General features: G+C 41.0%; 11 protein-coding genes and 3 pseudogenes across 16 annotated transcripts; 7 read left to right on the top strand and 7 right to left on the bottom strand.

Annotated features, from left to right (window-relative positions):
* Positions 1-17,483: 17,483 nt before the first annotated feature.
* LOC127534240 (elastase-1-like) lies at positions 17,484-19,821 on the bottom strand. The gene is made up of 8 exons (XM_051948854.1): positions 19,701-19,821; positions 19,348-19,436; positions 19,090-19,190; positions 18,676-18,795; positions 18,308-18,444; positions 18,061-18,203; positions 17,748-17,897; positions 17,484-17,586 (listed from the first exon to the last, which is right to left on the bottom strand). The coding sequence occupies exons 1-8, from the start codon at positions 19,738-19,740 to the stop codon at positions 17,557-17,559; spliced, it is 810 nt and encodes a 269-aa protein (XP_051804814.1). The 5' UTR covers positions 19,741-19,821; the 3' UTR covers positions 17,484-17,556.
* A 1,375-nt stretch (positions 19,822-21,196) lies between these two features.
* LOC110959800 (elastase-1-like) lies at positions 21,197-23,171 on the bottom strand (annotated as a pseudogene).
* Positions 23,172-25,002: 1,831 nt separating this feature from the next.
* On the bottom strand, positions 25,003-28,680 carry LOC127534158 (elastase-1-like; annotated as a pseudogene).
* A 2,777-nt stretch (positions 28,681-31,457) lies between these two features.
* Positions 31,458-33,511, bottom strand: LOC110945228 (elastase-1-like; annotated as a pseudogene).
* A 17,019-nt stretch (positions 33,512-50,530) lies between these two features.
* On the top strand, positions 50,531-246,351 carry asic1b (acid-sensing (proton-gated) ion channel 1b). 3 transcript variants are annotated; one of them, XM_022206773.2, is made up of 12 exons: positions 50,531-51,074; positions 51,216-52,041; positions 62,802-62,997; positions 216,098-216,248; positions 224,582-224,709; positions 229,962-230,112; positions 231,019-231,075; positions 231,607-231,760; positions 241,225-241,316; positions 242,194-242,273; positions 242,911-243,012; positions 243,752-246,351. In XM_022206773.2, exons 2-12 carry the CDS (start codon positions 51,680-51,682, stop codon positions 243,845-243,847), a joined length of 1,569 nt encoding a protein of 522 aa, XP_022062465.1. In that variant the 5' UTR covers positions 50,531-51,074; positions 51,216-51,679; the 3' UTR covers positions 243,848-246,351. The 3 variants fall into 3 exon arrangements, with proteins under 3 accessions (XP_022062465.1, XP_022062463.1, XP_022062464.1); XM_022206771.2 differs by lacking the exons at positions 50,531-51,074; positions 51,216-52,041; positions 62,802-62,997 and adding an exon at positions 177,561-178,257; XM_022206772.2 differs by lacking the exons at positions 50,531-51,074; positions 51,216-52,041; positions 62,802-62,997 and adding an exon at positions 206,861-207,660.
* A 7,114-nt stretch (positions 246,352-253,465) lies between these two features.
* Positions 253,466-274,435, top strand: smarcd1 (SWI/SNF related, matrix associated, actin dependent regulator of chromatin, subfamily d, member 1). Its single transcript, XM_022206774.2, has 13 exons — positions 253,466-253,702; positions 258,574-258,752; positions 259,977-260,019; positions 260,137-260,259; positions 260,794-260,916; positions 261,969-262,085; positions 262,266-262,367; positions 262,509-262,670; positions 264,085-264,182; positions 264,532-264,667; positions 267,370-267,492; positions 270,111-270,212; positions 272,877-274,435. Exons 1-13 carry the CDS (start codon positions 253,517-253,519, stop codon positions 272,928-272,930), a joined length of 1,548 nt encoding a protein of 515 aa, XP_022062466.1. The 5' UTR covers positions 253,466-253,516; the 3' UTR covers positions 272,931-274,435.
* A 3,501-nt stretch (positions 274,436-277,936) lies between these two features.
* Positions 277,937-286,937, top strand: gpd1b (glycerol-3-phosphate dehydrogenase 1b). The gene is made up of 8 exons (XM_022206775.2): positions 277,937-278,128; positions 282,033-282,210; positions 282,290-282,430; positions 282,546-282,684; positions 284,198-284,310; positions 285,659-285,895; positions 285,991-286,097; positions 286,364-286,937. The coding sequence occupies exons 1-8, from the start codon at positions 278,085-278,087 to the stop codon at positions 286,458-286,460; spliced, it is 1,056 nt and encodes a 351-aa protein (XP_022062467.1). The 5' UTR covers positions 277,937-278,084; the 3' UTR covers positions 286,461-286,937.
* Positions 286,938-290,933: 3,996 nt separating this feature from the next.
* On the top strand, positions 290,934-327,345 carry cers5 (ceramide synthase 5). Of its 3 annotated transcripts, XR_007941760.1 has the most exons (12): positions 290,934-291,257; positions 305,954-306,059; positions 310,125-310,255; positions 310,586-310,643; positions 311,162-311,212; positions 314,049-314,141; positions 320,495-320,623; positions 321,288-321,394; positions 323,411-323,567; positions 324,917-325,067; positions 325,146-325,269; positions 326,399-326,516. XR_007941760.1 is itself a non-coding variant. In XM_051947766.1 (10 exons), the coding sequence occupies exons 1-10, from the start codon at positions 291,085-291,087 to the stop codon at positions 326,561-326,563; spliced, it is 1,170 nt and encodes a 389-aa protein (XP_051803726.1). In that variant the 5' UTR covers positions 290,934-291,084; the 3' UTR covers positions 326,564-327,345. The 3 variants fall into 3 exon arrangements, 1 of the variants encoding a protein (XP_051803726.1); XR_007941761.1 differs by lacking the exon at positions 325,146-325,269 and having other exon boundaries at positions 326,399-326,515; XM_051947766.1 differs by lacking the exons at positions 324,917-325,067; positions 325,146-325,269 and having other exon boundaries at positions 326,399-327,345.
* Positions 327,346-327,374: 29 nt separating this feature from the next.
* Positions 327,375-329,281, bottom strand: LOC110959799 (cytochrome c oxidase assembly protein COX14 homolog). Its single transcript, XM_022206777.2, has 2 exons — positions 329,131-329,281; positions 327,375-327,833 (listed from the first exon to the last, which is right to left on the bottom strand). Exon 2 carries the CDS (start codon positions 327,821-327,823, stop codon positions 327,647-327,649), a length of 177 nt encoding a protein of 58 aa, XP_022062469.1. The 5' UTR covers positions 327,824-327,833; positions 329,131-329,281; the 3' UTR covers positions 327,375-327,646.
* Positions 329,282-345,725: 16,444 nt separating this feature from the next.
* On the top strand, positions 345,726-347,769 carry LOC110969365 (pre-miRNA 5'-monophosphate methyltransferase). Its single transcript, XM_051948173.1, has 2 exons — positions 345,726-345,963; positions 347,030-347,769. Exons 1-2 carry the CDS (start codon positions 345,763-345,765, stop codon positions 347,579-347,581), a joined length of 753 nt encoding a protein of 250 aa, XP_051804133.1. The 5' UTR covers positions 345,726-345,762; the 3' UTR covers positions 347,582-347,769.
* Positions 347,770-348,706: 937 nt separating this feature from the next.
* ppp4r1l (protein phosphatase 4, regulatory subunit 1-like) lies at positions 348,707-368,669 on the bottom strand. Of its 2 annotated transcripts, XM_022219430.2 has the most exons (20): positions 368,590-368,669; positions 366,208-366,252; positions 365,683-365,812; positions 364,340-364,446; positions 364,102-364,244; positions 363,798-363,944; positions 363,170-363,277; positions 362,383-362,448; positions 361,980-362,138; positions 361,376-361,500; positions 359,421-359,935; positions 359,019-359,326; positions 358,106-358,192; positions 357,781-357,966; positions 356,154-356,315; positions 355,834-355,934; positions 354,589-354,709; positions 354,108-354,242; positions 353,458-353,599; positions 348,707-350,845 (listed from the first exon to the last, which is right to left on the bottom strand). In XM_022219430.2, the coding sequence occupies exons 1-20, from the start codon at positions 368,594-368,596 to the stop codon at positions 350,700-350,702; spliced, it is 2,940 nt and encodes a 979-aa protein (XP_022075122.2). In that variant the 5' UTR covers positions 368,597-368,669; the 3' UTR covers positions 348,707-350,699. The 2 variants fall into 2 exon arrangements, with proteins under 2 accessions (XP_022075122.2, XP_051804131.1); XM_051948171.1 differs by lacking the exon at positions 368,590-368,669 and having other exon boundaries at positions 366,208-366,316.
* A 138-nt stretch (positions 368,670-368,807) lies between these two features.
* On the top strand, positions 368,808-383,034 carry rab22a (RAB22A, member RAS oncogene family). Its single transcript, XM_022219431.2, has 7 exons — positions 368,808-369,183; positions 370,011-370,090; positions 371,481-371,562; positions 375,796-375,867; positions 377,481-377,587; positions 377,848-377,957; positions 379,799-383,034. Exons 1-7 carry the CDS (start codon positions 369,148-369,150, stop codon positions 379,894-379,896), a joined length of 585 nt encoding a protein of 194 aa, XP_022075123.1. The 5' UTR covers positions 368,808-369,147; the 3' UTR covers positions 379,897-383,034.
* A 1,869-nt stretch (positions 383,035-384,903) lies between these two features.
* LOC110969361 (vesicle-associated membrane protein-associated protein B/C-like) lies at positions 384,904-406,857 on the top strand. The gene is made up of 6 exons (XM_022219429.2): positions 384,904-385,169; positions 392,787-392,939; positions 399,621-399,724; positions 401,275-401,355; positions 402,290-402,469; positions 404,268-406,857. Exons 1-6 carry the CDS (start codon positions 385,112-385,114, stop codon positions 404,421-404,423), a joined length of 732 nt encoding a protein of 243 aa, XP_022075121.1. The 5' UTR covers positions 384,904-385,111; the 3' UTR covers positions 404,424-406,857.
* Positions 406,858-431,104: 24,247 nt separating this feature from the next.
* apcdd1l (adenomatosis polyposis coli down-regulated 1-like) lies at positions 431,105-452,006 on the bottom strand. Its single transcript, XM_022205411.2, has 4 exons — positions 451,399-452,006; positions 438,795-438,972; positions 436,650-437,169; positions 431,105-432,644 (listed from the first exon to the last, which is right to left on the bottom strand). Exons 1-4 carry the CDS (start codon positions 451,481-451,483, stop codon positions 431,880-431,882), a joined length of 1,548 nt encoding a protein of 515 aa, XP_022061103.1. The 5' UTR covers positions 451,484-452,006; the 3' UTR covers positions 431,105-431,879.
* Positions 452,007-492,576: the final 40,570 nt, after the last annotated feature.

Here is a 492,576-nt window from a genome sequence, read left to right as displayed (position 1 = left end):
CACTGAATTTCAGAGAGAAGATCTTCTACTTCAGATTAATATTTCACATTCAACAGAGGTGATCATATCACAGAGTCTGAGGCATTGTTTTGCATTCAAATCAAATCAAATCAAATCGAACTTTATTTATATAGCACTTTTCATCCATTTAAAATGCAACACAAAGTGCTTCACAAAATAAAAGAGTAAATATAATAATAAACAGTCAACTGATAAAAACATTAAAATGCTCATTTGCTGATGTATCCAAAGAAAATAATTAATGCAGTTTTATAATGCTGACAGAGACCATTCTGCTGCATAATAAGTACTTGAACTTTTGATGCTTTTAAAATATAAACATCAGAAGAAATACTGCTTTTACACAGTGTTTTTTTTCTTACATTCTCGTTCACCTTAACCGAAGTAATTGACAACTCAGTGTCTCACAGATTTGATCAGGTTTTAGAAATAGTTCCATCCATCTATTATCTACAGTGGCGTGCACAGATAGTCACCAGGTGGTGCTAGAGCACCTGCCCTTTGCCCTCAGTATCAAGCAAGTGCCCTCCCGTCTCAACTTTTTTTTTTTTTTTTTTTTAAATTTAACATTAAACGCACATACAAACGACCAGTTCTGCTACTTGCCCCGTCCCATCTCGTAACGTGAACGTGAGGAGCGGACACGCGTGTGGCAGCAGCTGCACAGTCCACAGCATCTCCTCCCTGACTGTAGCCACCAACCAGGTGACACCTAAATGAATCAAGTGTATTGTTCATAAGCTTTGGTTGCCAAGCCACACGGTGCATTTATTTGTCTCTAATGTGAAATAGTCTGTCACATGCAGCGCAAATCAACCGTGCCAAAATTAGCCAACTGCCCGTGTTAGAAAGGCTTCATATTTCGATTGGAATATTGTCTGGGTTGTGTTTTATATGTGCATTTCGTCCTTTGCTGAGTTAACCGAATGTTGTCCTTTTCCCTTAATGTCCCTGAACGCACCTCGAGTGCCGCGTTTTTTCTCTATAGCTGCTGCAATTGTTGACTAGTTTCTCCCGTGCACATGTTCGGACTGAATACATGTTGCATTTTTCCTTTACGTGCTGTGTCTAAATGACCAAAGGTGAGTGGTCTTGTGTTCCCCCAGTGTACAGCGTTCACTGTTCATTGTTACCTGTTGTTGCTGATACTTTATGTGATGGACATTAGCTTAGCTGTTAGCCTATCACGTTGTCGATTGTCAGCGCGTGTCTGGTTGCGTTGCTAATGTTATGTGAGTTAATGTGATTGAAATGCTAAGCCATACACAGTATTTTGCAGTTTGTGCTATTGTGTTTATGTGCATTTTATGCTATTTCTCAGTATAATTATTTTTATTTGTGGCTGTACTTATGACAAATGTGTCACTGATTATTATTCCTGTTTGTAATATTTCAGAACCACAGCTATCACAGCACAGCTATCTGTCACAGCTGTCTATAGTACAACAGCCTTTTGAGTTATCCAGTAATGAATACCAATATCCTGGAAAGTTTGGCTGCCTGTTGTCTAACCAGAACACCTCATACCTTGTGCCACTCTGAAGCCACCCACCTGGAGACCCTCTCTCCTTTTTAGCCCACCTGCTTAACAAGCCCCTGGCTACTTATAATAATAATCAAATAATGACATAATGTGAGGACGATGACCACACAACCAATGTTATTTGTTGAATTGGTACAGCATATGCTCAGTATGCTATTACTGAATATTTAGTTTGTGTAGGTTTAATATTAGCCTACATTAGGTAGAGGTAGCACTGTTGTGACTTATTTGCTAAATGACAAAAAGAAAAAGTAGCTTTCTGCCTTGTTGTAGCCTAATGTCAGGAATCAGTCCTGATATTGTTGATCTCTTTTCATTTACCAAATGCAGCATGCCCAGAAGGGAAAGGATCAAGAAAGACAAAGAAAGGGAGCTACATGTCATTTACAATGTTATGTTACAATGTTTTATTGACCCTTTGTGTGTTATTATTAAGATATTAAAATAAACAATGTTACAGAATTTTTTTTTTTTTTTCCAAATCTCACTCTGTTTATTTTTTTTTCCATTGAGCACCTGCCCCTCAAAATGTCTGTGCACGCCACTGATTATCTATATATCGCTTAATCTTCATTAGGGTCGTGAGGGGGCTGGAGTCTATCCCAGCTGACTTAGGGTGAAGGACAGAGGACATCCTGGACAGGTCACCAGTCCTATCATGGGGCTACATATAGAGACAAACAATCACACTCACATTCACACCTAGGGACAATTTAGACTCACCAAATAAACCTCAGCATGTTTTTGGACTGTGGGAGGAAGCCAGACTATCAGCAGTAGTTTATATCACAAATTTGTTGAGTATTAGAATAATTTATCATCAGATAGGTAATAAATTATTCAATATACTGAGCACCATTCTATTGCTTTTAACGTTTTATTTAACAATCAGTCAAAACTGTGATTGCATTGACTGCATGTAGATCAAGAAGGACCCCATTTGTGAATTTAACATTAACATAGATGGAAAAATGCAGATGCAAATTACACAGTGATTTGTGAATGTTAGCTGGAAAAAAATAATGAAAACCAGAAAATCTTTAGAGCAGTTACAATTTTTGGGCAAAAAAATCTGTTCACACACAAATGGATCACTAGCCTAGCTGCGCTAGACAACCCACGGCAACGAATTTAATTCTCTGCCAGGGTGGGTCTAGTTACCCTCCATAAGGCTCGAGGCTGGATTCTCCTAAAAACTGGCCGGACCAATCACCATGAAGTGTAGAGTCAGAAGGCGGGCGTAACGAAGTGACGACAGAGGCGTGACGATACTGACAGAAACAACCAGCGGCACAATAAGCAGTTATCTTTCGCTCAGCTTTGGCCACAGCCCTTAAAGATTGAAGCTAAATTCAACTTGAAAGATAAACAAAGGACGGCACTTAAGTGTTTCATTGAGAAGAAAGACGTATTTTCACTTATGCCGACGGGATATGGCAAATCCTTTATATACCAGTGGCTCCGCGGCTCCGCTGGTTGAGAAGCTAATGGGACTTAGCCACAATCCACCGGTGCTCTCGGGACTACGTCAGCCTATTCGTTGCGTTGGTTGGTTGTATACCTACCCAATTGCTTGCAGAGGGATTTGATAGACAACCTTTTAGCCCGCCTCCCTCCCTGTCGAGCTTCCCTAGACCCTTGTGCCGTCAGAAACATGGGTGTAGCATGGCTAGGCTAACGGATCACTGCAGTCTAATTCTAACTTTGATTGTCCTCTCCTCTAGGAACCCTGGACCTTCACGGTGACAGGTCAGGAGACTACATGTACGCTTTGCTGTTCATGGTGACTGATGAGAACTTAGCTGGTACCTGGATGAAAACATCAGGACCTACATCACAAATCCTGCCAGAGGCCTGAAGGAGGATGAAGACTTCATTGAAAGCAACAAGATGCACGGTGAGGAGGAGCATCTGCACACACACTCACCTTCATAGATCCACAAATACACCATTTAACCCCGAGTGTGTTTTGCAGGTATTAATGGTTTTCTGTATGGGAAATCTTCCTGGACTGAGCATGTGCCAAGGAAATAAGATTCACTGGCATTTGATGGCCTCGGCAATGAGGTAACTACTGTATGCTTTTTATTTCAACCATAAACAAGAATATCTGACAGTTGTTTGTGAGAAACATAACTGTAATTTAAAGCAACAAAAATATGACTAGTCCAGTAAAATTTGGACATTTTGGATAGCTGACTGTTTGTCTATTTGAAGAACATTAGTAAGTGACTTGATGTACTTGATGAAGATGGAGAGGGCTATTGGCATTGAGTTGACCTATAAGTACAAAACTATCATCTGTCAATAATTGAATTATATCAGATTTGACAAGTAGTGTATTGCTGTTATGAACAATCAAAAACAAATTCTTTAGGAAGACTATATTGAAAATACAGGCCCCAACTTAGAAGCTCAATGTAACAAAAGTCAATACGCCCGTTATCCATGACGCATGTTAGGAAATCTGTAATCACTGAAACAAGAATCTTTGATTTTCAGTCAACATAATTGCATGAACATGGTTCTAAAATGATCTTTGAACACCAGAACCTCTCACCATGGACCTATTGACTGTGTTTATCTTAATCTTGGTTCCATGTGGAAAAGAATTCACAAAGGAAATGTAAAATCTGATTAAAAGACTTCACAAAGATGGAAAAGGTTACAAAAAGATTGGCAGTAATGTAAAAATCAGTGGTAACATAGTAGCATCAGGAGGTCTAGAATGAGTTGTATCATGTAATTTCATAGTTAAAGGGGAACTTCGTTTTTTTCAACCTGGGGTCTGTTTCCATATGTCATTTCATACGTGTGAGTGATGGAGAAATGAATTTTCGACATAGCTTCAGTATTTAGCCAGGTAGACAGCTTAGCAGCTCAGCTAGCAGCTCAGCTAGCGAAAAGTATGGGGCAACTTGCCCCCCCCATGTCAAAGTCCGCCCTAACGTGCTTTTTTCCCTACACTGACCGGCTCGGATAGTCTCAATGAGTGTCCCACAACATACTAGAGATGAGAAGTGAACGAAAACCTCCACATTACCTGGCGATCGCTCTTTGTTGTGGTCTGTATCCAAATCTCAGGACGCTAGAAAGTAAATCTCGTTCCAAAATCGCACGATAGCTCGCAAAATCGCGTGATAGCTCGCGCGATTTCGGAACGATATTTGCCTTCTAACGTCCTGAGATTTGGATACAGACCACAACTAAGAGCGATCGCCAGGTAATGTGGAGGTTTTCGTTCACTTCTCATCTCTAGTATGTGAACTGGTCGCCAGAAATCCCTGTATCTACAAGAACAGTTTTTCAAATTATCTCACGCGGTGTTCTCCATGGTCAATTAGTGTGTAGAAACCAGGCAGTTAAACAGAAGACAACAAAAAATCGTTGTTTGCATTTGTCAAGGTCCACAGCTTGCAGGAAGGATGGACAATGAAAAGTGGCAGAAGGTTGATTTTTCTGATGAATCATCATTGAACTGCCATCCCAATCAACGCAAATCCTGCAGAAGCCGCACTGACCCAAGTATTCACAAAGAAAACAGTCAAGTTTGGTGAAAGAAAAATCATGGTTTGGGGTTACATCCGGTATGGGGTGTACGAGAGCTCTGCAGAGTAGATGGAAACATCAACAGCCTGAAGTATCAAGAAATTCTTGCTGCCCATTACATCCCAAACTATAAGAGAGGGCAAATTCTGCAGCAGAGTGGTGTTCCTTCTCATACTTCAGCCTCCACATCAAAGTTCCTGAAAGCAAAGAAGGTCCAGGAGCTCCAGGATGGCCAGCTCAGTCACCAGACATGAACATTATTGAGCATTCTGGGGTAAAATGAAGGAGAAGGCTTGGAAGATGAAACGAAGAATTTGATGCACTCTGGGAGCCTGCAAGACTGTTTTCTTTGCCATTTAAGATGACTTTATCAATAAGTTATTTGAGCCATTGATGAGACGTATGGATGCAGTCCTCCAAGCTCTGGAAGTCATACACAATATTAATTCTTTTTTGCAAGACACCATGCAGCGCTCGATTTAAGGCCGAGGGGTCTGGTGGCCCAAATGACATTTTTTGGGCCACCAACATACGTTAATTTAGACATTTTTAGGAGCCAAGACCAACTTTTAGTGGCAAAAAAATTTTTTATCCTGCTTTTTGCATCCATTATGCGTTAAATGTGTAATAATTTGTCTGTGTCTGTCACATGTAGATGTTTAGTGCATTTCATGTGCCCTTGGAGGAGAAGAAAAAAAATCCAGTTCCTCCTCCACGTCAACTTGTTAGCTGGAGCCGCCGAGCTATCACTGGTCGCTAGGCAAAGTGTGCCTTAAAACCCCCACGGCCGTGAAAAGTCACCCACGAATGAGCAGCGCATTGTCCGGAGCTCCTAGCGGGCGACTGGGACGTTGACAGCCGGAACAGGTGCGGTTTGACCCGGACAGACGAGCGGCGAGGAGCGGCAGGTGTTAGCCGAGCAGCTAGCGGGGGACAGCTAGCCAGCCGGGGAGTCTGAGCAGTCTGTGACCGGGGAGAGCAGCCGGCGGACCCGCCGAATTAAAAATGACAGCTCCGGTGGCTTAGTGCTTTCCGTTCACGGTGCTCAGGCTCAGTTGTTGCTGTCCTCCGTATGCCGCCATCACATTTTGGGCTGGTTCTGGATCCGACGGAGTCTCGCGGACTCCCGCGAGATGTTAATGACGTTAACATCAGCGACAATAAAGTGTTCAAATTTGAAATTAAATCCGCGGATCCGCGGAAAATTGCCTACCCTGAAACTTGGATTTGGAGGTCAGTAGCCCAAATCAAAATATTTGGGCCCCTAACCAGCGTGTTTTTTTTGTCATTTTTGGTCGCCAAAATTGGTTTTTAGTCGCAAATGGCGACCTGGCGACCGTCTAAATCGAGCGCTGCCATGACTTAATGTTTTGATGTTTTTATAGCATATTTGTATATTCAGAATGAAGTATATGTATAATTTCAACATTATTTTTGCATGCGACAAGACTTTTGTCCAAGAAAAATCTGACCTTTCTGTCCTAATTAAATGATCAAACTCAATGAATGATACAAAACTTTATTTTGGCATAATAAATATAGTCTAGAGGGCTTTGTCATTCATATGAGCCATTTCTGATTCCAATTGATCAACTACAAGTCCAGTTGTTATTTGTTGTTCCTACAACTTAAGAGCAGTGACAAGACTTTTGTCAGGGACTGTAGTTGCTTCTTTTGTATGCTTATTGAAAACTAATTTGAGAATATATCTTTCTCTGACCAATAAGCAAATTTTATTGCTTGTATTTTAAGCAGTGTCAAAGTTCCCAGCAGACTTTTTATTATCCTACATAATGTTTAAAGCTTAAGTGTTATTTATGTGGCAGTACAGGCATCAGTGGGTGGTCATGCCTAATTGGCAATGACCTAGCCAACCACCCGAGGCGCACCCACTTATAAGAGGGGCGATCCCTACCTGCCATCTCTCTCTCGCTGCTCCTGACAGGTGATGTCATTTCCGGACCGGACGCTTTGCTTCGGACAGGTAACGCGGCTTGTCTGCTCACCTGATGCTTTGTCTCGCGTAGCAGGGAGCTAATGATTTTGTGTTGTGCTACAGAGTGGCCGACTGGTGCTCTCCAGGCTCATGTGTGTGTGTCATCTGAATGGCCTGCTGTGGTGAGTGTCTTCCTCTCTGCCTGTTACACGGCTGATAATTACCGTGGCTAATTATAGCCTGATTGTAGGTGGACGCTGGTAGCTGTGCGGTACCCTCTCCCTCTTTCGTGGTGTGTGTGTCATACTGGTTGACCTGCTAACTGATCCCTCTGCTAATGGTGCGAGTGACGTCTGCAAATGGTGCGTGAGTGACGTCAGCATCTGCTGACCAGGTTTGCGGCCAGAACTCGAAACATACATAGCCACCAGCTACGGGGGACCGCTGCTGCTTTGTCTTTGTTTCCTTTTATGCTGCTTTTGCTTTTGTTTTGTCTCTTGTTGTTGCTTTTGCACCAAGGTTTTAATTGGCATTTAATGTAGGTATTTTAATTGTGGCGATTGTGAATAGTGGGGTTAGATCCCTCTCCACATTTGTTTATTTCTTTTGTTTTTGTTCTCATTAGTTTTTATTCAGTTTCTCTGCCTGTTTGCTTAATTTGTTATCTAATTTCTTTTGGTTTTGAATTGTGTTAATGTGACCCCACTAATTTCTTTGTGTTGTTCCCTTTAGTTGCTGAGGTCCGGTGGTGGTGGAGGTGACTTGGTGGTGGGGTTCCCCCCCCCTTCTCGTGTGCTGTGCTTCCCTGGGTTCTAGGTTTCCTCACTGAGTGTGTGCTGTGTGTGGACTGTCACGTGTGCCTGGTGCTTATATTTTTGGTTGGGGATTCTCCACCGACCTGTAGCCTACACACCCCGGTAAGCCTCAGCGTTAATTTAGTTTCCCCCGTTCATTTGTCCCCTGTGTGAATGGTATTGTAGTGTTTTAACTTGTCTGTTAAATAAGAATATGTTTTTTTGAATGGAAACGTGTCTCCTCGCCCCTGAGTAAAACGAACTTGTGTGCCTTAAGGGGTGAACTTGATTGAAAACTTACTTCCTGGGGCGAAATTCCCCAGGTGGCGTTGTCGGTAACAATATAGTTAGTGTATGATTTGACCAAGACTGTCATACTACAGCCGCTCCGTAACACCCCCTCGTCTCGCCACAATCTGGCGTTGTCAGCAGGATTTACTCATTTAACGGCAGAGACACGTGTTCCTCCTTTGTTTTGCTTGGTGTTTGTATATATGTATCTTTTCTTCTTTCCTGTGCCCTAACGATGTTTTTCTTGTAGGCACATTGAAGCAGTGGTGTTTACGGAGACAGAGCAGCAGTAGTTCCCCAGTCGTCCCTTGCGTAGGTTTTGGTGAGAACCCTTCCACACACTTCACCTGTCGGCCGCATATCCAAGCATACTTATTAGCCTGTTAAGTTTTGCTGTTAGTCATGGAGACCGAGTTGCAGGAACTCCAGGAATTGGTGGCCCAGTTAAAAGCTGACAATGAGCGCTTGCGGCGTGAACAGGTTGACCCTAGTGCCGGTCCATTCCACTTCATCTGCCCCACCTACTGCCCCCTCCACTGTTAGTGTCCCTGTAACAGAGAGACTAGTTTTCGTGCCCCGAGATAGGAAGTGTCCCATCTTCAGGGGGAGGACAGGCATAGGGTTGGGTGAGTGGGTTGAAGAAATACAGGCATGCATAAGGGCCCGACATTTATCCCGGTCTGAACAGGCGTTTTTCATATTCGATCACCTAGAGGGAGAGGCTAGAGAGGAGATTAAGTATCGCTCCAGTGCAGAGAGGGGAGATCCTGACACAGTATTGGCCATTTTACAGGAGCTGTATGGGTGCTCTGAGTCGTATGTTGCTCTGCAGGAGGCTTTCTTCTCCAGGAGGCAGCAAGAGGGAGAAACTCTTCAGGAGTTCTCTCTAGCCTTGATGGGCCTCATGGAGAAAGTGGAGCAGCGTGCGCCTAGTCACATGCCCAATTCAGCAGCCCTGTTGAGAGACCAATTTGTTGAGCATGTGCTAGATAGCTCCCTGCGTCGTGAGCTGAAGCAGTTGGTGCGTAGACAGCCTGATTACACTTTGCTTGATGTCCGGGCAGAGGCGATCCGGTGGAGCGCGAGGGTTTGCCTGGTGGTGCGAGGGGTCGCAGTCACTCTGTCCCCTCTGTGTTTGGTGTTCAGTACGGTGTTCATGTTGGCCCACAGGAAACTGTCGTTTCACCCCCAGTGTCTGAGATGGCTGAGCTGAGGGAGATGCTCAAGCGTCAGCAGGAGCAACTCAGTCAGCTCACTCAAAGCATTGCTCTCCTGCAGACCTCTCCCCAGTATAGTCCGTCCACCCCGAAATGGTCCAGTAATATGCCGGCGCTGTCACCAGCCTGGTCATTTTGCGAGGGACTGTCAAGTGCATGTTCCTCCTCCTTCACTGTCCCATTCACAGCCCCATCCAATTCTGCTGCGCGGTCTCATTCTGCATCAGTGTCGGAAAACTAGTGCCCACCGAACTGCAGAGCCACAGTTTGGGTGGGGTCGCTACTGGCTCACAGGTTGCTTCAGCTAGTTTAGAGGCTTCTAAACTGATTTCGTCTTGTCCCCATTTAGGTGTGGACATGGGTGGAGTAAGGGTGCCCTGTTTAGTAGATACTGGTTCCATGGTGTCTACTATCTCTGAGAGCTTTTTCCGCCAGCACTTTGAGCCTTGGGGTCAGGAGCGCCTTCAATCATGCCACTGGTTGCAGCTTAGGGCTGCTAATGGCCTGGAGATCCCTTATATTGGCTATCTAGAGCTAGAGGTACATCTTTGCGGCAAGTTGATGTCACACTGCGGAGTGTTGGTTGTGAGGGACCCTCCTGGTGGTGTGCCTGCACAGGTGCCTGGCGTTTTGGGGATGAACATCATCCGTAAGTGCTACCAAGAACTTTTTGAGCAGCATGGCGCAGCTTTGTTTTCTCAGCCCTGTGTCTGTGGGTCCCCAGAGCCTGTTGTGCGGGCGCTGCAGCAGTGCCATCGTGCTAGCACTGAGGCCCCACAGGACAGTCCAGGGAAGGTAAAAGTCAGGGGTAAGAGAGCTTGGCGCATTCCTGGTGGTGTCATGAAGATCGTGGCAGCCACATGTTCTGAGGTATTTTCAGAGTCCACTGTGTTGTTTGAACCATTGGACTCCGGGTTGCCTGCTGGCCTGCTGGCGTCCCCTGCTCTGGTTCGAGTAAGTCGGGGAACTGCATACATACCAGTCGTCAATGTGGGTTCAACAGATGTGCTATTGTACCCCCGCACTGTTGTCGGCACATTAGACGCGGTAAATGTCGTCAGCCTTCCATCCGGCGTCACTGAGGTTCCGTTAGGGGTGGCCACTGTCTTGTCTCAAACTGTTTCCCCACAGTGCAGCAGCAGGTGGACGACATAGACCTGTCCTCATTGTCATCTGGGGAGCAGGGTCAGGTGCGGTCCCTGCTTAGGCAATACACCCCTGTCTTTTCAGCTCACGATGGAGACTTGGGCTGCACAAATCTGGTCTCTCATGATATCCCTCTGGTTGATGATGCTCCCGTTCGCCAACGCTATCGGCGCATTCCTCCCTCTGAATATGAGGCAGTGAAAGAGCACATCAACCAGCTGTTGTCATCACAGGTCATTCGAGAGAGTAGCAGTCCCTATGCGTCTCCTATCGTGTTAGTTAGGAAAAAGGATGGTAGCCTTCGTATGTGTGTTGATTACCGACAGCTGAACAGCAAAACCAGAAAGGACGCCTTCCCTTTGCCACGCATAGAGGAGTCTTTAGACGCGTTGTCTGGTGCCCGCTGGTTTTCGACTCTGGACCTGGTTAGTGGCTACAACCAGGTACCGGTGACTGAGACAGACCGACCAAAGACCGCCTTCTGTACGCCATTCGGCTTGTTTGAATGGAACAGGATGCCCTTTGGTCTTTGTAATGCCCCTAGCACGTTTCAGAGGCTAATGCAGCGCATCTTTGGAGATCAACAGTGTCAGTCCCTGTTGTTGTATCTGGATGACATTGTTGTGTTTTCGTCAACTGTGGAGCAGCACTTAGAGAGACTGGATGTTGTGCTAAGCAGGCTCAAACAGGAAGGCCTCAAAGCAAAGCTCAGCAAATGCTCCTTTTTCCAGAAGGAGGTGCATTACTTGGGCCATGTAATCTCTGGTGATGGTGTTTCCACTGACCCGAGTAAGATCGAGGTGGTTGCCAACTGGCCGATTCCCTCCACAGTGTCAGACTTGCGGTCTTTTCTTGGGTTTGCCAGTTACTACAGGCGGTTTGTGGAGGGCTTCGCCAAGTTGGCAGCCCCTCTGCATAAGGCTGTGGCCGAGTGGGGCCGTGTAAGAACTGGTAATTCTGGGCGTGGCATCATTGGGTGTTGGACCACTGAGTGTCAAGAGAGTTTCAGGTACTGAAGGCCAGGCTTACCACCGCCCCAGTATTGGCCTATGCCGACTTTTCACTTCCTTTTATTTTGGAAATAGATGCAAGCCATGGTGGCTTGGGTGCCGTGCTCTCCCAGGAGCAAGCTGGTAAGGTGAGGCCAGTAGCCTACGCGAGCCGAGGTTTGCGGCCCACCGAGAGGAACATGGCAAATTATAGCTCCATGAAGTTGGAGTTTTTGGCCCTTAAGTGGGCTCTGACGGAAAAGTTCAGGGAATATTTGTTGGGTCATAAGTGTGTTGTCTACACGGACAACAACCCATTGAGTCATCTGTCCTCCGCTAAATTGGGCGCCACCGAGCAGCGGTGGGCAGCCCAACTTGCTGCATTTGACTTTGAAATAAAGTACCGGTCGGGGAGGAGTAATAAAAATGCAGACGCCCTCTCCCGTCAGCACCCACCTGGCCCTCAGGATGTGGGAGCTATGCTCCCAGGTACTGTCATTCCAACTGCGTTGCAACAAGCTTTGGCATCAAAAGAGGTTGAGGTAAATTTAAATGCAATTTCTGCCTTACCGCAACACACTCCTTCTGACATTTGTGCCCTTCAGCAGGCTGACCCTGTTATTGAGGAGCTGTTGAGGTTTTGGAGGCGAAGGCAACGTCCCAGCCACGAGGAGCGGCAACAGTTGTCGCTACCTGCGTTGGCTCTGCTCCGGCAGTGGGACCGCCTCATTGAGAAGGATGGTGTTCTTTATCGCCAAGTGTTTCGTTCAGACGGTGGTGAAGCTGTGCTGCAGTTATTGCTACCAGTGGCACTGACCGACGAGGTTTTGACTCAGCTTCACCAGGAGCATGGCCATCAAGGGGTGGAGCGAACGCTGGCCCTCCTGCGGGCTAGGTGTTATTGGCCTGGCATGTCCTCTGCTGTTGCTCAGTGGTGCCAGACCTGTGAGCGGTGTCAGGTTGCAAAGGATGTCCACCCAATAGCTCGCAGCTTTTTGGGGCATCTGTTGGCATCACGCCCAAATGAGATCCTGGCAGTTGATTACACCTGTCTCGAGCCTGCCCAGAACGGCATGGAAAACATCTTGGTGATGACAGATGTTTTTAGTAAGTATACCGTAGCTGTCCCCACCCGCGATCAGCGTGCCTCCACTGTGGCCAAGGTCCTTGTGTCTGAGTGGTTTTATAAGTTTGGCGTACCTGCTCGGTTACACTCAGACCAGGGTCGTAATTTTGAGAGCGCTTTGATCCAACAGCTTTGCAGCCTGTATGGTATTGTTAAATCGCGCACTACCCGTACCACCCAGCTGGCAATGGTCAGTGTGAGCGATTTAACCGCACCCTCCACAACTTGCTGCGCACTTTGCCAGTCTCCCGGAAAAGGGACTGGAATTCATGTTTGCCTCAGGTTCTGTACTGTTATAACACCACTCCCCATCAGAGCACTGGAGAGTCGCCCTTCCTCCTGATGTTTGGCCAGGAACCGAGGCTCCCAGTGGACTTCCTCTTGGGTCGAGTTGAGAACCCGGTGAGTGGCACCGTTCATGAGTGGGTCCAGGAGCATCAGGCCCGCTTGCAGGTGGCCTTTGATGGAGCCAGAGGACACTTGCAACAGGCAGCTGATCGTAGAAAGAGAAACCACGACCAGCATGTGAAAGATGTGCCTTTGAGTGAGGGTCAGTTGGTGTATGTGCGTGATTTCAGTGCGAGAGGTCCCCATAAGATCCGGGACCGGTGGAGCTCTGCAAGGTACCAGGTGTTGAGAGCCCCTAGGGGAGGTGGTGCTGTATACACCATTGTGCAGATGGATGATCAGTCCAGGGTCAGGCAGGTCCATCGCTCGATGTTGAGGGCTGTGGTTGGGGTGGATCCACCTGCCTCTGTCTCTGTGTCCGTTTCACCACCGGTCAGAGCGTCATCCTCCGAAGATGGGAGTTTGGACTGTGACTTGATGGTTCTGAGGCAAGAGACCCCTGGGCCCCCAACTGTCGTGCCCTCCACTCGACCAACTGCAGTGACCCCTACTACACTCCCAGTACTGGTGTCACCATACGACCGAGACATTTCAGAGGGTGGTCCGTTGGCAGTACCACCGTCCGAGTCATCAGCGCCTTTAGTCTCCCCTCCAGAGAACCATGCTGGGCCTAGTGGTGTTGTCCCGCGCAGGACTGCAAGGTCCACTGCCGGCCACCACCCTAATCCCCACCGTCTCCCACAGCCAGTTAGACAGGAGGTGGTTGCTCCTCCTGTGGTTGTGTCAAATGCGGCTTTCGCTTTGTTTCAGCCTTGGAATTAGCGACCGATGCTGGCATTGATTCGTCCATCGTCGGGGCGACGATGCAAGGAGGAGGGATAGAATGTGGCAGTACAGGCATCAGTGGGTGGTCATGCCTAATTGGCAATGACCTAGCCAACCACCCGAGGCGCACCCACTTATAAGAGGGGCGATCCCTACCTGCCATCTCTCTCTCGCTGCTCCTGACAGGTGATGTCATTTCCGGACCGGACGCTTTGCTTCGGACAGGTAACGCGGCTTGTCTGCTCACCTGATGCTTTTGTCTCGCGTAGCAGGGAGCTAATGATTTTGTGTTGTGCTACAGAGTGGCCGACTTGGTGCTCTCCAGGCTCATGTGTGTGTGTCATCTGAATGGCCTGCTGTGGTGAGTGTCTTCCTCTCTGCCTGTTACACGGCTGATAATTACCGTGGCTAATTATAGCCTGATTGTAGGTGGACGCTGGTAGCTGTGCGGTACCCTCTCCCTCTTTCGTGGTGTGTGTGTCATACTGGTTGACCTGCTAACTGATCCCTCTGCTAATGGTGCGAGTGACGTCTGCAAATGGTGCGTGAGTGACGTCAGCATCTGCTGACCAGGTTTGCGGCCAGAACTCGAAACATACATAGCCACCAGCTACGGGGGACCGCTGCTGCTTTGTCTTTGTTTCCTTTTATGCTGCTTTTGCTTTTGTTTTGTCTCTTGGTTGTTGCTTTTGCACCAAGGTTTTAATTGGCATTTAATGTAGGTATTTTAATGTGGCGATTGTGAATAGTGGGGTTAGATCCCTCTCCACATTTGTTTATTTCTTTTGTTTTTGTTCTCATTAGTTTTTATTCAGTTTCTCTGCCTGTTTGCTTAATTTGTTATCTAATTTCTTTTGGTTTTGAATTGTGTTAATGTGACCCCACTAATTTCTTTTGTGTTGTTCCCTTTAGTTGCTGAGGTCCGGTGGTGGTGGAGGTGACTTGGTGGTGGGGTTCCCCCCCCCTTCTCGTGTGCTGTGCTTCCCTGGGTTCTAGGTTTCCTCACTGAGTGTGTGCTGTGTGTGACTGTCACGTGTGCCTGGGTGCTTATATTTTTGGTTGGGGATTCTCCACCGACCTGTAGCCTACACACCCCGGTAAGCCTCAGCGTTAATTTAGTTTCCCCCGTTCATTTGTCCCTGTGTGAATGGTATTGTAGTGTTTTAACTTGTCTGTTAAATAAAGAATATGTTTTTTTGAATGGAAACGTGTCTCCTCGCCCCTGAGTAAAACGAACTTGTGTGCCTTAAGGGTGAACTTGATTGAAAACTTACTTCCTGGGGCGAAATTCCCCAGGTGGCGTTGTCGGTAACAATATAGTTAGTGTATGATTTGACCAAGACTGTCATACTACAGCCGCTCCGTAACACCCCCTCGTCTCGCCACACAAGCAATCATATTGAAATGGAAGGAGTATCAGACCACTGCAAATCTACCAAGACCCGGCCGTCCCTCTAAACTTTCACCTCGAACAAGGAGAAGACTGATCAGAGATGCAGCCAAGAGGCCCATGATCACTCTGGATGAACTGCAGAGATCTACAGCTGAGGTGGGAGAGTCTGTCCATAGGACAACAATCAGTCGTACACTGCACAAATCTGGCCTTTATGGAAGAGTGGCAAGAAGAAAGCCATTTCTCAAAGATATCCATAAAAAGTCTCATTTGAAGTTTGCCACAAGCCACCTGGGAGACACACTAAACATGTGGAAGAAGGTGCTCTGGTCAGATGAAACCAAAATCGAACTTTTTGGCCACAATGCAAAATGATATGTTTGGCGTAAAAGCAACACAGCTCATCACCCTGAACACACCATCCCCACTGTCAAACATGGTGGTGGCAGCCTCATGGTTTGGGCCTGCTTTTCTTCAGCAGGGACAGGGAAGATGGTTCAAATTGATGGGAAGATGAATGGAGCCAAATACAGGAGCATTCTGGAAGAAAACCTGTTGGAGTCTGCAAAAGACCTGAGACTGGGACGGAGATTTATCTTCCAACAGGACAATGATCCAAAACATAAAGCCAAATCTACAATGGAATGGTTCACAAATAAACGTATCCAGGTGTTAGAATGGCCAAGTCAAAGTCCAGACCTGAATCCAATCGAGAATCTGTGGGCAGAGCTGAAGACTGCTGGTCACAAACGCTCTCCATCCAACCTCACTGAGCTCGAGCTGTTTTGCAAGGAAGAATGGGCAAGAATTTCAGTCTCTCGATGTGCAAAACTGATAGAGACATACCCCAAGCGACTTGCAGCTGCAATTGCAGCAAAAGGTGGCGCTACAAAGTATTAATGCAAGGGGGCCGAATAATATTGCACGCCCCACTTTTCAGGTTTTTATTTGTTAAAAAAGTTTAAAATATCCAATAAATTTCGTTCCACTTCACAATTGTGTCCCACTTGTTGTTGATTCTTGACAAAAAATTAAAATTTTATATCTTTATGTTTGAAGCCTGAAATGTGGCGAAATGTTGAAAAGTTCAAGGGGGCCAAATACTTTCACAAGGCACTGTATATATGTAAGGACGTGTGTGTGTTTGAACTGTTTTTTTTTTTTTTGTTGCACAGTTTACTGTTGTACAGATTTTCTCCATGTGGTTAAAGTACATATTACGCCTAGTAAGAGCAACAAGTATGAATTTATGTGTTAGCTGTGAAAAAGAAAAACAAAACAGGCAGGCAGAACTGTAAATAATCTCTGCATAAAAAATCCGTATTTTTATAAGTGGTAATTTGTTCTTTTGTAACATATGACATCATTTTTACTGCATTTAAATCAGTTGACTGTAAAAAGATATTTTCATGTTATATTTTTCATATATGAGAGTCGAACCAAACTTCTCATCATCGTGTCACTTAGAAAACACGAAAAGCAACTTTTCCAGAAATGGCCTGTTTTTGTATCATACAGAGATTCTACAGGTTAAGAGTTCTATAACTATCTTTGAAACAGACTAGAGACATGCAGTTTTGTTCATTAACTGTCTTTACTGCAGGACAATAATAGGATCTTGCACGCACACAATATTTTATACATGACTCTGCCTTGTTGATATGGTAACTCCTGGGGCCAGGAGGTGTGGTGAGGTGCTTTGTAACCTCCTACAATTCATCATGCAGTGCTGAAGCAAGTTCATCAAATGTAACCTCAATATGTTTAAATTTCTATGCGTCTGCCTTTTGTTAAGTTCTGTGTTTCTAAGTAAGAAACTGCAGTTTTCACCAGTGGATTAGTTACACAATGGGCCTGACATTTGCCACCTGTGGCTGTGAAAATGGTGAAAACATCTCTGCAGCATCTCAGCATTTCTCAATGCCTTTGTCAGTCTTTTACACCCTGATCTGATCTTCTTTTACTGTGGAACCTCAGCTGAGCTTGGCAGCAGTTAGACATGCACCTGTTGTCTGTACCACACTTTATCACAGTTTGCATTAGAGTGTGATAACAGCCTGCATCACACTAAATATACTGGCACAAAGAAAAAGTGTGTCTTAAAATCTGTATCCAGGTGTTGAATTGAACGTTTATTTTCAGTTTGAGGGCACAACTTAATTAAATTTGTACCGTATTTGTAAATATATTTTTTTGCAGGTAGGATAGTTTGATCTGTAAAGCAGAAGAACTACGAAATAGTAACTTTCATATTGACATATGACTGTGGCTGCATAAACCTTCAGGTGAAAAATGAGCCATGACACAAAATTTTATCAAGTTTATTTTTGTAGAATGACATCAGACCATTATGTAGGTACAGTCGATGGACTATGGTGTCAGCCTTTGTGTGCTGGCATACGCATGATCTGGAAAACAGAAGAAATAAGAAGTAATTAAGCATCACATGAAACCCAATGATGTAACAAGATTTGATAAATTTAATGAAGCCCATGAATGCTTGTATTCCTGCACAAAGAAGGACTTTTTAATATCCTCTATACTAGATAAACACATTTTTCATACTAACCGAGTTCATCCAGTCAATGTAGGCAGAGACACGGGTGAAGACTGTGGGCTTCCTGATAACGTTACAACCTAAACTAGACAAAAAGCTGGTGATACCGTGCACGTAGTATTTTCCATTGATCAGGCAGTTCAGAGGGCCGCCACCGTCACCCTGAGTGAAACAAGTTTAATCCTGATGGTTACATTTGGAAGTTACATTTTTTACTCCATTACTTTCTCTTATTTAGATTTTTAAAATGTTTTTCACCAACATGTATTTTCATTGCTGATTTATCTAAGTATTAATCTCTAGTGACACAGTTGTTCAGACTCACATCGCATCCAGAGTCCTCAAGACGTCCGGCACACACCATGTTGGTCGTCACATTGCTGCCCCACCAGTAGGGGCTGCTGCAGGTCTCATGGTCCACACTAGGAAGGAAGGCCTGCTTGAGCTCACCAGAGATGGAACCGCCAGCTGGTCAACAGGAAATGGCAAGTTCCATTGAGTTTTACAGAAAGGACCCAACAACTGAAATCACAAAGACAGGAGGCCAAATGGGGTCATGCATCGCGACTCACTGGAGGTGTCTCCCCATCCGGTGATGTAGCAGTAGCTGTTGTTGGGCAGAATCTCGCCGGAGGGAGGCAGAGCACCAAGCTGGACGTAAGAGTTCAGAGTAGCCGGAGAGGACAGTTTCAGCAGGGCAATGTCATTGCTGAGGTGGAGAGAATCCAAAAGAAGTCATTTGTCTATAGCCTCGAGTACCACTGCCCTAAGGCCACATTCAGACTCCATGCAAGCTAAGAATCAATATGTTTGACAAATGAGGGAAATAAATTACCTTGAAAACATTACAACTCATTCCTAACAAAACACTTTAAAATATAACACTTCCCATTGAGAATCTACAAAAGAGTCTTCAGATTTACAAAAAAGCATTCCTCACGTAATGGTATAACTATTCCATTCAGGGTGGATGTAGACCTGGCTGACACCCAGGAACTGCTCATTGCCACTGTTGGTGTAGAGATCATGTTCACCAAGAACCACACGCCACGTCCTAGTGCTGCAATGTTTCATGAAAGAGAAGTATGATATTGTGAACGATCAGTCATGAGACATATATGCAAGTCATTAAAACCTCATGGATTCTTTCCCTTTGGTACGTTATAAATAAGGTTGTGAGAAGTTTTCTTACAGTGATGGCATTTAAAATATCTAAAAAAAATTATACATCAATGTTGTGACAGAGTATGCTATGGATATTAAAGTTGAAATAATCAAAAGATATGTACAAAGCTACTCAAAAGAAGTAGCCAAAGAATGCTTTATCTGAGATTCTAGCTCATCTTAAACTTACCTGTCCACACATTGAGCAGCAGTCATCACCCAGTCTCTTGCAATGAGGGTTCCTCCACATGTGAGGTAGGCGTAACCACCAGAGATGAACTGAAGAGAGATCTAAAGAGGAAACATAGCCAAAACATTCATGCTTAATTTGAGTTTTACTCAGCAATTTGATATGGTTAAACTGCATTGGCTCATGATTTTATTGATGAAAAAAGTACATCCATTTAAATAGAAATGCAGATGTTGAGTCTGTGTGACAGTGGGTTACCTGCCAGGGCCAAGAGTTGGGACTGGCCACCTCACCTCCAACAACCCTTCCAAGCCTGTCCTCTAGATACATCTGGTCCTCTGCCAGCACTGGTTAAAAAACATAAAAACATGAGTTTGATTTATTCATGGATTCCCAGAAATCTCCTAAGAATATTTGCTATCCCTACAGTAATTAGAAAGGAGACATGGCAGGAACCAGAGTGCCCTGGTAGAGCAGATTAGCTGGAGCTCCTGTGACTAAACTAAAAAAAGAGCAACTGACTGCATGACAGATAGAGTGACTGATACGAGAGCAAGAAAGACCAACAGAGATCAATAACCAATAGTTACACAGAGCTGTCATTTTCTTACCGATGGCTGCGAGGCTTGTCAACACCAAAAACCTGAGCATGACTGCAATGAGTTACAATGCTTCTGCAAAGGAACAAATGCTTCCCCTGTTCTTTTATACCTGAACTTGACCTTCAGCTGATGTGGAAAAACACGGCTTTTCTTTCCCCAGTGACAAAATCCAGGTATGCACCTGTGTTCTGTCTCACACGATGTTATCACAGGCGATTAAAAAACACCTCTTGCTCTAACCAGCACGTCCAGAAGAAAAATGTCACATCGTCCGTTTTATTGGTGGATAACAGGAGTCACATTGATCTGAAGGACTTATAAGGGTATTTATAAGTTTCTTCTTGCTGTTTGTGCACACTGCATTTATTTTGGCAAGAGCTTATGGGAAAACACACTTTTTTGGGGCCAAAAGTGAGTGTAATGATGACTGGCTGACCTTACATCTGTGTGAATCATGACACTTGTCACCATATCAAATAAATGGAACATTTAAGCTGTTACTTCTCACCCAATACCCAAAATGATTTTTCTGTGTATTTTCTGTACACATGAGATCATCCTCTGTGCTACTCTCAAGAATGAATTTTTTAAATGAATTGTCTGATGGAACCGAATGCAAGTTCTTGCAAATATTTGCATCACAACCTACTGTTGCTGCATGATTCACCTTCTATTCATCAGTGTCATGTGAAATGGCTTTATCATGGAAATGTTTTCACATGACTTCAAAATAGTTAACTCTATTAGAGTACCAAGCAATTAGAAATAGTTTTAAAACACTCATATATTTGAATGCATTTGTTTGTAGTGGATCGCCTTTTAAGTTATCATTGTTATTGTATGTGTATATTTTTGGTAAATGATAACTATTTTCACAATTTGTTTATATTATAAATTCATGTTAGTCACATGTTTGGCCCGCTTAAACAATATGTATACATCGTAGCAATAATAATGATGCTTATCCACTTTTGTATTTCAGTTTTACCCTACTGCTAGTGCTACATGAAACACATTCAACTTGGAGCCTTTTGTCAAGTGTATTGATTGGAGATGGAGTGTATCTGCCTGTCAGTTCATGCAAGGTGTGTGAGGACAGGACAGTAAGAAGATGCAATGAAAATTACAGCAAATGTCACAGTGAGTCAACATTTTATCAAGTTTATTTCTCTAGAAAGACATCAGATCATTATGTAGGTACAGTAGATGGAATATGGTGTCAGCCTTTGTGTGCTGCCACTTGGATGACTTATGTGCCTAATACATGACCTGGGAAATGGAAGAAAAAAAGAAGTGATGAAGCATCACATGAAACCCAATGATATAACAAGATTCGATAAATTTAAAGAAGCCCATGAATGCTCGTATTCCTGCATGAAAAAGGACTTTTTAATATCCTCTATACTAGATAAACACATTTTTCATACTAACCGAGTTCATCCAGTCAATGTAGGCAGAGACACGACTGAAGACTGTGGGCTTCCTGATAACGTTGCAACCTAAACCGGAACCAAAGCTGGTGATACCGTGCACGTAGTATTTTCCATTGATCAGGCAGTTCAGAGGGCCGCCAGAGTCACCCTGAGAGAAACAAGTTTAATCCTGATGGTTACATTTGAAAGTTACAATTTTTTTACTCCATTATTTTCTCTTATTTGGATTTTTAAAATGTTTTTCACCAACATGTATTTTCATTGCTGACTTATCTAAGTATTAATCGCTAGCAACACAGTTGTTCACACTCACAAAGCATCCAGAGTCCTCAAGACCTCCAGCACACACCATGGTGGTCTTCACAGTGCTGCCCCACCAGTAGGGGCTGCTGCAGGTCTCATGGTCCACGCTAGGAAGGTAGGCCTGCTTGAGCTCATTAGAGATGGGACCGCCAGCTGGTCAACAGGAAATGGCAAGTTCCATTGAGTTTTACAGAAAGGACCCAACAACTGAAATCACAAAGACAGGAGGCCAAATGGGGTCATGCAGTCAACTCACTGGCGGTGCGTCCCCATCCAGTGATGTAGCAGTTGCTGTTGTTGGGCAGAATCTCACTGGAGGGTGGCAGAGCTCCAAGCTGAACGTAAGAGTTCAGAGTAGCCGGAGAGGACAGTTTCAGCAGGGCAATGTCATTGCTGAGGTGGAGAGAATCCAAAATACGTCTTGTGAAGACATGTTTGTCTACAGCCTCGAGTCCCACTGCCCTAAGGTCACATTCAGACTCCATATAAGCTAAGAATCAATATGTTTGCTCAATGATGTTTGACAAATGAGGGACATGTATTACCTTGAAAACATTACAACTCATTCCTAACAAAACACTTTAAAATATCACACTTCCCATTGAGAATCTACAAAAGAGTCTTCAGATTTACAAAAAAGCATTCCTCATGCATTGGTCCAAGTATTCCAGTCAGGGTGGATGTAGACCTGACTGACATCCAGGATCTGCTCTCTGCCACTGTCGGTGTAGAGATTGTGTTCACCAAGAACCACACGCCACGACCTGTAGCTGCAATGTTTCATGAAAGAGAAGCATGATATTGTGAACAATCAGTCATGAGACATATATGCAAGTCATTAAAGCCTCATGGATTCTTTCCCTTTGGTACGTTATAAATAAGGTTGTGAGAAGTTTTCTCACCGTGAAAAAAAATCATACCACAATGTTGTGAAAGAGTAATCAATAAATATTAAAGTCAAAGTAATCAAAAGATATCTACAAACTACAAACCTACTTGAAGAAGTAGCCAAAGAATGCTTTATCTGAGATTCTAGCTCATCTTACCTGTCCACACAATGAGCAGTGGTCATCACCCAGTCTCTTGCAATGAGGGTTCCTCCACATGTGAGGTAGTAGCTACGACCAGACAGGTACTGAAGAGAGATCTAAAGGGGAAACATAGCCAAAAACATTCATGCTTAATTTGAGTTTTACTCAGCAATTTGTTGTGGTTATACTGCATTGGCTCATGATTTTAATTATGAAAACAGAAATCCATTTGAATAGAAATGCAGATGTTATGTCTGTGTGACAGTGGGTTACCTGCCAGGGCCAAGAGTTGGGACTGGCCACCTCACCTCCAACAACCCTTTCATGCCTGTCCTCTAGATACCTCATCTGGTCCTCTGCCAGCACTGGTTAAAAAACACAAAAGCATGAGAATTATTTATTCATAGATTCACAGAAATCTGCTAAAAATATTTCCTTTCCACCTACAGTAATTAGAAAGGAGACATGGCAGGAACCAGAGTGCCCTGGTAGAGCAGATTAGCTGGAGCTCCTGTGTGTTGACTAAACTAAAAAAGAGCGACTGACTGCATGACAGATAAAGTGACTGATACGAGAGCAAGAAAGACCAACAGAGATCAATAACGAATGGTCACACAGAGCTGTCGTTTTCTTACCGATGGCTGCGAGGCTTGTCAACACCAAAAACCTGAGCATGACTGCAGTGAGTTTCGTTTTTGCAAAGGAACGAATGCTTCCCCTGTTCTTTTATACCTGAACTTGACCTTCAGCTGATGTGGAAAAACGTGGCTTTTCTTTCCCCAGTGACAAAATCCAGGTATGCACCTGTGTTCTGTCTCACACGAAGTTATCACAGCCGATTAAAAAACACCTCCTGCCCTGACCAGTACGTCCAGAAGAAGAATGTCACATCGTCAGTTTTATCGGTGGATAACAGGAGTCACGGTGATCTGAAGACTTCAAAGGGTATTTATAAATTTCTTCTTGCTGATCGTGCACACCACATCTATTTTGGAAAGAACTCATGGGAAAAAACACTTTTTGGGGGTCAACGTGAGTGTAATGATGACTGGCTGACCTTACATCTGTGTGAATCATGACACTTGTCACCATATCAAATAAATGGAACATTTAAGCTGTTACTTCTCACCCAATACCCAAAATGATTTTTCTGTGTATTTTCTGTACACATGAGATCATCCTCTGTGCTACTCTCAAGAATGAAATTTTTAAATGAAATGTGTGATGGAACAGAATGCAAGTTCTTGCAAATATTTGCATCACAACTTAATGTTGCTGCATGATTCACCTTCTATTCATCAGTGCCATGTGAAATGGCTTCATCATGGAAATGTTTTAACATGACTTCAAAATAGTTAACTCTATTCGAAGAGTATCAAGCTGTCACATTCCCTCCTGTGCCAGTAGTCAGACTCGTTAATGAGGAACAGCTGGGAGGAAGCTCAGCTTAGAAGAATGATAATCTGGAGCAATCAGCTCAGCATAAAAGCCTGGCTCTCTTCAGTCTCCTTTGCTGGATCATTGCGACTGACTCCGCACTCCACAATCTACTTGCCGTTTTTATTCCCTTTGCTGTCTGGACTCTGTTCCTACTTCATGCCTGATATACATCACTCTCTGACCGTTCCCCTGTGCGTATGGCCATACGCCACCCGACGTCTCCCACATCCTGGACTGCTGTAAGTTACCTTCCCCGTGTTTAATTTAGTTTATTAATCCTCCACGGCCATCTGGACCATTGCCCTTTGTTTAGTTTTGTCTTAGTTTTAATCGTCCGGTTAATTTCCCCGTACCTCTCACGAGGAGTGTTTTTCTGTTTGTACTTGTGTTCCTTATATTTTTGTATATTAAATCCCAATTAATTCACCTGCCTGCCTGTTTTCGCCTGCTGCTTGGGTTCACGCCACCAGATTGTGACACAAGCAATTAGAAATAGTTTTAACACACTCATGCATTTGTTTGTAGTGGATCGCCTTTTAAGTTATCATTGTTATTGTATGTGTATATTTTTGGTAAATGATAACTATTTTCACAATTTTTTATATTATAAATTCATGTTAGTCACATGTTCTGGCCCGCTTAAACAATATTTATACATCGTAGCAATAATAATGATGCTTATCCGCTTTTGTATTTCAGTTTTACCCTACTGCTAGTGCTACATGAAACAAATTCAACTTGGAGCCTTTTGTCAAGTGTATTGATTGGAGATGGAGTGTATCTGCCTGTCAGTTCATGCAAGGTGTGTGAGGACAGGACGGTAAAATGATGCAATGAAAATTACAGCAACTGTCACAGTGAGTCAACATTTTATCAAGTTTATTTCTCTAGAAAGACATCAGATCATTATGTAGGTACAGTAGATGGAATATGGTGTCAGCCTTTGTGTGCTGCCACATGGATGACTGTTGTGCCTAATACATGACCTGGGAGATGGAAGAAAAAAAGAAGTGATGAAGCATCACATGAAACCCAATGATAAGATTGTATACATTTAATGAAGCCCATGAATGCTTGTATTCCTGCACAAGGAAGGTTTTTTTTTTAATATCCTCTATACTCAATAAACACATTTTTCATACTAACCGAATTGATCCAGTCAATGTAGGCAGAGACACGAGTGAAGACTGTGGGCTTCCTGATAACGTTGCATCCTAAACCAGACCCAAAGCTGGTGATACCGTGCACGTAGTATTTTCCATTGATCAGGCAGTTCAGAGGGCCACCAGAGTCACCCTGAGAGAAACAAGTTTAATCCTGATGGTTACATTTTTTTTACTCTATTGCTTTCTCCTATTTGGATTTTTAAAATGTTTTTCACCAACATACACACGTGGACAAAATTGTTGGTACCCCTCAGTTAAAGAAGGAAAAACCCACAATTCTCACTGAAATCACTTGAAACTCACAAAAGTAACAATAAATAAAAATTTATTGAAAATTACATAATCAAAATCAGCCATCACTTTTGAATTGTTGATTAACATAATTATTTAAAAAAACAAACTAATGAAACAGGGCTGGACAAAAATGATGGTACCCATAACTTAATATTTTGTTGCACAACCTTTTGAGGCAATCACTGCAATTAAACGATTTCTGTATTTGTCAATGAGCGTTCTGCAGCTGTCTACAGGTATTTTGGCCCACTCCTCATGAGCAAACAGCTCCAGTTGTCTCAGGTTTGATGGGTGTCTTCTCCAAATGGCATGTTTCAGCTCCTTCCACATATGTTCAATGGGATTCAGATCTGGGCTCATAGAAGGCCACTTTAGAATAGTCCAACGCTTTTCTCTCAGCCATTCTTGGGTGTTTTTGGCTGTGTGTTTTGGATCGTTGTCCTGTTGGAAGACCCATGACCTGCGACTGAGACCACGCTTTCTGACACTAGGCAGCACATTTCTCTCCAGAATGCCTTGATAGTCTTCAGATTTCATCGTACCTTGCACACTTTCAAGACACCCTGTGCCAGATGCAGCAAAGCAGCCCCAAAACATTACTGAGCCTCCTCCATGTTTCACCGTAGGGACAGTGTTCTTTTCTTCGTATGCTTGGTTTTTGAGTCTATGAACATAGAGTTGATGTGCCTTACCAAAAAGCTCCAGTTTGGTCTCATCTGTCCAAAGGACATTCTCCCAGAAGCTTTGTGGCTTGTCAACATGCATTTTTGCAAATTCCAGTCTCGCTTTTTTATGAGTTTTTTTCAGCAGTGGTGTCCTCCTTGGTCGTCTCCCATGAAGTCCACTTTGGCTCAAACAACGACGAATGGTGCGATCTGACACTGATGTACCTTGGCCTTGGAGTTCACCTTTAATTTCTTTGGAGGTTGCTCTGGGCTCTTTGGATGCAATTCGAACGATCCGTCTCTTCAATTTGTCATCAATTTTCCTCTTGCGGCCACGTCCAGGGAGGTTGGCTACTGTCCCGTGGGTCTTGAACTTCTGAATAATATGAGCCACTGTTGTCACAGGAACTTCAAGCTGTTTAGAGATGGTCTTATAGCCTTTACCTTTAAGATGTTTGTCTATAATTTTTTTTCGGATGTCCTGGGACAATTCTCTCCTTCGCTTTCTGTTGTCCATGTTCAGTGTGGTACACACCTTTTCACCAAACAGCAGGGTGACTACTTGTCTCCCTTTAAATAGGCAGACTGACTGATTATGAGTTTGGAAACACCTGTGATGTCAATTAAATGACACACCTGAGTTAATCATGTCACTCTGGTCAAATAGTTTTCAATCTTTTATAGAGGTACCATCATTTTTGTCCAGGCCTGTTTCATTAGTTTGTTTTTTTAAATAATTATGTTAATCAACAATTCAAAAGTAATGGCTGTTTTTGATTATTTAATTTTCAATAAATTTTAATTTATTGTTACTTTTGTGAGTTTCAAGTGATTTCAGTGAGAATTGTGGGTTTTTCCTTCTTTAACTGAGGGTACCAACAATTTTGTCCACGTGTGTATACTTTTCATTACTGATTTATGCCAGTATTAATCTCTAGTGACACAGTTGTTCAGACTCACATTGCATCCAGAGTCCTCAAGACCTCCAGCACACACCATGGTGGTCTTCACAGTGCTGCCCCACCAGTAGGGGCTGCTGCAGGTCTCATGGTCCACGCTAGCAAGGAAGGCCTGCTTGAGCTCATTTGAGATGTTAGCGTCAGCTGGTCAACAGGAAATGGCAAGTTCCATTGAGTTTTACAGAAAGGACCCAACAACTGAAATCACAAAGACAGGAGGCCAAATGGGGTCATGCAGTCAACTCACTGGCGGTGCGTCCCCATCCGGTGATGTAGCAGTAGCTGTTGTTGGGCAGAATCTCGCCGGAGGGTGGCAGAGCACCAAGCTGGACGTAAGAGTTCAGAGTAGCCGGAGAGGACAGTTTCAGCAGGGCAATGTCATTGCTGAGGTGGAGACAATCCAAAAGAAGTCATGTTTGTCTACAGCCTCGAGTACCACTGCCCTAAGGTCACATTCAGACTCCATACAAGCTAAGAGTCAATATGTTTGCTCAATGATGTTTGACAAATGTGGGAAATAAATTACCTTGAAAACATTACAACTCATTCCTAACAAAACACTTTAAAATATCACACTTCCCATTGAGAATCTACAAAAGAGTCTTCAGATTTACAAAAAAGCATTCCTCACATAATGGTATAACTATCCCAGTCAGGGTGGACGTAGACCTGGCTGATATCCAGGATCTGCTCTCTGCCACTGTTGGTGTAGAGATCATGTTCACCAAGAACCACACGCCTCGTCCTGTGTCTGCAATGTTTCATGAAAGAGAAGCATGATATTGTGAACAATCAGTCATGAGACATAATGCAAGTCATTAAAACCTCATGGATTCTTTCTTTTTGGTACGTTATAAATAAGGTTGTGAGAAGTTTTCTTACAGTGATGGCATTTAAAATATCTGGAAAGAAAAATCATACATCAATGTTGTGACAGAGTAGGCTATGGACACTAAAGTTGAAGTAATCAAAAGATATGTACAAACTTACTCAAAAGAAGTAGCCAAAGAATGCTTTATTTGAGATTCTAGCTCATCTTAAAGTTACCTGTCCACACAGTGAGCAGCAGTCATCACCCAATCTCTTGCAATGAGGGTTCCTCCACATGAGAGGTAGTAGCTACCATCAGACAGGTACTGAAGAGAGATCTAAAGGGGAAACATAGCCAAAAACATTCATGCTTAATTTGAGTTTTACTCAGCAATTTGATATGGTTATACTGCATTGGCTCACGATTTTAATTTCTCAAAAAAGTACATCCATTTAAATAGAAATGCAGATGTTGAGTCTGTGTGACAGTGGGTTACCTGCCAGGGCCAAGAGTTGGGACTGGCCACCTCACCTCCAACAACCCTTTCAAGCCTGTCCTCCAGATACCTGGGCTGGTCCTCTGCCAGCACTGGTTGAAAAACATAAAAACATGAGTTTGATTTATGCGTAGATTCACAGAAATCTGCTAAAAATATTTGCTTTCCGCCTGCAGTAATTAGAAAGGAGGCCCTGGTAGAGCAGATTAGCCGGAACTCCTGTGTGTTGACTAAACTAAAAAAGAGCAACTGACTGTATGACAGATAAAGTGACTGATATGAGAGTAAGAAAGATCAACAGAGATCAATAACCAATAGTCACACAGAGCTGTCATTTTCTTACCGATGACTGCGAGGCTTGTCAACACCAAAAACCTGAGCATGACTGCAGTGAGTTTCGTTTTTGCAAAGGAACGAATGCTTCCCCTGTTCTTTTATACTTAAGCTTGACCTTCAGTTGATGTGGAATGTGTTACTGTTCTTTCCCCAGTGACAAAATCCAGGTATGCACCTGTGTTCTGTCTCACACGGTGTTATCACAGTCGATTTAAAAAACACCTCTTGCCCTGACCAGCACCTCCAGAAGAAGAATGTCACATAGTCAGTTTTATCGGTGGATAACACGAGTCACATTGATCTGAAGGACTTATAAGTGTATTTATAAATTTCTTCTTGCTGATCGTGCACACCACATGTATTTTGGCAAGAGCTTATGGGAAAACACACATTTTTGGGGTCAAAAGTGAGTGAAATGATGACTGGCTGACCTTACATCTGGGTCATTCCGTGTGGTTTCACCAGATGGTGGTTGCTGCGCCATCTTCAAATTAGTCCTAAATTTGCATGCCATTAGATAGTCACAAAAGTACTTTCTATGCAAAATTGTAGGCCTGTAGCTCAAATAGTTTCTGAGTTGTGGGGGTTTGAAATTTTCAGAATTTGGGCTATAAAAAGCCTCGCCAGCATTTTTTGCATCTTTAAGTGGTTATTTCTCAGCCTCTAGACATACCAGAGAGCTGTGAGTTGGTAAACAAGGCCTCTGCATGTAGCTAGTGTCCCACAAACATCCCCAGGTGTTTCCCTACACTCTGCAGGCCGTGGGGGCTTGCTAAACATGCTAAAAATTAAGAGACACCTATTCACGAGTGGAGTTTGGGACCTTAAAAGTACTAGAAATACTGCACAGAAGTGTTCTAACACCCCTGGGTTCCATTCTACACAAACTTGTGTGATAACTTAGCAAACTGGAGCTTTCGAGGTACCTCAGTTTGGAAAATATGAGCTCCCAAAGTTGGATGATATTTTTAATTGGCTATTTTTGGTGGCAAAAAATCTCAGTGTGGGACAGGTACCAGAGACCCCAAATTTTTCTACAAGACAGTTCCATCTGTCTTCTATCACTGTACAAAAAAGCAGCAGGGTTATATTTGTAGTTACTGAGATATTGTTACTCAAAATGGCATGGGTAATGTCAAAATCGTTTTTTGCATTTCAGTACTTTAAATTGGGATACAAGTATTAGTAGTCATTCCAATGGTAGTATTATGTATGTTTTGTTCTTTTTGAAATTTTAGTTGTTAAAGGTGTCTACCTTCAAAAAGTGTAATGGTATAACTTAGGTATAGGGTCTTTTGCTTGTAACGTGACATTGTACAATTCAATTTAACATGTTTAATCCCACTGCACTGATACTGTAAAATTCAACATTATTGTTGTTATTTTTAAATTAATCAACCATAAACTATTACAGAGCTCCCTGAATCCAAGTTAGTACATGTAATTTGTATGTGTATGTTATCATTACATGTATGCATTGCAAATGGGTGTCAACATGTCATGATATCTACAGGTATGGCTCTAAACTAGACCTTGTGACACAAAAAGGGCATTACACTTTTTTGCTTTTCAGTACTTTAAATTGGGATACAAGTATTAGTAGTCATTCCAATGGTAGTATTATGTATGTTTTGTTCTTTTTTGAAATGTTACTTGTTAAAGGTGATTACCTTCAAAAAGTGTAATGACATGTTGACACCCAATTCTGAAAATTTCAAACCCCCACAACTCAGAAACTATTTGAGATACAGGCCTACAATTTTGCATAGAAAGTACTTTTGTGACTATCTAATGGCATGCAAATTTAGGACTAATTTGAAGATGGTGCAGCAACACCCCCAAGGAATATCTGGTCATTTCACCTGGAATGACCCATCTGTGTGAATCATCACACTCGTCACCATATCAGATAAATGGAACATTTAAGCTGTTACTTCTCACCCAATACCCAAAATGATTTTTCTGTGTATTTTCTGTACACATGAGATCATCCTCTGTGCTACTCTCAAGAATGAACTTCTAAAATGAATTGTCTGATGGAACAGAATGCAAGTTCTTGCAAATATTTGCATCACAACTTAATGTTGCTGCATGATTCACCTTCTATTCATCAGTGCCATGTGAAATGGCTTCATCATGGAAATGTTTTCACATGACTTCAAAGTAGTTACCTCAAGTAGAAGAGTACCAAGCAATTAGAAATAGTTTTACCACACTCATATATTTGAATGCATTTGTTTGTAGTGGATCGCCTTTTAAGTTATCATGTGTGTATATTTTTGGTAAATGATAACTTTTTTCACAATTTGTTTATATTATAAATTCATGTTAGTCACATGTTCTGGCCCGCTTAAACAATATGTATACATCGTAGCAATAATAATGATGCTTATCTGCTTTTGTATTTCAGTTTTACCCTACTGCTAGTGCTACATGAAACAAATTCAACTTGGAGCCTTTTGTCAAGTGTATTGATTGGAGATGGAGTTTATCTGCCTGTCAGTTCATGCAAGGTGTGTGAGGACAGGACGGTAAAATGATGCAATGAAAATTACAGCAACTGTCACAGTGAGTCAACATTTTATCAAGTTTATTTCTCTAGAAAGACATCAGATCATTATGTAGGTACAGTAGATGGAATATGGTGTCAGCCTTTGTGTGCTGCCACATGGATGACTTATGTGCCTAATACATGACCTGGGAAATGGAAGAAAAAAAGAAGTGATGAAGCATCACATGAAACACAATGATATAACAAGATTCAATAAATTTAAAGAAGCCCATGAATGCTCGTATTCCTGCATGAAAAAGGACTTTTTAACATCCTCTATACTAGATAAACACATTTTTCATACTAACCGAGTTCATCCAGTCAATGTAGGCAGAGACACGGGTGAAGACTGTGGGCTTCCTGATAACGTTGCAACCTAAACTAGACACAAAGCTGGTGATACCGTGCACGTAGTATTTTCCATTGATCAGGCAGTTCAGAGGGCCACCAGAGTCACCCTGAGAGAAACAAGTTTAATCCTGATGGTTACATTTGGAAGTTACTTTTTTTTTTGGACTTTATTACTTTCACTTATTTGGATTTTTAAAATGTTTTTCACCAACATGTCTTTTCATTGCTGACTTATCTAAGTATTAATCTCTAGTGACACAGTTGTTCACACTCACAAAGCATCCAGAGTCCTCAAGACCTCCGGCACACACCATGGTGGTCGTCACATTGCTGCCCCACCAGTAGGGGCTGCTGCAGGTCTCATAGTCCACACTAGCAAGGAAGGCCTGCTTGAGCTCACCAGAGATGGGACGGTCAGCTGGTCAACAGGAAATGGCAAGTTCCATTGAGTTTTACAGAAAGGACCCAACAACTGAAATCACAAAGACAGGAGGCCAAATGGAGTCATGCAATCAACTCACTGGCGGTGCGTCCCCATCCGGTGATGTAGCAGTAGCTGTTGTTGGGCAGAATCTCACCGGAGGGAGGCAGAGCACCAAGCTGGATGTAAGAGTTCAGAGTAGCCGGAGAGGACAGTTTCAGCAGGGCAATGTCATTGCTGAGGTGGAGAGAATCCAAAAGAAGTCATGTTTGTCTACAGCCTCGAGTACCACTGCCCTAAGGCCACATTCAGACTCCATGCAAGCTCAGAGTCAATATGTTTGCTCAATGATGTTTTACAAATGTGGGAAATATATTATTTTAAAAACATTACAACTCATTCCTAACAAAAGACTTTAAAATATAACACTTCCCATTGAGAATCTACAAAAGAGTCTTCAGATTTACAAAAAAGCATTCCTCACGTAATGGTATAACTATCCCAGTCAGGGTGGACGTAGACCTGGCTGATATCCAGGATCTGCTCTCTGCCACTGTCGGTGTAGAGATCATGTTCACCAAGAACCACACGCCTCGTCCTGTGTCTGCAATGTTTCATGAAAGAGAAGCATGATATTGTGAACAATCAGTCATGAGACATAATGCAAGTCATTAAAGCCTCATGGATTCTTTCCCTTTGGTACGTTATAAATAAGGTTGTGAGAAGTTTTCTTACAATGATGGCATTTAAAATATCTGGAAAGAAAAATCATACATCAATGTTGTGACAGAGTAGGCTATGGACACTAAAGTTGAAGTAATCAAAAGATATGTACAAAGCTACTCAAAAGAAGTAGCCAAAGAATGCTTTATCTGAGATTCTAGCTCATCTTACCTGTCCACACAGTGAGCAGCAGTCATCACCCAGTCTCTCGCAATGAGGGTTCCTCCACATGAGAGGTAGTAGCTACCATCAGACAGGTACTGAAGAGAGATCTAAAGGGGAAACATAGCCAAAAACATTCATGCTTAATTTGAGTTTTACTCAGCAATTTGATATGGTTAAACTGCATTGGCTCATGATTTTAATTATGAAAACAGAAATCCATTTGAATAGAAATGCAGATGTTGAGTCTGTGTGACAGTGGGTTACCTGCCAGGGCCAAGAGTTGGGACTGGCCACCTCACCTCCAACAACCCTTCCATGCCTGTCCTCCAGATACCTGGGCTGGTCCTCTGCCAGCACTGGTTGAAAAACATAAAAGCACAAGCTTAATTTATTCGTAGATTCGCAGGAATCTGCTTAAAAATATTTGCTCTCCGCCTGCAATAATTAGAAAGGAGGCCCTGGTAGAGCAGATTAGCTGGAGCTCCATTATTTTGACTAAACTAAAAAAGAGCGAGTGACTGCATGACAGATAGAGTGACTGATACGAGAGTAAGAAAGACCAACAGAGATCAATAACGAACAGTCACACAGAGCTGTCATTTTCTTACCGATGGCTGCAAGACTTGTCAGCACCAAAAACCTGAGCATGACTACAATGAGTTACAATGCTTCTGCAAAGGAACAAATGCTTCCCCTGTTCTTTTATACTTAAGCTTGACCTTCAGTTGATGTGGAATGTGTTACTGTTCTTTCCCCAGTGACAAAATCCAGGTATGCACCTGTGTTCTGTCTCACACGGTGTTATCACAGGCGATTTAAAAAAAAAAAAAGCCTCTTGCCTTGACCAGCACGTCCAGAAGAAGAATGTCACATAGTCAGTTTTATCGGTGGATAACAGGAGTCACAGTGATCTGAAGGACTTCAAAGGGTATTTGATTTCTTCTTGCTGATCGTGCACACCACATGTATTTTGGCAAGAGCTTATGGGAAAACACACTTTTTTGGGGTCAAAAGTGAGTGTAATGATGACTGGCTGACCTTACATCTGCGTGAATCATGACACTTGTCACCATGTCAAATAAATGGAACATTTAAGCTGTTACTTCTCACCCAATCCCACAAATGATTTTTCTGTGTATTTTCTGTACACATGAGATCATCCTCTGTGCTACTCTCAAGAATGAACTTTTAAAATGAATTCTATGATGTAACAGAATACAAGTTCTTGCAAATATTTGCATCCCAACTTAATCATGTGTCCATTTGAACGGACATGAATTATAAAGTAAGCGTGGGAAAACAGGCAGCTGTGTCACGGCTGACTCTTTCAGAGGAGCATTTTGTGTCAGCATTCAACAAACGTATGTGTGAAAATGGAAAATAAATCCACCTTTTTCTTTCAGTTGCACAGTGGGTTTGAGGGCTGCACAGTGTGTTGGTGGTTAGCACGTTTGCCTTGCAGCTAGAAGGTCCCCGGTTTGCATCCCGGGATTTTTCTGCTTGGAGTTTCCTGTAATCTTTGCATGTGCTGGTCTTTTCCAGATTCTCCCACAGTCCAAAAATATGCTGAGGTTAATTGGTGACTCTAAAGTGTGAATGCGAGTGTGATTGTCTCTATGTGTAGCTTTGTGATAGACTGGCAACCTGTCCAAGTCAGCTGGGATGGACTCCAACCCCTCTGTGACTCTGAGGATTAGTAATTGTGTAAATAATGGATGGATGTAGCATATGATTTTTATTTTAAAAAATAATTTGTAAGACCTGTCAGAAAATATTAGAAATACTCCCTGTCAAACCTACTTAGATATGACAATAGTCCCAGATAGTTTGTATGTTTATTAAACCAAAAAAAATATGAAACTCATAAATGTGGAGAAATGTTAATGAGCTCAGTGGTGAATAGATGAACAAGAGACTTGTGGCATTTGGAGTTGTGGACTTTGAGTATTTTGGCCTGGTGAAATACTTTTCTTTAAGTGCTTAATTCGTTTTAAATGTAAAAATAAAATAAAATAAAATAAAATCTACAATTAAGCTCAACAATGTTTAGCCAATTTTCATTCTATGCTTGTAATCTAAGTCAGTTTATCACTGAAGGCAGAAGTCAAATCTGCTTCATTTTAAAAATGCAAACTATGGGAATTTGTGAGGCTTTACAGTGGCAACGGACACAATGACAGTGTTACAGCCCAACACTAGAGGGGACTAAAGACTAACAAACACATAGCATCTCTACTGGACCACAAAACACACACACTATTTCATCTGTCTTTCACAGGATACAGACAGATGACGTGTAGTCCTGGGATTTTCAAAACCCAAACCTTCATGCAACTCAATTTAAAATACAGATTTTGGTCTAATACCAACATCAATTTTTTTTTAAAGAATTTGAAGACAAAGTCAAAATCTACAGTCCCAACTGGAGAGATTTAAATCCAGTGTGAGAACTGCGTTTAAAAGGATTTCACTCCTCCCCTTTTTCCGACCTCTCTGACATTGAACAGTAGAATCATAGATGGCTTACTTGATGTTTTTAATGCACAGCAAGTCTCTGAGTAAAATATATACAATTATACTTTTAAAAGCCATTTAGTAGTTCTTAACTGGTTATGCTGATAGCTCTAACAATAGGTTTCTGGACAATGGGTAGGCCTCTGATGTGTCCGTCTTTTATAAAACAGTCCTTAATTAGACAGAAAGTCATTAAAACTGTATGGATTTTGGATTATTGCCTTATCAGGCTATTAAAGAGATAGCTGTGCTGCCTGGTAATTGAGCTGGCCCCCTGACACACAGGGAAAAGGTCCTAATGCTGCAAGACTTACTGATCAACAGGGGCTCCACAGTTTCATTATTTTCTCATAGAGCGTCTTCGTCCCCTCCGAACTTCTCGCGTACCCCTCCACCACTCCAACCTTTTTCTTGCAGAGGCATAAATCAAACGAGGAGATCAAAGACAGGAAGTGCTGGGGATGTGTTAATTAAAGATGTTTGTTCTTGATACAGCTTCCCCTCGTTAATGAACAGTCGATTTGGTTCCCATAAAGATGTCTCTCACACACGGGGAGGAAATTGAGGTCCCAAAAAAAAAAAGAAAAAAAGAATTAATGTGATGCATTGATTGGGCCTGTGATAGAAAGTCAGGAAGGGTTATTACAGAGCAAATGTTGATTATGCCAATGTGACACTATTTGAAAAACTGTTGCTCGAGTGGAGCTAAAACATTTCAGTGTTGTTCAAATTTGAAGCTGTTCATAAACAGTCCATCCCTCCCCCTTGCCCTCCTCTGTCCTTCTCAACCCGCCCGGCCAGCAGGCAGATGGGTCCCCCCTATATAGAGCCGGGTTCTGCTCGAGGTTTCTTCCCTGTTTAAAGGGTGTTTTCCTTGCCACTGTCGCCTTTGGGCTTGCTCTGGGGGTCAGACATATGGGTTCTGTAAAGCGTCTTGAGACAATTTGACTGTAATTGATGTTATATAAATAAAATTGAATTGAATTGAATTGAAAACAGTCATTCATTTTAGGCATACCTTGGTGTTAGTGCAGGCATGTGATGATGAATCCAGAACTTGCTGTGAGGCAGTGTGTAATACATAAAACATTTCAGATGCTTTGAGAAGTACACATTGAGGTATGGCACACTGACAGCCTAGTACTGCTTCCTTTTTGTTTCTACATACTGTATATTTTTACTGGTGGCGTTAAAGCTGTGTAACTGTACATTTCTGGGCTGCGGAACAAGCTGTTAACACAATTGATTAGGTGAACATGTTAGCAACCATTTGTCTATTTGCACATCCAGCAGTTGCCGAGGAACCTTTGTATTAATTCAGTTTCATGTTTGTGGTTGGCTGATAGATGCAAATTCAATATTGTCTTGTAGCTCTTTTTGTGCTTTCCAGTTAGCGTAGCCGCACTAGACAACCCACGGCAACGACTTTAATTCTCTGCCAGGGTCGGTGTAGTTACCCTCGGTAAGCCTCGAGGTTGGATGCTCCTAAAACTTGCCAACGAATCATAATGAAGTGTAGAGTCAGAAGGCGGGCGTAGCTAAGTGACGACAGAAGCGCGACGATTCTGACAGAAACAACCAGAAACAACCATAGAAACAAGGATAGACAAGAAGATAGGTGCGCACAATCTTTCGACTCGGCTTTGGCCACAGTCCTTAAAGATTTGAAGCTAAAATTTAACTTGAAAGATAAACAAAGGATAAGATAAGAAAGATAAATAAGGCTTCACCGAACTCCCGCATCCTCTGATTTCCGGCTCTCTAGGAACTCCGTCAGCCTATTCGTTGCGCTGATTGGTTGTACACCTACCCAATTGCTGCAGAGTGATTTGAAAGACAACCTTTTAGCCCGCCTCCCTCCCTGTCGAGAGTTCCTAGACCCTTCCGTCTTCAGACCTGGGTCTAGCGCAGCTAGACTACTTTCCAGTTATTCCTGAAGAAATTATCTTTTGCTGTGAAATGCTCCAGTATGGTCACCAGCTTATTGCTAACTTTGTCTGTCTCTCGTTTATTTTTGCCAAATTAGTGTAAGTGGGTTTTTAAAGCTTTTTCAATGACATCACATGCCTGCTACAGCTAGAAATGGAAGTGATAAAAAAAAAGAGGTTGAATTTGAACTATTAAACTCAGAATTTATTTAGGAGATATTGATAAGAACAAACAAGGGAAGTTTGTAATGTGCAGAATAACATCTTTTTAACTGCATTTTTTAACACCCATATAAGTCCAATTTTAATTTGTTTGGTTTTTATTTGATTCACTTTGGTGTGTTTCACTTTCATTTATGAGTGTGCTGATCTGCTCAAGGTGGATCCTATTTAGCTGACTGACACATTAGCTGAATTTATTTCCATTAGCAGTTTCAATGGCGTTATTTCTTGTTTCCTGTCAATCTTTTTCTATATCTCAGGAGTTCAACAGTGTCATCGAGACGGGGCCATGATCGTGTTGCCAAAGTGTTTTAGTCACCCTCATTGGAGAGGGAGAGTTGGGAATGAGTTGTTCTGTTTGGTTTATTGTTTGTGCATGTTAAGTGGGATTAATTAGCTTGAGTGGGGGGTGAGTGTTTATATGCCCTTTGGGAGAATCGTGGAGAGGTAATTTTAAATCGTTGTACACAATGTATGTATTAGCTGTAGTCTTCGTTGCACATATATCCCATTCCTGTATTGTAATGGTATGGAAAAGTGCCTTTATATACTGGGTGAATTTCGTAAAGGTAGTATGTCAATGGGAATTTGTTTCACTCCATGCAGAGTAAGTGTACTTTTTTTGAGTGTGACAATCAGGTGAATAACAAAGCTGCTTCTTCTCTTGTTCTTCATCATGCTGGTCATGTATTTCAGACACCATCCTTACTGTTTTTTAAAGTGGTTTTATTGGAAAGCTTAGTAGAGACGCAGACTGGAAAGTAGGGAGAAGACCATGAGCTGGAATCGAACCCATCCCGCTGTGTTGGGCACTACAGCCCCTGTTTTATGGGTCGCCCGCTCAACCAGTTGAGTTATCTGGTCGCCTGCCATCCTCACTGTTAAAACCTTACAGGCCTAAGCTTAGCAGAATTAGCATTTTCATGCAGCTAGCTGTTTCTCACAAGACCTCAACATTGATATATTGGTATCTTGCAAAGTGGCTCTCTCTCTTCAGCTCTCTTTTTTCATGCAGAAGAGTCGTGGTGGATTGTCTACTAAAGCAACAAATATACTGATGTTTAAAGCTTTCACAAGAGGCCCTTGTTTGCCTACAGCACTCTCTTAGTCATGATGTGTATCTGTGTGGTTCACTAGACAAAACGGTTCAGAAAAAACATTTGTTGAGGGATGTATTACTTATCACAAGGTAATACATCCTTCAGCAATTTCAAAGCCAGAAAAGAGGTAAAAAGGAAAACGGAAAGTCTGCTGTTTACATGAGTGGAAAGAACTGGTGTCACTGAAAAACAGTCTTCTTGATCTCACCCACTTTTGTGTAATCTGTGAGAGGCTGCCGTGCTAAGAGTACCACACACCGTAGCACTAATCTGCAAACAATCCACAGGGGATGACAATGTATTAGCGCTTTTCCCTGGTGGCCAAGGAAATGTATACGGATGCATCAATGCTGCCATGCATCCTGCTGGGTGACAGCAGCGAAACTGATCCACTGGGCTGTTTGCAACCTTTAATTGCAATTACACCAAAGTGAAAACAATCAATACAGCCTCCCACTACCTCCCCCTAAACCTCTCTCTCTAGCTTCTTCACTGGCTCATTTTTCTTCTCAGGTTCTTGTCCTCATTTTTCTTTGAGTCTGCTTCTCTCTATATATCTGGCAAAAAGGTGCCATATAGGCGTAGGGGTGATGTGGTTTATGGGGGCTGGGACAAGATGGTGCGGCAGTACCATGCTGCTGATGAAAGATGATCTGTTGCAACCACGAGTGCCTGATTGGTCCGGTGGAGTATTGTTCATCCATCTCCGTCTTCCAGTGGTTGCTGCTGCTTTCACCTCTAGCTCCTTGGCTCTTCGCCTTCCCTTCTCCCCTCTGCCTTGGTCTCAGCTGCTGCTGTGCTGCCAGGTCCCAGCCCTGGGTTGCAGCAGTGATAGGGTCTACTGGAGTGGAAAAGGAGGCTGCTGCTCCAAGCTTCCTCCACTGACTGATAGAGGGAAAAGGAGAGGTGATTAAAGACTGACCTACCATATTGCTTCATCCTTGTTGCACTGTGCGTTCCAGTGGCAGAAGTCGTCACACAGGCTTCAAGTGCCAGCACCAACAAGTTAACCAAGAAATCTCATTATCATTCCCAGCTGAAGAAATACAGGAGTACTCACCATGAGATAAACAAATGAAATTATCTTTAGTATGAACTGAATAAATAATTCACAAACCTATGCAGTAAGTAAACAGCAGCCTTTATAGTGATGTCAACGTTATACAGACAAATCCAATTAAAGCCGGCAGTGAGAGTGTGCACAGATGTTTTGTAAAGCATGTTTTATTGCACTGCACATTTATAACTGTCAACGTAATTATTCTCAGAGGGAAATAAGAGAAAGTAGCTATATGTCAATTAGCACAATTTAAAGAGCATCAGTCGGTTTGAATAGGAGCTGTGGTAACAGTAACTTGATCGTTTACAGACTAATGCATCACTGCATAAATTTTCTGATCCTTTCATGTTGTTACCAGTTTTTCCATAACATAATAAATCATCAAAGGTAACACCAGACAGATATGTTGCAGTGAGGAATTAATGTGGGGAAACTGGGCTGTTTGATGTCTGCACATGATGCGAGTTGAACAACACAGTTCTGATGTTTAAACAAACCTCTGATTTCTAAATCTATTGTGTACTCTGTCAATCATTTCTTCTTTTTTTTGCCACTGACAATTGGGGGTACAGACAGGCAGAAAGCAATCTCACAGCTCCACTGATCTGTGCAATATTACTTTCATGCATGACTACTGTCTACATTATGAGTGGAAGTTAGAGAGGAGAAAATGAACTTGGACCTTAATAATTTTGAATAGTCAAAGGAAATGAAGGTAGAAAGGTGAGTGTATGGATGGCCACTCTGGTGTTCCTTTCACAGAATGCACATAATCAAAAGGTTTTATGTGATCATCACTGTGATAAAAAAAAGATATATTTGGAAAGTTTGCAGTATGATATAAAGCTTGCCTGGGCCCTAAAGAAAGCCTTAAGGAGGGATGAGACACAGTGGTGTTTTATTTAACTTTCTGCAATGCTTCAAACCTTTCCCCTAGCATATGGCAGATGGTGCACATTCACTGAATTTGCAGATAATGTTGTTGGGATCCAATTTTGTTTTCCTCTCCTGCTTTCTAGACTGGTACACTCAGACATTTTCATCTGGTTTCACCTAAAATAGACACTGATCTGTTCTTCAGAGCAGTGGAGGGCTTTACTCAGCTCTTGCCCTTGTATTTCATTCCATCCTACAGAGCTAACAATATGAGTAAAAGCTATTGATCAGGGCCCATATGGCCAGGCAGCCATTAGGTAAATCATAAAAAAAGGGCATCTTAAATGTTTCTATTGAGATTATTCCCTGTGTCACTCTTTAAATTGTATGACGAAAATGCCAGATTCACCTGGACAGTTTTAATACAGGTATAAAAACTGCGTATTCCAAATTTAATCAAAATCAATGTGAAGTGAAGAACTGAAGAATCCCAACACGCACTCTTCATGGTCTGCAATAAAAAGCAATTGCAGGCAATTTTATTTTCAATTATCACTTCAATAAAAAGGAATTCTTTCATGTCATTTATGGACTAGGTGCCCATTTTGCTAAGCTTGTATCTTATACATGCAGTAGCACAATACAATTTACTTTCGCCTTCCTCTCAAGTACAGCAGAACCCTCTGCAGCAGACCACCAATGAAATAAGAGATAGAGCCAAAGAGGTGGTGTGGGGTTGGAGTGAGGCCTGGATGTGAATATTTAATTAGCTGTTAATGAAAAGAAGTCATTAGGATTAATTCCTCCTTAAGGCTAATTTAAATGTTCTTTTGTGCTTCTCATGAGAGTAGAAGTCTGCGCAAAGGACGAAGGTGGAGCTCCTCTGCTGTCCCATAATGAGGCTTCTGCTGTGGACAATGGCCAATCACTCAAAACTGTGTAGCCGTAATGAGCTCACAAGTCAACACCAAATACGTAATTAGCAGTGATTCTGAGCAGCTTGTTTTGCTCAAGAAAAATATAAAGAAGCAGCGTGATCATTAGCTTGCACCTCTTAAATATAAAATGTAAATGTGGCTGTGTTGTTCCAGACGTCAGTGCTGAAAGAGGATCAGCCTGGGAGGCAAAATACTTGTAACAGCACATTAACCGAAACATTTCGCTGGTTTTGTCTCATGCCTCGATTTGAGAAAATGTCAACACAGTAAGTGCAAAATAAGTCTAAAGGTCTTGCATTACCATCTTCCCAAACATCGAGCCTGAGGCTGTGAATGTGCAAACTTTGTGGATGATAATTTTGAAACTTTTCTTTCAGGGGCAGAGAATCAATCCTGCAGCAGAGAGACCTGATGCTGTATTGAACTGGAGACACAGATGAATAACCCATGTTCAGACACAATCAAGTACACTAAGAGGGAACAGAAATAGAAGTGGTGAGGTGGCACTACCTCCACAAATTGCATTTCACCACAACTTTCATCTGCAGCAACTAGACCCTGCTATCAGTGGTGCGAGATATAATGGCTTGGCCATTTAGCACTAGCTCTAAGAGACAGACTTTGTCACTGAACAGGTGTGTGTCAAACTTGAGAATCAAAGTAAGTATGGCTATTTTCTACCTATGACTATTGCGCCACCATTGCTTCACTATTCCTCTAACCATTGCTGTGGTGTGCAAAGGAACTCGGCAGGCAGGCAATTCCCTCAAGAGCCTAACCTGGCAATTGCCTACATGAAAAATAGATTCATGGAAAGTTGTATACTTACAGCTGAGCATTACTTGGCATGATTTGCTTTTGAAATGCGCAACAGGAGTGTAATAACAGGTTACGAGGCACGTAGAGGAGCATTACCCTTACAAAGCTGCACATGCCTAAGTATAACATCACTTGAGGGAGAAAGTGTGTTGGCGAACAGCGTCATAAAGAGTCATTGCACAACTGGGGGTATCGAACCTTTGAAGTGATGGATTCCCCTGCTGTCAATAGAGGCGCCCTTGACTGATAATGATCATTGCCCACTAAGGTGGTAGGCATTTGTCAGGACTGAAACCTGCAGATATTCATTATTAGATCTAACAACCATCTGTCTGCGAAGACCTTGTCTGTCACCTTCTGATGATGTCATCGTCTGGACCAGCGCCAAGAGGAGACATTATTTGCTTGGAAGCAGATTCTAAGTGTGGATGGGAAACAGACCCAAATCAACAGGGTCAAGAGCCTCTTGCTCCCTTTGTGTCCTGCTTGCCCAACGATAACTAAAGAGACTTGTCAATGGGACCCCAGAGTGTATTCATATTCCCTGCCAGCTCCCTCTGAGTTGGTTGGCACACCACAAAGCCTTGGCCAAAGTAAAAGCCAGTCTGCATGGAGTGAGCTGAGAGGAAAGGAGGACACAAGAGAGAGGAGAGGAAGTGAGAGATTGGATAATCTTCCCTTGTGTGTAAGCCTACCCTCACCACGAGCATAATCCAAATGAAATATTAAAAGAGACTCAACCTCACAAAGTGTTATGGAGACAAACCTCTTGTTTCGCATGTGCTAACATGAACTACTTTTCTATGCAAGTGCTCCACTATACTTTCGTATACGCTATGTTACAATCCTAAAAATATCCTGATTGGGATTAAAACTGTTTGCATTATTTAACAGTTACATTTTGTGTCTCATTTGTATATTTTTTTGTCTTATTTTTGTCCTTTTTTGTTGCTCTGTAACTTTTTTCTATCAAATCTTTTGTCTCTTTTGTTTAGTTTCATGTCGTTTGTCTCATTTTTTGTCATTTTGTTTCTTGTTTTTGTCATTTCGTGTCTCATTTTTTGCCATATTGTGGGTCATTTTTGTAATATTTAGTCTTTTTTTGTTGTTTTTTGTCTTTTTTGGTCTGACTTTTGTTGTTTTGATCATAAAGTAAAATACTACGTGGACAAAATTGTTGGTACCCCTCAGTTAAAGAAGGAAAAACCCACAATTCTCACTGAAATCACTTGAAACTCACAAAAGTAACAATAAATAAAAATTTATTGAAAATTAAATAATCAAAAACAGCCATTACTTTTGAATTGTTGATTAACATAATTATTTAAAAAAACAAACTAATGAAACAGGCCTGGACAAAAATGATGGTAACTCGATAAAAGATTGAAAACTATTTGACCAGAGTGACATGATTAACTCAGGTGTGTCATTTAATTGACATCACAGGTGTTTCCAAACTCATAATCAGTCAGTCTGCCTATTTAAAGGGAGACAAGTAGTTACCCTGCTGTTTGGTGAAAAGGTGTGTACCACACTGAACATGGACAACAGAAAGCGAAGGAGAGAATTGTCCCAGGACATCCGAAAAAAAATTAGAGACAAACATCTTAAAGGTAAAGGCTATAAGACCATCTCTAAACAGCTTGAAGTTCCTGTGACAACAGTGGCTCATATTATTCAGAAGTTCAAGACCCACGGGACAGTAGCCAACCTCCCTGGACGTGGCCGCAAGAGGAAAATTGATGACAAATTGAAGAGACGGATCGTTGGAATTGTATCCAAAGAGCCCAGAGCAACCTCCAAAGAAATTAAAGGTGAACTCCAAGGCCAAGGTACATCAGTGTCAGATCGCACCATTCGTCGTTGTTTGAGCCAAAGTGGACTTCATGGGAGACGACCAAGGAGGACACCACTGCTGAAAAAAACTCATAAAAAAGCCAGACTGGAATTTGCAAAAATGCATGTTGACAAGCCACAAAGCTTCTGGGAGAATGTCCTTTGGACAGATGAGACCAAACTGGAGCTTTTTGGTAAGGCACATCAACTCTATGTTCATAGACTCAAAAACCAAGTATACGAAGAAAAGAACACTGTCCCTACGGTGAAACATGGAGGAGGCTCAGTAATGTTTTGGGGCTGCTTTGCTGCATCTGGCACAGGGTGTCTTGAAAGTGTGCAAGGTACGATGAAATCTGAAGACTATCAAGGCATTCTGGAGAGAAATGTGCTGCCTAGTGTCAGAAAGCTTGGTCTCAGTCGCAGGTCATGGGTCTTCCAACAGGACAACGATTCAAAACACACAGCCAAAAACACCCAAGAATGGCTGAGAGAAAAGCGTTGGACTATTCTAAAGTGGCCTTCTATGAGCCCAGATCTGAATCCCATTGAACATATGTGGAAGGAGCTGAAACATGCCATTTGGAGAAGACACCCATCAAACCTGAGACAACTGGAGCTGTTTGATCATGAGGAGTGGGCCAAAATACCTGTTGACAGCTGCAGAACGCTCATTGACAAATACAGAAATCATTTAATTGCAGTGATTGCCTCAAAAGGTTGTGCAACAAAATATTAAGTTATGGGTACCATCATTTTTGTCCAGCCCTATTTCATTAGTTTGTTTTTCTAAATAATTATGTTAATCAGCAATTCAAAAGTGATGGCTGATTTTGATTATTTAATTTTCAATAAATTTTTATTTATTGTTACTTTTGTGAGTTTCAAGTGATTTCAGTGAGAATTGTGGGTTTTTCCTGTCATTAAGTTCCAGATACCTGTGACTAAAAGCTTTGTACCTTTTTGTAGACACTCTGTGATCTGGAAGTTGTAATGTGTAAACGATGAACTGGGGAATAATACTGTTGAAATTTCACTTATTTTTCTGAAGAAATTTCAAGTTGCTCATAATGTTTTGTTAAAAGATAGTTCATTAAATGTGAACCTTTTCAGAACATATTTTTTGGCACTAAAACTAAGGAGTTGTGGTTAATTCTAGGTTACTATGCTGTGATTTTCCTGGTCCGGCCCACTGGAGATCAAATTCGGCTGAATGTGGCCCCTGAACTAAAATGAGTTTGACACCCCTGTTCTAGACCAAGCTGACAACAGCAACAACTGCTCAGGAGTGGCCAAAGGAGCACAATAAAGAGACAAAGGTGTTGACCAAGCTCCCAGATTTCCCACACTCAGAGCAGATGAAGCATCTGTGGGAATCACTGGAAAATGTCAGATCGACAGAGACCCAACAGGAAGCAAAGGATCTGCTGGAAGGAGAGGTTTGGGTAGCCTGGCAAGACATGTGGAGGACAAACATCACATTAGCAAAAAAAAAGAAGAAGAAGGAAAAACATTCCTCAAAAGGAAGAAAAAAAATTGAAAAAGGGAAAAACAATGCTGTGTTTTGCTGCTATCTGTACAGACTTTTCCCCTGGCTAGTCAGGACTAATTATATCTGATACCCCACCTACTCATTGAACCTATAAAAGAGCTGCTTTTGAAGCTCCGCCTCTTTAAGCTCCAGAACAAGATGGCCTCTTGGAAGAATCTCTGACAGGTGATGGCTTCTTTAAACTTAATTTGTTTCTAACAGGCTGCCTGTTCCAATCACACACGCAAACTTTACTTCAGGAAGGACAACTGTTGCTACTGGAATTGTAAAACCAAACAATTTAAACAGATAAACAAAATGGTGTTGGATCTTTGTCCTCCTTTCCACACAAAAGGCCTTCAGGGAGCTAGTTAGTCAGGTAGGTAGCTGGTGCTTCTGCTGCTAACACCCTGGTGCCAGACACCACAGAACAGCCTCAGGGGTCCTGAGTCCAAATCCCAACAAGTCAGAGCTGCTTTAGTGGTACAATGGAGACCCACACAATGTTAGGCAGGTTTATCATGAACAGCTCTGAAGCTACTGACTGTTATTTTCAGCAGGACAAAAAGACTTTGCATTTCTTGTAAACAGATGAGCTGAAATGAAGATGATTGCTGGCATATTTCATTAGCTGTAGCTTGCCGTCTCATTAAGCTGCTAATGCAGACAAGGAGAAAACCAAACACGATGACAGAAAAGCATGTTTATTTGCATTTTGTGTACTTCTACAAGACAAAAGCTTCAGAATGAGGATGTCTGCCAAAATTAAATGCAGGCTGGAGTGTATTCCCCAAATTAACTAAAGAGACAGCTACTATAGTTACTCTAAACTCTTGCTACTTAACTTAAATTTGCTACTGTAAAATAGAAACTGATGAAATAATGTATTTCATTAATTTCTTCTCTTAGGCTTTGGAAGGAATACTTCCCAGGAATGATAATGTTTGCAGAGCTGAGAAAAGCGTAGAAAAGGTAGGTACACATTGATTAGTCTATGCCTTAGTCTTTGTGTTTTGTGGTGTGGGATAATTATTGTTTCAGGAGAAGTTTCAAGAGTGTACGTGGAGTTGTGGAGCGGTGGGACTGTTGGTTCCTGGAGCGTTTTTCATTATTCTGTATTCCCAATTACGTCTTAATTTTTGTTTAATCAATGCTTTAAGGAATATATTTGTACCAAAGACAGACATGCTGGATTATCCTGTTTTCATGATTCTAACTTTAAGAGATGATGCCATCATTTCAGCATAATTAAGCTGTGGGAGTTCTTCAGCTGTGACTTGTGTAAAGTTTTCTATAGTAAAACGATAAACTAATGCTGCATTCAATGGCAACATGAAACTTCTGGGAATTTTTCCAACAAGTACAAATGAAAGAAAGCACAACCAGAAGTTAAATTTCCTACTTTGTAACTTAGAAAATGTTTCTCATAAGTCCCTAAAATAGCAGCCTGCACAGTAAATTGTATAGTTATTTATTACATCCTCACTACGTTTATCGATTCCGATACCTAAATGTCCAAAACAATTAGATAATGTACCTTTTGCGCCTTTCTTATTCTTCTCAGAAATTCAGAAAATTGTTACTTTAAATGTAACACACCACTACCTCCAGAACCAAGTGTGCTTAAAGTAGTTACTCCCACTTTGCTGCTCTATTGCAAAAGCTAAAAGAAAGACAAATCTGCATTTGGCAACATTCAAAATACTTAATCTTGTATAGCTAGCTTCCTCTCATACTTAAAGCTAAAATTAGCTCAGTCTTTTATAAAGATAACGGAGTCTCAATTATATACACTTTTTAAGAGTGGACCATTCATGGAAGAAGCTGTTAATGTCACTTTTTACATCAGCAAAATATATGTATGTGTGTGTATTTTATGGGAGCATTAGAACTTCTCATGTATATGCTTTTTATCTTTATATATTCATACGTCTGTGTGGAAGCAGGAGGTGCTGGCTGTCATTAATGCATTTTGTTCCCTCCTGTTGCCATCCTTTCAGTGCTTTTCTGCTAAGTGAAGACATCCCTTCTCCCACCTCGTTTCCTCTAATACGCTTATCTTGCATGTAGTTTTTTTTTTTTCATTATTTATGTTCAAGTATGATTTACATATATTTAGTTTTGTTAATGCTTTGAGCAGAGTGACAGTATTTTGCGCTTTTTCATGAATTCAAAGAATACAGCTCTGGCTTCCTTTTTTACTGTTAGAAATAATGCTGCTTCAGAGCACACCTTCATAGAATCATTGCAACGTCAATGACAGATTTGGTTGAAGTGTAAGACTGTATTAAAAGACGATACAATCAGCTTAAGAGTGAAGGAAAGTTCTGTTCTCCAGTAGAGTATCTTTGGCAGAGCTCCTTTCATATTATAATAATATATTTCACTTTTAAACAAGCAAATGAAATATCTTAGTAATAATAAAAATGTCAAATTTGACACATACCTGATCAATGTAATAAAATGTACACTGCAAAGACACCATTACTGAAGCATGAAGAGAACTGCTGCAGTGATTATGCATGATCAGCAGCTGTATTTTTATATTACCTATTACTTGACAGAAACGCTGCCAGAAAAAAAAAATCTTACATTTCTTTTGGAGTTCTGAGCTTTTAAAATATCCTTTTTGAAATAAAGGCCCCCTTTCATGGTGGCACTGGATGAAAATATATTCAGCGGCAGACGTAGATATCAGGAAAGTCTAAACAGAGCCGAACCCAAAAAAAAGCTCCGCTGAATAACAACTGTCATAAAGCCCCTTTCATCCAGGTCTTTGGAACATTATGCTATCATATTCTTCACAGTAATGTAAATGGATAGAAGTATCTTCTCGCCGAGCAACTGCAGCATCTCTGTGGCACTAACAGACAGCTGTGATAAAAGCTAAATTTGGGTAAGTGTACATCCCAGCACCTGCTATCAAAATACAACCTCAGGAATTCAATATCTACTGTAATATCAAACCCACGTGTGTCACTGCCACACAGCGTCTGCCCAGAATTCACATCACCTCACCGGACCAGTGCATGGCTCATCTTCCCAGCACTGGTGATCAATATAAGATGCAGGCTTTATAGATGACTGCCACATTGTCACAGTCAATGCTATGGCAAATGGCAATTATGGACGCATTATGAGCAATTTCATGGGTGAGCTCCCCTCGCCTCTTGGCAATAGGGTTTCTATGACAGATTTGGCACTGGCAGTCTTGCGACACATCTGCCTTATTGCCTGTGTTTGGCTCGCTCACTCACTCTGACATATTTGGATGTTCCATTCAGTCAACTACACAGAATTGGTCAGGGGAGAAAGCAGATTTGTTCAGAGATTTGTATAGGCTCATGTACAGCTGTATGCGTGTGTGCATGAATGTGTGTATAAACATGTATGAAATGCATCTGTACAACTGTGGTAGGGTATGTGCAGATGATAGATGTGTGCAGATGTGGTTTTGTTGTAAAGGCTGCGCATGGGTGACTTACTCTGGGCGACCAAGTCAGTTCAAGAACCGCACCGGTGTGGCACTGGGACAAAACTATATCTCCATGTGATGAGAAAAATAGATTTATCATTTTCATTCCTGCCCCTGAGAGAATCTGCACGCCACAGGACTGAGTCAGTGTTTTGAATTTACAGGCAGACAGGGTAGTGTGTTGATAAACTCTTTTTCTGATGCGCTGAGCAGCTCAACAACTTGGAAATTTCAAATGAACACACAAGTTTCAGAGCTTTTTTATTTTTAGTTATCACCATCACTGAATACAAATAACTGAAATAAAATGCCTCAGTGCTAAGTCATGAGTAAACACAGTAACATCTGCAAACTGAATATAAAAACAGTATATTAACATAAGCACTATAACACAAACTGGCTGACGAAAGGATATATTTATAAAAAGCCAGCATGCTAAAAAACAACAGAACCGACTAAGTCATGTGTAAACACAGAATACTAAAAAGATGTAGATCTCCTAACTTAGGAAACATTTTGAAGTGATATATAAAAAGTTATGAAAAAACTGGAACCATGATTGCTGAACTATAATAACTACCTGATAATGTCAATATTTGTGGGTCCAGATGTATGCAAATGTGCTATAATAGAGGATGATAAACTAATTTCTGATGCTTATTTAAATGCACCAGAGGTGATTTTTATGTAATGTTTTAACAAAACTACCACTAAGTCTGTTTTTTTTTTGATACTATCTATCTATACACTCAACAAAAACAAAAATATAAATGCAACATTTTTGTTTTTGCTGCCATTTTTTATGTGATGAACTCAAACATTTAAAACTTTTTCCACATACACAATATCACCATTTCTCTCAAATATTGGTCACAAATCTGTCTAAATCTGTGATAGTGAGCACTTCTCCTTTGCTGAGATAATCCATCCCACCTCACAGGTTAGACACCATGATTAGTGCACAGGTGTGCCTTAGACTGCCTAAAAAAAACAGGTAAATTAACTTCCTTTACACCTTTTGTAAATGTAGTTTTATGACATTTAGAATGAATAAAGCAAGACAACTGTTAATATTAACTAGCTAACATTCTTCTTGTTTGTGTTTTTATCTCCTTGTGTTGGGGAAATAGGCTCCTTACAAAAAAAATCATCTAAATTTCCTGCAAGCAACAATGTATTTCATGTGAATGTTTCAAGCTCATGTGTTAGCTAACTCAACTTAAACAACCAAGCAAATTAACTTCCTTTACACCCCTTGTAGCACATCTTCGTAGTATTACTTTTGTATGAACTAGCGAAGAGAGCTGTATAAAAGTGTTGACAAACTGCGGTTGAGGGAGTGAGTAATATCTGAGTCACACTTTCTGTCTTTACAGCTAAAACCGTGGGTCCTGTTCACCGACTCGTTTCGGGGAAACTGAGGACCAGACACCGGTGAAGTGCCGGCTAAGCTGGACCCATCATGCGGTGTAAAATACACCATCCTCTCCTCACTCTCTCCTCTTTGGGGTGAATTTAATTGATCCGGGCAAACCGCGCTGCCGCCTCTGAGGTGCTTTCCCTCTCAATTCATGCGGCTCAGCGATCCGGGCTGGATCTCTTCTTTTGTGCCCAGGTGCGTTTATGTATTTTTGAAAATTCCCCCAGAACACTCATAGGCCTATTCCCGGGATTTACCAGCGGGGAATCCAAATATAACCGAAGCAATTATCCCTGCATTGTTGTGAAGGCAGTTCGGGGGAGGGAATGGATGCGAGAGAGCGAGCAGAGGCGCACCGAGGCGGCAGCTACCGGAGAGACCCAGCTCCTGTGTGATGCAGCTGTTTACCACAAGCCAGGACACCTCGACGGCTGCCTCTAGAGCACACCGACGAAACGGGCGACAAATCGGCGGCGATCTGGCACCGTGCACGTGTTGGGATTGCATATGAAGAGCTGGGTAAGCCGTGTCTACTCTGTCTCTTTCTCACGCACTGAACTGAACACAGCGCCGCTTTGATTCTCGATAATTCAGATTTGCCGTTTCTTCCTCGCCCAAGGTTTGTTTTCCGTCCTTTGAATTTTTCCTGTTTTTTTGCAGAGCCGCACGGGGACTCCGTTTTCGGTTTTATTGCTCGGAAGCCAAACACCAACTCGGTGATATTACAGAAGTGTGCAGGAGAGGACAGCGCTGGCATCCATCCATGCGCGCTCCACCGGGCTCTTTATTATGGAACTGTGACCCCAACCGAGGCAGCATACAACGCATGTTCCCCCCATCTGCACTTTTTCCAGGTGTTTTTCAGTGAGGGACCGTGCAGTCGGAGGATATTTCGGTTGGAAATGCTCTGAATGTGGGGCTATTTTGCCGGCTCTCGGTGACGCAACATCTCGCACGAGACTGCATGAGAAATACATGCGTAGAAGGGCGTGAACTTGGAGACACTAACCTCCTCCTCATTAATAAAGCATCTGCTTATCTTTAAAGCCACTTTGCGCCTTTTTTTTTTTTTTGAAAAGCCAACCTCACAGCCTCCGCTCATCTTAACTCATCCCGGGCACACGATGGATCTGAAAGCGGACTCGGAGGACATGGACTACAAGCGACCGGCTCCCATTGAAGTTTTCGCCACCAGGTCCACGCTGCACGGCATCTCGCACATGTTCACTTATGAGCGGATGTACATCAAGCGCACCTTGTGGATTTTGTTCTTCATGGCCTCGGTGGGCGTGCTGGTGATGGTGTGCGTGGACCGGGTGCAGTTCTACTTCGAGTACCCCCACGTCACCAAGCTGGACGAGGTGGCGGCTCCGATGATCGTGTTCCCCGCGGTCACCTTCTGCAACCTCAACTCCTTCCGCTTCAGCCGGGTGACGCGCAACGACCTGTACCACGCCGGGGAGCTGCTCGCCTTGCTCAACGGCAGGTCTGTGCATCTGTGTGGTTCTTACATATGTGTGTGATTGTTGGAGTTGCCAATGAAAATCCCACCTCACACAGTAGCTACTTTTCTCCATCATTTAGGTTAAAACAAGCCATTATCCAGCACACAAACTCCCAGTATGACGCTTTGATGATCAGGTTATGCCTGAGGAAAACACATCTGTGTGGATTTAGTATTTGTTGAGTCAGACTCTGATTTGGTACTGTGAGATAGAGGTTAAAAGACTGAAACAAAGTCCAGCTTTGTACACAAGTCTTATTCTTTTCTCTGAAACAAGTAGAAGTCCTAAAACAAAGGGATGGACTCTAAATAGTAAATGAAAAGACAGATTTTGAACTAACATTGATTGGATAAAGAATAATTGAGTGGGCAGACTGGGTTTGGGTGGAAAATGCTAGAAGACTAACAAAGTGTTCTAGGTGTTGCAGGTCTATCTGTTGGAGTTTTTTTTATTCAGAAACCCACCGAACATAGTACTTTTCCCCATCATTTAGGTCACACAAACCACTCTTCAGCACACAGGCTCCCAGCATGACACTTTGATGATCAGGTTATGTCTGAGGAAAACACATCTGTGCGGATTTAGTATTTGTTGAGTCAAACTTTGATTTATGTCCTCTGCACAATGCACATACAGTGAAATAACAGTTAAAACTGAAACAAAGTCCATCTTTGTTTACAGGTCTTATTCTTTTGTCTGAAATGGGTAGAAGTCCTGAAAACAAAGGGATTGACCCTAAATTGTAAATTAAAAGACAGATTTTAATCTAACATTGATTGGATAAAGAATAGTTCAGTGTTAAACTTCTTCATGTAATAGGGCAGACTGGGTTTGGGTAGTAAATGCTAGAAGACCAATTATAGGTGTTGTAGTGTAGTTTCTCAGACATGCATGATGTGCAAGTGAAGAAGAAACATCCGTTGACACTGACTTGCTTTATAATAAGTTTATTAAAAGGAAGAACAGTATCGATCAGACAGAGACTGCCTGGAAGGATTCAGCCAATATGAACCTCCCAGAATAACAATTTTGCACCCATTCATATAGGCTTGGTTGTTTATGAAATCTTAACATGTGGTGTCTGTTACAATGAGAGCCCCACGGTCAAAGCAAAGAGCCCAACTCAATCAACCCCTCCAAACATAGGGACCCCTTCTAAAACACCATTAATCATCCAAGAACTGACAAATCAGTCCATTCTGTTGATGATCTAAATAACATGTCTCAGGTCAGGTTCTACAGTAGATTTACCTGTTGGAGTTTTTTTTTTTTTTTTTTTTTTTTCAGAAGCCTTCCTAGCGTAGCAGTTTTCACCAACATTTGAATTACAACAATCAACTCTCCAGCACAGACTCCCAGCATGACGCTCTGGCTGCTTTGATGAGCAGGTTTTGCCTGAGGAAACCACATCTGTGTGGATTTAATATTTGTTGGGTCCAAATTTGATTATGTCCACTGCACAAGCTACATAGTGTGAGATAACAGTTAAAAGGCTGAAACAAAGTCCAGCTTTGTTCACAGGTCTTACTCTCTTCTCTCAAACAGGTATGAGTCCTGAGAACCAAGGAATTATAGGATCTTGAAGCTTACTTGTGGATTAAAAGCCAGATTTTAAGCTAAACATTGGTTGGATAGAGAACAATTCAGTGGTGCACTTCTTCATAGTAGAGGACAGCCTGTGGCTTTGGGTGGAAAATGCTAAAAGATTAACAAAGTGTTTTAAGTCTTATAGGTTTACCTGTTTGAGTTTTTTCTTTACTCAGAAACCTGTGAACTACCCAGAGTAGTTTTCTCCATCGTTTAGGTTAAAACAAACCACTCTCCAGCACAGACTCCCAGCTCTGGTTGCTTTGATGATCAGGTTTTGCCTGATCTATATCCTCTACACCGTGTACTGTGAGATAACATTCAAAAGACTGAAACATTTGGCTGAAGCACAGTCTACCGCAGTTATCATGAAAATGAACAAGAACTAAATCACCAAATTCCTGAACCCACTGACCAAATACTGCTGTAAATTTTCTCTCTATAGCGAAGTTTTGCTTCACTTGTTAGGCCCAGCAGCAGCAGTAGTGTATAAAGTCCCAGAGAACTTTGAACTTTTATGCCGTCTCACATTGTGTAGCTGAGTGTAACGCAAACTTAGGTTAAATGTGATGTCTGACCTGTCTCAAGTGACATGTTGCATGTCACACGAAAGTGCAAAGCAGTGTTTTACCACCTGTCTCACAGGCTGTCGCTGTTCGGCCTCCAGGAGCTGGTGTAAACAACATGGACAAAGCATGCAAAACCTTTTAAGGCTCTCCGAGAATATGAACGTGGACTGCCCTTAGCCTGACGTAATTGAGCAAGAGAGAACTTCTTTGAATTGAAGGTGTTTTCTGAAAGTGGGGAAAAGACTAAGCATCAGAGGTGGTTATTTTATAGTGGAGATATTACAGATCACCTTAGCTGCAATTCACACCTCACACAAGGTGCTATATGTATGAAACCCTACACGACAAGAAATATACCGCTAGCATCAATCTTTTGAAAAATGTAGTATATTATGCATAATGTAGGATCATATAAATTCCGGTAACTGTTAACAGATGAGGCGTTTCTGGGAGGGTTAATATAAGATGATGGAGAAAATACTGCAGGTGGAATTCCTTGCTTCATCATTTTACAATTCATGTGAGTCAAGTATCTAAATATTGGAGAAGTAGGTGAGGAGATTTTTAAAACCTGCTGCTGACAAAGTGTGAAGAGAGACATGTGTGTGTGATTCACAACTGCCATCCCCTCCCTTTACACTTGTTGCTTTCTGCTGTGCTTTGATCATTTAGTCTTTTGACAGCCATGACAAGCTCACGGTATCATGTTGAAACTTTTGACTTTGAATTTCTTTACTTTTTCTTTTCGGTGCCACCCAGGCTTTTCTGATCACAAGATGAAAATGCACCACTGTACTCACAGCTAGAGCATTAAGATTGACACAAGCAAACATACTTTTCTACACGTAGTGCAACATAAAACACCTACTACATAATGGCACATCTGAATACCGTCTTGAACACATTATTCAGTTTATTTTTAGCAGTATTGATCCACACAGCTCTGCAGCCTAAGGCACAGTGCATGCTGTACATACAAGAATGACATAAATCCAATTTCCAGTTTTCATACTGAATATCGTTTGTCTGTGACCCCTATAGATGCATCCATTTTACAGGTGATATCCTTACAGGAAAAGCAATAGATTCCATCACTCTGGGCTGCATTTCCAGTGCTTTGTTGGGTATAGATTTCCACCAGTGTACCTACATCCTATGTGGATTTGTTTCTCCGTGGGTTTGTACTCTCAGCTGTAATGACAAACAAAACAGCAGCATAGGATTCGACCTAAAAAGAATAAAGCCCCGAGTACAGAGGACTCTAAAAAATGAAAGCAGCTATATTTGCTCCAAGTGACTTTGGAGTGAGCTGACTTTAGTTGGAGGGAGGGGACGACAAGCGGAGGCAATTAACTTGTGTCTCGTAAGCTATGTGATGAACAAGTCTTTATCCCCGTGTAATTAGTGCTGTTTGTTAAGCTACAGAGTTGTCCCACTGATTAACGCTCTCATCTCTCTCACAGTTTCTTGCCCCCTCTCTTCATTTGGCCTTGAGGGGTTGGAGTGGTGGGGGGGTTGTCCCTTAATTTTTGCTCACTCAGAGATCAGTACAGTATGTGACATTTTCCCAGTGATGACAAGGTCGACGTCTCTTGCTAAGATTATTAAGTCTTCCTCTCTTCCCCCAAAGAGGTAGAAATCCTGAAGACAAAGGAAATTTGACGATCTTGAGCCCAAGTTGTAGATTAAAAGCCAGATTTTAAGCTAAACATTACGGGGGGTCCTTCGTCGGAACTGGTTACGTGGAACTAGTTGGAAAGCAGAGCAGATGAATTCGTCATCACGCGGTGCTATAAGACGACTTTGTTTCCATTCTCCAGTTGTACGCCACCTTGGATTGTGCCACATTCGCTCACTTTTTGCCCTTCATTATGGCTCCCAAGCTTAAGTCAGACTTCTATGATGGTAACGCTTTGAAGAAAAGGAAAGCCATCTCTGTGTGCTGTCTTCACTACAACGTAAAAGCTGCAAATGTCCAACTAGTTAAACTCGTGGTTGCAAAATGAATCGTGAGTCGTAGCAAACTTGGCTTCATTACTGTGGCTCTTGATACACATTACAGAGTGAAAACTGCAACATAAATGCATGTAAATAAATCCTTTTAACTTAACCAATAAGTCTAAAAAAGATATTCATTACATAGGACACTGCCTCTATGGCGTTTACAAAGTACAGTGTCGTGCATCCAGAAAAGCACATAAGAGTGAAAAGCTAAACATCCAAATAACAGACAGGATGTGAAAACTGTCCACAACTTCAAAATAAAGGCTTTTTCAAAATAAAAGTGGGCAGATAATTCTGCCTTAAGGGAAACACCATGGAAGTGAAATTAGACATAATAAAACACTTGGAACAGGGCAAAACACGGACGAATGTCAGCATTATTGGATAAAGCTGTGAAAACAGTGCAACATATTCTTTAATCTTCTTGTAAAATGACTCATACATGCATGAAAGACATTGGTATTCATGACTTTTATGAAAAACTGATCAATATCGTGATACACGGAACAAATTTGTTTGCATCTTCTCCGGAGTTCCAACTTACGAGAAAAATCGACTTGCATCAACCTGCAGGAACAGAACTGTGACACAAATCGAGGACCCTCTGTAATTGGTAAAATAGCTCAGTGGTAAATCTCTTTATATTGTGGGACAGGCTGTGGGTTTGTTAGGTAGAAAATGGGAGAAGACTGACAAAACATCATGTAGCTGTAGGTCTGTGTCCATCACTGCCCCAGGAAGAAGAAGCAGCAGGAAATAACCACCTTTGCGGTCATACTAGACTTTCTTAGATGCTGAAGTTGATAGCACAACTACTTGAAAATTCACCCAAGCTTACTCCAAAAAAAAAGAAAAAAAAAAACCCCACACACATAAAACACTCTTTCTCATTGTATTTTAGCAGGTTGAAGTCACACTTGGCAGTGCAGAACATTAGGAGTAAATTGCTCCGTTTTATTTTTATTATGTCGCAAAGGCAATTATATGATAATTAACAAAAGAAAGGTCATTTTGGAATAAGTGTTGGCAATGTGGTGTGGGCTGCCAAGAAGTGTTAGATCAGCTTATGAAAGTCAGAGAAGCGAGTCTCCTGCTTACACAGGTCTCAAGCATGTTCCCTGAGCTTGCAAACATACTCTGAATTCACACAAACCGCGTTCATTAAATGCAATGCTCGATAACTTTGGGTGCGTTTTCTGTCTCAGCAAGGTCTTACTCAGGTTTAGACCGGTGTAGAAAGTGCTTGGAAGAGGACCAGATCATCATGCGGAAAATACATGCAGAAAGAGTTGCTTCTCAAGCTGATTTCTTAAACGTGGGTTCATTTGCATTTGTGCTATATTGTTGTTGTGTACCAGAGCACAGATTACCATTGCAGAGACACGAGTTGGAAATATTATGTTTAGCATCAAATGTGATTCATGGAAATGTGTTGCGTGCTGCATTTTTGCATCGTTGACTTGTTTGCGTGATTGCTCATCTATGGAATATGGATGTGTTTGGGTTTGCTTCACCTTGTGTTGGCCCTTGTTTGCATTTCTATGACCGCGTCCAAAGCGGCATAATAGCTGCCACAGGTGCACCATCATTAGAATGTGATTATTGAGATTCATCTAGCAGGAATCATTGCAGTTATTCATTTTCAAGGACACTGCACAAACAATCTAATCTTTTAGTGTATGAGTTCAATTAGCGCTAATTGGATAATTACCTGAGATTATATCAAGATGTGTTCGTTCTTGTGTCACACTGCCTGTGGTAGTAACACCAAGCTAATACAACGCTAGTGTTTAGTTCTTTTTTTTTGAGAGGAGAGCCAGAGTCCTGTTTTCTGACCACAGGCTCGCTGTCAAAGTTCGCCCTGAAAATCGGTGGCTTCGTGTATTTACTCACTCCTCTCATGAGGTGGCGAAGTGTTGCAGACGCTCCTTTCGTTTTAGTCCCCACAAGAAAATGAAAGTGCTTGTGGCCCATAATCCAATTTAGTCTCCCCCGCCCATACATAGTGAGTTTGCAGTGATTGCTTTAGGGAGCAGTGGCAGGGCAATATTAAAAATCTACCCATATTATTGTGATTGTATGCGCTTCAGCTAAAGCCTCCTGACTTAAGTGCTCTCCTGGCAGCTTTGTGTTGCTTATAAGACAGAAGCTCAGGATACAATTCAATTAAATTCAGAATATACCACAACAGGCTGTATCTTCTTATTAGAATGAAGCGTGACAGTGTCAAGATGTAGTCATCGTGTGGGCAAGAGCACTCAGTAGTTTTCAGCTGGGATGATTTTTTTCAAAGATACAACTTTTTCAGTGAACAAATTGATTTGGCATGTTTTTTTTGTAAGGTTCTTGATTAGCTTTTTTCAAACGGTACGATTCCTCTTAATTGTAAATGGTCTATCAGTTGGGCTTATCTCACTCAGGTATGATGGTTTCTGTTCATGTAGCTGGCTGATCTAAATTGAAGTTGTCTTGAACTTAACATTCCTGAAATATATGAACAATAGCATTGAGGAAACTGGAAACATAATATTCAACGATGTGTGAACTACCTTTAATAGTAAGCATTAAGTCTATTTTCTTAACCTGATAGTTGACATTTTTCTTTTGCAGTGGCTTCATTCTACATTTATACTTTCAACATAAACATAAGCTGGTTTATTTACGGCAAAATGCAACATTTCTGCTCTAACCTTTCCTTCATCTGGAGCAATACTGTGAGCTTTACCCTGTCTAGTAATTCTAAATGTACTTAATGAACTATTTTTTGTGAGAAGAAATACTAAAAGCACTGTGTGTTTGTAAAGGTTGTAGATAATTTGTGCAAAGGGTTGCCTGTTGTCAGTGTTAATGAAAGAGCTGCTTGAGCTCTATTCAGAGTTTTTGTCACTGAATCTCCTAAAAGCTATGCATCTCTCTGGGCAGTAAGGTTCTTTAAAAACAATTCAAGCATTACACAAACTTGGACACACATTGACAGTGCACAATCTGTTAAAACATTTAGACACAACAGGAGATAAGTATTTAACCCTATCGGCTGTAGAGTCCGGGTTGTCTGAAACTGTACCGACTCCTCAAGAAATCGATTGGTCACAAGGAAAAAATATCAGCGTGTTAGAGTAACTAAATCGGCCACAGTACACTGTGCACTCTACCTGCTAGCCTTACGAACCCAAATGAATTCTAAATAAACACAAAAAGTTTGTATTGGCAGCATATTAAATCATTTTAACCCAGTTATTTTATACAGAAATGATAATAGACTCGAAGCAGACCAGCGTGCACCTGCTCATATTCATATGATTTCCAAAAATAGCTATATTATTAACTTGTGATCCCAGCACAGGAACTATTGAAGAATAATGCAGACAGTGTAGCCTGCTGTTTTTAGATGACGCGAAATGTTGATTGTTGAGCTGTGATTCCTACTGTTTGCAAAGTTGACCCGTTTTAACAAAACACAGCCAGAGGGACAAGTTAATTGACATGGTGTTTGTCAGGCTGGAGCTTATTTTGATCAAATATAGAAGTACATAGAAGTAGATGTCCTGTTTTTGTTGTGGGGGTTCAAAATTTCATAGTCAATAAATAATGGAATAATCCTGGAAGGCTGCCGATGTAGTCATGTGAGCACATTGACCAACCGGCTGTTATTTTTCTTGATTTTTATTTCACAGTCAGATGTATGAACAAAGTAGGAACTACTGATTAACCATCACATGATTTATCATTTATTTAATTTATGAGCAAATCATAAATAAAACAAAGACAGCTGCTGCTGCTAGTGAACGTTTAAACTCTTTTAAAGACATAATAATCAGACAGGGCTAATCTCAGTTGATTTGTTGATGTTAAACCTGATCTTTAATATTTCACATTGGATATGAAGACGGCGTTCAGCTCAGCTCTTGACCAGCTCGATAGTCCCAGTGCTGTCTCTCACAGCACTGCAAATGCTGCTCAACATGAAGCATGACAGGTTTCCATCTCTCTTCACAGTTATGAACAGAAGAGAGGGACATTCCTCATTTCAAATTTCAGCACATGCCATCTCACATGGTGAGCATTTTATTATCACTCAGCTTGTAGCAGGTAAACAACACGGTGGCTACACTGGAACACATTACATTTTCTTGTAATTTGGTTGGGCCATGAATTGAAAATGCACTGCCAGTTGAATATTAAGGCAGTGCTTACAAAAGAAATAACGTAGGGATTCATTTTTTATTCATGGATTAGCTTACATTATTTCCCTCATCAAGGGACAAAATCTTGTTCACGAGCACAGACAAAGCTTGACCTTGTGGGATTAAAAAAAAATCCATTAAGTTTTACCACCAATTATGGTTTGAAATAGTGCCCATATCCATGAGAAATAACTCCGCTGTCAGTGGCCACAAAGTCATTCACAGATTTACTGTTAGAGGAGAAGAGTATGCCTTTGTTTCTCTGGTTTTCACTTCTAAATTTGGTGTCTTCTGCTTGCAGACCGACTTTCTCATGTTTGCAAGTGTAAATTGAGCCGTCTGAAACGATTACAATAGCACAATACACGAGCCCTATCATGAGATGAGTGCCGCTTGTCCAAATTACGCATAAATTCAGGGGTTGAATCAGAAACCTCACCTTGCCACTTCGCCGTACTTTAATTTGGAAGAAATCGAAGTACTTAATGGCTCAGTTAATTATCAAAAAAAAGCACGCAATCCTTCACTGTGCTCTTCATTCTTTGTGTCCTAATTTTTTTTCCTCAAGTGTCTGCCAATTTTGTTTAATATCAGCACTCCATAATTTGGCTGCTTGCAGCACTGATGGCCCACCGCTCAGCAGGGGTCATCGACCAGCCGTCTTCTCTCCGCTCAGGGCCTCACTAGTTAATTGAGGTTAATTTGTATCTGTGAGTGACTGTGAGCAGGTGCTGGAGGTTGATGGCCGTTGTCAAGCCAAGGCATACCACAAACGCAGTGTTTCAGTGTCTGTGTTTCAGTATGTTGCATGTTGATACAGACTAATTATTCTTTGTGTTTTTATGTGCTGGTAGGGAAGAAAGAGAAGCAGTACAACTGATCATGCTTTTTATTGATGCTGTAAGATGTGTCTGCTCTTCTCTGAAGTATGCAGCATCCTGAGCCTGAGTACAGCCTTATAAACGTTGTTATGCTTTCTACGTGAACACTCTGCCGCCACAGTCAACCCTAATTGTTTGACTGGTGACAAACGTGACTGTGTGAAAAGGCAGGCTCTCATCCTATAAATAAGCTATTTTCTCCACCTGGCGTTCCATAGCTGGCTGCCAGTTTTAGACAACATGTGGATAACACTGTGAGAGCTCGCTCACTGCAGGTCTGGGAGAGATGGCATGCACATCACATATATACGTTTGGTTCAGTTGGAGAGTGAAGATGCTCTTTTTGCTGCATCTGTATGCATTCTTTATTTGTTAATTCGTATCGTCCAGTCAAAAATTCCTATGTGCTTGCCAAACTCAAACAAATGCACATTTTGAAATTGAATTAAAGCACTGCTAAGGTTATTTCCTCTCTCACAACCATTGCCGTGCAGAGCCAGAGACAACGTGTATGTCTAGGCTGTGGGAAATCCTTGAGGTCATGTCAGTCTTTTGCTCTTTTATGAGTAGGTTAATGCAATTTGTGTAACAAGATGAATAAGGTTAAAGAAAGTAGACCCCTGTGATTTATAATCTGCCAGCAATCATTTTACTTTTTTGATTTACTCTGACGTAAGCCCTTTCAAAAAAAAACAAAACCCTTTCTGGTGATTTATATTGTAACAGAATTTATTTAAAAAAGGCACAAAGGTCCTGCAATACAGTTACAATTATCTGAGATTTTTTTTTACTAAAAATAAGTAAATTAGACAAGACTGGTTCAGTTGTTCACATATGTGTCAGGGTACAGACTGCGATTTGGTAGAATTGGAGTTTCTACCGGTAGAGATTGCGATTGGAGTCTCTACCAGTAGAAACTCCAATCCTACCAGTAGAGATTTGTCAGGGCTAAGGTTAGACTTTTAAGGTTAGGGTCAGGGGTCAGGGCAGGGGTCAGATTTAAAGGTCAGGGTTAGTTAAGGTTAGGGTCAGGGGTCAGGGCAGGGGTCAGATTTAAAGTTCCATCTCTACTGGTAGGATTGGAGTTTCTACTGGTAGAGACTCCAATTGCAATCTCTACTGGTAGAAACTTCAATTCTACCAAATCGCAGTCTCTACCCTGACATATATATACTACTGTTCAAAATTTTGGAATTACACTTCATGTTTTCCATGAAAACTCACACTTTTATTCATGTTCTAACATAACTGCGCAAGGGTTTTCTAATCATCAATGAGCCTTTCAACGTGATTATCTAACACAACATAGCATTAGAACACAGGAGTGATGTTTGCTGGGTAGATATTCCATTAAAATTCAGCCAATTATAGCTACAACAGTCATTTACCACATGAACATACTGTCTAAAAATAAGGACATTACTGCTACCACTAAACTTTTAAACCATAGTGTATGTATTTCTGAATGCTTTCTTTTCCTATCCACATTAACTGAGTCCAGAATCTTGCTGTTCAGGTATGAAATCCGGGACCCGCACCTGGTGGAGGAAAATGTCCTGCAGGTCCTGAAGGAGAGAGCGGACTTTGACAACTACAAGCCTCGCCCTTTCAACATGCGTGAATTCTATGACCGAACGGGCCACGACATCAAGAACATGCTGCTGTCCTGCTCCTACAGAGGCATGGAGTGCGGCGCTGAAAACTTCAAAGTGGTGAGTCAGGCATGTGAATAGTTAGATGTCGAGTACAAGGCCAGCCGAGGTCTGCCGAGACTAGGGTTGTGTGAGGATGTTCGCTGTTGATGTATCTCATTGTAACATCTATGCTATAATATGACCTCTGTGGAACAATCAACACTGTGGTTTGCTTTTGGGAAATGGCATGGCAAGATAGATAATGTAGAGAGATTTTTTTTCTTGGTTCAATGTGTGGCGTTTCAGGTCCCTCTGTCCCTGGTCAGACTGGACAGAGAATCATTGTGTACGCTGTGACTAACACTGCACACTCGCCAAGGGCCATTGAGTGCACTGATACACACCACTCTGCTGCATTGCCCTGCACAATGGCCTCAGTGTAATAGTTTACAGTGTCTAAAAGGTTGAGCAATGCTCTTATAAAATGTTGGAACCTGTTCTTTCGCTGGGCCCTGGATCGGCGCCATAACACATTCTTTATGAGTATGAAGTTAAAAAAAATCAGTCACTGTGGGATATTTCCTGTGAGCGTTTGTTTTTCTCATCTGTTGAACGGTTTCAGATATCCTGCTATTACCTGTAACCTCCGTGACTTTTATATCTGCTGTAGAGTGTACAGATTCATCAGACACAGCTGCAGCACAAACCACTTAAAGTTCAACTTGTCCTCATGTGTGTATTTAAGGTAACATTATTTGCCGCAATCCCTAATAACAGCCAGATTAGCTCATCATAGGATGGTGATGCTGAATGTGCACTTAACCTTATTCTGTACACTTAAACGGTTGGTGATATAATAATCTAATGTGTATTTTACTGACACTAAGGAATTTAGAGATAGGACTTGCAGTAAGCATTTTTATGACTTGCAGTAAGCAGTTTTATCATTGTGTGTCCGTACATATGTGCCGTACGTACATCTGTCCATCCTGATCTTGTGAATATGATATCTTTTGAACTGCTGGAAGAAATCTCATCAAATTTGGAAGACCTTTCACTGTAACTCAAAGATAAACTGATTAAATTTTGGTGCTCAGAGTTCATGGTGACCTCGCATCCGTTCCATTCTCTTGAACTCAATAGATCAGGAGTTTCTTCGGGGAATTTTTATTACATCTGGCACAAAATTCAACTTCAGCTCAAGGATGAAATGATTAGAATTTGGTTACCAAAGCTTAAGATTACTGTGACTTCACAAAATGTGTTTTTGACCAGAACTCCAGAATGTATATGCTAATTTCAACAAACGTTCACTCGTGTGCCTAAATCTCTAAGGATAGATAAAGAAAGTGATGACATTTCACCTCAAAAAAGGTGAAAAATCAAGTCTGGACAGACACTGAAATGAATTGTCACTTGGCTGGTTGACAGAGGCATGTAGAAGCTGTAATTACAGTTTATTTTTTGTTTTACACATGTTTGATTTGCTTCGTCTTCCTGTGGTTTGCTGCTGGGCAGGTAGCTTACAGTGCTTACCAAAGCTTGTTGGCTGAGAAACAGCTACTTTCTGCTGCTAGAAATGGGATTGTTAAAGACATTAATTCTTAACCGTTAAATATGCGAGCCGTAATACAATGCAGTGCAACAGAGCTGCTGAGGTGGCTGATATTTCTTTGTCATTATTAGTGACCACTTTCACGTTACACACAGCCACTTATATATGGACAACTATTTCAGTTATCCCTTCATTATGTTTTTTTTTCTAATTGTGCTCTTGTGATATTTAAGTAACTAAGGCAGCTGTTACTGCGATTAAAAGAAGCAGATCTTAAATGATGCGATGTGTAAAGAAATCGCATGGAATTGTTAACGTAGATGGTCGCAAGGCAACTCTAACAGCATAAAGGATTTGAGTTGCAAGAAGAGACACCACAATGAGACGCATTAATGAGAAAGTGTCAGAGTGAGAAGGAGCTGATGTACATGGAACAACTATCCAACAGATGCACATGTGAGAGCAGGTGGTGTGTGGCGATGGCACTGTATAGATAAGGTTGATATCTCTTGAGAACCCCGTGTTGATTGCAATCTTACACACAAATTAGGTGTTCTTCGCCAAGAATTTTAATAAATAAACACATGTGACTAATTACATTACAGGTGCACTTCAGATAACAAGCAAGCTGCTCTTCCAGACCAGTGCACCAGTTTAATAAATAACTTGCATGTCCTTAAATCCAGCCCTCAATCTCACTCGTACACCCGGTGTCCTTTAGTAATCCTTTAAGGGAAAATATCTCATATTCTGCACATTTTCCCCCGTATCCCATAAAATCTTGTAGTACAGCAGTGGGCTGCGACACAGGGCAGTGTGGGGTTCTCTAATGTGCTGATGTGTCCACATTTACTGTGGTTAGTTGTGCTTATAGCAGATGGTGCCTCACAGTGCTCCACTGTATAAGTACAGTGGTGGACCTGGATGGAACAGCTCAGCAGAGAGCAGAAATGGTGTGGAAAGAATCAGAAAAAGAGAAAAAAAAAAGTATGATAACCATTTTCCACCAGCCTCTTGCCTCCACACTCCAGAGCATGGAAGCAATAAAACTGTGATTAACACTGTCGGCAGCTTCTGCTTGTTTACCCCCAGCGTCGGCAGCGCGCCTCGCTTGCTGCTCCCTGGCTGTGGAAGATAGCCAGAAACAAATGGTCTCTGCTACATATGGCATCAGGGAGTCCAATTGCATCACATCATTTTATCAGTGCTCTGATAAAGATGTGAAATAAAACAGTCAGACCGCAGGATTGGTAACACTTAATGCAGGCTGTCTGCAGTGAGACTGAGAGAACCTGCAATCTAATACTGTCTGATCTTCCAATGGAGGAATTGGCTTGGATACTTTACAGCTTGTACTGCATCAGAATTGATTTCACATTGTTTTTGGGTTCATGTTCAGGTATTGAGTCCACCATTATTCAATCCAAGATACAGTGTCTTTGTCAAAAGCGAGCATCTGTTGTTAATTAGTGGTCACTGTAGTCTCAATACTCAGTGGGATGAAGTGCCAAATAACCAGTTTTACTGCTGGAAATACGACACATTAGTAACTCACTGTCTCTGACCTTCTCAGTTCCACTAATTTGTTTTCCTGCCACATCATTCTCCTCAGAAAGACATCTGCTAATTAGGGATGGAGAAGGCTGGTCTTATGTATTTTAGTGTAGCCGATATTCAAGAACAGCAGGAAAAAAACATTAACATTAATAGATGGCCTTCAGCTTCTGAACCACAGCTGCAAGAGATAATAAGAAACCACTAAAAAGTGAGTGAAATGCAAAAGGCCTAATTTGACTGTTTATGGCCTTATCTTTAATTAAACAGGCACATGCATGAGCATATGGAGGAACCATCAATGTACAGGATCAGTCTGAGAAGCAATTCACTGAGTTTACGGTCTGACAGCATCCTGCTGAAACTGTTTGCAGATAATATGTTGATAGGCAATTGATGTCTCAAGCTCTAAGTTATTCCATCTTGAACACTTCAAGACACCCACGTCTGATTTCAATCACCAGGGAAAACTCTGAGAGACTTATAACTTTGCCAGAGTCAAAATTGAAGCTTCGGGGTTGGCAGAGAGTCGAAGAGAGAGATAGGCAGTATATGAGTGGCAAAAAATGAGAAGACGACAGAGAGAGGGGAGGATAAACAGAGGCCCAGGTAGCAACAAAGTCCTTGGGATGAAACTGACCATAATGGTCAAGTGCTGCAGAGAGGCACAAAGACACAAAACAACAGCTGCCACAGCAGCAGCAACAACACAAGTACTATCAGCGGACACACATGTTTGTGCTTATTTAACCTCTCAGGGACTACAGAGCTGCTTGTATCTCCCTTTTTCAGCTGCCTTTTGTTTGCCCAAACACAACAGAGTATGGCAGCTCAACAGGTCTCTCCTTTCCACTCTTATGCTTTTGGTAAAACAAAAAAATCCGCTGCAATCCAAATTCATGGAAGGAAAGAAGGGATGCCATGTTAGGAATGTGCTCAATTAGACTAAATCATTGAACAGATTTACTGGGGAGTTAAACTAGTTAATAGTGTAATATCTGTCCAGGTGAACCCTGCCTTTGTTCTAAGTCAGCTGGGGTAGGCTCCAGCTCCCCCCTGGCCAGCAAGACGATCAAGTGGCATTTAGATGATAGTTGGATGGCTGTATAATGAAAAACCTCTGTTAGGTGTGTTACAGATGCCCAGATGTTGTCAACCAGCAAAGTTGAATGTGGAAGGGAAAAAATCTGGCAAAAATCTGTGCAGTTCAGCAGCATTTTGTTATAGAAAATGAAAATAAGGTTGCAAAGGCTGCGTCAGAGTAAAGCGGCTCATGCACCGTGACTGGAACAATACATGAGCATGTTTAGTAGATGCATGTTGATGTTGACCTGCAAGGAGCAAATGCTGCCGCAGCTTGCTCTGCTAACATGAGCCACGCTGCAGATAAATACGACATTGTTTATTCACAGACCCTGTGATGTTACTCTGTCTTTAAAAATGACAGAGCTTTCAGTCAACTTTGTAAAATGCGAAGGCTTCTGGAAATGATTGGAGCTTGAATACAGGAGTTTAGCTACTAAATTATAACATCCAGATTGAAGTACCACTATTTTATTTTTCCCCTTGTGGTTAGACTAGTTGACTAGATAAAATAAAACATGTTGCATAATGGACAGGGAAATTACTCGGTGGTAGTGGTATTTAAGTATAGTCTTTTGCTTACTGAACAAATTTTAGGAATTTCTGTCAATTTTCTCCATTTCCAATGAACAGTTTAGCTGCTCGATCTACTCCAAAACTTCCGTTAGCATTTTGTTTTCTTTGTGAACAGCATGATCTGCCCTGCTAAATGCAGAATTTTCGGCCATTTCTTAAAAGCGGCAACCTTGAGAGATTTCAGGACTGGATTATCTCAGCTGTGATAGTTATTTTTTAATTTAGTCAATGAGTCAAAGTGAGTTAAAGCACTGCTTGATATGCTTTTAAATTTAATTGATCTTGGAAAATTAGTCTGACGATAAGAAATACGAGACTTCAGAAGTACCTGGCACAGATCTTTTTGCAGCAAATAATCCTGCAAAATAACGTTATTTCACATAAGTTAACGAACTGAAGCAGACATTGTAAAAATATTCATGAGGTGATAACTACAGTCATAGATTTTTAAGAGTGTTTCTGTTTAACATTAGTGTCATATTAAACAGTTTTTTTTAATTGTCTTTCAGTAGTTCTTATCAGCACATTTTGTCTTCCTGTCAAAACCCCCAACTCTCCTTTTCAGTTAACCCAGACTCTTGCGTAATTGCCGTGATCGTTCTATCGAGCTATTGGCTCCATTTCAGCTGTCCATTGACCCCCAGAGGCCAGCCTTGTTGGAACAGAGAAGTGTCACTGATGAGATGTGATCCATAGAGAAAGGCTTTTGGAGACACCTGTCCATGGCTCACATTTCACAAACGGCAGTCTAAAGAATAGGTGGATGATTTGTAAGTCTTTTTTGAATGTAATCTGCTCGTCATATATGCAAGTTGGAAGAATTTTGCTCCCGATCCGTATGAAGTGTTGCAATTTTTTTTTAAGTCTGAAATTTCATCGTTTGCCAGAGATGTGTTTAATTGCTGAGCCATAGTGTAGAGATGTGGCCTGGTAGCCCTGTGTAGGCTTTGAGCTGGGGCCAGCTTGAGGCGTCAGATTTCTTAGCTTAATTACTGATGTAATCTAATTTAATTATATTAGCTGTTAAATGTGATTACCGTTGAAGCTGAGAATCCTTTTAGGTTACTGTCGTTTGTAATACCAGCAGTTCAGACATCCTTTAATCTCCCATTCCTCATCAAACGTTTTTGACACATCTCACCTTTGTTCTACTTTTTTAAAATTTATTTTGTGTTCATTGCTATTCCAGTCTCATCCATTAGCTCAAAGCCGATGATTCTGCTGTTCTTTTTGGCCGGACAATTCCCACCACCTTCCCTCCTGAGGATAAATCAATCAATTTGCTATTACTGTAGAACTGAAAGACACCGATCAATTAGGTTGTTGCTGAGTAATGAATGCATTCCTAATGGGGGGGGGGGGGGACGTTCTCTTTGAGGGTAATGAGGCCACTGGTTCATCCTGACACAGTCTTGTCTTTTCCTCTCATCATCTGGCGAGTCAAGTCACTGTAGAAATCCAAGTGTGGATTAATAAGGGTTTTCTAGTGCGTCTCTTCAGAATATAGATTTTCTTAACTAACCAAGATGGTGAATCAAATATTTGAACCCGAACTCATCAAGTGTGTAGGAAGGTATTTCTGGATGCTCTGGTTTTCAAAGCTTTTTTGTGTAATTTGTTGCTATGTTCAGATCAGATGAGCTTGTGCATCCCTTCATCACCACCCGGTTCCTATTTTGTTGTTTTGAATTTATTTTTAACTGGAATGTGTACCATACTGTGATACTTTTGTCCAATAATTTATGACATTAATGATACTCATTTGGGCCGAACAACGATTCAAAATCACAGTATTGCCAAGTGCAATATTGTTGCGAATATCGGCAGCAGAGATTTATCTGTTTATCTGGGCCATGTGCAGAATATCTGAGGAGGTACAGAGCTTGTGATTCTCTGATGCATCATGAACAACACCCTGGAGACATCTGAGGTCATGTGAGGATTTAAAGTACAAGATATTATATTAGCGATTTGTCTTCTTGTTATGACATTCTGGGTTCATAACAGGATGTCTCCTCCTCCAGGCCCAGAGCCAGGGGGTGCACTCTGGTGGCCAAAACATTTCTAGCAAGTCTTCCATCATACCAGCGCTGTGCAATCAATGGTCAGAGTTTAGTGTTCGTACAATCAGGTTTAAGGGTAAGTTCATGTAAGGTAATATCTGGAACTACAGGGAACAGGCTTGTTTGGGACCACAACAAAAGTCTTTTTTTAAATATTTGTTTTACAAGAAGAGAGATTAGAAAAAAGTAACATTATCACTAAAATTGTGATTAATCTTATTCATTTGTCAGAATAATTGCAAAAAAAGATTTTCTTGCATATTTTTCAGCCTCTATATTTATATATTTTTGTCGATATTTATTTTTAGAAGGCATCAATAGGATAGATCAGTAGGATTTTACTTCCAGGTCTGAGACAGAATGTTAGAAATGGGCTAACACTGTTCACACTGTGCTACATTACAGAGAAATACAAAACGGCAGCTCATAATGAGCCTTTAAAGTATAAATATTACCAGCGCATGCATGAAGCGGGCTGCAGAAACACGAACAAAAGGCTAATAATTCTGAATGTGTCCAAAAAAAGTAGCACAGAGACTGAACATTTTGTTAATAACCCTAATCGCACAGTGCACTTCTTGTCGACAAAGCACAACCAGGGAGCTCCTTGTCCTTGGGAAGTTATCACAGAAAGCACAGAAACCGTAATTTATTGCTGCCATCAGCTGGCCTTTCCAGGCCCCCGGTCAAAAAGAGTGTCTCAGTGGCTTGAGTTTGCATGTCACCTTCTTTAGGTCGCATCTTATCCTTTGAAATGAAGGATAAACTTTCTAATTCCTGCTCGACATGTGTTCTTACTATCCAGAGGCTGCAGGGACCAGCTTTGTACCAGATAATGTCTGCTCATGACTGACTGAGTGACAACTTGTTCGACTAAGACTCCCCTCATTGACAAACGTTAGCTGACTGTAAGGGGGCGGCTTTACAGAGTAGCACTAGATTTTGTAGGACATTTGAGAACTTTAAGCACACATAGAATGCAATGAGCACCTCTCGCTTGACCTTTTTGTTGCGTTTTTAGTTACAAAAATGCAGATGTTTTTTGACAAGATAGGCTGCCTCCTGATGTGTAAAGTGCAGGGTGGACAAACGGTGATTTAAAAAAAAAAAGAAGAAAGAATTGAGATGCAAAGATCAAGGCAAATTCAGGGCATGGAGAAACCCAAGAATCCATTTATTCCATTTGACCCTGCCACCGCTCCTACCCTTCCAAAAATGATTTTTAATAATGAATTTGGTGGAGTAGGGGGGAGAGAGTGGAAGAAAGAAATAGACGGAGACAACTTATCCCTTAAAGAATCAATTATAAACAGTTTGGTTGAGATCAGAGACATCGGATGACTGCACTGGGCTTTGGAGGGAGTGATTGAGTGAGAGGAAAAAGTGGAGGGGGGCAGGGAGACTCTCCTGAAATAAGAACATCGGTACATGCCAGTGGGGTAGTCTCTGTTTGGCTCTGGGTTAGAGGTGCTGCGCTACCAATGGGAACAGAAGGTAGGCGGAAAGAGGTGCGGATTGACAGACAGTGAGCAAAGCGCACCGGCTGAATGTGAAGCAGGATATCCTGAAATCTGTGCCGATGTCGTCTCTGCATGCACACCGTGTAAAGCTCTCCGTTTGCTCCACTCCACTGCACAGACAGCGGATGTATAGTTTAGATCGCGCAGACAGTCGGAGTGATTATTCACATGGTGCTGACAGGTGGCACGCTGCTGCATTAGTCAGCTAATTACCATCCAGTCATATTAGCACAGAAGTCTTTTTTTTCTTCTCTTTTTCACCTTTCTGTCGTTTTGGTAATTTAGCGGCGTCTTATAGGAAACCTGTTAGATCTGCCTCCACACAGGCAGATATATTCTTCATTATCACCTTTGAATTAATAAAGGAACGTTAGTGGAAAACGTGATTAATGGTTCTGGCATTTAAAGCTGATTCTGACCATTACGGTAGCTGATTGATGACCGTCAGTGCGAGTATCTGCTGTTTCCTGTGATTGCACGGTGTAGCTTTTGTCTTCACTGTATTATTAAATATGACACTTGAGACGGTGAGCGACAGACAGGTCAAAGATGTTTCTTTATTTCACAGATGACAGGGTGCAGCTGTCATCTTGCGTTCCAGCGTCTGGGGATAGATAGAGTAGGGAAGAAAGCACTTGGAAGACTTCGAGCTCCCATTGGGAGACTGTGTTTTCGTCTTACCAGCCGCTATTTTGATTGTTTTTTTTTCTTTTTTGTTGTCTCTTGGGTTCAGCCACTACTTTAAAAATACCCCCGTCAACATGCTTTTGACTTCAGTGATCCTTATGCAGTGGGGCTTCAAAGAAAGGAATGAGATGTTAGAATAGAATAGAGTTTATTGCCATTTGCACAGGTACATGGGAATTCGTGTATGTGACCCCAAGTCAACAACTATTTATAGTTTGAAAAAAAACAAGACCCCTGAAATAAATCGCACTAAAGCCCATTATCAGTGCAAATATTCGCATAATTGATTTTAAAAAAACACAGCAATCAATAAAATGCTTGTCTGAGTAACAAAGCTGCTTGACTTGGAAAGCTGTGCGACGCCACTCACAGGGGAGGGCCAGCTTCAGATGTACCAAATGCATTTACTGGATACTTGTTGGTTGTGTTCTTACAGATTAGGAAAGCAAACCGTCTTTGCTTCTCTATGTTCTGAAAAATGATTTATGTTCATGAAAAACTAGTATGTTTCAGTATGTAGGAAGGTGCAGTACATAGATGAATCTCGAGGCCAAGCTGCATCTGCTTCATTATTTACTGTTTGCTCATTCTGGGAGGTTCTTGTAATTACTCCACCAAGGAACGCGGCGGAGTTACGTGATGATCAGCGTACGTTTGTCTGTGAATCCATCCGTCTGTCTGACAGTGAGCTCCATCACTCAAAAGCGGACTAACGGATTTGGATGAAATTTTCAGGGAAAGTCAGTAATGACACAAGGACCACCTCATTAAATTTTGGCAGTGATGCGGCCTGTAATCTGGATCTACGGCTTTGTTAAAGATTTCCCAATACGAGATAAAGCGGACAGCACGGCATCGCTGTAACCATGGCAACAAGAGAACACTGTGTCGATCACATGATTCCGATCCTACAACTCCACCCAGACTTATCGGTCAGAAATTATACAAGGAATGATTGCTTAAATTGTGGGGGTGTTTCTGAGTCCCATCAGTTCCCGCCACCCGCTACATATTTAGGTCATGCAATTCGGTATCTGTACATAACGCACACATGCATAGCACACGCCAGTGTTCAGCGCAAGATCATTTTGTTTGTGGGTACAATGTGACGACATTCTACGGTGATGTGATTTCTGATCAGCAATAACTAATTATTAAGGAATTAATTCCAGGATTCTTCGTGGAATAGATAAAACCACCACATCTTTATTAGGAACTTCATCAACAGAGACCGCTAAACGGCAAATAATAATTTTCTCGACACTCACAGAACACTTCTCTTCCACATATTGGTGCACACATCCTTCAGAGTAAAAGCATGGCACAAAACACAATGAGTATGGGCATGTGGATTTCATGTTGCTCAACACTATTAAAAAAAAATGCTGCATTTCTACAAAAAATATGCTGCATTTCTGGCAGTGTCATATGGAGGAATTAACAGTCTTGGTGGAGAATTGTGCTCTTTGAGTGCTTTTCTTGTTTGAAACAGAAGTGGTTGCCATCATATCTGGATTGCCATACAATTGAGAGTTTAGGTGCTGAAGATGAATAACCTGTCATTAGTGACTAGGAGGACCATTTATAATAAAAAGATTGTCTAAAGTAATGTTTCGGCCTTTAATCTTGAAGAGAAAGAGGTCGAGTGTCTCTTGAATTTGAGTGATCTTGAGAGGCTGCATGGTGCGTTTCAGAGTACGCCAAATTATTTTAAAAGAACTTATGAATTTGCTACAAACTGTCTGTGATGATAGAGGGGGGAAAAAACGAGATGTCCTACTGTTTTGATACTCTTTGCTGAATACCTCTGTGATTTCCTCGCTCTGAAGTGCTCTGATGATCCGGTTTTGATGTGTTTGCAGCACCTGTACTCGCGTGTCGTAGCTGCCCCAGTTAGTCAGTGAGTCAGTCAGTCAGCCCAAGTTGTCAACAGATTTAATAAAAGATGCTTTGGACTTTTTTTCATGATGGAAGCGGAGACTTGTCACTCAAGGCTCAGACAACCTCCACATGTCCTTGTTATCATCTCCACCAAGGCCTGAAGGCAACAGCTCATCTATTGTTTATTGCGCTTGTTTTCAGTATTTGGATATAAAGATTCATAGTTGAAACCATGTGAAAATGGGGCATTGGGAATACTGTCATCTCATTCTTCTGCCAGTGACTAAGGCACAGACAACTTTTAAGATGAGACAGACATCTCTAGAAATAGGACAAAAGTGATTTTAAGTCTCCAAAGCAGTCCATTTTTGTAACGTGAAAATCTTTGAGACATTTTCTTCAAGTCTAAATTTTCACGCTGTTGCCTGAAATCCTGTCTGTGTTATGTGTTTCAGTCTGTATACTTTTAATCTTGTCTGACATATAAATATAAACAATATAAATAAATACACAGAATTCTGATTCTGAAAAATGCCATGCAGGTTTATTTGTTGATTAGTTTCATACTAAGGAAGTAGGATAAAAACATATTTTTTTTAAATCAAATCCTATCTAGTGCTTGAGCCTTCAAAATAGCAACAACTCTCTTCGGTACACAGTTTTTCAAAGTACTTGACGTGTGTTATTCGAAACATCTTGGAGGACTTTTTCAGGAGCTTGTCTTTTCATCTAATCCCAGACTGACTCAGTGATGTTAAAATCTAGGCTCTGTTGGAGGCCTGACATTTCTTCCAGGGCACCTCGTTCTTCTTGTTGCCGATCATAGTCTAAAACTCTGGCTGTACGTTTGGTGGTGGTGTCATGCACTGCAGAATAAATTTATGACGGATCAGACGCCCCCTTGATCGTCCTGCAAGGTGGATAAGAAGGTAAAACCCTAAACCCAAAACTTTATACATGCTTATTATTATGCATAGTTTCTCCTGAAAATCTAAACCTGTACTGAATGTAAAGCCCAAAATGTAACTCAAATGTTGTTGTTTTAGCATCAGAAAGCTCTTTTTTGTGTAGGTCTTGCACAGAGTGTGTCTCCTAGAGTAGCACTGTTCAGGACCAGTGGGTGGCTGCACGGCATCCAGTTCAGAAAAAAAAAACTTCCTTAATTGGAACACTTCTTTAGTTAAGAGTGTCTTGAATGAAAACACTGCGTCAGTGTTTCAGTGGACCAAAGTGTGTAGCTGCTGGATCAGAGATTAACCAGTGAACCTGCATGCCTTCCAGCAGTGTTTTAGAATTCAGCTGCTGCTTGCAGGATCCCAGGCTCTGCTGCTTTTTCTCATTCTCATCTGTATGCTGTCTGAATGGGACTTTAGAATGTTTTTAATAACGCTGTTGTGTCATTGATGAAAAAGATATAAATATACATGCATTTAACCTCTGTAGCACCGGTGTTGCATTCTGTATTTTTTCTTTCCTCACCTTTTTCCTCTTTGCTGAAGACAACTGTCAGTCAGTATCTTTTCAAGTCAAGTTTCTTCAGCTTACACTCTTTATCTCGCTGTTCCCTTGTGATGGATTTTTTTTTAACCAACAGTGAGGGTTGCTGAGAGAATTTAAAAGCATCAGAAATCACTTACAGATTGCTGACGGTACAGTTCACACCAGCCCCGCTCGCTGTGTGCAGGTCCCAGAAAGGTGCAGCCAGCATATTCATGCAGTCCATCTAATTTATGGCTCTATTCAGTGTTAAATAAGTGTGTACGCGGATGTGTGTGCGCATGCATGAGTGCATACGAGCCGGTCACTCGCAGGCAAAACTTTCAAATTAAACATCCAGCTTTGAGAGATTTTTGCAATACAGCTTGTGCTGACCTGCGACTTTGTTGGTTAAACCTCCCAAAAGCAAAGTTCGTGTTCCTTTTTATCTCATTTGGCTGTGTAGCTGTCAGAAAAAGTTGCCAGGTTGTAATTTACTAAACTGGAGCAGATCTGCCTCTCTTCCTGTTCCCCAGTGATTCTCTGTATATCAGTGTACAGTATGCAGCAGGCATCTGTCTTTCTGAATTTCAATTTGTTTCTTATATATATATATATATATATATATATATATATATATATGTGTGTGTATTTTCTGAGTTGTGTTTGTCACATAGTCAAAGATTGGGTGTTTATGTAATGCTACAACTGTGGCCACTGCAGCATTTCTCTCTTAATATGTGAAAGTAATTTTGTCCTAATGCCAGACTGACAGTTACAATGAATGTGCCAAGCCTAGGTTACAAATCAGTACTCGGGAGGTGACAGCAGAGTGGACCCAGCGAGAATACTGCTGCTGAGTTTATGTCCCTGCCTACCCAAGGAACAAACAGCTGAGCGGATAAATACTGAGATGATTGTTTGCAGAAGAAGGAAGGAAAGTTGGACTATAGCTACAGTAAGCGGATGCATTGCCAAGACAACAGATAAAAAGAATTCAACGGGTTTTTCTCTCCACTTCTGCCACCTTCAGGTCTGTTTGTCTTTGCTTAGTCATAGATGTTTTTGCCAGTTTCTCTGACCTTGCGTCTTGGTAAATACAAAGAGCAAAATAACCATCTGTAATGGCCTCATCTTCTAGTGCCCTGTTGTTTGTCGTCCTACCGTCATAGATGTTTGTTGATTGCCAAAGGCCTCGTGCTCTGTTTTGGCCCGCTGGTTCAAGCCTCTGACTTCTAAGCATTTCTAGCGTTTTTCATCTCTTTGCACTTCAACAACAAGTTGAAAACTGCTAGAAGTGATTTGGTTCTCCTACAATAAGTAACAACAAGTGTTGCACACTAACTCCAGTGTCTGGAAAAAGCAATTGTTTTTTTGTTTTTCAAGTGTGTGGTATTTAAATTTAGATTTAAGTAATTGGCCAACTAATGTCGCTATAATGAAAGGTCAAAAGCTCTAATTTACAAAAGGCCACCACGCTACTTCTCTGCCACTTGATTTTGATCATGCTACGAGGCAAATGGAGCATGTTGCCGGTAGTGTCTGTTGGATTTCAGAACAAAGGCATCAAACCAGTGAAATTGCTTTCTGCCAAAGGCTGTAAAATTAAACAACTGCTGGAGAAAGACGTTCAGTCGTATAGCTGTTGACCACAGCAAATCACGGTCCTGTCACCTCTCCTAGAACATTTCACAATCTGAGTGGAAGTGGATGGAGTCATGTGATTGAAGTCCCCAGCGATCATGAAGAAAGCGCTGGGGTGCAGAGTCTGAAGTCTCATGATAATGGAATGGATGATTGCTGGGTTAGCACAGAGGGTGATGTAAATAACAAACAAGATGGCATGTGAAAACTCCCCGAGTATGTAGTATGTAAGCTGTGTATGTAAGCCACTAAATAGCAATTTTCTGCCATGTCACAGCAATTAAGCTTTTAATTTCGATACAATGCCTTGAAAAATATCAATATTAAGTACCATTTTTAGTACAAGGAGTGCCATGACATTGAGGGCAATTTTTTTTAAAAATTCTTGTTCAAAGATAAATGTTCTGCATCAATGAAAACTTCCTCAAGTAGTGCACTTGTGTCAAACACTCAAACATTGTCACACAATCAAAAATCAATAAAGCAAAAGTAAGAAAAAAAGCCAGAGAAATCTTGTGTATTTTCAAGTAATAATGAAAATCTTTCATAAGCGTATTTTATGCTCCCACTCCCCATGTCAGCAGTCTTTTATTCCAAAGTGATCCAAAGTGCAAGTGAAAAAGAAAAGCAGCGCAATCAGATGCTTTTTTGCAAGAAAAGGGCGGCACAAATTCATATATTCCAAAATGTTTCCTAATGTCACTCCTGCTGTTTTCCTTTATCCGCCAAAACCAGTTGTGGAGGCTCTGCGGCTTGCCAACTTTCTTAAACCATGACAAAATGCTATTTACTCGGAGTGAATGAGCTGAGTGACGAGAAGAAGAAGAAGAAGAAGAAGGCAGCACTGTGAGAGAGTGAATGAGAAGAACGGGGAGATGTATGTGTGTGTCTGTTTGCTTTCAGAGAGAGGAGAAGATACAACTGGTGTCAGTGTATCAATCCACTTGAGAATCAATATTTATTAAAAAACAGTGTTTTTGAGAACACTGCCCTAAACAGAGTATGGGTTTGTTACTCTGCATACCTTGTTTATGGGTGGTGAAGGTTCCCTGATTTTATTTTATTTTTTTTTGGCTGACATTTTGAATTCAACAACTGGAGACAGATCTCATGGACTCATGGATGTCTCAATCATTTTTTTTTCTCCCAATCTCCGCCAGTCCAGATTAACTAATTAATTAATCAATACAACAAGCACAAACCAATGTGGGAATTTAGCTAATAAAGGTACACCATGACAAAGACTGACATTAGGTCAGCGAAGAAATGTTAACTAAAACAGTGTTCCTATATCCCAGCAGAACAAATGCTTGTTGTTTTTGCAGCTTTTTCAATATTCTTGCTTGACAATAGATGTAAGCAAACAATCACTGGCCTATTATGAATGATCTTGGGTCTGCTAATAGACCATGAGCTTCACCAATATTAGCGGAGGTGCTCTCCGAGTGCCCTTTTTAGTGCCTCAGTGAATTGTAATACAATAGGACTTGATCAATATTATTATTTTGTTTGTATTATATTGATCACCCTGCATCAAGGGTTGGCACATTTGTGCAGCGGTAGAACTTCCTGAGTTTGAATCAGGGCCTCCTTCAGCTTACATTGGTTTTTCCACATCTTTGCTCTCCAACAATCTCCAAAGACATGCTTAGAATAATAGTTGAACTAATTTATGTACAAAAACAACATCCTAATACTCCCAAAGAAGCTAATATATCCATACTGTCTCATCTTATTTACTCATCTGTTGAATGACTTTTATATGGCAGATTGCACAGCCAAACCCTAATTAAGCCATTTTGTAAATAAGTGTATTGTAAGCTGAATTTAGATCCAGCAATGATGGACTGGAATAATACTGAACAAAGTATACATGCAAAAATAAAGTCTTCAAATAAGTTGGGATTTATTTCATTCTGTTAATTTTTTTTTTTTTAAGCTGTTCCTGTAAATGGAGTGATATTTTGTAGCATTTTCATCTTTACTACATTGTTATAATATAGACTAGGGAAAAAAATCACATTTCCACTCAAAGACAACTGGAAACTACATGACATGAATGCCAACAGAAATCTTACCAAAGACAATTAGTATTTATTTTAGCAACCATAAGGTCCTATAGACTAAATTGTTGACCACTGTAATTTCAGGCTCCTGCAATGAGGGAACTAAAAGATAATGATGAAAGATCCCCCAAAACAGAAAAAGGGGTGGACACCTGGAACTGAGACCCCAAGTTGGCAGGAATCAGTTTTAGATGTGCAAGTCCTGGATTTTTTGCTAATAATCAGTGTCTGTGTTCATGAATCGGCCTCGGTTGGCTGTATTTTGCTGGAGAAATCTGACTCTACCTGTCTTGCGTTGTTGTTTTTTAAGTTATTGAGTCCGACTTTAGAACACATTTGCAGACTAAGTGTTGCAGAAGACTTGAAGATTCTTCTTGATGGGTATCCCGCTTTTACAAAGATTAAATCATATTCAGTCGTGAGCTTATTGAAATACAGGGTGCTGTCGGTGAACAGTACTCTCTGGAAAAGCACAGACAAATAAATAGCAGCCACTTGTATATGATTAAGTCAGCAAAGAGGTTTTGTTTTTTTTGGGGTAAAAAGCATACTTTTTTCAAAAACTTTGGGATTCGGAAATGTGTTAGATTAAAGTTTTTTGTCAGGTCACTATAAGAGCAGCTGGAGAATTTCAGTGCATGCCTATTTTTGGTTGTGCAGCATTTCTCAGTTATCGACTGAAGGTTCTCAAAAACCACGCAGTCCATTGGTATTACAATCAACACTTAGTCTGCACTGACACAAGAGCCTCCACTTTCTAGTTCAAGGTTCTGCACAAAGAGAGCTGTAGCCAGAATGAACACCATCCAGCTGGCTAAAAGAAGTGTGTGGTCGGTGCTAAGAGAAGGACGATAAACGTTTTTTTTTTTTCTTTCAATATTGCTGCTGTTGTCATGCCTGCATCTCACAGCGTCTCTTCCTTCAGACACGATATGTAGACGGCCCTTTTTTCTGGTTCAAAGCCTGGTTTAGTTGGGCAGCAGAGTTTCTCTTTATGTGTTGAAGAAATAAAAAGCTTCCACTTAACACCGCTGTGCATGACTTCATCCTGCAGATTATGTTCAAGCCACCGGAGGCTGAAAGCAGCGGGTGCTCTGTCGGGTGCCGGTCTTCTCGCCACATGCGAGCGTGTGGAGTGAGCCCCATCTATGATCATGTCACCCGTCCAGAAATTACTTTATCCGCTATGTAATGTGAAACGATGTATATCAGTATGAAAATATCACTTGCATACAAAATATTTAACCTTTGTGTCGTCCTGCGGGTCAAATTGATACGTTTTGAAGTTTGAAAATGTGGGGAAAAAAAATATTTTCACAATAAAAACTTCCACATTTTTTAAACATTTTCGGGAGAATTTTGAACAGTTTTTGGTTGGTGGGGTGGGAGGGGGAGAGAAATGTTTAAAAAAAATGTTTCTTGAAGAACAATCAGAAAATCTTTTCTTTCCTGATTGTTGTTCGAGAAAAATGGTAGATGTTTTCCTGATATGTATATATATATGTATATATATATATATATATATATATATATATATATATATATAATGTGTATGTAATTGCTTTAGATATTTTTTAGGATTTTTTTGGGGTGATGTTTACTAATTTTTTGAAAATGTTTGCAAGAATTTTCTTGCCAAATTTGGAGGATTTTTTCCCCCTAAAACTTTCAAGGGAAACATTTAAGGAATTTTGGATTTATTTTCCCCTCAAGGTTTTACAAATTTTCAGAAATTTGGGGAAATTTTTGCATTTTTTTTTCAGACAAGGAAACATTTTCTGGTGCCCATGAATGAAGACAACGGGAGGGTTAAACAACTCAGTGCCCTATTTTAATAGATTCTAGTCTGTGTTGAGAAGTTGCTTTCCTTGCAAAACTTACCTTTATTTTGTAAAATAGTTTGGCCTTTATGATCTGTGCCACTTTCTAACTTTTATTATGTTGATTTATCTTGAAATGTAGACTCTTAACTCTGCAAACTGAGCACTACTGTAGAAATTCCAGTCCTTTGTTGAATGGCATGTATTAATCTTAAAAAACAAGAATTAAAAAGTCATGGTCTTTAAGAACTCTAATTCTGCTATGGAACACATTTATGTGATATTTCTGTCATATCGCCAACCTTGAGTGCACGCTTGAGTAGGTCTTAGCGTGAGTGTACGATACGTGTGCACTGATATGCATGATTACATGTATGCATAACCCCAAAGCTCTCAGTCGGATTGCCACAGGTCAGTGCTCAGATTTCCTGGAAGAGACAAGACCTCACGCATTTCGCAGCAGTGAAGAGAGCAGCAGTAAACAGCTATTACTATGCACCGTCACAATCTGGACCTGCATTACAATTACTGCCTGGCTTTTGGTCCAAGCGGATCTTGCTTGGCTATTAGTGTCATATATTAAAATGCGGGACACCAAAAAAGGCCTCATTTTTTGCAGTTAAACAGGCCTTAATGAACCGTTTGGGTAATAGGGCGATGAGCCATGAGGCCGAGAGGAACAATGGCAAACATGGGGACCGGCAGCGGCTGGTGAGTCCACTCTGTTATCACCCTGCTCCTGCCTGTCAGTGGGAATAGACTTCATTTCCTGACATTTTTTTCCCCTCATATTAATCGTTTCGTCTGTTCTACTACATCTCCTTTGTGCAGATTGACTGCTAGAACTGTATGTGCTTGTTATCTAAAGACCTGTGCATACTGGTACATGATTCCCTATCCTCCTTTGATGAATTAAAATACACTGTAGCTCATCACGTGCTCATGATTATATTGGTTTAAGCTGTTAGGAAATGCCAGCAAGTTAATCATCAATCAAAATTGAATACACGGCGGTGTGTTTTAGGTGCATGTATCATTCATGGGCCACAATCAATTTACCAGCCGGTGCAAGTCGCCGTCTCAACAGTCATCATTAGCTGAAGGAAACAGAGGCTTTTTCATTCCACAGACACCGTTGTGGAATATCAAACGCGCTACCTGCTTCCTGTTGGCTGCTCTGTCTTTGTGAAGCATTTATAAGAGGTGGGGGATTAAAGGCAAGAGGAGTGAGACCAGCAGGTGGAAGACCGGCTCACCGCCCAGCTGGGAAAAATTTAGGCGGAGGAAATAAATGTGAAACAAGCCCCGCTTCCTCAGCATCCACCGCTTAAGTACCCTTGAGCCAGAGACTGAATCCAAAATCTGCTCAGTGGCCATCAGGAAAATACTGGTAAGCCTGTTAAGTACAGAGGAAGATGGGAAATGGAAGGAAGAGACGAGCTGATGAATAAGAGGAGATGATGAAAAAGTTTGATCATTTTGTATTAAGAATGTCATCAGTGATGGCAGGATGTCATCACCGCCGACCGTTTTAAAGTGCATATTTTTGCCCCAAGGGTTGAAATAAAGATATGTATTTTTTATTTTCGTCCTATACCTATCATACTTTTTTGAAGTGATGTAGTTGGAAAAAAAGGCTTACTGGAATTTGATTTAAAACTCTCTTCTCTGCTTTTCTCACTGTTGAAATAATTTGATTGTACTTGAAAAAGCATTTTTAGCTGAGAATTTAGGTGTGACAAATGCGTGTAATGCAGGAAAAAGCAGATTTTTCAAATCAGATATTGTAGGCTCATGGTTAAACATTAGTAAAATAAATACACTTGTGGAGCTTTACGCTAAGATGATTTTGTCGGTATATAATCACCTCTGTAGCTCTGAGCAGTGCAGAGCAGAAAATTCAAATGCTACCTAAATCAATGTGCTCTCCCGGGTGTTTAGTGTGTGCAGCACTTCCAAAAGCTCTAAGCGACTTATTCAAGATTTAGCAGACTTGACATCTCCAGATTTAATCCAGCTATTACCTTGTACAGCATTAGTGGTGAAATGATAATTACAAATTTATACCTGACAAGTACACGTGTTCACGATGACGGAGCTGCTCACACACAATCCCCTGTGGAATACTCATGCACAGGAGTCAAGTCTTGATTTGCCTTCCTTAAGCTGCTGCGTTCATGAAAGATTCAACTCAGACACTTTACATCTGCCAAAAATGCATGAACCGGTCTATTTTCGGATCTTTGGAAAGACTTGACACACTATAGTCACTCTGCCCCGTGGTCACGTACGCGGTGTAATGGATGATTTGAAGAGTTGACTGTTGCTCGAACCCCACCAGTCTTACATCCATAAAGACGCTACAGACAATCTCATTTTATAAATCCCAACTGTGTACTTGAGGTCATATTTGATCTGTCTTTGAAGGAGGAGTATAATGAAACTAGATAAACAACGGCAGAGAATCCTTTTCCTAGAGGAGATGACACATGACAGGGCACAGGGGAGCAAAACAGAAAAGGAAGCAGAAATTTTGCTGTGAAGCTTTGGCGAAAGAGAGAGTGGGGGGGGGGGGGGAAGGATGGGAATGGATGACTGAAGCAGAGATGTAGTTATGCTGTTAGAAAGAGGGCAGAGGTCTACAGCCAGATGGATTTAACTACTGTTCACTGAGTAAAACTGTGAACTACTCATACAAATTCACGCTGACTATGTGTTTTGGAGGAGATGTTTGTTTTGGTTTTAGACTGTGTTCACTGACAAATCCGAGCTGGAAGGAGGAGTTCATGGTGAATGATTTGGTACATGAGCTAAATGACTTTGCCACTAGGGGACGTGCCCCATATTCTACATATGGATCGGAAAATGTGATAAGAGAAGCATCATGGTCATGTTTACGTTCTGTAAAGGTTGTTGGTGGTTTAGGTGTGCAGACTTTTAGAGATGGGATGGGCTTTCTGATGCATCAACGGCCAAACAAATGTTAATTTGTAACTTAGTTTTCAATGAAACGCACTTTTGCACTGTAGTAACTGGGGGCAGGTTCACAATGGAGCCTCGTTTACATTAACTGCTCATAATCTGCCCATTCAGCCTTTTTTCACATCAATTCTAAGCACTCTAGTACAACAGTAAATTTGAGTTGCTGGATGGAACTCCGGTTCTATGAGCATGTACCAAGTAGAACTATGATAACTGCATCGCTGGTTGTTGCTTTACTGAGTTTTGCACTTCCTGATGGTGTTTGAGAAGAAAAGATGTTAACTGATGAGAACATTGAGAGGGCAGAAAAAATGACGCTTGTTTATCTCTCAGTTTAGCCCTGCACACCAGTTTGTTTGTTTTTTTAATGCTGCTTAGAAGTACACATCCGGGAGTAGGTATTTTACCCTCCCCTGAAAATATTACGGAAAGAGATTCTATAGGTTGGAGCATTTTAGGGCCAGCCTAAAACAGCCTGCTTGATCCTTCTGTTGAAGATGGAATATGATGCCAACGAGTAAGATTTTTCTGTGGGGGTATGTTCTTAAATTAACTGCCATTCAGTGATTTGCAGCTGTGTTGATCTAAATAAAGCAGCTCTGTTCCTGCAACATGCACTACCAGTCAAAAGTTTGAACACACATTCTCATTCAGTGGTTTTTTATTTGATTATTTTATGTCTTGTAAATTAATACTGAAGACATCAAAACTATAAAAGAATACACATGGAATTATGTGGTAAACAAAAAGTGTTAATCTTCAGAATTAATATACAATGTAGAAAATAAAACAAATAAATAAAAAGCATTTAATGAGAAGGCGTGTCCAGACTTTTGACTGGTAGTGGATATTTACAAATGCATAGTAGTTAGAGGCACAGGGTATTTTTGCTGGACTCCTGTTGTCATTGTTTGTGCTTTAAGAAGGAGCTGTTAGGTACAGCAGACTCTACTCAGTGTACAGTTTTCGAAAATGAAGCAATGCTTGGTGATGTTAGTGTAACGCTGAAAACTAAGTGGGCAAAATAAATGGATCTGTCAGCCAGTGCAGGAAAATGTGATTGAATATTCCCTCTTTGGCTGCAGATGATACGTACACTTTATTGAATCGTGTTCTCTTATTTGTGCACCCACACTTAATTACTGAAAGCAGATAGTTTCACGTCTTATGCTTTGGATGTCTACCAGTTGTTGAGCCTTTAATATACCAGAACTGGCTAATGAAATGGTCTCATAAGCTACTTTCTATCACGCTTGGTGTCAGTCCTGTTAAAACGATAAACAAGAGGAAAAGAAATGAACGAAAAACAATTGAAGATTATTTAATTTAACTATATGCTGCTTACAACAAAATAGTGTATACGGTGTAAGTGACTGTGGAAGACCTCCATGCATCCGGCCTCGTCCTGACTGAGGAAAGCATGTGTACACATGGGTGTCATTAATATCCTCGTGTCTGCTGCAAGTATTGAGCGTCAGGTAGTGAAAATGTGATCCAGCACTCTCACACCCCACACACACATCAATAGCAATTCACCCAATACACTTGGGGGAAATATGAGTCCCCTTTTTCTGCAAAGACACCATAATAGGCGATTAAACAGCTCATCCAGTAGAGGCAAAACAAGGTTGTTTCAAAAGGAATGGAGCATTTAGAGGCTGACTAATTAACACCAGATCTGAACTGGGACCAATGTCATATTTCTCTTTCCTCTCTATCGAGCTCTGGCAGCTGATGAGTGGGATAATGGACGGCAAATTTCAGCTTTGCAGAAGCGGCTTGTGTTGCATTTCATCGAACCCTCGGCCACCATCGGTGTTAATCACGTTGTGTTTGAGCAGGTAATGAAGTTTCTGGGACTGAAGAATGCCGTCATCCATCCTAATAATAGCATTCTTGGTGTGCTTTACATGCTATAGCTGAAGGAAATAGGATTCCCAATAGGTCAGTGAAAACAAACTGATGGCCAAACACATTAAAGAGTGCATTTGCATGTGTCTGTATGCCTGTATTTAGAAAAGGGTGTGAAGATATGACAGCATGATCCATGTGACGTATTTGATAACAACAACACCTGTGATAATACCATCTAACTCATGTGTTTCCATATTAAATGCATGATTTGAACTCTGCTCTTGGTTGTACGCCTTCGAAACTGTAACCATGAGCTTGAGGTAACCCACAACACAAATATCTTTTTCTTGAGTGCATAAGCAGCACAATAAAGCCTAAAACCACATCCTGCACTAAATATACCGCTTATACCACGAGGACTCTTGTAGACGCAAACCGTTACGCATGAATAAAAGTGTAGCTGACCTGTCGTACTCCCTCCAGGTTTGCCTTTTCCTTAGCTGCTTGAGCCAAGAGCCTTGCATCATTAGCCACCTGGGACCACGTTTACCCCACTTTCCTCTAATTAGAATCCAGCCTCTCAAGCTAAGATTTGACCTGGCGTATATTAGTTTGGATGTTTACTAGTCATATAGCTGCAGCTTCCTACATGCATTCAGACATACAGTAAAGGCAGACCAAGCCTTACATGAACCACTTTCTTTCTCATTTCCAGATGAGCTGAACAAAGATCAAGTTGGTTCATGTTTGCCATCTTCTGACAAACGTATCAAAAGTCCCAGAAGTCCATTTATAGAAGTAGCGTCCCTTCAAGGTGCCCTGTGTGCTAAAAACTATATTTGAATACAACTAAACTGCTTTCTTAGTAAGGTTATGATGGAGATGTGTTTTCTCCTGCATTTCCAGTGTAGCATATTACAAATGTGTTTTAAATCCACATATCTTCATTTATTTTATTGCTTTGAAGTCACTTCTTTTTAGGCGACCTGTCATAAATTAGATGGTGCAGGACTCGAAGAATACGAAGAACAACCTTCAGATATGTTGTGAAAGAGTTGTTTTAACACAAACCATTTTAGTTTCCTAAAGCTAATTTGTGATAAATAGTTATTGTTGTACATCGCTTTGGATAAAAACGTCTGCTAAATGGAACTGTAAATTGTGTGTCAATGAAAGTGTGATTTTTTTTTTCTAAACCTAACTACATAGTTTTGATGCCAAGATTTAACCAAACAGCAATTGAAAATGGAAAGTTAGCAAGTCATGACGAAGCTTCAGTCTGAGTAAATGTGCAGCATTTTGTGCTGCAGAATGTTTCTTTTTAGTGGCGAAACGAGATGGCGAGCTTCTTTTTTGTAATTTCTGCGTCTTCATTTACTTGATCCAGCACCACACAGTGAAGCTTCAAGCTTTTTGAGTTTGTTTATTATGGGTAAGTTGACATTTACGGACTACATTAGACTCTTCAAGGGATAAAGTTATTAAGCGACCGTCAGCACTTCATTTTGTGATTGCTAAGAAAACGATTCAAATGTAACTTTTTTTTCCCTACAGTTTAATAATGAAGGTCATTGAGAGGAACAGCAATGCCCACAGGTTTTAAAGTGCCTTGCTTTTTCATATATTCCTTTACCATTATTCTTTTGAAAACTCATTTTGTTAGGGAAGTCATTTCTTTTCCACAGACTTGTGTCTACAAATAATCTACCACATTTTAGATTGAAAACCTCCCCTTCATGTGTTCAGAATTTAACAGAGTCCATCCAAATCCCAGACAATAAGACACAAAAGGAGTCTGCCTGTGTTCACACTGTTCAGGTCAACTCTGCGCTTACTTGTTTCTTTCATTCAGTCTGAACACACCCTAATGCTACTGCTGCCACTTCTACTAACACTCTTTGTATTATCTGTGTGGCTCATAGTACAAAAAAAACCTCCCACAGCCACCACCGTGAAAACCTTCTTAACAACCGATAACTCAACTGCACTGCCTTTTTAAAAAATCTTTTATTCTCTGTGCTGTTCACTCATCATTCGTAATACTTTTCTGTTTGCAGCCTTTATTCATTCCTTCCTTTCATGCTCTCTTCTTTTCCTCTCTGCCTTTCTTTCTTGTCTCTTGTTCCTTTAATCCCTCGTACCTGCATTGCCAGAGATGCACTATCACTTCTATCCATTCTTTTTCTTCCTCGGCTTCCCTCTTCTGTTCATTATATTCGTCTCTCCTTTTCTTTCCTCATTGTTCTCTTTCTCAATCTTCCCCCTTTTTTTAAATCTCTTTTCCTCTTCTCTGTTGCTCCATTTTCCTTCATCTCCTGTCTTCAAACCTTTCAGCATTCCTTCCTTCTCTTGCTCTTAATGTAGCTGCACTTACCCGCTCTTAAGTCCCACTCTTCTTAAAGTTCATACTCTTTTAGCGGCTCCATTTTGAGAGCTTGTCAGGCAGCAATTCTCAGCTCCCAACAAGTATGCTGCAGTGTCTCCAAAAAAAATGCCCTTTCTAGTTTATTTTAACATTCTTTCTGATATTTTTTCCCCCCCACTTTCTCCATGTCTGTCTTCTTTTTATCCTGCACTTGTTGCAGGAATGCCAGCAGATCATTATAGCACCTTCCATTGCCTTAGTCTTTCGTATTTCAACGGGCATTCTATAAATTTTAGCATCATTCATGCACCAAAACAAAAAGAGACAGACGGTTATATACTTGTGCTATTGCTGTTATGAGAGACAGACTCATCGGATATGCATCCAACCTATTTAATTTCTGTACAGAACACTGAATACGTATGAAATTACAATTTGGCTGCAGTATACATGAAATTTGTCTGCATAATTGCCATCACATGGTGAAACTGAAAGGACCAACAGCACAAACATAAATCGGCACAAACATAAATCGTAATCCCTCTAAAGAAAGGACGGATTATGATTTTCGCTTGGACAAATGGCTCTTCTTCTGTTTTCCTCATTACAGTTAATACACTGTGTTGCAAATGAACAAATAATGAACACAGACCAAACAATAAGCCTATTGTAAGACCGCGTTAATTCTGTACTCTGCTGCAAGGTTAGATTTGTGTGCAGCAGCGTTTTGCGTACAGTACAATTTATTTTCCACGTTTTTTTTCAGCATTTATCAAGCGACCATGCTGAACATTATGCAGTCGAACCGGATGATTATATCACTATGTATGGATTATAGAGAGAGAAAGAGATAATTTACTTGGGTGTGCGCTGTGTGTGTCACTGTGAGCTGCAGCTATTCCATATGTATGGATGGGAATTCAGCTGAATGTCAAACTAAGACGAGATTGAAAATGTCAAAGAAAAGACAAAACAATATTCTGGTGGTATGTATGCATACTGTATATACATACACTGGTGTGTAGTAGTTGCTGTATAATATAGTAGCAGCTGGCTTGCCTGTAGCCCAGGCAGGCTGGATGATGATGATGATGATGATGATGAGGTGCAAATCTAAAAGCCATTACACCTCCCTATGAGTTCTATTATCACTGCTGACTGATAATTGCATTGGGCTGTGGTGCTACGAGAGCGACAGCCTGGTGCTGGTGCCTTTTCTTTATGGTGCGGCCCGATATGATCTTTGAGTGCACTGGTGCGAACACTCAGGACTTTTTATGGCGTCCTTTTGTGTCACACGGGCCAGACGGAGCCTGAGACTGCGAGATAGGACGAGGAAGAAAAGGGAGAAGAAGTTAATGTTAATTAACGGAGAAGAATGAAGGAGGGGAGAGCAAAATCAAATCTCATTTATGAGAATATTTACTGGCCCTCTGCTCTCGTTTTTATTCATCCCTTTCTTTCAAAAAAAAAAAGAGAGAATGATGAGGCCGGTTTTACTATTAAAGGGATGATGGGTCACGCAAGGACGGCTGAATGGAGAAAGGTGAACTGAAGTGACATCTCTCTCATCCCATCACTAATTTAATGCTGTTATTAGCGGTGTAAGTGGATTTTCATCTCTCTATATGTATTCCAACATGCGGTCATTGATATTTAACTTGAGATGAGGTTGGCTCTAAAGGCTCCCCGAGGAGAAGTCTGTTGGTTTCAATGGGGATTTTCATTCTCTAAAAGAAATAATGAGGCCGCAGTAGCCGAGAAGCGAAGATAATAAGCTTGTGGTCACTGGTGAGATCCAGTCTGGTAACTCCTGGCTGGAGAGGCAAGAGAATTTTATTAAGAAGCTATGAGAGCAAGTTTTTTTCTGGCTTTGAATGGGCCTTTGGCGGGTGATTACGCATGACATTAAGCATAATCGGTCTGCGTATGCTAAATTCAATGAGTCTGTGTTGCCTTGTTTGATAGAAATCTATGCATGTACCTTGTATTTCTGACCACATAATAATTGAAAATGTATTGCATGCTTGAGTAAACTTCACAAATAAGATGTGCAAATAGTAGTTTGTTTTTTAAAGAAACTAAAAAACAACTTAAACATAGATGTTTTCTTCTTGTTAATCAGCTAAGTCGCATCCCATTGTGGTGAAAATCAAATATTTGACCTTGTTAACATGTCTATATGGTGTTTTTTCATGCTCGAAGACATATCATAAGGAACTGCACTGCCTTATTCTTCTTCAGAATCAGTTTCCAGCTTAAGTATTTACGGATGAGTTACTCCAGTTAGACAAGCTAACATTGCGGCAGTGCGGAGTACTTTAAGCAGAACTAAAGGTGAGCTGGTGTGCTTAAGCTGCACCAAGTGGAGAGAGAGAGAGAGAGGGGGATGCATATAAGATCTGCAACTATGTAGAGTCACAGGTAGAGGCAGGAAGGGATTGTTTCCTTTGAAAAAATACTTTGAAATATCCAACTTTGACACACAGAGGTGAGTTTATCGGTGTTTAATCCCTGATAACCGAGGGACTTCAATCATTTACTGCAAGCATCATAAACAGAACATGCAATACATCAAAAGTTTATTTCCCAGTGTCTGCTCTCAAACAACCCCACAAAGATTGCTCAGTGGTATCATTCACATTTACACGGATCCGGCGAGGCAGTCACAAGGTTGCTCATCTCCCTCTCTTGATCTTTGAAAAAAGATGCATCTGCAATTATTTTCCTTCTCTCCTGCCTCATCATTACCACAGAGATCAGCCTCTATCTCTCGTTTCGTCCTGGCTGTCCATCAAGAGCTCTGCTTTGATATTCATGCAGCAGCATGATTGAGATGCAAAAGAGATGGTTGCAGGGTCCTGGGTCATCCTCCTCTCCTCTCCTCTGCTTTATAGTCTGTGGTGGTCCTTTCTTTAACCGATTTTGTGCCTGTATCAAAACATGTTTTTATGGGGTTCACATAGCTATAATCAATTTTAACTAGAACGCATGACAACATCCTCTCTGGTCAGCTTGAGCTGGATGAAGGGAGGAGGGGAGAAATTTAGGAAGACCATGTTTTTCTTTCTTTTATGCACTCTTATCATTCTTAGCTGTTGCACTTTACTGCATGTAACATCCCATCCAGACACGTTCTTGTGCTCCGGTCAGTTTCTGTTTAGGTAATTCAAAGCCCCAGCACTCGTCGGGATACAAAGAGGTTCTGCCTGTTAGCCTGCAGCCACTACCGGTCGGGTATGAGAATTGGTAATTTGGCCTTGAGGATGCGTTAAAGCGTCTAATTCCTGAACTTGTGCGGGAAGAAAGTTTTGACCCTCTGAGAAAAGAACACATTTGAGAAAGAATTCAAGCAAAGCCACTTGATCCGGCTTTGCTGTGGAATCCTGATTTCCTCCTGCAGACTGAACTAAACTGAACCTTTACCCATACCCCTTTAGTGTTTTTGGGGGAGGGAGGGGGCGCTTCTGTAACACACTGTTTGTTCACATATTTTTTTTACAACTCTTCATTACAGTGACAACAAGAGGATGGTAATGGCTTGGCTTGTGTTTCTGAAAAGAAAAGAGAGAAAGTGCTGCACTTCCTGTCTCAAACTATTAGTTTACACCCACACAGCTGGGATAGCATCTCAGACACTCAAACACCCACTCATCTGTTCACACGCACTCCTAAACAGATTCTCACATCACGCTGTGCTCGTAAACTGTGATGCAACTGTGGCCTTTTGATCCTTCGGTCTTCGAAGTTGCGGGAGGACAAGTTGTGCGGACCGCTTCAACGTGTTGGCCCGCTCGGCCAGCATTTGCACCGCTGACCTTTCTAGACAGGCACGCTTGTACTCCGCCCTGGCCACGGCTGTAAAGCCAAAGCCAATATCCAGTGATTTATTTCATTTGGCTCCCCGAGTACATCCTCTCAGCTGAACCACTCTGCCTTAGGCAAAGATAAAGCTGCAGCCTGAGCCCTGGGGGGATGCTGTGGATGTCCCCCCGCATCAGCTCTTAGCCACAGTCACATCCCCACCCTGCACAGAGAGACACTACAGATGCAACGGCACAGGACAGGGATCAGCAGTAAGAGGTTATTCGGCTTGTGCCATGTCTACACTTCACGTTAGGCTTCTGGAGTACAGCCAGACACATTGACTCAGCCACTTAGAATGGTAAAGCAGGCAATAAGAAAAGCAGCGTAGTGGTCAGTTGGCTCCTGTTTGACAACCAAGCCATATCTTGGGGGCTAAAACCCTGCTGTCTGTGTCTTACAGTGAACAGGAGTGGCAGGGGGTAGAGGAGGCTGGAAAATGGGCTTTGGAGGACGTGAACCTATGGAACATTGCCTGCAGCAAGAGCATTTGGTAGTCACCCTCTGAGGGTTGTGTCAGCAAACTCTCAGAGGTCAGGATGAGAAAACGCATCTCTCCCACACACTCCCACTCGCCGAGATTAGATGGATATCACAAAGTTTTATCGAAAAGATCCTGGAGTCATCTCGTATGTTAAATATTATCCGCTGTTGTCTGATTTTCGGAGGTTTCGTGCCCTAAATACTTACAGTATATCAGCACAAATCTGACGGTTTTGTTTCGAGGTCGCTCTTTTGACTCTATCTTCTCCAACACTGATCGTTGTTATTGACATTTTGCAAGTGCATGTTTAAATGTGAATATTCTGAAATTACAGATTTTTTTTCAGTTTTTGTTTCTACATAAATATTCAAGCCTACTCATGAACAGGTTGGGTCATTATAGGATGTCTCTCTTAGAGTGTATTGAAGTGCAAGAAGTTGGAATATCAAAAGGTAGATATGTTTGAGATTAAACTTTTTGCACTTTTTGCCAAGCTCTGATTGTCACCGATTTGGATTTTAGTCTTTCATTTCAAGATGTGCCCCGTGCTGTGGTGTCATTGTGGATGGATGGATAGATACTTTATTAATCCCGAGGGAATTTCAAGCATATACATTATCACATACTATCCAGGTCACGTATCATTTTTTTGGATTTTTTTTCTATTCCTATCTTTTTATTTGTGGGGGAAAAAAAACATCCATGGCAGCCTCTCAATGGTTCCTGCCTTTTTGTGGTGAAAATATTATGGCTGCACTATGCTTCACCTCCCAAAACAAAAAGAGAAAAAGAAGGAAAAGAACATGTTGTCATCAGGTGCAACTGTTCATTCACATTTATATATATATTTAAAAATTCACCACCTCATCCTCCATCAGGAACGGTGGGATACGGGCTCTTGAATGAATGTGTCCGTCATGTGCAGCTCATTTTGATCACTGTGATCCTCTTTAAATCGCTTCAAAAGCCTTTTTTATTTACCGGATGGTAGCATTTCTTCTGGTATCTGACGACTGGGAGGGTAATGTAAGTAGACATGTGAGCGTACAATAGATGCCTCTGAGTGGAGATATAAAAGTGTATGTGTAGCTACGCACAGACTAGTGTGTTCAGATTTTCCACCATCAGTTCAACAACTGGTGACTGCCAAAACATCCGTGGAGGTGTGTGTGTGTGCAGCATGTGCAGGGGGCGAGGGAGTCCCTGCTCGCCACACAGAGCAGCTGACACCGTTTGAAAAAAAGAGTCAGATGGCGTCAGATGAAGGCCGCCTCTGCTCGCAGCCTCGAAATCAGCAGTCTTCTCTGTTTTTTCCATGAGAGCCACATTGGCGGGAGAAAGTCGACAGCAGAGCCACTTTTACCACAGAACACCATTAAGCATGTCTGCACACTAATTAGTCATTGCACAGCACAAAGTATGTAAAGCAGCCAATATATTCCCAACAGGCTCACCTTAATACCAGGATTAGCACATGCATGCGTTTCCATGGCTTTCATCATTTTTATTTGTAGCTAACCACCAGGGCAATATTTTTTCAGTAAATTCAGGATATGTGTCTTGAAATGACGCTTCAAGTTACATCGCTTCAAAATGGAGTGGGTTTGTTAGCATAGTGAACGCAGAAAGTTGTATCCGTGCAGGACAAGTATAAATTTGCCCATTTTTCTTGAAATTTCCCATGCAAATCAGAGTTGTAATCATTCTTAGTTTGCCATGTTTTTGGTTTTTTTGTGTTTTTTTTAACTTATTTTGAACTGGTTTGTGTAATTATTTGTTTTTATGTGAACATGTATTTTATTGTTCTTTTCTAAACTTTTCTGTTATTTTATGATGTTATATATTTTGACTTTTATATTTAAAGGCCCATCTAGGGACAAGAGTTGGAAACTAGCATTTGCTATAAACTCTCTGTGCAGCACATCAGATTCATGCTAAGTAATGGAACTATGTTAAACTGCATCGTCCCTATCAAATAAATAAATTCAATTCAATGCTCAACTCATATGACTTGCAATTTCCTTTTTCTTAGACTCAAAGCACCTGCTGTTTGCCCCCTAGTCCCTTCTCCCACTTCTCCCAGGTATTGGTATTGATTTTCCATTGCTGCATGTTCCAAGTCTTAATTTTTCTTGCTTGTCATAGTCACAGCACTTTGTTTCTGTCCGTCTGGTTGTGCCTTTGATTAGAAATCACTCAATTTGTGGTGTTCTTGCACAACAAGCTAACTAGAATGAGATGTCGCAAAAGCCAAACTGAGTGTGGAGCATTTCCACATCTTCAGCAATTAGCAATGCTACTGAAAGAACAAAAATACTGTGTGTGAGGGTCGCTCTGACCGCTAAAGATGGCTCAGCTGCCATGCAGTTACTTCTTTGTTGTGTGAAAATCAGTGCAACAAGAACGTGCATAACATCTTTGCACACACAAAGCTATTGGATTCAGCTTTACAGATGAATCATTTGACAAGCTGATTTCTCACGGAAGCAGAAATGTACAGAATACAATAACAAAAGGACACCCAACCAGTCGTGGATGCAGCACAAACACTGTTTAGATTCTCCAGAACATGGGTCTGTGTTACCAAGAATGTATGTAATGAAATTTAAGTGAAATGTATGGTCTTTTTCCATCATTTTGTTGAACCAGTAATCTTAAAAATATCTTTCTCTGCATTACATGAAGAACTGCACAAGGTGAACTCCGGCCAAAAGAACCATTTTAGAATTCCACCCATCTGAATTGGAATTTCAGTATTTTTTTCAGCCCTTTATGCCACGAAATTTTGCGCCTAGATGGCTTTTGGAGATGGTAATTGAAGTGACCTATGATTCAAGAAGTGAGTCCAAGAGACCTATTCCTCTTTTCCTTTAATGCAGCAGATAGTAGAGAAATGCCACAGACCTGCTGCGGCTCATCCTGTCTCTCAACTGCTCTCCAAGCTGCTGCTCTCCCAATGTTGTCATCACTCCCTCTTTATTCTCCAGTCACACCTTTTTTTCCTCTTTTTATTCTCTTCATCTTTCACTGCACCTTTTCTCTTTCTTTTATTTTTTTTACTCAGCAGTGATAAAGGCAGAAGTGCATTACATCAAACCTCATATGCTTTCACATCTTTTTTTCATGACTTGCTGGTGCAATGAGGGTTGAGTGAAGCAAAAGAGGAAGCAGGGTCTTCATTGTGTTGCGTGAACATTGAGCCAAAGACAAGACATAATGGAAAAGACGATTTGGATTCGGCTCGTCTTTCCAAGTAGTAGCATGTGCGTGAATGCTAAGCATTCAGTGATCTGCAGTGGTGTTTTGTTAAACACAATAGCACCCTTCGGAGAGCTTTTCAAGCTAACAAATGCTTATTGATGTAAACAAGTTCAGTCATTGAAGTAAACATTTAAAAAATTGACAGAGAAACAAAACTCGATTACATCAATTTTTTTCAAAATGCTCTTAGAAAAATACCCGGTGCTTAACGTTGATGCTGCGTGGATAGATGCTCATTTCTCCAGCTGTGTGTGCGTTTGTGACTCTGTCTTCCTCTGTCTTTATACTTCTGCTAAATGTTTCTCAGAAGACTGCAAGACTATGATGAGACCACACCGTAAATACCAGCTCTAGTGACTCTGAAGATGCTTATTTTTGCATTAATTCAGAAACTAACCCAACCTGTGTAGACACAGATCAACACATCTTAACTGTTCAATCACCCACTCTATGTATATAGACGGGCACATACCTGTGTGTGCACTCTTGCTAATTTAATCTTATTTTACAGCATATCACTGCATATCAAATATTGACTGTTCCCCTCGAGGAGATGGCAAATATTGACAGCAGCTCTTCTGGAGGCTTTGGGTACTGTGATTTTAATGGGAGGACATGCATAATTCCTGCTCAAATCTGTATAAGCTCTCAGCTGTATTCAATTTGATTGCAAATGTGGTAGAATTTCATTTTATTATATTCATCTTAATGAAATTGTTGGACTTCCACAAGTAAAATATTTGCATATCTTTCTTTTCACTTTCATTCAAAAAGCTGGGCTCTGTGCTGGTGCTATGGGTTGTTTACTGTTAGCTGTTTTAGTGTAGTGCGTTAACGTGGCAATTTGCACTAATTTGGTCTTTCATCATAAAACATAAGGAAGGATAAATGATCTAACTTGATTATAGCACTTGGGGAGAAAGCAGGGAGTGCCCGAAATGTTTGCGTTCTACTCTGAAGTGAAAGTGTCTGGACAATCCGTCCAAGAGTAGCATCTTAAGAGGCTCCAGACGCTACTGTACAAACACATGAAATTGCTTTTAGAGTAACAGTTAAAAAGTTCTTGTTCTTCACTGTGAAAGTGCTGTACCCATGCTGTGCAAATCAAGTTCCTGACAAGTTTGGGAGAAAAGAGTCCAAAATTCTGCTTGATCTCAGTTCCCCCAGGGCCCTCGTATCAGTAGTACCTCCACTGACACGAGGCTCGGTAGTTCATAACGCATTCATAATGCATGATATTTTGTGATCTGAGTAAAGGGGTGTGACTCTCACTTTTTCTTGACTGTGAGAAATGTTGCTGTTATGTGCTATCACTGCTCTCCACACCTTGCTGCGCTGAATCTAAAAGGCTGTGGCGTTCCCTCTGGAGATTGATAAAAGACATCGTGGGAAATAGGGGAGGAAATCAGCAACTGCGGTAAAAGAAAAGTATTTTGGGGAATGCACAACAAGACGGGATGATTGCGAGAAGTCGTCGTAAAATCTCAGAGTGCATTCATCCTGCTTTTATCGGTGAAAGAGTCAAGATTGCTGGGTTCGTAAACAGCTTTTTGCTTTTACTGTTGCTCTTCTTTTCATCGTATTAAAAGAAGAGCAACAGCAAAAAATAAAAATAAAATAAAAATTCCATTCCTATACAACTAAACTGCATCCTCAATTAGGCTTTGACAAATATGCACTTTCTCTGTAAAAGGTGCAAGTACGACATAGTAGGAAATGCATAAGTCTACAACAGGACTTTCACCCTGAAGCCTGGGTTTGCACCCTGCATAGAATCAATAGTCCTACTGTCAAGGTTCATTGTCACTTGCTTTTTGTTTTGGGGCTTGTTTGGTTACCAAATGTAACTGGTTATATTGAGGAAAATATCATAGTTTGAGTGAAAATATGAGTGTTACACAACATGTTTGAAGCTTGTCTTTCATTTTCTGGGTTACATGGATGATGAGTCTCATTCCTTCTTGTGTGTAATTGGATGGCTGAAAAAGGAGCAACAGTAAAAGCACTCAGAGAGCACAGTACTCCAGCAAAGACTACTCAGTCGTTGTATCATGTCTGACAGATGAAATCTTGAATAAAAAATTTACCTTGCACTGAGCACAGGCGTGTGTTTTGCATGTGTACGTTATGTACAGATACCGAATTGCGTGATGTAAATATGTAGCAGCGGGAATTGATGTGACTCGGAAATTTAACCCCCACAATTTAATCAATTCTTCCTTGTGGGATTTCGGATCGATAAGTCCCAAAAAGTCCGCAATGGTCAATTTGTTGTAGAACCGCAATCATGTGATCGTCAGCAAGCAGCTGACGTTGCATTCACTTGTTGTCAAAGCTTTCTGAATGTGAGTTACAGTGACGCCGTGCCGCTATCTTGTAGTGATACAGAAATCTTTAACAAATGCATGGGCCCATACTATAAGCTGCATGACTGCCAAAATGTAATGAGGTGATCCTTGTGCCATTTCTGACCTTCCCTGAAAATTTAATCCAAACCTGTTGTTCGGTTTTTGAATAATGTTGCTAACAGACAGACAAACAGACAAGCCAACATACACCCCCTGTCAAAAGTTTTGAGACGGGTTCTAATTTATTTGAATGAGAAAGTGACTGCGTTTATATGCAGTCAATAACCCTTTCATAACCGGAATATTAGCAATAACCCGGTTGCGTACAGCCATGTAAACACCCGCAAAAACCCAAATATGTCATATTCCGGTTTTTAAAAACCCGAGTTAGACCCCTGGGTTACTCCTTTTCTAACACAAATATCACGTCCTATAAACGCGCATGGGAATGTCCCCATAGAAAGAAACATTAATTTGCGTTCTGTGCATGTTTCATCCGAAAGGAATCTTGGTCTTTTGAGTACGGCAACTACTTGTATGCCGCGTCTGGCGTATGACCCACCAGAAATACACAAGAAGAGGTAAACAGACATGGCGAAACCCACACACGGCAGCACAGCGCCACACTTTTAGAGCGAGGAGGAAACGGACTACTTTATTAGCATTGTGAAAGACATGAATATAATGTCTTTCATTGATGGCACCAAAGCACAAACAAAGGCGACTGCTATCGGCCCCGGACAGTTCATTATCCATCACTCTGCCGATGATGATGCTGCTGCTGTTGTTTTTGTCTTTGGGTACAGGAAGAAGAAACGGAAATGACGCAATTTGCGTCATGACGTTGTCTGCGCGTCCCGGTTTGGATGGGAATATTCCAATTGATTACGCTGATTATGTAAACAGGAGTAACTCTGTCTGTTTAGGCATGTAAATGGATTATTCCAAATGTCTCAGAAACCGGAATATTGACCTTAACCCGAATATTAATGGCATATAAACGTAGTCACTGTCTCAAAACTTTGGACAGGGGGTGTACACCAATCATCACATCACTCTGCTGCATTCCTTGCCAGAGTAATAAATTTAAATATATAAAATAGAAATATTTTTAATGATATAAATAATAATGAAACAAATGGCAACTAGAAGTTTTACCAAACTTGGACCGCCCGGCGACAAAGATGACCCCTGTGACCTTGAAAATGAGGTCACGGTCACCAAATCCGAACTTGACCTGTGTCTTATTATGGTACACCTGTGTACCAAATATGGTGAGGCTACATCAATATTTTATGGAGTTATCGCGCGGAAACCAAATTGTTACAGACAAACAAGCAAGCAAGCAAGCAAGCAAGCAAGACCATGCAGGTGAAAACAATACCTTCCGGCAAACATGCAGTATGTTAACTGGAAACATATTTGTCAGGGACAGTCATAATCAAGGTGAAAGTTTACCTGAGAATGCAGTCTAGTTATACAGGAAGGTACTTTTGAGGAGAATACTGAATATGCTGAACTAATGCTGAATACTGACAAGTGAAGCAAGCCTACCATACATGTTGGACTAAGTAATAATCAGAAGGTACGTAGTCGTAACAGCCGTGGCCTTCAGGCACATTTTCCAGATTAATGACCACAGATGTAAGCAAGGTGAAAAGAATAACAAAGAAACATCATTGCTTAAAGGCAGCTTTGTAATTTGTTTGACATTGGAGACTGAATGTATTTTTTAATTAAGTACTGCAAGACAGATTAACATGCCAAGGATTAAGGGATTTTTGCACATTCTTCATGTGTAAATGAATGAAGCAAATCAATATCAGGTCTTTCATGGCTGGTTTCATGGTTGAATTTTAGTTAGTGAACACTTCTTTCACTGCTATTAGCATGAACATTTTCACGTTGAATTCATTAATCAGTGTAGTGTGCTTTTCCATTTCTTTGCAAATTGGAATAATAATGATGGTGAAAACTGACTACTTGCATCAGATATCATTGGGAGGTAGTCATTAAAGTGATCGGGACCTGTTTTGTATTTGTAGTGCCAAAATTAAAAGCATGTTTTTAAATGAGAAGGAAGAACATCTAAATTGTAGTACAACTGAATATTATTATAATAAAGATAAGATGAGACTGAGGGACCTTTTTAAAGCTCTGCTCCAGGATTTCTGACCTGTGATGAATTGTTGCCAGTGAGGTTTTTCGTCATTTAATCAGCGTCTTCACTGAAGGAACACAGGTTTCAAAATGTTTCATAAGCAGTCAGAGAAAAGAAACCTTTTATTTTCTTTCAAGATGTCAGTGCAGTCAAATCACCCTAATTCATAATTGATGCATAAATGCCATTTTGGTATTTGAAAGTCACAGCAGACTTCTGTTTGATGGACTCCAGCAGCAACTGTTTGAGTGATGGGGACACGGCATAGCAACGCACCGGGCTTTTAGCGAGGGGAGCAGACGTCACGCATATGGTTTTGTGTTGCAGAAAATATTGCGGCGGGCGTGAAATCGTTCAACTAAAGCAGATGAGCTGTGAGATTGCGAATAACTACCTGTCTTCATCTGTGTTCGGCTCAGACAGAGGTCTCACCTTTAAAGACGGAGTGTGTTTGATCACACAAAAGAATATGAAGCAAGTCGACTTTCTTTCATTGAACGTTTCAAAGGCATCAGACTCTCAATCCATCCACCAGTGGAGCTCTTCCCTTATTATGTGTTTCTCTGTGTCGCAGAATGGCGATGATCGCCGTAGGGTAAGCGGCCACAGTGTGCTCACAGATTGGACTTCATTAAAGCACAGAAGATTGCACCGGACAGGGATCACTGGGCCCCTCTCCTCTGCCTGCGTCTCTCTCTTTCCCTCCTTCACTCAGTCTCACTTGACAGACCGAACTAGTGTCCCGACGGCGGAGATTAAATATAAAAGAAAAAAATAAATAAATAATGCGAGCGGGGAAAATGGTGAAAGTTATCTTATTAAAACTTGAAAGAGGGATGCAAAAGAGGAGGAGGGGCTGAACACTGGAACTGGGGGATATATCCAACCGAACTATCAGTCGGCCATATGGGCTCAAAATACTTGTGTGTGTGTGTGTGTGTGTGTGTGTGTCGATCTATGTGAGTATTTATACATGCAGGTATGTGATGTCATTAGCTTGAGGTCATGTTGTACTTGTACATGTCAAGTCTTTCTGCGAGCTGACTTCTGGAACTTCCTTTACCTTAAATTGCCCTCATCCCAGCTTCAGGTGCAGTGGTCTCTGGTCTGCAAACAGCCTTTCTTATGACCACACGTGCTGTGCAGAAACAATTGCAAAGTGAAGCCCTGAAAGCAAACTTTAAAATGTACTTTTTGGAAAGCTTTGTATTGCACAGGAGGTCCTCAACTTTTCGTTGGACTTCTGTTCTAATGGATCTACATAAGTCGATTTTCGCTGTAAGTCGGAATTCTGGTGAAAATGTAAACAAAGCCGTTATGAGCATCACGATATCATCAGTTCTTCAAAAAAGTCATGAATACCATTGACTTTCATACATAATTATACAAGAAGGTTTCAATGTGTATTGTTCAGTTTCAGATTTACCTAATGTCAGTGAATGTGCCATGTTTAGTTAGCTCACCTCTGATTGGCTTAGAGTCAGCAGTAGAATGTGTCTGTCGAACAAGGAAGAAGTGGGAACGGCGGCTAATTTTGGAGCTAAGATCTAGTTTTTTTTTTGTAGTTATTTTGGCTACGGCCCACAGTAGCCTGTGTGAAATTTCAATAAATGACCAGAAAACCAGATAAAGTCTCACTCATTCATCACTGAGGGTTGCTAGAATATGTTGCACTGTTTTTGTAACTTGACTGAAGTTTGTCGGTGTTTCCCCTTCTTCTGAGCATTTTATTATATCTATCTAAAATCTGCACAACAATTCTTTGCACTGCTGGCATTTTTTGCACTTTTACAGCTCAATTTATTCCACAAGCCACTTTATTTATTCATTTTTCATTCTTGTGTATATTGTACATATTATTATTGTAATTATTGTTGTTACTGTTCATATGGTTAATGCTGCTGTAACACTGGAAATTTCACCTGACGTGGGGAGTAATAAAGGATTATCTTATCGTATTCCATGGAAATGGCTTTCCTTTTCTTCAAAGTACTGCCATCAGAAGAGTCTGACATGCTTGGGAGCCATAATGAAGGGCAAGAAGTTAGTGAATGTACCAAGGCAGTGTACAACTGGAGAATGTAAACAAAGCCGTGTTATAGCACCGTGTGACGATGCATTCGTCAGCTAATTCCACGTAGCCATTTCCGACGTAACGACAAAACGCCGTAGGTCGAGGACGCCGTAAACCGAGGACGCCGTAAACCGAGGACCCCCTGTATTTATATTCTTGGACAAATACTGGTCAAAGGTGTTTGGGTGGGATATCAAGTAGAAAAGATTTCAGGTTTTTATGCTGCAGGTTTGTGGTATTTGTTTCATATTGCAGGTTTTTAAAAAGCTCAACTCAAGGTACTTTTGTAAGTTTTTTTTTTTTTTTTTTTAATCTCCTTATAAATGTAAAATTGCCCTCACATACAAAAGACTCCACCAGTGTTTTTCTGGCTAAATAAACTACAGGTATAGTAACAGAGTAATTACTAGACTTAAGATAGTTTGTTGGGTTGTATCTAGTGGATGAATCATAAGTTTTGATTCTGTTTTGGACAATAGGTGTTGACTGCTTGTATTTTTTTAATGTGTTATATCTTTAAAAAAAAATTTATTGAAAGGATAATGGCAAAAAAAAAAAAAAAAAAAACTAAAAAGAATGTTCTGCTGAAATGTCTTGATTTCCAGTTTGCTCAGACTAGACTGAAGAGAGAGGAGGAGGGAACTACCTCATTGCTGCAAGCTAAGTATAGCAAATATCGTTTTTGTTTTGTCAACTATCAATCAATCAATCTTTATTTATAAAGCCCTTTTCATGCCAGGGAGCAGCTCAAAGTGCTTTACATAAAACAATACAACAATTAAAAGCACTTAATACAAGAGATATAAAAACAAACACACGCACACATAAACACACACTCACACAAACTTGAGAATTAAGAGCTAACTTAACTAATTTCTGCTAGTATTTTCATGATAGATAGTTTTCTTTGTTAGATGTACTCTTATTGCAGCAAAAAGAAGGGGGAAAAAAAACGATGACCTCCTTCTCAATTCATTTATTTCCGCTCAATAACCCACGAGATTGTTTCTCACCCTTGGGAATTGCAGACTGGCGCTCTCCGTTTGGGTGTTTGTGTAGGTGTCCATTTATATGTATGTGTGTAAATGCATGTCAGCACTCAAGCATGCTCGAGGTTTTGATATTTCCATGCAAATGAGTGCTTGCCTTCTCGATGCCAGACCGAAGAGGGCATGAATAAACAGCACCTGGACAGAGCAATGAGGATCACTTTGATAAAAAATGCAAGAGCTGGGCAGTTTCCAACCGCGTTGCGTTTAGTTATTTAACTTGGATATGGACAAGCATTAGAACCTAAAAAACAGAAGACAGGAAATCACCAAGTCAAAGCAAAAAATAAATAAAAAAATTCAGATATCTGTTCTGTGTTCCGCCTCTGCTTTGACTTGTGTGTCTATCAGTCAAGCTGAGGAGTGCATGAGACGGAGGAAGCAGAAGTGTGTGTTACTGTGTGGGCGAATACAACAACTAAATGGGAGTGAAACGGCCTCAAAGGAATGAATATATTTTTCTATTTGGCCATGGTGTCTGTCAGTCAACAAAAATTGCAAATGCCCTGATCCCCTGAAGAAGCTATCTGGAGATAATTAGAAAACTAACACAAGGTCAGCCATCAAATTTTTGGTCTTCTCACAGAAATGTCTCAAACACCCTTAATAGAGAGAACACTGAATAACAATTATGACAGACGCTATTCTTTTTATACTAGTAGCATTTTCAGTCTAATACTTTAATGTTTTTGTCAGTTCAGTTTATTTTTCAGGGCAACACACACATAAACAGGTGTTTTTTAAAAGTTATTACAGCATATTTAAAGCTACTTCAAATGTTTTCCTTCCCTCCAAAAAGCAAATGGACAGGTGGAATCACATTATTATGGCACAAACTGAATGCTACAGCAGGCAGCTGAGGAGGTAGGTAGTTTGATTTCATATCAGCAGTGAGTGTTATCACATTTTGATCACAGAAATAATGGGTCAGAAAACGGTCCCCTGGTAAAATGCTCTGATGCTTGATTCACAGTTTTTAATCGCAATGTTTTGCCAATGAGCACACAGTTAAAGTTAGGAAACACTGATGGTCTTCAGAAATCACTGTGACTCGGAGGACAAGACGGCATGTTAACCTGTATGTAGAGTTTCTCTTAGATGAGCAAAATAATTGGGCACATGAATTGCAAAAAAAACCTGACAAGATCAGAATTAATAATGTTGATTTCAGTGCTTAAATGAAGTCATTATTTTGTGTTATATACTATACAATGTGAGTCACTTGGTGTTTGCTTTACCTCTTATTCATGATGTGACTGATCTATCAAAAGTTTCTGTTGATCAAAGTAAACATGTTCACTGCATTTCCTTCATTTTTACTGATTAATCCACTGTTGATTGTTAAAGTAGTCAGCTATTAAGGAAGTTGTTTCATCCCTACAGCGTGTCTCCCTCCCTAGACAGACACTTCCTCAATAGTGTTTCATTACAAAACGTAATTGAGAAGAAACAAATTAAAAATGTAGAAATGTAATTTCTCCGAGACCGGTCTGCCAGATCAGAAAACACTCAATCCTTTCATTTTCTGTGGAAGAGACAAACAATGTATTTAGTCATATCTCTCAGTGGACTTGTCGGTTTCCTCAGACGTGAGGAAAATCTCTCTCTCCAGCCGCACTGCAAGCAAAATCTTCCCATTTGGCGTTCTTGTGAACGTCCATCTCTCTTTGCTTTAACAGCCTCCAGCTCGTCTCTGTGAAAGACTTGCTCTTTGAAACTCACAGTGACCCAATGACCACAGCTATACGGTGAAACACACTTCAGCCTTTATGGTTCACTCAGGAGAGAAGACGGGTAAAAATATGAAAAGATGAACATTCATTTGCAGCACATGGAGTTCTTTAAAGCTCCAGAGATTGATTTGGCTCCTGTACTCCCCTAAACAAATGGACAAGCAGAGATAGGCTTTACACTTACACTCACTGGCCACTTTGGTAAGAATATCTGTACACTGTGAAAAATAAATTGCTGCTTTTACGGTAAAGTTCCGGCAGCTGTGGTTGCCTGAATGCTACCGTAACACTGCGGTAAAACATTTTCTGCATTTACAGTCAAGAAATGTATTGATATTGTTGATTTTCAGTGTTAAAAACGTGCTTTATTCCATATTTTACTGTAAAAAAAAAAGTTTAAACCTTTAAAAATGTGAAAACTTACAGGATATAAAATAAAGCTTGGGTAACTTCTTTTAAATAGTACAACATCTTTACATTATCAGCACAACAGTTTGTGTATTTAACGTTAAATATATGTGGTTAAAGCTGTCATATGTCCGTTATTAACACAGAAGTACATCAGTTTAACCGGTAAACTGTAATTTTTAGATGTAATAAATGCAGAAATTGCCATGTTTCTTGTTAGAAATATTGCAGTATGTTTCCATTGCCGTATTACTAGTACAACAATACGTACATTTCACTGAGAAAAACTCTATTCTTTTCAAGAATCAAATGCAAAAACTACAGTATTGTTTTACATATTTCAGCATATTTCTATTAGAAACCGTGCAGGAAACTGGAAATGTGTTTTTTCAAGAGAAAAATAATCTTTAAATAAAATCAGACTTTTCTCCTGATTAGCCTATTTACGATGATTCAGTGTCATATAAACTACATCAAACTGTTTTAGAGTTTACAGATTTTTACCGTCATGGTTTGACAGGTGTTTTTTTTTTTTACTCTAAAATGTACAAACATTATTTCACAGTGTACACCTACACCCCCTGTCAAAAGTTTTAGGACACTGTCTCATTCAAATAAGGTAGTTGCTAGAGGTACGGACCCGTACTTTCCATTTGCCAATCAGATACGCAAGATCTGGTCACGTGACTCCCGGTACACACTAGCTGTACGGACCCGTAGCATCGGTACTACAGGTACGGACCCTAAACCTGACCCTAACACTAACCCTAACCTTAACCTTTGCTTACCTTTCAACAGTTTGCAGTGGTTAGCAGCTTCTTGACTCGCGTACGGGTCCGTATCTGTCTGGCAAATGGAAAGTGCCGTATCCGTAGCCCACAGGCTACGGATACGGCACAATCTGACATTCAACGCAAAATAGCTCACTTCCTGTTGGGTTTGGAATGTGGCTGTCACTGACTTTTTTGTTCAGCCTGATGTGCTGCATATGTGTACCAAATTTGGTAGATGCACCCCCTGTCAAAAGTTGTAGGACAGGTTCTACTTTATTTGAATGAGAAAGTGTCCTAAAACTTTTGACAGGGGGGTGTGTTTGTTAATCCAAACATCTAACTACAGGTCCAGTCAAGTAACTTTTTACACTGGTTGCACTGGTGGGGCGTACTTTTTCATCCACCAGCACATACTTTAGTTGCACTCAAACTCTGTGCCTTTTAGAAGACGTGTTATGAAGAGGATGCTGTGACATGCCATGATCTCTGGAGAAACTAATGGTAAAGACGAAACCGTATATAATAAGCTGCCCACACAAGTTCCTTTGCTATGAGGGGGTAGTACAAAAGGGCTGGCGATGTGCATGTACAGCAGCAGAGACTAATGACGGGTTTATTACTGACCGGTCAGCGGTGCATTCATAATTACCGAGGGCAACTGGCCCACACCTCTCAAATCCTGATAAAAAAAACTAATAAAGAGCATAAAGGACGTTAAAACTCCAAAAAAGACACACTTTGTAATTCCCTGCTGTCTCGGCTAAATGACTCGACTAAACCAGCATGACCAAATGTCACTTATATATGCAGTGCTCAGCTCTTACGCAGAATGTCATTAAGCTCAAATCGAAACTGCGGTGACTCAGTCCTGCGGACCAAACACAAAAACACCTGTGAGTTAAAGCGCAGGGATGCAGAAGCACAACATGAAGGAGCAGGAATAAGACAAACAAACTCGCAATAATCAAGCTCTGCCACGCAACACAGAATACAAAAAAAAACATACAACACACACTTACAGAGCAGACACCTCTGGCGCGACAAATGACGATATTTAGTTGCACTTAGTCTGACTCACCGGATGTCTCTTGCCACGCATTACACATGGTTTTCTCCTGCCTCTCTATGCGTCACCGTGTTTAGAGTCCCCTTTTACAATGGGAAACAATGGTGAATCAGTGCTCGCCTCGCTGACTGTTAATGTTTAAAAATGGACAGAACAGCAACAAAATACGATCCAAGTCGCTTTGACAGGAGGTGTCAGACAGTGGTGCGACTCACTGCTGTCACACCTCGTGTGTTCGACGCCGTACAGACACTTTGCTTGTTCGGTTCAGTTACTGCAGGCTGCTCTGGAAGCTGGCGATTGAACTCTGCAGCCCGGTAAAAACGTCTTGTACACCAGCACATTAATAGCACGGGTAACAGTGATGAAATGTTGTCATATTATGTTAGATTTTTTTCTCCCAGTTCTCTCCATTTGTGATACACAATGTCCAGTGTGTGTATCGTAACTCAGCCCAACAGAAATAATTTGATTTCCCGTTGTCCATCATGTCAGATGACAGCCACGAAAACTGTCCTGGAAATACAGCATCAGGACAGAGGCATTTTAAAACAGTGTATCAATATATTAAACTGAAAGAGAACAACGATGACAAAAATTGGCAGATCAGTTGTGCAAATTCATTTTAAAATCTTTTTTTTTCTTGCTCAGTTTAGTTATATTTCTCGTCAGTAATTTAAACTTGCCTTAACAAAGAGCTTCTGTGTTAAAAATAAAAGTATGCACTTCAAAATAAGCAAAAACAATAAAAACATGTAGTATTTTGGTTCCTTTGGCAGCGTCTTAAGGTGCTCTTAGCCTCCTTGGAGCAGCACTCGTTAATCTTGTGATCGTTTCTAAGAATGTCTTGAGTTATTACGCTTTTGGGAAACAGCTTAAGAGTGCTTGTAAAATAGATTTTACAGTTATTTAGCTTCAATATGCTTTTGGGAGGCCAAGCCAAGAACTAAAAGACAATCTTTTATATATATATATATATATATATATATATATATATATATATATATATATATATATTCATATTTTTTTTCCTGGACCAGAGAAGCCAAACAAGTCTGAAAGCACCATCAAAAGCACTGAAAGCTTGCCTAGAATAATGAAAAAATAAACATAAAAGTGTGACCAGCAGTTTTGAAGGTGAAATACCTTGACAGTGTGAGTTTGGAAGAAAATGCCCCACACTTGCTCGTTCTGACAGGAGGTGATAGTGGCTCAAATAAATGTGTTAAAACAGTGATATGTAGTAAAGCTTCTCTGGAGGTACTGGATATTGAACGTCATTGTGGATGCAGCACATAGATTGATAAATGAATGTCATGTTAATATTGCCAAAACATCAGGGATAGTGTAATGAAAAAATAAAATAAAGAATACAAACAAACGACACAAAAACTATTTATTAGGCTGAAAACAATCAACCTAAATCTGTCTGTTAGGGATCTCAGTGTACGTCTTTAGAAGTCTATGCCAGGATTCTGAAAATCCTGATTTTTCTATTGTAGAAAAAGTGCTGTAGATACTAGACAAAAACAAGTGGAACTGTGGTGGTGAGTTCTAAAGCAGCAACAGGTCCGCTGTGAAATAGGGAAAGCAAACAGACATACTGTACCAGATTTCTGTTGTGCCATCCCCACTCTCTGTGCAGTTTTTTTTTTTTCAGGACTCTGTTAAATCCTCAAAGATGTCTTCCTCTTCGTGTCCATAATGAGGTTCCAGGATATGATGCATGGTGGATCGCAACATGCATGCAGTCTTTCACCCTCATCAGTACAACCTATTAATCCACACACTTGTGATCCAGCTATACCCCAGTAGCATTTCACATTTCTGTACCTGTCCATATCCTCTATTTTCCTCAAATGTGTGTTGTCTATAGATGCAAATATGACAGAAACACTGGAATTACGATTGATGATTACTGTAGTGCGTTGCTTACAATATTAGTGTAAGAACTCCTGAATTGAAATGAAACACAATACAACTGAAGCAGTCATCACAAGAGCAACAAAACACAAACACACATAAATAAAAGCTGCACAGTCCGACTGGAGTCTGCATGTACTGTACCCCAAATTATTTTTTTATTTATACATCACAAACCTGGCTGCAATCAAATAAGCTTTGGTGTATGTAATGGCAACTATATGGGTGACAGCTACCTAAAGGGACTGAAAAATCCAACTTACAGATAGAAAAATATGACAAGTTCTATACCCCTGGGGTCCACATGGAATGGTGTACTGATGAGGGTTAAAGTTCCGTTGTTTGGACTGATACTAGACATTAAACCAGATGATGCACAGTCTGACATGAAGCAGAGAAATTCAGTGTCTGATTAGGTACTACTCAGCCTGATCTGGTCATTAAGTGTATTTGATTGCAAAACTAGATGAGACACTTTATTTTTAGTTTAATCTACACTTTACCAAAGTGCCTGTTTGGCCTAAAATCACCTCCCAAAGCTGACATGTTCTTTGTACACGAGAAACCACAATCCAATCAGCAGTTAAAGTTCTTTACAAAATGTATTTGAGAAGAATTAGGTCAGAAGAATGCTTGAACACAGGTTTACCACATCCACAAATAGTCCATCTGATAAGGCGATGTCTTTTTATCATTCATGTCAGTGACTTGTTGGCATCCCTAGACATAAGATCAAAAGATTTCCATTGTTCTCAATCCTTAAGGCAATCCAGATTTAAGGAGAAATAGAAGCAATTTTTAATACTCTTTTTGTATATTTTCTTTCCTCTGATCAGCATAGACCAGGACAAAAAGAAATCGGAGAAAAAGGAAAGTTAGCAAAACAACTAATATATTTGATGAAATGGTTTTAGAGAGAACGCTGCCTGTGTTATTTTTTTTGGCGGACAGCCCCGCTGCTCAGTGGAATCCATCTTACTTTCTCCTTGAATGTTTGGCAATAGGCAGACAGGCTACCTTGTTCAACCTCAAGTGTAATAAATCGGTGCTTAGAAAATGAAGAAGGACATCTTCCCGCTGAATTTAATTGCGGACCTTCTCCGACAGAGAGCAGAGGATAAGGCTTTGTGGCTTTTGGTTTGCACTGGAGTGGGGAAACACCAGTCCACTATATTTTACTGCAGGGAGTTTAATTTCAATTTGTGCTTAGTGTGTAGTGCTGCCTTCACTGTCCTGGGAGGTGTCTTTCCAGCAAATCTATACATAATGGATTGGTTATTTGAAATCCTGAATGTCCCAGTTAAGTTTGTGTCAGTTTAATTCATGAATAATTTCCGCCGTGTTTTCCTTGGGCCTGTTACCTCCACTCTCCTCCCGGATCCTGTCTCTTTCCTCCCCCTCTGCGCGTGTACCGTTTACCTCCTCGGGCGTTTTTTGTTCATGAAAAATCGCTTCAGCTCCACTGTAAACAACATGCTCCTGTTTAGCTTTCTTGTGAAACTCAGTTCCTCTTTGTGTCATTAATAGCCTCCAGATGTTGAGCCTGTTGTTTTTCTCTGGCAGCGACTTGCTCTTTTGACGGCTGTCATAGAGACCCAATGGCCAGACCTAGATGTTGAGGAAATCTTTCCCAGATGTGGTCCACACAGGAAAGAAGAAGAGAACAAAAGATTTCACAATCTCAGGACGTTGCCTCAGTCTCGGTATGCCCTTCAAACGTGACTGTTTTGCTTTTGACCATTTCTTGTGAACGCCACCTTCGCTTTCCAGCAGCTGTGTTAACTATTGTCCTCAGTACAGAGAGGTATGAGCTCCTCAGCCGGTTGGTTGGTCAATCAGTCACACTGACAGGCTGATAAAGGGTCTCTCTGTTAGTAGAGTAGAGGTAATAGTAACCCACAGGTGGCCGATCCTTCATTCTCTTCACAGTCTCGCCCTGCGCTCGCTCTTTCACTCCCTCGCTTTTTAAACAGTTGTTTTGTTATTTCTGTGTTCAGTTTAGTGGTAATCTAGAAGTCACTAGCTGCCGGTCCATTAAGTCTGTGCCTTTTCCACACCTGCTGGAGAGAAGTTTTGGGGAAAAGAGAGGTGATTGGAACAGCTAGAGGAAAACAAAGTGTGGGTGAACAGCGAGAGGTATAAACTCAATGTGCCATTGGCTCAGCAGGACCGGCAATACAAAGCACATCTTGGTTACACTTTGATGATAAAAGATGGCCGCTGCATGCTCCTGGGCGTGTGTTTGCCTCTATGTTCATATGAACTGGGGACTCTGTGACAGTTTGGGGTATATGCAGTATATCAACCTGTCTTTCTTCCTCTTCTCTTTCTTCTATTTCCGTCTCTGTCCTCCTCAAATGCTGTTTCTTTCCTCTTCCTCATCTCCCTCTCATTGTCGCTCTCTCCATGTCTGCCGGGCCTCCAGGCTATCCTGCACCGTCGCCAGACCCAGCAGTGATTCAGCCGCTCAGGTGGCTCCAGCTCGGGAAATTGGAGCCATGCATCACCTCTCTGTAGATTGACGATAGAAAAATTCCATTACAGTCTGTTGCATGTCTCTGGAGAATGTCGAAAAGAGAGGAGAGAGGGAAGCTTGTGATCGAAAGAGAGAGCGGGAATGTTTAAAGAGATATAGAGAACAAGGGAATATTTTGATGAAAAATGTCCGGCGAGGGGACAGACAGGATAAAAGGATAATGGCTAGAAAGTATCGCCATTACAATGTATCACTGTCATAACAGCGGGACTAGAGCAGCTGCTGGATCATTTGAACCTGCTCAGCTCGGCTCTCTAAGGAACTGTGACGATAGGACTGTCAGACACATCTAGAGGTGGAGTTTATTCACTTTTAATAGAAACCTTTCCAGTACACAGTAGTGTGGTTGGCTTACCGAGATCTTAACTGAGTAGTTTGAGCACATTTTGTAGTACAGAATGGTCTGACTGCACCTCACAGTCAATCTGCTGTAGGGGAAAACAACCACACTCTGGAGTCTTTGTGTTTCTGCAAACCAATCACAATCGTCTTGATTGAATGTGTGAATGTGTGAATGAGTGCTCCCTCAAAATGATGACAAGGGGAATCGTTTTGGCAGAACATTTGCAGCAGGGATATGAGCGCAGTCATTAAAAGGGACAATCCACTGGGAAAAAACAAAACAAAACGAGCACGGCTGCCTTCCTGCATGATCCATCCGCCAAACATGAAATTTTCAGTGTGGTCAGTTGACGGCCAGAAGGTTGTGGTTATGTACAATAATTCAGTGTTTAAAACAGTAACATGCAGATAGCAGAAGGAGAGGACAATGTCTCCTTTCTACAGCCGCTGAGTCAAACTAAGTTGCCCATAGGGCTGGCCCGAATATTGGTTTCTGGCCTCCGAATATTCGGTCCCTATTAAAGACGAATATCTGAATATTTGCTCCGCCCCCTAATGTGCGACGGGGTGGGGGGGTGGGGTGGGGGGGGGGTGGCAGTGGCGGCGGCGGCTTGTGGTGGAGACAGCCCGAATATTTGGATCCGTTCGTCTGGTTTCCCGGGTCCAAATTTTGCCTTTGTTTTGTCTTCAGTTACACTGAAGAATTCCCAAACAGCGGAGGTCTTCAGCATCTTGTCTTGTGTTTATGCAACGAAGTGAAGCGTGACGTCAGAGTCGGCAGCAACCTGGTCATTCGGGTTGTGATAAGAAACATGAATGGATGAACCGAGATGAGCCGAACACGACAGGATGAGCCGAAGTGAGCCGAAGGCGAAGGGAAGAGACTAGCTCCGAATATTTTCGTCTGGGGGAGGAAGGAGTGATCACATAGACATATGTGTATATGTTTGTGATCACAGGACGGGATAAGCCAATATGAGCCGATGTGGGCGAACGCGGAGGGAAGACAGTAATGCCGCATATTCTTTCCGCCCGGTAACGTCCGGGGGAGGAGAATATTCGGATACCAAAATTAATATCCGGATACCGCTGTAGTGAACAGATATTCGGGATATTCGGGTCCAGCCCTAGTTACCTTAAACTTTGCGAAACCTAATGTAGACTTTTAGTCTGTTTGTATCATTTTTACCCATTTCACATTAATGTGGCAGATAGTGATGATGGTTTTTGCTTGAATCATTTTAAATGTTTGTTTTTATTCAGACTGGAGGGAAAAACTGAAATTAGCTTCCATTTTCTAAAGTACATTAGTTATCTCCATTCAGGGAGAGTTTCCGGCCAACTCCATTCTCGCCACATTCATCTGTGCGGTCCAGTTTGTTTCCAAGTTATCAGATTTACTTTCATTGTGGTCGTACTATCTTTTGAGGACACTGAGTGGTGAAAATGCAATGGCAGAGTAGACAATAGATTATAGAACATTATGAGATCAATAGTAGGCCATTTCAGTTTGAATTCCCATAACTTTGAACTGGAGTGCATAGATGAGAAGTAGGACTGGGCCGAATAGCAATTTCCGGATATTCGGTCTCAGTGGAGACAAAAAAACAACGGGACATCCTAAAGACAACATAAATTGGGAAAACTGATGCAGTTTCTGCGCTCTGCAGCTGACGGAGTCGTGGAACATTTTGCAGCAAAATATGGTGTTTCATCTTCTCAGAATCAACTGGACAGACAAACCAAGAGCTCTTTGTGTCATTAATAGCCTCCAGATATTGCATGATTTTTTTTCTTTTCTCGCTCTTTTGAAACTTGTGTAGATGTGAGTGCGGGCTTCTTTGATTTAAGCACTTGTACGGATGTGTTCTTTGCAAGACATGGAATCCTTGAAAGCTGCAGGGATGTTGCTGTGACCCCCTGAACTTCCTGAACAAACGGACAAGCAAATGTCAAAACCAACAAAGTGCCCTCAGTTTGTTTGTTGTTAGCTTAATAACGCAAGTATCTGTGAAAAATTAGAATAACACTATCATTGTTTGGTTTGGTTAGTTCAGGAAACTCTGCTGTAGACTTAATTTCATGAGTATGGTGTGAAAACAAAACAGAAACAATCACAGCATTTTATTCTGGCGGATATGTGCCTTTCAATAGGGAGGCCGCTAAATCCACCTCCTGATGGTCAAGTCACAAAAAAATCATCAACTTTCCTATAAAATCATCTGGCAGCCACTGAAAAGAAAGGCAATTATAAACCTGTGTGTGCTTTTTAACTAATGCGTGACAGAAAAGAGGACAGTGACAACGGAAACTGGCAGATCAATTGTACAAATCAGCGGTTAATTAATTTGTGTTAGTTTACTCACCTTAACAAAGAACTTCTGTGCTCGCGATAAAAGCATGCACTTGAAAATGAGCAGGGATAATTAAAGCCTTAAAATGTTGGTTCATCCTGCAGGTTTTGAAGTTTCTAAAGAGGGTCTTGTTGTGTAAAAGAGGTGTTCGGTAGCAATTGTTAATCTTTTAATTATTTCCAAATGTCTCGAGTTGGGATGTTTTCGAGAAAAACACTTCTTAAGATTAAGAAATCATGTGAAATGGATTTTCATCCAAAGGCTTTCAGGAAACAATCCAAAACTAAAAGAAAATAATCTTTTTGTGAATCAAACCAAACTGCAGGTGTGAAAGCACCCTTAGAAACCACTGGGAGTTGGCTGACAATAATAATAATAAAAAAATGAAAAAAAAACAACTCTTTTGGAAGTTTTAGTGAATTGCTGCAGGTGTTGAATATGTGGATGTGTGCATAGTACCTGTACACAGCATAACTGCTACTCATGAAAGATCACAGGGAGAAAGAGGAACCGAGGACCTACAGACAGTTCCAGAAAGGGTTGGTATTAAGAGATAGATGTAGATTTGGAGCTGATCCTTCCAAAGCTGCAGTGAGCTGATAAGATTTTACAGACACCAGCATCAACAAGCTGACCCCCATCTCTCATTCACTGTCACTGAAGAACTGAAAGCTGAAAGACGACGGAGTGGGAGCGAGGGAGAGACGGCAAGATGGGAGGAAAGGAGGAGAAAACAGATGAGATTAGGTGGATGGGGAAGCAGATGGTGATGAAATGAAATGACAAGGGAAAGATGGAAGAAAAATCAAGAGGAGAGGAGGGAAAAGACAATGAGACGGCAACGTGAAGAAAGGGGAACTTGACAAGCAAAGGAAAGGCAACATCAAGGTGAAGAAGAAAGAGCCGGGAGGTTCAATGGAAGGCCCCGCTTCTTTTTCATCGCTGTTTGTCATTGCAGTCTGAAAAACCTGCCTTGCATGCTGGGCAGCAAGAATCAACTTTAATGGCCAAATACGTACACAACAGACAAAGAATCTGGATTTCCTGTTGGTGTCACCCTAGAAATAAGGAAAGAGAATAACTATAGAAAGAAGAAGAGAAACTAAATTATAGTAATAATGAATTTGAAAAAGTATATATTACACATATGAAAAGAATATGTAAACATAGTAGTGCAAAATGATAATTGCTGCAGTGCAAGAAGCAGAAAACACTGCTCTTAGTGCTGCAAACATCCCCTCTACATTCAAATGCTCCACTATCATCCAGGTGTAGCAGGCAAGATTTACCCCCTGGCAAAAGTATACCCCTCTAGGCCAAAGTATACCCCGGGGTATGCTCTGGCCTAGGCCAGTTTATACCTGGGACATAAAGATTAAGCATGTTACACTCTCAACTGTTAAATTATTTAGGTTTTTTTTCCCCACAAAGAAGCATGCTCCGCAAGCAAGAACATAACTAGAATGTCCTTGACCTAATCACAATTTAAAAAGTTCAAAGGAAAAACTGAATCGCATACAAAGATAAAATTATACTGTAAGCAAAACATTATCAAAGAAGATCAGCATTGGTTGTTGTTAATTTCAATTTTATTGTTAATAATTACAGGGTGTCCCTAAAGTCTGGACACAGGAAATTAACTTAACTACCTTTTTTTTTTTTTTTGCCTCCACAGATTAAATCCGTCTTTTTCAATAGGTTAAATTTATCTGCTGTCTTTCGATATGTCCATGCTTCAGGCCTACGGAGAAATGCCAGCTCAACTCTTTCTTCTTTCAACAAAGTCATATTTAATCTCAGTCTCTAGCCCAGAGTATACCCTGGGGATTACTTTGGCTGTGGGGTTAATCTGGCCTATTACACCTGTAGTAATGTGAAATAATGTGTCGATGTTCAGTTTGACCCAATACATTTTATTTTACTGTAAAAAAAAAAAAGCCTCCTTAAATGCAGTATTTGATGGATGGAAACCAAATATGTTGGACCCCAATAGGCTGAGGTTAACATTGTCATCATCTTCACTTGATTTTAATCTTAGGCACACATTTAGTTTGAGTAAAGGAATGATCTCTGACACAAGACTTCATCAGCATGTTTAAAAGTGTTTTAGTTAAACTTGAAAAAGACATTTTGTCATCAAGATTTTTTAGATTTACATATTTTTCCCCTCTATTACTATATGCTAATTTGTAGACAATGATACCTCACAAAAACATTTATTGTAGTGTCATTTTACTACTCATCTCCTTTGCTGACTTTTTCCAAACTTTTCTCCTAAAAGGTAACTAATTGTTATAAGTCTAATAATAGTCTTTTAATCAGTTTAGTAAAATAAATGTTTCGAACAGCACCAAGTGTGAGCATTTTATTTTAGTCTAAATTGAGCAAACTTTTATCCGCAATTAGTGTGATTTCTAGTCACAACAACAGGAATTAAAACTGTCCTCTGTTTTCTCACAATGCTGTGACGGTGTTGTCTGCCGTTAAAGCCATTCCAGAAGTAAAATCCCACACAGAGATATAAAATCCTTCTCTCATTAGCTGTTTTCTTGACTGGAACATTCCTCTCCCATCAGGTCCACTGTGAACACGTGCATGTTTAAGACTGACTCAGATCCAGCTCAGCACAGCAACATTTGTGCCTGATGTCACATGCCACCTGTTCAGCAGCATGTTTATTAATGGCAGCAATCACTGGATGATTCTGCAAAACGTCATAGCACAGTTATCAGTTTCGATCAGTGGATAATCTTCCTCAAACCTCTGTCCGGTCCTATTATTCACACAGTGCTGCTGCTTTTGGACGTCTGCGGCATCCATTGTGACTCCGTTATCAGTTTGTGTCTCTGAGGCGGCCGGTGTTTTCTTGCTCTGTTGTTTCAAAATAAAGTATGGCTGTGTTTTATCAGCCAGCAAAACCGGCCAAAACAGTCAACCAGGAACTATCGGGGTTTGTAGCGCTGATAACAACAGCGACTGAATTCTACTTTGGAACTGTAAGTTTACAGGCGCCAATCAAACCGGCGAGCCTGTTCGACAGCGTCTTCAGGCTTTGATGTGATTGTGTGTGTGTGTGTGTGTGTGTGTGTGTGTGTGGATATCATCTCATTCCCAGGCTGTTTGTATCTCTCTCCGTCATTATCACGTCGGGCTTTTATGTCTGCTGATGAAGCAGATGACTTTTGAAGAAAGGAACATGTTGGACGACTAATGGCCTCATGAACCGATTGGACCAGTGTGTGAGCAAGACAGACAGACAGGACGGTCATTTAGCCAGAGGAAATGAGAGAGAAGGGTAATGTGGGCAGGGAACGGACCAATGGAAGAAAGTGTGAGACCTATCGACACACATTCTGCTGTCCTATGGAATCTTTTCTCCATTTCTAACAACTGGTGAATCTTCCCAGTTCTATATTTATACCGTACCATACAGTTGGAATATATCAGCTTCATCCCAAGTGGGATGATATCGGCTGTCAAAACAGTGAGATCTTCTTTTTTTTTTTTTTATAAAACATTGATTACATGCAGAGGGTTTTGGGGGGAAAAAAAGAGCAAGCAGACAGGCTCAAAGGCAGATTTAGCTACAGGCCGACAAGGGGGAGAAGGGAGATGAAGAGAAGGAAAGATACAGATGGGTTGAAAGAAATCAGACAAGAAAGTAGGAAGACAGGCACCGGGGCAGACAGAGGAAATCAGATGGGCTGGGAGCAGACAGGAGGCTGCAGAGGGACTGGCTGGCAGACATGGGGGGGCGTTTCACCTGCTGAGGTCCTACGTGAAGGACATCTCCTAGGTGTGTGCGTGTTGGCATCGATATCTTGTTTAAACGTGTCCCTCGTCATGTTTGCGCTCTCATGTTTGTTTATCTGTGCTTGTGGGTGTCTTCGTGAGGAGTGTGTGTGCGTGTACCTGCTTATCTGTGCAGCGTGTACTGAATATGTAAACGGCAGATGCCTCACATAGTGTGTGGGGGGGGGAAAAACGCCACACTATAAGAATGAACAACGAAAGGTGCTTATAGCTGCATCTGTTACAGTCATCTATTGCAAAAGCTTTTCTCACAGCGCTGCATTGTTGTAATTCAGCTTTTCGCATATATTTATGTTTCAGCCCCAGATCTCACACACGTATAAATGTGCAGGTTCTATCCCTTATCTAAGAAATAAAAGTTGATATAGTTTGCATAACTTTCTTACGACATCATAAAGTAGATCGCTATTATATCCCATTTCTTGCATGCTATCCTTAGCAGCTAGTCCAACCATTTTCTTGGCTTTTCTGCATCTAAATATTACTGAAAATTTTCATAGAGAAGCAGACCAGTTTAGGGTCAAATTTAAACACTTTACACACATTTAGTTTAAGTTCTATTTCCATCTTGCTTTGCTTATTTTCACCTACTAATTTGCATTTATTAAACCATCAGTCCTTCTTTCTCTTCTTTATTCCCCAACAAAGGGCTACTAGCTGATAATGAGTGTCGATGCAATATGAGTTAAATATATATAGGTTTTAATCTATATACCTCAAAGTAGCTCTGATTTGCACAATTCTTCTATTTTTCAGAGAAGATGCAAACAAAAGAGGCGGCAACGCAACACATATTATCTCTACATGTAACAAACTAAACACCCCAATCAGTGGGAGTATTCTTAGCTCGGTCAGGTCAGTAAGTTATTTACATGCATCGTACATAATGCACATACTCGATTCTGTTTTATTTATGCTGACTTGGTGTGATGTGACATGACTGGATTCTAACAAACTGTTAGTTGTTTTATTAACAGCGAGTGTAACCAGCAGCCAGCATCTACTATTTTTATTTTCTCTCTGTCTGCTTATATCTGAATATGTTTCATTGGATTGGACAGGAAACACCCTACAAGAAACTGCACCCTGCCCCCTGTTACCCCCACAGTCAGTCTATCGACATTCTACTACTGGGTGATTGTGAAACAACAATCTTGTCCCCAGACTCCGTTAGTGGTGGAGTAATGTGTCAGGATGCCAGCGGCTCTGCTTGAGCAAACCTCCAAGGAGGGTCTTTATTGACTCGGTAGGAATACCAGCAGATTTGGACTGCACACCCACACAGTGGTTCGAGTTATTCTGGCTGATTAGACCTCAGGTGGAAATTGGCTGTATTTCTGCTGGAAGGCCACAAAGAAAATGCAATGAAAAGTATGATAAAGGCATAAGCTGTCATGCCCCGACAGATGCTCCGCAAATGTTGACAGGAAAGTCAAAGTGTTGTCATATGAGAGCGACCACAGCAGAAGTAGTAAATCGGTCACCAAAAGGAAGTGCAGTGATGATCACATCATATGCCCGTCTTTTATTCTCCCTGGTGGTTAATCAAACTTAATTTGACCTGCAATTTTCTGGCAAGTTGTCCCCATTTCATCTGATTGGGCTTCACTAGATGTCCTAGCTCCTGAAATCTGGGGTTCAACATGGCAGCAGTTGTACAGTCAACTGTTTTCTTAAACTTTACCAAAATTAGAAACTGCTTTCAGTCAACATCCAGAGTCCCTGTCAGTATTTACTCAGGTTAGATGCTGCTTTAAGACGTTCCACAGTGAAGCAGATTTCACGGTTTACAATTAAAGCTACAAGCCGTGCTGTGTTGATTCATCCGATTTAGCTGTATTTCGGGTTTAACCGAATATGGACCGTGCAGATAGAAGGGAATCAAGTGAGTGGGCTCATTGTTAGCGGAGCCTCGTTAGACATTCATCTACTGTTACTTATATTCCCCGGTTGACCCTCCTGGTGCACAGTTGCTGTGCATAATGACAGCTTCCCATGTGGAGGAGGGTTTGCCTTGTCTGTCAAATGTGGGGATAGTGCCTAGTGCAAAAAAAAAAAGAAGAAAACAAAGCGTTATGCAAAGAAAGCCCTGCTGAAATTTCACAGTGGCACAGAGATTGTTAGGCTGCTGTTCAGGCAAGCTCAGCAAAAACGAGGCAAAAATGAAGATAAATGTGTAAATGAAGATACAGAATTACATCGTTTATGTGTAGCTTGCATTAAACACCCTCGATTCACAGAATTACAGCACATTACTAATGCGTTACTGCCACATCTGAGACAGTGTAAAGTTAGGCGCAGTAACACAAGGTGCTGCTTCCACTGTTGTCTTTTTAACAGAGACTGACTGTAGTCCCACTGTTTTTTCTCACCACTAATGCTGTGAAACCTCCCCATAAACAACAGTAAATGTCCAACGGCACCTTTCACTGGCAGCCCGGCTGGTCTGCCTGACTCCAGACAGCCAGTGTGCTGACTGTGCGGTGCCCCACTGCTGGGCATTATCTCTATCGCCGCCATATGCCTCGGTGTTGGACCGTCTCTGGGCTGTTTGTCTGCCTCTTCTTTCACTCTGCTTCTTCCTGATTTCACTGTCTATATATCTCCCCCTCCTCTGCTTCTATCTCTGTCCTGCACACGCCTCCAAACAAGTCGCAGTGACAGCACACTCAGCAGTTATCCGTCTCATCCCCCTCTCTCTTTCTAACACATTCACACACAGGCTAACAACACACCACACATCTGTTCTCCTTTCACATCTTTTCCGATGATTGTGAAAATGTATTAACCATTCGGGGCCTGTTCTTTGGGATCATTTAAGTGGAGCTGTGTAGTGACGCCGCTGTGAGTGTCTTTTTATCATGTCATGAGGGATCACACACAACTGAGACGAACATTTTTGCAAATTTTCTCTGAAAGGATTGTATCTACTGCATTTTTTTTTTGACAAATTAAGGTATTTTATATGTAGTCAAAGACTGATATACCTTATTCTTCTTTGCTTCTGTGCACTGCTGTGGAAATTTTGTGATTACAGTGAACATAAGCACTGCTATGTCCCGTATGCGTTATCCTAATGTTGTATTCCATCACTAGCAATGTGTCCCTAGGATTTTTCCACAAGCCATCATTGCTATACCCTTATGGATACACGCCGGTGGAGCAGTAGCTTTAAATGGCCATTAAACTGTTGCAGATAGAGTTGTTGATCGGTGAAGAACTGAATGATGATTCTTCCTTTTTTTATCCACTTTGAAGGTGACACAAGTAAAAGAGTGGAAAATGGCTGAAAGTCAAATGTATACTTTTACTCAACAAGCCCGGAGAATACAACAACATGTATTAATCCTCTGAATCCCAGAGGTGCCGGTCACATTTTTAGCCACTGTGGGCTCATTTTTAAGTGTGAAATGAAGCCCTGCACCTTGATGGCGCTCTTACCCCCCCCCCCCGCTCTCAAACAGAGACTCACTGATAGACAATAATCATCTTAATGTGCAAAAACCAGTTCATACCGAGCATTTAACTTGAATCAGATACTTTAAAGCAGACGTTGCACCTCATTGCACCATTACACTTTTACACTTTTACCGCCCGGCAAAACTGCGTTTTCCGGAAGATATTGTTTTCAGCTGCATGGTCTTGCTTGCTTGCTTGCTTGTTTGTCTGTAACAATTTGGTTTCCGCGCGATAACTCCATAAAATATTGATGTAGCCTCACCATATTTGGTACACAGGTGTACCATAATAAGACACAGGTCAAGTTCGCATTTGGTGAACGTGACCTCATTTTCAAGGTCACAGGGGTCATCTTTGTCGCCGGGCGGTCCAAGTTTGGTAAAACTTCTTGTTTAAATACTTGTTTCTATTTACTTGTGTATATATATTTAATACTTGTTTTATACAGCTGTTCATTGGTGTTATACTATGTTGCTTTTGTTGTTTTCAGGAGTGCCAACAAAGTTTCATTGCAGAAATGCAATGACAATAAATATCCTTGAATCCTTTATGGAAACAGCATCAACAAGGGCTAGATGTAGAGAGAACTTCTACATTTTTTTGTGCACTTATAATGCCATAAATGATAAATAAGGGGGGAAAAAAGAATTTCCTGGATAATTTATTTTGCAAAAATTGAAAAATGTCTGGGTCAACCAACATGTATGCATAAAAGACTGAGATCTGCATACTATAGATATTCAACGCGAGCAATTTTTTACTTTATTTTCTGATCGGTGTAAACACAGGCTGCAGTTCAGCGAAGATGTCTCTAAATTTTTGTGTCCTGACTGTGAAATGTTGTGCAGAAGTTTTTGTTTTTTATAGGATTTGGTTACTTTAATTGGTTTCTTTCTGGTCAATTTTTAAACAAGACTTAGTATGAAGTGGCTTTGATATGATTTTTCAGTGAGTTTTCTGGTGAAGCAGCAGATCATTGACTGTCTGAAAGTTGAAAATCCACTGATTATTTCTGTTTTTACAGTTTCAGCTATGATAAATTGTGTAATTTTGCCGATTAAAAAAAAAAAAAAAAAAAAAAAAATCGCCTGCCTTTCACACCCACTGGTGTGTTTTGGTGTTCAGACGGTCCATGTCTACTGGCAATATTCCAAAGCCTAAAGTTTGTTGTTATACTTCCCTTATTGAAGTCAATCAATGAAATAAAACACATACTGTGCTCACTGAAACTGTTTAACCTTTAACAAGTATCCTCAAAAACTGGAAGGCGGACAAGAGTTCAGTTTACAATGACCTGAGCCTAAACAGAACAGTGCCTTGTTACAAATATCATAAATAATTGTATGTTATTTAGCAGGAGTTTTTGACAGCCTAATTGCCCTGCAGGCCCACATCGCTTTAAGAATAAATACAGTATGCACAGAATGGAGTTGCAGCGGTGTAGTGTATGTTCGAACCCCTTCAAGTTGAAAAGAAAATTGAATGGCACAGATTGAATTATGATTTATCGAGCAACACATGAACCAGAAACACCTTTACATGAATGACTTACAGTGTACTTTTTTACTGTAAACACCTTGTAAAACTAATAAAACAGTACGAGTGTGTGCATCGTCGACACGAATGCATTAAATTTTTATTGTTTTTGCACGTTGGAAATGTATATTGCCACCGGAAAGTGAAAAAATTCTTTTCTCGCAACAGAAATTTCAACTGAAGCAAAACCTGGCTGTAGCTGGTAAGACCTGTAATGCCCACATGTGCTCTGGCTGGACAGGCAGTCACTCACTGGCTGGGCCTGTTGGCCATGAGGCTGTCTGTCTGCTGGTCTGTTCTGTTCTTAGAAACCCACTGGGAGGTATTGACAAATACGTCAGAGATATAGTGCTTCAGCGAGTGTGTGTGTGTGTGTGTGTGTGTTGGCATGTGAGTGTGTTTCTCTGTGCATCCGTGAGTGTGTGTGTCCCTGTATTTTTGGTGTGTCTGTGAGGATGTGTGTGTGTGTTGCTCTTTATGACCATGTCACACAGCCGTGATTGATGTGCTACCTGGCGAGCTTGATTAATTACACTCCAGGTTGATGTCACACGGCACAACTCCAGCAGAATACGTATATCCACACATGCAGACACATGACAGCCCCCCTCGGGCACATACGCATTTGATGTAGATGTAGAGCATGGTTATTCTGCAACTGCAACATGCCACAAGCAAAAATGAACACAACATTGTCCCCTCATACCACGTCCTCTGTTTTGTCCCTGGCGTTTGACATATGAAGTCAAAAGGGGGAAAAACGCTCCCACTTAAACAGCATTTTCAGGGCATTATTTCACAAATAAAGTGTAAACAAATATGCGATGCAAGCTGCAATTTATTCTCATCAATTTAAAAATGCCATTGTTAAGCTTCTCGCTTCTAATTAGAGCAGTGAAAGCTGTTATAACATTCAGTCTTGTTTCATTCAGTTGTTGCTCTTGTTCGGTTTGGTGGCTTCCTTCTCTCGGGCTCCTCTTCTCATTCTCCACACTGCCGGCACAGCTATCCCAAGTGATAAATAGGCTTCAATTAAGGGCCTGCTTTGTAGACTGCAATGTGTCATCTGTGCCTAGGTCGCCTTAACATTTATTCAATAAGGATTCAGCAGTGAGCAAGAGAGAGGCGGGAGAGACAAATGGATCCCCGAGATTCCAGGTCATGTTCGTCTGCTATCTGGGAAAGAGCTCCTCAGTGATTATTGCATTGGCGTCGCCGTGGCGGTTTAGCATTGCTGTGGTATTTATCAAAGCAGGCTTGAAGGCAGCTCAGTGTGATTGGGTTATTTCTTGGTTAACTAATGACTATTATTCTTTATGACAGGAGATTCACTCTGTCTCTGTGTTCAGTCAGTAAACAACCTCTGGCTCGTTCCAGCACGAGAGCTTTTATGAATGGAAAAGAGAAAAGGTGAATTAAGATTTCATGTTTGTTGTTTCTACACTTTAATTAGGAGTTTGTGCTCTTTTTTTTTAACAACTTTCTTTGGAGAGTAAGACGAATGCCGTGTTGATGAGGCATACAGAGCTGAGGAGAGGAGCGAGGGCTACCTGTCTCTGCTTTGGCTTTAAAATGCTCATTACTGTGACTTGGTGCAAAGCAAAGCAGGTCACCTTGGAGAGAATTGCTTTTCTGTAACATTTGATTAAGGACCCACTATGTCTTGTGTCATTTTGAATACCATGAAACTCTGTATCAACCACGCACAAACTGACATTTCAGAAGAAAAAGTGCTGTCATGCATTGACGGTGTTGTAAATATTGAGACAAGAGGGGAGGGGTGCGAGAGGGGGCAATTACTTTTTCCCTAAGTTTTATGAGAGACTATACGAGGCCTCGTTATCAGCTATGTTCACAGTCTGCCTCCATTAACGGTAAAAGGGTTTGATGTTTTAATTGGAAGCAGCGCGGTGTACAAAGTGAAGCGGGGACCATTGTTTTAATCAAGAGAAATGTGATTTTGATGAGCTCATTCCAGCTGATTTTTTTTTTTTTTTTTGGCATGCTTGTGTACGCCAAAGTGCGTCCGTGAGTGTGTGAACGTGTGGGTGAGCGAGGATCCCTGCGGTGGTGTCATTAGACGAGGCCCTCGGTAGATTGTTTCTTGCCAAAGTAACGAATGATCTGTTCTCTGCGGACAACCTAAGAGCAGAGATGTGGAAGGAAGAGGAGAGGACTGGAGGTGGAGGGGGATAGGGGCAGTTCGGAGGAAAGGTGAAGAATGGATCAGTATAGAGGCAAGGTGTGGAATTAAAAAGAGAGTGGATGGTAAAGGAGGACTGAGCTGATGGAGGGGAACTGTGATTGGCTAATTTAGCTCTCTCCGCGGCTCTGGTCTAGCCCTGGTTGTCAAAAAAAGCAAGGAGAGATGCAGCATTCACATGAGCAGGGAGTAGAAATACTGGGAGCTCTGTGGCTCTGTATGTATTTGTGTATGTGCACAGACGCACACTTGAAATATTATGCAGCCCGAGTTCTCCCTGCCCATCTGTTCTCCGCGTGTTGCACTTGCATCTCAGCTTGGCTTGTTTTTGGTTTCATGTCCCCCTGCAGGCAGTCATTTAAAGACATGCATCCATGTGTCTCTGGCTCACCTCTGCTGGATCCGCTCAGGGTGGTTTCAGTTCTGTAAGTGAATTGACCTATGAGCCCCCCTCCTCGCGTGGGCGTATTTCCCAGAATGCTAGGTTTGGAGACTGTCTTCGCTGGGCGCCTCATTATGTTGGAGGAGAGGACTCGAGGGAGGAAGACAGGTTTTTGGGAGCAACATCCCTTCTGGCTGTGCTTCATAGAAATTTCTTGGCAGATAAATTTGTGTATATCCGTAGTGTTTGTTTTTCTCTCCTCTCACTCTCGATTGCATTGTTCCATTACAATGAATGAAGCCGTTGCACTGAATACAAATGTGGTGTTTTAATCTGGGCCTGTGCCTCCAAGGTGCGGTTCACCCAATTTTAACTGGTTTGTTAGGCAACCCTGATGTCTGTGCTCAGTGTTAATTATCTGGAGTTCAACAAACAATTAAATACACGTCTGGTGTTGCTTGTGTAGAGGAGGGGAAGGTGAGAAAGGCTTAGAAAACGATTTAGATTTTGGGCAGCCTTTGAGAAATACCTTGTGTTTGTAGGGTGCATTGTAAAAAAAGTTGCCTAAGTGGTAAATCAGGATGGCTCATTGGTCACAGGATACCTCAGGAACAATCCTCATCCTGACAGTGACAAAATATGATCAATGTTTTAGCAGCTGCAGCGGTTTTCAGCTGTCAGTTTCAGGAGCCTTTCAGGCACTTAGCTCAATATATGGTCAAGCTTATATAGCTTGCAGGAGGTTGTTTATGCTCGTCTTGGTTACCCTCAGATTGCAATTTCAATGCGACGAAACCTGTTGAATAGTGTGGGGAGACCACATGGAAACAGGAAACGATACAGATGCACAGAATGGTTTTGGCTGCAAAGGAAGTTTTATTTCACGGACACTGCATTTTACTGTTTAATTCGATTAAACCAGTTCAGTCTGTTCAGCTCTTCTCCCAGTGATGCCGGCCCTCCAGATTGACAGTGTTTATGAGTCCTACAGAGCCTCAGAGTTGGCAGACTCTTCGCTTCTAATTCGTCATACATTTTGTCACGCTCCAACAATTTCACCAGCTAACAGAATGCACCACAAAGCCCCCAAAGATACCGCTAATGGTGGTTACCTGTTGTCTCTCTTTCATACCTCCATGTTTACCACCTGTTTTCGCTGCGCTTCTGTTCTTGTTGCAAATTGCTGCAGAAATAGGATCAATCTGTCTTTGCAGCGCGTGTTTTTTTTCCGAGCTCTTGGGATGTTATCTCAAAGGCAGGCATCCCAATCTCCTCCTCACAAGAGATAAGGTTACGTCTAAATAATATGAAGAGGAGGCAGCAGCAAAATAAAACGTGCCTTGGAGATAGACCAACATTTGCAGGTAAGAGTGGAAGTAATAACCGAGGAGGAGACGGAGCGTTGCCTGCTTTGTCGTCTCTGTTGGTCGGCGTAGTGAGCGGTGACAGGAGGCCGAGGAGAGCCATCCCACTGAGACAATGATTCATCACAACCTGTACAGACCCGCCCCTGTCTGGTCCTGAGGAAATAGCAGGCCATTTATTTGGCCCCTAGTAAGCGTCTGACCATGCTGAGCACATGGGTCACTGAGAGGCAAAGCAGAGGCGAAACGCATCAGATAAATTAAAAAAAAAAACACACAACTACCAACAGATGATATGCAGTACATCTAAGCACCCATTTCTTCTTCCCACAGGTAGGTCCCTTATGTTTATCGATCCAGTCTAGACAATGCGGTTGTGAGTAAAACACGTCTTTTCCCCCCTGAGAGACACAGAGATGTCTGATGGTAATTGCTAGTCATTAGCGCAACCTTTGCTTTTGGCTTCATTACGGCATAAATTGAGTTTCAGTTTGTTAAAGGTTTCCCAAACTGGAGCATGAATTACAGAAATGTGAGGCACAAACTGCGTCCGTCTACTGCGTGTGTGCCTTTTTCATGCTCTTGTTCAGCGTGGCATTGTCCGCTGTTACAGGCGCACTGCTCTTATTTTTCCCGCCTGTGTTTGTGACCTTTTTAAACTTACAAACATCCCCTTCAGCAGTGTGTCATGATCTCAGGAACACGACAGGCCTATCAGCACACCTACAGCGCCGTTGGAAGCTTTTAGGTAAACAAGAGCTGATGCTGCTGGTGTAATATCTGAAAGAGCGACATCAGCTTGTACATAAAGGTTGTTTCAGCCCACTGACTGCATATATTTACTGAGGTTGAAAAGGTGGTGACACGTGTTTCTTTGTGTCTCCTTCACGCAGACCTCACTGAAAGGTAATGGTCTGGTATTTAGGAGAACAAGGCTGTAGCCCTGAGAGAACCGAAGAGACAGCTGACTGTGCTAACAAGAACTGAAACAAGAGGAATTTCAAAACTTGACAGAGTTGAGGAACAATTACTGATTAACTTAATTTATCAGTAGTAAGTGGCACAACATCCACCTGACTCCATTGGTAACTGACATGGAGATATGAGTGGTGACGACAAGTGCAAACGATGTTGTTTAAGGGGGGAGTACACCTTATATGTCTTCAAGAAATCTAAAAAAAAATGTGCTTAAACTATTCATTAGGTATCAAAGAAATGTTTAGTTAGTGACATACAACAGCTTGGCAAGTACATGTGCATGGTTCACAATCTTTATCTGCCATTTTCTCAAAATCTGTATTTTTTGGGACAGGCGTTACATAAAACCTAGTAACTTTTAAACTATTTGAGCAATCATGCAGATTTTTTTCTCAGATTGTTCTTAAGACAGTACTTCTTAAAATAATGGATGCTTTTTTAAATACTTTATAATCTGACCACTTAAGACCATTTTCATTCTGGGGTAAAGAGTTATTTATATTGAAATGGTTGCTGTGGCAATAAGAAAGAGTTATCCCCAAAGTACCCATTGTTTTGTTTTGTTTTTTACAGTAGGTTACTCTATCAAAAGGTATAATAGTCATTAACCCAAAATTTCTCTCAGTAGACAGCATCTAAAGATGGGTCACTGGGAAATGTGCATTGGCATGTTTATGACAAGATGTTGTCCCCAGGGATTACTAAATGTAACTTCTAACTGTTAAAATGATAATTTACAACTCATAAGCTTTAAAATGATGTATAGCATGTTAAATTGGGTCACATCAAACATTGTTAAGAGCCTATACAATATAATGGCTTTGCGAACCTGTGAAATAAGGTGTACTCCCACCTTAATTTGAAGATCTACAAGGCAAAAGTGCTAGCCGCTGTGCAGCCCCTGTATAGAACAGGTTTTCTGAAAATAGGAAATCTGTCTCTGGTGCATGATAAGAACAGCCCCTTTCTTATTCCATAACTCGTCTTTCCAACCAGGGAAACGGTGTTATTCAGATCAACACCAGACCGGTTGAAATCCCTGTGAATTATGTGCTTGGGATTCATGGGAGTGGAACCGCACTGGACTGGAATTACGTGGCGAAATGTTATTGTCACTATCTGACCTGTGAGTGAAGGTAATAAGCTTCAGCTTTCCCATGAGACCTAACCAGGAGAGGGGGATTTAGCCTCAGCATGAACACAGGTATTCCGTCATCAGCTCGTAAAAGCTTGTAGCATCGGTGCAACAGAGATTAAGCGGCTGCTCTGTCAAATACACAGAATGTAGAGAAACAAGTATGGCTGAAAAATACATTCAGAAACAAAATATTCATACAAACTGATACCCTACATTTAGTTTTGGAACATAGAAGTTGTACCAGCTAAAGATCAGTATGTTGACATGTCTTTGGGGCCTTTTGCTCGAAGCACTGCATTATTTAAGTGCAGATTCACCCTCAACTCCAAGTAGTTTCTGAATGTTTTTTGCTCCTGTCATTTTTTCTTAACTGTGAACTTATTTTTCTCCTGCAAAATAAGGTCCTGCACCTCTGTGGAAACAGCACAACCATGGACACAGTTCTAAGGATGTAAATCATTAAAAAAAACAAGCATGAAAACAAAAACTGCAGTTAAATTTATTTGAGTGCGAACTTGAAATTACTAATGGAAAAAAATGGAACCAACCAGTACAGCATGTTTTCAAGCAGATGTTACCGATGGTAGAAAGATGGTGACTCTACATATTTTACTACTTACGTTTTTGATTTGTTTCCATGCTTGTCTTCCGTTTTTTGCTGTGTAAGCATAGCCTGTTTGTGTCATGTTAGGTGAATGGTTTTCAGTTGTGCTGCACAGACGTTTTAGAATTTATTTGTGAATTGCAGAATAAAGTAATTTGGATGAAATATCACCATTTTCTGATTTCCCTATTCAAAGTGAAAGACACACTTGATATTTTCAGGGACCATTGGAAGGTTGAACTTTGATTTTTTTTTAAAAAAGTGTAATTTTGGTATTTTTCCAAGATAATTTGCTTTTCATTCCACCATTAAGGGGTTTAGAAGGTTAACTGAGGCAGCTCTACTCATTTATATGGTTTACTTTTCAAGAGTACTTGAAGAATAAATATAAAGCGTGCCAAAACATTCTTTACAGAAGCCGTCTTCACTGAAAGCCAAAGTAAATAGATCACTGATGTTGTCTGTAAATGCAACAAAGTCAGCTGAAGCTAGCCCAAAGCACAAAAACTCAACTATTGTAGGCTGATGAAAGACGTAGCTTTTTCATCTAATCAAACAATACCTCAGTACATGTAACCACTGAAACTGAAACCAGCTCACACTATTCACGTGTCCTCATCGCTCTATTTTTGCAGAAAACTCATCTGCCCTGAAAAAAAATATACCCAAAGACATTTTGCATTCCTAAAACAATTCAAGTTTGCATCAAGGTCTATACTGCTCACAATGATAGGTTTATTTCTATCACAATCTTTTTGAGCTTTCAGGGATGGACGGGCATAAAAGCTAATGTCGCATCCAAAGCAAACAAAGAGTTTCACAAAGCAGCCTTTTCATCACGAAAGAAGAAAACACTTCACAACCCGAAACAAGCTCTTTGAAAGCTCACGTTGGAGAAAGTCTGGACTCAGCAAAGCTGTCATGCGCTTTCACATGGACTCAGTGCCCTACTTGTTTCTGAAGCTTCTCTAGAATGAAAAAGGCCTGAGAAGAGAAGGTTTCGCATCTTCAGGCACATGGCAGTATGTGTGTGCACACTTGCAAACACACACAGAGGCGGTGAAAGTGGTGCATGGTTGTGCTTTGTGGGTTTCACCTGAAAACACTCAGAGTCCCACTCCTGGTAAGGCTGAACACCACTTAAGGCCATCGAGTTGTATTTATGACTGCATTTATTAGTCTCTCCATTCAGGTTATACCACTCATTCTCTCATCCACCTTCGCTCATTGCACTTATTTTAATTGAAATGCCATCATGAATAATGCCAAATGTCTGTGGCAGAGGGACATTTGGCTCCCCTCATGTAGGAATGTCCTCGACTGGATGAGTGGCAGCTGCATGGATCAGGTGGATATTTATAGATGTTTGCAAGGGTCTTCAAAACGACATTTGCCATGAGAAAGCCAATGCTGGCAGCAGCTTTGGACGAAGCGGCTGAGACATGTTTGGAGTAGCAATGACTATGTGAGTGTGAGGGGAGGAGAGGATAGAGCTGCTGGATAGCTCCCACTTCAGGCTGCCTCCTCAACACAATTTATTTCTAAGTTTGATTCAGTCTAGCGAGATCCAGGCAGGCCATTTAGCTGGAGCCCGATACACATTCCCTTGCCCTTCAAACTGTCCATTAATCTGGATTTCTCCAGAATTTATTTGTTGGTTTCCCAATGTTTAGAGACCACTTGTTTCCCCCTGACATTTCCCTTCTTTCCGTGGTGGAGAACAGCGCTGCCAGGGAAGCAAAGCTTTCTCATGTGAGGGAACAAGGGAAAACATGCACAGCTTTATCTCACAAACAGAGATGCATGCAGGCTCTTATCACAGGAAGTCACAGTTTGGCACTTGGTCACAGATCAGCCCAGCTTTACGGGGCTTTTTTCCCCCTTCTTCTGATTGCATCTGTAAAACTATGCAGCCAGGCGGTGCACGAGGCCACCAGAGAGGGCCATTTTGGCAGGCCAGTTGTTGTAAGTCCATACACCCATCAAATAAATCAGGTTACTCAAATAGACAGTAAGGCAGTCATGCCTCTTGTCAGCCAACCAACCAGTGAGCCTACTGAGCATGCAGTGGTTGTCAAATTCTGCTGTCTAATTTACTGAGACAAGAAGTTGTACCATGTGTTATCATAGCTGCCACGCTTTCAAAAAATCAAGTTTGAACAAATGAGAACGAACACATAATTAGTTCAGTATGATTCAAACACAACGCACAGAGGCTAATCCTGAAATAAACTGTGGAACTGTTGTTGTTCAGATCATTCACTGTGCAGCCGCAGACTCGTGAAGTGACAAGCATACGGGTGACCTCAGATTTGTTGTCATGGTAATGTTACTGCAGGCAGTTACTACGTTATTAAAAGCCAACAAAAAAGCCTCAGCTTTTTATTTCCATCCAAAATCCAAAATCCTTCAGCACTATACTGCTTAGTTCAGTGTCATGATTTTCAGCTACCCGTTTCCTCCATTTGTTTTTAAAAAGCAGTAAAAAGAGAATAATTGCCATCTTTACTGATAGGTCAATAGGACATGCTATTATTAAGTGTGACTTTGAGATAATTACAAACCAAGTATTCCTTTTAGCTCCAGCTGGTAGCATGAATTGAGCCTTTAGTCTCTTTTTACTACAGTCAGGAGGTACATGTATCAGGCAAATACAACAATATAGCAACATCTCAAATTGTTGTATTAGATCTTTATGAGTAATATTTCCAATCCATGAAAATACACATATCAGTAACATATATGTGTCTTTGTGCGTGGTTAGTTAGCTGTTCAGCAGATTTTTACATGTATATGAGTACTGTGATATAAAATGACATAAAGTAATAGAGGACATTTCCTTCATTGCCCATTTCCCACGAGGCATACAGTTTGGCAGCGGAGAATGATAGATAATGTTACTGGAAGAGGAATGTGAGGAGATAAATACAGAGGGACAGATGGTGAAGAAAGATGATTCCGCTGCTTCCTCTGGATCTGCCTTCCCCCCCTCCAGTGATACTCGTGCAGTTTCTGATATATTCACACATGCTGTCATACGTGGGCACATGCATGTGGCGCATTAGATGCCACCATTAGAGGTGCACAAGCCTTCATTAGCTGTTCTCCTGTCATTGTTTGTGTGCTGTGCAGAAGTGGAGATGCTCCACCGCTCCCCACATCGGTCTGCCACAGCAGCATCACGCTTCCTGCCGCTTTACGTAATCCCACCTCCTTTGTCTCTTGCAAACGCGTGCACACACATGCACGTTTCCATAACCCTTGGAGAGTGTTACATTGACTTATTCATTTCCGGCAGACATAACCGAACCCTGAGTATAGGAAACCCTGCTCATCTAATCAGTGAACTTTAGTGAACATTTTTAACCTTAACCCTCACTCTAAACTAAGGTAAATGCCACATTGCTGCTGTGTCAACAGATTTATGCCCCCCCCCAACAACAGCAATGTACACACACTAAAGTACTTTGTATAAGACATTTGGTCAGTTTTTTGTATCACCCCCTTGTTCCTCCCTAACACCAGCACATACAGTACACAAATACAAACAAGTTACTGAAGCACAATCAGTGTCTGCTGTTTCATTACTCACAGCAGAGGTGGCCTCGCACACAAACACAAAATGGTACACACACACACACACACACACACACACACACACACACACACACACACACACACACACACACACACACACACACACACACACACACACACACACACACAAGCACAAGCACAAGCAAAATCCCTCAGTCCTGCCAGCCTGTTTGTGGCAGATGGTGGCGAACCCACAGCCTCTGGCATTACTCTGATCTTGCTGGGAGGAAAGAGCCAGATAAATGAACAGGTGAACCTGTATAAAAAAAATAAATAAGTAAATAAAAACAAAAACCACTTTACTACGAAACCAAATTTAAATGAATTCCCACGCAACGGCAGCTTAAAAATGTCGAAAAATGCTAACAAAAAATATCAGTTTGTCTGCTTTTCATTAAACCCAAATAAAAAATTGTTTTTGCATAAAATTTAAAAAGGCTACAGAACAGCATTTTACTTGACAGTGTACGGTAGCTGTGAATGAAACTTTCTCACAATATGTCGTTATGGATTTTTTTGGCCTTTGTAGTCAGTTTCCTTCTATGCCCGCCCACACTCCAACACTCCTGTTCTGTACAGTCGCAGTCTTTACAAAACAAACTGCAGAGCTGTGACAACATCATGGTGGATTGTTCCAGCACCAGTCCAATTTTCCTATCATTCCATGTGATTTTAGTCTCATGGTAAACAGCACATAGTGTTTTCTAAGCTTCTGTTGGCGTTTGTACCATATGTTGTTATGTTAAAGCAGAACAGTCTAACTTCTATTGCATGTTCATGATGAATGCAGAAACAATTATATGGTAATAATGTATTGGAGAATTACTGCCTTTGAAAAGCTGTCAGAAACATTTTTATGTCTCTGTACCTCTGGTGGAGTAGAACTGTGCTATATAATGAAACAATGTTATTCTACTGTTATCTGTAGATCTCTCACTACAATGGTTTGCTCTGACGCATTTTAAATTATTTTTGCAAATTGTAAGTGTGTTGTAAACATTTCAAATGCTTGCACTTCTCCATCTAGTACATAATACACACATATGTTTAATTTAATAATACAATACAAAATATGGAGCCACGGATGACTCGACGGTGCAGGCGGTGTTGTCTGTCGTACTGCAACGATCCGTTCAGGAGTCTGAAGATTTCAGTCAGAACATGTAAAATACATATACACATGATGAAATGAGCTTATGATAGATAGTTTAAGGGAAATAAGACTGTACACTGTAAGAAATGAATGTTTGTTGGTAGTTTTTAGCTGTAATGTTGTCGACAAGTGACAAATTTTCTCAGTTTTGTTAATTTACAAGTAAAATCTAGTGAAATCCGAGAAAAAAAGTTATTAATTTACGTAGTGACTGTGGGGGGGGAAACTAGTCAAAAAGTTAAATAATTTCTACGCCTAAAATCTGTATTTTTACACTGTTTTACTGTATCAAAATCTTACTTTACAGATATTTGCCCTAATTTTTTAAACCATTTTTTAACATTACAGTATTCCACCATTTTTTGCCGTTTAAATTTTTTAACAGTGTAGAACTGCTCATACTGCACAACAGCCTCTTTTTTTTGACATGCCCAACTAAACTTATACTATAGAGGAGAAAGTCAGAGGAGGCCATCAACAGCAACAAAAACTGAAAACAAAAAGTTGCTCGCAACACACTAAATGACGGCTACACTTTTGTTTACCTGATGTCTCTTTGCATCTGTTTCATCATGGAACACGTCCTTGATTTATGCGCTTAGAGTCCTGCCTGCTGGCATGCAGATGTGTTGAACATTTTGATAGCATTTGTCCTCATGTAGGAAAAACTCCCTGCAGGCCTTTTTTTTTTTTTTTTTTGCATTTTGGTGGAACAGGTGGCTGTGTGTGTCTACGTGGTTTTGAGCACATTTGTCCACTGTGGAAATGTGACACAAAATAAAAGGTGTGAAGAATGTTTTCATACCTACATACTTTAGTTTCCTTTTCACTTGGCGGAAGATGAATCCTGCCGTTGAGTCTGAGAGAAATAACCACTATTTCTGAATTACAGCACAGGGGTGTTTTGATTCACCTGCGGGTCTCATGTTAATGTATATAGTTTCCCTGTGATGTTTAGATGCAGCAAACTATATTCTGGTGTTGAATGGAGGCTTTGGAATTCAGAATGTATTAATATGAATTGGTGCACATTTCAAAGCCAAGTCTGTAGGTTGACGTTCTGAAATGAAGCTGGGGACAGATGATCTTTATTTGTTTGTAAATGCCAACTGAACAGCAACAGTAATATGGTCAATATATAATTGAAGGACTTTTGAAGTCCATCTTGCACACATTTTTATTGAAAGTAAAAAAAAAAAGAAGTTTTTATGTTCATTATGATTATGTCTTTGCAAATTCCATAAATATTTATCATGGAAACAATCACTTATTCATAAAAAAATTGCCTGGATATCACTAAAATGTCAACTAAATAACCTTCAGAATTTCATAGCAACCACCTTCTAATTAGCTAAACAATAATAAAATGAGCTTTTTCAAAAATAGTTTTGATGGTGTTCTTTTTATTCAATTGAGTAACAGATAGTTCTTTTGTGGAAATGTATCAAATTTTATATGGAAAATAACAAATTGTATCTTTGTCCAAGAAATCTTTTTCAACTAAGTTACCATTTCCAAAAACACCGCTAAAGGAAGTCACATGACCTGCTCCACATGATGTCATTTCCTCCTGAAGCAAAGACTGACAAGACTCCAAGGCTTTCTGAGTTATTTTATATAAAGTAGTGTGTGGGTAAAATGTGAATTTATGGCATGTCAACAGGTTTACTACAATATTTTTTTTAAAAATACCTTTCAATTTTACTCAATTGTATATATAATATTTAGAAGAATCTTTTTGTTAAAATGCCATGTGGTGTTTGGTTAGAGGCGGCCATGTTGATTTTAGGCCTGAAAACAGCAAAAATGTCAATTATAAAGCAAAAAAGTTAAAAAAAACAACAACAACTGTATATTGCTCATCTGTAGCCTTCATAATGATAAAACATTTTTAGCCCATCTGCAAAAGTCAGACTATCATGATCCTTAAAGAGCTACCAAGCTAGGCAAAGTTACTGTGCTTTGAAGAACCATGTCTTCATTTGGTCGCTTACAGCATGCTTTTACTTATTTTTGGATCTAATGACTGATATCGAACCCCTCGCTGCACTTACATGCAATTCTCCTTGTGGTATCAGTAAACCACAATCAAATTTAGTCAGGTTTTAGATTAAAAAACAAGATACAGTGTAGAAGCCTTTGAGTAAAACACTTTTCTCAGTGGAGCTATGTGCTAACCAGCAGCAGAAGATTGCAGTTTGTCGCCTACAGTGTACATGAACATGTGGAACTTGGTGGTGGTGAAGTGGATCTTAAAATGTGAGTGCGTAGGTAAATTTATGCGTATAGCACTTTTCAAAACAGCTGCCATACATATTTATGTATAGAAGGGTGAAAATAAAGGGAGGAAAACAGGACGCAGAGATCTAAGGATGCATGAAGTATGTGCATAAAGTTAGACAGAGCCTCAAAATGAAGTGGTTGTAAATATGCTTTCATAAAAACATGCATTGACTTGGCTTCTTTGGACACTGTAGGAAGCTTTTCTGATGCCGAGCACCAAATACAGAAGTAGTCATTAATTCTATTCCTAACCTAACCGTGCACCAATTTGTCATCATGCTTCCACGTTAATGATAATTTACAGTATATATCCAACAAGCCTTGTGCTTTCACCTATTTAACACGCCGAAAAGACTCAAAAGGAATATGCAGTTTGCGCTGGGTTAAGTTATTCATAGCAAGTAATTAGTAGAAGAAGCAGTAGCGTTTCTTTTATTTTCTCTCGAATCCACAATGTGCAACCTACTTTAAAGAAATACACTGTTGGAGGCTGGATAAAGTGCCTCTCTCAGATGGTACATTCAGGCTCGAGCATTCCCCCTGCCAGGCATGATATTTCGCATCAAAGGAAGAATGGCAAGCCGTGATTTAAAGACGATACTTGTTGGCTTTGAAGGAAGAGAGCATTAGCGGTGCTTATATTGTGAAAAGAAAAATTATGCCATTGATTGTTTGGTGGGAAGTTGTCCATTTACCATCCTTAAGAATGCTATCTGTCCTCTCACCTTTACCACATGATTTATTAGGCACATTTGTTTTGCAACCAAGAAGTCAAATTGTCAGTGTGTCACTCCCTATCCCTCCACACTGGAGTCGGTATGGTTTTTATTTCAGCTCTTATTCCAGTAGGTGCTGTCAGCCAGCCAATCAATCAGAGCGCCCTGCTGTTCTGGTCGTGTTCTGATGTGCTGCTCTCTGACCTCTTCACTCTGCCTGGAACTGCTTAGCCCTCCATATATCACTGATACTGCACTAATACTGGTGGACGCAGAGCCTCGGCTGTAGATCACGCTGGGTTCAGACGCTGTGTAGCAAGGACTGAGTGGGTGGCTTAAAGGGATGACCTGACTCCTTCTTTACACACAGCACAGTGTTAAACGCTGCCGGTAGAAGCATGAGTCCGGAAAAGCCAAGCGACACACACGAGGTGATCCATCAGGCTGTTGCATCAGCTGTGTGTTTATTTAAATGGTTTTCTTGAATATTTTCACAGTGTTGAGTGATTTATAGTGACCACTGTTGTACTGCACAGTTTAATGAGAAGAGACTGATAGTGTTTTTCAAGGCCAATGCCCTTACATATGGTCTAATTACTGATAATTAAGATTGATAACCAGTGTACACATTTTATGTTATACTTGGTGACGGTGTCTTGTTCGCTTTTTGCAAGTTGTGTCTCTGCTAGATAGACGTGTGTCATTTAGAGCATATTTTGTTTTTTTGTACTCTTCTGTACAACACCTTGGTCAACTCCAGTTGTTTTAAAGTGCTTTTTAAATAAATTTGATTTGGTTTGAAGCTAGTTTTAAGTTAAATGATTTTTAGTACTTACAGATAGCATTAGCTACAGGTTAAGAGGCACAGCAAAGCTTTCAATAGTTGGGTTTCCATTACAGTTTTTCACAAAATAAGCGATATTTCTAAAATTTCGACGAAGTATATTTGCGCTTTGAACATGTTTCCATTAATGGTTGCTCTGGGCAGGAGCATCGTAACTCTCGTAAAATATCATCCCACGAGATTTCACTGCAGGAAGACGGACGCCCAAAACCAAAATCAAAACCCTCATTTCCGCTTCTATCTCCTTCTAACACTCTGCATTCCTCTGCTGTTTGCTGTCTAGTATGGCAGTGATGTTTTTCTCAAGAATAATGGCAAGAAAAGTCTCGGTCTCCTCTTCTGTCCACACGTACCGCGCCATGTTTACTCCGAGAGAACTGGTCATGTGACCAGGTACGTCACGTCCGGTGACGTATAATTGTGGTAAAAGTGTTTCCGTTGCGCTTTTGCGATATTTCTCAATATCGAAACGTCTGAAAAACCACCTCATGAGAGCAGAAAAACTTTTTAGCGATATTTTAGTCCTTTTTCGTAATTCAGGTGTTTCCATTACCAGTTTTTTTATTGCGCTATTTACATTTTGCACATATCTGAGGGTAATGGAAACGCAGCTAATGATAGCCTTAGCCTAGCATATATGTATATATGCATACAGGGTTGTTCAAAAAGAATGACGATTTCATTGTGCAATATTTTTATAAGGAAAAGCAATAGAAAACTCCAGCCAAGTCACAAGTATTCTACTCACAATCAGCTTTTATTTCCTGTGCTACAAGTGTTCAGTGTGGACACCACCTGTAGCACGGGCAACATCAATGCGATAAGAGAATTCCTCCAAGTATATCAGCTTATCACGATGCACTGAGCTGATCGCTGTTGTTATTCGATGTCATTCGATGACTTTAAACATCAAATACAAACTAATTGTGAGTAGAATGCTTGTGACTAAATGTTCTATTGCATGTCCTTATTAAAATATTGCATAAAGAAATCGGGTCAATCTTTTTGAATAACTCTTTATTTATTTATATATAGTCATAGAAAAAATCGTTCGGCCACCCTTGTCATCAGAAACAATGGTTATGCAATCAAGTACTAACTCCTGTGTGTATCATGTGACTAAAATATACAGAAAAGAGAACATGGAATGCCTAAAAGCTGTTTTTGCCAGTACAATGCCATAGCTATTAATGTAAGAACTTAAATGATTTTGGTTATTATCAAGTAAACAAGTAGATATCAGCTCTTAAATTAAACTCTTGTGATCTATTTTTGTTGTTATCATTTTATTTGTCCAAACAAATGCACCTTAAGTTGTACCAGGCATTAAAATGAACAAAATGAACAACAATACAATGATGGCAGTCATTTTTTCCATGACTGTATATATAATAATAATACCATAAGCTGGGACCTTTCAAAGACCACAGAATGTGCAATGCCAGGTCGATAATGGGTAGAGAAGCGAAGTTTAGCATGCTAAATCAACTTATCCCGGCAGTTAGATTATGGTGAGAAGCAATGTTGTTCTCCCAAATGAAGGTAGGAGACGAGGACAGGACCCCCTGAAGTGCAGACACTGGTGGAGGTGGATCAAAGTTATCTGATGGCTGGTGGAGACCGACTGAGATGCCCTGGACAGCCTAGATGAGGTGGAGATAAGGATGGGGGGGGGATGCACGATCAATGGCCTGAAAGAAATAGCGACAGAATTACAATGAATTAAAAGAACCGGGTTTAGGGGCTGATTGACTCAGAGAACGGAGGATCATTGGACAAGAGTAGGGACATTGAAACTGAAAGTGAAGTGATTTTGACAATGTGGGAAAATAAAATGATAACAAGCAGGAACAACCCATATTCACAGAGAAAATGGAAACAGTGTGTGAGGGAGAGAGATCTTCTTTACTGGACTTTAGCATAATCTTCATTTACCATTACTTGTGACAGACGGTGGCACAAGTGTGACTTTATGTTGCATTCATTTCAAGTGGGAGTTACAGCTGGCACCACTTAATTGATTTTGATAAAAACCTGATCTGTCTGTTTCTATTTTAATTTTGGCAGAGGTTGACAACCAACAGTATTTAGATGTTCTGCACTATAGATTATGGCTTCACTATGCAGATGCAGAGTTTTGTATGAATCTAAGAACTCACCTAAAATGTTGACTTTACACTTGCATTCAGTCAGTCCAACTGCAGCATCTTTTTCGATAAACTGCTTCTTTCCCTCAAAGTTTTCTTGACCTTTGTGCATTGATGCGAGGATATTCAAACTCTATTCTAATGTGAGCCATAAACATGAGAATATGTTCTGCATAAGTCATGAAAAGGTTCCTGCTTTAACTGCTTGCACAGTACATAAACTTTTTACAAGAGTATACTCTGTGCTTGATATGACAGTTGTCCTCCCATAAGAGGAGTCCAAATCCCCTCTAGAAAGTTGCCTGAAACTTCCACTCTCAGATGGTCGGATGCCATGTGCTCCATTATATAATTGCTTACAAAATCTTTTTGATACATTGAGCTGTCTAATCCTTCTTTCTGTTTCTCTCAGTCTTTCTTTTTCATGTACTGTAGCTACAGACAGCTGTTAGGAACTGTCCTCAACAACTCAAACTGGTACCTGCAGTACACTCTCCTTTAAGTACTGACTTAAGGGAGAGTGTACTGCAGGTACCAGTTTTCTAGATATGATTGACAAGCATCACTGCTTTAAACTAAGACAATATCTGTCAAACACTTTGGAGCTGCAGCAGTGAAACAGGCACCGGATGATTTACCACACTCGCAGTCACAGTCTGTCAGCTCAGCTTTAGGTAAAAAGCATAATTCTCAACAGGAGGTCTTTTCCCTACTGGCTATGCTATTGATTGTTCCGCTGCTTTTATACAAGAAAGGCCAGATGGAGTTTAAACATGTACCTTTTGCCGAGCTCAAAGAGCAGAATGTTTTACATAAGGTTACATAATCAGTTAATTTACAAACTGCCATTCAGTGAAATGTGTCAGTGAGACCTTTGAGATTTTTGGAAGCCATGCTACTGGCATCACTTAAGGGATCTGGATGTCAGTCAGACAAAATTGAAATATCTCAGTACCTTTGGATGGCAGTTAACAGATATTTATGGGTCCCAGCAGATGAATCCTAATAACTCTGATGATCTCCCTGCTTTTTTTTTTTCCAGTACCGCCATGATTTTGATTTGTGGTTTTGTGTGAGAAGTCTCAATAACTACTGGATGAACTGCAGTGGAGTTGGGTACAGACATTCACACTGCCAAAGGATGATTTGTAACAACTGCAATGATTCCTTGACTTAATTCTCATGTTGTCCTCATTTACAGGCACCAAAAAATATCGTTTCCTTGTCTGAAAAAAATCCATAAATTCACCAAAAAAATTCCGCAAATTTCAGAAAATTTGCAAAACCTTCAGAAAGGAAATTCCAATAAATCCTTAAGTTTCCTTTGAAAGTTTTATTTTTGAAAAAATCCCCCAAATTTGGCAAGAAAATTCTTGTAAATATTTTTTAAAAAATTGTAAAAATCTTCTAAAAATATCTAAGGTGATTACATATATATATCAGTAAAACTTCTAAGATTTTCTTTAAGAACATTCACATAAAAATCAACCAAAAATCCAGCAAAAATTTATGTGAATGTACTTAAAGAAACATTTTTAACATTTCTATATTCCCACCAAAAAATGTTCAAAGATTTTCCAAAAATGTTAAAAAATGTGGACATCAGAAGTTTCACTGTGAAAGTATGTTTTTGTTTCCCCCCCCCCCCCCACATTTTCAAACTTTAAAATGGCTCAATTTTGACCCGCAGGACGACATGAGGGTTAAAAAGCCATGCCATCTTATAATTACAGCCTTTATTAGAGCCAGAATCTGTAAAAATGGAAAGAATATTTTAATTGTCAACTTTCTGATGGTCCATGAACTACTCACTTTTGATGGGCCATTGCATTGGAAGACCTATTAAAATCAAATTTCAATAAATTCACTTTATTTTTTTGAAGAATTTGAAAACATGTACTGTTCGACTCAGCTGGGCTGAGACGACCGACAGCTGTAAGCTTCGACCGGAGCATCTCAGAGCCAAGATGGTCATATTCACGTTTGGAAATGCTCTGGCCCGTGCTCACAAACTGTACGGGACTGAGCCCCAGCAGCTTCTCGATCGTCCCATAACTATGCAGGCAGTCGGGACAAACGGTAGATTTTAGAGAGAGGGGACTACAGACTATCTCTACTACAGGACGACTTCACGTGTGCAGTAAAACCTCCTATCTAGGTTTGGATATGAGAGATGAAGTCGAACAGGTCCTTGACGAGCTCCGACCTCTCCATGACGATCAGCCAGCCGTCCGCCCGCTCGTAGTAGTCCAGCAATTTGATAACTCCACGAAAAGACGAGCTAATCTTCTTCTACAACTATCTGTGTTTACACAAATATGTAAATAAATTAAAGTTGCAAGTCGGAAAATATCTAGTGTGTCGAGTCGCCATTTTCATTCGGTATTCGAGGCACTTGAAAAATGTTGTGCATGTTGATTTTAGTTCTTGACTTATTTGTAGAGTCAATAATCAAATAAATAAACTGTTTTTTTAATGATTTATAGCATTATAACAGTTATGTCATTCTCTGTACTTCCAGACATGGCTGAGCTGGTTCTACAGGGGTACAGGACTTTATATTGCAGTGAGAAATGAGCCCACTGTGATTAGAAGTCTGACAGGAGTAAACACAAAAAATGCCCAGAAAAACCTACAGCTTGGGAATCGGAAGGTTAATGTAGTGCCATCACCATGTTCACATTTTCATTTATTCACTCCTTAAGCCTCTGTACTTTGTGTTCAGTTCGTAGCTCACAGCAGTTCTGTTGCCTCACAGCTGCTTGTGTGACTGTGGACTTTTGTTCAGTGATGGTTTCGTCATTGAAAAGGAATATCCTCGCATTATGTTAAGGGCTCTGTGGATTGCAGAGTCATTCACTCCAGCGTTTTGGACCACACTGGAAGATCTCAGCGACTATCGGATCGACTGCCTTGAAATTTTGCACAGACATTAGTGGTCCATCTGGCAGTTTTTCCCATTTGGTTCTTCAAACATGTGAATGATTTCATTATTCAGTGAAATATCTCCACATCTACTGGTTGGATTTGTTCCAGTTTAGTACAAACACTCGCGGTAGCTTGATGATTAATCCTCATCTTAGTCGCCCTTTTGTCATCCTGACCAAATCACAAAAAAATGACACATTGTCTGTACACGGCTTTGCATTACAGGTTATCCAGACTGAAACATGCTGGTGTGATTTGTCTTTACTTTGGAAAGGTCACAGTGGGATCAGTACAGTGATTTACAGTTGGAGCAATGGCCTATGCTGATTAGATGCATCTTAATTCGTCAAATAAAAACCTCCTAACTGCTCGATGGAAAACAGGTTTGTCATTCCTCACAGAGCTGTGATATGATTTATGGTGTTACCTCCTGATGAATGAGACATTCTGTTTTTTAAGATAATTGAAAATTGAAGTGAGGCGGTGAGATGCTGAATTGAATACGCAGATGTTGATACCACGCATGAATAAGATTTAGAGCAAAACTTAATTTTAATTTAATAGCCAGTGAGTAATGCTGTTTGATTTGTTGCAGCAGCTTACCTTAAGATAAATCTAATTACTTTAGTAAGGCTTCTCATTGCAAGGGTTTTTGGTTTGCCTGGCATTTATAACACATTTTTTCACCATTATATAAATATATAGTTCTGTTGACTCACACAGACTGCATTCATTTTGCTTAATGGTTTGGAGATTTATTAAAATGTAAGTACCTCGCATGAATTGCAGTTAGCGGTACAAGCTAGCATCATAATGATGATATTGAAGGTGAAAAGGAAGAAGGGAGTACATCTACGTGCTGATGCACCGATGACGCTAAGTGAAATGTGCTTAGTCTCTTGTTTTAAGAGATGTCAAAAATTACAAAAAGCTCCTTAAAGTGTGGCTTAAACTGGAGTGCATCTTTTAACTGGTGTCTTGCGATAGCACTTGAGTTCACCCGTAATCAAACCGACCGTCGCCCTGAATGTACCGATGCATCACTTTAGCAGCTAAACGAGAGATTCTCAGCTGCTGTTAAGCCACCTTAAAGTCATCGCATTACTTTATCACCTCCAGCACTTCCAGGCCTGTAAAGGTGTACTTCCTTTATGCAGCTTTGCTCTCTGGCTTAATGTATCTGACCAAATGAACTGCGGTTACACCCTCTGACCTCTTCCCGTCAGCCTACTTACTATGTGGGAAGCACATTGGGCTCATACATTGTTGTATGTCGTATTACTGAGACAGTTTATCCTAATGGCCTGTCTAGACGGTATAGATGTGCTGCTAACAACTTTGATTGTAGGTCTCAGTATCAGCCGGATAGTGGGTAATTTTACTTTAATTTTCACAGGCCCATACGCAGTTTAGCTTCTAATGTAGAAATCTGTAAGAGATGGGAGGCTTTTGAGGATCAGAGCTGTAGAAATCTTGCACTTTGTGGTGAAAATTCTACTCAAGTGCCTCACTGTTCATTTCCTGCAGTAGTTATGTTGCCAAGAAGCAGTTTCCCAGCAGCTACTGTTATCGAGCTAAAATCTGAATGTCCACGTTGAGTAAAAAGTTTGAATAATTGTCCAATTCCTTAACAACAAATCAATTGTTTTGTGTGTAAAATGTCATCTTCAAGTGACACCTTCATGCTACAGAAATATACTACACAGAGAAAGGAAGCTACTTGTCCCCTTTCCTTGAGAAATTAGGTAACCCATTAATATGTAATCAAAAGAGCTGCTCATTAAATAATAAATGTACGAATCCTTTCAGCTGGATCTACCATTCTCCTCATGTGCTGGATCTCAATTACAGTTTGAGAGCCATGTCTCTACATAATTCCACTCCTATACAAACATAGTGCATTCTCATTTACGTTTTGAAGGAAACAACGTGGATTATGTTTCTTTGTGACATTTCACAAACCCATTTCTGGTCAACATTTTTGCCTTTTGCTTTATTGCTTTGACTCGTCTGCTTTGCAGCACAGAAAACGGAGGAGAAGCTTCAAAGAAACATGTAGAAATTTATATGAAAGCACCCAAATTATGTGGTTTTGGTTGCTAAACCTAACCAAATAATGAGTGAAAACTAACTTTAAGTCTAAAAATAACGGTCTACTCGATGAAAGTGCTGCTTCTGACTTACCATCACCTCTCCAGCCTCTAGTTTGAAACGCTTCCTGTGACGACATACTGTTAATTTACTGTTAAAAACGATACGTGTCTTTCAAAACATAGCTGAGAATACAGTTTGGTAGTGTAGGAATTGAGAAATTCACAAATTATGCTCCAGAATCAAATTAAGAAATCTACAGACCAAGTGAACAAACACTGAATTCATTTTTTTTTTTCAGATTAACTATATTGGCAGAGCTGTCACATTTATATGTCCATCCAACCTAAGATGATGATCATATGGTTTAAGTGCTTTCAAGGCTGATGTGATGGATGCTTTTCCTTAGTTGAATGGTACTCAGCAGTCTACTTTGAGGATCACATTTCCTGTCCTGTACATTAGCTAATGTAAACATCACCATCACATCATGAAGCCTGCTTTGATACGACATGAAATAAACTACTACTCCCCCAGTTGGGATGGAGTTTGGTGAATTCTAATAACCCTCAACGATGTGCTCATAATGCATTAATACTCGCTGAGTGCTGTGGTGAACAACAGTGTGGATGCTTGACAGACATGTATGATGTTATGAGAGCACATGGATGTGTCATCTCAGTGATGGTCTGTGGAAAATTCCCAATTAGCCTGGCACAACCTGTAAACCTCTAAAAGCATGTCTTCAGTAATTGTGTTGAAGGGTCCCTGCTTTAGTGGAGCCCACAATGCAGCAGGAGTCCTGAGAACACCGCTGCGGGACATTTTCTGTCAAACATCTTGACGATATGCGATACATGTGCCATTATTCTCTTCAGTGTACGGGGAGATGGCATTAATGGCTGCTTGAACATGTTTTCCACACTATGATTGACAAATGTGTGAATGTGATGTTTATATAAAAGCAAAGGATAGGATAAGACATGGAAAACAAAAGCACAAAGGAAAGTTGTGAGTTGCGTTGGTGTGCACAGCTCCATTCAAAATGAAGCCATGTCTGTAAGAGAAAAAGGAGAATATATACATATTCTTTTCATATTTTATTGTGAAGATCTTTGAGAAGTCTGTTTGGCTGTGGAGCATCTCAAAGGCGGGAATTTTACTTTTAATGCTCTGCAAGGTTTAAACTGCTGTGTCGATGATTTGACTAATTCACGCCGTCCCCGTTGTGTGACAGATACACTCATGATGGTATCCATCCCATGTTTTAAAGCTATTACACTAAAGCCTAAAGTGCAGCGGGAGTGCTACAGTCACAATATGTGATATAAAAATCACTATGTGAGATTTTCCCAAATCATTCAGCCCTAAACACAACACGTTCTGTTGAATTGCACTTCCTCTTTGCAGTATTTTTATTTGACAGATGTGAAGTTTTGTGCAGCAGACTGAAGCATTCAGTTTCTGCAGTTTGTGCACCCAGTTTCAAAATAATTGAGTTGCAAAGCAAAACCGTGTGAACAGGCAGCCTCATACATCGGACTGAAAGGGCCCATTTTTATTATGTCTTTATGTATTAGTTGTGTTCTGTACAATCTTTCTTCTCTCTGTTTCTCAAGCTTGAATTTTTGCAGACGTGTCAGTCGACACCAACTGCATCGCTCAATCCCTGTTAACATTCTGAACATCTACAAACCACCAGTGAATGTGGCTTCCACCTTTTTAAATTATAGCCCTCTTCAAAACCAGGCTCTCAAAACTCTCCAGATTGTGAACCACTCCATTGTAACACACATTTATTAGTAAAAATAAATAAATAAAATTGATTTACAACACATCCTTTTACTTGCATCTAGAGACTTCTGTGCCGCCTGCACAAGTGTCAGTGTATTTGTGCAAACAGGGATCATGTATGGAAAGAGAAAATAGATCTTAAAACCTTATGATGCGATGTGGGGATAGTTCGGGCAGCTGAATCTCAGGAGCTGCTCCGCTGACAGGACATCTGCTTCTGACAGCTGCAATGGAAGCTGGAGTCTGTGTGGATTGGATGGATGGATGCTTCTGCAGCACTTACGCACCACTGAAGTGACTCTTTCACAGTGAACATCATGCGATACTTTCATCAGACGTTATTCTTCGAACTTGTAAGCAACATTAACATTATTGTCATTGTGAAAAAACCACACAAAGCCTGAAACATGCGGGGGGGTAATTGTCCTGTCTCGTCCTGCCTTTTAATTCATCTCACGTTTTCACTATCCGCTCTTGTCAGTTTGTTCTCTTTCTTCTGGGTAAATTTTCACAGTCTATTTCCTTACAGTAAATAGTGAAAATCACAGGGCATGGACTCTGTCATGTCGTCACTATAATTATGTCTCTAATGTTCATCTCGTTATCTAAGGAGTTGTCATTATTGAGAAATGTCCCCACATCGCTTGGTGCGAGATAAAAGCAATATTTCTCCTGATTCTAATTAGGGGCAGTTGAGCATCGCCACGCAATAATGAATGACAGAAGAGAAAACACACAATTAGGCTGATGGTCTGTCGGGAGAGACGTGACATCCAGTTATTGCATCTTGTACATTTAGGCTCCAACTCTCAGATGTAACAAGAAAAATAAGGAGGCCCCTGAGATGTGGATGTGCTGTGTGTGTCGTCTTTGACTACCTCCCTCTATGTAGCAGAGCAAAGAGGGCTCATTTAAGTAATTGTAAATAAAGGGTGTTGCAATCGATAGAGAGGTAGAGGAGTCGTCTTTCTACTCAAATCACAGTCTTAACCTTCAGCACATCTGTAGGCCTGACAAGCTCACCTGGACGCCTGACAGGACAGGCTGCAAATGCCATCCTGTCTGCTCGCCTTCGTGCTGCAAAGGTGTCCACACAGACGACTCCTGACAATGCAAGAGGCTGACGATTGCAGGGAGAAAAGCTCTGAAATTAGATGTACAGTGAATCTCACCCAAAAAGGTAAAACCCTGTTTTCCAGAGAGGGAGTGTTTTATGTCGACATTTATGTGTGCCAGCTCAAACTGTTGTGACAGAATTATCGTTGCCTTTTTAGGACTGTTTTTTTGTAGCCTCGTTAAACATGCAATGTAGAAAGCCGTTGTGTCCGTCCATTTTTTGGTGCATACTTCTTACATCTCATGCTAAAAGACCAGCAGAGACGGGAAGAGCTGCAGAGTTTGCTGTTTCTTGTACAGATGGAACATTCTGCGTGTCCACGTACAGTAGATTTGTGGTGACTGCAGACAGAGAAACACAGCATCGCTCACACTGATTCATAACTTTGGGGGACATACAATGTAGCTTCTCCTGATGATCTTCCATCCCTCTTTTTTTCTTTCTATGTCCCTCTTGTTCTTGAGAGCAAGGAAATTACATCCATCCCACTGTTTCCTTCTTCCTCTGTGTCTCTGCTCTACCTCCTCCTTTGTCTTCTTCTCCCTGTTGTTGTTTGGTCTGTTTCCCTTACTATCCTTCTTCCTCACAGAAAGGAGCAGTGCCATTGGGTTTCTCTCGCTGCATATTGTCCCCCCGCTCAGAAAAGTCCGTTTGTTTTTAATGAGCTCTGCGTCTGTGGCTCTCAGCCTGAGGCTGTCCACCACTGACCTGTTGGCATTTGCTTCTCTCTGCCTTCTCCTTTCTCTATCCTCCTCCTCTGCACTTTTTTTCTCTCCCTATAAAGCTCTTTTTTTCTCTGTTGGATTAAAAATTAAATGATGGAGGAGGCGCTTTGCCGTTCAGTCCACCAAAGCCTCTCCTACTGGGCGCTCTAACTGGAAGCTATTACTTACCAATCATGATGGTAGCAGCACGTAGCTTTTGGGAGCACCGTCACAGATACATTTTTTGCCTCAACATATTTCTCCTCAGCTGACCTGATATTTTTAAAAACAATTCAGTCTTTCGCATGATTCATCAACACTTCTATTGCCTAACTTAATAATAGCACGCGGCTGTAACCGGCCGTAGCAGTTTTCAGGTATTTACAGCACAATGAGAAGTCGGAGCTGTGGCGGTTGGAACAGCTGGCCTAACAGCCAGACGTTTGATCTTTAGACTGCACTCCATCAAACTGGGAGGCAGTGGGCAGTTGATGAGTACAATGACCTTTAGCTGCAGATCTGCCACAGCGGCCTTCAATCTTGGTTGACTGGGAGACGGAGCTCAGTCGCAGGCCAAACTGGAGGTGGTGTGCTGCTGCGTGACTGGATGTTGCACTGCTCATTTCATTGATCTCGTCCTCGGTGCTCTGCGAATTACAGAAATCAGAAATCACACACACCTTTGCAGGCTGCACAGTACCGTGCAAACCGTACCACACTCCAGCTGTCTTATTTGGTTCCTCCTCTTTCCATCTTTCGTTTTCCCTTGCCTCGTCCCTCCCGATCACACAAACACACGTAGCTACCCTTTAGGTTGCACTAGAAAGCTCATTCTGACCTTTCCATTCTACCGAGCCCCTTTAGAGCTTCAAAATATTGTCTCTGCCGGGCGCTCAAGGAAAGAGGCTTCTTGATTTTGCTCATTATTGTGCCAAGAACCTTTTAAAGAAGTGTATAATCTGCTAGATCTTATCTGCTTGTGTTTTACATGAGCTACACAACAGGGAAACTTGCAAACAGGTTATGTGCCAATGGGATCACATCTGTCATTCATTTACAGTAATTCCACCGATTGTCTCCTCAGATAAGATGATGTTTGTGGCAGCTTTTTGACCCGATGCTAAGGAGAAAAGTCACCGCAGCGTGTTGTGCTAAACCTATGTTTTGTTTTGTTTTTTTACTGGCATCACATTGTGACAGATTATGCAGGGGCTGGTGTCTGTTTGTCGCTCCCCCTGTATCTCTGTGCAACACGAGCCGCCTACAGAATCAACCACCATCGCTGCTGCTCCTCCTCTTTTATCCCATGTCACACCAGCTCCCACTCCTTGGAAGCGTCACATGCTTTAACAAGAGCAAGATATAGATAGACAGAGATGCACAAACAAAAACGCCAATGCACAAATTGATTTGTTTGCAGATAAACACAAAACTGTCATGGGAAGGCCAGGACTGAAAGGAACAGGGAGTAGTTCTGGTAGCTTGGTGTGTCTTTCACAACTGTCCGATTTAAATGACCTTTTATTGATTGGTAATACTGTTGAACATGCAACAATATCCACAATTGATCTAAAGCCCATGAATGTGCCCTGTGCATTGACCATTTATTAGTGTTTTGCAATCCTATATATAAAATTTCAACTTCAAAATTTTAAAAAAAAGTTAGAATTTGTCGTTAATTTCATGTTCTTATCTGCTGTGTAGCCAGGAACCAGACCAGATTTTCACATTCCACTTTGTTTAGTTCTTCTTGATAGAAAATGGAAAATGATTTCACCTGGATGTTTATTTATCCATCATCATCTGAACACCACCTAATCCTCATTCGGGTCACAGGGGGCTGGAGTCTATCCCACCTGACTTAGGGTGAAGAAAAGTGACACACTGGACATATCGCCAGTCTGTCACAGGGCTATAGAGACAAGCAATCACACTCACATTCACCCCTACGGACAGTTTAGAATTACCAATTAACCTCAGCGTGTTTTCCGGACTGTGGGAGGAAGCCGGAGTACCCGGAGAAAAAAGGAAGAACTTGCAAACTCCACGCAGAAAGATACCGAAAAGGCAGGGACGTGAACCGGGAATTTTCTAGCTGCAAGGCGAAAGTGCTGACCACTAATCCACTGTACAGTTTTTTTTAAATTTAATTGTAAATAAATTCAGTTAGATATAGTCAATCGTCACGTTATAGCACTTCTTTGTGTAAGACTGTGCAAATAAAAAGGCAATAAATGACTGCCGGGGACTCTCAGCTGTTGCTCTATTTTTGTAAAAAGTTTATCCACTCTGAGAAAATAAATAAATATTGAAGTCTTAGAAGTGATTGAGACATCTCAATTAGAGCAGGTGTTGTCTCTGAGCATCCAAAAACATATCGAATGTTTGGCCCACATTTCTGCTAGTGGATGTAACAATGTATACTTTGTCAGTTTTTGTTCTGTTTTCACTAATCATGTATTCATGTCAAAGACCTTCAGAAATGCAATTCAATCAGTTTTTCTTTTCTTTATTGTCATGTAACTTTAAGGCTTTTCAGAGAGTCATCTGTGTGCCGTAAGTGACCCATCCGTGTCCTCATGTCCAGCCCTGCTCCCATGTGAGGTTTCCTGTTTAAATCCCAGCATTTCCTCACCATTGTACCCTTAAATTGAGTTGTGAAGTTGTTGTTGGGCGACACAACGGCCAAGGTAATGAATTTCCACTCGCTGTGTTTGGAGAGATAATTCTGTGCTGTGGTTTGCATAACCTACAAGCCTGACAGGACTCTAAGCCATTTTCACGCACAGAATGCAGCTGCCCAAATAGGAGGTTTGGGGCTTAGAGAAGCTTATACAAGCAAAAGGATTTGAGCCTTCCTTCCTTCCACTCACAGGAATCCTCCTGAGGTTGTATATTTGTCTGTAGATGCACACAAGAAATGAGTTGTTTCCCCTGTCAGACATGGCTGTTTATCACAATAAAAATAAATAATAAAAACAATGCTAATCATTAGCAACCCCATTAACTACAGAGGCCAATTTTCTGTTTGTGTCAGAAAGCAAAGCTCCTGATGTTAGCTCGATCCTTACATATATGTAAGGCATTTATGTGTTTTTCTGTCTGACTTCTTCCTTTCTACAGTTTCTCTTTGCCTCCCTGTTCTCCCTCTCTCTTTTCCTCACCCTGATGCTATCTCCCCAGGAGGTTTTGTTACCAAGGGCATATGCCGGAGCAGCTCTTATTTTTCCTCTCTTTCTTTTTTTTTCCTAAATATGTAATACCCTCTAGCATGCTGAGGCAATCAGTGGTGACTCTGGGTATTTAGTCAGTAAAGACATGCAACGTGAGGCACTTGAGGACAAGTGGAGTAGTACACAAACCAGGCAGGGGGGCCGTCACTCTTTACTGTTTAATTGGCCTTCACTAAATCAGTCTTTCCAGACTCGCACGGCGTTTCTACAGACACCTGTCACTGATGGGCTGAAAAAGCTGGTGTCCAACTGTAAAGCTTTAATGATAATAAGAGATGGAGGTGTTACCGTGGTTGTGCGCCACTTGTTGTATTTTCTAGTTTAAGGAAAGTGGTTAAGGCCGATTAGTTTTCCACACAGATGAATGACATTCAGGTCCCCTTGAAGAACGCAGTTTTCACCCACCCACCGACCGCCCTGCCACTGCGCATACACGATGAAGTGTGTCTCCCTGATGAGGATGCATAAAGGATAGCATAAATACATAATGCTCATCAGATAGGTTAGGCTGTGCTCAGCAGCCCAGGAAAGACTTCATCAGAGATCCTCCTTCATCACTGCACCCCCCTCTGCTCTCATTCTGTGTGCCAGCTGTAATAAAACACAAGCAGACCTGTTTGCGATATCACACATCAAAGACAGAGGGAGCAAAGTAGCACAGGGGCTCATTTCCATACCCTTCTAAAGCAATCCGGAGAACCTGTCCCCGGCTAATGTAACGGCCATCATTACAGCAATGCAAAGGTAGGAATGAGTCCATGTTCCAGAGCTTCATTTGGAAGTAGATTTTCAGCTCGTTAGCCGCGTAATAAGGTTAATGCACGGCAGAGTAGACACTCAACAGGAAAATCCCAGAAATTAATAAAGCATGATTTGTAACTCCAAAATGTGTTTCAAATTGGAGATAAGGTCCGGCACACAGGGGAAGTGCTGCTCGTTGTTGAACCAGCTAACTGACTGAGTCACATTCAAGCTTGACTCAACACATCACATTTTGTACAACAAAATAATGAGCAGATGAGTCACACGCCCGTCTCGTGTGTTGCAATATTACATTCCACTACCTTCATTATGTCATAGTGTATAGTGGAAGTGTGGCGTTCATCCAGAGAGCACAAAGCGCCTGCAGCCAACAGTCTGCTGTGTCAAAAGATGTCAAAATACAGAGAATTCTCTTCTTTATACACCTGTGTTACAGATCGGCATTAGGTTGTATAGTTTATTTTAAAAAAAGAAAAGAAAAGAAAAGAATATCTAGGAATGGATACAAGTTTTGACGCACTTTCTCATTCATTTCAATGAGAAAATGTGTCCTGGTAATAGAGAAATATTGCTCTAAACTAATCTAGGATTGCAAAATAACCGATTATCAGTTAAAGTGCCAGTTGTTTTCTCATTTCGTCATTGGTTGTTTGATCTATAATATGTAAGAAAAGAGTGAGAATGTCACTTGAAGCATCAGTCCTCAGTTTGACAACAGAAATCTCACACTAGAGAAGCTGGAGAAACTGAATATTTCATGTTTCTGCTCAAAAAATTATCGGAATGAATGAATCATCGAGATGTTTGCGGAATATTTTTCAGTACTTAGACGGGGCTTGTCAATCTCAGTCAGTCAGCTAACAAGCTCGTCAGCTGTTTCCCCACTTTAGCTTCCCTGGTTGTGCTCTTTTATTGGAAGCATTTCTTTTTTTTTTTCGCAGTGTGAACATGGATTAAACTTATCTCAGGTGAACCACAAGCTTTTCTCTCTAAAATCCATCTTCACATTCTGATTACCCCCCCAACTCATGTTAGTATCTCGGCGCGATGCCGGAAGAACGTATGGATTTGTTCGTGTTGGCTGGAAAGTTGCTGTTCAGTCATGCTTAGAATGTCAAGTACATATATTACCTTTTGGAGATTGATGGAACGGATCAGCTGCTTAAAGCATCAACTGTATATATTTATACATGTTTGTGTCTAAATTTGCAAACGGACGGAGGTGCACAAAATCTAGATGTGTATCAGTACCTGTGGTTAGCGAGGTAAGACGGAGCGATGGCTTAGCTGCAAGGCTCGCAGGCAGGGAGAGATCTAAATGGAGACATATTGATGCAGGTATGATTCTGCTGCACTACTCCACAGGACAGCTAATGAGGAAGTGTAGCCACAGGGGGCTTTCTCTTAAAAAAACTGCAAGAGATGGGAGGAAAAACTGATCTAAACACAATCTTTGCAAGAAGAAAATATATATAAAAAAGACTGTGAATGGCCAGTTCTCAATCACATTGGAGAGCTGCATCCCTGGGGTGTGGTTCAAATTAGAGGTAGGAGTATGAAGGAAGACGGAGGAAAAAGCAGGTGAAAGGAGAAGGGAATAAAAGAGCTGTGGAGGTTAGTGGTGTGGGTGTGGCGTAAAGGGGAAGAAGGAGATAAGAGGCAGATGAACAAATGCTTAAATGAGCGGGGATGGGGGGGGGGGGGGGGGAATCCACAGGAGAGTGGAAAATGAAAGAATAACAGGATTTCTCCTGGATAATTTCTTCAACAGATTTCCACAAGGAAAAGCTGCAGTCTGGCTGAAATTGTTAAAGGCTTGGTGGAAAAATATACTTGTAACTCAATTGTGATTTGCTGTCGAGTTCAATATATCAAGGCCACATAAAATTATGGTGTCAGTGTTGTGAAAAATGGTCATATTTTTGAACTGTCATGTCCAGAGTGTTTTACTTCAGCTTCTACCCGGTGGCAAGAGAGGCGAGTTTTGTTTATGGAAGCAGGTTGGTCAGCTCTGCTCCTCTGAGACCAAAACCAAAGTGGTGGGCTAATTCTTAGAAAATGTTGCAGTGCTGCTTAGTAGAATCTGGTACACGCTGACATTAAAACAAACAAGCAAAAAAAATCCATGAAAGATTGGGAAGTGGTCTTTCTAATATTTGTACATTATTTTGTTGTTGTTGTTGTACATCAGCAATACTGGCCCCTGGCAGAGGTATGAGACTTACCAGGAAAAATGTGTTTGATAAAGCCAAGCCAATCGTATTAGGTGAGTGTCTGAGACAACAACAAGGCTTGAATGTTGCCTCGAGATTAAAATCAGGGTCATGAATGTGCACAGCCACTCTGCAATTGTTTCCGCGGCTGTCTTTTAGAAAGAAATTTAAAGGGAACCTATTAGGCTCATTTCCAGCTGTGTATGTTCATACTGGGAGTCCGCTAGAGTAGTTTTGCACGATGCAGCCCCTCATTTCACTCTGTGTCTGCAAAAGACCAACACTATCTCCAAGGTCTTTAACTTCCACCTTCCCTAAATGCACACTTTCTTCTAATTGGCCGGCTTCTGGGAGGCTGCTGAGGGGTAATAACTGCTGCTTGTGAGCTGATTACTCGCTTGCCGATGTGGCGCTTCCTAAAGCAAACTGTAACAGAATGTTTCATTCTTATTGCAAATGAAAACTTCTCAAACCAGTCATGTTTGAGCCCGAATCCAGAATACAAGAAAAGACAGCACAAACAGCTGCAGCGTCAGAATTACAGCAGAAAATCTCTGCTTGGCAAATATTACGCTCATTACTTGCTTGTTGTGAAACATAATGGTGGATTTAGTCTTTTAATCACCGACGTAGAGCCAGTTTTTTCTATATATGCATCAGTTATGATTATAATACCACTCAAGGTGACTCTTTCTGTGGTAAATGTGTATGTAGATGTATGCACTACCAGTCAAACGTTTGGACACACCTTCTCATTCAATGCTTTTATTTATCTGTATCGTTTTCTACACTGTAGATCAACACTGAAGATTAGCACTTTGCTACATAATTCCATATGTATTCTTTAATAGTTTTGATGTCTTCAGTACTAATCTACAACGTAGAAAATAATTAAATAAAAAGCATTGAATGAGAAGGTGTGTCCAAACTGTTAACTGGTAGTGTGCATACATAACTGTCAACAAAGGGCAGAGCTGTGGAAATATGTAGAAAGTGAAATAAAGAAGTCAGTAATAATAAAGAGCATACAAAAATACGTTAACCATATAAAGACATGTTTCATAACATCAGCTCAAAATAGAAAAGACATTGGAAGCCTGGTGTTCAGAGCACATGGAACATTAAGTTGTGGTTTACAGGGTTAACTTTTACAAATGTTTGCCTCAACATTGACAGCACTGAGGCTCAATAGATGAGTAAAAATGTGAAACTGACATCCAACATTGTAATATTTTACTCTAATCAATCACATAATTTAAATTTATATTGGCTTGTATCCCACAAAATGCTTGATCAGACTGAGATCTGGGAAGTTTGGATTCAGGGTCGGAGCCTTGAGCTCTTGGTTGTGTTCCTCCTCTGAGGTTTTGCAGCAGAATATCGTATTGTAACGAGCTGACTAATGCTCTTCGCTTCACATATTTAATGTTGTGGCAGAATTATTTGAAAAATGATATGTCCACTTTAGGATTTTTCAGGTCATGTCGGCTAAAAGAAACATCTACATTTTTCTCACCGCTAACCAAACTAGAGCACACTTCTTAAAGTTAAAGTCCCTCTGTTTGTCTCCATTTCTCTTTTGAGTGGCTTAAAGTGCTTTTAAACAGCATTATATTTATTAAACGGTGTGTAATTTGTCAAGTGCAGGGCAACTTACAATGCAGCACAATGCACTCATTTCTGATCTTTTTTTCCTCAACAGATAAAAAACAAAATCTGGATTTAGATTCACTTGGCTGGTACTTGGAGTTAAACCTGCAGCTTCGGTAGGCAGTTCTGCTTGCAAACATTAAAAGACAATAGATAACTGAGGATAGCCTGTGAGCTAATTACGCACTAACCTCATTTGCGATGCTACGTTCACAGCTAATTTGCAGTTCTCATTGCAGCATTTTAAGTTTATTCATTTGGAAAGCATCCTCCAGCACTGCAGCCGCTTTCCAAGTCACTTTGCTGGCTCCTCATCCTATCAGCTGTCCACATCAAAAAAGGCATTCAAGCCGGAAGCATTTTTCTTTTTTTCTGTCCTGCTGCCACTTTTTGCCCGTGGCAGCTCCTCCCTGCGGGTTTAAGATGCCAGAGATCACTGTGTCACCTCACTGAGCTACATATTGCTGCTCGTAGTAACATGCGTGTCATGAGTTGGTCTCTCTTCAGTTGGCGCCGGGCGATTGGCAGCGTTGGTAAACTATGAGGCTGCCAGCACCGTTGCTGCTCATGCTTTTTTTTTTTTTTTGAGAGGGTGTTGGTGTTAATTGAAAGCGCAAGACTAGGGCTTAATGATGAGACGCAGAAGAGCAGTGGCCCGATGAGTCAAAAAAGAAAAACGGTTCCAAACAGGCCACAACAAATGCACATGGGCTTAAGTTGTTTATCTGTGTGAGTCAGTGCCTGTGTGTGCGTTGGAGTTAAGTGAATAAAATAAGGGAGAAAAATGGAGAGAGAAAGTTAGAGAAAAATGTGCATAAAGGAGAACACTGTAGATAATTACTAATATTCTAAAATATATAATATAGTGATAGTAGGTGGTGAAAAAATCTTAACAGTTGTGACTATGATTTAAGTAGTAAAGAGTACTGATACTGACAGTAAAAATTATGATCATCATTACCAAATCAGCTGTAGGAAAGATAACAGCAAGAACAATGTTTTGATATTATTTACTTAGCCAAGGAGGTGGAGCCTCAGTGGACTGATGTGATGATCAGCGTTGGTTCGTCTGTCTGTTTGTCTGTTAGCAACATTGCTCAAACATTAATTAACAGAATCACATGAAATTTTCAGGGAAAGTCAGAAATGACACAAGGACCAAATGGTTAGATTTTGGCGGTGATGCAGCTTATAGTCTGGATTTTTAAAGATTTCTGTTTCATTGATAACAGCACAGTGTCACTGTAACTATGGCAACTGGTGAACAACGTCAGCTGCCGGCTGATGATCATGATTACAATCCTGCTACAAATCGACCACTGTGGATTTATCGGGACTTATCCTTCGGAAATGATAGAAGAAATAAACAGCCTTGGCAGAATACTGCACACTCTGAGTGCTTTTCTAGTTTACTCTTTTAATCCTAATCGACAATATAAGCTATCACAACTTTTTATTGTTTTATATCTTATTTCCATATTGTTTTATATCGTATTTCCCTACTGTTTCTGTTTTATCCTGTATTCTGTGTTTCTGATTATGTTTAACTTGCCTGGGGACCAGACAGCCTGTATATTGTGTATTACAAATACACATAAAGTCAGTCTGGAACTGCTCCATTGAACCAAATCTAGCCCAGAGGTGGGACTACCGATCACAGCTTGAATTGGAGAGAGCCAATCAGCGTAACACATGTGTGACGCAATCACTAAGCGACCTAACAATTGCTGATGTTTTGTAGTTTTAACAGCTTCCTTCGCCGTACAGGGGTCCTGAGGAAAATCTAAGCTCTCCCTTTCAACAGTGGAGGGCAGCATTACGCATTCTATCGTACAGCCTGCCGGAATTAAAAGAAGAAGAAGTAGTCCAAACAGTTATGCTTCTTGTTGAGGTTTTAAGGACAAATTCAGCCCGTGCAAAACAGAGGAAAGCGCACGAGAGAAAGCTCGCTCTGTTGCGGTCGCATCGTTAACTCCCGCCTCTGGTGCTCTGATTGGTTCGGTCTGATCTGCTCGGAGCTTGAAAACCTGTCAAAATGTGTCAATGGAGGAGGGCTAGACCGTATTCCCATATATCCCTTATAACGGGAATACAGTCTAGCTAAGCTAGGCTAATGTTTAACTACCTCTGTAAAGTGTCTGAGTTTTTTAAAAAGCGCTATATCAATAAAATGCATTATTATTATTATTATTAATATACTGATATACTAATTCAATATACTTTACTATGTGAAGTTACTGACAATCAGACTTTACTATTCCTCCCCCCTTCTGCAGAAGGGATACAAAATGAACAAACTTTTCTATGTGCAATATATCCGGATTCTTTCCTAGTAGGCTCAAGTGCAATACATCTGTTTACGCAATTCATTTTCTGTTAATCTTTCTAGTTTTTAGTATTAGTGTACAGTCACTTTGCACATTTAAGACTCTTGATGCACTGTGACACTTCACTTTTAGAAACTTACATTTTGTACTTTGCATTTTGTGCTTTATATTATTTGTTATTTCTATGTTACTACTAACCTCTGTGTAACTGTGTATATACGTTTTTCTTATATTTTCTGATCTTTTCCTTATCTTAGCTTATATTTTATTATCTTTTCTTATCTTTTCCTATTCTATGTATTCTGTCTAGATGTTTCTGTTAAAATGAAAGTCCCAGCCACACCGGTAAGGATTATGGTTGGGGGAAGGGAATATTAGCTGCTGTTTTTCATCTCCTTGATGAGTCTCAACTTTTGAGTCAAATTGTGAGTATCTTCTGCTTCACTTTGTCCTTGATTGTAAATTGAAAAGCTTTGGTTGGACAAAACAAGTAATTTAAATGTAAATCTGGGACACTATAATGGAAACTTCAGTGATATCTGTTTAGCTGGTCCATAAAAAAAGCTCATCACAGATTCCCAGCATCAAGTTGACTGCAGAGGGTAATTTTAACTGTTTCCTGACATTATATAGTTTAACCCTCCTGTTGTCTTCATTTATGGACACCAAAAAATATTGTTTCCTTGTCTGAAAAAAAATCCAAAAATTCAACCAAAAATTCCCCAAATTTCTGAAAATTTGCAAAACCTTCAGGAAGAAAATTCCAAGAAGTTCTTAAAAGTTTTATTTAAAAAAAAAAAATCCCCCAAATTTGGCAAAAAAAACATTCTTCTAAATATTTTTTAAAACCTCCATTTTTAAATTTTTTTGCGAATGTTCTTAAAGAAACATTTTTTTTTAACATTTCTCTTTTTTTCCACCAAAAACGTTAAAACAAATTCCCAAAAATGTTGGAAAAGTGGACATAAAAATATACTTTTTTCCACATTTTCAAACTTTGAAGCGGGTCAGTTTGACCCGCAGGACGACACGAGGGATATACATAAATACAAAACAATTTCTCGATTAGTCAAAGGCAAATTCAAGAGCTAAGTTAATTGTGAAAACAGTCATTAGTTCTGCATCCATCCAGTAACGGTCCTCCATGCGCTGTAGATGTGAACACCCTGCATGTATGCGTCCTTGTTTTCTCATGTAAATCCAGGGAAAGTCACACTGGTCATTAACAGCATTGATCTTTTCCTTCAGTCGGGTAACCGTGATTGATTCGCTGCCGTGTGAATCTGTTGGGCGTGTCCTGCAGCGGCACAACTGTCAGTAAATGAAAAGACATACAGTGGCATGTGTAAGGAATAATTAAACCAGGGTTTCATAAATCAAACATTAAGCTCCGGTTATTAGAAGAAACCCTCTGCCTTGGCATGTCAGTGATTGTGAGTTCTGATAGAACAGCGGTGGGCACCCTGCAGCGCCATGTCGTTTGAGCCTGCGAGCTTCCCCTCATTTCCTCACTCCTTCTGCTCCTCCATCCTTGCCTTCATCCCTCACGTGCTCCCTTCAGCCTTCTCTCTCTCTTATAGCAGTGCCTGATTCATTTTCCCACTAACAGCCTCAGTTCCCCGTGATTTATATGTTTATGGTCATTACTGACGTTGAGTAATACATTTCCGTTTTCCCCTCTTCTCCGTCTTCCCCCATCTCTCTCTTGGCAGAGCCTCGGGGCCCTGCGAGGAATATCAATTACTGTGTTTCTGTTTAATCACAGTCTCTCACTTCTTCTCACGGCTCCACTTTTAGGCAGGGAAGGAAAAAAAAAAAGAAGTTTTGCTTTTGAGGTGTCCGTTGTTTCGCTTCATCTCTAACAAAACGGCTTCACATCCTTTTCATCTAAGAATAGGAGCACAATTTGCTCCCATTAATGATAAGTTGCCTTTTTCCAGTTAGTGTTTTAAAGCGGCTGTTGATGAATATTACTTACAATATTTACTGCCACGATTGCAGTGCAAGCTGACAGCATGATGTTGACTTGCTAAAGCTGTATTCACACTGTAGTTAATGCTCATGTTTTTCCATATTTTTCCTGTGGATGACTGATGTGTCTATTCCAGGATGCGACCCGTATCTGATAGCATACAAGCTGACAGCAAAGTTTAAAAAAATAAATAAGCAAAAAGAGGCTGCATCAAAAACATTGCTATCTTGCTTCCTTACCCTTTCTGCTTCTCCTACTTGTTTCAAACATCTTTCACTTACAGTGCGTGTCTTTTTTTCTTCTTCTTGTTCTGAGCTGAGGCGTCTTAACCTAAATCAAGTGTGCTGTTTTGCTCCTTTTTTCACATTTCTGTGTGTCATTGTTTTGAAAAGCTGACTCAGTCAAGCTGTCACAGGAGCCAAAACGGTGAAACATCCAATTTTTCCTTTTTTTTTTTTACTTCAGAAAACTTCAAAATATAAACCAATAACAAGTCAGACCCATTCAGCAAGAGTCAAAATGCTAGACACTTCCGAATTCACTCTCATCATCTCAGACAAATCGAGCAATATGAAGATGTATTATGGGGAATTGTGATAGGTAATTCAGGCATTTACTAAACAAGCAAAGAAAATTTAGAGATTAAGAAAACAATCTGCAGATTAGCTGATAACGTAAATATTTGTTGATGATAATTGCCTGTTGCACTAAAAAGACTCACATGAGATCTTTCAGTTTACTATCAAAAAGCGTACCTTCAGGCATAAAAGAAATGCTTTTCTGTCCACCACAGCAACACATGTGGGGGTCAGGAGTTGGGTTAAGTGCGCTACAGCGGTGAATTTTACGTATTGGCATAGATGATGGCTTATGTACTTTCGCTGCACGCGTTCTCCCATCTGGTGGAGGGATTCAGTCATTAGCAGGAGGCTAATGCGACTCTGAAATTCAAACAGCGGCCATTGGTGTTTGGCAGGGGAGACGAGCATTATCCACAAATGCACAGACGCACATTATCAGCACACGGACTGGCAATCATTTGAGTCAAAGAGAGGAGGTTTGGGGAGGGGCGGGGCTCCACTGAGAGCAAAGTCAACCTCCTCATTACTGGCTCCTTGTCAGCTACATCAAAGTAGCTTCCCAGAGCCATTCACTTGAAAGTTGGTGGTTAGCAGCAGCTTTACGCCGCCTGATGGAAAACATGCTAGGGTTTTCATTCTGGCTTTACATTTCAGCCGGCTGCTTGCTAGCTTCTCTCTATAATATCCAGCTTTCTCAGCACAGAGCCCTAATGAACCGAGACTTACTGTACAGTATGTCCTTTTTTTCCCTCTTTGAATTTATATCAGCCAGGTAGCTGCCTGCAGCATTTATCAAAGAGGACTGAGGCACCATCCCTCACAGGCAGGATTTATATCCCCTAAGTGAAGTGTCTCAAAGTTTGGACGAGTGCAGTCAGTTCATTTACTTACAAAAGTAACATGGTGTAGAGGAAAACCTTAACACTTTTAGTAATGCAGAGTCTGGTTGGGTAAATGAGGATCTATGTAAGCCCCGAATCAGTAAAATCAGTGAAATAAAGTGTAAACATATGACCAATTTTAGACTCTCAGATCCCTTATTCAGTGGGAGAGAAACATGCCGCATAAGAAGCTTACTCTAGAGGCGGAAGAAAGGCTAGAAAAAGAAAAAAACATAACAAAGTTGCAAGTAGCGCTGTCCTTATCAGTCAGATAACAGAAGATGCTTTTCTTCCCTAAGCTGTGTTTTCACGGAGGAATTTCTCAGCCTCTGGTGCAAATATCATCTGGCTCGTAAATTGGGCATGTTGGTATAATAGCAAACTACTTGAAGCTGTCACTGCACCTCCTCAGGACATAGTTTAATGACTGCCTCTTGTTGATGTAGACGCCATGTGGGTTTACTCTGCAAGTGTTGCTATTCTAATACATAGATTTTATTGTATTCCCTCCCTTCCATGTAAATCCCAACTTATTATTTCTTTTTTTATATGTGTCTCAAGCGGCTATAAGATAGTAAAGTAAAACCCTGAAATGTGAAACGGAAAGCTGCATGTTTGGATCCGCTGGAGTTACGGCCAAATACTTGATGGGAAAACGCAGCAAAGAAACGAAAGAAATGGCAAATTTTAAGGTAGAAATAGTCCCCAGGTAAAAGTGGAGACTGAGATGGCAAGAAAACAAAACTCAAAGGGAAAAGAACTCCAAATTTTACCAAGTCTGTTTGTCTTGTTTTTAGTCAAAGTGTCTCATTCCACTTGATTTAAGATAAATTCACTTAACAAGAGATATTTCAGCAAAATGGAGGCACTTCTTTGAACCCTTGTGTCGTCATTCGAGTCAAAATTGACCCGTTTTAAAGTTTGAAAATGTGGAAAAATATATATTTTCACAGTGAAACCTTTTGATGTCCACATTTTAAACATTTTTTGGTGGAAATACAGAAAAATTAAAAATGTTTCCTAAGAACATTCACAAAAAATCAACCAAAATCCAGCGAATTTCGCTGGACGAGAATTTTCTTGTCAAATTCGGGGGATTTATTTTTTAAACCAAACTTTTAAGGGAAACTTTTAAGTAATTATTGGAATTTTCTTCCTGAAGGTTTTGCAAATTTTCAGAAATTTGGGGAATATTTGCTGTATTTTGTTGGATTTTTTTCAGACAAAGAAGCTATATTTTTTGGTGCCCATAAATGAGGACAACAGGAAAGGTAAAGGCAACACATCTTAAATATCTTAAGTCAAACAATCTTGAAATAATCTTTTTTTGAGTTGAATTTTACAAGAAATCTCAAAATAAGTTTAATACATCTCAAATTAGGAGCTTACATGAAAGCAAAAATCTATTTTTGGGTGAAAAAAATGCTATTTTTTTAAAAAACTGCTTATTTTAAGACACCTAAGCTTGACAATCCTGGTAGCATAGAGCTTAAAATACATTTTCCCAGATAATTTTAAGATCTTCATATTCTAAATATCATATCTTATTTCAAGAAATCTTACTAAGCCATTTTTCACTTGTTCTAATGGCAGATTTTTTTTTCACTCATTTCAAGGTAAAAGTTCCTTGAAAGAAGTTTTATTTTTTCTTGTTTTGAGAGGGGCATTTTTCCAGGGAGAGAGAGATTCCTCCGCCATGGCGAAATAGAAGTGACCTTCCATCTCTCGGTGTTAGCTGTCTGAGCCGGCTGAATTAACTTTCCCCATCATTCTCACCTCTCTGATGTAAACGCCATACATGCCACAGCACAACCCTGCACTCTCATGTTTATTAATTTCCTTCAGCAAGCGATGCGCTAAATCATTGACCCTCTTTTAGTGCCTCGTGCTCTAACCGAGCATGGGAACGAGGAGGGCGTATTGATTTTGCCCCCTTCTAATCAGCAGCCGGGCTCTTATTTGGGATGAGGAAATGGTAAATCTCATATAGTGAGCCCCTGTCAGGGCCTGTCCAGATCCTAATCTTCACTAGTTGATGGCTCTCTAATCTTTTCACCATCTACGAGTCATTAGAGGCTGAGGAGGTAAATGTAAAGGATTAAACATTACGTTAATTCTCAAGACGTTCTCGGGAACTTCATGAAGGAAAAGTTTGATCACCATTTGGATGTGACACTGAAGCAAAAGCAAGCTCTCCTATTGTGTCATTATCATTTAGTCGAGTGAAGGACAGGTGCACATAATGACAATATGACTCATTTCTCTCTTTATAACAGATACCTTGACAACAGAGCAAAGTCACTGAGAGAACAGACCATCGCAATGACTCATTTTGTTATGATTCATAAGTCAAAGCAGGAGTCCTGTCTTCCTCTCTTTTTTTTTTTCCATCGGTCAGTTACCTTGGATTTCCTGCCATTTCTGTTTTATGTTCACTCTGAATGCGAATGTGGAGGAAAAAAGCAAAAAAATCGCTCCCCTGTCGTTTTGCAACCACATTTCTTTTTTACAGTGCTGTTTTCTGTCCTCGTCAGGCCCGCTGGTTGCATTTAAAGGAGCAAACAGTCACACAGGGACAGGCTCATTTTCAACTTACAGGACACACAGGTTTTGCTGACGGAAATGTGACCTAAACTTTCCACCCACATGCTCCGCTGTGAGATGGAAATTGATTTGCCCTAAGCGAGTGATGCGAATTTCATACCTGGCAGCATGTATTAGGCATAGCAAATGCTGCAATGTAGCTGGCTGATTAGCGACCATGGCGATAGATGGATGGATGGATAGCTGGGGGGGGTGAGTGCATCCTTTATGGGAGCCTTAAGGACTAGGGTTGCTAAACAACCTTTTAGTGGAATTGGAGAGAACAACAACCGTGGCTGATACTTCCCCAATTAGACAAACTCTCCAAGTCCCTGACAAATTTTTAGTTTTACTAGAAGATACAATATAATCTGTTTAGCAAATGAACAAAATCTAATTTTGTTTTAAATAGTGATGAGTGTGTCAGGCTCCCATGAGTATTGGCTCTCTTAGTCTTGCAAATAAATCGAGCTACTTTCAATAATCTAGTTATAAACTCCCGCTTGGCGCTCTTGTCATATTATCTGACATGACAAATAGATTCAAGCTCAGGCATCTCGCTCCCACCCTCCTTCTCTCCCACCGTTTTTGCTCCCTCCAGGCTTTTATAACCGCCCCTTCTTCACCTCCCCAACCCTTTCCGCTGTCTTCTTTCTTTACTTGTCTCCGTTCCCTCGCCCCTGTTCTCCTGAGGGCTGCTTGGAGGTAGCACAGCTGAATACAGAAGTGAGATGCACCAGGTGCTTGTGCTCAGACATTCAGGTGTGATTGGCCGTGACGAGACAGGTGAATTTGGCCTCGGCTGCCGGTCCATCGTCTATCGAGGAATGGCGGCGGGCCGAGAGAAAATGTTTGTTTGCTGTTCGAATGGCTTCCGTCTATCTTGTGGTGGAGGAGTAGCTGTCACACATGTGGGCATGTGTTTCATCATACGACTGGATGAGTGACTAAAGGGCAGATGGTCGGGAAGGAAAACGTTGACTGGCACCAGCTTCCGAAGGTGCATTGACGTGTTTGTACACAACACTGATGTGTCCCACAGTATCTTGCCTTGTTTGCTCTCTGGCCTCGGGTAAAGCAAGTGATGTGAGTTCCATACGAGATTAGACAACAGTGGAATTTTAAAAAAATTCTAGGCGTCCTGGGAAAACGTCCCAGGAGAACGATTGTTCTTGCATTCTTCTTCAACATCTTTAACCCTTTACGCTTCAGTGCGTCGTAGGTGTACTGCCGGCGGTACACCTACTAATTTGCATAGGAATTTCAAGAATGTCCGACGGCTGCAAACACGATTATACAAACACTATACACCGATGGAAAGCTTAGATTCTCATGAATCCGCCGGTATAAACCACTTTCAGATGCGATTACTACAGCGGGTGAGAAAAACACATTTGTCCGACAAAAACAAATATCCATCCATCCGTTCTCTATACACGGCTTCAACGCACACAGCGCGACTCACATTTCCGGGTTCATTACTACACACAAAAAAAAAGATTCCACAAAAAATGGCCATAATCCAACCTTTTACATCCAGATGACACAAGCCAGTAAACTGTTTTGTCCAAAACATGTCCTGAAGTCGTATAAAATCCCTGAATCGGTCATTTTCAAGGAAATGCACCTCGTGATGCCCGTCCAATATTCCCTGTATTTTTCGTAATTTTTTTTATTTAAAAATAGAATATTAGCGATTTTTTTGTACTGAAAACGGCTGGAATTGACTGAAGCTTAAAGGGTTAACCTCAATGCACTTAGTTCTCCAGTGTTCAAGCTTCTGTCTCTTCATAGAAGGAGGTCACATCTTGAGGCTTCGGATACTCCTCGGTAGCATACGTGACTTCATCATCCATCTGAAAATGGGGACCTTGTAGGTGGGATTTCAGTTTGGGAAGCAGGTCGGGTCAGTAAGGTTCATTGGCCAACAAAGACCCATTTAGCTGCTTCTACTTCCTGTTCTGTGTGGATTGACATGTTTTCTTGGAGCAACAACAACCTCCTTTTTTTCTTTGAGTGTTTCAACCATTTGAGCTTTTGTGGGCAGTGATATCAGGCTTAATAGTATACAGAAATGCCCCAGAATGGGAGTTACGCCCCTTGTTTCAGGATGGTGACTGTCAAGCTCATGGAAGGATTATTTCAATGCAACTTATCATTTTGAGGGTTTCTGGACAGTGATATTTATTTATGCATTCATTAAGTAAGTTAGTGAATTTGTAATTTTTTTAACAGCTACATTAGCAGCTGCAATAAATACCCCCAAAATAAATGAATAAATAAATAAATTGCCCATCATTTGATAAAGATATAGCCTGCAGTACCTACACCTTAGTCACTATTATGCATATAGAAAAAGCACATATGGACGGTAACCTATAGATGTTTCAGCTAAGCTGTTTATTAATCAATTTCACCACTATAAGTGAAAAAGGTGTCCACACCAAGGCGTGCGGCCCTCCTTGTAGCTTGACATCGGCAGAAAGCTGCTAATAGCATTAGTCTGATGTCAGGTATTGACTGACTGAAGTCAAATCCCTTCACTGTTTACCTTCACCGCTCACAACCTGAGGTGAGGCTTCGTCAACAACAACAGCCTTTTTTAGTCTGTCCCTTAAATTCACTACATAGAGCTGGGACACGCCGGTTGAGTCATGACAGTTCTGTAAACTGCAGCAGATGTGCGTGTTCCCATCACCGTTTAAATGTCATGACTCAGCTGGCATCTATGTTACTTTTTGTTTTGGTCTTATATAGCAGTGATTTAACATGCACATATTCCATGAAGTTACATTTTGCTGAGATGCAGGCACAGTGTAGTACATCTGTAAATCTGTATGTGATAAGTTAGGCCTGTAGTTTTCAATAATTTAGTAGTTTCCTTCATGAAACTTCACTAATCTTAAACTTTGAAGAAAAACACACCAAGTCCGTTACTTCTTGTTATTTTTTAGTTTCCATCAGTACCATATCCTTCTGAGAAAATCTGAGACAAACCAAGAGTGCTCATGCTGTGTGACTCCAAGTAAATTTGAGTCAAAGCCCATGCTGAGTTTTAAGCAACTCAAGTCTGATTTTAGAGCAGTGCAAAATTAATGACATTTGTTCAGCCGCCATAATAAAAAATGATTCAGTGACAACGAGAGTTTCTAGTAGAATATATAACACAATTTTGGCAGACTTTAAAAAATGTAGTACAGCATAGCTGGCAAAAGGAGCAATACAACAAATGCCATGATTGTCAAATAATTCCTGCAAGTTATTTGCATTCCCATCAGACAGGAATGATGATGAGACAAAGACACATAGTCTGAGCCAGAGAAAACACCCTGGACTTTCAAAACACAGCCTCAGCATGTTTGTTTATTATAATATAATTACACAAGATGACTGTTAAAACCTGCAACATATAAGCCTTTTTGTCTATCTAAAGGGTTTAGACTGAATAAATGCTCACATATCGAGGGAGTTTGCTGAACATTTGCACGTTGTGGATGAAAGGACGCAGATGGAGGACCTGAAAGCAGATTCAGTAATCACTGATATTAGTGCTGAGATCCCCAAGCTGTGTGACTCTGGGCCTGCCCTGATGAATTGGCTTTATGAAAATGCCACCAAGTGACATATTTAAACCATCCTGCTTGATAACTGTGTCCCTCTCGGCTCTTGTGTTAAAAGGCAGCCCGCTGCCCCGCTGGTACTCATCTTAGTAATGCAGGGACACAGAGAGGGAAAGGTAGCGAGAGGAGAGAAATTGTAAGCGATAAAGTGCGAGTGAATCAAACGGAGATGGAGCCAGTGAAGGCTGACTCAGAAGAGGTGAGAAGGGAATGACAGGAGACAGAGGGGACCTCACTGTGGAGGTAATGGGTTAGTCTAGGTGATAATCACATTCAGAGGGGGAGCAGGCGCCGCTGTGTAACGCAACAGGAAAGAGAGCCAGTCAGAGAGCGGCTTCCATTGACCTTTGACCCAGCTTCGTTCACATTTGACGTGTCAATCGGAGCCAGAGAGAAGACGAGTCTCTCTAGCTCTTGACTCTGAACAGGCTAGTGTTTCCATGGAGTGCATTGACTTGAAAAGCAGACATACGATGTCTCCATTGATTCCAGCTGTCTACATGTGCTAAAATCCCATCTGGTATCCATCTACAACTTGAATGCAGTGCTAATTGCACTGACCTTATCAACATTGCTCCCCCTTCTCAGTGTCTGTTTCATTCTGATCTGGTCTTTTTTGCACTAAAAGCACTCAGCGGCCTCAATGCTGCCAGCTGCATATCACCATTAGAAGCCCACCAGTACATAGTGTGAATTTCAAGCATGTCATAAATATCAACACCACTTGAGATGCAGCATACTCCCCCGCCTCCTGTAGCTCGCTCCCGTATGAACAAATATTTGCCAGTTTCTTTGACATCGGCCTGCATCACAACGAAGTCCCACTTTTAGACTGTCCACTGAGCAGAAACCTCTTTTGTTCCTTCCTGTGTTGGCCACATTGCTTCGTCCTTCGTCGTCAGCGTGCGGGCCAAGGTGCCGCAGAGACGGGGTGAATGGAGTAAACACATTAACGCTAACGACATGGAAGAGATCTTTCTTTGAAGGCTTTTGTGTCGCTGTTGCCACTGTGTCAAAAGCAAGATCTGCTAAAGCAAATGCACACACAGCATCCAACTGTAGCGCGTTCCAGCTCTGTCACTGCTGCTGGGAACCGACCGCTGCTACTCGAGCCAGTACATGTGTGTCCAATGTTTCCGTCTCACATGTAGCTTATTCTTTTGCTGCTTTTATTATGCCTCGGGTTTATTTTTGTCTTGCAAGTTTGGGATTGTGTTTACATATGTGCATATTCTCTACTGTGCTGCACAAAGGTAAACAAGAGACTATTGGCTTATGTCTTTGCCCTAGAACCTCTACAAAACAAATAAAACTTTCAGGTTATTGTGTCGTCTTGTTTTCAATCTTGAAGTCACTGAAGAGATAAAAGTTTAAGGGAATGGGACAACATCAGGTCAGAGCTGCTGGATGGCTGAAGGTTCGTTGTTGATATGGAGGCATGAAAGCAGCTCTCCGGTTTCAGAGGTATGAGCTTCTGCAGACATACAGTAAGAAACGTGTGAATCCTGCATTTTAATTGTTGCGAAATAGATGAGTGTGGAGGTGTGCTGCGTCAAAAAAATGTGGTGTTCATATAAGCTTTCCTGATGCTAAAACAACTTTCAAATACTAATGTCTCTGTGCTCTACAGAAGAGTGCATGCTGAACGTACAACCGAGTCACACAGGAGATAGAAAAGCAGCAGCTCCCCGCTAGTTCTCTGATAAAACTGACTGCCCAACGCTCACGAACACGACGCTCCTTAGATTGTCTCAGAATTTGTTATAAGATAAGGTCAGGTTTGAAGCTGTCTGTTGAGGACACGGGGAAGTTTAAAGTTGGCGCTCTCAGGTGTATTCATTTGGACTTTCATTTCATTTCATTTGTGATACCTGTATTAGAGCTGTTCAGGTTTTGTGTTGCCATCCACAGTGTCAAAAAATGTAGCTTGAAATCGCTAAAGAAGTGTTTCTGTAACAATTATTGAATGTATTTTTTTGAGGTGTTGCATGAGAAAAAGTGAACGGAAACAACACAAAAAACTTTATTCACTCGCTTGAGGTGTTTTTTTGACTTTTTCTGCACAGTGAATGCGCTTCATGAGTGATGGAAGCTCTTTTTCCGAGTAAGTTCTGGCAGAGAGAACGGTTCACTCTCTTGACGGATCGGCTGTTTCCACTTCTGCTGTTGTCTTCATATCCAAAATGTCCAACTAGCGTGAAAGAAAAATTCTAAGTGAAATTACTTTTCTAACCCAAAACAATTCCTGAAGACTTCTCTTTGTTTTTCTTTTGTGGAAATTTTGTTTCTTCCTTAAAGTTTTTAGTGGGTTGTACTCCAATATCCATACTGCCACACTATATAGTAGCTACTCCAGAAGATGTAGAATGACTCTATATATAGTACGTCAAATTTAGTATGTCAAAAGTACCCACATGTCCTACATTTGGTCCGATTTTTGAGTACGCAGTCAGCCTGCTTCTCTAGCCATTCCCATGGTGTCTTGTATAAACTAGTGACACGTCCCAATTCTATGCAACCTGCAGGAAACGGTACATAATTTGTGACGGCAGCCGTAGTATGCACTTAAAAGAACGAGTATGTGATTCAGAATTTGTTTCTGGCTTCTTCTGCTATGTTTATGACAGCCATGCGTTGGATAGCCTATAGCACAAACTTCTGCCGACATGACACAGCCTTGTTTGTTTGCTCCAAAGCAAGTAATGGAAACAAGGATAATCTGCATATTCTTTTTTTAACATTATAATTATGTGTGATCGGCGTACATTTGTCTGTCTCTTTGTCTGTTAGCAACATTACTCAAAAACAGATTTGGATAAAATTTTCTGGCAAGGTCAGAAATGACACGAGGACCGCCTGATTAAATTCTTGGCCGTGATGCGGCTTATAGTCTGGATCCACGGATTTATTCAAGATTTCTATATCAGTGCGAGATAGCAGCACAGCGTCACTGTAACTATGACAACAAGTGAACACTACGTCAGCTGTCTGCTGATGATCACATGATCACAATCCTACTACAAATCCACCGCGGCGGTCTATTTGGGACTTCTCCGTCGGAAATCATGCAACGACTGAGCAGCCTTGGTGGAGTACTTCTCTAGTACCAGTGCTCTTCTTTTTTATTTTTTGTGACATTTGAAAACTTTGCGTCAAGTTCAGTCGATAACGTGTGGAAACACAGCTCATGTGACAGACGGTGATGGGAAATTGAAGCTCTATTTTCTCATTTAGCGTATCATTAATTGATTAGAAATCTGGAAGAAATTGAATGAAAAAAATCATAAGAATTAACACCGTTTAGGCAAGGCAAGCTTATTTGTATAGCAGCCTTCATGTCCAAGACAATTCAAAATGCTTTACATGAAACATTAGGAGCATTACAGTGAGGGGCAGATAGTTGAAAGATACCGTACAGATTTCATGCATAGATGCGTGAGAAAACAAATCTTTTCACCTGGATTTAAAAGTGTCTACATTTGGTGAAAGTTTAATCTCCACTGGCAGTTTGTTCCACTTGTTTGCAGCATAACAGCTAAATGCTGCTTCTTCATCTTTAGTCTAGTCTGGACTAGCTGACCTGAGTCCTTGGATCTATGAGTCCTGCTAGGTTTGTATTCTCTCAACATATCACAGATGTATTCTGGGCCTAAACCCTTCTTCGATCTATAAACGATCAGTAGGGGTTTAAAATCTATTCCGTGACTGACTGGAAGCCAGTGTAGAGATTTTAGAAGTGGTGTGATATGTTAAGATCTCGTAGTCCGGGTTAAAACTAGCAGCAGCATTCTAGATGAGCTGAAGCTGTTTTGGTATTTTTGGGGAGTTTTGTTAACCCATGTGTCGTCTTGTGGGTCAAATTTATCCGTTTATAAAATTTGAAAATGTGGAAAAAAATATATTTCCGCAGTGAAATTTCTGCTGTCCACATTTTCAACATTTTAGGGGAATTTTGAATTTTTTTTTTTTTTTTCTGGACAAAAAGCAGTGTAAAAAATGTTTTTTAAGAACATTCACAAAAAAATCTACGAAAGTCCAGTAAATTTTCTTAAAGAAATATCTGAATTTTTACTGATATATATGTCATCACTTTAGATATTTTTAGGATTTTTTTGGAATATTTTTACACATTTTTTTGAAAATATTCACAATAATTTTCTTGCCAAATTTGTTTAAAAAAATTTAAATAAAACTTTTAAAGGAAACTTTTAAAGAATTATTGGAATTTTCTTCCTAAAGGTTTTGCAAATTTCCAGAAATTTGGGGAATTTTTTGCAGAATTTTTGTATTTTTTTTCAGACAGGGAAACAATTTTTTGATGCCTGTACATGAAGACAAGAAGAAGGTGAAAATACCATTACAGTAATATTTACACAAATCGGCTGTGGTTCTGGCTCACACATTAGACACTCAATCAAACGTGCCATTTGGTGCTTCTTTCTCACTTTTCCCACTGTCCAAATTCTGTTAAATGACTGAGTTTTTCCTTCTTTTGACAGGAGACACCAGAATCCACAGTGTGCAGTTGTAGCTATTTTTTTTAATCATTATTTATCTCAGTCTTTCTCTGTAGGTATGTCATAGCAACATGCTTGACTATCAGAATGAGGCGCTGGTCCCCTGAGACTTGTATGTCAGAACCTTTTTTAAAAGCATGACTCAACCATGCTGTCTTCTATTATGACACAAACTCCATGTAGTTACAACAGAGCTGGTTTTTCTTATCATTAACCGTATCGTAGGGCTGGCCATGGAGTCTTATGTCACCTCTGCACTTCTTTAAATGAGAAATGTGTTGCTTGGCCACAACAACTCACTTTTAAAAAAACAAAAAGGTCATTGTTCTCCCATATATTGTTACCTCTCTCGGCAGGGGAGCTGCTGCGTCGAACACTCGGTGTTTCAGATAGCGATGGCCCCTGTTGAAAGGTGAGGGCAGAATATTGTGTGGTAGAGAACAGCATCATTGCCTTTAGCCCGTGTCTCATTCAGCATCTTCTGGGAATGGACCAGCTCGGTTCTTGTTTGCTCGCTCTTTGTTTTTCTTGCCGAATCCATTGAATCCCACAATAACCTTAGAATATGAATGCTAGACTATTGATTGAATGCTGCCTCTGAGCAAGTAATATCATTGCCTCGGTGTGCCGGCTCCTTTTTGTGATATCTTTATTTTGTCGTCTTGGCTCTCCTTCTTCCTGTCCTCTTCACTTCAAATCCTGACTCAAGTCAGATTTATGTGATGTGCATAAATTATTTGAAAGCATCAAGCGTCTCTTTAATTTAATGTGCGTCTAAAGGAAAACAGCACTGACACTTTCATGTGTTTGTGTTTTTTTTTATCCATTTCTGGGTGTTTGTGTGGCTGTCCATCCGTGTGTGTGCATGTGTGACTGTATGCATGTTCAGGGTAATGGGCTTTGTGCATCCTCTCTCGCTGACTGCCAGGATGTATCCATGGCAACGCCAGGTCGATCCTAGCTGTAAGCGGAGCTGGTGAGAGGGACTTGAAAGGGAGCGTTAAACCTCTCCTCTCATCTGCCCTGCACTCTTCTCACTCTGACCATAACGAAATGCGTGGCCTTGTTGAAATCCCAGCCCAAGGGGTAGAGCTGTGACCGTGGACACACACATCACAACACTGCCACCTTTTGACCTGATGCAAAAATGTATGAAAATCTTCCTTTATTTTTTTGTGCTCCCTGTTTTCCTCTGTGAGTGCAGGGTTCATGTGTGGAAACAGAAACATGGAACCGTCTTTCCAAGATGATGCTTTGTATTTTGAGTGGTTTTTTTTTAAAAGAAATTAACTGTACAGACAGAAAATGTAAAAAGGATTTGGGGCGCAGTATTAAACAAAGTAGATTTTCATTGGCGATCGTTTGTTGGTCAGTGATTTGAGCACCCAGCGTGATTCCACCAATATGCGAGTGCTGCAGCTGTTTAATTCATTTGGACTGACATCATGTTTCTGGTTCAAAAGGTGTGGGCAATTTGCTGTTGATTTAAACACCTGCAGCTGTCCTTTGTGAGTCCACAAATCAATAGTTGTTTCACTGTTTGCAATTTAAAGCTTTCTAGCTTTTTCGCCAGTTGATCAGCTCCACAATTCAGCCGCTCCAACGAGTTTAATTTTGGTGGAAACTATTTTTGTTGAAGTCCAATAAGAAGGACGCCATGTGATTGTCCTTGGCCCATGGGATAGTTTTTATACCAAATAGGTAGTGCAAAATGGAAAAGACAAATAGAAAGCACTTTTGTCTTCACAGTTGGCATCTTCACTTTAATAAAATGTTGCCTGTGGAGTCTTTTGATGCTTTGTCATGGCATTTGTAGCCCTGAGGAAAGACTGTGATCAGATGTGCTGCTGTTGCCCTCTAGTGGATGTACACATCAATGTAAAAGAAGAGTGAATGTAATTTAAGGGAAAGGGTAACAGGCGAGGGATAAAAGCACAAGAAAGCAGTGACACAGTCCTGTTTGGATTTATCTGTTATTAGAAGAACACAGATGTCAAAACAAATGCAGATTTAGTGCAGCCCTGTGTGCATCGATATATCTGCACTGACATCGTAATTAAGATGTTTCAGCGTAGAGGACATGGACCTAATCAAGTCGTTTTATTCACAGGGTCACTGCACTGCGTTGTACAGTTTAATTTCCTCCACAGCAGTTTCACAACTAAGCATCTTGTGCCAAATCATCCAAGATGTTATAGCATGTGTGAATATTCATGCAGCTGTACCTCTCTGAAGGCCTGGGGACTGCAGCTGAGGGAGCTCTGTGACCTTCTTGTTAGGTCAGGCTGCGTGCCGGAGGCTATCTAGCGATCACTAATACATATTCAAGAACCGCAGGCCGTCAGCCTCTGCTGTTAACCGAGCTCCGAGATAGAGCGTGATTTAAGCCAAGCCACAACTCTTTTGTTTGCTCTCTTATCATCAGCAGTTTTTTTTCTTGTGATGGACTATCTTCACAGTTAAACGCATATTGACCAGGCCTGCTGTCTTTCTCACCCTATCTCTTGATATTAGCGTTTTCCCTGGCAGGCAGTTATGGTTTTAAAACTTAAAGCAATAGATCGGTTTGCGTAATGCGTTTCCCATTTGTTTCGCAGGTCTAATGCGGCTGAGGTGTCCTGTGGTATCGTTAGCTGCGGGTTTCTATCGTAAAGAATGCTGTCATCGCTCTAAACGCGTCTAAAGTTTCATTTTCTGGCACCATCATGTTTCTGAAAATAATCCGGGCTGTCTAATGGAGGTGGATCAATGCGGATGGATCGGTCTCATACATTTCCTTTTCATATCACAACTTACACCACCTCAGGGAATCTGCATTTATCTCCATATTCGATAATGAGAGGATCCATTTAAGACGGTGCTTTTCTTTTCTCTGCTACTTGTACATATTTGCTTTCAGTTAATCTGCTTTCCACAGAAGTGCTCGCAGCTATGTGGGGCTGTGTAATTTGAGAAAGATGTGTTGGTAAAATCTTCCATTAGATTGAAATAACAATGAGCAAATGGAAGTCTTAATTAAATTACTTGACTTTTCTTCTTGCTGTTTGCGTTGCTGTAGCTAATTCCTTGACCAGGCATCGTACATGAGCTTAATACTTCCTCTCTGTGAATCTTCTTAAAGGATCTTGTGGTCTTTGGTGTTTTTTGTTGTGAAACTCCGTCAAATATGCTGAGACGTGTCCATGTAAGATTGCATTGTGTATTCCAGTATGTGAATCTTTGCTTGGTTTTAGTCATTGCAGTAACACCTTAGTATTATTTGCATTTGATTACACAACTGTGCTGAGATCATTTTGTTTTCGAGGGTGGAATGAGGTCAGGCCGAACAGTGAAATCAGCAGAAATTTACCGGCTTATTTAGTGCAGTTGCAACTGTACCTCGGCTCAAGCATTTTCTTTTTCCACTGCGTCAAAGCTTAGTTTTTTTTTTTCCAGGAAATGGTGAAATTCTGCCCCGGCGTGAGGACCTGTAGCTGGGCCCTGTGGGAGTATTCTGTGTCCTGCACTCCTCATGGCCTCACATTCTTACCCCTCCTCCTCATCCCTCCTCCTCCTACTCCTTATCGTCCTCTTTTTCTTCTTCTGTCTTTTGAAATTGGGGATTGATCTGCCCCCAAGACACAAGGACAAACCCAGATGAGGCGTCTCAGTTCAACTCCAGGTGGATGTGAGTGGCGGGTGGCAGGGCGTGTGGTTTGCTTTTCAGCTCGTGCTCTTGATGTTTTAGCTTTGTTTGGGACAGTGTGTGCTTGATTGGCTCCATACCTCATTTTAAAAAAGCAGAATTAAGACACTGTGATTTTACACCGACGAATGGTTTTTGCATCAGTAGCCTGTTTTAAATAAGCTTCCTGCCACTTCTGATCTTGAATGATTTCATTACTCCTGGATTTTGGACTCTTCTAGGACTGGACTTGTGGATTCAGATTGCCGTCTTGTTTCTAAGTATTATTGCCGTCTTCATTCCTGCCATCATGCCGGTCCGGATCATGTGCACCATCTCCTTTTCGGCCGATGACGAGCCCGGCAGAGGATATGGCAAAGACGGTTTTGATGACCACTACAAGCGTGTTAAAAAGAGCTACGGTGACGGGGACTCGCAGGAGTACCTGGACGGGTCTAGTCAGGTGGATGACTACGCTGACGAGGAGGACAACGTCAGCGAGGTGGACGACCTGGCCGCTTTCTTCAGCGGCTGCTCGCTCCACGGTGCCAACCACGTGTTTGTAGAGGACAAGAAGTTCGGCATCCGTCAGGGTTTGTGGGCTGTGGTCTTCACCTTGGCCCTGTCTGCTTTCTTGTATCAAGTAGCTGACAGGGTTATTTATTACCTCCAGTTCGATTACATCACCATGCTGGATGAGAGGGTGGCCAACAACATGACCTTTCCTGCCGTCACCATATGCAACTACAACTTTATCCGAAAGTCTCAGATGAGCTACAGCGACTTGATTTTCATGGGCCCTCTGCTGGGCTTCGAGGAAGGCATGGCCCCGGGGTTCCCACTGGCCCCGGAGCCGGACCGCCCGCCAGGCTCTCGCTTCAGCCTGGACGAGTTCTACAGCCGTACTCGACACCGTGTGGAGGACATGCTGCTGGAGTGTAACTTCAGAGGTTTAGAGTGCGGTCCTGAGAACTTCAAAGAGGTAAGATACTCCTCACAGTGAAGAAGAGTTTTTAGAGTGGTTTCAAATATTTCATTTTTGGGGGGATCATAAATTTATATTCGGATACCGTCACAACAACTGAATATTCTGATAATGGGGTCCAGTCCGAGTTGTAATGTTATTTTCTATCTACTGAGCCTGCACTGGAAAAAATGCCCCTCTCAAAACAAGAAAAAAAAACTTATTTCAAAGAACTTTTACCTTGAAATAAGTGGAAAAAATCTGCCAATAAAACAAGTGAAAAATGACTTGGTGAAATTTCTTGAAACAAGATGTGATATTTAGAATATTGAGATCTTAAAATTAGCTGGGAAAATGTATTTTAAGCTTTATTTTACCAGGATTGTCAAGCCTAGGTGTCTTAACCTCATCTACGGCACCAAAAATATTGTTTCCCTGTCTGAAAAAAATCCAAAAATGCAGCAAAAAAATTACCCCAAATTTATAAAAACTTGCAAAGTCTTTCGGAAGAAAGTTCCTTAAAAGTTTCCCTTAAAAATTGTATTTAAAAAAAGTCCCCAAATTTGACAAGAAATAAAAAATTTAATAAAATGAAAAAAAACATGGAAATTGTAAATATTTTCAAAAAAATGAATAAAAATCTGCCTAAAAAAACTAAAAATATCTAAAGTGATGACATATTTATCAGTAAAACTTCTAATATTTTCTTTAAGAACATTCAGAAAAAAAATCAACCAAAATCCAGCGAAATTCGCTGGATTTTGGTTGATTTTTTTTCTGAATGTTCTTAAAGAAACATTTTTTTAACACCCCCCCCCCATCAAAAAATGTTTTTTAAAAAAAATTCCCCCAAAATTTTGAAAACGTGTAAGTGTTCACTGTGATAATCATAATTTTTTTCCACATTTTCAAACTTTAAAACGGATCAATTTGACCCACAGGACGACACGAGGTAAACCAGATCATTTCAAGATTGTTTGACTTAGCAAGATATTTAAGATGCATTGTCTTAAAACAAGTCCCTCCATCTTGCTGAAATGTCACTTGTTAAGTGAATTTATCTTAAATCGAGTGGGATGAGACTTTTTGACTAAAAACAAGACAAACAGACTTGGTAAGATTTTGAGGGTTGCAGTGTGTGCCATTTGGAGGGAAGTGAAACACAGTACATCTTGTCACTGGAAGTAGTTTGCACTGTTCAAACATATAAACGTTACCTTACTACAGGTACTTGTTTCTAAAGCTTTATGTTGTGAAAAACTGATTTGGAAATTTGTGTTTCTTGTGCCTTAATTTGTCATTTTGTAAACATGTTATTTAATTTTGCTATTCTTTTAATTTTATTTTATATTGGAAAATATCAGAATTTGCACGTTATTTTACATTTTTGTCTCTTTGATCACAGCATTTCTAAAAAAAATCAGATATTACAATCAAACAGTTACTCATTACTTCAGTAGTCTTTTCACCAAATACTTTTTACTCGAGTAGTTGTTTTTTTTTTTTTGGGATGACTGCTTTTTACTTCTACTTGAGTGATATTATTTTGAAGTAACGTTCCTCTTACTCGAGTACAATTTTTGGCTTCTCAAGCCACCTCTGTTCGAGAGGCATTCCATCTCTTAGACTTGATCGTTTTAACTGATTGGCAGTATTCTCCATGGGGATCTTAAATTGAAATGTCTTCCAAAAAGTGGGAGAGTAGAGTCGAAATGATGCTGGATTTCATTAAGGAATTCTGTTAAAGTGCATTGTGAAATTATAGGAGCATCCAGTAAAACCTACGACTAAAAACTAAAGTGAAATGCCAGGACAGTAGTTATCACCGAACAGGACGTTGTAGAGAATTACAGATATAAAAGGAAGTGTTTATTTATTGCTGTGAGGTCATTCAGTTACTTCCATTTCCGAGTCGCTGCTGTAAATAAAAATGTTTCAAGTCAGCATGTCTGCTTTAGTAAAACTCCACTCTAAATTCCAAAAGAGCAGACATAAGCAGGTTCCATTACTTAAAGTGGCATACTTGGCATACGGCTGTTGTTATTGAGTTAAACGGGCACTGAGGGGAATCTCTGTGTAGCCCAGAGGAACCGGCCTCTTGCCAGACACACATTTCCAGAATTTTTGGCATTTGGCGCGCGTCACATTGGACACAAGTGGAATACTAAACTGCCAAATAGTGTTGACGATATCTCGCCATTGCTCTATTGATTTGCTTGACCTTTGCACAAGTTCTGGACAGATGTGTGCAGACTGCTAATGGAGGTGCTCGAGTTACACGAGACTCATTTACATCGGTGTGTAAAAGCACGACACACCGCTTCCCACTTTAGAATTATGTGACAACACAATGCCTTCGTTAATTTACAGTTTGTTTTTGTCATTAATTATCAAAGAGTTAGCTATAGCGAAATTAAAATAGCTGTAGTCGAATTCCTATTTTGTGCAGCCACTGGTGCTGAGGTGATTAATTGCTTTAACGATTAGTCTGTGTTTCCGAGTCATTTTTCAAGCTAAAATGCCAAAAAATTGCTTGATGTCTCTCATTAAATGTCAGCACTTACTTTTTTTGGCTGGCTGTTTTACTGCAGAGTGAGGAAAATGTTTTTTAATATGTCAGCTTGACCCTTGATAAGCTATGATGACTCATGAGCATATCTATATTTATATATACTATAATTTATCTAAGAATAAAAGGCAGAGAGCAGCCGAGTGGCTTGACGGTAAAAATCAAACAGGTGAATTTCCGTCAGGATTTTCAGATCGTTGACACTTAAAGCAGCTCTGACATTCTGGGGTTGGGAGCTCCAGAAATATTAGAGCTATGCAGGGCTATATCTTGTTAACTAAGATGTGGAGGTAAATAGAAAGGAAGCGCTCCAACATATATTATTACACCTGAGCAGATCCTCAAGTGTAGAACCAAATCATTAGAAGTCAGAGCATCGTTAGGGCAGTGTGTGCAATTAAGATGAAACGAGCAATCCCGCAGTGAAACAGAGTCATTGAGACGATGAAGAACAAACAACGGTTTGAAGATTAAAAATAGCGTACACAGCCATGCAGAGCTGTTTTTGTCTTTGGGGAATTTTTTTGCAGACTAAGACAATTTCAACAACACGCACAGAGAGAATGCCTAGCGAGGGCATTCTCTCTGTGTTGACACAAACAGGCAGCACGACTTAATGTTAGCACACAAACAGAAAGGAAGACGGTGTTTGACAGCAGGCTATAGATCTTACTCAACTTGTCTTTATTCGGGGTTCAGTGTCTGATCCAGGCAAAACTTGAAGAAGAGCCCAGGTCAGGCAGTCAGTGTCGCTAATGGAAAAAAACGGCCTACGAGGCTGGTGTCCTTGAGGTGAAGCAGGCCTGCTGTCATCCTCTGCTGATGTCGGATTCTTAAAAACAAAATACTGTGACTTCTGAGCAGTCTGCCGTTTTATTAGGCAGTGAGCAGGTTTTCTTCAATGACAGATTTAACTGCGTAGTTCAAAACTCATTCTTGTTCCTGCAGCGTCTCACATTGAAGATCTCAATATCATACGCATCTGTGTGAGGCTGTTAGAGAATTTTGTGCTTATATGATAGTGTCGAGAGATGAACAAGGACTCAGATTTAGATTCTGCAGACTCGGATGGCTTAGATTGAGAATAAGGTTTACTGATATCTAGGGTTGGCCCGAATAGCAATTTCTGGGCTCCGGATATTCAGCCTCAATTAATGATGAGTGTCCTAATATTGGGTTCAGATCGTAATGTCTGACAGCGGGACAGACGAATTGACGAGTCGAATACCGATCGTGCAACATCGTCCGACGAAGGGGGTGGGGTGCAATCCAAATATTCGAATCTCAAAATAAATATTCGGATACCACCGTCACGACCGAATATTCGGATATTTGGATATTCGGGTCCAGCCCTACTGACATGAGGAGAAATGATACAACGAGCAACACAGTGATGTGAGCACTGGCAGCATCAATTCTGAGGATTCTCTTGGACCTTATAATCTGAGTATGGGCTTTCTCCCAATTCCTTATACTAAGAATGAACCGATTTCATTATGCATTATTTTAATAAGGAATGCAATAGAAACTCCAGCTAAATCACAAGTATTCTACTTACAATCAACTTTTATTTGATGTTTAAGGTCATCGAATGACACTGAATAACAACAGCGATCAACTCAGTGGATCTTAATAAGCTGATACGCGTCTGGGAGGAATTCTCTGATCGCACTGATGTTTGTTGTGCTGCAAGTGGTGGCCACACTGAACACTTGTAAGACAGGAAATAAACATTGATTGTGAGTAGAATACTTGTGAATTAGCTGGAGTTTTCGAAAGCTTTTCCTTATTAAAATGCTGCGTTATGAAGTCGGTTCATTCTTTTTGAACAACCGTGTTTAAGGAATTGTGAGGAAGGCCGTATTCAGATTACAGCCCAATATGGAGGCAGCTTGTTTGCTCAAGAACGTCAGCCAGACAATGTCTAATCATAACCACGTCATGGTTTTGGTACAGCATTTGTCTTCGCAGCATCTGCCTTTCTCAGGGCCATATTAAGCACAGAGAGAGCCTAAACATGCTTAAAGTCTCAGCTTGGGAGAAACAGATGGGAACAAGAGTAGGATAATTTGAGGTGACATATAGGATCTATAACTTGATTGAAGGTGATTGAAGCTGACAGATGCAACCTGCATGATATTCTGGAATATCTTCCACTTACAGCTGCAAGGAAGTGCTTCAATGAGAGGAGAGAGAGCAATTTTTCCTCCACAAACATTGTCCTTAAAAAAATATTGTTTTAAACAGATTTTGGTTTAAACCGGGGCTGCACAGTGGATTGGTGGTTAGCACTGTTGCCTTGCAGCTTGAAGATCCCCGGAACCTTTCTGTACGGAGTTTGCATGTTCTCCCTGTACAAAAATAACTGACTATTGACTGTCCGTAGGTGTGAATGTGAGTGTGATTGTTTGTCTGTATATGTAGCCCTGTGATAGATTGTTACCTGTCCAGGGTGTCTCCTGCTTTCACCCTAAGTCAGCTTGGATAGACTCCAGCCCCCAGCGACAATTTTTGAGGATTAAGTGGTGTATAGATAATGGATGCATGGATGGTTTAAAGCCAGTAATTCTGAATGATGCATATGCTGTAAAATGCTTCAAGCACACAAGGTAAACATGCTGAATGTTGTGCAAAAGCATTTTATTCGCTACATTTTAATTGAATGCCTGTCAGTTAATACATTACACTATTGTTGTGAATAAGTGGAGCACTTAAAAGTGCTCCCTCATATATCTGAGATGACTATTATCATTGCAAACATACATGACCCACACCGTTTTCTGATGTCGTTTCTGCATTAAAGCTCTTAACAGCATTTGACTGATTTACACTCAGCCCTGCGTAGGGCTGTTATTTTATACATTATGTGAGTTTTGTTTTGTGTTTAGTTTTTGAGTAAATGCTGTGTGCATGCTTCCAGGTTTCACGGTTGTTTCTGCATTAAGGCTAAAGCGCTGAATAACACAAGTGACAAGTAATCATTTCACTGTCAGGTCTAATGGGACTAATTATAGCCATTGTCAGTTTGGCTTGAACCCCTCTGCATTACAGCCTCCTACTAATATAATCATTGATTGCTCCTTCCGCTCATGCACCTCCGTGCTGCAAACACAAAAGCGGTGCTGTCTCATTGTTTTGTCACTCTGTTTCCAAATCATGATGCTTTGAAAATGTAAAAATGTGCTCTGTGTTGCCTTGACAATGTTCAAGAAGAGGTTTCATAAGCAGGTATTTAGGGAAAACATCCGCGCTAACCGCTGGATAGAAACAGCTTTTTGGGAAGAATCCAAGCCTAAACATAGACTAGATTTTTTTGGTGTGTGTGTGTGTGTGTGTGTGTGTGTGTGTGTGTGTGTGTGTGTGTGTGTGTGTGTGTGTGTGTGTGTGTGTGTGTGTGTGTGTGTGTGTGTGTGTGTGTGTGTGTGTGTGTGTGTGTGTGTGTGTGTGTGTGTGTGTGTGTGTGTGTGTGCCGAAAACACACCTGATATTGACAATAGCATGCTGAGATATTTTAAGTGAAGTTTTGCATCATTGTTGGTGCACATTTCAGCATCAAACATGAAGGGCTTTGAATGTTTAGAAATCCATCTAGCCATGAGGTTTTGTTTTTCCTACATAGTCCTTACACCTTAGTCAAACAAGTTAATCAGCTTTGCATATTTATATCCCCAATATGCACATTATTAATTAAAACAGCAAGAGTAAGCCTATTTCATGGAAGTTATTGAATGCCTTTCTGGGAAATTACAAATGGAAATACAGATAAGTTGGGGCAAATGGCAGAGCAGAAAAAAGCAATTGATATAAAGAGAAAAAAGAATAAAGAGAGGCTTGCATAACTGGAGACTCACTAGCTATGTCCTTGTGCCATGGAAGGCTGGGTTGTATCTTAAGAGCAGGCTAACTCACTTAGTGCGGATTAATATATTTCTGCTGCCTTTTTCTTCTGAAAAGCAAATCGATGAAGTGTGTTTATTTTGCGTAATGTGGTAACTGGCAGCATCAATGCTCCCTGAACCCCTGCTACTGCCTGTTTATTATATCTCCTAAACAGCCACTAATGGTGCCACTGACTCCATGGCGGCTGCATTCAGAAGAGGAGGTGAAGTGATTGATTGCTTTCAGTCTCTCTCAGCCTCTGGGGCTTTTTGTCCAGCCCTCCTCTGGCATCTTTCTCTGGCATTTGGGCATGTGAATGTATTACTCGGTGTGTGTCTGTGCATGCTGCAATGAGCTCTGGCTTATGGCTGGGTCAATAGTGAAGCTTGGCCGGTGCCCTGCAGATAGACAGTTCAGGTTGCAGCATTTCTGACCCAGAGCAGAATGTGAGCCCCCCTCAGAGCAAAGATCCAAATCCCTGCTTCCTGCTCCAGCCCCAGCCCATTAGATACAGCTTGACTTTCTCCCAAGCTCAGCATTGTCAACAGGATCAGCCAGTGGCTCTGGTTACGCCCTTCTCCTGTCTCCTCAAGAGCATCTGTCTGTATACTCCGGGCCCCGTCTCCAGCAAACAGATAGGCAGACAAACTGCAGGGGAATATTTTCAGAGAACGGAGAGTGAAATGCCAGGACAGGCTTCGCCATCTGGCTTTGAGCTGTAAATACTCGTTATGGTTCAGCACTTCTTTTAAGCAGCCAGCGGGAAAAGATTGTATCAGTGAGACTGTAATGTAATTATCATCAAGCATATGCCATGATGAATTAGATGCTAGTTTAGAAGAAAGGAGCACAGTGGATCATAATGTATGTACCACCAACAAAGACTAACTGAATATTGCACTGTGTGTTGAGCTCACTTTGTTCTTTCTCATTGTGGAGCAACTTTCTCTACACCTTGGCCAATTAGGCAAATTAAACTGTCACTTCTTCAAATGAAAATTGATTTCTGTGGATCTCTTTGTAATGTGTAGCCATTTTGTGTTTATTTATTACCCATTGTGTGAGTTAAATGCGTTGTTTGGAGCTTGAGCTATGGTCATTTCTTGCTGTTTCATTAGCTGGTCTGATGGTGAGATCCATCAGGCGGTACGAGCACAACAACACACCGGTGCGGCTGGAAAACACGCTTCTGTGGAGAGCAGTGAGCACTGCCTCATCAGTACAAGTGTTGCTTTAATTGTTTCTTTCTCGCGGCTACGCCTGACCCCGTGTGAGCAAATTGAACCAAAAATAATGGATTTAAAATTTCAGCTTTTAGAAACGAGTTGGAGGCTCAGACTGAAAGTGGTGATTACATTTCCTGGCCTTGAAAAGCCGTGCAGCGCTGAAACGCTTCCTCCCCTCCGTGAGGTGCGACACAGAGCCATTACACGTGTATGCTAACACTCAAACTGAGATAACCGCCTGTCATTTTCTCTGTGATTATTAGCTGTTTTCACATCAGGGGCTCAGAGGTGCCCTCATTTGTGTACATCTATCACAATTACAGAACTACAAAACGTAATTGTAATTTTTCATCTTCCATCAATAAATCTCATAATATCACGTGTAATACATCACAGAAAGGCCTCTCATCTCTCTTGCCATTTAAAAACAGTCTGATGATCTCATTAGTTTAACTGGTACCTCTGATATTCATCATCTTTCTACTTTTCAGCAGCTCATTTTCTCTTGCCAGCATGTGCAATTCCACTGTTGCTGCCAAGCGCTTATATCAAGCAGTGATCACAAGGGGGCAGTGTTACACAATCATTTAGGACCCGAACTGGCTGTCGTGGAGTTCTTGGCACTGAGATGCTGCATACTGTCCTGTTTTTTTACGCTTTTTGTTTACAAAAAAATCACTCAGAAATATGCTTAATCCCATCTTTAAAAAGCCCTTTGATTCCCACCACAGTACAGCATCAGAGCCGCCGAGCTGCTATGACCGCTATCCATTTAAAGCCCCGTGTAGAGGCAGAGCAGCTGCCAGCGGAAACACAGTCGTTGCATTTTGTAGAAAGAGCTGTTTTCCTCAGGGATTAAACTCTATTTGTGTGTTGCGGAGATTAAAAAATAAATATTACAAATTAAACACGATTTGTTCAGTTTGAACGGCCTTGGCAGAAACCCATCCTTCATTCATTCCCCCTCTCTTTCTCTCTCTCGTCAGATCCCACACTAAGACTACAGTCCAGTAGGACGAGCATCGTGGCGCTCTGTCACTGTGTCCTATCTCTCCCTCTATCCCAGTGATGGATCAGTGTTTTTCAAATGCACCCATTTTAATTAAATCTCTCATCAGTCTTCTTTGGAGGCTGGTGACAAGAGGTGCAGTGTTACTCACTCCTCCTAAGATGAGTCCAAAGGGATACAAAGCCAGGGTCATTTAAATTAGACTGATACATCGCTACCTCTCTTCAATATCAGCCAACACTTCATACCACAAATGCTAATTAATCATGAAGGTGGCATAAATGAAAGGACAGAACTTCCACTTCGCTCCACCGACTAAGATAAATGACGCCTAATGATGTTAAAATGAGGGAAACTGCAGTCTTGTTGGAGCAATTATATATGAATAAGACATATGACAAGTGTCCTATACAGTGCCAATAGCCACTTTCACGTAGCTAATTAGGCCGATGAGAGGGCCTTAATGGCTTCTTACAAGATTGTTCCCTGTGTTTTATAGCAGAGCTGAAATAAAATGTTTGACTCCGGTTGACAGAATGGATGTCAGAGGAGCTGTAAGGAGGAAGGTGGTGTCCGTATGAGAGCACTGGACTCTGCCTCGGTCTTCACTCTCTGAAACTCTTTGTGTTTCTTTCTTCTGGGCTTGTTCTGTGTCCACATTTTTGGATGTGTGCTCTGGAGACGCACCTTCACGCACACACATAATTCATATCTTCCTGATACCCAGTCTGTTCATTCATGTCCTCTGTACTGGACATTTGTTTTTGATCTACATCTTTTAACTTATTTGAGCTACCCTACTGAATCCTGATGTGCTTGATAGAGGACATCCTGGCCTTTCCAATGATATCTGAAGTGATTCTGTGGGATGAGGGGAACTTTGTTTTCATGCTGAGATAAAATGGAGACGGCAGCAAAATGCGCCTGTCAGGAAAAGAGAAAAGTTAAGTCAAAAATTGTTAGGATATCGCTGTTTTACCGACTCCAAGCGTATATTTTCTTGTTTACGAACATGTCAGGAAATGTAAATTGGGCTCAGAGTTCAGTTAAACTTTTTGTCAGGAAAATAATAGCCCCTTTGTGAATGTCAGCTGTTATGGACATGAGAACCATTTAACGGGGTTAGCTAATAGCTAACTAGCTAGCTAGTTCTTTGTTTGCATTCAAATTTCTGCCCACAAACACATTTCTTTGTGGGGTAATGAACACGTTGAACGTAAAGTAATTAAAGTAATAAATAAGTAGTTGTTTATTATTATGTTTCATTCAACCTCTCAAATTTTGACACCATTGTTATCTAATTTAGTTTCTTAAAGTTTCATTAGAAAATGGATCGACGTTCTTATTTTCTTGTCGGCCTATTTTGATTTAGAATTGTCGCTGTTTTCTAGAGATTTATATATCTTTAAATAAAAATATTTGTATAAATTGTGAGTTGTTGTTTCAGCTCCAAAAAGGCAGGAAATCACAATCTCAGTTCTCAAGAGGATATAGTAATAAGCCATCTATTCTCATCTTGTTTCATGTATTTGCAACGACAACCGAAAAGAGGCGTGTGTGGAGAAGCCTGTCTGCAGGCTAGACTTTGTTTGTGGCCCAATTGGCATTCTCTGCCTCTCTTCTCCAGAGTTATATACAGTAGGTGACTGCATCTGCTCTGGTCAGCAGGACTCCATTGGGAACTGGGTGGCTCTTTGTTGCAGAGTGTAAGAATCAGCAGGACATCTAAAAATCCCCCCAGACTGGTGCAGTTGGTCGTGTGCTCTTATGTGTTTATTTCTGTGAGCAAGAAAAAGCAATCGTGTCATCTCTACGTAGGGCTGGGCGATATGGCCAAAAAATAAAATCTTGATTTTTTTTTTTTATTCATCTTGGACGATTACGATTTTTAGCGAATTTTGTTGTTTCTTTGCTGTCTGTTTGCTATGGCTAGTGCTAGCCACGCCGCACTCCCGTAGCTGTGGTCACTCTTCCCATTCTTTAGGATGCCTCTGCCGGAGGTGCTGAAAGAGGTTAGTTGTGCTGCTACTCTTCGTTTTCACAGTACTTTTGCAAACCATACACATGACTAGTTTGCTCTGTGTCAGTCTTCTCAAAGCCGAACCACGATGTAACATGAGGCCCTTTTCTCGTGACCAACTCTTCGTCTGCTGTTTGTCCGCCATGACGGGGGTGTGAGTGTTTTGGCGGAAGGAGATGAGAGGCGGAAGCAAACGCCAGTGCACAAGTCATGAAAGGCAAAAGAAGAATCTGTATTGTAATATATTTAAGCTCGCCTCGATTTTACGATTTGGCAAATTTTCAAATCGTCAGGTTTTAAAAAGGCGAATTAATCGAATTAATTTGATTTATCGCCCAGCCCTATCTCTACGTTAGAGAAAATGCATGAGTTCTTATTTAACGTCACTTCCAGCACTTGACTCTTGTTCTGTAATGTTGAAACATCCCATTAATGACATTGACTGGTGAGTGTATGGATCAGAATCTGTGCTGAACTTAAGGTTGCAGAAATCAATCATTGGCCACAAGGGGACAGAAAAAATCCTATACGGACACGCAGGCCTTAACGTAATATCACCGGCTCTATTAAAACCACAGGAATGATGTAAAAGATTTGAATTGTAGATGTAGGTATTTCACAGCAGGATTACATGATAAATATTGATCAAAGGATAGATTTAGGTTTTAAGTCGGTCATAATCCAACAGGCCCGCTTTGCTTCATAATCCACATCCTTTCTTCTTGATTGCGTTGCTCTTGAAGTATTCACTGCACCGAGGTGTCGAGCATACTAAATGAAACTGCACAACTTGACCTTTAGAGCAATTACAGGCTCTCGTCTGTGCAGCGAAGAGTGAGCGACAAAAGAAAGGAAAAAAAAAAGATTGGAATTTTTATCAAATTTATCGTAGTTAGAACCTGCTTTCTGTAACACTGCTCCTCCTGTATGAATTACTCAGGAAGTCGTCACTGCGTTAATATCTTAATGTTAAGTATCTTTACACGAACACTTTATTGATTACACTGCAAAAACTCCAAATCTTACCAAGTCTATTTGTCTTATTTTTAGTCCAAATGTCTCCTCCCACTGGATTTAAGATAAATTCACTGAACAAGGGACGTTTCAGCAGATGGAAGGACTTGTTTTAAGGCAACGCATCTTAAATATCTTGTTAAGTCAAACAATCTTGAAATGATCTTGTTTTAACCCTCATGTCGTCCTGCGGGTCAAATTGACCCGTTTAAAGTTTAAAAATGTGAAAAATATATTTTTACAGAGAAAACTGCCACATTTTCAAAATTTTTCAGGAAATGTTCAAAAATGTTTCTTTAAGAACATTCACATAAAAATCAACCAAAATCCAGTGAAATAATTAGAAAATATTAGAAGTTTTACTGATATATATGGATTCACTTTAGATATTTTTAGGATTTTTTTTTTGGAAGATTTTTACTAGATTTTTATTTCTTGTCAAATTAGGGGATTTTTTTTTAAAGAAATAAACTTTTAAGGGAAACATTTAAGTATTTTTCTTCCTGAAGATTTTGCAAATTTCAGCAATTTTTTTGCTAAATTTCTGAATTTTTTTTCAGACAAGGCAACAATACTTTTTGGTGCTGTAAATGAGGACAACAGGAGGGTTTAAGACGCTTAAGCTTGACAATCCTGGTAAAATAAAGCTTAAAATAAGTTTTTCCAGCTAATTTTAAGATCTCAGTATTCTAAATATCATATCTTATTTCAAGAAATCTTAGCAAGCCACTTTTTACTTGTTCTATTGGCAGATTTTTTCACATATTTCAAGGTAAAAGTTCTTTGAAATAAGTTTTTTTTCTTGTTTTGAGAGGGGTGTTTTTTTCCAGTGTAAGTAATGGTTTTTGTTTCCATTTGGCACGTTTTTCACCAGTGTCTAAGTCGTGCAGTAGCTCATCATCATGGCTCTGATACTGCGAGAGTCCAGAGAAGCTCCTGTTTATGAAGAGGTACGTCTATAGCCAGCATTTTGTGGTGAGAAACATGTAAAAACATAGCAGTTTCACAGTTTGATTAGTTGTTCTTGATGTAAGATGAAAATATCTGCAAGTTATAACACATTAAATAATGGAAAATCGACAAAATCTGGTGAGAAAAAGAAAGGCACAGCATGTAAGGCCAGCCCTTATAATGACCGAGATGAGAAGTTAGCAGTAAAGGTGGTAAAATTCCTCTGGAAAACAGTCCAGGGCTCAGAATGTTAATACAGTGCTCCAGAGCATACATTTATTTATTTTAAAGAGCTGTGGTCGCTGCAATCACTCCACCTGTCAGCAGGCTATGAAGAGGTGTTTTTTGTGGGGAGTGGGGACAAAAAAAAATGAGTCCTTGTTCAATCAACATTCAATCAAAGCTAAAACAAGACTTCTAACATTCAAAGTCAAGTGGTTAGAGCATTTCCACGCCTGCATAGGTGCTATAAAGCAGTTGCGGCTGGAAACAACTACAATTTTCCTCCGACAGTTGCTGATTTCTTTTGCCCAATTTAACAATGCGTGGTGAGAAGCAGAGCCGCTACAAAGCGATCCCAAATGATATTGTTAGTGTCCATATGCCATGGCTGTGGTACTAGAATAGACTTAAAAATGCAGCATGAGGAGTCAGCATTCAAGGCGCTGTTCTGGGTCCCGACATAACCTCGTTGTTTGACAATCTGAACACATATCTGCCCAGTCACTGTGAGACACTTTAGACAAGAGCGGCAGCCAACTGCCTTAAATGTAAACGAGCTCCAAACTGTAAACAGGCCGTCATGAGCAAATGTTGGTAGAAGGTCTGTTGATTGAGACGATGCGGTTTCATCCCAGGATCTGAAGACTCGACGCCTGCAGCTCTAGCGCTGTTGCCTTTGGGCGACACAACAGGATGGCTTGATTATGTTATTCAGCGCCGCAGCATAATAAGCACGGCTGATTCAAATCTTAACGCCAATAAGGAGGAGACGGCGAAAGAATTACTGACTCCAGCAGGGAAGTGTGCCCTCTTGATTCAAAACCCGCACCTCCCCATTCACAGGTTTATATCAGCGCATCATTGTTCAGCCAGCTTCAGACCAGGAGTTATTAGAAGAGGGGGGGAAAAAAGCAAATAAATCATTCCAGCGATTCGCAAGTGTGTCTGTCGCCCCGTTTGCACACATACACAACATACAAACTTTCTCATTGAAGGCATCAGCGATCATATTGCTTTCAGTAAATGTATCTCCACAGGGACCATTATACTGCAGTCCAAAATGAAATCAAAATGAAAGATCCATTTGGGTGCGACCCGCCGTGCAGCTTCAGACTGACTGTTTTATGCTTTCGTGTGCAGCAGGTGTGCATGTCAGGGAGTTGTCAGCCAGTCGGACAAAGATCGACCCTCCTTCGTTAGTCCTGCTTCCACTGCATGTCTGACATCTCCCTGACAAAGGAAGCAGCACAAACACACACTCGCCTCTCGCCAGAAGTTTACCGGCGTATGTGGTTGCAGAACAGGAGGGACAAACGCACATTTTGGACATTTAGAAATTCAGGTGAAGTATAAAAGCGATACATCCAGGAGAGGAATTTTCAATCCGTCAGAATCTGCTGGTGGATGCTAACCGATAAGCCTGTGATTGTAAGGTCTTTTTAAGCTGTGGAGTGAATGAAGTTAATAGAGCGTGACAGGATGTCTCCTGAGGATCTCGCTGTTTGAGGAGTTCTTGATCGTTCTTATGCTGAATGCGAAATCAAAAGCAAACTCAGGGATAATATTCTGAGGGGATAAGGGAGGTGGTGGTGCGGGACTGGAGGCATGTATTTCTTTTAAGTTGGTTAAAGAAATGCACTAGTAAAACTGCAAAGGGAGAGGGAAACTGTTTATACTGCTGCTGTTAGCGTTGAAAATGTGTTTCATGTTTTTCAGTCTTTGGTTAAGTGTGCAGACGTTAATGATATGCATGTTTCAGTAGCAAAACTGAGTGAGTGGCTGTTACCGCTAATATCTAAAAAGCCACTACAAGGTTTTTTAATTAGACGTGACTGTTCTGGTTTTGAAGAGCACACATACTTTGTAGAAACACTGAATCAGTATCGGATCTCATCTTGATTTTATTTGACTTGGCGCATCAAAAAAGAGCCAGAAAATGTAATTTTTTTGGATCTGAAATGTTTACTACTGATTTGTACAAAATCCAAAAGAAAAATTTTGCCGTGTCATTCTGTTTGTTATAGATTTTTTTGCATCAAATTTGACACATTAGGCCTTTTTGGTGACTTTTTGTTCACAACAATCTAAAACAAAACTCCAGTTGCTGACATTTTCAATGGAATTTCTTTTTCTCTCTTCTTCCTTTAGTGTTTTTGACATCTAAAAATTATTCAATATAGTATAGCGATTATGATTTCAGAGGAATTGTCATTGTAAAAATACTCAAAAAGCATTTGAAGATGGCATTTATTCACTAATTAAGTTAAGTCATCAAAGTAGTGTGTTTATGACATTTTCAATGTAGTTTCTTTTTCTCTCTTCTTCCTCTAGTCTTTTTGACATTTAGAAATAGGTCAGTATAGTACAGCGATTATGATTTCAGTAGAATTGTTATCGTAAAAATCCTCAAAAAGCATTTGAAGACGGCATTTCTTTCATTAGTTAAGTTAACTAAGTAATTAAAATAGCATGTGTTTGTATTTTCATAGGTATAATGTAGACCACGTTGAAAAAAATGCCGATTTTTGTAAAAAAAAATTGTAAAAAACGCTACATGCCGATTCAGTACAAAAGTTATAAACCTTGAGTATCAAATTTGATAAAGACCTTTTAACACAAGTTAATTGAAATACAAACAATGAATTACTCGGTAAATATGTATTCTTTCAACGCAGAGAATACTTCTTTTTAAAAATGATTAACAACTTAGACGTTATTTTTGCCGATTTTCCTAAAAAACGTGTGTGGACGATTTCATGAGGAAAAGGGGCAAAATATGATTTATATCGAAGGACAGGGACAAAACAACTGCTCTTTGTGTCTTCAGTCATCTATAGTTTTTTTAGCTGTTTGCCCAGAAAAAGCTACAGTACATACAGTACCTCCTGCTAAAAATATCACGATGGAAATCTTTTTTTTTTTTTTTCATTTCACTCTCACAGTAAAAGGAAATAAGCGCATCGCCCCCGATGTTGAACTATTCCTTTTAGCAGATTAATATTTTTTGTCTGCGTGATTTCACTCTTAAAGCTGGTTTTGCACAACTTTTTGGTAATTGCCTGCGATCTTGAAGCTCTCGAAATTAGCCTTGGCCACTCCAATAATACATTTCTTAAATCACCATTACTGTGAGTGCTTATGACAGCCACATAATTCTGAGCAGCTCAGGAAACTCACCTCCACAACTAATAAAACAAATGGATGGATTTAGTTTTACAAGAAGGATTCATTTGTAAATGTCAGACGGAAAGGGACCATTTATTTCACAAAGGGCCATTCATTCATTTCTCCCTGAGCGGCAAATAGGAGGCATCGGGCCTGTGGGGACCGGGAGACTGTTTGCTGTAGCTAGTGGCCACAGTCTGAAAGTCATTCATCAGAACCATTTCCCCCTTTCCCAAACTCTCCCTTGCCCAGCTGTCATGATGCTGCCGAGATGAATTAGCTGTGTCGTCCTGTGTTTCCCTGTGCAGGCAGGGATAGTCTCATTGCCTTGTGTGCTGTAAATATAAATCTGCTTCTTGCAGCCACAATAGTTATACAGTAAGACTCCTGAATTCCTTTTCACGTTAAGGCACTGATGCATCACACCCCACCAGTAGACACGGTGTTGCTGCCACTCTCATGAAACATTGGGGGGAAAAAGAGGCTTTAGAGGCCAAGTGTGCTCGGCTTCCAACAAATTCCTATCATATGCCAGCTGTTCACAGTATTTAAACATCTGCTCTGAAGCTGGCCTGTGAACGCCACACTAACATTACAATAGTTGATTTTTGAAGGGTTTTCAAGCAGCAAAAAGTTATCCAAAGCAGCTTTACATGCTGGTTTTAAAACAGCTCAAGGGCTTTACACTGTGCCTGACGCAGCCTTGTAGCTTTACTAAACGTACAATCACTGTAAAAATGGGTCAACACAGACTTTAATAGCAGACGATAATTTTAATATATTCTTTAATGACCTACCCACATCTAATGTGTGTGTGTGTGTGCTTATGTTTGGTGGTTTTAAATGTGACCATACTCAAACCAAAAGTACCAGTTGTCAGTCCGTGCAACATTTTGTTCCACTCGTGAACCTTAAAAAACTGAAAAGCAAGAAAAGAAAATACACATAACAATCATGACCCTTTAGGAAAGCTAGCAGCTCTCGAATGGAGTGACCAACTTGAAAAATGAAAATAGAATTTGGGCTACACCAGGCCTTGAAAATAAGAAATTACATATTAAAACATATTTTAACAAATCAGTTAAATATCTGATAAAAGACTGATATGGGACTGATGCTGTATTTGGGAGACAGTGAAACACCTTTGGAATCATGACTGCAAAAGTCTTACATATAATATCCTGATAATAAAAGTAAAATGCTGTCTTCTTATCTACAATGTAATTAAATCAAAAGCACTGAATGAGAGCATGTGTCCAAACCACAGATTGGTGGTGTATGAGGCATAATATCACATTTCTATGAGCCTCATGTAAATTATGACAGTCAAACATGTTCTACTAGTTCATATCACTAATTTTTACTGCATTCAGAGCAGTCAGATCTTTTTATTATGATAGTTTAATAACCAAGGACACAGTGTGGCTCTTCATGCTTTCTATGCTCAGAGTGCTGTTGACAGCATCATACAGTATCCGGCATTGTTTCAGTGTCACTGCCTGAAGCTTGCAGTGAGCTCCTCTGCTGCTTCCACTCAATCTCATCTCCTGCACTGTTTTCACGGCAGATCGCCGCTTACCTGACGCAGTGTTTAATTCAGCCTTATCGCTCGGTAAATTGAGAAGCTATTGGAAAAGTGGCCATTGTGAAGTTTGCCCCCTTACAGCGGGTCGTGTACACAATTATCCTCAAAATTGTCTCTGTAAATCAGCACCTGCTCCTCTGTCAGCCCCCGCAGCCACAGGACCCTGACTGCTGCTGCCTTCCATGCATCCACCCCTCTTTCTCTCTCTCTCTCTCTCTCTCTCTCTCTCTCTCTCTCTCTCTCTCTTTGTTTTTTTGTTGCCTGCTCCCTTGTGGATGCCTTGGCGCCAAATATTCTCAGCAGGAGACAGAGAAGAGACAGCAACAACCCAGAGGAGCAGAGTGAATATGAAGATCAGAGGAGGCGAGGAAGAGGAGAGAACAAAGGTGTAGCATATGTGAGGCGAGCTTGATTTAAAATGTAAAAACACACGGTGGAGGATGGCAGGACGAAAGGGAAATGCATTGTGTTTATGGCCCCAGCAAATGGAGAAGGAGTTGTACTGTAAGCATTGAGGGACAGAAATGGACAGAAGAGAGATAATGATGGAGGGAGAGCCTAAACAGCCAAGTGCATTTCAGAGATAGAGCTGAAGGGAAAGGTTGAGAGCGGAGCTGGGTGGTGTTGCTATCTTCGTTGTATGTAGTTTGACTCCACTCGTGTCAGGGTCCAGGTTGGTGAGCCCCGCCTGATCTGGACTCACAATGACGGTTTGATTAAGTGCCGAGCGCCTCGACACCCCGGTGCTCTCGCAAACAGCCTCTCTGCCAGCAGTGCATGCAGGCAGAGAGGTTTATATACCCCACGGCATCCACATGTCGCACAGGGTATTCACGTTTCTCCTCTCGGTCCCTTTTCAGGTGCAGAATTATTGAAAAATGTGTCATTTCAGCAGACGGAGGTATTTTTCACAGATGCAGTCAACAGGTAGTGTAGTTATAGGCTGTCATGCTTTAAGTTGTTTCCCAAATCATCCATGGTGTCATCACTCACTCAGAAGAATACTGTTATACTACAAAAATATGTAAAAAGCTACAGATTTATTGAAATGCAGAAACATCTAAATACAAATATGATGTGCACACAACAGTGGAACCAGTGAAAACGCCCACATTTGCAATTTATGCAACAGAAAGCCCCTGAATCACCACAAGTGTGCAGTGGCTGTTTATACAATTGTATATATATATATAATACATCACCAACACATCTCCTCAAGTGCAGGTACTTGTACTAATCTGACCTTAGCAAAAGGTAAGATGTATATACACAGCTGTCTACAAAGGGCAGAGCTGTAGAAATACATAGAAAATATAATAACTACATAAAGAAGTCAGTTATAATAAAGGAGCCTGAAAGAAATCTGTAGCTATGTATAAATACAGCAAAGTCAGAACTGTCCAGCAGTCGACTCAATGCTAAAAACTTAAAAAGTATGTTTTGTATTCTGCAGGCAAAAAGGTGCAATCTCTACTGGTTTGCTAAAATGACTGATAAGACGTGACGTCAAGTGGCAGCTATTAGATTTCTTTGCTTGTCGGTGCCTTTTCATTCATCTTTAGTGGGCTTTTAAGTGTTCGCTGCTTGACTGACCTCACTGATTGAAACCGAAGTCTTTCTCCCATTTTCAGGAACTGTCAAAGCAAAAATCCGCCCCAAACACAGCTATATGCTGATTACTCTCATTCACATTAGCTCCTAGCGATCAAGCAACTAATGCTCTGTGGTGCTTCAATGCCCGTGATGGAAATTCATGACATCAGTTTGCAACGGATACTGACATTTGGGGACTGAGAATGTTCCTGTAATTGCACCCCTTTTTGTTTCATTGTAGTGCTGCTGACAGGCCCGAACTCAAAAATGTGTCCATAAATTATCAATAATAACGACGGTCCACATCCGCTCTGTGTTTAACAGCTCCGGGATTTGTCTCAATAGCATCACTGAAATGACTTCGCTAGAGACAGACTTGCACTCTGAGATGAAGGTTGAACTGTCTGATTATAGTAATGCCATGCATGCAGCCTTGGGATTGCTGAACTCTGTGTCCTTTGAAGAAATAAGTAAGCAAGACTTTTCATATCCTCAAAACGTCTGCCATGGGAGTATGCACAACTTTAAAAAAAATCAATAGCATTTTCTCCAAAGTCTGCATTTCTTGCCCAATACTAATGAAATAAGCTGCTTTTATATGTGATTTCTTTTATATTTTCTTGATTCACTTTTGATTACATCAGTGAAAGGCGTGCTTGAAACAACAGCTCACTTTATCCGTCTTAAAATGTGGGGTCTATTTCGAGGAGCAAACAACCCAAATTCTTTTTTTTTTAATGTCACAGATGCTTCAGCGTTAATAGACTAAAGTGACATGCCCAAGGTCCCCAAACAAATATCCCTGTTTGCTTTCATAATGGGTTCATTAGTGAAACTCTTTAGCCGCGGTTTCAAAGCAGAATGCATTTGTTATTCTGTTGTTGTTGTAACACTTGTTGTGGGATTGTGTTTCTCTGTCGAGCAAGTACATCATTATCCCTTCACCCAGACGGATTAGCTTGTTGCACAGAAGCTCTCCGCCGATATGTCTCTCTCTTGATGAGCTGGCTGGGGAAACAGGGTTGAACAAATGCTGCTAAATGCCACAAGTGTCAGGATCCATCTCCTGTGAATTCTGATGCACCACCTACCATGTTATTTAAAAAAGTTATCTTCAGTAATCTGCAGTTTATCCTACATTATTTTAAAGTCGAACCAGTGACTTTTCTGCTTGCGCCAGTGCAGAAAGTACAAATTTCTTTCCTCATGTTAGTCTGGTTCTCTCCCTTTCCAACTTTCCATTTCGCTGCTATGCAGTATTCTGAACATGGCTGCATTCAGTCAAGCACATCTCGATTGCCATGGTGTGACTCTTGAATACTGCATGCGATGGTGCACGGTGAGACCATGGTGGGCCCACAGCTGAGCAACCATTCCCCATGACACCCTCACTCGTTGAAACATGAGTGATCACTACAGCAGAAGACTTGATTATCCTCTGAAGGGACATTATGATGTGTGCTGCAGTGTATCAACAGCCAAGGACTGGCAGTAAAATGTACATATAAGCAGGCTGTATCCTGTGTGAACCCAGAAACACAGAGAGAGACAAATAGAGGTTCTTCCTTTTCATTTTTCATCTTCAGGTGGGGCGGCATGGCTCAGTGGGTCTTGTAACTGGAAGGTTGCCGGTTCGATCCTCGGCCCGTCGAGCTCATGTCGAGGTGTCCCTGAGCAAGACACCTAACCCCTAATTGCTCCTGGTGGGTCGTGGTTAGCGCCTTGCATGGCAGCTTCCGCCATCAGTGTGTGAATGGGTGAATGTGATGTATCATGTAAAGCGCTTTGGATAAAAGCGCTATATAACCATTTACCATTTAGAGGTTGCCTGATCTCATGAACATAGGCTGCTCATGTGCAGTCTGTTGGCGCTTTTCCACCAGCACCTACTCAGCTCGACTCTACTCAGTTTGTGAGGCTTTTCATTAGGAGCCGATAATGTGACGTCTACAGAGTGCCGGCCACTGATTGGACAGGGAGTGATGGCACACGAAAACCGGTGAGTGTTTTGTGACTTTTATCTTACTTATCCCACTGGTGGTGAGCTCACTTTAAACAAACAAGTGTATTTTAAAAGTATTGTCTCCTGTATGGAGATGTAGCGGTTGTGTACTCTCTCTTGCGTTATGTAAATAATCAAGCACCTTCCCTTTTTGGCACCAAATCCACCGTTTATTTGCAGGAGCTGGTAAAACGCACTGACATTACACTCACAATCGCGGGCCGAGTAACCTCCAGATAATGCTAAAAACACAAAGAAATTATTCAGCACAGACACAAAGTTAATGAGCATTTTTCTAGCAGAGCTTGCAACCGGACACAACAGACTGAGACCGCAATGTGGGGGCACACACCCCAAGTCTGCAGGGGCCCGGACGTGTGTGCCCATGCCATATCTGGTCACCATGGAAACCAAATATGTAGTAAGTGATGTCAAGTGGAACTGAAAGCGATTGACTGTATTTGCTCGTGGATAATGCAAATCACTGGGGTGAGTCCGGTTAGAACTCCAAATGAAGAGGCGTTGGATGATGCAAGGGCTTTAATGAGGATGAATCAACTTTACAGCTGTTCTCCAGCACCACTTCCTGCTGTTTTGTACGACTACTTGTAGGTGGTAAGGGTGTCTGTGTGTGTGTGTGTGTGTGTGGTTTGTAATTACGCACACTTTCAATATTGGTGACTGGAGAACTGAACTTTAACATAAACCAAATGACTCAGTACAAACTATGCAACTGTCTCTCGTCTCGTCTCTTTGCCGTCTGCTCCCCTTTTCCGCATCCAGTTCAGACCGGCGGTCTAAGCTTCTCCCCTTAAATCGCCAGCATGACGTTTACTGAGCAGCCTTTTCTACAGGAATCATTAATTAACGATAAGCTAGCTCGTTAGCCATCAACGCTAACTCCATGGCCGTGCTATGACGACTCCACTCACGATGAGGTGGTACTCAGTTGTCATGGAAACAGACCTAAACCGAGTAGGTGCTAGTGGAAAAACGCCTTAATGTAGACTGTGATGAAGTGAAGGCTGGACAAAAAAGCAGCCCCTTATTCAAATAAAATCCACCAACTGACATTGTAAAATTCAGTTACTTTCAGTCTCCTGAATCACGACACTCATTCGTTCAGCGGCAGACCAGACCTCTGACTGCTGATCGGCAGTTTGGCATTACTCTTGAACCTAATGGAGCTTCACAGCAGTTCAGTCCTAATGTTTTTCTAGTGACAAGTCCGTTTTCGGTCCAGTCGTTCACGGCTTGAGTCCAACCTACCAATTTAATGTGCTTCATAAGTGAGGTAACTAATTCAACAAAAAATAAGATTGCAAATATGCAACATAAATAAGACAAAATGGTTATGTCAAGGCAAAAGGCAAAACCAGCTGTGCTAAAGTGCCTTCTGGTAAAAAGGATTATAATTCTGATTGCAGCTAAGATCCTGTAGTGTTCTTTAGGGTGTGACTACACCTGATTGATTTACATATGAGGGATTAAACCATACAAAAAGTCTATATAATACGTTATTTGAGTATAATATATTAAAGCTAATTATGAAGAATAATCTAACTAATGTCATAATAAAGCTAGAGATAACAGTGTTCTAAATGTCAGAACTTATCCAAACTAGTATAAATATTGTAGATAAAAAAACAGTGTTATTCATTTAGACCGGACATGATCTATTATATATTTTATTCTTACATTATTATATTTTATTTGTGGCAGCAGAGGGAACGGACTCCCTTGTACTAGGAGAAAACCTCCAGCAGAACTAGAAGGTGACTCCACCGTTCCCAACAGGAGCACATGTTTGAGGGTTTGTGATCTCGGGGACCATCTGTGTTATTCCGGTTCAGACTGTTCCAGAGCAATACTCAGAATGACAAACAGAAAATGCTGGTCAGTCTGAAATAAATGCTTAAATCTGACAGTGTCCTGTGTGAAATGGGGTTTCACAGTCGTTCACCAACCTCTACGGATCCGAAAATCATCTCGTCTCCTCCCCAGCGTCCCCTTTTAAAGGTTCCAAACGCTTTTAACAAGGTAATTTAATCTCACATGGCCCCAGAATGTGTACATACAGCTTGTTAATTTCACCATGACTGTAATACCCCTGGATTTAGCTCTGTTCAAAATGGGCTGTTTCAGTATCTGCAGCTCTATATCCAGTTCCAACGGTTTCACAAGCACATCTCCGTCTGCATTTACTCTGTTAACAGAGAATTATTACATGTAATAATTCTAATGATGCCACCAAAATACAAGTGTATCACTTGTTACTAGGAGGTCTTGAAGCAAGTTTTTACAGCTAAAAAATGGTCTGAAAAGATAAACTGTGGCATCAAACAGAGGCTCTGACAGCAATTTATCTTATTATGCATGTAAAATAACTAATTTTAGGATTTACAAACTAAGAAATAAAAGACAATCTTAAAACAAGATTAATAATCTTCCAAATTCTGCTCTTGCATCGTAAATTATTCTCAAAGCAAGATCAAAAAGACGTTTTGGTTAGATATAAGATAAGTCTAGGTTAGACAGTTAATTTTTGCAGTGTTTAGTGAGCAGTGGAGAGGAGGATGAGCCAGCTGGGGCAGCACCAACCTGTCATGACATCTCAAATCTCAACAGGACATACACCTGAGCAGCGCATTAAGAGACACACCCTCTAATTTACGGAGACGGGAAAGAAACAAGGGAATTGTTGTCGGACTGCAGACGCACACGAGACTCGTAACTGCATTCTAAAAAACTTTATTGGTTTTGTGTAATATGAGCCCTTTAAAATTGGTTTAACTCGGTATCCTGGTTCTCGTCGTTCGTGCTGTATTCATTTAAATCCTGTGAATAAAAGACTCTGCCGAGGGTTTTTGTGATTTCAGGGACCATTAGCTTGTTCCGATCGTTCCGGAGCGTCACTCTAGCAGAGTCACCGCCAAACACAAATACATGTTATTCTCAAATAAATGGGTAAATCTGACAAAGTGTCCGGCCTGAAATGGGCCTGATTTTAGCCGTTTGAGTTGCCGACTGTCACTCTGGCCACACATTCACCGTGTGGTCCGCTCAGGGAACGAATCGGTGGACATGTTGCATTCGCTTCACTGTGAAATTGCAGCTGCAGGAGCACTGGTGAATCTTAACATTGGCTTCTCATACGGACCAAACTAACATTTAGAGTTTGTCTCTCTTTCCTGGCATCGATTAAACCTCTAAAACTCATCTCTGCTTATCAAATTACATATTTAGGAGTTTTTTTTCCCCATGAAAATAATCCTGTCTTAAAGTGATTTAGACGGAACTCTACACCGTTGCCTCATTTAGCATGTGTGGATCTATGAATATGTACATAGTTATCTGCTTCCATCTCCCCTGCCTTCACCTTCAACTATTCAAACTACTCAACGTTACACAATGGCACACTGTGCTATTAATGCAATTCAATCGAACATGTTCAAACTGAAAAGAAATCTAAAGAAAGAGAAGAGTGGATTGTATAAGGTTGCCTATGAGTCAGTGTACCCAAACAGTATGTATCTTTTGTATTGCTCTCTACAACATTAGTAACATGAGGCAGTACATACAATAAGCTTTCAACTTGACTTCGATTTTTTTTTTTAGATAGAGGTTTACCATTTCTCATTTGCAACTTTGTAACTGTGAAGAGGACGTCGTTTCTTTTCAGATCTCCTCGGTACAGAAGCTCCACACTGCAATTGATGCGATCAGCTGCTTAGACTTGTTGAGAATGAAGTGCTGGCCATCTGAATCAGTATTTTTACTCTGGCAAGGAATGCAGCGGAGTTATGTGACGATCGGCGTATGTTTATCTGTCTGTTTCTCTGTCTGTTAGCAACATTACTCAGAAACAGACGGATTTAGATTAAATTTTCAGGGAAGGTCAGAAATGACACAAGGACCAAGTGATTAGATTTTGGCAGTGATGCGGCTTACAGTCTGGATCCAAGGATTTGTTAAAGATTTCCGTACCATTGCGAGATAACGGCACGGCGTTACTGTAACCATGACAACAAGTGAAGAGCTGCCTGCTGACGATCACATGATTGTGAGCCTACTACAAATCGACCGTTGCAGACTTATCGGGGCTAATCTGTTGGACATCATACCCCGACTGAGCAGCCTTGACGGAGTGCTGCCCTCTCTGAGTGCTTTTGTTGTTGAGACTGTCATCGCTACACTGCAGTTCCATGGTGCACATATTCATCTTTAGCAAACAGGCTGAGAAACAGTTTCCATGGTCCATCAGACTCATGAACTCAAAGCATCTGTCTACCTGAATGCACAATGCCACTTTTTGCTGCTTACATACAATTTCCTGACCATATTTCTTCTATTTTATTGGTTTTATTTCATTTCATTTGCTTCCCATATTGCATATATCTACCCTCCTTTGCATATGTTGTCATTTTAATGCTGTCTTGTTACACATGTACATTTGATTTTATTTTTGAATGTTGATGTGTTATTTCTTATTGCTTATTAATGCACCGTCCAGTTTTTGTCGTGCCTCCATGTATGATGACAATAAAGCTATTCTATTCTATTCTATTCAAGATGTGTCTTCTAGCATACAAATAACACCATAAGGACATTTTAGCAAGTTTAACCTTTGATTTTCATGGAGGGGTTCTATACAACAATGGTGTGCACCATGTGAGAAATTAGACTACTGGCTATCTTGTGCTAACTTAAGGCAAACACATCTACTCCTAAACCTGGAGTTACATTCAGTATCTATTTCACCGGAGAGTGATTGTATCCCTGAGAACATATTCGTGACTTGAATCACTCGTTCAGTGAGGGAGTGTTTCCCCGCACGTTCACTTGCAACTTTACTGAGAGCTCAGGTGAACTGAGGGTACAAAAGCTACACTACAGCTACACCAGTGTAGGATGTAGCGTGCCCTGCATGTGGTGAGGCAGAAAAATAAGGCTGCGGAAACGGGACTGGCAGATCGATGTGTAGCACGGCTATCTTTTGTGCACAGGGATTGGAGCTTGCCGTCCGTGTTCACCCTGTTGCAACCTTTATCTAACCTCAATCAGACTGTGGTTGTCATGCAAAATTTGAAATTGTTTGCATTAGACACAATCAGGTGTTTTGCAACACGCGTGTGAGCTGCACAAACAGCACACACACACACACACAGCTGATAAAGAATAACTCTTATTTTATTTTCTGTTTTTTGTATTTTATTCATGAGGATTTACTCGTCATTGCTACTGGAGAAGTCGCATTGCTGAAGAGATATGTGATGGGGGAAGGAATAGAAGAGGTGAGGCGATCAGAGGACTTTGAACTAACCTCCAGGCATGGCTGGATTAACCCGCCAGGGTCCCCGGGGCAAAAATGGGTTCAGGAGCCCCTATTAACCTTCCTGTTCATCCGTCTCTCTGTGCACTGTGCATAGTTTTTAAAGTTAGAATACTTCCCGGTAGCAGGTTTTATTGTGTGGAAACTCAAATTAGGGTAGCAAAATGCAAGAAGCACAAAACTAAAAGTATTAAAGGTTTAATAACACTGTGCTCTGTGTGACTCATTCGAAACATCAGGTAGTGAAGCAGGACCCACCTCAAGGCCCTTATGTCTGTTCAGTGCAATGCCTTTATGGTGGAAGCAAATAAAGAGCGTTAACCACCGAGTCTGCTAGTCAGTAACTCCTAGAGTGTCTGTATTGTTCTGTGTACTCCTCCTGACATTGTGTTTGCCGTTGTAAACCATTTCATTAACTGAAATGTTGATAAGCAGGTGCATTCAAGTTCTCCTGACTGGTAGCTTGCTTGGTTGCTAACAGGATAATAAGTTTACACAATTCAGTCTAAAGACCTATCCCATTCCTGTCTCATAACTGGCTGCAAACCAAAAGGTTTAAACAACTTGCCACAGGGCCAAATTGATATTGACGTGAAGCATTTGCTCAGGTTTAAATCACCCCACAAGCAAATCCGCAAATGGTGACAATTCCACTTGTATTGATTGAATTTGCCTCAAGATTTTGCCATTTTTAATGCTGATGTCACCAAGCCTGAAGTCTTGGAAGCAGCTATATGTTCCCACATTGGCTGAACTTGATGCATGTAAAGCATACATTTGATTCCAAATAGCACTATCCAAACACTTGTTCTGCTTTATTTGCAGTCATTGTGCATGCAGTTTTGAGGTCTATCTACAAATAAAGTCCATTGGAGACATAAATCTAGCTGGACTGATCCTGTTCGGTCATTGTGTTCCCAAGTCTCAGCAATTTCCCAAGTTTCAAAGCATTTATCTTTTACAACATGAGGCGGCAAGACATGAAAAACTGATTTACTAAGTAGTCCTCATTCATGCTCTGTGTCCTGTCACTCTTCCTATTTCCTTCTCAGCTCTTTTTCCTCGCTTTTATCACTGAACACACACACACAGTTTGACTCACACCTGCATAGAGTCCAGTTTTTACTCTGGTTCGAAACTCTGCGTGTCGATGGCCGACCAAGCATGAACCTCCACTTAACCAACACCCCCGAGATAGAGATGGTTTTCTCAAAACGCTTTGTCAATGATGCATTGAAGCCTCCAGACTGAAACAGGTTCCCCTCGTCGCAGCCACACCGGGGCACTGCAGGGTTGGGAAAAAACACACATTACATCTGAGTTTGGCTCTTTAGGATTTCAGAAGATGCTTTAAAGACGTGCAACAAGATTTCTATCGATTTGCCAGCAGCGTATTGATCTTGTTGTTTTCCTTGTGACATTTCACATCTTTGACTGAAACGCTTGAGGGATGTCACCCCGTACATCTGAAAAATGTTAATGCTCACAATGATCTGCAAGATTTAACATTCAACTGGTGGGGCAGTAATGAAAGAGACCGAAGTCTGCAGAGCATGGCCTTCTGGGGTGCAGGGTTCAGTTTTGATGAAGGATACAACAAATTGTAAGGCAACAGGAGTAAGAAGCCCGTGTTTGTGTGTGTGAGTGGGTGTGTGATGGGCTTGGAAAGGAAGACAAATGGTCTGCAGCCGGTGAGGCCAGTGATTTCATTCAGCAAACAGCACTGAGGATATCCAAAGGTGTGTGCGTGCGCAGAGTGAGGCTGGAGAAAAATACGGAGATGGTAAACCGAATTAAAACAGGGAGGCAGAAAGAAAAGAAGTCGTGCTGCACTACAACTGTGTGATTGTAACTGGATCCATTGTCTCAGAGGAATTTCTTTAGATTTTCAGACACTAACTGCTTGTAATTTAGATGAAATAATCCCTGGACTCCTGTTGCTGAGCAGCAGCGCACTAAATCATTCTGAATAACTTCGCTCCCCCCCTGGCCAAGCTCAGGGAGTGCTGTGCGCCTGACAAAATACTCCCCCATCACCGCCACAAGCTGCTGTTCGGAGCCTGAGAGGACCAAAGCAGAGCTGCGTGCGCCTCTCTCTCTCTCTCTCTCTCTCTCTCTCTCTCCCCAAAGTCTCTGACAAGCAGCAGCCATCTGAGAGCGCAGAGGCGAGTTTAGGCTCATTCACTGTGATCACAGCGGGTCCGATGTTGAAAGCGCGCACCAGCGTTCTTCCAAAATGTGCCAGTGCGACTCATCTGGACCCAAACCGAGACCGGGCTCCCTCTCCGAAGCCGGGAAGCTCTTCCTGAAACACACCACCTTGCACGGCTTGAGACACATCTTCCTCAGCGGCTCGTACCCCCGGAGAGTTGCGTGGCTGCTGGCGTTCTTGGCGGCTCTGGCTCTCCTCTTCACCTGGTCCTCCAACAGAGTGCGGTACCTGCTCTCCTCGCCCGTCTACACCAAGGCGCACATGGTGTACGCCAAGCGCCTCGTTTTCCCCGCCGTCACCATCTGCAACCAGAACCTCCTGCTGCCTCGGCGCATGAAGAAGACTGACATATTCAGCGCGGGGAGGTGGCTGGGACTTTTGGGAAGGAACTGGCAGGTCTCCCCCGCCGCGAGAGAGGCGCTCACCCCTCTGCGCGGCGACGGAGGCGGCGAGAGCGCAGGGGGCGAGCCTCCCTGGTCCCCGCTGTCTCGGATTTTGGACTTCAACCACTTCCTCCCTCCGCCTCGGGAGTCCCAGCCGTCCATGAGGCAGCTGCTGGACCGGCTGGGACACCAGCTGGAGGAGATGCTACTGTACTGTCGGTACCAGGGGGAGCTCTGCGGGCCGCGCAATTTCAGCACCGTAAGTGTGTCGCCGAAGTTATTTTTCTGTCTTTTTGGGGGGGTTGTTTTAGCTCCCCCCCCCCCCAACAGGTTAATGCAGTTTTATGAGGTTTGTGCTTCTGTTTTTTCAGTCATTAGGCCGTGTCAGAAGGTGAATTGTTCGTAATTACGTGTCAGAATCTCTCACGTGTTGCAGGAATAAATATCAGCCGCTTCGTAATTAATTTGCTTTGAACACATGCAATTACCAGGCTGTACATAATGCGCATTCCTCTGCACTGTTGCTGGGTAATGCGCCTCAGTAGTTCAATTAACTCTCTCTCTCTACCTCCTAAGCTTTACCCATGTCCATGCCAGTGTAGAAACCCCTGTATAGATTTCAGATTTTGCAGTGAGTGTGTTTGAATTCATGATTTATCCCCATGATCTTGCTGCTCTGAATCTGGCTTGACAGGATTTGAAGTGTTGCTGTGATGTTTGCAGTTTCCAGCTGCTCTTTGTTCCTCTCTCATCAGCTCGTTCAAATCTTTCTCTCTCATGTTATCAGATTGTGACTGTACATTTCACCGCCAACAAGTTGAATCATTTCCTTTGAGGTGTGAAATCCATCTGCCTTCTGCGTTCACCATATGGTCTGAGCGGGTCCCTGCTCTGCTGTCCATCACTGCAGAATCAATGTGTGTACAGTGCCGCGCTCACGAGAGGCCAATCCACTCCTAATGAAGACTTTTGATTCATTTAGCAGCACTTTACAACGCTCCCTGACACGGTGATGGAGTGCAGTTAGCGTTGGCCTCGTTGGTAAACTGCAGCCCCATTGATTGCACTCCATCATCGCGTGGAGAACAATGTGAAAGCCAGTGTTCCTCTCTCCCACCTCATTACCCAAATTTGTTTTCAGTTACAGTAAGTGGATTTTCCTCTGCTGTTTGAAACACAGTTTGATGTCGGCGGGATAAATCGATTGCCTCTGTCGCTTCGCAGCAGGGATGACTGAGGATTATTTTACGTTTTGGGGGAATTTATAATTTGAAACTTCTCGCCTCGGTGGCAGCCCTCAGTCTGGGTGCCATCAAACCGTAGCCACAAATAATGCATCGAATTAAAATTCAACACATCCAGAACCGCGAAACAAGTTATCACAGTCGAACACATTTCTTCCCGACGACATCTTTGGGAGCGTTTCATGTCGTGCGGGGTATTTTGAGGGGGTGACCAAGCGACGCCAACCTATTTCGGAGATAAACAGAACGCCAAAGTCGGAGTTTTGAGGATGTGTGCAAGTGCATGGATAATCGATGGTGCCCTCTTTGGCCTTAAGGGCAGGCAAGACGAGCCGACGGCATGAGTCAGACCAATAAAATCAGTCCCACTTGAGAAGCGAGGTGTGGAGGACGAGGGTGCACCTGTCGACATACAATAGGCTTCAGGATGTATTGACCTGTGTGCAGGAACCCCCTCCCATGTTGCAACTATAAATATGGTCCACTGACCTCATCAATCCTGTCCTTCCCTCAATCCACTGCCTCTGTCCTCCCTTATCAGAGCTCTGACAACACACATGCCTAATTCTTATCCGATAGCTGGCAGACATTGGTTTTAGTTCCCAAATCAATCTAAGAGCATGCTGTCGGCCGTGCCCCTCCTGGCACCTCATTGACTGACAACTCTCTGCCCAGGTTTCTTAAATCTTATTGAGGAGTCTATTTGTGGTTGTATTTGTTTTCTTTATTTCTTGCCTGGATAATCCGTGCAGTGGGTGTTATTTTTGTGAATTTGTGGATGACATGCTGACATAACAATGCACCCTAGAATATCTAAATCAATTTTTTTTTTGAAAAACACAGCTTCCGACAGCAACTTCTTCCAATATATGATTGTTTTCTTGCTCTTTTGCCAAACATTCAGAGCTAAGTATAATACTTACAGAAGAGTTGCGGCAAATTCTAATAGCAGATGAAGTTTTAAGTAATCTGTCGGTGTTTCCTCCGTTTACTCTCTTCATTTCTCAGTTTTGAATCAAGGAGGTTTTCTGTTGATGCGTTTGGAATTTGGGGCAACACGACACTAATATGTTATCTCATGAAGTTGTCATGGTGAAGATGTTAGCAAACAGTAGCCTTTTTTAAGCATCCAACAAACACGACAGAACATTCATTTGTAGTCATTTTTCTGCCTGCCTAATGGGTGGTGTCAAACATTCGGCCCGTGGGCCAAAACCGGCCCTCAAAGTGTAAAAATGACAGAGAAGACATTAACTGCAGATTGTAAATTTGTTACAATATAAATTTTAAATAATTCCCAGACTATGACAAGTTGTTTTGATCATAAAGTAAAGTACTAGATTGCTCTTTGTCCTTTTGTGTCTCATTTTTGTGATATTTTGGCTCGTTTTTGTTGTCCGACTTTTGTCGTTTGTCTCACGTTTCTGTAGTTTTGCTTGTTGTTTTTGTGGTCTTGTGTTTCCTTTTTGTCTCGCTCGTGTTTTTTGTCTTATTTTTGTCAGTTCGTGTTCTGCTTTTTGTTCTTTTGTGTAGCATTTTTGTCTTTTTGCGTTTTTTTTGTCTCGCTTGCATTGTGTCTGTGTTTTTTGGTCGTTTTGTTTCTCGCTTTTGTCATTTTTGTCTCGTTTTTGTCACTTTATTGGCTAATTTTTTGTCTTTTTGTTTTGTGTTGTCTCATGTTTTTGTAGTCTTGTGTTTCCTTTTTGTCTCACTCTTGTTTTTGTCTTTTTGTCATTTTGTGTTCTGCTTTTTGTTCTTTTGTGTAGCATTTTTGTCTTTTTGCATTTTTTTGTCTCGCTTGCATTGTGTCTGTGTTTTTTGGTCGTTTTGTTTCTCACTTTTGTCATTTGTTTCTCGCTTTTGTAACTTTGTTGTCTAATTTTTTGTATCTTTTTTGTTTTGTGTTGTTTGCCTCATGTTTTTGTCGCTTTGTGTCTTGTTTTGTTTGGCATTTTATTTCTTGGTTATTTATAGGTTATTTTGTTAAAATTTTAATGGTCCGACCCTCTGGAGGTCAGATTGGGCTGAATGTGGCCCCTGAACTAGAATGAGTTTGACCCCGCTGACCTAATGGATTCATGTGTCGTGTCCACTCTCCTTTTAGCTCTGTTTTGGTTTCCCGTGGTTTCTCGTTGGTTGCTGCCTTTGTGTGTTTGTGTTTTTGTTTTTTAGATTGCTGGACAAATAGAGTAGAAGCACTTGTGGAGCCATTTTTTTGCAGAAAACAGAGCCCTGCTGCATCTTGAAGCGATGCTGATGAGAGTATTGACATTGAGCCAAAAACAGCAAAGTTGCAGGCAGTTAAACCAGAACAGTTTTTCCACTGCGAGTGACCTTTTATATTCCTACTAACACCAACTCTCCCATCATTAGTCCACATGCAGTGCTGACTGATACATTGGATTTTTATTACCATTGCATTATGAACTTGCACAGTAACCACACCACATAAGACCGCCTGACATGCAATGAATCACGCCCAGGCGTGAACTAACCGTGACGTCACCCGTTGGTTTCAACGCCGAGAAAATGAAGCCCGGATTTTGCTACTTCCTGGTCGCCATTTTGGATTTCTTGGAGCCAGTGACGTAAAAAGCGTCATCAAACAGGCTGGACCGGAGAGCAACTCGGGGCAGGACCAGTCAATGGGACTGTCAATCAAGTATAGCCACGCCCCCTGGCTCCGCCAACTTTAACGATTTATTTAAAATTCAGTATTGATTGATTTTAAGATCGGCCACCTGATCTCTCATTTTGACCATGAAAACTAACGGGAAAAAAATCCTGAGCTGTAGAAAATCAGTCTGTCAAATTTTATTTTTTCCAAAAATGAATTGGGGTCTATGGAGCAAAAGCTTTTTGGAGCCAACCCTAGCGGACGGCGTGATATTGCAAGTTTTTGACACTTCCGGGTGGGCTTCAATTTTGAATGCTACGTCCATCTTTATATACAGTCTATGATCACACCATACAGTCAGGCTCAGCATGCAGATGTTTGACCTATCAGATGGAGCCCTGCTTACACAGACCATCCATTCACAGCACTGGGCCAGTCGGGTGAAACCACAGCTACCCTTAAATTAATTGTTTTCAATTAATGTGACAACTGCAAGAGAAAATGTCGTGTTTTTGTTGAGTTTAGAAGAAAATTGTTTGAAGGGAGCAGCAGGGAAAATGAAACGTTACTTTATCATAGTTAGAATATCCTTCATCGATAATGTTCTCTTTAATTGGTTGGGTTTCATGTGTAATTTGTTGAATAAACATGTTGAAAATATTTAATTCCATTTCTCTATTCAGAGGGCCCATCTATTCTGTGTTTGGGGTCTATTAGTACTGCACCTCTTCAAGAAGAAAAAGCCAGGAGCTGTACAGCTGATATGCACACTTCAGTATTCATCATCGCAGTATCCAACGATGTTTACATGCTGTCCTGTCCAGAAGGCAGTGCGATGACTCCTTTGACTCTTCTTGGAAAACTCTGCGTGCGTTCCTGCTGTGATTTCAGCTCTCTCTGCCTACACGTTTAACTCACACCTGCTCCCTGACAACTCGCCAGAAGCATTTTGGAACTGGTGGACAGAAAAAAAAAAACGCTTGTAGAAGTGACACAGTATCACATCAAGGTGCGTTTAGTAGCTCCTCTGAAGCTTTCACATCGCAACGTCTCCCTCAGTACATGGAGCTGGATCGGTTGCCATGGAGCTGAAGGTGCTCTGACTTCTCCTGATCTGGAGCACCTCTAGGACGTCTCACCAGTGTCGATTTGACCGAGAGTTGATGCTCAGCGACTTTATTTATTTAACAGTCTTATCCCTTTGTCTTCTTAGTTGCTCTTCTGTGTTTTCATGTGCTGATGAGGACTTTCTAATTGGCATGCGAGCTCCAAAGCTAAATAGAAATTGAGGTGAGATTGTTTTTGAGAAACTAATATTCACTCTTTGTCGTGTGTTGATTCATATTCAGGGTACGTTTCGTCCGTAGTGTTGTGCTAGATTGTATTAGATTGAAAGATGTTCCCTGTATTTTGCAGCACTCCCTTCTCATACAGATAAAGCACAATGAGCGAAAACAGATCGGCTAGAAATGAAATTGCTACATTTCATCATCTGCTTATTAATTACTGTATCTGTAGACTATTATTTGATTACTTATGGCACCCTGAGAATATCAGTAAATCTGTCTTTACGTGGGTGAAGTTCAGCCCAGACAGTCACTTATAGGTGCGTGTTGTTATTGCTGTCATAACACGTTCCATATTTGCGCTCAACGCCGATCTTGAATTCAATGGAGAGGAGGGAAAGTGGTTCCCTGGCAACTTTAGGGAACAGCTTGTGCATCCTTGTCACATTGTCATGTGAAGGATAGCCGAGGGCCATCTCAACAGTCTCAGGCTGTCTGTCTGTGAATTATTTATCGAAGAGAAAGACGATGACATTTCTACACCCTGCGAGCAGGAGAGAGAGTGATGTCTTTCTCCGTGTCGCTCCTCATAGGTGGGCTTGATTTAAATATTTATTTACCGTGTTTACGCGCTAACAAGATCCAGTGGTTCTCATTTTAGATGAAATGTATAGGGCTCATGGCTCAGCGGTGCATACGCAGGATTTACCTCATCAAGAAAAGCTGCTTAGGCACCGCAAATATTTGCTCGCCCTTAATGCTAAATGCGTTTGAGCAATAAGATCCATAACAAGTTTCGAGTATTTACGACTGGTTTCATCCCTCCTCTTCCTTTAGAATATGCAAATTTTCTTTAAACATTATTAACAAGGTTCTGCCTCGGGCCAAGTGTTGCACTTCTCCCATAATTATACACGGCTCATTCTGAATCGCTGGGATTGTGTTTGACAAAATTAGCACTGCCAACAAGACCACAGGTTGTTTGAGAGACAGAAATGGAGGAGCACGTTAAGACGCAGCATTAGCCTCAGAGCTACAGAACACAGTGAAGATCCTGACTCCCCAAGGTCACCACCAGCACCCACTGCTGCTGCTCTTCACTCAGTGCAGCCGGCACAATCTCCTGGTTACCACAGCAACTCTGACTACAGACCTCCTGTAGTCAATCAGCACGTTACCAACTCATACACGCAGATGGCAACGAGGGGCGGCTGCACACATGCGCTCACAAAACACTGCACACACGGTCCCATGTGAACATCATCACTCATGTTCTGGTGCGATTGCATGTTCCCATCCTGGCACGACGAGGAACAGACGCAACACACAATCTTTTCGCCGTTTTCTTGATGCGTATCTGCCAAACACTCTTTTCTTTTCAGCGCGTGCAGTCGTGCCTCTGCCTTTGTTCAAAGTTCTCTTCTGAAGAAGAAAAATCAGCCTTAGCCTGCATAAATGGGAAAACCTTGGAAAGAAATTGGCCTCACAAGTATGCTGCTTGTTTGGATGTGAAGAGGCCTCCTGATTGAACGTCTTTAAAACGTCTTTGCTTCTGCAGATATTGTCTTTTGTTGTTGTCAGATGTGTTGAGGAGCAGATGGAGGTGGCACTGTCATATTGTGGAGACTTCTCTGCGTTTATATTCCAAGCGGTAATAATAAACCGTGATAGATTGTGGCAGATTTCTGGGGCATTTAATTGATGTTCCTGTCTTTCTCTGGAGTCTGTGCACATACGCAGGCGTTGGAGGAGTGGCTTTTGACTCACTTTCGCCACTTGTGCGCTTGAAAGGTCACATCTCACACGGTGTCTGACGATCAGAAGGCGTTTTTATTACATGTCAGCGCTTTGTAGCTTTAAAGCTCCTATATAACCGAGCCTTGGGAGGTAATCCATAGTGATTCGTGCTCCTGCCTCTTCCTCACACTTCACTGATCTTCATTCACATTATCCTAACTTTTCCTCTGTGAGACATGGCTGTAATTTTTTTTCCTGCTCCGTGCATCTGGTGTTTGTGGCATTTGAGTAATTTGTCATGAAGCGCTAATGTCTGACTCATAAGTCATCCATGTAATAAACGCCTTCTTATTCGCTCCCAAGGTCTGCAAAAAAAGAAAGCCGCGACATTTTTAGGCCATCTCAGCAGGGGGAATAAAGCCTTTTGTGCAAGTTATCTGTGTCGTGATGTAGTTATTTGAATCTTCCACTGAATCTTTTTCTGCTCACTGTATGTTTAGAGTACAGTATGTGGACTGAGTGTGGAGGATGAAAAAAAGAAGAGTTATTCCAGTTATTAATGCTCTGCTTGCGTTGTCTCTCCTCCTGTATTTTTTATTACTGCTTCCTCGTATAAATGTCAAAATGTTGAAGGTTAATAGTAAGTTAATTGTGAGCTAGCATGCTTTGATACACGGCTCGCAATCGTGCGCCTCGACAACAAAGTAGAGAAACATTTCATTTTGGATTCTAGCCATGGCTTTCCATTTCCTAATGTTTATGATTCGATTACACATCCATTAGTTCACCGGCAGTCATGTCTTTGCCGATAGGTCACAGTTCCCTGCAGCGTGCTATAGAAGCTCTCCAGTAGATGCTGCTGCACAGTGTATGCATGATCAGCTAATAACACATGTCATTTCAGGGTAGCTATAGTTAGTTTTGATTGCATCAAGTTTTAAAGCACCATGTTTCATCTGCAGATGTGCATTAAGGCTGAAACGGTACTGGAACATGTTCAGTTTGCTTGATCTGGCTTGTTTTTTTTATCTCTTTGTGCTTTGAATTCAGTTGGAAGAGAAAAGAAATAATGATTGCTTCCCCAGTAATTCAGGCAGTCATTTGGAAAATTGCCTGGTTACATTGTCTCAAAAGGGAACATTTGTTGTTTTTCATAGTATTCGAATATTGAATATTTGTTTTAGATTTTGGACGGTGGGACAAATCAAAACATCTATATTTGTTTTGTACTTGTATATTTATGGTGCTTCATATTCTCTGATTTCAGCATATCTGATGACATAGACCCCAAAAATGTTCACTTACGAGCCATATATAAGAAAACCAGGCAGCAAAATTGTCACCTTTGAAAAGCTGGAAAAGTTAAACGTCTCTCTCAACCGATGTATCGATTAATCTGCAAACCTTTTCAACTGTCTTCTCTAAACTGAGATAGAAAATGACTTCATTCACCGTTGCAAGATTGACTTTCGTTGTTACCGAGTGTGAGATTTCTCAGGCGGAGGATATCCCACTCTGAAATCAAAGTCCTGTCATATTTACTCGGGCACGTACTGTTTCATGCAGCGCTGAGAGGACCGAGGGCTCCATTTGTCAGCAGCATCTCAGCACTTAGCCCTCGGAGGTCTGTGGCTGTCGGCGTAACGAGAACAGGTTGCAGTAGGTGCTTTGAAACAATCCCCTCTTTACCTCTACTTCTTCAGAGTAAACTGACACGGCTGGGAAGTGAGATCTTATTCCGGGGTCAGAGAGAGTTCCGCTGAACTGCCGTGTCTAGTTACGTTCACATTTCCCTCTCTGTGTGTGTTTCAGATCTTCACACGCTACGGAAAATGCTACACGTTCAATTCGGGTCAAGATGGACGACCCCTGCTGGTGACGATGAAGGGCGGGACGGGTAACGGCCTGGAGCTGATGCTGGATATCCAACAGGATGAATACTTGCCTGTGTGGGGAGAAACCGGTAAGCTCACCTGCAGGACACATGAATCATCTCAACCTCAGTTCTGCAAATCTGAGCTGACACCACAAGATTGTTAATTATGTTTGCCCTCAAACAAGGACTTGGGCTGAAAAGAGATTTTTGTAATCAATTAATCACCACAGCAGACAGTTATTTTCAGTGTTGATGCTCTGAGAAATATCGGGGGAGAAAACCTATGGCAGGGATTCCCTCCTAATCCTGAAGATAGAGACTTAGCCATATTGCATTCACTGCGAGACCTTTTGATGCAATTGTAAAACCGTAAATCCATTTAGTGCAGTGAGGTGGTGCTGACTTCAGACCAAACAGGTCAGAAATGAGTTTTATCTGTCGAAAAATGTAGGCCCTGAAAGAGACAACTTCTCCTTCAGCGGCGTTCTCCACGCTTCCATTAATTATGAGTGATGATCCTTCAAAATACACCCTCATCATTTAAAGTGCGCCCGCTGTGTCCCCGAGATTTTATCGACTAATCTGTGTAAAGACAGATGGATGTTGATCAGGAACATTTTATCTCATTGTCGTATAATTGTATCACTTGTCAGCTGGGCCTCGAGGCCACATGGATCAAACAAGAGCAGAACCATTTGGCAGATATGAAATCAATGGAGGCTGCTGGTCTCTTCCGTCCAGGGTCGACCCCTCATCAGTGGAGTCGTCCTCCGCTCCAGACAGCCCTGAAACCCTGATCTTTGTGCAGCTGCATATGCTGCTGTGTGTTTGTGTTAATATTTTATAGCCACTGGGAAATAAATGTAAAGAGACATTTCGTTATGGTCGCAGAAACGGTGTGCTTATGGTCGCTATTAAACATGAAGCAGGAAGCCATGAACTATACTGCAGTATTTAAATGTAAGCTGCATCTGTTCCAAACCTCAGTGATTTAATTCTATAAATTTTAAATGCTCTTTAAATAGGAGTGATTAATAATTTGCAAAAGGAATGGCAGAAATCTAAGGATGCAGTCTCTACAGTGTATACAGTCACACCCCTTATTCACATACTTTCATATTTAGGATTGTTTACATTATTGTCAATAATTTGTACAGTTTACTGATCTGTTTTGTTTTTTTCAAAGCAGTATTCAATATATGGATCAATCTATAATTGAGGGACTTTTGAAGTACATGGGATATATCATGCATACATTATTATTTAAAGTAAAAAAAAAACTATTTTTTGTTCATTTTATGTTCATTATGATCATGTCTATACAAATTCCATAATTATTTATTAGGGAAACAATCACTTACTAGGCTTGCGCTAGCCGATCGCCACATCGTTTTGCTGGATGGCGCAGTCATTCTGAACAGTGTGAGCCACAGTGGCGCACCATTTTTCTTGTAAAAAGCAACAAAAAAGGGTTCGACTTACTTTTTCTTCTAAACGCCCGAGCGATAATATAAGGAAAACAAACTTTTTCTCTCGGCAGGCGTTGGTAACGGTCGGAGCCACCCGAATCTTGATCACGCGCCCGGGTCATGACCCGCTCTCAGCCAATCACAGAAAAGCATGCCATTTTTACTGCGTGAAATCTCTGAACTGTGTGCCACAAGGCGAGTCATTTGCGATCAGGAAAAGCGAAAAAGAGGAGGTTTTTGTTGACTTTATGCTGCAGTTGTGAGATATGGTACATAGTGAGGGTTGAAGAATTGGACATAGGAGGAAAAGAAGGTAAATTGGACATGAAATTAATATTTTTATGGGTCAAAAAGTTTTGATCATGAACATGTTTTCATGACAGTGACATCTGTCATCTGTGAAAGAGGAGTGAGTCGGTACACAACCATAAAAACTTCTGCTCGGAACTGCCTCAAGGTGGAGTCTGTGGACGAGCTGGTTACCCTGTCCCTGGAGGCGCCACCCTACAAGGAATTTGATATGACCTGTCATTCAGGATGTGGCGCCTCAACAGGAAGAGGAGGGCCTACCGCCAGATGCTCAGAGCAGCCGAGGAGGAGTGTAAAAACGATTAAAATAACAACATACATACAGATAAGTAGAAATAAAATAGAACTGTTTAATCGAGCATTTTTTTTACCTCAAAATGCACCAGAATGCAGGAAAATGACTCCATTTTTTCCGCTATCACTGACACAGAAATTTGTGGCTTTTTGTGGCTCCTTGTTATTCTTATGAGTGAGCCACAGCGGCTCTTCATTTCAAATTCCTAGTGCAAGCATAGATTTATTAATAAAAAATGACTGGATGTCACTAAGATGTCATCTAAATAGCTGTCTGAATTTAACAACCACCACCTTCTAATTAGCTGAACAATAATAAAATGAGCTTTTTCAAAAACTGTTTTGTTCTTTTGATTAAATTGAGAAAATAAAGACAGATATTTCTTTTTTTAGCAATATATCAAATTTTATATGGAAAATAACAAATTGTATGTGTCTGAGAAATCGCTTTCAACTAAGATACTTGTTACAAAAACACCTCTCAAGGAAGTCACATGACCTGCTCCACATGATGTCATTTCCTCCTGAAGAAAAGACTGGCAAGACTCCAAGGCTTTCTGACTTATTTAATATAAAGCAGTGTGTGGGTCAAGTGTGGATTTATCGCATGTCAACAGGTTTACTACAATATCTTTAGAAATAACTTTCAATTTCAGTTTTACTCAATTGTATATATAATATTTAGAAAAATCTTTCTGTAAAAATGCCATGTGGTGTTTGGTTAGAGGCGGCCATGTTGGTTTTAGGCCTGAAAACAGCAAAAACGTCAACTATGATATAAAAAGTCCCGCAATTATATATTGACCCATTTAGTGTTTTTGATTCTAGCTTTAGATTACTTCTTGAAAGTCAGACTTAAATTGAAACTACACAAAAAGACACAAATTCCTTAAACATCAGCGCCTTTGTTTATGTTGTTAAAGCCCAAATGATGCAGACTGACTCACTGATTAGTTCTGTTATAACAGCATTTATTACTTTATTATTGTTTATTCTGGCTGGATGCCCAAAAGAACATAATGTGCCGGTAGAGACACACAGGCCTTCATTCATCAAACTTGTGCAACTATATGCAGTGATCAGCGATGAATCTGACTTCTGCTACACCCATCTACTTACGCATTTACATTTGGATAAAGAAGCGCCTCCAGAATGCCCAATTTGGTCAAGCATCTCCCAGTGGAGGCCCTAAAAGCCTTATTGAAGGCAACCAATAAGAAAGACCAAAAAAAACGTGACGGGTAATGAACTCACTGGAGCAGGTGTTTGGGAAAGCTTCCCAGCAAATGATTTATGTGTCATTTGGTTCGTGTTCCTGCGTTGGTATTGTAGCTGCTCTGTGTTACACGTGTTCTTCAACCAGTCCATTATTTCCACATTATGAGCAAATTCAGCAGCAGTGGGGTGCGCAGTTTGTCAGTGTCTTGCAGCATTTTGGGCATTAAAAAGCTTATCCGTTGTTATCCTGACTGTAGTACGCTGAAACTTTCTCTCTATTAATATTACATCAAATCAAATTTAGTTATAAAGCACTTTCAAACAACCAGAACTGACCGAGGTGCTGTACAGAGGAGTAAAAAACGTGATCAAAAGATAAAACTAAGATAAAAGCGATAGAACTAGATAAAAACAATAGAACTAGAAACAAAATCCACAATAAAACATAAACAATAAATAGGCTAAACAGACTGGACTGTGCACACGGAAACAACAAACCTACGTGACGTGAAAACGCAGAGAAAAGAGGTGGGTTTCAAGAAAGGTTTTAAAATTAGACAGTGAGGAGTCCTGTCTGATGTGCAGCGGCAGCTCATTCCAGAGTTTTGGAGCTGCAACAGAAAACGCTCGCTCCCCTCTGAGCTTCAGCCTTGATCCGCTCGGTGCGTCGGGGTGGAGAAGCTCGGAGAGGTATGGTGGGGCGAGACCATTTAGGGATTTAAAAACAAATAAAAGAATTTTAAAATGAATTCTAAAATGGACGTGCAGCCAGTGGAGTGAAGCTAGAATCGGTGAAATGTGCTCAAACTTTCTTGTGTTAGAAGACGTGCAGCGGTGTTTGGAACCAGCTGGAGACGAGCGATGGAGGACCCACTAACCCCCATATACAGAGCAGTAATAACAGCCGAGTGGTCACGAAGGCGTGGATCAGTGTTTCAAAGTGCTGTCTCTGGAGAAAAGGTTTTATTTTTGCCTGCTGCCACAGCTTTATTCTGGCTGTCAAACTTCAGATCTCCGTCCACTTTTAACCCCAGATTACTAACAATAGGTCAGTATAGCTCAGATCAGTTGGAGGGGTCGCAGAGGTGCCACCAAAGACCATCACTCCGTCTTTGTCTCATTAAAATTTAGAAAGTTTGGAAACATCCAGGCCTCCAGCTCTTTCAAACAATTTAACACAGCTAAGAAGCCAAAGTCCCTGCAGTCATAAATAAAGATATTCATCCAAACACTTTAGTTTGACGCTTGTCCAAAGCTAAATAAAGACTAAAGGGGATTGACAGTACATTTGTTTCACTTGATAGTCAGATAAAGGTACAGAATGCAAAATAGACGCAGAAACACGGTGCGATTCACCGACTACAAATTTGCTCTAATTCACTTTTTAATTGGTGCACTTTTTAACGTCTTCAGCATAACAGAAAATTCCTCTGGCAAGTGCTCAGAGATGCAGTACTTGGAAAAAAAAACTTTAAAAATAACTGCATCAGTGGCATATTTTCACTCTAAGAGAAACTAAATGATGCTCTTGTACAGAGGCTTTCTGCCTTAGCGAGTAACACGCTTTACTGTTTTTGCTCGCCAGTTTCTGCCTGGACAGGGAGAACTGGGGATTGAACCATCAATTCTTTCTCGTTTATTATATTATCTTGTAGATAAAAGGGGAAATTCACATTTTCTGTAATGCTTATGCCAGTGCACCACTGGGGGGGGGAGAAGCTGATGATTTGGATTTTATCCATAGACATTACTGCTCACATGGTTGAAGCTTCAAACTGTGCATACACAAATAAATGATGAGATAAGTGAGTTCTTAGATCTTGCTGCCAAGTGAAAAACATCGTGGATACCCAACTCATCTATTATTTATACGTACAGTGGCCTCAAAAAGTATTTGGACAGCAAAAGAATCAGCAGCTTGCATGAGGTTCAGAAAATTATTCCATAAAATGTAAGATAAACCGATATTTGATCCATAGAAAAACACATCTAGTAGAGCTCTGAACAAATATTTTCGATTAAAATAAATATTTTAGGTTGTTACTTGGGAAGGAATGAACATACCTCCCTATATAGCAGCAAAAAGTTCTGGACTTTGTCCACTGGAAAGACAACTAAAGTGAGCTCAGTGAAAGGTCAAGTGTCATCTGCACAATGAAGGCCACCAGATGAGCACCAACTCAATTTTCCATCCTCCACAGTACAAATCGAAGAAAGAAGTTGCACAGACGTTGCGAGACCAGTAGCAGATTGGACCATACACTTGTGAGTAAAATCGAGAACAGATGAGAAAGAGCAGCGAGGGTCACTGCGGAGATCAACAAGAGTCACAAAATGCAATTCAGTTCACTCACAGTTCATTAGGATCAGCAGGTTTGAGGATGAAGAGAGCGTGATCCGGCAGAAACCGTTCACAGGCTCAAAGAATGAGACAGTCAGGAGGAAATCTGCATAAGAACACACACAAAAAGATTGAGCAGCTTTTGGAGATGTGCATTATTTTCAGATGAGTCTAAATTCAGCCCACCGGATCTGACGGTGGAAAGTTTTTGTTTAGACAGCCAGGGGAAGAATTCTAACCCTGCAGAGAAGCGTGGAGGTGTTTTCCTCACAAAGGTGTGGGTGAACTTGTATTGATTGAATCGTGAACTCTGAGTTACGCAGAGGAAACTTGGATGCAGACTTAAGGAAACCAAACATGAATGATTCAAGTGACATAAGTGGATCTTTCAGCAGGATCGGCTGCCTGTTGAAAGAATATTTTGCCCAGGAGGCAACTGAAGTCTTAGAATGTCTCTCTGGAGGAGTGACCTAAATCCCAGAGAGCTTCTATAGGATACCATGGGGGGAATGATGTCAGATCTGAAAGCTCAAACATGGAGAAAACTGTCCCCACAGCTACTACAGAAAGTGGTGATTTGCTGTCCAAATGTTGCAAACTAAAGGGAAGAACACTGCAACTGTGATCATTAGTGAAGCTGCTGTTTTGTGTATAACTGTACTTGGATACCAAACAGACTTTTTTTCTGAGGGTTATTTTTCTTGACGATTCTGCTTTCGCCTTGTGTCTTGAAAATAAATGTTTGCCTTGCCATTTTGTTATCTAATGCAGTTAAATTCATACATTCTGAAGCGTATCCCAGCAGGCATTAGGCAGGAGGCCGGTGGCTCCTGGGAGAGAATATTAATTTCGAGTTCCAGCTTCACCTGACCTGCATGTCTGCGGACTGTGGGGGGGAAACGAGGGCACCGAAAATGAGATCCAAACAGAACCAGGCAACGTGTCCTGCGTTACTGAGGATCGTGTATTCACAAGAGTGTTTTCATACTAGAAACTAAGAAGGTTGTATATTTTTTGCTAAAAGAAATTCTCTATGGAATTGTCACATAGCTGGAATTATTTCACATGAAAGCACGGGAGTTGAAATTGCTTTGAGGCAAATATGGAAAAAAAACACAAAACACTTGGATTGCATCATGTTTGGTAAATGTTTTATTTCATCCCAAGGTTCAGCTCAGCTCTATACAGTTATTTCAACTGTATAAAGTTATTTCAGCTGTGTAAGGACGACAGATGGCCGTGACTTTAAGATGACATGAAGTTCAGCGAGCGAGAGCATGAGCGCTTCGTACTGCATGTGTTTGCGCTGCTCCAGGCCTCAAGCGTTTGTCTTGGCAGCAGCAGAAAATGGATTTGTATCTGGCCTCAAAAGCTCTGTGTAACAGTAAAAGTCTGCCGCTCTTTGTCGAAGCTCTCTTGCTGCAGAATTCCAGCCGCATCTCTGGAGCTCTTTAATTGAAAATGGAGAGAAATCGTGGCGTTTAGAAGATGAAACCGAGCGACTATCTGGAAGACGAGGACGCAGGAAACTGACATCCTACTCTATCCTGGAGCCAGCACTCAGAAAAACAGAGCTAAATCGCTTGAATCCGGCCTGCCATCACGGCGATAAGTCGCTCCAGGTCTCTGCAAATGCGATAGGAATATGTTTGCACAAGTGTAGGTTTTAGTCGCCGTGTCATTGTGATGTTCCCCTGATCTCAGTATCAGAGAGGCCAATCTGCTTCATTTAAAATCCATGCGGCACGGTGCTGTAGCAAAGGAAGCTGTCAGCTGTATTGATTTTCCGTTTTCCTCATCATCATTTATTTATTAATTTATCCATTCATTCTCATTTCCCCCGTATTGTACATGAGACTCCCGTGGGGCACCTGCTGTCATCAGGTGGTCTATTTGTGAAGTTCATCCTTTCACTCCTCATTCATTATAAACTCCCAAAAGACCACAGCGTGTTTGTCATCTATAGAAGACTGCAGGTTCAGCTAATGAATAAGCAATCCCTCCCAGGGAATGGTGCTTTGTGGCTCGGAAAGGAGTACATGTTTCACAGAAATTGTCATTTCTTTGTTTTTGTTGTTCTTGAACCTTCATGTTGTCCTGTGGGTCAAAATTGACCCGTTTTAAAGTTTGAAAATGTGGAAAAAAAATATAGATTTTCACAGTGAAACTTCTGATCTCTCTTTCAACATTTTTGGGAAATCTTTGAACATTTTTTGGTGAAAAAAGAAATGCTAAAAAGGTTTCTTTAAGAACATTCACAAAAAGTCAACCAAAATACAGCGAATTTCACTGGATTTTGGTTGATTTTTTTTTTGTGTGGATGTTCATGAGGAAAATATTAGAAGTTTTACTGATATATGTGATCACTTTAGATATTTTTAGGATTTTTTTGGAAGATTTTTACTCATTTTTTGAAAATATTTACAAGACTTTTCTTGCCAAATTTGAAGGATTTAAAAAAAAAACTTTTAAGGGTAACTTTTGAGGAATTATTGGAATTTTCTTCCTGAAGGTTTTGCAATTTTTCCAGAAACTTGTAGAATTTTTTTGCTGAATTTTTGGATTTTTTTCTGACAAGGAAATGATATTTTTTGGTGCCTGTAAATGAGGACAACAGGAGGGTTAACTCTTCGTTTTTCAGCCTGTTTCGCTAGCTGGAACATATTCCAACGCTTCAGAGCTTCGTCTCCATCTGATTAGAAGCAACTGCTGCTGGTTAGATCCTGTAGGCCAATGTGTGCATGCAAATCGTCCCTGTTGTAAATGTCCTGACCTCTTCTTGTCAACAGACGAGACATCGTTTGAAGCGGGGATCAAAGTTCAGATCCACACCCAGGACGAGCCGCCGTTCATAGACCAGCTGGGCTTCGGAGTGGCGCCGGGCTTCCAGACCTTTGTCTCCTGTCAGGAACAGCGGGTACGTCTTGGGAAAGATGACAGAAATGAAACACTGAAAACACACCAACACGTCTCAGCGTATTTTGTCGACAGCAGACTGGAAGTTAGTATTGACCTTTTAATCTAATTTGAAGAAGACGTTTGCAAATCAAAATATCTAAAAATGATTCCATGTTTCAGTGAGTGAATGATTAAGATATTTGGAATCTATTTTGTTTCTTAACTGTTCCTGTAGATGAATAAAAGATGCTGCTATCCTCCTACTCAGAGAATTATCCAGTGAACTTGCTTTGCACTCTTAACGGCACTCTCACACGAGCAGGAATCCTGACATAGTGTGTCTTTTTACTGCATGCATTGCTAAAACATGGCAGCAGTGTTACCCACAATGCAGCCTGACCTCTGACGGTCTGAGATTCAAGTTCGTTCTGCAAGGAGCAAGCAGTGTAGCCTTGAACCGCCAGCCTCGGGCAGAAACGAGTTCTGGTAACCGCTTCTTCTCTAAATCCAAAACCCCAGAAGTGACTTTTTTATTGTCAAGCTTGTATTCTTTAGTCCCAACAGAAGCTGCTTCAAGTAACATCACTTGAGGCAATTTATCATGGTGCAAAAAAAGTTAAAGCAACTATTTTTCGCCCCATGTGTGCAGCGCTATTGCCCAAAACTTGTAAACAAACTTAGATATGTAAGAGTGGTGGAGCTCCTCACTATGGGGGCTTTCAACATCACACATCCTGCAGAGCCCAGGTGACCCTGCCAGGCTTGATAAAGCTCCATCCTGTGTCACAGCAGCTGTAACACATACAACCATCTGGAGGATCTTTCTCCTGCCTCCCCGGTACTCCTGATGCTGCTGCTGCCCTTGTCTGGCCCCGTCGCTCCCAGCAGACTGAGAGCGTTACTGAACTTTCCTCACCCAGTCGGTATCTCAATCATTTGAAATTTAAACTGTGAGTGAGCACAAGCTGTTCAGTTTGCGGAGCTTATCAGAGTCTCTGCGGGTTGAATAATGTCGGAGCAAATGGTACACCTTCTGAATGCATTTAAAAGCTTCATTAAGAGGTATACCATACGGTGGTATTTGCTGAAATTGGTAAAATACCGCTCACACAAACAGATTTTCATCTCTTTTTGCTGGCCGCTTTCAGCTTCCTGGCTGTCACAGAGGTCTCAAAGTGAGCGTGCAGTGTGTACTGTGCACAAACAACAACCTGGCTTGTGAAGCTGCCAGGAAAACAGCTCACATAACAAGTAATCCATGAAGTGAAAAGTGAAATTTAAAGCACAGGACAGCTCACACGGCACACGAGGCTCAGTGAGGAGGAGTTACTTTGTCAGTGGTACTGTTCAAGGCTTGTGTGGGACCCCGGGGAGTTGAAGTGAGGCTTCCTACAAGGTAAGCACTATGCTGTGTTTTGAAGGACAAATGCTATCCTTCCTTCACACAAAGGATGTTTAAAAAAAACATAATTTTGCCTCTTTTTCACTTACAAGGCAGACGGTTTGCCATGAGCCCATCAGTTGAGGATGGTTGATTTTTATTCTCCATGAATATCGCGGAGGGGGTAAAAAGGGGCAGTCTTTTTTTTTTGCTAGAAAGACTTTTAGCACTTAGCCTCCAATGCCACAGTGCAGCTGAAGGGTCTGTTCTTGCTTGGCGGCCCCTTGGAGACCTGCACAGCCCTAATAGTGACCCGCATGGTGCCTTAGCATAGATAAGGAGCACAGACTTTCCCCCCAGTCGGCTTGCAGGAGCGAATGTAGGTTATTCCTCTGAACTGTGAATAATTCTCTGGGCGTGATGTCCAGCAAGCAGCCAAATCATATACTCTGGCCCCTAATATGCTACAGAACCGTGCATAATGAATGGTGGAGAGAATGAGGTGGATTTAGGAGCGATCTCAGTCCTTCCACGTCCACACCACCAGTGAGTGCGCTCCAGTGTCGGCAGGCTGCTGCAGGATTTTGCATGCTGCCAATGTCGCGTCTGCAGGAGAGTGTCCTTCTTTGTTTTTCTTGATTTCTCACCAGCTCCATTACTTTTCTTCCCTCTCGAACAGTCATTACAATTCCTCTAATACAATTCCCCCTCTTTAATATGCTTCTCCTCTCTCTCTTTCTCTCTCTCTCTCCTCCTCTTTCTCAGTCTCTGTATATTTATTCTATTGTCTGGCAGCCTCACTCTTCATTAATCTAATGCAGTTTACTCACATTCGTTCAACTCCCTGCTTCAGCAGTCCTGTAGTGTAAAGCTGTCTGGGACTTCTCAGCCAAACTGTCACTCACAGTGATCCCACAAAAGAAAAATCTGCAATACCCCCCCCCCCCCCCCCCCCACTTGACATAAAAAACTAAATCTTCAAAATATTTATTCTCCCCAAGTTTCTCTGTCCGTTCAGCCTGCCGTCGTACATTTGGTTTGTTCTCTCACTTAATGAAGAGGGAATTTAGGTCACAATCTTAACATGATTTGTTTTCTTCTTCGTGGTCATTATACAGCTAGCAGCACGCTGAAATGTCCGGAAATCGTTCATGTCAGGTTGGCTTTTGTCCACTCTTACAGAAATAAGCTTTTGCGAGAACCAGTGTGAAGTAATGCAGCCGCAGTGTGGTGAAGGAAAGGCTGAGAAGAGCCTTTGAACAATGCAGAGAAATTGAAATAGCAGATGTCTGTGCATAAGAGAGCCATTATCAAGTCATATAGCTCCTTTGATAGCTCTTGTCCGTGTGATGATGTGAATAAATACACGTGCACCTATTATTGATTATCACACTTTGCCCAGCTCTGATGGTTTTTATGTTCTGCTTGACTTTGGCGATGTCCTTGGTGCGAAAATAAGCCGAGGAATCGTCATCATCCCCTGATTAGATGTTAGTTGCAGCTATCTGGCTTGTCCTGTGCTGTATGTGTCTGCATGTGCATGCTGTATGCGCATGTTGAAGCATCACGGGGGGTTATTAGTAACCAAATCCAGTGTGCGACACCCGTGACTGCCTCTCGCACTTTAGTACAAATTGTAAAATCCAAGTCCCTAAATCACAACAGTGGCCTTTAATTTATTGCTGTGTGAGCACTCAGTGATGCACCGTTTGAACTGATGAGACGGAAACAGACAAGGGCTGTTTTATAGCTTCCTACTTCATTTAATGCAGCAGATTTCTCCTTTCTGTTACTTAAGTGGTCTAAACTGGTCCAAAGAAAGTAGTGTGGAGAAGCAGGGATGTGTCAGCTTCTCAAATGGGAATATTTTTTGATGGTACCGAATCCCTCTGGGATCTGGACTGTTGGTTGTATAAAATGAGGAATATGAAGATGCCAAATTGGGACTTTGGGGAAGCTGTGATTGGCATTTTCCACTACAAAACAATTAATGTAGAAAATTAGAACTTATTAGAGTGAAATAGTCATTAATAAGTTAAAGACGAAGGGTAGAAATTCAAAGATAAAAGTACATTTAGACTTTAAAACATTAAAACCACCTACCTGAGGCTGCGTCGGTCCCCCACAGCTCCGACCCTCTAGGCCACAGGATCTCTGGAGTTGTCCTGTTCAGTCTGGCAGTGGAACGCTGGCGGCACATCCTTTGGGTCCTGTAGGTTGCAGGGTGAGGCCCTGAGGTGTTCCAGCACATCTCACAGATGCTCTTTTAGAGACCGGGTCAACACCTTGGGCTCCTTGACGTGTTCACTGAGCCGTTCCTGAGCACAGGGCATTGTCCTGATGAGGCTGCTGGTGCTGGGGAGTGCCATTACCATTACGGCTGTTGCTTAGTCTGAAAGAACGTTTAGATGGGTGGTACGTGTCACATCAGATCCACATGAATGCCAGGACCCCAGGTGTCCCAGTAGAACACTGCATTGTTGGGAGCATCATTGTTATTCACTTGTGCTATTAGGGGCTCTAATGTTGTGGCTGATTAGCATGCAATATAAGTATTTAAAACATAAATCTGTATAATATATGCATAATAAAGGCTACACTGTATAATCAGAATGAGAAGTACTTTAGTAATCCTTGCAGGAATGTTGCTTGGTAAACAGTTGCTCAGGTATGTGAAAGCGGTAGTTTGAAGAATATGATGTCCAGTTTTTTAGTGTATAATGATGGAACATACACATTTGCTTTATTTGTAAAGATAAATATGCAATCACATGTTGAGTGTCAGTATGAAAATGAGCAGAGAAATGGGGCAGTATAATGAAAGACCAAGAACAGGCAGAAATCACCGGACAGAGGCTATCTTTGTTGCACCCTTGTGTTCAGAATATGACTATACCGGGCTTTGCAAAAGTTCTGTTACACGGTTTCATGATCTTTAGAGACGTTTACATGTCGGAGTGAAAAATTCCATTAAACAAACTGAAAGTTCTACCTTATAGGCAGGTGTCATTAACACAATTTTTTCTCCAGTGAAGTTGTATCAAGATGGAAGTCAAAAGAGTTGAGATATCTGCTCTCCTTCATGCTGAACATCAGCCGGATGACCGTCCACAGAGTCGCAGAGAGGCTCAAGAATGGTGAAGATCTTTCAGATGATCTTTCAAGAATGGTGAAGACCTGAAAGATCTTCACCATTCTTTAGCCTCTCCGCGACTCCGTGGACGGTCATCCGGCTGATGTTCAGGACAAAGGAGAGCAGATATCTCAACTCTTTTGACTTCCATCTTGATACAACTTCACCGGAGAAAAAAATTTGTATTAAGGACACCTGCCTATAAGGTAGAACTTTCAGTTTATTTAATGGAATTTTTCACTCCGACATGTAAACGTCTCTAAAGATCATGAAACCGTGTAACAGAACTTTTGCAAAGCCCGATATAGGCGTTCTGTGTCCAGGTTGTGTGAAGTAAAGTGTGCATTTGTCAAATAACACGAAGAACACGGTGTTTTCTCCTGCAGTGAGGCTGTTTAGAGTGAAACTCTGACAACATCACAGCTCTGCTACACAGCTGATACTATTCAGTTCCTGCATGAAGAGTGGGCAGTACAATGAAAGCACAGAGGGAGACTAGGAATAGGAGAAGCGTAGGAGAGAGGCTCCCACGACAACCACTGTTACACACATGTGTTCACTATGGAGTAAGAACCAGATTCATCATCTGTGCCAAATACAGTAAACGTGTTATGGCCTCTCATATAGGCAGAGTAACAAGTTTGTCATCTTATTGACAGAAAGCACAAGGTCAGACTGCTGCATTAACAGTCTGCACCACTGGATGCTCATCAGATGGCATTATTTTATTCCTAAAGTGGTCCTCCCTGTCTTTCAGCTGACGTACCTGCCTCCACCGTGGGGGGACTGCAAAGCCACACCGATGGACTCGGACTTCTTCAACACTTACAGCATCACGGCCTGCCGGATCGACTGTGAGACGCGATACCTGGTGGAGAACTGCAACTGCAGGATGGTCCACATGCCCGGTAGGCGCCAGAGGGGGAACGTCACTGCTGGATACAGATAAAGCTCCGTTCATTTAGAAAAATGTGAAGTGCTGGAAGTGTCTGGTGTTGTAATCTCTTCGGAAATACTTTGATTTGAATCTGCAGTGGCAAAAACTATTGTCGAGGAACAAACAGCTTTTTGCGAGCAACTGCAGAAAATCAGATACTTTCACACTCCAGTGGATCGGAAAACTCGACTGTTTTCACTTTGTGTTTGCGCAGTGATTACAGCTGGCGTTGGCTGTCTACCGCCTACATTTAATCACTGTGTGGCATCTCAAATGGCAAATTGAAAAGGAGTTTGGCACAGAGGAAGCGTTCGGATTTGGCCTCCGTTACCCCTCACTCACCTGTCTAATAATTGTTAATGTCTCTCTCACACAGACGGCCTGACAGTCTGTCTGTGTGATGATCAGGATTAGCTGCTATCTCCAAGTGATTGTGCAGTTGATTAATGCGAGTCTACGGGGAACTCGCCTATTTAAAACCCTTTGCCCCCTGCGGATTGTGCTCCGCTCCCGTGCATCACTCCAATCTCCCTCTCATTAGAGTGATTTTTAAAGAGTACGACCCAAATAAACAATGAAGAATTCCCTCCACATTCACGGCATGTCTTGTTCCGGTGTTGTCCTCGTAGAGAAGCCTGAAAACAAGGGTGACGTGGGAGTGGTGATGAGAGGCAGCAAAAGCACAGAAGTTAATGAAATCAATTACAAGATGTGATCATGTTTATGACGAATATCCAGTCGTGATAAGCGTGGTAATGAGGACACAAAATTAATTATAAGCCCTGATTTCCTTGTCTTTTGTGCCTCTTTGCAACCTTTTTTTCTCCCTGTTTGTGTGTCAGACTGAGAACATTGTGTTTCTCCTGCCTGTCCTTAGGAGATGCCCCATACTGCACCCCGGAGCAGTACAAGGAGTGTGCAGATCCTGCCCTGGGTGAGGAGATAAACCAGCATGCTGCTGTGTGTGTGTGCATGTGTGTCTGTGTGTACAGTGTTCTGAGCTCCTGATCCAAGCTGATAACAGATAATAGTGTTCAGTCCGCCTGGTGGTAGCCAATAGTAGAACCTCAGGCCTGGCACTGGGGCTCTTCTTTCCACGCTCCCCTGTCTCTCCATCAGCTGATACCTCTCAGGCCTTTCATGTCTGTTGCTTGCTTTCTTACCAACTCGCACTTTCCCACTCTCTCATGACACCGGCTCACGTGTCGGCCTCTGGCTGCTGCTGTCGCTCTGACTCTGTCGGCATGTGTCTTATATCTTGTTTATTTCTCGTTGGGGTGTCGAGGGTCGCTCCTCACGGCGTCTTTTCACAAGTTCTCTCTGATGCCTCTCACTCAGCGGGTATTTTGTTTGTCGTCCTAGGGTGACGATAAATCTGTCTGTCCGTGTGTCTTCACTCTTTCAATCTTCATCTCTTTCTTCTCTCTCTTTCGCTCTCTCTCTCTCTGTCTGCTTCATTTTTCAGACTTCCTTGTGGAGAGAGACAATGACTACTGCGTGTGCGAGACGCCATGCAACCTGACACGCTATGGTAAAGAGCTGTCCTTTGTCAAGATACCCAGCAAAGCATCAGCAAAGTACCTCGCCAAGAAATTCAACAAGACAGAGCAGTACATAGCGTAAGTCATATTTTGATGTCTTACTTATCCAAAAACCAGCTTGGATTTTTCTGAGTTGCTTTTCTCGTTTCTTTTTTTTTTTCCCCCACATTGTCACGTTGACGCTCTCTTCGGCACAACCAATCTTTTACTGCAGACTGAGAAGCTGTTTCACATGAAGCAGCTGGAAGTTAAACTCATCAGCCATCCGTCACTTCTAGAGTGAGTGGCCTTCAGAAGTTTTTGTGGGTCATTCAGTGTGATTTATCAACTTATAGTGCGGTTACAATGTGGAGTTAGGAACCTGTTGTGTTACTGTTTTACACAATGTGTCACGCAGCACTACTGTATACAGTCAATGGAAAGAATTATGAGACCACCCTTGTTTTCTTCAATTTCTTGTTCATTTTAATGTCTGGTACAACTAACGGTACATTTGTTTGGACAAATATGACAACAACAAAAATAGCTCATAAGAGTTTAATTTAAGAGCTGATATCAGACATTTTCCATGGTTTCTTGATAATAACCAAAATCACTTCTGCCAAAGACAGTGCTGTTAGGATTCCATGTTTTCTTTTCTGTCTGTTTTAGTCACATGACACACACTGATTCATAACCATTGTTTCTGATGACTGCAGCCACGCGTCTCTTCATGTTCTCCACCAGCTTCTGACATTGTTCTGCTGTCACAGCAACCCATTCCTGTTGCACAAATTCAAACAAATTTGCTTTGTTTTTGGGCTTGTGGTTCTCCATTTAGCGTTTGATGATTTTCCACAGGTTTTCAGCAGGATTTAGATCTGGTGATTGAGCAGCCAAGGTTCCAATGTTCTGGTTCTCTATCCAGGCTTTAACTGACTGATTGTCTTGTTGGAAAATCCAGTCATTGGAGGCAGGAAAGAGTTTTTCAGCTGATGGACTGTTTTCAAGAGTAGCCCCAAACATGACCTGGTTCATTTGCCCTGTTCCACCCAGACTGAAACTACCCCAGATGGTCACTGATCCACCCCATGTTTTACTGTAGGGGCAGACAGTCTGGTTTGTAGCTTCTCCAGGCTTCCTCCTAACCAGTAAGTTGGCTGGAGTGGGCATCAACTGAAAACTGGATTCATCCCTGAAGAGAACCTTAGCCCAATCATCAACAGTCCAATCTTTGTGATCCCAGCAAAGAGTAACCGGCTTTCCTCTGCCTTTCGTTGATGAAAGGTTCTTCCCGCCCTGTGTGACTTCAGACCAGCTTCAAGAAGTCGGTGTCAAACCATCCTTGCCAAACAAGTGTCATTTCTTCCCAGGGTTCACTCTTTTTTAAGGTCCCTGGAGGTCTGAGGACGATTCCTGTCACAGGAACAGATGAATGACGGTCATCTGGTGGGTAGAAAGACGTTTCCTGCCACAACCAGCTGGCAGTTTGGTAGTGCCATGTTGGGCTTGTTTTTCCTTGGTGTAATGAATGGCTGTCTTGGAGATCTTCAGTTTTTTGGCTACCTGTCTCTCACTCATTCCAATTTCTGGCAGTGCCAAGATGGCTGTCTTTGTGGCTTCACATAATTCTTTTGTTTTAGGCGTTATGTGAGAGCTGACAACTTCTGAGTTGTGCTACGGCTTGAATGTCAGCAGGAAACCACTCGAGTGCAGCTGGTGACATGAAATGGCATCTTATAAACCTTGGGAATACAACTAAGCTTAAACATGTGTATTAGAACATAAAGTATGATAGAATCAGCTGCATTTTTGCCGTGTTCATTGTATGCTTCAGGTAATACACCTTTAGTGGTACCAGGCATTAAAATGAACAAGAAATTGAAGAAAACAAGGGTGGTCTAATATCATTTTTTCGTGACTGTATATCAGCTTCCTTTGTCTTTGCTATGATTGTCTATATTTTTCCAGAATTACACCCCAAAAATGCAGTTATTATGAGTACCTTTGTCAGTTAGTTATTGTGTTTTGTCCACACGGACTTAAAATACCCCAAAAATACTGTTGGAACATTTGTTAGACATGAACATAACTTCTTACAGTTCTGCACTGCAAACACAAAGCTTTGTCTTCTGTCTCAAACTCGACAGAGTCTGCTACAAAAGAAAATGTTCCTTTGCTAACACTAAGCTCAAGGTTTCTGTGAGTATATGTCCAAAAGAATTCTTTGGAAAGGAGTGACGATTTACCAAAGGCCATTATATAATGGAAAAAAAACATGCAACGGACATCATCTTCTGTCTCGCCTGTGTTACATAAGACTCTACGCTCCAGCTCTGTTTTTTATGAGGCGGTATGCTCATAATTTAGAAATGTGGTCTTGGGTCACTGGATGAAGATACAAAAACTTGCAAAAGCTGAGTGAAAACATTGCAAGAGCCAAAGCAAGTTTCTCCAGGCGTGCAAAACCAGATTTGTCTTCAGAATGTGAGACGTTGTGGTTTGGGCTAATTCTTGTTGTCTTTCCTCTGTGGTGGCTTTCTTTCTCTGTCATTGTTTAGCCATTCACAGCAGACAAGTTGCAAATATAGCTTCCTATCTTGATTGTGAGGGATTAGGACAAAAGCACGGTCTTTACTATTGCACCAAATGGATGAACCACTTTCAGAAACAAACAAAATTAAAGCAGCGCTGTAAATCTCCTGATGCAAGGTCGCGTCATCTATGTCAGTTACCCGTAAAGATAATAAAATTGCCACCAAATAAGTAAAATTGCCTCCTCTGTTAATTGTATAGCAGTATTTATGTGTTCTGTGTTGATTTTCCCTTTAACCAACTTGCTTAAAGGCCCCTCAGTGACAGTTGTTACCCGTTTGCTTTCTTCAACTGGATTTTTTTCATTTAGGTGGCGGAATAGAATAAAGAGCTCACAGTCAGAGCTTAACTTGATTAATGAGCCAAAGTATTGAGTGTCTCTTGGCCAAATGTACTGAAAAGATCAAAAGTAGTTCAAGGAAATGAGAAGAGGGTACAATAATAGTCAAATCTTTTATCTATCATTCCCAGAAGAGCAGTTGAGGACAAGATAATTACACCATATGTAGCCAGAGTGCTGTAAAAACCTTTCACTTCCCCTTTCACAAAGTTTTTTTTAATTCCCTGTGGAAAGATGTGAATCCATCCAGCTCATTTTTTGACTGGTCACATTTCCAAGTGTTGTCAGTCAGATGAACATTAGCTGAAGTGCTGGGGTACACAGGCTGCACGGTGTTTAGTGGTGTGAAACTGAAGTCTGTGACAGTGGACCGTCTTTCTACTGGGACTGCAAACAGACAGACAGTTAGACACTTAGCTTAATCCTCTGTTTGACAGCAGCTCCGTTCAGATGTATTTCAAGTTACTCACTAAGCGGTGAGAACATCTGACAGCGAGGCAGCCTCAGCTTCAGGATGACACTCCACACGGGAGGCCCACGAATCAGGAGAACATACCCAGGGCTGTCGGTAATAAGGAGACACAGCTCAACCAGATCAGTGACCCCTAGAGTCCCTATATTATCAGAGTACCGACAACTGGGGATTTGAAGCAATTTTGTTTGCATTCACTCAATATGGGACGCGCAGGGCGAGGTGCACATTCACGAAAACTAGCTATTTGTGGATTGTTTACTGTTTTCAAGACATGTTTTGGACAAAATATTTTACTGGCTTGTTTTGTCTGGATGTCCAAGGTTGGATTATGGCCGTTTTTTGTGGAATATTTTCATCTGTGACTAGTTTTGAGCCTTCAAAGGTGAGTTGTGCTGTTTACGTTATTTGCTGTTTGTTGGACAAATGTGTTTATATTACCCGCTGTGGTAATCACATCTGAAAGTGGTTTATACCGGCGGATTCATGAGAATCTAAGCTTTCCATGGGTGTATAATGTTTCTATCATCGAGTTTGCAGCTTCGGTCAATTTAGTAAAATACGTTTTCCCATCCGCCTGTACGGTGCTGCAGCCGTTAGCATATGGCTAACAGCATCCTCATGCTAACAGCGGCTAACAGCCCAGAAACAGGTGAACAACACGGAGCCTGTTCGGGTCATATGAGGCTGATAAGTGACTGCAGGTTGGACGGAAAACAGAAAATAGGAAACAGAAAACTGTCAGCTGTTTGTTGAATTGGAAATCATGTGAATGAACAGGGAGGCTGTTGTCGAAGCTCAGATTATACAACCATGGAAAGCTTACGGGCCGCTGAAGTTTAACAGGGTAACCCGTTAAACTTCAGCGGCCCGTATTTCATGCATCTCCATGCATGAAAATGGTCAAAGTCAAAATAACCACAACTGCCTAAAATCACATAAAAACTTTTCTATCTGTCATTCACCCATACATCATAACATGAAAGTACATACATGGGACTAACCTGGCACAAAAACTATGATGAAGTCGGTTTCCATCCCACTCTCTGGACTTTATTTTCCCACAGTTTCATTCTTTCACTACTCCTGGGAAATCTAAACATGTGTAATCCCTTCTCCGATCGATTTGTGCACCCAAAGGCACAACAGCCCGTCATTTTTCAGGTATTTATGAAGCCAAAAAAGACCTAGAATTACTCTGCGGTGTAAACAACGTCAACAGGCATAGCCGGCGTTCATGAATTGGAAACAAAATGGCTCCTATAGATCACGTGACCAAAATTTTTTGGACCAGTCATGTCGATACTCTGATAATATAGGGACTCTAGTGACCCCCACCCAGGGCTGCCCCCTGCAGTACAGGGGCCACGAGAGCAGGTGGGGGTACAAGTGGTAGCGGTTTTAGAAAAACAGCTAAATCCCAGTGAGGCTGCCTGGTAAAAACAGGTTTATGATAAAGTTTACAAACTCTGAATGCAGCTGACGGGTAGCTCTTGAGTATCTTAAAAAAGCAGAAAAAATGTTTTAAATATGCTATTAAAAATCTATCGAATCAACTTTTACACTATATGCTGTGCTTGAGTGTCATTAAAACTAGTCAGGAAGCAAACAGAGAAGTCTAAAAAATTAGCTTCAAGTGTGAGGTGAATTGATGAAATAGATATATAAACATAACAAACAGCTGAAATAGTAAAAGTAATGGACAAAGAAATGAGCCCGAAAGCAACACTGACAGATAAATGATTGAAACAATGAACTAAAAGTGATGAATAAACCGTTGGAGCAGCTGAATGTGGTGTGTAGAAGTAATATATGGATGTTTTAAGCACTTTCAGCTTTACTTGCAGGTTTAGTTTAGAGCTGCATTTTCGTTGTGTGTTGGTTTATTTTTATGGTATTTTCACTGAAAATGAAGATTTTCCCGAAGCTGCTGATGATGGCACTTTTTTTGCCGGTCGTGAATTAGATTTCAAAACAGAATGAGGGTAAGAAAATGACATGGCTTAATGGTCAAACCATGTCTTCTACACTACCAGTCAAAAGTTTGGACACACCTTCTCAAAACTATGAATGAACACATATGGAATAATGCAGTAAACACAAAGTGTCAAATAAGTCAAAACATGTTTTATATTTTAGATTCTTCAAAATAGCCACCCTTTGCTTTTATGACAACTTTGCACGCTCTTGGCCTTCTCTCCATGAGCTTCATGAGGTAGAAGGTAGGAGTTCCCAAGATGCTGAGCACTTGTTGGCTCTTTTGTCTTCAGTCTGCGGTCCATCTCATCCCCAACCATCTGGATTGGGTTTAGGTCAGGTGACTGTGGAGGCCAGGTGATCTGACGCAGCACTTCATCATCTCCTTCTTGGTCAGATAGTCTTTCCACAGCCTGGCGGTGTGTTTGGGTTTGTTGTTCTGTTGGAAATTAAATGATGGTCCAACTGAACGCAAACCGGAAGGGAAGGCATGTCGCTGCAGGATGCTGTGGTAGCCATGGTGGTTCAGTGTGTCTTCAGTTTTGAATATATCTCCAACAGTGTCACCAGCAAAGCACCCCCACACCATCACACCTCCTCCTCCATGCTTCACGGTGAGAACCATGCATGTAGAGACCATCCGTTCACCTTTTCTGGTCTCACAAAGACATGGTGGAACCAAAGATCTCAAATTTAGACTCATCAGACCAAAGCACAGATTTCCACTGGTCTAATGTCCATTCCTTGTGTTTCTTGGTCCAAACAAACCTCTTCTGCTTGTTACTTTTCCTTAGTAGTGGTTTCTTAGCAGCTATTTGTCCATAAAGGCCTGATTGGTCAGTCAGTCAGAACTCTGTGGCATTTATCTGGGCTCTAATCTGAGGTGCTGTTAACTTGTCATTTCTGAGGCTGGTGACTCAGATGAACTTATCCTCAGCAGCAGAAGTGACTCCTGGTTGTCCTTTTTCTGGGGCGGTCCTCATGTGAGTCAGTTTCGTTGTAGCACTAGATAGTTTTGCACTTGGGGATGCATTCAAAGTTTTTGCAATTTTCTGGACTGACAGACCTTCAGTTCTTAAAATAATGACGGACTGTTGCTCCTCTTTACTTAACTGATTGATTCTTGGCATAATATGGATTCTAACAGTTGTCAAAAGGGGCTGTCAACTGTGTACCAACTTGACTTCTGCACAACACAACTGATGGTCCCAACCCCTTTGAGAAGGCAAGAAATTCCACAAAGAATCTTGACAAGGCACACCTGTGAAGTGAAAACCATTTCAGGTGATTACCTCATGAAGATCATGGAGAGAATGCCAAGAGTTTGCAAAGCTGTCATCAAAGCAAAGGGTGGCTATTTTGAGGAATCTAAAATCTAAAACATCTTCAGAGTTATTTCACAATTGTTTGTTTGCTACAAAATTCCATATAACTTGCTTCATAGTTTTAATGTCTTCAGTATGTATCTACTTTGTAGAAAGCAGTAAAAATAAAGAAAAAACATTGAATAAGAAGGTGTGTCCAAACTTTTGACTGGTAGTGTGTATCAGCTGTTCGAAAAGCCGTTCAGACTGATCTGATATACCTAAGTAGCTTAAGAGGGAACTTTCACAAATGTGCCCATCTCCCAGAAAACTTTTGGGCCTCAGCTGCTGTGGCTACAACTGGGGAGAAAGAAATAAAAGCAACAACTTCTAAAAGCTAATGGATGCTCTAAAACCTTGATCCGTATCAGAACAGCCTCAAGTGAAAATAAAAAAGCCAGAGAAACATCTTCTGTACATACAACTTCAACTGCAAAGCAATACAGCGATGCACACTTTGAAAAATATCCAAGTTATTCACTTGGAAATATAAACTACTGTTCAAAGTTCTGGGGCCACATTCGGCCAAATTTGATCTCAAGTGGACCAGTAAAATCACATCATAATGACCTGTAAGTAAGCACAACTTCAGTTTTTTCCATTTGTTTTAATGCAAAAAAGGTACATTCTGAAAATGCTCACAATTAAGGAATTATCTTTTAACAAAACATTACAAACAAACTGAAATTTCCGAAGAATAATCAGTTCAATTTCAGCAACACATTACAACAATGATTTGCACATTACAACTTCCAGATTAGTGTTTCTACGAAGGACCGTAACATTTAGTCACAGTCATTTTGGTTATAAAGTAAAATACCATGTTGTTCAGTTGCAGATAACAAAAGTCAGACAAAAAATAAATAAATTAACAAAAACAGGGCAAAATGTGGCAAGAAGACACAGTGACAAAAAAAATGGGAAAAGACACAAAATGGCAAAAACGAGACGATAAACAATGAATAAAGCAAAACCCAAAATGGCAAAAAATAAGACAAAAAACACAAGCAAGACCACAAGAAAACAGAAAGCTGCAAAAAATAGAACAAAAACAACAAAAATGACAAAAACACACAAAAAACAACGAATAAACTGAAACAGAACGACAGGAACAAGAAACAAAACAACAAAAATATGAGACAAACGACAAAAACGACAAAAGTCAGACAAAATACAACAAAAACATGATAAAATATGACAAACGTGAGACAAAGCGAAAAAAATATGTGGACAAGCGACACAAGAGCAAGACATCAAAAAAGGCACAAAACGACAAAAACGAGACACAAAGCAACGAATAAACTGAAACTCAGAGTGACAAAAATAAGACAAAAAATGGAAGTAAAACTACAAGAAAACACAAAATAACAAAAACAAGAAACAAAACGACAAAAACGAGACACAAAAGAACAATGAGCAATCTAGTATTTTACTTTATAATGAAAACAACTTGTCAAGGTCCATAAATTATTTTAAATTCATAGTTTTGCAAATTTACATCCTGCAGTAGATGTCTTTTTACAGTTTGCGGGGCGGAAACTACCCTCTGGCAGGCCGCTTTTGGCCCACGGGCCGCATGTTTGACACGTCTGGTCAAGACAAATGACTGTTCTAGCTGTAAATGTTTAATGGAATATCTCCATAGGGGTACAGAGGAACATTTCCAGCAACCATCACTCCTGTGTTCTAATGCTACATTGTGTTAGCTAATGGTGTTGAAAGGCTCATTGATGATTAGAAAACACTTGTGCAGTTATGTTAGCACATGGATAAAAGTGTGAGTTTTCATGGAAAACGTGAAATTGTCTGGGTAACGGTAGTGTAAATACATAAATCAATGAAAACACTGCCTGGTGACTTGTGATTGGAGTTTTATGCAATAGTATCAGAGTAGTGAATGTATACTTCAAAACATAATGCATCGTATATAAATCAAACATTTGCAGTTTGACCTAAAAGCTGCATTTCATTCCAGTAAACTAGTTCCAGGGTCCTGGTATTATATTTGCGAGCTTTCTGTCACACATTGTTAATGTTCGTTTTCTAATTATAAAAGTGAGTTTGATACAAATTAGAAATAAGTGCATGATGATTACTCTCTGTGGTTTTAACTATGGATGTTTTATGTGCTTTTAGAAAAGTCACTGCATTCAAATTGAAGGAGCTGAAATTTAATAACTCCCACGATTCACCTGGAACAAAAACATGCCTTGTGTTCATTTTCTATTAGTACGTCTCCGTTTCCACTTTATCAGCTGTAATTTGCATTTTGCTGTTTCAAGCCAGCCCTCGGCTTTGCCTGAGTTTCCTTCAGGACTGACAGATCATCTCTAGACTTGACTTAAATTTCAGTAATATAACGGAGGAGTGAGAATGGAAGAAAAAAAAACTACAAAGTTGAGTTGGGGTTTTGATCTCAGCTCCAGCGGGGTGTGAAGTCTGACTTCGCCCACAGAGAGGATATTCAAGAATCAAAATAATAGTCTGCCTTGCCCTGGGCCTTTAAACTAATCCCTTTTCTTTTCCTTTCTGCTGAAGCCCTGAGTTTTCGACATTAACACAGTCTGAAGTCAAACAGCTGTCATCATTTCCCCTGTATTCCTCAATGACCAGGCCCACCTAGGGGAAATTAGTAAGTTAGCGGTGGCAGGTTATTTGCTCAACTTGACGCATCTGCTCTGTTATCTGAAGGAAGTGGCAGACTCACCAGTTATTTTCTCTGCCTGAGGACGTTCTGATAGAAACGTGGACAAAATGCAAACCTGGACATTTGAATATGTGACTGGAGATTGTGTTCTTCCCTCTGTGTTTACAGTGATAACATTCTGGTTCTGGATATCTACTTTGAAGCGCTGAACTACGAAACCATCGAACAAAAGAAAGCGTACGAATTGGCAGGCCTTCTGGGTAAGGAAATAGCTGTCAAGTGTTTGCTTGGGAACAGATAATATGCAGTATGCGCCATGACAGATGCTTTTTATCCAAAGTGACAGTCATGTAAGAGCTTGCATTTTTATAATAGGTGCTCAGGTCCCAGAGGAAACAAAGCTGTCTCTTTAATCCAGCTTTTCAACAGCGTATTTGCAAACATCTGGATGATTTCTGTTACATGTCTCACCTGTCAGATGTAAATAAAGATAAAGAAGCAATGCTTCAATGGGGACCTCTCTTACATATAAATGCACTGACATGATCTCTGTTCTGTATTAATCCTTGTTTTGTCCTGTGGATCAAAATTGACCCGGTTTAAAGTTTGAAAATGTGGGAAAAAAATGTATTTTCACTGTGAAGCTTCTGATGTCCACATTTTCAGCATTTTTGGGCAATCTTTGAACATTTTTTGGTGGGAAAAAAAGAAATGTTAAAAATGTTTCTTAAGCACATTCACAAAAAAATCAACCAAAATCCAGTGAAATTTGCTGGATTTTGGTTGATTTTTATGTGAATGTTCTTAAAGAAAACCTTTTAAGTTTTACTGATATATATGTAATCACTTTAGATGCTTTTAGGAATTTTTTTGGACGATAATAGAAGAAAATATTTACAAGAATTTTCTTACCAAATTTGGGGGATTTCTTTGTAAAATCAAACTTTTAAGGGAAACTTTTAAGGAATTATTAGAATTTTCTTCCTGAAGGTTTTGCAAATTTTCAGAAATTTGGGGAAAAAAATTTCTGAGTTTTTGGATTTTTTTCAGACAAGGAAACAATATTTTTTGGTGTCCGTAAATGAGAACAACTGGAGGGTTAAGGTACAATTTCAGCTTTTATTCCGGTCTTTTTAGGTGATATCGGAGGTCAGATGGGTCTCTTCATTGGAGCCAGCATCCTCACCGTTCTTGAACTCTTTGACTATCTATACGAGGTAAAACATCCCCTGTCATCACCAGTACCATCTCCCTTAGATGAAACATTCAGTGCTAGGTAGTTGCTATGATAATTTGTGTGACTGTGCCGTCATGGAATTACTTGCTCGCAAAAAATTGGGTTTTTCAGACAATGCAACCATCTGCACAAGAATGCATGACGAACTCTCTGTCCCTCAGAACCCTGTGCACACGTTTCAGCAGCAGCAACGCTGAATACATTAACATTTTGGATGTATTATGCTTTAGATTAGTCAGGATGTCTCTGTCCATTCTCATTAGGGTAGCTCTGTGCTGCGTGCTTCCTCTAAGTTTCCTCCTCTAGACGTGAAGCCGGCTGGTGTTTTGGGAGTCTGTTAGTCCTTGATTGGACATGTGACTTTGTAAGTTGGACAGACAAAAGCGGCACCTGCTCACGTGCACGATCGATGGAGAATCTCATTGCTAGATACATAAAATCAATCTCATTTACATTCCAGCTTGACTTTTCCCTTTAACGTCAAGTATGTGGGCTTGAGCTATGAATAAACAAAAAAGAAGAGCTCATTTGAATGATCTATAAAAACCAAAAAAACATTGTGAATATTGTGTTTTGATCCCGAAAGGTCAGTAATGGGTGTCCTTGTCTATTTTCAGGTGATCAAATACAAGATGTGCCGATGCATGAAGAAGAAACACAAAGGCCGCAACAACAATGACCGGGGAGCTGTGCTGAGCCTGGATGATGTGAAACGCCATGTCAGTAGGCTGCTGCTAAGTACTTTCACTGTGTCAGACTGCATTGCTTTGACAGGGGCACACTCTCGTCTTTGTCTTCACTGGTCTCAACCGCAGCCATGCCGAAGGAGGATGAAACGGTGGCGGTGGTGGGAGAAAAAGAAAATGAGAACGAGAAGAGACGGATATGGAGGAAGCCAGGGAGAGACAGACTTGAGAGACACGATAGCGAAAAAGTGATTGGGATGAGAGGGAGAGAAAATTGAGAGAGAGAGAGAGAGAGAGAAGTAGAAGAGCGGAAAGTGGCTTGAATTTAATCAAAGCTGGGGGACAGCACCAGCAGGGACAGGCCGGAATTAGAGCTTTGGAAGATGTGACAGCTCACTTATTTCCAAGTGTAAATGAAGCCAGTTCACTTTAATTGTAAGTCAGAGCCCAGCCAGAGAAAAAGAGAAAGATCTGCTCCTCCTCTGATCTGCTCTCCTGACTTACTTGGTAGTCGTCTCTTTCCATCCAGCTTCATTATTTTCATCATTTTTCAGAATATTCCGTTGGAATCTATTTCATCTCCCCTCCTAGCCCAGCTTGTTGCTCATGTCATGTTTTTCTGAGAGCATGTTTATGCGGTGTTCGAGCTTTTCTCCCTCTATTTCAGTGCCTCTTCTGCTGCTGATAGTTCCTCTCCTCTGTCTTTATCTTCCTCTCGACTTTACCTCACCTGCCTCTTCACCTCCTCTCTCTTTTCGCATCTCCTTCTCAGGCTCCTTGCGAGAACCTGCGTACGCCATCGACATATCCTGGCAACATGCTACCTCATCATCCGGGCCAGGGTAACTTTGAAGACTTCACTTGCTGAACAGACCCGGGTGAAGCATCAAAGTGCGTGTTATGCAACCAAAGCCAACCATACAACTAGAACTATCCACCGCAGGGAGGGTGAGGAACTGATAATGAATCTAACAGAGGCACTTTTTACGTTTGAAAAACTGAGGACAACAGACAAATCGAACACGACAAAGAATTTTCACCCAAGGCCAAGTGAAGAGGAAATCCTAAATGTGTATAAAGAAAAAAAAAATCTGTCAATTTTCCAGAGAACATTTCATGCAGCACTCCAAACTTTCTGTGTTTCCCTCTGGAATACTGCCGCAAAGGATGCTCATGGAGAAACCTTGCCAACACGGACCTCTCTTTCAAAAGACAAACAGAAGAAAAAAAATGCAAAGACAAACAAGGGGGGAAATGTACAGTTATCTCACCATAGACAGCAGATCAGAAAAAGAGCCCTCATGCCTTTATATATCACAGCAACACATGATGGTTTCAACACCGGCCTGCTAGCGTGGCAAATGTTCATACCGCTTGCTCCACTGTACATGTAGCAACATCTGTAACGGTTGCAGTGCTTCATAAATCAACAGCTGGACTCTGTGTAGTTTGTACGAGAATGTATCTTTGTTCACAGTGACTGTAGTCGAGTGTGCAGGGAGATATTCAGAGGGGTCCTGGCCGGTGGTAGAGACGCGTCATCTACCTTTTGATCATGTGCTGGTGAAGATTTCAGGTGACATCATGTAAATGCATGCGTGTATTTGTCCAGTGCATGTTTCCTCATGTCATTTCTGATTTTGACTGGTCATATCATATTTTGCGAGTTGTTTTCTAATTACCAAGTTTGCCTCAGTACAACACAGGAAAGGAAAAAAAACGGCGAAATGATACATCCCATATATTCCTGTGTGCGTGTGGACAGAGATTGTTGCGCGTGTGACGAGCCCTCACATGTGTCCTCGGGTGTGAATAGCGCCTGAGCAGGTACGCCGAGAGTGTTTGTTGATTGTGCAAATGGATGAGCTGCGCCTAATTCAATTTCTTATCCCATTTTTTCTTCATTTTTTAATTCTCACGTGTGCCCAACAAGTCGAAGAGTCTTCATTCAGCTTCATTTACTCTTATCTCAGCTGCGGAATGAGGTGAGGTGATGACTTTTTCTTTTTCTTTTTTTCTAGGAGAGTTGATTGCTGGAATCCTTGGAGTTTTGTGGGGCTGTGAATTTTTTCTGTATCTGTGTTCTAGTTGCAAAAGTCTTATCAAAGCACAATACCGCCAGTATGTAGAGGTGATGTAAAAGAAAAAGTATTATTCTTCTTGATATATTGTCATTATATTAATATCGTGTTGATCCGACTGTTTTTCAGTTGTTTTTTTCTTTCATATGAAAACATACTCAGTATTGCCTGATAATCCTGTCTCCATCTTCCAGGTAATAGGCTGGTCTATTTAGTTATCAAAGCGTAAATAAAATGTAAATATCATTTTGGAAAATTGTCTGTCTTCTGAGGTTTTATTCTCATCCGTGGGGTTTCTTTCTGAAAGCCTTGAGTTGTCCATGTGGTTGAGCGGGCAAACAAAAGCAAAGCAATGTATTTTTCAACACCAGATACTGTGCAGATGTTCATTTTTAATCAGGAGGCGCTCTCAAAAAATCAGATTTAGCATTCCACACTTCATCCAAGTCATTCTGTTATCTCTGTTTTTCTCCACTCAACATGTTATCTTGTGTTTTGCTTCATATAACGTTTTTTTATTTGTGCTTAATTAAATCAGCATTAAGGGAAGGGTTTGGGGGCAGGCGTGTGGTATTAAACTAGATATTGCTTATCTACGTCAGCCACTCATTTGTGCTGCGGTTTAACAGCTGCAAGCCACAACATTGGTATTTTGGCGCGCCCCACTCCCCGAAATGTAATTACAGTTTCAGCTGCCGTATGACAAAAGGATGGATGAGAAATATCCTGCACAGCCAATACAAGTTTTATCGAAATTGCCAGTCAGCCGGCAGCCGCACATTCTGGGCGACTTCTCTCGTATTCTACTGTACATCTGGTGCTGCCAACTGCTACACTTAGAAAAGCGGCCGGTGATGCATGACTCTGTGAATATTAGATCCCGGTTATACGACCTAAAACATGGTCTGCCTCCAAAATCATGTTTGTCTTTTGGTCTGCTGCACATCAGTCCACCTCCAGCAGACATGGAGGGTTATTCTAGGACGAAGAGTTTGCTTTTGCCTTATCATTTTTTCATGATTTCTTTTAATAGGAAGTCACTCATCAACGTTGTTCATCAAATGTGAGCGCGCTTCAATTTTTTATTATTCAGAGGAGAAACCTCAGCTGGTAACCAAGTATTAATATAAAAGTGTTAAAGCCTCTGGGAATCAGCTACGACATCTGATGACATTTTTTCCCCCTGTTTTGAATGTCTGAAACGTGATTTTGCCCCCTGATGGTTTTATTATTCTCTGTTGTACCTGCCAAGAAGACAAATTAATCAAGAAATAAAAAGCGATGCTGTTCATTTCCTGCTGGCATTTGTGTCTTTGTCTGAGCGACGCTGTGTGGCTCAGAAGATTGCAGGGAGGGTCAGAATACAGGAGTGCAGCCTGCCAGTGACAGAAATCCTGCAGAAGATGCTTGCTGCATCCTGATAAGGCTCCGGGGCAAAGCAGGTGGGGGTTGTGTAGGAGGTGGCAATACCAGCGGGAGTTCAGACAAACCGAGAATCTCGCCTTAGCACGAGTTCCTCTTGCAGTCGTGTGCTCTTAATTGTAGAGTCTGCTGTGTTGTTAGCAGATACGGGAATCTTGGCAACGGGGTCAGATCGTTGTGCCATCACTCCCTGCCAGATAAAAAGATCAGAGATGGCTGCTCTCTCCTTGCTTTCACCTTGTTGGCTGACACGCAGCCAATCTGAGGACACTAGAAGAGAGAGATGCTCCTTTAATGGAATCTGTCCCAAACTGTCTGTCCTCCTTAAATGACTGTAACACCCTCGGCTGATCACCGTGGCCAACTGGATGTGGTTTACAGGAGGGCCGTTCTCATGCAGGGAACCTCTAATGTTTGCTGTTATGTTTTAATGAGGCTTCTTGTGCTTCTGTTGTCACCCACATCTGACAGTCTGATCTTGCCGTCTGCTGTCACCGAACATGAATTCACGCTCAAGATCTTTTCACATCAGAGGTAATTTCCTCTTAATCCTGTTATCACATCTTATTATCTACACCACTGAGGAGATTATGCTCCTGTTGCACAATTTCTTAATGTGCCGCACAGTGTTCTGTCATTTCAAATACGAACATACACGCGCCCTTAAAATCACTGAGTCAAAGCTGATCCAATTTCGTGTCAGTATACGCCGGATAAGCTTTTGTTCTGGCCCAGTGTTTTGTGTTGTTTTTTAACATTACCCTTGTGCTTTTTTTTTACCTTTATGTCCAAAAACAACAAGAGTATTGTAATTCTGACTCAGTGTTAGAGACAGCCAGCTCAATTTTAATCTTAAATTTGCTGCAAATTTATTGTTAGCAGCACAAAAAAGGCACTTAGGTTAAAGTAACAGACGGTGAAACTTAAGTAATACTAGAGTAGCCTATAGCAGTTAAAGGGGAACTTCGGTTTTTTTTCAACCTGGGGTCTGTTTCCATATGTAATTTCATACATGTCAGAGATGGAGAAATGAATTTTCGACATAGCTCCAGTATTTAGCCAGGCAGGCAGCTTAGCAGCTCAGCTAGCAGCTCAGCTAGCAGCTCGGCCAGCGAAAAGTATGGGGCAGCTGGCCCCCCGCGTCAAAGTCCGCCCAAACGTGCTTTTGCCCCAAACTGACCGGCTCAGATAGTCTCAATGGCTTTGTCCAAAATCGCATACTAACGTACTACTCATACTAAATGTGACGTCAAAATAAGTATGTAGTGCGTTCACACTGGATAGTATGAATAGATTGAGTAGGCGAGAAATACCCGGATGTATACTATATCCGGAAAAATTTTAAGTATGCGCGTTGACCACACTAGTCATACTCAACCGCCCCATAATGCTTTGCGAGCTATCCACCAAAATGCAAGCCTCTGCGGGATATGTGGCCGGACTGCGGCGATTTTTATTTTATTTTATGTGGTTAAGTTGTCATCCTAATCACCCCACAGATTTGAGAAATAGGCGTTTTCTGACCAACGTTTTAAATTTGTCAGACGCCTCACAACGTGCTACTGAATGCTAGCAGCTTGTTGCAGCAGCTCGCTTTGCATACAGAACAAGTAGCAGCTACCTCGAGTAGCCTGCAGCTACAACTGAAACGATTCGCATAATCTGGCTAATAACTGCATGAGGAGTGCCGGCTTGAAATTGCCACATTAATTATGCGACTGTTTGTTAGCGTAAAATTGACCTGAAGCCGGCATTCAGCCGAGATATTTGATAGCCGTACTTCCGGTTTTTGTCGTCAGAGGTTTGAAATGCATTATGGGAAACGGAGTAGTATACTACAGTGTGAACGGTCGGCATTCTAATCATACTTATAGTACATAGTATACAGTATATACTCAATGAGAATGTAGTATGTAGTACGTTAGTATGCGATTTCGGACACAGCCAATGAGTGTCCACAACATACTAGAGATGAGAAATCGCGCGATTTCGGAACGAGATTTGGTTTCTAGCGTCCTGAGATTTGGATACAGACCACAACAAATAGCGATCGCCAGGTAATGTGGAGGTTTTCGTTCACTTCTCATCTCTAGTATGTTGTGGGACACTCATTGAGACTATCTGAGCCGGTCAGTGTGGGGCAAAAGCACGTTAAGGTGGACTTTGATGCGGGGGGGCCAGCTGCCCCATACTTTTTGCTAGCCGAGCTGCTAGCTGAGCTGCTAAGCTGCCTGCCTGGCTAAATACTGGAGCTATGTCGAAAATTCATTTCTCCGTCACTCGCATGTATGAAATTACATATGGAAACAGACCCCAGGCTGAAAAAAATCGAAGTTCCCCTTTAACAGACACAGGATATAAAACCCAGTAAGTACTTTTCCTCGAGTGCAGTGCTTAAATGAGGTTTCTGTACTTTACATCCATTTATTCTACTGTAAATTTTGACTTGACTACATTTGGGAGATAACTTAATTCAAAATGTAATTAAGTAAAAAATTACGATGCATAATCACAGATTGAGGCAGTAAAATGACCAACTTTTAAGTAAGACTTACGCATTAACGCATCATTAATTACAATCTAAAAATAAACTATATCATCCTGAAACGGGTCATTAAGTAAAACCTTGCAGGCAGGACTTGTACTTGTCAGAGCTTTTCTGCTCTGTGCTGTTCCCGCTTTTATTTATGCAGCTGTTCTGAATAATTCTCCACAATCTAAAGGAACATTAGCACTGGGTGATTGTTATACCATGGTTACTGGGTGAAGTTTACCCAAAAAAAGCCATTTTTGACCCCAAGGTTCTTCGTGTGCACTGGATTAATGTGAAGCATATTTCTGGATCTGAACAAATATAATTCTTTAAAGCAGAATTGACGCTCTAGCTTGTGTCTGTCTGCTCGTTCCTGCCTGCATGTCAGATGAGTCACGTTTCTGGTATAAATTTATCCTGTCAGATCTCTCAGTGCAATTAGGAAGCTCAGGCGTTTGTCATAGATAAGGCAGCAGCTGGCTCCTCTGGGCTCCACTTTGCATTCAAGCTTGTTAAGCGGATTAATAATTGTAGTGCGGTCAAGTTTCTCACCACTGAAAGACACTGTATTAGATTTCAGACTTGGGTCTGCTTGATTTGTCCTTTCATTTGTTTAAAGCATGAACCCTTATTCATGTGTTCAGTATCGAAGCTGCCAAGAGGCCTGGAAAGGACAAACCTAATCAACTGCCATCTTACCCGCACAGGATGGAGAATCCCCTCGGGAGATTAGAAGCACAACGCAGCATATCGAATACATTTTAGTCCCATAAATGAGGATTTTAATGCACCACTTTCAAAAAATACACAATATATCCCTCTTGCTCCCTTGCAGGCGCTTACACAAGCTCACTCTGATCAAACACAAGCAGGCCATGCAAACAGATGGCATGCCATGTTTTGTACTGTTGCCGTTCCTTACTAATTGGGAGAAATGTAATGACATCAAAGCTTGGAAACAAGAACATGTTTGATTCTGCAGCTGACTTGCACGACCCCAGACGCTCTGCTCTTACTTGTTGTTGACTTGTTGATACAGCAGCGACTTCAGCAGTTCATCGCCCTCTCTCTGCCCGTCTTTGGATGGAATATAACAGTAATGAAATGCACTCGAGGAAGGTCGCCTTTCAGTTCAAGATCCATCCAGAGGTGCTGTGGATTTAAATCATCTTATTAAACGCGGAAGAAGCAGATTGATTAATTTATGAACCCCTGCTGCGATGAAAGAAGATTGGATTTTTGTGAAAGAAGAACATGTGGTTTGATGTTAGACTTTAGGAAGTTAAAATAAAAGCTCCATATGTTCAAAGCATTTTGTTCACGCTTGGTTCACTTTTAGAGACTTTTTAATCATTAATCCACAGCACCCTCCATCATACTGTAATTTCTGATGTTTCGTGTCCTTTAACTGTTACAACTGCACGCCTCAAATGTTTAACATCCGCTTTGGTAATGATTTGAGAAACCGATGCTGAATATCCACAACTGTACAGTTTCACAGTATTGTGGAGATCTCCTCCCTGCCGCCAAGAGATGCTCAATCAGGGTGGGATCTGGAAAGTTTGGAGGCCAAGTTAATGTCTTAGGTTCTTGGTCGTGTTCCTCGACTTCTTCCTTTTCTGCTTGGAGAGACCACTGGCATTAGACGGCGCCATTATTGTAGAAGAGGCGTGCTTAGTTTGGAACAATGTTTAGGTGGGTGGTAAGTGTCAAAGTAACTTACGCATGAAGGCCAGGATCCAAGGGTCTCCATCAGAATATTGCAGTTTAATCAGTGTTACTCACTTCATTTGTCAGTGCTTTTCGTAATGTGACTGAATGATGTCTTCTGCTTCGCACAGGCGTCAAGCTCATTTTAGTTCAGGGACCACATTCAGCCCTATTTGATCTCAAGTGGGCCAGACCAGTAAAATCACAGCAAAAATAACCTATGAATAAGAAGAACTCCAGCGTTTTCCATTGTTTTAGCGCAAAAAAGTATGGTCTGAAAATGTTCACATTAAAGGAATTATCTTTTCCTAAAGATTATGAACAACCTGAAATTTCTTATGAAAAATAAATTCAATTTCAACAACATTATGATTTAGTTTATCATTTACACATTACAACTTACAGATCCTAGAGTGTCTATAAAGAAACACAACATTTAGTCACAGGTATCTGGAACTCAGTGATGTAGTATTTTACTTAATGATCAAAATTACAAAAGTCAGGCTAAAAGAAGACTAAAACAAGACAAAATATTACAAAAAGCGAGAAACAAAATGACAAAAATGAGACAAGCTACATAAAACGGAACAAAAAAGGGACAAAAAGTTAAAACAACAAAAAAGGACAAATGACAAATATTTGACAAAAAAATGACAAAAGCAAGAAACAAAATGACAAAAAATAGACAACACAAGCAAGACAAAAAATACAAAATGACAAAAAACATACACAAACCAATGAACAAAGTTAAACACAAAATGACAAAAAAAGACAAAAACATAAGCGAGACAAAAAGGAAACACAAAATGACAAAAAACATGAGACAAATGACAAAAGCCAGACATAAAAAGACAAAAAAAACAAGACAAAATATTACAAAAATGAGAGACAAAATGACAAAAGAACAACGAAAAATCTAGTATTTTACTTTATGATTAAAGCAACTTGTCATAGTCGAGAAATTATTTTTAAATTTATAGTTTTACAAATTTACAGTCTGCAGTTAATCTCTTCTCTGTAATTTTTACACTTTACAAAGTCGTCCCGTGGGCTGGATTGGACCCTCTTGAGGGCCGGTTTTGGCCCACGGGCCACATGTTTGACACCCCTGGCTTAGAGTGATCATTCGTGTCTGATGTGTTTTTCCACACAAAAGTTCAACAGTCCTGTTTAAAAAGTCATTAAATGAATGATGAAAGAATCCAGAATAGGTGAATATCCAACATTTTTTTACCCTCAAATACTTTAACTGATCAATCCAGTACATCCCATTTAAAAGCCCATTGTCAGAGTATGTACAGAATTTCCACTTCAGTTATTCTATTTGCTCATGGACTCATTCGACCCTGTAGTGAGGGCCGGTGTGACTGTCTTGTCCTGAAACATTGTTGCTCAGCTGTCCAACAAAAAGCATCTATTATTAATTAATTATTCTGCACAGTGATATAAAAAACCTTATTTTTGCGGAGACTTGCACAACTCTTTTATTTCCCACATACTGTGAAAAACTTATAGCTACTTCATACCATCGGGAGTCAACAGACCATAAAGTCATAAAGTTATCTTCAGCCACAGAAAAACAAGAAGTCAGGAGTCCAACAACAGATCATTAGTTACAGCCATATACAGAATATTAAAAAAATTATTACCTTGACCAACTCAAACAGCATCCTCATTTCTCAAACCATGAATAATTTTAATCTACTGATATTTTATGTAGAACAGCAGTCAAATGGGTCTTTTTCTGAGCTCAGTATTTTCACTTTTAGTACTTTTTTCCAGTACATTTTCCAGATTGTACTGATATACTCTTAATTAGACACTTTGAATGCAGAACTTATCTCAATGGAGCATTCTCATAGTGTCCTTTTTTTTATAGTTTTATATAATTACACAAAATCTGACGATGTTAGAATTTGTTATTCTTCTTCTTCTTTTCCTTTCGGCTTTTCCCTTCCGCGGTCGCCACACCGAATCAATTGCCTCCATCTAACCCTGTCTTCTGCATCCTCCTCTCTCATTGTTAGTGATTGTTAGTGATTTATTCATCTACAAATGTTTTATTATTCAGGGTTTTCCAAGTGATTAGGTAATTTATTACAAATCCTTTGCTCTATTTTAAAAAAAAGTGTTAACCAATAATGTCAGCCAGGGTTGTCTGGGGATTTTACAGTTTTAAAATTATATTAGCTTTCGGACATGGTGAAATCCAGGACCAACTCCTCATTCATCATCATCTTCTTCCCCACTGCCATTATCCTAATAAACAGCTGAGCCATTCCTCCACACCTGAACAATATACAATATACCAACAGATATGTACAGTACTTTTTGCACTCAGAACAGCATCATCATCTGGCAGTTATCATTTTTGCTCAACTGTGTTTATATATTCCTTTCTAGCTTGTAAATATCTGCATATATTGTGTTGTATTTAATTTTATTCTTATTTTTCCCTCTTCTTCTTTCTATAGTTTATTATGTTTTGTTATTATTATTATTATTATTATTATTATTATTATTATTATTATTATTATTATATTTCATTATTCCTAGGGTGACACAACAGCTGAAACCAAATTCCTTTATTGTTGTGTACGTACTTGGCCATTAAAGCTGATTCTGATTCTGATCATCACCACCATCAGTCACCATTATGCTGCAGTACCGCTGACAAACAGCGGGAGGAGCTGTGGCGTCACGAAGGCCACTCAAAACTCGTTCTCGCTCTCGCTCTCGCGGTAGCTCCGCGGAGTCCGCGCCTCCACCGGCGGCGACATTCAGAGAGGAGATGGCGGCCAGAGGGGGGTTTCAGTCGGCACCGACGGGTGGTGGTGGCGGAGCAATGGGACCTGGACCTCCGGTACCGGGTGCAGGACCAGGCATGGGTCCCGGGACTCCCTCTGGAAGAATGGGACCGTCATCGGGAGCGCAGAACCACATGTACCGCTCCCCGATGCCCGGGCCTGGGTACCCGGTGAGATATCGCTCCATCTTTGCTGCTGACGCGTTAGCCAGTCCGCTAGAACAAAGCCGCTCACCGCTGCTTTGTCACTGGTAGCTAACGTTAACCTCCATCAACCGTAGCGGGCCACAGCTCGTCCCAACTCTTAGCCCGGTCGAAAAGCGGAGACCCCTCAGAAACATTTTAACCGGCCACTTTGAATGAGTATCAGAGTTTGTGTGTTGTTTGAATTTGCTAACCCTCCCGCCCGCTAACGTTGAGGTTAGCTAGCTGGTCACAGCAGCCAGTTAGCTTAGCCTGCTAACGCCGCAAACTGTGTTTCCAACAGTTCTCTCACTGAAAACACACCAGGAGAGTTCAAGTAGTTTGCAAATACTGTAAGAAAGCAAGCATTTAATGTGTATACGGTCGTACTTCTGTGACTTCACGCTTTTGTTGAATTCAGAAGTTATACAGTCAAGTCTACTTTTGAATGAAAAAGGCTGCACCAGTTAGTACCGATGCAAAAATCCATAATCCAGAAACGACGATAATGGGGGGAGTTTAAACTAGCACCAGACTGTGCCCTGTGTGTAGTAAGTATAGTTTGCTGAAGGCCAGCTGGTGTTTTACATATTACAAAGGAAACGTCGGAGCCTGCATTTGGTAGATCCACTATCACCTGGCTGCAAATGGTATTACACAACAAAGTCTGTGGACCAAGATGGTTACTCTGCAGAACTGCTAATGTTTTAGTTAATATGTTCATGCTTTTACTGTCCTATATAGATGCTGTAAAAGCACATCTAGGCTGCTAGGAAGATGATATTTGTATATTTGGAAATTGGCTCTTCAAAGCTGATAAAAATGATCCTGTATTTATTGGCTGCAACAAAGAGTTGAGTCATCCATAAAGAGAAAGTCAATCTGCAATCTTTAATGAACTAATGATTTAGTATTATCTTCTTTTCCAACACCTTTTCTGCTTTATTTTTTTGTCATATTGATGCACACTAGTTAGTCATTTTATAGACAGAAGTAGTGGGAAGTCGCAGCTCTTTTTTGCTATTACATAGAGAACGTAAAGACTGCAAAATAAACTACTGTCTTTAGAGATCCTTTTGCTGGTAGTTTTGCTTCATTCTAAAACGAATTCAAGTAATTCTGGTTTATAGATGTTAGGTAAAGCTCTGACGCATACAGTGTTGCTCAGTGGCATTTGGTTAGTAGTATGAATAAAGCAAATATTACACGTTACGAATGGGGAAAAAATACATTTGAGCGGTCAAAAATTGGTTTAAAAATGCTGGAATTGCGGAATGTAATCAGGACGCAGAGTATTAGCTTATTTGGAGTTCTCAATGCTTTGAGAGCATAACACAGTTATACCTCGACCTGTTGTTCTTCAAGTGAACACACTTAAAAGTGAATATTTGATACAGATATTGTGACGGGTTGTCTCTTTGATTAGAAAACAACACCCAGATTTTTGCATTTCTGGAATATATAGGCACATTAGTTTGCAATATAATTTTGCAATTTTAGTGCAAAACATAAAATGACTGATTTCTTACGTTGAAACCTTTAAAATCCCCTTTAGAGATGTTTAAGTTGAAGGGAGCTCTGCTTGGAATAATAATTTCTGCCTTGTGTGTTTATATAATGCATGAATATGCAAACATTGTTGATTTTTAAAGTTAACTGTCTGATACAGGATGCCTCCTGCTTCTCCTCTGAGGAGTTGTTACAGAATCAAGGTCAAACATTCCTCCTTCAGCTGACAAAGGGAATCTTTCTGGCATCAAACTCTGCATATGCATCTTTATGCATGGTGAAAGTCAAACATTTAAGTCAAGTACCAAAAGGCAAAACATCTTGGACTTTACACTTTAAATGTTTTGAAATGCATGGCTTTAATCTTACCCTTATGCTCCGTCTGTTTAAGAAAGCTCAGTAACACTAAGTAGTACTGTTGTTAGTCATTATTACATGCTCGAGGTCTCTTATAAGCACACAAGGTTAGGTTGTGCATTCATACTTGGTATTAGACTGGAACTTTATGATAGTTGTCTGTGGTCCAGTGGTTTTTACTTGGCTGATGCTGTATTGGAGCGTGCTGCCTCCATGTAGAATGTTGTTTCTTCGAATGGCATGATGGAAATGATAAATCATTTATCACTGATCCACAGCAGTTGAAGTGTTTTCTGCTTAGCTACTGCCACCCTGAAACACAGTTCAGTGAAATGATGTTACGTCTTTTTTTCTCCGGTGTCCTTGGCTGCTTTCACTCACACAGGCAGCCTTTCACTACATAGTCAAAGAGGCTTCATACTCTGAATACTGCAGTTCTCCTGTTGTTCTCAGGCAAGCCAAGGTTGCGCCGATGTATGGTGTAAAAAGCACTAAATGATTGACATCCAGCCCCTTTCTGCCTACACCGCTCTGTGGAAAAGGCAGAGCCCATTCATCTGGCCTGTATTGTTGAGGAGTCGGGTGTCCGTCACTCTTCCTGCCTTCCACACTTCACCATAGGCAGGGGAGAAAGTGTGTTTTGCCTTCATCTGTCTCATTTGTTGCACTGTGCTGGAGGAAAAGCTGCTATCAGTGATTTGTCACCTATCTGCTGTTCTCGCCTGCACACATGCAGTCAAACACAAGAAGTCGCCTGTTTGATTTTTTAGCACATGGCTTGGTGAGTTTGCTGTGGCGTTTCTTTTGTATTTGCTCATCTGAAAGGAAAGCAAAAATTGTTGCTCCTCTTTTTTTTTTTTTTTTTTTTTTAAATAGGAAGCCTGAAATATTTACGTAAGTGGATTTGATTATAGCGGGAGTTTGTAGTGTTGTTGTGCATCTTGTTTTTCTTGCAGTTAGAAATTGTCTTAATGCAAAAATGGCTTTAATTAGCTTATAATGAATACATTTGCATCAGGAAATGTGCTGCTAATGTTTTGTGGGCATAGTTACAGTGACACAGATGTCTTTTCTGCATTCTATAGCAAACATAACAACCACATTGCACAATGTCCATGGGGACTAAAATTAATCGGTGGTAAGCTTTAATTTGCTTTTGACCTTGGGCAAACGGTTTGTTTACTTGGCACTTATAACATGTCGAACTTTTTACATGCACAGCAACTCCTACACCACAAAGTTAATGAGAAACGCAGGCATTGATTATTTAATTAGCAGCATAATTAACTTATCTGTGCCCCTTTATCCATTAGGATGCATGATGATGTCTACAATTTTCACTAAATTAGGGTTCACATGTCACCGATCTGTATCACAATGATCTTTGCACAGATTAATTTCTCTTTCTGAGTAACATTTTTCCGTGTGACTTGCAGTTGCTTGGTTGCTATAGCAGTGCACTGTAGTTAAGCTCTCAGTCCACCACTGTAGCTACAAATGTGCAGTTTGGGTATGCACTGTGCATGGGTGGTGCCAGGGCTAAATCCATGCTGTCCTTAGAGTCCTGATGTTAGACTGCAGGCAGTTTACTTCTAGTACAGTTTTCTGTGTTTGAGTGGGAGGCTTGTGAAGTGGTTATTCCTTGTGTCCATTTCCATGTGGGTCAGGACTCCTATACAGGTTAAAATATGCACTATATGCATTAATGGATATTTTAGAGCTGCAATAAAGAACAATTTTCATTATCAGTTAATATGAAAATTGTGCTCTTTTGGTCTATGAAACATTTCTTTCTTCATCTTTCTTTTTTCTTGCTTAATCTAAAGACCAAAATGGAGATTTCCGTGCACCTTACGAACAAATTCTCACATGTACAAGCAAAAGCTGGATACTGGCAGTGATTCACAGAGTCCAGAACTGACTTGTTTTCCGTTCACTTCTTTAATATTTAGATTACAGCAATGTTTGAAGCACCTTTCATAATTTATCCTGGGAGTTTCTTACATCTATCAAATGGAACAAGTGAGCAGCAGTGATGTTTCTTTGAATCTATACTCCTGCATTACATATTCCAGGCTAGGGATTCATGACATATTTATGGTTTCATGGCTTACATGTGAACAAATGTGCGACAATTACAAAAGACCTGCATTACACATTATGCCCATTTAAAAAGCAAATGATATTCAGTACAGCGACACATGGACTGGCAGTGCTAACTAAATCAGCTATCTGCTGTGCCGCCACTTTAATTATCAATTTGAGTGCAAACAGGCAGGATCTGAAATGGCTGCTTACCATACCGTTTCATCTGTGCTGTTAGTGTTTATTGACTTCGGCCTAAGAGCGACAGACAGCTGGGTAGCCAGTGTCACATCTTCATGTTTAGTGGCCAGAGTTAATATTCCATTGAAAAGCTAAATATTTTCAGTCCATTTGTTTTGTAGATTTCTAGATATACAGAGTCAACTAGTCCCTCCAATCCCATAAATTGTGGGATTTTCACTCTACCTATACACAACGAGAAAAGACACAACAGCAAAGATCAGTCTCGGGATTTTACGAATCAATATTTGAACATTCAAATAAAAATGGCAATCAAAAAAGTCATGTTTTAGTCAGACCATAGGAAAGAATTTTTCCAGTTTTGACTTAATGATCAATGAAAATAGTTACCAATAATTCCTGGTTTACGAACTGCTGAGAAATAGATCCTGGAAAAGAGTGAAAGGGAAGTATACCTAAACCACCAAAAAACAATATAGAGAACACGTGTAAAGCATGCAGGTGCACAAACCAGGTGGCTGCCACCTGAACACACCTGGGAATGAACATGGCAGTGAGTGAATCCTGTTTGATGTCTGCAGAACTTCACAGCAGATGATCAAATATTTGGGGACTGTTTAGGGGCTGTGAAGCAACTTGTGAAATTAAAAACTAATACAGGCGCTTTTTTAAAGGAGTCTATAAGCTTCCCTATCTGTGTTCTCCAGAGACCAGGCATGCCTCCATCCAGCCGTATGACTCCCCAGGGACCGGCTATGGGCCCCCCAGGATACGGCAGCAGCCCCGTGTCTCGCCCTGGGATGCCCGGTGTCATGGACCCATCTCGTAAGAGGCCGGCCCCCCAACAGATTCAGCAGGTTCAGCAGCAGCAGAACCGCAACCAGCAGTAAGTCCTTCAACTCGTGCTGCTTCACTTTGATCCTGTGATCCCCAAGCAGGTGCTCTCAGTCACAGTTTTACTCACTGCACTTAAGTTTTTCACTTCTTGTGCATCTCTGTGGAAACAATATAATCATGCCTAGAAGTAGAGAGAACTTAAAAATATCTTATGTGCAGTGTAACCCACTTATGAGATAAATCGTTAAAAAAAAGGGAGAAAGGTTTACAGTTGTTTGATTATTTATTTTTCAAAAATGCAAGAATCCTGGTATTAACATGTATAGATAGATATTTGACTAATCACATTCTCAGTCTGTCTCCATACTCGTCTTTTGCTTTGTGAAGTGATTTTTGGAGAAATATCTGTCAGTCCGCTCATTTCTGGCTCTGGTAACTTGTTTAATTTTGGCTCCTTTTTACAGAATGACATCCCTTTAAAGCTCACCAGCAGATCGTAGGGAATACGTTATGATCAGATGTCTGCATGAGTCTGCTTTTGCTCCATTTTATGCCCATAAATCCTCCTGTCATCGAGTTTCTGATCATTGTCATCCACAAACGTGAATCCTGCATGTAATCTGTTTCTCCATTCCAAATTAAGAAAACGGACACATCCAGTCATTCTAAATGTAAAGGAATATCTACAGACATAGCATTAGACTTACTCAGCTTTTATGTGACAGATGTGACCCCAAAAACACGCCCAGATGTTGAAAAGCTTAGCAAAGACACCTTTGGCAAAGAAATTTTTTTTTTTTTTGAAAAGCAAATCTTAAACAGCAGTTTTATTGAATATTGTTGACTATTTTTGATGGAGGATTTTTTTTTTTTATTCAGATACCAAACACACCCAGCCTTGAAGATTTGCTGAATTTCTGTTTTTTTTTTTCTGTCATTACCCATTGGTATTCTCCAAACAAGTGAATTTAATCGTGTCATCTTTGCCTTTATAAAATGTTAGCCTTGGTAGGATGCTAACTGCCCACAATTCAATAGATGTCCTTCAGCCGCGCCATTCGATTTGGGCTCTGCACAGTTCTTAATCACAGTGCAGCCTTCTAGATAAAGGACTGAATTATTGTAGCGTGTCCTTTGTGTGTTTGTGTGGGTGTTTGTCACTCAGGTATTAGACTTAAGAATTCAACTAGCTTCTTTGTCTTTTCATAACGACGTGCTAAAGCGCTCTGACTCGCATTCAGTTTGATCTCGTTTTGATCATCTGTCATTACAGCACAAAGAAGAAGAAGATGGCTGATAAAATTCTACCTCAGAGGGTGAGTATTAGTCAAACTGATGCATGGAAATCCATTCGTTCTTGCTTTGAATATGTTGGGGAGGTTACATTTGCTAGTCAGTTTGAACTTTAATTTGTACCTTTTGCTGTGTCGCAGATCAGGGAACTGGTCCCAGAGTCTCAGGCTTATATGGATCTGCTGGCTTTCGAAAGGAAACTGGACCAGACCATAATGCGCAAGAGGCTGGATATTCAGGAGGCCCTCAAGAGGCCCATTAAGGTGTGTTTCAATTAAACCCATCCCTCGTGGGACTCTCCAAATCACTTCAATTCAGACCTCAAATTAACTTTCAAACCATTCAGGACTCCAGGGGTCTTCATGCCCCCTGGAACTGGACACTTAGATTAAATAAAGGCTTACTTATCCAAAATATGTTCAGCATTGACGTTTATACGTTTCAGAGGTTGTCATGTAAGTGTGTTTGTTTTTACACAAATGTTACCCTAAATTAAGCTGCATGCAATCACAGCGGAGCCAAGCTGCTCTTTTCTTTGCCTTGAATTAAATTTATGTCACCTAACGACACAGAACCTAACCTTTAGGATTTTAAAGAGCATTTCGTGCATCTCTGCTGGTTATCAGAGCAGATATCACAGTATAAGATATAAACCCCCTGCCAAAAGTATTGAGACACTTTCTCATTCAGCTAAATGAGAAAGCGTCTCAGTGCTTTTGACAGGGGGTGTAAGTCTACGGCGAGTGAGTGGTGGTCGTGACGTGAATTTGACGTTTTTCTTGAATGATTGTTTTCAGCAAAAGAGAAAGCTTCGGATCTTTATATCCAACACCTTCAACCCTGCGAAGCCAGATGCTGAGGATGGAGAAGGCACGGTGGCATCATGGGAGCTGCGTGTGGAAGGGCGTCTGCTGGAAGATGTAAGCCAGGCGATGTCGTTCTTAAACTTGTCTATATTTATTTGTGGCTACCAAGATCAATATCATGTGTTTAAGTTGTGTTATCGTGAAATTAAATAAATAAAGTACCCACTGTAAATGGATTTTGTTGCAATAGGAATGTTTTTGTCGTTTTGTTTCTTGTCTTTGTTGTTTTGTGTTTCCTTTTTATCTCACTTGTCTATTTTTAGTATATTTTTTGTTATTTTGTTTCTCATTTTTGGCTTTTGTTTGTGTCGTTTGTCCATTTTTTTTTTTGTCGCTTTCTAACTTTTTTGGCTAATATTTTGTCTCATTTTTGTTTTGTCTCATTTTTCTTATATACCGGGCTTTGCAAAAGTTCTGTTACACGGTTTCATGATCTTTAGAGACGTTTACATGTCGGAGTGAAAAATTCCATTAAATAAACTGAAAGTTCTACCTTATAGACAGGTGTCCTTAATAGAATTTTTTTTCTCCGGTGAAGTTGCATCAAGATGGAAGTCGAAAGAGTTGAGATATCTGCTTTCCTTCATGCTGAACATCAGCCGGATGACCGTCCACAGAGTCGGGGAGAGGCTCAAGAATGGTGAAGACCTGAAAGATCTTCAACATTCTTTAGCCTCTCCGCGACTCTGTGGACGGTCATCCGGCTGATGTTCAGGACAAAGGAGAGCAGATATCTCAACTCTTTCGACTTCCATCTTGATACAACTTCACCGGAGAAAAAAATTTGTATTAAGGACACCTGTCTATAAGGTAGAACTTTCAGTTTATTTAATGGAATTTTTCACTCCGACATGTAAACGTCTCTAAAGATCATGAAACCGAGTGTAACAGAACTTTTGCAAAGCCCGGTATTTAATATTTTTGTAATATTTTTTCTTGTTTTTGTTGGGTTTTTTTGTCTTTTCCTAAATAGGAATTGCTGGAAAAGACAGTCTTGGCTTTCCACTTCAGTTAGAATGTTTTTCTTTGGGGTCACGTTTCATGAATGTTCACTGTAATCGTTATGCTAACACAAAATGATTGGTTTTGTTTAATTTTGCTCGCAGACAGCCGTATCCAAGTATGAAGCCACCAAACAGAAGAGGAAGTTCTCCTCATTCTTCAAGTCCCTGGTGATCGAGCTGGACAAAGATCTGTACGGTCCAGATAATCACCTTGTTGAAGTAAGAGAATTTATGTGACTGATAGATCAGCAAAGGCTTTCCGTTTAGCGTCACTTGTTGGCTTCTGAGTAAAGAACAGTTTCATCCCTGATTTTCCACTTTTAGAATCTTAAAAAGAAGTTGCTACTGGACTGATTTTTTCACTCTTTGTTCCTGAAATGTTCCTTTTATGCGTTTTAGTGGCATAGGACTGCCACCACCCAGGAGACTGACGGTTTCCAGGTGAAGAGACCAGGTGACGTGGGCGTTCGCTGCACCGTTCTGCTCATGCTCGACTACCAGGTAGATGTTCAGGGGTTTACCGTTTCTTTGTTGTAACGTTTCCCTCAGGTGCTCTTTAAACATTTTGTTAGTAGAGAGGCTAATATGTAACGGCACCTTGCTTGATTCGACCCGCCGTTTCATCGGCTCTGTACCATAAAGCCCCCACAGTTCAAGCTGGACCCCCGACTGGCTCGTATGTTGGGCATCCACACCCAGACCAGACCTGTCATCATCCAGGCCCTTTGGCAGTACGTCAAGACCCACAAACTCCAAGACCCACATGAGCGCGAGTTCATCAACTGTGACAAATACCTGCAGCAGGTGAGGGTCACTTTTTCACACGTTAGATTACACTAAATATAAGTAAATGATTGTGTTACTTTCATCCATTAAGGCCTAAGGAGCCTTCCAAACATGCTTGCAGGTACATGCGTAGGTTATATCAAATCTCAGGTTTAAACGCACCAAAAGAAGCCTTTTTGCTCTTCAATCATCTTGAACACAAACTGTTCTTGAAGCTGGAAGCATTGAGAGTCTCAGAGTTGTCCTGGTTCCTGTTCTGGATGCTGTACAGTGTCTCTGTCTCTCTGTCTGTCCTTGTATGGAGACTCTCTCTTTCTGGGTCACTGACTGGTTTGCTGGTGCTTTTTTTCTGCTCTGCCAAGATAAACAGAGGATTATGGAAGGTTAATGTTGAATTCCTACATTGTTACTGTGCGAGATAAATATTATCTCTACGGTTCGTACCTCAGATGCTCATTCTTTGTTGAAACTGCACTGCTGTAATTTGGAAAATAAAAGGCTTGAATAGAACTGTGATTTTAAAAGCCGAATTTTGTCTAGTAAGTCAATAATGGAATCAGTTTAAAAGAAGACTCGGCACGCTATTTATTTGCAGAGACAAAAAGCAATATCTGACACAAAAGAGACTGAGCAGCAAAACAAAAAAAATCTGCATCAGGTTATTTGCAGCTGAGGCTAAAACCATTACCTTTATATACACACACACTTCACTTTACTCCTATAAGGAATACTCCATCCAAATGAGTTAAACTGATGTAAGCATTAATGTGACAATGTGTTTGTATAGCAGTACCACAGTATCATAATTCAATTTACAAAGAACTTCTAATCAACCCTAGTTAAGTGCAGGGACTTCTTAAAAACCAAAAGTTAGCTAGTCTATGCCGGGTGGTGCTTTAGTTCACCAAGTGTAGTAGATATATATGCAGGGATGAGAATTTTCCGCGGATTTTATCATTGCCAGGGTCATTCTTGTGAATTGTCTAAATTCGAGGAGAAATTTTTTGGGGGGGTGAGGTATGTTTATGGTCGGCGAGTCGTAATATCGAACGGCTGCTAATATCCACCGCGCTGAATGCTAGCTGCCACTCAGTGAGAGCAGTCATGTACAGTACTGTAATTGAATCACCATGAAGTGTTGAGTCCAGGGATGGGAATTTTCCGCGGATCCGCCGATTTCCGCTGATTTCATTTCAAGTTTGAACACTTAATTGTCGCTGATACTCCCGTGAGATGGTAACGACATTTACAATAGCTTGTTAACGACGATTGTACGGCCCAGCGATTGGAAGTCGCTGGGCTGCTCCCCCCCCCCGTCAACAACTTTCCGCTGGAATCAGAACTTGCTGATCTCATCCCTGTATATGCAAAGCTTTAAGTAAGACTGCAACGATGTAATGTGCAGTAACTGGGGTTTGGTTTTCTTTTGCAGATTTTTGAGACTCAGCGAATGAAATTTTCTGAGATCCCACAGCGCCTGCATGCCCTCCTGATGCCCCCAGAGCCCATCATCATCAACCATGTGATCAGGTAACTTCATTAGTATGATGTAAGAGGTGGTTTAGAACGACAACTAAGACTGCTGCAACTAGGGAGCATTTTCTAAATTGATTATTTTGCCATTTGTTTTCAAATTTTCTCCTCAGTTTGTCTGCCTATTTTTTCAGAACTCGACAAAATAACATTGCACAAAGCAAACTGTCTCTTTGGAGAAAGTGAAAACAAAAGAATGAATTTTTGTTTTGAGATTTTTGCTTGAAGGAGATCGAATTGCTGAAACACCGACCAAAAAGGGTTCTAATGAATTTTACATTGACTATCCAGTGTATTGAGTGAGCGCTGCTTTGATTTGAAGTGTCTCGCTGTGTCGTTTCAATAGTGTGGACCCCAACGACCAAAAGAAGACTGCTTGCTATGACATTGATGTGGAGGTGGACGACACGCTGAAGACCCAGATGAACTCCTTTTTGCTGTCCACAGCCAGTCAGCAGGAAATAGCCGGACTGGATAACAAGGTACAGTCACCAGCTGCTGTTGTTACAGATGTTATGTTCTATTACTCTGCCAAGAACACGGTGGAATTATGTGACGATCGGCGTACGTTTTTCTGTCTGTTAGCAGCATTACTCAAAATCTGAGTAACGGATTTGGATGAAATTTTCAAGGAAGGTCAGAAATGACACAAGGACAAAGTGAATAGATTTTGGCAGTGATGTAGCTTATAGTCTGGATCCAAAGAATTGTTGAAGATTTCTGTATTCCGAGATGGTGTCTTGGTGTCACTGTAACCATGACAACAAGTGAACGCTTTGTCAGCTGCCTGCTGATGATCACATGATTGCAATCCCACTACAAATTGGCTGCTGTGGACTTTTTGGGACTTAACCGTTGGAAATGATACATGGAACAAATGATTAAACTGTGGGGGTGTTTCAGAGTCCCATCAATTTCTGCTGCCCGCTTCATATTTAGGTCACACGATCCGGTATCTGAACGTGACATACACATCTGTATCACACGCCTGTGCTCAGCGCAAGGTCATTTTTTATTAAACATTTCATCCTTCAGAAATGATACCACTGAGCAGCCTTGACAGAATACTGTGCACTATGAGTGCTTTTCCTGGTATTGTATGTTTTCATTTTTCCCACATATAGGGGTTTTTGGAACCACCAAAAAGATTTTAGCCAGCCCCAAAATTCTAAAAATATTGAGATTTACAAAAAAAATGTCACCACTTTGAGAGTTAAGATTTCATTTGCTGAAGCAGAACAAACATTTTTGTTCTGAAAATGCACAGATTTCTGAGAAATAAGGTAACAAAGACTCATTTCAGTGTATATGAGCTGATCCGGTCTGTTGTTGCTGGTAGTCACCCCCAAAGGCCCACTGTGAGCCAGGAAGAACTCTGTTATGTTTGTCTGGAGACTTAGAGTTGTGTGCGTGGTGGGAGTAGTGTTTCCCGTTTCCTTGAGTTTTTTTGTGCAGATTTTATCTTTTAAACAACTAAATCGCCCCCTTCTGTACAAAAACTTATAGAAAGGTGCGAGAAGTTTGTTAGGGTAAGTCACACTTTTCGTATCATAGAGCGTCTGTTTCTAAGTCTGTTTGCCACGTGAAACCTTGCTTCTGCCTCATCTGTTTTAAGGCCATTTCAGGCGATTTAAAACAAACGTGAAAGTGTTTTTTTCCGCCTTTATATGAGCTCTTCTTTCACTGAGCCAACCATGGTGGGTCTCGACCACTTTGTTGGCCTGCTGAGGGCAATTTCACACATACTTGCTCCTTCAAATTGCTGCCTGTGTATTATTGCCTTACTTTGGTCCTAGTTTTGAGGTCAGTCAGGTCTCCTTGACCTCCTGCTAGCAGCCGTTACCTTGGCTGGGATGGCTGTAATCACACTGATAAGGCACAAAGCCATTCTGCTGGAGGAGGTCCCTCTGTGCAGTCTTTGTTCTGAGACAACTCAACAATGTAAATACAGACGGATTGTTTACAGTTTATAGGCGGCATTTGTTTGGTTGCTTCATCCTACGTTTGGTGAGGATTACACCCTGTTCCTGCTGCGTCCAGCATCAGAGCTGACTGGTGACTTTTCCCTGCATTTGTTATGGATTTTAACACTGTGGGATCATATGAACCACAGACAGTCCTAACCTGATCGCATGCTGGTGGATGGCCAGTTAAGGAGTTGTTCCAGCTTTTTCTAAAACACCCACATTAGTTTTAACAGCCTTGAGTACAAATTGAGGCTTCATCAGAGTCAGACTTGTATAAAATTTTAGGCAGAGTTTCAGGAGTGGCTGCCTCAAATGTACCCAGTGAAGTTTTATTAAAAACAAACAGAAGTACCTTTTAAATTTACTACCGCTCACTAAGACGCATCGCATATATTTAACATTTATCAAAACAAGCATTGACGGCATTTTCTCCCTTGGGAAAACATTAGCAAGATGATTTATTTAGCATTCTGAAATGTGCATTGTTTATGTCCGTCTTCTTCTTTTTCGTCTTTGTTGGTGCATTGCAACTTTTTTTGGCACCTCTTTTAGTCCAAAAATAGTTTGAAACCAGCCGCAGGAGTACGTGTCACATTCCTGCAGACAAAGTGGACATCTGCTCTTAAAACTGCTTTATGTCATATCTAGAGCTTAAAAAAACTCCATAGTGTAACTAAAGGCCTCAGTTTTTTTTCCTGGTTTTACTGGAAATTTTTAATGATGTGTCACTACATTATAAAATAGATGGCATCAAAGTTAGCCACGTTTTTATTATGCTTTTTTTAAGTATGAAAAAGAAGAAATAAGCAATTAGCATCTAAATCTCTACACTAAACCTCAGTTAAACGTTTCGTTATAACACAGAGAAGACTGATGACAACAGCTGCACAGGAACCATTCGTTATAGTAACACAACACCCTGTGGCAGGCTTTCCAGTGCCACGGGAGTCAGAAATGGCAACAGTCCAAGCAAACAATGGAAAAGATTTATCAGTGTAATTGCAACTCTAAAAATGCTCGTATATTTTACGGTGCCGTGATGAATGGACGGCCTGATGTAACCCAATTCTGGAGCCACTGAACTGAGGAATACTGAAGCGCTGTCCTTGGATGTTCAGTGCTTCTATTATTCTATTAGAAGAGCCACGTCAGATTGACACCTTGCTGTTTACTTTGAAGTGATTGCTCCTCTCCTCTGTGATTTTGGCTCTTCTCAGATCCATGAAACCATCGAGACCATCAACCAGCTGAAGACCCAGAGAGAGTTCATGCTGAGTTTTGCCAGAGATCCTCAGGGCTTTATCAACGACTGGCTGCAGTCCCAGTGCAGAGACCTCAAGGTGAGTTTGTCCGTTGTAGCTTTACGCTGGAGCTACAGGGAAATTTAAGATACCCTGTTACTTCTGATGGAGCACGCGTCTTCAAACGGAGAAAACATTCTATGAAACTTTCACACGTAAATAAGGGGTCATGGCATCAGTCGTTTTGATGACCAGGTGCTGAGCAAGCCTTTTCGCCTGAATGTTCAAGAGTCATTCAGGAAGAAACTCCCTGCGGATCAGAAAGATGAAGAAGCAGCAGTGCCAGTGTCTCCACTGACAGTAACCTCAAAAGATCAGAATGCAACGCAGCAGAAAGATGTAAAGATGTGCTGCATTTCCAGTGGAGGAGACGTGACTCATCGTTTTCTGTTCTCGTTCTGCTCCTCCATAGTGCAGTTCTGACATTTTTATTTCTGTCTGCTCTGTGCATAAGGCGCCTATTTCATGTTTTTTTCTTTTGTGTTGCTTGTCCTGAGGCGTATCCGTGACTGGGGTTATATATAAAAAAAACAGCACTTGACCTTAGAGCCTGTAAAACTTATTTACATACAACAACTGCGAGCACATTGTGGATGGGTTATTTCTAGACGACAAGAAATGTAGGGAATCCTAAGCAGAAGTACTGTTTACCCTTAAGCCCTGGGCTCTTTTTTGAAGCTCCTATCTGAAAAAACATCCCCGAATTCAGTCAGTAACAGCTGCAGAACTCTAAGGTCAAAATAAGCAACCCTGGGCTCTATGCATGAGAGGCACTTGGTAGAGTTTTGAAATTTAACTAGTCTCTTATCTCCAAACCAGAATAAAATGTGGGGAAAAACTCCAGAAGAAATTGGCAATTTTGCTTCCACCTAAAGTTTAAATTAGAGAGCAGATACCAGCTTTATAAGAATGAGTTGGTGACAGTGATGCTATTGAACCTGCTCTAAAAATTCTGCAAATGCAGCTCTATCAGATTTAACACGACAGAAATGAAGGACGACTTTCATTTTAGTCCCAGGGGTATCAGCCGGTCTCTTCTCTTCTGCCTTTGAGAAATAACATCGTTTGTGTGTTCAGAACAAATAATGCCTTCTCACTGCAAAAACCCCAAATCTTACCAAGTCTATTTGTCTTATTTTTAGTCCAAATGTCTCATCCCATTGGATTTAAGATAAATTCTCTTTACAAGTGACATTTCAGCAAAATGGAGGGACTTATTTTAAGACAACGCATCTTAAATATCTTGTTAAGTCAAACAATCTTGAAATTATCTTGTTTTGAGTTGAGTTTTACAAGAAAACTCAAAATAAGTTGAACCCTCGTGTCGCCCCGTTTTAAAGTTTGAACATGTGGGAAAAATATATATTTTCACGGTGAAATTTCTGATGTCCACATTTTCAACATTTTTGGGAAATTTTTTAACATTTTATGGTGGGGGAAAAAAAAAGAAATGTTGAAAATGTTTAAGAACATTCACACAAAAAGTCAACCAAATCCAGTGAAATTCGCTGGATTTTCATAGATTTTTTTTTTTATGTTCTTAAAGAAAATATTAGAAGTTTTTACTGATATATATGGAATCATTTTAGATATTTTTAGGATTTTTTTGAAGATTTTTACTAATTTCTTGAAAATATGTACAAGAATTTTCTTGCCAAATTGGGTGATTTTTTTTAAAGAAAACTTTTAAGGAATTACTGGAATTTTCTTCCTGAAGGTTTTGCAAATTTCCAGAAATTTGGGGAATTTTTTTTTTTGCTGAATTTTTGGATTTTTTTTCGGACAAGGAAACAATATTTTTTGGTGCCTGTAAATGAGGACAACAGGAGGGTTAAAACATCCCAAATTAGGAGATTACATGAAAGCAAAAAAATCCGTTTTTGTGTGAAAAACTACAATTTTTTGCATGTCTGGCTTAGTTTGAAACACCTAAGCTTGACAATCCTGGTAAAATAAAGCTTCAAGTAAGTTTTCCCAGCTTATTTAAGATTTCAATATTCTAAATATCAAATCTTATTTCACGAAATCTGACCAAGCCATTGTCACTTGTTCTATTGGCAGATTTTTTTTTTTACTTATTTCAAGGTAAAAATTATTTGAAATAATTTTTTCCCCCCCTTGTTTTAAGAGGGGCATTTTTTCCAGCACCAAGCTGCCCTTTGCTCTGTTATCCTCTGATTAACTTTCCGGTTAAGCAGAAGCCTTGCAGTCATGTTTGAGTTTAACAGTATTTGGCTCTGCTTTGCTTTGCTTTGCTGTGTCACAGTGGCTTGGGTTTAAATCCAGTGTTTAACTGTGGGAGGAGGAATCTCGACATCTCACAGACAAGCTCCTCCTCCTCCAAACATGAGGCTCACGCTGCTCACTCAGGTGGGACAGTAAAATAGAGCATGAAACATTTAATATCGTGTCTGACTGGATGCACGTTCTCCGTCTGCAGAGCGAGCCGATTAGCCGCTGACCAGCCTGTCAAACCTCCCGCGGTGTTTGTTCAGCCGAATCTCTGCAAAATTGAGCAAGCTCAGTCTGAAGCTCGCTGGTTCCTCTCACAGCAGCTGCCCAGTCGACCCTATAAAGACCCTGTGCTCTTTAATTTATCAGCTGTAGCGCTTAGTTCACGTGTGGTTTGCTCTAATAATATCTTTTTCTGTTAACAGACCATGACAGATGTGGTCGGAAACCCAGAAGAGGAGCGAAGAGCCGAGTTTTACTACCAGCCATGGGCTCAGGAGGCCGTTTGTCGCTACTTCTACTCCAAGGTAATCAATTATTCCTATTTTTTTTTATTCTTCCTCTCATATTTCGTGCTTGTTATTTCTAACAAAGCCTTTCAAACTGTGAGAAGGATTGACAAAAAGTTTTGTCGAGACATTCATGGTTCTCAAAGAGTGAATTGTAATGGCTTTGGTGATCAGATGTCCTCTGTGTTTAAAGCATAACATTTTAATTAACATAATTCTGCCATCAGTATTGTTGCTGGTTTTCATATAAATCATTGAAGGATCTGCTGAGTATTTATTGAATTTGTCAACTGTTCTGGCAGATAGATGTCAGAAATTAGTGATGGTTAATTTAATGGGACATTTAGTGAAGTAGCTGCTGTTGGTCTCTGAATTACAAAGTTGTTGTCAGCTTTGGTGCTGAGTGGCAAATGTTAGGATGCAAAACTGCTAGAACAAACACGGACAGCGTTATATGTGCTCGTGTGTTTTCTATCCATGCCAACACTAGGGCTGCAACTAATGACGCGTCGACTAATCGTCTGAGCACGATACATCATCAAAAGCGGAAGTGAGCGCACAATGCAACAGAAATCAGCGACCAACCGGAACATGGAACATCGGCGCTGCATCGTGCATGTATTATGTATGCACGATGCAGCGCCGATGTCCGCGTTTAGATACAGCTGTATAGTAAACGCTGACATCCGTGTTTACGATAGATCGCGGATGTCCGCGCTGCATCGTGCATACATAATATATGCACGATGCAGCGCCGATGTCCGTCCGTGTTCCGCGCTCCGGTCGGACGATGATTTCTGTTGCGTTGCGCGCTCACTTCCGCTTTTGATGACGTATCGTGCTCAGACGATTAGTCGACGCGTCATAAGTTGCAGCCCTAGCCAACACCATGTTTTATCCACGTTTAAAATCACTGTGCTTTGAGTTAGGGATGTGCTGATCCACGTTTTTTCACTTCTGATCCGATATCTGAATTTGGATATCTGCTGATACCGATACTGTTCCGATACCAGAGCTCTGTTTGCTTCATTATTGTTGTTGATTTTATTATGAGGCTGAAATAAACACCTCTCTTCAGGGAAGTATGAAATGTATAAATGTATGCATGAATGTCCCAAAAGGCAACTTGAGGTAAGTATAAGATCAGAAAAGAAAATGAGAAAAACAAGAAATCCTGATAACAAGAAAAATCCCATCCTGAAAACGTATAACTGTAAGGGTTTCAGATTGGCCATCAATATTTATTAAATCCAAGACAGATGCACACAAAGGGTTAGTGTTAACACAATTTGTTAGAAGACAAAAGCGTCTGATGTTCACCAAAGCCTTTTTTGTCTCTTTAGTACAAGAGCTAATTTCTCCATTTTAAACGCATTTCATCAGCTGAACCTGAATAAAATCACTTTAAAACTGGACAAATGTTGAATAAAGTCTGTAATTATCTTAACGTTTAACCCTCCTATTATCTTTGACTCCATTCAGTGTTTAACGTCTCTGAATAAATGATCGACATATTTCTTTTTCTTCACATTTAATGACTTTTCGTACAAAATTAATGTGATGAAATGTTTTCGGTGTCTTGTGCATATTTTGTTCATCAGTGTTCTTTGGTGTCTAAAAGCACTGAGACCTTCAAAGACTCTCAGATTTCTGGTTCTGCTCAAGACTCTATGAAACTCCAGAAGTCCAGGAAGTTATTTAATCATCTTGTTGACAGTTTGTTAGAAGATAAAGACGTTTGGTGTTCGCCGCAAATGAAAAACTGTTTGGTAGAAATTTGAAAGAAACTTACAAAAAAAAGGCTAATTTCTACATTTTAAACACATTTCAGCAGCTGGACCTGAATATAATTCTGTAAAACTGGAGAAATGTTAAGTAAATTCGATAATTATCGTAACGTTTAACATAGGAGGCTTGATTTGCGGTGTTCTTAGTGTAAAGTAATTCCACACAGCGAACGTGATGAACGAGCCACAGTGCTGCTCGATGCGGACGTTGAAACGAACCGTTGTGGTGAAGAGGGAGCTGAGCCGCAAGGCAAAGCTCTCCATTTACCAGTCCATCTATCTTCCAACCCTCACCTATGGTCATGAACTCTGGGTGATGACCGAAAGAACAAGATCGCAGATACAAGCAGCCGACATGAGCTTCCTCCGTAGGGTGGCTGGGCCTTAGAGATGGGGTGAGGAGCTCAGACATCCAGAGGGAGCTTGGAATTGAACCACTGCTCCTTCGCGTGGAAAGGAGCCAGTTGAGGTGGTTTGGACATCTGATTCAGAGACTTTTTGGAGGCTTTCCGAACACGTCTGCCTGGGAGGAGACCCCGGGGTAGACCCAGAACTCTCAGGAGTGATTATATATGTCATCTGGCCTGGGAACACCTCGGGATCCCCCAGGATGAGCTGGAAAGTGTTGCTGAGGGGAGGAATGTCTGGAACGACCTGCCTCGCCTGCTGTCTCTGCAACCTGGCCCTGGATATCAGAAGATGATGGATGGATGGAATTGTGTTTGTATCGGAGCCTGATACTGGATCAGATCAGCCCCATCTCTGCTTTGAGTTAGAGCAGCCTTAAAGAACTGCTAGCTTGATGCAGACGCTTCACTCTCGTCGTTTTTTCAGATCATGTCCGTTGTTTGCTGCAGTAAGTTTTCATCATCACATTGTCTCTTTGTGGTTTCAGGTCCAGCAGAGGCGACAGGAGCTGGAGCAGGCGCTGGGCATCAGGAACACCTAAAGCAAACGGTCCACGTGCAGCAGGAATGAGATGTGTTGTGCTGTTGGAGACGACTGATGTGTGCTCGTGGGATGTTCAGACTGAGTGTCTCCCAGAGTTTCATGAAAAACCTAGAGAGACGTAGATACTAGATGGCTTCACAGTTACATAGGTGTTCAGTTTTTACTTTTTCACCCTGCAGCTTGACCACGATCGCAGTTTGAGTTTTACTTCAACTTTTTTTGTAAAGTTTCCTCCCACTCGCCCCACACCAGAGCTCCATGGGCACAGTTTTCTTTTTTTTTTTCTTTTTTTTTTCTCTTGCATGTCAAAGGCTTACCTGGAAACATTCCTCTCATTTTGATCCATTGTGTCCACACAGCAGTACGGATTGTACACAAATGAAAAGCAGAGGGCAGCAACCCTTAATGCATTATGTCCCTGGTACAAAAACATTATCTTAAATCAGCCGGAATGTGTCCCGACCGCTGTGGCTTTGTTGCCTTTATGGAAAGTAAATTTACATTTTACACTCCTGACCCTGACACCCCACCCCCACCCCCACCCCCCAAGATGCTTTCCCATTCCGATAAATATTGATTGTGATTGTGTTTGTAATCAATCGGGCTTCTTTGCTGCACATTGGCTGTTCATGTGTCACTCTGTGTTAAGTTGTCATAGGTTTGTTTTGGCAGATTGTGTCTCGGCCTGTTGTGTGAGCTCAGTCAGTCACGGCAGAATATACGTTGTTGTGGCAAAGCGGTTATCTTCTGTTAAGGGTGCCATTTAGTATGAAGTCGTTTCTTTTTTTAAATTTCTTTTTGTTACTATCAACGATCCTTGTTTTAAAAATATGTATTATATCAGTACTTGTCTTGTTAGCTAGTACAGATTATCATGGAAGTAGCTAGTATGAGTACCTCTAGTCTATATAGTTTTGTAAATACTGAGCAGAAAAAAAAAATTGAAGATGGATGTGAAGTAAACCTGTATCACTTAACTTGGCTGATCTTTTTCTTAAGTCTTTGTCTACGCTCAGATAGTTGAACCAGTATTTATATTATCTCTCAGAGCCCAGTGATTTCGCTCTCCACAGCATAAAGAAGGTCGTCTCTTGTGACGAACCGCCGCTCTGCAGAGCTACATGCAGATTTATGTCATCTTCGAGGTGAGAACAGTTCCAGCTCCTGCGTTTTTAGGCTGTTGTATTTTAATCGTAACCAGAGGAGCCATAATCACGCGTGTGGCAGAGCAGGTTTGAGGACGTGACGTCTTTGGGTTTGATGGTTGTTTCCCTTTTTGAGGTTAAGATGAGTGTCCTGGCTGAAACTTTTGCTCTGTGCATTTTATTAACAAAATCCAAGAATACACTAATGAGGGTTTGGGCAGGTGCATGATTTGAGATGAGAGGTGTGAACCACAACACTGGGGGGACTGTAGAATTATGTGAATCTGCAGACTTTTTCATGGACCAAACCTATTTTTCTGTATGTTCTTATGTTATAATAAAGGATATGTAAAATGCAGCCGTCATCGTTTGTGATATTTGAGCTTTTTAAACAGTTTTAATGTTTCTCATTTGCAACTAAATATTCTTTTCTTGTTGGGTTAATCAGAACTGTTTTATTAATCTCAATGCTCAAAACAAAATCAAAACCCAATGTTACTTAACCCTCGTGTCGTCCTGCGGGTCAAAATTTACCCGTTTTAAAATTTGAAAATGTGGAGAAAAAATATATATTTTCACAGTGAAACTTCTAATGTCCACATTTTCAACATTTTTGGAAAATCGTTGAACATTTTTTAGTTGGGGGGAAAAAAAACAAATGTTAATGTTTCTTTAAGAACATTCACATAAAATAAAAAATAAAAATGTATTTTTTGTGAATGTTCTTAAAGAAAATATAAGTTTTGCTGATGTATATGTAATCACTTCTGATATTTTTATGATTTTTTTGGAAGATTTTTACCCATTTTTTAAAGAATATTTACAAAACTTTTCTTGCCAAATGGGGATTTTTTAAAAATAAAAGTTTTATGGGAAACTTAACTTTTATTGGAATTTTCTTCCTAAAGGTTTTGCAAATTTTTGCGAAATTTGGGGAATTTTTTTGCTGAATTTTTTTTTAACATTTTTTCAGACAAACAATTTTTTTTGGTGCCTGTAAATGAGGACAACAGGAGGGTTAGAAGGAACGACTTGTCTATTATCCAAATCTGACTACTCTGAGTCACAGAAGACAAAAAAAAAACGGTAAAAGAGAAAAGCATCATTTACTGCAGTGAAAGTAGCACAACAGTGTAAACAGTCGCTCCAAATCTCGCTAGATTATTTTTTTTTGGTACAATTCTGTCTTATTGTACCATCAGACTGTTCCATCTCTACACACATGCAGCGTCTTTCTGTTGTAGCTGATGAACACAGAGCTGCTTTAAAGCATTTTTTTAAATGTTCAGCGGTTTCTTGAGTGCCAAGAGGAACATCAGATAAATATGTCCTGAGATGATTAATGCCACAGAGTAATATTAATGAAAATGAACGTTTTTTTTTCCTGAATTCACAACTTCTTTGGTGTTTGAAACCTCATTTAAATAAAGTTATCTGTGAAGCAGAGCAATCTGTGAGGTGTGATAAGTGAAGTGGACTCTGCTTTGGTGTAAAATCGAAAACATTGTATCCCAGTGGTTTAATATGTAACAAGTTTGGGATTACAGCAAAAAAATATTGATTAGTTGATCTCCTAATCTACAACCATTGTGACCAGTTAATCATTTGAGTCATTTTTTAAAGCCTTTTTTAAAGAGTTATTTATGCACATTTGGGATATTTTGAGTATTTCTATTCTATGCAACTGGAAATGCTCAAAGTAACTCAATTAGAATATGAGAAATTCATATATTATTGTGCTTTATGAGCTTATCAGGTATGTTGGTTAAATGTTGCCACAACTGTTGAAGTGAAGAACATCGATAATCTTATAATGCAGCGTTCTACTGGGAAACCTCGAGTCCTGAGGTTTCTTTTAGGACATTTCACTGGTGTTTGGACTGTGAAGCCGCTCATGTCGTGCTGCTGTTTGAAGAAGTTGAATATTCTGCTTTAGGATCACATGACTTTGAAATGTATTCACAACTGGCAACATTTTTTTTTTTAGTACCACAATCGTCACTTTTTTCTCACCATGTCCTTAATTTGGAGATGAACTGTGGATTACTAAGTTGATATTTGACATGTACCACCCACCTACAGTCATGGATGAAAGTACTGGCGCGCGTGGAATTGTTCCAGAAAATACACCATTTCTTCCAGAAATTGTTGCGGTTACCAATGTTTTTGGTACGTGCGTGTTTATTTCCATGATGTTCACTGGAAAAACATAAAAAGGCACCAAAAAAAGCCAAAATTGTCAGAATTTTACTAAAACTCCCTCGACTGAATCAGGGCCGGCCCTAGGACTTTGGTGGTCCTAAAGCAAGATTTTTTTTGTGGCCCCAAAACATGCACAGGGCAACTACCAAATCACGTGCACAGCTTGTAATTGGGTTAAAACACACATTCACATGATTAACAGCATTAACAGATTTATGTTTTATTGGAATAAAGACAGGGACAAAATGCGAATCACACACTTATTGTGGTGTGGCCCCCTCTAGTTGATGTGGCTATAAACAACGGCATAGAGTGTTTATGTCAGCGGCCGGCCCTGAACTCAATATTTGGTTCCACAGTTTTGCTTCTTCAGTCCTCAGACACTTCTCAGGTCTTCTTTGTCTTCTCCGTGCTCGGTGTGACACACAACACAAAAGCTGAGTCAACTTTTATGCGTTCTAACGGTCTTCAGGTGTGATTTCTAGATTGCCAGCACTCTGTTTCTTGCCACAGGGGAGTTTAAACGAGCATCACATGCTTGAAATAAAACGATTGACTCACAGTTTGAAAGGGCGCCAACAATTTTGTCCGGCCCATTTCTCATGCCCCACTGGGTCAGAGGAGTTTTAGCAGCATAAAAGAGTCAATGTTAGAAGGGTAACTCTGTATTCTGGATAGACTGAAGGCCCAGCGTGGACCATTCCCAGCAGCTGAGCATGTTGACGACTTCCTGCAAAACACAGCAGATGACCTTCAGACAAACACCAAGAGAATGAGAGATGAAGCGACACATGCCAGAGATGCTTTAGTGTCCCTACCCAGAATGAGCCACGTCTGCAGGATGTTCAACACTGAAGGACGAAAGCGGAAGATGCTTCCTCCTGAACAGTTTGTGGACAACTTTAAGGTCGTATTAGACACTGAGAGACTTTTGATTGGCCATGGAGCAGCTCCTCTTACATTAGGTCTGCATGAGCATAGCCTTTCATGTGCCGCACGTACAAAGATGCATATTGAACGCTCTTTCTGAGCATAATTGTGGTACTTCATGAAATGCCAGAAGCAAAATCGAGCAGAAAAATAAAGCTATGATATCGTCTTGTTCTACAATAAAGATTAATGTAAACCCTTGTGTCTTCCTGTGGGTCAAATCGACCCGTTTTAAAGTTTGAAAATGTGGGAAAAAATATATAGATTTTCACAGGGAAACTTCTGGTGTCCACATTTTCAACATTTTTGGGAAATCTTTAAACATTTTTGGGGAAAAGATGTGTTAAAATGTTTCTTGAGAACATTCACATAAAAATCAACCAAAATCCAGCGAAATTAGCTGGATTTTGGTTGATTTTTGAATGTTCTCGAAGCATTTTTTCACATTGTGAATATTTTAAGAACATACTTTTTTTTGCATGAAAACAAAGGACAAATATGGATTGAAATGCTGTAATTTAACTAGTCTGGCCCACTTTAGATCATACTGGGCTGAATGTGGCCTTTGAACTAACATGAGTTTGACCTCCTGCTGTGTTTCTATTGAAAACTGCGCTGACAGAAGTCCTGAATGATTTTCTTTCCTTCCTCAGTGACTCCGTCAGGTTTGTCTGATGATGTTACAACATCACTTCTGGATCTTGAAGTCTCCAGTTGCTGCTGGGTAAACATGAGTGTGAGCAGACAGAGAGTGTGTCCAACCCCGGGAGGAGGGTGTGTCTGACCCGGCTGTGGGTCCGGTATAAATACCGCTCGTCCCGGCCTCGGTCCGTCTTCGCACCGGCAGCAGCCCCTCCTGGAAGGTCCAACTCACGATGGCAGCTCCCAAGAAAATCTGCCTGATCGGCTCTGGAAACTGGTGAGTGGAGGCTTTTCGTGTAAATCGGCACTTCAGGGTGGATATTAGCTGAGAGGGGGAGAGAGGCTGTCACAGTCACCACACCGCTATTTCTGTTCTGTGGGTAAGATTTCACGCACTGTGGAAGCTCTTTGTGAACGCGGTCTGGCAAACTTTAGTGACCAGAAGGCAACTTTAGCCTTTTGTTAACAGCATTATAAATGATTCATGCAGCTCATAAACCTGCTCCTGCTGCTTTTTTTCTTTTTTAAAAAAGACCTGCACAGTAGAAGCTGTATTTCTGACTCTTTAAGGACCTTTGATGCCGCAACAGAAATCTTTAGTAAACATTGTCTTTTATTATTGTGCTGAATCAGCCTCCGTGTGGCGTTCATGTCCCTCAGACAGCGTGACATTTTGGTTGGACAGAGCTGCAAGCAGGGTGCAGTGTGTACTACAAGTGAGTTAATATTACCAGAAGTGAACTGCATTAAAAGTTAAATTAAACACACTCATGCAGAAGAATTTCCTCTGACAGTGTCTATATTAATATGCATGGTATAATTTGATGTATATTACTAATGCATTGCCTTATAATCGGCATTATTTTAGCCGGTCTACATGGAGCATTTTAGCTAATTTATGCATATTTGGGCTCTTTAATCTTTAGTGATGCATCACATTTTCTCAAAGTGACTCAGTTTTCTTTCAGTAAAATGTCTCTTTGCCAAGTAGCTGTCAGATCAATGCAGGGACATAAAAGCACAACAGAAGTCATTTACTGTCAGCATAAGTGTTATGTAGTGCTGCAACTTAATGATTATTTTCTTTGGTCTGTCAGTTACTTGTTTTGTCTATTGCATGGGGGGTCAAACTCATCTCAGCTCAGGGGCCACAAATGACTTAATTTGATCTAAAGTGGGCCCGACCAGTAAAATCACAGCATAATAACATATAAATAACCACAAGTCCAGATTTTTCCTTTGTTTTAGTGCAGAAAAGTACATTCTGAAAAATGTCTGTGTAGGTTCTCATTCATCCAGGTCATGGTTATCCAAAGTAGTTTAAATCAATCCACTGGACTTTAAGAAAGTTCCTTGAAGATGTTTCACCTCTCATGCAAGAGGCTTCTTCAGTTCTGGTGGTGGTTGGTGTTGCCTCAGCTTTTAAACCTCTGTCAGGTGTGTCCAGGCCTATTATTCCAACGACCGATACCAAAACTCATCTGACTACTCAACGATGGTCGTGAGTATCAGTGGGGGTCGTTGAAATGCACAGATGTCACTGAGGCCTCGTGTGCTAATGATGGTCATTAGTATGAGTCTGCTGAGTAGTTCTTTTGGGGAGTTTTGAAAGGACCTGATTGTAAATTGGCGAAAGATGATGTCGCAGACACCCCCCCTGTTCAGAGATGGCTTCTCTACTTTGACATGGATGGCTTCTTTCACTCCTCTCTCAAACCATCTGTCCTTCCTGTCCAAAATCTGAACATTGGTGTCCTGAAACGAGTGTCCTTCTTCCTTAAGGTGAAGGAAGACTGCCGAATCCTGTCCTGAGGAATTGGCTCTCCTGTGTTGACCCATGCGCTTGTTAAGTGGCTGTTTGGTTTCCCCTATGTAGAGATCTGAGCATTCCTCGCTGCATTTAACTGCATACACCAGGTTGCTTTTCTGGCTGTGGTCCTTTCAAAACTCCCCAAAAGAACTACTCAGCAGACTCATGCTAATGACCACCGTTAGCACACGAGGCCTCAGTGACATCTGTGCATTTCAACGACCCCCACCGATACTCACAACGACCATCGTTGAGTAGTCAGATGAGTTTTGGTATCGGTCGTTGCAATAATAGCCCTGGACACACCTCACAGAGGTTTAAAAGCTGAGACAACACCAACCACCACCAGAACTGAAGAAGCCTCTTGGATGAGAGGTGAAACGTCTTCAAGGAACTTTCTTAAAGTCCAGTGGGTTGATTTAAACTACTTTGGATATACATTCTCAAAATGTTCACATTTAGTGAACTATCTTTTTGCAAAACATTTTAATCAAACTGAAATTTTAACAATATTTTTTGCCTCAGTTTAGCATTTACAAACCAGAAAAGCAGTCAGAGAGCGCAGTACTCCTCCAAGGCTGCTCAGTCGTTGTATCATTTCCGACAGAGAAGTAGTGGTCCATTTGTAGTAGAATAACAGTCATGTGATCATCAGCAGGGAGCTGATGGAGTGTTCACTTGTTGTCATGGTTACAGGGATGCCGTGCCGCTATCTCGCATTGTGACAGAAATCTTCAACAAATCCGTGGATCCAGACTATAAGCCGCATCACTGCCAAAATCTAATCTCTTGGTCCTTGTGTCATTTCTGAGCTTTCCTGAAAATATAATTCAAATACCTTTTAGAATATGTTTAAGTAATGTTGCACACACACAGACAGACACAGATCACAGCGTGTCTACAAAAGGCACAAACATCTGGAACTGAACAGTCTAGCATTTTACTTTGTGATCAAAACAACTTGTCAAGATCTAGAAATGATTTTAAATTTACATTAATTTCCCCATCTGTTAGTAATCCTGAGCACCACACTACACAGACTGAAGTGGGAACTATGAAGGTAGAACACTAAATTGTCCCCCTGCCTTGTAAATGTATTAATTTATACATAAAAAATATATAAAAGTAGTGACAGTGTAGTGGACAAATTTAAAAAAGCAGTTACTTTTATTGAAAGATTAATTTTTACACTTTGCAAAGTCATCCGTGGGGCCGGATCGGACCCTCTGGTGGGCCGGGTTTGGCCTGTGGGCCTCATGTGTGACACCACTGGTGTATTGTGTCAAAAAAATGGTGAAAAACTCCATGATGACATCCTCAAATGTTATTTCCACAGCCCTGAGATATTCAGTTTAGTGTTATAGAGGCGGAAAGAAACCAGAAAAACACCTATTTTTGTGTTTGTACTCGTTTTTCCTAAAAAGAAGATAAAAATGGTTGGTGATTAACTTAATAGTTGTCAATTAATCAATTATTTGCTACCCTTTAGTCCTTTAAATACCTTCTCTGACCTATACACTACCACGCAAAAGTTTGCACACACCTTCTCATTCAATGTTTTTTATTTATTTTATACATTGTAGATTAATACTGAAGACGTCAAAACTATAAAAGAATACACATGGAATTATGTCGTAAAAAAAGTGTTAATCTTCAGTATTAATCTAGAATGTAGAAAATAATACAAATAAATAAAAAGCATTGAATGAGAAAGTGTGTCCAAATTGTTGACTGGTATTGTATATGCTAAGTAAAGGTCAACTGACTGATAACAACTGTAATATAAGATCATTTAAAGGGATTTCTTAAAGCTTTTATCCGTTGCCATGTGGATACTGAACATCCAGTCTTTAAATAAGACCCCCCCTGAGGTTAAAATAAAGATATGAGGGGGTTCATTTTTCACAACTGTTGAACTCAAGTCATTGTACATTTCTCACCTGCAGTCCAAAATAATGCTGCTCCATTTGTCAGTTTGCTTTGTACCAGAAAACTGTGGAAATGAACGGACTTTAAATGAATAATTCTGAAGATTTTGTTGTGTTTCTTGAAGAAGCTGCTGTGTGTGTTGATGTAGTGAGTGTGCGGGCATGAGAACACTTTCTTATGTGAAAAATCTACAAACCAAATGAAGGCCGGTTTCAGTTGGAGCAGCAGCAGAGAATCAATATGTCTGTGTCATCCAAAAATGGACAATATGCCACCCGTTCAGACAACTTTTTCTTCCACAGTCCCTGCAGTTCCACACCGCAGCTGGAAAGCCACGTGTCATTAACATTTCACACAGGGAAACGGGGGACACTTAACCTTTTTTTTTGAGAAACAATAAATCCGTAAGCCCGTATCCTGACCAGTTATCGTCTGTCCCCAGGGGCTCCGCCATCGCGAAGATCGTGGGCGCCAACGCGGCCAAGTATGACAAGTTTGACACCACGGTGAACATGTGGGTGTTCGAGGAGACGGTGAACGGCCGCAAGCTCTCCGAAATCATCAACACAGACCATGAAAATGTGAAATATCTGCCCGGTCACAAGCTGCCCCCCAACGTGGTGAGTCTGAAGACGTCCGCTGCTTTTTCTCTCTCTGGTGACGGTCGAAGCCTCACCCTGACTCCTCTCTTTTTATCAGCTGGCTGTTCCAGACTTGGCTGAGTCCGTGAAAGGAGCCGACATCCTCATCTTCGTGGTTCCTCACCAGTTCATTGTGAGAGTGTGCGACACCATCAAAGAGCACATAAAGAAGGACGCTGTAGGAATATCTCTCATCAAGGTAACATCTCCCTTCACTCGCACAAAGCGCTGAAGCATGAAAGGCATTTTCTAATTAGATTTTTTCCTTTCTGCTTTGCATGAATGTGTTTAATGTGGCATCTCTTTGCTTTCAGGGCGTCGATGCAGGTCCAGAAGGTCTGAAGCTGATCTCACAGGTCATCCGAGAGAAGCTGGGCATCACTATGACAGTCCTGATGGGCGCCAACATCGCCAACGAGGTCGCTGATGAGAAGTTCTGCGAAACAACCATCGGTACGGAGTTTGTTGAATAACCAGATGTGTTAACCTTCGTGTCGTCTTATGGGTTAAAATTTACCCGTTTTAAAGTTTGAAAATGTGGAACAAATATATATTTTCACAGTGAAACTTCTGATGTCCACATTTTCAACATTTCTGAGAAATTTTTGAACATTTTTTGGTGGGAAAAAAAAGACATGTTAAAAATGTTTCTTAAGAACATTGGCAAAAATCAACCAAAATCCAGCGAATTTTTTGCCAATGTTCTTAAAGAAAGTACTAGAAGTTTTACTGATATAGGGTGGGGGTGTGGGTGGGGGTGGGTGGCATGGATCAGTGGGTAGAGTGGCCGTCTTGCAACCGGAGGGTCGCTGGTTCGATCTTTGGCCTGGAGAGGTGGGTCGTGGTTGGCGCCTTGCATGGCAGCTTCCTCCATCAGTGTGATAGCAATTTCATTGTACACTGTATAATGACAACAAGGCACATTCTTTTTCTTCTTCTTCTCTATATGTAATCATTGAAGATATTTTTAGGATATTTTTTGGAATATTTTTGCTCATTTTTTGAAAATATATACAAGAATTTTTTTTTGCCAAATTTGGGGGATTTTTTTAAAAATAAAACTTTTAGGGAATTATTAGAATTTTCTTCCTGAAGGTTTTGCAAATTTTCAGAAATTTGGGGAATATTTTTGCTGAATTTTTTATTTTATTTTTTCAGACAAAGAAACACCATTTTTTGTTTCCAATAAATGAGGACAACAGAAGGGTTAAAGACAAATTTTACTGATATATATGGAATCACTTTAGAGATTTTTAGGATGTTTTTTGGAAGATTTTTACTCATTTTTGAAAAATATTTACAAGAATTTTCTAGCCAAATTTGGGGGATTTTTTGAAAATATACTTTTAAGGTACACTTTTGAGGAATTATTGTAATTTTCTTCCTGAAGGTTTTGCAAATTTTCAGAAATTTGGGGATTTTTTTGTTTGTTTTTTTGATGAAGTTTTGGATTTATTTCAAACAAGGAAACAATATCTTTTGGTGTCCGTAAATGAAGACAACAGGAGGGTTAAAGTGAATTGAAAAAAGCAGAGTGCTGTCATTTTACATGTGAATGTAAAGCTGGCACATCTATTGAAATTCCTATTTTTGTCAAACTGTAAATAGAACATAAAGTAAGTGTCCATCTTCAGCTTGCAGCATGACTGGATGATATTTAATTAAAAGGAATCAGTGCAGACTATCATCAAACACTGGCCTCTTATTTCTCCAGTCATTTAAATAAATAGAAATACTCTGCGGTACTTTACGCTCCATGAACACATCAGAACTCCGCTTTTGGAGCCACGAGCTTGGAATTAAGCTGTTCATTTGCATATAAAATGCTATCAGCTTGTGGAATACGCTGCATGGGGCAGACTAGACGCAGCACCCTGAAATTTGTAATTGATTTGAATAAATGTTTTTTTTGGAAGAGACGTGTAGTCGTTTGTTTCAGAAGCTCTGATTGGTTTGGTATTTTCAGGGTGCAAAGACAAAGCTGTGGGGCCGCTGCTGAAGGAGCTGATGCAAACCACCAACTTCAGGGTCACCGTGGTGGAGGAGTCGGACGTGGTGGAGATCTGCGGGGCGCTCAAGGTTTTTCCTCCTACGCTAAGCTAATTAATATGTGCTTAGATGGTACAAATACGTTAAGTCCATTTACAGAAATACACTTTTCAATGAAGTATTTGGAGATATCTGCTGGTATTTCCCCTTGAAATGTCTGCAGTAATTCAGACGTGTTTTGTAAAAGCTGGTCTGTCTGAAACAGAAGTTCAGTGAAAACTAGTAGAACATGTTTAATTAGATGCATCTACACGTTTGGGGTCACCCAGGCAATTTGATGTTTTCCATAAGCTTTTATTCATGTGCTAGCATAACTGCACAAGGGTTTTCTAATCATCAATGAGCCATTAGCAATGTAGCATTAGAACACAGGAGTGATGGTTGCTGGAAATGTTCCTCTGTACCCCTATGTACAGTCAAATTATTCATAGCCCTAGCAAACCTTAACTTAACCCTCCTGTTGTCTTCATTTACAGGCACCAGAAAACATTGTTTCCTTGTCTGAAAAAAATCCAAACATTCAGCAAAAAAGTTCCCCAATTTTTTTTTGAAAAGTTGCAAAACCTTCAGGAAGAAAATTTCAACAATTGCTTAAAAATTTCCCTTAAAAGTTTTATTTTTAAAAAAAATCTCCCAAATTTGGCAAGAAAATCTTCAGACTAATCCTAAAAATATCTAAAGTGATTACATATATATCAGTAAAACTTCTGATATTTTCTTTAAGAACATTTTTTAACATTTCTTTTTTTTCCACTAAAAATGTTCAAAGATTTCCCAAAACTGTTGAAAATGTGGACATCAGAAGTTTCACTGTGAAAATGTATTTTTGTTCCACATTTTGGGAAACATCTGTGTCATTTCCAATCCAAAAAACAAACTTGCTGGTTGAATAAAAGTAACTTTTAGTCAAAATTTGCTAGTTTTATGAATAATCTCAGGCTTGACTATAGATACTCCATTAAAATCAGTCATTTCCAGCTAGAATCGTTTACAATTTACCACTTAAATAATGACTAGATTGTATTTCTCATTAATTTAATGTGATCTTCATTGGAAAAAAAAAAGATTTTCTTTCAAAAATAAGGACATTACTAAGTGACTGGAACTTTTGAATGGTAGTGTCTGTCCAAAAATAGCTAATTGGCGAAAATATCTTTTTTTTTTTTTATCATTTAAAAATTTAGTCTAGCCCAGAAAGAACATTTACCGTGTTGTGTGTCTGCATCAAAAACAGCAAAGAGACGCATCTAATAGAACCTGCTGGCAGACGGATAACTCAGAGCTGATGGTTGTCAGAAAGCACTTCAACAGCTGGATTCCTCGTGTGCATTAGTACTCAGCACACTCACCGCAGCTTCTCCCTTTTATCATCGCTCAGAACATTGTGGCAGTCGGAGCCGGCTTCTGCGACGGGCTGGGATTCGGCGACAACACCAAGGCGGCGGTGATTCGTCTCGGCCTGATGGAGATGATCGCCTTCGCCAGGGTCTTCTGCACCGACTGCCCCGTCTCCCCCGCCACCTTCCTGGAGAGCTGCGGCATCGCTGACCTCATCACCACCTGCTACGGCGGACGCAACCGCAGGATCGGAGAGGCGTTCGCCAAAACAGGCAAAGTATGGCGGAGCTCGTGTTTCTCTTTGCTGACGTCTGTTTTGTTGGGTTCCTGTGAAAGCCATGAAGTCGTAACACCGCCCGTCTTTCTGTTCAGACCATCGAGCAGTTAGAGGACGAGCTGCTGAACGGTCAGAAGCTTCAGGGTCCGGCCACAGCCACTGAAGTCCACCAAATCTTGAAACAAAAGAACATGGTGGAAAAGTAAGTCTGGGTCTTATTTCATTAGGAGAATCTTTACCAGATTTGAAATGTGTACAATCACTGGTGCATGCCAGGGTTTGCTGAGGGCCTTTGAGTTCTCCCTGCAGGGAAAAGAAGTAGGTATTTGCATTATGTTTTGGAAAAATACACACTGTAGAAGAGAGCTTGATGAATATGTAAATATAACAGCTATTGTCGGCTTAGCTTAATATTTCCCCAAAATGCTCAGCAGTTCCTTTAATGATTTCCATCGCTCTCTCTGCCAGGTTCCCTCTTTTCACTGCCGTTTATCAGATCTGCTTCAACAGCCACCCAGTCACAGAGTTCATCAAGTGTTTGCAAAACCACCCAGAGCACATGTGAAGGACCGGCAGACGGAGCGCTGAATGGATGGACGTTGGGAAAGACTTTCACACTAGAGCTGCTGTATAACTAAGGAGTTTATAGGGGGGGCAGACCGGGGCTAATCTCGACTCCTCTCTTGTATGAGTCTCAAACAGTGGAAGAGAAAAAAAAACAGAGTTTTCCTCCAACTCTGAGCTCCTGTGTTGACCTGCTGTTATTAAAATACTAACAGAGACAGAGCTTCTGTTTCTAACTCTGTTTTTGCTCGTTATTAAGTCTCCCAAGTCTTAAAAGTTTTATCAAATTTAATTACTCTCTTACCACGTACTTAAATATGCAAGCTATAATCTGAACGTTGTGTAACGTTCATGATTTCTTGTGTAAAAGTGCCTTAATTTGCCTTTTCACTGACTTCCACTCCCACTGTGTTGTTTTTCGTCCGGAGCCACTTACTTTATAAACTTTAAGATGGAATAAATTATTGAGCTACTTTTACTTTGTGTCTGTTAATCATTTCTGGAGTGTGCAGCCTGCAGAACACACTCGCACACACCGGGGAGCAGCTTCCCTGTAACCTGACCTGAAGCCAGCACGGCTGCCACTCTAAACTCTTCACCTTTACCATTTTCTCGGTCGTCCACTTCAGCCCGTCTCTGAGTGCACGTCCTGCCTCTGTCCCAGCCTTCGCATGTGATGCCTCGTCGCTTGTGCTGTAATTAACTTGGTGCCAGCATTAACAGCTTCATACTGAAACAATCTTTCCTTTTGTTTTTCCGCCCACTTGATTAAGTCACGAACATCTCTGGGGAAGCAGTCACAGCCATCTGTCCGTCTCCATATGCCAGTGAATCCCATCAACGCTCAGTTCCTGTGAGTCTGCTAGTCTGCTTCCTCTGGCCTTGAAATGAAAGTTTGCATATCCAACCCTGCAAGTATTCTAATTTCTAAAAGAGCCACAGCAAAAAAAAAATCCTCCCCCACAGAGCTCCTTTGATCACACAAATAACATTCATGAGCTCAGCTATGTGGCGAGCTGTGAAGTTACATCATCGGCCACTTGTCTTAAAGTCGGATTCCCTGGCTGAAATCCCTTGCATAGTAAAGAGTCAACTGCCTTGTGAGATTTCTAATAATAACACACTCCAAAGGGGCAAATGTCCGTCTATAATTAGATGGCGGACAGTGCTGCAGCTGCCTTATCCCTGCTAAACAACACGGATGGGAGGATGCTCCTTTTTTCTGAAATGCTAACCCACTGTGTGGCTGTAGAAACAGAAACACAATCTGCAGTGCGAAATTTAGGATATTTTTACATGAATAAGCAGAGTTAGTGACTTTTAATACGTTACCAAGCATGTTTGAGCCTTTACAGTAAGAAAAAGCAGGTTTGTATTGGTCTCTTCTTCCTTCTATAGTTCTTTTATTATTCTCGTTCCTTATTCCTAGGGTGACACCAACATTATATTATTATAATAACTCTCCTGTTGTCTTCATTTACAGGCACCAAAAAAAATTGTTTCCTTGTCTGAAAAAAATCCAAAAATTCAGCCAAAAAAAATCCCCAAATTTCTGAACATTTGCAAAACCTTCAGGAAGAAAATTCCAAAAATTCCTTAAGTTTCCCTTAAAATTTTATTTTAAAAAATCCCCCAATGTGGCAAGAAAATTCGTGTAAATATTTTCAAAAAATGAGTAAAAATCTTCCAAAAAATCTTTAAAATATCTAAAGTGATTACATACATATATATCAGTAAAACTTCTATTTTCTATAAGAACATTCACTTAAAAATCAGCCAAAATCCAGTGAAATTTGCTGGATTTTGGTTGATTTTTATGTGAATGTTCTTAAACTTTTTTAATATTTCTTTTTTTTCCACCAAAAAAAGATAACAGATTTCCCAAAAATGTTGAAAATGTCAGAAGTTTCACTGTGAAAATATATATTTTTTTCCACATTTTCAATTTCAATTTTGACCCGCAGGACAACACACGGGTTAATACATTGCCAAGCATGTTTTAGCCTTTATAGTAAGAAAAAGTAGGTTTGTATTAGATAACATGTTACATTTTCTTTCTCTTCTTCTTTCTATAGTTCTTTTATCGTTCCCTTTCCTCATTCCTAGGGTGATGCCAACAGCCAAACCCATTATATTATCACATTAAAGCTGATTCTGATCATAATTCTTAACAATTTCAACTTGTAATACACCCACTGGCCACTTGGGGGTGCAATCCCCTCAATCACGACCACGCCGTCAACTTTTATCTACCTGTTGAGATAACATGTCAGTCGGGAGCTGAAACTACTAATCTCACAAGGCGTGTTAGTTCACCTCATATCAAAGAATGTGACCGCAGTCTGGCTCCAGCTGCAGCAGAGATGGAGGAAGATGGGTGCCATGCATGCATAGCACCCATCCCTTCAGCACAGGAGGAGGAGGAGGAGGAGGAGGGACTCGCCCCACTTCCTCAATTCCAGTCTTCATCTCGGGGCGGCAGCCAAGTTGTGTCAAGTTAGCGGACGGCAGCCATGAAAGACAGGAAGCTGGTCTGCCTGAGTTTCAAAATTAGAAAATAAAACTTGCCATTAGTGAAAGAATTGATTGTCTACAGATGTGTGTTACTGTTTTTTAAGAATAGCTCATAGTAACGCAGCATTTTCTTTCAATTAAAACAAGCTGTGAACAGCATTCTTTGCACTGCATCATGCAATTGCCATTTGCACTCTTGTTGTCCTCATGTACAGGCACCAAAAAAATATTGTTTCTTTGTCTGAAAAAAATCTGAAAATTCAGCAAAAAAAAAATAAAAAAAATCCCTTTTTCTGGAAATTTGCAAAAAAAAATCGTCAGGGAGAAAATTCCAATAATTCCTTTAAAGGTTCCCTGAAAAGTTTTATTTAAAAAAAAAATCCCCCAAATTTGGCAAGAAAATTCATGTAAATATTTTTTAAAAATGAGTAAAAATCTGCCAAAAAAGTGATTACACAAACATCAGTAAAACTTCTAATGTTTTCTTAAGAACATTCACAAAAAAATCAACCAAAATCCAGTGAAATTCTCTGGATTTTGGTTGATTATTTTGTGAATGTTCTTAAGAAACATTTTTTCCTCCAAAAAATGTTGAAAGATTTCTCCAAAAATGTAAAAAATGTGGACATCAGAAGTTTCACTGTGAAAATCTATATTTTTACCACATTTTCAAAATTTGAAATGGGTCAATTTTGACATGCAGGACGCCATGAGGGTTAATAGCATTTATCATTTTGCACTACTGTGTTTATATATTCCTTTCTAACTGTACATTTCTGTGCATATTGTGTTAAATTTTTTATTTTATTGCTACTATTTTATAAAATACTATTTTATTTTCCTCGCTGTTCCTCTTTCTATAGTTTCTGATTCTATAACTAAATTCCTAAAAATAAATATGAGAAACTTTGTGTTCAAGCATCATTTAGAAAAACTCATTAATGCATGTGATGCTTCCAGAGTGGACTACTGTAATGCTGCTACAGTGCTGACAAACACAAAAAAGAGGAAAGTCATTACTCTCAGTCTTAGATCGCTGTACTGGCTCCCGGCTAAATGCATTTGGATTTAATTGAATTTAAGTCCCTACTGATTGTCAATAAGACTGGATGTTCAAAGCCCAAGACAAACTGGAACTATGTTTGCTGAAGAGATCTGCAAGGACTGATCAGTTAGTGAATGAATGAATGAATGAAAATAGAGTTTTGTCATTATGCTGCAAACTACTTTAATCAGCTCCTCTGGGAACTTAGATCTGCCTCAGTTTCACCTTATTTTTTTTAATCCCCACTGCTTTTAATAGATCAGTTTTACTTCAGAAAGGCTAATCTTCATTATCTGCACTTTTGCTAAACTTAATTTGTAATTAATTTATTTCCTAAGTTATTGTACACTTTGTATCTTACAAGTTTTTTCTTGTATTTTGTCTCTTTTTGTTCTATTTTGGTCAATCAACTAAATCAGTCAGTTTTATTTATTATATAAAATGTCTTCAATGTACTTAATTTATCAATTTATAAATGAACTAAATTAAGTAGTGTTTTAGTCTATTGTATTTTTCTACTTCTGGCGCTCTGTTTATGTCAGAGTTTAACTGTTTGTAGCATTTTTCCCCTTTGAATTTCCCTCAGGATTAATAAAGCATCTATCTATCTATCTATCTATCTATCTATCTATCTATCTATCTATCTATCTATCTATCTATCTATCTATCTATCTATCTATCTATCTATCTATCGTGTCTCACCTATGCATGTAAAGCTCTTTGAATAATCTCTATGCATGATAAAGTGCTATGTTGATAAATTTACTTGTTTTCTGACCTCAACTAATTGAATTTCCCCTTAAATTAAGTGAATATCAAAGCGATCTCGTCTCCCCAACTTTTAAAACTGCTTCCGCCATCCGAGCGTCTTATTTTGAAAACGCAAACCGGACGTGATGGTCTTGTAATGGCGGTCTTGACGCTGTTGCGGTAAAGTTCAGTGTGGCAAGTCATCACACAAGTGACACAGGGGCAGGAGAGACGCCCAACAAGTTCCAGACATCCTTTCTGTCGCTTCAGAAAGTCGTTTCTTCGAACCACCCGGGCGACCGGAAGGCGGTGAGACATGGCTGCTCTCTCAGCCTGGTTCTGGAACGAGAGGTTCTGGCTGCCGCACAACGTAACCTGGGCGGATCTGGCGGACCCAGCTCCCGGGGTGGAGTATCCCAAAGCTGGACACTTGTTTACTGCCTTGCCGCTGGCTTTGGGGATTTTCGCCGTCAGGATAGTCTTCGAAAGGTTCGTGTTTGCCGCTCATGTGGGTAGTTTTCCTGTTGGTGAGGAGAAATTCACCTAAAGTTACCTCAAACTGACTTTTCCCTCCCTCTAGCAGAATGATGGTTAGCTAGCTGCTGTAGAACCAGTTTCTTAAACTGTAGCTTCAATCTGGGATTCATACATTTTTTTTCTCATGACAAACGCTATAATTTCCTCATTGGCAGTGTGTCAACTCTTTTTTCCCATTTCTTCTAGCATTAATAGAGAAATAAGTGCTCAAAATGGGTGTTAAACATCCTGTCAGGAGGCTAACTGTAGTTGAAATGGTAATTTTGCTAGCACTCTCCTCCAAACTCACACAACACTAATCTAAAATGCATTTTCCTCCACATTTGGAGAGGTCACTTCTAGAATTTGTCTTTAAACACGTTATGCATAAATGGGACGTTTTCTTGCAATATCTTTGTCATAAATAATATTTATCATTTCATTTTCCAGCTATTCCTCAAAAAATAGGCTTTTGATTTCACTGAATTTTCATTTTTAGGTTGCTTTTTATGCTTTTAAAAAACTTGTAATGTTTGTATTACTACCTAAAGCTCTTCATCACTGATGATAATCACACAAGAGGTGATGCACAAACTTGGAGGGACGGAGAGCAGTTGGAGGAAAGAGTGGAAAAATGTCAACAAAATGGACATTTGTTGACATTCTTCTGTTGCTGTTCTGTGTAATCTTCTTTTTCAATGGTCCAGATGTTTAGAACATTAGCTATAAAACGCCACTAACCGCGATCACGGATTCACGCCTTCTAGAAAGTGCTGAGGCTTCCCCGTCAGTCTGCTGCTCCTGTCACATCCTCTTGTCGCATGTATGACCGGCATCGGGCGCATCCATGCAGACCCGTGCCAAGGTTAAGCTGTGCTTTTGTTCGGGCCGCATAATTGGAGAAGGCATCCAGCACACACTCTGGGTTCAGCACACATTTGGGACGCCTGCCCGCTGCGGACCTTGCTGCACAATTAAACCGAGATGTCCTGTGGGCGTTTAGCTCTGTCAGACCCACAGCAGTGAAGTTTCCAACATTTGTTTGCCCATCGGCTGCATACTTGAGGTGTTATGAACCTGCCTTACTACTCACCTGACCTTCTTCCTCAAATAAAGATAAGATAAGCCCGAGCTTACTACGAGAATGCTGATAAGGTGGATGGCAGCGGCCTTGCGTGTGAGGCAATGTCAGAGTAGGTGTTTCCTGTCAGAGGTGGGTCAGTTGCCCCCCTGAGGGCGCGGAGGGATGCTGAAGATCAAGTCTGACAAACCCATGAGGTGCAGCTAGACGACCAGAGGCGTTCAAGGTCTCATCTGATTAGCAGTCATGCTGATGGACCTGAGCCTCATGTCCACTGACAGCTCAGAATGGCAACAGGAAGACCACATTCACTGACCTAAATTTACACCCACTGTGGTGCTGAATTTCCTGATGTGGTGGCTGCACCGATGTCAACGGCAAACTTGATTCCAAGTTTCAGTACTTGACACAGTGAGGGAGGTTTTACCTTTTTTTTTATTCTGAGTCTGTTCTGTATTCTGTACTTTGCTCCAGTATTAGAGAACAGTATAGCTGAAATGGGAACCATTACATGTCCTTATGTGTCGCCTAAAGTCATTTTAGATCGGTACTTTTAGATTTATGCGAGGTCTTTTATTCATTAAAATTAGTACACGGGTCAATATATAATTGTGGGCCTTTTTGCAGCAAAGTTGACAGATATCATAGTTGACATTTTTGCTTTTTTTTTAAGCCTAAAATCAACATGGCGGCGTATGACCAAACACTATATGACATTTTTTGAGAAAGATTCTTCTAAAATATTATATATGCAATTGAAACTGAAAGTTATTTATAAAGATATTGTAGAAAACCTGTTGACATGCGTCAAATCCACACTTGACCCACACACTGCTTAATATTAAATAACTCAGAAAGCCTTTTCTTCAGGAGGAAATGACATCATGAGGAGCAGGTCATGTGACTTCCTGGAGAGGTGTTTTTGTAACGGCTAACTTAGCTGAAAGTGATTTCTTGGACACGTACAATTTTTTATTTTCCATATAAAATTTGATATAGTGCCAAAAATAGGATTTTTTCAACTTAATAAAAAGAACACAATCAAAACCGTTTTTGAATCAGCTCATTTTATTATAGTTTAGCTAATTAGAAGGTGGTTGTTGTTAAATTTGGACGGTTATTTAGGCGACATTTTAGTGATATCCAGTCATTTTTTTAATAATAAGTGATTGCTTCCATAATAAATAATTATGGGATTTGTAAAGACATGATCATAATTAACAAAAAAGCATTATTTTAAGAGGATGTAGTGCTTCTGCATGTGGAGGGATATTTTTTATTTCTTTTTATTTTAATTCTTTATTTTTCAGTTTTATCAGATTTTTAGTGATGGGTGCAATTCACATGTGCCAGCATGTGCACAATATTATCATTGTTCTTTTTTTCAGAAGATGATTTCCCATCCTAGAAAATAAAACACAATACAATAAAACAAACGGAAACGTGAACATCTTTATGAACATTCAGGAGTGACCATTACATTGTCTTTAAATTTTTAAATTCAAAATTATATAGGGCTTTTTAATTTTTATTTACGCAACCCACTTTTCCCAGCATGCTAGAAACTCGTCTTGTTTTTGATTTACAAACGCTGTCATCCTGCGATACGTGGCAGAATGTTAAAGGTCTGATCTAGTTGTCGGTCAACATGTCAGAAGATTTTGTCTTTTTCTGCTTGCAGACGTATAGAAGTGTGTTGGCTGTAGTGTGACTTGCTTCCATTTCGCCTGACCAAGGTATAGCTGTACCGTCACGACTGCTGGATTGATTGCGTGCGACAGTTGATTCATTACAATGTATACATTACAGTTTTTCGCAGAATAAAAGCAATATTTCTAAAATTTCGACAAGGTATATTTGCGCTTTGAACGTGTTTCCATTGAAGGTTGTTCTGGGCAGAAGTATCATAACTCTCGTAAAATATCATCCCGCGAGATTTCGATGTCGAACCCTTTCTCCCTTTTTTCTGTTTCTATCTCCTTCTAACACTCTGCATTCCTCTGCTGTTTGCTGTCTAGTATGGCAGTGATGTTTTTCTCAAGAATAACGGCAAGAAAAGTCTCGGTCCTCTTCTGTCCACACGTACCGCGCCATGTTTACTCTGAGAGAACTGATCATGTGACCAGGTACGTCACGTCTGGTGACGTATAATTGCGGAAAAAGTGTTTCCGTTGCGCTTTTGCGATATTTTTCAATATCGAAACGTCTGAAAAACCACCTCATGAGAGTGTAAAAACTTTTAAGCGATATTTTAGTCCTTTTTCTAAATTCAGGTGTTTCCATTACCAGTTTTTTATTGCGCTATTTACATTTTGCGTATATCTAAGGGTAATGGAAATGCAGCTACACGTCCTGGTGTTTCTCTTGCTAGTTCACTGCAAGACTATAAACAGTTATGTGCTTCAGGGTCACATAATGATAAAAGAGCCAAGGACTCCCCATTAGTGAGGCCTTTAATCAGATGGCTTTCTCTGAGTGCTATTCCACCAAAAACAAACAAATTTAGCTGAACTGATTTGCAGGAGCCTTCACCAAGTTCCTGTGGCGCCTTGTGATTTGCGTTTCCAGAGCCGGGCCCAAGCCCCGGGAAGATTAAGCAAATTAGTCCACTGATACCAAAAGCACGACAGTCTGAAGCTCCCTCTGAATGCCACCCTAAACAAAAACAGACACCAACGTCTGGACTCTTGGGCTGCTCTTCCTGGAGCTGTAAGCTTTAAGCAAATCAGCATGTTTGCAGTGGCAAATCTTTTACAAATGTGTGAAACCTTTATACAGCGTGAAGCTTCAGAAGGTGCCATCACTTCTAACAGAACCTAATGTAGACCCTGGTTCCTCCAGTGGAAATGCAGGTAGAGGAAGTGATTTCCTTACAGGCTGTCAAGGCAAAGTTCGCAGATGATGGACAGAAACACACAGGCTCAAGGACAAGCTTCCTCACAATGCAGGAGGGACAAACTGACTGACTGTAGCGTTAAAGGTTCCTACAGTAGGTCTGGACTTGATCCCAGCTAGAAGCTCAGTGTCAGGTTTTTCTATTTAGACATGGTCAAGTGAGCAGTAATCAGATATTGAAGGTGTCAAAGTTGAGTTGGTGAGGCGTTCGTTAAGACGCTCCTGGCGCTGAGCCACCTGCTTCGGTGCCAGAGCGTCCAGTCGGCGTCTCTCTGATGTGAATCTGTCCTCCAGGAGAGCCTGTCTGGATCCAGGGTGATGTTGTCAGAGAGTATTTACTCTCTGTCACCGCTCCACGCTCCCGCCAGCCGACTGCCTCATTCATTTATTTATCAGGAGAAAACTTCACACCGCAGCTTGAGTTCCTCCTCGACTTTTTGCAGAACTTAACGACATGCACACGTGCACCGTGCAGAAACATCTGCAGTGAGTGGGTCACACGGTCACATTGATGAGGTTGAGTTGTGACGGGGGAGCTCTCAGACGCATCCTGTGGCAAGCTGGTGTAGATTAATGACCTAATTTTTCAGTTTGCCCTATTGTCGTTTTTCTCTCTTAGGGCCAGAGTTGCAAATTTGGAGGGGCTGCTTCTAAAAATAACAAATCAAATGCCTTTGTTGTCATTGGACATATGTACAACGAAATTTTAGTGCATCTCCTCCGTGCCATAAAACGATAACAACAGATAAAGATAAAATATATACACAATGCAAGATATGTATTATTTATATATGAATATAAATAGCATATAGATAAATAAATGTAACACAAACTGCACTGCCCATGCTAAATGTACAGGGTCAGGAGTTATTCTTATATAATATTCTTTAAACACATTTTCTTTAACCTTTCGATACATAAGTGGGTCAAAAATGACCCGGTGAGGACGTTTTCTTGCGTTATCTCTGTAATAAAAATGTTTTTCATTTTATTTTCGAGCTGTTCCTCAAAAAAACATGTTTTTGATATCATTCCTCTTACATTTTTAGGTTACGTTTTATACTTTTAAAGAAATTATCATGTTTGTATTACTACCTCAAGCTTTTTATCACTGATAATAATCATACAATAGGTGGTGCACAAACTTGGAAGGACGGAAAGCATTTGAAGGAAAAGACTGAAAAATGTCAACAAAATACACGCTGATTTTCTTCTGTTGCTGTTCTGGTGAAATTCTTCTTTTTCAGTCATCAAAATGTTTTTAAAAAATCAGCTATAAAGTGAAAAATAAACATTTAAAGCATGAAATTATTCTCATGTGGACCAAAATATAATACAAACAATAATACAAATGATTATTCTTAACCAACATGGCAAAAGAGACATGAAGACGCATTGATTCTTATTCATTCATGGAAGAGTGTCGGGTCCAATCACTGGAGCATCGAAGGGTCAAATGGAACAGAAACTTGTAACTCTCCTGGATGATGCAACAAACCAGCAGCTCACTGTTGTGGCCACCATTTGTAATTGTTTCTGCTTTCTCAGGACAGTTTAAAATAATACAGTAAGAAGGCGCCTTGGTTGCTGTTGCGACAAACAAGCGGTCAGTCATGGGTGAAAATTGAAACTGTGGTCAAAACATGATTCCATAGTTTCTTAATTACTTAAGATCGGCCCCTACTTTAAAAGTGAACTGATTTAATGTGCAATAACCGCCCTGAACAAAATGAAATTAGACCCCGAACTAGGGCTGGGCGATATGGCCAACAAATCAAATCTTGTTTTTTTAGTCATCTTGGACGATTACGATTTTAATCGATTTTTGTTGTTTCTTTGCGGTCTGTTTGCTATGGCTAGTGCTAGCCATGCCGCACTCCCGTAGCTTCCAGCACTCTTCCCATTCTTTAGGATGCCTCTGCCGGAGGTGCTGAAAGACGTTAGTTGTGCTGCTACTCTTCGTTTTCACAGTACTTTTGCAAACCTTGCACATGACTGTAGTTTGCTCTGTGTCAGTCTTGTCAAAGCCGAAAAACTTCCATATAATCGATGTAACATGAGGCCCTTTTCTCGCAACCAACTCTTTGTCTGCTGTTCTGTCCGCCATGACGGGGATGTGAGTGTTTTGGCGGAAGGAGGTGAGAGGTGGAAGCAAACGCCAGTGCACAAGTCGTGAACGGCAGAAGAAGAATCTGTATTGTTATATATTTGAGCTCGCCTCGATTTTACGATTTGGCAAATTTTCAAATCGTCAGGTTTTAAAAATGCAAATTAATCGAATTAATTTGATTTATCGCTCAGCCCTACCCTGAACAATAAATATATTATTTTTTTATCGGCTGCTGTTGCTTTTTAACGTTTTTTTTTTTTTTTTAGATGTCTGTACTTTGTGAACTTGTGTCTTAAGTGTGTTTTTCTATGTGTTTAATTTTATTGTTGAAGCTTGTCACAGGAAAATTTCTGTCACCGTTTAGGGCAGACAGTAAAATCTATCATCTGTCCATCCATCCATCCATCTATCCGTCCGTCCGTCCATCCATCCATCCAATCTAATCTATCTGGCTGATTCTGTTTGCAGTTATCACAACACAATTTTTTTCATCTGTTTCCCGACTTTATATTGTGACCAGATTTTGATTGCCAAAACCAGAGAAGACAGATCACTAAATGTCCACTTTGCCTTCGCGATAATCGAGCTTTTCCTGTTAAAACGTGATGTTTGAGCTGACTTTGCTTGTTAACTGCTGGTTGCACTTCGACGCTCCCAGTTAGCTCTGCAGTGATTTGGTTGTCGATCGAGAGAAAACCAATCAAACCAGACGTTTAGTTGCAGCTCTGTTTCCAATCTGTGCCTCAAATGTTCACCTGTGAACAGCAGAAAGCACAACGTCCACTGTTCATGCACAGTTTATTACAGTCAAAGACCAAACTCCTGCCATTTCGGTGTTTTTATTTCAGTTACAGTTGTGTTCAAAATAATAGCAGTGTTCTTCAAAATGTGAGTAGAGCTCAAAATCCTGCTTGGAAAATGCAAAGTTTTTTATTTTATTAACTGAGAACAATGCACTTTACATTTTACATTAAAACATGGTGAGAAATTTCTCAGTATTTTAAATCATTTGCAGAATATTACAGGAACAAATATTTTTGCCCGTTCAAAAAAATAGTAGTATCCCCACTGTTCATTTCAAACTTAAATAAACAGTTTGATTTGGCATTCCTGTGAATAAATAAACTAATATTTTATTGTATAGCCATGGTTTTTGAGAACTTCTTCACATCTGTGAGGCATGGAATCAACCAACTTCTGGCATCTGTCAACTGGTATTCCGGCCCAGGATGACTCCACAACCTTCCACAGTTCCTCTGCATTTCTTGGTTTTGTCTCAGAAACAGCACTTTTGATGTCACCCCACAAGTTTTCGATTGGATTAAAGGTCCGGGGATTGGGCTGGCCACTCCATAACCTTAACTTTGTTGGTCTGGAACCAAGATGTTGCACGCTTGCTGGTGTGTTTGGGGTCGTTGTCTTGTTGAAACACCCATTTTAAGGGCATTTCCTCTTCAGCATAAGACAGCATGACTTCAAGTATTTTGATACAAGCAAACTGATCCATGATAAATGGGCCCAACACCATAGTAAGAGAAACAGCACCATATCATGAGGCTTGCACCACCATGGTTCACGGTCTTCAGGGTGTACTGTGGCTTGAATTCTGTGTTTGGGCGTCGCCTGACAAAAGACTCTGCGGCCCTTGGACCCAAAGAGAACAATTTTACTCTCATCAGTCCACAAAATATTTTTCCATTTCTCTTTAGGCCAGGTCATATGCTCTTTGGCAAATTGTATCCTCTTCAGCACGTCATTTTTATCCCCCGCCGTTCCATAGGCAGAAAGGGGGATATTGGCGTCATCGCGTCCGTCCGTCCGTCCTTCCGCCCGTCTGTACGTCCGCATTTCGTTTCCGGAGCATATCTCAGGAACTACTTGAGGGATTTCATTCATATTGCACCCAGGCCATCTCTATGTAGTGTAGATGTGGCTTTTGGGGTGTATGACCTTGACCTGATTTTCAAGGTCATACTGAGGTACTTCAAATATTTTTTTGTTTCCGGGTCATATCTCAGAAACTACTTGAGGGATTTCATTCATATTGCACACACTAAGCCTGTTGGTAATGTAGATGTGCCTTTTGGAGTGTATGACATTGACCTGATTGCTTTTATTGTAGTCACGATGTATCATTTTGTTGGTGTATCGTCCACTACAGATTATCTTGCACTTCCAGGCACTATATATACGGCGGGGGATGTTTTAAGCGAAGCATGTTTATTTTAACAGTGGGACTTTGTGGGGGCTTCTTGCCCATAGACTGGCCTCACACAAGCGTCTTCTAATTGTCACAGTACTCACAGGTAACTCCAGACTGTCTTTGATCTCCCTGGAGCTGATCATTGGCTGAGTCTTTGCCATTCTGGCTATTGATCGATCCATCCGAACTGTAGTCTTCCGTTTTCTTCCACGTCTCTCTGGTTTTGCTTTCCATTTCAAAGCATTGGAGATCATTTTAGCTGAGCAGCCTATGATTTTCTGCGCTTCTTTGTATGTTTTCCCCTCTTTAATCAACTTTTTAATTAGAGTACGCTGCTCTTCTGTACAGCGTCTGGAACGACCCACCTTTGGTTTTCACAGAGAATTGCATGGTCAACATGTGCTGGCTTTATCCTTAAATAAGAGCCACCTGTATCACACCTGTTTCATCACATAATGAATGAGCTCACTGATTGGACTCTAGACTGCTATTATTTTGAACACGCCCCTTTAAATTTTTTATTCAATTACACAAACTCAGAAGCATGCATGTCATGAACGCTAGGTCTGCTGGTTTCTGTGACTCAACAACACCTACGAGTAAATTATTTGCCATCTAATAATAAAATTTCTGCCAAAAACCGTGATTAATCTGGTTAGTCATGATGGACTGCTATTATTTTGAACACAACTGTATGTCAGCCTTTTTAAACGTTTCAGCAGCAGTGAAGACATGTAAGGCTTTCCTGCTGCTCGCGCCTCCTTTCCAGACGGCTGTACTGTGCGATAACACGTCCCGAAGATGTGATGAATTAGCTCTGTCACGAGAATAAAGCGGTATTCAAACACAGCCCTGACTTTGTAAATGCGAAACAAATACAGTGGCTTCGGCAGAACCGCACAACACTATTCCAGCATGTCCTGCGCACGTCTATGCATATCTGAGCTGGACAGGGAGAAAGGGAGGGGCGGTGTGATAAATCTGGCACATGCAAACTGGCCAAACGAGCTCAATATCGACAATCTCGCTCCACAATTGCAGACTCGGCCTTTAATGCAACCTAAAGTGTCACATTTCACCGTCCGCTGTTCCTCTGTGTAGAAGTGTTCGCCTTTGACCTCAAAAGGCTGCATTTTTACATGTAGTCATCAAGCATGATCTGCAGGATTCTTCTTGTACCTACAGGCAGTTCCTCTCTCTGACTAACGTGATGGTTGCGCTCTGCACAGCCAGGCCTCCTCCCTCCTCCTCCTCTTCACGACCAGTTCGTTCTTGTTTGATCGTAATCGCTGCTTTGCTCCTGGCACTGACTTTGTAGATGAGAGCAGCCAGGCTGTTTTGTGTGTGCTGCTCCTGGTAAGCTGTGTCATGAGTTGAAACAGTGTTAAGACTCCAAACTGAGATGTGCATGAGATTATAATTAGCCACACTTGACCTCATGATCTGTTGTGACCCATTTTTTGGACGTTTTCCTCACAAACTAACAGGTGTTTTATCGCCTTTGTAAAGGGAATTTTAACATTAAGCATTCTGGGAAAAAATGCTCCTCTCAAAACAAGAGAAAAAACTTATTTCAAGGAATTTTTACCTTGAAATAAGTAAAAAAAATCTGCAAACAGAACAAGTGAAAAATGGCTTGGTAAGATTTCTTGAAATAAGAGATGATATTTATAACATTGAGATCTTACAATTAGCTGGGAAAACTTATTTTAAGCTCTATTATAACCAGGATTGTCACGTTTAGGTGTCTTAGCCCTCCTGTAATAAATATTATTCCCTCTAAAAAAATCCAAAAATTCAGCAAAAAAAATTCCCCAAATTTATAAAAATTTACAAAACCTCCAGGATGAAAATTTGTTTAAAGTTTCTCTTAAAATTTTTACTTAAAAAAAATCCCCAAATTTGGCAAGAAATAAAAAATTAATTTTTAAAAAAAATATCAAAATTGTAAATATTTTTAAAAAATGAATAAAAATCTTCCAAAAAAACATTCTAAAAATATCTAAAGTCATTCCATATATATATATATATATATATATATATATATATATATATATATATATATATATCAGTAACACTTCTAATATTTTCTTTAAGAACATTCAGAAAAAATCAACCAAAATCCAGTGAAATCCGCTGGATTTTGTTTGATTTTTTTTCTGAATGTTCTTAAAGTAAGATTTTTTTAAAAAAATATTTCTTTCTTTCCACCAAAAAATGTTTAAAAATTTCCCAAAAATGTTGAAAATGTGGACATCAGAAGCTTCACTGTGGGGGGAAAAAAAAAAAAAAAAAAAAAAAAAAAAAATATATATATATATATATATATATATATATATATATATATTTCCACATTTTCAGGATAACACGAGGGTTAAAACAAGATAATTTCAAGATTGTTTGACTTAACAAGATATTTAAGATGTGTTGTCTTAAACAAATCCCTCAATCTTGCTGAAATGTCACTTGTTAAGTGAATTTATCTTAAATCAAGTAGGATGAGACATTTGGACTCAAAATAAGACAAACAGACTTGGTAAGATTTTGAGGTTTTGCAGTGCGGGGTTCTGTTCTGTGCTTTGCCCTCGTATTGTAGCGTCCCCCCCCCCCCCCCCCCCCCCCAAGTCCCGTATCCGTTAAGTCAAACGAAAGCCGCAATTACTTCTAGTCCTGTGCTATGAATAGAGCTGAGTCTGTGCCTCGGCCTTGGCCCTGGAACTGGGAAGTTTTCCACAGTCAATGTCGTACGCAGCTCGTTGCTCTTCCCTTCAACAGCCATCAGGGCCACCGGCATCCATGCACACAGACCACGCCAAGCCTGTCTCCTGGCAACGGTCATTGTGTACGTTGGAGTGGTCAGTTTCTGAGAAGGAACAGGGATGTTTTGACGTTTAACATAAATAGATTAGCTCTCGCTTTTTCCCCTCCTGTTGCCGCTGTCCTCCGATTGGCACCGCGGGCTCGGGCCTGCGTGTGATATTTGTCGATTCAGCCGCTGTTTATCATAAATCTGAAAGGCCTGCGCTCACAGGAGAGCCGGGCCTGTTGCCTGTATCTGTGTCGCATCAGCTCGTCTTTTGGTTTACCCATGTGACCGGGTAATGGTTTAATGGAGAGATTCTTAGAGAGTGAAGTTAGCGCCGCTGAGTGAAGCAGACTTTAACACCGCCGAGCTCAAAGTGCTAATCACTTGGCCTTGTTAAAAGTGTTTTATGCTTTGAGTGCGCTTAAATGGTGAAATGCGGATTGCCTGGGGTAATGTTTAACAGCTTCATGCCACATGGAACTGATCTATCCAGTCTGAAAAATATGCCTTTGTTTGTTCGCTCTCACCTCAGGGCCTCAGACTCGTCCCTCCACTGACGTTTGGACCCGTTTTACTTTCGCTGTCATAAAGTTTACACAGTTTGTGAGGTGAAAGGTCACTTAAGGAGCCAAGTGGAGTCTTCTCACTTGTCTCGACTCACTCGCCTGCCTCCTTTTGGCTTTATGAATGTAGGTTAATATTAACCATCTAGTTTGGATGGTGTGACGGTTGCATGACAAAGGTTTTTTTGATCCACATACTTGTCATTGCTATCAGCTAAATGTCACTGAAGGACAAGGAGAGCAAAGTGCTGAGAGATATATCTGGTTCTTGCTGCAAAGGAGGCAAAAAAAAAAAACAAGGAGAAAAAGCAGCTAGAGTGGTTTCATATCAGACTCAAGGCATTAGTTTCTCTTGAGTGTTTTTTTCTCTCCTTTACCCATAATGCAATGCAATAGCTAGTTTGTAGCAGATTCACAGGTGAGGCAATGGAAGTTTCAGTGTATTGAGGATTTCACGGTTCAATACCTCTTCAGTACAGTCGAGGCGGTACTTGAGGAACCTGATTATGTCAGGCTGTTTGCTGGTATTATGAGAGCTCTATGTGTTGAAATTCCTCTGTAGCAGATGTGCTGTTAGGAAGGTTTAGCCTTTGTTAAGCACTCCTGCATCTTGTGTGATCGTTCTCCAAGCGAGCCTTTCTGCTGAAAATGAGTTTTAAAGTGGGAAAAGCTTGTGTTTGTTTGCTTTATATAGCCAGGTTTAGATTTAGTGATATAGATTTCCCTGTAAAAACTCACCGTAGACAGTAAATGTTTAGCACATTTGGCTCTAATGTAGTAGAAATCACTGATAAACTGACATGAAAGGGATTCATAAAATAGTGTGCTTTTGTTTCATGCCAGCAGTGTGATCACGTCATCGAGTACTACCATGACATTTGAATTTGTAGGTGGGCGGTTTTCTTTCTCCATTCACCGAGTCACTTCCCTCACACTTCCCTCAGTAGTCTTAATTTTAGTCAGAAGAATCGCAGTTCTCATTAACAAGAGGCGTACGGTTAGCTGAAAGGTCAGAGGTTCAAGCCAAACTGCAGTTTACAAAACAGCCTCACAACGTTCTAGTCCCGTGTGCCTGCAGGACACGATTCCCAGAATCTCTGAAATACCACGGGTCTTTGTGGGAATTGTGGCGACTTATACAGTGTGATTAGTACTACAATGTACTATCAGTGCAGCTGTATTACTGCACTTTTTCTTTCCTTGTCTCTACACAAAAGAAGACAAACTGTTTGCTGTGGAGCTGTTTTGAATTCTTTCAAAGTGAAAAGTGATATTTGTCAGGGTGTAATTTGTCAAAGGAAGCTTGGGCTTTTTCTTCTTCACGGACATATTTGTGTATTTATACATTTAAAGATTTAAAGCAAAGACAAATCTGTAACTAACCTTGTGAACTGGGATTTATGTCCATGTTTTGTTTTGTGACAGCCCCAGGCACTGACCAGAAAAAGCACTCTGTAAACAAACCCACGACTTCATTGTCTGTCACGTGAACTTTAGTGCAGCTTTAAATTTTCAGTGTCTCTTTTTTCCCCCTTGTTGGAGAAGACAATTCCATGTTCACAGGTCACAGGAATGCCTTTCTTCAAGAGTTCCGGTGTAATTTTTAGCAGCCACACTGACGATGCACAGCCATGTAAATGACTGATCCTTTTCATTCTGCTTGTCAATAATAGGGTTTAAGTGACTCTTAGTTTTAGAGTGGGTCCTACATATTAATTCACAACTTTTAATTAATTACCGAATGTGTGGGCTCCAGTCCACATTTGTCCTCTGCCATTTCCGAGGTTTGAAGCACTTTATTCAGCTGCGTTTTTCCAGGAGTGCTTGGAGATCCATGTTTTTACTTGCTTTTTTGATAACTCACAGCTGTGTATCTGAAGGTCATTGTATTTCTGCTCACAGGCACCCATTGTTGCAGCGGCACAATCTGCACGGGTAGCACTCTGAGACCTAAATCTGGCCCATACCGCCTGTTGGACTCAATCCAATGGATGCAGAGAAAGACTGGCATGAGATGGATGAAAGAGAAAAGGAAGGATTTATGCTCATTTTAGACGTGCATGAAAGCTTCACAAACACAAGTGGCCCGTAGCAGCTAATAAACCATTGTTTGTACGTGCTGTTGCCATGGTTTGTTTACTGACTGTAGGAGACTTAAACCAGCATTTGGTGTGTAACTGACAGGCTTACCTATGACATGACATCACAGCAGGGCTTCAGCGTTTCGTAATGTCGGTCAAATAAACATTTGCGGTGAATGCGGCGCTCCTTCTCGGGCCGATCGCGGCAGCTGAGTCATAATGCAGAGCAGATCTGCAACAGATCACGCGGGGTCACAGTGAAGTCACAGAATGAAGACGACGTCCCAGAATCGCAGAGGATTTTGCGAAGCTCCCCTTCAGCAAGATTTGACTTCATTTCATCCATCGCCAGCCATTAGCCGCCCATGCTAATGCAACGTGCAGCATCACCCACGCTCGATGTCACTGATTCCCGCACGCAGCAGATGTAGCGTATTGGCACAGTCAGAGATAAGACGGCAAGAAAATGTTTGGCACGCGAATTTGAGGCAAATCAAACCCCAAAAAACAGCTCCAGCTTAAAGAGAAACCAGATAGTTGAGGGTTGTGTCAGCCTGAGTAAGTCTGACTGTTGTGCATTATCTTGAAAATAGCTAATAGATGATGTGAGGCTCCTGTAGTACACTGCATTGTACAGTAGTGATGACTGTAGATCACTGCCAGTGTACTCTGATGTTCTCTATCTATCCGGTCTACAACAAAGAAACTCTAGTCTCTCACCTCCTAGTGTCAAAAATAGAGCTGTCGCTTTCATTTCTGTTCAGAATAAACGCGGTTGTACGTGCATAAAGGGACCAAACTAAGGGTTGCTATGTGATCAAAACAAGTCATAAAACACTGTCTAAACTGGCCATATACCTTTTACTTGATGAGCTTGCGTGCATGATCATTTTAACGACAACGATAACCCATCTCTCACCTCTGTCACAGATTTATTGCCAGCGCCTGTGCCCGAAGTCTCCACATTCAGCAAGGTTTCGGAAGAAGAGCCCAGCCCAACGCGGTGCTGGAGAAAGTGTTTACATCCATCACAAAGGTTTGGACCGTCTCTTTCTCCTTTAAAGAAGCATTTACGTAAAGGAGCGTCGGCAATGATCGATGGTCTGACGACTGGAGGTAGATGCATAGTTGTAAAGTTGTAAAGACATTATGTTGAAAATCAAACTGCATACCCATTGAATGTAGGATTAATAACATAGAAAGATAGATGCTTTGGTTGACAGATTGCAGCCACATTAGTTTGGTTTTATGACATTTTTGTCTTAATACAAGTTTGACTCATCAGGGCTTTCAGAAAAATGCTAATTTTCCAGTTCTAATTCTGATTTGAATGCTGCCCTGAGCGCTGCTGGAAAATCATTGTACTTGTGAACATTCTCATCTGATATGGACATTCAGCTTTTATTCAGTTCATCTGACTCATTCCTTGCTCTGTTTTGGCCATAGACTGTATATAAAGATGGACGTAGCATCTGGCTCCAAAAATGAAGCCAACCCGGAAGTGTCAAAAACTTGCAATATCCCGCCGTCCGCTAGGGTTGGCTCCAAAAAGCTTTTGCTCCATAGACCCCAATTCATTTTTGGAAAAAATAAAATTTGATAGACTGATGTTCTACAGCTCAGGATTTTTTCCCGTTAGTTTTCATGGTCAAAATGAGAGATCAGGTGGCCGATCTTAAAATAAATCAATACTGAATTTTAAATAAATCGTTAAAGTTGCCGGAGCCAGGGGGCGTGGCTATACTTGATAGACAGCAACAGAAGCCTCTGCAGTAAAATGTGGGCGGGATAAGAGAGTCCTCAGCCAATCCTGCCCCTAGTTGCTCTCCATTCTGTTTGATGACGCTTTTTACGTCACTGGCTCCAAAAAATCCAAAACGGCGACCAGGAAGTAGCAAAATCCGGGCTTAATTTTCTCGGCGTTGAAACCAACGGGTGACGTCACGGTTAGTTTACGCCTGGTTTTGGCTAACTGTGCTAATGACAGATTTTTATGAAGGTGTGGCTCTAAGATTGCATCTACTGATTGTTATTTATTATTGACTATCTGCTGGCTATTTTTTTCAAAATTCTTGACTAGTGCTTTCTCTGGTTAGAAAAAGAAGAAGAAAAGGAATCATAGATGTATAATAAATCCATAATTTGATAACGTGATGACATATATTTCCCGTGGCCCAAGGTGAAATGTCTTTTCTTTTTTTTTCTTTTTTTTTTTGTCTGATCGATTGTTTAAAGGCCAAATATATCAAGTGTGTGTGACAAAGAAAAGCTGCAAATCGTCGCATTTAAGCATCTGGAGCTGTAAAATCTTACCATGCAGAAAGATCGGGGGAGGCCGGGATGCCAGCGGGGATCTTCTAGCTGCAAGGCGACAGTGCTAACTCCTGTAAAGTCTAAAAGTCTTGATGCTTACATTTAGATTCAAAAGAATGCCTGCAACCACAGCAGAGGTAATGAGAGGTATTTGTATCATCCTCAAAGTGCTGGAGGTCACACACTGGGCTTGCATTTTAAAATTTTGCTGTGTTCCCAGTGAATAAATTTCAGGTTTCAGTATTTCCTTTACAGTCATAAACTGCAGATGGTATCATAATGTAAAATCAAACAGTTCCCAGAAGTGCACATTACAGTCTGTCAGATATTCAGGAGTTTGAGGGGATTGTTTCACATCCCAACTGATGCAGCTACTCACAGTTTTGACTGAAATGTATTTTTTTTATTTGTCGTCTTCAAATGCTCTTTAAATCTCAGAAATGAAAGCCTAAATAGTGAATTCTTTGCAAAATTGCAATAATTCGTGGACAGAATGCTATGTATATATTAGGGCTGGGCGATAAATCTAATTAATTTGATGAATTCGCCTTTTTAAAACCTGACGATTTGAAAATTTGCCAAATCATAAAATCGAGGCGAGCTTAAATATATAACAATACAGATTCTTCTTCTGCTGTTTACGACTTGTGCACTGGCATCTGATTCCGCCTCTCATCTCCTTCCGCCAAAACACTCACACCCCCGTCATGGCGGACAGAACAGCAGACGAAGAGTTGGTCGCGAGAAAAGGGCCTCATGTTACATCGATTATATGGAAGTGGTTCGGCTTTGAGAAGACTGACACAGAGCAAACTACAGTCATGTGCAACGTTTGCAAAAGTACTGTGAAAACGAAGAGTAGCAGCACAACTAACCTCTTTCAGCACCTCCAGCAGAGGCATCCTAAAGAATGAGTGCCCACAGCTACGGGAGTGCGGCATGGCTAGCACTAGCCATAGCAAACAGACCGCAAAGAAACAACAAAAATCAATTAAAATCGTAATGTCCAAGATGACTAAAAAAAAATTCAGATTTTATTTTTTGGCCATATCGCCCAGCCCTAGTATATACACACGTGGACAAAATTGTTGGTACCCCTCAGTTAAAGAAGGAAAAACCCACAATTCTCACTGAAATCACTTGAAACTCACAAAAGTAACAATAAATAAAAAATTATTGAAAATTAAATAATCAAAATCAGCCATCACTTTTGAATTGTTGATTAACATAATTATTTAAAAAAACAAACTAATGAAATAGGGCTGGACAAAAATGATGGTACCCATAACTTAATATTTTGTTGCACAACCTTTTGAGGCAATCACTGCAATTAAACGATTTCTGTATTTGTCAATGAGCGTTCTGCAGCTGTCAACAGGTATTTTGGCCCACTCCTCATGAGCAAACAGCTCCAGTTGTCTCAGGTTTGATGGGTGTCTTCTCCAAATGGCATGTTTCAGCTCCTTCCACATATGTTCAATGGGATTCAGATCTGGGCTCATAGAAGGCCACTTTAGAATAGTCCAACGCTTTTCTCTCAGCCATTCTTGGGTGTTTTTGGCTGTGTGTTTTGGATGGTTGTCCTGTTGGAAGACCCATGACCTGCGACTGAGACCAAGCTTTCTGACACTAGACAGCACATTTCTCTCCAGAATGCCTTGATAGTCTTCAGATTTCATCGTACCTTGCACACTTTCAAGACACCCTGTGCCAGATGCAGCAAAGCAGCCCCAAAACATTACTGAGCCTCCTCCATGTTTCACCGTAGGGACAGTGTTCTTTTCTTCGTATGCTTGGTTTTTGAGTCTATGAACATAGAGTTGATGTGCCTTACCAAAAAGCTCCAGTTTGGTCTCATCTGTCCAAAGGACATTCTCCCAGAAGCTTTGTGACTTGTCAACATGCATTTTGCAAATTCCAGTCTGGCTTTTTTATGAGTTTTTTCAGCAGTGGTGTCCTCCTTGGTCGTCTCCCATGAAGTCCACTTTGGCTCAAACAACGACGAATGGTGCGATCTGACACTGATGTACCTTGGCCTTGGAGTTCACCTTTAATTTCTTTGGAGGTTGCTCTGGGCTCTTTGGATACAATTCCAACGATCCGTCTCTTCAATTTGTCATCAATTTTCCTCTTGCGGCCACGTCCAGGGAGGTTGGCTACTGTCCCGTGGGTCTTGAACTTCTGAATAATATGAGCCACTGTTGTCACAGGAACTTCAAGCTGTTTAGAGATGGTCTTATAGCCTTTACCTTTAAGATGTTTGTCTATAATTTTTTATTTCGGATGTCCTGGGACAATTCTCTCCTTCGCTTTCTGTTGTCCATGTTCAGTGTGGTACACACCTTTTCACCAAACAGCAGGGTGACTACTTGTCTCCCTTTAAATAGGCAGACTGACTGATTATGAGTTTGGAAACACCTGTGATGTCAATTAAATGACACACCTGAGTTAATCATGTCACTCTGGTCAAATAGTTTTCAATCTTTTATAGAGGTACCATCATTTTTGTCCAGGCCTGTTTCATGAGTTTGTTTTTTTAAATAATTATGTTAATCAACAATTCAAAAGTGATGGCTGTTTTTGATTATTTAATTTTCAATAAATTTTTATTTATTGTTACTTTTGTGAGTTTCAAATGATTTCAGTGAGAATTGTGTGTTTTTCCTTCTTTAACTGAGGGGTACCAACAATTTTGTCCACGTGTGTATATATACAAGCATATTTTTTGGCACAGTTGGGCTTCTTACTCTACACTAAGTTGTTTGCTTTTTCGTCTGTCTTGTGACAGAATCCAGACTCCCGCCATCTGGATGGCCTGTCCAAGCAGCTGGACTGGGAAGTGCGGAAAGTCCAGCGCTGGTTCAGACACCGCAGGAACCAAGATAAGCCCAGCACGCACACCAAGTTCTGCGAGAGCATGTAGGTTAATTCACATTGTGTTCACCTTTAACCTCCCTGCAGGCCTGAATACACGGTGGTCATGTTTTTTTGTGCAAATGCAGGATGATAGTGTGTGCTTGTTCCAATAGTTCTGTCTTTGTGAGCACAGGTTGGATGTTTAGATGGTCAGATTTTCACCTGACTCTTCAAGACGTGTTTCTTGTCGTGACCTGGATTTAGATTTACATTTAGTAGGGGTCTGAGGTGTTGCATGTATTGTGCTGTGATTGGGGCTTGGATGCGTTTGTGTTAGATTTTCAGTGTGTTTCACTGTGAATTCACTCATAGTTTCTTTTCTTTTGCCTCCAGGTGGAGATTTACATTTTATTTGTTCATATTTACCTATGGGTTCCGGTTTCTGTGGCAGGTGAGCACACCCACAAAGGAAGCTTTGAAACTGATATCTATCTATCTATCTATCTATCTATCTATCCATCCATCCATCCATCCATCCATCCATCCATCCATCCATCCATCCATCCATCCATCCATCCATCCATCCATCCATCCATCCATCCATCCATCCATCCATCCATCCATCACAGGGCTACACACAGAGACAAACAATCCCACCCTTATTCACACCTATGGACAGTTTAGAATCCCTAATTAACATCAGCATGTTTTTGGACTGTGGGAGGAAGCCGGAGAACCCACAGAAAACCCACACATGCACAAGGAGAACATGCAAACTCCACACAGAAAGATCCCAGGCCGGGACACGAACCGAGGATCTTCTAGCTGCAAGGCAACGCTCACATTGATAAACAGGGGGCATAAAACTTGCTGTTGTTGGTGTGTTATGTGATTGATATTGTCAGATAATAGAATTAATAATTGTTTGCTGTGCTAATGTGCATTTTTCTCTTATTTTTCTGTTTTTAGTCCCCTTGGTTGTGGGATACACGGCAGTGCTGGTACGGTTACCCCTATCAGGTAAGATGAGCTCTCATCTCTGTCTCTGAGTCTTTCTCTAGTGCAGTCCAATTTAACAGTAGTATCATCTTTTGAAGCTAATTCCAAAGTTGAGCATAGAGCATCAAGAACTAAACACGGGTTGGATGGTGATGCTATGTACCAAATAATATGCTGCAGCCACAAAAGGTACTAATCTTGTATCCTTTTTATTTACTAGCCACACTTAAATGTGAAAACAGAAACATTGTCTTTATCTTTGTGGTTTTACTGCGAGTTTAAATAGCATGTAGATGTGGTGCTTCTGCTGATTCCTCCATGTTCGGTTACTTTTAAAGGGGAACTTCGGTTTTTTTCAACCTGGGGTCTGTTTTCATGTCATTTCATACATGTGAGTGATGGAGAAATGAATTTTCGACATAGCTCCCGTATTTAGCCAGGCAGGCAGCTCAGCTAGCAGCTCAGCTAGCAGCTCAGCTAGCAGCTCAGCTAGCGAAAAGTATGGGGCAACTGGCCCCCCCGCGTCAAAGTCCGCCCTAACGTGTTTTTTTTCCCCACACTGACCGGCTCAGATAGTCTCAATGAGTGTCCCACAACATATTAGAGATGAGAAGTGAACGAAAACCTCCACATTACCTGGCGATCGCTATTTGTTGTGGTGCTTTCTAGCGTCCTGAGATTTGGATACAGACCACAACAAAGAGCGATCGCCAGGTAATGTGGAGGTTTTCGTTCACTTCTCATCTCTAGTATGTTGTGGGACACTCGTTGAGACTATCCGAGCCGGTCAGTGTGGGGGAAAAAAAACACGTTAGGGCGGACTTTGACGCGGGGGGGCAAGTTGCCCCATACTTTTCGCTAGCTGAGCTGCTAGCCGAGCTGCTAGCTGAGCTGCTAAGCTGCCTGCCTGGCTAAATACTGGAGCTATGTCGAAAATTCATTTCTTCATCACTCACATGTATGAAATGACAAATGAAAACAGACCCCAGGTTGAAAAAAAAAACGAAGTTCCCCTTTAAGTATTTTAGAAATGATCACCAATCTTTCAGACGCTCAAGTGTTGCTTTTGATTTAAAATGGCCGTTAGTGTTGGGTGATATGACGAAATAAATCAGGATATTCTGGAAATTTGTCATATGGTTTATACCCTATTATTTTGTCCCTTTTAATATCTCAGGTTGTGTCAAAATATATGTGATATGCATGCTCTTTTTTTATGAATTTATTTAATTAACGAAATACAAATATGATGATTATATTACATTGTGTTAACTCCTTCATCCACTTCAGCATGCAGAATATCTTCATGTATTTTTTAAGAGTGATTGTGTAGAACAGGGGTGTCAAACATGAGGCCCACGGGCAAAAATCGGCCCCCCAGAGGGTCCAATCCGGCCCTCAAAGTGTAAAAATTCCAGAGAAAACATTAACTACAGATTGTAAATCTATAAATTTAAAATTATTTCTAGACCATGAAAAGCTGTTTTGATCATAAAGTAAAATGGTATATTGCTCATTGTTATTTTGTTGTCTTGTTTTTGTTGTTTTTTTTGCCTGACTTTTGTTTTTTTGTGTTTCCTTTTGTCTCACTTGTGGGTTTTTTTTCTATTTTGTGGTCATTTTGTTTCTTATTTTGTCATTTTTTTGTCTCGTTTGAATCATTTGTATAATGTTTTGTCTAATTTTTGTCCATTTTTTGTTGCTTTGTAACTTTTATTGTCTATTTTTTGTGCTTTTTTTTGTTTTGCGTCATTTGTTTCTTTCTTTTATCATTTTGTGTCTCATTTTTGAAATATTTTGTCTTGTTTTTGTTGTTTTTTGTCTTTTTTGGTTTGACTTTTGTCATTTTGGTCATACGTTTAAAATTATTTCTTGACCATGAAAAGCTGTTTTGATCATAAAGTAAAATAGTATATTGCTCACTGTTATTTTGTCGTCTTGTTTTTGTTGGTTTTTTTGTCTGACTTTTGTCTTTTTGTGTTTCCTTTTTGCATCGCTTGTGGGTTTTTTTTTTTGTCTTTTGTCATTTTGTCTTTTGCTTTATTCGTTGTTTTGTGTGTTGTTTTTGTCTCGCTTGTGTTTTTTGTCTATTTTGTGGACATTTTGTTTCTTATTTTGTCATTTTTTTTGTCTCGTTTGAATCATTTGTGTAATGTTTTTTTGTTTGTAACTTTTATTGTCTATTTTTTTGTGCATTTTTTTGTTTTGCGTCATTTTTTTCTTTCTTTTATCGTTTTGTGTCTCATTTTTGAAATATTTTGTCTTGTTTTTATTGGGGTTTTTTTGTCTTTTTTGGTCTGACTTTTCTCATTTTGGTCATACAGTGAATATCATTCAGTCCCCAGATATGTGTGACTAAATGTTGTGTTCCTTTGTAGACACTCTGTGGTCTGTAAGTTGTAATGTGTGAATGATAAACTGAGGGATTATAGTGCTGAAATTGAATTTTTTTTCTTAACAAATTTCTGGTTGTTTATGATGTTTTGTAAAAAGATAATTCCTTGAATGTGAAAGCTTTCAGAACATACTTTTTTACACATAAAGGGAGAATTTGGTTATGTATAGGTTAGTATGCTCTGATTTTACTGGTCCGGAACACTTGAGATAAAATCGGTTCTAACTAGAAATGAAACCAGGCACCTTCCTGGGCATGACACAATTCTTTGGAAAGCACAGCTCGTCAGGCCTTATTGCTAAAGTAAACGTTGTCATGCTGGTGACTCACTGGGTCAGGATGTGTGTTCTGATGACCTGAAGCATTCACGCTCCTATCACTGTGAGGTAACTGTGAAACACTAGAGAAAGTTCTCGCTGGAATGGACTCACTTTACCGTGTCTCTGCTCTGTCTCCCCTCAGGTCATGACCCCGGGTCTTTATCACTACTACGTCACAGAGCTGGCCTTCTACTGGTCACTTATGTTCTCCCAGTTCACCGACATTAAAAGGAAGGTGAGAGGAACGCCGGTTCGGTGTCGGTTACGTTTGACTGCAGTTGCCACTCCCTGTTAAAGATTGGCCAATCTGTTCATTGTTCCTGATTTGGCAGCGGCTGGGTGGATAGGTGTGTGTGTGTGTGTGTGAGAGAGTTTTTCAGATGAATGCACATCAGTCAAAGGGCATTCAGAATAACCCAGACTTGTGTGCGTTATCTCAAATAATAATGCAATTACAGTTGATGTAATTCAGGAGGGTCACATGTTTTTTGTTTTTTTTCTGAGGGGGAAGGCTGCAGCTGATGTTGCTCGCTCTGTGAATGCCTCGTGTTTTCAGCATGAAGGCATCCGCTGTCATGTGATTGCAGAATGGAGCAGGCCTAAGTCTATTAGAATTACAGAAATTCCACAGGATGCCAGCGTATTAGAGCTGGACTTGGTTACAGCCCACCGCAAACGCTTTGCTTTAATGTTGAGACACAGGAAATACCAGGAATATAATGCTTGTTTCAACCGAACAGCCTGATCTTTTCTCTTTTTTTTTCTTTTTCCCAAATTCAGCTTAGTTTAATTTATTACTCCGCCAAGGAATGCGGTGGAGTTATGTCACTCATCGACGTACGTTTGTCTGTGAATCTGTCTGTCTGTGTGCAGCATGACTCAAAAGTGGAGTGACAGATTTGGATGAAATTTTCAGGGAAGGTCAGAAATGACACAACTACCAAGTGATTAGATTTTGGCAGTGATGCAGCTTATAGTGTGGATCCACGGCTTTGCGAAGTATTTCCCATTGCGAGATATAGCAACCGGTATGATGTCACCGTAACCATGACAACAAGTGAACGCTGTGTCAGTTCCCTGCATCAATTCACTCGACCCGCTACATGTTTCGGTCACGCGCTTGGGTGTCTGTGCATAACGTACGCATGCACAACACATGCCTGTGCTCATGCAAGAGAATTATTTATTTTTAACCCTCGTGTCGTCCTGCAGGTCAAAATCGACCCGTTTTAAAGTTTGAAAATGTGGGAACAAAATGTATATTTTCACAGTGAAACTTCTGATGTCCACATTTTCAACATTTTTGGGAAATCTTTGAACATTTTTTGGTGGAAGAAATGTAAAAAAAAATCAACCAAAATCCAGTGAATTTCGCTGGATTTTGGTAGATTTTTATGGGAATGTTCTTAAAGAAAACATTAGAAGTTTTACTGACATATATGAAATCACTTTAGATATTTTTAGGATTTTTTTTGGAAGATTTTTACTCATTTTTCGAAAATATTTACGAGAATTTTTCTTGCCAAATTTGGGGATTATTTTAAAATAAAACCTTTATCAGAAACTTTTAAAGAATTATTGGAATTTTCTTCCTGAAGATTTTGCAAATTTTTCAGAAATTTGGGGATTTTTTTTGCAGAATTTTGGGATTTTTTTCAGACAAGGAAACAATATTTTTTGGTGCCCGTAAATGAGGACAAAAGGAGGGTTAAAGGTGTTTCCAAACAACCAAAAGGCTTCCATGATAGAGATACACCTTACACTGGGCACTGTGCAGAACTTGAATCTATATTTAACACATCTCTTGGTGAAAGCAATAGGTGTACCTTCTGTTAATGGCATCTGACATAAAGTGCATTAACGGTAATGCAGGTTTAACAGAATGTCAAAGCAGCTGAATGTATATCGATTTAAATTAATGCTGAACCCGTGATTTTTTTCTCTCACTCGCTAAGTCTGTTGCAGACCTTCATCTGTCCACCGCTGCTGTCAGTCCAGATGACTCGGCTGTCAGATGCACGTGCCCTCCGATCTAGCCGAGCTCTTCCGTCTCCACCTTTGTGTTTGTCTTCGGGCGCTCCACGCTGTTAATCTTTCACCTATATCTCCTCTTACTGTCTGCGCCTTGCCTCATGATCGTGGCGCAGCCGTTGAGTCAGATTGTAGTTTAGTTCAGTTTTGAATGTCCATTTCCTCTAAAAGAATGAGCGTTGCCTGTTAAGAAATCGTGGTGACGAAATTCAGTACATTTAGCCGTTTTGTTAACGCCGTCCCCAAACCTCATCTAGCCTCTCACACTGGCCATGCTGTTTTTATTTTTTTTACAGCTCTATAAAGGTACAGCTGTGAATGTCATAAAGTGTTTGCAAGCAGGCGCGTTATTGCACAATGCCATATTAAATTTTTCTTGACCTTTGTAAGGACAACTTGCCGTTTTTTTTCCATTTTAATAATAATAATACATTTATTTATAAAGAGCTTTCCATCTAAGTGTTGTGCACAGAGATAAAAACAGTAGACATTAGTGAAACAGCCAGTTTAAGATTCATATGTAGCAGTGAACAAGTGGGTTTTCAGCTTTGTTTTAAATCATCAATGGAAGATGCCTGCCTGATTTCAGCAAGTAGACAGTACCATAATGTTGATTCCCCTTTCATCATTTTATGGACCAGCAAGTTTGAAAGGTACAATGGGGCAATTCCATTTACAGTTTTGTATGTCGGCAGCAGCACCTTAACCCTCGTGTCGTCCCGCGGGTCAAAATTGATTCATTTTAAAGTTTGAAAATGTGGGAAAAAAATAATAAAAAATTCACAGTGAAACTTCTGATGTCCACATTTTTGTCAAATCTTTGAACATTTTTTAGTGGAAATTAAAAAAAAAATGTTAAAAATGCTTCTAAGAACATTCACATAAAAATCAACCAAATCCAGAATAAATATTAGAAGTTTTGCTGACATATATGTAATCACTTCAGATATTTTTAGGATTTTTTTTTGAAGATTTTTACTCATTTTTTGAAAATATGTATCAGAATTTTCTTGCCAAGTTTGGGGGATTTTTTTAAAATACAACTTTTAAGGGAAACTTTTAAGGAATTATTGGAATTTTCTTCCTGAAGGTTTTGCAAATTTTCAGAAATTTGGGGATTTTTTTTTTTTTTTTTTGCTGAGTTTTTGGATTTTTTTTTTTTCTTCAGACAAGGAAACAATATTTTTTGGTGGCTGTAAATGAGGACAACAGGAGGGTTAAAATCTGCTCTAACCTGAACAGGTAGCCAATGCAGAGAGGCCAACACTGGACTGATATGTTCACATCTACTAGAGCGTTCTGGACCACGAAGGCTCTTCTTTGTCAGTCCTGATAAAAGGACATTACAGTAGTCTAACCGTGAATTAGGACCTCAGCATCTTGAAATGACAGAATCAATCTAATCTTGGCGATATGTCTGAGGTGATAAAAAACACTCTAGTCACCTCTTTAACCTCTTTAATGTGAAATTCGAACAAAAGAGTTTAATCAAAGAGCACACCAAGGTTCTTGACTGTCTTTTTAGTTCAGCTGCCATTTTGTGACAGTTGAATTTCTACTAGCGTGATGTCTGGAGCTGAAAGACGGATTTTTGCTTTGATGCTGACAGACACTAAACACATCCCCAATCCTGTGCATGTGGATCCATTTATTTTAAGTATTGGCTTTACGTATTATAAATTATCGAAGGGTCATCTGTGCATTCTTGTGAAAAAACGCGCGGAAATCATGGGCATTTTCGTCATTGAAGATAAATGTGGTGTAGTTGAACAAGGAAAAGTTGCTTTTTCACTCAAAAATACCATAATGCAACACTGTTTTGAGAAAACAAGTGCACCCTTGGCCTTCTAAGCTAGTGTTGGCATAACTTCTTGGAGGTGTTTTTTCATGATTTGCCCCTCAGGTTCTGACCCAGGCTCGCTGACATTTTTGACCACTTGTTCGGTGAAAATTGATGCTGGACAGTTTTCTTACATGGACTGCCCATTTGAAACTCTCCCACAAGATTTTAATTTGATTGAAATTTGGACTGGTCTTCTTTTGGAGCCAGGAGGATTATTATCTGGTTCAACTTCAGCTTTTGGTCGGATCACCTCCAGTTCGATTTTGAACAGAATTTCTAGCTGAATCGATGGCTGCAAGCTGTGCGGTCGTTGAGACGGCGAAGCACGCTAAAAACAGCTTCCACCGCCATGCGTCGTCAGTTCAAAAGAAGTGCTCTTTGTCTGTGTATTCATTGGCAAAGCAGTAGTTTTGCTCTGATGTTGTTTTTGGGCAGCAAAGACTTTTCCCTCCTGGCACACCTCCCATGCAGATCAGATTGTTGAAATCTCGATTGCCTCTTGGAAACTACTTTTTTCCATTAAACAGTCGTGCTCTTTGGGCTGAATTTGCCGGCTCTGGACAAATTTGTGCTTGTTTAAAAATGTGCTTGTAGAGGATTTTTAAAGTGGAATCGTTTAATTCTTTTTTTAATCTGAAGCAGACTTTTTCTGACAGCTTTAGAGCTTTTTAGATCTTGGCTGCTTAGTTATAACACTTCAATAAAAAGGAGAACGCCGGAGCCTGAAAATGAGATCCGGCCACCTCTCCTGAAGAAGGTTCTTGTCATTTGCGCCTTATCTGAAACTCCTTTTTGGAAATGCATCGATTTGAGGGTGTGACAGATGTAGGGGTGTATTGACTTGTAGTATTAAGCCTAAAAATGACTACTAAATGTCAGTTCTGCGTTTTATTTGTTGAGTATACCACTATTATCTGTAGAAGTTGTTTTAAAGAGGATCAAGTGTATGTTGTTTTTTTACATAACTGTATATTTGTTTTGGATTCAGTAAGAAACCCCTACAAACAGGCTCTTGGTTAATCGTTAGATGGAATCATTATCATAGATGCACCATATCTGACGTCAGAAATGTGTGTGGGCAGGTGCACCTTTTCTCTAAGAACACTGTCTATGCCTCACTTTTTTCTGTCTGTCCTGTGTTTGTTTTATGTTCCACTTGGGTGTGCACAGCCCTCAATGGCATAATGTAGGAAACAGCTTGAAATAAACATGATAGGTTAATTTGCCATGAGGGCATGTGATGGTCACAGTCACAAAGAAGAAAAGAAAAAATTGCATGAAGCTTAAGTAATGACACCATGGTTGGTTGGTGTCATTTTTGAGCGGACTTGCAGACAAAAAAAAAAAGAAATGTGTGTGGGCGGATATTTGTGAGGCTATCCGGCATGCAGTATGGACAGACCATAAATCCCGTTTAATGATGATTGTGTATTTGTCGTCACGGCTCACGGAAGCTGATCAGCTTCTTTGGGGGGGAAAAAATCCTCATGCTTCCCCTGCTACCTCTTTTCCATCTCTGCTCAATTAAAGCACATTTTCCCCAGAGTAACAGCCGCCTGTTTTTTATTCTAGTCTGTTCTTTGATAGCGTGGGCTGTTTTACGTATGCACGTTCTGTCTTCTTATTTATTTTACCAAAATGCCTTAACCCTCCTGTTGTCCAAAAGATGGTATGTTCTTGTCTGAAAAAAAATCCAAAAATTCGGCAAAAAAAAATCATCAAATTTCTGAAAATTTGCAAAACCTTCAGGAAGAAAATTCCAATAATTCCTTAAAAGTTTCCCTAAAAAGTTTGATTTTAAAAAATCCCCCAAATTTGACAAGAATTTTTTTGTAAATATTTTCAAAAAATTAAGCATGTTTGAGCCTTTACAGTAAGAAAAAGTAGCTTTGTATTCTTTCATCATTCTCTTTCCTTATTCCTAGGGTGACACCAACATTATATTATTATAATAACCCTCCTGTTGTCTTCATTTAGGGGCACCAAAAAATATAGTTTCCTTGTTTGAAAAAAATCCAAAAATTCAGCAAAAACATTCCCCAAATTTCTGAAAATTTGCAAAACCTTCAGGAAGAAAATTCCAATAATTCCTTAAAAGTTTCCCTTAAAATTTTTATTAAAAAAAAAAAAATCCCCCAATGTGGCAAGAAAATTTGTGTAAATATTTTCAAAAAATGAGTAAAAATCTTCCAAAAAAATCCTAAAAATATCTAAAGTGATTACGTATATGTCTGTAAAACTTCTAATGTTTTCTTTAAGAACATTCACATAAAAATCAACCAAAATCCAGCGAAACTCGCTGGATTTTGGTTGATTTTTATGTGAATGTTCTTAAACATGTTTTAACATTTCTTCTTTTTTCCACCAAAAAAAGGTTCAAAGATTTCCCAAAAACGTTGAAAATGTGGACGTCAGAAGTGAAATTTTTATTTTTTTTCCCCACATTTTGACACTTTAAAACGGGTCAGTTTTGACCCGCAGGACGACACGAGGGTTAATGTCGTCTCCTTAGCTTTAATACTTGATCACAACTTTAATTCCTGCTGCGTTTTGTTGTTTTAGCAATCTGCTATTTGTTCAATTGCCACATTTATCCAGAAAGATCAGCCACAGTTGATTTACTTTTACAAATGTGCTACCTTTAATCTACAGTCGGTGTTCTTTAGTGTTCATTCAGCACTCTCACCATCCCTCTCTCCCCGTTTTAATCTCAGGACTTCCTGATTATGTTCATCCATCACCTGGCTACGGTCGGCCTCATCAGCTTTTCTTACGTCAACAACATGGCGCGAGTGGGGAGCCTGGTGCTGTGTGTCCACGATGCCTCAGACTTCCTGCTGGAGGTCAGTTTAGACAGAGTGGTGACAGGAAACAATCATGTTTTATGGAGTGATCACACGCTAGAGCATTTAATGCCCTGGGGAATTGTACTGCGGTCATAAATAATGGTGGTTTTGCAGTTTTTTTGCAGCCAACTACAAATAATAAACGTGCTTTTCTTTCCTTCTGGCCCCAAACGGAGACATACCATAATGTTTAAGATGAGCTTTGGGTTCATTTTGACTGCATAATAAGGAAAGGATGGATCATAAACTGGCTCCTCCAAGCGTGTTATGACTTGAAATTAAAATATCATGTCCTATGTTAGTAGGAATCATCACAGACGTTGCTCAGAAAGTAACACTAAGCAGTAATAAAAACAAAATAAATGGCAGGTAGACTCAGACCGCAGCCAGTTATTGAGCAGCCTTGGGTTTAACATTCAGCAGCTTCCTTTTAGGATATTTATTGTTCAGCAGCCTTTTTGCTTAACGCCAGCTGGCTTCCGGAACAACGGAGATGAATTGTGATTGTTGTTTAGCGTTTTCAGTCACTTCCACTTGGCCGAAATCCAAACTGATTAGGGGGACGTGCCTGCGAATTCGATGCGGTGGATGAGTGGAGCAGACGTTCTTCACATCACAAAACTCACTCTGACGATTTATTTCTGTTTTTCTTTTCCAACAGGCAGCCAAGCTGGCCAACTACGCCAAGTACCAGCGCTTTTGTGACTTCCTCTTCATTGTGTTTAGTGTGGTGTTCTTTATCACACGGCTTGTTATATTTCCAGTATGGTGAGTGCTCTGACACCTGCGGCATCACAACCAATCAGAACCTCTTGCAGGTTGCAGATAAAATGGTCTTACTTCTCTGGTGGGGCAGTAGCTGTGTTTTTCTTTTATCAGGAACAGCGTTAAGCTTTATCTTGGAAAGTTGCTGCGCTCAGGTTAGAAAGTAGGTGAACTTTTTTTTTTAGTTTAGTTTTGTTTTTGTAAACAACTGCCTGCACAGAAAACATGATAATTATGCTGTGATTTCTAAAATAACTGTAATTTCAGTGCATGTACTGTTGCAGTAATTAGTAACACTGGTCGGAACACACACAGCCTGTACTCCTTACCATGTGTTTCAGGTGACCCGAGAACGAAAACCGCCTCTCTGTTTTTGAGAAATGACTACAATGTGATGTCACTGGCTTCAGCTTGTACAGCAGATGAGGCAATTTCCAGGACACCTACAGTGTCTGATGTACTGATTTTTTTCCTAGTTTAGTTCTTGTCGGCAGCACTGAGATCCGTGCAGACTTTTTAGGACACTGTCCGGATGATGACTGTTCCTCGATAGGTAGCTGGATGTTGCAGCACATCCTCTATATAGACGGACAATAGGGAGCCCATCACTGGCAAAAGTAACCTGAGCAGCTATATTCAGTGTCTTGGTGTGGATGAGTGATAAAGCTAGTGTTGCCGCTGCAGCTACCTGCACTGAAATCCATACCTGTGCTGGGGAGGTGGGTCTGCTGACAGCCGCCTGTGACTCAGCTGGATTTAAAGGAACACATGGCCTCACCTGACATGAAGTACAACCTGCACTGTAGCAGCAGAAGAGTGCTGCTTAACATTAACACTACCGTCCATGAAAACTCAGTTATTCATGTGCTAGCATAACTGCACAAGAGTTTTCTGATCATCAATTAGCCTTTTAGCTAACACAATGTAGCATTAGAACACAGGAGTGATGGCTGCTGGAAATGTTCCTCTGTACCCCTATGGAGATATTCCATTAAACATTTCCAGCTAAAATAGTCATTTACCACATTAACAATGTCTAGACTGGATTTCTGACTCATGTTAACTGTTATGTTCATTGAAAAATCTGCAATTCTTTCAAAAATAAGGACATTTCTAAGCTAAACCCCAAGCTTTTGAATGGTAGCGTAATATTTAAGTTCTTTAGATTTTTATTGAGTTGATCACTGTACTGTGATGTGGGAGGTCGGTCTCTATCCATTTATAAATGTAGAATTGCCTAAAATTTCAAAGGGAGGGCCTCACATGCACGAGTTGGAGACACCGGATGTAGGATGCAGGTAAAAGCCTTTCACTGGCTGCTCTTTGCAGCTTGTAACTCTCTTCATGACCACAGATGCAGACAGCTCTTTGAAATGGGCTTTTATTCCTCACAGTTTTCGGAGTGACTTCATCTTTAAACACACGCTAAGATCATACCAGGCTAACACCGTGAGAACTCGTCGTACTGCCTGTCATGAAAGAGTGTCCTTAAAGTCCTTTGAAGACCATAAAGTCTCTCGAACACGTCCAGATCAGCTCAGGAAGCCAGCCTGTTCTCCATCCATCACACAAATCTGTAGAGGAACCAAAACATGCAACCTTTGTTCCAACATGGAAGCTAAATCATTTTTACGGTTTTTAACTTATTGTACAATTCCATAAATGATTTATTAACGTATTTAACTCAATAAATTATAACCACATGAAATTATTTATTACATGAACATAGACCTTAAATAACAACATTGGAAACAACTGTAGGAAACAATACAAAACCTGAGGTATAAATCTACCCAACGTTTTGATGAAAATGTGGATAGTGCAGTAAAGAAGCCCTGGTTTTTCTCTTGTGTGTTTTCTTGGTGATTCTTTCAAAAATAAAGACATTTCTAAGCTAAACCCCAAACTTTTGAATGGTAGTGTATGTTTTAGTAACACTACTTTTTTCTTCCACTGGGATAAATTATTACACACGCATTTATGAAGCTGCTGTGTCTGTCTGTTTCTGTGTTTTTCTAGGATCCTGAACTCCACTATGTTTGAGAGCTGGTCCATAGTCGGGCCATTCCCATCCTGGTGGCTCTTCAACTTCTTACTGCTGGTCCTCCAGGTGCTGCATATCTTCTGGGCCTACCTCATAGCCCGTATAGCTCTCAAAGCCATGCTGCGAGGCAAGGTGGGTCGCTGTTAGAGAGGAGTCCTGTAATGCAGCGCTGATACAGTTGGTTAAAACAGGCTAATAGTCAAAACTACTACTATATTTTTAGTAAGAACAAAAAAAATCTCCTTTTAGGTTTGTTTAATGTGACATTTATTTATTTTAACTTTTGAAGTGGTAAATTCTAGGGCTGCCAAATATTCGAGCCCTATTAAAGACGAATATCCGAATAGTCGTTCTGCCCCGTAACGTCGGACGGGGGGGGGGGCTTGTGGCGTAGACAGCCCGAATACTTGGATCCATTCGTCTGGTTTCCCGGGTCCAAATTTTGCCTTCGTTTTGTCTTCAGTTAAACTGAAGAATTCCCAAACAGCGGAGGTCTTCAGCGTCTTGTCTTGTGTTTATGCAACAAAGTGAAGCATGACGTCAGAGTCGGCAGCAACCTGGTCATTCAGGTGGATGAGCCGAGATGAGCCGAAATGGGCCGAAGGGAAGAGACGAGCTCCGCATATTTTCATCTGGGGGCAGGAAGGGGTGATCACATAGACATATGTGTATATGTGTTTATGTGATCACTCGACGAGATGAGCCGATGTGGGCTGAAGGTGGAGGGAAGACAGTAACGCCGCATATTCTTTCCGCCCGGTAACGTCCGACGGGGGAGGGGCGAATATTCGGATACCAAAATTAATATCTGGATACCGCTGTAGCGAACGGATATTCGGATAATCGGGATATTCGGGTCCAGCCCTAGTAAATTCACAGTGATGAGGAATTTTCACTATTACCTGACATTTTCGATTAACATTTTTTTTAAAAAAAAGTCAAATTCACTGTCCTAATCATCCTAGCTACATACACGTTGGTGTGTCTTTTTCATCTTGTAGCATCGTAGAAGCACCTGCTAGTTTCAGTTCACTGTTTGCCACAAACTGGCTTGTAAATGTATGTGTTCTTTCAGTTTCTTTGTTAACTACTCTGTGTTCAGCCTTTGCTTTGGTCGAGTGAAACTTCTGCTGGAACTGGTGCTGATTTTCTTTTTAGATTTCATTCATAATTCAAAACTTTGTAATGCGAGTCTGAATGGAAAGACTAACAAAAAAAAGTCTTCAATCTACTGAACCACATCCACTCCCAACTTTTGCAGGGATATAAAAGAACTTTGCATAGATGAGATACGATCAGATAAGACTTGGAAGAGCCCCAGAGGTCAAAGCTATAAAACAGGCCCAAGCAGGCGTCTGTCTCTGATCACAGATAGTTTATTAAAATGAACACCATAACACCACGGATATTTCTGGGGGTGCATTTTCTGCCTCTTCACATTTTCCCCATCTGTCCCTGACTCTGTCTTATTTTCTCTGCAGACGCTGTTTGTTTCCTCCCCCTCTGGAATGAGAGAGGGAGATCCTGTCTTTCTGTCTCTCTTTGTCCAATGAGCCCTCCTCCTCCGCTGCTCTCTCACTTCTCTCCGTCTGCTCTGTCCGCTTGACAACTTCACCTTCTCTGTTTTTGGCTGTAAGTTCCTTTTCACACACTCTGCTGCGATTACTTTCACAAATCTTAATTCCTCCCCTGTCTGTCTGCTTCCATTAGGACGGCTGTAGTTAGACAGCTGATGCAGTAGATCCGCACTTCTACTGAACTCCACTGACTAATTCAGCAGCAGGAGGAGGGCTGTAAATGATGAGTAACGTGGTAATAGGGTCATGAATGTCAGGTATGCCTGACTGTTTCTCATTAGTCAGGAGAATGTTGCGATTGTCCCACACCACCACCCTGTGGTTCATTTAGTGTAAATAGACACCAGCCATTAGACTAAAGCAGTGGTTCCCAACATCTGTCTATCTATCTGTCTGTCTGTTGTGTCTTTGTACTGTGAGGAGTTCAACAAAAGAGGGACTTTTCCTTCTCAGACCTCCTCTCATTACTATGCTTAATATTTTTCCAAAACCTCAAAGGGAAAAATCTGCAGTCTTTTATGATAGGCGTGCTAAGATACAGAAAAGTCTGGAAAAGAAAGAGTTCTGTCTATCAGCACATGCTTTTTCTAGTTACCTAAAGAGACCCCTCTTACAGCATACTGTGGGTCTGCTTTGTGGGTCACGGAGGCTTAAACTGAACAACATGCCGTGTCTTAATAACATCCGCTAGCAAGTAACGTGGACTCTGGATATTTAATAAATATCACTGGAGCAAGTGGAGTTTTGCTTTAGATTGTTATGAGCAAAAAGTTGCTAAAAACGCCTAATGTGTCCAATTTGATACAAAAAATATATCTTAAACAAGAGCAATCCGAGGTTTCTGACCTCCGCCAAGGGAAGATGATACGAAGTTGGAAAATCTAAATCCGGATCCAGAATCCAGATCCTTAACCGGATCAACACAAAATTTGAATGGAGTCTTCCCTGGGCCAAGATCCACCTCTGGTGAAAATTTCATGAAGATCTAACAAGTAGTTTCCGAGAAATCCTGTCCACAGACACGCACACAGACAGACAAATAAATAAACGGACCCGATCGCATAACCTCCTCGGCGGAGGTAACAAAATTATATGGCAAAATTCTTCTTTTGTATTTTGTTAAAAGGGGTAATAAACATCTTAGTTCCAAAAAATTTGAATTTTCTGGCTGTTTTTTTGATGGCTCAGGCTTTACAGGGCTAAGATACCTCAGTGTTCGCTTGTTTTCCTTCAGCGCTATGAAGACCTTGTTGATGTGAGATGCACTTTCGTGACTTTTTGCACTCCTGTTTTTTGTTTCTAAGAGCCCTGTAACGTTAAATTTCTCCTTTGTGAGATTAATAAAGTCTATCTTATCTTATCTTATCTTATTTTCCTGTCTTTCAGGTGTGCAACGACGTTCGCAGCGACATCGAGAGCAGCTCGGAGGACGATCCCGACACGCCCTCGGACGGCCTCCAGACCTCCCCTCACGGCCCCAAGGGAGAAAACGGCACCAACGGCCACTGTGCTGCCGCTAAAACCCGAGCACAGAACCACAGCAGCTGGTGACGCGGAGCCAGAAGCCGGTAGCCCTCCTGCAGTTCGTCCCCTCGCAGCGTCTGCAAGAGCTTTGTTTGCCTCACAACATTCCTCCGACGTGCAAGGCTCTCGCACACTGTCACACACACTTACACTCACTCATTACACAGACAGTGAGTGCGCACAGATTCACATGCTGGCGGACTGATGACGGATGTGCAGACGCCGACGCCGGCTGTGGACATGTAGCTCCAAAGCTTTAAGAGCTCGAATGGAAATCAGTCGATGCAGGTTGATTTGCATAGCCTTTTTTTTTTTCAAACGTGGGGATTTATTTTGTGCTGAGTTTGGCTGCAGATGTTGGTCGGTGTCAATGTTCTCTCCCAGTTTTATTGGTCAGATGAACTTGATTTATTTGTGTTTCTAAAGGTTAATCCACACTGGATCACACAGGACAGACATGACATAGCAACGCATTCTACCTACTAGTAATGGCGTTATACTGTTTTGTTATAGCTGCGGTTTTATCAGCTTTTTAAAGCAGGACACCTGCTCTGTGAGTGGTGAGAAGTTCAGCAACGTCTCCACCCTTTGCTATTCACTGTGGATTTCCCTTTTAACCACTTTGTGACCTGTTTGTTTTACTGTTTTTTACTGCTTCTTCTGAGACCAAATGTTTATGAAATTGTTGTTTGATGTCACTGCCTATAGAGGAATCCAGGTATGAGGAACATATGAAAAGTCTGGAATCTTGTTCTCACTTGAGTGCCTTGTAAAAATGTATTTCCAAATATATTCTGTTGTTGACTGATGTCCTGAGTGAAAACATGACATTGCACTGTGTGTTTAAAGGTATTTAATATCATACATTAGAAACAATTACAGCCATCTTCACTCCTGGATTTGACACTGGTCACTGATGCAAATAACGTGTTCTCGGTTAATTTGCGTAGTGAAGATTTACAAACGATCCTTGCAAGGGCCCCGGATGCTCACTGAAATCACACAAACATCCCGAGGAGGATAGACGTCTTCACGATTTAGCGACTGACGAAGACGAGGAGGAATGGGGAAATGTCCACGTGTGCAAAAAGAAGGGCAGTCCATCTGATGTCAGTCTTTGATGACTTCATGGTCCTGGTTCTCTGCCGCCAGCTTCAGCTGTTTCTGCCTGTCCATGTAGCGGTATCCTCGCATCGCACACAGGTAGCCTCCGTACAGCGTCAGCAGCATCATCGAGGCAGAAAAGGCCCGGTAGCCGATGTCAGCCAGACGCTTTCCTGACACCATGATGAGGATCCTGAAGGAACCAGGAAGAGGAAGTCAGAGCAGCCAAACACTGGTGGTTTAGTTGTGTTTACTCAAGTCAGGGCAACACGGCAACAGCTGGTGTTAAACCACCTACAAAATGTAGCGCATCACTGAGAGGATGTGTCATGGTCACATTTTAATATCCAAATAGTTTTGCATCAGAGTCATGGAAGTGCTTTGACTATTAAGATGCTGAATTTTGGGTGATTTGCTGGAACAGCAATGAGATTTTTGTTTGTTTTTTTTAACCTTCTGAGGGTTCATTTGTACAGAAGATTTCAACATGATGCTCATCAACACTGCCATATAAATTAATGTTCTCCCATGCAATGATTAAGGCACTCACATTTATACCACATTGTCTACTTCATTCCATTTGAAAGGTAAGTGGTTATCTTTATGGTGAATACATTGATTGACGATTGTAGTTATTTTACAGCTCAGTATTTCGCACAGAAGCTTAGAAAATGTGCTACAGATAAACCTAATATTTATGCACTACCACTAGTAATACATATTACTTCACAAAGGGGCATTACAGGGTTTTTTCCCCCTCTAATTACAAGCAAGAACCTGTACTGAAATATCAGTTGAAATGCTTATGGTTTGACTGCAATTGTTTTTTTTAAAGTATATGTACAAACAGGTAAGTAAAACAAAAGTTAGCTCAGACTTAAACACTGCTAATGAATGATGACAACGCTTCCAGGACCTGCACTGAAACTATTTTTTAAATGTGAAAATATTCTGTCACAGCTAAAACTATTACAATCAAAATCCAACTGAAGCATCATCCGCTACATGTGCTTACACTAGGAAATGTAAAGGTGCAAACAGTTGCCCCTGGGACTTGGAAAACGCTACACGTAACGTTATTTTCAGACTGCCATTAAAGTGAACTTTGCCCCACAGCAGAGGATGAATTGAAGCAGGAAGGGTGAATTTAGAAGTATAACACTGACAACAGAGTGTACAACTTTACAGCACGTATTGTACTATTTAAGCATAACAAACGACAGACGGGGCTCTTTGCTCTGATGCTCGTTAAGACCTAAATCATCTGACGTGAAGCGTTTCACTCCTTCGGGTTTATTTCAAAAAATCTGCCACCAGGATTTGCCTACAAGTTGGTGAATTAACGTGTTGTTATTGTGCTGCTTGAAGTTAAGCTACCTTTTATACAAGCTAGCAAACAGTGGTTCGGCTGTCTGGACGCAAGCTGGCAGATAACTTATTTTACCGATTTCTAAAATATCCTCAAAGCCAATGCTTAAATATTTTCTTACCTTTCACTATTCCACACAGAGTAACAAGCGGACACTGGCGTTGTGTTTCTCAATGTCAGCACTCCAGCATGCCCAGTGAGCAACGAAGCTAATTCACCTTAGCTTTCATAAGGTACGGAAGCTCAGAGGGGACTTTTCTCTCCGCTTTGACAAAACTGCAAAACTGTGAGTAAAGCTGTGGAGCGCCAACTTCCGACCCGGAGTTGAAATCTTCATACTGCACGGTTTAAACATTTGACATAATAAAGTAAATAACTGATATTTCAGTGCTACAACTGCACATTTTATTACAAATACATTACTGCTCGCTGCGGATTTATTCCCATATGTTTTCATTGGAGTTTTTATTGGTCTCTGTTTTTATTTTTGGCAATTGGATTTTCCGTTCTGAAACGGGTATTGAACAAAACAAAAAAACGAGTGGTTATTTGAAAAATACCACAAAATCGCCCCGGCGAATCACGGCCACTGCGCTGGTCCTGCCGCAGGTGCCCGGCTGCCGACAATCAGCCGGCTGACACGTCACAGGCCGCCGGCCAGACGCTTCTGAGGAAGGCGACGGTGCTCGCCCAAACTGTCAAGTGAGGTAATCAACATTCATCTAATCGGAGCGCCCGCATAGCTAAATACCAAAAACATCATTGTATAGCATGTTGCTCAAAAAACGTCATAGTATAGCATGTCGCTCATAAAACGTCATAGTATAGTATGTCGTGCTAAAAATGTCATATTATAGCATGTCGTGCTAAAAACATAGTATAGCATGTTGCTCAAAAAACGTCATAGTATAGCATGTTGCTCAAAAAACGTCATAGTATAGCATGTCGCTCATAAAACGTCATAATATAGTATGTCGTTCTAAAAACGTCATAGTATAGCATGTCGCTCATAAAACGTCATAGTATAGTATGTCGTGCGAAAAATGTCATAGTATAGCATGTTGCTCAAAAACGTCATAGTATAGCATGTCGCTCATAAAACGTCATAATATAGCATGTTGCTCTAAAAATGTCATAGTATAGCATGTTGCTCAAAAAACATCATAGTATAGCATGTTGCTCTAAAAACATCATAGTATAGCATGTTTCGCTAAAAATGTCATAGTATAGCATGTCGTTCTAAAAACGTCATAGTATAGCATGTCTCTCTAAAAAAGTCATAGTATAGCATGTTGCTCATAAAACGTCATAATATAGCATGTTGCTCTAAAAATGTCATAGTATAGCATGTCTCTCTAAAAAAGTCATAGTATAGCATGTCGCTCATAAAACGTCATAATATAGCATGTTGCTCTAAAAATGTCATAGTATAGCATGTTGCTCAAAAAACATCATAGTATAGCATGTTGCTCTAAAAACATCATAGTATAGCATGTTGCTCAAAAAACATCATAGTATAGCATGTTGCTCTAAAAACATCATAGTATAGCATGTTTCGCTAAAAATGTCATAGTATAGCATGTCGCTCTAAAAACGTCATAGTATTGCATGTCGCTCAAAAACGTCATAGTATAGCATGTCGCTCCAAAAACGTCATAGTATAGCATGTCGCTCCAAAAACGTCACAGGATAGCATGTCGCTCAAAACGTCATAGTATAGTATGTCGTGCTAAAAATGTCATATTATAGTATGTCGTGCTAAAAACATAGTATAGCATGTTGCTCAAAAAACGTCATAGTATAGCATGTCGCTCATAAAACGTCATAATATAGCATGTTGCTCTAAAAACGTCATAGTATAGCATGTTGCTCTAAAAACATCATAGTATAGCATGTTGCTCAAAAAACATCATAGTATAGCATGTTTCGCTAAAAACGTCATAGTATAGCATGTTGCTCTAAAAATGTCATAGTATAGCATGTCGCTTAAAAACGTCGTAGTATAGCAAGTCATTCTAAAAACGTCATAGTATAGCATGTTTCTCTAAAAACATCATATTATAGCATGTCGCTCAAAAACGTCTTAATATAGCATGTTGCTCAAAAACGTCATAGTATAGCATGTCGCTCAAAAACGTCATAGTATGGGGATGGCTAGTGTGACGTCACGGACCACTTCCGTGTCCAAGCCGCGCCGCACCGAATGAAAACACAATGGCAGTAGCGAAAGAACCGGTCACCTTTTTCACTGTGACATCTTATTTTGCGGATTTTCCGAAGTCGGTAAAGCGAGGTCTTAACTCTTACAACTCAAACAGAGTTGTAAGAGTTAGTGTGCTGGCAGGTGGTTTTAAAGGGAAAGTGCAGGCGTCAATGAAAAGGAAAACGTACAGTGTTGAGGTGAGTAGCTAAGTAGCGTAAGCTAACAAACACAGGATGTCAGAAATAAAGCTAGCTTTATCATCTGTGTGAGGTTAAATGTCGTTTACTTGGCTTTGTTAGAGTTGTTATGTTAGATTTGAAAAGTATACTCTGAAGATTCCCAGCAGCACACTCTAGCGCTAACTTCTGCCGGGAGCACATGGCTAATTTGCATATGTAAATAACTACGCATCTCTTTACACTAATCATGAATCCATAACAGTTAAAATAATCTTAGCCAAACATTTTTAGCAAGTCAGTCCAAGTATTGGACTCAATTAAATCCAAGTCACATAGACCCATATCCTAGTCAAGTCGAGTATTTTGGGCAGATTGGTCAAGCAAGTCCAAGTCCCCAAAACTGGGACAAAAGTCTCCCTCGGCAGACTTTATTCTTATAAATTAAAAGTATAAACTTATTATCAGAGACTTTAATCTCGACCACTTTTAGTTTCTTTTGTAATGTGGCCCAAACACTCCTCATAACACAAAAAGACAACATAATTCAAGCGGCTAATACTTGCTAGCGCACGTTAGCTCCCGGCGCTAAATGTATTTTCTAAGATTAGAAATCCAACTTACCTTATCAGTGTCAGCCATCTTCTCTTCTCCTTTTCGTCCAGAGGAAAGTGGTAGAAAGATATCGTTTTATTTACATCATTTCTATTGTTGCAACACAGGACACAACACAGCACCATTATATCGTTGGTTTGGTAGGACACGGAAGTGACGTTTTTGGACACGATGACGTAGTTACTAGCCATCCCCATAGCATGTCGCTCTAAAAACGTCATAGTATTGCATGTCGCTCAAAAACGTCATAGTATAGCATGTCGCTCCAAAAACGTCATAGTATAGCATGTCGCTCAAAAAACGTCACAGGATAGCATGTCGCTCAAAAACGTCATAGTATAGCATGTCGCTCTAACGACGTCATAGTATAGCATGTTGCTCCAAAAAGTCACAGGATAGCATGTCGCTCAAAAACGTCATAGTATAGCATGTCGCTCTAACGACGTCATAGTATAGCATGTTTCTCCAAAAACGTCATAGTATAGCATGTTGCTCTAAAAATGTCATAGTATAGCATGTCGCTTAAAAATGTCGTAGTATAGCAAGTCATTCTAAAAACGTCATAGTATAGCATGTTTCTCTAAAAACATCATATTATAGCATGTCGCTCAAAAACGTCTTAATATAGCATGTTGCTCAAAAACGTCATAGTATAGTATGTCGTGCTAAAAATGTCATATTATAGCATGTCGTGCTAAAAACATAGTATAGCATGTTGCTCAAAAAACGCCATAGTATAGCATGTTGCTCAAAAAACGTCATAGTATAGCATGTCGCTCATAAAACATCATAATATAGTATGTCGTGCTAAAAATGTCATATTATAGCTTGTCGTTCTAAAAACGTCATAGTATAGCATGTCGCTCAAAAACATCATATTATAGCATGTCGTGCTAAAAACGTCATAGTATAGCATGTCGCTCATAAAACGTCATAATATAGCATGTTGCTCTAAAAACGTCATAGTATAGCATGTCGCTTAAAAACGTCATAGTATAGCATGTTGCTCAAAAAACGTCACAGTATAGCATGTCGCTCATAAAACGTCATAGTATAGTATGTCGTGCGAAAAATGTCATAGTATAGCATGTTGCTCAAAAAACGTCATAGTATAGCATGTCGCTCATAAAACGTCATAATATAGCATGTTGCTCTAAAAACATCATAGTATAGCATGTTGCTCAAAAACATCATAGTATAGCATGTTGCTCTAAAAACATCATAGTATAGCATGTTTCGCTAAAAATGTCATAGTATAGCATGTCGTTCTAAAAACGTCATAGTATAGCGTGTCTCTCTAAAAAAGTCATAGTAAAGCATGTCGCTCTAAAAACGTCATAGTATTGCATGTCGCTCAAAAACGTCATAGTATAGCATGTCGCTCCAAAAACGTCATAGTATAGCATGTCGCTCCAAAAACGTCATAGTATAGTATGTCGTGCTAAAAATGTCATATTATAGTATGTCGTGCTAAAAACATAGTATAGCATGTTGCTCAAAAAACGTCATAGTATAGCATGTCGCTCATAAAACGTCATAATATAGCATGTTGCTCTAAAAACGTCATAGTATAGCATGTTGCTCTAAAAACATCATAGTATAGCATGTTGCTCAAAAAACATCATAGTATAGCATGTTTCGCTAAAAACGTCATAGTATAGCATGTTGCTCTAAAAATGTCATAGTATAGCATGTCGCTTAAAAACGTCGTAGTATAGCAAGTCATTCTAAAAACGTCATAGTATAGCATGTTTCTCTAAAAACATCATATTGTAGCATGTCGCTCAAAAACGTCTTAATATAGCATGTTGCTCAAAAACGTCATAGTATAGCATGTCGCTCTAAAAACGTCATAGTATTGCATGTCGCTCAAAAACGTCATAGTATAGCATGTCGCTCCAAAAACGTCATAGTATAGCATGTCGCTCAAAAAACGTCACAGGATAGCATGTCGCTCAAAAACGTCATAGTATAGCATGTCGCTCTAACGACGTCATAGTATAGCATGTTGCTCCAAAAAGTCACAGGATAGCATGTCGCTCAAAAACGTCATAGTATAGCATGTCGCTCAAAAAACGTCACAGGATAGCATGTCGCTCAAAAACGTCATAGTATAGCATGTCGCTCTAACGACGTCATAGTATAGCATGTTTCTCCAAAAACGTCATAGTATAGCATGTTGCTCTAAAAATGTCATAGTATAGCATGTCGCTTAAAAACGTCGTAGTATAGCAAGTCATTCTAAAAACGTCATAGTATAGCATGTTTCTCTTAAAACATCATATTATAGCATGTCGCTCAAAAACGTCTTAATATAGCATGTTGCTCAAAAACGTCATAGTATAGCATGTCGCTCAAAAACGTCATAGTATAGCATGTCGCTCAAAAACGTCATAGTATAGCATGTCGCTCCAAAAACGTCATAGTATAGCATGTCGCTCAAAAAACGTCACAGGATAGCATGTCGCTCAAAAACGTCATAGTATAGCATGTCGCTCTAACGACGTCATAGTATAGCATGTTGCTCAAAAACGTCATAGTATAGCATGTCGCTCCAAAAACGTCATAGTATAGCATGTCGCTCCAAAAACGTCATAGTATAGCATGTCGCTCCAAAAACGTCACAGGATAGCATGTCGCTCAAAAACGTCATAGTATAGCATGTCGCTCTAACGACGTCATAGTATAGCATGTTGCTCTAAAAACGTCATAGTATAGCATGTTGCTGTAAAAATGTCATAGATTAGCATGTTGCTCTAAAAACGTCATAGTATAGCATGTCGCTCAAAAACGTCATAGTATAGCATGTTGCTCTAAAAATGTCATAGTATAGCATGTCGGTCAAAAATGTCATAGTATAGCATGTCGCTCAAAAACGTCATAGTATAGCATGTTGCTCCAAAAAGTCACAGGATAGCATGTCGCTCAAAAACGTCATAGTATAGCATGTCGCTCTAACGACGTCATAGTATAGCATGTTTCTCCAAAAACGTCATAGTATAGCATGTTGCTCAAAAAACGTCATAGTAGAGCATGTCACTCTTAAAATGTCATAGTATAGCATGTTGCTCTAAAAATGTCATATTATAGCATGTCGTGCTAAAAACATCATAGTATAGCATGTTGCTCTAAAAACGTCATAGTATAGCATGTCGGTCAAAAATGTCATAGTATAGCATGTCGCTCAAAAACGTCATAGTATAGCATGTTGCTCCAAAAAGTCACAGGATAGCATGTCGCTCAAAAACGTCATAGTATAGCATGTCGCTCTAACGACGTCATAGTATAGCATGTTGCTCAAAAAACGTCATAGTAGAGCATGTCACTCTTAAAATGTCATAGTATAGCATGTTGCTCTAAAAATGTCATATTATAGCATGTCGTGCTAAAAACATCATAGTATAGCATGTTGCTCTAAAAACGTCATAGTATAGCATGTCGGTCAAAAATGTCATAGTCGAGCATGTCGCTCTAAAAACGTCATAGTATTGCATGTCGCTCCAAAAACGTCATAGTATTGCATGTCGCTCACAAACGTCATAGTATAGCATGTTGCTCTAAAAATGTCATAGTATAGCATGTCGGTCAAAAATGTCATAGTCGAGCATGTCGCTCTAAAAACGTCATAGTATAGCATGTTGCTCCAAAAAGTCACAGGATAGTATGTCGCTCAAAAACGTCATAGTATAGCATGTTGCTCTAAAAACGTCATAGTATAGCATGTCGCTCAGAAACGTCATAGTATAGCATGTCGCTCTAAAAATGTCATAGTATAGCATGTCGCTCAAAAACGTCATAGTATAGCATGTCGTGCTAAAAACATCATAGTATAGCATGTTGCTCTAAAAATGTCATATTATAGCACGTCATGCTAGAAACTTCATAGTATAGCATGTTGCTCTAAAAATGTCATAGTATAGCATGTCGGTCAAAAATGTCATAGTATAGCATGTCGCTCAAAAACGTCATAGTAGAGCATGTCATTCTAAAAACGTCATAGTATAGCATGTTTCTCTAAAAACATCATATTATAGCATGTCGCTCAAAAACGTCATAGCATAGCATGTCGCTCCAAAAACGTCATAGCATAGCATGTCGCTCCAAAAACGTCATAGTATAGCATGCCGCTCTAAAAACGTCATAGTATAGCATGTAGCTCTAAAAATGTCATAGTATAGCATGTCGCTCAAAAACGTCATAGTATAGCATGTTGCTCCAAAAACGTCATAGTATAGCATGTCGTGCTAAAAACGTCATAGTATAGCATGTTGCTCAAAAAACGTCATAGTATAGCATGTCGCTCAAAAACGTCATAGTAGAGCATGTCATTCTAAAAACGTCATAGTATAGCATGTTTCTCTAAAAACATGATATTATAGCATGTCGCTCAAAAACGTCATAGCATAGCATGTCGCTCCAAAAACGTCATAGTATAGCATGCCGCTCTAAAAACGTCATAGTATAGCATGTAGCTCTAAAAATGTCATAGTATAGCATGTCGCTCAAAAACGTCATAGTATAGCATGTTGCTCTAAAAACGTCATAGTATAGCATGTCGTGCTAAAAACGTCATAGTATAGCATGTTGCTCAAAAAACGTCATAGTATAGTATGTCGCTCATAAAATGTCATATTATAGCATGTTTCTCTAAAAACATCATATTATAGCATATCGTGCTGAAAATGTCATAGTATAGCATGTATCTCATAAAACGTCATAATATAGTATGTCGCTCAAAAACGTCATAGTATAGCATGTCGCTCTAAAAACGTCATATTATAGCATGTCGTGCTAAAAATGTCACAGTATAGCATGTTGCTCAAAAAACATCATAGTATAGCATGTCGCTCTAAAACATCATAGTATAGCATGTCGTGCTAAAAACGTCATAGTATAGCATCTCGCTCTAACAACGTCATAGTATAGCATGTTGCTCTAAAAATGTCATATAATAGCATGTCGCTCAAAAACGTCATAGCATAGCATGTCGCTCAAAAACGTCTTAATATAGCATGTTGCTCAAAAACTTCATAGTATAGCATGTCGCTCAAAAACGTCATAGTATAGCATGTTGCTCTAAAAATGTCATATTATAGCATGTCGTGCTAAAAATGTCTTAGTATAGCATGTTTCTCTAAAAACATCATATTCTAGCATGTCGTGCTAAAAATGTCATAGTATAGCATGTCGCTCTAAAACATCATAGTATAGCATGTCGTGCTAAAAACGTCATAGTATAGCATGTCGCTCTAACAACGTCATAGTATAGCATGTTGCTCTAAAAATGTCATAGCATGTCGCTCAAAAACGTCTTAATATAGCATGTTGCTCAAAAACTTCATAGTATAGCATGTCGCTCAAAAACGTCATAGTATAGCATGTTGCTCTAAAAATGTCATAGTATAGCATGTTGCGCTAAAAACGTCAGAGTTTTGGTCCAGAAAACATTTTTATGTGCCGGCTGTCTGATGTAGTTGAGGAGCAACAAAATCAGTCCAAACGCTGGTTTTCACAGGGTTAGACGAGTATTTATTTGAAAGAGTAAGTTTACAACAACATAACGTGAGGGGATTAAAAACAAATAGGTGTTGGTAAAATAAAAGTAAATCAACAGAACTAAAAGTGAACTTCACTTTGACATTGATGGGCATTCCAACCAGGAACAAAGTAAAAGATAATCGATCCGAAAAAAAACCTCTTCCTGTTCACCTCTTTAAATCCAAAAACACACCACAGTTGCACCTTAAACTAAAACTACCAATGTGTTCCTGTGTTCCTTTCTGAACAGTTCAAAGGTCCCTCTATCTCCCCACACATCCACCAACCACTGGAACACATCTCCAAAGTTCTGCTGAAGCTCAGCTTCCCCTCAGAAGAAGTGCCACCAGATGAAGGAGCCTTTTGAGAAGCAGCTGGCATCGTGATTGGACGGTACTTTGGTCTGATCCAATCCACCTTCAGCTCCAGAGACGGCAGGCGGGACGAGTCAACGGAGGCCGGGTGGACGAAGGCATGCAGCTGAGTACAATCTAGAAAACAACAGAGGAGGAGAGCAGCAGCCCAGGGCCAGAACAAACAGAGTAGCATAGTATGTCTCTGAGAAAACATCATAGTATAGCCTTTGGTTCAAAAAACACCATCATATACATCATATATATTGTACAAATAACAAGTCAAAGGAAAGAGACATACATTGTAGAATTGTAGTAATTGTGGGCTGACTGATTATCAGTATTTTAGTTTTTACTGATTTACGGTAATAAATACATTTAAAAATGGTGCTACTTTGGCTCTGAACCTTTATCTATCTGTGGTCGCTCTGTCTTCTGCAGTGATTTGATTGGTTATACGGCACCAATAAAACTCCTTTAACTTAACATCTGTAAAAACAAAAATGTATCAACAAAGTTTTCTGTTACAGTTTGTGTTCTTCTAAGTTTAACTCCAAGATTTTAAATACTTTCATTTACGGCAAATGAATATCTCCTCCAAATGTCTCACTAATAATCACTATCAGCCTTAAAAACCCACAAAACACCCCTCTATACTGGACCACACTTAGTACAGTCCGGTACCCCCTTCTATAAATCTGCTTGGAATCTTCCACTTCCTGTTTGTCTTTTTTTTTTTCAACATATTTCACATTTTCTATATTTATTAACTTTTTCAATTTTTACACAAACAAAACAGCGACAATTACAATCAATTATAGTGAAAATTACTTAAATTATCACTTGGCTTACATACAATACAAACAAGCAAAAAACAAAAAAACATATTCAAAAACAACACAAGAGCAGCATAAAATGTAGTGCTTAAACCAATACCACAGTCCACATATTGTCGATCAAATTATCACCAAGTTCACAAAAAAGTATTGGGGTACATTATAATTTCAATTTATCTAAAATTGGTTTCCATCACTTCCTGTTTGTCAAAGTGGCCTTCTACCTGGACAGGTTTAGTTGGAGCTCATCAACAAACATTTTGGGTAACTGCACTTTAATATGGATGGATGACACTGAATTAGAGTCTGTTTTAATGAGACTGAGTTCAGATGTGTAGCTCTGTCATTAAATAGGAAATTATTTGTCAGAATTCACAGAGAAAAGTCTGAAATGTTTGCTAGGTTAGCGTCCCACATGTTGGCTCAGCTAAAGCTAACTCTCTGCAACTTCTGGATCTCTTGAGTTGCTTGTTGTTCAAATATCTTGCTCGAGGTGCTGAAGCTCAGAAAGTCTGAGATGTTTGTTCAAAATCAGCTCATTCTCAAGTCTGATCTGAACTGTCCTCTTTTGTTTAAACTTTCCCTAACCTTAGGAGTTAATGACAGAGCAGCACATCCAGTCTCATTTATGTAGAGGTTAAACTTCAGTGTCATTCATTGATGTTAAAGTGCAGTTTTTCACACGTTTGTTGCTCATGCTCCCAACCAAACTAGTCCAGGTGGAAGACGATGTGAAGAGAAGCTCCAGAGGATGAATATCACACATTTACGTTGGACATAAAAGTCCTTTAATTAGACATTGTCATGCAAAAGTTGGATTTCCCTTTAATGATGTTAAAATCTTTGAGTGTTTTGTTGATGTTGGTTTCTAAATGTTTTCTGACACTCGGCCCCAAACATTAAAACCTTCTATGGCTCACAAGCTGCAACAATTCACACATTATCAACTAACTTTGTGACTAAACTAAAATAAAAAGTGAAAAACTGTCTGATTCCTGCATCATGAATGTAAATCTTTTAGATTTTTATGACAGTAAAGTGACTAAATTTGGGTTTGACATTTTATAAACCAAAACAAGAAATGAATTAGTGGAGAAAACAATCAACAGATTAATGGACAAAGAAAATGTGTTTTCCAACATATATGGCTGAATTCCTCCAACATTACAAGATACATACAATTTAAATTAAATTTTATTTATATAACACCAATTATAAGTCAAATTGTCTCAAAACGCTTTATTTTTATATATTTTTTGTCATGTTTAAAATATGAAAAAGTAAGAAATTTAAACCTCTTGACTAATCCAATTTATTATTTGGTTTTTAAGAGATGAATTGACAACTAAAATAACTTTCTCCACTAAAAAACTAATAAACATGAGGTCAAACAGAAGGAACAGTTTTAAATCCTGCAGTCCCACGACGACAAGAATAAAGTTTGTGAACAAAAACTAAATCTGCTGGTGGATTCCATTAAAGTCCTAATAAATGATCATAAAGTGTGATACTAAAGGTTTGTGGTGATAAAAATCTCAAAGTAAAGATATCAAGTTGAACATCTGGATGGAGGCTGATAAAAGTTGACCTCCCTTCATTTCTCTGGAGCGACTCCATGGATTTTAGGGATGCTGGTTAAAGACCTGCTCTTCTAGTCGTCTTCCTTCTAGTCGCTGTAAAAAAGTTACTCCATCCTCACCGACTTCAACACCTCTTCATGACAAGTTCTTCTGCCTCCGACCTGGTGGAAACTCCAGAAACTCGGGAAACTCGTCGAGACTCAAAAAACTCATCGGGCGGGGGAAGGGGTGGTGGGCAGTGGGGGAGTAGAGGGGGGAGACCGCCACCCACCTCCCCTCCTACTCTCCACCCTGACTCCACCCAGACTCCGCCTTGGCTCCGCCCATGTGGTCACATTATTAGGAACAGAAACTATGATGTCAAAGGGACGACGAATTTACTTTTTATTATCTGCTCTGTAGCTCAGTGACTTAAGGGTTTTCCTATGGAGCTACAGGTCACTGGTTCAAGACCAGACCCTTCTTAAATTTTCTGAAAAACTTTGACAAAGAAAGGAAGAAAAACACCAGTGGTGAATCTTGATCCTGCTACCTTCCACTTGGTAGTCTCTCTTCTTACCTCCTGAGCTACTCACTCAGATACTAATTCTCCTTTTTTTTTGCACATTTATCATCTATTTTTTGTCATTTTCGAGTTTTTTTTAACTCGAGTCTTGACTCGACCGTTTTTCTCAGGAGGTTGGACTTCAGCCTTTGTGCTGAAGAGTTGAACCCTCAGTTCCAAAACTTTCCAAAGCCTCCAGACCTCCTGAGTCCTCAGGACCTGAGCTTTCACACAGTCTGAGGGCTGAAATTTTCTCAGTCCCACAGTAGAGCTCTGTTAGATTTAACTTTCAGACAGTCCAAGGACTGATATCTTCTCAGTTCCTGAGTAGTTCTGTGTTAGTTTGAACCTTTTGACAGTCTGAGGACTGAAGTTTTAAAAGTTTCTCAGTACTTTCCTGTTAGTTTGAGTTTTCTGGTTAACAGGAGCCTTAAAACTTGTGACCATGAGTCTTGATTTCACATTTAGATCATCCATCTGAGTTCTTCTCAGACCTTCACCTGTGGGTTCTTTAGAAATCCTGAACAAACTTTGATTCTCTTCACTGAACAATAAAGTTTGTGGAGATCAGAAGGTAACATTAGTTTGATCGATGCCTTCAACTACTAGTAGACTTTATCTGGAAAGCAGTTTTCTGAAATGAGCTCTTAGTAAATCTGTCCACAGTCAAACCAAGAACACAGAAAGAGGAAATGTTTGAAGAAACAACTTGATGTTTTCATTTCAGACTAGAAAACGCTTAAAGACCTTTCTCTGTTTTTGCTCTTTTTGATCGTTTTATCGTCTCTTCTGTTTAATTTGATCTTCTAAAGTCTAACTGGTGTCTTTTCAAATGTTTTGTCTTTAGTTTGATTCTTCTTAAATGTTTAGTTTTGCTCTTTCCTCACATTTTATTCTTTTCTAATGTCTGATTTGACTTCAAAATGTTTTGTCTTTTTAATGTTTGTTTTTTCAAATGTTTTATCAGCTTGTTTGAAATATTTCCTTTTCTTTCCCAGTGTTTAATTTTTCAATGAAATCTTTAAGTTTTTTTTAAATGTTTTACTAACTTTTAATGTTTAATTTTCTTTTTAAATGCTTCATTGCATTTTCTGTTTAATATTTAAAGTTTTATTGTCTTTAAGATTGAATTTTTGAATTAAACATTTATTTTTTTAATTAAATGTCTTTTTAAAGGTTTAATAATCTAATTAAATGTGTAGTTTTTTTAAATGTTTGATTATCTAAAACATTTAATCTTTAATGTATCTGTTTAAAAAGGTTTAATTTCATAATTATGTTTTGTATCTTCTGTTTAATTATCTAATTCAATATTTAGTCTATTATACATTACTTTAATGTAGTTTATTTCTTTAATCCTTTTTTCTGTCAAGATTTTAACCCCAACCTTAAAAATGAAACAAACCTTTAAATCACAATAAAAATACTTCTGTTGTCACAATCATGAGTTAGTCAGTTATTCAGTTTATCAGTTCAACTTTATTTCTTTAGCACCTTTCACACAAATGACAAAACTCAAGCAAATCATAAAACTATGATTAACACTCAAAAACATTAAAAAAAAAAGATTAAACATGGTAATCAAATCTGTTGTGTTCAGGGGATGGAGGGAGTTTATTGAAGTCTTGAAGTCTTGGGCTCACACCGTAAATCATTTAAAATAGAAACTTGATATTCAGTCTATGGAAACTGCAGAGCAACAGAAGAACCAACAAGATCTCCTGTCTTCTCCTTTAATGAGTCGACTCTTCTGGTGCTTTCAGACCAAAGAACTACAGACTCTTCACAACCTGCTCAAACTCTTGGTACAGGACCTCACCACACGGGTCAACAAGGTTTCCTTCTCATTTCTACTCTGAAGCTCACCTTCTCCTGCTCAAACTGCTGACAAATGTTTCTGCTGCTCTACAGTCTGGTCTCCAGAACTTCCTAAAAACTCTAAGTCTCTTCTGCAGGTTGCTTTGTAGAACTGTTCCAGAAAACCTCACTAAACCACATGGAGGGGCCTCAAGATAGTCGTCCAAATGAAACCGTACAAAAACCAAACTAGCACAACCCAAACGCTAAAGTCTCCTGCAGCCTACCAGAGAAGCTCTTTAAACAGAGAATCAGGACAGGAACTCTTACCTTCTGGACAACCAACGTTGGTTCACAAACAAGAATACAGAATGTGTCTGACCAAAAACCTCTAAAGACTCACTACAGCCAAGATAAAGACACAACTCAGCTGCACCAAATCCACTAATCACTGCACACATTAGCACCATGTGCTAACTGTGGCTAAAGAACCACATTTACCAAGACAACTATCCAGTACAAAGCCCTTAAACACACCAAGAAACACATTAAAGAAGATTTTACTGCTGGAAGCTGCAAGCCAACACCCAAAGAACAAACTAAAGCAACAGAACCAAACCCGGTTCAGTGAAGAGAAGCAGAGGAAATGTTTGACTGCAGACATAAAGTAGGAAGACACTGAGCTGCTCAGGTGTTCCTGATGACACCAAGCAGCCACCTGGACAGCCAATAGGAACACAGCTTACTGGAAGTCCAGAGGGCTGGCTTAGTGAAGGAAATTTAGTTTAAAGTTGAAGCAGAAAGTTAACAGAGAAAGTTGAAAACCACCTTCTGATACCTGAAGTCTCTGAGTTTTCACACAAAGAACGCCTGAGCATGTTACTGAACCAGCCGTGGAATTAATAAAAATCTGTAAATGGATATGATTTTCTCTGATGGGACCACTAAAACTGCATACAATAAAGTAAATCTCTTCTGCTCTGCACACATACTACACTTCTGTATAACTCTGGATGTCAGAGTAAAGGCAGACAGATCCACCGATCAGCCACAACATTCTGACCTCTGACAGCTGAAGAGAACAACAGCCATCATCTGGTTCTAATGCAACGTTCTGCTGGGAAACCTTGACGTTCATGTGGATGTTTGACATGTACCACCACCTAAATGCTGCAGGACAAACAACCCCCTCGTCTCCATGGCAACAGCAGTCCTTGATGCCGGTTATCACCCTCAGCAGGACAAACTAAAACTGCTCAGGAGTGGTCCGAAGAACACGACAGAGCTCAGCTGTTCACCTGGGTTCCACACTCCCCATATCCAGATCTGATGCAGCATCTGTGGGATGGTCCAGGATCAGCCTGGTCTAGGTAGGACCCACAGAATCCATAGGACATCCTCAGAGGTTCTGATGAACCACTGGGTCAGAGGAGTTTTAGCAGCATAAAGAGACCAACACAGTATTAGTCAGGTGGTCAGAATGTTAGACTGTTACATTGTCATGCAGATTATATGATCAGTAAATGTTACCATTAATTATAACTTCCACGTTGATCAGAAAAAAACTAAACTATCTGTTCATTCTGAAACTGTGGGTTAAACCTCAAAACACAGACCTTAACAGTAGTTTGTTTAAAGCAGAACACCAGCCGGGTTTCACTAAAGAAGCTTTCAGAGCAACAATTAAATAACAGTTTTGTTCTCATTAAGTTCACAGAGTCAGCCAAAATAATGTAGTATTTCTATACATATAGATACCTCTTTCTAAATTTGATCAAATCACAATAAGTGTGTCCTGTTGTACGATGTTTTCCCAACAGATGGCGCTACCCTCATGAATGGAGCATCAACAGGTGACGTCTACAACAGAACAGAAATGTCTGGAAGCCACTGGCCTCCACTCTGAGCTCCTCTTGTAATTGTAGAGGCCAAAGATAACTTTTATTAATCTGATGATGTCTGAATACATTTGGTATTGAAATATTTATACAAGTTTTTCTTTTCCTGATGTGTGTAAATATTATTTTGGCTGACTCTGACAGGTCACCAGGCAACATCTTTTTCTAATAATGACAAACATACCTGCTTTCTACAGCAGTGATTTTCCTCATGTGCAGGTAAAGATGTGTGAGGAGCTTAGAGATGACAGGAGCAGGAGTCATCCTCACTAATTCAGCTTCCACCTAGAAACAGAAAGACCACAAACACACTGATAGACTCTCAAATGTTCAGTCTCACAGCCTCAAAACATCTGTTTAGGAAGTGTTGCTTCTAAATTCTGCTGAAAGAAGACATTCTCTTACAAGGTTGTGTAAAAAAAGCAGCCTGTCCTGTGAGCTACTGAGAAATCTTCCTGAACAAAGCTTCAACGTGTAAATCGGCTCAACAAAAACTAAAGCCTCAGTCAGAGATAACAGGTATCACAAATTATAAACAACTTTCTTTGTTAACTCAGACTTTCTGCTGCAACGTCACATAAAAACAGGAGTTTAACTCGTCAGGTGACTGAAAATGAACGGCTTGTGCAGTTCTAGATCCAAAAATAGGATGTTTCAACTCATGTTTTACTACAAATACATGCAGTAATAAATAGATACAATGGCTGGTTGTTAGTTTATTCACTATTAATGTCACTTTATTTACTGGACTGAACTTGAGCAGTGGAAGAGAGAAGGAATTAAATTAAATTATGAAGATTCAGAGGGGCAATGTTGCACAATGTTAAGTTAAGCGTGGTTTAATTCAAACCAGCTGAATGTTAAACTTCAGTGCAGCTGAACGGGTTTCAGTAGACCTTAAAGTAAAATAACTTTTTTAAAAGCTGAACTACACAGCAGAGAAATACAGGTTGAGAAGTTCATTCTAATAATAATGCCCAGCAATTTTCTTAAGGAGTAAAAGAAACGTTTCAAATCATTTTTAAAAGCAAGAATAGTCAGAGAAACCTTTTTAAAAAACTACAACTGTGTTATTATCCAGATTAAACCTTAATTCTCAAAAATTCTCTACATGGAAACATCCACGAACCAACCACCGAGAAAACTCCACGGTCCAGATTGACTGCAGCCCACATTTTCCACCCGGACGCTTTTCGGAGGTGCACACGTTACAATGGCGTCATGCGCGATGAGCAGAGACCCCGATGATGAAGCGATCGATCCCGGAGCTGCTCCTTACGGAAACTTTATCAACTACTACACCTTCAACCCTCCGGAGAACCGCCTGAGTCTGATCCCGACCTCCCTGCTGCAGGATTTAGGCCTCAGCGAGCAGCGGAAAACCCTGATCCTGGATGTGGGCTGTAATTCAGGGGTGTGTGAAGTTTTAGTCTGATTTTAAATGTATATATGCTTCAACAGATGATTGAGGGACCTTTGAAGTCCATGGGATATATCATGCATGTATATTTTATTAAAAGTAAAACAAAAACTCATGTTTTTTATGTTCATCATGATCATATATTTACAAATTCCGTGATTATTTATATGGAAACAATCACTTATTAATAAAAAAAATGACTGGATGTCACTGAAATATGTTACAAAAAGTCCCGTAATTATATGTTAAGATTAGAACCGTACTGCAGACAGGACTTTCCTACACGACACACTGTATTATACAGGGTGGGCCATGAGTTTCCCTACATAGGAAAATAAACATGTTGGACAGCCGTTTGTATTTATATAATGTGCTCTATATGATTACCATTGTTTTGAAAACACTGTTGTTGAAGACTGAAAACTTACAGCTGTTTTGCAGTCTGTGCAGCTCTCCTCATGATGAGAAACCTGAACTTTGTGTTAACCTTCCTGTTGTCCTCATTTACAGGAACCAAACAATATTGTTACTTTTTTTTGAAAAAAATCCAACAATTCAGCAAAAAAATTCCCCAAATTTATAAAAAAAAAAATTGCAAAATCTTCAGGAAGAAAATTCCTAACATTCCCTAAAAATTTCTCTTAAAGGTTTTATTAAAAAAAAAAAGAAAATCCCCAAATTTAGCAAGAAATAAAAATTTTAAAAAAAATAAAAAATGTAATATTTTATGAAATGAAGAAAAATCTTCCAAAAAAATCCTAAAAAATATCTAAAGTTATTCCATATTTATCAGTAAAACTTCTAATATTTTCTTTAAGAACATTCAGAAAAAAATAAACCAAAATCCAGCGAAATTCGCTGGATTTTGGTTGATTTTTTCTGAATGTTCTTAAAGAAACATTTTTTTTAACATTTCTTTTTTACGTCAAAAAATGTTAAAAATGTCTCCAAAAAATGGGTCAATTTGACCCACAGGATGACAGGAGGGTTAAATCTGTGGCGCTCCTCTTCCATGCTTGTGACAGCTGTCTTCGGTTTTCTTTCACCCTGTGAATGACAGGAGCTGAGCGTCGCCTTTTACCAGCATCTGGTGCAGGATCCTGCCAGCAAAGAGGAGTCTGACAGGAGGATGGTTCATCTCCTCGGCTTCGACTTGGATGAAGCCCTCATTCGGCGTGCGCAGCAGACCAATCCTCTCCACGACAGCATCACCTTCATCCCTCTGGACGTCACCGGAGACACCGACCGGCTGCAGGACTACCTCCACCAGCACGGCTGCTCCCGCTTCCACCTGAGCCTGTGCCTGGCTGTCACCATGTGGGTCCACTTAAACCACGGGGACTCCGGTCTGCTGCTGCTGCTCTCTCGCCTGGCCTCCATCAGCCAGCACCTCCTGCTGGAGGCCCAGCCCTGGAAGTGTTACCGCTCCGCAGCCCGACGGCTCAGGAAGCTGGGCCGCTCAGACTTTGACCATTTTAAGACGCTGGAGATCCGGGGGGACGTGGCGGATCACGCCAGGGAGCATCTGGAGAGACGCTGCGGCATGGAGCTCATCCAGAGCTTCGGCAGCACTGCATGGGACCGGAAGCTGATGCTGTTCAGGAGGAGATGAGACTCAGAGACACTTTCAGCTGCTGCAGAAGAGATGTTCAAGAAAGCTGGACACTACAGTGAAGCTGGATGATTAGTTGATCAACGTGTATAAACTCAAGTCACTTCACACAGTTGGCACTATTGATCAGATTCATCAATAATGACTAGTGGGGCTACAACCGATGATTAAATTCATTATTAATCTGACAGTTTTTTTCATGACTTTTGTTGATAAAATGTTAGAAAATACCGTACTTTGCGGACTACAGGCCGCTACTTTTTTCACATGCTTTGAACTTCTTTTCCCTTCAGGGGTCGCCACAGCGAATCAATTGCCTCCATCTAACCCTGTCTTCTGCATCCTCTTCTCTCACACCAACTACCTTCATGTCCTCTTTAACCCAGAGGGTTTTCACATGCTTTGAACCCTCTGGGTTAAACAACGATGCGGCGAATTTATAGATTTTTACAGACTAAAGAGCTTCATGCTGCCAGTACGTTTGCAAAACTTTCAGGAAGAAAATTCCAATAATTCCTTCAAAGTTTGTCTTAAAAGTTATATTTAAAAAAAAAAAAAATCCCCCTAATTTGGCAAAATAAATATTTTAAATATTTTTAAAAAATGAGTAAAAATCTTCCCCAAAAAATCTCTAAAGTGATTACATATTTATCAGTAAAACTTCTATTTTCTCGAAGAACATTCACATAAAAACCAAAATCCAGAATATTTTTGTGAATGCTCAAGAAATTTGACATTTCCCCCCCCCAAAAAAAAATGTTCAAACATTTCTCAACAATGTTGAAAATGTGGACATCAGAAGTTTCACTGTGAAAATACTTTTTTTCCCCACATTTTCAAACTTTAAAACGGGTCAATTTTGACCCGCAGGACGACACGAGGGTTAAAAAAAAATACACAATTTGACTAATTATTGCAGTTCTTGTAAAACTTTAGCATTAATGACAAGAACGGTTCCAGAAAACTGGGACCTGCAGCACAGAACCTTTAGTTGTTTCTTACCAGAAAGTGTTCTAAATATTGCGATCATTCCGTCTTTGTTCACTCTCTAGCTTTAAACAGTGAAGAAGTGTTCCAGCTGACTGAACCGCAGCAAAAGCACAGAACAAAAACTTCAGCGCACTGTAATTTTCATCATTTTAATTACAGAATACTAAAAATAACATTACATAAAATGTCTTTTTAAAAGAAACCATTGAATATTACAAAGGTTGTAAATTTTGTAAAGTTAGGATATAAAATCTTTGAACAGTGGTGCATAATTGAAAAAGAAAAATAATTTTCATAAAATGTATATATTAACTGTTCTACTACATAAAAATGAGATGGACACAAATCGCAGACAGACGAGATGAGTGGACACCGCCATTACCGCGGTGAGCTCTCCTTTCCAAGGAAGAAAGACTTGAGATGCACAGCACACACCACAATCAGCTTAAGATCGCAACTTATGTCTACGCTCAAAACGAAAACAACAAAAAGAGAGAGGGTTACCATTTACAACAGGGGAAAACAAAACGAGCTCAAGAGACTAAAAAAAGTGACTTGGTGACTGCTCCCAGTATTCACACACATCTCGATGGGTAAAAAAAACAAAACAACCCACACTACACTGGCCTCGGTTCCGCTAACACGCCTTTTTCCACAGGTTCACGCTGTACAAAAATGTTCAAAATGATGGGAAACCTCATACTCAGATCATTCCGCCAACACGGGGAAATGACCATCGGGTGTCTTTCGGTCTCCTAACGCAGCCGTTCCTACATCCTACTGTACAACTGCTCAGTCAGATCCACTGAAAGCAACCATGGTCTCAATTCAATATCAGGAGGTCAGCCTTAAAGAAGTGGAATACGCTATACACAAGGGGGGAAAGAATGAAGTGGGGGAAACATGCATAATCCAACAGTGTGCTTGCTTTCTTCCTCTTCTCTCTGAGTTTTGCTTCATCGTGAGCCCTTGTCACCGATGTTTTCGCCACAGAATTGCTCCAAAAAAAAAAGAAAGAATCACCGACTGAGGACATTCAGAGCCTGTTTGAACCGCGGATGTTCGTCTACACGTGCGACACACTGGCCAGTCGTGTCCAAACAGAGGTATTTCATTCGTCTCCTGGCTGCTCGGGAGACACGCCGTGTCACATTTTTGGTTAACAGACACAGAGAAGGGGTGGGAGCAATCAACAGTTCATTGAGTTGTTTGTTAAAAAAAAAAAAAGATATGGTTTTAATCAAGAGTTACGCTGAGTGGCAGAATCACTGTTCCTTCTGTGCAGTAGTAGTGGTTTCAGTGGCCCGTGAAGACCAGGTGAGAAAGAGAGTGATAAAAAGAAGGGAACAGACAACAACCCAGAGGACATCTGAGACAACAGGCGTTCAGGAGGAAAATGAGGCGAGAGACACCAGCAGAGCTACTTGGTTTGGCTGGTCTGTTGCTCAGACAGCTGGAGTTTTTTTTTTTGTGTTTGTTTTATCACCAGGGATCCACGAGCTGCTGCCTGTCAGTGAAGCTAATAATGCTGTTTAGGTTCGGATGAGTCCCCCTGAGTTAGTGCACACATCAGAGTCAGGCAGGCCTCGCCCGCTTGTTCATTAAAAAAATCCACAAAAAGAAGTAATGAGAGAAAAAAAAATCATTTCAATTTTTAAATCAAGCTTGGAATTAGCTTTGGAGAGAGAGAGAGCCCATCGGAGTTTAACGAGTCTGTGATCGGGGGGGGGGGGGCTGAGTCGATGCTGTTAGTGTGGAGGAGGGTGAGGAAAAGTTCAGGCGGAAATACGGCAGCTGCCTCCAAGATGGTGCAGCCGACGTCTGAGTCCTGCTCATTCTCTGGAAACTCTGAGAAGCTTCTTGTTGTTGTGAACGTACTGTGCGCTGTGTAGTGCCCAACCAGACACTGGGTTGTGTAGTCTGAGCACGCTCGTACTTCTCAGTTGTACGCTGAACATCTGACGGGGTTCTCGAGTGGTCGTTGGTGCGGTTCTGCCCAGCAGGCGAGTGGTTGGGGGATCTGGTCGGGTGCTGGTGCTGCAGGTTACGCCGACTGAGCGTCAGTCAGACAGACAGGTAGGTAGGTAAGACAGGCAGGTGGGCTGTGATGGGGTTTGGGGAGCTGAGGCTAGATCAGAGGAGCTGTATCCATCAAGCTTTTGTTTGGGTCCAGGCTGGCAAAGAAGCGAACGTCCCGGTCCTTGTCGGACTGCAGGGTCATCACAGTCTCCTCCAGCTCGTCAGAGCAGGCACAGCCCGGCTCCTTGAAGTAAGCTGGACACAAAACTCAGGTTAGTGGAGAGAAAAAGCTCTCAGATGAAAGCTGCAGGGTATTTGTTGGAGATAAGGATAGGCATGTGTTAACTTCTGAAAGAAAAACTAACAATTAAAAGTTAAATTCATGAAAGTGTCTCTGCATAAAAAGGCAGGAGAGCCTCCAGTGTGTACATAGGAGGGATTCAGGTACAATATTGAGCTGTAACCTACTAATAAATCACTAAATAATCACTGCTGCTGGTGCAGAAAAGAAATAGACATTACATGTTTGTAAAAATGTGCTTCAGCTTACACCACATGCACAGACAGTCTAAGTTAAAACAGAAGTACATATGTGACACACAAAATGAAAAATACTTGTTTGTACCACATATTTAAAAATTACAGTAGCCTCATAAATGCATCCTGCAGCAACACAGGTTGCTCAGAAAAACTGAACACATTTAGCACATCTACAGGCGGTTTTTCCATTTTTTCCATTAGCAGCCACTCGACTTGGTTTAGGTCGCGCTCCATTACAGCTGAGTACCACCTCAAGGGTGGAGTCGTCATAGCACGACGGCAAAACGTCAAACAGCAAGCAGAAAATACACTTTTGAGCTTTTTCAGCTTCTCGCGTCACTGCTTCATCACCCTACTGTATCTGTGGACGGCCATCCGCTCAGAGAACTCCTGCTAAACTTTCTCCATCCAGCTCCATCTCTATTCTTTGGCCAGCCACCAAACACAGAAAAGTCTCGATCTTTTCATTCGACCTCAGTACAGGTCTGGTTGTCATGGTCAAATTCTGCCAATTTTCTTGAAGAGCAATGCGCACCTTCGCTGTTGCCAGTTTTTTTTTTTGGGTTTGGTTTTCGTGAAGGAGTCGCTCTCATGTGTCATCACTCCCTGTCCAATCAGTAACCTGCACTCCGACGACGTCACATTATCGGTTCGACTCAGCTCACTGAGAACCCCGGCCGAATAGGTTCCGTAATTTCCAGGCTATCGAGTGCACCTGAATACAAGCCGCACTCACTAAATTCAAAAAGAAAAAAAATTGTACATATATAGGCCGGATTTGTCTATAAGTTGCAGGTGCTCACGTTGCAACATGAGATATTTACACAAAGTCTTTTTAAACTTTTAATTAAATAAACGCTTTTTCCTGAACAGCCTGTAGTTCACGCTGACAATTTCAACGTCTCGCCATCGATTCACTGATGCCAAGCTAACATGCAGCAGCTCCGTTTCCTTCTTCTTCAGGCAGATCGACTGCCTTTAGCTTAAAATCTGCATCACATGCATTTCTTGGTGTGTTTTCTCCATTATGAAGGTGTGTGCATGAAGCGCAAAATGATCGATCTGAAGAATTTAGTGCGAGTGTGTTTGATTTAATTCAAACAGTTTCATTGGTCCACTGTGACCTGTTTAGTAATTTCCTTGGTCTGATGTGCGAGGCTAAACGCATTGGGGGCACGAAGCTAGTGAGCCTGTAAAGATCTATAAATTTGCCGCATCATTTAAGCAGCAGGGTTCAACGCGTGTGAAAAAAGTAGCGGCTTATAGTCTGGAAATTACAGCATTTTCTCACATTTTATCAACAAAACATTCATAAAAAAACTGGCAGACGTGACAAGGCTAAATGTATTGGCGGCATGAAGCTTGCTAGCTCGAAAAAGTCTTTAAATTAGCCACATTGTTGTTTAAGCCACAGGGTTTAAACCGTGTGGAAAAAAAGTAGCATCTTATAGTCCGGAAAGCACCGTATTAAAAAAAGTACCAGGTACTATGTCCTAATGGAAAACCCATAGACTGTATATATAGTGGACGTAGCATCTGGCTCCAAAAATAAAGCCCACCCAGAAGTGTCAAAAACTTGCAATATCACGCCGTCCGCTAGGGTTGGCTCCAAAAAGCTTTTGCTCCATAGACCCCAATTCATTTTTGGAAAAAATCAAATTTGATAGACTGATTTTCTACGGCTCAGGATTTTTTCCCCGTTAGTTTTCATGGTCAAAATGAGAGATCAGGTGGCCGATCTTAAAATAAATCAATACTGAATTTTAAATAAATCGTTAAAGTTGGCGTAGCCAGGGGGCGTGGCTATACTTGACAGACAGCAACAGAAGCCTCTGCGGTAAAATGTGGGCGGGATAAGAGAGTCCTCAGCCAATCCTGCCCCTCGTTGCTCTCCGGTCCAGCCTGTTTGATGACGCTTTTTACGTCACTGGCTCCAAAAAAATCCAAAACGGCGACCAGGAAGTAGCAAAATCCGGGCTTCATTTTCTCGGCGTTGAAACCAACGGGTGACGTCACGGTTAGTTCACGCCTGGGAAAACCTCACAAACCAAGTAGAGTAAGTGCTAATGGAAAAGCACCATAAGTAGTTAGTTTTGAACTAAAGCTAGAAGACAGTTAGCTTAGCATTGATGCTATAAACACAAAGTAACAACCAGCATGGCTCAGGACAAAGCTTAGCAGTCTACAGCATCTCTAAAGTTTACTATCCAACATGTCATCTAGGTTATGTGTCTATTAATAACCAGACAAGTTGGGATTTAACACGGGTTGAAGTTCTGTACATTCCTGCTCTATGAAAAACATCAGTCACTGTATTTTCAAATCACCTTTCTCCATCACACTCTGTCGAAGAGCCTTGGCCACCAGCACACGGACATTAGCCACCGGGTCTGAGGAGAGGCTGAGCAGGCTGGGCAGGAGATGCTGGCTGAACTGCTCCATGGGCATGCAGTCCTCCTCCACTATGGCCTGCAGGAAACACGAGGAAGCATTAAATCACACAGGCAGTTGCCGAACACAGGAAGAAGCGCTCCGAGGGACATTCCTAAGAACGAAGGCAGAACAGATCAAAAGCAGTTTGAAGTCGACAAACAGGCTCGTGAGCAAATCCGTTTTCCACCACGGTGTGAGTGCAACGCAGTGCACGGATTACAGTAAACACATTTTGTCCTCAAGCTGTGTCACATCAGCATGAAAACAATCAGTGTTTTGTGTGTATCCATTTTAAAAGTACACATTTATGTGCATGTTTTTATTAAGAAACTAAGTGGAGATGTTAAACAGAATGCTTAAACCATAAATGGATTCAAGCTGTTCTTCCCCAGCACATTTAATCCACCGACAGCAGCTCCTACAATCGATGAGGCATTTAAACGGGTCATAGAGCCATCTATGGAGCTGGAAACAGGTACACAGACAACATGCAAGCCACCGTTCTCCCATTTCAAAGGAAGTGATTCAGAGGAGAGCTACAGACCTGGCAGATGAAGGCAAAAGCCTGCCTCCCCACCCACTTGGGACAGTGGCAGAACCTGACGGTAAGCTCGTTGATGAAGTTCAGGCCCAGGTCATCGGCCCCACTCGCATACAGCTTCTGCAGGATCTCCACAACCTGAGGACAGCAGAGGTGATGACACACTTAGAAATGATTCATCGGATCAATGACGGGGGTAAAGCTGCAATTAATGTGCAAGTTTGATTGCAAATCTGTGTTCAAAGTGGTTATGAATCTGTCAAAAATGAGTCACCGTTTCACAAATTAGACCTTTAAGTGACACTCCAGCGTCCTCCTAGCCACACTGAGATGACTGCATCCATCTGCATGATTCATTTCCCTTTTGGCTTAGATTTTCCAGTGTTTCTGCTGACCCGACCATTTGTCACACGTTGCGAATGTTTTATTCTCACCAGATGTTCCCTCCACCGGTAAATCCCACAAACTCTGCTTGTAAACTCACCAGTTTGTAGGAGATCCACCTGACCTCTGAGACTTTGTCGGAGCAGAGCGTGAGAGCGATCTGTCTGAGGTAGTCATACACGTCGTAATGGCTGTACAACTCTATGATCAGGATCAGCTGCCTGGATGGAGACATTTTAAGAGCACGTTTAAACAGTAGTACGACAGAAAATTCTAACAAGAAAAACTGCAATTTAAAATGTAAAAAATAAAGGCTTCTCGTGTTGTCCTGAGGGTCAAAACTGACTCGTTTAAAAATGTGGAAAAAATAAATATTTTCACAGTGAAACTTCTGATGTCCACATTTACAACATTTTTGGGAAATATTTGAACATTTTTAGTGGGAAAAAAAATGTTTAAAAAAAGTTTAAGAACATTCACAAAAAAAAAAAAAATCAACCAAAATCCAGCAAAATTCTCTGGATTTTGGTAGATTTTTTTGTGAATGATCTCAAAGAAAATATTAGAAGTTTTACTGACATATATGTAATAATTTTAGATAATATCAGGACTTTTTTGGAAGATTTTTACAAATTTTTTGAAAATATTTACAAGAATTTTCTTTGCCAAATTTGGGAGGATTTTTTTTAAATAAAACTTTTAAGGGAAACTTAAGGAATTATTGGAATTTTCTTCCTGAAGGTTTTGCAAATTTTGTGAAATTTGGGGAATTTTTGCTGAATTTTTTTTTCCCGACAAGGAAACAATATTTTTTGGTGGCTGTAAATGAGGACAACAGGAGGGCTAAGAAGGAGGTCATTCATTCCATCTGCTGTAAGACTTTACATCAGCATCACTGGCTGATGTTAACATAAACTGGACTCTATCAATTCATTTTAAACCATGGTCAAATCTGCACAACAATTCTTTGCACTGCTGGCATTTTTGCACTGTTACAGTTCCATTTATTCCACAAACCACTTCATACTGACATCATTTATAGTGTAGTAACACTGTATTTATTCATTTTTCATTCTTGTATATATTGTACATATTATTGTTATTATAATTATTATCATTACTGTGCATAAGGTTAGTGCTGCTTTGAAAGTTGCTGCTGCCGTAACGCTGGAAATTTCCCCTTACATGGGGAGTAATAAAAGATTATCTTGTCTTATGAAATCAAACCGAGTGATGGAATCTAAATCCAATCAATACATGGAGTCAGGACCATCTGAATAAAAGTTCTGTAAATGTAAGCATTTACAATTTCATTTAAAAGAGAGAAGAGGAAAAGGAGACGTACTCTGCCAGCTCGTATCTGAATCTCCAGTTGCGACTGTTGTCCGTCACCATGAACTCCTGCAGTTGGTACAGATATTCTCTTCTCTTGTCTGCATGCAACAGCTGCAACAAGAACAAGAAGACAAACCCGGTTAGTTATCAAGCGCTACTTTGTCAATTTTCTTCTTTCACACAGTGTGTTAAATATCAAAGAGCTGTGAAATTAGGCCCTTTGAAACAACAGCATTGCTAAAGTGCGCCATTGTCTCTGTAATCTTCAAACAAGGCTCTGAAAAAGTGTCATCACACTTGGATGAGCAGCAGATGAAGCCGTAATCTCACCTTCAGGAAGTCATACAGGTGTTTGAGCACCCCAATGCGGACTTCATCCAGGTCTTTGAGGAAACCGTTGAAGATGGGCACCAGATCAGCTGCTGTCAGCTGGTCCCCCAGGATGACTGCCAACTCATGGATAGAGAAAGCCAGCGTACGCCGCACCTTCCACTGAGAGGGACAAAGTGACAAGAAAACAAACAGAAAAGGATTAAAGCACCAGCTGTGAGCAAGCAAACAGATTGCAAAAGTCCCATTAGTTTGCTTTTTAAATAGGACAGCTACCACTGATAAAACCTGATTGTGTAAATAAAAAAAAAAAAAGACACTTTTCGGAACCCCTCTGCTTTTCGATAGTTGTGCAAAGCGACGTTGTCAAGACATTCAGTGCTGTGAGGAAGTAATGAGTAACAGGCATGCTGTCACAGCCACTGCTATTTAAAGAGCGGCAACATTTCCTTTTCTTGTTCACACCCTTAGCAGTGCTTCTACACCGCAAATGCCACGATAAAGCCTCTCTACACTCTGAATCTGTTCTGTGTCCCCGCCAAAAAAAATAACGCTTAAACCAAACGTCAAAAAAACAACAACTTTGTCATCAATTAAATCAACACTGTTCAGGCGGCACTGACGGATCCATCAACAGCCGGAGAATTTATAGCACTGGTGAACAAAGTCAGAAAATTAGGAGCAAAGTTTCCCCACATGAGTACTGCTGTGGCTCATACTGGCAAACCAACCAGTTACAACACAACAGGAGATGATGAAAAACACACATGGAAGCTGGCATGACACTGCAAAAACATTCTTAGCATAACCTAAACATCAGCATGCTGCATTTTTATCCTAGCCCTCCTTGTTTCGAGGCTTTCAGATGTATACAAATGCCGTGGCCTGTTTGGGTGCTCAGCAGAATCTGACATGCCTCGACACAGATACCATTTAACCTGATATATGATCCAGACTGTATTAATCCCATCTTGCAGCGTAGCAAACATTCATCACACTTGCAAGACTGCTGTCCCACATACAGTCATTTTAACTAAGTCCAAAAGGTGCTCACACAGTTCAAGCTAAAGACAAATTCACCAACACTGATGGATGGGTTTCTTATTAGGAGTTATGCTCATTAAACTTACTAAAAGAATAACTCAGCAAGTGACTATCACATTTTTAAATTGGTAAAACTGGTTTATTGCACTGATAAATCCTAAAACAATGAATCCCATGTAAGGTTTGTTAGAAGAGCTTAATCAGACATCCTCAAATTAACAGCAACTGTATGATCTAACTCATATTTTGTTAAGAATGACACTTTCAGTAATTCTTCAAAAACTAAAAAGCGCCATCTTTCCGAATTAAATCCTCATCTGTGTCGCTGCTGTTCCTTTCCAATAAAAAATAAAAGGACATACAGTTTGGAGTCAACTCCCAGTTAACGATTGCTGAGACAGTGCACTAATTCAGCTTAAAGCAAAAAATATTCTCCTGGCAGGAATCCCAGAGCTCTAAAATCCAAACAGTCTATTCCTGAGCAGTCATTTTGCCGGAGCGTGGCTCGTATTTCTCCCGTTTTAGAATCAAACAACAAATCTGATCACACATCACCCCCGTGGTTTTCTGTCGTGCCTCCTACCTGTACATCAGTAGCGAGTGTCTCATATGTGTCCTTGAGGCAGTGCCAGTTCTGTCGGCCCAAAGTGAGCGCCACCCCAGGTAGGCTGAAGGCACAGTGTTTGGCTATCTCTGTGTCCACCGTCTGGGCCCGGGCTGGGTCCGTCATAGACAGGTACTGATCCAACAGCTGCTGGGGGATGACGTTCTGCGGAGAGGTTGATGATCACAGTAAGCAGGGAAGCACAGTGAGAAGGCATTTAATAATCCATGTCCGTGCTAATCGATACCAGCTCTAAAGGAGCCGATCAATGCTGCCAGGATTTATGATAGCAGTGCTGACTGACCTGGATTTTAGGCTTATCCTCAGACACTGGGCTGTGGGAAGAGTCCTCCTTTCCCTCCTCCTCCACACTCTCAATTAGTTCAGACTCCTGAGGAAAATGCAAATCCACACAGACACCGTTATGGAGCATGCTAGCACATTAAAGGAGCTAAAATTTTTCACCAGTCTTTTTGTTAGTCTGTAAAGGCACAAAACTTAAAGCAAGCTTATAGCTCTTCATTATGGTGAAGCTACAGAGGCGTTTGGTTGATTCGTAGCGCCTAAACACTAGACACCGGTGCTAAGGAAATGCAACAAGGGGTTCACCAAAAGCTGTGACTGGTCATTTTGCGAATCCTTCTGAAAGTGTTAGATCCCTGTTTTTATTTCATTTTTTTGAAGGGAGCATGCCTCAGCAGAAAAAAAAGATTAAGTGATACCACATATTGCTTCTATCAAGAATTAGAGAGATAATCAATCAAAATTTGCTGACATCCTTGGGTTGTGCAGCGCTCGATTTCGACGGTCGCCAGGTTGCCATTTGCGACTAAAAACGTCGCAAATCGAGCGCTCGATCAAGCTGAACCGCCTATCATGTTTTCTTCATGGAGGCAGCCACTTTGTATGATGTCATCAACCTGTCATGATTCCCGGCGCTCGCGGCGACCGTCTAAATCGAGCGCTGTTGTGGCTTGTTTTTAACAACCCACTGTCAGTCAAATCTGATCAAAATGCAGCCACACAGGCCTACTTAAACAACTGTGCTGAGTTTTTACTGCTTGTAAATAATAACAGTTTCTATTAACTTCAATTTTTGCAGATTTGTTGCAGTGGTGTTCAAAAGAAGAGATTTGCTTCTAAGCTCTGAATCCAAAACTGTGCACTTGTATAGAATCTACACAAATGTCTCAACAGACAGATTCAAAGAGTCGTACCAATACTGGGGAGTTAGGAGAAGACTCCTCCTGGTCCTCCAGAGGCTCCGTCTGCGTCTCCTCGTCTCCTTGCTCCTGGACCGGGCACGACTCTGAGGCTGGAGGTGTTTCCACCATTTGCTCTTCTTCTTCTTCTTCTGTGCAGCTCTCCTCACTCTCTGACTGAACCTCCACGGACCTACTCTCCACAGACGGGCTGTCGGCGTTGTTCTCAGGCTCCACCTCCGGCTCCACCTCAGTCGGGCTGTTGTCTGACGGGCTGTCGAGCTGAGCTGCCTTCAGAGCTGCTGACAACACCTGGACTTGAGCTGGAGGTAAATTAGACGCACAGTTCAACCTACACACCAGCGCCGTAACAAAAGCCTACAGCTCATCTTACATGTTCTGGCTGCGTATACTCACCCTGTACATCGGGATCATCAATGTGTGGCTGCAAACAGTCCAAAACCTTTTGGATCTGGTCGCTGGTAGCTTTGCCATGGCTGGACCTGGATTTGGGACAACTCTCTTCGGGCTCCTCTTCTTCTGCCTCTTTCTTTTCCTCTTTCTCTACCACTTCCTCTGATGTTTGACAACTTAGCATCTCCAGCTCCCCGCTGATGTCAGGTAAAGGAGACCTCCAATAGTGGAAAGAATTAAAGTTCTCATCCGTCTGCTCGGTTTCTTTTGTGTTCTTAGCATTATTCGTAGCCGTCGGGCTGTCGTTGCTACTTGTGTGGGTGAAGCCGTCGTGCATCTCCCCGGGAACAGAAGTGTGGCTGTCGTCGTAGCCGTGCAATTCCTCGCTGTCAGCCGTCACCACATGCTCTGGTGATGGTGTGGCGCGGCCGTCCTGGTTCGGAGGTGTATGGGTTATGGTTCTTTCTGTGTGGCAGCTGCTAATGCTGGAGCAGTTCAAGGAATTTAGGGAGCAGTCGCTAAAATGAGAGAAAAAATAAAACGGAGCTAAAATTTTAGTACAATTTATGTCTATTATCTACCACAGTGTGCTACTACTCTATTTGTAAATATTAAGTAGTAGCTGCACTATTCAAAGCCAACAGGTAAAAGCTTCTACCTGCATTAGAGCCTTAACTGCAGAGGAATTTTGAACAGAAAGAAATTCAAATCCTTCTTTAACACTGCTTAGTCCTATTCGAAGTGCAAACTGAAAAACAAACTGAAACTATGCCCCTGTTTATGTAGATAAGCCTTTATCAAAAAAGAAAAAAATAGTCCATCCTGATAATTAGTGCTGGGTTGAAAAAAATCGATTCGCCGATTTTAAATCGATTCTCATTTAAATTTTTTTTAAAAATCGATTCGCACGTCAAAAGATCGATTTTTATACACACATATATTTTTACATTTATTTTTTCCTGGGTGAACTTTAACCCCACTAGTGACGTGACTCGAGCAGGCGCGGCGTGAAGATACTGCGAGTTCTCTTAACAACATGGCGTCGGGCGGTAGCTGTGCAGTTAGCCAAACTCCGGATTTGAAAAGGCCAGAGTCGCTCAAAGCGGACATCTGGAATTATTTCGGGTTTAGGAACGACGATTCGAGAAAGGAGCTTGACAAGAGCAAAGCCATTTGCAAGATATGCCAGATGGAGGTAAAGTTTTGCGGAAACACGACCAACCTCAGGAACCACATGCAGCGACACCACCAAGACATCATGTCCAAGGCCGCCGGACCGCAACAAAAAAACTTAAGGAAGCTCTACAACTACCAGCTAGCTCTCCACGCGCTAACAAAATAACCGAGGCGATAGCGGGCTTTATTTGCAGTGCCATGGTCCCGTATTCCGTTGTTGAAAACCCGGGCTTCAGGTGGCTCATCAAGTTATGTGACACGAAAACGCATGGCTGAACAAGTTATCCCAAACATGTACGACGTAGTAAAAGAAGGGGTGAAAAGCAAGCTGCAGTCAGCTGAGAGATTGGCCATTACAAGTGACACGTGGACGTCCGTGGCTACGGAATCTTACATGAGTGTGACAGCACACTACATCGATGGGGATTGGAGCCTCATCTCAAACGCGCTACAGACTCGAAATAATCGATTCTGAATCTCAAGAATCAGAATCGATTCTTGAAATTTGAATCGATACCCAGCCCTACTGATAATGCCCATGTTTCATTTAACTGTTGACACCACATTTAAAGCTGTCTAAAAGACAAAATTCAATACTTCTGCATGTTCGTAAAATTAATGCCTGCATAAAAACACTGATCTCGCCAAACAGAATGACGACACTACCTCACACACACAAAAAAGGACATTCAGTCCACTAGTATTTGAACAGAATGAACAGAAGTATACTATTATTGCACCTCTTAATGTCTGTTGTTATAGTGTTGACAAGGTGAATGTACCTGTCTGATGTACACCTGGGCACCTCTAGTAGGGCACCATCCTCTCTGAAGTGAAGGCCTGTGCTGGAGGGGTTGGCAAAGGTGGAGATGAAACGCCCCAGAGACTGAAAGGCAGCCTGTCGCACCTGAAAATGGAGTGCAGAGGAGTACGTCTGTTTCATGATGTCTCAGGCTAACCATCCACATTTAGTTAGGGACTTCAGTTACTAGTGAACAAGACACTTCAATAGGAGTCAGCATACAAAGAGAAATAGCACACGTTCATCAGTTTTGGGCTGCATGTAAAAACCTTCTGGATATGGGTTGACAATGAAACGGGCTTGACGTTGGTAAAGTTTGGCAGACACTCTAAGAACAAAACCCTCAGACTTCAAGTTCCATTTCTTAATTTTTTGGCCCAATTTGAAAGTTTTCAAAGTTTAAGCAGGCAACACAAAATCCAAAACAAGAAGAAGATGGATACAGTGGTGAGGAAAAAATATACTTCTAGATTTAAGCAACGATCGCACCGATTTCGTCACAGTACACGGGAAGTTACACAAAAATGTGCTTGTAGTTTTATGCAATACTCTCAATTACACTTTTTCCTGTGCACGAGTCTTACCCAGCGGGACTGGTCACTGATGAGGCTGATGAACAGGGGGGACAGTTTTGCACGTCGCACCTCTGGAGAGGTGGAATTGGAGACCATCATGAAGCACTCAGCACAGGCTTTCCTGATGCCCCAAAGGCTGTCCGAGCACAAATCAAAGAACTTGGGCATCTGTATTAACAACAAAACCAGTTCAGTTCAGCTTGAAAAAAAACAGCGTTTGAACAGCGAGGAGCTTCGTCAACAGTGAACCTTTTAATGGGAAGTGTAAATGACATCACTTTGACTGCACAACAATTTAAAGAGCTCACTCAATGGACTGGATATGATGTTATAAGACATGAAGGACACAGCGGTAAACCTTCATGCTACCTAATGGCGCAAAAGGAAATATGTAATGAAAATGGGCTCTCACCAGTAGTTTTTCCGTGGCCTCCTGACCCACAATAGAACAAAACTCTCCAAAATTGGCTGCACAGACCTGCAATACATAATGAAAACAAGAAATAAATGACACAAAAATAAAATCTAATAAAATCGATTATTTCATTTGATACGACAGGACAAAGTCCAAAAGAAGATATTCTCCAAGGGTGCCAGTTTCTGTGTCACTAACGTTTCAACACATACTGCATTTGCATATTGGAATCTCACTGTATAAAAAAATGATTTGCATGGTTTATTTAAAGTGCAGTTCTGGGCAACATGCATGTTCTGAGCAAAAAACAACTGAAGTGTGACTTCAGCGAAAAGGAGGATTGTCTTTATAAAGAGCAAAGCCATGAAGATGCCTAAACTTTCCTCATCTGCTCTCTACCTCTACACCGTCCTGTCTCAAGAAATGTTAAAAAAAAAAAAAAGTCAAACAAACGAAGAGCTCAAAAAGTTTTTCCACAATGTTTAACTACCCTTGGAGTTCCTAAATATTTTCTCCAACTGGTACCAGCTACGCCAGAGAATTAACATTCCACACAGAAAACAACAGCGTAGTGTAGGCTAAGTGGATGCACAAAACAGAATTAAGGCGGACTGACGGAGTGATTGAATTTACACTGAGAGAGCAGCAGAAACACACACTAGAGCTCAAATAAATGCTCTCTCAGCTGTGAGCCCAGTCTAAAACTGAATATTTCTACTTTGAGTCATTTCCGACTTTTAGAAGAATCTAGAGGTGAGGATAAAAGTGATTTCAAAGTTACCACCTTGCGCACTTGGAAGAGTCTGGCATCACTGCACAGGTCACAGAAACGGGGCAACAACAGATGCTCCACCGTGTCTTTGCTTAACATGGTGACAACTTTACACATGATCTGCAGGAGGAAACGCATGGAAAGTGTTCAGCATAGTGACAATCTGACTGTGTCTCAATTACACAGCCATGCTGCTTCAGAACTAAAACTAGACAATTATGTTCACGAGCTTCAAACGAAGCAAAAAGCAAATAGACACAAACAATCATATTAGGAGTACAGAGGGAACGAAGGAGCCATTAGAAGGTTATGCACGTTTCAAGGGGCTGAAAACAATCTGAGAAAACTTGATTGTAAATCAGTGAAGTCAATTAGTGAACATCTGGCAGCGCATATGTAATAAAATGCCAACAAAATCTAAGTACCAATGGCACTCTATCATGCACGTTCTTTATTATAGCCTGTTTAGAAAGTAAAGTAATAAATGAAACCGATTGAGCCTCTCTGCCTGCATTGATCAACTATATCTGCAGCTTAAAGACAGTTCTGAGTGTTTTTAATTTCATTTAGGCTTATTTCCCTGCCGCAACATTTCTATAACAGTCTTTGTTTAAACAAAGTATATAAACAAAATTCTTACAGCCACAGCCTCGATTTTGTAGTCGTCATCACTGCTGGGTTCCGTAAGGTCGAGCAAAACTGGACAAACTTTGGTCTCCATATCAGCTTTAGAAATAAGGCCCTGCTCCAACAGAACAAGCAGCGCTGCCTGACTCGTCTTCCGCACCTAGAAAAGGCAAAATAGGGAAGTAAGAAACTATTTTTATACTGTAGAAGTAAATTAATCTCACCAATAAACCTATTTTTATTACTTCTATGTTTTAACAGTCAGAGAAAGAGCAAAAGCTGCAGCACAGCCCTGTAAACTGTGAACTCAAACCTACCTGGTTATTTGGATCAGTAAGATACCGGACAACAATCGGTACTAAGTATCTTGAGAAAGCAGCGGGGAAGTTGGGCCGACTCTCGTGCAAAAACATGGCAATGTTAGGAACCTGCTCCATCAGTTCAGCTCGCACTGTGGGCTCTGAGCACACACACATCAAGATACACGTTTAATGCACCAAAAATAACACATAACATTAACTGCAATCTACAGGAGGAAAAGGAAAATACATCTACCTCCATCTTCTGACATTCTGGCAACTGTCTCCATGACACTGATAAAGTCATTTTCATTGTCACTGAACTCTCGAAGCACATCAAGCAGGCCACGAGCCACGATCTGCCTAGAAAGCAACAGGAGCTTTAAGTTAGTAGACTGCTTTGCCAATACCTACAAGTGTCGAGAGCACGCAGTGTTAACACGCAGCACTGACAGAGCTGTCAAGTACATTTCACACACGTGTACTTGGAAATGACAGGAGGGCATGAACCCTGCAAAGCTGGGCATGAAAAGCATGAAGACTGGAACGAAACGCGTTTGCGAGGAGGCAACCGCAGTACTAAATGTTCACAGAAACACTGATTAAAATGTTCACAAACCACACATTAAAGATTTTAAATACACAAAGGTTATTTGTGAGGATTATACTGTTAACCAGGCAGAAAATACCATGTTAGAAACCTTACTACAAAAAACACAAAATATAAAAAATCGACATAAAATTCAATACTCTTTAAATCCATTATAAAGTGGGATTACAGATATCAACTTAATGCCATTTCCAGACACACAACATCCACCCAGGGCTCTGCTGTAAGTGTTTGGCATTCCTTCACTGTAGAGTTAGTACAGGTAGCAGTAAATACACAGGAATGCAGACAGTCGTCCAGCTGACTACGGAAAGAAAAACACATCCTGAGATGACGTGAGATCAGACAACATGCTAATCTCCTAGCAAAATGTCCGATGTAGCCTTTATGATAAAATTTAACTATAATTCTATACAATAAAAGCAAAAAATACTATGAAAGGTAGGACATATGAAAACACTGTGTGTAACATCACACCAGTTTTCATTTGAGACGCAAAGCTTTTATGCAATGACTTCCACCAGAGTTTCCTGGTTAACATGAACTCCTTCAAAATAAGATGAAACCTTCATCTGAATATCTGGTTACATTTCCTCATCACATTTACAATCAAAGGGACATCTCTAGCCCGTTTCACAGACGCTTCCCTGTTTCTCAGGTGTGGCACAACGCTTTCAGCACAAATCTACAGTACTGGAGATACACCTGAATTCATGGTTGGCCTGTCAAATAAGGTTCTGCTCAGAAGAAAAACACAAATGAGTGCTAGCCAAGAAACAAGTGGCTTAGCAGGAATGGAGAGCCAAACATGGAGATAATACTGTAAAATAGCTAAAGCCAGTGAGGAAATAGTAGCTGGATTATGATTCTAGTTAATATCTAGTTCATCAACTTAGCCTCACAACTGCAAAAAATCTTTTTAGCATTTTATACATCGTCTGCTTTATAGGTGTGTTGAATAAACACTCTGACCACAAGACTCCACTCACCTGTTGAAGACATTCTCACTGAAGGCGTACTTCTCTAGCCTCCCAAGAGGCGTTAGGTTGTCTTGTCCTGCGTCGAGGAAGGCTGTGATACGGATGCCGTCGCACTCTGAACCGTAGTCATCAAATCCAACTGAGGGAAAGAGAGAAGGATCGTTTTATAGCCATGAAGGCCGAAGGACACATGTAAGGCCTTCAAACACAAAACACCTAAAGTATGACTAACAGGTGTACCACGGTGATGTTCTGAAGATTGTGAGCGTAATTCATTATCCTATTTAATGTTTTGACCATAAATACACACTGACTTTGCGGCTGGATCCAAACTCTGCTTCATTACTATGGCTAATGCAGACTGTTAGTGTGTATAACTGCTAATAATAGCAAACCTCAAAACACTATTGACAGCTTTAAATTTGACATGTGTTCCCCAGAAAGCTCCATAAAGCTCCCTGTTAAGTACATAGATGCAAGCAATTAATCTTACATTCAAGGTATTGTTTCGTGTGTTTTTCCTGAAGTACTTACAATCATCCAGATCGTCATGGCTATCTTCAAAGTATAAAGATAGACCTGCAAAAACAAGGCAGTTAGTGAGGAGGGGACCCACGGTAGCAAACATGTCATCAACATACCATCACTCTACACCACACCCCCACTAAATGAAAGGAGCTCTGGGCTGGCTGGTTTACAATCTGACAATCACTAAGAAGACAGATTAATCACTCCGCAAAAACAAAATTTTACGCATTTACATGACAGCATCCATGTAGCAAAATAAAAGAGAAGCAAACTGAGAGAAGTCAGTAAATGCTGCGACGCATTTCTTTGACGAAATAAGTTAAAACGTCTTAAATGTATTGTTTAAGGAGATATTTTAATGGTGCACTCCTCTGGTTAATAAGTGAGAACGGTCTAGTGCACATCCATAAAATCTCAGATGAATCAGATCACATGCAATAAGTGATTAGGATGTCATCGATCAGTACACTAAACAACTAGTTTTTTCATCTGGTGGTATTATGGAAGTGTACTGCATTAAACTAAGAGGTGTTTCGGTATTGATATAAATGGGATAAACAAAACCTTATCTGCACAACACAATAACAGCACCACAAACTCTAACCCTTCAACCTCCAAAGTGAACACACAGCGGGATCAAGATGGTTCAATTTACGTACTGAAGACTGCTGTATTCATCTGCATTAGTTTTAGCCCGATGTACCTGATACGCAGGCAACTCTTTGTGTCTCATTTCCATTGTGTCGGCATTTGTCTGAGGAAAACATGTGTTGTCTTAAAGTGTCACTCACAAAGGCTTACAGGAGCACTGATTAGTGTGTGGGTGCTTCTATGTTGTACATTTATGTGTTGTCTCCATTTTCTGCAGGCACAAGCCACCTGACCCACCAGCTAATACAATTTCATAACAATCTTGGCATTTATTTTCTGTGTTTGTAAATTTCCTCATTACCTCACTTTATTTGAGAAGATATTTCATGTTAAAGTGACTATTTTTGTTTTGGTGCTCATACACAGTATGCGTTTATCGCCTAACATTTTTGTTTTTTCATGTTATATCTTGCATAAAGTAGATGCATACTGTATACAGCATCCTGTTAATTAATCATGTGTATCTATGGATCAGTATTGTCTTTCATGCATTCAAACAGGCACTAGTTTACGTTAATTTATCCATGTGCACTTACTTCAGATCACAAAACGTCTTGAACGGCTTCTAAATTAGTTGGTTAAAAAAAAGACACTTCTGTTTTTGCTTTGCATTATCATGAAGTCCAATCTGATGTTTTTCCCAGAGCCAATACAGAGATTTCATTCAGAAGCCAAGGACAACACATATCCAGTGGGCAAATAGACCTTCTAAATGCATGCTAAGGTTCCCCTGGGTCATATCATAAACATCGTGAATAATCCCTAAAGAATTTAAGGCACATTATTCTGCCGAAACTGAAATTAAAAAGCACATTCTAAGTGAGAAGCAGCCTTGGGTATTTTATAGTCGAGCTGACTGAAGATGATTTTATCCATTTGGCCGCCAGTTATCACGCAAACCAATGCGACGGTCGTGTTAAGGGGGGATTTTCAGCACCTTTACATATATTTGTGTGAGAAGATGACACATGGACACTGCAAATGCTGCTCTGTTCTGATTTATTTCCAATACCAATCAGCCTCAGACACAGGACAATAGGAGGGTATTGTATTCAACAGAAGAGCCCAGAAAGCTATCCCTGGAGCAGAGACGCATGTGTTTACAGCTGGGCAAGCAAGGGAATGTGCTCCAAATATAAAAACAACTCCTATCTCGTAACGACACATTAAACGTGCTTTGTAATGAGTGGAGTAAATACCTTTACAAGATGTTTGAAAGCACCCAAAAAAGCACGTTGGCAAAGAACCACATATCCCCTTTGTTATGGTATAAAGAAGGATTTGGTCAGCTTATGGCTGAAAATGACTTTAGCAACTCGGCTAACGTTAGCTAGGTCAACTCGCTAGCCTTTGCTATGACAGCATTTCGATATTAAACTCGGTTAAATACAGTCGATACTGCTTAACCAAAAAATACTGTGGTGATTTTAAATACCAAAAACAAGTACGAAGAAGTTTTGTTTTTGAACGCAGCCTCAAAGTCACGCATTTCGATACCTCTGAGTAGCTTTCGTTAGCTAACTGGCTAAGTGGTGCTAAGTTTGCTAACACGGCTTGTCCAGCCCTTTCGCTTGACTTGGCTCGCCTTAGCTAGCACTTCGTCAGGGAATACAGCACAAGCAGTGAAGTAGAAGCTTCCGTTGAACTAATGCAACCCTGAATACTGCACTACCGCTTTATGGGTACCAACACAGCGTCAAAGTATAGAAGAAAACACGGTTTAAAAAGTGCCATTACCTGCCATCTTGAGTATCGGCTCGGCTCTGCGGGCTGCCGTCCCGTGTGGGCTGTCACCACCGCACAGCTGTCACTCAAACAAGGCAACAAACTACTTCCTGAAAGTACTTCCTGATGCTGGTATTCGCTGGCCGATTATCTTTTAAACAACTATTCGCGCTGCCGTTTCTTAACTCGGGCACAAACTCGACATAACTGCGCGTAAATACAGCCTGTGGGCTTTGTGTATCGCCAAACAAAAAAGAGCCGAAGCGGTCACGTGACCACAAGCCATGGTTCAAGATGGAGACTGAGCGATCTGGTGGCTTCGCTGTTAGCTAGCTAGCTGTTTACAACATTCACAATATGGAAAATACGACGGGCTGCGGGTCGATTTAAAGCTCATAGCGAGAGTTATTACCCGAACTGATGTGTGCTTTTGCCAGCTTTCGACCACGATGAAGCGAAGTTGTTTGTAAACACAGACCACCTGAAGAATATTCAAGATAAAAACAGCACCAAGAGCAGAAAATTGTCAATGATCATCATCACAAACCCGTTTTGAGAGGGGAGATCGATATGGCGCTGAGAGAATTAAAAGTGTGTCTCCTGGGGGTGAGTCAGCATTGATTTTATTTTTAAAATCTTTGACATATGTGCGTATGGGTCTTCACTGTATGTAACTGTACCTGTAGCATCAAGTGAGCTGTACTGCTCTATTACACCATACTGATGGACAGGTCTGTTGCCATCAATTACCTGTGATCAAGTGGGAGTTACTGCTTTATAATCCCAGATAACGTCATTGGGCTTTGTTGCACTCAGCATCAAAAACAGCAAGTCACAGTAGCAGTAATCCTGCATGCCTAGTCTGATGCCTCATCAAAATAACTTTCTCTCCGTCTACTAATGGATAAAAATAGAGCTAAAACAATTCTCAGTAAAGTGACTCATCATCTGAGAGAAAATGAATTATAACAATCCAGATTATGTTTGATTTGAGCAACTTTTAAGCTAAAAGTCCCCTTTTTTTAAACTTAGCTTTCTCTGTTTTGACATTGTTATTTAATTCAGTATCTTTAGGTTTTGGAATGTTAATTGGATAAATAACACATGTTGTTAGATAAAGGATTGTTGTAATGTTTGGAACAGCATTCATGCACTTCGAGACTCCTTTTAACAATAGCATAAACCGTGATTTTACCTGTCGTTACGCTGTTAAGACATTCTTCAATTAAACTCATAAAACATCCTCATATTTATTTGCTAGTAAGAACCATGTCAGTTCATTTCCTGCTTAATTATCAGTCAGTTCCAGCTTATCCACAGGACAGGAATGAAGAAGATCCCACTAAAACTAATGTAATAAATGTGTTTTTAATACTTCTAGTAATTATTTATGGTCGTGTTTACTAAGCATCGTCTTTATCTTGTCTCTGCAGGATACTGGAGTTGGAAAATCAAGTATTGTTTGGAGATTTGTCGAGGACAGCTTTGACCCAAACATCAATCCGACTATTGGGTAAGTCCCAAATGCCTCCCACTTGAGAGGTTACTTTGTTCTCTCTCCGTTGTTGTTGCAGAACATTATGGTGTTGTGAATTCACCATTTCCAGTTAGAGGAGAAGGAGCTAGTCGATTGATCAGTTGACTGAAAATTAATCTGCTATAGTTATTGAATAAATAGTTGGTTCCAACCTCTCAAATGTGAGGACTTTATGCTTTCTTTGTCCCCTTATGTGGTACAAAGTAAGCTTGAGTTACGTACTTTTGGTCTGACGAACGGGCAATTTGAATATGTCCTATTTGGTTTAGGGAAATTTTTTTTTGTTTTGTTTTCTTTTAACTATTTTCTGATATTTTAAAGACCAAACAATAAATCAGCTAATTGATTTAATAATTGACGGATTAATATAAATGAAAACGATCGGTAGTTGAAGTTAAGAACATTTTTATTTACTTAATATCTAAAAATATGCAATATTTTCCCTTTCAGTCCTTTCAAATACATAAAAACATTCTCCATTTCATGATATTGTAAATTAAATACTTTTTTGTAACTGTCAGTCACTACTGGAGCCTGATTTGTATATTTAACCCTCCTGTTGTCTTCATTTACGGGCACCAAAAAATAGTTTCTGTGTCTGAAAAAAATCCAAAAATTCAGCAAAAAAATTCCCCAAATTTCTTAAAATTTGCAAAACCTTCAGGAAGAAAATTACACTAATTCCTTAAAAGTTGCCCTTTCAAAAATACCCCAAATTTGGCAAGAAAATTCTTGTAAATATTTTTAAAAAAAAGATTAAAAATCTTTCAAAAAATCTTAAAAATATCTATTACATATATATCAGTAAAACTTCTAATAATTTCTTTAAGAACATTCACAAAAAATGTTCAGAAACATTTTTAGCATTTCTTATTTTGCACCAAAAAATGTTCAAAGATTTCTCAAAAATGTTGAAAATGTGGACATCAGAAGTTGCACTGTGAAAATTTATTTTTTTCCCCCCACATTTTAAACTTTAAAACGGGTCATTTAAATTATGCTTAACGAGTTTTAGCTTATCCCGGCTAGATCTGTGTCAGTTTATTAAAAACAAGAAATCAGAAATGCCAGATACATTTTCAAGTAAGTAACTTCACTATTAACACTAACACTGCATTTACTTTGTTTTATTATTTTTATTTTAGAACAAAATCAAGATCCAATTGAATCATTGAAACCAAATGTTATGTAATTTTATTAGCCTCAAACTACAGTATTGGTCAGATTCCTATTGATACAATGTAAATCAACACTTTTGAACATCTTATGATATCATAGTCAAACTGGTATGAACCTGTAAGCCTTATTTATTTACTGTGTGATGTTTAAATCTATAGTATAATATAATTCCTTTTCTCTTCCACAGGGCATCCTTCATGACCAAGACAGTGCAATACCAAAATGAGCTGCACAAGTTCCTGATCTGGGATACAGCAGGGCAGGAGCGGGTTAGTAATGTCCACTGAGGTATTGCTCTCAGGAGTGTCACAAATGTTGTGGCACAGCAGCAAAATTTTGTAATCAATCTTTTCTTTTTGTTCAAAAGCTTAGTTTTTCCTCCCACGTGGTTGTAGAGGAAGTGAGTAAACTGCCAGCACCACTCCCTGAGCCTGCCTGGGGTAACTTAGATACTGCAGTTAGTCGTAACGTCTGATAGGGGGCAACATTTACCTTTCTATAGGTAGCTTTCTGCCCCTTTCCCCTCCTTTTTGTACATAGATGCAATTCCATGAGTGGCATTCCTTTTAGTCTTTTAGAAAACATCAAGTCTGGAAATGTTTTGTCCCTTCTGTCACCTTTAGTCTCTGTCCTATCTCTCCCTTCCGTCTTTCTGTTTCTTCCTCATTCCACGTTTTTAAACACAAGTGAAGGAGAGCCATTGTTGTCCTTGTGCGTGATTTTATCTTGTCATGCCTCTGAATAGTCTTGTCTGTCAGCAGTTGCTATGCTGAGGTGTCACTTCTTGTATTGTCTGCACTCCTGTGTTCCCGTGAATGCTATATTTCAGATGTTTTGTCACCTAAACAAAGTTCAGGACCCAAACCTCACACACAAATGATACGCGATATGGCAACCGGGATACATTTTGGTGTTTGGCTACAGTTTCAGCATTTAAACCCACGAAACTGACACCAGTCTCCAGACAGTTGTGGCGTGAGGAACGGCTTTCTCTTTTGACTCACACGTTCTCTGCATTAGACCTCCACATCGCTTCCCTTTTTCCGTACACGGCCTTCTCTTTTTCTCATGCACGGTCCTCTGCTATTGTAATGATACATCCCAACTGCTGCACTCTGCAGAGAGGTGAGATAAGATGCTGCTTGTCTTTTATCCTCCTTCCCCCTGGAGGCCTCTGCTTTCTCTCGGCCTTTAGGGGACATCGGTGCAGTCCCATTTAAGATAAGGCAGGAGGATAAAGCTGAAACCGTCCCAGCCCACTGGCATGTGTCGCTGCTGCATCTTATCTGAGAGTTACTGCCACTCAGCATCGCAACGTCCACTTTTTCCCCCCTCTGTGTGTTCTCTCCTGTGAAACAAACTGTTCTTTGTGATTATTTTTTTTGTTGTCCTCTCTATTTTTCTTCACATTGTATTCCCACAAATCCACTTTTTCTTACTCATGTGGCCTCTCGGTCTCCAAAGTAGTTCACATCTGTGAGAGAAAAAGTAACAACATTCCTTTGGTAGGTTTCACATGTGTCTGCGTGTGTGTGTGTGTGTGTGTGTGTGTGTGTCTGCGTGTGTGTCTGCGTGTGTGTCTGCGTGTGTGTGTGTGTGTTTTTTCCCTACAAAGCTGTTGTGGTATTTTGAGGCCTTTCATGGCTTGTTTTCTAACCTCTGCGGAGCTTTGGCCTATCAAAATCTGACGAGTTGAGAAAGAGGAATACAAAGCCGGCCAATGCACGTGTAAGGAGAGACAAGGGCAGAAAGGAAAGCTCTGCGATTTCCACAGTCCATATCTCAAGACCAGATGAGGCTTTACGAGTACATCTGAGCCCAGCTGTCAACAGCCCATCCAGGCCTCCCCCTCTGACTGCTCATTCGCACAGAAAACAAGCAAAAGGGAACCTTGCATCCTACTGAAAAAGGAGGTTCCCTTTCATTATGCACCCAGCTCACGGTTTCAGCGATTAATCAACACTCCCTGGGAATCACTGGGGCTGCTTTCTGCCCTGCTGTGTGGCCAGACGTCTGGCCTCGCAGTGATTGCTCTTTGGGTTACGGCACAGATAGACCACACAGGACTGGCGGTGGTGCAGCCCAGCACTAGCCAACGAAACAGACAGCGCTCTCCTCAGTGCCTCTGCCAAATATCCCGAGCTGGATTCCCGTTGGTGGACTTGGGGCCAGTAACAACTATAATTATGTGGAATGTGTGCTTTCCTGAGGTAACACTGTCACTCCAAGATGGATAGTTTATTCCATCGCATTGTAAAGGAAAATAGAATTGGCGGGAAGGCAGGGTCATTCCAAGTGAAGGTCTTTCAGAGACACGGGTTGTTTCTTTTAAAATAAATATCATTAGTAAATTCGTGACACATGGTTTTATTAGCCTGTTAGATACCTCGGTCCAGAGTATATGGGAGGAAGGCATGCAGAGATTCTCCTTTAGAGATTTTGAAAGCTTGAAACATACTTTTGGTCTGTCTTGCTCCAAGACAAACTAAAACTTCTTTAAAAGTATTTCATTGTTGTTGTTGTATTTATGTCAAGGGTTATAGTCTGTGTTTGTTTCAGCTGGCAAAGCTCATTGGGAACAGAATTCTGCAAAGTTAAACAAATGGCCTGATGTTTCAGTTAGTATTAATGAAGAGCTGAATGGTTGCGAAAGATAGTTTGCTTAAGTAAAAACTGCAATGCTACAGTGTGATAATATGTATTACAAGCAGAAATCCTGCTTTATGCATAAATAGAAAGTCTCAAAACTAAAAGTGCATATTATGAAGCAAAATGACAGATTTAAGGATTTCATTTTTGTATATGTTAACTTACAATATCACACTGTCGCATTAAGTTATGTGTAGCATTCTGTAGCTGTGCAGCCGGTTTTAACCCTCGTGTCGTCCTGAGGGTCAAATTGACCCGTTTTAAAGTTTGAAATTGTGGGAAAAAAAATGTATATTTTAACAGTGGAAACTTCCATATTTTCAACATTTTTGGGAAATTTTTGAACATTTTTTGGTGGAAAAAAGAAATGTTAAAAAAATGTTTCTTTAAGAACATTCAGAAAAAAAATCAACCAAAATCCAGCGAATTTCGCTGGATTTTGGTTGATTTTTTTCTGAATGTTCTTAAAGAAAATTTTAGATTTTTTACTGATATATATGGAATCACTTTAGATATTTTTTAGGATTTTTTTAGAAGATTTTTATTCATTTTTGAAGATATTTACAATTTTTAAAACTTTTATTTCTTGCCAAATTTGGGAATTTTTTAATAAAACTTTTAAAGGAAACTTTTAAGGATTTTTTTTTTGCAGTTTTCTTCCTGAAAATTTTGCAAATTTTTATAAATTTGGGGATTTTTTTTCCAGAATTTTTGGAGGGAACAATGTTTTTTGGTGCCTGTAAACGAAGACAACAGGAAGTACTGAGGGCATTATTTTGACAGTTTCTCATTTATAATGTAATATTTATGAGTCTGAAGAAGACTGTAAATGCTTAAATAAGCTACCAGCAAACCAATAAAGTGCAGTATTTCAGCAAATGTACTTAATTGCTTCCTTCACTGGAGCTAAATGATTTACTCAGGAAAGACATTTTATCTGTCTGGTGCTGCGCTGAAGACCTCTTAAAGGCTGCTGACAAAATCTTCTGGATTTTAGAGGAGCTCAGATGCTTCTGACTGATACCGTAGTTAGATTAAACCTTATCGTTCCCTTCAGATGCGGTGGGGAAAAACAACATGTTCTCAAATATTATGACAGCAGGCTTATTGATGAAGCCAGGTCTCGCTGTGCACTGGAAAATATTCTACCAGCAAAATACCAAAACCTGGCCGAACCCCCGGCCTCGCAGGCAGCTATGGATTCAGAAACTCTGCACATGCTGTTTTGATTATGCGGAGCTTTGTGATGTATTGGGGCTAACATCAAATGTATAGTCTTCCATTAATAGCTTTTGACACTTTCTGCTCATCTTTCGCTTGATAGCTTTCACATGTGTGAGATCTTGGTGGAAAGATACTTCCATTTTAAATAAAGCCACTCGGTTTATAGGCTTCAGGCCTCTGGGTTTGTAAAATGGTACTTGTTTTGTTGCTTATTTTTGTGCTATGTTTTTGAGTTGAATTAAACTCACTGTGATTGAATTATTTAATCGGAGTTAAACGTAAGCCTGTGACAAAGTAATTTATTAATCATTGTCTGTGAAAAGACACAGCGCTGTTCGATGGTCTGTGGAGTGCAAAATACATAAATATGCAATGTTACTGAAATGATACATTTAGCACTCTTTTCACATCCAAAAATGAAAAATAGGAAGGAAGTGAAGGTAAACAGCTTTCAAGGAAAAGTCAGAATCAATTATCTTTGAAATTAAATTCTTGTTCTTCATTGTTTCAAAGCCTAATTCAGGCTTTATGAAATCAGACTATATGAAACCTCTAGTTTAAGCAGATAGGATTACCGAAAGGCTTTAGACCCACAATCTTCTTTTCAATATATTTTCTTCTTTCTATAGTTTCGAGCTCTGGCACCAATGTACTACAGAGGATCAGCGGCGGCCATCATTGTCTATGACATCACTAAAGAGGTCATTTTTACTTTTTTTCTCCTCAATCAATCCGCTAAAAAGCACATGCTGTATACCTGTGTTGTTATTTTCAATGTTTTCTGAGAGTATTTGAACATGCTTATTTGTTTTCTTGCCAAAAGATTGACACAACTCTTCACTTAGTTGAATATTGGAAACCTAGAGAAAAACTCCAAAGATCATAAAGTTGGGACTTTAGTGGAAAAACAACGTTAATGCAAAAGAAACTTCCAAAAGTCGCAAATGCAGCAACTTCATTTCAACAGAATAAAAAAGAAGGGCGGTTCGGTAGGGGTCGGCTGGATCTCCATCAACAGGAATGTAGAATGGCAGAGGGGCGGGGCCTACAGGGTGGGGGCGTGGCTACAGGAAGCAGGAAGCTAGTCCCTCTAAAGTTTGCTAATGAACACTTCATATCTTATTTAATTAGCTGTACCAAAAACCTAAGTGTAAAAATAACAAGTGGTGGTGCTAGGGGAGGTTTTGCCGTGGACTTTATTGTCTTGGATTTGCCATGAAATATTCTAGCACATAAAAAATGAGACGACACATTATTTAGCCAGCTTTCGAGGTGCTCGTAGACAGATTTTGTCACTGCACTGAGCCAGACTATCTGTCTCCCCCTGCGTCCATTCTTTACGCTAAGTTGATTTAACTGGCTGCTGTTCCCATATTTAAGTTAGCGTGCTTTTATTGTGATTTCCACACGTACAGATGACACTCGGTAAATGAAAGGCTGTTCCTCATGGATGATGCTGCAAAAATATAAAAAAATATTAGGCTGACATCGCAACAATAAAGTTTCTGTTAATAATAATAATTAACTTTATTTATGTGGCACCTTTAAAAACAGCGGGACAGTGCTTTACATACAAGCTAAAAAGAGGCTAACCATGAAGGCCAACCAGAAAGAAAAAAAGACTAGAAAAGCAAAAGACAGAGTCAAACACAATACAAGACACAACATGCAACGAATAGAATTTCAATATAAATACATCATTAGAACAAATACTAATGGCTGCAAATAAAACCAGAAAATCCCTCAGAGTGCACACCAAGGCTGTGACTCCGTGCTGCTATCTCGCAGTGATACAGAAATCTTTAACACATCCCTGGATCCAGACTATAAGCTGCATCGCTGCCAGAATCTAATCATTTGGTCCTTGTGTCATTTCTGACCTACTCTGAAAGTTTCATCCAAATTCGTTAGCTCACTTTTGAGTAATGTTGCGCACAGACGGAATAACAGACGAACAGACAAACGTGTGCTGTTTGTCACATAACTCTGCCGCATTCATTGACTGAGTAATAATAAAAGCACTGCCAATGTCATACCACATTAAAGACAGTAAGTGGAATGAAAATACTGAGTTTAACCATTAAAAAGGTACAAAGTAAGTACAAAGGGCTGTTAACAAAAAAATAAGTTTTTGCTTTTACTAATTTGTCCATAATGAGGGTGGTATTGGTTTTCTCATCTAAATATTGGGTACAAAGAGAGTAGCATGTTTTCACAAATAAAAAAATGGTCCTTAAGCTTTCAAAGGAGATTCTATGTGTTTGTCTGTGTACTGTTTCAGTCTTTATAACGTGTTGTTTACCTGCATCATCAGGAGTCCTTCCAAACACTGAAGAACTGGGTGAAAGAGCTGCGCCAGCACGGCCCTCCGAATATAGTGGTCGCCATCGCTGGCAACAAATGTGACCTGTCAGACGCAAGGTGAACCTGAACTAGACTTGAAAGTGGTGTTTGATTTAGATGGTAGAACTCATTTTCTCATTGCACATATTCTCCCCTGTTTCCTTTTTATTTCCATAAGACTGGAAAATAAAAGCAACTCCCAGACTTGTCCACAAAATTGTGAAATCTTCCCATCTGTTGGGGAGAAACATTTGATGGTTATCAGGCCAGGCATGAAATTGGAGAATCTGTGAACATATTGCAACACAATATTTTTGACATATTTTCTTTATTCGCAGAGAAGTGCCAGAAAAGGATGCCAAGGACTACGCTGACTCCATCCATGCCATCTTTGTAGAAACCAGCGCCAAGAATGCCATTAACATCAACGAGGTGTTTATAGAGATAAGTAAGTGTGCTTCTTAAGCGTTTGCTGCCGCTGGCCCGAACACCTGCAGGTTCTTAGTTGGTTTTTTTCCCCAGTGTGTTTCAAAGAAGAAATATTGCTTCAAAACAATATAATCTGGAGTTTAACTGTGTGTGAAGCAGACTTCTGGCAGCCATAGGGAAGGTCAGACTTGGCTGCAGACAGTAATGTGTTAGATGCAGAACAGAATCCACTTAATCAGTACATCTGGGCACTTTTGAAACAAAAACCTGTAGAGACAAGAGGGTGAAAAAGCAGATCTTTCAGGTAAGCTTGAGTTTAACTAAAAAATCTGAGATGCGCACCATGGCCGTTTCCCAGTTTCATACTGCATAATATTTGCATACATAATATGCTTTAGTGAATAATTTACCATGTTACTTAATATTTATCTAACCCTAACCATAAAGTAAACAAACAAAATGAAATGAATTTTTTTTTGTTGTTGTTGCAAGATCTCACCATTTTTCAGAGTTTATTTATTCAGACATGAGTAGTGTCTCTGTTTTCTTTGTGCGTTATAAAAATAAAGTGTTTATACATATGGATTTATTTAATTATTTATGGATTTTTCTGAATAAACACATCAAGTACTCAAAATTTGTAGAGTATGTAGTACGAAACTGGGAGACAAATACTTCTTCTATATCCTTCTATGCACTGCCGTTCTAAAGTTTGGGGTCACCCAGGCAATTTCAGATTTTCCATGAAAACTCACACTTGCATCCATGTGCTAACATTATTGCACAAAGGTTTTCAAGTCATTTCAACACTATTAGCTAACACAATGTAGCATTAGAACACAGGAGTGATGGTTGCTGGAAATGTTCCTCTGTATCCCTATGGAGATATTCCATTAAAAATTTCCAGTTAGAATAGTTATTTACCACATTAACAATGTCTAGACTGGACTTATGATTGATTTAATGTTATCTTCATTGGGGGAAAAAAAATGCTTTTCTTTCAACAATGACATTTCTAAGTGACCCCAAACTTTTGAACGGTTGTGTATATGTAAAATAGATATTCAAATCAGGCCAACACATTATTTGAATTGAACTGAATATTGTCTAACAGTAAAAAAAAAAAAGCTACTTTCAGCAAAGAACAACAGGTCCTGAGAGCTAGGATACTTGAGTGGAGAGTGGCGAGGATGAGGGGAAAAACCAAAACAAAGAAAGTGTGAGACTGGACAGCTTGAAAGAGAAAACGTGGAGCTGAATACTGGAGTCCAGCATCAAAATGTGTGTCTATTCAGTTCTTTTTTTAGATGTAAGGTGCATAGATTGATGTTGACTACGTTGACAGTTTACGTGAAAGCTCTCGCCTTCTTCATAAGCGTCTCACTGATGTCGTGTGACGTGTCAACCGGCAGATTTTCACAGCCGGCACATGCGGCACGCCCAGTAGAGCTGCTAGATTCGCCGGCCGACCACGCCCACACCGTAATCGCATGTCGTGGCGAACCCAATAGACCCGACTGCTGCTTCCTCTGTTTCTTCTGGAGTAGGGTGTCCTAGGTGTGGGAGAGCATGAAGCCCCCCTTGTCCCTGTTTGCACGCCTCCTGATCTCCGTAGTCTCCTTAATCCAGCGTTTGAGTTTGTTGTCTTCAGTTTCGATGATTTTTGTCAAAATCTGCTGATTGACACGTCACACGCTGTCAGTGAGACGCTTCTGAAGAAGGCGGGAGCTTTTGCCGAAGCTGTCAAGGTAGTCAACATCTATCTATGCACCTTATGTCTGAACAAAAGAACTCAAAACTACTGCATTAAGAAGAAGACATGATGGACGTTTTTGTTTGTCTGTGTGCGCGTCCTCACAGGTAAGCGCATCCCCGTCGTGGAGGCAGCAGGAGCAACTTCAGGGAAAGCTTTCAAACTGGGACGGCAGGCCTCAGAGTCTCGCAGGACGTGCTGCTGATGGTGTCGGTGACTGTCCCGACACGACCTGCGACCTGACCTTTGATGACCCTCTGTGACTCCGGCCCGTTCCAGCCCAAAACCCACCACACATCCCTCAAACACCCTGCATGACACCAACACCCAGGCACAGCAGCGCCGCTCTGATGGATGTAGCAAAGCACTTTTAGGGCGCTCGACAAAAGCAAATCATCATGTTTGGTCTGACGATTGCTGACGGCAGAAATTCTTCAGGTTTACTGAGCATTGACAAAATGCAAAGATGCATTCGCATGTCGGTGAAACAAACCTCTGTTTGCAATCCTCCTGGACGTCAGCCTCTATAGGTTGATCAGAGGAACTTTACAGCTGCAGATTGATGGAGTCAGAAGTCATTTGCACTTGTAAATTTGTACAAATCTGCTATCGTACAACCAAAAAAATGCAATGAAGTGATTTAATCTCACCAAATTATTTTGATAGTACTTAAGTTATTGCCTTTTTTTTATATACATCTCTCCCCAGACATTCTTCATGCACGATCCATCTTTACCTTTAACGTGTACTCACTAATTTATTGATGGTTGAAGAAAGAAGTTAGCGTTTGCTCTCATTGCAGTGTTGGCTGTTTCCAGTCACAGTTAGAGTTAAGACAGATTGTGCAGCTTAATTTACATTTTTCTGTGTGATTGCTGTTTCTATCAAGGCAAAAAACACCACAGGGGTGTTTTGATGTAAACCACAGTCACACGGTAAACGATGCAGAAATGAAAGGTGTGTGGGAGCCTACTTCCTTTACATAGTTCAGCACTTTGGGAAACTGATGCCCCTGCAATGTCTGTTTGGTGAATAAGTCGCTGGAGCCAGGAGGCAGCTAGCTCGGCTTAACAGAAAGCTGATGGCTGGTGCCTTATGTTTGACGCTATCTTTCTTCTCATCTAACTCTGCCAGAGAGGAAAAAAGGCCTATTTCCCAGATTTCCTTCAGTTGTGAACTTTGTTATTCTTGGATATGGATATTTTGATTGCAGCTTACTCCTGAGAATGATAACAAATTGTTTTAAAATCTAAACTCTGTGATCAGAAGAACCTTTCCGTCAACATCTACCAACGACGGTGCTTTAATCAGAGCTTAAAATAGTAGCTGATGATTATTCTATGATAACAGTTCCAGCTGCTCACATCTGTTCCACATTTCCACTTGTAATCACTGCATTAACAGTGTGCGACGTGCCCCATAGTGCACATGGTATAGAGAAGCAGCCAGCCTCCCGATATTACTTTTTCTTCTAATCTCGTTTTAACTGTTGACTGGCGAGCCCGCCTGTCTTTAACCTTCTGCTGCTTCTTTGTAACAGTTTAACGGGGGACGCTGATTGTTGTGAGGTCTTGCCAAATTCTTTAATTGTTCCATAAACATTTTTCATCTTTGCTTTTTTTTTCTTTTTCATGTAATCAGCCCTAACTCACACATCCAGTGGTGTTCTACTACTTGGCCCGTGATGAAAACAATGAGATCTGGAAACCAGAGCTCATTCAGAGGAAGCTCATGGTTTGGAGCTTGAGTCTCCCATTAGCAGGAGGTTATAGGTGGAGAATCAGACGTGGCACCGTGTCGACATGCTGACCCCGTGTTGAACCTTGGTCTCCACTCTGCTCTGAATTACTGTGGGTGCTTTGTTCCAGAATCTGCGTTCTTATCCGTCTTTTCTTTCGCTTTTTCTGCTTCATTCCTCTGAACCCCAGGCTTTTACTGCTAGCGTTTAATTGCGGTAAACTGTGCAAGAACTCTCACAGAGCCCTTTACATTCACTTGAATCCTTATGCTATATTGCAGTAGCTTCGTTACCTCTTATATTGGCCAGATTGCATAGCAGTTGACTCCTGACCCTAAGTGGACTTCTTATCTCTGTGTCATTTTATGCTCATATCTGTATGAGCACCTTTAACCTCCAAACTGCACATGTGGACTTAATTAGACATTGGTTCCACGTTTCTAAATATGAACTGTGTGCTTTCCTTTCAGTGCGAGCAACTATTTGCCTTCAAGCGTCTAACATTTAGCTGTTCTTGATGAGTTGTGTAGCAAGCAGCGCTGAATATTTTTCAGGATGTTCCTGTGAAGTGCAATAGTTTTTACTGCGACAAATTCAAAATGTGATCTGATCAGAGAACACAGTTGAGCACGACGTCTGGTGCAAAGCTGTGATCTCATTCCCTTAGCCTCCAACAGATGATAATAACAGGTTTGTGTTGGCCTCATTCTATGCTGGTTTGATGGTAATTTTGCTCTGATATTAGGGATTAAATGAGAAGTGCTACTGGGCAACCTCTGAAAACGTGAGAAAATCTAGACTTTTCATTCACTCTGCTGTCTTCGATCACTCGTCCAGCGCTGCATCATGATTGTCGACTCCCGCTAGAATTCACCACAGCTTCAGCAAACTCATTTAAAACGGGAAATCACTCCGGTACTTTGACTGTTTGTATTAATTGGCCCACCTCACTAACTAACACTCTGTCTGCAGTTTGTTATTATCTCTGTGAAATCCCTTGATGAAATAATCGTGCAAAGCCTCAGACTCCTTAATGTCCCTTCATGTTGGTTTAGGTTGTGAGTGTGGGCTCGGTTATTATTGCGATAAAGAACGTGGTGCCAAATTAGGTCGAGGTCATTATTTCCCCACACACACATAACTAACCTTTTTTTTGTTATTATTGTTAATGTGATATAATGATTTAAAGTGCTAATCGCATAATTACTTAAAAAGTTTGATGATTATTGACACGTGATTTCCCTTATTTGGAAACAGGAGGCATGAGCAGAAAATGTGTGCCATTAGTTTTGCATTGAAAAATATCAGTAGTCTTGGGCTGGCCCTGGGAATGTGATAAATCTATATAATGTATCTTTTACAGTGTAGATATATATACATCGGATTGCACACAAGTCGGTGACTATATTCTAAGTGTTACAACAGTATACCTGTACACCGTTTGCAGTAAACAAAACCTTCAGCAGTGTAGTTACCATATTTAGCTTTTTAGTACGTTTCATATAAATTGTAACAAAATGCCTGAAAACACTTGTTTGCAGTGTAATTCCAAAAGTGTAAAAAGGGAATTGTGAGTTGTTTACTAATAAAAGACTGACAAAAATATGCCTATATGCTGTGTGAGAGAGAGAGAGAGAGAGAAAGGAAAAGGAGTGAATGAGTGTGCCGAGTTTGTTAATTCCTTGTGTTGGGCTCAAGAGAAGTGTTTGTGTTAATGCATTCCTTGGGGATACAGTTACAGTGTCGTTAGTGATTGGTTGTGTTGTTCGGTTGGCAGCCAGCTACAGGGCTATATATATATATATAAAAATGACACTTGAGATGTGTGTTTGAGTGGCAGAGGGCTTTTCACTGAACTTTGAGCAGTGCTGAGAGGGCAGAACACATTTTTAACAACTTCCTAATCCCCTTCTAAACCACTAAGGTTACAGAATCTATTTTGGGCTCATTCAAAGCAGTCTCATGAGCATATTTTAAGTTTGAGTTTAAAAAAAAAAACTCTTTCTCCAAAACTATGCGGTTAATTAGTTTCATAGTATGGCTGTTAAAGGCACATCTTTCTATTGATTTCGCATAAAATGAAGCACTGTGTGACTCTGTAGGAAAAAAAGACTGCTGGAAAATAAATTGATTTATTAAACTAATTAAAAGCACACCAACCCACTAGAGTTCCAGTTACATGAAATTTGCCACTGTGCTGCTTTTCTCTCCAGGAAATTATGAGCGCTTCATAATGTCTCGCCTTTCTGCTGCTGTTGTTGTAATGTTATTCTGACTTTGCAAAAAACAGTTAAATCAATAAAACCAGTCGCTACTAAGTAGAACATTTAGATGTTTTGGGGTGCAAGAGGCTTCTCTGTGTGCACACACTAGCTCAGAGAAACATTTAACAGGAATGGAGCCGTTATTACGCCATCAAGGAACACAGCGGAGTAATGTGACAAGTCAGCGTCGTTTTGTCTGTTAGCAAAATTACTCAAAAACAGACTAAAGAATTTGGATGAAATTTTCAGGTAAGGTCAGAAATGACACAAGGACCAAGTGATCAGATTTCTTAAAGATTTCTGTATCATAGCAGGACTGCATCACGGTGTCGCTGTTACTATGACAACAAGTGAACACTAGGTCAGCTGAGTGCTGACAATGACATGATAGCTATCCTGTTACAAATGCGCCACTGTGAACTTCTATACGTCGGAAATGAGACCAACTGAGCAGCCTTGGTGGAGTACTGTGCTCTCTGAGTGCGTTTTTTGTCATTTTTGTCATTTACACCAGTGTTTGTTCTGCTAAAATAACTCAAAATATTCACCATGAGAAGAATTATAGTGCACCTTTGTGTCGCATGGAAAGGCTATCAAGTTAAGTTTCGTCCCCTTTTTCAGCTTAGAAGTCTAGAATTCAAATTTGCATTGTTTTTCATGATGCCAAATAATACATTCTCCCCAAATAATATAGAATGTTCGTTAAATTGACTGTTAAGAAAAGCACTAAAGATGTACAGAAATGGCACCGAAATAAAGATGGCACATTGTTTTTGTTTTAGTGATGATGAAGTGTTAGTTGGTTAGTTGTAGCCTGAATACACAACTGCTCTAAAAACCTTCATATGTTCATCAAAAGTTGCAAGGATGTTGTCCTTTGACTTTAAGAAAAACATCTTGTGCAAATAAAATTTATTTATTATTATTATTATTATTATTATTATTATTATTATTATTATTATAAGCAATCCAGTAACTTTGTCCTGGTCTGCTCCTTCCTCCTCTGAGAATAACACGGTGGTTAAACTTAGACTCTGAACTCTCTGACCTGAACTAAAAACCTGCATGTTTCAGCCGCGTCCCCTCGCTGGATTCAGGTTACCTTTAAACTGAGGTGGTGGCCCCAGCAGCCCTGGGTGCACCCCGGCATCACCCATCCTCACCCTCCCTCCTCACCCTCCCTCCTCCTCCTATGCAGAGGCAGTGACGTCACCAGGCTGCCTCTCACTCCCTTCCTGCTGCATCACAACAGCCGTTAGTAGCTCGAGTAGCACTGGTGACCGGGGGGACGGGATATCCACCGCTAATTCATTGATAAAATACCTCTACTGACGTTGCAGCACTCAACAACATCCTAACACGGGGGTAACCGACAGGAACTGGTTGCAGTGCGATCACCCCGCTCCAGCTGTTGGGATATGGCCAGGCCGGAACAGGTTCTGCTCTTGGAGCCTCAACACGAACTGAAATTCCGAGGTAAGAGGGGAGGGCCCGACTGTGGACGGGAGGGGGAGCTGCCTCTGCCAGCAGTATGTGCTGGTTGGGGAGGGGGGCAGACCAGTGTTAAGGTAACTAAACTGGAGAGAGGGTGCGGTACATATTTTGGCAATATTGCCTTCGTAGGCACAAACGAAGGCTCCTCTGAAAGGACGGCAGGTCAACTGACAGCTCGGCAGCTAGCTAGCTGGCTAGTTAGCTAGCTGGATTAGCTTCCTACGGCTAAGCTAGCCAGGCCCTGTCACACTTTTTTTTGTCTGCGGCAGCTGCCACTAAAGCACTTCATACCTGCAACACATGCAGTACATATCCCCGTGGACACAGCAATCACAATACATATGTGACAGCATAACTGCCTTCTTTAATTGATAACCTTTCATTGCACATAAGCTGCAACATCCTTAGCAGGTCTAGCTAGCTAACATTAGCTCGCCCTCTGATTGGCTGACTCGCTCTGCTGGCCAGCCAGCTGTCATTTAATAACTTGACAGCTCACAGGACGGAATAACTGGAGAACCTCAGTTACCCAGTACGTTTTAGCTGCAAGTCATTAACATGCCCGCCATCCTTATCGTTTGGGCTTTACAGTCGGTAATTGACATCTTAGTGAAGCTCAGTATTTGGCTGCAAGATGTCACGTTGCTTTAGGCCCACATAATGTTACATAAACTTACATGGTATTGTTACATCTGTTATGTACTTATGCACTTAGGAATAAGAAGTTGACAGATAGTGTCCTGTTTTCAGAAGTATAATGGGTGTTCATACGTTGCCTCGAATCAGGAATTATGTCTGTAGATCAACCGTAGGTCTCCCAAATAAACTGTGACCAGTGTTGTTTTGTGTTTGAAGCTTAAAGAACCCCAAAATTAAACAGCAGCAGCAAAAAGGATGCTTTGTTTGTCACAGGAGCCCCTGAGTTTTATTGCAGTTGAATGAGCATCAGCCATCAGGTTTAGACCTCAGCAGCTCTCAATAAGCTGATTTGATTGATCACACTACAGATAAGATGACAAGTAGTTTATATGTTTGGCTGCTTAAAATACAACCTGTGTATCTAATGTTCAAATGTGCAGCTGTGGCATTTCCAGTGTTATTTTACTATAATTACACTGTAGTGGCACCTTCTCAGTCTTCTCAGATTCGAACTGTTGTTTAGCATGTTGGAGATAGTAATATAGGCTCCACTGCACAGTTCTTAATGATATGAGCAATAATATACCATGAGGTGTTTTGGTATTTGGAATTAATTGACAAAGCACACCTGAATCGGGCCCAATACTGTCTCCTCAGCTGTTATTTTCTCTTTTCCATTCTTACTGGGCACCTCAGAGTGTGTTATCACTCTTGCACAGTGGTCATTTTACAAAGGCAAAAAGAGAAATTGGGCTGAAGTAATAACTTTTTTTAAAGCTTGTCTGTCACTTTTAACCATTGGTAAGGTCTGTATAACCATTGAGAGTTAAAATGAGATAAGACCAGTGTTATTCTACTGAAAAAATGTTTTGTATTTTTATATTAAGATGATACTAAATCTTTTGCCTGGACAAAGAGATGGAAACTATAATTTTTTTTTAGTAAATACTGGATTGTTGGTTCTGTTTTTAGCCAGAGGTTAATATACTTTTGGTTTAGTTGTGACTATTTAGAGCACTATGATTGTGTATATGTGATTGACTCAAAATAAACAATGTTCATTGAAATCAAGCTACAGGTTTGCAAAGAGGACTAATCTGCATCACGCTTTGGCATTGTTAGTTTTTGCATTTTATGGGATTTGACAGTAAAAAAAACATATATATGTTGCCAGCTTCATCTTTTAACTGGCAGCTTACCATCAAGTAGAAGCACTGTTGCTATGGTTACCCGCAGTTGGCGCTGGTGACTGGGTGCATGTTTGAGATGTTGTATCACATGATTTCGATGGACCTGTACCAGCCAGCCAGGAATTAGTATATTACATTAGTATGCAGCAATGTGCATATGTTAAGGCCAGATAAAAGTTTAGATTCATCGTTGAACTTCGCACAAAGTTCAATAAACAGAAGAACCTATACCAGTCATCCTTTCACTTTGAAACGGCACTATTTCGTCTACATATATTTCTGATTGGTTTTTAAGGTATTTGGCAGTTAGATTTAACCATCCTGGATAGCTTCCTGCAGTTATTCTGTGAATTTAGGTTGTCTTAGTTGATTCTGTCTGTTTACATAAGCCCAGGCTGACTCCATGATGTTGAGATGAAGGCTGTGAGGGAGCCATACCGTCTGTTGCAGGACTCCTTGTTCTTGTTTCTGGAGATGGTGCTTTATGACTGGATGGATAAGACTCCAAACTCAAAGCCCATAAACCTGTCCACAGCACTGTATTTAGATCGTCTAACCAGATGTGTTGTTGCTTTGTTGTTAACCAGGCAGATGGAACTGTGTGTCTTTGTATACTAGACAATACCACAAATCACATGCCTATACTCAGACCCTAAGTAATATGTAGGCATGCCGTGTGAAACCTCAGGAAATAGATAGTAGGTCTGTTAGTAGAAACTTGGACTGGCCTCACACCATCTGTGAACCCAATACTCTTAAATGTAAGGCACTGGACTTTTTCATTCTTATTCATTTTTATCTTCATTAAGGCTTATATTAATAAATCTTTACCTACAACTCCCCACTCTTTATCCGTTATTGATAAAAATCCAGCATTGTAAGAAAACAGTTTCAAATCTCAGCTTCTTATAATAGTTTTTTTTTTGAGCTACTGTGGTTTTCATGAGTTGGACGCTATCCCGAGAAACTTTCAGGAAGTAGTAGATCAGGTGTACGGTAGTCGGTGGCGTGAGTCCTTTTCATTAAAGGCCTTTAGATGTCAAGCCAAGCTTGTGAGGGTCTGAATTTCCTCTCTGTCTTTGCTCAGCGGGGAAGGGAAGTGTCAGTTGCTCTAGATGTTTTCTGAGCTGATACTTTATCTTGAATCTGGTGTATGTGCTAATTCTGAAATAGCTCGGTGTTTTCACGCAGAGTGAGTGTGCTTCTCTCAAGCGCTCACTTTATCCTCGCTGTAATGGCTACAGTCGTCGGCTAATTTGTTGTTTTATTAGAAAGCTGTACACGATAAGAAGAATTACCCTGGCTTATCTGTGGGGTTTGTAACTGTAGAATGAGATCACAAGTTTAAAGGTTTGTTGGATGACTGGAATTTGCTCAGCCATTGCAGACTGTCTGCTGATATACTGACAGGTCTCTAACTATGATATGTATGATTCTAACACATTTCATGACAGCAAAGTGACAGAAAACATTGACTGCAAATACATGTGGACCTGCTTTACAGACAGGATAATTTATTTACGATATTAGTTTTTCATGGTTTTTAATGATACTGTAAAGTTATACATGAAGCTTGGGTTCCTTAAGCCTGACCTTAAAGTGTGCGGTATTGGCAAAGTATCCGCTAAGTTTGGGAAGTCATATATTCATTCGTCATCGCCCTTCGCTCGACTATGAATTAGCTCTGTTCTCACTAGAGGTACTGGAAAAACACACGAGTGACTAATGTTTGCCAGTTAGCTATCGTAGTACAGCTTCTTTCTGGTCAATAAAGCGATTGTTGCCAGAAATAACAGGAAAAAAGTAATGATATGTAACACAGTTGTTTTGTCAGGGGACGCTTCAGTTATACAGAGAATGATATTTGCTGCATTGGGGGTGCACAACCTACATCATGTGTAATGTGCTTATAATATCAAAAAGGACTCATTAGTCTCTGGGCTTTTTCCAGGGTCAGTGCATTAGCCAGATTACATTTATACATGTCATGCAAGAGCTCTAATTTTCAACAGATTTTACTTTTCTGTTAATGTCATTACCAGGCAAAGCGAAAAGAAAGCCTGATGTGAAAATTCTTTCACGTCATTTGTCATTTTGGGATGAATCAAAGCTTTAGGTGCTGCTTGCTCTTACAGTGAGTATTGAATGCGGGCAGTAGATGTGCTTAATGAGAGCCTGGTGCCTCTGGATCTCAGAATTGCTGACAACTCTTATGTATGCAGCGATTAAAATAAGTCTGGTGTTGTGCTAATAGACATCCATCACCCAGACTGGAGAAGACTACTGAGCCAATCAGCTCTTAGCAGACTGGGCTGGGGTTAAGATGCTCTGTGCTTTAGCCAAAGAAGCAGCTTCAAAATTTCCTGTAAATTTCAAAATGAATGGATGAACTTGAATGTTAAATCTGTGTATTTCTCTTGCAGACATGATAAACATGCCCTCCTTCAAGTAAAAACGATCACTCACAATATCAGTCACTGCTTATTGGTTAGGACAAAACAACACTTCCTCCTTAGAAGAAAATTGCAAACAGGGTTAGAGTGTGAGACTTAATATGACTGAAATGTAAGCGTAGGTCAGTCTTCTAATTAGGTTAAATTGAATCCGCCAGTTTGCAGTGACCACCAGTATTACAGGTCTGATTGATTTTCATCCGAACGACTATTACCCTAATAATCAGCTGTTCCTGCTTCTTTAGCCTTTTCTTTCATATTTACCAAAGGTTGTGCTTGCTCAACTGAATTGATGTATTTTGTAGAAGTGACCAAGATAAAGCGTTGCTCGCTCCCGTGGGTAACAAGAGTCTTCATGGTTAGTGGGCTTCATTAATGTTTACAAGTTCGCTAGCCAGCTAACTTATTTGCAAGTAATCCAAAGTAGTTTAAATCAACCCACTGGACTTGAAGAAAGTTCCTTTAAGACGTTTCACCTCTCATCCAAGAGGCTTCTTCAGTTCTGGTGGTGGTTGGTGTTGCCTCAGCTTTTAAACCTCTGTCAGGTGTGTCCAGGGCTATTATTCCAACGACCGATACCAAAACTCATCTGACTACTCAACGATGGTCGTTATGAGTATCGGTGGGGGTCGTTGAAATGCACAGATGTCACTGAGCCCTCGTGTGCTAATGGTGGTCTTTAGCATGAGTCTGCTGAGTAGTTCTTTTGGGAAGTTTTGGTCGTTGGAATAATAGCCCTGGACACACCTCACAGAGGTTTAAAAGCTGAGGCAACACCAACCACCACCAGAACTGAAGAAGCCTCTTGGATGAGAGGTGAAACGTCTTCAAGGAACTTTCTTAAAGTCCAGTGGATTGCTTTAAACTACTTTGGATAACCATGACCTGGATGAATGAGAACCTACACAGACAATTTATTTGCAAGTAGTTAGTCAGAATGTGAGCTATGAAGGAATTCAAAAAGTTGCAGTCAGGCTTGCAAACCCTCTTAAAGTTCTTGAGGGATTTGTGAGGGAGGTCTGTCACAGTGCTTAAGTCCTGGGCTCCATACCGTATATTGCCTAATATGTAGTTTCCATTTGATGTACTTGTCGAAGTTGAAGAAATCCTGCACTATAGAATACAGTAGTAAGGCTAAATGGGGTGGTTCCTTGTAGCTATGTGAGCTACCTGGTTATTCCCCCACCATTCCCCTCCTCCGTGCCCTCATTTATTTTTACTTCCTTAACCTCATAGCCTAGCCGCACTAGACAACCCACGGCAACAAATTTAATTCTCTGCCAGGGTGGGTCTAGTTACCCTCGGTAAGCCTCGAGGTTGGATGCTCCTAAAACTGGCCGACGAATCACCATGAAGTGTAGAGTCAGAAGGCGGGCATAACTAAGTGACGACAGAGGCGCGACGATTCTGACAGAAACAACCAGAAACAACCATAGAAACAAGGATAGACAAGAAGATGGCTGCGCACAATAAACAGTTATCTTTCGACTCTGAATAATCTTTCTGTTAACATGTCTTTAATATACTTGAGCTTCACCCATTGACTGTATAAATAAGGCTTCACCGAACTCCCGCATCCTCTGCTTTCCGGCGCTCTAGGAACTACGTCAGCCTATTCGTTGCGCTGATTGGTTGTATACCTACCCAATTGCTGCAGAGTGATTTGAAAGACAACCTTTTAGCCCGCCTCCCTGCCTGTCGAGAGTTCCTAGACCCTTGCGTCTTCAGACCTGGGTCTAGCGCGGCTAGGCTATTAACCTCAGACATTATTTAAGATCTCCTGCATAGTTCAAAACCAATATAAACTTACTGGAAGCTTTACAAAGAGGTTAAGACTGTATCAGACCTTAGAGTGTCAAAAGGACGAGCAGGAGTTCAGTTTGAAAGGATCATGTTGGAAATTAGCTTAAGATTAGTGACTGAACTTGCTCTATAAAAACAGTGACAGTCTATTACTCCAATCTGGATAAAAAATTCACTTAACCTTAGCTCACCTTTTAGATTTGCCATGGTGCTGTTTTATTGTGGCTTTTTTTTGTAATGGTTTTCTGCATTATCGACAAATCTGTTAAGCCTTATGCGGCCGGCTTTATGTGAGCCTCAGTGAGATGTGGCCTGCATCTGCAATGATAGCTGTAATTAGTTGAAACCAAACTGCATTAGCTCCTCTGCATTCGGCGGTGCGTTACTAGAAGCCTGTGATGTATAGATTTACACACGCGGTTCAGTCTCTAAGATTTCCTTCTTTTAAATTGGTATTGTAATTGGTTTTCTTAATCAAGATAATCGTGTAGACATCAGTTGTCAACATCAATCTCGGGAGTACTGTTGAAGGAAAGCCTTGTTGTGTTACTGAGCCCTATTAGTTCTTATTGTTTGATATAAAAACAGATTTGGGTTGTTTATCTTGAGGAAAGTTTCCAGTTAAACGTAGTAATTGCGTTAGTTGGCAGTAAAACCCTGTTAATTCAAATGTCAGGTCAAATAAGATCGGATTTATTGTAGTTGAAGTCACATCCAGTTTGATAGATCACGTATAATTGTGTTTGCATACATGTTACACATATTAATTGGCCTTACTCTGAAATTAGTAAGCAAGTTTGCTGTGATTTTCCTTGGTTTGAAAAAGGTCTGGTTTAGTGAAATCTTTGTGAAATATCTGGCAAGAAAAAGTGTGTTTCAGTAGTACTAGCGCTATGTGTTGCATCCTCTCGATCAAATGAATCCAGCTCGTCTTTATTCTGTGATGTGAAACGTATTTTCATTTTCCTTTTGCATAACAAGCTGCTGCCTCTGAAGCAGCTGTGATGGATTTACATTTTGATGTTCCTTATCAGTTGACTCATTAGCTTTGATTAATAAGTCACTTTCTCACTGTGTAGCTCATACACATTACAAGCTTGTTTGAGTTTGTATGCCAGTGCCAGTTTTATTCTCCATCAGTCTCGGTTCATGGCTCAATTTTTTCCAACCATTTGGCATTCAGACAGCCTAACTGAAGAATGGTATTTAGAAATGTATGTTTGTGGTGTGTGAGATCGTAACTCATTGCAGTGTCTTTGGCTAACGTCAAAATTAAAATATATCTTTTCCCAGTTTTAGTTGGTGTAACTGATTAAATGTGACTCGTGTAGTTTTCAGTTTAGCCGATTTGTATTTTTTTGCCTCAACAGCCTTTTATTATCCTTTATTTCAGCGTCTGTTTAAATAAAGGTTGCTTCATATAGAGGTCAAATAAAGAACAGAAAATGTTTTTCAGGTTTTAGGCAGTGAAAACCAGAGTTATTAAGCGTTCACTGTGTTTGCCGTCTTCTCAGGTCCATTCTCAGACGTGGTCACCACAAATCTCAAGCTCTCCAACCCTACAGACAGGAATGTGTGTTTTAAGGTGAAGACGACAGCACCGCGCCGGTACTGTGTGCGGCCAAACAGTGGAATCATTGATGCAGGCACCTCAATCAACGTCTCAGGTAAGGCTCGAACAAGTGGAGCTGAGTTAGGGCCTTTAAAGATGCCTGCAAGTTGCTCTATCTGCTCGCTTAGAAAATTAATTTGAGATTTTAAATCACTTAACTGACACGTCTTTTATTGCATTAGATACCAATATATGATGGTTGCAGCTTCTCCAGGAAAGTTTTTTCTGTTTAATTCCAGTTTTATAATGTTAAAGAGAGCAACTTGAGGGTTTATTTTTTGTTGTGACGTTATAGAATATATAGACAATAAATAAATTAATTAATCATTAGTTGCAAGAGTCATCACAGCAGTGGCTTGTGAGTCAGTTTTTTATTTGTGTCTTGATAAAAAAAAAAAAGCACATGCGGTCATGACTCAGTGCATGTAAGGAAGGCACATTATCCCGATGTTATCCCTATAAAGGGGTTTCATCTTTTTCCATGAACACACAACTCTTCTCCCATTACAAAGTATTTCCGCGTACGCATGGCAAAGGCAGCACTGGTAGGCCTCATTCCCAGTTGAGCAGTTTAAGGGAGACAGGTACAGGCTAATGTTTCCACACTATGCCACCTCTGCCATTTACAGCCTCAGAATCATTTTACAGCCTCCCCTATCTGGTGTCAGCATCTGCAAACCGTGTCACTGGTGCCTGCAGTCAGCAGTGGGCGACAAACCAACTGTGTCCACTCTGCCAGTTGCCATCGCTTTTCACCCTTATTTGGCTGTGAGGAGTCACAGATTTAGTCCAAAAGTGAGACTTCTTTTCTGAGAAAGTTGTCATAATGCAGAATGTATAGGCACACTCTGTAGCCACTTTCTTTTCTACCTGTCTTCAGGGAGTACTCAAGCTTTCATAGTAATATCAAAGCAGTGTTCCTAAAAGATAACAGTAAGGTGTGGGTTGCTGCTGTAAATATACCTTGTTAAATTAAACAGGAGATCTCACCTGTGCATGTGAGTTGTTAGGAAATGTTGTCTTTAGTATGTGGGTATGAAGAGTACTAGCTGGTATTCCCAAGAATCTCCTGTAACCCTTACATCTTCATCATTTGGTGCACTCCAGACCCCAGTAGCACAGTCCTGGCATGCATAGTTTCATTTTACCCCTTGATGCCTGAATTTATTCACAATTAAATAAAAAAACATTTGTTTGTGTGTACTTGCCTTGCAACTGATGCTAAAATAAGTGGAGATTGTTAATTTATCTATTACACATAGATACATAGCTATATGATGATAGTAACAGATATATAATAATTAGGTCCCACTCTGACTGGTCCTACCAGAAACCAGTGCCTGTAAAAGGTTCCTAGGTACGTATTGAATATGCAGAAACCGGCACTGGGGGAATGGATACGCTATCTCAGCTGCAGTCTGAATGAAAGTGGTATGATGTGAATTCACGAGGGGTTAAATTCATCAAGGGGTTAAATTTGGCACGTGAAACCCCACTTACTGATTATGACATCATAGTTACTGTAAATATATACTGTAAATAATTCAGACTACTAACGACATATTTGACATGGCTTGCTATAACTGAGTACTAATATAACGGAAGTGTACATTTCTGTTGCACTCTTAAGACTCTGTCAGAAGACGAAATTAAAGTTAGCGACGTTAACTCTACGACCTGTTCGATTATCAGCTGGTAGATTCATTGTCACAGACCCAGATCCCTTCAAAGAGATCTAATGTACCAATATGACTGAAAGCACCATTGAGGCTGTGTAGGGTATTACAGTACAACCCTGTGGCGTTTTTGAACACAAGTAGCGCTGTGGAAAACTTTTTTAAGAGAACAAGAACAAGCATGCATGCTAATTTTACACTATTCATCCTTAGATGGTAGTAATACACCAAGAAACACATCCATGCAGCAGCGATATCAGCGGTGAAGAATGTAGCAAGCAAACTAACTCACCCAGCACAGGTTTCAGCACCTTCAAAAACCAGCTTTATACATTTTCTGTTTGTTAGACTTCAAGGATGCATACACTGTATTTTGTTTATTACTAAAGGTAAGCCCCAGTTTTTGTTTCTAGTCTTAAAAGCTGCTTCTCTGAGCACACCAGACTGTTTTAGTAGTGGAATGATGTATAGTGATTGGTGGTTAGCACTGTCGCCTCACAGCTAGAAGATCCCCGGTTTGGACCTGGGATATTTCTGTGTGGCGTTTGCATGTTCTCCCTGTGCATGTGTCTGCTCTCACCGGGTTCTCCAGCTTCCTCCCACAGTCCAAAAAACATGCTGAGGTGGATTGGTGATTCCAGATTGTCCGTAGGTGTGAATTTGAGTGTGCTTGTTTGTCTCTCAGTGTAGCCCGGCCTTCACCCTAAACCAGCTGGGATAGACCCCAGCCCCTTTCCACCCTAATGAGGATTAAGCGATGTATAGATGATGGATGGATGGGTGGAAGATGTTAGCGTCTTGGTTGTGGTACCAACATTACTAATTGAAACTGTTCTTGTGCAAAGACATTCTGAAGGAATGAATAATCTTTCTCAGAATAATATGACAATATCTATATTAAGGTGTGCAGGTAAAAAGATAGTGTTTTGCCTGCATCATCAATCTATAATCTCTGTCTAAGAAGATTGTATAGGATTTGTTAGTTGTTGCAGCTGGGGTGTGTCATATTTCTAACCTGTAATTTCTTACAAAGCAGCACAAAAAGCTGCACAGACATCCACTGGCACTGGGGCGAGGGAGAACACTACGCCACTGGATACCTGCAAACCCATGAAGTGTCATTTGCTGGCTTAGCAGAGAATGCAGACCGTGCGTTTGAAGCTCAACTCTGCTGTAACTGTATATGTTGAATGTAGCCGTGACCACAGGAATGGTGCTGAGCTTGATTGGTGTTAAGCAGCAGCAGCATCCAGTGGAAAAATATGTGGCATGAATGTTCCAAAAATCCCTGTGTCCACAAATATTGAGCGTATTGTGGGAATATGTCAGGAGCTCGTCTGACATGCTCTGGACATGTTCCCATAGCAGAGAAGGTAGAGAGCAAAACACCTTTCCACAATAGAACATTACAGTTTTATTGTTGCAGCTATCTCAATTGGCCTCATCACTTTGCCGCTTCACTCATTTTCTGCACGTCTATGGAATGAATGCAAAAAAAACCCCAACAGATTCTCTTATCTTAACTGACATCTGAGTCCATATTCATAAAACATTTCTGCTTAAAAGCTAAACATGGCTTTGAGGGTGTGTGGCCCTGAGGGATTTTTTCAAATATTCACAAGCCATGTTAGCTCTTTTGCTCACCAGTTAGGTTCTTACAACAAAACTTCATCTCTTAGTGGTAGCAAATTCCTTCACATGTGGTGGATTGAAGTGCTGTCGACTTATGTGTCTTTTCTCGCCCAGACGAAGGCCTGGTGGCATATATCAGTACTTTTTCCTTTTGAATATTAAACAAGTGAGACACAGGAGAGCACAATCAGGAGCGTGAGAGCTTGCTGCCCTGAGAAGTCTGAATATGAATGCATTTTATGAGTTTGCCTTTACAATCCAGGTGAGTTCTCCCTCCAGGCTTGTGTCTCCACATCTCTGCTTGACTTTGCTCTCATTCTTACTCCCACGCCGCATTGTCTCAGTAGGTTTGCTGAACTTTGACCAGGTTTTTGTGTTGGGTAACACAAAACAAAGTGGCCAGGGAGCACCTTGTTACACGTCAGGCTTTTCTGAAGTGGTGTGGCAGGGTTGCTGCTATAGATGGGGTGAAGCAGTGAGCCTTGTGCTATGGCATAATGTATTATATCTTGTTTCAGGTCGCATTGTGTCTCATCTTTTTCAGAGTATATTGAGCAGTGCAGTGCTGTTGTTGTTAAAGTGAGGTGTTGCTGTGTGTTCCGGCACCAAATTACCTTCTTTGTTTTTGTTTTATTGTCAAACACAGGTTTTGTTTTCTGCAATATGCTGCAGAGAATTCCCTTGAAGTGGGTCAGCAAGAAGCAAGGAAGTGTAAAGTTTGATGCTTTCACTGAAACTGGCACGCATGGTTTCTTTATTTATAACATTTCCAATCATGCCACAGTGGCTTGGGCATTGACAGACACAAAATGTAGATGGTTTTGATAGTTGATGTGATTATTTGCTGCTTTTTAAAAGTAATTGTAACTGGAACATATTTGGATTTTACTGTTGTCATTTGATAAAACGAGACATTTGTAAACATCCCCTTGGCCTCTAGGAAATGGTTATGGGCAGTTATGATGATTTCCTGAAATTTTATGGACCAAACAGAAAATTTATTATTAGCAGATGAATCCTCACATCTTCTGCAGGGCCTGTAGTAGTCGTTTTTGTACAGGCGCCATGGGTCGACCTCTGTAAGCACTTCAACGTACAGTAGTTAGTGGTAATTCTGTTGTGAGCATCTTTTCTCATGGGACACAATTAATCAGTGACAGGAAAGGAAAGTTTCTTTACCTCCCTCCCTCACCCCTCTAATAGCTCCATTCATCATCAACAAGAAGGCTGGCGATTACCCTCCTACTTGACCGTGTTGACTACAGTCAGCCTCTGTGAGCTTTATAAATGATGGCCCAGTGTGAACTAAGAATACTAAACCTGTGCCATTAGCAGTAAAAGCTCTTTGTAAAGGTGTGCTCAGAGGCTGGAGATCAAAGACGATTTCAATCACTTTTCCACCAGTGGTGGCTATGTTTTCCTTCTTAAGCTTTTGCTCACTTTCTTTCGGTGTTGCTCAAAGTACTTACATGTTTTCCTGCCTCCGTTCTTTAGTATTGTCCCCTTGGACTCAATGTAGATGGCCACGCAAATTGGGTCTGACGGAAACAGGACGTTCTCAATCTGTTTGTGCCGTCTGTTTCTGATTTGCAATATTGAACTACCCTGATTGCTGTAATGGTGCACTACATGAGGTTTTCCACTCTAGGGAGAATTGGCATGTGCCATATATGAAATCCATCGTGATAGCTTCACTGGCTTTGAAATCGGCACATTTGTTTCCAGTCGAAGTCACAGAGTCATGCAAGCATTGTGGACATAGTTGGTGCTGATTTCAGAATGTGTGTTTCAGTTACATCCTGATTTAAAACCTGAAGTCACAGCAGGAAATGATCAGCCATCAATAACTTTATTCATCCTTTCTTCACTTCCAGACCCCTGCGCTGACATAAGAAAGTGATCACTGTAAATCATTGTTACAGCTCTAAAATACCTTCTCAGCCACTGGAATAACATCAAATAATGCACCACTGACTGAGAGGACTGATGTGGTGATGGATTAAAGTAGTATTCCAACTCCACACCTGCTTTTTGTTAGCCCGATATGTGATGTTAAAGAAAAAAGACTGAGCTAGAAGCTGTTAAAAAGATTACCCCCTGGGGTATTTGTACATCCGTCAGTGTTTCGCCGTCATGGTAACGCGTACATGGAAATTCATCTGAACCTCTTTTTCCGAACAGCGGGGGCAACCCCATAGCCTTGAAGACATGAAGGCCCAAGATTACAGTCTAACAGATACATTGGTATTTGATACTCGCTCATTTTGCTTCAATCTGAGGAGTGAACAGACGAGCGGTGGAAAAGAAAGTGATGGAAACTTGCTACCAAAGACAAAACAAGCTCCTAATCATAATGTTTATATTTGGAACACCATATCTTTTATTGCTGAGTTTCACCCACTAATCACGTTGCATTCCTACCTGTCTGCCACAATTTCATCAGATGAAACTAACAAGATATTTTCCAGACTCCCCTGAGGATGGGAAGAGAAGATGAAGTTCGAAAAATTCGGAAACAAATCTGAGGGTGTCATATCAAAACAAAGACATCATAATTACGCTGTTCCCCCACTGTTGCTGGGTGCAGTTTCTGCATGTGCATGTGTCATTTTATTTTTGACTGTTGACTAAAGGCAAATATGTATTTGGTTACAATGTGTGATGTCTGTGTGTTATAATCACTACTGTCTGCATGGAAGCTGTATCATACATGACTTCACAACAGCTCTGCATTGTTTTACTTCTTTTTCACTTTTCCTAAATTTGCAATCCTAATTAGAGGACAAATATGTAGAGAATCTACTAATCATAGCAAAATGTTGAATCTTATAAGCAGCTGAATTCCTAATTGTCTAATTTAGCAACTTGCGCCACAATTTCAGTACCACTGAATTTACAGCTTTGTACTATTTAACACTGAACACTATTCCTGTTTTCCTGAGAGTTAAACATGTTCCAATGCACACTCAACAGCTGCATTGAGGTTGCTCCAGTTGTTCAAGAAAAAAAAGTAGCAGTTATATTTCCTGAATGGTTGCATTTCACATTTAGGTCTTCTAAGATCCAGATTATTACATTCTTTCTTTATTTCCATAAGTGTTGTGTGTGAATTTTCCGAAAAAAAGTAAGCAAAGAGAACATTCAGGGGAAAAAAAAATACTTATGGAACAATAGCAGTTTTCTTCTTTCCTGTCCCATTAACTTTCTTCTCATATTTACCACGTGAGCCCTCAGAGGACCTCAGAACCAGTCACAAGTCATTTTAACAATCCTACAGAGCCTTGTAGCTTAGCTGCACTTTTACGGCCCTCTAAAAATTATTGAGACCAAAGAAAAAAAGTAGGTTAAGAGAAAATGTTCTACCTTCAGTGAGCAGGGGTAAATGTTTTCCTTCCTGTGCTGACAATGACTGTCATGTTGTGTTTCAGTCATGCTGCAGCCTTTTGACTACGACCCCAATGAGAAGAGCAAACACAAGTTCATGGTCCAGTCCATGCTAGCACCTCCTGACATGACCGACATGGAGGGAGTGGTGAGTCTATATCGTCTTTCATCGCTGTCAGCGTGTGTTTATCTGTGTGCAGATGCTTAAAAGCAAGAACGCTTTGAACACACATGTATCGCAGTCAGTCACAGAGGCCCAGATTGAGATTAATTCCTTATTTACCAGGACAGGAAATAGCTGAAATGAATAAGGAAAGAGGCAGCTGATCTGCTTCTCTTAGTCTGGGTGAGAGCCTGTGTCTGACACACGGCAATAAAAACACACTGTGCACAGTTTAGTAGTAACAGTCTGTGTGGTCTGAGAGCCATCTTTGCGATCACTGGCCAACATATGTGCGGTAAATCTTTATTAATGTGTTGAAAAACATCTTGAGATTGTGATGTGATACTGTGGTAATGCATCAGAATAGTTAACCTGAGTGGCACTGTACTGAGGCCTGAACTCCAGCGGGTTATGGTGACAGTAACAGAGATTAGACTTGAAAGCAGATTTTTGAGGTGGGGCTGTAAGAGGAGCACAACACAGTGGTAAATTTTGGTCCATTGTTGTTTCACATGCGACGTGGAGCCAAAGAACAACGGACAGAGTAGATCTCTCTGACAATAGACTAGCTGTGAGAAAGGAATAAAAGTGCAAGTTGACTAAGGGCACGGTTGGTAATTAATACCATAACCTGATGGAGTACTACAAAAACTAGAACAGGAAAAGGCAGAACTCACAGACAGTTGGCCGTGTGTCTAATTCCAGGAACAGTTTACATGCATGTGGAATGAGATTTAAACTGGTAAACTGTGGATTACGAGAGAGTTTAGGGAATTTCCATTAGCCTTTGCCTCCCATTTTGAAGCTTGACAAATGTACCGTGTTTAAACCACACAGAGAGTCTTTGGATAATAAACCAAACATGCATACATAATCTTATCTAAAATGTACCTTTCATTATTTCAAAATTCCATTGCAAACCTGCTTTAAGGAGGACATAGTGGCGTGGACATAAAGTGAATCAATCTTGTGATTCATGCATTATTATTTCATCCAAATTCATGCTTTTTGCAAACTATTAAAACAGGTACTAGAATTGGTAAATGAATGGTAGAGTATGTACAAATGAGATAGAAATGTCTTCATGTGGTGCTTTCATAGATAGGAAGCATATTGGTAATAAATTAATAAAGAAGACAAAACTGCTCTTCATTAACCTAATATTGTTTATTTAATCTTTCTTTAAAGTCTGTCCATTATAGCTTGTAAACAAAAGAGGAATTTACACAGATACTGTTTATCAAATTACCATGATTAATGTTTATGTAGCCACAGAAAATAGAATAGAATAAACAGGAAGGAATAAAAATACTTCAGTCTCACTAATTAAAAACAAAACACGGCTTTCTTTTTTTCTTTTACTGTAACTTAAATGTAGTCAGAAACTAACAGGATTCTTCCAGTCCATCTGCTGTTCTTGCTCTTCAAGCCATTTATTCGTACTTTCTTTGCCTTTATTAACACATTTGTTGTACAAGATGCTGCGATTAAAGTAATCGTGTGTTGCTGCTTTTTCCTTTTCCCTGTCTGTCCAGTGGAAGGAGGCTAAGCCAGAAGAGCTGATGGACTCCAAGCTGAGGTGTGTTTTTGAGATGCCAGTGGAGAACGAAAAAGCGGTGAGCATATGTACTTATCTACTTTAGACAAGAATTACGCATCTCGTATCATCTTTCCATTATTTCTAAATCTCACTAGTTGTCCTGAGGAGAGTGCTGCAGTGCTGCTGGTTTTTGCCAAACATAACAGAAGAATACATTTGATTGCTTCTTTCTCTACAGTATAACGTTTGTTTGCCTGTATTTACCTTCATAGTTGTCCCACTGAGGGGCTGCATTATTTATGGTGCGCTGGTGTTTATTGTTGTTTTTACAGCTCCCCTCTGCTCTGCTGTATGTGCCTTCTTCATTCTGTCTCTTTTTCTCACCCCTCATCTTTTCTACTCTTTTTTTTGCGCTCTCATATTGTCTCAGCTTCTTCCTCTCTTCATCACGTCTGTTAAAAGTTTTTCATTTTGCCGTTCCCTCTTTGTCAGCTTCTCCATCATGTCCCACTTTCCACCACCTCCACATCCCTCTTACTGCCTCAGCAACACCGCTTGGGATCAGCAGGCCTTCAGAAAGTCACTTTGTTCCGTCTCGCAGTCTGCAGAATATTGTTGTTGTTATTTCTTTTAGGGCTCTGATTCCTCACAGCTGTGCAGACATTATTTCATCACGATATGAGCTGAGTCTAGTGGCTTCATGAGGAGGGGAAACAGAACCATGGTAGTTGCTTTCAATTCATTAAGAGCTCCACGATACACTCTAGTTGGCACCGTGCTCCACAGAGTCAGACAGAGATAGCTCCATCCACTTACAAAAAAGCACCCCTGGGGGAGCTCACCCACAAACGCAAAGAGGAGGCTGCCTCTCCCGTGTGTGATTACAGTACGCAAGACCCAAATATAAGCACAAAGTTGTGCCTGTGTAAAAGCCAAGTTATTGGTCAGAATCGCAATGGAAACATTTTAGCAGCAGCATTCTAACGTGTCCCTCTGTAACCTACTTACAGCACGACATGGAGTCCAACAAGATGATCTCGTCCAGCTTGCTGAAGTCAGACTCCTCTGCGCTGCCCGGGAAGTCACTGAGCTCCACCCTCGATGACGGTGTGGTAAAGGAGATCATGGAGGAGTGTAAGCGACTGCAGATGGAGGCTCAGAGGCTACGGGAAGAAAACAAACAGATCAGAGTGAGTAGGGTGAGGCAAGGACCGGAGTCAACGCATTGTTTCTGCATTTCGTTTGGCTGTATTTCTAAGACATGAAAGGCACAGGTGTTTGCGTAGATAATAAAGGGTGCACAGAGTTTCCCCGGGGAAATCAGTCCAGCTCGTAAATACAAACCCTGACGCATCCTCGCTCGTTCTTTTATCAAGGCGGAATAATAGTTTAAACAGTCGCCTCACTTATGTATTCTGTGTAATAAGAGCTACAGTGTGTGTACATGAAAATACATAATGAAGTGCTTCTAAAATCAATTAATGACTTAAACAATTCAGCTATTACCGTCTACCAACCAGTAAATAATTGTTACAGGCTCGCTTCCTGTTAATCAGCTAATTGTTTCAGCTTTTCTGTGCGTTGTTCAGTCAAGTTTAACCCTCGTGTCGTCCTGCGGGTCAAATTAAAGTTTGAAAATGTGGAAAAAAATACATATTTTCACAGTGAAAACTTCCACATTTTCAACATTGTTGGGAAAATTTGTGGAAAAAAAAAGTTGAAAAAAAATGTTTCTTTAAGAAGATTCGGGGGGAAAAAATTCCAGAATGTTCTTAAAGAAAATATTACAACTTTTACTGATATATATGGAATCACTTTAGATATTTTTAGGATTTTTTTTTGCAAAGATTTTTATTCATTTTTGGAAAATATTGGCAATTTTTATTTTTCAAATAATTTTTTACATTTTTGTTTTCTTGCCAAAATTGCAGAATTAAAAAAAAAAAACTTTTAAGGGAAACTATTAAGGAATTTTCTTTCTGAAGGTTTTGCAAATTCTTATAAATTTGGGGAATTTATTTGGAATCTTTTTCAGACAAGAGAACGATATTTTTTGGTGCTGTAAATGAGGACAACAGGAGGGTTAAGGCTCCAAGTATTATTCGAGTGACTGAATCAAGAAAAAACGTCAAAATTAGCAGGTGACATCATTGAATCTACTTCTTGATTATTTTTCTACTTATGTTCACAATCAAATAAGCTAATTAAGTAGAAGCGTTGCGTCATACAAAGTGGTGTCCTCCACCCTTCTTCTTTTTCTTTTTTTAGGACAGCAACTCAGAATTGAGGTTTGCATTAAGTACAGATGCTAATATCTATAATCAGTGGCAGACCTCAGGATTCAAAGCTCCTGCGGCAATTTTATGAATCAATGAAGATGCCATCAGTCAAAACAATTAATAAAAAAAGGTTTAAAAATGGGTTTTGTAAAGGTTTGGTTAGAGATTAGTCACACACACACACACACACACACACACACACACACACACACACACACACACACACACACACACACACATATACGCCACAGATGGCCAAGAAAGAGTCGTCCTCTCCTCAGACACCACCTCCTCCCCTTTTAAGTTCTTGCCAGAGGCAGAACGACTGTTGGCTGCTCCTGCGGCTGAGATTAAACTAACAGAGAGCCCCCCCACCCGCTGCTGGGAAATGAAGTGTGCTAAAGCCTGGCGCCTTCTGCGTTCTTCTGGGGATTGGGTCAGATGAAGATTTAAGCAGATCCTATTTCTTTGAGCTAATAAATAAACACCCTCCTATCTCATTGACTGATTGACAAACTGGCCATCTGTTAACCCCTTGTCGTCTTCGTCTCTCGTTTGTCTCATTTCCGCATTCCTTTTTCTTCATTTCGTCCTCCCGCCGCTCCTTCCCCACACCTTCTTCCCACACACTTCCTTTCATCATTCCCCGTTTATATCTTTCACCCTCTTCACTCTCGCTTTTTTTTTCTTTGTCTCCCCCTCGTTTCAGGAGGATGATGGTCTGCGGATGAGGAAGAGCAACGTCATGTCATCTCAGCACGCCTCGGTCGGCATGAAGAAAGAGGAAGGGTTGAGCGCCCGCACGATGGCCCTCATCATGCTCTTCTTTGTGGTGGGCGTCATTGTGGGCAAGCTGGTGTTGTAGAGCGCAGCGCAGCGTGGTCGGCCGCAGCATGCTTTCCGGGGACGAAAACAAACACGGGATCTGGGATTTTGGATCAGAAATGCCATATCTGCTGGGTGGGGGGAGATTTGATTCAGTCTCATTTATGTAAAAAAAATTCCAAAGGTAATGTATGAGGAAAAAAAAGATGAAAAATCGACTCGTCATCCTATGAACAAACCTACTGTTACAGGTCTTGCCTCTACGTAATCATCACATAATCATTCTGGCCCTCTTCCCAAAGTTTCACGTATACAGATGACTGGTTCTGTGGGTGGGGGCGATGGAAACATGATTTAAACGCTAGTGATTCACACCAATGAGTTTTCTAACAGCGGCGAGGTAGTGTTGGCGCGACTGAGTCAGTTTGCAATTGTGCGAATGTCATTTTAGTGTATTGCTGTTTCTTTTTCTAAAACTACAGAGGCCAGAGCAAATGTATATGAGTAAGTAATCGCCCCACTGTACAGTATTTCCAGGTGTTCCGGCGAATCCCCTTTAAAGACGGGGTTTAGCAGAGAGACGATCCACACAGTCGGGGTTACACACAGGGCTATCACACGGTCTCCTTCAATCAGAGGCTTTGTAAAGTCGGCTTGCAGAACAACCTCGATCAGTGGGCGAAACGCTGTACCATAGGTGTTTCCTTTCTTTGTGCCCTCTTTATTTTCACTCGTCACTCACTGCTCACCGCGTCCCCGGCTGTCAGAGGGGGATGTTTGATTGCATGCGTTCACACAGAGTGTTGCATCTGGACTGTTGAATCTAATTTAATTGCTTTTATAATGGTGATAATATTATGTCATTTGGCTGTAGGTTTGCACAACTACTTTTCTGATTTTTTTTTTGGTTTTTCCTCTTTTGTGTTTTGTTGCATTTTTATGATTTGATTTTAAGTTTTTTTCTGTCGTTAGGGTTTGAAGCATTTAAGAATATTGCTGCTACCTGAAATGAGGATGAGATCAGTTGTGTAAATCCAGATGAAAGCCTTGCCTTGTGACCTGTTGGGGCAAGTTATTCTCAGGCCAAGAGGAAGGTATATATACATATGTGTATATATGAACATGAACACGCGCACATACACACTTAAGCATGCACACATTTAGTTAGAAACCTCAAATGGAAAGAAGGTGCATGCAGAGCGAACGGTTATGTTTCCCTGACATCAGCAACACTAAGTTCCTGTTACAGTGTCCTAACAAATGAGCTTTGGTCTTTTCCGGCTCTTTCTGTTTTCTTCATTTTCCTGCTGAGCCATACATTTGTTGACGTTCAGTTTTGTTTGGGGCAAATGTATGCTAGACATCAGCCCAGTGGTTGGAGCTGCCTGCACCAGTTCTCCACTGCTGGCGAGCTTTTGTCGTCTTTCTCACACCACTGCAGGCCTGTGTTCGGGGTTTTTTTTGTGTTTGGTAAGCATTTATCTGTTGCTCATTAATGTTGTATCCTCACTGCATTTGAAGTTGTGTTCATTTTTAATGCACTAAGGTTAAGAGTGTCTCTCCTTTGATCCTTCTGCGGCATACAGTTTGGGTTTTTTTTCTAAACATCAAATGGGGGAAAGGCACACGGCCTAACTACAGCCTTTGAGGGGACCACATGACATTGTACTGTTTCCAGAACCGTCAAAAATAAACAAAAAAACTATTCTGCGGTTGTTTCAATCTTCAGATTTGCATATTGAGGGATGAAAAGCAGCAGAGTGTCATTTTACTTTGCATTAATTGAGTGAAAACGAGCGGTTGGTTGTGTTTTATCCCACCGTGTCCACATGAAACGAGTAAACAGTGTGTTCCCCTTTGCGAAACTGAAAGAAAAATGACAAACATCCACCGTCTTTTCATGTTGAGTGGAGAGATTAAAGTGAAAGTGAGCGTGTGTTTCTACTGTATCTCTGAAGTTGTTGGGTTGAGGATGACTTGCTGCTGAGAGGGAGGGCAGAGCAGACCTGCGCTACAGCCCCATCTGGGCTTACCAGACCTGGGTCACATTGTACTTGCAGAAGATTGTTCTTGTTTAATGTATCCTGGTTGGAGTATCAGAACATTTTACACAAGGAAAATATTAATTTATGTCACTGAAAATGCAACTTTTCCCATTGCCCCCGATGCAGTAAAGCTCCACTGATTCGGTTCTCCAAGTAGGATTAATCAAACAAAAATGATGACGTGTAAAAGCTGATCGATCCAGGCCTGGTTGTAAAACACACTACACCGGCCTGTCCTGGAGTCTCTGACCATCACCGTGATCAATGTAAGCAGTCAAGAAACTGTTTTGTATGTATATAAATAAATAAATAAGTCTATCTGAGAAGAAGATTAATATTCCTAGTCAAGTAGTCTCTCTGGTGTATAAAAACAACCCAACCTGGTTGGACTATGTAGCATCTTAATAAATTAAATGAATAAACCCCCTACCTAAATGTGTGAAGTTATTTCCTGTTTTGCATACAGGCTGGAAGGCGCAGTCTGTCGTAGATTTGTGTCTTCTTTTACTCCGCCAAGGAACACCGTGGAGTTATGTGATGATCGGTGTACGTTTGTTTGTTTGTCACCAACATTACTCAAAAACAGAATAATGGATTTGGATTAAATTTTCAGGGAAGGTCAGAAATGACACAAGGACCACATGATTAGATTTTAGCAGTGATGCAGCTTAGTCTGGATTATTGAGAGGTAGCAGCGCGGCATCATTGTAACCATGACAACAAGTGAACACTACATCAGCTGCCTGCTGATGATCATACGATTGCAATCTTAAGTTGTTAAGACAAAAAATTGATGAAGCTAAACCAGATATTGTGGCTTTAATTTCACACATTTTTCTCACCTGGCAAAACCTGAAATTACCCACAATGCAACGTGACCTCCCACAGTCTGGTCAGAGATTTTGAGGCCGTCTTAATGAACAACGTAGCCTCGAACAGATGGAGAGCAGGTTACAGAGCTCTTATAATCTTGTTTCCCTCCTGCCCTCTGTGAATAAAAAGATGAAGTTACAGTCAAAAAGCCACTTTATGTTATCTTGAGCTGCACTGACTCATACTATTAGAAAAAAGTTAAACTTAAGTCTTTCTGTCACTTAATCACTCATGGAAAATGAATTCTGTTGAGAGGTTTTGGATGAACAGAGACTCTTAAGATCCTCGTGGTCCAATGCTGGATCCCATCCTGGTGCTCTTCACTTACATCCAGAAAGCCTTTCACGTATTCGAATTACATCTGAGAAATAGTTTCTTCAAAAGACATGAAGAACCCAGGCTGTTAAGCGTTTGTTTGATCAGACTGCAGTTCCCACATTGTCTGCTAGGGGCGCTCTGTCTTATTCGGAGTAGACAGCGTGACGCAGCTCGGAACTTGCAGCAGATGGCGGCAATACGGAAGCCGGGTCTGTCAGTAGCAAGGGATTTGATCTTCGGCGCCACTATGAGACTCAGCACGGCGAAAAATGCAACACTTTGCAAGGAGAACTGAGAAGACGGAACATAAATGAATTGTTGGCGGGTTCGAGGAAACGGCAATCTGTTTTCTCTTGGAGCCGTTAGGTCAGCGATGCTGCAGTGAAAGCCAGCTACCTAATTGTTAGCAAAACAGCGTTAGCATCAAAGCCGTACTCTGAGGGGGAGTTCGTTCAAACTTGACCGCTGAGGGCGGCAAAGTGGAGTCATTTCTGGCACTTTCTGTGGCAACAGATGAGAGTGCTGATATTACGGACGCCGCTCAGCTGGACATATTCATTCGTGGAGTTGACAAGATTTTGAATGTCAAAGAGGAGTTTCTTGAGTCGGTGCTGATGTTAGACACCGTAACAGCCGAGGACATTTTCCGCGCTGTCGTTGGTGCTGGACAGGGTCGGAGTGGACTGGTCCCGCTGTCAGCCCGGCTCCAGATGGTGCACCATCAGTGATCGGGAAAAAGGCGGGTGTTGTGGCAAAGTTTAAAGACGAAGTCAAAGCCGCAAATGGAGGGAGCTGTTTTTGGACATTCCACTGTATTTCGCATCAGGAGGCGTTGTGCTGTAAGTCGTTAAAAATGGATCACGTCGTGCAGGTGGTTGTCCGAACTGTTAATTTCGTCGGAGCCAGAGGTCGGAAGTTTGACTCCTTCTCAGTGACAGTAACATCACCCATGGCCTGCCGTACCACACTGAAGGAAGGTGGTTATTAAGCCGAGGTGTTGTGCGAAAGCGCTTCTTCGATCTTCGTGGGACATCGGACAGTTCACGGAGAAAAAAGGTAAATTTGTTGTGGAATTACAAAGCCCACGGTGGCTTCGGGACCTTGCATTTATAGTTGATGTTACAGAGCACTTGAATAATCTGAACAAAATGTTACAGGGGCGCAAAAAATGACACCCAGTGTTATGGCAGCATACGTGCATTCAAGTCGAAGCTCGCATTGTGAGAGAAGCAGCTTGCAAACGGTGCCGCTGCTCATTCCCCCTGTTTAAGAGATGTATGCGCAGCCAGCGTCAATGCTGACATGAGCCAGTACAAAGACAAGATGACGGGATTGCTGTGGGAGTTTGAGAAACGATTTCAGGTCTTTCGCGAACTCGAGACAGAATTGGCAGTTTTTCGCTCAGCGTTCACAGTCGAAGCTTCTGATGTGCCCTCTGACAAGCAACTTGAAATAATGGATTTGCAGTGTGATGCAGAACTGAAGGACAGGCTTGCCTCTGTGGGCATGGACACATTTGATCAGCATCTCCTTCCAGGCTGCCCTAAATTAACAGCACTGGCTGCAGAAATGTTGTGCACGTGCACCTACCTTTGTGAGTAAGTGTTCTCAGTAATGAACATTAATAAAACAAAACTGCGCACAAGGCTCACACATAAGCGCTTAACTGACATGCTGAAGTTGACTGCTGCTCAGGACGTGATGCCTGATACTGATGCACTTGTGCAGGCTAAAAGATGTCAAGTTTCAGGAGCAAATAGGAAGCAAGAATAAATCCTGTAAAATGCTGCTTTAAACATTGTTGCCCTTGGGGGAAAAAACAGTTGCTAAATGAAAACTTGCTGTAGTAAATACTGTGAAATTCAGTGTTGATCATCAGATTCACTACAAAAGTGTTTGGTTGAGTGGAATATTATTTCTAATGGATGCATCCACGTTATGTATGTAGTTTTTTATGTATATTTTATACGGACAGTTAAAGTAAAGTTGTCACCTGCCTTGTTTATGTATAAAATGTATATGTAGATTTTTTTTTGCGTAAATTCTTGTAAAAAAAAAAAAAAAAAAAAACTACATTAAATTGACTGTGATTTAATGTTCAAAAGTAATAATGTGGGAGAACTTCCAAAGGGGATGAACATTTTTTTAAAGGCGCTGTAGTTAGATGAGGCTTTGAAGATTCAGGAAATACCTTATCTTCGCTTCAGTCAGTGTCTTTAACTTTAGCTTCCTGGGTTTTTCAAACATGTCCGTGTATTTACACTACAGGGAGACTGATGTTTGGCCCACCACTGAGACCCGAGTGTACTGCTAATGCAAAGAAGAGGCACTGAGCTTCTATTCAGCCATGACTTATCACAGTCGGTCAGCTGGGACCAAAACGGGTCAAATTGTGGTGAAGTGTTTTCACCCTTTAATGCTCACTCGCAAGTCTTGTGTGTGTATATAGATGAAAGCTGAGGCACATGAGTGTATTTATTACAACATTAGCTCACTGAGTGTATGCCAGACTGATTACCAGGCAAAAACATGGCCATCAATAAAAGTTTAATGCTGGCTGTTAAGATGTGCTGTGAGCCTACTGCTCTCCACACAGCTGCCACTGGCTTCCAAGGCCATGCCGGCTTGTTAGTTGCTACCACTTTGCTTGATTTGGCAGTGGGATTAGAGTGTTAAAATATATAGCTGCAGGGCAATTAATTACCCTTTGGATTTCTTCTAATGCAGCTACGCTGTCGAGTAAAATAAAACTCCGGTGATTCATCCAGTGTTATTGTATCGGTAACAACCAGACAGTGTTTCTGTCTGCACCTCGTGGACGGAGGCAGCGAAGCGGACTTTGTGTCAGGAACCCCGCTGGTGTACACCTGGTAGCTCCTCAGCTGTTTGACTTGGCCACAGCAAAGCACAGCTGCATGCTCAATGGTGGAAACCAACCAATATTAACTGATGTTTTTACATTCAGCAGGGAAATAATCCATTTCCAAGGTAAATCACAGAAGAATGTTTCACAGATGAAATTTACAAGAGGTCCCATGGTTTGCCACTCACCTGAAGGAAAGGTCAAAGAAACACCAAGTGACGTTTTTTTACCCGGTGACCAGCAGAGATTCCAGGAAGTGGCCTGGCCGAGAAATACTGAGGCACATAACTCTTATAAAACCACAACTTGTCATTTGAACATTTAGTCATTTGTACGGATTAAACAAATAAGATCCCCCACCGATACTCACAACGACCATCGTTGAGTAGTCAGATGAGTTTTGGTATTGGTCGTTGGAATAATAGCCCTGGACACACCTCACAGAGGTTTAAAAGCTGAGGCAACACCAACCACCACCAGAACTGAAGAAGCCTCTTGGATGAGAGGTGAAACGTTTTCAAGGAACTTTCTTCAAGTCCAGTGGATTGATTTAAACTACTTTGGATAACCATGACCTGGATGAATGAGAACCTACACAGACAAATAAGATGCAATGTGTTAACTAGTGAATTTTATAAGAGATGGAGGTGGATTTTGTTCCCTTTGGACAGATTCAGGCCACCTGTTTCGCCGTGTTTCCAGTCTTTATACGGATTTTCAACTAGCTGGTGGGTGCCTATAGCTGCATATTTAATGGACAGATAGTGTCAAAGCGTTGTGCTGTGCGAGTGCAAATACGCATTTGCTTTTCCTCCGACCTCATTAGAAGCCAGTCTGTAGAAAATGATCAAATGGTAACGCTCCCTTTGCTGCATTTGATCAGGGAGACACGGTGTCTCACGAAGATATCCAAAAGCGCATCAGACCGTCAGAGTACACCCTCAACATAAATCCAAGCCAATAAACAGATGAAAGTTCACTTCATGCAACCGTGTTTTAGATTCTCTGAGACCCCAAACAGAAGTTATCCATTACCGTCTTCATCAGGCTTCTGAAACAAGTCATTAGATCAAAGTCTTATATCTGCACAGCTCTCATGAAATTGGATTGAGGTCATGATCAACCATTAATCGGGTGAAGCTATGATGTTTTTTGAACCTTTTAAACGGCCTGCAGTCTCCAGATTTCCTCATTTTATGATTTTATGGCATGAGACAACACAAAATGAATCTGAATCATACATAAATCTGGACATCTTACCACTCACAGGAGGGATAATGACAAAACGTGCACTGAAAAGCTGCAAAGAAGAGTCTTCATACTGGTTAGAAAAGAAGGTATCAAACCATCCAGATGTGGAGGTTCTTATTATCCGTTTTGACCACGAGGAAACGCAACCCTTTGACTCTCAGCCTGGATGTCTTCTGGAGGACGCTGACTGTTTTTGGAGGTTCTGACTGATCTCTAACCCGCCTCTTCCTCACTACACTGCTGCTTCGGTGAATCTGTTCTTCATTGAGGTCTGTGCAAAAACCTCTGATGTCTGGCCGCGCTTCGAAGTTTGGAAAACATATAAAATGTTTAATTCTACAACAGCCCGACACATTCTTTTCTCTGTGTTGTTAAGTGTGTGCCATAATTACTTCTGGCAGCATGATGAGTATTGTTTTACACAGCTATTAAAGTACACAGAGAAAACAATGCGTCCCCTGCTTTATCAACAGGTTTTACATATTTGCCGTGTTTATATACGGCCTTAATTTATTTTCCATCCTAAAGTTGCGCAAGTGAAACATAATCCTCGTCATGGCCGAGGTGTTTGGCACGCAAACGAGCCAAATTTCATGCAAATTTTCTATTTACAAGAGGTCGCTGTAAGAGTTTGGGGGCCCAAACAGTTTGAAAAGTGCCTGCCAGAGATGCTGGAGGCCGGACAACTGGCAGCGAGAGATGCAGTCTGGACGAATCAGCCTGTGGCAGATCTCTCCAGCACAAACCTTTTCAATCATTTGTGTGATCTTAACCCTAGAAGAGAAACATGACCTGATTAACAAGCCACCAAGACTGACAGATAGCTCTTAGGGGAACGCTTCTGTCAAAACGAGTCCCAAAGGCAACAAATGTGTTAAAAAGGCTGCATCAAGCTGGATGCTGCTCCTCTGTTATGTTTTTATGTGGCAAAAAAGAACGAGGGAGTAGAGCTGATATTTGTCTTCTTTTTTGGAGGGTTCTGTTTTGTCCTAGAGTGGCGATAGCTGAATACTATACTTAAATATACAGTATATAATAATATAATCTATCATTTGTATCTACAGTATTATGTATTTAGTCAAAAAAGCCGGGGCCGAGTATACTCAGTTCTCGCTTACTCGTACACACAGCCGAAACCGAACATTCTCAGCTCGCTAATTAACATAAAATATGTACACACCCGTATGTTTAAAGGCATTATGGAGGATTTTTTTTGTTTAATTTGTCTGATTCACATAAAATGAATATACTGACCTTTAGTGGACTTGTATGTATGGTCTCTAAAAGAATTTTAAAAAAAAACTATGGACATGGCAGGACCTGAAAAACATCAGCCAATCAAAGCGCTCGGACCGAGGCGTTTGGTTTGCTCCCTTTCCTGTCAATCAAAAATCTTCCGTCTCAGGCCTAGTTACGTAGATTACGTACGCCTTGGACTTACGTGTTTTCTGTATGTGTTGCTTTGGTATAGCTTCGTAGTTAGCTGGCGACTTGTTTTGCTCATCTTTATTTACATAATGGCAGATAAAGATCCAGGGGGACCCAGCCGTAAAGACAACTTCATGAGTACTACGCAAGTTTCTGGAGGGGGGCGTTTCTTCGTAAATGTTAAGAGGGGGGAGGTTAGAGGGGGGTGAGGGAGAGGTTGTATGTGCGCATGCTACGTTCAAAGTCGTAGGAAATTAAATCTCCTCTAATGCCTTTAACTCGACCAATGGTAAGATATAAACATTGGCCCCAAATTTGCTTATTTCAAACGATAAAGCCGTATGAGCCGCAATTACAAGGCTTTTATCGGGGCCGTGTACCGTAATAACACGGCCGAAATTCACAATGGCGAACGTCTACAACAGTGCGACCTCGCAAGTCTTGATCGATATTTTTGTGGATTAGGTGGTTTTAGTATATGTTTTAGTATGTGTACTTTTCCAGAAACATGGCCTTGTAACGGTTAAAGAATACACACCGTTCTAAAGTTTGGGGTCATCCAGACGATTCCATGTTTTCCATAAAAACTCACACTTTTATCCATGTGCTAACATAACAGCACAAGGGTTTTCAAATCATCAGTTAGCCTTTCAGCACCATTGGCTAACACAATGTAGAACACAGGAGTGATGGTTGCTGGAAATGTTCCTCTGTACCCCTATGGAGATATTCCATTAAAAATCAATAGTCATTTACCACATTAATAATATCTAGACTGGATTTCTGATTCATTTAATGTAAAACCTGTTGATAAAAGCTTTTCTTTCAAAAATAAGGACATTTCCATTATTCTTCTATTCTGTTCTGTTCATCTTATATTACTGTTGTATTTCTTGTTATGGTCTTTTAATGTCTACTAAACAACATTTTACAAGGAAACACTGTACCCTTTACTCATTATGTGACAGCTATCATTATTTTTACATCACAAAAACTGCAACGGTTTTATTGAAAAGTGGTAAAAAATGGCTCATACACACAGAAAGCAGGGATTCAGGTCAGAGTCTCTCCTTATAATTTAAGTTACATTTCCTTAACACGCTATGGTTTGGCCTTTCCGCTGTGCTGGCATCCTCTGAACCACCTCACTGTAAATAGCTGCAAGTGAAGGTATTAAAACTAACTCACCTCAATAAACTGCTTCAATAAAATGCTGGTTACACACATTAAACCTGATATTTGACCCTGCTTTACATTCACAGTTACACCACTCTCTTGATTTAATAGCTGTTGTTATTGGTTATTTTATGGGTAAAAATCATAAAAGGTGTTTGTAAAATAATTTATATGCTAATCTTCCCAACAGAAAACACCAACCAGCTACAGCATGAACAGGCTAAGTGAATAATTTTGATAATTTCGTTACGGTGCAATGTCCTGCTGGGAATCCTCGTGTCTCGGTATTCATGTGGCTTTCTCTTTGGCATGTCTATCTACCTAGACATTGCTGCAGACCAAGCACACACACAACCATGGCAACAACAAGCCAGGTCGACCGTACCTCCTACCTGAAAACACAGCAAAAACTGCTAACGAACAGCTCAAGGGACAAGGAGCCCAATGCATCGAACCAACCTCCAAACTCCCATCCTGATCCAACCGAGTCTCTGTAGGAGGCATCAGAATAAGTGTGACTAATGGAGGCCACCACCCTGCAACCTCCTACATAATATGAGGCAGGTGGATTTAATGTTGTGGCTGATTTACGTGTGAAATACTTTTATTTCACTAACTGCAGCAATAAAATGCCAGTAGCCTCATAATCACCAAGTAGTTGTACTATTGATACTTTAAGTACATCTAGATAGATAGATAGACTACAGATAGACTATAGAATATAGATTACCTACAGCTAGATAGACTATAGATAGATAGACTACAGATAGAATATAGATAAACTACAGCTAGATAGACGATAGACTGTAGAATATAGATAGACTACAGGTAGATGGACTATAGAATATAGATAGACTATAGAATAGATAGACTATAGATAGACTGTAGAATAGATAGAATATAGATAGACTATAGAATAGACTATAGATAGATAGACTGTAGAATAGATAGATAAACTACAGATAGATAGACGATGGATAGATAGACTGTAGAATAGATAGATAAACTACAGATAGATAGACGGTAGAATATAGATAGACTACAGATAGATGGACTATAGAATATAGATAGACTATAGATAGATAGACTGTAGAATAGATAGATAAACTACAGATAGATAGACGATGGATAGATAGACTGTAGAATAGATAGATAAACTACAGATAGATAGACGGTAGAATATAGATAGACTACAGATAGATGGACTATAGAATATAGATAGACTATAGAATAGATAGACTATAGATAGATAGACTGTAGAATAGATAGATAAACTACAGATAGATAGACGATGGATAGATAGACTGTAGAATAGATAGATAAACTACAGATAGATAGACTGTAGAATATAGATAGATAAACTACAGATAGACTATAGATAAATGGACTATAGAATATAGATAGACTATAGATAGATACTTTATTAATCCCGAAGAAAATTTAACACACATATATTGTTGGCAGGTTCCACTTTCACTGTTACTTAATTACTTAAAGCTCATTGTGTTGCTTACATTTATGTACTTTTACCTAAATACAGGAGTTATAGCTGTAATGTAGTATTTTCCATTATTGTATCAGTACTTGTGCTCGAATTAAAAACCCGAACGCTTCTTTTGCCACTGCTGACTCGCTAGAAGAGGAGTTCATTTTATGAAAGTCGAAAAAGAAAATTACGTGCTGGAATGTGGCGCTGGATCTGTTCAGTAGTTGGTTAACTATATGAGCATGAGGTCATGACAGAAAGGAGCCCGTTTTTCATTTGGCCAGAGATCAAGCAGCAAAGTGCAGTGGCTGCCCCGCGCTGCAGCTCTGTGGGCAGAAAACACGGCGCTTTGTTGTGCAGGAGGACACATTTCTCAATAGAAACTCATTTGTTTCAAGTGCTCCAGCCAGTGTACGGCTGATGTTATCTTTTATGACTCAGCTGCAGCTCATATTCTTATGGAAATAATGGGATTTTCTTAACAGACCCTGAAATTTGAATGAGTGAGAGAGGTTGGAAGTTAGCCATACTACTGCAGTGATGTCATCCCAATGATGTGTGTGTGCATTAACTGCACATGCAAGATTTTTATGGGAAGGCAGGAGATGGGAGAAAAAAAAACATACCTCTGCTGTATTTTCTAATGAGTCTCTGTCCAAAAGCAGCACTGTGTCTTTCTTTTACCAGAACATTTGTCAGACTAAACCACCAAACTGTTTGTGGTTTGGAAACTTGGTTTAGCTGAAAGGAAACTCCTCAGGGCTTGTTTTGTTTTCCTTTTTTTTTTTTTTTTTTAACAGTCCATAGGAACATTCTTCCTGCAGTCGTATGAAATGTTCGGGTCCTGCATCGTCCCGCTTCAGAGACGCGCACAGAAAGTCGAACGGCAAACTGAAGAAATGCTTTCTGTGAGAACCTAAAACCTTGCATGTGTTTTAGAGATCTGTGGGAGCATTGTGAACTCCACAGAGGACAACTTGGCCACTTTTACTTTGCTTTTTGCACTTGTGGCCCTTAAGAGTCTCCATGTTACATTGGTAGCTTGACTGACATAATTTTGGACATGATTTATAGTCTGGAAGATTTCAAGCAAAGCAAGTTTGGCCAGTTTTCTCTCCTTTGACCACATGTCTCCCTTAATATTTGTGGTGCTCTTACTTGGTTCGCTCTTAAAACATGCAGCAATGTGATTTTTTTTTTTCCCCTACAAGAAATAGTTTGAGATTAAGAAATAAATTTACATACTTTTTGTGAGAGTTAGATCAAGGAACGATCTCACCTGTTTTTACTCTTCAGGCTGCATATAAAGATGGACGACTTGTCTGCATTTACTCCCCAGTTGAACTTTAGGCATACGCTATCTATCCGTCTATCTATCCATCCATCCATCTATCTATCCATCTATCTGTCTATCCGTCTATCTATCCATCCATCCATCTATCTATCCATCTATCCATCTATCCATCGATCCGTCTATCCATCTATCCATCCATCTATCCATCTATCCATCTATCCGTCTATCCATCTATCAATCCAGCTATCTGTCTATCCGTCTATCTATCCATCCATCCATCTATCTATCCATCTATCCATCTATCTATCCATCTATCCATCTATCCGTCTATCCATCTATCTATCCATCTATCCATCTATCCGTCTATCCATCTATCTATCCATCTATCTGTCTATCCGTCTATCTATCCATCCATCCATCCATCTATCCATCTATCCGTCTATCCATCTATCTATCCATCTATCTGTCTATCTATCTATCTATCTATCTATCTATCTATCTGTGGGTGGAGGTGTGTTGAGGTAGAGCGATAGAGGGTGTTCAAACTTTTGTCTTTCTTTTGTATTTGTCACTTTGTTTTCTGAATGTTCATTGTTTGAATTATTTGGTGAAACTTTGGGTTAACAGTTTAGTGTTTTTGGCGTTTTTTGGTGTGTTTGGTGCCTCGTGGTGGGGATGGCGTCCTCTGAGACGCCATCGCCGCCGGCTTCCCTGAGCCACGGTGTGAGGCTGGTGCCGCCACCGGCCTCCGCCGTGGAGCAGGTTCTGCTGGCGGTAGGAGACCAGGTGGGTCACGGGAACATTTCTTATGCTTCCCGTATGAACAAGGCTGTCGTCGTTTTTTTTTAAGCATCAGAGCTTTGTGACAACTCTGATAGAGAATGGATTAACCCTCGACGAGGAGTTTATTCAAGTTTCTCCTCTGGCCGTGCCGTCTACGCGGATCACAGTATCTGGCGTCCCTCCATTCATTCAGAACGAAGCGCTGGAGAAGGAGCTAAGGCGTTTTGGTAAGTTTGCCAGTGGGTTTCGTACTGTTGCGTTGGGGTGTAAAGACGTTAAGTTGAAGCATGTTCAGTCACTGCGGAGACAGGTTTTTATGTTTTTGGACTCTCCGTCACAAACACTGGATGTGTCCTTCCGTGTAAAACATGAGGAAGGCTTCTACATGGTTTATGCTAGCTCAGGAAACATGAAGTGTTTTGAGTGTGGGGACGTGGGCCATAAACGTGTTGCCTGTCCACACAGACAGCAAACGGTGAGACCGGCTGGGGGTGACGGCGGGGAGGTGAGCGGTGGGGCCGGGCGGGCTGTGGCTCCGGGTCCCGCGGGCGCGGTGGCTGCGGCCGGTTCCACGGAGCCAGATGCTGCGATTGCCTGCTCCGGGGACTCGGTGGCTGTTGCCGGTCCCGCGGGCTCGGCCGCGGCGGCGGCTGCCGCGGGCTCGGCCGCGGCTGCCGCGGGCTCGGCCGCGGCGGCGGCTGCCGCTGGCGCGCCCTCCGCGGCTGCCGCACAGCACAGTGTTTCCGAGTCTAACTCGGTTTTTGTTGAAAGTGTGCCAGTGAATACTGTGACTGAGTGCCGTGTTGAGCATGCTGAGGCTCACACAGCAGAGGATTTGGGAGTTTGTGCTCCTGAGCAGGTGAGGGCTGCAGGTGAGCTGATGCAGGTGGACGCTGCAGACACGGAGCAGAAGCTGCAGACTGGGTCTCAGGCTGCTCCAGGGCGCAGTCAGCAGGCAGTGGTTTTCTCAGATGCTGATATTGACTCAGATTCTGTGTCTGTGGCAGACAGTGTGTCACTGAGCACAGATTTATATTCTTTGGAGGAGGTGACAGACTTCTTAGATGACTCTTTTGGCAGGTCAGTGGAGATAACAGATTATTTCCCTGACATGCAGAAATTTGTGAAATCTGTTGATACTCTGCAGAAGGTCGTAGGTAGGGACCTGCTGTGTGACAAAAAACGGTATCGTCTCCAAAAGCATGTCGCACATGTGAGGAAAATTCTGAGGGGAAAAAACGTACTGAAAAAACGTAAAGTTTCCAAATAATTTCAGAAATGATTGTGTGTCACAGGGTGTTTTCTCTCTGCTGTATTTTTCTGTCTGTCCTGCTCTTTTTCATGTCTCCTCATATGCAGCCTTTAAGGGTAGCTTCTTTAAATATTAATGGGGGTAGAAGCCCACAGAAAAGAGCATTAGTATCTGAAATTATTAAACAGAAAAAAATAGATGTAGTTTTGTTGCAGGAAACACACAGTGACAGTGTTAATGAGGCAGACTGGGGAATGTGGTGGGGGGGTCAGTATGCACTCAGCCACGGCTCAAACCGTAGTGCTGGAGTGTCTGTTTTATTCTCCCCATCCATACATGTTACCATTTTATCCAGCTGTGAGATCATGGCGGGCAGAGCTTTAATGGTAAAGGTGGAAATCATGGGGTTTGTTTTTAATTTATTTAGCATTTATGCACCTAATCAAAGCTCTGAACGTCTGGTTTTATTTAATCTGTTAAAAAACAGTTTAGGGAGTAGCAGTCAGGGGGAGTGCATCATACTGGGGGGGGATTGGAACTGCTGCACTGACGGCACTTTGGACAGGATAGGACAGGAGATTCAGTCTCAGTCATCCTCTTTCCTGGCCCAGATGGTCGCAGAGGCAAACCTCGTTGACATCTGGAGGTTAAAACACCCCTCCACTCGACAGTACACCTGGGTGAGAGTCTCTGACGGCATGGTCAGTACAGCGAGACTGGACAGATTTTATATTTCATCGTCTTTTATTACTCGTGCAGCCAAGAGTCAAATCCAACCAGTCGGTTTCTCTGACCATCACCTGGTTTTATTAGAATTGGTTTTGGCTTCTTCAGGAAAGTCCAGGTCATTCTGGCATTTTAATATAAAACTTTTGAATGATTTTAATTTTTGTAAAAATTTTAAACTGTTTTGGGCAGAGTGGAGGTCCAGGAAAGAGTTTTTTGGTTCTCTTAGTCAGTGGTGGGAGGTAGGAAAGGGTCAGATTAGGGTTTTCTGCCAACAGTACTCCGCCCAGTCCACTGCAGAAGTCCAAAGGGCCATGGAGCAGCTGGAGGCAGAGATCAGGGAGCTGGAGTGTGTGTCTGTGGAGAACCCTGAACGGTTGCTCTCCAAGAAACAGCAGCTGAACTCTTTCCTCCTGGAGAAAGCTAAAGGAGCCCTGGTCCGAGCCCGCTTCACCACCATCAGAGATATTGATGCCCCAACGTCCTTCTTTTTCAACTTGGAGAAGTCACAAGGCCAAAGGAAACAAATGGTGTGTCTGCGTCTGCCTGATGGGGGGTTAACCTCAGACCCCACTGAGATGAGGAGGCATGCCGTGACTTTCTACTCCGAGCTGTTCAGAGCTGAGCGCTGTGATGTGGAGGCTGCAGCTGAGCTTCTCCAGGACCTTCCTCAGCTGAGCCCAGCAGATCAGGACACCTTGGGCTGCCACATCACCTTGGAGGAGCTGACCTCTGCGTTAACAAAGATGGCCTCAGGGAAAGCACCGGGTATGGACGGTTTACCAGCAGATTTCTTTAAACACTTCTGGAGCACCCTGGGACCGGACCTGCTGGACGTGTTTCAGGAGTCTTTCCTGAGGGGAACTCTTCCGGCCTCCTGCAGGCGGGCGGTGATATCGCTTCTGCCAAAGAAGGGGGACCTGACCCTGCTGAAGAACTGGAGACCCGTAGCCCTTTTATGTACGGACTATAAAATATTGTCAAAGGTTTTAGCCAACAGACTGAAGGGTTTTATGGATTTTATCATTGGTGCTGATCAGTCTTATTGTGTCCCTGACAGATCCATGTTGGACAATTTGTTTTTAATGCGTGACACTTTTGATGTGTGCAAACTGTACAACTTAAAGACTGGAATAATATCTATTGACCAGGAGAAAGCCTTCGATCGTATCGATCACTCCTTTTTGTTTTCCACATTGCAGGCTTTTGGTGTTGGGGAGCACTTCCTTTCCTGGGTGAAGCTGTTGTACAGTGGTGCATGTTGTGTAGTGAAGGTGGGCGGTGGGCTCAGCAGTCCTGTTACAGTTGGCAGAGGTATCAGGCAGGGTTGTCCTCTCTCTGGCCAACTGTACAGTGTGGCCATTGAGCCTCTTCTTTGTAGACTCAGAAAGCAATTGAGGGGCTTATGTTTACCTGAACCAGCTCAGAACAGGTCTTTAGTTGTGTCTGCTTATGCTGATGACGTTAATGTTTTTGTGCAGGGTCAGGAGGACACCCAGCAGCTAAAAAACTGTCTGGGCCTCTATGAGAAGGCTGCTTCAGCGAAAGTTAACTGGGACAAAAGTGAGGCTTGTTTGGTCGGCCACTGGAGTGCAGGGAACATTCCCAGTCTTCCTGGTGGCCTCAGGTGGGGAAACAGGGGGCTAAAGGTCTTGGGAGTGTATTTGGGAAGTGAGGACATTATAGCTAAAAACTGGGAGGGAGTGCTGGAAAAGGTAGAAGCCAAGTTATCTAAATGGAAATGGTTGCTACCTCAGATGTCTTACAGGGGAAGAGCTCTGATTGTCAACAATCTGGTGGCATCATCCCTGTGGCACAGACTCTATGTGCTGAACCCTCCATCTGAACTGATGAAACATTTGCAGCGGCTCCTGGTGGACTTTTTCTGGTCGGGTCATCACTGGCTTCGAGCATCCGTCCTGTACCTTCCGGTGGCAGAGGGGGGACAGGGCCTGATCGACATCGCCTCCAGGACTGCAGCTTTCAGGCTTCAGGCAGCTCAGCGGCTGCTGTATAGATCATCTCTCAGCTGGTCGGCGTTAGCCGTGCTGCTGCTCCGGAAAGCTGGAGGACTGGGACTGGACAAGCAGCTGTTCCTGTTGAAGCCCCCTGCTTCAAGCTTTACTGAACTCTCACCTTTTTACATGTCTGTGTTTGAGGCCTGGAGGACTCTAGTGTTCACTCGAATGTCTGACCCAAAGCCCGGGACGTGGCTGTTTGAGGAGCCACTTTTCAGTAATGATCTCCTGGTTAGCACCGTGCTGTCCTCTGTCACGCTGAAAAGTGCTTTCGTTAAAGCAGGAGTCACGAAGCTTGGACACCTCGCAAGAACCCCCGTGGAGAGACTGGCTCAGCTTACTGGCATAAGATCAACCAGAGTGCTGCAGAACTTGATGAAGGAGGTGTGGCAGTCCCTGTCGGGGCCCCTCAGGGCCTTTGCTCAGAGTCGGGGTCTGGCCGAGCGTTGGACAGACGGCCATGAGTACACCTTCCCGTCTCTGAGTGTGAATCCTGCAGTGGGTGACTGGAGAGAGCAGAGTGGGCTGCTGCTGTCTCTGAGGAGTCCAGTACTGGGTACTTTGAGCTCCTGCACAGGAAAGCAGTTTTACCTGAGCTGCATGAAGGTGCTGAACCTGGACTCCCTCACTGGAGTCAGGGAGTCCAAGTGGACTGAGAGTTTTGGCTCAGGCTTTTCCCCTAACGGCAGCTGGAGGGTCCTGTATAAGCCTCCTGTGGAGAAACGTGTGGCTGATCTCCAGTGGAGGATTATACATGGAGTAATAGCTACGAACAGATACAGAGCTCACCTTGATCCAAGCACTGGGGATGGATGTCCTTTCTGCTCACACACAGAGACCACCGAACACCTGGTGCTGTCCTGTCCCAGACTAGCTGGGCTTTTTGGAACACTGCAGGAGTGGGTGGGGGGTTTGGGAGAGGTGTTTTCTTTTCCCCTTTTCATCTTTGGTCCCAAATACATTCCCAAGAAAAAGCGAACTCTGGTGTTGATTAATTTTGTCTTTGCTAGTGCCAAATTGGCAATATGGAAAAGTCGTAAGAACAAAGTGCTGGGGGTGGGCTGGACTGACCCAGTCTCTTGTTTGAAGGGTTTGGTAGCAGCTCGACTCAGAATTGAATATGCATTTTATAAATTGACAAACAACTTGGATGGTTTTAGGGATGTGTGGGCTGTCAGGCAGGTCCTGTGCTCGCTGGAGAAGGATGGCTCTTTGGTACTTAATTTCTGAAGGACTAGTTTTTGTTTTTGTTTTTTTGAGTGTGTGTGTGTGTATGAGTGAGACAGTGTGTTATAATTAATATTGTTTTATTAATTTACATGTAAAAATGTAAATGTCTTGAGATTTTGTCAGAATGTCACATAATTAAAGTTTGCTAAAAGTCAAAGTCTATCTATCTATCTATCCATCCATCTATCCATCTATCCATCCATCTATCCATCTATCCATCAATCTATCCATCCATCTATCCATCTCTCCGTCTATCCATCCATCTATCCATCAATCTATCCATCTATCTTTCCATCCATCCATCTATCCAACAATCCATCTATCCATCTATCATCCATCTATCCATCCATCCATTCAACCATCCATCCATCCATTTATCCATCCATCCATCCATCCATTTATCCATCTATTGTCTCTTGCTGTTGACTCCTCCAGACTTGATAAAAACACATAGCCAAGCGAAATTTGCTGGATTTTGCTTGATTTTTTTTGTGAATGTTCTTAAAGAAACATTTTTTTTTAACATTTCTTTTTTATTTCCACCAAAAATGTTCCAAAATTTCCTGAAAATGTGGAAGTTTTCACTGTGAAAATATTTTTTCCCCACATTGTGAAACTTTAAAACGGACCCGCAGGACAACAGGAGGGTTAATCCATTTTTTTTTTTATCTGCAACGGGGGCCGTGGCCGGTCAGCTGATAAAAAAGGGCACGCCATCACACGTCACATGACGCTCTGAAGAAGACTGCAGATGCACCCGAAACATGACAGCAAGGTAAAACCGTACTTTTCTTATTCAGTTGTCGGTTTAAAAGTAACACTATTCTATAGTAAGAAACTACAAAATCAACATGATCCAACAAGTAAAGCTGCTGTCACAACTTTTTACAGAAAAGTGAGCAGGATGCTAATTCAGACATGAGGCTGACGTGTTTAGACGTGTTTAGGTTAAATGAATGCATGTCTGAAAGGAGCCTCAGCTGCATAATCACCACACAAATGTGTTTTCATGTCTAGCTCTTGGCAGAACAACAAATACACATAGTTTAAAAAAAAAGGTCACTTACCCCCAAGAATTATCTAGAGACTAATCATTTTGGGTGGTGACTTCAAAGACCAAGATAACCCCACAACCATGCATGCTTCTAACTGAGCTGGGTCTGTGTTTTATCTTTCCTTAAATGGTTGCATTTAATAAGCCACTGGGCCTGATTGCTAACAGATTAGCCTTGCGGTCATCTCTGCTTTGACTTCATTGTGTGGTGCGCAACAGAAACCGCAAACAGACCCCAGACCAGCCATCACCGAGCTCCCAGCGGCCCCGGTGGATCCGCACAGTCGTTGCCGGATTCACGGGATTTAGCCAGGTTCAAAATGACTTTAATGACACATTCTGCACGTTATAGCACAGATAAATGCCACTCTCAGTTTTTCTTTCAATCAGTCTCTGTTCTTTTTTTTTGCATGTTGGCTTGAGGAAGGGGGGGGGGGGGGGGGTTACAGACCTATATTCTCCATCCAAGCCTGGAGGATGACCTCATGGGGCCTGCAGCTGCCATCACCATTCTCGCAGGAGTTAATAGGAACAGTATGTAGCCTCTGGAAAAGACTGCCTCCTTCTCTTTCCCTTCTTTCTTTTTCTGTCCCCACCATTAGAATTCCAGGGAGCCAATACTCTGCCTTCATTATTTATTTATATATTTATTTTTTCACTTTTCTCAGAAACCGCTTTTTTTTTTTTTCCCTTTCTACTCCCCCGCGTTTCCCCTTTTCCCCAAATCCTGCAACTAGGAAGAACCGTGTAGCCACAGCGGAACCCTAAAGCACCTATAACTACCCCATCGAGTGACAAGACCACAGTTCAAGTTCGCGTCTTTTCAGCAGCTCATTGTTTTTGCTTCTGACCAACAGATTTGCTTCGCTTCGGTTCGCTCTCTTTGCTTTAACGCTTTAAACGCTTTAACCCTCGTGTCGTCCTGTGGGGCAAAATTTACAAATTTTAAAGTTTGAAAATGTGGGTAAAAAAAATATTTTCACAGTGCAACTTCTGGTGTCCACATTTTCAACATTTTTAGGAAATTTTTGAACAATTTTGGTGGAAAAAAAGAAATATTAAAAATGTTTCTTAAGAACATTCACTAAAACAATCAACCAAAATCCAGCGAAATTCGCTGGATTTTGGTTGATTTTTTTTAGTGAATGTTCTTACAGAAAATATTAGCACTTTTACTAATATATAAGTAATCACTTTAGATATTTTTAGGATTTTTTTGGAAGATTTTTGCTCAATTTCTGAACATTTTTTCTTGTCAAATTTGGGTGATTTTTTTTATAATAAACCTTTTAAGGGAAACTTTTAAGGAATTATTGGAATTTTCTTCATGAAGGTTTTGCAAATTTTCAGAAATGTGTGAATTTTTTTTGTTGTTGATTTTTTGGATTTTCTTCAGACAAGGAAACGATATTTTTTGGTGCCCGTAAATTAGGACAACAGGAGGGTTAAACCAAAAAGCTTTAAATGGCAGATAGACACAGTAAGAGGTTAACTGGGGAGTAAAGTCCAGAAGCTGTGTAGAAGCAATGTTCATTTCAGTTGAGCATTTTGTTGCTGCTTTTTCTGAATTTAGTCACTAATTAGGCTATATTTATAATGCTTTTTCCCCTTGAAATAATTTAAATGTATGACAGATTTAGGATTCTTAGAAAATTCATCAAGGGTGTAGTTTTAATCTAATCTCCAATGGCTGTTCCTCCTGTGTAGAGTTTGATATGCGGATTGGAAAGTGTGATCCCCTGCACAGGATTGGCTCTGATCCTGAGGTTAGCCGAACCCACCACCTGCAAAATCACTGAATATCCTGATTGGAGTGATGCAAATCCAGCAGATGCAATTAAGACTCATAAGGATACCAGAACCGATTCATCCTGACAGACCTGACTGTGAGTAGCTCGCCAACTTGCCTCTCTCCGTACGGTTTCAAATGTCTGTGATAACCTTGTTGTATTAGTGCAGAGGTGTCCTGGGGACTGGCCCACTCTTTAATACTGAAACTGATCCGCACACACATTTAGCAATGCTTTGTTTAGCAACATCAGCAGCAGGGGCGTTGTTTGACTTGTCCTTTGGGTTTTGAGTTAGCTCTGGGGGTGAGGTTTAATTTTCATTTATGTTCCTTTCGGGAAAGGCGTGACAACAAAAAGAACATTCAATCATTAAAGCGTTGTTTCAGCTGCAGTTAATGCTAAATAAATAGAAAACACTGTTTCCTATTATTTATCGAGAGTTTAACGCTCCAAAACACAGCTAATGTGCTTTGTCAGGACTGTTTGGTTGCAGTTTGGTCAGATATAATTGACTGTCTACGAGTCATCGTGTTGCTGAATCTAGATTAGGAAGTAGAATTAAGTGACATCATCTTTTTCCCACATATCCCTGCTGGCTAAAATCATATGAGAGGATGTGTCTCTTTGTGGTTGTTTTGTGTCTCTTTGTGGTTGTTTTGTGTCTCTTTGTGGTTGTTTTGTGTCTCCTTGTGGCTGTTTTGTGTCTCTTTGTGGTCATTTTGTGTCTCTTTGTAGTGTTTTGTGTCTCTTTGTGGCTGTTTTGTCTCTCTTTGTGGTCATTTTGTCTCTCTTTGTGGTCATTTTGTCTCTCTTTGTGGTCATTTTGTGTCTCTTTGTATTTTTTGTGTCTCTGTGATCATTTTGTCTCTTTATTGTTGTTTTGTGTTTATTTGTGGTTGTTTTGTGTGTCACTGTTGTAGTTTTGTATCTTTTTGTTATTGTTTTGTGTCTTTGTGGTTGTTTTGTATCTCTTTGTTGTTGTTTTGTGTCTCTTTGTGGTCGTTATGTGTCTCTTTGTGGTCGTTTTGTGTCTCTTTGTGGTCGTTTTGTGTCTCTTTGTGGTCGTTATGTGTCTCTTTGTGGTCGTTTTGTGTCTCTGTGGTCGTTTTGTGTCTCTTTGTGGTAGTTTTGTGTCTCTTTGTGGTAGTTTTGTGTCTCTTTGTGGTAGGTTTGTGTCTCTTTGTGGTCGTTTTGTGTTTCTTTGTTGTCGTTTTGTGTCTCTTGGTGGTCATTTCGTGTCTCTTTGTGGTAGTTTTGTGTCTTTTTGGGTGTTATTCTTCACTCAAGTGCTCAAGACTTTACAAACAGAGGACATCTCTCTGTGCACAGTGCTTGACTTGCTTCAGTCATATCAGTGAATATGTGGAGTTATTTGCTGTTTCTTCCTCTGTTGTCTCCTAACCGCTGCTCCCCTCGGCTCATTTATCGTCAGAGTGACTGTGAAATCGGATTTCTTGGCTGATGACTGTGCATCCAATCTGACATCCCTCTGTGTGTTTTCTGCTGTTTGACCTGCGCTGGAATGTCTGTAGTGTAATGTGTGAGCCATATGACAGTTATTTATCAAACTGCAGTACACTCAGCCACTCGCTGGGCTTTGGATCAGACCGCAGTACAAACAACAGAGAGCATAAAATTCAGCTAATGCTAACCCAGATTCTCTGTTTCCTTCTTAAATAAAACAGTACGTTTGGGACACACCACAAGTACACTTTGATTTTTTTCCTGTTGGTCGGGCCACGTCTTGGGTCCAAACTGAAATATCTCAACAGCTATTGGACAGATTGCCAGTGAATTTTGCACATACTCACGAACCCATGAGAGTGAAGCCTACTGACTGTGGCGATCACCTGATTTTTCCATTAGCGCCACTGTTAGCAATGAGTTTTGTGGTTTAGCCTGACATATCTCAACAAATGCTCGATGAATTGCCATGAAGTTCAGAACAGACTTTCATGTCCCTCTCAGGATCAGTTAGAATAACTTTGGTGACCCCTTAAAGACTCAGTTTTTGTGCAGCCTTTCAGAACCACTGGATGTCGCTAGAGCAGCAGCATCTCAGACAACTAGAAAGTTTGTGTACACAAGAGTCAAGAAAAATTAAAGCTGCAAGCAGCGATGGACGGGTCCTCGCGTCCTTGCTGGTCGGCGAATCCACGCATGTCCACCAGGCGGCTTTGCGCCCCAGAGTGTATTTGGGCCCATTGATGTCATCAGGACTGGACTCTAAACACACATGTAAAGTTTCAGGCAGATCAGAGCATGTACAGCTAGTTATAGAGCATTTCCTTCCATCCACTAGGTGGCGCTATGACTTTGGCTGTATATCTGCATGTGAATGTCATCAAGGCAGGACTCTGATCATACATGTAAAGTTTGAGGGAGACTGGAGCGTGTTCAGGGCAGTTACACAGTGTTCTGCTGAGTCCCTTTCTACTTTTAAGAGACAATTGAAGACTCGATTGTTCAGAGAACACCTAGACACTTAATCCGACTCCAGTTTAGGGGTAGAATAAGTCAGGGGGTCCAAAACCCAGCACTTATTTAGCGCTGACAAAGTTGAAAAAAAGGGGGTGGGGGGTGGCAATTCTTCTGCAACTTGATGGCAACACCTTTGACCAATCACACTTGAAGCACTTTTTGCACTTACTACAGGTTTTTCCTTATGTCTGAATTCTTGCTTGTGTTGTACGTCGCTTTGGACAAAAGTGTCTGCTAAATCAAATTGTAGAATTGTAGAATTTCCTGTTTCATTTCGAATTGTAAATTTCCAGGGGTCGCCATTTCTACGCCATCAGACTTTTGTGGTAGTCTGGGAATACCCAGACTGCCTGTGCACTCATTGTCATTTCGTTTACTAGGCAGTCTGGCGACCTGGGGTTGAATTTGTCCCTGAGTCAGGGATCCAATCACAGGACGGGGAGGGACAGTTAGACGATGACGCACACTAAGCGACTACGCGCAATGCATGATGGGTTGTTTGAGAAGAAGCGTTACCTTTGTTGTCGTGTTTCCGAAGGAACAAGCTAGTGGACTCGGTGGGTTTGGGCAGGTCTTTTTCAAAGTCCTCGGTGTCTTGGACGGGGTGGGTTCACGTTGTCTTTTCGATACGCTGCTTAACCGGACGTTCTCTTCCCATTGCCTGAATAAAGGAAAGTCTTTTTCAAGCCGACCGAGTGTGGAGGTGCAGCGCTGGCAGCATCTGTTTGACTGCTCCGGCTCCGGGGTGACTATCAGGTCCATCATCGCTAACCTATCTGATATGGTCGGCGTTGTTTTTGACACAAACATATCTGTGGAGTGTGCATAAACACGGGGTCCACTTTCCCTCATGTTTACTTTACATAAACGGCAAGAATCGTCCGGCGACATGGCGAAAGAAGCAAACACATGAGCAAACACAGCAATGATTCTTTTTCGTGGTGCTGCCGTCGCTCTGCATTTACGTCAGCGGCTAGCAGTGACACGATTGGCTGTGAGCTTCAACTGCCCCAGACTGACTGACATATGCAGCGCCCAATCAACGGCTGTGGAAAATTTTAAACTGCTCCACCCCTACAAGAAAATGAATAGCAGGTACCCAGCCTGTATCTCACTTGAGATTCAGGCTGGTGGTAGCCAGCCTACTTTTGTGGCGCATTTTGATAACTTTTCATCAGGAAGGACTGTTGCATATACTGGCCAAATTTGAGGTCTCTTGGCCTAATGACCACTTTTTCAATTTTACAGGGGGCGCTATGGAGCCATTTTGCCACACATGCACAACTCCCATAAAATATCAAATTTTTCGTCAGTCCTGATGTGCATGCAAAGTTTGACGCGTTTTGGGGTATGTTTAGGCTGCCGAAGTGGAGTTTGAAAAGAGTGAAGAAGAAGAAAAAGAAACCCTAGGGTTTCAATAGGGTCCTTCGGCACTGTCGGTGCTCGGACCCTAAAAATACAGCCACAACCATTAGCTCATGCATGGATTGTAAAATATACTGGATAGCCACATCTATTAGAGTTGTTGTTGGCTCACGTAACTTTATCTTCAGTTCACCTGCCTCTCCCTGTCTGTATGTGACACTCTGTCAAACCACGAATAGACCAGGTCTGCTCATGAGTCCATGTGTGGAAACAGATGCACAAAAACAAAGGAGCTGATCAGGTATAAACATACACTACTGGTGAAAAGTTTGGGGTCACCTAGGAAAATTTCATGTTCCATGGAAACTCCCACTTTTATTCATATGTTAACATAACTACACAAGGGTTTTGTAATCATCAGTGAGCCATTAGCGAACACAATGTAGCATTAGAACACAGGAGTGATGGTTGCTGGAAATGTACCCCTATGGAGATATTCCATTTGCCCTCATGTTGTTCTGAGGGTCAAAATGACCTGTTTAAAAGTTTGAAAATGTGGGGAAAAAAATATTTTCACAGTGAAACTTCTGATGTCCACATTTTCAACATTTTTGGGAAATTTTTGAACATTTTTTGGTGGGAAAAAAAATACATGCTACAAATGTTTCTTAAGAACATTCACAAAAAAAATCCATTTTGGTAGATTTTTATGTGAACGTTCTTACAGAAAATATTAGAAGTTTTACTGATATAAATGGAATCGCTTTAGATATTTTTAGGATTTTGTTTGGAAGATTTGTACTCATTTTTGAAAATATTTATAAGAATTTTCTTGCCAAATTTGGAGTCTTTTTTCAAATCGAACTTAAAAGGAATTATCAGAATTTTCTTCCTGAATTTTTTTCAAATTTTCAGAAATTTGGGGAATTTCTTTTTGCTGATTTTTTTGGGGGGATTTTTTTCAGACAAGGAAACAATATTTTTTGATGCCCGTAAATGAGGACAACAGGAGGGTTCAACATTTCCAGGTAGAATCGTACCTGGAAATGTAGCGGGCTAATCGAAACTACACACACATGTACAGCTGGCATCCCACCAAAACATAGACGTTTTACATACACCTAATTTTTAATAACGGCCTGTGGAGGAATTATTTTTTTGGTCGCTGGAGAAAATGAGCAAGTCGGAGAGGCAATGCTGCATTCAGCTCTCTATTATTGTATCCATGATGCAACCTCATTAGCATGACCATAGATACTGTTGTTTTAAAGATCACTTAAACCCACGCTGTTATTAAAAAGCCACTTTAATAGGCATAGAAAATCTTAACTGACAAAACTAACGAGACAAATATCTTCTTTTTATGAAAAAGCACAGTATAAATGGTTAAAATAAATATTATTTGGTTTGTTTAGACGGACTGCTGATAGAAGAGCAGACTAATGCACAAGCTGAAAAAGAGCATAGAGATAAGACGACATTTCGCAACACAGTGGCATTAGACCTATAATCAATGCAGCTGTTTAAACATTTTCTAATTTGTGGCTTCATTTCTCTCCAGTATGGTGATAAAATTTGTTCTGTACAAAGTGCATTAGTTATACTGCATCTTGCTGAAAAGTCCATCGAAATGTCCATGGCTTACGTTTTAATGTTGAAATCAGCTGCTCCACATTTCAACACTCTCATCTTTCTTTGGGATAATGGCACTTGTTTGATAATATGATAAAGGGATCATCTGTTCAATCAGAATACAAATGTTTAAAAGAATATATTTCTACATGTTGAAATGATGGCACTTGTATGCTGCTTTTTTAATATATATATACAAATTAGCTTTAGGTATAAAACAAGCTGAAATGAGTCATTAAAGTGACCCTACAGGCAGCATCTGAAAGCCAGACATATGAAAGTGTTCAGCCCTCCTGAATGTCTCGTCATTTTTTTTGACCGTCTCACATGTGGTCATGATCGTATGGAAGGAGAGTGAAAGACAGCTGCCAGGAAATAACGTCCGTCACCGATTTCAGCTGTGGAACAGGTCTGACTTGTGAACAATGTCTCTAATAAACACAGAGCCAGCTGCAGAGGGCAGATCCAAACACCAGGAGCGCCAGCTGGGCCAGCCTCACCGTCCCACTGGTTGCTAGCTGTACTTGTCTGCTGTTAAAACCCGAGCGGGACGGCTGCGTGCCACCCCCACTGCAAAGCATCATGGGAGCCTGAAAGGAAGTGGGCCGCTTCGTTGGTCGGTCAGGACTGGACCCGTCCGTCGGTCTCTCGCCGACGAACAGCAGTGGGTGTTTCCTGTGGTCCAGCTCTGTCTTGAAGAGCTCGTACTCCTTATGTGGCAGCTTGATGCCCAGCACGGTGCACCCGTCTGTGGGGGTCAAGTCCTGCTCCACTCCCACCTCCCAGCCTCCTGCTCGACCACACTTTCCTCGCCTCGTGCCGTTCAGCAGCTTGGCCGTGGGCTCGTCCATGGCCGTGACTCTCACCTGGGTCACCTTGAAGACGAACTCGGAGGCGCCTGAGAGTTTGACGGACGGGTTTCCCTGAGCGTAGTGGCCTGAAGCTCTGAGGGAGAAAGTGGGCTGAGAGCAGGCGGGGTCAGAGTAGTGACGGTAGAGCCCCTCCCAGGCGTGTTGATCGGGAGCGAAGGTGAAGTCTCGGGTGAGGAAGAGGACAGTGGGACGGGTTTCGCAGCCCCGGCTGACCCAGCGGCCGTCCAGAGCCAGAGGAGCTGCAGGCCTGTGGGGCAACACTGGGGGGCGCTGCTCTGAGGAGCGGTACACCAACGCACACACGGGGCAGGGGTGGATGTGATGCTGAAAAAAAGGGGAAGAAGAGAGGTGTTTTAGGGTTGCCACTAACAATTGGGTCAATATATAATTGAGGGACTTTTGAATTCCATTGGATATATCTTGCATACAACTTTCACCAGAGAGGTGAGTGAAATCAAGCAGTAGCCCCTGAAGCCAAAGCAGAAGTGCTACGAACTGTAATTCCTTAAATGGCCACTTGGGGCCGGCTATAAAAGTGAATAAATCTCCTTTGACCTCCATGTTAAAATGCCTGAACTGTACAGCAGAAATAAACTTGTGTGCAGCCTGGGCCAAAAAAAAAAATTTGGTCTCTAAGGATAATTGTCCCTGTTCATGACAATTATGTGACAGATAAAATTGTATAGCAGAAACTACTTTGTTGTAAGGTAGTAACTGCGTCTTTTCCTTTTCTTTTTGGATAGCATTAGCAATTAGCAGTTAGCAATTGGTACTTGCATCTTAGATGAAGTCTGCTTATATAGTCTCTGTCTGTGGTGAGCTTGGTTGAAGTAGTGTGAAGCGTTTTAGCAGTTAACGGGTTAGCATTAGCATGTAGCAGTAGCAAGTTTGGTGAGCTGGTTTGTATAGTTTCCTTGTCATCAGTGGTAAGTTTGCTTTGGACATTGTAGTAGTCTTGCAGCTAGCATTAGCATATATAGGTAGCACCAGCAGCTTTGGAGAGTCTATATGTATATTTTCTTTGTCACTTTTTAGCAGTTGGCACTATTTATTCAGCATCTTACACTAGCTAACTATTAGCATTGGCACTGGTCGCTATCTGGAGCATCTCCTAAACTGTTTGAATTGGGTAGGAGCAGTGTGAACTGGCACTAGAGGGGTGAATCTGAGATGCCAGAGTTCGCCACCTAGCCTCCTGGACGTGTTGTGGGACTAAGTAAGCGAAAAAGCGAAACACAGTTGAAGGGAGGTTTCCACCTGATGACCCCCCAGAGATGTGTTAGGAATCACTGCTCACTGATGTGTATAGTGATGGGTCAGGGATCCTAGGCCCTTCATTAACCACGCCTGACGTACGTCAGCGGGGTTACTGCATTTGCTTCGGTATCTGGCTGGCTGGCTGGGTAAGTATGTATGTGTGTATGTCCGGTCAGATATCTCTGGAAGTGCTGAAGTCAGGATAATCAAACTTGGCACTGAAGATCAGTCTAAGGTCCCCTGCTCAGTTGTGGTCAGCAGATCAAGTAGGAAGGGATATACGTAGGATGATCACAATTGATACAGAGTATCATGCATGGACGTGGTTCTGCCCTCTACTGGGGCCTCGTCTAGTTGAGTGAGCATCTTTCTTCTTTGGAGCTCAAGTGTCTTGTGTTTAAACTAACAAACTGTTTAAAATGTATTAAGGCTTAACAATACACACGTGGACAAAATTGTTGGTACCCTCAGTTAAAGAAGGAAAAACCCACAATTCTCACTGAAATCACTTGAAACTCACAAAAGTAACAATAAATAAAAATTTATTGAAAAGTAAATAATCAAAAACAGCCATTACTTTTGAATTGTTGATTAACATAATTATTTAAAAAAACAAACTAATGAAACAGGCCTGGACAAAAATGATGGTACCTCTGTAAAAGATTGAAAACTATTTGACCAGAGTGACATGATTAACTCAGGTGTGTCATTTAATTGACATCACAGGTGTTTCCAAACTCATAATCAGTCAGTCTGCCTATTTAAAGGGAGACAAGTAGTCACCCTGCTGTTTGGTGAAAAGGTGTGTACCACACTGAACATGGACAACAGAAAGCGAAGGAGAGAATTGTCCCAGGACATCCGAAAAAAAATTATAGACAAACATCTTAAAGGTAAAGGCTATAAGACCATCTCTAAACAGCTTGAAGTTCCTGTGACAACAGTGGCTCATATTATTCAGAAGTTCAAGACCCACGGGACAGTAGCCAACCTCCCTGGATGTGGCCGCAAGAGGAAAATTGATGACAAATTGAAGAGACGGATCGTTGGAATTGTATCCAAAGAGCCCAGAGCAACCTCCAAAGAAATTAAAGGTGAACTCCAAGGCCAAGGTACATCAGTGTCAGATCGCACCATTCGTCGTTGTTTGAGCCAAAGTGGACTTCATGGGAGACGACCAAGGAGGACACCACTGCTGAAAAAAACTCATAAAAAAGCCAGACTGGAATTTGCAAAAATGCATGTTGACAAGCCACAAAGCTTCTGGGAGAATGTCCTTTGGACAGATGAGACCAAACTGGAGCTTTTTGGTAAGGCACATCAACTCTATGTTCATAGACTCAAAAACCAAGCATACGAAGAAAAGAACACTGTCCCTACGGTGAAACATGGAGGAGGCTCAGTAATGTTTTGGGGCTGCTTTGCTGCATCTGGCACAGGGTGTCTTGAAAGTGTGCAAGGTGCGATGAAATCTGAAGACTATCAAGGCATTCTGGAGAGAAATGTGCTGCCTAGTGTCAGAAAGCTTGGTCTCAGTCGCAGGTCATGGGTCTTCCAATAGGACAACCATCCAAAACACACAGCCAAAAACACCCAAGAATGGCTGAGAGAAAAGCGTTGGACTATTCTAAAGTGGCCTTCTATGAGCCCAGATCTGAATCCCATTGAACATATGTGGAAGGAGCTGAAACATGCCATTTGGAGAAGACACCCATCAAACCTGAGACAACTGGAGCGGTTTGCTCATGAGGAGTGGGCCAAAATACCTGTTGACAGCTGCAGAACGCTCATTGACAAATACAGAAATCGTTGAATTGCAGTGATTGCCTCAAAAGGTTGTGCAACAAAATATTAAGTTATGGGTACCATCATTTTTGTCCAGCCCTATTTCATCAGTTTGTTTTTTAAAATAATTATGTTAATCAACAATTCAAAAGTGATGGCTGATTTTGATTATTTAATTTTCAATAAATTTTTATTTATTGTTACTTTTGTGAGTTTCAAGTGATTTCAGTGAGAATTGTGGGTTTTTCCTTCTTTAACTGAGGGGTACCAACAATTTTGTCCACGTGTGTATGTCTAATTACTGGAATGACCACTCTGAGTGTCAAATCATAGGACAATCCATTGCAATTTTGCTCATTTTTGGATTAGTCATGCACAGTCAGACCGATCCACAGCGCTGTGTCAGATGTAAATGACTTCAGCAACTGATCTAATTACACAACTGTTAATAAATCATTCTCAGCTGACTGACAAAAAGTCAAACCCACATATCACTTCTGATTTAGAGAGCTTTGCTTCAACAGGAAATTGTGCAGTTTTTCAATAATAACTATGACCTGATTCTGAATAGAATTGGTTTATTAGAAGAACTTTGTCCAGAAAACACAGATGTGCTGTGGACTAAATCCAAACCAAGCACATTTAGGCTGAAAAAAAATGTTTGACGAAGTATTCTGTATACATCTAATTTGTATGATTCCCAGTTGAGATTTGGTATTGTACCACTCAGAGTTGAAACTGGATTGTTTGTCAGAGTAGAAGAAGAAATCTGTTGAATGGGACTTAATGCTCGTGCAAATGAGGTCCATTTTGTTTTCAATTTTCATTCCACGCAATTCTTTATTTAGTCTTAAAATACAGATGTGATGAACAAAGGCAGAGTCTGCTATTCGGGATTCTGTATGTGAATAAATATTAATTACATAAATGAAACAGATTTTTTTGTTTGCTTTTTATATTACCTGGCTGGTTATTTGATGGTTGATGTATAGCAGGGACAAAAAAGATTAAAACTATTATAACTAACCAAAAATGGTTGTTTACTGTGGCAATCATATGTATTGTACCATGTATAGTGTAATACTGTCTTTTGTGCCTCTTTGCATTCCCATAAGTGGAGGTAAAATGCAGAACTGAGAGGAAAACTGGAACATTTTCCATTTAACAGTTTCAGTTCCCTTGAAGAAGGCACTCAGATGTCTCAACGATACAACCCCTAATAGATCAATTCGGGTTTTTTTCAGTACAACTTGTTCTGGTACATGACGATACACTGCGGCGTCTCACCATAGCGTTCTGCAGGGGCTGCTGGTACCCAGTGGGTCTGTACTGAGTTCTCTGGGTCCAGTCAGTGTGGATGTCCCCCAAGAACAGCTCCTGGACCTTCCCTCCATGGTTGTGGTGCTGCGTCTCCACCCTTACCAGATCCATCTCCATCATGGAGAAGCCCAGTGCTGCCAGACATCCCCTCCCTGCCCGGGTGTTGTACAGCTCCTGCATCTTCCCCGGCACCACTCCACCCAGGCGCAGACCCACGCAGGTCGGAGGAAGCCTGGAGGCCAGCCTCTGTTTGGCCGCCAGGCTGTGGACCACAATGCCCACCTTGCTGAGGTGGTGTTCGGCTTCAGTGCCCCCGCGGGTGATCCAGGAGGCCTGGCGCAGTCGAATCCTCCCCCTGATGATCAGGGAGTAGGCCGGGTCCTCGCAGCCGCTGTCAGTGTAGTAGTGCTGCAGGGCCTGGAAGTGACGGCTGGGATGGAAGGTGTAGGAGCGGGTGAGGAACTCTGGACCGGGTCGAACTTCACATCTGAACACAGATTGAGAAAAGATCGGAAGAGTTGAGATGAGTGTTTTTCTGTTGAGAGTCCTTAACCCTCCTGCTGTCCTCATTTATGGGCACCAAAAAATATAGCTGTCTCAAAAACAATTCAGCAAAAAAAAATTCCCCGAATTTCTGAAAATTTGCAAAACCTTCAGGAAGAAAATTCCAATAATTCCTTAAAATTTCTCTTAAAAGTTTTATTACAAAAAATCCCCCAAATTTGGCAAGGACATTCTTGTAAATATTTTCAAAAAATGAGTAAAAATCTTCAAAGAAAATCCTAAAAATATCTAAAGTGATTACATATAATCAGTTTAACTTTTAATATAGAACAAAAGTGCAAGGAATGCATCTTAACCCTCCTGATGTCTTCATTTGTGGGCACCAAAAAATATAGTTTCCGTGTCTGAAAAAATGTAAAAATTCTGCAAAAAAGTCTCTAAATTTTAAAAAATTTGCAAAACCTTCAGGAAGAAAATTACAATAATTCTGTACAAGTTTCCCTGAAAAAATTACTTTTTAAAAAATCCCCCAAAATTTGGCAAGAAAATTCTTGCAAATATATCCAAAAAATGAGTAAAAATCTTCCAAAAAAATCCTAAAAATATCCAAAGGGATTCCAGTAAAACTTCTAATATTTTCGCTGGATTTTGGTTGATATTTTTATGTGAATGTTCTCAAGAAAATCTTGTAACATTTCTTTTTTTTTCTTCACCAAAAAATGTTCAGAGATTTCCCAAAAATGTTGAAAATGTGGACATCTGAAGTTTCACTGTGAATTTTTTTTTCCCCACATTCTCAAACTTCGAAACAGGACAACACGAGGGTTACGTCTGATGGAGCTGTTCTTTCAATCTTTTGTCTCTCAGAAATTTGGACGTCTAAAATCTGTCAAAGCAAGTCTAAAGTGAAGTCCTCATGGACAAATTCAAGTTAAGTTTCAAGACTTCGTAGGCACTGGTAAACATCCCCTCATTGTCACCTTAAAAAGTTATCTACACATCCAGGAGATAATTTTGTGTTCCTGGACATATGGCAAATTAATATCCACTCTACCACTAAAGATATATGTGTCTTTTTAGCTATTAAGTGAATTCACGAGGCTGCCACTGACTGTCTGTCTGCAGCGTGGTGCTGAGCAGGTAGTGTGCAGTCCTACAGCGGTGAACCAACATAGTAAAGGGTTTAGGCCAAAACCCCAAACAATGATCCATTGAGCTGCAGAGTCAAATGATGATTCTCTGAGGATTCATCACCACGAATACAGTAAATATTGATTGTAGCAGCTGTGAATGTTAAAGAGGGGCTGCTGTCCAAGATAAGTTTTCTTGGGAATATTACCAGCACTTGTAAATCTGACTTCAGGTCTTTTTCAGGTCTACTAAGTCTCACAAAAAGTCAGGTGCCTTGTCTTTATTTCTGTGATTTAGATCAGTCTTAAATCCTAAACTATTTATACAAACCCCCCTGATCTACAGAGGATGTAGCTGTTAGAGGAATCCTGACAACAACATGAACATGAATAAATCTTTGTGTTTAGCCTCCTTGACACCTAGCACGTAGCTGTAACATCTGTGCATTGCTACAGCTACTAGTATCTGAAAATGTACCTCGTTGACACCCAAGTGCCGTCCAGTCTCGGGGGAACGTCCGCTGTGATCCTCACGCTGTCCTGCAGGCGCTGATGCTGACAGCGTGGCTCCCACTGCAGGCTCTCACTGAGGTTGGAGGTGAAGGGACCTGTGGGCACCTCCCAGAGTTTACTCCCTGTTCCCACCACAGACACAGCTGCAAAGAAAAGCACAGTGAGTGAACAGCCGCAGTTATCCAATCAGACAAACGCAGCAGCTCCTTTCCACGTCAAAGAGGTGAATTTGGGTGGATGTAGGAGATGAGACATGATGAAAACATCTGCATCTTCTTCCAGTTCTATCTAAGAATGATTGACTACAAGCTGTGTCGGAGCTGTAATTTTGTTAAATTTTCCATGTAATGAGCAACGAGTGGGCGCTATAGAAACCATACATGGCTGTTAATCAGGATGTTGGAATCGGTGCACACGGTTTTGGCTTGTCGGTGCAATCAGCCTGCAGCTGCAGCACACAGGCCTTGTTGGGTTTGCTCAGAGGCAGGCGGTGCGAGCGGAGGGGATTGTGCATGAGTACGTGCACTTTGTATAAGAGCATTTGCATCGCTGAGATAAAGCAAACTGCGGGTCACTGACAGCAGCAGAGTCGAACACATCTGTTGATAATATGATATATAAAAAAACCCACTTATGATGATGAATGCTCTTAGCTTGAGTTCTCCCAAACACTGACAGTTAGTCCAAATGAAAGCATTATTCACTCTGTAACATTTATTGATCTGACATTTGCACATCTGCAGCCTGTCTGTCATTAATCATGACCGCGTTTTCTGCTCAGTCCGCTCTTTGTTGAGCGGAGAAGTGTGTGCTGTCGACACAACGAGGCTGAGCTCTGCGCTCCGGTTTCAGCTGAGACAAAGAAGGCGAGACGATTTTCTGATTGCACCCTCACGGCTGCAACGTTTTGGCTTCGGCTTCGCCTTCCCAAATGTCAAAAAGCAAAGGGGGATGAGTTCTCACAGGCCGCCTCCGTCTCCTGTTTTTGTTTTGCGCTCATCGACTCGCTTTTACCTCAGTCCTTATAGGAAATTGCCATTTTAGTCTGCAGTTTTGTATTGTTCAAACTGATTCTATCTAACCTGCTAAAGAATGAGCTTTGACCCTCGTGTCGTCCTGCAGGTCAAAATGACCCGTTTAAAAGTTTGAAAATGTGGAAAAAAATATGCATTTTCACAGTGAAACTTCTGATGTCCACATTTTCAACATTTTTGGGGAATTTTTGAAAATTTTTTCATGGAATAAAAGAAATGTTAAAAAAGTTTCTTGAGAACATTCACATAAAAATCAACCAAAATCCAGCGAATTTCGCTGGATTTTGGTTGATTTTTATGTGAATGTTCTCAAAGAAAATATTACAAGTTTTACTGATACACATGGAATCACTTTAGATATTTTTAGGATTTTTCTGGAGAGATTTTTACTAATTTTTTCAAAATATGTACAAGAATTTTCTTGCCAAATTTGGGGGATCTTTTAAAAATTAAACTTTTAAGGAATTACTGGAATTTTCTTCCTGAAGGTTTTGCAAATTTTCAGAAATTTGGGGAATTTTTCTGCTGATTTTTTTTTTTTTTTCCAGACAAGGAGATGATATTTTTGGGTGAGGACAACAGGAGGGTTAAAAGCGTTGGGAGGAAGCTACTGCAAACTGTGAACAGAACTGGGATAAATCTCAACTAAATATCAGCATTTTTCCAAAAATGTCAAACATTTGCCTTCAGTGTATCCAGCTTGGTTTTTTTTTCTTCCTGTATTTCCTTTTACCTTGCCTGTTATTCCCCTTTCCTGCCTTTTATCCCCACAGATCTCACGTTCTTTCTCTCACTTTCTCATCTTTCCCCCGGCCATCTGTGGTAAACAGCTTTATGGGTGTAACCTCGGTCCACTTTTCTCTCATCTGACTTTAGATGCACATGGGGAGAACATCACCTGTCGAGCCTCCAGTTGCGCTGGAAGTTAGCCGTGGAAACGTCAACTGTTGGGACTCGCGGATCGGTTTGTTCTCTTCTGGCCGAGCAGAAGAAGCTGGAGGAAAATGGAAGCGTTTGAGTGGAAAGCTGCGATGTTGATTTTTCTGTGAAAGCCTCCAAGATGGAAGGGCGACTGACCGGCATTTATTAACCTTGTTAATGTCAGATGGAGGATATTTTTTGTTCCCTCCGCTCTTGGAATGACCCCCACATGCCGACCACAACCGCAGACATGTGTGCAGCTCAGTCATTTCTTAGTGTCCTTCCACCTGACGCGCACACACACACACACACACACACACACGCACATGTTGGGCTGTTTGAACTCCACAGTCACGGACCTCGAAGCAGATTACTCCTCTTTCCGTCAGTTTGTTGAAGAAAATGCCTACTTTTTTTACCGTCACAAGCACTGAAACATGTTTGCAATTTCCCTCCTTGCAGCGATGTGTTTGTTTATGCTCCATGTCGCTGCAGCTGGCGAGGGAACCCGCGCGGTCGGACGCAGCTGGGCTCCTTTGGGAGAACTCGGAGCAGAAATACTAATCAGGATTAATTAATTTCCACCGCGTCTTGCGAGTCATCCAATGGGCCTGTTTTGTGTTACCCAGCCTTTGTAGCTGCATGCAACATGTTGCCTAAGTGGGTTACTCACACACATTCACAACGCAGCGGCGAAAGTCACGGTGCAGTGTGTGACGTGGAGTCCTTCGGGTTGCCATTATTTGAGTCTCTGTTATTGCCAAAGCATTTCTATAGAGTGTTTCTTGAGGTCACTTGTCATTCAGCTGCTTTCCCTCTCTTGGATCTCCTTCCAGTTGGGCATATGGTTGCGTTTACTAAAAGAGTGCTCATAAAAGCAAAGCTTAGTAAAACAAAATTGCTCATCGTGGTTTTTTTTTTTTTTTTTTAAAAGTATTCTTCTACAAAAGAGCCTATTCCAACCACAAGTGAGGTGATGCTGTAATACACATGATAATATCCAACCCCCGTCTCAATTTGGAGGAGATGGGAGGCTCTTTGAGTTGATTCACTTCCTCCACAGGCAGTCAGATATCATTAGTTTTACCCCGCAATGGTTCCCGTTGATTTATTTTTCCACAGTGGGCCCTAAAATGTCCCTGTGCTGCAGCGTGCACCTCGCCGTCACAGTGCATCTTTCTAAAGCAGATTTTAATGTATTTCTACCAATAAAACTAGCTGTGAGACTGAGAGCTCGAGGTTGTATATGTACAATAACGGTTTTAAAAAATCCTTGGGAAAAAAAGGTGCTTTTTGCTGCACTGAAGGTGTCAGACATGATCCACTGGTACTCAAGGGAAGATCATCACTCCTTAGATTGTAGCTGTCATGTGAGTAACCTGAGTGTATTATTTCTTACAGATTGCATCAGATAAGACTGACATGTGAAGGCGATAATGTAATATTGCATCAGCTGTTTCTCTGCAAACGTTGCAGTCATTTCTTGCGTGAGTCGAGATTACGTCTGGTGAATTTTTTATATTGTTGTCCGTTTGAAATGACAAATTGAAGCACCTGGAGAGCTTCTGATAAGAAGTTTGTGTTTACCAAAAATAAACAAAACATTGCAAATGCTCATTTTGAAATATTAACAGTCTTCAAGTCTCCTGTCGGTGACTGATTAACCCTGCTTGTTGTCTTCATTTATTTGCGCCAAAAATAATGTTTTCTTTTCTGAAAAAAATCCAAAAAATTCAGCCAAAAATTCCCCCAATTTCTGAAAATTTGCAAAACCTTCAGGAAGAAAATTCCAATAATTCCTTAAGTTTCCCTTAAAAGTTTTATTTTTAAAAAATCCCGCAAATGTGGCAAGAAAATTCTTGTAAATATTTTCAAACGATGAGTAAAATCTTCCAAAAAAATCCTAAAAAAATCTAAAGTGATTACATATGTATCAGTAAAACTTCTAATATTTCAATAGATATTTTTCTGTGAATGTGCTTAAGAAACATTTTTAACTTTTCTTTTTTCCACCAAAAAATATTCAAAGATTTCCCAAAACTGTAAAAAATGTGGACATCAGAAGTTTCACCGTGGAGAATATGTATTTTTTTTCCACATTTTCAAACTTTTTAATAGGTTAATTTTGACCTGCAGGACAACGTGAGGGTTAAACCACTATAATCTAATTTCTGTATATTAAAGTTGCACTTTAAAAAAAATAAAAAATCCACAAAAACAGTTCCTTCCGTTTTAAATATGCAGATCTATTCATTCCTCCTACTAAAATCAGTTTTGGTTGATCTTTTTAATTGGGTTTTGCTCAACCCAATTTGGAATGATTAGGTCATTTTTTTGACATCTTGACAAAGGTATTGTAGTTTAACAAATAGAAATGGAGTTGTCAATGTACAAATTTGAATGTACTGAGACAAACGCAACACAACATACCACTTCAGTTACATTGACATGAATATTTAAGTATAGTACATTTATTTACTTAAATCATGTGAACAGACCTGTTTCATTAACCTGAATTACATTTACAAGTTCAAATAACTACTGTAAACAGTTGACTCAATTCAAATACAAAAGTTCACACAACTAACTATTTTAATTGACCTAAAATGGATTTACAAGTTCAAATAACTACCCTTAACAGTTGATTCAATTCAAAAACAAAAGTTCACACAACTAACTATTTTAATTGACCTAAAATGGATTTGCAAGTTCAAACAACTACCCGAAAGAGTTCAATAAATTTACAATTCCAAATTAACTAAACTCACACAAAGTGTTGATACAACAAGAGATATTTAATCAAGATAACAAAATAAGTTTGTTGACTTGGCTCAAAATTTTAAGGCAGCCTTTTCACTCATAATTTTAAGTTGAAACAACGTGTTACAGTTTACAGTGTAATAGCAGCTCGAGCATGCTCAAACATAAAGGCCCATTCACGCTCTATGGATCTTTTTGTCTGCCTCTATGGACGTCCATGTGCAGCCCAAAATTTGTGACCGTGCAGTCCGTGTGCACTTCAAACGTGCCGACTGCATGCTCGCCAAGGAAACAAATGGTGCTCAAAGCAAATGAAGGCCATCGTCAGCACCTTTATAATTTAGGAATAAAAGAGCTGTAATTGAAGGAGTCGTTGCCAAACTTGGGAAGTGCTTTGATTCGTAAATGCTTTCCATCAGCGGTGTCCAAACACAGCGGGAAGTTCTGAACAGTCCAGAAATCCTGAGCTTTGTCCACCTACGGCGCTCGGCACGCTTCAGGAATAATAACGCTGACCAATTCTGAAGAAGAATAACGATCCAGAAAGCGCCTCCCTGCAAACTGACAGGATCAGTTTCTGAGGAAAAGCCCTGAATCTGTGGGTTTGTAGTGAAACAACAAATGGAAATGTTGAAGTAAAAACTTGATTTTCACCAGAGGATCTTTGATAAATGAATCTTGTTTATATCTTTATTTGCGATGGTTGTCATTAGTGTAACATATCATCATGAAACACAGTTTTAAATCTAATATTCCAGGGTGATGCACTTTCTTTGAACATCAGTGTAGCTCATTACAGAACAGTAACACAATGACATTTGTGGGATTTTTTCCTGACGGTCACACCAAATGCGGGTTTAATGCGACCTTATAATCAATAAACAGTTATTTATGATTAACATTTAGTTAAAAAAGGACCTGCAGCAATTATTTAATCACTGCTTATTGGGGGACAAATGTAGCAAGAAAGAGAAAAGAGTAAAAATAAAACTGTAAAGCTTATAGCCTACTACATTCAGCTGTAGATGAACATATGTAGGACTTTCTGCGTAGAAATATTTAACCCTCATGTCGTCCTGCGGGTCAAATTGACCCGTTTAAAAGTTTGAAAATGTGAAAAAAAAAATTTTTCTCGGAGAAACATCCGATGTCTAGCCTAGCCATGCTAGCCCCATGTTTCTGACCGGGAGGGAGGCGGGCTAAAAGGTTGTCTATCAAATCCCTCTGCAGCAATTGGGTAGGTATACAATCAATCAACGCAACGAATAGGCTGACGTAGTTCCTAGAGCTCCGGCGGATTGTGGCTAAGTCCCATTAGCTTCCCAACCAGCGGAGCCAACTGGTATATTAAGGATTTGCCATATCCCGTCGGCATAAGTCCAAATACGTCTTTCTTCTCAATGAAACACTTCAGTGCCGTCCTTTGTTTATCTTTCAAGTTGAATTTTAGCTTCAAATCTTTAAGGGCTGTGGCCAAAGCCGAGTCGAAAGATAACTGTTTATTGTGCGCCGGTTGTTTCTGTCAGAATCGTCGCACCTCTGTCGTCACTTAGTTACGCCCGCCTTCTGACTCTACACTTCATGGTGATTGGTCCGGCCAGTTTTAGGAGAATCCAGCCTCGAGCCTTATGGAGGGTAACTAGACCCACCCTGGCAGAGAATTAAATTCGTTGCCGTGGGTTGTCTAGCGCGGCTAGGCTATCTGATGTCCACATTTTCAACATAATTTGGAAATTTTTGAACATTTTTTGGTGGAAAAAAAGAAAAGTTAAAAATGTTTCTAAGAACATTCACACAAAAAATCAACCAAACTCCGGTGAATTTTGCTGGATTTTGGTTGATTTATCAGAGGTTTAACTGATATATATGGAATCATTTTAGATATTTTAGGATTTTTTTTGTGCTATGGTGGAAGGTAACAGTTTTGCAGGAGCATGACCATAACATTTTGGAAGATTTTTATTCCTTTTTAAAAAAAATAAATAAATATATACAAGAATTTTCTTGTCAAATTTGGGGGATTTTTTATACAAAAAATGTTTCTAAGAAAGAACCAAAATCCAGTGAATTTTGCTGGATTTTGGTTGATTTTTAAGTGAATGTTCTTAAACATTTTTAACATTTCTTTTTTTCCACCAAAAATGTTGAAAATGTGGACATCATAAGTTTCTCTGTGAAAATATATTTTTTTTCTCCACATTTTCAAACTTTAAAACGGGTCAGTTTGACCCACAGGATGACACGAGGGTTAAACTTATTTAGATTTTTCTTGTAAAATTCAACTCAAAACAAGATAATTTCAAGATTGTCTGACTTAACAAGATATTTAAGAACAAGTCCCTCCATCTTGCTGAAATGTCACTTGTTAAGTGAATTTATCTTAAATCGAGTGGGATGAGAGAATTTGACTAAAATTAAGACAAACAGACTTGGTGAGATGTCGAGTTTTTGCAGTGCAGAGACGACAGTCGTCCCCCAGCTGTCCTCATGTAGTGTCTCAGCTCTGCCACCAGGGGTCAGTGCAGCAGCCTGCCAGCTGTGTGTGGTCTGGACAGTCCGTCTGTCATCACCACCAACACTGGCTGCCACCGGCCTTCGCTTCATCCGACTGATGGCCGGCCAAAGTAATCTACATGTCTTTGAGCTCCTATATTCATCCAGTTTCCACACACACACACACTGCACACATTGATGTACAGCGCCGTGCAGAAGGGATACCATTTATAACAGACCTCCAGGCTGCCCTCTGTTTGTTTGTTTGCATTTGTGATTACGGTCTGGCAGAACGTCGGCCTCCTCTCTCACGTCTCATCCACGCAGCCTCAGTCAGCATGCGGCTTCATGTGCTTCCTGTAAAAACAACATCCAGATCCGGGTACTTTTGATTCAGGGGCTTGACGTTGAAGTCGACCGCATGCTTCGTTCATTAGAGACGCCTTTGTCTGCTTCATGGCCGAGGCTTCAACAGAAAGTCGCTGAACCTGCCAAGCTGAAGGCTGCTAAGGTGAAAGAAGATGTAGGTGCTCTGACACGATGGCGACCAATCCCTCCGTTTTCCAGCATCTTAACTGCTTCCTCATGTGTTCCCTGTTGTTTTTCTTTCAGTGCGGCTGCCCTCGGTGTCTTGTAAAGTCACTTTCTCATCTCTCCCTGCCTCGTTGCTGCTGCACAAACCCCCTCCCAACTGTCCCTGAAGTGCCCATGCCCTCCTGGCCCTTCTCCTCCCCCTGATTACCTCTCCCCTCCCCTCCCCTGATGAAAAAGCCATGATGTTTACGCCTCATTTCTCCTGGATGGATTTCAGATTCCTCCCTTCTTCTTTTCTTTTTAGCTGTCTTTGTTTCTCTTTTCCCCTCTCCCTCTCTTTTCTGCGTGTCTGTCAGTGGTTGATGAGGTGAAGGAAGTTGGGCAGGAGGATCAGGAGGGGAGGCGGAGGCGGGAGGAAGGGGTGAGGCGTCTTCTTGCCTCCGGAATGACAAGATTAGTGAGGTGCATGTGTGCAGAAATATTACATGCTACGGGAGCCCAGAGATCCCATTTTATTCCGCATATTTAGGCGACTGCTGCACATTATTCAGCGTTCACAGCTGCTTTTTCAGGCCCTCTGAGTTGCCGAGTCGTCCTCCAGATTTTGGATAAGTGTTGTTAGTCAATAATTCACGACTGGTTTTGGCTGCAGTTTACGCTCGCTACCCATCGTCGCACTGCTCAGGTCTGTAAATCGTGCAAAATGAGCAGCAAGCAGTGATCGTTTCTGAAGTTAGTTCAAAAGTTGCATAATTTAAATAAAAAACATTGGCTTTCTTTTGACAGTATTATCCATATTCCCTCATGAAATATGACCAACTAGCTGTCTAACAGGATACCCCTAACAGCAGGGAACCATGTTTTTTTGTTCATTAATGCGGCTCCATTTTGTCGGTGCAGCCAGCAGCGCTCTCGTTTAATTTGCAGAACTACTTTTGATCTTTGAAAGCTGTTTTCTCTTGTGATTGTGAACCAGTTCATGACCAGTTTTCTGTCTTAGTCCAGCATGGTTAAATGTCAGGAACCAGTGTTAGTAAAGCACTCAAAAAATGGAGAATTCACCGATCACTTTACTCGCTATTTAACAGCAAAAGCGATCAATTCTGTTGGCTTTCGAATCATCCACACCCCATCAACAGCACCTGAGAGGAGTCCCAGCTAAAGGCCGACCTAAAACTACTGGAGCCTCTGCTTTAGCTCAGAAACACTACTTACACATAAGACAACTTTTCAGTTACTAGGAGGCACAGTTCTTCTCTTTTGGTAGACGTTAACCCTCCTACCACGCCTGTCACTCCTGCACCAAGCGGACACAAACTCCTCGTAAAGGCTTCTCCACACGGTGTGATTTTGGCCTGACAGAGACAAATGTCAGCAAGTGTGAGAGAAAAATTGTGAAATCTTTTGTCCAAAACGGTTGTGGTCGACACTAAACACAAAACAGATTTTGGTGATAATAAGTTTTTGCAATCCTGCTATGATTCATGCACAACATTGCAGACTTTTTGATTAAACGTCAACAAAACAGTGCAACAAAAAACAATATTTCCTTTTTTAAAGCAAATGCAAACACACTTTCCTCTGTTTACATGCCACGCATCATCACGATATACACAGGCGACACCCAAACTGTTGAGGCATCGAGATTTAACCCTCCTGTCGTCCAAAAATATTGTTTCCTCGTCTGAAAAAAAAATCCAAACATTCAGCAAAAAAATTCCCCAAATTTCTGAAAATTTGCAAAACCTTCAGGAAGAAAATTTTAATAATTCCTTAAATTTCCCTTAAAAGTTTTATTTAAAAAAATCCTGCAAATGTGGCAAGAAAATTCTTGTAAATATTTTTTAAAAAGGAGTAAAAATCTTCCAAAAAAATCCTAAAAATATCTAAAGTGATTCCATATATATCAGTTAAACCTCTGATATTTTCTTTAAGAACATTCACAAAAAAAATCAACCAAAATCCAGCAAAATTCGCTGGATTTTGGTTGATTTTTTTTTGTGAATGTTCTTAAAGAAACACTGTTAACATTTCTTTTTTTCCACAAAAAAAATGTTTAAAAAATTCCCAAAAATGTTGAAAATGTGGACATCAGACGTTTCTCTGAAAAAATAGATTTTTTCCTACATTTTCAAACTTTAAAACGGGTCAATTGTGACCCGCAGGACGACACGAGGGTTAAGACTGTAACCGTAATCCTCGCGTTGTGCGTTACTAGAGGCGAACACGCAAAGCAAACTTTGTTGAGCCAAGCAGCAGTATCCGTCTTCCCTCCGCCTTCGCTCCACCCTTGTCAACAAAGTCAGGCGAAGGTCAGGCTGATTTAGAGGTTTCTCAAAGAACACGGGGTCCGCCGTGTTATTCTAACCCCGAGTCCCCCCCCCCAGCCTTCCTTATTTGGGCTTTAACCCAGCATCTTTTTGCGGCCCTGCAGACCAGGAGCACCCCTCTGTCCCCGGGGCAGCGCAAGGACGACTGCTGTTGTCTTTTCATCACAATGTAAGCTGCTTAATCCAGCGGCCTCGTTTATTTAGACAGGGGATCGACGGGGTTTCGCCCAGCGGACGCTGCTGCCAGCTCCACTGCGGTTCGCGAGCTCTGGCTCCTGTTCACAAAGCAACAAAACACACACACACACATTGTCCTGCTAAATAAAACAGCTGCCTCCTCAAGCCAACACGTCCACTTACGCCGCTGTTTTCTCAGCCATTTCTGCTGTGGTTCAACCTTCACTGAGGGTAAAACGCCGCTTTCTGAGCTATCAGACCATAGAGGGGAAGCTTAACTGCAGCAGCACCTGACAGTCGTTGTGGCGTCTCTTCTTGGTGGACAGCCCAGGCAGCTGAGATGCAGATAGTGGACAAGGGAAGTTGATGGTCCGTTGATGTTTTGGAGCTGAGATTATATCGTTTTCACCTTAATTCAGCTGCTCGGTTTGGACAGGGTTCTGGGGATCCGGGCGGCGGCTGTTTCACATACTTAAAGTTGGAACCAGAACAATGCTGCATCCAGTGTTTCACTTAAGTAAAAATGATCAAGGTTTGGACAAAGTATTCTCATCCAGTTCAGTTTACTCAGGCCCTTATTGAAGAAATGATTCTGTCCAAGGATCCGCCGGATGTTTCCAAATATTTAGTCACTTTGATCTTTTTGAGACAAGTGAAGGAGTGGGAGGAACATGAATTAACCCTCGTGTCGTCCTGTAGGTCAAAACTGACCCGGTTTAAAGTTTGAAAATGTGGGAGAAAAAACATATTTTCACAGTGAAACTTCTGATGTCCACATTTTCAACATTTTTGGGAAATCTTTGAATATTTTTTGGTGAGAAAAAAGAAATGTTAAAAATTTTTCTTAAGAACTTCCGCAAAAAAAATCGACCAAAATCCAGCGAAATTCGCTGGATTTTGGTCGATTTTTTGCGATTGTTCTTAAAGAAAATATTAGAAGTTTTACCGATATATATGTAGCCACTTTAGATATTTTTAGAATTTTTTTTGAAGATTTTTGATATTTTTTTAAAATACTTACAAGAATTTTCTTGCCAAATTTGAGGGGTTTTTTAAAATATTTTTTTAAAGGAATTATTGGAATTTTCTTCCTGAAGGTTTTGCAAATTTTGAGAAATTTGGGGAATTTTTTTTCAAAATTTTGGATTTTTTTCAGACAAGAAAACAATATTTTTTGGTGCCCGTAAATGAGGACAACAGGAGGATTAATTTTTTGCACTCAATCATGCAGTAAAAAACAGGAGGCTTTCTCTGCACAGAAATTACAGTGCACCTGTCAGAATTCATCTGGACACTTGCTTTCTGGTCCAAACGATTCCACTTTTGATTTCGGCGGCCTCGTAAATTAGTCTCCCATCGGCTTCCTGCACTGTTTGAACTGTCTGTTCAGAGCCAGTGACTCAACCTCGCCTGTCTCCTCTGCTCAACTTGAGTGGTGAAGAAGAAGAAAAGAGTTCACAGATGCCAGTCTAGCACTGGAGCTGCAAGGGATGGAGGGAGGGGAGGGGACAGCTGGCACCGAGCGGTGATTAGAACCGGACAGATGCCTCCTCCTGCCCGTCTCCTGCCGACCGTCACCCTAACCAGCCCCGATGGCCAAAATGCTACGTTTCCACCACGGATGGAGGCGGCTGGAGCATCAGCAGCCCGAGGTTGGTCAGTAATAGCTGTCTCCTGTTATTCTAACCATTAACATAATGGCAACATTAGTTCCAGGGCCACGCTTCCCTGCTCCTAGGGAACCATTGTTTAAAGGCACCAGCCAGAGCCCCTTTTTTTAAGACTCCTCCAGTGACCACAGATCCGACTGACTCTTTGAAGACAGACAGGAGGAAAGAGGGAGCACAGACCGGCTATTCATAAGGCTAACGTCAGCTCAGGTGGTGTTTTTGTTTTTCAAAGTGGCGATCCACACGTTGAACCTTCATTTGAATTGTGACAAATCACATAATGACTTCCTTGTAATTATGAGTTTGTCCGCTGTAATCCCTTCCTTTATGTCTCTAAGCTGAATTCCCAAGCTGATTTCTCACATGAGAGAGCGTTTATCTGATTGTTTTCTCAGTGGAAAAACTCTGGAAGACAGGTGAAAATCTTCTACAATCTTTTAGGATGAGACTTTAAAAGCAAAATTTGCACTAGTGTGAATTATTTTCATTTAAAACGGAAAATTTGATCAGCATATTTGGGTCCGTGCAAGTTTACACAACCAGATGCTTTAAAACGACACGTGTCTTCAGCGCCGCAATCAAAATTAGACTCGATTCAGATTCGGTGAGGCCGAATCTGCACTAATCCGCCGGACAGAAGTCAGACTCACCTTGCCAGAGCCACAGCAGCCAGACTCCCCTCAACAGGTGACTGAAATGTCTGTTTGACATGCTTCCCGCTTCCGCACACTTCATTCACGCGCTCAGAAAACAAACTTTGATCCGTGGGAAATCCAAAACACAGAGGGGCTCCTGTCAACAAGAGATGACCGCGTAGAAAGCCACCATGACAAGAGCTCGAACATGAAGTGTCCGGTTAAAACCCTCGGATGTCCAGTTTGGCCAGCAGGAAGCTTTTTTTTTCTCTCTCTTCTGCTTCTACCTCCACTTCTTGGCTTCCATGGTCCGATAAGAAAGTCCTCAGTTGAGAGCACTCGTTCATGCAACTTCTCCTCCTTAAGCTGACGGGAGGGAGAGTAAATGCTCTCTCTCTCTCTCTTTCTTTCACTCCACTCCCCCTTTCTCAAACACACGCCGCTGCCCCACTACTGTGCAGCTCTGTGGATCTGTTCCACTCGATGCATGTGCAGCGAGGCTGTGTGTTCGTACGAGCAGGAGGACTTTGTGTGTGTGTGTGCACTCCTGTCTGGCTCTTATAGTTTTGAGCTGAGAGAGGAGGGAGCAGGGAGAGAGAGATGGAGGGAGGGCAGAGATAGGCAAAGTTTCTGTGTGTTTATGGAAGAGGAAGAGGAGGAGGAGGCTTCAGACTTCCTCCAGTGAAGCTCATGCTTTCAGAGCTTTCAGAGCAAGGTGCAAAAGGCCAGTGGAAAGGAGTTAACGCTGCAGCCATCTGAATGCAGCAGCAATCACTGTGTCTGACGTGTGATACTCGCTCTATACTGCAGTATGCTTGCTACAAATCACCACAGTTTGTGTATTTCTGCAACGCAAAATGAGCTGCAAAGAGGGATTATTTAAGTTAGCATCCACTACCCCTGATAAATAAAATATGACCCGTTAACAGGGTGGAAGCAGATATCTCTCACAGCAAGGAGCAGCTCTCTTGCTTAATTTGTAAAAAAATAATAATAAAAAAAATGAATCACTTTATACCTCCAGTGCAGGGATGTCATTTTAGTTCAGGGGCCACATTCAGCCCAATTTGGTCTCAAGTGGGCCAGATCAGTAAAATTGGAGCATAAATCAAGACGACTCCAAATTTTTTATTTGCTTTAGTGCAAAAAGATAAATTCCAAAAATGTTCACTTTTAAGGAATTATCTTTTTACAAAACATTCCGAACAACCTGAAAACAAAAAAAAAATTAGACAAAAAAGTTGCCAAAGCGACCAAAAAAATGGACAAACGACACAAAAACAAAGCGACAAAAACGACACACAAAACAGTGAATGAGGCAAAACGCAAAATGACAAAAGTAAGACAAAAAAACACAAGCGGGACAAAAAGAAATACAAAATGACAAAAATGAGAAACAAAATGACAAAAATATGAGACAAATTTCAGACAACAAAAGACAAAAAAACGACAAAAACAGGACAAAATATTACAAAAATGAAACAAACTGACAAAAACAAGACACAAAATGGCCAAAAAACGAGACAAACGACACGAAACAAAACAAAAGAGACAAAAAATTAGACAAAAAAGCTACAAAGCGACCAAAAAATGGACAAATGACACAAAAACAAGACACAAAGCGACACACAGCAGTGAATAAAACAAAACGCAAAATGACAAAAGTAAGACAAAAAATAAAAGTGGGACAAAAAGAAACACGAAATGACAAAATTGAGAAAGAAAACGACAAAAACATGAGACAAACGACAAATGTCAGGCAAAAAAACGACAAAAACAGGACAAAATATTACAAAAATGAGGCAAACTGACAAAAACAAGATACAAAATGGCCAAAAAACGACACAAAAAAACTAGACAAAAAAAGTTACAAAGAGACAAAAAATTAGACAAACGACACAAGGTAGGCAAAAAAAAAGACAAAACGAGACAAAAAATGGCAAAAGAAACAAAACAACTAAAACATGAGACAAACAACAAAAGTCAGACAATAAAACAACAAAAACACGACAAAATATTATAAAAAGACACAAAACGACAAAAGAACAATGAGCAATCTAGTATTTACGTTATGATCAAAACAACTTGTCATGGTCTAGGAATTGTTTTAAATTTATAGTTTTTTACATTTACAATTTGCCGTTAACGTCTTCTCTTTAATTTCTGCACTTGACAAAATCGTCCCGCGGGCCGGATTGGAGCCTCAGGAGGGCCGCTTTAGGCCCGCCGACCACATGTTTGACACCCCTGCTCTATCAGCATCTTGTCATGTTAGTAGTTTAGCTTTATTTATGAGATATCCCTCCAGATGGCAATATTATTATGGCAATATATTATTGCTTTTAAAACAATTAAAATCTTAAAACTAAAACTCAGGTAATTAGTGAAGGGCAGCGAGGGTGTGTGTAATGTGCTTGCTTCTCTTGGCAGCAGCATTTTGCACCGACTGCGGTGTTTGTGTGTTCGGCACGCAGGATAAAGTGCGTTGCATCGGTCCGTTCTGGAGAGGATAAACGCACGGAGCACCTTTCCTAAGTTTGTAAGAGGAAGGAACCTGATCTTGGTTTGCTGTAAAGTTCTTGCCTCCACAAAGCTGGACGGAATTTCACTTGTGGTGCTTTGTGACTCGTATTAACTGTTATTGAGTCAGCCTGGCATCGTGGAAAGGCGTCTTAATTTTAACACCATAAAATGACACACGTAAAACATAGAAAGGACATGCAGAATGTGCCAGGAGTGGCGTGCTATTTATATACACGCAATTCCGTGATATCACATTAAATGAGTAGCATACTAGCCTTACTTTTTTGCACAACAAAGTCGCATAAGGGACATAATGCAGTTTTTTACTCTCCTCTCTGTTCTAAGCTCCTCCCACCAGAGAGGCTCTGGCATATGCATGCACTTCAAACGCAAAAATAGTCAACATTCACTTCTGCTAACATGTACGGTCCACTTTTGTACTCTTGGCTCCATTTTCTGGCTTTACAAAATCTAGTCCACAATGGGTGATTTCAGCCAATCACAGGATCGTTCCACTAGATGGGCAGTGTAAAAACAATGCCCTCGGTGAGAGGAGGACGTTGTAGAGCAATGGGGTAAACAGAGGACTTTAGCTCAGTCTAGTTTGTTAAAAGGTTAGAACTGATTTTTTTTCCCACTGATGCCAAACCCGTACTGCCTACCCCTGCTTTAATTGTATAAATATTTCGTTATTTATTTCTGTGTTTGGTAGGGACAGTGCACGTTAATGAACGCCTATTTAGACAGCAATGGATGTAAATATGCCGGATTAGAGCAACAATGCTAATTTACATCCGCAGTCCCTAGGAAAAAAAGACATAAAAGTGATACATAAAACAATAAGTCAGAATAAAAGCACACAAAGTAAACCTAACAGTGGAACACAATAAAACACAGGAGAATAGGTCGCAGTAAAAGGACATTACAAAGCGTACACAAAAAAGTGCGGACAATACGTCATTTTTCTTTTCTCCAATGACCACACTGTCTTCACACATTATACATTATCTTCTTTATATTCTTTTTAATTTCTTTGATTTACCCTCTAAACAGCTTTAAGGTTGGAAAAAGCATCTCATTCTACACAGTTTGATGTCACATGCTGAACATATCTGCTGCTGAAATTCTTGCTGTGTGATTTAAACTGAAATTCTGCTGTTGCGAACAAAGTTTTGACGTGTAGCATGAGTTTGAAACGAGCCTAAATCACCGGATGTCACTCTGGGAGATCCGCAGACCTCACTGTGGGCAGTTTTCTCCGGAATTAAGTTCTTCCAAAGAAATAGTCCCAATGAAAACTGTCCACCGTGAGGTTTGTGGTGCGTCGAGAGCAACAGGAACGCTGTTTCTGGGAAGAGACGATGCTTCTGAAGGTTTCGGCATCATTTTTTTTTAATGCTGTGAGCGCCGCAAACAAGAAAAACATTCTGAGACAAATATTTCATAAAATCAAAACTACCTGCATGTCCAGAAACCGCGATGCATGAGAGGAAAATTATTATTTTTTTATGTTGGTTTGGGTGAATCAACACTATAAACGGAGAGAAATTTAGCATCAAGAAACGCCCGCAGCAGCTGCACACACACACACACACAAACACAAACCGTATCACACGTCATTAGAAAGGCCACGTGCACACACAGACGCTCCAGTCACGCTGATTCATAGGCTCTGCGTATACATGCGGTCTGATGGAGCTGTTGACACTGTTGACCGCTGTGGAGGTAAAGAAGGGTTTCAAAGCGCCTGCCAAGCGAGAGTTGGCAGCACATCTACGGCGGGTGGGCCGACCGGAGCCCTGGCACTCAGTCAGACCTGCATATGCTCCCGACACCATCACACGCCCAGCCAACGGCCAGTGCAATTGGACTGAGCGACTTTACCGCCGGTGCAGTGTTTTATATGGCAGATTCGTAATGCATCCTCTTGCTTGTATTAACTTTTTTGTGCCAGTTGTCGGTCCGCCTGAATGTTTTCTTCTTCAAAGCACCAGCAGAGTTTAGGGCTGGCCCGAATAGTGGTTTCTGGCCTCCGAATATTCGGACCCTATTAAAGACTAATATCCGAATATTCGTTCCGCCCCGTAATTTACGACGGGGTGGGGGGGTGGGGTGTTGTGGCGGAGACGGCCCGAATATTCGGATCCGTTCGTCTGGTCTCCCGGGTCCAAATTTTGCCTTCGTTTTGTCTTCAGTTAAACTGAAGAATTCCCAAACAGCGGAGGTCTTCAGCATCTTGTCTTGTGTTTATGCAACGAAGTGAAGCGTGATACGTGATATATTCGGATACCAAAATTAATATCCGAATACCGCTGTAGCGAACGAATATTCGGATATTCGGGATAGTCGGGTCCAGCCCTAGCAGAGTTTCTCACAGTCTCGCAGACACACCACGCTCTCAAGGTCACGAAAGGGTTTTTGTACTTTTTGCCACCGTTTCTGTTTATATCTTTAACCCTCGTGTCGTCCTGCAGGTAAAATTTGACCCGTTTTAAAGTTTGAAAATGTGGGGAAAAAAATATGTTTTCACAGGGAAGCTTCTGATGTCCACATTTTGGAACATTTTTGGGAAATCTTTGAACATTTTTTAGTGGAAAAAAAGAAATGTTAAAAATGTTTCTTTAAGAACATTCACAAAAGTAGATTCTTTTGTGCCTTGCATCATTTCTGATAAGTCAGATGGATTTATACTAGGATAACAGTCATGTGATCGTCAGCAGGCAGCTCATGTAGCGCTCACTTGTTGTCATGGTAACAGTGCAGAAATCTTTATCAAACCTGTGGATCCACACTATAAGCAGCATCACTGGTAAAATCTCATCAATTGGTCCTTGTGTGATTTCTGATCTTTCCTGAAAGTTTCATCCAAATCCGTTGGTCCGTTTTTGAGTAATGTTCACAGACAGACAAACATACGGTGGTCGTCACATAACTCCACAGCGATCCTTGGTGGATGAGAAGCACTGCTGCTACCTACAAAATGTTACTTCTTATCCATTTTGTGGAGAAAGAGCCCCTTGTTTTGTTTACAAGTTGTGTTTATCACCTCCCAAAAGTACAAAAAGTTGCAATAAACCTTAATTGTCCTTTAATTTAAGGGAAAAAACAAACAAAAAACAACAGTCCTCCTTCCTTGGCTACTCTTTCTTTGGACAATCCCGTCCTTCGTTCCAGTCGTCGTCGCAGCTATTATTATGGGAGAGCCTAATCTGACTGTTGATCAGCACCTCTGGCTGAGTGCTAACTTGCTGTGACAGACCCCACATAGAGCCAGGAGGAGGGAGGACAGACGCCGCTGATCTCTGATCCCAGATCTGACCGCCGGCTCCCTCAGGAGGACACTGCCTGGGGTGTGAGCAGCTTTGATCCACTCAGGCTCCTCTCAGGAATGCACACACACACACACACACACACACACACACACACACACACACACACACACACACACACACACACACACACACACACACACACACGATCATCAGTGGCACTTCAATGTTTATGTAAATGCATGCATTCACGATTTTTCAATGTCAGCCTCACTCCCTTTTTACTCTCAGCTGTCTCAAACACACACACACACACACACTCCCACACAAACTGCAGAGCCCGGCCTGCTGGCACACAAACACGGGAGCTGGCATGAGTCGCCGAAGAACACACAGTGAACGCTATTTTATAATCAAATAATTTCTCAATCTTGTAACTAACACCCCTCCGCCGAGCACGAGCTATCGACTTCGGTGGGCTCTGTGTGTGGCGTGTGTTTGCTTGGGCACACATCCTACGCCTCGACACACAGTTCGCACACACACTTGAATGATCACGTCTACGTGCACACGGACCGCTCGTTCCCACACGGCTTCAGAGTGGGTTCATTCATGCCGGTCATTCTGTATTCTGACCGAGGCGCTTTCTGGTCCCTGTGCGAGCGATCAGCGCCCTCAGTAGGGCTGAGAGTCGATGTGCATTCAAGAATAGTTAGTTCTCATCCTTTCTTCTTCTCTTCTCGCTTTTCTCCTTCTCTTCTTTGTCGACTGAAAACAGCAAAGAGAGCAGAGATGAGATGGGAAGGATTCACTTCAAACTAACCGTCAGACTTAAGATGTTGCACAAAGCTGCCTCGTTCTTGCTAATCTTAAGTAAGACTAATTTGCAGTGACTTTTTTCAGTCTTTACTGCAGCAGAAAATGTTTGGCTTGCCGTTGTGCAGGAGTGTGGCTTCAGTAGAGTCAAATTTCTGCAGAGTGGACCTGTGGCAGAGCTGAGATGTTGGGATTAGCGTCCATACATGCAGATAATGCTGCTGCTTTGTACCACTGTATACTTTGTACCAACACAGACAGACACGTTTTTATTAATCACTAAGTACGTATTTTCCTCAGCAAGTGAAGTGAACCGTTCATTGGTGTCGCATACTTGATGTCACTCATTCACCAAATAACAATACAGTAACGTAAGTGTTTTACACGTTCACTCACTTCTCTATGTTGAAAATTCACTTTAGACAAGGGTTGATAGATGATTTAAAGTTCAAAAATAAACCCTCACCAAATGTTGCACTACAGAGGAGAGGCAGGAGACAGCCAGACTCAGTCTAAATAGCAAACGGTACATTATGATGCCCACTTTGACTCTCTTACACTGACAGTGTCTTCTTAATGTGGCAGTCACACACTAAAAGGATCGACAATGTCTTTGACGTGTGATTACATTTCTTTCAGATTTTTCAGATAAAAGTTGCTCACCGTATGTACAAAAAACCCTTCCTCAGCTGAGCCAGCAGACAGCATGTGTGTAATTTAAAAACAGGGCTCTTCTGAATGTCCTCAATATTATTATTCATAACAAATCAAATTCTGGTAACAAGAAAAGCACTCAGAGAGCGCAGCGCCCCGCCAAGCTGCTCAGTCGTTGCATGATTTCTGATTGATAAGACCCGATAAGAGGTGGATTTGTAGTAGGATCACAATCATGTGATCGTCAGCAGGCAGCTGATGAAGCGTCCACTTGTTGTCATGGTTACAGTGACACCATGCCGCTATCTCGCAGTGACACAAATCTCTAACAGATCTGTGGATCCAGACTATAAGCTGCATCACTGCCAAAATCTAATCACTTGTTACTCGTGCCATTTCTGACCTTCCCTGAATATTTCGTCCAAATCCGTTTGTCCGTTTTAGAGTGATGTTGCTAACAGACAGACAGACAAACGTACGCTGATCGTCGCATAACTCCGTCGTTCCTTGGTGGAGTCACTAGTTTGTAAGATGTGTTTTGAACCTTCGCGCTCTCAAAGGCGGGACAAAAAGCCATAATATACAACAGCAACATGTGATAATCATTAAAATATAAGGATTGCTGTGTACACTTTGAACAGTCGCTCCCTAGAGGCATTCATGGGCTTCTATTTGGTTGTATGTATAAAAAAGGGGCATGTGTGAGGTATGAAAAGGCAATTCCACTGTGAAAAAAGTAAGCATTATGTCTTTCATTTGAACTTTATCGTACATCTTGTCTTGCTTCTTCTCTGCCTCATTTGTATCTACCTGCTGTAACAGTGAGGGGTCATTAAAGTTCATCTAATCTTAAAGGATTATTACCAACACCTCAGGTGTGCTCTCCATGTAAAGTGGATCTGGCTAAGCTGTTCAAATCATCTCTGTTTCCATTTGGCTTTGTCGTAGTGATGGCACCGTGTTTTTATTAACTAATGACTTCATTGAGTAGAATTACATCTCAAGCAGTACAAACTGTGGCTAAAACTACAGAATAATCCTTTGAAGGATAGATCTGTCGAGCAGCAGTGACTGCTAGGAAAACCTACGGTTCTATCACAGCAAACTAGATCCATCGCGAGCATCAAAGCTCCCCGGAGAAATAGCAGACATTATAGCATTCCTCGTCTTGATTACACTGTAACATGTTGAGACATCTGCAGCGGTGTGGGATTACAACATCAGGCTCAAACACAGTCACTATCTTCTCATCAGCACATTTAGAAAACATCAAAACACCACAGTATCTCAGACCTCACCTGGTTACGCCACCCAGCCCTGTCAACAGGCCGAAAATCCCTCTGCGCTGTTCAGTTCTGGGTGACGGCCTGAGCAAATCCTGGCTCTAGTGCACCCTGGATGAGCTGCTTCTGCATGGTGAAATTAAAAGGACAAAAGGCAGAAAACAACTGGAGTGTCGGTCTTTCTCTGGCTGTGTGTTTGGGGTGATGCATTGTGCAGATAAGCGGGATGGATGTGAATATGTGATGATTAAAGAGCTTGGGTCATGTCTGTAGCATGTGTGACTGACTGTGTGAGGAAGACAGGCTGATATGTGGTCTTCTGAACCGAAACACACACATGGAAACACACATTAACCCTCCTGTTGTCCTCATTTACAGGCACCAAAAAAATCGTTTCCTTGTCTGAAAAAAATCCAAAAATTCTGCAAAAAAATTCCCCAAATTTCTGAAAATTTGCAAAACCTTCAGGAAGAAAATTCCAAAAATTCCTATTTCCCTTAAAAGTTTTATTTAAAAAAAAATCCCCCAAATTTGGCAAGAAATTTTTTGAAAAAATTTGTAAAAATCTTCCGAAAAAATACTAAAAATATCTCAACAAATCACAAGAAAATCAACCAAAATCCAGAAAAATTCGCTGGATTTTAGTTGATTTTTTTGTGAATGTTCTTAATCCTTTTTAACATTTCTTCTTTTTTCCACCAAAAAATATTCAGAGATTTCCCAAAAATGTTGAAAATGTGGACATCAGAAGTTTCACTGTGAAAATATATATATTTTTTCCACATTTTCAAACTTTAAAACGGGTCAATTTTGACCCCCAGGATGACACGAAGGTTAAACCACCATTAAGCAGGAGAGGCAGTAGAAGCTGATGATCACATGATTATGATCCTTCTACAAATCGACCATTTTTCACTTATAGGGACTTATCCATCGCAAGTCAAACAAGGAACAATTGATTAAATTGTGGCCGTATTTCCGAGTCAAATCAGTTATCGCTGCCTGCTACATATTTAGGTCATGCGATTTGGTATCCGTACATAACGTATTTTGTTCATTGGTCATTTTGTTTGTATCTATATTAAATGGCCACATTCTACGGTGCCGTGATTTCTACCAGAATTTTTCTCAAGACTTCAGCCGTCGGAAATGAAACAACTGAGCAGCCTTGGTGGAGTGCTGCTCTCTCTGAGGGCTTTTCTTCTTTACTGTAAGTGAAGCTCTTTCCTTTGGTTACGTTCATGACTCCATGCAATAGTCCTTGCGGTTTGTTTGTCACGCACCAAAAATGCATGTTTTTTTCCTATACAGACACTTAGTTTGTAATGGTTGTGTGCAGTGGTAAGAAGTATTGTTGATGGTGAATTGCAGCGATATTTACTCTGGACTGTCACACGAGTTTGAATGGCTTAAGATTTGTGCTAAATCTGTCTGACCGCATGTGTATGTTGCCCTGCCTTTTTTCGAATCCTTACAGGATCTCCACATTTCTTTAGTTTAGACTTTAGGAATAAAACCCAGGCTGCATGACACATTAACTTACAGCTAAATTCGGTTTGTTTTCTACATTGATGTAGGGTTTTTGTAGATTCTCTCAGCAACTTCTCTTTGAGTCAACTCTTTGTAAAACATCAAAAGAGTGGAGCTGCAAAATATAGCACAAGTGAGAAAAAACAACCACCGTGCACTTTTTTTCCCCCCCAGATCCTCAAAGGTTCACAGTGGGATTTTTAAAACTAACTCTACATTCCTTTGATTCGTCTGCAAAAGTATTGCAAGGATATTGATTAAAAACATGAAATAAATAACATTTGGGGCTCTGTACTTTTTACAATAAATTAAAAATGCAATGTTTAAGTTAAATTCTTTTTGTGAAGCTTTGGAGACCAATTTAATAAAACTTCCTCCAGGTGTTTTTTGCCACAAATAAGCAGTAAATGAAAGACTTTGGAACACGGCTGAAGGACGGTGGGTCGATTATGAAATCATTCAGCTGCTGGAGTTGCTCTTTGTCCCACCGTGTCGCTTTGCCAAACAATCACCCTTCACCCACACAAACACACACTGACGGGACTCCAGAGGCTGGCAGCTGTGAGAGCCGTGTGTTGGTTTTACACGCCGATCTGTCATCGTAGAGATCTGGCCGTCACAGACAGCCTCACTAACCGGTGAACTGGAGGTTTGTCATACCCGGTTGATGACGTCCTTATGAGTACACAAAAAGCATAGAAACATACAGGCGCGCATTCATAGCCGCCTATAAATCAAGGACACGCGCACGCACGACCACGAACGCCGACTCAAAGAGAACATTGGCGGCTGAGACGCAGATAGAGCGGTTAAGTGTGTGCGTTGCAGCAAAGTGTCTCATGACACTGACAGTGAGAGCCAGATGGAGATGGATCTCTGGCAGAAATGTACACTCAGGGAAAAGTTGAGCAAATATTCAGAAGCACTGATCGCTGACAGATGATTACCAGCCACGGGCTTATTTATTCCCCCAGCTGCAGGTTGCCACAACTGCTGCTCTGTCACTCCAGTTCTGCAAAGTTTCCATCTCCATTAGTGTAATGAAATGCATCAGAATGGATTTGCGCTATTTGCCCGTCGACAAGGCGTCCCTTTTAACACTTGAACCACCGCTGATGTGTTCATTTCATTTTACATGAAAAACCCAGATGGTTTTCAGTTTGTCTACATACCAAAATGGTGTGGCAAGGACTGTAATGAGAGCATGTAGAAGTTTGGAGTTGTTGTTTTGTTTTGTCTTTTTCCCTGCAACCAGAGACATAGAACAAAAGTGACGAGGAATACATCTTAACCCTCCTGTTGTCTTCATCTGCAGGCACCAAAAATATAGTTTCCTTGTCTGGACTTTTTTTTTTTTACAATTCAGCAAAAAAAAATTCCCTAAATTTAGAGAATTTGCAAAACCTTCAGGAAGAAAATTCCAATAATTCCTTACAAGTTTCCCTGAAAAATGTTATTAAAAAAAAAAATCCCCCAAATTTGGAAAAAACAAATCTTGTAATATTTTCAAAAAATGAGTAAAAATCTTCCAAAAAAAATCCTTAAAATACCCAAAGTGATTACATATATATCAGTAAAACTTCTAATATTTTCTTTAAGAACATTCACAAAAAATCAACCAAAATCCAGCGAAATTTTGGTTGATTTGTTTGTGTATGTTCTTAAACATTTTTCTTTTAATATTTCTTTTCTTCTCCATCAAAAAAATGTTCAAAAACTTCCCAGAAATGTTGAAAATGTGGACATCAGAAGTTTCACTGTGAAAACAATTTTTTTTCTCCACATTTTCAAACTTTAAATGGGTCAGTTTGACCCGCAGGACAACGCGAGGGTTAAAGTCTGTCTATTTACTCTTATGTCATTTCATTACAATATTAAACAGCTAAATTGTAAGGCCATGGCATCAAATCAGTCATTTAACCGGACGCCTCAAACGTCAAACAGCAGTACAGATGTTAGATCAAAGTGTACTAGTTACCTGTGGGTAACCATGGCAACAGGCCCTGTTTTCTGCAGTGTTACCAGTTAAATCAAATCAGGCAGCATACACACTCTTATCAATTGTTTATTAACGTTTTTGACGTCAGTGTGGATTCTTTAGCGGGTTACTTGTCATGACTAATCTTCTGCAGATCCTCAGAACTTTTCTTTTTTTAGGTGTTTTGGGTTTTATAGCCTGCAGACTTACTGAAGCAGAAATATCTGAGGCTCTGGCAGATAAAAAGCAACCAAATAACCAGATTAGGATAAAGCAGAACTGAAAAGAGAGTAAATATTGGACTTAAGTGCTTCAGGTGACCAAATGTGACTCCCAGTGAGTTTCACAGATAAGGACATTTTCTGTATTTCTATACATATAATGCCTATAAAAGGTATTCACACCTGTTGGAAGTTTTCCCAATCTATTGCTTTTTAACATTAAATCATGGTTATTATAATTAGATTTTACTCATCATTTTCTTTTCCACATCTGCTGTAGAAGTAAATCTATAACAGCATGTAATGACAGTAAACAAGGACGAGGAGGTGGAAACTTTACACTTTGCTTGCTCTATCGCCATCTTAAGAGCTGGATAATCTCATGGCATGTGGCATATCTGGTTTTGCTTCTCATATCTTCTCAGTTGGAGGAGAGATAATAGATAGCTAAGCCCTCGTCTTGTACAAGAATGCGCTACTTTAAAAATGTGGCCACCCACTTTCCTCCCAGATTGGTGTTCTTCAACGCACAATCATCGTATCTCAACTTGCGTTAAGCTCCCGCGAAATAACTGAGATACGTTATCATGTATGCAGCATTCTGTAACCGAATACAAGTGCTTTTCATTAGCTTAATGTTTAAATGAGCCCGAGCCTGGATTGAACATGTGTTTCAATTTATGCCGCGTGAGGTTTTCCTGATTTATGCTGCTCTGTGCAGACACTTTGCAATGTCATCGTCCTCCAGAATGGAAAATCAAGTCAAGTTGTGTGCAATCACTTTCGCGAACCGCGTCCAAACTGTAATTTAGATAAAGCTTTTCAGCGAAAGTAATTCAATTACGATAATATACAGTTCGGCGCTGCTTCTATTTTGGGGGTTTGTTTGGCAGGCAGCTGTGAAGGAGAAAGGATGCGATGAGCAGTGGCGTGTTTGCAGGTGATAAACGGTTACTATCAGGTAAAATGTGAGCGATCCAAAGCACAGAGACGGTGAGGGGTCATGACTGTGACAGATGTGGGCGGGAGTCACATCTGGTTGGGTATAGTGTACAAAACGGAGCTAATGGGGTGAGAGGGTGAGGGTTCGAGGCTGGCAGATGTCAGCAGAGGCTGCGTCTGTTATTGACATAGCTGCCATCTTTGGTCTTCTTTTCATCCGTCAGCCGGAATTGACCGAGGATCCCCACTGCTTTGTAATATGACCCAGATGATGGATCTCCTGCCGCGGGGAATGTTCGGACACACACACACACACACACACACACACACACACACACACACACACACACACACACACACACACACACACGGATACGTAGAAAGGAAACACTTGAACAAACACACTCTCTCTTTAGACACACGCACACATTAGCGGTCTCCTCTGCCGCTGCTGTCATCTGCCATTTGGATCCATATCAGCTGCCTTCCAAATCTGCCCGCGTATTATTTTACTTGACCTCAGCCGGCAGAGGAGATTTCGCCCCAAGTTGCAAATGGGATCCTGACATGCAAAAGTCATGTTGGATTAAATCCGCAGGCAGAGCGGGACCTTTAACCGGCCCGCTGGAGATGCCGATACCACCCGCCCGCTGCCGCTGATGATTTATGAGCAAACCAACACCTAATCATCACATTCTTTCAGCATCAGACTCCCATGAAACGGCAGACGTGGATGATTATGTAACATGTGCAGCACATTTTTGAAAATTAAAAATAGGTCTCGTCTTAGGTTGAGCATGTGTTTCAATTTATAGTCTGCGAGTTTTTTTTTTTTTTCTTGATTTATCCTGCTTGGCACACAGACGTTCCAGTTAAACTGAAATGCCATTGTGCTTTGTAAATCAAACGCACCTCGAATTTTTTAGGTGACCCGGGTCAGCTACTATTGTGTCTCATATCCTCCGCTTTATGGCCGTTTTCCAGTCTGTGCATGAAAGAGGGAGAGAAACGTGGAGGAAGGGAGGGTGGGATGCAGCAGCGGCGGTCTCATGACTTGCCACATTCCAGTGGAGGTCTCTGCAAGGACTTCTGGTCCCAGTATGAGAGATTAGAGGAAGACATGAAGAGGCCGACCGAGGTGAGAGCTGATCCCGACCACAGATAGCACCTCCGGGGGCAACGGTAGCAGTTTGATGTTGGTGGTCTGCTTCTATAAAATGACCAGTACTCAGTTAATTAGCACAGAAGAGCTTAAGAAAGACTTCTGGAGGGGTCAAAGTTTGCAACTACAATGTAGAAATGAATATTTAGTCGCCAGATATTTCCTTCAGTAGTTGATGAGGAGCTAAGAGCAGGCTGACTTTCAGACTCACATTCATCACATGGTCAGAAATTTGTCTCCAGTTGTGTGCTGATGTTGCTCCCTGTCAGCTGGATGTGTAAACTGTTGTCTTAGTGTTGTGTTGAATTATTAATTATGATGACCTTTCCGCTACTCCTACTTTTTTCCCCAGTGTTTCCAAAAGCGTTTTCACTTCACGAGGACGGATGTTTTATTTTAATGCAAAAATCTTTTGCTGTTTAACCAGTCCCTTAGCACTTCATTGTTATGAACAAACTTTATGCCAGGGGTGTCTAACTTATTTCAGCCCAATTTCACCTCAAGTGACCAGTAAAATCAGAGCATAAATAACCTATAAGTAAGAACAAGTTCAAATTTTACCTTTGTTTTAGTGGAAAAAAGTACATTCTGAAAATGTTCACATTCAAGGAATTATCTTTTTTACAAAACATCGCGAACAACCTGAAATTTCTTAAGAAAATCAGTTCAATTTCAGTAGTATTATGCCTCAGTTTACACATTACAGCTTCCAGATCAGTGTTTCTACAAAGGAACAAAACATTTAGTCACAGGTATCTGGAACTGAACGACACAGTGTTTTACTTTATGATCAAAATGACTAAAGCCAGACAAAAAAACCCAACAAAAACGTGACAAAATATTACAAAAATTAGACGCAAAATGACAAAAACGAGATATAAAGCGACAAAAAATGAGACAATAGAAACAAAACAAAACAAAAAGCACATACAAAACAAACAAAAACGTTACAAAATTACAAAAAAATGGACAAGCGACAAAAACATGACAAAAAATACACGTGACACAAACAAGATGAAAAATGACAAAAGTGAGAAGCATAACAACAAAACAGGTCAGACAAAACAAAAACCCCGAAATGAACAAAATGATGCAAAACATCACATAAAGCAAAACACAAAATGACAAAAATAAGAAAAAAAAACACAAGTGAGACAAAAGGAAAACACAAAACGAGAAACGATAAGAAACAAAATGACAAAAACATGAGACCAACAACAAAAGTCAGACAAAAAACAACAAAAACAGGTCGAAATATTACAAAAATGAGACACAAAATGACGAAAGAACAATGTACAATCTAGTATTTTACTTTATGATGAAAACAACTTGTCATGTTCCAGAAATTAATTTTACATTTATAATTTTACACATTTACAATTTGCAGTTAATGTCTTCTCTATAACTTTTACATTTTGCAGAGTCATTGGATTGGATCCTCTGGAGGGCCGGTTTTGGCCCGCAGGCCGCATGTTTGACACCCCTGCTGTATACGTTACACTACAGCTCCGTTCATTTAGGGACTTCTCCTGGGGATGGGCATGTTTTTCTGAGTGTACTTTCTATGCTTTTGCCGTATACGTGTGAAATGAATTTCTGTGCAAAGTGGGAGTTAAATACATCTTTGTTTTTATGTACAAGTCTGGAATTGTGAAGATAAATGCCCGATGTTGTGTGTGTGGGGGGGGGCAGAGACCACATTTGTTGTTCTGTTTGCGGCAATACACATGCAGAGCATTTAAGAAAGACCCGGGAATGTTCTACATTTGCAATGAAGTGCAGAGAGAAAGCCCTGGAAAGTGTGGCATTTACCCACTATGCAACACAATGCAGCCCCACTGCAAACATGACAACTTTACAAGGTGATGATAATCAGTGTTGTGTTTACGGCTTGTTTGCATTACCCCTAAGTGGCCAAATCTTCAGTTCCTGCAGCTTTGAGCCTAAAACTATCAGAGTTAAAACTATTTCAAGAGCAGGCAGCCATACCTCCGATCCAAAATGATTTATTCTAACGTTAACTTCACATTAAATCTTGATTTTCTTTTGTTTTAGGAGCTCCAGCCGAGACTCAGCTGACAGAATTTCGTGTTAAATTGTGTCTACAACAAGCAGCAGTAATTACACAGCCTGACTGTTTGAGTGAGCGAGGTGTTTTGAGTCTGCAAAGCAAAGCCTCTCCATCCTGCGGCTTTTCTTCACGCTCAGCAGGAGATAAAGACCCAGAGAGACGTCGCTGTCTTACTGTCAAACTGAATTCTGAGAACAGTAGGTCAGGAAAGCCGCAGCTACATCAAGCTTTAGGTTTTCCGGGGTTTTTTGTGTGTGTGTTTGGTGCCAAACACCTCTGGATTGCAGATCTCTTGTCTGATTGTAATCATCATTGCCTCCATTTTGTGCCACTTCAAGTCTGTAATTTAGTCGGAGATATTGATGCTGACAGATGCGACGAGAAGCAGATAAGGACGGAGAGATATGAAGAGGGGAGCGGGCAGGTGAGGGAAGACTGTGTGTGCAGGCAAAAGCCCCGAATCTCTTTCTCGCTCTAATTTCGTACCTGCAGACAGGTGCTTGGCAGGGCAGAACGTGACCGTGAGAGGAGGAGGAGGGAGGCTGAGGAAGGAGGAAGACCTTCAGAGGGGATCAAAGAAGGTCACGCTGTTCCTCCCGCTTCACCCCCACACTCTCCCTCCTCCACTGATCTGGAAACGATAGATTTCATTCCCGCTTTCGCTCCTGAAGAGGGGAAGTGGTGTCGGATTATCGGGGTGGGGCCTGAGGACGCGATGTGGAACTAAGACCAGAATGCAGGACTTGTGTGGATCGTCACGACACTCTCAGCTGGAGTGAAAGATGCCGCGATCGCTAAGCAGAAGCTGAATTCTGTCGTAGTTCTAATAAACACACCGGTTTCTCTGCACGATGGACTGTCAATGTGTCTCCTCTAAGGGGAGCAGAATAGATAGGAAAGTTTAAATGAATCTTTGGTTATTTTTTTGGACTTTGGCTTCCCTCCCCAACAGTATGCCGACGGAACTACTTTTTTGATCTTGTTGAAGAGCAAAAAGTTACCAACAATTAGAGATGGTGTTTAGTAAAGCCACAAAAAAGTCTTAATTCACATGTTGACTTAACAAAAAAGGGTTAAAATTGTGCATATTGTTCACAGCAATAATTAGTATCTTTACTCCGCCAAGGAACGCAGTGGAGTTATGTGACAATCGGCATACGTGAATCTGTCTGTGCGCAACATCACTCAAAACCAGGATAACAGATTTGGATGAAAATTTCAGGGAAGGACAGAAATGACACAAGGACTAAGTGATTAGATTTTGGCAGTGACGCAGCTTATAGTCTGGATCCACGGATTTGTTAACGATTTCTGTATCATTGTGAGATAGCAGCACAGCGTCACTGTAACCATGACAACAAGTGAACGCTTTGTCAGCTGCCTGCTGATGATCACATGGTTGCGATCCAACTACAAATCCACCACTGCTGACTAATCGGGACTTGTCCATTGCAAATGATACAAAGAACAATTTATTAAATTGTGTTGATGTTTCTGAGTCCCATCAGTTCCCACCTCCTGCTACATATTTAGGTCATGTGATTCAGTATCCGTACATAACGTACACATGACACAAAGACTAAGCAGCCGTGGCGGAGTACTGCGCTCTCTGAGTGCTTTTCTTGTTACAAATAGTAATTTGCTCTATTTCAATTTAAATCTAGTAAAAAATGTTAACATTTTACAGATATTTGCTGTTATATCCATACTTTTTTGTGTTTTTTTAACAGTTTTTGAACACTAATATATTCCTCCTTTTTCTATGTTTTTTCTGACCCCTTTCCTGCCAGATTTTCACTTTTTTAACAGGAACTTTATTTATTTTTTACGGTGTATAACATAATGTGTGTATTTCTTCAGTTTGACCTGCACTGGTGGCTCCATTTAGATCCAGACCATGAATGTATATTAAAAAGAGCATCATGTCCGCCACTCAAAACTGAAGCCAAAACGTTTCTGTAACGTGTGCTGCCATTTGTGTTGGTGACATCCTCTGCACCCAGAACCTGCCGGTAGTGATGTGACCAGTGCAGCATGGCAGCGCCCATTTCCCACAGATTTCAGTTTCCCTTTTGTACAATGAAAGGAAGTGGTGACACATTGAGCACCTTCAAATTCAGCCTATGGTTCCAATGGAAGTCACTCAACTACTGGAAGGCGTTAACCCTTAAAAAGCTGGGACCGAGTATACTCGTTCACACTTACTCGTACACACAGCCGAAACTGAACATTCTCGACTCAAAACGTGTGACTTGTTTATGATTGCTAATTAACATAAAATATGCACACACCCGTATGTTTAACTCGACCAATGGTAAGATATAAACATTGGCCCCAAATTTGCTTATTTCAAACGATAAAGCCGTATGAGCCGTTATAACGAAGCCGCAATTACGAAGCTCTTATCGGGGCTGCGTACCGGCTGAAATTCAATATGGCGAACGTCTACGACAGTGCGACCTCACAAGACTTGATCGATATTTTTATGGATTAGGTGGTTTTAGTATATGTTTTAGTATATGTACTTCTCCAGAAACATGGCCTTGTAAGCCTTTAATGACTTTAACGGTCTCCTGATTTTTCCTCTAGTGCCACCATGAGGTTGATATTTGAGGCGTTGGGTAAAAGGTGAAAATGGATTTGATGTTGCAGAGTCACTCAGAGTGTCCAGAGGATGAATTGGATGATTTTGGGGAACTTTAACTTAGCTCATCCTTCAATTTATGAAACATACTTACAAAACTATTGACGTTTTCATCAACACTCAACTAGGATCCTTAAGTTCTTTAACTTAGAGTACCATGCTGTGGCTAAGTACAGCCTAACAGAGCTGTAAAAAATGCTTGTATATTTTACGGTGAAAAATTGTCAAACCCTGACGGTAAAAGTCTGTAAACTCTAAAACAGTTTGATGCAGTTTATATAAAACTGAATCACAGTAAACAGGTTAATTGGATGAAAACTGCAAGTGTGTCTTCTGCTTTGACTTCTAATGCCGTTTCCTCCCAGTGCTGTTCTTTCGATTGCCTAGTGAGTGCATATTTGCTACAGCCATCGTGATGTATTATGTTAAACCTCGCTATAACAATAGGCATCCTATTTCGAGGCTTTATGGTATTTAATTCATGCAGACAGCTCCACACAGCCATAATTCTCATCTGCAGAGTCTTTATAGAGCTGTTGGACGATGTGTATTTACGACTGGAGTCCCTTTATGATTTCTCTACTGTAAAGGAATAGCAGCCTGGCGAGTAGAGGTGGAGCCCCCGGCCATTATTTACTGTGGTGTTGTACCTCGGAGACACGCAGCCGTGATACGGGACAGGAGGCATGCGGGAATTAAATTACACCAGAAATTTAGTGATCCTTCAAAAGAATGGGCTCCCTTGTTGGGTAGGTTTACCTATGTTTCGGCGATGGAGTTCCCCCCTTTAGAAATGTCTCCAGGAGCAAATGGAGAAAACAGGCCGAAGAGAGCAAGTGAAAGATTTCAAATGAAGTGTCGAGGCGGTTTGTGGGCGCAGCGTGTGGTTGACATGTTGGCTCCTGTGTTCTGGGCTCAGAAAGCTCCACGCTGTAGGTTCAGCTCAAGAGAGAAGGCCCGATGTCTAATTACCTGTTGAGATGTGGTTTGGATTGAAGCAGCTCTTATGACAGTGTGTCTTTTTTCTTGATGAGGAAATTACAGTCTTCAGCTGAGCTCGTGTTCCCTTGATTTGCATCTCGAGGTCTTCACCTGCTCCCATGCTCCTCTGCACGTTTGAATTATGCGGTGGGAGAAATTCCCCCTCATCAGAAGTGAAGTGGGTTTATTTTCACTGCTGCCAGGAGGAGCTTTGAATTCTCACATGAGAAATATTTTGATTGCGATCGGTAATAACACCCTGTGATATAAATAGACCTCAAAAGCACCTTGTGACTTTTAAGATCATCACATTTATCATCTGCAGCGTGTCTCCAGAGCTGAGTTATGGTGAGGAGTAAACCGGTGGTGATGTGAGATCAAACAGCGTGTTCGTCTGTGTGTTTTTGGTGTGTGTAGAAGCAAAGAGGGCACATACAGGGCAGGCAGGATTATCAGGCTGCCCTTGATAACACACAGGTGGCTGATCTTGGGGCTTAGTGTCTGACAGTGTCCCTCAATCCACCACTTCCTACTCCTGTGCACACACACACACACATACGCACACAGCTAGACAAACACAATTCCTGTCCTGGGAGTTGCAATATCACGACGGAGCTCGGGTTACTGTCTGGGTGCACAGCTTTAGGGTGGTGTGGAGTCAGGAATGGGATGAAATAGATAGTCAATGCAATATTCTGCTAGTTCGTGCAGAGGTGAGCGGTTATTGATGGAAGCTTTGTTGTGTGAGGGATACATAAGACCGCCCCCTGGTTGATTTAAACTTTAACGGCCCATTGCTGGAGAACTGATTGAGGCGGAGGGAGCGGGGGGAAACAGCATTTTAAAGCACAAATAGCATAAGCAATCACTCTCCCTACGTCTCTGAGGCACATTCCTAAGTGACAACGATTCATCTTCAATTTCACACCAGAGTATTCCCGCGTAAGACCCCCATAAAGTGGTGCTCAAGTGAACTAAAACCCTCCACGGCTTGGTGTTGGTGTTAGCGGCGGGGGCCAGAGAGCGACGGAGTTGACATTTATGGATGAGGTTTTCCACCGGCTCTACTATCAGGTTTTAAGAGTTGTTCCTAGCAGGGAGCCCCTCAGTGCGCAGCGTTAAGGGCTGAGCGGAGGGACTCAGCTGACAGGATCTGGGGTGGCTGCACTGTATTCACGGAGGCTTTGTAAACTGCGGCTGTGATGTGAACATCCATCACTGCCCGGCGGCATGCTGGGCTTCAGGATGGGGGTGCATTCGTTATACTGACACGGCCAGAGGGGCGGCAGGGAGGAGGAGGAGGAGGGAGATGAAGGTCAGGATTAGGGAAGTGGGGCAGAGTGGGCCGGGGTCAAGATTAGGGTGCTGGGGTTGAGTGGACAACGCAGATGCGAGGGTTCGAGATAAGGAGATTTCTGTGGGGTTTTAGGCGGGGATCAGGCTCCACAGCAGCAGTCTAGCCACGGAAGAAATCTCACTTGTCCACGAGTCTTTGCATTATTAGGAGGGAATTTAAGGAAAGCGGGCTCTGTGTGGATGATGCAGGAGGCCACATTTTAGGAATGTCATTAACCGCAGTACAACAGTAATACATGGGACAGACGATAAAACCAAGGAAAACACTTTGTAGTACCTAGAAAATCACTGCTTCAAAAGTGGGTCTCACAGTGGCGGATCTTCTGTGGGGGCACGGGGGGACAGTGCCCCCCATGATCTGATTGGCCATCCTGTGTGCCTTGCCAAAACTTTCATTGGAAATTTACATTACTGATACTCCGATTTCCGATGCTCCTGAACGCAACGTCGTTGTCCGACTGCACCGGAATGCAGCAGTGACATTGGTTTGATCTTTTGATTGAATTTCGTTTGGATTTGAAGAAGCTTTGAAGATGTTTCCTGATGTCGGAGGAGAAGACAAGCAGCTTTGTACCTTTGCTGTAAGAAGACTATGGCCGTTTCTCAGTACGTAACTGTCCGTACTTGCGTTCTCACGTACTCGTGGAACGTCATCATCGAGACTGCATCGGACAAGACTAATGTGCATAGATATGAATCAGTAGATAGGACCCTAGATATGAATTGGTAGATAGATGATTTCTTTTGAAATATGTTCGTGTGTACAGACTTATTTACTTCTCTGTCTACTTCTTACTTTCTTCTTATGTTGCTTCCTCAAGCATTCTGCTCTTCGCAGCATTGCAAGCCGCTGCTTGATGTTGCCCTGTAGTGCCTCAATTCCTTTCCACTTTTGAAGCCTTCTTGCATTGTTTTTTCAGGCACCTTCTTTCTTTCACAAGTCTCTCAACCTAAATCTCTGCTCTATAGCTGTAGATGGCCTCTCCAATCATATCCAGCTTTCTTTACACACACCCTTTCAGACCTTCTAGGAGATGGACGAGGTCTTTGTCGGTGGTTTCCCACTCCGTTTTCTGGCAGGATTTAGGCCACAAGATTTGGGGCTTTCGCCCATTCATCTTCCTCTCTACTGCTGTCTGTGACTGGATGGGCTCAGGCCTCATGTCCTTGGGTGGATTTGTGCTTGTTTGAGCTTCATCTGGGGTTCTGATACCCTGTGAACTGTGGTGAATGTCCTGCCACTGGGCTTCACTCGATTGGTTTTCCCTACCTCTAAGGAAGTAATGGTCAATGTGAGGCTGAAGAACAACAGAGTATGGCCTGTAGTTCATAGCATAGCATGTCGTCAAAAAAAAAACCCATAGATTATTATGTGGTTCAAAAGGCGCAAAAATTATAGGATGTTGCCTAAAATTGTCATGTATGATATGTGGTTCAAAAAACATCAGAGTATAATATGTTGACTATAAAATGCCATTGTCATTGCACAAGTAAAAGTATAGTATTTTTTTAAAACTGTTAATTCTTATATGTTGCTAAAAAAACAAGCAAAAAAACAAACAAAAAAAACGTCATAGTAATATGTCAATTAAAAAAGCCTATAGTATAGCATGTTGCTCTAAAAACATCAGAGTTTAGCCTTTGGTCCACAAAACGTTCTTTTGTCCCGGCAGTCTGAAGTAGGTGAGGAGCAACAAAAACAGTCCAAACTCTGGTTTCCAGAGGGTTAGACGAGTATTTATTTGAAAGAGTAAGTTTACAACAACACAACATGTGAGGAGGTTAAAAGCAAATGGGTGTTGGTAAAATAAAAATAAATCAACAGAACTAAAAGTGAAATTCACGTTGACATTGATGGGCATTCCAACCAGGAACAAAATAAAAGATCATCAATACGAAAAAAGCTTCTTCCTGTTCACCTCTTAAAACCCAAGAACACACCACAGTAGCACCTTAAACTAAAACTCCCAATGGGTTCCTGTTTTCCTTTCTGAACAGTTCAAAGGTCCCTCTCTATCTCTCCACACATCCACCAACCACTGGAACACATCTCCAAAGTTCTGCTGAAGCTCAGCTTCCCCTCAGAAGAAGTGCTGCCAGATGAAGGAGACTTTTGAGAAGCAGCTGGCATCATGATTGGACTGTACTTTGGTCTGATCCAATCCAGCTTCAGCTCCAGAGACGGCAGGCGGGACGAGTCTATGGAGGCCGGGTGGATGAAGGCATGCAGCTGAGTACAATCCAGAAAACAACAGAGGAGGAGTGCAGCGGCCCAGGGAACTCACTTTAGAGAGGGGAGGCCGCTCCCACCTCCCCTCCTACTCTCTGCCCAGACTCCACCCTGACTCCACCTTGGCTCAACCCATGTGGTCACTTTATTAGGAACAGAAACTATGATGTCAAAGAGACGACAAATTTATTTCTTTTTATCTGATCTGTAGCTCCGTGAGTTAAGGGTTTGCCTATGGAGCTGTAGGTCACTGGTTCAAGACTAGAACCTTCTTAAATTTTCTGAAAAACATAGACAATAACGAAGAAAGAAAAATGCCAGTGGTGTGTCTTGAACCTGGTACCTTCCACTTGGTAGTCTCTCTTCTTAACCCCTGAGCTACTCACTCAGATACTAATGCTGCTTTTTTTTTGCGCATTTATCGTCGATTTTTGGTCGTTTTCGAGTTGTTTTTTTTAAAACTTGAGTCTCGACTCGGCCGTTTTTCTCAGGAGGTTGGACTTCAGCCTTTGTGCTGGAGGGTTGAACCCTCAGTTCCAAGACTTTCCAAAGCCTCCAGACCTCCTGAGTTCTCAGGATCTGAGCTTTCACACAGTCTTTGGGCTGGAATTTTCTCAGTCCCACAGGAGATCTCTGTTAGATTTAACTTTCAGACAGTCCAAGGACTGATATCTTCTCAGTTCCTGAGTAGTTCACTGTTAGTTTGAACCTTTAGACAGTCTGAGGACTGAAATCTTAAAAGTTTCTCAGTACTTTACTGTTAGTTTGAACTTTCTGGTAAACAGGAGCCTTAAAACTTGTGACCACGAGTCTTGATTTCACATTTAGACCATCCATCTGGGTTCTTCTCAGACCTTCACCTGTGGGTTCTTTAGAAATCCTGAACAAACTTTGATTCTCTTCACTGAACAGTAAAGTTTGTGGAGATCAGAAGATAGCATTAGTTTGATCGATGCCTTCAACTACTAGTTGGCTTTATCTGGAAAGCAGTTTTCTGAAATGAGTTCTTAGTAAATCTGTTCGAAAATTTCCCAAAAATGTTGAAAATGTGGACATCAGAAGTTTCACTGTGAAAACATATTTTTTTCCCACATTTTCAAACTTTAAAACGGGTCAATTTGACCCACAGGATGACAGGAGGGTTAACGCAGTAGTTTTTGGACAGCACTGGGACTGAAAGGCACAGACGAATCCGATCTATCAAGCTTTGGCTGCAGAGACAATACTTGTTAGTAGGATCAGGTGTATCAACAGACTTATCCGTTAAATGAAGGTACAAGCTGAGAACTTTCTTAAGGAGGCGGGATTGTAAAACATCAATTTAACTCAATGACAGTGAGACCGCTGATCCCTTTCCTGTCCCGTAATTTCACATACGATTCATTCATGTTGCGTTAGGATGCAGTTTCAAGGGGAAAATGTCACATTGTGAAGCAAAACAACACATTTTAAATCGTTTTTTTCACCATAGAGAGCATTGCAAATGCAATCTTTTGCATCTACGTTGAATCGCAACAGAAATGACTACAGACACCCGAAAGATAAGCGAGAGAAAAAACACACAAAGACACGACTCTGGCCTTCCGTGTACCGACAATAATGGAAAAATGATTGTTTTGTGTGTGTCTTGCGCTCTTTTCTCAGCCTCCACCCTGTAATCTGGACTAACCAGGGTGTCTGGAGTTGGGTGGCGGAGAGGGAGGAGTGACACTGACAAGGAACATCAAAGCAAAGAGAGGAAGGCGAGAGAACGGGGGAGGCGATTAGAGCGATGGAGGAGAAAGTATAGATCTGGAGCAGGGCTGAGTGGAAAACACGACAGGGAAACAACCGGTCTGAGCTAATTGTCCTGTTTTAGAGCTTATCCCACACAGGAACATGACCAGCTGTGAGATGTGGATCTTCAGCGTGAAACCGCACAATTTAGCAGTGATTCTGAGGGACAGCGGCCTTTATAATCCTCTGGGCTGATTGCTTTATCACAAATAGCATCTGAGGGACAGCGGGTCCAGCCCTCCAATCGCACATAATGATTTCCATTTCCTCGCTGCAGGCAAAGGGAGATTTTTTGTCAATCGGAGCACCAATAATTCCCCAAACTGAAGCAGAAATAACTAGAAACCCTCAGTTAAGTGATACATGAACGATAACTGGTCTCAAACTTTCCTTCTATGTTCTAAAGCCAAGAAGAAAAGACGTTTGCAGCAAATTACGTCCAGAAATATGACGTTGAGCAATTTTAGCAACGACAGAGAAGTTTGTATCACGAATAGGATTAACAAACACAGGAAGAGTCGGCAAAAGAAGGACGAGGAAGTGAAGAGAAACGAGACGGGAAAGAATGGAAAGGACACAAGGAGGAAAATGAGCAGAAAGGAGGAGAAAGAGGAAGAATGAAAGGAAAGAAAATGAGATGACAGGAGAAGTGGAGATGAGAGGATAGGGGAGGGCATAGGAGGAAAGAAAAGAAAGGACAGGAGGAGAGGAGATGAATGTAAAGGAAGAAAGGAAACTAAGGTGAAGGACAGGAAGATGTAAAAGAAAGGAGTGAAGAGATGAGAGGATGAAAGCAAAGAAAGGAAAACGAAAGGAGAAGGAGACGAGTGAGGGGAATAAATAGCAAGAAAGAAAAAGAAAGGATAGTTCGAGTAGAGAAGAGGAATGGGGAGGAGAAGAATGAAAGATGGACAAAATAGAGGAGGAGGTGAGGACGAAGAGGAGAGGAAAGGAGAAAAGACGAGAGAGAAGAGAAAGCAAGGAAGAGGATACAGGATGAGAAAGAAGATGAAGAGATGAGGAGGTGAAGGAATGACGAAAGGAGGGAGGATGAAGAAGGGTAAGAAGAAGATGGGATGACAAGAGAGAAAAGGAGGTGAAAAGAAAGGACAGGAGAGAACAAAGGAGAAGAGGAGAGAGGGGAAAAAGGCAAAACAGAAAATGAGGGGGAAAAGAAAAGATGGGAGGAAGAGGAAGAAGAAGAGAAAGTTGGATGTAAAGATGTCTTTCTGATTCACACCCCAGTGCAGCTGAAACCAAACGTCCACAACATAACATCTGTTGTGTTTGGCTGTGGTTCTCTCCCCTCCTCTCCTCTCCTCTCCTCCTCCTCCGACCTCTCCGAATAAACCATTCAACTCTTCCTCCCACGAAAAAAAAAAAAAACCTTTATCTGTCTCTTCCATATACGACACCTCTGACCTGGGAGGAAGAGGAGGCTACGAACATACGATCCTCTGTGTGAGAAGAATCTGCCCCGTGGAAACCAGAGCATTGGATGGTCGCGTATCCCTCCAAACACAACAGCATCTGGCTGTAACGTGCGGTTATTACAGATCGTGGCTTTGCTGATTCAGTGATGATCTCATGCTCTTCTGGCAGCAGATTATCTTGCACTCGTCCTAAATAGCATCTCAGGTTCTTGTTTTTCTGGACACATGAAGCACAGAAAAATTAACTGTATGTCCAGTCAAAATATTTTTAAAAGTGCCTAAATGGGGCTTTAATGAAAGTGCTTTTTCTGTGCAGAATATCAGATGAACGAGTGTTTGTTTGAAATATCCGCCGCAAGAGCTCAAAATTTCTGCTGTATTTGCATATTTTAAAGATTCTTATTGGATTCATGTGAAAGCTTTGATATTTGCAGGGACATAATGATAAAAAACTGTGAGGTACACTCAAAAAAAAAGGAAGAAAATCCATGCTAAAAGTTTAAGTCTTACCTTATCTTTTCCTGTTAAAGCGAGAAAGCCGAAAAATTAGTTGTGTTAGTTAAATTAGTAAAATGCTGTATAATGAGGTGCAAAAATAATCAGTTTTGGTTATCTATTCTGCCTTTTTCTGTGTTTTATCTCTATAATCTCTTCTACTCTGTGGCCGTGGCTCCTTCTCTGTGTGATGTTAACCATGTCGTGTCTGACAGGGAGCTTCTCGCCCTCCTGTCTGTCTCCAGCACTTTTACTAATCAGCCCCACAGTTGCCCTTTTGCCTCCCGTGCCTCCAGTCGTGTCAGGCATGTGGACCAATAATAACCCGGCCAGGTAGCTCAGCCATGTGGAATTTAACATCATGTCCCGGGGCATGTCGGGCCCCTGGTGGGAGAGTGTGAGCGGACAGGAGACAGGGCAGGACACAAATCAGTGCTGGAGATAGTTTACAAGATGGGTGCTTATATTTTCAACCATTGCACCAAAGCAGGTAGATGGATATTAAAAAAAACAAACAAACTCTGCTTTAAATACTTAGAATTAAGAACTCTATATACAAGACAAACAAGAAGCACTCTGAAACTGTAATAGAATTGGAGGACATTTGGGCTTCAATAGTGTTTGAAAAATTAACCTTCTCTTTTACAGTCTTCTCCTATATATTCATCCACAATAGATAATAAACTATGAAAGGCTTGATTGGCGCAGCTTTCACATCAATGGTAGCATTTTTATTCCATGTTTTATTCGTTGTTTGCTAACCCTACTCTAATCACAGTAACAGGGTTGCTAATCCATGCTAATGTTAGCTTTTTCTCAGCAGTAGAAGCTAGATATTTAGCTAGCTGTTACTGCTGACCAAGAGGACCAAAAAGCAAACAAAAAAGTAAAAAGAATGAGTCTTTTTCTGATAATATGAGGTAGAGTGAGACATTCAATCAAGGCTGACGATGTCATGATAAAAAGAAGAGAGGACGTAGCTTTGCTCTATGCATTCTGTTGGAAAAGTAGTTGATGATTTTAATTCTAGTGTTTCATGTGATTCACTGTTTTTCTTCTTCTACCAGCTAAAAGGGTCATGCTAACAGAGTTGCTAATCCATGCTAATGTTAGCTTTTTCTCAGCAGTACAAGCTAGATATTTATCTAGCTGTTACTGCTGACCAAGAGGACAAAAAAGTAAAAAGAATGAGTCTTTTTCTGATAATATGAGGTAGAGTGAGACATTCAATCAAGGCTGACGATGTCATGAAAACATGAAAAAAAGAAGAGAGGACATAGCTTTGCTCTAGGCATTCTGTTGGAAAACTAGTTGATGATTTTAATTCTAGTGTTTCATGTGATTCACTGTTTTCTTCTACTGCTACCAGCTAAAAGGGTCATGCTAACAGAGTTGCTAATCCATGCTAATGTTAGCTTTTTCTCAGCAGTACAAGCTAGATATTTATCTAGCTGTTACTGCTGACCAAGAGGACAAAAAAGTAAAAAGAATGAGTCTTTTTCTGATAATATGAGGTAGAGTGAGACGTTCAATCAAGGCTGACGATGTCATGAAAACATGAAAAAAAGAAGAGAGGACATAGCTTTACTCTACGCATTCTGTTGGAAAACTAGTTGATGATTTTAATTCTAGTGTTTCATGTGATTCACTGTTTTCTTCTTCTGCTACCAGCTAAAAGGGTCATGCTAACAGGGTTGCTAATCCATGCTAATGTTAGATTTTTATCTGCAGTAGAAGCCAGATATTTAGCTAGCTGTTACTGCTGACCAAGAGGACAAAAAAGCAGGCAAAAAGTAAAAAGAATTAGTCTTTTTCTGATAATATGAGGTAGAGTGAGACATTCAATCGAGGCTGACGATGTCATGAAAACATGATAAAAAGAAGAGAGGACGTAGCTTTGCTCTATGCGTTCTGGTGGAAAACTAGTTGATGATTTTAATTCTAGTGTTTCATGTGATTCACCGTTTTCTTCTTCTGCTACCAGCTAAAAGGGTCATGCTAACAGGGTTGCTAATCCATGCTAATGTTAGCTTTTTCTCAGCAGTAGAAGCTAGATATTTAGCTAGCTGTTACTGCTGACCAAGAGGACAAAAAAGCAAACAAAAAAGTAAAAAGAATGAGTCTTTTTCTGATAATATGAGGTAGAGTGAGACGTTCAGTCAAGGCTGACGATGTCATGAAAACATGAAAAAAAGAAGAGAGGACGTAGCTTTGTTCTATGCATTCTGTTGGAAAACTAGTTGATGATTTTAATTCTAGTGTTTCATGTGATTCACTGTTTTCTTCTTCTTCTACCAGCTAAAAGGGTCATGCTAACAGGGTTGTTGTGGGACACACGTTCCATGCATGATAACTATTATTTAAAATATTCTGTTGTTTTAAAAAAATGTTCCCACAATTACAAGAGATATCAATGAAAAAATACCTAAAAAGGAGGTTTACGTTTCCTTATAACTGCTTTATTTGAGATTCAATTTGGTCATCATGGGAGAAAATTGGCATTTTATTGGGAACTCCAGGCTTATTTAGTATTTTTATAAACATTTTCAAAGCATTTTGTACATGGATTATTTGAATTTTGACGAGTGGCACCGAAAATGCCCTCCAATTCTGGATTGACCCAGCTCACATTTTTACTCCCTTGAACATCATTTCTGTATCGAGTTTTGCACAGTCAAAACAAATCTCTGACCAGTGTCTATAGGAGGTGTTTTTGTAGTTTGTCTTTTGTTCACATCTCTTAAGTGTTCATCTGGATTATTTCTGTATATTAGGTTGGCCGTGATGGGGCATTATGATCACAGAAAAATATGTTTCATGATCACCTAAATAGAATTTTAAGAGAAAGAGTTATTACTCAAATAAGAAGCTAACCGGAGCACACAAAAATCTACTTCTGCACGATCACGAAAGCTTTCACTCATTATGCCTAATAGGTTTGTAATGTGATTATTCTCCTGTCTCAACAAACAATCACTACGTGCTTGTAAAAAGTCTTGAGCCACAGATATTACTCCATATGTGGACAGATAATAGAAAAGAGTAGTGAGATTTAGTACTGTGGCCTTGTTCTTTCAAGTACTTCCAACAATTTCAGATGAATGCTCTGCAATCCATTACCGCAAACTTGTTCTGTGCAGCCAAACTCTTCTCAAACCCACAAAACTTCATTAACACCGCCGTCACACTCAGAAATCCTAAATATGCGAAGCTGAACTCGTGTACTATAAAAACCGAGGGAGTCTCGGATTTGAATATTTCGCTTAGTGACACAGAAGATAAGTTGATGTTGAGAAGTCAGGAAATATCGTGCCAAACTATCTGCCTCCACCACGTTCTTCTCCGCCAGCTGGAGTCTTTCTGTGGTGAACACACAAGACGAGAGCCGCATGTGTGTTTTCTTACGTCTCCCTTATCAGATTGTTCTTTCTTTATCCCGTGCAGATAAACCATTCCTCTAATAAAACCGGTGTAATGACATGTGTAGCATCAAAGAAGTGAGCATACATCCAGATGAGCTGATAGGGCACATACGGCACACACATAAAGCCCTACTGTTGCACCGCGCATACTTCAGCCCCCTGCGCCTCTCATTCGACCTCCCATCCCTCTTCCTCTCTCGCTCTCTCAGGACGGCCGGTCGGTGGCTTGCAGAGGTGGGGGCAGAGTGATTCATGAGGCGGGCGGAAGGAATGCGTACGAGCACCACATGTCTCTTCGGTTGCATTGCACATGCGTGCACGCACGGACACGGTGACAGGTGCAGCCCTGCAGGAGAGGACGTGGCACTGAAGAGGTCCTTGTTAGCGCTGGCACCGGACCCTCAGCTGTGCCCTGTCGCACCACTGGAGGCTGTGTGGTCACAGGGTGATATATGGGCGGCTCTATAGGAGCAGACACGCCATCGTATCCATTCACTGTGAAGCAGCGAGCACACACCAGCTCTGTACTCTGTCCAAGACGCTGATGAATCTTATTTATCTGAAGATACGTATTAAGGAGTTGCTTCATGCAAATAACAGACATTTCTTCATTTACAGGCACTAAAAAGGCACCAAAAAGTATTGTTTCCTTGTCTGAAAAAATCCAAAAATTCAGCAGAAAAAAATTCCCCAAATTTCTGAAAATTTGCAAAACCTCCAGGAAGAAAATTCCGATAATTCCTTAAAAGTTTCCCTTCAAAGCTTTATTTTAAAAATTCCCCAAATTTGGCAAGAAAATTCTTGCAAATATTTTCAAAAAATGATTAAAAATCTTCAAAAAAAAAATCCCAAAAATACGTAAGGTGGTTGCATACATATCAGTAAAACTTCTAATATTCTCTTAAGAACATTCACACAAAAAATCAACTGAAATCCAGCAAGTTCTTAAGAAATATTTTTAACATTTCTTTTATTTTCACCAAAAAATGTTCAAAGATTTCCCAAAAATATTGAAAATTTGGACGTCAGAAGTTTCACTGTGAAAATGTGTTTTTGTTTTTCCACATTTTCGAACTTTAAAACGGGTCGATTTTGACCCGCAGGACGACACGAGGGTTAACTCTCGTTGTGCTTTGCTTTGCAGTTTGTTTTTTCTGCTCCTTTTCCAGGACGGAGTCAGTCACCTCTGCGCCGTTTGCCTCCTCCCCACTGTGGATTATCTGAAGCAACAGGGGACTCGGTTTCTGGAAAGATATATTGCTGCTGATTAACATTTTTATTGCCGTTCTGCGTCAACAATTTCCTCCGGGACTGTTTCTTCAGTACAAACGAGTTCCAATGAAAACTGTTCACAGTCGGGTCTGAGGATTATCCAAAATAAGCAGAACTGAGTTTCTAGAAAGTGATGTTGCTGTTGATTGAGATTTTGTAATGTTGTGAGCACGCAAGTTGGTCCCCTCCTGAAATATCCCAACTACTTGATGGATTGTTGATAAAATTGATGCATCTACTAATGTTTCTCCTAAGATGAATTTGAACACATTTAGTGGTTTCTCAAGTTTACATGCAGCACCACCAATCAGGTCAAAGTTGTAGCTTGTGCAATACATATGGAACAAGAAAAGCACTCGGATAACTGCAGTACTCCTCCAAGGCTGCTCAGTCGTTTTATGATTTCCACCGGATAAGTGTCGATAAGTCCACAGCGGTGGATTTGTAGTAGGATCGCGATCATGTGATCGTCAGCATGCAGCCCCCGATCTCACAATGATGCGGAAATCCTTAACAAACCTGTGGATCCAGACTATAAGCCGCATCACTGCCAAAATCTAATCAGATCTGATCAAACCAAATGAGCAGATGTACAGACAGTAACATAATCTTGTGCCTTTCCAAACTGCTTACACAACCTTGACTAAATTCTTGCTTTAAACCTCAAGTACAACTCGACCGATGTTACAGAAATTGGGTCGAGTGTGCGGAGGTTGCTGTTGACCAACGACGGAAATGGAAAATTCAACTTAGAATGAATCCGCATCAGTTTCTGACCGTCCCTGAAAATTTCATCCAAATACGTTTTTGAGTAATGTTGTGCACAGACAGACAAACGTACACCGATCGTCACATGACTCCGCTGTGTGCTTTAGCTGAGTAATTAATCCAGCAATATTAATGGTGTCCATTGTCTATGCACTGCTTATTCCTCTGTAGCTGGAGTCTATCCCAGCTGACTAAGGGTAAAGAAAGAGGACACCCTGGACATGTCACCAGGCTATCACAGGGCTACACATAGAGACAAACAATCGCACTCACATTCACACCTAGGGGCAATTTTGAATCACATGTTTTGGACTGTGTGAGGAAGCCAGAGAACCTGATTAACCACAGGGGCTCCTTTTCAACCGAGCTGGTTCCAGCGCTAGTTCGGTGTTAGTGTTTCCACCAAAAACTGGTGCTTTTCAGGCGCCAACTCTTTGCTGGGCCAGAGTTTAGAACCGAGTGTGTCACGGGCTGAGTTACGGACAGAGCAGCCATTTTCAAACAGCCGAGAGAGTAGCTGGTAAATACGGACACCAAATCCAGCAGCGGTGGTCTGAGGAGTAGACCCAGTGCTTCCTGGAACTGTAGTCTTCATATGAAATTCAGTCAAAGTTAGAGGAAGCCTCTCGGACCACGCCGGTGTTGTAAAAGATCCAGCGGGAGATTGTTACACCCAGGTACAAGCAGAGCCTCAACTAACTCCTCAACAAACTTAAAACGCTCAAAAATACCTACAGGGATCAGAAAAGGGAGGTAGGACAGCAGTGGTCGGCCAAAAAGAATCCCCATTTTGACCGACTGCATTCTGTGATTCCAATCAGGGCCCTGAAGAGAAGGCCCTGGGACGATATGCAAACTGACAGAGATGCCAAATCTCAGTCCCAGACTTCTAGCTGTGAGGCAGTGGTGCTACCAACCAAGCCACACTGCAGCCCATGATAAATAAGCTATATAGATTACATATATATCTACACTACCATTCAAAAGTTTGGGGTCACCAAGGCAATTTCATGTTTTCCATGAAAACTCCCACTTTTATCCATGTGCTAACATAACTGCACAAGGGTTTTCTAATCATCAATTAGCCTTCCAACACCATTAGCTAACACAATGTAGCATTAGAACACAGGAGTGATGGTTGCTGGAAATGTTCCTCTGTACCCCTATGGAGATATTCCATTAAACATTTCCAGCTAGAATAGTCATTTAACACATTAACAATGTCTAGACTGGATTTCTGATTCATTTAATGTTATCTTTATTGAAAAAAAAAACAGTTTTTCTTTCAAAATTAAGGACATTTCTCAGCTTTGACAGTTTCAAATTATTTAAAAGTGCTTGTTTAATCTAAAAGTCTATGAATGGGATGGCCCCACTGCCCCTGGGGGATTTTATCAAAAAGAAAAATAGTATAGGTAGTACAAGGTCAGCTAGCAGGGGTGGTTGTGAAGAAAAAATTAGAAACTCCTCCTTTGCACAGAATGCCTATCTATTAAAGGTTGCACAAACGGGAATACTTTACCTACAGCTATCAGAGAAAGCTCCTCTTTTGTCAGTTTTAAGAGACAGAATAAGACATGGCTCATTGACAATCAAACGTGTAAACACTGAGGAATTCAGGCTCTTTAACTATATGCTCTTTATGACAGGAAGCACTTTTCTAAAGTAGTAGCACTTTAGCGCAGGTTTAACCCAGTCTGTATTAATTTGTTGCTGTCTTTGTTTTACTATATTGTTTTTATACGTCTGTTATCCCTGTATGTTTTTCTTTTATGTGTGGGACAACGGATGGAAATTAGCCTGATGCTAAATCTGGCGTATTTACTGCAACCTTGTGCAAACTGTTATGAGATTCTATGTTCATTGATATGCACTGTCACGTCCAAATAAATAAGTAAATAAAATAAATAAAAATAAATTTCGAAGTGACGCCAAACTTTCAAAGGGTAGTGTGCATATATATATATATATATATATATATAAATAGCACACTCACAGTCAACCTGTTAGCTTCAAAACAAGCACAGCCTCACAGAAAGGAAAGCATGAGTGCTTCCAGATGAGACTGAGAAAATAAAACTGAATCAGAGCGTGCATCCTCATAAAAGCAGCCCAGTTTAAAACGTCACAAGGCAAACTCCAAACCACAGCTAATAAATAAATAACAAGGTGGACAAGGTTCTGAACAACCCGACCCAACCCAACAATAAATTATTTTAAAATTCATAAAATAAAAAGATTCATAAAATTAAAAGATCTTGTTGCGTTTAACTTGATGCCGGCTCTTTAGTCTTTGACAGGGTAATTACTATACATCAGGGAAGGACATGAAAATAAGTTTTAGTTCAGTTGCTTTGACAGTCGTTTGCAATAAGTCATTGCGGGATTGGTGGAAACTTCCCAAATATTTCAAAAAGAAGCCCAAAATAACAAAACCGCCACAAAAATATCTTTACCTGCCCAAAAAAATTAAAAAGCAGCCGAGGATTTGGATAGAAAAACGCTCCGTCTGGCAGCACTGAGACTTTTACTCCTGGTTTGTTAAGTGTAATATTTCATCGCGGTCCACACCACAAATTATATTCAACTGATTATCCAAGTAATTCTAACGAGGCCAAGATTGAAATGTCAGATAAAGACATTCTAAAACATACTAGTAAAACCCAAACTATTTGTGTGGTCACGTACCGCTAAACTGCAAAAAGTAGCTTCTCATGATTCAGGCTGAGCTGCTTCTTTAATTGCTAAACGGTCACAAAGTGTTGAAACGTTTTTGATATTAACGCTTCATTTTTTGCAGTAGACATCTGGAGCCCCGTCTGGTAACTGTCGATGGGTAAAAATAAAGAAAAAAAATCCACAGATTTTTTTCAGATTGGTCGTCAAAAGGTTTAATAAACTACGGTTTAAAATAATTTTAGCAGCCATTAGGGAGGACCATGAAGCAGCAGCTTAAACTGAAGGAAAACAGCAAAAATCACCACAGTGAGGTCATGGGGAGGTTATGAACTGTTCAGCTGGTGCTGATGATATAAACCCACTTTCCAGAATGACACATTCCTGCTGACGGATGCCTAAACTATACATTCACACTTGTGTATATTTCTCCGTCCGTCTTTCATTTGTGCTCTCTGAGGAGGGGGGAGGGGGGGGGGGGGCAGACGATTTAACTGGTGAGACTGAAACGAGGACAGCGACGGGCAAATGAGCTGATTTGTCGGAGCCTGAGACAGCTGCGTCCTCTGAGAGCGGCGGCGTTAATAGACGCATAAAAATGTTCGCACTGTTATTAATATCGCATGGAGATACTGCGGGTAGTTTATATTCCGCTCTGTGTGTGTGAACATGGTGAAACCGGGCGGTGTTGTTAGGAGCCCTGTCCACCTTGTTTAACAGTGTGTATGGAGAGAAGTGTGTTTTACGGAGGCCCTGAACTCCTCTGAGTGTGTGCTTTTGTGTTTGGTCTGAGCATGTGCAAACATTTATGTGTAACCAGAGGAATGCAGAGGTGCCTCGGTCAGAGGTGTACCTTTCTGTCCATCTCATGACCGTGCATACTGGTGGTAGGCGGTTCTAATCAGGATGAGTCTCCATTTAATCAGCAGCTGCCACAAACATGACTCTGAATGTAATAATATTCTGATTATCACTTAACTTTTCCTATAATGCCACCATGAGAGCAAAAGGTTTCAGTCTAATAGTTTCTGCCTGTAATCAGTGATGAGTGTCAGGTGTGCATTAGTAAATGTAATCTAAGATGGTGAACACCTAAAACATTGGCATGTCATTGTGCAAACATTAGCATTAAGCTCAAAGCACCACTGCGTCTCAGTTTTTTGTTCCTCACCTTTCTTGTTACTAGCTAACCCCATAATTTCAAATCTGCTTCTGCTCAACCATCTCTGATTGGCTTGAAACATTTTTTTAATCACAAACTATAGACATTAAATTATATCTGTGAAATTTTAGCGACATAAACAGTTTTGGAGATAATTGGGGGGAAAAAACTTCTCTGTTGACCTACTGTCAGCTCATTTCTTCATATGTTGAATCTATGCTTGGATGACAATATGTCAGGAGCTATTAAAGATCCATCCACGCATCTTCTATTCACCACTTCATCATCTGTAGGGTCACGAGGAGGTGGGGGGCTGGAGTCTATTGCTGCTGACTTAGGACTGGACAGGTCACCAGTTTATATAGAGACAAACAATCACACTCACACCTACGGACAATTTAGCGTTACAAATTAACCTCAGCATGTTTTTAAACTGTGGGAAGAAGGGAGAGCATGCAAATCCCACACAGAAAGACCCCAGGCCAGGACATGAACCGGGATCTTCTAGCTGTAAGGCAACGGTGCTAACAACCAAGCCACCATGCAGGAATGCATTTTTTAAGAGAAGCAGGGCACTCTGAGGTAGCTTCTCTCAGCAATCTTTTCCAGTTCCTCCTGAGGGATCCCAGGCTAGATGACATATGTGACTGTTCCAGCAAGTAAAGGGTCTACCAAGGGGTGTTTTTCCTACTGGGCATGCAGGGAAAACCTCCAAAGAGGGTGCCCTGAAAGATTCATCGTCAGATGTCTGAACCACCTTAAGTGGCTCCTTTTGATGCAAAGGAGCAGCAACTGTATATTAAGTTCCTCCCACGTGTCCAAACATCTTACCTTATCTCTAAAGTTGAGCCCAGCAGCTCTACAGAGCAAACTCATTTTGGCCGCCATGCTTAACTTCTTCAGTCACCCAGAGCTCATTACCACAGTTAGAGTTGGAACACAAATCAGCTGGTAAATTAGCTTCCAATTCAGCTCCCTCCTCACCATGTTGGTCCAGTACAACATTCCTGCTGCTGTCTTTCCTCCAGCCCACTGCTTCCAGCTGCCCATTCCCACCGATCTACTCTGCATCGCCCTCACTCTGCTTGATATTCTCATCTACACACTGTTTGAATTTTACTACCAGCTATACATGTAGTGTATTTAATGCCAGAGCTGTACACCGTAACAGAAAACTTATGAATCAATTTCAATGTTAGCTTGTACTTTGTGTGTATCATCTACACACGTGGACAAAATTGTTGGTACCCCTCAGTTAAAGAAGGAAAAACCCACAATTCTCACTGAAATCACTTGAAACTCACAAAAGTAACAATAAATAAAAATTTATTGAAAATTAAATAATCAAAATCAGCCATTACTGTTGAATTGTTGATTAACATAATTATTTTAAAAAAACAAACTAATGAAATAGGGCTGGACAAAAATGATGGTACCCATAACTTAATATTTTGTTGCACAACCTTTTGAGGCAATCACTGCAATTAAATGATTTCTGTATTTGTCAATGAGCGTTCTGCAGCTGTCAACAGGTATTTTGGCCCACTCCTCATGAGCAAACAGCTCCAGTTGTCTCAGGTTTGATGGGTGTCTTCTCCAAATGGCATGTTTCAGCTCCTTCCACATATGTTCAATGGGATTCAGATCTGGGCTCATAGAAGGCCACTTTAGAATAGTCCAACGCTTTTCTCTCAGCCATTCTTGGGTGTTTTTGGCTGTGTGTTTTGGATCGTTGTCCTGTTGGAAGACCCATGACCTGCGACTGAGACCAAGCTTTCTGACACTAGGCAGCACATTTCTCTCCAGAATGCCTTGATAGTCTTCAGATTTCATCGTACCTTGCACACTTTCAAGACACCCTGTGCCAGATGCAGCAAAGCAGCCCCAAAACATTACTGAGCCTCCTCCATGTTTCACCGTAGGGACAGTGTTCTTTTCTTCGTATGCTTGGTTTTTGAGTCTATGAACATAGAGTTGATGTGCCTTACCAAAAAGCTCCAGTTTGGTCTCATCTGTCCAAAGGACATTCTCCCAGAAGCTTTGTGGCTTGTCAACATGCATTTTTGCAAATTCCAGTCTGGCTTTTTTATGAGTTTTTTTCAGCAGTGGTGTCCTCCTTGGTCGTCTCCCATGAAGTCCACTTTGGCTCAAACAATGACGAATGGTGCGATCTGACACTGATGTACCTTGGCCTTGGAGTTCACCTTTAATTTCTTTGGAGGTTGCTCTGGGCTCTTTGGATACAATTCCAACGATCCGTCTCTTCAATTTGTCATCAATTTTCCTCTTGCGGCCACGTCCAGGGAGGTTGGCTACTGTCCCGTGGGTCTTGAACTTCTGAATAATATGAGCCACTGTTGTCACAGGAACTTCAAGCTGTTTAGAGATGGTCTTATAGCCTTTACCTTTAAGATGTTTGTCTATCATTTTTTTTCGGATGTCCTGGGACAATTCTCTCCTTCGCTTTCTGTTGTCCATGTTCAGTGTGGTACACACCTTTTCACCAAACAGCAGGGTGACTACTTGTCTCCCTTTAAATAGGCAGACTGACTGATTATGAGTTTGGAAACACCTGTGATGTCAATTAAATGACACACCTGAGTTAATCATGTCACTCTGGTCAAATAGTTTTCAATCTTTTATAGAGGTACCATCATTTTTGTCCAGGCCTGTTTCATTAGTTTGTTTTTTTAAATAATTATGTTAATCAACAATTCAAAAGTAATGGCTGTTTTTGATTATTTAATTTTCAATAAATTTTTATTTATTGTTACTTTTGTGAGTTTCAAGTGATTTCAATGAGAATTGTGGGTTTTTCCTTCTTTAACTGAGGGGTACCAACAATTTTGTCCACGTGTGTATCTTATCATTCATGTGTCCAGTTGTGTGTTTTATGTTCCTTGTTCCCCACCCTCCTCTTCTTCCTCTCCCTCTCCCTCCACCACCTTCTCTACCTCTTCTGTCCCTCTCAACCCACCGGCCAGCAGGCAGATTTGTCCCCCCACATAAGAGCAGGGTTCTGTTCGAGGGAGTTTTTTGTTGCCACTGTCGCCTTAGAGCTGCTGTGGGGGTTCAGACGTATGGATTCTGTAAAGCATCTTGAAACAAGTTGGTAATTGGCACTATATAGGCAAAACTGAATTACTGCAGATGCTGCACTATTTGTCAGTCAGATAAATCATCTCCTTTGCTTGGGGCAGCAAAGCACCCCAACCCAAAGGGAGCATTCCATCGGGTTCCACGAGACAGCCATGGCCTCAGACTTGGAGCTGCTGACTCTTACCCCGGCCAGGTCACACTTGGCTGCAAAACTGCCCCAGTGTGTACTGAAGGTCACGGCCCGATGAGGCTAACGGAACCACGTCGTCTGCAAAAGACAGAGATGCAACTCTGAGGTTCCCAAACCAGATGCCCTCCTAACCAGCTGCACCCTGAGATCCTGTCTGTGAATATCACAAACAGGATAAAGACGTGGGCAAACATGTTTTACACTGTGCTGAGAATACGAGCGCGCAGACCCAACTCAAGGCTAAAACCACTAAATGCTACGTTCCATCATGATGTATTTTCCCGTGCAACAACATCTGTACACATTTGTATTCTTCTGTCACACAAAACAAACACAGAGGCACGTCTTTTCACAAGATGAGGTGCAACTTAGAAAGAGGAAAAATAATGTTTAATTTTCACAATATCCAGCACCACCAGTGACTTCTGAATGGGAAGCACAGTGTTTTCCAGTCACCAGTTGGATTTCATGGCAGCTTAAATTTGAGGTGTTCTCTGTTATGGTCTTAGCAGATGCTTGGCAGCAAATCACAAATATCTTTTGCAGCCAAGGCTTAAGTACACATAAATTCACACCACCCAGAGTTAGTTAGACTCATATTCAGGTCTGACAAGCTAATCAGCAGCAAGTGTGTTCAATCACAACTCCTGTTACTTAAAGCAGAGTCTCAAGTCTCATAGCTACAATACACAGTGTCTGACTTACACTCTATCAGGCTATGATCTCTAAATATTGAACACTGTGTAATAGTGTGCTTCAAAGGAATCTTTCCTTTGGGGGAAATTTTCCAGAATACTTGCTGCACAGTTTCAAGTGCCGTACAACATTAGGAACCAAACTCTGAGCCTATACATTTCTGGGCCTGTGTGCTGGTTGCTGTCTGCAGCTGCGGGACTGCTGGCCGGTTGATGAATGCACCAATAGCCTCCTGGCTTTGTGATGAATAGACCAATAGAGGATGATGGATAGCAGTGGAGGGAGCGGTCGAGGAGTGGATCGTGGCCTCAGTGAGTCCTGAAGCATGAATGTAGCGGCAAGACGTTAAAATCAGGAGAAGGAAAAGGGAGGCAGATAAAGAAAGATAGAGGAGACAGGTAGAGGGAGAGTGTGTCCACAGTGATAAGTGAGGGGGAAAAAGGAGTGAGTGGGAAAGAGCAATGTGACAGAGTGTTAGCGTGGGGAGAGCTGACAAAGGAGGGGAGGATTTATGAGCGGGAAAAAGTAGACAGAGTGGAAACTG

The sequence above is a fragment of the Acanthochromis polyacanthus genome, chromosome 5 (genome assembly GCF_021347895.1).
Source record: "Acanthochromis polyacanthus isolate Apoly-LR-REF ecotype Palm Island chromosome 5, KAUST_Apoly_ChrSc, whole genome shotgun sequence".
In the NCBI taxonomy this organism is placed as follows: Eukaryota; Metazoa; Chordata; class Actinopteri; family Pomacentridae; genus Acanthochromis; species Acanthochromis polyacanthus.
The sequence above is the reverse complement of the archived record's forward strand: the minus strand, read 5'-3'. Positions and strand labels throughout refer to the sequence as shown.

Excerpts from the sequence above, each read along its gene's own strand:
- LOC127534240 (XM_051948854.1), bottom strand. The coding sequence starts at position 19,740 with ATGCTCAGGTTTTTGGTGTTGACAAGCCTCGCAGCCATCG. Across the intron at positions 18,796-19,089 it reads GCTGCTCAATGTGTGGACAG|CACTAGGACGTGGCGTGTGG; the intron begins GTAAGTTTAAGA and ends GAAACATTGCAG. Across the intron at positions 17,587-17,747 it reads ACATTGACTGGATGAACTCG|ATCATGCGTATGCCAGCACA; the intron begins GTTAGTATGAAA and ends TCTGTTTTCCAG.
- asic1b (XM_022206771.2), top strand. The coding sequence starts at position 177,586 with ATGCCGGTCCGGATCATGTGCACCATCTCCTTTTCGGCCGATGACGAG. Across the intron at positions 216,249-224,581 it reads GCCTGTGTGGGGAGAAACCG|ACGAGACATCGTTTGAAGCG; the intron begins GTAAGCTCACCT and ends TCTTGTCAACAG. Across the intron at positions 230,113-231,018 it reads CAGGATGGTCCACATGCCCG|GAGATGCCCCATACTGCACC; the intron begins GTAGGCGCCAGA and ends GCCTGTCCTTAG.
- smarcd1 (XM_022206774.2), top strand. The coding sequence starts at position 253,517 with ATGGCGGCCAGAGGGGGGTTTCAGTCGGCACCGACGGGTGGTGGTGGC. Across the intron at positions 262,086-262,265 it reads CAGATAATCACCTTGTTGAA|TGGCATAGGACTGCCACCAC; the intron begins GTAAGAGAATTT and ends TATGCGTTTTAG. Across the intron at positions 270,213-272,876 it reads GTCGCTACTTCTACTCCAAG|GTCCAGCAGAGGCGACAGGA; the intron begins GTAATCAATTAT and ends TTGTGGTTTCAG.
- gpd1b (XM_022206775.2), top strand. The coding sequence starts at position 278,085 with ATGGCAGCTCCCAAGAAAATCTGCCTGATCGGCTCTGGAAACTG. Across the intron at positions 282,685-284,197 it reads GTTCTGCGAAACAACCATCG|GGTGCAAAGACAAAGCTGTG; the intron begins GTACGGAGTTTG and ends TGGTATTTTCAG. Across the intron at positions 284,311-285,658 it reads AGATCTGCGGGGCGCTCAAG|AACATTGTGGCAGTCGGAGC; the intron begins GTTTTTCCTCCT and ends ATCATCGCTCAG.
- cers5 (XM_051947766.1), top strand. The coding sequence starts at position 291,085 with ATGGCTGCTCTCTCAGCCTGGTTCTGGAACGAGAGGTTCTGGCTGCCG. Across the intron at positions 320,624-321,287 it reads CCTCAGACTTCCTGCTGGAG|GCAGCCAAGCTGGCCAACTA; the intron begins GTCAGTTTAGAC and ends CTTTTCCAACAG. Across the intron at positions 323,568-326,398 it reads AAGCCATGCTGCGAGGCAAG|GTGTGCAACGACGTTCGCAG; the intron begins GTGGGTCGCTGT and ends CCTGTCTTTCAG.
- LOC110959799 (XM_022206777.2), bottom strand. The coding sequence starts at position 327,823 with ATGGTGTCAGGAAAGCGTCTGGCTGACATCGGCTACCGGGCCTTTTCT.
- LOC110969365 (XM_051948173.1), top strand. The coding sequence starts at position 345,763 with ATGGCGTCATGCGCGATGAGCAGAGACCCCGATGATGAAGCGATCGAT. Across the intron at positions 345,964-347,029 it reads ATGTGGGCTGTAATTCAGGG|GAGCTGAGCGTCGCCTTTTA; the intron begins GTGTGTGAAGTT and ends TGTGAATGACAG.
- ppp4r1l (XM_051948171.1), bottom strand. The coding sequence starts at position 366,301 with ATGTTTGCTACCGTGGGTCCCCTCCTCACTAACTGCCTTGTTTTTGCA. Across the intron at positions 365,813-366,207 it reads CCATGACGATCTGGATGATT|TTGGATTTGATGACTACGGT; the intron begins GTAAGTACTTCA and ends TCTTTCCCTCAG. Across the intron at positions 359,327-359,420 it reads TGATGATCCCGATGTACAGG|CTCAAGTCCAGGTGTTGTCA; the intron begins GTGAGTATACGC and ends ATTTACCTCCAG.
- rab22a (XM_022219431.2), top strand. The coding sequence starts at position 369,148 with ATGGCGCTGAGAGAATTAAAAGTGTGTCTCCTGGGG. Across the intron at positions 370,091-371,480 it reads AACATCAATCCGACTATTGG|GGCATCCTTCATGACCAAGA; the intron begins GTAAGTCCCAAA and ends TCTCTTCCACAG. Across the intron at positions 377,588-377,847 it reads TGTGACCTGTCAGACGCAAG|AGAAGTGCCAGAAAAGGATG; the intron begins GTGAACCTGAAC and ends CTTTATTCGCAG.
- LOC110969361 (XM_022219429.2), top strand. The coding sequence starts at position 385,112 with ATGGCCAGGCCGGAACAGGTTCTGCTCTTGGAGCCTCAACACGAACTG. Across the intron at positions 392,940-399,620 it reads CACCTCAATCAACGTCTCAG|TCATGCTGCAGCCTTTTGAC; the intron begins GTAAGGCTCGAA and ends GTTGTGTTTCAG. Across the intron at positions 401,356-402,289 it reads CAGTGGAGAACGAAAAAGCG|CACGACATGGAGTCCAACAA; the intron begins GTGAGCATATGT and ends ACCTACTTACAG.
- apcdd1l (XM_022205411.2), bottom strand. The coding sequence starts at position 451,483 with ATGAAGTGTGCGGAAGCGGGAAGCATGTCAAACAGACATTTCAGTCAC. Across the intron at positions 438,973-451,398 it reads GCTGCTGTGGCTCTGGCAAG|CTGTGTCTGTGGTGGGAACA; the intron begins GTGAGTCTGACT and ends TTTTCTTTGCAG. Across the intron at positions 432,645-436,649 it reads AGCCCCTGCAGAACGCTATG|CATCACATCCACCCCTGCCC; the intron begins GTGAGACGCCGC and ends CCTTTTTTTCAG.